General features: G+C 38.5%; 33 protein-coding genes, 7 long non-coding RNA genes, 2 other non-coding genes and 2 pseudogenes across 60 annotated transcripts; 17 read left to right on the forward strand and 27 right to left on the reverse strand.

The window, feature by feature from the left end:
• The first annotated feature begins 3,799 nt into the window (after nt 1–3,799).
• On the forward strand, nt 3,800–6,212 carry LOC148158001 (myeloid-associated differentiation marker homolog). Its single transcript, XM_088007929.1, has 2 exons — nt 3,800–4,119; nt 5,004–6,212. Exons 1-2 carry the CDS (start codon nt 3,853–3,855, stop codon nt 5,595–5,597), a joined length of 861 nt encoding a protein of 286 aa, XP_087864055.1. The 5' UTR covers nt 3,800–3,852; the 3' UTR covers nt 5,598–6,212.
• A 2,108-nt stretch (nt 6,213–8,320) lies between these two features.
• LOC106918431 (myeloid-associated differentiation marker-like) lies at nt 8,321–10,049 on the forward strand. Its single transcript, XM_014988188.2, has one exon. The coding sequence runs from the start codon at nt 8,800–8,802 to the stop codon at nt 9,661–9,663; it is 864 nt and encodes a 287-aa protein (XP_014843674.2). The 5' UTR covers nt 8,321–8,799; the 3' UTR covers nt 9,664–10,049.
• An 8,540-nt stretch (nt 10,050–18,589) lies between these two features.
• LOC106918435 (somatostatin receptor type 5-like) lies at nt 18,590–26,262 on the forward strand. The gene is made up of 4 exons (XM_014988199.2): nt 18,590–18,827; nt 21,313–22,005; nt 22,104–22,448; nt 23,450–26,262. Exons 2-4 carry the CDS (start codon nt 21,331–21,333, stop codon nt 23,522–23,524), a joined length of 1,095 nt encoding a protein of 364 aa, XP_014843685.2. The 5' UTR covers nt 18,590–18,827; nt 21,313–21,330; the 3' UTR covers nt 23,525–26,262.
• Nucleotides 26,263–34,085: 7,823 nt separating this feature from the next.
• On the forward strand, nt 34,086–311,850 carry LOC148158002 (uncharacterized). 3 transcript variants are annotated; one of them, XR_015764098.1, is made up of 5 exons: nt 308,377–308,548; nt 308,712–308,765; nt 309,548–309,641; nt 310,208–310,363; nt 311,148–311,850. It is a non-coding gene; the product is annotated as an uncharacterized LOC148158002 (long non-coding RNA). The 3 variants fall into 3 exon arrangements; XR_015764099.1 differs by lacking the exons at nt 308,377–308,548; nt 308,712–308,765 and adding an exon at nt 34,086–34,620; XR_015764100.1 differs by lacking the exon at nt 308,712–308,765.
• LOC106926058 (axonemal central pair apparatus protein HYDIN-like) lies at nt 45,359–112,173 on the reverse strand. Its single transcript, XM_088008277.1, has 90 exons — nt 111,188–112,173; nt 109,315–109,400; nt 108,243–108,365; nt 105,797–105,916; nt 105,370–105,504; nt 104,548–104,747; nt 104,210–104,334; nt 98,843–99,044; nt 98,488–98,680; nt 97,629–97,728; nt 96,899–97,017; nt 95,399–95,622; nt 95,152–95,219; nt 94,815–95,056; nt 94,252–94,352; nt 93,668–93,803; nt 92,886–93,050; nt 92,640–92,792; nt 91,305–91,543; nt 90,899–91,190; nt 90,027–90,170; nt 89,555–89,698; nt 88,219–88,311; nt 87,823–88,043; nt 84,559–84,688; nt 83,795–84,004; nt 82,471–82,707; nt 82,210–82,384; nt 81,899–82,017; nt 80,863–80,987; nt 80,541–80,677; nt 80,162–80,289; nt 79,910–80,023; nt 78,997–79,077; nt 78,697–78,801; nt 78,337–78,576; nt 77,514–77,631; nt 77,313–77,429; nt 77,069–77,224; nt 76,808–76,981; nt 76,552–76,715; nt 76,334–76,408; nt 75,261–75,444; nt 75,016–75,157; nt 74,070–74,226; nt 73,584–73,748; nt 72,574–72,729; nt 72,300–72,497; nt 72,036–72,148; nt 71,745–71,927; nt 71,446–71,565; nt 71,208–71,367; nt 70,946–71,118; nt 69,440–69,638; nt 68,163–68,256; nt 67,254–67,347; nt 66,979–67,147; nt 65,825–65,904; nt 65,535–65,690; nt 64,980–65,082; nt 64,545–64,749; nt 62,969–63,201; nt 62,750–62,892; nt 62,441–62,651; nt 61,647–61,755; nt 61,151–61,405; nt 60,881–61,023; nt 60,510–60,731; nt 59,289–59,452; nt 58,059–58,153; nt 57,679–57,910; nt 57,219–57,419; nt 56,310–56,436; nt 56,047–56,212; nt 55,117–55,264; nt 54,795–55,002; nt 54,472–54,693; nt 53,979–54,148; nt 53,452–53,650; nt 52,313–52,465; nt 52,062–52,232; nt 51,828–51,937; nt 51,488–51,707; nt 50,387–50,596; nt 50,127–50,290; nt 49,353–49,503; nt 48,531–48,761; nt 48,206–48,430; nt 47,374–47,655; nt 45,359–45,768 (listed from the first exon to the last, which is right to left on the reverse strand). Exons 2-90 carry the CDS (start codon nt 109,372–109,374, stop codon nt 45,559–45,561), a joined length of 14,430 nt encoding a protein of 4,809 aa, XP_087864403.1. The 5' UTR covers nt 109,375–109,400; nt 111,188–112,173; the 3' UTR covers nt 45,359–45,558.
• LOC106930937 (Na(+)/H(+) exchange regulatory cofactor NHE-RF2) lies at nt 114,016–145,968 on the forward strand. Its single transcript, XM_015008807.2, has 6 exons — nt 114,016–114,802; nt 116,518–116,802; nt 133,534–133,761; nt 142,261–142,414; nt 142,603–142,721; nt 142,820–145,968. The coding sequence occupies exons 1-6, from the start codon at nt 114,596–114,598 to the stop codon at nt 142,982–142,984; spliced, it is 1,158 nt and encodes a 385-aa protein (XP_014864293.2). The 5' UTR covers nt 114,016–114,595; the 3' UTR covers nt 142,985–145,968.
• LOC106930941 (uncharacterized) lies at nt 159,596–168,695 on the forward strand. The gene is made up of 2 exons (XR_001420961.2): nt 159,596–160,197; nt 160,336–168,695. It is a non-coding gene; the product is annotated as an uncharacterized LOC106930941 (long non-coding RNA).
• Nucleotides 175,636–181,862, reverse strand: dhps (deoxyhypusine synthase). 3 transcript variants are annotated; one of them, XM_088008278.1, is made up of 10 exons: nt 181,795–181,862; nt 180,804–181,000; nt 180,218–180,382; nt 180,005–180,126; nt 179,471–179,567; nt 179,281–179,367; nt 179,092–179,197; nt 178,896–178,999; nt 178,331–178,456; nt 175,636–177,253 (listed from the first exon to the last, which is right to left on the reverse strand). In XM_088008278.1, exons 2-10 carry the CDS (start codon nt 180,996–180,998, stop codon nt 177,158–177,160), a joined length of 1,098 nt encoding a protein of 365 aa, XP_087864404.1. In that variant the 5' UTR covers nt 180,999–181,000; nt 181,795–181,862; the 3' UTR covers nt 175,636–177,157. The 3 variants fall into 3 exon arrangements, with proteins under 3 accessions (XP_087864404.1, XP_014864297.2, XP_014864294.2); XM_015008811.2 differs by lacking the exon at nt 181,795–181,862 and adding an exon at nt 181,414–181,575; XM_015008808.2 differs by lacking the exon at nt 181,795–181,862 and adding an exon at nt 181,414–181,574 and having other exon boundaries at nt 180,804–181,003.
• LOC106930936 (guanine nucleotide-binding protein G(I)/G(S)/G(O) subunit gamma-7-like) lies at nt 179,145–183,421 on the forward strand. Of its 2 annotated transcripts, XM_088008279.1 has the most exons (3): nt 179,145–179,161; nt 182,950–183,025; nt 183,200–183,421. In XM_088008279.1, the coding sequence occupies exons 1-3, from the start codon at nt 179,145–179,147 to the stop codon at nt 183,323–183,325; spliced, it is 219 nt and encodes a 72-aa protein (XP_087864405.1). In that variant the 3' UTR covers nt 183,326–183,421. The 2 variants fall into 2 exon arrangements, with proteins under 2 accessions (XP_087864405.1, XP_014864292.1); XM_015008806.2 differs by lacking the exon at nt 179,145–179,161 and having other exon boundaries at nt 182,942–183,025.
• Nucleotides 183,511–188,150, reverse strand: fbxw9 (F-box and WD repeat domain containing 9). Its single transcript, XM_015008805.2, has 7 exons — nt 187,650–188,150; nt 187,400–187,553; nt 186,052–187,042; nt 185,596–185,744; nt 185,297–185,500; nt 185,151–185,216; nt 183,511–184,702 (listed from the first exon to the last, which is right to left on the reverse strand). The coding sequence occupies exons 1-7, from the start codon at nt 187,760–187,762 to the stop codon at nt 184,628–184,630; spliced, it is 1,752 nt and encodes a 583-aa protein (XP_014864291.2). The 5' UTR covers nt 187,763–188,150; the 3' UTR covers nt 183,511–184,627.
• LOC106930934 (transportin-2) lies at nt 189,123–202,661 on the reverse strand. The gene is made up of 25 exons (XM_015008803.2): nt 202,560–202,661; nt 201,452–201,551; nt 200,596–200,671; nt 199,839–199,988; nt 199,495–199,601; nt 199,121–199,254; nt 198,750–198,831; nt 198,547–198,669; nt 198,333–198,451; nt 197,743–197,803; nt 197,417–197,591; nt 197,035–197,187; nt 196,293–196,518; nt 195,946–196,117; nt 195,549–195,635; nt 195,284–195,391; nt 195,042–195,200; nt 194,867–194,954; nt 194,633–194,731; nt 194,175–194,270; nt 194,008–194,083; nt 193,822–193,921; nt 193,655–193,729; nt 192,975–193,110; nt 189,123–192,757 (listed from the first exon to the last, which is right to left on the reverse strand). The coding sequence occupies exons 2-24, from the start codon at nt 201,548–201,550 to the stop codon at nt 193,003–193,005; spliced, it is 2,673 nt and encodes an 890-aa protein (XP_014864289.1). The 5' UTR covers nt 201,551; nt 202,560–202,661; the 3' UTR covers nt 189,123–192,757; nt 192,975–193,002.
• On the reverse strand, nt 200,160–200,227 carry LOC148158003 (small nucleolar RNA SNORD41). Its single transcript, XR_015764131.1, has one exon. It is a non-coding gene; the product is annotated as a small nucleolar RNA SNORD41 (small nucleolar RNA).
• On the reverse strand, nt 201,633–201,700 carry LOC148158004 (small nucleolar RNA SNORD41). Its single transcript, XR_015764132.1, has one exon. It is a non-coding gene; the product is annotated as a small nucleolar RNA SNORD41 (small nucleolar RNA).
• il12rb2l (interleukin 12 receptor, beta 2a, like) lies at nt 204,940–216,094 on the reverse strand. The gene is made up of 15 exons (XM_015008812.2): nt 215,525–216,094; nt 215,170–215,265; nt 211,831–211,975; nt 211,567–211,712; nt 211,188–211,330; nt 210,948–211,089; nt 209,010–209,086; nt 208,684–208,921; nt 208,187–208,375; nt 207,945–208,049; nt 207,723–207,857; nt 206,644–206,811; nt 206,464–206,533; nt 205,630–205,735; nt 204,940–205,485 (listed from the first exon to the last, which is right to left on the reverse strand). The coding sequence occupies exons 2-15, from the start codon at nt 215,243–215,245 to the stop codon at nt 205,144–205,146; spliced, it is 2,082 nt and encodes a 693-aa protein (XP_014864298.2). The 5' UTR covers nt 215,246–215,265; nt 215,525–216,094; the 3' UTR covers nt 204,940–205,143.
• On the reverse strand, nt 216,646–218,769 carry rln3a (relaxin 3a). The gene is made up of 2 exons (XM_015008813.2): nt 217,368–218,769; nt 216,646–216,963 (listed from the first exon to the last, which is right to left on the reverse strand). Exons 1-2 carry the CDS (start codon nt 217,531–217,533, stop codon nt 216,680–216,682), a joined length of 450 nt encoding a protein of 149 aa, XP_014864299.1. The 5' UTR covers nt 217,534–218,769; the 3' UTR covers nt 216,646–216,679.
• rfx1a (regulatory factor X, 1a (influences HLA class II expression)) lies at nt 220,223–234,715 on the forward strand. Of its 2 annotated transcripts, XM_015008795.2 has the most exons (19): nt 220,223–220,404; nt 223,002–223,382; nt 224,212–224,321; nt 224,411–224,506; nt 224,667–224,816; nt 225,003–225,100; nt 225,220–225,667; nt 226,286–226,467; nt 227,283–227,402; nt 227,488–227,621; nt 227,786–227,904; nt 228,240–228,346; nt 228,440–228,591; nt 228,890–228,987; nt 229,249–229,398; nt 230,141–230,349; nt 231,970–232,123; nt 232,392–232,437; nt 232,533–234,715. In XM_015008795.2, exons 2-19 carry the CDS (start codon nt 223,022–223,024, stop codon nt 232,691–232,693), a joined length of 2,895 nt encoding a protein of 964 aa, XP_014864281.1. In that variant the 5' UTR covers nt 220,223–220,404; nt 223,002–223,021; the 3' UTR covers nt 232,694–234,715. The 2 variants fall into 2 exon arrangements, with proteins under 2 accessions (XP_014864281.1, XP_087864409.1); XM_088008283.1 differs by lacking the exon at nt 224,667–224,816 and having other exon boundaries at nt 225,220–225,616.
• On the reverse strand, nt 235,396–240,839 carry LOC106930932 (uncharacterized). The gene is made up of 7 exons (XM_088008284.1): nt 240,653–240,839; nt 239,728–240,450; nt 238,643–239,135; nt 237,464–237,687; nt 237,245–237,378; nt 236,449–237,130; nt 235,396–236,367 (listed from the first exon to the last, which is right to left on the reverse strand). The coding sequence occupies exons 1-7, from the start codon at nt 240,681–240,683 to the stop codon at nt 236,156–236,158; spliced, it is 2,499 nt and encodes an 832-aa protein (XP_087864410.1). The 5' UTR covers nt 240,684–240,839; the 3' UTR covers nt 235,396–236,155.
• LOC106930933 (uncharacterized) lies at nt 242,474–326,149 on the reverse strand. Its single transcript, XM_088008291.1, has 9 exons — nt 326,082–326,149; nt 258,306–258,394; nt 256,605–256,693; nt 254,476–254,976; nt 247,016–247,249; nt 244,586–245,305; nt 244,362–244,495; nt 243,576–244,242; nt 242,474–243,478 (listed from the first exon to the last, which is right to left on the reverse strand). The coding sequence occupies exons 3-9, from the start codon at nt 256,633–256,635 to the stop codon at nt 243,195–243,197; spliced, it is 2,571 nt and encodes an 856-aa protein (XP_087864417.1). The 5' UTR covers nt 256,636–256,693; nt 258,306–258,394; nt 326,082–326,149; the 3' UTR covers nt 242,474–243,194.
• LOC106906006 (uncharacterized) lies at nt 247,291–249,714 on the reverse strand. The gene has a single exon (XM_088008289.1). It carries the CDS (start codon nt 249,451–249,453, stop codon nt 248,356–248,358), a length of 1,098 nt encoding a protein of 365 aa, XP_087864415.1. The 5' UTR covers nt 249,454–249,714; the 3' UTR covers nt 247,291–248,355.
• On the reverse strand, nt 262,761–275,239 carry LOC106910877 (GTPase IMAP family member 8-like). The gene is made up of 6 exons (XM_088008287.1): nt 275,173–275,239; nt 274,138–274,857; nt 264,938–265,657; nt 264,710–264,843; nt 263,936–264,608; nt 262,761–263,845 (listed from the first exon to the last, which is right to left on the reverse strand). The coding sequence occupies exons 1-6, from the start codon at nt 275,189–275,191 to the stop codon at nt 263,661–263,663; spliced, it is 2,451 nt and encodes an 816-aa protein (XP_087864413.1). The 5' UTR covers nt 275,192–275,239; the 3' UTR covers nt 262,761–263,660.
• LOC148158005 (uncharacterized) lies at nt 266,971–268,523 on the forward strand. Its single transcript, XM_088008290.1, has one exon. The coding sequence runs from the start codon at nt 267,437–267,439 to the stop codon at nt 268,487–268,489; it is 1,053 nt and encodes a 350-aa protein (XP_087864416.1). The 5' UTR covers nt 266,971–267,436; the 3' UTR covers nt 268,490–268,523.
• Nucleotides 279,602–284,946, reverse strand: LOC106913355 (GTPase IMAP family member 8-like). The gene is made up of 6 exons (XM_088008292.1): nt 284,787–284,946; nt 283,038–283,757; nt 281,788–282,507; nt 281,563–281,696; nt 280,760–281,438; nt 279,602–280,680 (listed from the first exon to the last, which is right to left on the reverse strand). The coding sequence occupies exons 1-6, from the start codon at nt 284,803–284,805 to the stop codon at nt 280,496–280,498; spliced, it is 2,457 nt and encodes an 818-aa protein (XP_087864418.1). The 5' UTR covers nt 284,806–284,946; the 3' UTR covers nt 279,602–280,495.
• Nucleotides 279,602–363,157, reverse strand: LOC106911543 (GTPase IMAP family member 8-like). Its single transcript, XM_088008285.1, has 7 exons — nt 363,044–363,157; nt 361,992–362,711; nt 359,504–360,223; nt 359,279–359,412; nt 358,523–359,180; nt 357,844–358,443; nt 279,602–280,078 (listed from the first exon to the last, which is right to left on the reverse strand). The coding sequence occupies exons 1-6, from the start codon at nt 363,072–363,074 to the stop codon at nt 358,217–358,219; spliced, it is 2,490 nt and encodes an 829-aa protein (XP_087864411.1). The 5' UTR covers nt 363,075–363,157; the 3' UTR covers nt 279,602–280,078; nt 357,844–358,216.
• Nucleotides 292,806–293,618, forward strand: LOC148158006 (uncharacterized). Its single transcript, XR_015764102.1, has 3 exons — nt 292,806–292,962; nt 293,062–293,273; nt 293,345–293,618. It is a non-coding gene; the product is annotated as an uncharacterized LOC148158006 (long non-coding RNA).
• On the forward strand, nt 297,848–298,480 carry LOC148158007 (uncharacterized). The gene is made up of 3 exons (XR_015764101.1): nt 297,848–297,985; nt 298,085–298,296; nt 298,368–298,480. It is a non-coding gene; the product is annotated as an uncharacterized LOC148158007 (long non-coding RNA).
• On the reverse strand, nt 299,007–326,164 carry LOC106911165 (uncharacterized; annotated as a pseudogene). Its single transcript, XR_015764096.1, has 7 exons — nt 326,082–326,164; nt 322,254–322,340; nt 319,550–320,269; nt 302,823–303,542; nt 302,595–302,728; nt 301,796–302,471; nt 299,007–301,697 (listed from the first exon to the last, which is right to left on the reverse strand). The product of XR_015764096.1 is annotated as an uncharacterized LOC106911165 (transcript).
• On the forward strand, nt 314,130–317,622 carry LOC148158008 (uncharacterized). The gene is made up of 2 exons (XR_015764095.1): nt 314,130–314,211; nt 317,211–317,622. It is a non-coding gene; the product is annotated as an uncharacterized LOC148158008 (long non-coding RNA).
• LOC148158009 (uncharacterized) lies at nt 317,893–319,485 on the reverse strand. Its single transcript, XR_015764094.1, has 2 exons — nt 319,109–319,485; nt 317,893–318,354 (listed from the first exon to the last, which is right to left on the reverse strand). It is a non-coding gene; the product is annotated as an uncharacterized LOC148158009 (long non-coding RNA).
• Nucleotides 329,593–335,857, reverse strand: LOC106913308 (GTPase IMAP family member 8-like). The gene is made up of 6 exons (XM_088008288.1): nt 335,741–335,857; nt 334,707–335,429; nt 333,072–333,788; nt 332,844–332,977; nt 330,919–331,606; nt 329,593–330,665 (listed from the first exon to the last, which is right to left on the reverse strand). Exons 1-6 carry the CDS (start codon nt 335,769–335,771, stop codon nt 330,520–330,522), a joined length of 2,439 nt encoding a protein of 812 aa, XP_087864414.1. The 5' UTR covers nt 335,772–335,857; the 3' UTR covers nt 329,593–330,519.
• On the reverse strand, nt 337,478–344,269 carry LOC106912924 (GTPase IMAP family member 8-like; annotated as a pseudogene). Its single transcript, XR_015764097.1, has 6 exons — nt 343,222–344,269; nt 341,568–342,287; nt 339,507–340,226; nt 339,281–339,414; nt 338,513–339,171; nt 337,478–338,407 (listed from the first exon to the last, which is right to left on the reverse strand). The product of XR_015764097.1 is annotated as a GTPase IMAP family member 8-like (transcript).
• A 6,710-nt stretch (nt 363,158–369,867) lies between the features above and the next one.
• Nucleotides 369,868–381,459, reverse strand: LOC106910876 (GTPase IMAP family member 8-like). The gene is made up of 6 exons (XM_088008293.1): nt 381,387–381,459; nt 380,332–381,051; nt 372,642–373,361; nt 372,417–372,550; nt 371,645–372,296; nt 369,868–371,555 (listed from the first exon to the last, which is right to left on the reverse strand). The coding sequence occupies exons 1-6, from the start codon at nt 381,415–381,417 to the stop codon at nt 371,368–371,370; spliced, it is 2,445 nt and encodes an 814-aa protein (XP_087864419.1). The 5' UTR covers nt 381,418–381,459; the 3' UTR covers nt 369,868–371,367.
• Nucleotides 381,460–386,520: 5,061 nt separating this feature from the next.
• LOC106903616 (H-2 class II histocompatibility antigen, A-U alpha chain-like) lies at nt 386,521–388,468 on the reverse strand. Its single transcript, XM_014967550.2, has 4 exons — nt 388,315–388,468; nt 387,392–387,640; nt 387,011–387,292; nt 386,521–386,912 (listed from the first exon to the last, which is right to left on the reverse strand). The coding sequence occupies exons 1-4, from the start codon at nt 388,424–388,426 to the stop codon at nt 386,770–386,772; spliced, it is 786 nt and encodes a 261-aa protein (XP_014823036.2). The 5' UTR covers nt 388,427–388,468; the 3' UTR covers nt 386,521–386,769.
• A 1,481-nt stretch (nt 388,469–389,949) lies between these two features.
• LOC106903618 (rano class II histocompatibility antigen, A beta chain-like) lies at nt 389,950–392,034 on the reverse strand. Of its 2 annotated transcripts, XM_088008282.1 has the most exons (5): nt 391,911–392,034; nt 391,545–391,811; nt 390,919–391,212; nt 390,703–390,837; nt 389,950–390,604 (listed from the first exon to the last, which is right to left on the reverse strand). In XM_088008282.1, exons 1-5 carry the CDS (start codon nt 391,960–391,962, stop codon nt 390,600–390,602), a joined length of 753 nt encoding a protein of 250 aa, XP_087864408.1. In that variant the 5' UTR covers nt 391,963–392,034; the 3' UTR covers nt 389,950–390,599. The 2 variants fall into 2 exon arrangements, with proteins under 2 accessions (XP_087864408.1, XP_087864407.1); XM_088008281.1 differs by lacking the exon at nt 389,950–390,604 and having other exon boundaries at nt 390,689–390,837.
• A 3,561-nt stretch (nt 392,035–395,595) lies between these two features.
• LOC106934013 (GTPase IMAP family member 8-like) lies at nt 395,596–400,956 on the reverse strand. The gene is made up of 6 exons (XM_088008294.1): nt 400,870–400,956; nt 399,830–400,549; nt 397,949–398,662; nt 397,719–397,852; nt 396,952–397,627; nt 395,596–396,864 (listed from the first exon to the last, which is right to left on the reverse strand). Exons 1-6 carry the CDS (start codon nt 400,898–400,900, stop codon nt 396,659–396,661), a joined length of 2,481 nt encoding a protein of 826 aa, XP_087864420.1. The 5' UTR covers nt 400,901–400,956; the 3' UTR covers nt 395,596–396,658.
• Nucleotides 400,957–402,542: 1,586 nt separating this feature from the next.
• atad5a (ATPase family AAA domain containing 5a) lies at nt 402,543–414,359 on the forward strand. The gene is made up of 22 exons (XM_015013645.2): nt 402,543–402,914; nt 403,299–403,362; nt 404,087–405,804; nt 405,879–405,963; nt 406,054–406,206; nt 406,359–406,488; nt 406,575–406,835; nt 406,921–407,069; nt 407,185–407,335; nt 408,186–408,524; nt 408,707–408,803; nt 409,385–409,467; nt 409,550–409,686; nt 409,769–409,946; nt 410,024–410,182; nt 410,272–410,502; nt 410,585–410,649; nt 410,730–410,919; nt 411,019–411,158; nt 412,400–413,286; nt 413,375–413,530; nt 413,623–414,359. The coding sequence occupies exons 2-22, from the start codon at nt 403,312–403,314 to the stop codon at nt 413,699–413,701; spliced, it is 5,439 nt and encodes a 1,812-aa protein (XP_014869131.2). The 5' UTR covers nt 402,543–402,914; nt 403,299–403,311; the 3' UTR covers nt 413,702–414,359.
• A 654-nt stretch (nt 414,360–415,013) lies between these two features.
• adap2 (ArfGAP with dual PH domains 2) lies at nt 415,014–421,330 on the forward strand. 4 transcript variants are annotated; one of them, XM_088008296.1, is made up of 11 exons: nt 415,014–415,312; nt 416,577–416,701; nt 416,787–416,878; nt 417,126–417,214; nt 417,449–417,561; nt 418,578–418,740; nt 418,824–418,907; nt 419,108–419,170; nt 419,479–419,553; nt 419,659–419,887; nt 420,936–421,330. In XM_088008296.1, the coding sequence occupies exons 1-11, from the start codon at nt 415,228–415,230 to the stop codon at nt 420,955–420,957; spliced, it is 1,140 nt and encodes a 379-aa protein (XP_087864422.1). In that variant the 5' UTR covers nt 415,014–415,227; the 3' UTR covers nt 420,958–421,330. The 4 variants fall into 4 exon arrangements, with proteins under 4 accessions (XP_087864422.1, XP_087864421.1, XP_014869137.1 ...); XM_088008295.1 differs by having other exon boundaries at nt 415,015–415,312; nt 419,476–419,553; XM_015013651.2 differs by having other exon boundaries at nt 415,016–415,312; nt 418,578–418,727.
• Nucleotides 421,331–421,637: 307 nt separating this feature from the next.
• Nucleotides 421,638–439,538, forward strand: rhot1a (ras homolog family member T1a). Of its 4 annotated transcripts, XR_001421617.2 has the most exons (21): nt 421,639–422,071; nt 424,874–424,932; nt 425,082–425,163; nt 425,500–425,543; nt 425,620–425,673; nt 426,083–426,135; nt 426,388–426,496; nt 427,596–427,697; nt 428,396–428,494; nt 428,629–428,737; nt 428,823–428,943; nt 429,361–429,445; nt 429,574–429,719; nt 429,851–429,951; nt 430,155–430,285; nt 431,390–431,473; nt 431,592–431,714; nt 431,792–431,994; nt 433,773–433,895; nt 435,293–437,442; nt 438,631–439,538. XR_001421617.2 is itself a non-coding variant. In XM_015013641.2 (20 exons), exons 1-20 carry the CDS (start codon nt 422,035–422,037, stop codon nt 438,746–438,748), a joined length of 1,980 nt encoding a protein of 659 aa, XP_014869127.2. In that variant the 5' UTR covers nt 421,638–422,034; the 3' UTR covers nt 438,749–439,538. The 4 variants fall into 4 exon arrangements, 3 of the variants coding, with proteins under 3 accessions (XP_014869127.2, XP_014869126.2, XP_014869128.2); XM_015013641.2 differs by lacking the exon at nt 435,293–437,442 and having other exon boundaries at nt 421,638–422,071; nt 425,503–425,543; XM_015013640.2 differs by lacking the exon at nt 435,293–437,442.
• Nucleotides 439,539–441,529: 1,991 nt separating this feature from the next.
• On the forward strand, nt 441,530–446,114 carry LOC106934006 (uncharacterized). Its single transcript, XM_015013634.2, has 9 exons — nt 441,530–441,709; nt 441,788–441,865; nt 441,960–441,992; nt 443,625–443,711; nt 443,819–443,916; nt 444,431–444,741; nt 444,832–444,915; nt 445,004–445,141; nt 445,242–446,114. The coding sequence occupies exons 1-9, from the start codon at nt 441,647–441,649 to the stop codon at nt 445,277–445,279; spliced, it is 930 nt and encodes a 309-aa protein (XP_014869120.2). The 5' UTR covers nt 441,530–441,646; the 3' UTR covers nt 445,280–446,114.
• A 1,403-nt stretch (nt 446,115–447,517) lies between these two features.
• Nucleotides 447,518–454,186, reverse strand: cunh17orf75 (chromosome unknown C17orf75 homolog). The gene is made up of 10 exons (XM_015013648.2): nt 453,852–454,186; nt 453,561–453,635; nt 453,068–453,193; nt 452,021–452,149; nt 451,845–451,905; nt 451,643–451,762; nt 450,163–450,227; nt 449,931–450,070; nt 449,489–449,592; nt 447,518–448,633 (listed from the first exon to the last, which is right to left on the reverse strand). Exons 1-10 carry the CDS (start codon nt 453,992–453,994, stop codon nt 448,424–448,426), a joined length of 1,173 nt encoding a protein of 390 aa, XP_014869134.2. The 5' UTR covers nt 453,995–454,186; the 3' UTR covers nt 447,518–448,423.
• A 1,665-nt stretch (nt 454,187–455,851) lies between these two features.
• Nucleotides 455,852–466,135, reverse strand: LOC106934005 (sterile alpha motif domain-containing protein 9-like). Of its 2 annotated transcripts, none has more exons than XM_088008298.1 (3): nt 466,054–466,135; nt 462,918–462,954; nt 455,852–462,567 (listed from the first exon to the last, which is right to left on the reverse strand). In XM_088008298.1, exons 2-3 carry the CDS (start codon nt 462,940–462,942, stop codon nt 457,958–457,960), a joined length of 4,635 nt encoding a protein of 1,544 aa, XP_087864424.1. In that variant the 5' UTR covers nt 462,943–462,954; nt 466,054–466,135; the 3' UTR covers nt 455,852–457,957. The 2 variants fall into 2 exon arrangements, with proteins under 2 accessions (XP_087864424.1, XP_087864423.1); XM_088008297.1 differs by having other exon boundaries at nt 455,852–462,570.
• Nucleotides 466,136–467,522: 1,387 nt separating this feature from the next.
• Nucleotides 467,523–469,774, reverse strand: LOC106934010 (zona pellucida sperm-binding protein 3-like). The gene is made up of 9 exons (XM_015013644.2): nt 469,301–469,774; nt 469,114–469,229; nt 468,933–469,036; nt 468,694–468,868; nt 468,469–468,586; nt 468,323–468,405; nt 468,100–468,260; nt 467,876–468,031; nt 467,523–467,720 (listed from the first exon to the last, which is right to left on the reverse strand). Exons 1-9 carry the CDS (start codon nt 469,676–469,678, stop codon nt 467,554–467,556), a joined length of 1,458 nt encoding a protein of 485 aa, XP_014869130.2. The 5' UTR covers nt 469,679–469,774; the 3' UTR covers nt 467,523–467,553.
• A 482-nt stretch (nt 469,775–470,256) lies between these two features.
• LOC106934008 (uncharacterized) lies at nt 470,257–472,977 on the forward strand. Its single transcript, XM_015013639.2, has 4 exons — nt 470,257–470,990; nt 471,539–471,889; nt 471,960–472,066; nt 472,765–472,977. Exons 1-4 carry the CDS (start codon nt 470,942–470,944, stop codon nt 472,975–472,977), a joined length of 720 nt encoding a protein of 239 aa, XP_014869125.2. The 5' UTR covers nt 470,257–470,941.
• Nucleotides 472,978–473,042: 65 nt separating this feature from the next.
• On the reverse strand, nt 473,043–480,559 carry LOC148158010 (uncharacterized). The gene is made up of 2 exons (XR_015764103.1): nt 473,602–480,559; nt 473,043–473,509 (listed from the first exon to the last, which is right to left on the reverse strand). It is a non-coding gene; the product is annotated as an uncharacterized LOC148158010 (long non-coding RNA).
• A 453-nt stretch (nt 480,560–481,012) lies between these two features.
• tnrc6c1 (trinucleotide repeat containing adaptor 6C1) lies at nt 481,013–524,731 on the reverse strand. 3 transcript variants are annotated; one of them, XM_088008301.1, is made up of 21 exons: nt 524,507–524,731; nt 516,757–516,858; nt 515,510–515,531; nt 504,071–504,442; nt 492,310–494,799; nt 490,139–490,333; nt 489,665–489,831; nt 489,493–489,570; nt 487,854–488,072; nt 487,600–487,746; nt 487,322–487,441; nt 487,080–487,163; nt 486,713–486,950; nt 486,472–486,636; nt 485,218–485,394; nt 484,934–485,083; nt 484,442–484,552; nt 482,780–482,998; nt 482,008–482,081; nt 481,764–481,903; nt 481,013–481,680 (listed from the first exon to the last, which is right to left on the reverse strand). In XM_088008301.1, exons 2-21 carry the CDS (start codon nt 516,817–516,819, stop codon nt 481,275–481,277), a joined length of 5,637 nt encoding a protein of 1,878 aa, XP_087864427.1. In that variant the 5' UTR covers nt 516,820–516,858; nt 524,507–524,731; the 3' UTR covers nt 481,013–481,274. The 3 variants fall into 3 exon arrangements, with proteins under 3 accessions (XP_087864427.1, XP_087864426.1, XP_087864425.1); XM_088008300.1 differs by lacking the exon at nt 484,442–484,552 and having other exon boundaries at nt 524,507–524,729; XM_088008299.1 differs by lacking the exon at nt 484,442–484,552 and having other exon boundaries at nt 487,600–487,749; nt 524,507–524,729.
• Between the last annotated feature and the right edge of the window lie 7,270 nt (nt 524,732–532,001).

A 532,001-nucleotide genomic window follows, 5' to 3' on the forward strand; every position in this document is an offset into this window, starting at 1 on the left:
GGCACCCCTGGTCTAGAGTGTGCTGACTGCATTCATGTACAGCTAAGGTCATCGGGGGAGTGTATTTGCCGTCAGGCTCAATCATGGCCCATGATTCACAGTTCATTGTGAATTCCACCCACAATGGGCTGAGGCTGAAATTTGCTAGTTGTTGCCTCTTTTATGAATAGTTAAACCATTATTGATTACATTACCCTGATGAAAAATTAATATACTAAGTATGTTAAATGTTAGTATACTTAAGCATACTTTAAGTCAGACTAACTATGATTATAGCTCAAGTTCACTTAGGATTAGTTAACTTAAAGTGACATTTTGGAACAACTAATTTTGTGCTTAGTGTACTTTAATAGTCTTTAAATTGTATTAAAGCACAATTTAAAGTATACTCAGTGTACTTCAACGTCCTTTTTTTCGACAGCTCAAGTTAAACTTAGTATACTTCAAGTATATTGCTTTTTATGTAATATAAACATGTTTGATTAGTTTATTTTGAATGTACTATTTATGTGATTGAATTACATTTAAAATATACTTAGAATGTATTTTAAGTATATTGGCATTACATATTTTATATATTAGTAGTGTGATTACAGTATGCTACAATTACACTTTTGGTTTATTATTATTGCTAATGAAGTACATTTTTTGTTACTTAATGTCTTTATTATTCTGCTTTGCCACTTTGTACATTATATGCCTCATATATACTACAGCACTGCAAACACATCAGGTTACCAGAACACAGAAGGATCAATTTCAACACACTTTCCAGGTGAAACTAATTAAATTGTTCTTTCAATATATTACCATTTTGATAACACTTTATTTAACAGGGTGTGCATAAGACTGACATAACACGTGTCATGAACATGAAGGAGTCTTCGTGAATGTCTGACAGTTGTCATGAAGAATAATTCGGTAAATAGTGACATTTTTAATGGAAAAGTTACTTTAAAAGTTGGATTAAAAGTCCATTAAAAGTACCAACTTTGCTTTAGAGTGTCATTATTTACAAAATAATGCAAAGTTAGCACTTTTAATGGACTTCTAAACCAACTTTTAAAGCAACTTCTCATTAAGTGTCATTATTTACCGAATGACACTTCATGACACCTGTTAGTGTGTTTCTAACAAGTGTTATGTCATGTTTATGACAGTATCATGTCAGTCTTCTGCACACCCTGTCAAATAAAATGTTACCCACAGTTGTCAAGAGTACATTGCCAATATACTATCACAGAATTGTATAAATTGTCAATACATTCAAAGTTTACAGTCCACATGCATAGGCGTAAATCCTGGTGGGGGTGGGGTGGGGGGGGGGGTTCTTTTCCCAATATTAGAAAAGTCTAGAATTGTCCCCCACTCCCCCCCCAAAAAAAAAATTGAAGAAAAATTTGCATTTAAATAATATCATTATGAAAAGGCAAAAGAAACAAAGAGCGAACTAAATCTGCCATTTATCTTAGAAAAAAATAAGAATTAATTTTTAGGTCCCCCCCTACCATAGTTAGAACAATGGTTCAGTCCAAAGTGTAGGAGGAGCAACAGCTGAACTACACAGGCTGTCAGAGCCTGAGGAGATTGTTGTTGTTGTGGCTCTGCAGCACTAACAAAAAAAACCCTCCAGGAAATAAATACTTGAAGCAAAAGACAAGTAACACATTTTATTTACTTTCATTGCTCAATAAGAAGAAGAACATCAACAATAAAGAGCAGACTGTACGTTGTTAATTTCTTACTTTGGCTGGATCATGATGAGCTGCCTCATTAGCTAAACTGCTACACTGCTTTCATATACTTAAGCTTTTTTGTCAAAGGTAGCAAACATCTCATTCATATTAACTTTTAGTTAATTAGAAGAGTTTGAAACGGGAGGGAGGAGCTGAGCAAGTGGACCAGCTCTGTGTGTGGGAGCTGTGAACGGATATAAAAAAAAAAGAAAGTTATGGCTTTATTTCTCATTGTCTTCAATGTAAAGTGTTTAAAACCACTAAATAAAATCTGAATATTTTTCAATATAAACCCTGGTGCTTTAAGTGTTAAGTGTTATGCTTAAGTTATGATACTTCCCAGATATTCATCTCTATTTACTTATTTGTTCTCAGTCATCCAGGACACGCCAAAATTAAAAAAAAGGCTTAAAAATAAAGCAATTTAACAAGTTATAATTTAAACAGCCCATAACTTGAATTGGGAGCCATTTCAATAAATCAATGTTAATGGGGAATTTTAATAGTTACTCATTAAAGCTTTTTTATTTAGAACCTTACATTTTTGTAAAGGTGTAGCAGAGATTAGATCAGTCAAACTGAACAGAACTTGAATCTAAGCAACATTTGAATTTTAGTTTTTTTTTCTCAATAGGTTGCTGACTTAGAAAAACACGTTTGATGTGCATCACTAGTCATTTTTGGTCCTGCAGCTTGAATGTGGTTTAAAAACTTTTTAAACCATATTTTATGTTACTTTTCACAGTAACTTTGCCCACCCCTCTCCCCAAAATTGGTCTTAAGAAATTTTCCTGTTTATGATGTTTATGATGAGAGTCACAAAAAGGCTCCTCTGACCCGGCACATCAAACAGCAGATTTGGATTATAAGAATTGGGACAGTTTTTCATATAATTATATTCCAAAACTCTCATAAAACATACCTTAACAGTTTCAATATCAAAACATCTGTTGCATACACATTTGCTGATTAATCTTCTACTTTTTTTGGTAATAATGTGCTAACACATATTCAAATTAATATATGACTTACACACTGACTAGGGCTGTGATTTAATATAAAAAAAACCTACAGATTAGACTACTTTGTATCAAATCATGCTGGTATGTCTAAGAAAAATGTTCTACTGATAAGATTATGTTGATTGAGCCATGAATCTAAATCTAACCTAAACTGAGGCCTACTCAAGACAATGTTGATCTGTCTAATATTTAAACATGTGCTTAAAGTTAAAGTTAGATTATTATACCTTCTTTCCACCACTTTTATGTGATATTTTAATCTTTTCCTTCATCCACCACTAACATTTGTACCTATGGCCTGATCAGTTTAAATGTGAGCATTAACTACTTACCTGATTTAACAAATCCCTCTTTGTTAAAATACATTTATATACAAGGTTCAACGGGCTGCACAGTGGCGCAGTTGGTAGAACTGTTGTCTTGCAGGAAGAAGATCCTGGGTTCGATTCCCATCCCGGGGTCTTTCTGCATGGAGTTTGCATGTGTGGGTTCTCTCCAGGTACTCTGGCTTCTTCCCACAGTCCAAAAACATGACTCTCAGGCCTCTCTAAATCATCCCTGGGTGTGAGTGAGTGTGTTTGTTTGTGCTGTCTGTCTCTGTGCTGCCTGGCGATCTGTCCAGGGTAACCCCTGCCTTTAAGTAGTTTGCTGGAGATAGGCACCAGCACCTTTGTTTAGAAATGCAATGTTGGTTTTAACAAATTATGAATCATCTCAGTTTGCAACTTGAATTCATCAACTGATTAATTTTTCAGCTTCGGTACACCATGACCTCTTCCATTCCACCCTCCTCTTATCTGCTCTACTGCAAAGGTGTAAATGCCATTATGGCTTAAGATGATTTGTCAGATTCAAAGTGCATGTGGGTTAGAAAGTTATTCTTTAGCTCTTATGGTGTCTTTAAATTTTTTTTATAACAGGATGTAGTTCCCATTGGTGTGTTGAAACCTTCATTTTATTATTTGAAGGGGAAGAACTGATAAGCAAATGTCATTTTGTGCCTTTCAAAGAAGAACTGCTGTGAGTTTAAGAGCCGACAGAACAGCAGAACAGAACCGACAGAACAGCAGGCCGACAGCAGTATCACAGTCAGGATGGTTACGCTGGATGTTAAGACGCTTACGGTACCTGTGGGTATTTTGAGGATATTGGCAGTCGTTTTCACATGCGTCTCTTTCAGCTTGATTGCATCTGAGGAACACCTACAGGTCTCATTTTGGTCATGGTGCATGTTCACTTGGTGCTTCTGTTTCTCTGTCACCCTCATCATTCTGGTCCTGGAGTTCACCAGCCTCAGCTCGAAGCTGCCCATCTCCTGGGATGATTTTACCACCGCTTTTGCCATGTTGGCCACCCTAATGGTGCGTACCAATTATTACAATTTTGCATTATATTATTGTCTTGTTTATTTAGTTCTTTCTCACTGAATACTCTTTGTGGTGCTAAGATATAAAGTGTAGAATTTGCCGAAACAATATTATTTTAATACAACATGCAAACTTTGATAAACATAAAATTGAATATGATTATCAATTTAGATAAATGTAGATTGTTTCAAGTTTAACAATCTAAGCAGGTTCATGTTGAAAATTATAATATCTGCGACAGACTGGCGACCTGTCCAGCTTGTACCCTGCCTCTCACCCGGAACGTTAGCTGGACATAGGCACCAGCAACCCTCCCAGTCCCACTAAGCGACAAGGGTGTATAGATAATGCATGGATGAATGGCTCATAAATATTAAATGCTCAATTAAACTAAACTTAAACCCACAAAAAGAAGGGCATAGTGTATACGGTGAACACAGCAAAAGGAACATAAGCAGGACAATAAACTTTCCTGAGTGAATAAAGGTTAACTAATGTTGAAAATACAATTCATGCTAAACCTATTTCAGGAAAATAAATTAAAATTAAGGAAAATTAATAACCTTAGAAAAATCTTAGGGGGAGGAGAGACAGGAAAAGAAAAAGAACATAGCAAAATTTAATGAATAGTAAAATGTATCAATTTTAATAGAAAATATCTGAGTAGTTTGATTTACATTTTTAAACATTTTTTGTTAGATTTAATGGTGTAATAATTAGTTTAATGTGTACCTAAAATGTTTTTTTTTCTTGTCAGTCTATACCATATATTTTATATATTAATAGCTCATCCAAAAATGTATTACACTTGTAAATACTGCTCAAGCTTAGCTCTGTGTCGATCCAAGCATTTAATATTTTATTTATCATCCATCCAGGTGCTCTCAGCGTCCCTCCTCTACTCCATCCTCTTAACTTGTAGTACTTGTGGTAAACAGATTGCGGCCTGCGTTTTCTCCTTCCTGACCTTCATCCTCTACGCTGCCGAGGTTGGGCTGACTCGGGCCAAGCCTGGTGAAATCAGTGGGTTTCTCTCCACTGTGCCGGGCCTGCTCAAAGTTCTGGAGTCCTTCGTGGCCTGCATCATCTTCATCTGTGTGGACTTTTTGATGTACTTTCAGTTTTTCCAGACTCCAGGTCTCATTTGGTGTGTTGCTGTCTACATCATTTGTTTCATTTTTTCCTTCCTCGTCATTATTTTAACTATCGGCCGCCTGCTGTCCCGCTTCCCTGCACCTTTTAACAAAGTTCTGATCGTCTGCAATGTGCTGGCCGTGCTAATGTACATCACAGCTGCTGTCATCTGGCCTTTCTACATCTTTAAGTTATATCCCAAACCAAGCTACTGCCCTACGCTGTGTGGGTGGAGTTTGGCTGTTGTTATCACTTTCATGACGTATTTCAACCTGATTGCTTATATCGTTGACACAGTATATTCTTTCAGGTTGGTTTTCTTCACCACTCCAGCATAAGCACATAGTTGCATTGATCTGAATAAGATTTGTTCCTGCTGGAATCTTGCTTTTGTCAAAATTGTGACATGTATTCAATAGCATAATCACAGTGTGATGTCTTTGCATTTTACGTGCCTACCTGCTGATTTTCATTGTATTTAAAAACATAGGAGACAACCGAGGAGACACTGATTATTGTTTTTAGATATATACTGTATATCTTCAAAGGACCTATTATGCAAAATTGACTTTTTGCACAATTTTGTACTTCCATTTGGGTCTCTGCTGCTTCTAGAAACATCCAGCTGACTTCTTTAAAACAGATCTGAAAGCATATTTGTTTACTCCAGAATTCAATCAAAGAATCACGTGAACTGTTCGCTTGATCACAATCTCAGCATGCTTTGATGCACTATTCTTTAATAGCATAATATTTTCTTTTAATAGTTTTAAAAAATGTATTGTAAAATTTGCTTATTTGTATACAATATTTTTAAGTGCATGATGTAATGAAGTCTCTTTTTAAGTAAAGCTTAAAGATTTTATTTCAAATTTGAATTCCTGTAAGCACTTTGAACTGCCCTGTGTGTCAATGGTGCTGTACAAATAAACTTGTCTTGCCTGTTAAAGTTAGATATAAAAGGTGCACTTTCTCTGTGTTTGTAGCAACCTATAATATATCATACTACATTTTCTAGATAATGCAATACTGTTTTTGACCCAACAATATAGCCATTAATAATAATGTGAGAAGGTTTTAATCTACATGGTGGTTAAAACTGAGCAAAAACATCTAGGTCACATGACCACTTCTGTTTCCATTATAACTTGTAGCACTGTCTCATCTACCAACCAAACACACTTTGTATTTTTTTTTAATAAAGCAGTTCATGCATTATTTTATAAATGTACTGTAGATATCTGAGAAAATATCAACCTCCGAGTGTCCATCATCTATTCCATCTTCTTCACCTTTTGTACTTCCACAAGACAAATCGGCACTTGTATTATCTCCTTTCTCTAATCATCTGTCTAGGTTATATGCACATTGCCATCTAGTGAATTTGCTTCATTTTTGCCCTCTTTGTACCTATTTCCGGTACCTTTTAGGGAAGTCTTGTTTGCCTAGAGTGTGCTGAGTGCGTTCATGTACAGCTAAGGTCAAATGGGGAGTGTATTTGCCTTCAGGCTCAATCATGGCCCATGATTCACAGTTCATTGTGAATTCCACCCACGATGAACTGAGGGTAGAATTTGCTAGTGGTTGCCTGTTTTATGACCAGTTAAACCATTATTGATTACATTGTGGATGCGCCTTATTATTACAACATTGCCCTTTTTACCAGTTGAAAAAAAGCAATTTTTTCTTTTGCTTGGATTTGACTGTGAAAGACTCGTTTTGTTGAAATCGTTAAGAAGGGAGGTTCTGTTGAACATGATCCCAGAGTTTACGCCTTCCAGTCATATTCTTTTGATCAAATTAACTACATTAAATATGATTCATTATATAAAATATAAGATGTAGGTAAATAAGGTTGCTGTGGACACTTATAATGGAGTGACTGTAGCTAAAAAGTCACAAACTGAAGCTCTAATCAGCACTAGGTTCATAAATCACCTGTCCATAATAAACGATGTTTGCTAAGGTGTGTTATGGTGCAGATACAATATAACACAGAGGAGCTATTGGTTTTGCGTTTGCTTTGTCAGTGTAAGTTTGTTTATGATGTGCACTAAAATTAAAGGCTGGGAGGGAATATGTGTCATGCAAACCTGGAAAGAGGAAGGATTAGTTTTTAGCTTTTGCTCTTGCTGCTAATTTCTTCTTGAATTCTCCATATATTTTTGGAAAGCACATGTGTAGTCCATAAAAGAAAGAGGGAGGTTGTAAGTGAAAATGAATACAAGTGCCAAACTACAAAAAAAAACTATTTGCTACAGATCTCAAGTCTGCTATAATTCTCACTACTGATAGTCTTAGATGGAGATCAGTGTTGCTGTGGTAACTGACATGTTCGCCAGCCTCTTTCACATACTGGACACAAACCTCGCTATGATTTTATAGGTGCTGTTGGCAGTACAGGATTAGTGGCGTCATTGTGCATAAAGCCACACCCAAAACGGATGCATCCCACACACCTACAAACCCACAAACTATTAGTTACTTAGAATACTGGGGATTTTTTTTTTTTATGATGACACACTGGGATATAATATGTTTGAGATAATATTTTAAAATATATCTAGCAATTTGCTTCAATTTAACTCAAATGTTTTTAAATTAACCTGAATCTTACCAAAATTTGACAACATTGCTTAATGATGGGAATTTTGTATGTTTTTTTTTTATTTTTTTTTTTACTTTACATCATACTGCAATGCTATTCCCTCATCAACTACAATTAAGGACTGTTTACCATGGAAAAACCAGTTTGACAAACTATAGCTCAGAGAGAGGTGTCTCTGTTGATACTGGAACATGCTTATTTATTTCAAACTTGCTTCTGTCCAACAATCTTTAAACGACTCAAGATACTTCAGTCCATTTTCAAAAAGACCAATGAACTGAACTAAAAGCAAGTGTGCATACAGGTCAATTATATTATCAACAGGAAGTAGATGTCATAGGTTCAGAAAGTTATTTTTAGGAGAAAAGTCAAATATTTTCCTCCATCTTGCAGTGACCTGTTTTGAAATTTAAAACCTCCTTCAACAATTTGAGAGCTTTAATTTTTTGTGGTGACAAAGGATAAATGTTATTCACCTCACCGAGTTAGGATTGCCTTAAAATGACTTTGCCTTTGTTTCAAAGCAACAGCTCAAGAGAGCACAGCGGCTGCTATCATTGTCATGAACACAACAGCAGCCTACACCTTGTCTTTGTCCTAGATATGAACTGTGAATTTAGTTTGCATCAGAGACCAAAGTCCAGCAAATATTGTGGAGCTCACTTAGTAACACCCATCCAGCATCCAATCACTAGCTTGAAACAGGTACAATAAAACAGTACAGATAAGCTTAGGATGCTCTGCTACATTGAACTCTACACCTGTGTTTCTGTTCCAAAGACAACACCTGTTGGAAGGTTTGCATTCATGGATTTCTTCATCGAGATCAGGCTGCAAAATCTGGGCATTGCTGGACGGCACCCCAAAGGGAGAACTGACTGAAAAAAGTCAGGGATTTTCATTTGGTTGGACAGATTCCTCCTGGAGCAGCCATGGTCTACATGAATTTGAAATCCATCACCCAGCCTGTGGGCATCTTACGAATACTGGCGGTGATTTTCACCTGCATAAGTTTCAGCCTGGCAGCCTCAGTGACTCCTGACTCCTCGCCGTACTGGGGATGGTGCATCTTCACCTGGGTCTTCTGCTGCTTCTTCACCCTTCTCATCCTCATCCTGGAGTTTACCACCATCAGCACCAAAGTGCCTTTTGCCTGGGAGGACTTCACTGGTGCCTTTGCTGTTCTGTCAAGTGTAATGTGCCTGTTCGCCGCCATCATGTACCCCACCTTTTTCGCCTGCAACACGTGTTACCGCCAGATTGGAGCCTCCGTGGTGTCCTGGGTTTGTATTGCGGTGTACGTGGCCGAGGTGGTCCTGACACGCCTTCGCCCGACTGGACAGGACAGTGGATTTCTCTCCACGCCGCCGGGAATAATGAAGATGCTGGAGAGCTTCTTCGCGTGTCTCATCTTCCTGTCATTGGAAAGTGACCACTACTCGGGTCATCAGCACGCCACAGGACTGAACTGGTGTATAGCTGTGTACTCTCTGTGTTTCATTTTAGCCATCACCATAATCCTCCTCACTCTTGGAAATATTACCGCCTATGTTCCTTTCCCTTTCGACAAGGTTGTGATTGTCTGTAATGTTTTGGCAGCTGTGATGTACCTGACAGCCATGGTTATGTGGCCACTGTATTCGTTTTACAACAATAAGAGACCAGCGACCTGTGGCCGCCTCTGTGCCTGGGATAAATTGGTTCTGATCACCGTCATGACAATCTTCAACTCTATTGTGTACGTGCTGGACTCAATCTACTCCATACTTCTTGTCTTTTTTCTCAGAAATGAATGAGTTGCTGTTCATCAAGACTAATACAGCGGGACTTGTACTTTAAGTAGTCTTTTCTGAACAACAAAAAAGACTATTTCTGTGCCAATAGTTGGTTGCTGATCAACTTTTGCTTATCGAACAGCTATATATTTAATGGAAAAGATTACCCCGTTGGTTAAACAACACAGCCAAGAAAGACAATTGGTTAAACATTAGACATGTGATATCATTGTAATAAAATGACAAATAGCTGTGTGAAACGTTGAATCATGAGGGTAATGAAACAGGAATAACAAGCACTCATACTTTAATTTTATTGTCAAACATTTACTGTCGTTAATGTCAAACTGTGCCAAGTCAGAGTGAAACTACTGTCTGAGATTAATAAACATTTATACATGCCTGAATCACTGCATGGTACTGTCTTGCATTTCTAGTGCAAACAAGGATGCACAATATTAAGATTTGTACTAAAACTAGCAAAACATTTCTGCTCCTCTGATTTTGTAGCATATGTAATTAAGTTTTCAGTTAATCCAGGTTGTAAAGGGTTAATGGGCATACCAAAAAATAAATAAAATTGTGAATTAACATTGTAACTTCAAGATGTAACACTGATAGCGATTAGCTCTCCTCAGCCTTCCAATAGCTTGAAGTGACTGACATGACCAGAGAGTTGGACTTATTTTCTCATTAGTTTAGATTTGGTCACTTCAGGGCAGTGACAGACTAGATCCTGGCACGTCATCTTCTGTGGGCCACATCTACACTTTCAAATGTCCTTGACAGTCTAGTGTGAAAGTCGGAAAACAAATTGGTGAATCTGTACACAAATTTGAACATGCTGCTTTACTATAAATGTTGTTGCAACTGGCTCAGACAAGGTAAACAGAGAGATGTGGGTTATTCTAAAAAAAATGCCAGCTCGGGTATAAAGTGTCTTTTCTCCACCACATGGATCCAAGTATTCATTTACAGAAGTGAAAGTGCTGTACTCAGTTTGGAACAAACAGGGTCAGTCTTGTTAGGTTTTACAACTTCAACTTATCAGACATTTGTTTCTATAGAGAATGTAGGGCATACCTGGATATTATGCCGGAATAATTAGCTGGCCAATGGAAGAGATAAAGTCCACGGATGTTAAGACTCGGAAGCTACTAACCATGCATGGAGGGTTCCACCCCAAATCCAGCACCCTGAGACTGTACACAAGCCGTAAGGAAGGAGGCAGAGGACTAGTGAGTGTGAGAGCCACTGTCCAGGATGAAACATCCAAGATCCATAAATACATCAAGGACAAAGCCTCAACGGACGATGTGCTCAGCGAATGTCTCAGGCAATGGGGAACAGAGGACAAGGTGCTGGAAGAACCATCATGGGAGGAAAAGCCCCTACATGGGATGTACCACCGACAAATAACTGAAGTGGCTGATATCAGGAAATCCTACCAATGGCTGGAGAAAGCTGGACTCAAGGACAGCACAGAGGCCCTCATCCTGGCCGCCCAGGAACAGGCCCTAAACACCAGAGCAATAGAGGCTCAGATCTACCACACCAGACAAGACCCAAGGTGTAGGTTGTGCAAGGAGGCCCCTGAGACAGTCCAGCACATAACAGCAGTGTGCAAGATGCTGGCAGGGAAAGCGTACATGGAACGACATAACCAAGTGGCGGGCATAGTGTACAGGAACATCTGTGCGGAATATGGACTGGAAGCCCCGAGGTCAAAGTGGGGAACACCCCCAAAAGTGGTGGAGAATGGCCGAGCTAAGATCCTGTGGGACTTCCAGATCCAGACAGACAAGATGGTAATGGCGAACCAACCGGACATTGTGGTGGTGGATAAAGAACAGAGGAAAGCCGTTGTGGTGGATGTAGCAATACCAAGTGACCACAACATCAGGAAAAAGGAGCATGAGAAACTGGAGATATACCAGGGCCTCAGAGAGGAACTGGAGAAGGCCTGGAAGGTGAAGACCACAGTGGTGCTTGTGGTCATCGGGGCCCTCGGGGCAGTCACCCCCAAACTGGAGCAGTGGCTCAAACAGATCCCAGGAACAACATCAGACATCTCAGTCCAGAAATGTGCAGTTCTAGGCACAGCCAAGATATATATATATATATATATATATATATATATATATATATATATATATATATATATATATATATATATATATATATATATATATATATATATATATATATATATATATATATATATATATATATATATATATATATATATATATATATATATATATATATATATATAAATATAGCACATAACAGCAGGGTGCAAGATGCTGGCAGGGAAAGCGTACATGGAACGACATAACCAAGTGGCGGGCATAGTGTACAGGAACATCTGTGCCGAATATGGACTGGAAGCCCCGAGGTCAAAGTGGGGAACACCCCCAAAGGTGGTGGAGAATGACCGAGCTAAGATCCTGTGGGACTTCCAGATCCAGACAGACAAGATGGTAATGGCGAACCATGTAGCAATACCAAGTGACCAGGGCCTCAGAGAGGAACTGGAGAAGGCCTGGAAGGTGAAGACCACAGTGGTGCCTGTGGTCATAGGGGCCCTCGGGGCAGTCACCCCCAAACTGGAGCAGTGGCTCAAACAGATCCCAGGAACAACATCAGACATCTCAGTCCAGAAATGTGCAGTTCTAGCCACAGCCAAGATACTGCGCAGAACCCTCAAGCTCCCAGGCCTCTGGTAGAGGACCCGAGCTCAGAGGATGAAAGAGACCACCCGCGGAGGGTGAGAAGGGAATTTTTTATTTTTTTATATATATATATATAGATAGATATACTGCTTAAAAAAATAAAGGGAACATTTCACTTTAATTTTGTGTGTGGCTCCAAATCCAGGCCTCCATTGGTTAATAAATTTGATTTCCATTGATGATTTTTGTGTGATTTTGTTGTCAGCACATTCAACTTTGTACAGAACAAAGTATTCAATGAGAATATTTCATTCATTCAGATCTAGGATGTGTTATTTGAGTGTTCCCTTTATTTTTTTGAGCAGTGTATATATACATACAACTTTTGAGTATGTTATACAAGAAAATGTCATATTTTCTGTTTTTACAGATTTTTTCATTCAAGTTTTTAATTTTTGTGTATTTGTTGTGTTTAGACCCCCATATATATATATATATATATATATATATATATATATATATATATATATATATATATATATATATATATATATATATATCCTGATACCCATCAGTTACCAGGTTTAAAATAAATTAACTTTCTATATTGAGTCTAGTGGGTGTAAATTGTTTTTATTTCTTAATCAATTAAGTTATCATCTTAAAATTGTTTTTTTTTTAATTAAAGAAATCCCTAAGGTAGCAAATATTTGATCAATATATGATCAATATGATAATTGATCATATTTTTTTATATTTTTTTATATATTTTTTTGATTAGCATTTATGACTGGAATATCTGTGTGCAAAGATACCAGTAGGTACAGAAAAATATCTCAGCCAAGGAAAGATGGAAAAAGTCAGACTCAAAAAGAGAAAATTATGCAACAAGGAAGAGAACAAAAACACAGAGCTGGCATTCCAGACTGAAACCATCTGTGGGAAAAGTAGAAAAGCAAATCCCTTAATCAGAAAGCAGCTGCAGCTTATTGAGACGAGTCTCTTAAAAGGCATTTTTCACTTTCAGCTCCCCTTTTTCGTTCCATAGTTATTTTTTCAAGCAAGGCTGAAAAGAGAGAAAATATGACTTCAATTACTTCTGTTCTTTTTTCACCGATTGAAAACTTTAAAAGACGTCATCAAAATCAGACTCCTAATCCCTCTGCTATTGTGTCACCTGGTATTTCAATCTGTGTGAGTGAACTCGGGTCAAATAGAGCAGCTGAAGCGTGAAAAGGTTGCTGTTCTTCTCATGTCGGTCTGACAATGAACGCATTTATGCGAAAAGACTATAAATGGTTAGAAAACTATGGACAACAAACTCAAACCTGATTTAAATTACAAAGGGAACAATTCAATTCAACACTTTGCGTTTTGAAATTCACATCTTCCTGGATGAACTGGAACAATAGCTAAAAGAACAGTCTGTGAAACAGAAAGTAAGTAGATTAAAAAAATAAAAAATAGACACATGGCCTGTCTCATTGCAAATCAACTCAGTATGATTTGATTGGTAGAGTTAATTTTCAATTGTTGCCACAGATTCTTCGTCAAATTTGAATCTTACCATGATTGGGTCGTTATAACATATAAAGATTCTTTGATCAATTTTTTCACTGGAAACTTCATTAAGTATTTTTTAAAATATGGAGTATACTAAAAAACACGGTGAAGGATTTCAAAAACAGGATTAGATGTCATCTGTTCATCTGTTTTCAATGTTTTCAGATGTAGTTTTATCTATTACATAATACTGATTGCATTTAATACATATATACATCTTCCTCTTCAATTGGGAAGAAAATGTATGTATACAAACATTTTACAAGAACAAAAGTAAATTTGTCACATGAAAACTTTTACTCAATATTATAATGTCAGTTCTGTCAAACAATAAAGCCTCGTAGTTTAATCTCTCATAAACGAAGTCCTAAAGCTCTGCATATTTATGTGCTTCCTGTTTAGCAGCGACTATTACTTTGTAATGGACGCAAATTGTTTTCTCAGAAAAGTTCAAATTTCAATCTGATAAGCTCAGATAGTATGCTCTTTTACAACAGGAGGATCCTCAGCTAAAATATAATACATATATGTAGCCAACTTTTGGAGAACTAAGTTTGGTTATCTGTTTAAACATAAATGTGGTTCCTCTCTTCAGTATGTTTAACTCTACAGCTTAGTCCGCTTCTGTCAGAGTTGGTGCGTTTTTCATGACTCGTTTTTCAAAAAGACACTTTGAAAGACGTGATTCATAAAGTTTCATCTGTAAGATAGACTCAGTCGATTACAAAGATTATCTCGTTTTGTCGAATATCCACAGCCGCAGTTTTTACAGTCTCTTCAAAATCTCAAAAATCTGTTTCTGAGAACTTAATTGTGAACAGCATCATCTTATCTCAGATGTATTTCCAAGGCGCTTGCAGATCTAAATGAACTTATAGCCCCCAACCCGGAAGGTTCTGAACAGGAGGTGTCCAGAACAGATGACCAAACCATCGGAGAAGTTGTGAAATTCCCCCAAATACGAATGACCCTGACTTCAGCTGCTTCTGTCAGAATCTTGATCTTTCTATCAGAATTCATATCTCCTGGCTAAAGATAAAGATAGATAAAGGAGAGGATAGAAATCCAGACGGACCAGTAAACAGAAATTTTTTCAGCTCAGCTTCTCATCATTAGAGATAACAACAGTGCCCTCATTACTGCAAACAGAAGCTCAATTCTGTGTATCCACCTCCTACTCCTTCCTATTAGATGACTTCCTACTAGGACGCCACTGTTCGATGCAGAGAAATTCAAATATCACCTATCTTAATTGTCTTATACTGAATATTATGGAACAATGCCTGAATAAATCAGACACTCACCTTGAATGAATGAGATTTAAGCGTATGTGTGGTTAACATTTTTTGAGGTTAACCGCATTCAGCTGCTGAAACTCACCTTCAGGTCAATCTGACACACTCAAATTTTATCCGCTGAACAGATTTGCACATAATCTCTATGTCTATAAAAAGATATGTCATTTCTGTCAACCTACATGCTGGAGGTTGAAGTGACTTGTGCCTTTCGTGGTAATGCCTGTGGCAGACTAGAGCTCCATCTGGAGTCTTTCTGGGGACAAACAGCCTTGTCACTTGTTTCAGGCAAAATTGCGGCAAAAGTAAATCCATAGGATTTTACTTATAAAAGAGATGCAACAATTTCTTTTATGGATTGCAGTTTTGACATACGCAGCACCTTTGCAAATTATTCATATGCATCAAACTTTTTTCTTTTTTGCTTTTTTATCAAGAAAAAAATTATTTTATGCAGTAGACATAAACAAAGTGGTGCATAAAATGATGTGAAGGGCTTTGCAGAGCCTTCTTTTTGCTTCAGGTGACTGGTTTTCAGTCTTCCAGATTTGTGCGGACTAAAACTCCTGCTACCCTTGTCAGAAATACCTCAAACTCAGCCAGATTGAGCAATTTCAAACTTCACATGCATTTTGCAAGTAAGACAAGGTTACATTTTTGTCTTATCTGACCAGAGCGCCTTGATTCAAATTATAAATAGAACACAACTTCCCTTTAAAAATGTGTTCAATATGAAATGGAGGTCAGATCTGCAGCGTGAGCACATTTATTTTCCACAGATTTGTGGAAAATAAATGTGCTAAGGAGATGCAGTGATGCGGATCACTGCGTGTCTTTACTATGGATCTCTTTGCTGCTTCATTGTGCATGGCTAATAAGTCAAAGCATTGTTATTTGATTGGCAGCCAGGGCAGCCAATCTTGTCTTGAAATTATAAATTGTGGCACATAGCGCTGAGACAAAGTGTTGTGTAAACACTTGACACATCCATATTTGACAGGGATGTGTAATTATCAGATAGACTATGCAGGCACACAGACTGAGTGATTGTATTTGCTACCCATGGCTGCTTTTATAGCCTTTGACCTCAAGATGCGGTGTTAGCCAAGCAGTCGCCGCCGTAGGCGTCCTTCATTTCTTACTCTTCCATTAAAATCTCCGTCTTTGTTTTATTTACTATCAAAAGGTGGAGTATCGATTTTGCTGGATCGAGACCTCTCTGTTTCAGATACACACACAAACACAACTCGGACTAGATTTAACTGGACAGCGATCGATCCCAGCCAGCTTCAAGCTGTCAGTGGCAGACACCACTTTGATATGATCGCAGAACCCAAAGATAGGCGGCTCGATTTAGAAACGGAGGACATACCAATCGCTTTGAGCCACGGTGACTCATCTGAGTAAGATCAGAGAGCACGAGAAACAGAGAAAGGCCGTTGTTTGCAAATTTGGCCAGAGCAACTTTCTGAACCTGTCTGTCAAGTCGATTAGAAATTATAAAATCGATGCTCGTCTCTTTAAAGCTTTAAAATGTCTCCACACACCAATTCCCCAAATTCAAAAGTAGGTGTGCAGCGTTCTAGTTGACAGCAAAAACTCTTGCAATAGAGCAGGTATTTCAACATGTCATTTTCACAATAAAAAATTAACTGTGGAAAAGAAAAAGAACAGCAAACAGAGATGAGCATGTGTGCCCTCCCTAAACTCTGCTTATTACAATCTAATTACAATCTGATGTGTGGTGTTTCCCATCTACAATGACTTGCACACACAGGTAGTAAACCTGATTTATTTTCATGGTCGGTGGAAATTAGATCACTTTTGCAAATCCAATAAGTATGTAAACACAGCAACATAAAATCATATGGGTTGCACAATATCAAAGGAAAAGGCAGGGGAAATTTACATTTTCAAAATAGAAAGAAAAAGTGAGTTTCTATTAAATATTTTTCATTTAAAAATTACTACAAATCTGTGTTAACAATCTTAAACTGTAATATTTTAGATTTATGTCAATAAGTGGGCAGGTGAGTGGGATTTGCTCCAGTTGCATTGACAGGATTAGCGTTCCTCCAAAGAAATGCAACAACCTCAAAACTTGAGCTGTACATCTGAGGCAGAAGGAGATCAGGACTCAGCCTGGGACAATTTCCTGATCTTCAGATATACTTGGAGTATGCTGCTGAAAACTGTGACTGAAAACATACCTAATTACTCAATGTCAACACTTGGCATTGTCCAGTGATGTTTCTCTAAGGAAGCACATCAGAATGCATGACAAACAGGAATTTGATCAATTTTAGAGAAATACTCATATTTTCTTTTTGAAAAAAAAAAATTATATCAAGAGTGTATTGCAGTTCATGTTTTAATGTTTGCTTAGTTACATTAATATTTAAAATTAAGGACTGTTGTGTCCTTTCTATTTTTGTAATGGTCAATGATAATTACTAGTGATAGCAAGCATGATGCATCAGATGACTTCAAATAGGATAACAATGTGGTTTTTTTTATTTTTACATTAAAAATGTATTAAAGTTTACATAGAAAGAGAAATGTAGGTTTGAGGGCTGAGAGTGAAGATTGCATTTAGCAAATTAGGATATTTGCTCCAATGTATTTTTGTACAAGTATGATAGGTCTATAGTGGTAAAGAATAAACAGAGCCAAAATGCAAAGATCTTGATTTTCCCACCTACCAGCGGAAATTAAACTCATTAGATCTGCAATCATGATCACAAGGAAGTTGAACTGGCTGCTCTGCATTCAAAGGAATAAGCTGGAGGAACCAGGAGCTTGCTAGAGGTATAAGTTATCCTTCCTGATCTGGGAACAACTTTGGATCCCCCAGAGTGTGGTTTCATTATGTCAAATTCAAAAAAACTTTCCAAAAAACAAAGAAACTTTCCAAAACCAGCAAACAGACTTGATTGATCAAGTTAGAGGATCAGATTTTGTCCATTTCTGGGGTCTCTGTAGTTCTCTACAAGTCCAAAATAAAACACATTCTGTGTGCCCACATGTGCAGCAGCCTGGTGCTAACTCTGCATTGACAGAGACGAGCGCAACATAAAACTAATGACTTGAGCTCAGACTACTACCATCAAATCCCCATCCATCTGTTCTCACAATTCACCCTCTTTTCTCTTTTCTTCCCAAACACCTCCAGGAGGACTCTGACTCGTCCATTTAGATCTGACTAGATCAATACAAGAGGGAAAGGCGTATATTTTTGTTGGTGGTTGGGTTTGAAATGAGAAGAGGAAAGAAATGAACTTATTGTCATTTAATTTGCACCAACAAATGGTGTTGGAGGTGTCGACAACAAGAGGTGGGCGGGACTGTTTCATGCAAACGCTGTGTGACGTTTTCCCCCACTTAAATAGACAGAGTTCCCGCTGCGCAGAGGCTTTCCCATCTTCGCAGGAGCGTGCTGGATTCTTCCTGCGGACGAACTTTGAATCAGTGACTAAAGAAAGTTAATAATCTGAGCATGGGCATCAGTATGGATGTTAGAGCACGAAGATTTAAAGATAAATAGAGAAAACTTGGATAACAAGTGGTGTTTGTATCAAGGATCGGGGGAGAAGCGGAGTGAGAGTGAACAGTCCCATCACCACCTGAGCGTTGGAGACGCAGAAGCGCACAGGTAGGCTGGATCTCCATCTGCACAGCATGTCAAAATACCTGGAAGTGAAATCACAAATTGTATGTAGGCCCTGAACATCTTCAGTGTGAATCTCACAGCGAATCCAATTCCGACATTTACTTGTGGATCTTTGCGCATTATAAACATAAGAAATTTGCCGTGGGATTGGAGGTAATTAAATTGAATAAAAATCTTATGCGCTTTGTTTGCAGATACTCTGTCTTTAGTTTCCATAATCTGTGACTAACAGGGTTAATTTTAGATATTTTTGACTAATTTTGTCTCAATTAAATATTTATCCCACGCTAAGGAGTTTGCGCTTTGTTTATTTTCGTCTTAAAGATGTCACCAGTTACCCTAATTATGACAACTTATTTCCGTTAATTTCCCTGGAGAGCGCGCGAAGCCATATGGGGCGAGTAAATAAGCCACAATGTGATTTTTTTCCCTGTGTGCATAAATCCACCGGGTAGGGTAGGCATATGAACGCTTTTTTAAGCTGCGGCATTTGGCAATTAGAGATTTATGGACAGAAATGTCAAACCCCGGTGCAGCCCGAAGAGGACAGAGACATCTCGTCTTTGTTTTCCCAACATCACGCTGCGGGCTGCGCGTCACTCCCGTGTTTTGGAGCGCGGTGCAGCGAGTCCTCAAGCCAAAGTTTTTATTTGTGCAACACATCTTCACAGCCCCGGGTTGCAACGTTTGACATCTGACAATTATCCATCCGACGCTCCATTATAGCTGAACCCGCCTCAGCGTTTTGTGTGAGTTGTTGAAGGCAAAGGCTCAAAGGTTGCTGTCCATCAACTGACACTAATATGATTATTATCGTTTTAGGGCAGCGAGATTCATAATGGCTGCTGTCATAATGACTCCAAGGATTAGAATAATGTCTACAGGTTTGGCATTTATGTTGTGCGTAAACATTTAACCGATTGAGTTACTGTCAAAACATTAAACTTTGATAAGTGGTTCATCCTCATATGATTTGAAACCGAATCTGACCAGAATATGTGAAGTTCAGGATTTTCTTAGACAGATGAGGATACTTTAAGTCTTTAAAAAAATATTTCACTGTGAATATTGACTGTTTAATAAATTGTCTGTTTACATGTCAGCACGTTATTTGAGTGGCAGCAATGTAAAGATTGGTGTTGTCGACTTTTTTTTTTTTTTTACAAAACTCACTGACCTGAATAATAGCATTTTGAGGCTTTTAAGAGAAATTTATTGAAGCTGGCGCACCGCGACTGTTTGCCCTCTTTCTGGTTTCTTTTGTTTTGCTTTTATTTCATACTTGCATTTCAGATCATCAAACAAACTCTTACATCAGGAAATGATGACAAGATTGAATGCAAAACACAGTTTTCAATTTATGTTATTCTTTTAAGGGAACAAGCTAACTTGTTCAAATAATCAATTAAAGTTATAATAGATAAATCATTTAAACAGTACTTGTCAGACTACATAAAGTAGGGTAGTTGATCTCACAAATCAACCGATCACACAACAATCTAAAGAAACTCAAGAGCAAATGTGAAGCAAAGCTTTTGAAATTCATTCAGGAAATGGTTACAAATGTGTTTCTAAGGTTATGGGAGTCAGTCAAACCACAGTGAAAGCCGTTCCCCATAAAAGGGATAAATATGGATCAGTGGCTAAACTTCTCAAGAGCTACCAGCCATGAGATGGACAACTTGTCAAAGAGGTCAAAAAAGAACCCAGTACACAACATCTAAAGCACTGCAGGCCTTTCTTGCCTTAGCAAAGGTCAGTGTTTATGTTTCAGCAATAAGAAAGAAACTACCGTGTGTGTTAGAAAAACACACACTGCGTGATTTGATGTCCTATTTTTTTGTGACTATATTTTTTTGATAATGTTAGATACTTGGAAATCATATTTGCTTACTTGAACTGTAAAAAGCTGATATGTCATACTTGACAGCCATAAAACAGGATAAACAGTTTTTAAAATCTGTTTAGCTCCTTATCTTTTTAAAAGGACATTGTAATTTCGGAAACACATTGCTCTTCATTGATAATGTTACCGCTAACATAAATGACACATTAAGCTCTCCAAATATCAAACCATTTCCCACGTTTTTGTTTTATGTCTTTCTCTCCTTTATTGACATTTGGTCCATCTAGAGTGCCATTAAAACTGTTTAACTGATGCCATTCTTCTAAAAGTGCAATTTCCTTTTATAAGAAATTGCATGTTGGCCGCGTTCCCAGACAGTTCACTGGAAAGTTTCTCTCCTCTCTTGGTAAATATGGGCCCCTTGCCCAGAGATTACCATACACACCTGTGTTGTGTCCAGTGTGCATAGTGCAGAAGTTTGACATAGCAATTGTTCTCTGAACTAGGAATTCACAGAATACTCAAACAGTCAGAACGTTATGAATTGTTCCTTCTAGGTAATGGCTGCCATTGAAGCATAAATAACAGCTACAATTGTGTGCATGTCTTTTCTCTCTTAAGATAATCCACCATAAACTGATGGACATCAGCAGCTCCTCCTTCAACATGACCAACTACAATGAGACACTAATGTCTGAGAATACCAGCAGAACCAATGGTTCAGACACAACCCCACCAATGCCCTTCAGTGAAGTTACTGCAGTAATCTACACTACTGTCTTCATAGTGGGTTTCTTGGGTAATGTATTAGTTATCTATGTCGTTGCCCGCTACACCAAAATGAAGACAGTGACCAACATGTACATCCTGAATTTAGCCGTGGCGGATGAACTCTACATCTTGGGGATCCCTTTAATAGGGACCAACAGTGCGTTGTCCTACTGGCCATTTGGCAATTTCCTCTGCAAGGTTTCCATGACTGCTGATGGCATGAGCCAGTTCGCCTCCACCTTCTGCCTGACGCTGATGAGCATTGACCGCTTCCTCGCTGTGGTTTATCCTATTCGCAGTGCCAGATGGCGAAAGCCCCGAGTGGCCAAGATTTTGAATGGCATGGTGTGGGTTATTTCATTCCTGATGGCGCTGCCGCTCACCGTATTCTCAGGTGTGCAGGATAAGTTCAACACCTGCAACATAAGCTGGCCGGAGCCTTCAGAGACGTGGTCCCTTGCTTTTATCCTCTACACATCCATCATGGGCTTCTTCGGCCCTTTGACTGTCATCACCCTCTGCTATCTAATTATTGTTATCAAGGTAATTAAATCTTTACATATCCTCTTTGTCTTGAATTAGCAAAGGTTTAGAACTGCATTTTACCATCTCAACATCTCACGCCATCTTCCCTCTTCCAGGTGAAATCTGCAGGTGTAAGAGCAGGCCTCACAAAGCGGCGCAAGTCAGAGCGCAAGGTGACACGCATGGTGGTCATCATCGTGCTGGTCTTCGTGCTTTGTTGGCTTCCCTTTTTCACCATCAACATTGTCAACCTGTTTTATGTCATACCTGAGAGCAAAGTCAATGCTGAACTCTACTTTTCCCTGGTCATCCTCACCTACGTCAACTCCTGCGCCAACCCAGTCCTCTACGGTTTCCTCTCAGACAAATTCAAACAGAGCTTTAAGGAAGTGCTTTGCTTCTACAAGCACGTGACTACTGCAACTAAAGACCTAGTGGAGAGCAGACAGAATGGCAATAAGGTAAAAAAAAAAGTTCTTATTTTCAATCAGAAAGTGCATAAAGCCTGTGAAGTAAGTAGGTCCTAGTGTGAAGTCCGATGGTGCATCATGCATGTTTTCTCTCAGTGCACTCTGCTTTCAAAAAGACCAATTGCTCATTCTCAATTCCTATGACATTATATTGACCGATTGATGGAGGCACAAGCCCCTCTGCGAATCCTCAAGAATTAAGCAGGAAAAAACAATGAATATGAATTACATAGAAGGGATCATGTTCCTGTGAAAAATATTCTGAGTGAACACAGCTTCCTGTTTCTCTTAAAAATGCAAGTTAGGCCTTTTTCTGTATTGGATGACATGCATGAGCAGGATCCAGATATGCTTCACTATTCTCTGGGGTTATGCTTATTTAAAACATACTGGGGCAAAGAGGAAAATCTTAAATTTAGATGTTTTCACCATTTAGATGTTTTCATACCTATTTTTTTGTTCCAATATAACCACAAACCTTATTTTAATTAGTATTGTACATAATACAAAAGTACAATACTAATTTTGAAGTAGAATGAAAGTTTTACAAATACAAATCTGACAATTATGGTGTGCAAATGTTTTCTACCCATTTTAGTCTTAAACCTTTGATATAATCCAGAGGATTACTAAATTGCATCATAAATAGAAACCACATGTGGGTTATATGTTCCACAGTTCTACTTTGTGGACAATTTAGAGGATTGTTAGAGAATCTTAGAGAAGAAACAGCATCCTAAAGGCCAAGGCACAAAGCAGAAGGGTCAGGGAAAATATTGTGGAGGATTTTTATTGTTTTTGGGTTACAAAACAATATCCAACACTCTGAGCATTTCACTGAGGACAGTTCACAAACAGGAAGTAGAAAGAGAATGGAAATCAAACCAAGACATGGTCTAACCTGGAAGACATATAAATTGCCATATAACAGATAAAATCTGTGCTGCTCCATGAGGTTAAATCTCATATTTGTGTCTCTTTTTTTTTCACAGCTCATCCAGATGGAGGTTGTAAGGAGCACTGATGTTGAGCCTTTCACCGCAAAACCTGCAACGGATTGCCAGTGATTTCTGTCTTGTTGCTGATCCAAGTTGTGCACTGGTGGACCACAAGGCACTCTGACGTTTTACCCATGGGGCTTCATACTGACATGGAATTTCCTGACTTTATTTCAGTTTGCCCTGTTTTTCACTCTCACATTTCTGCAGAGGCTCACTGAACTGTCTGAGGAACAGTTTTTTTTTTTCTTTTTTTTACCAATCACTGCATTTTTTTTTGTTACATCTTTGTACACAGCAACAGACTGAGCATTTTTTTGTTGTAATCTAAAAAATTTACAAGACTGTCAAACAACTTTAATCCCTTTAGACTTCATTTTTTTGTTTTTAATAGTCTATTTTTAAGAAGATAATGCCTTTGTTTTAGTTTGCTGTCTATACCATTTGTTTTGGCTTTATATTTAGAATGACTGTTATTTAGCACTGAAAGACATCTTGAAAGGATGTATTATGCTACATGGCTCACCACTATGTGACCGAACCAGGATAGTTTGATTTATTTACTGGCAATAATCAACTGATTGGTGGTACTCTATGTGACTTAAATGGACAAGTGTGACAGAAGTATCGATATCCTTATGTAAAACCCAGAAGAAAAAGTCTGATTGGTAGGAACGATCAACAGCATGACGGCCTGCTGATCGTTGTGCTTTGACAAGATTTTGACAAGGTTCAGTCATCTCTCCCTAAAAGGCAGCAGCACTCACCCAAACAAGGAGCCTTCCCTGCCCACTGGGCAGCTGCAAGCCTCCTTCCTCCATAAACTCTGATTGGACTGGATCTGAAGGCATCTGTTGGGAGCAAACCCGGCCCCAATAGACTTCACAACAATCTGGTACCAGACATTCCAGGACACCACCAGATGTTGTTTGTGCACATTCTGACTTGTCAAAGCTTTAGTTTTAGGAGCAAAGGAAGATCCTGCAGGTCACAATCTCACATATAGCTGACTGATGCCAGCTATTGTTAAATGTCTTATGTTGTCCAGTTCTCAGTTTGTAATGTTTGCAGTATTTTGTTGCAATAGTAAGAGAGAAAACTGACCTCCTGGCTGCCATTGTGGGAGCCTCATTCTACGGTTTTATGTTGACTTGCTAATTTTTTACACATGTTTTAGTAATGTGAAAAATGTCTTGTAAAAAGACAGCCAGTTGATTATTGTCTTATTCTCTCTCTCTCTCTCTCTCTTTGGCTTACCTCCAGTTTATGCAGTAAGGGTGGGATGATATGTACGACATAAACATATTTTTGTTTTTATCTGGTTTTTGTACTGACACTGACATTTCCTCACAGGTGTTATCCTGAGCCCAGCAAAAATGTTAACAACGCCCATAAGATGTTTGAATTTGTTTGAGAAACTAACCAAGTAAATAGGTCGATTAAATGACAAGAGACATCACATTTATATGTATTGGTGAAAATGTGAATTCTGAAATAAAAGGTCATTCTGAATCGAGCATACAACATAAATGATAACAAGATTAGCAGTATTATGAATGTTGTTACACCCTAATTTTAGAAAACCCGTGTTTTCCCCCACACGGGTTTTCACAAATAAGAAAGTTATTTTCTTTATATATATATATTCAAGGGCTACATGGTTTGTTTAACACAAATTTGTCCAAGTTTTACCTACCTGAAAAGTGGCCCGATATTTGACAGTTTGCTATACAATAAACTTCAAGGTGCAATGCATGCCCAAAGCAAGTCCAACACCATAGCTGACCATTTGTTTGAGGTTTTTGTGATGATTGTAGCAGACATTAGCACTTTAGTGTTGCTTATTCGAAGATCATTGTCAGAGAGGGTTCTGGGTGCATTCACAGCTTTTCAAATATAATTTGTGATGTCTTGTTCTTTACACAAGGAGAGGTAATCCTTTCAAACAAGCCATATTATATTTCTTCTGTTTTATTTGTCTTGTTAGGCACTTTAGCATGCTAGCTAAATGGTTTTATATCTGTTTTCCTCAAAATTGTACAGTTTGACCTCGGGTCATCAACTTCTGGGATTATTGGCAATTGTGTTGTGAATAGTGTTTGGTTCATACAGGCTCTCCCAGATTGATGAGTGGTAGAAATTTCATCTAGATCTTGAATTAAGACGGGCCAGATTTTGGAACCGAAATATTTCACTCTACCAGACAGAATGTCAATAATAGATCAAATGCATTAAAATGTGTGCTATTGTGACGGTAAAAGACATATTAGTCAATTCAAGTGGAGCAAAACCTTTTTTTTGTCCATTTTAGTGGTTCATTGTCATGTGTTTATGTTTTTTGTGTTTTTGTACATGTGATGAAATAGGGTGTACTTTCTTTATATCAAAACTATTAGCTTTGTGAATTATTCCAATGTGTCTCTGCTAATTTGTGCTAACAAACAACAACACTTATATTTCTAGTTTTTGACGTTTTAAAGCTTGGCGCCTTGACTTCACAATCCCAACACTGGAATGGCAGCTGGATTTTACAATGTGAAATTTACCTCCATTTATTGAAAAGTTTGTTACTGTAAAAACAAGGAAAAACATAGAGAAGAATAACAAATGTAATAAAACCAGACAAAAAAGACTTAATATCAAGCAGCTTTAGCTAAGTTCACTTATTTTTTGTTTTGTTTTGTTTCTTATTTTGTGATATTTATAGATTGATGACCTCACATCCACTCACTGCCATTTTAAAAGTGTAATTTTTAATATGTAAAAAAAGAATGATGTTGTATTAAAAAACTTTGATTTAAAACACATTGCATACACTAAAATGTAAGCATTTATTTGAAAGTAACAAATGTGGTTTTAATGGGATGATAATCGATAGATAGCCGTGGATAGATAGATTAGTGGTGGCAGATTTATTCGTATTTTTACTAAGCGTTCACCAGATCGTCGTGTTTATTAAATACTTTTACAAAATATCATTTTCAGCTTTAAAATCAAGCCACAAATAAGCAACGGCATTAGAACTGGAGTGAAATATGAATTTGTCCGATGTCTTCTCCTGCTACTCATTTATAATTAGTTTTTTTGCAATCACCTGTGGGTTTTTCTTTCTTTACAGAGCTTAATTAAAGACAGATGAATTGTTTTTGTCTGACATGTGGAGCTCTGATGCTGCAGATTTAAGTGATTCGATGTCGTTCTCTCTTAAATCTATACCACAGCTTGAAAAAAAAAACAAAAAAAACAAGACGATAAGTATATCCTTTCTTTTCACCAGATTTTGTGCTCTCTCATCACCTCACAACCGCACCTTCTTGTGCAATTTATCTAAAGTGCACTCGTATATATTGCACTGTCTTGCTCGGCCCCTACGCCGAGCTTGTTTACCGACAACCTGTTTTTGAGATGGTTCGTAGGGGTGAAGGTCCAACGTGCGTTCTGCAGCCTCTGATGTCCTGTTTGTTTGTTGTCGTGCTCCTTCAGCTCCATCAACCTTAATGTCAGTGGAAAAAGAATAAACAGAAAACAGTATCATTACAAAACAGAAGAAAGTTGCTAAACTAGAGCTGGTTTTGGATTGTTGGCTGATTCTGAGAAAGAGATAAGAGGAGGCTAAGATTACCTGACAGGAGGAAAACAAACAGAAGTTGGTTACTGAAGGGCAAATGAAAGGTAATCCATGCCTGAGCACACAAACACTTGCAGTGGATTATCCTCGCCACCAAACACTGTAACTTACAGAAAGACCTTAGTGTGATATTTAGCAATATGAAATAATTCATGAAATCCAAACTGTCCTAAATCTACTAATATTTTATTGAATTTATAGATTCTGACAACAATGAAATCTAATTTTTTATTACATATGTGTGAATATATAGTCATGTTTATGCTGTTAGGAAAATAATGGCGTCCAAAACAGAAAGAAATGTGAACCGGATTTATTTTGGAATTGTGTTTGTTTTAGATACAGGGTTATTGGCAAGTAATAGGCAGCAAGTATTCAACAGTTGTTCTATGTAAATCTGTGATTAAAGTTAAGATTAATGCTTAAACAAATGTAAGACTACATTACTATGTAAATGTCCTTTAAGAAGAATAAATTTTGTTCTTATGTCGATAAACTACATTGCTTTTCCATCCATGTATCCTCTGACTGCCAGGGATTACAGATCCAGGAGGAAAGCAGCACCTTCCAGCTCATTCTGGGTGATCACAACGTGCCCCGGGACAAAAAGGGATGCATTGCAACCTGGTCAGATCCTCAAACCTCTTCTACTAACTCCTTTTGTTGGGGAGAAGCAGCGGCTCTATTTTAGAGAAGGATAGAGCTTCTCTCTCTCTCTCTCTCTCTCTGAGGCCGAGTCTGGCTTCCCTGAACTCACTTTGGGAGCTTGTATCTTGAATCTCGCTCTTTAGTTCACGATCAAATCTTATCACCACAGCTGACGAGTGGAATGCAGCCGGACCGGTAAATCGGGAGTAGCACCCGTTCTACTGCAGCTGCAGCTGAAGCCCCGCTCCGTCTGTCCGTCCTGCCATCGCTCCAGAGCAAAACACCAAGATAATGGAGTCCTCCATTTGAGGCAGAGCCTGACGCCCAACCCATAGGGAACAGCCAATCTTTTTTTTTTTTTTTTCCCAGCTAAAAACCTCAAATGAAGTTGTAAAAAAAAAAAAAAAAAATGTTTAAATTACTTTTTGCATTATGTAATCTGTAACCAGACAGACTGCCATTGCTGACGTTTTCTCATAAGCATGCCAGCATTTACACTGTCATCAATACAAAGAGCAGAAGCTGCGCACAGACTGGTTCACTTTACTAGAAGTCTAATACACAGTATTACACTGTCCCCGCCTAATGTTTAACTTTTACACAGTTTGGAGCATTGTGGTGTTGCTCCGAGAACACCAGGCTGACCACAGGAATAGCCTGTAGGAGGTGGATTAAAAGTATCTGTGGCTGTGCTCCCAAATTAACCAAACCCACTCCCGCCAAAACAACAACTCATTAATGTGTAATTTTTATCAACACACACCGAAGCATGTGTTGTATTAAACATGTGTGGATTGTTTCTGATTCCTCCACTTAACGTGTACAGCACAGCTTACAGGAAACGTTCATTATTGTTGAGCAGCTCTCTGCTAATTTTTGTGATAGTCTGTTATTATTTCTGCAGCACCTGCCTGTGGCTATATTAAACCCCCTGTGTCACACATGCTGGCGCTTGAAGAAATGTGTATAATGAGTAGACAAAAGCACCAGTGAGGTTAATTATTGTAAAGGTCGGCACCACTGTTAATGGCAGGCTGGTTTGCTGATTTTTTTCCCCCTGGATTTCTAAGTATTTGATCGAGAACATTAGGCCAAAACATGAAAATTAGCTCTAGGAAAGTCATTGCACAATGTGTTCCATTTGATAGTGATACTAGGCTTGCAGAAATATTAACTGAGGTTAATGATGGATGATTGTCTTGTTGAGTCAGCCAGATGAAGTGTTTGTTTTTATAAAGATAGAGTGAGGGGAGTAAGGAAAAGGCCACATGTGCAAATATGATGATATTTCAATTGTAGTGGTCTGGATTCATTATTAATATGTTTCAAACATGAGAAATGTGAGAACTAAATGGTACAGAAATAAAAGGAACCCGCAATTATTTTTAAAAAAGAAACTTTGGCCTGAATCTTCAATTCAACTTCAGTTCAATCATTTTGAGGGCGAAAAAAAATCTATTTAGATCTAAAACGAACATTTTAACTAACATTTCTTTTTCTTTCTTCTTTTTCTATGTTAATTATCACAGCAGACTGTTAAATGAGATTCTTTTGACTAATTTATGAGCTGAAAGTCACAACTGCTAGATGCAGATTATTTGTGCAGAGCTGCAGCAATGCAATGCAAACCTGTTGGACATTTTTGAGAATTCCTGGAAGTTTTGGGAACATAATAAACTCTTCCTCTCGCAGGCTGCAATGTTTTGGCTGTACACAAAAGATGCACGGAGAATAGATGGGGTTCACGAAGAAGTGAAGGAGGAGTGACTTGCCTTGCGTGGTTAATTAAAGCTGAGCGCTGTGCCCTTCTCCGCCCCACGCTGTCTCTTTCTGCCTCAGCCAGGAGAAAAGGCTGGATGCCTTTGTCTGTTTCATTAACTTATGAGTTAATAGCTCTGGCAAAATGCACTCAGCGTGTTTGTCAAAGAAAACCAGCTGATGGTAAGATCAGCTTGCATTCAAAAATGAGATTCTATCATTTAGGAAACTTGAGATAAGTTTTTGGAACTGTAACCCATCAGTTTCTGAATTTATTCACACACCATCCATCAGTGCTTGAAGCATGCCAGAGGTTTGCGCAACCAGAAGAATTTTCCTCTCTCAGGTCTCTCTCACGCCCGCGCTCATTTGATATTTAGGTAACGCTCTGTAAAAGGGAACACACAGGAGTGTGAGGACATGCACGGCGGGGAGTGTTTCAGTGTGTCAGCACTGATTAAAGCGGGTCAAAAATGTTACGCAATAGAGTCTGGTTGAATTTATCACCGCGTTAAAACAGAATATTTATGCAGTATGATGTCAGGAAATCTAGCTCAACAAATGTTTTCAATTTCATTGTTATATAAATCATTTTGTATCCATGAGCAGTAAAAAAGCTCTTGTTTGCTCTGTTTCGGACATTATGTACCTCCTGTGTTTGTGGTGACTCATCGATGCATTTAGGTGACACAAACGCATATGACAATTACTAATGATGAAACTCCGGTTTTGTCTTTTAATACCTGTTTTAATGTAAAGGCAGAGATAAAGCGAGCGCTTCCAAACTGAGAAACTGACCCATAACTAAATTTCAGAGCAAGACTCCAGTTTTTTACAAAAAAAAAAAAAAAACTATTTCTCTCTGGCTGTCAGTGCGTTATCGCCCTCAAGTGGACTTATCTAAATTCTCCAACACTTCCACCCTGACAGCTGTTCAGGGGCAGCATTTACAGCACGTTGTAAATGAACGTTACTATATTTGCTATCATTACAACCACAAACTTTAGTGCATTGCTTTGGGACTTCATGTAACAAACCAACACAAAGTAGTCCAAAATGGAAGATTTAAAAAAAAATCCCTTTTTTTTCCCCAATCTTGTTCTGAAAGCCGGAGAACATTAGTAAACAAATCATAAATAAATCATCAGATAAATTTAAGAAGTAGTTCAAAATAGGTTTAGAATGTTAAATTGTTTTTCCATCTCCAACAATTTAGATGTTTTTGTTTGTTTGTTTTAAATAAACCACTATAAATCTACCAACACCTGGTTGTATGCTTAAACTGATAGGCTGGGAGATAAAAGCATTAATCAGAATATCAGTCATGTGGCCCATAGTAACTCTGGAGGAGCTACAGAGTTGTCCTTCGGTGGATCAATCTGTGTAAAGACACCTCCACACATCTGGCCTTGATCAGAAAGTCCTGAGAAGAAATAACAATGACATTCACTAGAGGACCTGTAGGTCTGTGTCTTGAATATTTTAGGAAGTTCTCAGTAACCAGTTGTTTGCAGATTTCTCCAGAAAGTGTCGTTTGAATCAGGTGTGCAAAAGCAGAGGAGCGTGTAAAACATGTAGGACTGAAAAATGCTCTCATCTGATGAAACCAAAAGAAGACATTTAGGCCTGTAAGCAAAATGTGTCGGCGTCATCCTTAATACACCATCCTCACAGTGACACATGGTGGAGGCAGCATGTTGCTGAGGGGTTTTCTTTAGCAGGGACATCAAAACATACACAATGGGACAACGTGGGAGAGTTCAAAGTGCACTACGAACAGAATCTCTCTGTTCGAACAGGTTTGTATTCAAACTGATTAACTTGTGTGACCATTAATTTTTTAATCCACTAATCCCTTCGGCTGCCCCGGTGATGGTTCATCTAAGGATCCAACACTTTTCATAAAAATCAGGAGGCTTTGTCACATTTTCGGCCCCTCAACCCGAGACACATTTGTTTAGACCTAAGGATACGCTAACATCAGTGCCGAAAATAAAGTGCACCTCCAAGCAGGAACAACAATAGCATGAAGCACAGTGCCTGTCGCACTGTTGCCTCTGCTCAAATTAAATTCCCTTAAGTGACCCCATGAAAAGAGCAATCCCTCCTGGCCTGACTGACAGGAACGCGGTGTATTAAATGAGCCGGTCGTTCAGATTAGATGATCCATCGGCGAGTAGGCGTACAGCTGGAAAAGCAGTGAGTAAGGGAGGCTCCCGAAGCCATCAAACGCTCATCTGCCCCGGCGTGTGTTCCCGCAGGAGTTCACAGAGGAAATGATGCTCCCAGTCAGTGTGGCCATCACCGTGGACGGGAAGATGTGCAACAACTGAGACATGGTTATACAAATGGTAACTGAGACTGGCCATCTGGTTCTCAGAGCTCAGGGCAGGGAGCTCTAACTGGATCTAACTGGATGCGTGTTGATGTTTATGGTTCAGCGAGGATGAAGGTTTGACACAGATCATCATATTTACTACTCAACAAAGGACACCCAGCAGCAGGCTCAATCAGGAGTTAGTAGTGCAAAAAATAGTGCTGGTAATGGGTGTTATGACAGACTTTTTACTTTCTAAGTGGGAATCTAACCAGATGTGAAGGCAGCATTGATATATACATCATATTACAATAGTTCACAATGCAAATAAAAGCAATATTCATATGAGGAGAAACATATGTTATATGCACAGAAAGCCAAATGTAACTTACTCTGATATGTTCTTATTTAAAATTATTGTTTTCTAGAGGCATCATACAATGAAAAGCCCCACATTATCTAATACAGTGGAGAAAAAAACTACAAAGATACTCAACGCTCTATTGATTTTTTCCCCCTCTTTATTTAATTAAGTGAACTGCGTGTCATTTTAATTTTCTACCCGTTTGAAATAAACCAGTCAATTATCGATTGAAAAATCCATTTCTGGGTATTTACTGCCCCCTAACGGCAATAGCGTGGAATTGAAAATGTACATCTCTCCACAAAACTGTTTTTATTAGAAGAGTTTTTAGGTGATAGCTTCATACATGGAACTGTCGACCCTTGTTTGCTGCAGAGATTCTTGTATTCAATTCAACTCGAGTATTGTTTCTTCAAGCTTTATATTCTATTCTTTTTTATTATATTATTTTCAGTCCAGGAACTGACTCCCTTTTTTTAAAATATTTGCTTTTTTGAGCCACTAACTCTGATCTACAAAATCTACAGGTGTTAAATCAAATTAACTTCAGATTTTTACATTCATCAGCTTGGCATTGAGCAAAAAGAGAACTTCGAATGTGGGCTTTATGTTGGAAATGAGAACAAAATGCTACGTTAGCACCAACAAGGTGATGCTTGAAATGCTTTTAGCTGCCATCTTGACATGGCATATCGAGGTGTCATGTACCTATACTGTAAATATCCTAATCTGAACATATTTATAACACTAAGCTATTTCAAAAGTGAGATTGACGCACTAACATCCAACTCTGTGGTTGCATGCAATGTTACTTTTGACTTTAGCTAAAGATTTGTCATGTCATGTCTCTAATTGGAAATTCTGAATGTAGAAAAATCTTAGTAGACACACATGCAGTGAGCAAAACAATGATTCACCTGATTTAAGTTGTGATTAATTCACACCCAAGGTCCTTTCTTTTAAATAAATGCAGCAGCAGATGTTGAAAGTGTTTCTGTGTGTGCAGAAGGCTTTGCATAATGATCCAGTTGTTGTGTGTCTGGTGTCGAAGGAACAGCTCATGAGCAGATTAAAAAACATAAAACTTCAGTTTTCAGTCTGTAGCCTTAAGTGTTGCTCAGATGAAATGTTCATGTTAATCATTTGCAAGGTAAATACCAGAAGTGAGACCGAGTCACTGTTTTGTTATCAACCAATAGATCTCAAAGTTTTTCCCAGAAGTCTTGAGTCAAGTCTCAAGTCCTACACTCTAAAAAGAAATTAGTTGAGCCAACTTAATTGAATTGCTTTGATTACTAGTGAGTAATTTAATTAAGTTTATTCAACCTAAGTTATGAAGTTTGACCCACTCAATTTATTATGACCATCTAATTCAATTCATTCAGTTTGCCCAACTGAATTTATTAAGTTTTTTAAACTGAATTCATTCAGTGTATTAAAAAATAATAATTTTAAGTTAGATGTATACGACGGTGGCGTTAAACTTTTAGAATACTCTAAGAAATGTATTTGAAACAAGCTCAATGCCGTAGAGCACAGTTCACATAAGGAGACCGCAGTCTAGCACGAGGCCGAAAGTGGAACTGGCTGCTCTGCATTCAAAGGAATAAGTAAGAGGCAAGAGGAACCTGGGACTTGTTGGAGGTTTTATTTTTCCCTCCTGGTCTGGGAACAACTTTGAATCTCCCAGAATGTGGTTATGTCAAATTAAAAAAATAAAAATAGAAACTTTTCAAAACCAGCAAACACATTTGGATTGATCAAGTTAGTGGAACTGGAAGATCAGATGTCCATCTTTGGGGTCTCTGTAGTTCTCTACAAGTCCAAAATAAAACACATTCTTTGTGTCCACATGTGCAGCAAACTCTGAATTGAGAGAGACGGGCGCAACATAAAACTAATGACTTGAGCTCAGACTACTACCATCAAATCTTAATGCTGCCTAATCTGTTCTCACAATTCTCCATCTTTTCTCTTTTCTTCCCAAACACCTCCAGGAGGACTCTGACTCGTCCATTTAGATCTGACTAAAGCAGTACAAGAGGAATATATTTGAGTTGGTGGTTGGGTTTGAAATGCGCCAAGAAGAGGAAAGAAATGAACTTATTGTCATTGAATTTAAACCATCTGTTGGAGGTGTCGACAACAAGCCGTGGGCGGGACTGTTTCATGCAAACGCTGTGTGACGTTTCCCCCACTTAAATAGACAGAGTTCCCGCTGCGCAGAGGCTTTCCCATCTTCGTATGGATTCTTCTTACCGATTAATTTTGTTACTAAACAAAATTAATAATCTGAGCATGTCAGTATGGATGTTAGAGCACGAAGATTTAAGGATAAATAGAGAAAACTTGGATAACAAGTGGTGTTTGTATCAAGGATCGGGGGAGAAGCGGAGTGAGAGTGAACAGTCCCATCACCACCTGAGCGTTGGAGACGCAGGAGCGCACAGGTAGGCTGGATGTCCATCTGCACAGCATGTCAAAATACCTGGAAGTGAAATCACAAATTGTATGTAGGCCCTGAACATCTTCAGTGTGAATCTCACAGCGAATCCAATTCCGACATTTACTTGTGGATCTTTGCGCATTATAAACATAAGAAATTTGCCGTGGGATTGGAGGCAATTAAATTGAATAAAAATCTTATGCGCTTTGTTTGCAGATGCTCTGTCTTTATCTGTGACTAACAGGGTTAATTTTAGATATTTTTGACTAATTTTGTCTCAATTAAATATTTATCCCACGCTAAGGAGTTTGCGCTTTGTTTATTTTCGTCTTAAAGATGTCACCAGTTACCCTAATTATGACAACTTATTTCCGTTAATTTCCCTGGAGAGCGCGCGAAGCCATATGGGGCGAGTAAATAAGCCACAATGTGATTTTTTTCCCTGTGTGCATAAATCCACCGGGTAGGGTAGGCATATGAACGCTTTTTTAAGCTGCGGCATTTGGCAATTAGAGATTTATGGACAGAAATGTCAAACCCCGGTGCAGCCCGAAGAGGACAGAGACATCTCGTCTTTGTTTTCCCAACATCACGCTGCGGGCTGCGCGTCACTCCCGTGTTTTGGAGCGCGGTGCAGCGAGTCCTCAAGCCAAAGTTTTTATTTGTGCAACACATCTTCACAGCCCCGGGTTGCAACGTTTGACATCTGACAATTATCCATCCGACGCTCCATTATAGCTGAACCCGCCTCAGCGTTTTGTGTGAGTTGTTGAAGGCAAAGGCTCAAAGGTTGCAAAGGCACTAGGCACTCTTGACCCCCTAAGGGACAAGGGTGTTATAAAATGGATGGATGGTTTGGCTTTTCCTTAAGCAGGCAGTCCAAAAATAAATCTTTAAAGAAAAATAATGAGCAAAAATATTCCATAAGCCAGTTATTTCTGGTTACATTTTCCTAATAAATTACTTTTATTATTATTTAATTTTTTCAAACACTGCATTTAGATTTTTACTCGTATCATATTTACCTGAATTTAAAATGTGCATTTAAACATTTAAACATGACAAGAACAAAAACAATTTGATGATTTCTACCGGATTTATTTGCTCCAGCTCAGCACATTATCCCCAAAAATCACTTTTCAGTCCTCTGTGATCTCTACATACCAATATATATTTTATAAAAACATTTTGAACAGTGCTGCATATCAGTGAGGTTGCTCTGTGAGTTTAAGGCAGTGGTCCCCAAGCTACGGTCCGCGGGCCGGATCCGGCCCGCATCCACGTTGGTGGTTTCTTCAACCACCAGGGGGCTCTTTAGCAAGAAGTGAATCATTGGAAGTCAAAATTGGAAATAAAAGAAGAAAGCACCTATTAAAACAGAATTAGGTTTTAATAGGGAATTGAAATTTGAGAATGTTGTTGATCAGTTAAATCGCATTGAGATTTTTTGTTTTTTTTATAATACTGGGATCATTATGAGAATTTGAGGTATAGATATTAGGATCCAATAGATGGCAGTAGTGCAACAATAAGGGATGCAAGCTGCCGTTGAGATCTAAAGATGAAGAAGGAAGCGCCTATTTTCATTTAGCACATGCTAGTAGCAGACACGAAGGATCAGCACTTTTACTGTTACAGTTACCGTTCGTAAACCACTGCTATCAGTTCAGTTAAATCTAAACTTGGCAACTTTTTCTTTTTCAACCCTAATAAATGTGATATTCAATTGTGACTCAAACTTTGGGTGTCCGCCCCCCTCTGCTGCTGCTGCATCGTTGTGGAAAACCTGGAGCGGCAGAGATGTCTGCAGCTTATAGCCCGGAAAATACGGTATTTATTTCATTAATAGTGTTATTATTTATTTCCTGGATTTTTTCTGTGAAGAACCCAGAGAGGGTTATTTGATTGTGCTTTCTGGAAAACAATACATTTTTACATTTAGGGACTCCTGCAATCGTCACACTCTTTCTGTTACAAACTGACTCCGGCCCCCAGCAGAGAAAGGAAAAGTTATGTGGCCCTCACAGGAAAAAGTTTGGGGACCCCTGTATTAATGTCTATGGGTGCACCTAGTAGCCCGCTCTTTCCCACCGCTACAGTGTGTGCTAACCAACTAGCATCATGGCCTGTTGGTTACTTCCTCTAGCCGCTGCTGGCTCCGAAACACAACAAAACTCGTATAATATCTTTTAACACATTACATTTCCTTAAACAATCCTCGAACAGTACCAAATAATAAAAGTACTTAGTTAAAATAAACTTTAGGGTTATTCTCACTTCAAGTAAATGAGCACACGGGAGACGCAGTTTGTGTTACTCCAATTTCTCTCAGCTTATGAGAAACGGCAGAGCAACAGGCAGCTCAGAGTCCCAATACACCACCTACCGGTGAAACACCGTTACTGCACCCATCGTGTTTAACCCCTGTTAACAAATAAAAAATATCTTCATAACCCCATAAACATTTTTAAAAATGCATGCTCTTTTTTCACTTTTGTGAGCACACACCAGTGGGCATCACAAGAAGTTTGACTGATAGACCGGCCCACCAGGTCGTGTTGTGGTTCCATTGACACTTTGCTCTATGCCTGTTAGGAGATGGAACCCAAATAACAAATAAAAATGGGTAGGGCGGTAAAGTGGAGGGTCCAGTGGTTCCCTGACCCCTCCTGTTAAGCTGTGCACATCACTGCCAGTTCAGACTTGCGGGAATAATGCATTTAGTGCCCACAGATTTTTTTTTTTTCATAGCCCATGCTCCCTGCCTACTATTTTTACCCTTAGCAACAGTTGCCATGCTTCTGACAATGATGTCATCAGCATGACTTCAAATGATGTCTGTGTCATGAGGCCCATCTGAGGATGACTTTATGATGTCATAGAGTCCATGACATAACCAACTGATCAGTTAATTCTCTGATCAGTTACCACAAATCAGCCAAACAAGATTCATTTGAACGTTTTAGCTCGCCACAATAAAGATGACTGACGAAAGCCAACAGACGCAAATGGATGTGAGGCCTAAGGCCTCTTTTTGGACAAAAGTCAAAAAGACTTTCTCCAACAAAGTCCATCCTGGCCAAAGAAGTCCAGATTATAAGAAGAGGAAGTTTCTCAGCGAACTTCTGTGGGAGGTAATTGAGAAGGCTGCAGATGAACCAACTCTGCATCTTGTCCGACCCACATTTGAGGAACAACACAGCAAAATTTTGATTTTGCTACTGAGAAAAACTGGAGATATCAATGTGGACGTACTCTCTGAGTTGTCAGAAGAGCTCGCTGAAAGGATTTTTCAAAGTGTTGCGAGAGATGCATTCCACTTTGCCAGTGGACTGCATTTAATCGCACTGCTCGACTACCCAGAAGGACACGAAGTGATCGTGGAAAAATTCAAAAAGCACCTGGAGAATCCCGTTCGTCCAAAGAAGATGTTCACGTCCACTAAAAGAAAGATCCGAAAGACGTTTTTTCCAACTGAGGACTTGTACGCAGATGAAAACTGCCTGAGTGAAGATTATACTCAGGCAACCATGGACCCTGAACAATTTTTGAGGGACGCAAACAGGATGGGCTTCAGGCGAGGAACAGAAGATGAAAGGAGAGTTATGGTGCAAAAGATCCTGTGGAGATTGATTTACAAGTCCAGTTATAGATCTAGCTATGGGGCATACAAACAGAAGCACACAGAACCGGTCCAGAGAAAGCTTGCTCCAGAAATCTGGAAAGAAGTCAAAGACATTGATTTTGTGTTTTTTGAGAAAATGGAAAAAAAAGTCTGCAGAGACATCTTACAGCTTCTCTGTGGCAATGAAGATGTAGTTAGAGAACTGCTCTTCAAAATGGTCAAAAGCGACAACCCAATTGTGATTCACAAGGTTGTAGAGTGCTTCCAAAGAACCCTGGCACGACCGCGGATAATCAATCTCCGAGACACCTTTCTTCAGAAGGCATGGGGGCTCATCAAAAAGGTTGCGTGTGGTGGAGACGATTCTGACGAAGAAGAGAGGCAAGAACCCGCCAAGAGTGAACCAAACGTTGAGTTTAGTCCACGCTTAGCTGGGCCTGTAAATTTGGTCAACCCAGAGATCGGTACTGACTCGGAGGAGTTAGGACCGGTCTCCGATTCCGGACACACCTCGGAGACAGGACCTATCTCAGAGTCAGGACCTGCCTCAGTGTCAGGACTTGCCTCAGAGTCAGGACCCGTCTCAGAATCAGGACCCGTTTCAGAGTCGGGACCCGTTTCAGAGTCGGGACCCGTCTCAGAGTCAGGACCTGCTTCAGAGTTAGGACTGACCTCTGAGACAGGACCTGTCTCCGAGTCAGGTCCCGTCTCAGAGCCAGGTCCCGTTTCAGAGTCAGGTCCCGTCTCAGAGTCAGGTCCTGCTTCAGAGATAGGACAGACGTCTGAGACAGGACCCGTCTCCGAGTCAGGACTTGTTACCGAGTCAGGACCTGTCACCGAGTCAGGACACGTTTCCGAGTCAGGACCCGTCTCCGAGTCAGGACCCGTCACCGAGTCAGGACCCGCCTCAGGACCCACGTCCGAGTCAGGACCCGCCTCAGAGTCAGGACCTGTCATCGAGTCAGGACCCGTTTCCGAGTCAGGACCCGCGTCCGAGTCAAGACCCGCCTCCGAGTCAGGACCCACGTCCGAGTCAGGACCCGCCTCAGAGTCAGGACCCGCCTCAGAGTCAGGACCTGTCATCGAGTCAGGACCTGTCTCTGAGTCAGGACCCGCCTCAGAGTCAGGACCTGCCTCCGAGTCAGGACCCGCGTCCGAGTCAGGACCTGTCTCAGAGTCAGGACCAGTCTCCGAGTCAGGACCCGCCTCCGAGTCAGGACCAGTCTCCGAGTCAGGACCCGCCTGCGAGTCAGGACCCACCTCTGAGTCAGGACCTGTCTCAGAGTCAGGACCAGTCTCCGAGTCAGGACCCGCCTCCGAGTCAGGACCAGTCTCCGAGTCAGGACCCGCCTCCGAGTCAGGACCAGTCTCCGAGTCAGGACCCGCCTCAGGACCCGTGTCCGAGTCAGGAACTGTCTCAGAGTCAGGACCAGTCTCCGAGTCAGGACCCGCCTCCAAGTCAGGATCCGTCTCAGAGTCAGGACCTGTCTCAGAATCAGGACCTGTCTCAGAGTCAGGACCTGTCTCAGAGTCAGGACCTGTCTCAGAGTCAGGACCAGTCTCAGAGTCAGGACCCGCCTCTGAGTCAGGATCCGTCTCAGAGTCAGGACCTGTCTCAGAATCAGGACCTGTCTCAGAGTCAGGACCTGTCTCAGAGTCAGGACCTGTCTGAGAGTCAGGACCTGCCTCGAGTCTGGACAGATGTCTGAGTCAGGACCTGTCTCAGAGTCAGGACCTGTCTCAGAGTTAGGACCTGTCTCAGAGTTAGGACCTGTCTCAGAGTCAGGACCTGTCTGAGAGTCAGGATCTGTCTGAGAGTCAGGACCTGCCTCGAGTCTGGACAGATGTCTGAGTCAGGACCTGTCTCAGAGTCAGGACTTGTCTCCGATTCACGACAGACCTCTGAGTCCTCATGTCTAATGGTGTTTTCAGGATTTTTATCACCAACAGAGCGACACCATGTCAGAAGTGTCAAAACTGGATGCGTTTCCTCAGCAGAATTTTGCAACCTACCAGAGCAGATGATTATGGCCTTAAGAGTGCGTACAAGTTTTCAATCTGAGAATACCGGAAACCTTTAGTCATCCATTGTTACAGTCAGAGCAAGGTGGGTAGGATGTACCGAAGAGTCAGAATGGGAGGCCGAGGGAACGGTGGCGGACTGGAAGGCTAGAAGAGGTTCGAAGAAGAAGGAGAGAAGGTGCGGGACTGACGTATCCTTAAAGAGGTGGGGGGTGGGGGAAGCGAAGAAGGAGGGAACGAAGGAGAGACATTGAGGGGGGGCTAGTGTACCATGAGAGGTACACTAGCCCCCCCTCAATGTAGAGGGGGGGGGCGAAGAGGTGGGGGGCGATCTACCGTTGAGTGGTGGGGGGGCTGACGGATGGCCTATTGCAAGAAGGGGGAGGAGGTCTGGCTGTAGAAGGAGGGGGGCGAAGAAGAGACATTGAGGGGGGGCTAGTGTACCTCTCATGGTACACTAGCCCCCCCTCAATGTAGCGGTAGATGTGAGGGGTCAAAGAGGTTGGGGGGTCCCGATCCCCCTATAAATGCTATTTTTTTATATAATTAGGGCTATTGTAAACAAATATTTTAGTAATAGCGTAATCTATCGATTATTCTTACACTTAATCGAGTAATCATATAAAAAATTGACAAAATAAAGTACTGGTAAATCTGGTATGACAGTAGTGTTACTATCCAATTTTTCCATATTTGAGCTTCCCTAACAGCTACTTTTTTGTAGTTTAGAAAACTAACCTGTAATAATAACAACTCGCTTTCTAAGTTAACCTGAAAAAAGTTATACAAAAATATAAAATTAATTTCAATTTAATAAAAAGAGGCAGGCTCACAAATACGCTTATTAAAAATGTCTATGATCCAGCTTTTAGTTTATGTAGTCAGTCAGATGAACTGTCACGTTTACCCATACATATCAAGCTTTGAGTTTGAGAATATGGGAAATGTCGCCTGAAGTGATGGTGGTGGTGGTGGTGGTGGTGGGCCATAATTTAACAGTTTGTATATTTTAAATTAAGGGGGAAAAAACTGTTAAATTATGGAATAATTCAGTTGAAATTCCGTAAAAAACGAGAAAATGTATTGGCAGAAAATTACCAGGACATTTCCTTGTTTTTTTAATGGAAAAAATTGAAATAAAATACTGTTAAATTACGGGAAACTTCTGACGGAAATTCTGTAAAAAACACTGAAAATATCCTGGCAGAGAATTACCAGGACATTTACTGTATTTTTATATACTTTTTTTTTCAGAATTTCCATCAAAATATTTTCCATAATTTAACAGTTTTTATGTCAAATTTACCAATATTTTGTTAACCCAAAACTGAAATTATCTCTCTTTTTACTCTGTCTTTTGTGATTTATTCTCAAACTTTTTTAAAAGAACCTTGGACTTTTCCAAATACTTTTGTCCTCCAAACCATTGAAGTCTGTATTCTAATCTATACCATATGTTAATTATAGTGTAAAATATATTAAAGTTAATGTATTTAATATATTCTTAACATAATTTTTCAACAAAATTTAATTCGAAGTACACAGGAAATGCAGTTGTAGAACACAAAACACTTAGTTTGAAAGTAGCTCATGCAAAGTGATGTAAAAATGAAACCATTCTACAATCAATTTGCAGACTTTATTTAGCAATTTAAGACCATAAATTGACATGTCATCTAGTTTTTATAACTAACCTTTACTATTATATATTAAGAAATCAACATATTCTTGAGTTTTCTAATGTTTATCTTCTGTACATCACAACTAATTTATTGCATTTTACTATACAAATTTTCAACATATAAATTAAATGTAAAGCAGTCTTGACTCTAATCTTTGAAGTCAAATAAACAATTTTGTTCAGTTATTATACTATAAGATGGAACATAAAAAATTGCTTTTGAACATGAAAATCATAGTTGTAAACAGGACCAACATAATTCAAAATAAATGCCGAAAGTCAACGATTATTTTTATGGCATAGAGGTATAAATATTTTGTTAAAAATCAAATGCTACATAAACCCAGCCGATAACACTTTATTTGAAGGCGGGTGAATAAGACTGACATGACAACGTCATAAACACCTGTCATGAACATGAATAAGTCTTCATGAATATTTATGACTGTTGTCATAAAGCGTCATTTGGTAAATCATGACACTTTTAATACAAAGTTGACATTATTGAAAATGTCTTTGTTATGACAACTTGACATTAATCTAGACAAAAATGATTAATGATTGATTAATAGTATTCAGCAGGTTGTTTTCTTGTCAGCACAAAGACGGTACTCTTATCTTTCATGATAGTATTATAAAAATAAAGCTGTGGTCAGTAAATCCCCACATATGATTTATTTACAATATGTAAATAAGTTACCAGTTCAGACACTGCTAGGATCCTTTTATTGCAATAGAGCTTTGGAGCAGACGTCACAGCGTATGACGTTTACGTCGCTCACTGAAGTTGGTTTCCATTTCTAGCTTCCAGTAGCTAAAGGGCGATTCCACTTAATTTTTCACTACCTTCCGCATCATTAATCGACTGTAGTTTAAAATCTACAATACTTAGACACTTCGAACCTGGACTAGATTATTCTGCTCTAATAGCAGAATATTTATAACCATGTTTGGGATTTGTGAAACCTTTTTCTGATTTGTGAAAACTCAATAAAGTTTGATTATCACCATTTTTTGGCATCTCTTTCATACTAGAACTGCTCTAATTAAAAAAAATACAACTCCCAGACTCTTCAAACCTGTACCAGATTATTCTCCTCTTCAAGCTGGATATTTAAAACCATGTTTAGTATTTGTGAAACTTTTTTCTGATTTGTGAAACTTTAAAAAAGGGTGATTTCACCACTATTGTTTTTATCTTGGTCACACGAGAACTGCTCTATTTCCAAAACTACAACAGCTAGACTCTCCAAACTTCAACTGGATTATTCTCAACTAAGAACAGAATATGTAGAACCATGTTTGGGAGTTGTGAAACTTTTATCTGATTTGTGAAAACTCAATGAAGTTCAATTTTCACAATTTTTTGGCATCTGGATCACCATAGATCTGCTCTAATTAAAAAAACTACAACCCCTAGACACTTCAAACCTGCACTGGATTTTTCTGCTCTAATAGAAGAATATTTGAAACCATGACTGTGATTTGTGAAACCTTTTTCTGATTTGTGAAACTTCAATAAAGGTAGATTTTCACCATTTTTTGCATCTGGATCACACTAGAACTGCTCTAGTTCCTAAATTACAACTCATAGACTCTTAAAACTTGGACTAGATTATTGTGCTCTAACAGCAGAATATTTAGAATCATGTTTGGGATTTGTGAAGCTCTTTTCTGATTTGTGAAACTTCACTTCAATATACAGACCCCTGCAAAGGTTCTTTCCTTCCAACAGCCAGCATGATCGACAATAACTTGTTGAAGAATTAATGAGTTACACCAATATTTAATTTCCCATTGGTTAAAGTGGTTAAAGTGGTTCATTAAAGTGGTTTTGAATTATAATTGAATTTGAAAAAAACCGTATGGAACATGTATGAATAGTAATCTGATTTTTAGTGAAGTTTCACAAATCACATAAAGGTTTCACAAATCCCTAACCTGGATTAAAATTTTCTACTATTGGAGCAGAATAATATAGTCCAGGTTTGAAGACTCTAGGTGTTGTAGTTTTAGAGCAGGAGTAGCTCTCATATGACCAAGATTCAGAAAATGTCTGAAATCAACATTTATTGAAGTTTCACAAATCAGAAAAAGGTTTCACGAATCCCAAACATGGTTTTAAATATTCTGCTATTAATTGATAATAATCTGATTCAGGTTTTAAGTGTCTAGGTGTTGTAGCGTTGGAACTAGAGCCGTTCGAAGGACCCGTCAGCTACTGTTTAAACTTTACCTTTAATAACATAAAGATACCTCATTTTTAAAGTGCAATCAGTAATACTTTTATAACAAATTTATATCAGTAATGATTTCTTGGTTAATGTCAAGTTGTCATAACAAAGACATTTTGAATAATGTCAACTTTGTATTAAAAGTGTCATAATTTACCGAATGACGCTTTATGACAACAGTCATAAATATTCATGAAGACTTATTGATGTTCATGACATGTGTTATGTCATGTTTATGACAGTGTTATGACAGTCTTATTCACCCCCTTCAAATAAAGTGTTACCGGAACCTTTGATAAATGTTTTAAATAAATTGCTAAATGTTAAAACTTTAAGTTCCTTACTAATTTTGTTGGATTTTATAGTTTTCATATACTGAATGTATGCATAGCTCTTACTATATTGCAGTAACTTGTGTTTTATGAAGGAAAAGGTAAAAGAACAGATAATTACTCTCAAGATAATAAACATCGATTACAATGGTCCCCATGGATTCATTAAGTTTACAAGTTGATATTAAATGTGTTTTAGTTATTTTTATATTTATTTAGCAGGAATTTCTCCTCGAGATTCCATGTTTTCTGAGGATTGACTCATAGTTTATTTGGTTTATACTTTTCTCAGTCATTTCTGAAGTAAATCCTTTTATCTTGCATGGGAACAAAAGTAATACCCTTTCTTTGAGGATCTTGTCCAAGAGCAACAACTGATGTACAATAAGGAATTGCTTTATCTCTATTTTAATGTCCAGTCTTATTAATATTTCTTTACCTCTGAACATCAGCAGCAGGAAGTTCTTCTTCCCAAAGGGAGGATCAGAGGATTTTGCTTCATCCAGGAAACAGGAGTGTCTCCTGAATTATCACTCCAGCTTCTCATTACAGGTTTGTGTGTAGAGCATGTCTGATGTGACACATCTAACCTTTAGTAATGAGAGACTCCCCCAGCTCTGCCCTTTCCATTGAGTAGTGTCTTTGCTTCAACGTGCTGCGTGTCTAACAGAACTCAGCACTGATTTGGTTGAATTAGATCCTGCTGTTGAGCCAATGGAGTGACCAAAAAGCAGAAAAGTCAAGTGAGGCACATTTGTTGAACCAATCTAGGGAGTACCAGAATTCAAATCCAGTCTCTTGACATGATTGCCCCTATGTGGAAATGAGAGTGCAATAACAGGAAGAGCTTCTCTGCAACATTTATTCAGTATTTTAAGAATATATTTTCAAACTAAATAATTAAAGCTTGTGGATACTATATTTTTGTCATCAACATTTATATTTTAGTTTCAAAAGAGTAACATCCCAACTCACAAGCTAGAGATAATCTTAGCTGAAAAAAAGAAGAAGGTTAGAACTTTCTATCTGCTTGGGAGTTTTCTTTATGCTAAGAAGACTGAGGCCGCTGGCCCTTCAGGTAAAAGACCCATGAAATGGCATTGCTCCGGGCCTCTGGGTTCTGTCTGCAGACAGTCAACTTCCCAAACCATGGTCCAGGATGCCCTCCGGAAGGAACTTCAAAGGACACCATGATATTATGTGACTTTTTGGGGGGTATGTTCTCCATTTCTTTGACATTAAAGCATGGATTGTCAACCTAGAAGCAACAAAAATATCATTAGGTTACATAATTTTCACACGTGAATGCAAAAGAGTAAGTTGTTGACTGAAGTCAAATATGCAAAAGTTAAAGAAAATGTAATGCTGTGTGAAGAACCTATCAAGAGTAGAGGTGTGCCAATCGATCGGCCACCAATCATTATCAGGCGATTTCCGTGAAAAAGTGTACAATCGGTGATCGCCGATCACGGTTTCTTGTTGCCGATCACACAAACTGATCACCTGTATCTCACTTCGCAGCCTGCGTGTGCAGCTCATCTTCTCTTTCCCTCACGCTGCACAAGCACGCGGCAACAAATCCTAAGCGATGTCATGTGGAACTATAACGTTCTAAAAGTGAATAGGGAAGTTTGTGTGTTGCGGTGGAAAATTACCTCAGGGGTTGAAACACGTCAAAATGCGTCAACACGACAAATCTAATATATGACATTTACAAAACAAGCACTTGACGGAGTTTGGCTACATCGAGGCTCAATGCAGGAAAAACAAGGGATCCGGAGCGGCCAGTAAAGCAGCACACAACTACCAACACTCACTCGGAAGAGCATGATGGTCAGAAAGCTAAAGAAATAACTCGAAAAATAATTTAAGTCAACGAGCTAGCAGTGTTAGATGCTGGTTCTGCTCTCGCTGTTGGACCGCCAATCGGTGATCAGCTGTGATCGGCCCTCATGGGTGATCGGTATCGGCAGCAAAATACCTGATCGGAGCATCCCTAATCAAGAGGCAATAGAAAGTGCTCAGATGGATGTCAGAACCAAAGAGCAAATTCTCATAAGGGAGTCGAGCTGAGAGCTGTGGCAATAAAACTGGTAATTTCCATAATCTGCGAATGTTAGTGTTATCTCTGAAAGGCTTAGCCATTGTATCTAAATATTAACATATAACCTGGACGTAGAACAAGGAGCAGCAAAGAAGACAATCCGCATGTTTTCTAATGTTTCTGTAAGTCAATAATAGGCGTGAAATACAGAAGCAAACCATGTCTGAGCAGCAAATCATTTTTACTCTTACTTTGAATGGCCTACAAATATCCAAATAATAACCAACAGAATCAGAGTTCTAGTAGCCAGCTTTCGTCCTATCAGAATCCATCCATCTGTGTTACTAGATACACAGAGATGTTGAGGGTTGATGACCTGCTCAAAGTGTACCCCTCTCGTCTATTGGACAAACACAACACCCCTGTTAACCTTGCAGGCATTAAATCACTACACAATAAGGATGGATGGTTAGGTGAGATGGATGTTTGTGCCTGGTTTGAACAGGGCCTAAAAAAAGCCATGAGCTTAACAATGCCTGTTTGATCCCAAAGAAAACTAAACACAATACAAATGAATGATTAAGCAGTAGAAAGATGTCTTTTTCCAATGTGAGAGGACAAGTGGTAGAGCTATTGGATGGAGACAAAAGCTGCTGGTAGATTTTGTTGACCATCAGTGGGAAATTTCAGAATCTTTGGGTTTTTGTACAAGAAATAATGCAAAAAATAAACCAACTTTTGATTTGTTCACACACTGGATAGGGGGAGACTATCTATTGTTCTACTCTTTAATCTTGTTAGGCTCTGCATGAATTTTACCTTCAAAGAGAAAGCCGTGGTCTTCGGGAACACGTTTTTGAAAGGGATGGAGACGCTGCCGCCCCCTTTGATGTTGTACGGGCCCTGAGGTCTTGGGAAGGTGCAGACTCCGTGCAAAGGAAATATGTATTCACCGCCAATATCTGAGTTCAAGGTGAGCTGCCCTCTCACCTCGCCCAGCTGATGTGGCTCAAAACGAACATCCACCTTCACCTCTGAGCCTAAAGGAAAACCGGCCAAAACACTGACAGTTTTGTCCACGACAAAATCAGGACGATCACTCTGTAGGAGAGACAGAACAACACATGGTAAATGGTCTGTACTTATGTAGCACTACTTCTAGTCCAGAGTACTCCAGAGCGCTTGACGCTACATTCAGGTGTTCACACTTGTTAAACTACATTGTAGCCATAAAGTGGCCCTTCCTGGCCAATATGAATTTCAAGCTTTATTTGAGGTTCGATTTGCTAATTTTGGTGTCACTGGTCTAATTTATTCAAGGTATACATGTGGTATAAGGAAAAAAAGTGCTGCAGGTTGTCTGTCAGAAGGTATTGAACCATATGCCATTTTGCTTTGGTTGATGTGTTTATAGACCAAAGTGGGAGTTCTTAATGTTAATGCATTTAACAAATGGAACAAAAACTATTTCAGTGTTTGATCTGCCAATCACCAATAAGAACTACGCAAATAAAAATGTCAAGTTTCTGATTTTTGGCAAATCTATTGGTTCATCTGTAATAAAATTTAATTTATATCTTGTAATGTGTTGGCATTGTTATCTTTTTAAAACATTTCTGTAAGACAAGATTGAGTTCTGTTAGCTTCTTACCCTACAGATGTACTTAGTTGCACTTTGGGAGTAATTAGTAAAATTAATGCAAGAAGAGTCACTGCTCCCCAGTGCAGCCTGGAAGTGGACTGTCTCCTCTGGTAGTGGGGAGAGAGCTTTGAGAAGCAGATTGTAGTGAAATTGGCCCAGGTCACTACTACACAGGGTCAGACGTACGGTAGATTCGCCTACATGAAGAGGCAGATACTCGAAGTTCAGGGAACCCTGAGGAGAAGAGATGTACGTACGCAGACATATTCAGGTCAGGTATATTCAACAAAGATAGATTTTTTTCATTAAAATGAAATTTGTCTTTGGTATCGACCTTGGACTGTCCCGGAACGATCTGCTGAGGCGGAGCCTTGATGTCAGTACATTTACACTCTGTGGTAAAACTGGTCGCTCTGTTTAGGGGGTTCTCCACATGTACAACACCGCAGGCCGCTCTGCGAACAGGCGTCTCCAGGTTGATAGTAGCCAGGACTCCTGGAGAGCCGACTTTAAAATTGATGAGGTAGAACAAGAACTCCCCTGTTGTTTCATTACGAAATGTCGCCTGAGTAGAAAGATTAAAGTGTGGAGTGAGGGCCAGATTCATGCGGTTGTCAAACTGTTTCTTTTTCATACTGGTGAGTCTCAACTGTGTCCTATGGGTCTAAAGTAAGGAACGTCTGGTTCGGTCAACTCCATAACATATGTGCTGGTTATGGTGATCATGAGAAAGAGTCCAACATTCACACAGTTCCAGAGCATCACGATAGAGTATTTTACTTCTGCTGTTGCACTATATTGTTTATTTTTGTTTGTTTTTATTTTTTGCTTAATAACTTGTGCAAATTCTGCAGCAGTGGTAATCAAAAAAAAAAAAAGCACTGCACACTGTAAGTTTTACTGTTTCAGCTGAAGTGCAACAAATTAAACCTTTTAGCTCTTTTAGAAAATTGTGTTCAACTTGGAAGCCAATGCCATGGAAGTCTGGCTCAGCTAAACATTGACTTGCTAATGCTACAGCAAAGTATTTGTTTCATAAGGGTATTCATCTTCTTGCACCTTTGAAATAGAAGGCAAATATGCAATAGTGTGATATGCAAACTCACATGGTTAGAGAAACATACTCTCACAAACAGATAAACTTGTTTTCCCAAACCTTTGTGGTGTATTCTCCCTCTTTGTATGCATTAAAAGACATCTTGTAGTCCATCTTGGCCAAAGCGGGAACCTCGATGAACTTGTGTCCTATGAGGAACACAGTCGGGTCTGGTTTATCAGGTTTAACTACCTCTAGCAGCACGGAGAACCTGAAAACAGAAAAATAGTCAATATATTTGTTAAAACATAAAACTATAAGTCTCATAGGACCGTGATAAATGACCATTTATTATGGCCTCATAAGAGTTGTTAAATTTTTCATCACCAGTTAAATACTAATAAATAAATATTATATTTTGGTATTCATTTCACTCCCAGGTTTTGGATTAGAGTCCCTATCATGCCTTCTTAAATTAACTGAGCTTCACGTACCTGTTGTTGGTCTATCGATCTATGATTTTAATCACAGTCAGACAGGGATTTCAATCACTCCCTGTTTCTGTGTGCATCATTTTACAGATCATATTATTTTGCTGATTGAATGTATGACATTCACAGTAATAGATCGGGTTCTGTAGTTTGCAGTCTGACTTAAATAAAGTCAGAAGACCAAGTCTGATTTTCCAATTTTTCAATATCTGTGTTCTTTAGCTATGTCTTTAATGGATCTCATTATAGAAAGGAATCAGTCAGGATAAGGTGATGAGTCTGATTGACCAAAACCGTTATTCACACACAAACTAATCTAGATGAGAAAAGTCCCATAGGCCTGTTTTATATGTTAGATGGAATTGGAATTAACATAAATGATATAATTGACTTAGTGTTTTACCTCTGCAGCCTGGTGAGCCAGTTGTTGACTTGGAGAAGAACAGAGCTTTGGGTTTTGGCAGACACCTCCTGTGAGATGATGTCCTCTGCTTTTGGGGCAAACGCACTTCCTTGCAGATTGAACAGAATTCCCCTCCCACCAGGAAAAGAGAAAAAAACGGATCCCTGTGAAAAACACAAGTCTATTTTTTGACATTTTTACCCACTATTTTTAGTCCTAAATACAAAGATGCTTCCATTGAAAGTAATATTTTTCTCTACCAGGTGCTTGTTTCCATCAGCTGTCATGCTCAGTGGTCTGTACGTGACGTCAAATGTCTTGCTTTGGTTGGGTTCAAAGGTCATAAAGTGAGCAGCACTAAATTGCTCACCCTTGATTACAAGTATGACGTTGCAGGACTCACAGGTAGGGTTGGTTACGGACAGGGTCTGAGTTTGAGAGGTGCGCACTCGGCATGTAAAATTTATCACCTGGAGACAGACGTTTTGCAAAATGTATAAAATTAGTCAAACCTGCCAGAATTTCTCTGGCGACCAACAACATGTCCTCTCACGCATGTATTTAAGAGTTCAATAATAAAAGACATCTGCATCTAAGCACAAACAGTAATAATAATGCAATCCCTTCAGCTTTTGTTGGACTTAAAATTATAATTTCTATCAAAGAACATCACGTACATGAGCATGATGCACATTTTCTTTTGTTGTGATGCAGCAAAAACAATCAACATGCTTTTGCAGCCTTTTCAAAGACCTTTTCTCCGTCTACTTTAGATAAATAAATGAATGAATGTGAAAAAACTTCAACACACGCTTTCTGACTTGTTTGATTCCTCGGATGCAGGACTTTAGGGGTACTCAGTTAATTAAATCTAACTGAAAGAAATTGTAGAAATCCTTAAGTCTGTCAGAAGCTCCTGAGTCAACCAAATGAGACAAGTCAATTACATTATTTGGAGCTACCGTTTTAACCATTTACACAATGAGGAAAAAGCAACTGACATGGCAGCTTTTAGGAAAAATACTCAAAAAAAAAGAAAATCAGTCTAAATGTAAGTTTGTATCATTTTTTTTACAGTCCAGATCTATCTGCAATATTACATGAAAAATATAATTAAATCTGATAGATTCAACCTTGTTTTTAAGCATTAATAAACAGCATATTTACTTTAAAGTGCTTTACAAGGCAACTAACTCAATATCCTATTTAGAAATGTGACTTCAAATCAGCAATCATGAGGAAAGATTGGAACCAAAAAACCTCCTTATCCCTTAACTAATAACCAAAGTGTGTATTAACAGTAATTATTTTAAAGACATGAAACATTTATATTTGTATGTAAAGAGAGAGTTCAGTCTAACCTCTTTGCTGATGGAAGGTGGGACGCAGGAACCTGTGACCGTCAATTTAATAAGTGGGGAACCGTCGATGAAGCAGGACAGGTTCTCGTATCTGATGTCGTCACTGAGCTTCACAGGGGTAAAGGTCACTTCAAAGGGAAAGTTCTTGCCTGGGCAGATATATCCTTTTACTGGTCTGATCGACAACTCTGCAGGGAAATCTTGGGTTTGCCAATGAAATCTGGAGGTTCAGTGAACCGAAGCAAAACAGGGGGAAGAAAATAAAGCCAACCAAAGTTAGTGTTTGGGGATGTGCTGATTCCATAAAAATACAGTGGGATATGCTGCTATTCAACATTACCTGACAGTAGTGTCACTAGTGTTCGTCATGACAATCCTCCTGTTCGTCAGACAGTTTTGGACCATAGCTCCAAAAGACACTTGGCTGCAGTCTAAATGGACATCTACCCCCTGGTGTTTTTAAATTATAAATTACTACCAAATATTTCTTGAACAGAAACATTGCAATACATAATTCACTAAGGGAATATTCTTGTACACAACGTAATGATTGTGAGGGCAGATTCCAGCCAACCTTGCAACAGCCCTCGATGGTCAGCAGGTGGTGGAAGAACCCGTTGAACTCGGCCTGCAGCGCGACAGAAAAAGGAGCAATGTGCTGCTGAGGTGAAAACTGAATCTGCAGCTTGCAGGAGCCTCCACAAGATTTCAGCTTCATCTCGCCTAATGGGCTGACAGACAGGTCCTGGTGGCAGGAAGGCAACTATTAAGTCTGGCTTCAGTGGACTCCAGTTTAAAAGTTGATAGCGTTTGCGTTGTGCTTACCTTTAGATCTAGAGAAGGATCTGAGTTCAGTATCAAATTGAAAGAAAGGTCCAGGAGGCTGTCATTGGCTAGGACGACCTGTTTGTTCACTTTTTCACCCAATGTTAGACATCCTAGCTTCATTTTCTTTTGTCGGAAATAAAGCACTTCCAGCTGGGACAAAAAAAAGCATATGCTAGGGTCATGAAAATGATTTTGGACAAATAAGAGAGACCACTTTAGAAGATTATTAAAAAGTTAAAAAAAATGAAAAAAGTGTGAAGGATAAAAAAAATGTCCTTCACACCACACATCAGTTGATGTTTGATTTAGTAATTGTTTCTGTCAACAGACTTTTGCTCTTTTGGTCTAATTAGTTGCAGGTAATACATTACAAGTCATTTCTTGTTGAATAAAATGAAGCACTCACACTATTGTTTCCATGCTTATGTTTGTTTATATCTATGAGCAAATCTCAGTCAATCAAAATATTACAGAGTAATATATTTTAAGCATTTACTCCTGTTAATTTTGCTGATTATGAGTTATAGTAAGGAAAACACATAATTTAGTTTCGAAAAATTGATTAACACAACCAAAAAAACAAAAAAAAAAACACTATTTTAAATAATGATATATTCTGTTGTTCTCCACAGTCGTGGGGAAGACTGCAATTCTCAGCAGAGTCACAGACACCTGAGACTAGCATGGTAAGCCATGATAGGTCACTGCTACAGAAGCCGACTGTTCACAAAGCGCTATAGAAGTGTTGTAAGCAAATACATTAGTGGAAAGCTGAGTGGAAGGAAAAAGTGTGATAGATAAAAAATAAAGGTGTACAAACAAAAATGATAACTGCAACCTCAAGAAGATTGTGAAGCAAGGGGGTCCAAGAGACTGGAGGGATTATTATTAAGCTTGACTGATCAAAACCCCATATAGAATCTATTAGGGGTGTAACGACACACAAAATTTCACTTTGCCACATTTCTTGGTTTTAAAGTCATGGCTCAATACTTACTAGGTCCTCTTTAAGAAAGAAGAACATCATCTTTGACATATACTACATTAAAAGCAAGCAGCAGTATGCTCAGTGTATGGTGCTTTTTAATTCTTTTACTTGAATTTTGTCTTCTGTGTTTTTTACACCACTTTCTCACCTTTAATTCAGTGCCTTCTCCTTCTATCGCCACTTGTTTTGTGTCAGAGCCGTCTAGGACAAAAAGGAGCTTTGCCCTATAAAGACAAGTCTTCTGGGGGTAGAAGGTAATTGGTACCGCCATAATACCACCAGGTCTCAAAATATCTGGCTGGAAGTCCACCTTCAAGAATGATGTGTTTTGAAACTGGCACTGGACACTGATGAAAACAAAATCAAAATACAGTATTTGAAATTTTTAAACCCATTCAATTGTGGATTTAAAAAAAAAGAAGATAACAGATTTTTTTCCCAGCTCTTTCATTAATTAAATTATTTCCGATACAAATCTAAATTTATAAAGCCATAACTAGCAATAAAACATGGATTGGGGTAGGCTTTCAAAATGAGATCACAGATACTTTACAAAATAAAAGTCACACTCATTATAAAAGTATGTCCCAAATTATTAGGCTTATAGAAACACATTTTGTATTTCTGGTCAATATGCCAATATTCAAGGGCTATAGATTTGGATTGGGAACATACCTGACTTCGTTACTGTCTTTGTTGTGAATGAGAAGAGTGTGGGATGGTGGTACCATACCCGGACAGAACAGGAAACACCTTCCAAAGTCAAACTTTGTGAAGGAGAAATCAAGGCTGGGAGTAACGGCTCTGCCTTTAATGGAAAGAGTATAGGTTGGACCGGGCTTCACCTGGTGGGATGAAAGAAAGAGGGAAAAGATGACAAAAAAATCAGCAATAAAGAAAAATATTAAATATATTTAATTTATTATTTGCTCAGTCAGTTATCACCTGATGTCCAACTGACACAAATTGGCACAGCTTTATTAAACTTAACTTGAATTAATTGTAATTATTTTTCTGAAACTTATTGTGGACTTTTTACTTAAAGAAAACAGATGACGGAGTCATTTTCACATTCCCTAACAAGCTGCAGTGGAAGAAAGTTAGCTCATTCTACAAACTTCTATATAGGACTGAAAAGATGCAGATAATTTAAATAACTTTATCTTACCCTGACAATAAGTTTGACACCGTGGAGGTTGCAGATGCTCTTAGGGGAAAAGACCACTGATACCTTGAGCTCCTTCCCGATCTGGATAACACCATTTAGAGGATTCACCTCTAGTTGCTGAAGTTTCTCTCTGAGACCCGTCAACTCAAAGCTGGCTTCCAGTCTAAGTCTTGAAAGATTGAACACCAGGAAATTGTAGGTAGATAGTTCTGAAATGCCCACCTATAATTCAGGAATATAAAGACGAACATGCTAATTTAAAAGCTCAGATGTTAATGTGTGTAATTTGTATCTCAGTCTTTATATTGTTAAGGAGTGGTGACCTTTCCAAAGTTTAGTGTATCTTCCTGGTTAGGGAAGAGCTCTCTGAGATTCCCGTCTGGCTCCTGAATCTGAATTGAAACTGGCATGGAGAAACAATCAGCCTTAACGTTGATTGAAAGTGGTTCTGACTTCCTCTTCACTTTCAAGATCGGTCTGAAGTTTATATATCCCTTTGAGGAAGGTGTGAAGCTCACCAGCAGTGGTAACCTACAACCAATAGATTGCAACAAATCAAGGAAACAAATTTCAACAAGAATGGTACAAATGCTTTACCATAAGGACTATTTTTTTGAATGTGAAAATAATAGTGGCTGATGTAACCTATTCTTGGGCATCACTATGCCATCCATGGGCTTTAAACTCAGCCTGGCCTGATGATCTTCGGTGACAAGAGACACTGGCAGGACGGAGAAGTGGAAAGGTTCTTCCTCTGCATTCACCAGATCAACTGTCTGCTCCAACATATGGCCTGCCCACACACAAACACACACACGATAGCTTATGCAGTATTTAGAATTAAAGTCTGCCACTATGGGCAAGATAATAACCACACTTTTTTGGCTAAATTTAAAGACTTTTTGTGGACTACAAAAAATTGCAATTGTTTACGCTGAATACATGCTGTAAATGCCACATGTTATGTAGCATACATACACGTCCAAACTAACTCATTTAGGTCAAGGCATTTTGTCATATTTAAACAAAACAGGTATTTTAAATAGCTAAAATATCTGTGACTAAACCTATGTTGTCTACAGATTCAACAGTGACTCTTGTCACATTGAGGTAAGTTAGGAATTTTAACACTGAACCCATGTCCATCCCTCAGTGATAAAACAGCAAAGATGCTGTGTTTTGTTTGTTTGTATACATCTCTTATGCGGCAGGCAGGAGCGAAAACATTTTTGTAAATCTCTGCTAACTAAGGGAATACACAAAGAGGTTGACGTTAGCAATGCTACCTCCACTAGCTGTGTCACACATCACAACGATAATCATGCTAACTGTGCCAATTGTGCAAAAACGCTAAATAACTTAAAATGTGGAGTTTAATTAATAACAGTGAAGCCTGTTTAACTTCAGAGTTTTAATGGACAGATCTTTTTCCCACACAGTGTGACACCTACGCTGGTGCTAGTATAAACAATTGTTATAGAAAATACTCATAGATAATTCACAGAACGTTATATACATAAGAACACATGTATATATTTGGTTTACGTTAATGAATAGACATTTGTCTGTACATACCAACAATCACATCCCCAAAGTCAAGATAAGGTTTGTTGAGATAGATGCATGGTTCTCTAGAAGTTCCCACGCATAAGAAGGGAAAAGACAATGACTTATTCTCAATCAAGAAACTCCACAGTGACTCCACTGTCCCCTGGTGTTCAGCAACATATTCAAAACATATCTGTAGACAAATCAGAGAATGGATAACATTGTGAAGACTTAAGTGAGCTTGAGACGGAGAAGATAGATCGTAAGACTGACGGACACAAAGTTCTTACCTCCACTTTCCTCCTTGGTGGGATGGTCCCAAAAGAATTTAGACAACGAAAAGAACTGGACGCTGTGTCGTCACACCTCCATTTATATGAGTAAGTCATCTTGGTCGGGTTAATCACATTGAACGACCTACAGGGTCGGACAAGAGAACAAGGTCTTAGTTTCTTATACCAATGGTTCTCAAACTGTAGTACAAGTAGAAATGCTGGGAAAGCTTGAGAGGAACTTGGCAATTCTGCAGAATTATTGGCAAGCTAATAGGCTAATGAACTCTAATAGTCCAAAGTATTTGTTGAAAGCACATAAAGCGTGGCTATAAACAGAAACTTCCAAGAAGGGAAAGTGCAGCGAAGAACATTTCAAGAACTGCAAGCAAGACTAAAGTGGACACTGAACCAGGAATAAGTGCAAGTGGGTTATTAAACTGCATTTGACAGTGAGAATGTCCATCTGGGAATGACATCACACTCAACTTTAATATGTTTGAACTGTAAAGGGGGACACAATAGTTTTCCCCAGTTGATGCAGCTTTGAGGCCAGGCTGTGTTTCCAATAAGTTTCAAATGAATGGCAGCCATCACTGTATGCTGATATTGGAGTTGTTGATTAACCTCCGACTTTTCCATTTGAATTTCTCAGATCTCTCTCTTATTTTTCCCAAATTGGAGGCAGAGAAATAAAATATAGTCAAATGCATGCTTTTTAACCAGACATGCAGTTCCAATAAATTTTTCTACTCTGTGTTTTAGAATAGACATATTCTTTTGTTGCTCTGTTGGAAAAAGTAGGTGTACCAGCAGCAAAAGTGACAGTCAAATGAAAGCATGACTTTCCACAAAAGGTAAAATATAACAAAACCTAAGAAATACATATCAATGAGGATAATAGCCTCCTGTCATTTAATCAACTACCTTGTTATGGGTGCTGATAAGCCAAGGGACTTGAACTCTAAAACTCGAGTCCTAGGATCCAGAGGCTGGTTGAACTTGGGGCTGCGGCGGCTAATACTGATGTAGTCTGAGTCCTTCAAATCAAAATGTACATCAGGCAACAGGCTTTTACCACACACTGTGATATTAGGAGGTTTGTTGCCGTTCTCCAAGTTTGGAATACTGAAAAAACAGAGATATCCATAATAAATAAAACTTTATATTGTCTGGGCAACTAATATAACTTTACTTTCAGTTTAGCCAAACATAAGTATGCTTAAAGATTTTTCCATTGCCAGTTCTAAAAAAAAAAAAAAAATAAGAACCATTCTTTTATAAATAAAAGAGCAGTAAATTAGAGTGGTTTTGAGCAGAAGATGTGGCTGCGCCTCTAATATGCTGACCACTGAAAAATGCACTTGCCTTAAATGCCTTTAATTACCTGCAGAGCAGTCTGCCATGAAACTGCGATACCTCCACAGGTGAAAAGCAAACATTGAAGGTTTGGGTAACACCTGGATCTATACTCCCAATTCTGGGCTCCACAATGAATGGAGGCAATGCAGGGTTTCCCCTGAGTGGTGTCACTGCACTGCTCCGGTCAGTAGAAGGCCTGTCTGAACTGTTGTCAGGATGAGAACTCCAGCTCTCATCCGTCACCAATGACATGCACTCTGATTGACACAGAAACATTTTTAAAGCACTAAATGTAAACCAATACGTCCTGTCCAACTTTAAGTAGTAGGATACTAAACCTAAAATTTGAAACAAATATTTGAGATCAGATTCAAATACTAAATTCATGATAAGAGCTCATTTTACCTCCTTCTTTAAGGTGTGTAACCTCACTGCAAGAATCCATTTGGACTTGCCAGGAGAAATCCACTTTCACATTGCCCTCATTGACAATCTGCAGTCTTTAAATACAAACATACAACAATCATTTTTAGAAAAAAGAAAAAAAAAACATAGCAGTTGCATATCAAGTATTTCATCCACACACACAAAGTACACATCAATAAGTGTATGGACAACCCGGATCTTTAAGCAAGTGTCTGTAAATGAAGTCTATTTAAGGTACTTGACAGATTTAGTGGAATAATATATGAAAAAAAGTGATACAACCAAATTATTGAGGAAAGAGCAGATATGGAAAATTATGTGTTGCATATGCACATTTCTAATTGAAAGCACAAATACAGAGCAGAGCAGTGTAAATAAAAGCTTAAAATATTTTTGGTCTCTAACTTTTGAATAAGCATGAGTGTCAAAAATGCATATGCCACACAAATATTCTCAGACATAATGTACTGGCTGACAGCGTTTCAATCAATCAATCAATCAATCAATCAATCAATCAATCAATCAATCAATCAAATTTTATTTGTACAGCACATTTCAGCAGCAAGGCATTTCAAAGTGCTTTACATAATTAAAATGAAAACAGCATGTGACATTGAATGAACAGCGAGAAAAAAAAGAGATTTTGAAAAAGATTAAAAAAGATAAAAACATTAAAACCTACACCCCTTTTAGAACTTCAGTTAAATGTCGTTTAACTGGGCCTCTAACCCTAAATTAGCCATAGCAACTCTAAACAGGTGGGTTTTAAGTTGAGATTTAAAGGCACCCAGTGTTTCAGCTGTTTTACAGTTTTCTGGAAGTTTGTTCCAAATTTGTGGTGCATAGAAACTGAATGCTGCTTCTCCACGTTTGGTTCTGGTTCTGGGGATGCAAAGCAGACCAGAACCAGAAGATCTGAGGGGTCTAGACGGTTGGTACAGCGATAACAGATCTTTAATGTATTGTGGTGCTAAACCGTTCAGTGATTTATAAACTAACAACAGTATTTTAAAGTCTATTCTTTGAGCTACAGGGAGCCAGTGAAGGGACTTTAAAACTGGTGCTCTATCTTGCTGGTTTTAGTGAGAACGCGAGCAGCAGCGTTCTGGATCAGATGCAGCTGTTTGATTGATTTATTAGTCAGACCTGTGAAGACACTGTTGCAGTAATCAATGCGGCTAAAGATAAACGCATTTCAGTCTGACTTACTGGTGCAGCTCGGTTTGGAAAAGCATGGTGTCTTTAAACTGGATGTTGCTGCTGCTGCTGCAGCTGAACTTTGAGAAATCACAAATTGCCCTGATTTCCAAATCCAGACTCCACTGAGAGCCCTCAACCACAGAACAGAGAGGTTCAGGATTCGTCTCCATCACCTGAAAGCAAGCAGGCAAATTAGTTAGCGAATCTAAACAATGTCCAGGTTCATCTCTTTAAATAAGAAAGCGATGAACCTGGATATACCTGGATATAAAGAGATGAACTGATACACTTTTTCAGTGGATTAAAAAAAAGAAACTCATACTGTATATTATTGATTTTTTTCTTTTTTACAAAGTGATATTTAGAGCCTTTGTTTCTGTTAATTTTAACAATTATGCCATGCAACTACAAACAAAAATCAGTTTCTTGTTTTTATTTCTGTTCATAATTAAGGTTTGAACATTAGCTACATAACACCATCAAAAAAATAAATGAAACAGATTCTGCCAAATGAAAAGGATGTCTGAGTACTTACTGTATAGTATATGTACTATACTATCCTTGGTTGGCACTTCCTTGCAACAAGTCGATCTGAAGGCGATCAACTTGTGTTACTGCCTGAGTTTATGAAATCTGGGACCTTCATTTCTACATGGAATGTAACATTTATTTTCATTCAAAAGGAGACTTATTGTCTTTTAATGTTATTGTCTCTGGTTCAGGAGAGACGGTGTGACGTGTAGTCCACTTCCTGTATATTTCAGCATGTAGTAGCTGTTGAATTGTAACTACAGTCCTTGCATTATGAATCTTTTCCAATTTCTCAATGATTTATCAAGGCTGCTGTTATCTCTGTTGTGCCCCCTTTTTCTAGCAGCCGTGTACTTCCAATCTACTTTCCATTTGTCAATGACAATCTCTTGGACAACTGTCACATCAGCAGTTTTTCCCATGTTGGATAGGCCATAAAAATGACATTCTTGAAAAGCCAAATTTCTAGGGCTTTACTAGCTTTCCATTAGAATACTAAGAATGGCAAATCACTCTTTATAATGAACCTTATACATTCCTAAAACACACACATTATATATTTATAGATATATACAATTATATTCATAAAATATAAATACGCTTTAAAAGAGGCTCAGGTTAAAAGTACCTTTTAAAGACAACTTCTAGGCATATATTAAACATATTTTTGTTAAAGCCTATTATTGAAACCACTGCTACCTTTTTACTGTCAAGCTGTCGAGACTCTTTTAAAATCCTGTCTGAAGCACTTTGCCATGTTGCCGTTCTATGACGGTCATCCCAGTCGGCCACCTCCTCTATCGGTTGCTTGAACTCCACCTCACTAATCTTACAAGTCATTTGCTGCTTCAGAGTCAGTGGCTCCCTGGACCAGAAGGTGACGGTCACTTCCTTAGAGCACATAGCATGAAGGTGCCCAACCTGTGTTAAAAAAAAAAATCAAATTTTCAAATGATCAAAAATAGGCAAAGTGAAGACTTACTGAATAAAAATATGAAATAGTGATTCTATTAGTTTTAGTCGAATGATATTTTGTGTTGATTATATTTTTAATCCATTTAAGAGTTTACCTCTGGTGAAAATGTGACATTTGGTTCACTGGAAGGCCACTCGAACTTCACCACCTGGTTTCTGCTGTGGTTGGTCATAGTGAAGCTTTCTTGGTATTTACAATCTATATAGCAGTCACCAAAATGAAGCACCTCACATAAACCTTTGAAAATGAAACAGATTTGTCAGGAAACGATCACGATAACATGTGACAAAAGCCATTATTTTTCTAAACAATTCCAGTATGCAGTAAAATTCTCTAAACCCTCAGAGTTCCCTATTTTGTATACCTTCCGCTTCATCTTCTTCATCCTGCGGTGAGCTGCTGATGTTATCGAGAGACACCGTTTCCTGATACGTCTCTGCCATCACATGTATTATGGTGTTACTGTACTGGTTGTCCTTCACCTCCACTGCCATTGACGAATCAACTTTAACAGATTCGTTGGAGCAAAAGCTGACCGCAAAACTCTTCTGTTCGTTTACGTTAAGCCTCACAGTGACTCTGTGGACCATTTGACCCTCTGGAACATGGGAACCAATGTCTGGCAGGAAAGACGAAAGTGAAAGGCTTTGTTATCTCAAAAATGAAACCGCTGCGAAACAGTTTCATTCTTAAGGAGAGAAAAAAAAAGCTACTAAACAAAAGAAAAAAGTGAAAAAACAGAAAAAGGAATAAGTCACCCTAAACAGGTTTGAACTGCAAAACCAAGACAAAACTGCAACACAGAAGAGGACAGAGAAAAAAGAAATACAAGAGATATTTCATACTAAAACACTCATTACCTGATGGAGGAGGTTGCTGAAGTTGTTCGCACTGAACAGTGCTTTTGGTGTCGCCCGGAGGAGGTTTTATTGTAAACACACCATGTTCATCCACCAATACAATTTGGACCTTTCACAATAAATAATATAAAGTTACTAACAATTCCCTCTTGGTCTTTTTTTTTTTAGTTAACACCTGATTGTTACTGTATTTGCAAGCATTTTTTTATAAAATATTGTCAAACGTTTTGAAACTGCTAATCTAAATTGATTTGTTAAGAAATAAGAACAAACAAACAAACAAACAAAAAAAAACATTTGCGCTTTTTTCACAAACTGAACATGTAGTTTAAATTTTGGCCCAATTCAGCTCTGGTTTGATTTATCATGACGAGGTTGAATGTTGGGTTTTCCAATGCATACTTTTATTGGTTTGCCTACCAAAAACAGGTTAAAGCAGGTTAATGTTTATGTTACTAGAGGAGGAGTTGTAAAAACAACATTGTTGTGTATAATAAGATATATTGACAAAATATATCTCATTAAAAAAAGAGAACACTCTACAAAAGACATCCTACCTGGATGATGCTATGACCAGCTATTTTTGGTCAAAGTGTCAGTCCAAACATAGCTAGCACTATTTTTAACTAACGACCTAACAACTCGAAAACTGATGGCATCTTAAAGCCACGGTATGTAAATTTTCTCTTAAAAATGGTTTTTACATATTTGTTAAACTAATTATCATGTCTTGTTAGTAAAAGACAGTCTGTGAAAAAAAAAATCTAACGCCTTAAGTTTTTACCAAAACTCACTTGCGCTTCTATATCCCCATCATTGAAAAGCACCAAAGGTAAAGTGTGTCCTCTGCCCACCAAACTTCGTCTGAACTGCATCACTGGTTCTCCCTTGCTCCCTCTCCCTCCCCGAGCTGGACGCAGGACACAGACCCTGGGCAGAGTCCCCTCCCCACTTATCTGGAACTCCACGGTTTGGTTAACTAATGTGTGTTTTGATCTTGATACACTGAAAGAAAGCAAACTTCATAAAAATCTTTCACAAAGGACATAGGATTATTGCTTATTTTTTCAAACAACACAGTTTTATTGGGGTAAAAATTTCACCTGGAGAGCCCCTTGGTTGTAATTTCCACTGCAGCGCTGTATGGCCGGATTGCCAGTGGTGTGAAGGTGACCACAGCATAAGTATGTGACTGGCTCAATATGTTCAGCGTTGTTGCAGACAAGTCAAATACTTGTCGAGACGCCTGAAAGCAAACGCATCATGTATTTTTCCATTGTGACTCTCGAAACATGTGGTTAAGACGGCTTTAAAAGTCTCACCTTACTTCCAGTATATTTGAAGGCCAAGTTAATTGTACAAGGGACCTTGTTGTTGTTGATGAGTTTAAAGCGGGCTTTAGAGGTTTTCCCCACTACAGTTTTGTTGTAAATAAATTTTTTCTCATCTATGACAAAAATGCACTCAGCATTGGCAAACTGCTCTGAGGACAGCTGGTCACTGTTCTGACACAAGTAGTGTTCTTCAAAGATGTACTCCGGATCTACCATGATGCCTGTGCGAAAAGAGAGAAATAAAGTAATGCTTTGGAAAAATCTGCTGACTCAAAGGTGGGGACAGTTTTGCAATCGACTTCTTTTCTTTGAGGTAACATTTCCAGTTTACAATAGTTCAAGGCCTTTTTTTTTTTGTGTCAGCCTTTAGGCTGTTGGATGCAGTCAATGATTTCTAAGACAACAGTGTAATTTTAAACCAACAGATCAGAGGGTAATTTCTATTTTGTTCCCAGTTTTTGTTAAGAAAGCACAGGTCCAACCAAGACAGGAATTGCAACTCACATATCACCCCTCTCCCATATCGTCCACTCTCAGACTACCCAGGAGAAATTAGCAAACACCTGGTGGAGTCTGCTGAGCTCATTGTACGAGATAGTTCTCAGTGATACACCCGTAAAAACGTTGTCAAAGGGTCAACAGAGGAGCGCTGTTGTGATGACTTCATGAGGACGGAGTTTCAGAAAGAGCAGAAAAGACACAAGCCCAATTTCAAGGCATTACAAAGTCAAATTTCTTTTAAGTCATATTTGGTATGTATAGCATTTTTATAACAACTGAAGGTAATATTGTTACTCGATTGGATTATAAAATGGCACTATGTACTTGGAAAATACATACTGCTGCTTTAAAAGATTGGCTACCCTATTCAGATTGACAGGGACACAGTTTGAAAAATATGTCGGAACAGAAATAAATAAATAAATAAAAAAAACATTTGTCAGTCTTAAACTTAGAGATTTGGGTACTTGCAATATATGCAATATAACGTGATGTATTTTATGAGTCATCATAGCTGAGTTTAGTCATCCAAGTTGTGTATTCCTAGTTTGGTGTTTATTTCTGACAGGAATCATTAAATGTATGCTTAACACACATATTTCTTGTTTCGTTTTTAAAATATATTTTATTGGTCAGATAAGGTTGGGTCATTCTTTTATGTACAATTCCAGTTATATTTTGTAACGAGTTTTAGATATTAGAATATTTTCTTCCAAGTTCACCACATTCCCCGTTTAGAGATTTTCAAATTGAGTTCTGGTTCATTTTATTTTTAGTCAGTTAATTATGTGCCCAGATTTCTTTTCTATCTTTTAAAACAAACCCCATTACAATTTATGGTGGACACACTGTATTTTTAAAGTGTTGGATTATTTTATTTCAAATAGCTCTTTTATTGACAAATGAATCTCCCATCATGTTGGCTCATTAAAGTCTCCCACAGAGGCTCATTTTATGCCTAATCATGCAACTCGCCAGCTGGAAATTATTCCATTTAGATGTGAATCATGCACATGCATTATTTTACCATTGGATTTGTCATGTAGGGACACTCATCTCTCACCTGGTTTGCAAACCTCAGCTAACAGTCTGTATACGATACCCTCAGGCTGTTCTGAGGGGTCACGGCCAGCGATGTCAATAAGCAGGCCCTGGTTCCAAGTGCCAAGCTGGTCAGCCAAACAGACAACGGTTATCTGCTGCTGAGTCGCAGGCTGCACGTTTCCATTGCAGGGAGACACGCAGAAAATGCCCAAGTTGAGGGAAGTCTGTATGTATGGGAAAATTTCGAGTAGAAAGCAGAGTAGATGAGAAAACAGAAGAAGACCAAAAAAGAAAATGAACATCAAATAGCAAACTCAAATCACGATTATGGCAGTTTGTACTTTTACGTTTTATAGATATGGAAAATGGTCAAAAAGACAAAACAACTATTGTACATGATGCAAACCACGTGATGTCTGTTAAAAAAAAAAAAGAACTGGTAGTAGTTGCTTACATCCCGAGAACCTGATTCTCTGTGATGATCTTGTTTTGCTTCGAGATTGCCACTGGTGGACTTTGATGAACCACAATCTCTTGCTGGCACCCTAGGTCGTCCTCTAAACTCAGGATTAAAGACAGGATTAAAAACTATTCCATTGAACATTAAAAATTGTTCAATGGAATAGTTTGGAATAAACCTAGAGTAAAATTTTATGAGCTATTAAACAATTAAATTGAGATCTGTGTTGGACAGTTAACGGCTAAACCATTTATACTGAAGTCGCTCTTATCAAGAAAAATACATTAAAGACTACAGACTTCAACTATGAGAGTCCTGCCTGTTCTGAGTCGGTCAAACATATGGTCTCATACTCAAAATACAACTTTATAAAAAAAATTTGTTGCATGAGATATACAGAAGTCCAAAAGTTTTAGAAGTTCCATATATTTTAGCTTTTGTAATGTAAACAATGTTATATTTTTGTTTAGTGTATACTATAAAATACTAGGAACACAACAAAACATTTATCACTATTCAATGCATTTCTTAGCAAATCTGTATTCTTACCCAACCTTGATATTGTTACTAAACTCTGAGAATATGCGAGTTAGGCTGAAATGGAATGGGAAGAGTCCGTTGTTATCTATTGTGAAGCTCTGCGTTTTGTCGGAGCCACAGGCCAGTGGGCCAAAATCAATGTTGCATGCAGGTGTTATTTTATATCTACAAAGACACAAACAGAAATTTGATCATCTTCAGTAAAGATTCAAACAACAGTTACTGCAGTTATGTTTTCATGCTTTTGTTATGCAATAATGCTTCAGTGTCAGAGAAAAATGAATATTAATAGCAGTAACCTGGAGAAAACAGACTGCAGCGAAATCTTGATGTCTATGCTGGCTATGGTTTCTCCTCCTTTAATGCTGGGTTCAATTATCTGCAGAAGATGATGTTACATATTAAGTCAAACTGTTGCTTTAAATCAGAGGACAACTTCCGTCCAAAACAGCCGCTTTTCAGAAACCTTTAGATATTACCTAGAGCTGAACTAACTTCTCAACTTAAGCTTTTTGTACATATATCACTGTATATATCTGTGTATTCTTTGTTCCTTTTTCACCTATTAAGGAGTATAATGCATTTTTTCCCCTTGTATATGTCTAAAAGTAAATCAATAATATATGTTCTTCAGAAACCCGACATAATGCCAGATGTTTAGATGTTTTAAAGATGAATCTAAAGTTGAAGGACTTTGGCTTTAAAGGACTGAAGTTGGAGACCCCTGATTTAGATTTAACAAGTAAGAGAATTGCTTCCAGTTTACATAAACCTGAATTTCTTAAGCAATTTTCTAAATCAGTAGAGCTGATTAAAACTTTGCAAAATCATTCTATTTGTTTCAGTTCAATTTCAGCTGTAGTGAATACTAAATCTAGGTATGTACAATATTTTATATAATGTACCTCCCAACACTAGAATGTCGCCTTGAATAACTACTACACAAATAAAACCTAGACAAATGTGAGTATTCTAACAGGAAGTTCATGTCAGACAATTAAACAGAGCTGCAATGAATACAGTACATTGACATTGAGCTTATGACCTGACCTCTACACTATTGTAAAATTGCAGACTATGATTTAAAGCCGTGTTCTTGCAAGAACATTTTAATGAATGATACCAATACCAAGAACAGAGGACAAAGATCCTGCACAGAAGGACGTTGATAGCTACAAAAGGTATCTGTTTTTTCTGCAACTAACCTAAAGACACTTAACTTATATTTTTATTTTACCCTCTATATATATTTTGACGTTATGTGAATAAAAGAAATTCCATAATAAATTCTAACCTTTGCATGTAAAATTCTTAAATATACTGTATTAAGGCAGAAGAAAATTAGCTTATGAGTATTTACTTTCCCTGGGTCTAATAGACAATCTGAAAGTGAAAGGGTAAAAGTGCCACTTTTAAGAACGTAACATCCATCTTGGAGAGCACTGAAAGACACCTGACATATAATGACGGGTTCTTCTTTCAAATTGACTTCCTTATCAGGTTTGCAGCTAACTAATGCTGCTGCCAACTTCCCACGGGCCGACAGAGAACCGCTTGGTGGAGCCACTGAGAACATGGACTCTGTGGTGTTAAGTTTTGGGTTGGGTGGGCGAATTGTAAATCTTAAAAACAAGAGCAAAAAGCAGCAAATAAAATCCTGCAGTTGAATAAAACTTATTACACATAAAATGTAGAACAAAGAAGTAAAGGAAAAATATTCATGCTCACTTGAAGGCTAAGTCATATTTTCCTTTGTTTGTCAGCTTTAGCTGCTGTTTGCTTTCTTCAAAGGCTCTAAGGATCCCAAAGTCCAAACTAGCAGCTGTCACAGAAGCAAAGGTGTGGAAGATGACATTAGTATTATTTCAGAAAATCATGTCAGTGTTTCAGTATTAAACCATGTAGAATAGCTGAAATATCCTGAGTTAAAGGACCTACTCCTTTGTAGAATTTAGTGCAGCTCAGAGGTCAGATTGGTTGCTGACAGTGGAATATGTCATTATCTTTTCCTTCCTTATATATACATATATATATATATATATTTAGAGAAACACTTTTTTCCAGCTGTTTTAGTTCTTTTAGGACAGAAGGAAATGGAGTCAAATTGTAATGTCATAAAACAAATTTGTGGATCCATGTAAACAGAAACAACTTTACTAAAATGTTGTTTTTAAATTTTCCGGTAACACTTTATTTGAAGGGGGTTGAATAAGACTGACATGACACTGTCATAAACATGACATAACACATGTCATGAACATCAATAATTCTTCATGAATAGTTATGACTGTTGTCATAAAGAGTCATTCGGTAAATTATGACACTTTTAATACAAAGTTGACATTATTCAAAATGTCTTTATGACAACTTGACATTAACCAAGTCATCATTACTGTTTAAACATTATCTTTAATAACATAAAGTTACCTAATTTTTAAAGTGCAATCAGTAATACTTTTAGAACAAATTTATGTCAGTAAAAAATGCATCTTGCTGGGATGCCTGGCAAAACACTTATTTCTGAAAATTGTTTTATTAAACAATAAAAACTGACTTTAATGTTTCTTAAATTTCACTGAACTGCTGCCAGTCTTTTGAGTTACACTGATAATATGTTTAGGGCTTTATAGTTGGTACCTGGTTCGATCTTCAGATCTACATCATAGGCTTCAGCATGAATTGTTAAGTTTTCAGTGTGCAGGATTCCAATAATTTTCTCCACATCGTATACCTAAAATAAAATTAATCAAATATGAGCAAAATCACACATTTTCATAATGCACATAAAACTGGAATAAACAACAATTTCAATAGCTTTTTAAAAACAGGAATTGAGTGTGCATGTCTTACTTTATTGTGGATTTTTCAACTACACAAGGAATAAAAAAATATACATGTTCAAATATATAACAGAAGTTGTTATAAAATTAATAAAAGTCATATTGTTTGGTCACAGTTTTGTGGATAATGTCTCTCACCTTCTTGGTCTTTTTCAGACTCATACAGTTGAAACCAGATATTTACATACACTGAATAAAAAGATGTGTACATGTTTTTTTTTCTCACTGTAAGAAATTAAACCAGACCAGACTTCTCCTGTTTTAAGTTAGTTAGAATAAAAAAAATAAATAATTAAAATTTTCAGTCAGATCAAAAATCTGTTTGATCTGACTGAAATTCAGACAGTGAGAAAAAAAAGTGTATGTTTATTTTTATTTGGTGTATGTAAACTTCTGGTTTCAATTGTACATGAATTCATGTAACTCTACAGGTCTGGCCGTCGCCAAGCCTCTGTGTGGATGATGAAAATAAACTAATATTTAAAACAATTTGGTAAATGACAGTTAACTTATGATGTAACAAGGGGAACAGGTGGGTAGGACAGGAAGACAAGGAAGATTAGGTTTCTGGAATGATCCCAACTACAACACTGCTAAAAATCTGTAGTCAATTAAAAGTCAGATTCACCCAATTGGCTTATATGAACTCTACTAACTTTGTCAAGGAAAGGTATTGAAATGTCCAACCAGATTTGTGCCAGAAGCATTGAAAAGCTAAAAAAAAAACACTGCAGTTCGAAGACAGCTGCTACTGGGCATTTGTCCTAATATTAGTGGTGACATTTGAGTCAGTTTTTTTTTTATATATATATATAAATTTCGTCCTATTTCTATTAGAGGAGATAAACTTGTGCACTCAATTCCTGTTTTCAATTTTGTTATAGTTGTATTTTACATAATCATTTGATGTGGTGAAAAAGAGAACTTTATAGAAATGATCAAAAGTCCAAGCGGGATATTGATAGCCATGCTCCTGATGTGTGTATCACAATTTATGAGCACAGATGGTGTTCAGCTATTGCAGTACAATAGATCAACATAGTGAGGTACATCCAGCTGCAATTTCAACTTTACCTCGAGACGCAAGATTTTCTTAACAACGACTGGCTTCCTGGCCTTGAACTCCACACAGAGAGGGCAACAGGAGTTTGGCTGGATGACTCCTTGATCTTGTAACACTACAAACTCGTCACCCAAGGTTTCCAAGCCTTGAAGCATCCAAGATAGTGGCAAAACAGTCTTGTTAACCATCATGATGCCACGACTGTCTTTCCTGTAGGAAAAAGAAAAAAAAGTGTGATGAAAAAAATGCAGTGTTCGGAGTATGCAGATGCAGTTTTGACTTCATCACAGTGACAATTTGTTTTCAAATCATCATACTGCAGCTAATTTGGATAGTTAATTTAAAATTGCTAACCCACAACAGGAAAAAAAGTTGTCTTTATAGATTAGATTCACAATTATTGGGAGATATTTTTGTATCCATCCCCTTACACTTATTTTTAAAATAATATTTTGTCTTCATGCAGTAATGGTAGCCAGAAATGGCGATTAACCAGTTTATGGGCCTTCGAGACACGTGTGTGTTTATGCTACAATCACCTAACAGTAAATCACCGCTCAGCTGTCCCCCTTTCACACATTATGGGATTGTTAGCACCAACTGGCTGACACTCTGTTGAGTTGGGTCAGTCACTTTAAAGTGAACATATATGCACCAACTTATTTTACATTAAATGTTTTTATGCAATTGTCAATATCTCGAATAAATCCGTTTTTCACTCTAACATGTTTTTTTCTGTATTTTTTTTCTTTTGTGAAAAGCAAAGATTTTGGTGATCATGATCGATTTGCTAATAAAAGAATAAATATCCAAGCAGGAGAATACTTTTTATAGGTGCTGTATCCCAGGATTTTCTCATGAAAGTAAGACTGACATAAATCACATGAGGGACACTAGCAAGGCTCAATTAGACCAAAACAGAAACTCCAGTGTGTTTGCAGAAAGCTGACACTCCACCCTCAACACACCATTCCCACAGTGTAACTCACTGATGGTATTATGTTGCTGGGGGCCTTTTTTCAGAGGGATCTTCACTTGCAGCATACATTTTTATTAAAGTTTCATCTAAAATGTGTTGGCAAAGTTTGGCTGGATACAAATTCTCACCAGACTTATCGATTTATATTGGTTACATTTTTAATAACGAATATATTGCAATTATGCACAGCTTTATGTTGGGTTGCATATGTGTTCAAACATCAAAAAATGTTGAATAAAGGTTGTAGAGAAAATGTGAGTAATATAAACCAACTAACTGTGTTTATGTGTGTTATGAATTTATTTTTAATTCATAATTTTGTGTTAAGATCTGCAGCTAGACCAGAGGTAAAATCTGGTGTACTGTACCTTTTTTCAATGAGATTAATGTTCCAACACATTTTAAACAAATTAAAACTTAGGTTAATGTAAAAAGAAAAAATAATAATTCTCAAAACCTCTTTAAAATACATCAGAATTATATTTTTTTGAAGGGAAAGCATAACGAGGCAGGAAGAGGTTTGTGTTTCTTTACGTACTTGTGCAGCAGAATCTTGCCGAAGTTTAAATGGGTGCTGTCCAGCTCGAGTTCTGGTCGGACGCCCCAGCAAGAGATTTGGATGGTCACAGGCTCAGGATTGTCCTTGATATTACAAATTATGCTGTCTTTTATCTGTCCCTGTTTTGTTGGATATGCATAGACTGACAGCACCTGATGAAGAGAAAGAATATTTACATATACATGTGTTTTTGTTGCATCATCTAATGTAGTCAACTAAGATCATTTCCATTGAGTAGTACTTCTTTCTGTCCTGGTGAGAGAGTCATTGTAGAGGGATCTAGCAGATACGTTGCGCCCTGAGTGTCTTGTTGGAAACTGAACACGACCTCTGCCTCCATGCCAGAGTCGTTATAAATGTCCAGCCTCTCAGAATTTTCTGGATATGTGTTTTTCTTATACCTGAAGACAATCATGGAAATCTGACATTAAAAATACATCAGCTGAAACAACCCTATTTGAAACTGTTCAGTCTCTCACCTGTCTCTAGTTTTGCTGCAAAGTAAAGGCCCAAACTCAAAGTAACCAGGTTTGATTACATAGGTCTTCTGAAGGCCTTCTTTCTCTTGTGGTACCTTCTTAGACTGAGCAAAAACAATCCTGTGGAAAGATTAATGATGTAGCATTCAAAGTGATTGATTGATTGATTGAAACATTAAAAAGAATCGCAATTAGCTAATTAACAGCATTTGCAGCAGAGTACAGAGAAGTGAAATTAAATCACCGCATGATTAAAACCTCAATTTCCCACACAACTTGATTGAATAATGCATACTGACTGGTAGTCTGTGGAGATGGAGGGATAGGTGCAAATTCCTCTGCATTTGAGTTGGTAAAGTTTGCGGCTCCCCACTGTCTCAAAGTTGAAGACCTGTTCAAAAACTCCGAGTGATTCAGAGTAGAACCAGATCTTCAGAGGCACCTCACCGCCAGCAGGTACAACCCAGCGATATGTGGTCAAACTACACATAGTTACACAAACACAATTAGACAGCTGAACAACTACTGCTCTTAAATAATTGTGAAGTGACTGGATAGAAAAAGAGGAACTGCATAAAAGTGCATTGGACCTCTCTGAACTCTTCAATTTCAACGTCTTGAAATGTTTTTTCGGGGGTGTTTGAGTGTCTTTGCCCTTTTTGTCTTTGGTCTTGTAATCCTTGTGACGTTTAGCGGCCCTTTCCTAAGCACACAGAATGTACAATTTCAAATGCCAAAACAAACTAGAATGATCAAAATTTAGATAACACGAATGCTCCTTCAGTTGGATCTTTATCTTTACTTTTTTCTTGAATAGGTCTTGGATACCGATGGGAAAAAAAATAAAAAAAGACCTGTGGAGTTTTTTTATGTGAGGATTCCTCTAGATCTTTCTTCTCATCATCCTCATCACATTCAGAGGGATTCAGGAAGGTGAAACATGTCTGATTAACTTTAAGTTGCTCCCTGTAGTTAGGAAAAGCAACAACAGAGAGAGTGGTTGGGGGAGCAACCGGGGGGCCATTTGGTCCTAAACCCAAGTCGTCCTCTACCTGTACAGGGTGAAAGAAAGAAACCATTTAGAATATGAAATCAACCTAATTATTGAAAACTATGAAAAATGCCTACCTCTTCAAGAGAAGGAAGTACACTGGTATTAAGCAGGTCTGTGGAACTGATACTCCCACTTTGTGTCACATGTGTCACAATGTGAGGGATGCTGCCCGGTGCTCTCTGGAGAGCCTTCATGGGGGCTCCCCTTGTTCTCTTACTCATGTGTGAATACTGAGTGAAGATAAATGTGAATGTTGGCTTTAGTTTGTTGTAATCTCCACATTTCTGTTTTTCAAAATTTCTGACAAATTTCTCTTCAGCTTTCGAAGAGTTCCTATGCCTTTAATGGAACGAATATAATACCAAGGTTCACCCTGAATTTATGCCGAATATTTTTGCAGTGGGGGAAAAAACAACACCGAAAGAATAAAATTAGAATATGAGAGAAGAAGGACGTAAAGTGGGACACAAAGAAGAAAGAAAGACGATTCAAGAGGTGGAGGTATGAAGGACACAAGGGAGGAAGAAAACACAAGGAAAGACAAAGGACAAAAGAGGGAAAGACATTTTCGAGGAAGTTAAAAAGGACAAAAGGAAGGAAATAAGAATCCATTCAAGGGAGGAAAAAAAACAGACAAGAAAGGAAGGAATGTGCAGTACGGCACAGGGTAGTAAAGAGGAAGGAAGGAGGAGGCAAGGACACAAGGAAGGAAGGTAAAAAATAAAGAAGCTAAGGAAGTATAGAGGCAAGAAAGGAAACAACCAAAGGGCAGAAGAAATTAACAACAAAGAAGGTAAGGATAAACACAAAGACAAAAAGAGAACACTTGAAAGGGAACAGAGATGAGAATTACAAATACGTTGCTAAACCTATGTAGACGTGATAAATAAAGAAATCAAATTTCATACGTTTCCAGAAACTGTTTTACTGTTGGTTCAATTTCAAAGTTGTGTCATTTTGAAAGAGTTGAGAACGTTTTAACTATTCCAGTATAATAACGGCCTGATTAAATCTAAGGATGACAAACAGAAATAGCTTCGCTTGTCAGATCCAATTTTATATAAAAAATAAAAGTCATATTTACTCTTTTCTCTGCTATGAATTCATCTGAACCTGGAAGATTTTCCTCAGCATAACGAGAATCCAGGAGCAAGCCCTGGGCCCGGTCCCACTGCTGCAGGATAAGATCCAGCATTGTATGGATCTGATCAAATTTTTCAAACTCAATCCGTCTTTCATCCACAGGACACTGAAAATGGGAAGATGGAAAAAATATTATTCAAGGACACACCAAAAAAACTCCAGTCCTCAGGGCCTGGACAGAACATACATTTTTGGTATGTTCCCTGTCAAACACAACTAAATCTAGTGCCTGGGTCCTGAAAACGTTGCAGTTTATCCAATATAAAAATCGTAGGATACCAGCCACCAGGAACATCTTTTGGACATTGTTTATGCTGACCAAAAAGGAAATAAAACAAATTAATCTGATGAGGGAGTAACTGTGCTGATTTACAGGCGTTTATATGAATGTTTATTTAGAAAGAATGAGTGAAAATATCACCAGCACCTGCTTTAATTCTACTGAGTTTTTCGTCTTCTGAACTTCTGTGGTTTCTAACTTTTCATCCTTTTTCTTCTTTTTCTTTTCCTTTTCTTTCGACTTGAGAATCTCCTCTTGCAGCCTCCTTTCTTCCTCCTCCTTTGCCTTCAGCTCAAGGTCCCTTCTACAATAAAGGAACCAAGAAGGCACCTTATTTCTACAAAGTTGAGGACTATATTCAATTCATCATTACATTTAAACTCTCAATTTTTGATTTCAAGAGCAAAAATAAGCCAGTATATGAAAAACCTGAGGCTCAAACAGTGGACAATTACAATGCAAGTTGTAGTTTTTACAAGTTTTGACCTTTTTTAGGTCAATCGACAACATTTAAATGAAACTGAGGTTTTGGCTATCTTATGAAAAACATCAAATCAACAGTCACTTTCATCTGATAAGTCCATAAAGGGTTTGCTAAATATTTCTTTAGATATACATTAGTTACGAAAGCAATTTCTCATCTGTCTTTACACACACAAATGAACTTGAGCAATACCTCAATTTTTTTTTTCAATACCTCAAGAACTCTGGGTGTAATTCAGAGACAACACTTAAGAAATAATAATGATCTGGTCTTTTTCAGCTTTTCGGTTTTATTATCACTTCATCTTTGGACTGTTCATTCATGTCAGTTTTAGTAAAGACAAATGAATGTTACAAATGCACCAAATCTTTAAAAAATTTGGTAATAAGCACTTATGGGTGTTCAACTGCAATACCTTGGACAGAAAATCTTATTTCTTGCAGTTTGTTTGATTGACACCAAAAACTTGATGAAACGTTTGTAAACAATGTTTCAACGAGGTAGAAAGACTTGTTTCTTTGGCTAGATGAAAATTTAAAATACACAGAATATAATAAGTTAAGGAAGTAGAGCTCAAAAAGAAAGATTTTACACGTGTTAAATCATTACCTCTGCTTTTTCAGTCGAAGTGTCTGCAAGTGTCGCTGGGTAATACCAGCCTTCTGTTCGTCAGGCAAAGCATCGAACATCTCCTGATCCATCTCAAAGAACCACCTCTCCTCCTTCTCAGCCATCTCTTTCTGCAAGGCTTCTGCAGGAAACGCAAAAAAAAAAAAAAAAAGCATGTTCTAACCTTATAGTACAACGTACAAATGTACATATCTACACTATGAGGGACCCAGCAAACAATTTACCCTCAGCTTGTCTTTGTAGTCCTTCACGTATTGTCAGGGCATCGAAGGTGTCAAATAAGTAGACGACATAGATGTGCTTCCGGTTACAGAATGCTTTGAGCACAGCTTGAAGTGAGCTTGGTAGAGAGTGGGTGTAAATAGACTCCAGGCCACTGATGACTACTCCACGTTGACAATCATTTAACTGTGAATAAAGAATAATAGAGCAATGCTGATTTGCTTTTCTTTTTTCAATGATACGCAAATCCGGTTCAGATAAAAGGGTCAATTGTAATATTTTAGCTATAAGATTTGGGGTAAAAGACAAAAAAATCAGGTTGGCATTCTTATTGTATGGTGAATATTGCCTTTGATAGCTACCACCTTGACAAATTCAATTGTGAAATTTTAATGCACTTAATTACCAAAAACAGAACATCCAGAAGCATTGTGTGGAAAAACTAAGACCATACCACTTTGTGGTGAAGAAGCACAAAGGGGTTTCTCGCAGTTGATTGCTATTAATTAAGTGAACATCATAAATGTGAAATCTTCTGTAAAAGCAAGATTTATCTCTAAACTAAAAAAAAAAAAAAAAAAAGTTCTGGAGTCACGTCCTTTGAGCAAATATGAGCAAAGTTGAGATAGATTAAATTGAAGGCATCAGTCTGAAAGCTTAAGACTGGCCTAAATCAAGTCAGCAACTTGAAAATGGTTCCAAACACAGCAGGATATCTACATCAAAAAAAATTAAGGTGTTTAAATAGAAATGCTGCTGCGGAACCCTAAAAGAGCTGTGCAAGAATGTGTCTGCAAATCTCAAAGAAGGCAAATCATGTTGCAAAGCATAGGCTAAAACTCCTCCACAACAATACAAGACCGAGCAAACAAAAACCTACTGATAATTATTGTCTATAAATGGATGAATCATCATTTAGACTTGATTTTCAGGCAGTGTCCCCGAGTGCTGTAACCAGCAACTATCTGTTTGATTGTGCAATTTCAGTTATGTTTTAATTTAAAGTTTGTCTTATCTTAAATATTTAGTGTCTTCTTAATAAGATTCTTGGGTATGTTGCTCAAGTTTACTGTACCTGAAAACGTTCCAAAAGGATTTCAGAAACCAGGCTTTCAGATGGGAAGAAACGGAATGGCTGCAAATTCCCTTTCTGCAACAACAAAGGTATGTCAGCAGGTAGACTGTGTGTGAATTAATATGTGCATCAAAGATTCTACACTATGATGAATAAGGGTTACACAGAGGATTTGAGTAGAAAAACGGCACTACATGTACCACACTGGTTTCTCTTACTGAGAATTCTGACTTATGGTGGTGAAATGAACTGGGATTTCTAGGGTGGTGCTTTTCTGGATAGTCCAAGGGAACTTCCACAGTACCAACTGGAGTTACACGCTGAACTGGGTTTTCAGGATATGCGGCATGTTTCGTTTGCATCTTTTCGTCAGTGAACTTGGCTAGAAAAAAATGTGACAGGTTTTCTTGTTTTTTGGTGACGAGTTGAATTAAATCTTATTTTTAAACTGCTTGAGTGAAATTTTAGGCTTACCAGCTTCTGGACCCCGTTTTTGTTCATATTCAGCAAGCGCAGTATCATAAAGCTGCCTTACTTTGAGGCTTACTGGAGAAGTGCCATTTTGAAGTGCATCTGTGACCACACCATCAATGGTCAAGCACGCTGTCCCATAGTGATTCGCCAGAGCCTCTGCCAAGTTGTGTTTATCTGAAAAACAAGTTCAGATTAAAAAAAAAAAAGTTATAGTTAAATCAATTTTACTTTGAAAGGGCAGATAAAGATGTGCATTTTTACCTGTCATAGGGGCTCCGTATACAATGATGGCAATTCCTCTGTGTTGTACTGTTTGTAGGGAAACGTCCAGATCCATATAGCGGGCGATCGCTCTGACCACAGGAGTCAACTCCAACTTTCCCAGACTGATTCCCTCTTTGGTCAATTTTGAAAAAACTAAATGCAGACACAATAATAAAAAATTAACAGTGAATAAAACACCCTTTTTTGTTGCGCTCTTTTGTATGGCCCTTCTGCTGCTTACAAAAGTCATCCGATTTCGCAGTAGAGAGGTCTGGACCATCACTTGGTTTTGATTTCTCCTCATCCTTTACTGTGCCACTTTTCTTTGATTCATCTTCCTCTATGACTTCATTCAGCTCTGTAGATGAGCAAAAACAACTATTTTGCAAGCATTAAAACAAAGACTGCAATCTGCTAAGAATTACCGTTTTAGTAAAGTTACCATCATCATTTAGCCGAGTACAATATTCATTCAGCTCCACAGGAAGGCCCTTTCCAGGTACCCTTGGGGGAAGCAGCAGCATGTTGTTCTCATCATATTCCGGTATAGCCCGCAGGATCTTAAAGGGAAAAAAGAGAGAGAGAAAAACAAAACCTATATGAAGAATGGTTAAAAAGGGGGACATTGCTTCTGGTTCTGAGTTTTAGTTTGGTTTTATATGTTTTAGGCTAAATTATTTAGACACCTGGCAGATTAAGATATAAAATTACTTTTATTCAATCACAGATTTTGTTTTTGATGGGAAATGAGACAAAAAAAAATTCTGAAATTACTCATTGCTCTAAATCTAAGCGTAAAAAAATCAATTAGTAGTTTGCAAATGCACTCAGGGAAGAGGACCTTACTGTTTAAAGTCATGTAGAGTGATCTGATTAAACTAGAATAGCCTCATTGACAGCTGAAGGAAAAGGGGGAAGCTTTTAAGTGTGTGCCGAGTCTGCCTACCGTTAATTGTGATGGTCAGGAGACCACAGTACTGCAGTGGTGGCCTGTTTTGTGGTTGTTTTTCTACTGGGAGGGAGTTATGTATGTCACACAGTTGAAGGCATTTCTGAAAAGATCTACCAGCAATGAATCAGTCTGGAAGGACCACAGCAAAGCTGAAAGACCAACCAAGCCTTAGCTGGTTTAACTTTAGAAAGTAAAAACCTTTAGCATCAAATTCTGGTTAGATTGGATAGATATACAGAGTACTATAAACCATAACATTACTTTTCAATCGATACATCAGACATATTGTTTCTAAATCTTTAAACAAAGCTACCTCTTCTTCCTTGATGTACTGTGTGTCAAACTCAAGGCAGTAAAACTCGATGGGAAAGGAGGAGATGTTTTTCACTGTGACTTCAGATTTAGATTCCGTGCTAAAAGGAAGACAAGGTACGAGCTCCAGCACAGATGGGCAGAACTTGAGGAGAGATTCCTCAGCTTGACCCTTAGCTGTAATGAAGACCTGCTCGGTGCTGTCTGCAACATGGACCACCAACCGTCTGTTGTATGAACCCTGGAAAACAAAAACAGTTTTCAAACATTCGCATATTAGTCCTGTTACACTTGTTGTTGCTTAAACAAGAGTGTTGGTTTCATTTGAAAAAGAAGATCATAAAATTAACATAATCTCTACCGCCTCAGTAGGGTAGAACTTGACGTGGACGGTCACAGATTTGTCAGGGTCCAGCACACCACAGGAGGGAAACACCTGGAATATCGATGAAGGCTTCTGATGATGCTGCAAGTATATTTACATTCATTAGGAGCTTATGAACAAGAAAAAAATATCATGCAACATGTCAAACACTAACCAAACATTTTCAGAAACAACTTTAATATCAAGTCAAAGAGAATTGCTCATAGCTGGTTATTATTAAACAACAATTAGTGGAGAAAGAATAATAAAAATAAAAAATTAATTAAAAAGTCGCACCTTTTTGAGAGGTTTTATTTCTTCAGTTATCCTCCAATGACATTGTACAGCCTCACAGTTTTTCAGCTGCACCTTTTGAATCTGAGAAAAAACATTTCTAGTGACTAGTTTTGCCAAAAAAAAAAAAATGATTTGAGACCTACCTATAACAATTAATCAGCATTTGACTTAAAGCAGAGCTTTAAGTCAAATGCTCAACCAGCTGAGGATTATTATCAGTTGAACATATTGTCATCCAAGGCTTGAGTATTTCTGAGAATGTTGACTCTTTGCAACTCTGTCATCCTGATGTTAAACTAAATTACAAGATGCCACGATAGTGAGGCAACATGGAGTTACCTTGTTAGTGCTGCTCATTCATATGCAACAAATTCTGTAACTGAGACTTTGAACTTTTACTTTTCTTTTGCATTCTTCCAAAAACAAATCATATTTAAATCTATAATTAAGTGGTATTCAGTTTATAGAGTTAGAAAAGATATGTTAGCCAGTGCATCCCGGCTATATCTACGAAGGATTAGCTGTTTTTGGACGTCTGAAATCTTTACCGTGCCTCAAAAAGTTTTTATGTTTTGTTTATGTGCAAAAACAAACTTAAGTGTATTTATTTAGATTTTATACTATGGACTTGCACATAGTGTTTCAAAACTGTGAAAGGGGAGGTCAATTATACATTACTTAAAAAAAAAATACAAATAGAATTCTGCCGTGTGTGGCGTGTATTTTTCTCATGCTCATTTTTTGAGATGCCCCTGGATAAAATCTAGTGCAACTCACTCCAAATGAAACTGATGAAAGTTAGTGGTTGTAATGTGACTAAGTATGAATACTTTGACAAGGCACTGTATGTCATCATAAATGTTCTTTTTCAGGATGTCAAAGGTAATCTGTGGGCGAATGGATGTTCTTTTACCTGACACATGCCACACTGCACTTTGTCAAAAAGCAGCAGATCGCTTGAGGTAGTGACTGCTGGAAGAGAAATGTTTGCACACAACTCCACCTGCACCACTGGACCATCGGTGAGCTTTAAAACCAACCAAGAACATCATAAGTTAGCAATCCTCCAATGGTTGGCAGAATTAGCAGACAAATAACAGAGTAACGTTAAACTTAATCATAATCATAATAATTAATCATAATAATTGGGATTTCTTGAGGACACCTGTATTGGCAGAATGACGCTTGTCTGCCCCATCTTTCCTTTGGCAGAGAGATAATCAAACGTAATTGTAAAAGTGTGGCTTTCACCACTGGGAAGGTTCCTTATGTTTTTAAATTCTGCTGTGAAGCCTGTGAAAGACAATATTAAATCTCACTTGCACCATTATTGCTTTTACAATCCTTTCCAAGTTACATTGCTGTTTTTATTAAAAATATTTTTTTTTTTCAAGTAGCTGTATGGTCCAAAATAAGCCTCACTTCCCTCACATGACTCCATAATAAAAAAAAAAGACTCATCATCACAGCAAAAAATAAAAATAAAAAGAAATAATAATAATAATTAATATAAAGAAAGGAAGGCAGAACTGTGCTTGTGTCACCTGTGCCTGCTAGATGTTTGCGGTAGGCACGGAAGGACACTGGTATTGGCCCATTGTTTAAGATCTTCACTGTCTGACTGAAGATTTTGCCTGGAAACACCACACCAAAATCCAGCACATATGGTGGAAGCTTGAAACTGGCAAAAGAATAAAACAGAAACTTACTAAACTTTTACAGACTAATGATTAGGATTTGTTTAATATAACAGACCATAAAAAAATCATTCACATAAAACTCTAATTTAACTTGTTTAGAGTAATCAATTTAAGCTAAATTCTAAGTCAAGACCATCTTTAAAACTAGAGTTTTGTTTCAACTTACTTGTGTAACTCCTGCCACTGTGAGAGAGAACTTTGTGAGTCACTGAGCTCCCACGGCCTGTAAGGCACATGGGCATCGTCTTTCACTAGCAGTCTCTCAACCTCCATTTGGATCAGCTCTTCACTCTACAGAAAGGGAGAAAAGAAAAATGAAAACATCAGAGCATGACAAAATGGGGGAAAAAAACACATCAGATTACAATTTTGCTGTTTGCCTTTTTTTTATTACTAATTTGTTAAAGCATATAAATGAGTAAAAGAAGGAAGTGGCAATGGTTTTTCATTGAGAAACAGAAAGTATAGTTATTCTCCCAATAATGTCTTCAGATATCTGCTAAAACCTGAGACCTTTATGTTTCCAGCCTGCACATTCTTTTGTATTTTACTTGTCCATGGTATGTATAGGTTACATCTTCTTGCATGTTTGTTCTATTTTCACTTTTACTTGCTTGTTTTTTCTTTTTCCTGTTTTAAATATTTAATGGACAACTGTTTGCCATTGAACTGCATTTCAATGTGGTTTATAAATGCAATATTCCCTCATATGCTTGAGGTTAGATTGATCAGACAGGGAATGTTTTTTGGATATATTACCAGAATTTCACTTTGTCCTCTTTTTTACTATCCATTTAATTTCTTTTGTCATTCTTCCTTTCTAAATCAAAACTACCAATTTTTTTTTATTTATTTATTTTAAAACTTAATAAATTACAATAAACTGTTTGTTTAAAACATCCTTTAGAAGAGGCAAATGTGTTTTTGATAAAAGGCCATAACATGCTTGTTTTTTATTAGAAAATTCATTTTTGTATAGGATGAGCTTTAGAGAAAAATTCTAAAGTTCTGAAGTTCTTTATTATCATAAAATAAACAACCTCACTTTATAATCATTATGATTTATGATAATAAATGAGTAATATTGTTAAAGGACAATACATTTAAACTTCTAAGAAACTGTTTGCATAAAACTATATAAACTATACAGATTTTCCTACATAAGTAAGCAAGTATTTTATATCCATTTTGTATTTACTGACCATTGGTCCATGATTAGGCTGTTGCCCAGCTCCTCCTCCAAGTGCAACCTCCTTACTGACACTCTGTGCTCTCACAGCTTCTTGGGCCTGCTGCACCACATCTCTGTAGCACTGCTCTGCTGCAAGAGAACAACGAAATTACTCCAAGTGACTATTTGGGATAATATTATCCCAAATGCAGTCAACTGGAAGATTTCACAACATTTAGATGCTGTATGAGCGTGTGTCGGCGGGGAGGTGATCATAATGAGTAATATAATGTACTTCTTTTGGCAGAACCTGTGACCGTCTGAGTGCAGGTGGGAACATACACAAGTTTCGTGGCAAATTCAGTCGGATTCTTGGGAACACTCCCACCCCGGTTAGCGTGACCTCCTGGGGAGGTAAGAAAGCCACCTGGAGCTGAAACTGCTTCTTAAACACTTCAGGGATGCCAGGCAGGTAAAGTACACGCAGGTGCTTCTCTGAACCAGCACTAATGTGACCCTAGCAACACAAAAAGAATGTTAAGTGATAAACTAAAATCACACCAGGAAAAATTCACACAGGAGATTTTATTATGATTGACTCACCACAGATGGAATAATTACGGGCCACCCAGGTCTGATCTTCAGCCTCTCGTGTTGTTGACCTTTTCCTTTTAATTGCTGTCCATCTCCGTCGTCATCATCTGCCTTAATCAGCACTCCGTCTCCTTTATCGACCCCTTCGTTCTCCTTTGCATTTGGAAAGTATGTGACGTTGAAGTCAAAGTCCACTTTGCCGGTATTCCTAACACACATTTCAACTTCACTGACACAGTGAAAGAGCTGGAAGAAGGAGAAAGGAAATTAAGACATTATAGCTTGAAGATCACATGAACAGAGCCTTGTTGTTCTGCTGAATCGCTTTTTCACCTAAATAAAAAAAAATCAATGTGTCCTTGTTTTGAATATCAATGATAACAAGTCCCAGTGGCCTGCATACGTAAAGACAAGGTGCAAGTGAACAAGCCAAAAGTGTGGAAAACTGATTGAAGACTGTGGCATTTAAAGTTAGCAACTCATCTAGTTTCCCCTGTAGAAAATCTATATAACTACATTAATTGAACTGATGAATATTAATTTATATTTGTAAAAAAGCTGGAAACCTTGCATTTTTTTTAAAATATCAAATAACTTTAGAGTTATTTGATATTTATTATTCCACATACAATCCCAATGGACTATATTAAAGTTTGTGGTTGTAAAGTGACAAAACATTCAAAAGTTCAAGTGGTAGGAATACTTTTGCAAGGTACTGTAGCAATAATATTACACTGCATGAGCTGGGTAAACTCAAAGAAATCACACAAATCAGTCTTACACCCTTTAATAGGGTCAGCATCACCAGGTTGTATTGCACTATGTATCATCTTATCAACATCTCCAAACAGTAAATTGGCTTTGGGCAACACATAACACATCGATGTAGCAAACAGATGCAAAAGAATATAAAAAGCAAAGCATAACAAAATAATGGAAATAACTTGATCCTTCAGGTGTTGCGTTTCAAGTTATAAGATGGTTCATTCTTGATTGACGTGCAGCAAAACTGAAGTTTAAACTTTTATGAGATGTACAACTCATGAGAGTGCTTCCAGACTTCTCTCTATTTGTGAGGTCAATGTGCAATGGTTAGAAATATGAAAAACATCGCTGGATGGGATCACTTCATGTTCATCAGCTGGTTGGAGAACCGGTCCAGACCATGTGGGAAACCTCTGTTGTTAATTCATCTCCTAAACTCTGACAGTTTCCAGTATTTATGAGAAGCAACTTAAAGTAAAGTAAAAAATTCTCTTCTAAAGTGTGTAGTGTAAAACGTCATTGCCAGGAAAAAAAAAAAAAAAAATCTAAACTCCACAATTTTACATACCCGAGAGCCGAAGTCAAGATGGGAAGACTCAAGACTGTAAGAGATTGCTGAAGCTTCTCCTCTGAGTTGGACTTCATATGTTGGTCCATCTTCAACATGGCACTGAGCCACCACCTCTCTCCTGACGTTCTCATGACCAAAGAAAGAGAAAGTGACAAGCTGCTCTTCTTGAGGTTGCAATACGCCACACACTGGTAAGATGTCAAAAACCTATGCGAAAAAATAAAACAGTAGAACATCAGTGGGAGATGCAAGTCTTCACCATAAATGAGCTCAGATAAAGTTTAGAGTTGCATTAACATGAATTCTGGCTCATTCACACAGCCTATGAGTCAGTATGACCGCTCACATCTGGCATTAGAATTGAAGTTATTGAGACACATTTTGATATTTGATCACCAGTCATCAACTCTCATATTTAGTAAGAAATAAATGGACCAGATGAGTATTATAACCCCTATCTTTCAAAATATAAGTCCCAGGATGCTAAATAAATGTATAAAATGTATAAAAAGTCGCATAAAATGTAGCTAGATTCACATTTTTTCAGTTATGATAAATTGCTCTAAAAATAAAAGTCCTACAATTGGCAGGGTAATTATCTGCTTTCTGACAAAGGAGGCAACTCTCTACTTTGAGGCTTATTTCAGTATACAGGTGTGGATAATGCACATTTTTCAACTCAACAGCAGAAATAATTGAGGAAAAGTTGTTAATAGCCTTTTGAAAAACCCTGATTGGCGACAAGTCCACATATGCCTAACCTCTTCCACATTCACAGGATGTAGTATGCTGCTCTGGTCATCTGCTTCAAGACTGAGGCACACAGGCAACGGAGAAGTTTCAGTCTCACTCTCTCGACGCTTAAATGATAATTTTGCCACTTCTGATTTTCTGTGAGGGGAGAAGGATTTTAAAATACCCATTTAGCAAAAATAATCATTTTTCTCCTTAGTAAACTGGAAATTCAACATTTGAAGAAAGATAAGTTTGAGCAATCTCTTTCCTTCCATTCACAGATAATGCAATACTCAAACGGAGGAGAAAACGGTAAGCTCTCACATCCCAAAGAACTCAGACTCATTTTCTTTTAGTACTCTCGTCTTTTATTCCCTGTGGGATCACGCTGGATGCATCCATCAAGTTAATTAAACAGAGTGTTCTATAATTAAGGGGAATTTTAATAGGCAGGCAGAAGGAAACAGGTCAGGATAGATTGCAATGAAGTGCTGAATAAACATGGATGAGAATGAAAGAGATGCAGCAATTGAGGCCTTCTTAAAGCTCGCCAGGAAAAACTATATATCAAATCACTAAAGAGTGGCTACATTACTGCTGTTAAAAGCGTGTGTGTGTGTGTGTGTGTGTGTGTGTGTGTGTGTGTGCGTGTGTGTGTGTGTGCGTGCGCACAATGTTCTAAAACTGCCAAAGACCGTGGCAGTGCTGTTGTTTCAGCTCAGATAGTAAAAAAAAGAAGACTGTTGCTCCAGCCTCATTTCTGGATTGGCAGTCACATATTAGAGAAAAGTATGTCACATTTTTGCGTGATATCAGTTAAAAAAAAACAAAAAAAAAAACATCTGGGACCCTCCGTCACATTTACATTGTATCCTACTGACTCAAAGGGTTGCAAGACTTTGAATGCATTACTATTGTCAAAGTTTTGCTCTGGAATACCTGGAGGATTTAATATTTGTAATTAAAGCATTCCTGTGAAATTAGCTTCATCCACATCAATGATTGTACAGTTAAATATGTTTATGCAGAAAAAGGTTAGTGTATTTTAGTTATGCACTGATATATCATCTAGTGACCAGAATTTGTTGATTATTTTGTCATTACGAATCATACAAGTCATATTCTTGACATCATGGGTTCTGCTTTCTCAATGGCATGCTTTCACAGAATGCTACTGAGATTGTATGACTAAAGGGGCATTGCTTGAAATACAATGCAGTTCACTTTTCCCATAGAGCTCAGCAAAAGCTTTGGGACATTTACAAGATTAAGACTATATGTAGCCACTTATAAGAAAATATTGTTTTTCTTTCTACTGCTTTTTCATGCAAGTCAAAAATGGAATAAATCTGCAAATTCTGGCAGCAAAACAGTTTATTTACATCAGGGGTCTTACACTATAGTCCTCAAGTGTTCTGCAACCATAAGCTGCGTCTCTGCTTCAATTCGTCTGAGTCAAATAATCAGGTCATTAGCAGGACTCTGGAGAACCTCACTTCATACTGAGGAGGCAATTCAGCCTTTTGATTCAGGTGTGTTGGACCAGGGACACATCTAAAAGTTGTAGGACCTGGATGGCCCAAAATGTCCTTTATGGACTGGAGATGAAGACCCTTGGTTCCCCTGAACACACTGGCTTTAGCATGGTGCTTCCTTAAGTTACTTGTTTCACTGATTAGCCAGTCATATCAGTAATCTGATATCTCACACATTAAAAATAGACAAAAAGTATGTTTTCTTGTTCTGTCTTGCTGAAGGTTTTCCAGATGGACACACTGCAGGATCTATATGTGCTATACTGCATATATATGTTGCTCGGATAAAAGAGTTTGCCTTACAGACGATCCCATCTCAGAGGACTGCGGTGTAATTACTGATAGTGATGTAATTAGCTGAACATGGCAAGATAACGCAGGTTTTGTGTGAGAGAAAGAGATTTTACAGAGGTGAGGTCTACATTTAATTGGCATGACAACCTGCGAGGATGGTTTTTAAGAGAGGGAAAGGGGGGTAGGAGAAAAGGGATTGGATGAGGTTAAAGTATTAAAGAGAGACAGAGGCAGAGAAGAGAGAGGGAAAGAAAAAAAAGAGAGAAATAAGCAACGTAAAGCCCTGCGAGGAGAAGAAAGGGAAAGACGGAAACGAACGAATACCAATAGATGGAAGAGGTTGAGGGGAAATGGCTGATTGAGGGTGATACATATTGCAGAGCTATTAGTTATTTGGTTCAAGGCCACAAGTAGACTACTACAGTATTCACAGTTTATTCCAGAAGAGCCAAAGCAGAGGCCTGAAAGAGGCACACTGTAAAGTTTATAAAGCACACCATCAGTAAATGTGTCTTCCCCAGAGAATTTATAATGGCTTTGTTCAGTTCAGTTCAGTGAGGTTAAATGTATAGCTTGGTACTGAAGCATCCCAGTGGACAGTTTTAATGCATGGAATCTCATCTTTTCAGTAACTAACTAAAAGATGTTCTGGTTCCAAAAACAAGTAGATCCTACAGATAAACTTACATTTACCATGTATTTGTATATAGCAGCTATAACAATAACAAAAGAAAGCTGCAGGTGCAGCTAAAAAACTTGAAAAACCTCAACAGTTTGTCACACATGAAAAAGTGTGACTCAGACAGATTCAGTACACACAGTGAAAATTTCAAGCCTTCGTTTCTCCTGTAATTTTGATGATCATAGCCTACACATGAAGCAAACCCAATGTCATAAAACATTACATCATCGTATAAACGTTATGCAACATGTGGTGTTACAGCCAACTACTTAACTGCTAACACAAGTCAATGTCAAGTTTTCACAGTTATGGTGCCATGTAATCTCCTGACATTTTCTGAACTCCAAACTCAACTCAGCCACCTATTAATAAGTTTGAGTGGGCAGCAAACTAGCCTGACCTGATCTCTATAGAGAATCTATGAAATATTGTCAGGAGTAAAATGAGAGACGATACAACCAACGATCCAGACGACCCGCAGGTTGCCATCAAAGAAGACACCTCAGGAGTGCCACAAGTTGAATAAAAAAGCAAACACTTAAGATATATTGGTCAAATATTGCTTCACCCTGGAAAAAAAAACGCATTAAAAGGTCTTATTAATATGACAATAATGATGAATGGATGCATGTAAACATTTTAGACTGTACATGGGTATAAACTCTGCAACTCACCACTTATCACCTTTCACGGCTAAAGTTATGATAGTAGATAGTTGAAATGTTTACAGTACAACAGAAAACAGAGGATGTTTTCACTCAAAACACCAACCCTCATACCTCCTACGAGGGCGTTTTTGGTACTCCATAAAAGCCCAGTTGTAGCACACCGGCAGCTGAAAGCAGTTGGTCATTGTTATCCTTCTCTTTATCTCCGAGCAGTTTTGCAAGCAACCAAAGTCCACAATGGTTGAAGAAAACTTAACGTTCGGAAAGTGGACCTCAGCAGACAACTTCACACATTCTTGTTGTGGGAGGTCCAAGTAATTGATTGTAAGCGTCTATGAGGCGAAGAAGGAAAAATATTTAGTTATTTCAGTACTATCGATGTCATTTCAGTATATAAATATTTAAATGTGACAAAAAAGTAAAAAAAAAAAAAAAGTAAAAAAAAAAAAAACACATTCTCATACTTAAAATTGTTTTACTTCAAAGCATTATCAACATCAGACTTACCTCATCCACAACACGGTGCATTAAGTCCGTACAGAAAGATGGATCAAAGCAAACCCAGAACTCAGATTGACCCTTGTCCTCTAAAACCAAAACCTGGGAAAAAAAGAGACCATTTATTTTAATACAAAAAAACAAAGGTATAAAATACAACATCCAGTAAGTTTTATGGCTGACAGGTTTTGTAGAAAACCAACTGAAAAGTATTACGTTTTTCAGTTGTTCCTCACAACTAAAAACCACCAAGCACTACCAACATACTTATACATGAGTGTCATACAATTTTATCTTTACTCCTGGTTATTTTTGATGAATCATAGCACAGTAGAAAAATAAAATTCTCAGTACTTAAGGAAAAGTTACATTTAATCTTTTGGATTTTCCTGAGACTACATGCTACACCGTTGACTGTGGTTCCAAACTTGGTGAAGCTTAATTTTTACGGATTATGACCGCTGACCAACTTAAAATAACATAACTTCCTGTCTATATACTGCACTCATTAATTTGTCTCATAATTGTTTTTCTCTGAGTAAGTTAGACTACTGGCAGATTACAATTACTTTAAATCATAATTTGTCAAGGTAGGTCATTTTTGGGTATGAATTAACAGAAAGTCTATACAGCATACCCCATGACACTTAGCTTTTTTTTTTTATATATATACCTGAAAAGTTAAGTATAAAGACTAAAACTGCAAAAGAACAAAATGGAAAAAAATGCAAAAAAAACCAGCACCCATCACTGACAGATTTAACAAAAAAAAAAAAAAAAAAAAGAAAACCACACAAGGTTGCTGCAGATGCAAGCAAGTGAGATGACCTTATCGGTGTTTGAATTACAGCACTTTAAAAAAATAACATCACTTATCATGCTTCATCGCCAGTAGGTCAAAGGTTGATAAAGGGCTGTATCAAAAAAATAACTGAATCAGATTAATATTAGGAACCTTTGTTTACAGCTTTAAAACCTTTATTTTCTTCCAAACAACCAACATCTGTTAAGAAACTTTAATCATCAATTTTGATACATTTAATGAAATTGGAAAATTCTGAATGAATTGTATTCGTTATCAGTTTCAGTGAGTAAACACATACATCCATGTCTACTACCACAGATCAAACACACAGCTAAATACATTTTAAATAAATCTATTTAAAAATATTTACTGCTGAGAAATAAATCTGAAGCTAATTAGGAAACAAAAGACTCCCCTTTTCAACAGGATGTGAATTGAGTGAGCAAATATGAGAAAACTGGTAAAATTTCAAAAGATAGTGACACCAAATCAGCGGAGCTCCTCTTTCCTAAATGAGGAATGGAAGTAGCCGAAACAAACCTTGGTTGAAGTTGAGCTTTGCTCTCCTGGAGTCTCACACAGAAAGAAGTGCTTCGGAAGAATGAGCTCCATGGACAGAGGCAAAGACGACGCATTTTGCAAGACCAGCTTCTCATATACAGGCAACAGAGACTTCCCCTTAACCTTTAAAAAAGACATTTATAGAGTTGTAAAAGACTCAGATTACTTCTGATTTAGTTTTTTGTTTTTTTTTACACTTCCACACTTTCATCAAAAATACTTTTTGATAACACAAAGATAATCCAAGCAAATAAAAAATGCAGTGATCAAACAATGACTTTACTTAGAAAAAGCTACTCAAACCAACATTCTCTACATGAAAAAGCGCTCACCTTTTGTTAAATCAAGTTTTAACTTTGATTAGACATTTTTTTTTCTTTTAAATCAGGTTTGATTTCACTACCAACACTCTTAAAACCAGAATAGTAGGTTGTCGGTGATTAAAACTAACCTTCTTTACGCAAAAGTTCAGTTGCTCTGAGGAAATATTAAGCGATGGAGCAACAAAACGACACATTGCTTCCACAGACATGATGGTTTGCTGATTGCCGCGGCCACCAATGATGCTGTCGCACACCAGACGCTCATGAAAAATCTGGAAAAATAATGAAAAACATAGTTTAAACATGTACAGTGCCTTTTAAGGCACCATTTTCATTTTTTTTTTTTTACATTTTGTCATATTACAACCAGAAAATATATGGAAAATGGTCCTTAGCTCAGTTGAAATCATGAATCAACTTGTTGGCCAATATTTGGGACTCCACACACCAAATACTGTGGGAGTCATGGGGCTACAGTAACACCACATATCCTTGAACACACTGTCCTCACTGTGAAACATGGTACTGGCAGCATCATGCTGCAGGGATGCTTATCTTCAGCAAAGACATGTAGACATGTCAGGCTTAAAGGGAAGATGGACAGATCTAAATACAAGGAAAAATCAGAAGCAATCCGGTTGTAGGCTGCAAAGGCTTAAGAGTAAGGTGGAGATTATTTTACTACCTGAATAGCAGCCCTAAAATGTTTCACTGTAATTTCAGCAATAGCTGGGTCTACAAAGTATTGGCTAAGGAGCTTAAATAGAAATGGTCCCTACTTTACTGCTGTTTTCGGCATGGAAATTAAAAAACCCACCAGTTATGTGAATTTGTGTTCCAACACATAAAATCCAAATGAAATACATTGAGGTTTCATTGCAATGTGACAGAAGATTTAAAAGTACAGCGTTATCTAATGCAAGGCACTGTTGTCAGTGTATGAGCACTGTATACAGAATCCAGTGGTTTTATTTATTGACTTTAAATTCTACAAACACACCTTGGGGGAGTCTGCGGACGCTCTGAGTACCATGTCAACAGAACAGCCCGGAGAAAGGTCCACACAAGTGTGACTGAGGCTGAACACATGTTTTTCTCTGTTGGTGGATGGCGTAGGTTTACGTTTCACATAATCACTCTGCCTAGAAGAGCTGATTGGAGGTAACGCTGTTCTGCCAGAGAAGTTTATTTGTCGCTTTGGAGAAGCAAGGACGCCACCAATCTTCCAGAACATCCGGTGATGCCGTAGACCACGGTTGGTCAGCTTGAATTTGTACTCGTATGGAACAAAGCTTAAAAAAAAAAAAAAAACACAAAAAGCACCAACTGTAAAAAAGGACAAACTTCAGTTCATAGTTATAAAGTTGCACATTTTTAAATCAAAATTAGTTTAACTATGTTCCTACCAGAAGTGTGTGCCCAGGTCAAGATTAGGGCCAAAAGGTTTGTTGCTGACAATAGTTGTCCCAGTGCCTGTGGCTGACAGTGAGACAATGTGTATTCTGTTGTCCCGTATGGATATTTCCATCTTGTCCGTAAAGTGAAGTGTGTCCTTCAAATTTGCTACTATCTTTAGCTCCAGCTGGCTCTCAGGTGGCACTACTCCTTCACTAGGGTCAACACGCCAGTAGGACTGTTCATGAATCTGAAAAAAAAAACAAAAAAAAAAAAAAACAGAAACACAATCTGAACATGGTCAAGTGAAGTTCACTGTCAACATTTGGCATAAGAAATGATAAAGCCTCGTATTACTAATTAATATCTATGTGTCAAAATGTCTTCTTAGTAAAATTTTTATCAGTCTCAAATCAATCAAAAATGAATCTATAGGGTAAATTTCCTTGACTTATATTCAGAGACATCTAACTGTATATTTTATGGGATCAAACTGTATAAAAATGAAAACAGACTATCATCAGCTGGTACAAGCTCTAACTTTATCAAAAGTACTATCTTTGAAACTCAAAAAGTAGATAACCCACATAATTTCTGCATTTGAATTAACTGAACCTTTAAAAAAAAGATTTAGGAAGGAAAAGTTTGGAAGAGAAATAAAAGGAAGTTTTGGACTCTCAGCTGCTGCAGCCACATTTGACCTGCCACAATGTACAGGTAAGAAAAATAAAATACAGTTTCAGCGAGTGAAGTTTCAACACTTCCAACTCTAACACTGCTGATGGAGAAGATTTCAACAAACACCTGTTTTTTGACCAAAAAGTTCACCTTGCACTGATGTTGCAAGGTGAACTCTCAAGGTCTACTGACATTCAATCATTTTTTAAATGTGCCAGCTATTTTCCTTGGGTATAGTGTTTTGTAGCCATTAAGCTTCCTTAAGTTTGTATTTTACTGGTTTTGCTCAGATTTTCTGCAATTGTTTACAGAAAATTGGCTTTCTGTAGATGATGACGGATGACCTTACAGATGACATTTCTCATTAGATCACTGTGAATTTATACTTGGCTAGTAATTTCAGCTATTCTGGATTCACAAAATGTCTCCGTCTGACTTTTCACATAAATTGTTCCAATCTGGGACTAAGATTTGTGGATGGCAGATGTAGCAAAAAGAAGAAAAAGATTGGACCTGCACTTAAAGACTAATGTCCTATTATCTAACTTTAACAAACCAAGTTGTATTGATACCTTATCATGCTTAAGTCATACAAGTTTTGCTCGCCCCCTTTATTTTCTTACTCCACCAATGTATGCTGTGAAAGGTTAATTTGTAGATGGCTGTACCAAACTGACGCTGAAGTGAGCAGGAATGGGAGACTGATTGAGAAGTTGCAGTGTTCGAGTAGCATCCGTCAGGACAGGAATGCTGCCAAACTTCAGCTGTGAGATGGGAACATAAACAATGGGTCCCTGTCCAATACATGACAGAAGGACCTCCTGGAACAGAACAGGAAATTTTGAGAATTAATTTATTTGCCACAAAGTACTGAACCTGCAGCAACCCTGACATTTCCATTGAAACTCACTGACCAGAGGCTGCTGAAGGCTGCCAAACACAGCAATATGTAGAGAGTTCTGGATCCTTCCTAAAGCGTGAGCCACGATGGACACAGGAATCTCCTTTGAGCTACCAGCCAAAAGAATTCCTCTGGGCATAGAGCTGCCAAAAAGTACTGGTGTACTCCCCTCCATCTCCTAAAAATGCAGAATGGAAAGGTGTTACTTTTTTTAATAAAGGGACACAGAGTCAGAATTTGTTGGAACACGGCGACAACTTCAACAAATATGTAAAAAAAGAAAAGTATTTTCTATAAAAGTTACATACTGCAGCTTTAATGTAAGAAAGAGAAAGAAAATTATTCAATGACTGGCACCAAAGTCTAATGGTGTCTAAACGCTGAGAAGCTAACAGAACAGCGTCCATGTCTCATTCCTAACAGACCTTTGAGACGAAGCACTGTGTAAGTGAAAATATTTTATTAGAATTTATTTGGGTATTTGAAATTTAAGTTATGAACTAATTTAGAATTTGTGTAATATCTAAATAGTGGGCTTTGATGAGATGCCACTCAAGCTGTGGCACCAGAAACAGTGAGGTTCAACAGAGCAATCTTTCTTTTTATTTAACCCCAGCCATATAGATGTCTCCGTATTATTTATGTAATAATAGTAATCAGTTAAAGACAGCTGAAAAAAACATGGCATGTCAACCATCTTACTAAATGCAATATTCTGCACACTTAGGTCATTTTGTTGCACTATGCTTAACAATGAAGCCTGGTTCTAACACCAGTCACTTGGTTTAACTTCACCTGATCTAGCACACCATAACAAGCAGGAAGATTGCTGGAGTTGATCAGCCGCAAATTCATTTCATAGGGAAGACCCAGGTAACATCTTTGGAAGTCCAAAATGGCAGGTTCAAACTCAATCTCAGGCACAACACACCTGTAAAAACAGAAAAGATGAAGAATAAAAATGAAGAAAACAGAGGAAAAGACTTGGGATTCATCTGTGATCAGGAAATATTTGTTCTTCCAATTACTAAAACCAACATTTTAAAATGATTGACAACATTCTCTCTGAAAATGGTCTGAAATCAGATCTCTGTTGTTTATTAGTCAACAAAAAACAGCAACATCACCTTATCTTAGCCAAATTAAACTGTTTTTGCTGTCAAAATATGATGCCTATAAAAACTACTCTCCCCCTTGGATCCTAGCTTTGATTTAAAGTACAAGTCAGGGAATGGATACAAAAAGATCTAAAGCACTGAGTGAGCATTAAATAGCTTGTGATAAAGTTAAATGCAACAGAGTAATAGAAAAAGAGAAAAGTGTATTTATTTAAGAATTTTCTGAGCATGTTTCTGGTGTCAGCAGTGAGTGTGTCGAACCTGGCATTGAGAGGCAGAATCGTGATTTCCTCTCCGACACCTTCAACATCTATTGCTAGCGCCAGTTCATATTTCTTCACTGTGTTCGAGCACAGGGTAACCTAATCACACATTTGAAACAAGCAAGAAAAAAAGAAAGTGTTTATAGGAATGTTAATTTTCATTTATTTTACATCAACACAGACTAAAATCATTATTTCAAAATGTGTTCAAATTAGTTCCGCTTCCTGAAAAAGAATCTACAAAAACTGGGAAACGTAACGTTTTACCCTCGATAATTTAAGTTACATGAATTAAGTTTAAATTCATTAGTTTAAAATAATTGCAGTAAGGTTTTTGAAATACTAGAAACTATTACAATTGCACTATGTTTACGTAACACAATAAAACATGGGTTTTACACAAGACACATCTTTGGAACAGTACACAATCTACATGTGACATTTACTTTTAAGAAAATTAAAAGGAAGATTAAAAGGGATTATCAATTTAATTTGGTGCCCACTAAGTTAGAAATTAGACCAGCCAAATGTCAAACTGTTGCAGTGTCATTGCGACGGTACCTTGATGCTGACATCAGACATGGCATCCACAGTGCCAGTTGTTGGACTGACAGTAAACTCCACTGGTCGAAGAAAACGGTCCCAAGTTGGATATCCTTGCCAACTCTTTGGGGACAAATCAGACACCTGTTGGGTACTGGTAATGCTACGAGGTCCTAACCCGTCCCCCATGACATGTAAAGCAAAAGTCATTGGAACAAATGATGTGTTGAAAAGGGTACATGTCTGCGTTGCTGGAAAACCTATAGAAAGAAATATTTTATAAAATATGGAAGAGAACATTAGTAGAGTGGATGAATCTAGGTCGATTGATGTTCTGATCTTCAAGGCGACTTACCAAAAGCTACGTCGCCGAAATTTAGTTCATACACATCAAAGTGGAAAGTGGGGCCAATTACACAACCCCTGAAGTAAAGAAAGGCAGAAAAACATGTAACTATTTGAAAACATTTTCCAAATTACACAAGTACTGATTATGCAATTAAGATTAACAACAAATTGGATTAATATAAACACTTTAACAACCTTAAATACTGACTGTCTCTGTAATTAACTTGGACAGTATGTTTACATGCCATCTTCACCTGAAAGTTAGGATTTGAGTTTGCGGCTGTCCTGTGACAATTAACAGCAAATCCTCAGAAAAGCTGCCCAAGGTCCGACTGTGAAAACTGATTTCTACAGCCTGGCAGATCCCAGGGGGAATGACACCTTCCTTGGGCCGGATGGAAAAACACAGGCCAAACGTGGTCTTAGGGCGAGAAAACTTGAAAGGGGCATCAATCAGTCCCTTGTTTGTCATCTGCAGCTAAAAAACAACAAAAAAACAATTTTGTCACGAGTCCCATTGCTGAGTAAAATTCTGTTTTACATAAAACTTCTGATGGACGCTCCGTAATGCAAGGCTACAAACTCATATGGATGAGTTCAATAGAGTGGAAAAAAGTTCCAACTCACTGAACTTGGACTGACAACATCGACTTAATTTTCAAAACAGATTCTGAGTGAAATGAGAATACTTTGTAGAGCCACCTTCAGTGTAATTAAACCTGCACATTCTTCTACCAATTCCTCTTTGTAAAATGCAAATCCCCAGTCTTACCACACATTTTCTATTTTATTTAGGTCTGGGACATTCTGATGCATACATGCGCTGGTTGTTAAACTCCGGCTGTATGTTCAGAATTGTCCTGGTTAAAGGTGAACCCAGGCTTTGCCCCTGTATTATGACCTCACTGGGCCACCAGGCTTGAACAGGGCTCTGGAAAATGGCCAAAGCTTGAGATATTGTTTTATAACACAACATTCATTAAATTTGTTCACTACTTTATCCCTGACAGTTCCGCTGTGTCTTCACAATGCCGTTTGTTCTCTACACAGAGCAGCTCTATACAAAGATTAAACAACACATCTAGACTTTGATCATAGATGACTTTTGAAAGCAACTGGTTGCACTGGTTTTTCAGTGAGAGGTATCAGAGTAAAGGGGGCAGAATACAAATGTCCAACACCCTTTTCAGATCTTTAACTCAACTACTACACAAGATCATGGACTTCAGGCTAACCAATTTTGCAAATCCACCATTTTTACTTCTCAAAACCCTTTTGTAGTCCAAATTCAAGGATACTGCAGCTACAAGTAGATACGTCAAAATTAATTATGCCATCAACCAGCATCAGAAAATCTTCAAAGTGCCTGGCTAAATTTAATTTTTCCGAAAAATGTACCAACATCAGTGGGGAAAGTCGTCTTTGTTTTTGTGAAGCCCTTCAAGGACCAAATGTATGACTGAAATGTGAAAAGGGAGAATTTGCAAAAAAAAATCCCAAAAAATTGGGACATTGTGTAAAACATAAATAAACAGAGAATGTGATGATTTGCAAATCAGTAAAAAAAATTTGGAATGTGTTGCAGGCATCAAAACAAAGATAATACACGTGAGTCTTAAATATCTTGTCCTTGTAGTGAAATAAATTGAATATAGCTTGAACACAACATCCAAACTTCATTGGAATTGTAAAAGCATGACATGTCCACTTTAGCAGCAACTTTGATGGTTCCAAGTTGCTCTTCTAGTTCTTACCTCATAATGATCTTTGTCACCTATAAACACATTTCTTATGTCCATCAGGTTATAGTTGAGCTCGAGTTTTGGTCCGAGCCCTTCACCTTTGATCCGAAGGGGTAATGATGATTGCTTGCCTAAACAGTGACAGTGACAATTCAATTCACTTGTAAAAACAGCCAGCTTCAAGGTGGTGAAGAACTACCAAACCAAAAGATTTATTACTTGTTTATGATAGCTTTCATCATGAAAGAAATTGTATTTACAAATTCCATATATTTAAATTTACAGAGTAGAATTAACTTTTTAAGAGATTCTATCAACATTTATGACCAAGTACTCAAAATACGTTTTACAAAAAATTTAATTTCCAGAGTTCTTGATCCTTTCACCATGTTTCTAAATATTCAATTTGAATTTATGCCAACTATTTCTACATTTCATATTGCTTAAACAAAAACAAACTAGCAAATCTCACTGTTTTCTGTCTGCAGATATCATAGTGAGATGTGACATCATCCCTACATTCAACTTTCTAGACAAATTTCAGAATAATTTCTGATCAAAACTTCTGCCACGTGTTTGTTACCTAAATCCTTTGACATACATTCTACTAATATACATACATACTGCTAGCATAAAAAAATACAGAAATATGAACATTTAAAACACTACATGTAAGTAGGTATAGTGCAATTTCATTATTCTATTCCAAAACTAGCAAAAAGCTTAAGTCGTATCTACTAACCTGTGACATTACAATAAACGGTGTGTTGGTAAACTTTTGCCTCCTCTGGCTTGAAGACGATGAGAAAGTTTGCTGTAGTGTTAGGCCAGAGCTCTCCCCTCTGAAGCAAAAATGATCATTAATTTAGTGAAATCATGATGCAGATGTAAAACAGAAAATAGCGATACCTAATACTGGTCGTGAACTTGACACACCAAGAACTGTGTTTGCACGTGTGTGTGTGTGTATGTTAGGAGTTTAAAAAAAGTGTTTGTGTTCCCTACTACTATCCCCAAATATCTTATCAAAATTTGTGTATTGACTAAATTACATAGTTCACTCTTTCTTCACCAATCTTTCCCTGGCATTCTGTCCACTGTTTCTCAGACATGCTTGAAATACATAAACACACACACTCCTTAACCCTAACCCCCCCACAACACACACACATGCACAGCAACTATGCTATGAAGCTGTAGGTCAAATAAAATCACAATCTGACGTTGCCTGATGCTCATGCACAAAATATACAGGGTTGGCCAAACAATAACTACAAACTTCACAAGGCCTTCAGATTAGCTCAGGGACAGTGTGAAGAGCTTCATGGGAATGGGTTTCCATGACTGAGCTGATTTATCCAGGTCTAACATCCCCATGTGCAATAATGCTAAACATGACATTCAACAGAGCTGGACACTGGTGAATGTCATGACAAATTGGTTTGGCAGCTGTATGGAGAATGGTACTATTCTAACTCCACTGTGTCAACTGTAAAGCTTATGGTAACAATATCGTAAGGTGTAAGGTGAAAACAATTAGTGGTTTAATAAAAGAAAGAATGAAAGGATAGTACAGTGAAGAAGTGAAAATCCAAACACACCACCGGCTCCAATGTTATGCCGCTGAGTGAAAGTGTAGGAGGGCAGTCCTCTGCAGCTTGGCTATTGCTCTCCTGCAGGCTTTGGGACAGCAGCAGGGGGTGATGGATCGCTTTGGGGTCAGACTCGCACCGACTAGGTCGACACATATTTCCCTCCCTTTTCTCCTCCACCTGCTGAAGCACAGAGTTCTCCCTGGAGAGTGGACAGAAGGGGAAAAGGAATACAAAGTGTAAGTAAGGTGGGCCAAAGTGGAAAAACTGGCTCATGAGAAGAGCAAAAAGTTGCTGACGGACAGAAAGCGAATGCAGTAAGAAAGCTTGACTGTGTGCATTTTAAGCTTTTTCTAATCCAAACCTGAAAAAGGACAGGTCATCTTCTGCCTGACTTGGCAACACTGTCCAATGGTACTTAAGAGGAATGTCACTGCAGTTGGTGAGTGAAACTGTCTGAGAACTGGTCAGGGAGATATAAGTCTTCTTCAGATTTACAGGCTCAGGTTGAAGACAGATGTTCAGTTCTTCCGAAGTCCCAAACAAACTGATGTGGACATCTTCACCTGAGAGAAAGATGTAGAAAACAAGCAATCCTGTTAAAAGTCGTAAAACCAGTGCTTTAATTGTTTCATTAGCTTGATAAGAGAGGGTGAGGTGGAGTGATTTTTACCATTTTTACTTTACAAAACAAATTTAATTAAAGGAAATATTCTGAATAAATAATAGCAAGCTCAACAAAGGCCACAATTTTAAGTCATACATAAATAAAACTGTCTGTTTCAGGTGTATAAGAAGGTGCTTGAAGACAATGTGAGACAATTGTAAAAAAAAATAATTAAAACTGAAGCAGAACTAGACATTGAGTTTGTCCTTGATTAAAGCAACAACCAGGAAAAAAAAGATGCAAAATCAGGTTTTGTATAAAGCCACCAAGAACAAGGAGCCATGTAAATTTAGTAACTCTTTGTTTACATTCAAATCAGAGACAATGCAATTTACGCATGAAGGCGAAATGATTTTCTTTTAGTCCTTGTTTGGTGAACGTCTCTTGTAAAATTTCCACTATAATTAAAATATTCTATTGCAGGTACATATGGATACATGCAGAGTTACACTGTTATTCTGGTAATGGCAAAAGCAAAATTCTGACTGAACACATTTGGCTGTGGCCTTTTGCTTCTGTGGTTTGTAATAAGATCAAAAATGTTTAACATTTTTACAAGCAGCTCAGCGATGGTGATTTTTCTCACACTATCTAGTTTTTTTTAACAGATAAAACCTCTTTGATCTGAGTAACTTCAGAAGCACATCTAAGGTTGCTAGATAAGTGTCTGCTCAGTTCAGTAGAGAAAGAATGGGATTTGCAAGGCCCAAGACAATCCAGTTTAAAATACATTTAACGTCAGAATATTACATGAGACGTATAACAAAACATTTTAAGACAAAAATATGGGCATAATTCTAAAGCATGATTAATTCCCGATTAAACATTACTTTCAAAATGTACTTTTAATCTGAACGCATATTCTAATTTATTGAATGATTGTAGATTCACATGGATATTATGAACAGTATAAGGAGAATAATCATAAATCAAACATAATTGTCATTTCAACACATATTGAAAAATTTAATTCTATTTTAGCGTGGCCTTTCAAATTCAACATCAGACACAGCTATGTCTTTCTGTCCCACCTCAATGAACATAAAAGAAAGTGTTCAGCAGGCAGTCACCATATTCTTTCATTGATGATCTTCATTAATCGAGGGAGTTACGTTTTATTTCCCATGTAGTTATCTTAAGCCAGCAAACAATCATAAGACCAAAGCAAGAAATACTTTTTTTTAATCCCAGTTGTAGGTCTAAGCAGCTTCTTTTGTTGCCTTTTTCATGGCATTCATCTATCTAAATGAGCTCTTCTCCACATTTCCATTTAAATGAATCATTTAACATTTTGCTTCTTAAAAGGGAACAGAGATTTTATTGAATGTCAATAACTAAAACCACAAATTAAAACAAGTGGACCTAAAGAAAGAAAAATGGTTCTGATATCTGAGACAGCTGGCTGTTTCGGAAAACATAAATAGTAAAAGCCAGTGATCAATCAATAAGATTCAAAATCCTTCAAAAAGGGTAAAAGTTTGAATTAGAAAATCTATTAAGGTTTAAAGATTTTCTCAATAAAGATAAATAAAAGAATCGAATCCATCTCTTGCTGGGTTTTATAAGGAGTGATAGGTGACTAGAATCTGAAAAAAGTTTCTATTACTGACTTGTGGAGATGCTCTGAAATGAAATAAAAATACTTAGAAAGCAAACAGTGAATAGTTTTTGCTAGATAAAGAATATTTGATTTAGATAAATGTAGATTAGTAAAATCTGCTTGTAATTAAAAGTAAATGCATAGTGAGATTTAAAGAGTGCTCAAGTTTGCTTCTAATTACCACAGACAGTTCTATCATGTGCAAGAGAATATATATAAAGTATGGCACAGAGCCACAGAAAGGCTGATTTATTTCTACAGGAATGTCTGTAAATTGTTGAGATATCATCAATTGACTAGAAGCAAAAGAAAAAAAAACAAAACATATGAGGTGGACCATGAATGATGGAAGGAAATGAGAGGAAGAGAAACAAGAATTGTGGGATACAGAGAGAAAAGCAATTATCTCTTAGGACTGTGATGTTATGACATGATCTGACAGGCAGGGAGAGCTACAGCTTATTGCTCAGCTTCCACCACGGACGTCTCTTACCCGATTCTCCTCCTGCTGGCTTTCTTTTCTCATAATTTCTTTGAGAACCCAGCAGCAGGGCTCCTCAGCTCCCTCAATACATTGATTACTGCAGATGCTGCAGGAGGTTTGTGGGGGAGTACAACTATCCACACATGCTTGAGTCTGAACGCTTGTATGTTTTGTTTGTGTACGCTGCCTTTTCTTAAATTGTTTGGTGTGCTTGCAAACAACCATCAGAGTCCCATCAGTCCTGCAGACCTGTCAAAGTAAATGCTTCAGCAATCCCTAAGCGCTGTCCATCTGGTGCTTAAAATTGGTGGCAGCAACAAAGTCTGATGTTTTCAAGACACAACAAAGATTTTAAAACATCGCACAGACAGCAAAGCAAGCTGTAACATTTTTAAACCTGCACTGGCTTTGAACAGAAAGCAGCAGATATGATGCCGCGGGTATGCATGCAAAGCGACACACTAACACACACAGATGAACTGTGCAATCTATTTTTCAGATTTGTTCAGGTGTTGGTCATTTCACCACTTTGTACATTTTGTACTGACCATGCTTCAATTTTCAATCTTCCTGTTTTCAGCTTCAACAACTTCAAATTTGAAATGATATTATTATTTCTATTCATACTCTACGGTAAGGAAATGTTATCAAACTTCAAATATGCAAAGATAAAAGCTAGACAAAGAATCTATACCCCATAAAATAAAATAGAAAAAAGATCAGCAGTATTTCACACACACACGGTTATTAAAAGGAGAAATATGTCTACCTTGATGATGCATAGCTAACACGATTAAACTATTTTTTTTTCTTTTTGGCATGTGTAAAATATCACAGGATTCAGAAAGTCTGAAAATAGCTTTCAAAGAGACTTATGTGACCAGCCTCGGTCAGAACTAGAGCTTATTTATCCCAGTCCCTAATGTGTTTATGTTTTGAAGTCACTATTTTTAGACCCCAGCATTTAGCTAGCAGATGAATGGTTGCTGTTCATTAGTAAAAAAAAAATCTGACTGCAGACAAAAATTTGTACAAAACTCTTAAACCAAGCTTGTACACTGCATGGCAGAGAGGTCAAAGGTTTTTCATTCAATATCCATCCATCCATCCATCCATCCATCCATCCATCCATCCATCCATCCATCCATCCATCCATCCATCCATCCATCCATCCACTCACCTGCTCAACCAGGTGAGAGCAGAAAGGTTGTCACTTTCCGACAGGGCAACACACACACTAGACAAAATACTTCACACAAACATACACATGTTTACATCTTTCTATGTCACAAGGTCTTTGAAATGACTTCCATTTATATTTCCTTCATTTCTACAGTCCAGCCATGACCCTTTTCCAAAAACAGGACTTCTTCTTATGGAGTTCAGACTCTGGGTTCTGTTGCTGAAAGACAGCTAGGCAAATAAACTTGACTTGCATGTCATGATTGTTGATTGAAGCATTGATTAAAAATTCAATCAATGCTTTTATCTCATAATAAATGTGTTGATTTTATTGCAAAGTACAATCTGTACTGGTGGAGTACAAACATAGCATATTGATACAGAAACTATCCTTTTGTGATTTTGGTGTTTTAGCAGCTCTGATGCTTTCTATGATGACTTCAGATTTCCACACGGTCCATCAGGAGGTGTTTTAAAAGAGCCATGATGATAGAACAGTAACCAAGAATTATGCCAGTAATGCAGACAAAACAATAAATTTTGTACTCATGGCTATTACCTGAACATATGCACAGTGAGTTAATAACCTTAGGGAATGTATTTGCAAGGCTGTGAAGATAGTGTGACATAAAAACAGGAAATACAACCAAAAGCCCATCTAACAAATCTGACATGCAGTACAGACATTATTGCCACTTCTCTTATTGTGAATCTGTGTTTGGGTGTTTGTGTGTTGTAACTCAGTAACTCTGTTTTGCTTTCGGGTCATTGCTAGTCTCAGAATCTTATTAAGGTGTTTATCTCCATGACTACAGCAAATATATTTTCTCCTTTCCAGTTCTATTTTATGCAAGCTCCAAACTATATTTCTAGTCTCAATTTGTGTCTTCAGACCACTCATACATATAATTTGGAACTGTTAATATTAAAATAGATTATATTTATCGGCCATATTTAATGTTACGAAATTATAGGAGAGTCCTCTCTGAGTTAATATTCATGTTAAATGACAGCAGGTTTAACAAGAATAAGGATATAAGTTTCACAGTCTGTCAAATAAATGTATACAAATCTCTGAAAGTGTGCAGCCTCTCATTTAGGTCACCTCTTACAGTGTGTAAGGATTTTGTTTTAGACGAAATAACACCAATAAGGACAGTAACAATGAAATCACTAGCATGTCCTCAAAATTAAAGTTTGTTTTTGTTCGTGTTGCAAAATTCAACATTGGAAGAATTTCACCGGAATTAACCAGTATTTATTGGACTTTATACAAATAGGAAGAAAGAAACATGGAAATATAAAATATTAAAAGACTAGCCCTTAACAGGGATTTTAAATATGAAGAAAATATATTTTAGCATAATCTTGACTAAACAATAAGATTTCATGCAAGTGAACTTGATGAGGAAGGTGCAGAAGAGGTCATACCCCCACATGCAGTAATATCATAAAATGTGCAGTTGACTTTTAGAGCTCAGAAGCGAGCCCACTTAATTGAGCCTGTGGTCTGCATACAGTAAAGTAGGTTTTGTAGACAAAGTAATATAAATATAAGTATTTTTGATATAAGGTATTAAAGTTTAGCTTCACTTAGATTTCTGTCTATAAAAAACTGTTATATTTGTGCTTGCATATAGTTGTTTGTTTCTAGTTAATGCCCTTTAATTTCTATAATTCCCACTGAATTGTAATTTGGAATATTTTCAAAATTACCAATGTTAACTTCTAAAGGATAGTTAAAGGAAAGTATTTGGACACAATGGACATTTTGACGATAAGCTTAAATGAGTCTCACCAGTGTCGTACTGCAGGATGAGGTCTTCCTGGAACTGTCCAACTTTCATGGGCTGGAAAATCACAGTCACCTGGATGCCTTCCCCAACATCGAGAATATCAGTAGAGGGCGTCACTGAGAAAGGACTGTTCACAACAAAATCAGCCATGAACAACTGAGACATAGATCTGTGATTATTGAAATCTTATACAATGTTTCCAGTCACTATAGCTCCTGGATATTTTCTAAACAGAATTACTTTTTTTTATTCATTTTGAACAGTTTTATTCACATCTGTTTTGAATATAAAATGTCTGAGAAATATCTCATTTGAACTCATGACATGTACTAGTTCTAACCTTTTTGTGTGCAACTTGAAATTGGCCTTACAGTTGCCTATGTTGCAAACAAAGTGAGTTTTCTCTGTGGATGCTTTCACTAGACAAGTAGGTAAATGAATCTCATCTTTAAAGTCAAGTATGGCGCGGGGCCCAATGGCACGAATTGGAATCTCAAAACATTCTCTTGGAGAAACACAAATCAGTCTGTGGCTGTAATCCTAAATTGAGAGAAGGAACAGACACAAAAGTTAAAAAGACAAACCAATGAATAACTGAGATTTTTTTCCTCGCAAAATATATAGACCCAACTAGTTTATATATACATTTTACTCAAATAAAACAAAACTCTTACATCAGTTATAACCCACTTAAAAATTTATTTTAATATATAGATAAAACTAGACATATCTGGACACCAAATCTCAACAATCCAACTGGATTGAATTACAGTTTTTAATAACATACATATGGTATTAATAACAGTGTACTCCTCAGTCAATCGTGAAACAGCCTTTGCTATAAAGATAAAATTGAGCTTACAAGGAAGTCACAAGTACTACAGATAAAGAGATGTGATTCATAAGTCTTACCACTAAACTCAAAGCCAGGACATCATCATCACATAAAAAGATCATTCTGATAACTGTTAAAGAAAATAATAACTATGACAGTGAAATTAGATTTCTACACTTGACAGCAAGTCTCCTCAAACAGCTACCCTGTAACTCTCTAAGAAAATGTTTTCTAAATTCAAATACATCCTCCCAAAAGCACAATATTTTATCTACCTAAAACTTTCTGCTTCATACATTTTGTAATGAATATTATTAGGAACAGCACCTTGCTCTCCTGTGGAGTGAAGAATACCATAAAACTGGCACTCATTCCTGGTGCTATTTTGCTTCTCCCAGTCTCTGGACCAGCCACGTAAAACTGTTCTGAAATATCCTGGTCCAACTTCACAGGGTGTGCAACCTTAAACAAAACAACAATTGCTGAAACAGCTGAAACAAAGTAGAATTCACAGAGTACTAAAACTGACTCCTGCTTGTACATGTCTGTTTCAATCCACCATGACCTTTTGCAATTATTTGCCATTACTTGCACACAACACTGCTATAATAAGACACAACATGTTTATTTTTGCTTGGACAAGCCAAGTTTTGTCCATTTATCCCCAAATATGTTATGACTGAAAGACTCATGAAGTCATATATTGCTTTCAATCAGATGTATTTGAAAGATTCAAATTTTCATTTGAACAAACCTGGTCATTGTTGAGAAGCAGCAGAGGCAAACTGTAGGTTTGTAAGGGAATAAAGTTCTGGAAGACCAGCTCTGATGGGTAAGGCTGGAAAATCGGATGGTCCGGTTTTACTGGGGACAGCTGAAAAAAAAACACATGCATGCATATTTCTAAAGAACTCCTTCTGAAGCAGCATCTTGCAAAATAATTCATACGCCTTTAAACCATTCCACATTTTGAAACAGTACACCCACAAGCTTTAAGCCTCTGTTTTAGGATTTTATGTGACAGGTCAACATATGATGGCACTCATTTGTGAAGAAAAAGGAAAATAATGGTTTCCACATTTTCTTTAAAAACTTGGAAACCGAAAGGTGGTATGCATTTAGTAGGTTGTAGCTTGATACCCCTATTTAAGTACTATGCAACAAAGTAATTAATATTTAGAGTCCACAGGTCTTTTATTTAATCTCAGTGTAAATACAGCTGTTCAGTTAAGGCCTAAAAGGTTTATTAGAAAACATTAGTGAACAAACAGCATTATCAAGAACGAAGAAAACAGCAACTGACCGACACCTATTTTGTTTGATTTAGGTAATGAAGCTTGCCTTAAGGCATGAGGTGGATAACAAAAAAATATTATTATACTTCACAGTTAATCAAGTTTTACAATACAGAATGCTGGATAGAGTCTGGCAAAACAAATGTGTTTTATCATTGCGTAATTTCTCTGTTCCTTGCTTATCTGCACCTGGAAAATACTACAAGAAACTTTTAGTATTCCAGAGTTCTCAAGACTAAATGACATGTATGCAGACAGTAGAAAGAGGATCTGAAATGGTTTTACCTGTGTTTTAAGAGGTAAAGGTAGCAGAAAAGCAGTTCCCAGGATTCAGACATTAAGCGGAAAAAATCTAAAAATAGCATTGCCTGTTTTTAAACGTCTCTAAATCTTACAAGCTATATATAGAACAACATAGCTTATTGCAGTTAATCTAAATTACTTCTGTTCTGACCTATTTGGTGGATACTCAACAAGACTTTCATTTATCCCTGCAGGATAAGTGGCCCATATTGGATATTTGTCACTTTCAGATTTGCATATTTAATAAGTCAACAGAAAAGCATACAAGGTGAGATGCTAATTTTTTAATTTGCTGAGGAGGTATTTATTAATTTTAAATACCTTGAATGAACTTTTGGCAGCAAAGTACGCTAGTCAAATAGCAGCTGCTGACTGATGGAAGCTAATTTGGTGCATAAAGTGCATCATATTATTGGTATTTTATATGATAGACCGACACAAAGTAGGGCATAACTTTGAACAGAAGTTTAAAAGTTATGTCTTCCAGTAATTTTCTTCCTGGAAAAAAGACACATTGTCACATTTCTCACAAGTAGATAAAAAGTCTGCCGTGTAGTTGTATTCAATCTTCTTGAGTCAGCATTTGTCTGTCTCTACCAGCTTTGCATACTACTATAGAGACTTATTTCTTGCAGTTTATTTTTTGTAGCTGAGAATTTGTTTCTCTTTTTTTGACTGGATAGAGAGCATTCTGCAAACATCAATTTTCATGTCCTGCAAAAGATTAATTCCATGTGGTTGAGAGCTTGGATTGGACTATTCTAACACATGAATATGAATTGATCTAAACAATTTTACTGTTGTTCTGGCTGTATGTTTAAAGTCGTTTTCCGGCTGGAAGGTAAACCGCAGGCCCGATCTTAAGTCTTTTGCTGACTCTGTAATTTCCCAGTTTCTGCGAAGATAAAAGTATCTTCACACCAAACCCACAGTGAAGTGTAGTCCAGAGAACTGCTCCTCACTGTGAGTATGGTGTATTCAGGCCAATGTGCATTGTTACTCGTTTGTCAGATATTTAATTTTCCAATTAAGCCAAAACCATATTTTGCTTCATAAGACCAGATCACTTTGTCCACTTGTGTGATGTGTTATCAACATGGCTTGTGGGTAACTTAGAAATTGGATTTTCATGGCTTTCTTCTTGCCACTCTTCCACCAACAGTAGATTTATTGTCTGCAAGACTAACAGCTATCCCGTCAACAGATTATCCCATACTAGTTCTAAAACTCTGCAGCCTCTTGGCTGCTTCTTCTTTTAATGCTTTCCTCGCTCACAAGTCAGTTAGGTTGCATCTCATCTGACAAACTTCAGAGGTTTTCAAGGAACAGCTGTAATTGTACAAAGACTACATTGCACACTGATGGACTCTATTTACTAAAAGAATAATGAGAAACCTTTCATACAATACGTTTTTATTATATGTTTTTATTCATTGTTAGGATTGTCATTTATAATGTTTTAATAGCACAAAATGTAAGCTTTTTATAAATCCAATCTCGGGACCAACGGTTCATGTGTCATCTCAAACCATTACAACTGATTTATCTCATATATTATTACTAAAAAGGTCTGGAGGAATGACAACATTTGCTGACATCTACCATGCTATGAGTGGTGTTGCCTTCTGGAGTCTCGAGCTGGAGGGGCAGATGGACCTCTGTGATGTTATTCAGGCGCTCCTCTGACGACTGCATCATTTCTTGCTTAAAAACTGATGGAGTCATCTGCAATCACACAACAGGGTCTATTATCCAGTCTGCACTGGCTGTATCTTTATTGTCAGATCAAACACCAGTAATGAAAAAGCTTAGTTCGGTGAGAGCAATCAACCATATTTTGTGGTTAAAATCTAAGCTACACAATCTGATGGCGCCTCCTTATCAGTGTACCAGAGACAAAGAAACATCTAACTGCACTTAGCCCATATCAGGGGTAGGTCAAAAAGGAATTTCAGCTGGATTAATAATGTAGCAGGAAGTCTTATGATAAATGCAATATTTAACAGCTGACAGGTTTGGATTCATAAAACACTGCTCAGAAGCAATTAAGCTGCTTTAGAGAAGGAAGGAAAGGAGTTAAATAATATGATTGAGTGGAAATTTTATTTATTCCACAAACTTAGCAGAGGGGGGGCTGTTCATTTACCAACTTGTTCTTAATAAACTGTTTTCTTTAGCATTCATTAGAGGCTCAACATCTCAAAAGGCTATTAAGTTGTGACGTGAGGGCAAAGGTAAAATAGGACATAAATTGTTCCAGCCAACCACATCCAGAGTCAGATGCTGAAACAGCTTTAGCCATTTAACTACCTGAAAATCTGAATACAGAGAGACACATGTTTAGTTGAATATGGATCTCACATCAATCTGAGAGCATTCATAAAAGAAGCAAAAGCACTGGCATAAAATTGCCACTGCAGTCAAGGATTGATTTTTGTTTCCTATAAGGAGCCAAACTAATTATTAGTGCAATTGGTCATTTGAAGAAGGTTCTTTAAAAGCATTGGACAATATCCAAAATGCAGTTCACTGATTACAGTGAGCATGAGAGCTCATCAGGGAAACCCATCTCAAATGTTTCCAGTTTTTTTTTTCTTTTTTTTTTTCTTCTTTTTTTTACTTTTGATGATGCTATTGATAAATAAAGCACACATAAACAGCAGGATCTGCTCACCCGCCTTGGCTTCTCGTCCTTTGGAAGGACTTTCAGTTTAAGAAGCCTAACTGTTTTCATCTGAATGACCTCTGTAGTACAATCACCTGAAAAAAAAAAAACATGGTGTATGTTACTTAATTCTTGCAAAACAATTTGTAACACATAGCAAGATGAATTCCAGCTAATCCGCAGCAGAGACTCTCCGGAGAGGTTAACGCAGCACAGAAAATAATTAGCCGCTCTCCCACACCGCTCTCCTTGTGTAGATAGTGCAATTTTCAAACTACGAATAACCAGACACACGAGCACTTATTTTTCCTGTATCAGCTACACAATAAGCAGTACAGGGGTGTAATATCTCATATCACCTCCTGATTAATACAAATGATTGTTTTTAATTTTGGCTGAAAGCAACATTTCTTCATAAAATTATAGCTTCAAACTATAGGCTGAGTCACAGGTGCTGTAAATGTTTTAGAATTAAACAAAAGAAAAAAACGTCTTTGTTGTGCTAAGAACGTAATATTGAACTACAAAAAATAGCTGTTCCTAGCGAAACAGCCGTGAGAATGCATATTTTCAGAATGACTGCAGCAGACTACAGTCATTCTGCAAGAAAAAGTAGAGAAAAGCTTAAGAAGTAGAAGAAAGCAGAAGAAATTGAAATAGTTGAAACAGATGAACAGTGAAACATAGCAACATAGGAAGATGCATAAAATAGCAGAAGCAGAAATTATTACAAAGCTAGAAATATTTGAAGAGGTGAAACATAGCAACACAAAAACCATAAAGGAGCAGAAGAGGCTGAACAGTTTGATATATGAATTGCTAAAATTGATTAAAGATTGCAGAAGACCTTAAACAATATTAAAACCAGTAGAAGTAGAAGGCATACAGAAAAGTACACAAGCAGAATGCATAGGAACAGATAAAAAAGATAAAAACAGAGCACAAGAGAAAAATACATTGAAAGAATAGGAGAAAGTGTGACATGACTGTACTCCAGAGGAGTTTGACAGAAAACAGTAATTCATTCTCACTGACTAGTTCTTTATTATTATTAAAACAGAAACACTAGTAGTGAGAATTCTCACTATTCTATTATTTATTATCCAGTCTTCCGTACGTTTTTAGTCGTTTAACTACTTTTGCTATCTGTCACTAATTCATATATCAAAACGTTCAGCTTCTTCAGGAGAATGGTGCTATTCTTCTGAATAGCACCATTCTCAACAGTTGCTAGAGTGTACACTCTAATAACTGCCGTTTTTGAACTTTTTCTGCTTTTTCACAAAATGATGCTGTTCATACATATTTCACTGTAGAGAAATAATGTATGCATTAAAATGTAGCCACGTGTGTCTACTTTATGGAATTATTACTATTATTGCTACAGGTCTTACTGTTTTCTGTCAAACTCCTCTGGAGTACAGCACATGTCACAATTTCTCTTATTCTTTCAATGTATTTTTCTCTTGTGCTCTGTTTTTATCTGTTTCTATGCATCCTGCTTGTCAACTTTTCTGTATGCCTACTGGTTTTCCTATCTTTTAAGGTCTTCTGCAAGTTTTAGCAATTCCTATATCAAACTGTTCTGCCTCTTCTGATCCTTTCTGTTTAATGTTTTGCTATATTTCACTGCTCTGCTACGTTTCGGTTGCTAGGCAACCGAAACGTAGCAACTGATTAAACAGTTTCACTGTTCTACTGTTTCAACTATTTCTGGTTTTGTACTGATTTCCGCTTCTGCTAATTTATGCTGTTTGCTACGATTACTGATGGTAGTTTTAAGTCCTGAAACTACCATCAGTAACTGTATAACCTAACACGTTGGAGTTATTTTTGGTTTTAGAGTATAACAACATTTTGCCAGATGAAGGTTTCTACTCACCGGAATGTAAATGTCGAAAATGATGACGTCAGCTTATTCTTCTTCTTGGGTTTTTGTGGGATCCGTTCTTGTGAGAAATTCTGTTCCCCTGTGAAAATCTGTTCCCCCTGTGTCGGGAGCGCGTATTGCAGCCAGAGAAGTGGATCCGGTGGGCGGATCTGACCATTTTCACGGCGCTTCTGATCGACTTCTCTGTAAAACCTACTCATATAATCATGTCAATGTTGTAACTTTCAGTTTAATCGGCAGCTATCAAAATAAAAATAAATAAACGAGGTCCTGTGTGGAGGTCTTTTTTACGCTGTTTTGTGTCATTTTAAACGCGAAGAGAATCGATCTTTTTTTTTTTTCAGCTTTTGTCTCGTAAGCCTGACAAATAAAAGTCAGTAAACAAACAGGTTTCCAACACGTAGTGTGCATTTATAATTTTTCATTTCTGATAAAGGAGGAGGGAAGCTGGCCGATAGCAGGGCACAAAAATAAAGACTTCCTGAAAAGATCAGAGTGTAGACTTTTTGGTCAATCACGTTCTAATGTAAAATATGACAGATTACTGGATTAAGGAAATGTCTAGTATGCTATCACACATAATAATTTTTTAGAATTTGGAAACAGTTGATTTTTATTTCCCAAAGTTATGGGGGGAGAAGAGGAGAAAATTGATATTTCAGCGGCCTGAAATAATGTGTTCCCCCTCTTTAAAATGGAAACAAATTAATTTACCTGCAAAGTCTTTTACTGTGTTAATTCCCCTCATCATCAACAAGAAATCCTGTGATTTTCGTAACATTTTCTCTTTTTTTTGCCAAAGTTAGGATGGGGGAACAAAATATTTTAACCGCCTGATAAAATCTGTTCCTCCTACATAAAATGGAAACAAATTAATTTACCTGTAAGTCTTTTACTGTGTTGATTCCCCTCATCATCAACAAGAAATCCTGCAAGTTTGAAAACATTTCCTCTTTATTTCCCAAAGTTAGGATAGGGGAACAAAATATTGTAGCTCTTTCAGCCACCTGAAGTAATATGTTCCCCCTACATAAAATGGAGATGTACAGTGAATTAATTTATTTGTTACCTAAAATTTGAATCAGTAAATGAAACTGTATATTTCAGTTTGCAGAAAAACTCCTAGCAAAAGTGGTTGTGGATTTTCCTGTTTCCACTGCGGCGGAAATGAGGTTAAGACTTATTCTTAACAGTGGTGATTATAACATTAATATTCTTATTTTGAGTGTTAATGAAAATTTTTATCATGACCATAATTTGTATGTTTTGACAAAAAAAAGGTACTTAGCCCAAAACTTAATACATCAACATGTGAAGTCAACATGTGACGCTGAGGGAACCTGCCCAAGCGTCAATATATGACGAGTCGAGAGTGAGAATGTGTTGAAATAACACATTACGTGCTCCAAATATCAAACCACTTCCCACGTTTTTATTTTATCTCTCTTCCCTTTATTGGCATTTGGTCCATTCAGAGTGCCATTAAAACTGTTAAACTGATGCATTTCTTTTAAAAGTTAAATTTCCTTTTATTTTGCCCATTGGCCACATTCCCAGACAGTTCACTGGGCGAGATTAACATACACTATGTATGTACATCTGTGTTGTGTCCAGATTTGACATAGCAATTGTTCTCTGAACTAGGAATTCACAGAATACTCAAACAGTCAGAACATTATGAATTGTTCCTTCTAGGTAATGGCTGCCATTGAAGCATAAATAACAACTACAATTGTGTGCATGTCTTTTCTCTCTTAAGATTTTTTCACAGCTCATCCAAATGGAGGCTCTGGGGAGCACCGATGTTGAGCCTTTCACCTCAAAACCTGCAACGAATTGCCAGTGATTTCTGTCTTGCTGCTGATCCAAGATGTGCACTGGTGGACCACAAGGCACTCTTGACGTTTTACTGATGGGGCTTCATACTGACGTGGAATTTCTTGACTTTCACTGCATTTTTTGTTATCATGAATTTGTAAACTGCATCTTTTTTTCTTCTAATATAAGATAATCAGAAGACTGTCAAACAACATTAATCCCTTTTGTTTTTATGGTCTGTTTTCAAGGAGAGGTATTGCTCGTTATAATGCCTCTGTTTTGTCTATACCATTTGTTTTGGCTGTGTATTTAGAATGACTGTTATTTAGCACTGAAAGACATCTTGAAAGGATGTATTATGCCCGAATCAGGGCAGTTTGATTTATTTACTGGCAAGAATCAACTGATTGGTGGTACTTTCACGAGAGGACAGGAATGTTTTTTGTTTGTTTGGTTTTTTTTTGTTTGGTTTTAACTCCTGATCACTTTCAGATTTATGTTGGGTGAGCATGTATTCAATCGGTTTCATGAAACTTTAGATGAAACCAAAGTAAAACTTTTAGGCCTGTTTAGGTCGGCATCATCCTTAATACACCATTCTCACAATGACACATGGTGGGCGCAGCATCTTGCTGAGGGGTTTTCTTTAGTCAGGACACAAAAACATACACAGCAATGACAAATTGTGAAAAAGTTCAAAATGATTTGTGAGGTTTGTATTCAAAATTATTAACCTGTGTGATCATTCATTTTTTTAATCCACTAATCCCTTTGGCTGCCCTGGTGATGGTTCATCTGAGGATTCAACACTTTTCATAAAAACCAGGAGGCTTTGTCATATTTTCAGCCCCACAACCAAGTCACACTTGTTTAGAACACCAGTGCCGAAAATAAAGTGTGCCTGAAAGCAGAAAAAAACACAGTGCCTGTCGCGGTGTTGCCTTTGCTTAAATTAAGTTATTTATTTGTTTGTTTAGTAGAGCGTTCTTGGGAGAGGGGAGGGAACACTTCCTTCCACCAGGGGGCAACACTGCGTCATTTTAAACTCACTCTCTCCTGAACTTTCTTTCGCAACCTCTGTTTTGGAGGAAGGTGGTGCTATTGTGGACAAGCGCTTGGCGCTCCTGCAGATGAGCGTGTGTTCTCCAGGCTGCCCTTATGGATAAATGCTGAGAGGCGGCCGAGCCCATGGTGACCTCTGTCGCTTTTACTATGTCTGCAGAGGCAGCAATGATGCTCTGTCGGAGTACCTGAAGTCTGGTGCGCGGATGAGTTTTCGAGTGCGCTGCAGCCTGAGCAGAAGAAACACGATCTGGCAGACTGGATGCAAACCACCCAGGATGTTTTAACTGCGCTGCCTGTTAACTTTTTGTCTTTTAATTCTTTTGCTGTTTTTGACTTCATTTGGATGCCTTTTTGTGGGAGTTTTCGTGTTGCTCTGCAGGGAGCAGACATGGTTTTGCGCACTGGAAGTTTAACCCTGCTCTCCTGAACTCTCCATCTTTTGAGGTTTTTTTTTTTTTTTTTTTCACCACAAGTTTATAACCGAGTCTGCAGGAGGATTGAGGCACGAAAGAGCAAATGGCCAACGAGCGCAAACCGCGGCTCTGCATCATGGCAAAGGGGGACAGCGGGTACGGGTTCCACTTGCACGGCGAGAAAGGGAAGAACGGCCAATATATCCGCAAAGTGGAGCCGGGGTCCCCGGCTGAAGCGTCGGGAATGCGCGCCGGGGACAGGGTGGTCGCGGTGAACGGAGTCAACGTGGAGCGAGAGACGCACCACCAGGCGAGTGCATCTCCACGCGTGGGCATTCATATTGATGATTGTCACTCACGTTACAGGATGGGCCATCTCTGTCTGCAGGGGGTGCATCAACAGGTCATGCTGGCTGACTGAAACAATCAGAACAGTCAGGCACCCACTGCTCCAATTTTTAAAAAATCTTTTTATTGTTTTTAGAAAACAAAGAACGCGTTGACATTATAGATTTTTACTCAGCCTGAGAAAAAAAAAAAAAAAAAAACTTTCCACAGATAAGAACGTGCTTTTCCAGACAGCTACAGCCTGCGCAGCGCGTCTGTGCCAAGAAAAAGCTGCAAACAAGCCAACCCGCTGCTGCCACCGTAAATTAGGTTAAAACTGTCTCCAGTTCTGCCTGAACTGGGCTGTTTCTCTCCGAGGACTTGGCTCCTGCTCACAGAGAGTCTGAGGGGGTTTTATAATTATCTGTGTACAGCCCGTCAGGCTCTCTCTGTGACCTTGTTGCAGCAGAGATAAAAAACTCAAGCTGTTGGTCGCTGGGTTCAGCTCTCAGGATGTGATCCGTCCTCTCATTTCAGTGGGACAGATTAAACTAGTTGGATAATGATGTTTGATGACATTTAAACTGTTGCAGACCACCTCCAAAACAGACCCTCACTCCTTATTACGCAAGAGATCCGGGTAATTTGGATGTGTGTCATTGAAAGATATAAACTCGTCACTGATTATCCTGCAATTGATCTAATGCTAGGTTTTGGTTTTACAACTTCGGTGGCCCATTGTGGACCACCATAGTTGTGCTTTTTACATTTAGAGACCGAATATTTTGGCTATTCTACTTTGAAAATTAGCTCAGTTAGATAAGATAAAGAGCATCTGTGAACATTCATTTCCAAGTCTTGCCACAAATCTTCAGCTGGATATAGGCTTGGCCTTTGACTGGGCCATTTTAACTCGTGAACAGGCTTTCGTCCAAAGCATTCCATTGTAGCTCTGGTCGTATGTTTAGGGTTGTTGTCACAACAGACGGTGCATCCTGTAGGTTTTCATTCAAGATTGTCTTTTCATCAACACAAACTCACTTCCCTGTCTGGAGCTGCACGGTACAATAAATCACAATCATCACTTTCGATTTCAACATGTTTACTATTGCAACACAAAGGACTGCTTGAATGCAATATTTTGTTGATCATAATATCACCAATTTCCATGCATTCAACCTTTGCATGTTAGTGACAGCAATAGATATGGCCGTTGTAGTGTTAAACATTATCACAATGTCATGTTTTTATTTATGCTTTGCAGCCTTATCCCTCTCCCTGCAGAATTAAAGCATTCCCACAGCATGTTACATCCATCACCATGTTTCACAGAGGGTATGGTTTGTGCAGTGCAGCCAGATTCTATTAGCTAGCTCGGCGAATCCCAAAGAAAACTGGTTTCTCTGGAGTTAGGGATTCAGAGTAATGCAGGCCACACTTCTAAGCATTTTATTTGTGCCAAAAAAAAAAAAAAAAACAACGTTATTTTCCTTGAACTTCACATTTTTGTTGGTCTGTCACAAAAAAAATCCTAGTGGTTTGTGGTTTTTGGTTTTAATGTGGCAAAATGTGACTCAGCGACTTTGAGCACTTTTGCGAAGCGCTGTTATCGTACAGAAGCCAAACCTGGCATAATGAAACCTGGATAACGAAAATTAATAATCTGTAAATCAAATGATGATCGTGTCCCTCCTCCAGGTGGTACAGCGGATCAAGGCAGTAGAAAACGAGACAAGGCTGCTGGTCGTCGATCAGGAGACATACGAAAGCCTCCGGAGCCTGCATCTGACGGCCACAGAGGAGATGGCCGTTCTCGGGACAGAGGCTCTCCCCGCCGCTTCTTCCCCTCCGGCCTCCTCCTCGCCGACGCCCTCCTCCACTCCTTCCTCCCCCACCAAGAAGCGCCAGAACGGCTCTGTGTCCAAGCAGGGCAGCCATGTGCAGAAGCCCACAAGGCGGTCGCCTTCGAAGGCTGCAAAGAAGGTAAATACGAATTAAAGCCATCGTCTTATTTCGAAGCGAGAAACCCAACCCGTGTGCCAACAGATTGCCAGTACTGAGTCATGTCTCCTCTGAGCTTCTCTCCTCCCCGGACTTGTTTTGTGGCTGTCATGCCAGTTTAAGATTGGATTTGTCGATGTTGTGCAGGTTCTGCAGGCTCAAATTCTTGTGTGCTGATGAGGGAGTAACAAAGCTTAGCTGGAAGCAAGCCAGACGTTGTTTCAGAAGTAAGAGTGGCCGTGAAATGTCAGAAGGTGACACCAGCAAGAAGGCATAAAGTCTGGGTTGTTAAAAGCTTGAAGAAGAAAAAAAAAAGAAGCTATTAGCTCTCCCATTGTGGGCTGGAAGTTTTTTTTTTGAGTTTTTTTTAGTTTTGGTTAAAGGAAAATGTAAAGATTACAGTGGGCTGTGATCTGCCTGTGTTCATTTTCACTAGAAAATTGAGAATTTCATGAATTTGTTTTCACATTTCAGCCCACGGTGACAGTCGTCGTCGCGTCGTGTCCACAAGACTCAGATTTGGTTTCGTAGAGCGCCTATCAGAAGGAACACGCCGCTCCCCTTCTGCTTTCTGCATTTACGCCACATGTGTTTTTACTTAGCTTTGCCCTGTTGACATCCTTCCAGCACTCAGGCCCTTACTCTGTATGGGGTTTGACAGCTTCACTGCTTTGCATTTTAAATATCTCTGTGACTTTGTCTACTTCTTGCCCTCTTGTCTTGGAAAGCGTGCAGCACTAAGATGTTCTAACCCACCAAGGTTTGCAAAAAAATTGTTTCCTTCTCCATGTTAATGACTCAAAGGGAAAAGCTGGAAGGAAACACTCAGTAGGCTGAACCAGAAATGGAGTAGCCTTTTAAAATGAAATGCACACTTTAACAGGGACCTCTATTTCCTGTTGCATCTCAAAGGAATCTGTTCCCTTATAGATATTAAGACTTAGGATTGACGCACCACACAAATAGAGCGTTTAATGTCTTCTGCAGAAGTCTCTTCGGGTTGTGACGGGGAAAAAAAAAAAAAAAAGATTTGGCTTAAAGTCCAGCAAGTAAAAGCTTAGGGAAAAACACTGGTCAACAAAATGGAGAGGAAAACCAAGGATTAAAAAAAGGTATTCAGTGATATGACAAACTAATCAATCAAGTTTATTTGTATGGCACTTAAATATGGCAACAAGGCAGTTCAAAGTCAACCATGCAGTCAACAATCTATATCCCCCACTTTACAGATGTCCCCTGTTTTAGCTGTTTTGTCACACTTAAATGTTTCAGATCTTCCAGTCAGACATCACCATTGTCCAATGAAAAGAATGTAAAATTGTAGAACAGGTTGACCAGCGTTCTTCTCTAAATTTGCAAAAAATATTGCAAAAAAACCAATGACAATAGAAACTGTCTGTGCGTTGAATCACTGCTCCGATGTCGCACATTCCCAAAGTCACATTGAGTAGAAAGCCTTACAATACATTCTCTTGAAAAATGCACTTTTTTTTTAATAAAAGAAGAGATCCACAGATCCTCTACTTCCTTTCTCTCACAGCAGACCCACCTAGAATATTTGTTGTTAAAAAAAAAACCAAAAAAAAAACTTACATTGTTTTGCTCTCTGAATAAATGTACTCAAAATGAAAACAGATTTTTTATTTTTTTTGCCCCCCCCTAAATCCTCTGGTGTTTAATAGCTCTACTGCAATAAATTATACATCTATTTAAAGGCTTTTCAAGCTATGATTGCTGATATAAACTGATTGTTCATTTGGATTATTAGTATTTGACACTTTATGCCACGTGGTTTGGTCCATTTTATTTTCCTCTCACTAAGCAACGGGACAGCCAAACTGCTGACAGCAGCACATTTCTCCTCATATTTTACTTTTTAAGACAGGTCGAAGGAGGACAAGCAGGCAGCCTGAGATTTAAAAGCATTATGAAATAGGACAGAGGGAATCTGAGACTCAAAGCAGCCAGAACAAAACTCGCTGGCACTTTAAGTTCACCCACTCACAGCAGGGCAGGGCACTGGGAAAGCAAGATTTGGGATATTCACCACAGCAGTTTGTCTCATACTTAACTTTTGTTCACCATAAAAGTAGTAAGTAACTGCAGTTGATTGTAGCTGCAGTAAGCAATATAGAGTCCACTACCTGTGGTCAAGATGACATTGTGCTTCCTGGTCGTATCTCTGTAACCCCAGACGTTCGGATGAAAGGACCGAGTTCAGGACGGTCTGACTTCAGATGTTAACAGCATTGAGTGAGTGACGGCGCTGAAATAACGTGTTTTGGTTTTCTTTAGAGCAAAACCTATAAAAGTGGCTTGTTTTCTTCTTGATCTCTCAACATGAACCTCTGCAGATATCAATCACGGCACTTACCGCTGCTGGACCCGCTCACGGGCAGAGGAAACACAGCCCGACACAAACCTTTCTGCATCCGTGTTTTCCTGCACATCTGCCCTATAAACATCCCAGTAAAAGGTTCAGAGTGGAGTGTTTGTGCATATGTTCTCCAGGTTACATGACACTGCCTGTAGTTTCTTCTGCTTTACAGCCAGTCATCTCCAAGGTTTCCCTCCTATTGCATTCCTCCCTATGTTTACTCGCCTCTTGATTTGTGATGCAGGAAATGGCTTTCTGCTCAAACATGTTTTTTTTTTAAATCCAGGATACATGATATGTGTGTTTTCTTCATCTTTTATCCGCTCACTGTTTTTCTAATATCACCGAAAGAGAGTTAAAATGATCATGATGGAGATTATCCACGTTGTCATCCAAAACAGAAGATCCCGGAAGGAACCAGGGACAGAAAGGGAAATCACAGTTTCTTTCGATTTCTTTATTCCCTCAATCTCCAGTCCACTTTTCTGTAAGTAAATTAATCATTAATTGATTGGTAGCAGCATAAGAATAAATTTGCTCAGTTTTCCACAAGCCTGGCACAAATATTAGCTTTTCCGTCACACACTTTAAGCAGCTGTCACGCTAAATGTGAGGAAATTTAGGAGATTTTGTGAAACATCAAGCCCTGTCAAGTGTGTGTGTTATTTCTGGCAGGCCCCTAATTAATAGTGTAATTAGATAAATGTTGTGGAAATCACAATGTCCTGCTTCTTCAAGGCAGACTATGTCTTGAAGACATATAACCGTGTCTTTTCTCATTTAAATGGCCATTTCAAATGGGACTTTGTCTTCCAATGTCGCTGAAGCAAGTTTAGTGGTTACCATGGTGACTGAATACAGGTCAGAGTGCAGACCCTGCTTATCAGGGAGTTGAGTTTCCTGTTGCATTGCTTGATGCTGCGTGATGGGCTCATATCACAATTTCTGCTTGATCTCTATCATCTAAGTGAAGACGCCACCTTAATAATTTCAACCAGACAAACAAAACTGCCGTGTAATTTAACAGCAATTCATTTTAGATCATTTTACATTTGTCTGCACATACTTTTAGAAGTAACTGTGCACTCGTCTGTTTTGGTCAAATGGAGAAGCTAGAAGCTAGATGCTGGAAGTGCAGGAGCGTCACGCGTCAGAGTTTAAATGTATCATTTTACAAAGACACACACCCGAGAGCTCAACGCTGGCCTATTTCTCCACGTTTCTCTCTCGCACACACAAACACAGACTCCTACAAAACTCTAAGGTGTGTTGCTGTGTTGTGTCACTTCCCTTTGGATAAAGTGTTAGGTGTCACTTTCTCATTAGGACCTTTTTTTAAACCTGCAGATACACACAAACACACACGCACACAGCTGCCTCTATACGGGTCCAAATGTAACAAACACATGTTTTTATCAAACGCTAACTTTGCGTTCCCTTGTTGTGATCTTTAACACAGCTTTTTGCAACATGCGTTAGTGTTGGCTCATTGCGTGTAAGTGATAAAACTGTGGAAAACCAAATACTTTTTGCTAAAACAAACACAATGTTGCTGTGCACTATTCACTTCTGGGAAGGCAGGGTTAATTTTGGCTAAAGAGTAAGGAAAACAGGAAAACACTGTTAAAATTTTTGTGTTTGCAGACTTTATTCCTATTACATTTTTCAAAAGAATAAAAATAAGGATTTTAATTCCCAAATATGCAGAGGGCTTTCCACGTTCAGATCACTATTTAAAACACTGTGATTGTAGCAACCCTGTAAAAGACTGAACTGTTTGTAATTTACTTTGAATTAGAACAGGATTTTACAAATTACACCAGAGGAATACTTTAATACGTAAAAAGTTATTTAAAACTATAATGAATCTAAGATTTTTTTTTTTTTCCATTTCCAGAGAATATTTAAGAAATAAATTCATCAAACTCTACCTGCAACATTGTTGATGCCCAACAAACACCAGGGGCTTTTTACCTACGAAATCATTAGTTTGGTCAGCAATGTGCATCTGTCAGCTTGTACCCGGTCTCCATGGTAACTAATTGCTCTATCAGTGGCACTAGTTTCTGCTACTTCTTTTGGATTTAAGCTCAGATTTCTGTTGTAGAGCCACTGCTCCATCATCTGAAAGTAAAACTCTTAGCTCCCTGCACTGACGCTCGTAAGTTCGGTTGTATTCTTTCTAATGTCAAAAACAAAAATACAGCAGACTCTTAACTTGCACATCTACACTGTCGTCAGCATAATAAGCCATTTTGTACATAATGAAAGGTCATAATTACCTACAATGAAAATTGAAGGGGAAACATTTTTATCTTAGTACATAAAGACAAAAATAAACTTAGTGTATTACTTTAATAAAATACGTTATTGGAAGAGGGGCACATTCCCTCCCTTCTTTCTTTTGCATGCAACCTACTGAAATATTGGTATAAATGTAACCAAATGAGGGTTAAATTTGAAATCAGAAAAGTAAACATGTTTTTCCTACATGTTCTCAATGATAGTCTTTATATCCATTGCATCATTTCATATATACTGTGCATGATGAGTAAATATGAAATTCCAGGTTCTAAAGCAGATCACAAAACAACAAAAGGTTACTCAGTGTTGTGTTTCTCAGTGATTTGTGGAGAAGGGCTCCTTGACAAGTAGATTTTGTTTCTTGTGCTCTCATCTCCCGACCTCCTCCTGACTTGAATTTCCACCCTCTGCTGGTGATAAGACATTTTCCAAACACAACAATTTAGCTCAAATGTTTGCTGTTGTTCTCCCTGTTGCTGCTTCGTTCGCATGTAAAAATATAAGGAGAATTGAGGGCTTTGCTTTGAACCGATGCACACATATATTTAAAAGCAGAATATTCTATGTATTTCTCCTTTTATTTACTATTGACAGATATATATATAATAACTGGATTTATATGAGCTTTCGTCTTTTGCGATTTGGCAAAAACAAGATATAGATATAGATATATATATATATATATATATATATAAAAATGAGCGATTCCAGATGATTCATTTTTCTGCCAATATACATGTGAACTGTACTTTGTGTCTTCAGCTACATTATGTTGAAGCCTTTGGAGATCATCTGCTCTCAGTGGAGCTCAGACTGAAACACATCTGCTGAAAAACCTACGGAGCAGGGGTGTGTGTATTTGAGGGGGTGCGGGAGTTTAACTTATAATTATGTAATGCCTCATTTCACATGGTTTGTTTGAATCGGTCGATTCATTTCAGTCTTAAGCGGAAACCAGCTAAATTTAATGTTTAATTGAATCTTAATGTCAACAGTCGCACAAAAACACGGAGGTTTTTCTGCATATTTATGCACTGCTAAAAACTCGCATGTGCTGCAGCTGGAGAAACTCACATTTCCTACAAAACAACCACAGAGACTAAACAAAACAACACAAAAATGGGGGGGAAATGTGTGTTTATCCTTAAAAAGAGCTTCCAGATGAGCACTGAATCAGTTTGACTTCTTAATTTATTTTCTTTTATTAAATATAAATGTTAGTACTTGTATAAGTGAAAGAGTCTCATTGAAAATGATGGACATTGTCTAATTTGAATTCAAATAAACACATTAATTTTTTTTACAGAGAGAAAAAATCATGGACCACTGAAATAGATTTATAATGAATTATAGAGATATTTTAACACTAAACTAGACCATAAATTCAAGAGTCATATTCTCAATTTTTCCCACATTTATTGGTACCTCAAGTGTAAAAAGCCTTAAATGAAATGAATGTCTTATAGCAGAAAAATATAAATAAATAAATCTAACCTTTAATTTGAGCAACTTAAATTATCAAGTCAATATTTAAAAAATATTGCTTTTCTTATCAAAATCACCAGTGCAATATTAGTGGCATTCCTGCAGTTATTTCTTTGTACAATCCACTTTTTATTATGCTATTTTAAAGACACCTATGCTGTAGCGAGGTTAAAGGAGCTTTTGGAGGAAAGGCAGGCCCACAGCATCACGGATCCTCTGCCATGCTTAACAGAGTAAGGTCCAACCAGCTTGTATTCACAGATGTGGAAAGACATGGCTGCCTCTATTATCTCCTTCCTTCATTTCTTTCTGAATGAAGTCTATGTTTTGTTTTGGGGGGGTTTTTGTACCAGAGAATAACTTCTCTCGCCGACCAATCTGTTTATAACAACAGCAGAAATTGAAATGTTGACTGAGACTCTTTGGAAGTCGCATGTGTCCTGCTCCCTGGCTCAACGTCTCATTAGGGCTGGGGATAATGAAGAAAAGATGTGGCCTGCTGGCTTCAGCGTAAGAAAACACAACACAGGAGACGTCTGGAGCAGCTGCATCTGTGCTGTGATCTGGTCAGCAGTTCAGTGAAAAATATATATACAATCCCCCAACAAAAGTCAAAATGTTTAATGTTTAGCTGTTTGTAAACACTAAACGCAGACATTTCCTATGTGTTTACATTTTTTTTGTCGGATTTGATGACATTCTCAAGGCCAGTCGTCGTTTTACAGAATGTACAGATGGTCAGATATTGGGCTTTAACTCTAATAATTAGAGTGAGAGCAGTTCTCCTCATAAACATCTGGAGCTGGTATACGAGACCCTCCACCCCAACCCCCAGCCTTGAATACCAATGTTGTTACATCAAGGGTCCTGATTCAGTGTGTGTGTTTGGGCCGGAGAGCAAACCGAATTCCAGGAGTTAAAACATGAAGGATGGAAAAAGAGTCAGGGTCAGGGAATGATTGTGTCTGGTTCTGTGTGTGTGTGTGCGCGTGTGTGCGTGTGTGTGTGTGTGGGTTGTGGGGTAGTAAACGGACAAAGAGGCGAGCTGAGTTTGTAAGGTGCATAATGTCAGAGGAATATGAACAACTGAGTGTATTGTTTTAGAAGTGTGTGGGTGGGTATGTGAGAGCGAGCACAGCTGTGTGTTTCTGCATTATTTACCCAATTCAGAACTGATAATCTATTCAAACGTTGCTCCCTGTTAACCCAGAGGATTTTGACTTCAGTGTTTCTCTGGAAACGTTATAAAATATCCCTTCGCACAAAGAGTGTATTAAATTTAGAAGTGTCTCAAAAAATGCACTAAATATTATACATAATGAGATAAAACTGCTGCGACAGACTGGCAACCTGTCCAGGGTGACCCCTTCCACTTTTGCCATAAAGCACCATAAACTTTAATCAAATCAAACCTGTGCTCTTACATTTTTAGACTCTTAAAGATTTTAGAAATGACAAAATACAAAGGAAATGTGCATTTGTTGTCAGCACTAGTTGGTTAGTTTTTCTCTCTCGTCGCACTCTCTTTTCTGTCCTAAAATGACAATTAATATATTTGTATGTCCAAATATGTTTTATAACATTCACAACAATTGCAGCTAAAACCAAAACTGTATATTTGCATGTTTTTATTGTCATTGCCTAAATCACAATTAAAGCACGGAGCGTGTACCAATGCTCAGCATTATTTATAGACTGGACTACTTTTGTCAAGCTTTATGCGTCAGAATCAGGAAAACGGCCCTGCCATCCGTCACTCATCAGGGATTAGTCTTTAAGTCTTTAATTACATTTTTTGGACACATACATTTTATATAAAATAACTTTTGGAGAAATGACGCCTCCTCTGCCATACTCTGATTTTCCTTTTCTCAGTTTTATCATTTTAATGTTGGTAGTTGGATTTGGAAATGCCAGCGTACTTTGAGTAGGCTGCAGTCGGGGCGAGGACTGATCAATCACCGCCTACACGAAAATCCTTAAAACATATTCAGGAACCAACAAAAGAAGAAAGAAATGAAAACTCCGTGAACACATAATTGGAGAACACAGGAGAGATATTTTTTTCTTTTGTCTTGGAGGATCCATGTTGATCAGTAACACAACCAAAACATTCAACAGGTTTCCTTCTGTCTCAAATTGTTGGAGACGTTTCTCATACCTGCTGCCAGCTGCATTCACAGCCAATACACAATATTGTATTTATAATTTTATTGTTTGCTATGATAAGTTAATGAAACAATCCTTACAGATCAACTGAACACTTTGCAGAAAGTTTTATAAGTGATGTAATATGTCATCTCCTAACATTAGCAACTCCACTTTCACTCCAAAGTATTCCATATACAACACATTATTTTACACAGTAGTTGAGGATAAACAAATGTGAAATCCATTGTAATAACTGAAAACAGGGATTTCATGTGGGATCCATCTAAAGTTTTTACTTGAAGAACCAGATGGATGCATGGAGAGGGACATCTCCCCCCCTCCCAACTAAAATGTGTTAAACAATGCAGAAGGCTTTTAAAGTTAGCTTAAAAGGAAGTTCAGCCTCTGTTTGTATCGCTCACGCTTGGCACGGTTTCGCATTATTTCCTGTATTTACAGGGTTGATCGGGGTTCAATATTTGCTGGGCGAACTAAAGTTGTTTTGCCTAAAATATTAAGCAAATATTTCAGTGTGTCTAAAAACTTCCAGCTGTACTAACAGCAAAAGATATTGTCATCCTCCATATTGTCAGGGGCTGAACTCAAATCCATGACACATTGTTTAGAAAAGATCTATGCCTTTATTTTTTGAGCAACATTATGACACTTTCTCTCCGTGCACGACTTTGTGGTGGTCAGCCATAAATCTTGTGTGAAAATATGTTTAAGGGGTGTGAATACATTTGTAAAACACTGCTCCCCTTTTGACCGTTAAAATAAACACACACAAATTAAGCGCCACCTTCATGGATGAGGGATATCTGCCACACGCTGATAACAGGGGTGTGGACTCACACTCTCCCACAAACATTACATCACCGTCACATGTGAAAAACAAACGGCAGCAGAAAGAAATGGCCAAAAGTTGGACCGTTGTAACGTTTGCTTTGATGCAAATGCTTGATGCTTATATTTCAATAGATAACTAAAAAAAAAAAGGAGAAGAAATAGACACACACCACCGCACTCAGATGTGAGCGGTGCCAGCAGCCCACACAGTTTAGGTTGACATTTAAATGCAAATTGAGCTGAAAAGTATTTTTTTTTAACCATCTCACTCCTGAAAGTGTAAAAATAAAATAAATAACCGATCAAGCATGAGATCGGAATAAGAACAAGAGGGAAATAATCGAAAGGCATCCAGTTTGGATTAGGAAAAGAAGAAACAAAGCGAACGTTTGGCAGAAGCTTTCCTGTTTGCCTTTACAGACATTTGTCGACATCACAAAATCCTCACACTGAAAATGAAGCAGTAACTACAAATTGCTGTCATTTGTAGCTAAACAAATGACAGCAATTTAAACTGAGTGCCTTCACATCTCTGACAGTTCAGCTTTGAGCTATGAGATCCTGCACAGCATGCTCACACTCACAACATTTGCAACCGATTGCTGCTGTAGGCAACTTCAGCAGTTGGTAGACGACAACAAACAACAATCAAAACTGCTTCATCACATATTTAGGACACTGGCTCATCAGTCGATCTCAGTTCAGCCGCAAGCTGTTTGCATAACCTGAACACAAGGAGCTGAACTGCTCTGCTTTTCACATGTTTCTGTCCCTTTTACTTATTTTCCAAAACAGCACGGTTTTATGGAAAAACAAAATGCTGTTAGAAACCATCAAAGTAAAACTAAAAGTGAGTCTTTGTACCACTGATCAAAAACTAAAGCTCAGTTTCAGGCCAGTTTATTTGAAACCATCATTTTGGTATTTCTGATCAATATACAGAAATTTCCACAGTAATCCTAAAGTGATATTTTAAACGTCATCCAGAAGCAAAGCATTTGCTGTGACTAGAAAAGGTGCGGAAGCTGAGTTGGTTATGCTAAATATCACTGTTACTGCTGAAAAAGACTCTCTTCGGATCAGGAAAAGGTTTTCCGATCTGTTATTGAATGTGTGAATTGTGTTCTTGTGTTTCCTATTCTTTGCTGACTGGTGTGGTCATCAGCTGTTGTAGCCCATCTGCTCAAAGGTTTAAAGATCCTCTTGTGGACGTCCCGGTGGGAGCAAGTGGTTATTTGAGCTACTCTCGTCTTTCCATCAATTCGAACCAGCTGGAAGATCAACTTTTTGATATTAAGATAATAGCTGTAATGCTGGATATATTTTACACCTTATAAATACAGAAAGCCATGAGGCTTGGCCTCTCTGAAGGTAAAAAGCCCGGTTTACAGCATCTGTAAAACTTTATCAATAACCTGAAATCTTTTTGTTCTAGGCTGAACAAGAAATGTCAAATATGTGTTTATTGTATGAAATTTCATGAACAGAAACTTTTGTCAGGCAGCCAACAAAAACTGTATGCGTCGCTTGAGAGGTGATAAGAAAGGATCATCAATCTTCTCACCGATCGCTCATGTTGACAACAAAACAACATTTTCTGCTTCATTTGTGTTAACAGGCAGAGACTGAAGTTTAACATCAGAACAAGTGGCATCAATCAACTTCAGATTCTTGTGCCAAGTCCAAGTAGTCACCATGTCAAAGAAGTGTGGATGGAAGCTTGATCCACGACTAATGTGGTTTACTACGCAACGGCGACTTCCTCTTTCTTTTCCCGTATCTTCTTCCACTATTCCCAAACCTGTGCTCATGATATCTCGACATTCCTCCTTTTCTGCTCTTCACTTGCGATCTGTCCACAGGCAACTGAATCAGCAGCAGGTACCGCACATGTTGCACACTCACACACATTGAAGTGGAGTTGGGGACTTCATAAACAGACGCCAGCTGGTTTGTCCTGCAGACACAGGCTAAACACACACACACACACTCACACACACTGCAGAGCTGTTACACAATGCAGCACAGCACCAGTGGGAAAAACTGGTGTTTATAGCAATCCCTGCCCAGTGCTTTGGTTCTCATGTTCGCTCAGCTCTCGTTAGCAGTGCTTCTCGCTCACATCCACCTCTCAGCTCAGGTTCTTTAATCCTGTAGAGGCCTTGTCTGTTCCGGTCACTTCCATCCGGCTTTCTTTTATTTTCCTTTTTAAATCCCTTCTTTGCTTCCCTCCAGCTGCGTATCAATTCATGTTTCTCTTTTTTTCCTTCCCTGTCTCTCTAACCCACTGTGAACTAGTTACATCTGCTCTTTTTGAGCAACTTCTGGAGCAGCTGCAGAAATAAATTCACAAATTCAATATGAACAAGAAACACATAGCAGTTTTTATCATTTAAAAGTGGTCCACTTATTATCTCAAAAATATAAAATTAAACACTTAACAATAATAGGCATTGACAATAATAACAGTAACATTAAGAAGATTTTTACTTATAACGCACATTAAATGTTAATCTCAAAGTGCTACAGAATGACAGTAAAAACATTAACCAAAGCCTCTGAATTATAAGCCCTTCTTTTACATCTTCATCTTTGTTTCAGAACCGGCTACGTCTGTTTTTAGCAAACCATTTTGCTTTGACGCAAAACTCAAAGACGAACGGATTGATTCACGAGAAAGTTTAGCTGTAAAGTTGAAATCGTTGCCCTGCATACTCACGCATGCAAGGAAGATTCTTTGTGTCAAATCAGAGGCGAGTATACCACACTCTCGCATGCCCGAGCATATACTTCACGGCATCGTGAGCCAACATCGAACCAGCGATCCTTGGCTGTGAAAGGGTTAACAGCGGTCACGATCTATCCGTCACTCCAGGCCAGCGCTCAATTATTCAACAAGCTGCGATCCAGTTTCATCACCTGCCAAAACTGCTGCCAGCACCCGCTGGGGGAGGAATATACACACTGTGTATTTGTAGCTGCACACAAATTAAGCATTTAGGGCAATGTTTTCTTATTCTGCTCTGTTTCGCGTTTTAACCTCAAAGCGGCTCCACTGAGCTGCAAAGATACACATATAAACGCATGCAGGTAAACATTCAATTTAGATCAGTTAATCTACTAAACAAACACTAATTAATAAGTGTCATCTCCAGGACAGATCTTGTTCTTTTCAAAGGATCTAGAGCTAATTTGAATCAGTTTCGTTCATCCAGTCCAGTCAGAAAGTGAGATTTAGGTCTAATCAGTAACCTTCAGTTTATGATGTAATGCAAACTGAAGGTAGATTATACACAACCGCATGGATACGGGGTGCAAAATGACAGCAGGATGGGACGAAATGGCAACACACGTCGGTACGAAATGAGGTCGCAAACTGGTGAAGGGACGTTGTCAACAAATTAGCATAAAAGAAAAACACACCGTCCACAATTTTAAGATATTCAAGATAAATGAAACGCGGTATTGTGTGTCTGCGGTGGTCTCCCCCACATGTTCTCCCTCTGATTTACGGAGACAAAGGCCGATTGTGGCAGGACACATAGGAGTTCGTGGAATAGCGCTACTTCCATTGACCGCACATCCTCTCACCGAGACACAGCCGGGACGCTGGGGTCAGCACACGTAGGTGTGTATTGTTGGAAATAAAACATTAGTTTTGTAGTGGGCGTGAAATATTCCATATACTGTAGTTTTCTTAACAGCAAAGCAGCTGGATTCACGGGCAGATGTTCCATAATGAGCTTGTTTGGATCTGCGATGCAGCTTTTTTTTTATTATTATTATTGTTTCCAGCAGCTCCTGCTGTCTCTCCTCCCATGTGGGACTTTGATTTGAAAAGTGTCCGCTGGTGATAACCGAAAGCTCTCCCCACGTGATGCGAGGGCTTGCTGACAGAGGAGGAAAACTTTACATGTCATTTTTCTTCCTGCAGTCAAAATATTTCTCTCCCAGAATCTGTTTTCAACCAAGTTTTCAACAGGCAGAGCTCACACAAACACAGCAGCCTCGTTCCGTAACGCTTCTTCTTGTTTAGAAAAGCTTTTTCTGTAACCCGAGTCTCTCTGGTTGATGCTCCAAGTCATCGAAATCATTATCGCTGTCCGTCTCACTGTTTCAGGTTTTTCTTGACAAGCACGGTTTTGTGTAATCACAACAGAAAGTATTTGCCTCTTTACAGCTTCCTTCGTGTTTTTAATATGTTTCAGACCATCAAGTCAAATCTTAACATCAAAGACAACCCGAGTAAAAGTAAAATCAGCTTTCAAACGATGTTTCCAAACCAACGTGGCCCAGTTTAGACTGTAATTTAAACTGGGTTCCAACAATCAAACATTTATGTTAAGTAATGAGTCTTTTGCATCACTGGAAAGGAATTGTAGCCCACTTTTATTTACAGAACTGTTTTAATGAAGCTGCAGAAATGATTCAAGCTCAAACTTTCACTAGGCCACTCGAAACGTTATTTTTGTTACATTCGGATCACCCAGACATAGACTTAATGAGTGATGTTTTAGATCATTGTCCTGCGGCATGACCCACATGTTAAGGTCTCAAACTGCGGCATATCCAGGTCTGAAAGTAGCAAAGTAGCCCGTACCATTTTTTATTACTGTGATGTTCTTTTTCTGAACATACAACTTCCAAGAGTTCAAGTTTTGTCTCCTAAAATTGTTTTGGTTTTTCAAAATGATTTTTTTGGCAAACATAAGATGGACCTCTATTGTTCAATCATGAACACAAATCGTACCTGAAGTAAGTGAGACATGCAAGACTTTAAATATTGTCCTAGGTTCCTCCGCGACGTCTTTTGACCTACTTCGTGTCGTCTGATTTAAGGCTTCTATTTAAGTGATCTTTCAATTCTCCAGGTTAGAATGTATTCAGGCCCGACTGTGGCTAGTGAAACTGCACCAAACGTTTGGTTAATGCTCTAAATCGCTGAAGTGTGACCGCAAGCAAAGTCAGAAATCTGCAGTGGGGCAAATACTTCTGCACCACAGCGCTGCATGTCAGGGGCGACCAGGTCTCCACCTGAGCTGATTTTGTGGCGATCGAGCCGACAATAGGAGAAAAACAACAAACGTGAAGTGTAACCTCACACCGCGACAAGCTCAGAGTCTATGAGATGGCACAGGCCCCACAGGGGCGATTAGTGGGGTTCAGCTCCGCATTGAAAGGCAGTCAGAGGTTAAACTGGCAGACACTCACGTCTCCCCACATAATGACTCCCAGCTGTGTTGCTCTCAGTGTTTACATTAGAGCCCCACTTTTCCTCACCAGCGTGTCTTACTGGAAACCTCGGTCATCTTCACTTCTCTTCGTAAACCAGCTCTCTCTCTCTTCCTCTCTTCTCCTATCTCTCCCTCTCTCTCTCTCTCTGCTTATCTGTCTGCTGTCTTTCTTTGGCCTCTGCGTGATCTTTTCATTTCTTCAACTCTCATTCTCAACCCTCTCGCCGCATCTAATTTTCCAACCCTCCCACACACTCGACTCTCTCCCCTTTCTTGCTTATTGGCTTCCCGCTCTCACTTGTTTTCTGTTGTTGTTTTTTTTTTTCCTCCATCAACCAGATCCCAGAATACTAATACATTTGAAAAAAAAGTTGTTTTATTTTCACCCTTACAGCCCAATCCGAGCACTTCTTCTGCAGCCAGGAAACAGAGGATGTGCAGGGACTCATGGGAGAATAATTGATTTGGATTTTTCTGTTGTCTTCCTCCATTTCAGGGCAATCTTCCCAGATCCCTGCTTCCCAAAAGTATTTGATGCCTGAAACAAATTAGAATGTTTCTGAATGTCTTTCCTGAACTATAGTGGTGGTATTTCCATGTTTTATCTTTTTTTGGAAGTGCAATGAGTTTGTGCCAACGTAAAGTCATTGATGATTGATTGAACGCTATCTTCACCCACTACCTCTCTTGTTAGCATGTTCCTCTACCTTCGTCTCTCTGTTTTTTTCTCTCAGTCTGCCTGCATACATATTTTTAGCCTTCACAAGCTGTACTCCAGAGCAAGCTTCACATATGCTAAAAAAAAATATTGTCATAAAATATAAAATCTGCACACTTCATCTGTGCTGTCCTGTTTGTGTGAAGTGTTACAGGAACCTGTGTTTTGCACCTCAGTGTTGATATGAGCTGAGGTTTCAGAGCCGGGCCTCAAACTGTGGCCTTCCCCCTCCTCCCCTCACGCCACATTTCGTCCATCCCCGGCTGTGTAGGTGGTAAATCAGCATGATCATGGCGAAGAGCTTCAGGCACAATTAATCCGACTCTGTAAATGTCGTCACCCGAGCTGGCAGAGCTGGCAGCAGTATGCTGCAAATGGAAAGTTCCAGGAAAAAAAAAACCTTTCATAAAACCCAGCAACTAAATGGACATTTTGCATGAAATAGTCTCTATATAATTTGGTAAAAATGAATTATTTCATGCTAAAATGCAAAGAACACAGTCCAAATTCATTAATTTTTGCTTATATTGTTACCTGAAAATCGCCACAGGCATTGCTTGCTTTGCACCTTCTTTTTACATAAATTGCACTAATTAAACATTAAAGGCATTTATCCATTGTCAAAAATGACTTTCTTGAAATGAGCAAATTAATAAATGAGCATTAAAAAATACTGTAAACATATACAGTTTTTATACTACCGGGTCGGAGTCGGGATATATCATATTTTTTTATCATTTATTGTGAGACATTTCTTATCATAATAAAAAAAATTACATATATTTATTATTGTTACAATAAATTCCAACTGTCTGTGTTGTCAAATTGATAGTTTTACTATTTTCTCCACTTAATTTACAATAAAAGTATCCACAAACATTAATAAATATGGAAATATGTGTGCAGTTTAGTGATACAAATCACACTTCTTTATGTGTCTGGAGTCCTAAACAAGTGTATTATAAGTGTGTTATATTTTTAAAGAGTCGATTCTCTGTTTGTGTGACTGTGATTGTTGTGTAATGCAGCCATAGTGACCTGCAAAATAATTAATTAATAGTTCTTATATCAATTTTCATCATAGTACCACAAAATATTGTGATAAAACTTTTAAGTGTGTATCGCTCGCCTTTACTCCAGAGGGCAGCATTATTTTATAGCAATGTTTATCTTAAATTTCATTTAATGTCTAGGTAAGGAAAAAAGTAAATTTGTTTGCAGATACCTCTGTTCTATGTTTTCTCCTAACCTCTTTCTCCCTGTTTACCACAGAGAGGCTGGCTCCGTAGCTCTTTAGCTGTGGCTCCTCTGTGGTTTTGCTGTGAATCAACATGGTTGTATTAGTTGAGTGATGTATTAAAGTTACAGATGTAAAAACATCCCTCAGAGAGGCAGGAGTGGTAAAAACATTATGACACATTTTGGTCTAACTACGCAGCTAAATGCACCTAGAAAGTGATTATCATGTATACAGCCACAGAGTCAGCCATTAATGTTTTATAGCCGTTATTTAAAAAAAATACAAAAAAAAACAACAACAAAAAAACGTTTTGAACGGCATGGGAAGCTAATTTACTCTCAAATATTTCTTCCAGGAGACCTCAACAGAAGTGGAGATTCAGTCTCAGCCTCAGGACCAGCCCCCCCAGCAGGTCGACCCGTCTGAGCTCGCTCCACGTCTGTGCCACCTGACTCGGTCAGCGGGGGGCTATGGCTTCAACCTGCACAGCGACCGGTCACGGCCCGGTCAGTACATCCGCTCCCTGGACCCGGGGTCGCCCGCCGAGCTTGCCGGACTGCGACCACAAGACAGACTAGTTGAGGTAGGAGGCAGAAGCTTGAAGTGAGCCGCTGTATCTGTAAGACGTAGCTGATGGTGTCAGTGGCATGCAACACTTTCCAGCTGCTGTTTACTCATGTTTGTTCACACATGAAGGAAAGAAAGCAACATTGAAAGATTTGACAGAAGATTTATAGCGGCATATCCCTCTATCAAACACTATAGGTGTTAACAAGAAGGATTACGATGCAATTCATGATGAAGTTAAAAGAAAACAATGCATAGTTCTCAAATGTAAAAAAAATCTGTATATTGTGTATTTAGCTCCACTGACTCAACCACCTTTCACTACCGCTATTAGTCATCTGGGATGTGTCTCCACCGTCTTTCCGTCCAAAGATGGAAAATTTTGCCCCGTCTTCATTATAAGACAACCGAATCTTAGTCAGATCTGAAAAATGTACATTTTAAAGTCGCTACAGATTCTGAAATGGATTTGGGGCAGAATATGTTTTTTTTTATCTAAGCTATTCCATCTCTGGGTCTATGTTTGTCCTGCTGGAAGGCAAACCTCTGCTTCGAGTCTTTTGCAGCTTTTTTTGCTGAAGAAAATCATCTTCACAGAATAATTCATCAGGACATTCACCACTGTTAGTCTTCAGCATTTTGCCTACAGGCGATAAAGTTCAGTTAAGGTCTTTTGTGGTATAAGCTGCAGACAGGACTTTCTTCTTGCCTCTCTTCCATAATGGACTGTGATGTAGAGCTCACAACTCATAATAGTCCTGTTGACATATTCTCCTACCTGAACTGTGGATCTGTGGAGCTCCTGCAGGCTGCCGTCTTCTTCTTATTGTTTTATAACATATAACATACGTTGTAAAGTTGTAAAGTGACCAAATGTAGAAAGGTTCTGGGGTTGTACATAGTTTTGCAAAATAACTTCTCTAGTGCTCAACTTCTAAATGTGAAGCCAGATTCAGTTTTTGATTTTTTACGTTACTTTTTATTATGTGTCCTTACTGGAAGGCGTGTTGTGTGTGAAAGTGAAAAAGATCCCCCACAGCAGAGATGATATGCTGAGATAAAGATGTCCAACAAAACACACTCAGCGAGAACTGTGAGCACAAATGCTCTTGGCTGACGGGAAGCCAGAGATAATAAGATAATTATTTGTTAATGACACTGTGTTTAACTGGTTTGTGCTGTAAAATAGGATAATTGTTGGACTGTGAGATAATCCCATGAGACAACTGCAGTCCCTCACTTCTCTTAAGCGACGGTTCCCTCTGTGCTCTTGCTTGCACTCCTGGTTTTTGCATGTGGCATAATTTGCACAGAACTTTTCATTCTGTCTCCTGTAAATAAATAACTTTTCACAAGGTCGTTATTGTGCTTGCTTTCCATGTTAGACAAAAGATACTTATTCTAAAAGTGAAAGATTTTTGTCTGTCATTTATCTAAAAAAGAAAATAGATGACTTAATTGTACCGACAGTATGTCGAAAATGCCGAAGAGTTTAATTTAGAAAAAGAAAGATGATGATGGGATACGTTGCAGGAGAGTAATGTCTCTGATGTTTATGTCACAGGCAACTACAAGGTCATAAAACATTCAAATTTGCAAAAAAGAATAGGAACTGTAATTGCAAAAATCTGTGAAACTTGATCACTTTCGCATCTGAGCGTAAACATAGTCGGAGTAAACACACCCTTCGTTCCCATGGCCTTTGGCTTCCCGGGCCAAACATCGGGATCCAAGATCACACAGGAGAGCAGCACACATGATACCGATCTGCTCTAACAGTAGAGTAAAAAAAAATAAAAAAATAAGCATTTTATTCACTGTCTATGTGAGCAAGCATGCAGATGAGTTTTTATATTTTATTAATTATCTCTGATGGACTTTTCTCCTGTAAGGCGGCTTGTTGCCCGATCCGATGGCCGTTTCTCAAATTAAAACTCCTTCTGATGCTATGCCGTGTTTAATTGAAATAATCTGTGCAGCAAAACTGTAATTCTTGAGACGATCTGTTATTCACATTAATATACTTATTGGAATCAGAGAAGGTTTAAGCTGTGTAGCTTCACTTGAACGTTAGCTAGCTGGAGAAAATCTGTGGGAACATCCTGCAGCAGGTCACCAATGGCAACAAATGTCCACTTCTCTGACATGTTTCCATTTAGAAATAAAATATGGTGCCACAAGTTATGACCAGTTGCTTAATGCTGAGTAGACTCTAAACATGGGCTCCTCTACAAGTCCATTTCTTGGATGTCTGGGAAGCAGGGGCACCACCAGAAACCTTGGGCCCCCTGACAAAAAATTTGTTTGGGCCCCCCAGTGCAGCTGTTGTTACAATTTTTTGAATCTATTTGACCCAGAAAAAGTGCCACAATTTTAAAGGCTTGCATCTGCCTTGCTTTCTGTGGTCCAATACTGATACTAGCACAATATTTACTGATCATGAAGTTTACATCCAACAGTCCACATCCAGTATGCAAGTAGGTTACTTAAATTTTTTCTAAGTTTTAGATACTGAAATGTCTCTCCCCATGAGCAATAGTGAAAAGCAACGTGCAACTACACATAAAGAAATCTAGACTTCTCAAAAATGCTGTAGTTGCATTTTATTCAAGCTGCAGTACATAACTTTAATAAAAAAGTATCTTTTCTCCATATTTGTTAAAGCTGTCACCATGTCGTAGCAGTTTGTTATGAGACAGATAATTTGTGAAAACAATCAATCTCCTCCATCTCCTTCCTAAATTACTATTACTGGTTAAAGTAAAGCACCGTTCTGACCAAAACAACCAGTCAGAACTAGTATGACGCTCTTAGCGCTGTCAATCAACCTCATTCACTCACTCCTAAATGTGCTAATGGGGGAGAAACAGCTTATCATTGCAAGAACCTGTTTATCTCCCGTCATTGTTAGCTATGCTAACTAAACTGAGCATTCACAGTTTGAATCTGCACAGCTCTGTGCTATGCTAGCTGCAGCACGGCACAAATCGAGGGGGAGGAAGGATGAGCAGCATCACATGAAATTGTGATTGACAGCACTAAAACTCTCCTGTCACTGACTGGTTGTTTCTAGAGAATCCTGGGAGAAAGCAGAGGAAATAGATCGTTCACAGATTACCTCTCATACCATACTGTCACAACATAATGACAGTTTTAAAAAATATGTGGAAATTTTTTTTATAAAAAAGCGACATACTGCAGCTTTAATTTCACTTAGGAGAGAACAGGTCAGGTGGGACGTGGGTTAGAGCTGCTGCTGACTGACTCATCTGTTGTTAAGTGGTAAAAGGTACAAGGGAACAAGTTAAATATATGAATATGCTGGTAATTTTTTTCCTTAATTTGCTAGTGAAATGGAGGTAATCAGTAATTTGTAGCTAAGCTAATTATGAAAAATGGTTGATAATCTCACACAGTCTACCCACCTCTCTTGGAGAAAAACTGGGTTATAAATTAACACTCTTGCCTTTTTCTCTCTTTCCCTCTCTCTATTTTGTTTTTGAAAACCTGATTTTATAACTTTTCTTAGCAGCATAGTAACTGCCACAGGCGCCGCTGTATTCAGCTGCAGCTTCTACTGACTGTAGCTGCATACGTCACTGTTAAGCTCCAAGCAGGAACAAACCATTTCATGCAGATCCAGGGGGATTCAGGGCAAAAACGGATGTGTGTTTTTTGGTCTGGGAGGGGAAACATTAAACTTTTACAGCTAAAAACAATCTTTAAAAATACAATATGATTAATTTTGTATTTGACAGGACCCCGATTTTGTATTTTTTTATTTCTACGAACAAAAAATAAATAATTAAATTGTGGAGTCATCACTTTCCCCTCCTATACCGAGCCCCTGCTGGGAAGCTACAAGATCAGTCGTTCATGATCGACCTTTTAAAGAGCAGACCTCACAGATCCTCGGTTTGTCAGGGCTCAGTGGCTTTCATAAGCTCAGTCACTCTCTGAAAATTGTCGTGCATCACTGAGTATGTCTGAACATTGTGGGCTCTTGAAAACAGCGTATGAAGCTGTCGTGGAATGCAATTACCCAGCATTGCTAAAGTAATAAAGTAAATTACGAAAGTAAGACGCATTAAAAACACAGCTTTGTCCTCTTTTCACACTGGTGGCCATGCTAACTTCGGTTTGCAACTTTTTCAGCAGATTGAGGCGACACAGAGACTCCCCATGTGCGCCGTGAATGTGTGAGCAATGATCAATCTGTCAGTATGCTGACTGCTCACATTTGTGTTTACGTCATTTCTGGTGCTTTTCCTATCAGAAATTTCTGTCTGTAGATAAAAAATATATGTGAGTGATATTTTGTGTGTGAAATTATATAGTCCTTATAGTCCTCATATAATCAATGCATGTTTATATTCCACAGAAGCAGAAGGACAATAGATTGTTTTTTTACATTCTGTCTTGGCATTGCAGTCGTTTATTGAAGCTGCTTGCCTTCATGTGCCAGGGCAGATTTGCTCTATAAACAAGATGTCTCAGGATGGAATGCTAATTGACCTAATTAAATCAAGAAAACAGATTAAAATGGCTAAAACAATGTCATAGGAACACGTCACTGCATGACTTGAGTGTGTGTTAGTGTGTGGACTTGTATTTGTTACATTGTAAAGCCCATTTTTCTGACAAAATCTGGTGATCCATTGCTCCTTGTGAGGCTCAAAGCCTGGGTCTTTTGAAAAGAAGAGGTGTTTTTGGGTTAGAAGTTAGGTTTAGGACGAAGGTATGAATTGAGTTTAGGTAAGGTTAAAGGTTAGGCATGTACTGGTAATGGCTAGGCTTAGGGTGAGGGTCGGGGTTAGGCTACAGAAATGAATGAAAAATGAATGGAAGTCAATGCAAAGTCCAAGTGAAAATAGAAAGACATACTATGTGAGTGTGTGTGTGGATGGTAGTTTGGTTGGTTGGTTGGTTGGTTGGTTGGTTGGTTGGTTGGTTGGTTGGTTGGTTGGTTGGTTGGTTGGTTGGTTGGTTGGTTGGTTGGTTGGTTGGTTGGTTGGTTGGTTGGTTGGTTGGTTGGTTGGTTGGTTGGACGGCTTGCATGGAGTGTGTGCAAATTTGTGACCTGGAGGTGCAAAGTTATGGCGCTAAAACAAAGTTACTAGAGTGGTGAGAAGTCCTTCCACCCTGAGCACCTAAGAACAGCAAAGAACAGGAGGACTCAGCTCTGCAAAAACGCAAGAGCAACAGGTAGATAAATGGAAAGCACAACCTCAAAGCAGCCAAACGCTCTTAAAGGAGAAGGGTCATCAGTGAAGCCCAAGCCCAGCAACCCCCAGGACAAAGAGTCCTATGGTGACACTTATATCACTGAACCCTCCGCACACCACCGCCACAGAAACGTTTATTGCTGTATTTCTCTTCAATCCTGGCCTGAAATAATGTGTGCTTTAGTTGCTACTCATAGTAGAGTTACGCTTATTGTACTTGTAATGGTGTTAACTGTGCTCATTTCCTAATTATTAATACAAAGCATGTATATTTTTAGATAATTGAACATTTAACACCTTCATCACATGGTAACAGTTGTGTTTAAAATCTGATCTGACGCTCAGGTCTGTTGCATGGCTTGTTTACGTGTGTACATGCTGTGATAATTGGAGTCGTCTCTGACCGTGCACCTGGAGAATCGCCTGTGTTGCCTGTCAGCAGCTTGTTAGAGAGCTGAACGACCATGAAGAGCTTTCCCTGTCAGCCGTTCGCCGTCTTTTTCTCTCCCCACGCCCCATTACACCGGAGTTGTGTCAGCAACGAGCGCTGTAAAGGCCACCGTGACAGCTCAGCTTTCTGCCGATGTTTGGCAGAAGCCCTGACGCCAGTGAACGCCTCGTCGCTCTCTGCTGTAGCCGCGTCCAACGGAGCGTGCTCTGAACCGCCGAGAACCTGAGCTTGATGTCAAACGTCACATGAATCTGCTGCTCTCTGACTGGTTTTGTTTGGATAAAGTCGTGGTAGAACATAACCGGGATCAGTTCTCTTTCTCACTTTCTGGGGCTAATTTTAACCTCGGCCTCTGAGACATTTACAGGTGTCAGCAGATGGTGAAACCCAACAAATAGTCCTCGCTTCTATCATTTGATATTTTAATTTTAATTCTGCTTTACTACATTTTTATGTAGAATATTTCTTTTAAAAGATTTTGCAAATCTAGTAGCCTTTTTTCAGAGTTTCAGACAAGAAAACTGAAAAAAGACATTCTACAGAGTTTTCTTTCAATTTATGCACATTTATAGGAAAAGGAGAAGCGTGACCATTTAACATAAGTTTGTTTAGGAGTGTTGCTGTGTACGGTAGCTTATTGAACACTGTCGTCTCTCTCGTAGCTTGTTTGTTGTGTTCTTTGTTCCTTTGTGAAGCTAACACAGACGCCAAATGGTCAAAAGCCACTCTCGTCTCATGTGTCACGGCCGCAGATGTGCTGATCTGTTGGAAAGTTCTGGTTTTGATCGCCGCATCAAAAAGGAGAAAGTACCTTCAGGTTCAAACTCTGTGAAGCCACACACACACACGCACACACATGCAGACACACACTGAGTATTAAGAGGTTTCCTGAAGACTGATCCCACGGGAAATAGGCTTGTGCACGGTTCCTACAGCATGTATTAATTAACCGAGCGGGAAGAGAACGATGCATTGTCCAGTGAGGGTTGGACCGTTAATGAAGTCTGTGAGGCACAACACAACACCTGTTGTCGGACCTATACAGAGATGTTTGTTCTCTCTGTACTGACCTGTCTGTCTGTCTCACTGGGTGACCGAATGCCTGCATGGAAGGAGTCCTGGATAAAACAGATGCACGGATGAGAGGAGGAGTCGTTCACATTTTCCATCTGTTGACATTCTTCTATTTCATTTGTTGCCCAGTGTTTTCCTCTTTCGCTCTAGTTTCCTTTTACTTTGCTTCTTCATGTGTCTGCTGAACAACCCATGCAGTCTCTCATAAAGTAGACTTTAATGTCTTTAAGTCTCCCCTTCTGTCTTAAAGAAAATGCTACGTTTTATTCTCCTTCTACATCCTCTTCTCCCCCACCCCATCAAAAGCAGTGAATTTTAAACAAATTCCCCATCAGCAAAAGAGACACCTGACACCTGAGCCAAAGCCGGAGCTCAGGAGAGCCATCAAATATTGATGCCGTACCAACAACACAAACTCGCTGTGTTGCGACGCAGCCTGCTGAGCACCCACAACGGTCTAGACGGAGCTACTGAAACGCAGTGTCCAGATAAGAGCAGGTGCAAACAAGCCTGGTGCCTTTACCAGCTAGGTGCAGAGGTGAGGGAGATAACTGTGTTTTCCCTGTGCATTTCACCTTTTATGTTCGAACTGCAGCCATATCTGCGTCTGCATGCAACTCCTTCAACAGTGCTGAGAATCAGTTCTGTTGTTATTCAGTAAAATCTAAAAGCAAAGAGTTTGAGAAAAGTGTCCAAACGTTGTGCATGCTCCTTGGGGGGGGAAGAAAAATGGTTTTATGAGCAATTGCTGTGTGGTTACATGGCTCCCCCTTGTGGATGAGTTAGGAAGCACATGCACTACAGTGAATTGCATTGGATTTTTTTTTTTTTTTTTTTAGTTTTATTTATTTTAAATAAATAAAACTAAGCTAATACATAGTTTTCTGTTTGGTTTTTAATCGCAGAGACTTGCATTCAGTCCCCTCAAGTCATTTCTAGGTTTTTGTGTAATTGATACTGCCAGTTCCTCGCAGCTTTGCACATCTACAGACTGAAACTTTTACCCATTCTTTGTTGCAAAACAGCTGAAGCTCAGTCAGACTGAATGAGAGAATCTGTGGTGAACATCAGTCAATACTCCAGTCATGCCACAGATTCTCATTTGGATTTAGGTCTAAATTTAATCTGGTGCTCTGGTCTCAAGTCTTTTGTTGCCTGTATTAGGTTTTCTGTGTTTGCTGAATATGGGATAGTGTGTCCTGGCTGATGTGCTACTTCCTGAAATTTTGGGCTGCTTTAAACCGAGGATCTTCTATCTCATTTTTACTTGAGTCAATCAGCAAATGGGAATTTTTATAAAAACTTTTCCAGCCTTCTGGCTGCATATCTGATTAATTCTCTCCTTGCATCTCAGCTTAGATGGATGGTCGTGTCTTGTGTTCTTTGGTCTTTATGATGCAGTTTGTTCTCTAAAGCTCTTTAACAAACCTCTGAGGCCTTCACATAGCAGCTGGATTTATACTGAGATCTAATCAGCAGAGGTGGATACTTTTTCCTATTTATTTTTGGCAACTTCTGAAGATACTTGGTTGTGCAGGATTTTGCTTACATGAAAAAGTACACCATAATTTTCCATAATTTGCAGGTTTTTCTTTGCAAAACGTCTTGAACACTGTGTTCTTTTCCAGTCACATCACAATTATTCAGAGCGTACCGAAAACACAAATAAAAGTTTCTGGTTGCACTGTAATAAAATGAGGCGAAACAAAACTTTGCTTGACGTTCACACAGAAAATAATCTCTCCGTTTCCCCGTTTCTGTTCAGGTGAACGGCGTGAACATCGAGGGCATGAGGCATACAGAGGTAGTGGCCTTCATAAAGAAAGGGGGAGACGAGACCTGGCTGCTGGTGGTGGATCCAGAAACGGATGAACACTTCAAGAGAAGAGGAGTGATCCCCACGATCAGCCACGTCAAAGGTGGGACAGGCTGAAAGCTGAACGTATCCGAAATTTTAACAGCTGCAAAAGTTTATGTCAAGTTATAAACGTTGTTCTGCAATTCGATGCATACGAATTAATGGATAGGGTATTTACATCAAAATTTTAAACACTGGAATAAAACAAAAAACTTTTGTGTTTTGTCTCCTTTGTATTCTTGTTCCTAGATTATGACGGTCCTTCCATATCCAACGGATCGCCCAGCCCTCAGGTCAACGGCAGCTCCACCACGCAGTCCTTCAGGTCGACGCGCTCAGACCTCAGCAGCCAGGGGAACAGCACGCAGGTCGGTGTGGACGCCCGTACAGGCCGTTCCGCTTAAGAGTCTGAACCCTAAGCCCGTACCTCATCTTTCGTTTTCACTTCATTGTCTCTGACGCCCAGCTGGCAGACGACGACGGCAGCCAGCTCATGGACCCCTTCGCCGAGATCGGCCTGAGACTCGCCGCCACGGCGGCGGAGGAAAAGATGAAAATCCATGCCAAGGAGAAGAAGAAGGCGCCACAGATGGACTGGATGAAGAAATACGAGCTGTTCAGTAACTTCTAATCTTAGTTTCTTGCCTTGTGAGACTTTGCGAAAGGCATTTCCTAAAAATCGAACTTCTCTGAATAAGAAGCTTTTCCTATACTCAGATGAGAATAATCCCGACACACGAGGGACACATTTTCTCTTTTCTCAACACCTTTTCTCTCAGTCAACTATTTGATTCAGCCTCCTCCTCTGAGAGACTCGGAATAGCAGCTATTTTTATATTTAAAAACCACAAACAAGAGTAAACAAGCAGCTTCCTGTTATGGAAAGCCTTCTAAAGAGGTTACTGGACACTGTGACATGAATGATTGGTGGGAGTTTTTTTTTTTTTTTTTCAAATTAGCCTGAGGAAGCAGGCAGAAGCATCACTGTGAAAGACTCTGCACCTCCATCCCATGCAGACAATGTACAACCAAGAAAACATCGCTGTGTATTCTGTCTTACGTGTATTTTTACGTCAAGTATATCATCATTAATCATCGTCGTCATTAACGTACGCCTGTTTGCGAAACATAAAAATAATTCAAGAGAACTTCTTCATGCTCTAATCACCAATATCTCCTTATCTGAAGACAAAGGGAGTGACCGCTAAGGGAAGAACGGGAAGGAGCTCCAGGTTCATAGAAAGGATGTGTTTTAAAGTTTATCGCAAAACAAACACCTTTCTGAATCACTTCATATTTCAGAGAAACATTTTGAAAAATCTAGTAAGAGATTAGCATAATCAGATAAACTTAAATTAAAGTGGTTTAATGGGAATTTGTTTTATGAGTTCAGACATTTTTTTTGTCCGTTTGTTTGTTTGTCAAAGAACTTGTGGAGGCAACATTTAGCTGCAGGCCAAGTAGCATTCTACTAATAATTCAGTATTAATTGTTATTTTTCTTTTATATTATTAGACTTATGAAGCAAATATGATTGTGAAGGCTACACCTTTTTCTTTGTTACTAGGATACCTGGAAAGTTTTAGATTGTAGTAGTCTCGTTTTACAAGATGTGGGAAAAGCCTTAAAATAAATTTGAAAGTGTATTAGACTTTTATGAAGTTCAATTTACAGTGAATGAGTTTGTGTGTAAATATGTCGTAACACAGGGCTGGGCTGGAGGGGAACCCATAATTATTACGCCTTTATTCCCTGTGACGGCTAAAACGCAGCAAAGACCTCTGGGTAACCAAGTCTCCATAACAACCATTAGACTCTATCTACTTACTAGCAGGTGGTTTGGGAGGCATACCAAAAAAAAAAGTATTTTCTATCCTACTATCAGAGATAAAAAAAAAAAAAAGGCTGCTCAACTCAAAGGGAATCGTAACTTTGTTCAGATAAAAGTAAAGCTACATTTGAGTTGTTTCAAGCATCAGATTCAAGTTGAAAACATTCAAATTGCAAGTTTACCAGCACCGCCAATTTATTGAACTAGAAGTGATAGTAAATGGTCTTTGCCAAAATAATTCACTACATTTTTGGGGGGGGGGGTTTGTGCAGGGACATATTGGATATTAAACTTCGGGTTGCGTGACAAGTTCAGACTTTCCCAGTCACTACTCCAACTTGAGAAGATGTTCTTATTTTTTACAACAAACTTGAAGAAAAAAAAAAAACTTCTGACCACAGGAGGAATGCAGAGCATACATGAGCTGTCCAGTGACAAACACTGTAGGCCTGAAAATAAGGCTCATTTAGTGAAAAAGCTCCTCATATCCGGTTAAGTACAGTGGAGGTTTTTAAATGTTGTGGCCTGTTTCTCTCCCAGAGGTTCTGGAAAGTGCATGGCCTCATTAACTCTTTTAAATGCCTGGATATTCAAAAACAAAACATTGCTCCATCAGTAAGGGGACAATGGGTCACCTCAGGCTTTTTCAGCAAGACAATGTTCTAAAACAAATCAACTCAGAAATGGTTTACCAAACAAAGTCAAACCTTTTCCTTTGTCAATTTGGTTCACAGACATAACTTTATAGAAAACTGTGAACTGTGTATCTTCAAACTTTGTGAAATGCTGCGGCAGAAGAGCAATTGGTGCTTTCCAATTGGCAGAGAGGGGTTGCACCGAATATTAAAAGCAGGGACACCTGTAAGTTTGCCACTGGGGTCAAAGGTAAGATTGGGGGTTTTCAGAATATTTCAGTGTGAGATTTTGCTGTTACAATTGAGTGGAATTTATTTTAAGGCTTTTCGCATCCGTTTACAAAAATTCAAATGTGATGTGAAGTTTAATAGCAATAAAAAAGCCGTCATGAATAGTGAGGGATCAATCAGATTTTTACTGGTCGAGACAGATTTCTGGTTTTCTTTGAGTTTTCACTTGTTAATTATTTACAAGAATTGTAAGATTGGTCCTGTAGGTATACCAAAACCTTTACTTTATCTAATCTTTTCTAATCCCAAAGCTATTGTGTGATGTCTTTGCAGACCAAAAAAAAGTGCACACTTTCAGATTTGATGTTTATTGAAAAGGAAAAAAAGCGAATATTTCAATTCGAGTCCTGCCCAATCAGAGCAAATTGAATGATTTCAATCAGTAGCTGATTGACTGGAGCGCAGCGGGTCTTGTAAACAAACCTACTCTTTTCACGTAAGTCTTCAAGCTAATCAGTTTTTATCGTAGGAGTCGAACATTTCATTTCTGTAAACTAAAAGTCTTTGGACAGAGGTTAAAGTTTAACAGAAACCGACTCTCTTCTGGTACCAGATCAGATACAACATGGCAGCGTGTTGGTAAGGAAGAGCTGGAGAAGCTCACAGCGAGGTCAGAGGGGTTTCAGGAAAGACACAGTTAGCCGCAGAGGTTACAGAGGAGTACTATGCATATAGGAACAGCTGAAATACACATGCTTGTATGTGGAAAAGGTAAACATGTAATGCATTAGAGTAATTAGCGTTAGCTCTATACTCTGACAGAGTCTGGAAAGCAATCTGTGTTACAGATGTACATATGTGTCAGGTTGCATTTTTTTCAATAAAGTGAAACAAAGGCTTCTTTTGAATTTACCAAAATGTTGCATTCATTCACCTTTCACAGGGAGATTGCAGGATTTGGGATTTTCCATCCCTCATTTCTCCTCTATTGGTTTTTTTTTTTTTTTTTTTTTTGTTCCACTGTCCCTCGTTTGCTCCCGTTTCCTCTCAGCCCCCCCTTTATGTCTCCCTCTCAGTGAGGATTATGTTGGCGTACAGTTTCAGGTTCGGCCTGTTCTCACAATTCTTCCACTAGCCAGCTGCTGTGAGGACACACAGGGGTTACATCGGGGTCAGAAGTGGGTTTGTGGCCATGTGAGAGAGCTTGCAGTGGTTTGTGTGTGTCTTCATTGAATGCAAAGAGAAGTCTGCACTCTTTGTCTTCTCTGATTCTGGATACTCTGAAATATGCAATGCTTTAGTGGTTTTTATTTTTTATTTTTGGTTCACTCAAATAGTTTAAAAACTTTTTGGATATATAAAAAAAAAAAAATCATATTTTCTGGATTTTGTTCCAGTTTAGTCCAGTGTTTCTCAGGTATTAGCTCAGGTTTTATGCAGACACCTACAGTATTTATTAAGTATGGCATAAGTATATCTATTTATCTTACTTTAAATGGTAAATGACTATTTGCAGTAGCTTATTTTATGCTAAAATATTATAGATTTCCTCTTTACCAGCCATAAGTTAGCATCTTACACTCACAATAAGTCTTGGGCCGAATAACCTATAAGCAGGGACATGCACAGATAGACACTAGGGGGTGCTAGAGCACCTGCTATTTACCCCATGTACAAAAAGTGCCCTTCTGAAACTGTTTATTTTATTTTTATTTATTTGTTTAGCGTGTAGTGTGTTCCCAAAGGTAGTATTTGCAGATTAAAAGTCTACATTACCAGAGTTCCACATTTTTGCTATTTAGCCCAACAAGAAAAGACTGCACTTAAAACACGACTTGGTTTTGAGTTGATTTTTTTTTCCCCAGACACTTTTAAACATCTGCATCAGACAGGCTGTGGCTATTGATTTGAAATAGGTTTATAGTCATGATGTCTGTAATTAATGTCAAACAACTAAGGAAGCCGGTGTTTCCAAGTGCTGCACAATAAAACATTCCTGGAAATTAACCTGATGACAACTGTGAAGCATGGAGGTGGACGTGTCCTGATTTAGGATCCTGACAGATGAATTTGAAACAGGCTGTAAATGAAACTCTTCAATCATTTCACAGCTTAAAGTGAGGAGTGGGGAAACTTTCTTCTGACTTTCAAAGGCTGGCAGATGACCACAAGAAGCATCTTACTGAACGTATTTCAACCAAAGGAGTAACAAAGGGGTTGGCCAAAGGGGCAACACTAAAGCATAGCTGACGGGCGCTGATGCATGTCTCCAGCGGTGGCTGAGTCAGAGGTCAGGTTGCTACTGCATCACCAGGTTCCTCCTTATGGAGTAACAAATTTTGTTATAAATGTAAGCGTTTTTGTTGTTTCTTTTTGTGCATGTGTGTGTGTGTGTGTGGGGGGGGGTGTGTGTGTGTGTGTGTGTGTGTGTGTGTGTGTGACAAAAAGCAACACATTTTCACAGTGGCTTTCAGACTTTTGAAGGCGCACCAGAGTTCTAATTTAAATTGGTGTTTTTGCATTTCTGTCCGCAGCAGCATATTGTGTTGTGTTTGCTTCAAAATAGAGGAAATGGAGGACAAAGGCAGCAGTGGTCAGCCTAAAGAAGACATTTGTAGCAAATGAAAAGCATCTGAAAGGCATTTTATTAGAAACAAACAAAATTCCAGCAAAGTCCAAACCAGCTCCCCTGGATAGCATCATGATGCTGCCACTGCCGTGTTTCAGCATGGCAACGATTTAATGAAGTTTCTCTCGTTTTCTTCCCTACATGCAAGTAAACCAATAACTTATGCTTTGGTCTCAAAGGTATTTTCCATAAATGTATCTATAGAAAAGGGAAAACACTATGTTTTTGCAAGTAGGCTACTGGTAATAAAAACACAAATTCTTCCTCTATTACATATAGGAATCTTTTATTTATGATGTATTCATAGGTCAAAATAAGTTTAAAAAAATAACTTTTGATGACAGATCTGTTCAAATAAAAGCTTTGAAATATTTTAGGAACCATAAAGAAATATTGATGCATATTATTGACAATTATTACAAATAATTGGAAGTAAATGGTAGAAAAAACTTTTATTTAACCAGGTGAGTTAAGAACAATTATTTACAATTACATGATTCAAAACGATTCAAGACTTTTGCCCAGAGACGATTGGAGGAGAAAATGCTACTAGATGGATATTTATTAAGCTCTTATCTAAATTGTGCCTATAATCAGTAGCTCAGCCAGAGTAAACATATTTATTACCTTTTAGTGCTTAATTTTCTAGAACACACAGTACAGCAGCTAATAAGCTACCATCCGTCCACTAGGAGGCACAACATCAGCGTTTCAGATCCAGGAAGTGGGACAAACCTTTTCTAGCATGAGGCTGTGGTTAGATTGGGCCCTACCTGAGCTTGCTCAAAATGCAACTCCACACGTGGCCACATTATCAACCTCCCTGGAGGTTATGGCGAGGCCGAGCCATGACGCCAGCACATCAAAGGACAGCCCCAGTTCAAAGCAGTCTGCAATTTCAGAGCAGTAAAAGCAAGAGAACAGAGGCAGAGAATGGAGCCACAGGTGGGCACTTTCTGTTTAGCCTGTCTCGGTCGTCGCACGCAGTTCTAACTTCCTATTGATGATAGATGATTGCTCGCCTCAAACCCCAGGTTTTCTGCCCTCTTACGTCCTTCCAAACTTTCATTCAAGTAGTCTGTACTAGTTTTTAAGGGTTGTAACTTTTGGGACTCATTGTGATTATGTTTGTTGATTTCTCCTGCGTCCTTTGGTCCTTCACAGTATCACACACACACACCTCAGCACCTTAATCCTCCTCAAGAGTGGCATCTATTTACCAGTGCCAGGGCTGCCTGGGATGCCTGCGAGGAGAGAGAGAGAAGAGAGAGAGAGAGACCAGAGGCTGACAGGGAGGGGAAAGGCAAAAAAAAAAATGGTGGCAGGGGGCGAAGGGGTGCGTCTCCAAGGCAACTGTGTTTTTGTTAGCGCTTGTGAGTCAGACGAGCAGTGAGTCACAGTCAGGAGGAAACACACACACACACACACAGTCGCATTCATGCTCACTCCCCACTCAGTCAAAGAGAAGCCAAATAAGGACAGCTACATGCACAGAGACGGGGCAAGTAGGTCGAAAACGAAACACTCAGAGAAGGGAATGGAATGGATAATTAGTTCAGATTATGGGGAAAATAAATAGGGAAATTAGAAAAAGATAAGAGTCCAGTTAAAATGAGTGGGGAAAGAGAAACGGAAGATCAAAGCGAAGGGAAACTGGGAATCCAGAGGGCGCGAGTGCAGGCAGCACATGCCCTCTCCGAAGAGCAACTATCACATGGGTGGGGGAAGAGGAAACGCGCAGGGCCACACCCAGTTTGTGCACACCTTGGATTAACTTGCTAAGCCGCCTATTTATTGTCTGACGCCAACACACTCAGAGTGGCGGCCTCGTTACGCGGTAAAAGTTGGCATTATTTGGCTTCCCTAAAGGAAAATAAAGTTTTATCGCCTCTTCTACTTTTTCATTTTACACAAGCGGCGTGGCAATGCTTTCGTTTTGAGAATGCAAACAGATGATTAAACTGGTGTTCATCGCTTCCGAGGTCTGTGACTGGTTTGCATTCCCGCAGCTACTTGGCTGGTAATCCAGCGTAGTAAAAAAAAAAAAAAAAAAAAAAGGCCTTTAGGTTGCAGATATGACTGGATTTGTTTTCACAAATGAGTCCGCGGGTTTAGTTTTGTGTCGGCTGTGATTTCCATGCATGTATACACACCACGCCGCATTATCCAATCACACTCTGAAGTGTGTGTTTTGGCGTCCACTGACCTCGACCGAGAGGCAGAATACAGCACACACTGCCTTTCATTCTTCCTGCAAATATGCGTGTGCATGCGTTTTTTGTTTCTTTTACAATATCGTAAAAGTTGACATACTTCAAGTTGACAGCGCTCCATGCTGCTGACTATAAACTTTCCTTCTTCTCTCAGTCATCTTCTTTTAATTTAGCTCGGAGCTTTGATACTGCAGCCGTAAATAATGCCCCTATGTAATTTACAATAGCACAGTATGTTCTTAGAGTCCAGTGGTCAAATAAGCTCTTGCAAAATGTGGAACTTTCCCCTTGTTTGCGCTCTCTTTCTATACCTCTGGATGGCTGAAGTTCAGCTCGGAGCAGCCAATCAGAGAGCCAGACTGATGATCCTTCTTGTCAAGTTTATCTAAACACAGATAACGCGCTAGAAATATCACCTGTTCCCTAACGGCCGTGGGCTGGTGCATTCCTTTCCTTTCCTTTCTTTTCTTTTCTATTCTTGAGTGGAAGTTGATAAACTTTCGAGAGGAGGCCTTGAAAAAGTATTCAAGCCCGCCTGAACTGTTTCGCATTTTATTGCGACATGAAAGTTGAATGTGATTTATTTCATAGACAGACACTAAAATTAAAAAAATATGTTATTTTTGTTTGTTTGGGGGATTTTTTTTTTGCATGCATTTGTATAGAGCCTTTAGTTGATCTCCTTCAGAGCTTACCTAAAAACTGTACTCAGCAGGAAAGAATAATGGGGAGTTTACATTGCTGCATAATCATCTTTGTTCAATTAAAGGGATTAAAGTCAACAAAGACAACTCACAGCAATTATTATAAAGACAGAAAAACAGAAAAAGTTGGCAGGGTGTGAGATTATACATGCATATTCAACCCCATTTACTCTGTTGTCCCTAACCAAAACAGTATAAACAACAGTCTCCATGTATGATGCCCCTTCTCCACAACCAAGAGCAGCAGGTGGGAAAAGCATAGCATAGAGTTATTTTTAGGCTTTACAGGGACGACAAAAGAAGTCAGAGGTCCCTCCTATAAGTGGGGAGACCAACTGGGGAAAATATGCTTCCACGGCTGATGCTGGGGCCGAGGAGCTAACGAGGGAGGGTGGAATGTGGTGCGGAGCTGTAAAAGCGGTTCAGGAATCGAGAAGAGTCTGCGTTGCCTGTTAGCGGCCGAGTGATTAACGGGACGGAGGAAGTCACTGAGCAGTGTGTCACTGAAGATGATGTCAGCCGTCGAATACAGGAACAGAAATGTCATGTGGTCAAAGATAGGCTTCCTGCCTCGCTGGGCAGAAACTGCAGTTGAACAAATACAGTAATCTGTTTTTTCTTACTTTTCCCAGACATAAATAGAACGTTAAGTCATCTTCTCTTTGTCTGGATTCTCAAGAATTATTCTGTTGCTGTTTCTCCTTCCTGTTATGAAGCAAGTTCCTTTTTTTTTGTTGTTTCTGTTCACATTCTTGAATGAAGCTGCTGTGTGGAGCTCATAAGTCACCAATTAAGTTAATGTGATAATAATCTAAACAAAGTAGAGGAGCAGTGATGCCAGCCCTGAGAATATGCTGTATGTTGCTCGGTTTTACTGAGAGGAGAATCCAGTATATTCCTATATTTAGTCAGGCTTTAGAGCAACAAGTTGCAATCCAATCGTTTTTAACAGAAGGGTTTTCACATTAAGAATGCGCAATATAATTTTTTATGTGCACATAAAAAGTGTTGCCTGGCAGTAAAACATTTTGCAAGATAAACTACTCTTTACTCAATACCTGCCTCCCACTGAAAAGGGCAAGTCAAGACAACAAATGCGATATGTAACTTTTTAACACGGTTCTGGGATACTTTTTTCTTTTACTGTAGACATTTTCAGCTACAGGATGAAGATATTTAGATTTATGATAACATAAATTTAACCACCTGGAGGTGAAAACCTGAAAAACTAAAAAGATTGATTGTTTTTTTTTTGGGGGGGGGGGGGGTTAGGATGCCCGGCCCTCTACAGTCAGCAACCATCAAGGAGGTTGATCTGGAAACGTTTGAGACTCACTTTCACTCGACTGATCAGGAAACAATGAAGCACCAATAAATTATTGGAGCAATTTCTGAGGAGGTTACAGCAATTTCATCTCATGTCAGAGTGAAACAATAAAAAGAAAAGTAGCAAAAAAAAGTGTTCACTCAAAGAGCTTTTTAATATATTTGGTTTTTTTTTATATAGCTTCACTTTTATATCCCACAGTTACTGGATATTCTTTACACATTCCCCTCTCAGGACATGCTTTGCAGAGCCTCCTACTACCATTTCCTGTGGAAAAAAGAAGAAAAAAAAATCATCAGCGTCTTTGTAAATAAATGTGAAAGACAAACAACTGGATAAACTGGTGGGGAAGACGAGTCCTTCGTACTGGCAGAGCGAAGGATCACAATCAGACTACTGAGAATCCTGGATAATGACTCCTCCAATCAACGGGCATCTATGAATGTCTTTTTATTGGTGGTTCAGTCACCATCTTGATTTAGCCCAAAAAAAAACAACAAAACATGACCTTGACCCACAGATTCTTAGCCCATTTGGTTAACCTCGGCTTTTTTCAAAACCACATTTTAGCATCGGTAAATGTACAGATTGAGATTTATTTTTACTGCTTAATTAAAGAGATTGCACGAGATATTTGCTGTGAAAATTTGCTCAGGGTGACCATCACTCACTAAGCAGCACATTAAACAGGCAGATGAGTTTTTCAGTGGTATACTTATATAATTAAGATGCTTAAGATAATAAAAAAAAGTATTTTTTTTTCCACAGGAATTCCTGTTAAGTAACTCTGAGCTGTAATTTATGACTTGAAATGAACATCTTTAATCTCTAGTTTATTCTCTCTTAAATCAATCAACACCTCATTTGTGTCAGGATTATATTTGTGAAAACTATTTTCTTCATAAGAAGATTTTTTCCCACTTAAGTTGAGGCACTAGGGATAAAAATGACAATATTTTAACAATGTACCAGAACTATGTTTTTTTAATTGCTAACTTACACAAACTATAAACGTGATGTGAAAAAAATTAAAACACTATAAAAACTTGCATGTTTTTCAAACATACTTGGACAATTGGATATTTAATTTCATCCACATCGGAAATTTTTACTGCAATATACTGACGAAAATTATTTTTTTTATTTTTCTACAAGGGTATATTTAATTTCCCGTTGACTTCATTAAAGTATTTTTACCACATTCCAGGAAAATAACCTCATGTCAGCCATGATGGAGGTGGCGGTGTCATGGTCGGGTGCTGCTTCGCTGCGTCAGGCTATAGAAACTCGCCATGACTGTAAGGACCATCTGTTAAAACAAGTCCAACCTGAAGACGAAATAAACCCACCAACAGGCAACGGCCTAAATCTTACCAGTGAATCCACCAAGAACTGGCTGAGAATTAAGAAATATAAAATCCTGGACTGAATAAAAATCTGTATCCGTCTGAGATGCCGTGGAGTGAAATAAGCTTCACATAACCACTCAAACAACTCAAATCTAAAACTGAGGAATCGGGAAAATGTTCCACACTAATGTCAGACTGGAAGGTATCCGTACATATGTTGTTTTTCTCACATTTCTGGATGAATTGTGTCATTACGCTCTGGAAATAATTGGTTTTCATACCTTTACGGACAACTGTAACGTCATCCGAATGTGAACATTTCATTGTCTCGACATGAGGAAGATCCTCCAGTTTTCTGTTTTTGTTTTCTGGGAACGCATCTGTTCACCAGGTTTCTCCCCCAGACAGACCCTGTTTTAACATCTGGCTGGCCTGAAGGTCAACGGACTGGTTTAGCTGGAAGTCTGCTCCGCTGCCTGGATGGATGCATGGGCGGTGCGGATGAGTAGTTGTTTATGTCAGCAGAAAGAGCAAGAAGCCTCTGGGGACAGCAGGGGGCACCTCTATCAGACAGATCGAGGCCAGATGGGGGGAGTTCAAAGCAGGGGCTAAACACACAAGACAGTTTGGGATAGTGTGAGATAATGAACTGGTGTTGAGTGCTAGAAAGGAACAAATGAGAGGGTCAGCAATCAAAACGACAGGAGTCTGGTCTGACGGAAAACCACACCGAGAAGGGGGCTGGAAAGGTGGTCTTGGTGGATATTTTTAGCATATTGCGTGGAAGAGGGCGGTATCTTCTCGAGGGGTTTTTCCAGAGGAGTATATTTAGGGATGGGATTTGTAAAAAGACAGAGAGAGACCAGGAGAGATGTGCACTGTACACAAATGCCAGTCTGATGTAAGAGTCTGCAACAGGGACCACACACATTCCCGTTTATTCCCAGCTCTGTCCGTCTCTGACATAGCCCCTTTTTGACTCACTTCATCGAGAACAAAGCTACAAATGCACCACCCTGGCATTCTTTTAATAGCTGTGGATGTGTTGTAAAGGTTACTGTAAAATCCCAAAACACATCAGTATGTTTATGTGCATTTTTGTCCCGGCGTTAAAGACGAGCAAAAGCTCAAAAACAGTTCGACAGCCTTTCAGCTCATCAACCTAACACCCAACATTCCAGACACCGCAGATCAGACAGCAATTTTCCAAACACCAGCGCCACTAATGTGGTGCAATGCTAAAAAAAAAAAAGAGAGCGAGAGACAGCTGAAAAAGCAATGTTAATAATGTTGAGAAAGAAGAGAAAAAGAGACAGCAATGTGGTCTTCGTTCAGCTTGCTAAGGATAATAGCATGCAAGCAGGCTGGGGATAAGAGGCGAGCGAGTGGAGAGCGAGTGCAGAGCCGCAGTGACGCCATTGTGGTTCCACAGCACTTCCTGTCTACCGCCACACTGTTTGTATGTCCTGTCGCCATGGCAACTGCCTACACATAATACCAGAGAGGTAAGGGAGGAGGAGTAGCAAGAGAGAGAGAGAGAGAGACAGAGAGACGGAGAGAAAAATAAGGAAAGACCATTCAGTCAAGTGGATTCATTTGGAGCCTCTTCACTGGCTCGTTTTAAGTTGGACAACGCTGAGTTGGTCTTTTCTTGAACATAATGACCCACTTCTTGATTGGTTTCCTGTAAAACAATCCGGCGTGGATGAAGAATAGAAATGTTATGACCTAAAATGTCCCGGGACTGCATAAGGGGGGGAGGTGTTAAAGGAAAAAAGGGGAAAAAAAAGAAAGAAATGGGTGGAAAAAAAAAACAACCTAAAGCTTTAAATGCAGGGTGGAGAAGAGGATGATGAAAGGGATGAAGAAATGACAGGTGGATTAGGACAGTCACACAGCTCAGAGATTTCTGTCTGCCATCTGTAGCTGCCATATGAAAACGACTGGAAATCCCCCAACCTAGATATAAACACGCAAACTCACCACGCACACAAAAAAAGAATAAGACAATGTCTTTATGCTCAAGCTCCTTTAAGCCAAAGTTGGAGTTTTTTTGGTTTTTTGTCCAAAAAGCAACTCCTTGATTCATGAACACGATAACAATTAAACGAAGCTGCTAAAATTGTTGCTTTTACAGGTATTTACTCAAAACTTTTTAGTGAGCCAATGCTACTTTGATAATGCTAAGGAAGTTACAAAGATATGTATGCATCATTAGCTGTGACCACTGTATGTCAGAGCAATACATTTCACGAAAATGCATCTGAACACTTCAGTACCCTGTAGAAAAGTCACGCACAGATCGCCCAGCTGGATTCTCTTGTGGTTGCATTTTACAATGCAAATATCTATTAAAAAAAAAAAAACAAGTGTGTGCAGTAACGAAAGTATTGTTAAGCTTTAAGAAGAGCGATGACAATCCGTATGCAGCAATGTGGGTTAATGCCAGGAGGCAGCAATTGATTTCAGAATATTGATGTAGTTTTATTGCGTCCTTGCGAATCGAGACAAACAGGTTGCGTAGAAAGGAGCCGTGGTGCTTTGTGAGTAAGTCTGGTGTAGTGGAAGAGGTACTCGAGGGTGTTGCAGGCGGTGCCGTCTCGTACAGGGGCGGTGAGACAGCCGTGAGGTGTGTGGTAGGAGCGACAGTTTGTTTAAGGTGGAGTCGGGATTAGATCAGGGTGTCAAACTCTTAGCAGGAAAGTTGGAAATGGAAGGGTTTCACGATAGTGAGATCAAAAATGATTCATGGAGATGGTGGAGCAATCAAAAAGACAGAGGTAGAGGTTGCCATGTAGGAGATTTTCAGTGGGAGTGAACACTCCTGACTTGAAGTGATATTAAGATTTTGTAGGCGCCCAGCCTAACATGAATCTGACATGAATCTAATAGAAAACCTATGAGAGGAGATAAAGATCAGGGTGATTTGCAGAACGGCTGCAAACCTCAAAGTCTCCAAGAAATAAGAGTAGAACCAAGCACAAAGCTTGCTCGTCAATTTGAGATTCAAGATTTTAATCAAATTTACATAAAAAGTTTTGTTTTTTTTAAAAACTGATCTCTATTTGCAGAAGAAGATGTTGATGTTCATAAGAAGAGCCCCATTGTCTGTGAGTCTGGTTTAATAAGAAAGCCTGGTACCTTTCGGGTCAGCTGACACATCTAGCAGCATGTTCTTACCGCCAAAAGAATATCTTTCTCTGTCTTTTGTTGCATAATTGAAACTGCGTCACCATAACAACCAGATAGATGTTGATATGTTATATCTCACAGACCGGTAGCCCAGAATAGAGTTATTTGGTAAGTGACTCACTTTTTAACGTGTCAAGTTTGTTGAATATCCCCAAATACACCGCTCGCATAGTAACAGAGATGCAATAATTAATTCCCCTTCTGTACAATACACCATGATTTATGTACAAACCCAAAGACACGATTTATGATGGTAAATATTGAACGTACACAGAGGAGCACTGAAGAAATGAGCACACACTGTACAATGGAGAGTATCTTTCGGTTTTCTTTGAAGTAGTTTGAATTAAAGTGAACTTCTTCCCACATGACAAGACAAAATAACCCACAGTCTTCACTACGGTTGCACAGCTTCCAGGAAACGTAGAAAGTCGGTGTTACAAAATACAACACGCCACGCTGATAATGTTGATCACTATCATAAAGATAGAAGAGTTCAGGAGAAAGAAAAGCGTGGCAAAGTGCACTCATTCAACAGGTTTTTTTTTTGTAAATAACTTCTTTTTCCCCGCAGGAAAGAACATTATGCACTAGACTTTGGTCTACAAAAGTAGAAGAAAAAGCAAAGGGTGGAAAAGCTGGAAGATGTGGCATTGATTACAGTTTCATACCAGCTTTTTTTTTGTCTCATATTTCAGCCAGACTGAAAGGACTGGTATTGATCTGAATTGAAAGCAGTCTTGACAATTCTCGTGATGAGCAGCGTCTCTGTTTCAGATCTTTCATCTCAGTCATTACAGTATTGGGCTTGCGTGCGGCGGTGCAAATTATCGTGTCTGTGTGGCAGAGGAAGAGGAGAGAGTGTGCACGGCACGTAACGTGGTTTTGATCTCTGGAGTCTTTTGGGTTTTTTGTTGTTTTTTTTTTTTATTTTATTTTATGGCAGTCAAGTTATTTATGTGTGTATTATGATATTTATTTGTGCACTACCATGTTTAACTGAGTCACACAGAGACAGTTTATTCAGCATAAACAAGAAGCCCATATATGCTGCACAGACTTTAAAAGAGACAAGAGATCAAGTGAAGAAAAAAAAACACTACTGTATATCAAACATAAGTTTACACATTCCACATGTATTCTTTGCTGAAAGACAAGCAAAAAGTCAAAGCTCTCACTAAACTTTGACTGTTATGCAAAGCTGTAAATCCCCTCGATGAGGACAACTTAGAAACACAAGTCCACAAACAAAACATTATCCCATCAGAGCACAAGCGACGTGTCGCGGTCATGTGTTTTACTGGCATGGCTGTTTCACTAAGCTTTGAGTGTATGCGTTGCTTGGAGACGAGCATGCGTGTGGAATGTGTGACGTCCGCACTCTCGCTCAGGGGCGTGGTCATCACCGAAGGACTTTGCCTCTCTCTCTCACACACGCCCCGAGGCTTTTGGGGAAGAAGGGGAAGTTGTAAAATGTCTAATAGCCCCTCTCAGAAGCTAGTGTTGCTGTACCCCTGTGGAGATAGGTGTTGTGTGGGGGGTGTGTGCGTGTGCGTGTGTGGGAAGGGGTAGGTGTTAATCGTTATTGACAGGTGCCGATCAGATCTTGCACAGACTCATGAACAGTCCTAATAACAATCCAAAGCTGCAACTAGATCCTGATGCAGTTTCACCTTCAATTTAAATATTAATCTCAGAATTTATTCTGCTAATCTTGAAATAAAAGAAAAATGTCCTGCCACTTTCTGCTTCTTACCGCCATTCATTTCAGAGTTCTTCCAAAAAATATTCTATTTGAAATATTATCACCGCTGCAGACATACCTACATTACCTTAATTGTTAAATGGTTCACAAAAATAAAAAATACTGCTCTAGAAAATGCACATTACAAAATCTACACTTCTTCATCGTTCTATTAACAGCAATCAAATTATGACACTAAATAATATCTGTGGGCCTAATTTGACCAATCAGCATTTGGTTTTCATGTTTGTTTTATAGTGATATAATGTTAAATGTCAATGTATTTTATTGGTATTTTACTTAATTCACAAATAAAAGCAGTACATGTTTGTGACATAGGTTTTGAAATATTTTACTAAATCACTGTACACAGCACATTGCACTTTAATATGCCCAAATAAAATCCAAAGTTCAGGTGACAGAATCTGTAAATAGGACAACTGTGCTCCCTAAAATCTGGCATTTATGAAAGAACATCACAAGCAAAATCTCTTCCTGAAATAAAACAAGTTTGCCACAAATCTGACATGGGAAACAGGAAACATGTTGCTGCACTCTTGTGAAACCAGAATTAAACTTGTTGGAATGTATGCAAAACGCTATGTGTTGTGGAAATATAGCAACGCACATCACCCTAAATACACCATCCCCACAGTGGTGGCAGCATCGTGCTGCGGGGACGCTTCTTCGCAGGCACAGAGAAACTGGTCTTAGTTGAGAAAATATACAGATGGTGCTAAATGCAGATATACAAACATTTTTTTTAGAGCCTGCAAAGGTTTCCCATTCAACTGGACACTGACGTCAAACATAAAGTGGAATAATTTAGATTTAAGCACATCTGTATTAAATTGGCCCAGTCAAACCGCAAAAATTATACTCAGCTGATTAGCTTAGGCATCTCTTGAAAACTGCTGTTTATATTAATATTTTTCTATAGCTAAGCAACAGCTTTGTTTAAAAAAAGTTTAAGAGGTATTAACATTTTTGCAAGTCACTGTTATTAATATCAACTTCTGCAGAGCTGCACAATGAATCAAACTGAAATCATCATTGCCATATCAACGTGATAATTTTCGCACTCACAAAGGATTGATTGGATGCAATATCTACAGGACCGTAACATTTTAAAAAGTCATGATTTCAAACTTTGTAGGCAAGTTGACCAACTGGATGACATTTCAGTTTTTGATGCTTGCAATTGATATGGATCTTTATGTTTGAGATGCTAGTGGGAGGATTGTGGTGACGTGGGAAGACTGTTGTGACTGTGATGACGGTGAAAAATGTAGATTTACGTCAATCCTTGTACGATAATTTCAATGTTCATCAATAATATACAGATTTTTCTAAACATTGTGCAATCCTTTCTTTTTGGCTCATTTGTCTCCCTTTTAAATGCGTTTAAACTTGTTCAATATTGATGACTTAAAGTAATAAAACAATAAAAATCAAACAATAATAAAAAGGTAACCAAGCTACAACTTTCTCTCAACTTTCATCCAACACCGCAAACACGGCAGCGGATCCATCTGTGTTTCTGTCCCATGCACATTTATCCCTGCGCTCTTCCTGTCCGCTGTTGACTCAAACAGCCTCTGCTCGTTTATTAGCAGCAGTGCGCCAATTAATTCCCAGCCCCCTTTCCTGTGTTCCAGCAGCAGCCTGGGCCGTACACAGAACAACTGGAGAGGAGAGGCACGAGAGGGAAAGGGAGGGTGCCTTCTCTGACGTCATGAGTGCATGAGTGAAGAAGTAGGAATTCCCTTCACATGAACCGCCCACTCGGTTACTCTGCACACCCTGTCTGGCTCCCAGACACACTCGCGTTCACACACGCTCCTGTCTGCGCAGCCAGAGGAGGAACGGGTCGACAAGAAGACAAAAAGAGTGACAGGCGCGAGACTTGTGAAGTTCGACTTTACAGGGTGACGTTGGAGACAAATGAACTTGGGGCAGAGAGCAGGGATAAAAAAACTGTTATTTCAGGTGGGTGCAGCATCATGTCTGCCTCTTCTTTGAGGATTTCGTCTGTTTTTTTGTTTTTTACTGTTTTATGACTTTATAACTCTGGAAAGACTATAATTTTGACTTTTTTCCCCCTCTTGAACCACTGGTCTTTGACAGGGACGCACTTTACAGAAGCTTCTGCAGCCTGTTGATCGGGACAAAGCATGTGTAAAGTCTTCCTGCTGTTTGAATGTACTGTGATATTAGCACTGGAATATTGCCCTGCTGTGTGGTTTGCCTCTATGAAGCGGCTCCATTACAAAGGTCAGATGTAAATACTTCCTTTGAATAGGTTGGCTAACTTTCTGCATGGCTGCCTGTGTTTGCAGTTGATTTAAGAGTCCACTACGCATCTGAGTGATTGACTGCTTAATTGTTTAGCTTCTACCCGTTTGTTTGTCCGCCTTCCCGTTCCGTCTGTCTTTATCTGCCTGTTTTTATGTCAAGTCCGTGTACGCTCTCTCGGCTGATTTTTTTACTGGCAGTGCAGAGTGCGAACAGAGGTCATAAAAAGTTCTCAAAAAGCAGCAGACAGGGCGTCATGGCAGTGCCGAAGCAGGGCCGGAGCTGCCTCAAACATTCCTCTCATTGTTCAGAGGGCCTGTAAGTGTGCGAGCTCCGAAACCTCCATGAAAGGAAGGGAATCCAGCCACTACTGTAGCTGACAAGGTTTCATTCAGCTGCACTTCAGGGCTGTCTGTCTGTTTTCCTGTCCGCCGTTCTGTCTGGTTCCCCTCTTGGGGGTAGTGACATAAACTAAATTGGTTTGTGGACGACACGAAAAAGAGCTGAAGGAAGTTCACATGAGGCTGACGCAGCAAGGACAGATGAGATAAGTGTGAAGATAAAGCGCATTTAGTAAGATCTGTTAGTCTGTTTTTCATGTGCCTGATTGTGGCTTGCGATAACAGGGAAGAGGCTGGAGGAGTTCTAAGTAAAAAGGCTAAATGAATGGCTGAATGTTTGGATGGAAGGTCAGAGCAATAATGGAGGAGAAGGTGAAGATCCAGTCAAAGCTTTGGTGGGGTTGTTGGGTGGGTGAGTGGGTGTGCCGGCGGCAATATGTATGGCTGGGCCCTGGCTCAGGAAACACTGGCGTAGTGGAATAAAAGCGTATGTGTGCCGTTTCTGCGGCCATTCGTGCATGTGCGGTTCAGTGGCAGCAGGGCAGCTGTGCACTAAGTACAGGGCTGGTGGTGGTGAGGGTGTTTGGCTACGAACCAGGCTGAGGATAGGGTTACAAGCACAGGGCTACAGGGAGTGGACCATGAGCTTGGGCTGGGTTCTTCACTCAAAAACAACATTTTAAAGCTTTTCTTGAACAAAAAAAATACAAAAACGACTAATGTCCCACATGTGGTACATTCTTCCACTGAGTCCAGGCCAGGCGGTGATTGTTTGTCTTTGATTCCCGAAAACTGCAAAAGATCAGGCCCGCTGTGGAGCCAGATCCCTTGTTCGAATGTCGCTGAATGTCACGGCCTTTGAAGTAATTACACCCTGACACGCAACATGAAACAAAATCAGAACCTCGGCCATATGCACGGCCAAGGCATGCTCTGTCTGATGATTGAGCTAGGGTGTGGTGCTGAGTAAGGTGTGTAAGTACAAAGATCCAGGGATGTGCCTTGCAGTTCCCAAGCGCTTTTGCTGCAAATGTTTTGTTATTAAAATATCTTAAAATATCTTGAGCGGAGGCCTCGCTTCAGGGTCTACTGTCAAATTGGGGGAGGTAAAGACTCGTTTTGGTAATTCAGTCGGCACGTTTTTTTTTTTTTTTTGGCTTTTGTCATTCTGAACAGGTTGAACATGTAAAAGCTTAATGCATCTGACAGCAGTTATAAAAAGCAAACATTGTATATTTGCTCTTCAGAAAAGGAGTTCTGGTGTTAAGTTCTCAGCTCAAGCCCAGATTTGAATCTTTATTCAAAGCGTATAGCGGAGGGCCGATCACTTTGACCCTTCACCAACACATACTTTTATAGATTTTGTTTTTGAAGGGATAAAATAAAGCCACCCACTGCATGTAGCCAGGAATAATTAGTATTGGCAACCCCTCCTTTTCATACCACTGTGCAATTTATACTCCTGTGTCAGGAATTGTTGTCTTAAGACTCCAGTAAACTGGATCTACCGACAACAGATCACTTATAGCTTTTTAGATACAAACAAAAGTCCTAATTTGTCATTTTTCACATGAGATATTGACAAGAATAATCATCAGAGCAAAATAAATGGAAATAGAATGTCATAAAGTAAGTTTTCAAAAAAAACAAAACAATATGCCCTGAAATTAAATATTTTGTAAAACTTGAGCACTTCAATGATTATTTATTCCTGAAAGTCTTAAAATACTTAATTGCACAGAAAAAAGATAAAATGATACATAATCGTTTGAGAAGTTAATTATGATGGTTTGTTTAAGAATAGAAGACAGAAATGTAAAGACATAAAATTGCAACAAAATGGAGTAGCAGTGATTAACGTGGGTGAATTTCCCAAATGGAGGCAAGGATAATTTGTGCGTTGCAGTGGCTTATGTTCCCTGTTTTCAAGTAGATCTAGCTATTAAGTGAGAAGTGTTTCACATTTTACGCTGAAAGCCATGTCAGATTTGTGTGCATTTGCACTTTTACTCGTTTATGAGACTGTGAAATCCCAGTTCAAGCACATACGATGTTTGCCCAGCAGCCCCATTGACATAACCCTGTTTGTTTGCTGATAGTGAGCATATTGTGCTCGAAGAGGTAGATTCGGCCTGCGAGCCATAGAAGGGAGGGTTGATACGTGTTGAAACAACAAGAGGTCGAGATCCAGCTGTCTCAACAGAGGCTTTTCCACTTAACCATGCGGCCTTGTGTAAACGGCAATGTCAAATCTGGACTTGCGCTGAAGGGAACACGGCCAGCGGCCACGTCCGCACTTGGACCTCTATATATCCTGTGTATAGAGAGCAGAACAGACACATAATGTAAACTACACACCCTAAACTGTAGAAGAATCTATAAACAAGGCAATAGTTCAGGAAAACTGCAAAAACACCTTTGACTTTACTAGAGTGCATCTGTTGGAAATCATCTCTCGGTGATGCAAGTTTTCCAACTCGACACCTACATCAAGATGCAACACGTTGACACATTTATGCAACCCACGTGCCAGCGCCGTATGATTACTCCTAACCACAATAAACATCCAATTACAAAGAGGCAGAAGAACAGTTTCGCAGGGGGAAAAAAAAAAGTGCGCTCTGTTGAGATTCTCCAAGCCAGTGCTTGAGGTGATGTGTTGGACAGCGCTTGTCAACCCAATAACGCCGTCATTACAGGGGGAAAGGGAAGGAATGAGCTCATAGACATTAATGGCTGCGGGTTCGATGGGGTGAGCAAAAAGAGGGGGAAAAAACCGATGGAAAAGATGAAAAGGCAGGGAAAATAACAGCGCGAGTCAAGCGACTGCTAGATGAAAGGAGGGAGGGATGGCAGGGTTTTAGGTTGATCGTGGAGAGGAGTTAAAGGGGAGTTAGCATGCAGCCTTTGAAGGGTGCTGGGACCTGAGGTGACCTTGGTTGTTTTTTTTTATTGTGACCAGGTGGAGCTACTTTGGCACGGGATGGAAAGTATGTAAAATGTCCAGAGCGACGAATCCAATTTAATTTTCTAAATCGAATACAACCGATGATTCTTCCTTAGTCATACTCAGGCCGTCTGCGTTTCTCTTGCAAAAATAAAATAAAAATAATAAACCATTCTAAGGTATTGCAAAAAAAAAAAAATCCCCAGAAAACGGTGTTTTGAGCTACAGTGACTTAAATCTATGCGTAAATTTGACTGCAAACTGGAAAACAAAGGAACATTACCCTTGCAGTACTGGAAAGCATTGGCCTGTAGATTATAATTTTAGAGGAAGTTGTGAACTATTCTCTTTGAAACTGTTACAGATCAGTGATGATGATTGCAGAGGCCAAAGCTTCCCGTGTTTTTGGAACAGAGCTCCAGCAGAGCGGCTGCTTGAAACTTATTTAGAGTCCGGAGTTCCCCAAACGCGTCCCAATGACTCACAGCTTGCAGACGGTGGATTATTAATGCGGCTAAAATAAAAATACCTTCAAGAAGACGACAAATTAGGGAACTCGGGATATGACATAGGTATTCTTGAGACGGGTGCTTTTTTTTTTGCTTTTTTTTTTAAGGACTATCACAAAACATATCATGACATTCTTTTAGAAACTTGTGTTTTGGTAACATGAAAGCAGAGAAAACTCCACTTGCATCCTAGTTTTCCACACAAGGACTTCAGATAAAGAGGATGAACAGAAAAAGGGAAGACGTCTTCATAGGGCGTGCCACTTCCTTCTTAACGAACTCTCCATTCTGTCATTGATAAGTTATTTTTGTAAGAGATCAAGGGAACCTGACGAGAGCCACGTATGAATACATAGCACGTACGAATTGTCCAGTCTTCTAACCTCATATTTCACCGAGACATATAAAAGGGAGGACTTGCGTGAGAGGGTAACAGGGGAGACAATGCATCAAGGGTATAAATGACACAGGAGTTCTATTTTAGTGTTTATTATTCATATGTTTGCATGTTCTGATGAGCTCCTTTTCGACTCACCTAGACGTCTCTGCTGGCCAGGGGAATTCCTGGCAGAGTGATTTTTGAGACTACAGGACTGAATCACATTGCCAGGGATTTCCAATGGCTGACACGAAGAAAAGCAGCACCCTTCTCACGAACGCATCCCCCCTCTCCACACACACACACACACACACACACACACACACACACACACACACACAGACACTTAAAATTACTACCTCATTCATGGACACACCCATGCTTTTCATTTGCATGCTCACACACAAACACACCCGGCAAATGCGGGTTTTCAAGCCTCGCTGTGCGGCTGCAGGGCTTAACTCACATGTGAACAGTGAGTCCCTGCCATGTTCACAGTGGTTAAGTTCTGCCGCCACATGGCTGCAGCCTGCAGGTGGGAGAGTAAAGGTCAGGGAGGGGCAACAAGCGCTACAAATGAGCATCACACTTCTAACAACACCACTCGATTGGATACAGAACGCCGACAACATAATAAGCATCAGGTAGAAACAAATGACTTAGTTCAGTGAATTATAGTAGAATGTAGTAACCATTTGTGCATTTAGTTCTTAGTGATTATCATCTCTAAAAATAGAGCCAACCCAAGGTTGTGCGTCTCCTTAAGCTGATTTTTTTATTTGTAGATGCGTCATGGCAAACTTGATCAATTTTGCTTTCTTCAAGTAATGACTTACAGGTAAATGACTGAGCAAACATCCAAATCAATTGGATATAAGAAAGAATGTGTTTTGCTTCGCAGTCTCTGTAAATAATCTATTAAAAGAATGGAATTTGCAGTTTATTTGTCTAAACTGTATTTTTTTTAGATATTTAATTTCAGCTTCATAAAGCTTTCCTGGGTTCAGAAAATAAGCTGAACTCTGTAATTATATATATTTTATAACATTAACGTAAAGAGGCTGCTACCACTTTTTTTAAACATCCTGTAAAATGTTTATGTGATGGTAGGCACCAAAGTGCATTTCAAAATCATACAAAATATAAAATAACACACACCAAATCAGACACTTACAGCTCAGTCTAAAATTATTCATGTCCCTGGCAGATTTAGGGTTAAGGTAATCACTTCAGTGTTTACATTTTATCATCATGTTTCTTGTCATCTGAAGAAATTTTGGAGCAGCCTCAAAGTCCTGACTTGAATCTGATTGAGTATCTGATGATGGCTATGCTGGCTTCCAACCTCAAAGACTCTAATCTCATTATCAGAGACATCTCTAACTTGTTCATCAATAATTAAAACCACATTCAACTCACAGGTTTCCTTTTATGGAACAGCTTCCCAGAAACATGTCGATCCAGCGTATTACGACTTAAGATAAAAATAAAAAAAAAAACGTTGTAGTGAAAGAGGATTCTCATTGCGTTTCCTCAGAGGTCACTGTGTCTTTTGTTTAGCTCATTGTGCCTCATTTATTTGTTTTACGTAGCTCTGATTTCTGTGGCCGTCGTCTCGGCCAGGTCTTCGTTGTAAAAGGAGATTTCTGATCTCAAAGGAACTTTCTGGTTGAGTGAAGGTACTGTCATCAGAAGAGGAACCAAATTTCAGAAGCAACATTACGACTGTTACTCACATCTGTCAATGAAGTGTCATGGTGCGCGTTTGTTTCCGCAGCTCAGAGATCAGCAGCAGAAAAATAATAATAATAGGATCTAAACTGGGACTCTGCTAACGTAACCTGTAAGTTATGAAAGAGTTTTTTTATTACATGTTGGTGTAAACAAAGTCAGGTGAGAACATGACTTTAAAAACAAGACAATTTTCCTAATTAGAGTAATATAATTGGTGCAAAACAATGATATATTTCTTAAGAGTTTTTGGATGAATTTACACGCATTTCACTAAGCAAAGTCACTTAGCATATTAGGAGTTCATACAAAAGTGAAGATTTTCAGTTATAAAGTGAGGTTTTGTTAAGAGTTTTAAAGCAGAAAATATCTTACCTGAAGTGCACAGTTGTTGAGTCTTCATATAGCAGTAAACATACAGAATAGTTGTTCATGATGCTAACCGCTACCCCGAGAAAGGTCAAGACCAGACTGGACTTGTACCAACAACGACAAAATAAAATAAATAAATAAATTGTTGCAGTTCATGCAAATATATTTTTTGAACCTTTTCATTTACGTCACATCTGCATTGGAAGTTTTTTTTTTTTTACAGGAGAAACGAAAGTCAGGGGCGGTGCGACACCAGTGGTCTTCCTGTGTGAAACACATAGTGAGAACGGAACATGTAAAGTGTTTCCAGTCAGAGAAAATATCCGATACAAGAAGATCCCGAACGGTGCAGAGCCTCTTATCTTGATTTATATTTTATTGGAAATATCCAAGATATAAAATGCAATCATCACAACCAATTAAAGATTCTTAAAATAGTGCGCCACTAAACCGATATGCTTTTTTTTTTATTTTAAAATTGTCCTAAAGTGTTAGATGTTCGCTTTTGGTCTTAGAACCTCTCTGACCATATTATCCAGATTAATACGAAATAAAGAAAAGAAGAGAATACCACGATTAAGATGCTAATAGCTTATAATGCTCCAAGTTCCAACTTAGTTAAAACTTAACTATACCTTTGACCTATTTTGTTTTCACTCTGTGTAAAAAAATTCTAACTTATTTGACTTAAAATATAAGAAAATCCTCAAAATGTCTGTTAATTTGATTAGTATTTCTTCATCTTTTATATATAAAAAACTGTATATAAATATTTACAAGAGAGACAAAAACTTAATTTTTATTTTGCCTTTTATATATTTATATTTCAAATGTCTTTCTGAGTATGGCTGGGAAAATGACAAGTTCCTTTTGTGTGTGTGTGGGGGTGTGTGTGTGTGTGTGTGTGTGTGTGTGTGTGCTCGAACTTGGCGAATAAAGCTGATTCTAAATCTGATTTCTTTAAAAATATTATGATGTCAAAGAAATGGTTTTCTCAGATTGACTCTAACTTTCCGAACTCAGTCTCACACCTCGTTATTTCAAAATCAGCCCCATGTGTTCAGGGCTGACAGTAAGTGTTTGATGGAGTACATGTGTTCACAGATGACTCACTGTACAGTATTGTCAGAAGCTGACATATCATAAGGAGAGGGAAAATCAGTGAAGAAAAAGAGTTGACAATCTATAAATTTCCAGTAAAAAAGCTGTAATCTGTTGAATTTGCTGAAACTGAGCAGCATCGGAGAGTCTGTGTCTGCTAAATGTCAGCTGTCTCATTAAGAGTAAAATCTGTTGCCGCCCCTGTAGGGAGAGCTGAGTGTCACCTTATGTCATAATTTCTGTCGCTGGGCTGACCGAGTCGCTTTGGGCAAGTGTTGTGTTTCTTTGACGTTTGCTTTGTGTTCACATTTTCCCTTCGCTTCCACCTGTTAGTTTTTTTTTTTTTCTTCATTTTTTTTTCTTTTTTCAAAAGAGCATCACTGCCTGTTGGTCTGATGCTTGTGTGATTGTGTCTGTCTGTGTGTGTGAAAAATTACCTCCGTCGCCGCCTCTCCTCAGCCCCCGCTGGGTCGGTCTCCTGTGCCTGCTGTGCTGATAATCAGTGTGTGACGTCGGCTGGCTCAGTTCAGCAGGAACAGGGGACTGTTCTCATTTCCACACACATAAACAGAATCACACATAAATATTATCTTCTCTTATCACGTGGAAGCACACTTCTGTTGCTTTAAATTCTGTTTAATGACTATTAACAGTTTTCTGTAAATCTGTATCTGTTTTGTGTATTTCTGCTGTGTAAAGACTGTAAATAAATGATCAGAAGTGCAAAATGTTTAATCGCGTTATTTTGTTTTCTGTATTGAATAAATGTTCCTTCATAAATATTAAAGTTGATTAAAATTACATTTACTTGAGTCATCACTGTGTGTGTCGTCTCTTTTTGTTATCCTCTCACTCACTTCATGATAAATCTAACCAATGCATTATTTGCTCTTTCCCTCCATCATGTCTCTGACTTCTTTTTTGAGGTCAACCAGAGGAAATCAAATCACGCTGCAGACACCTGACAGTCTGTGGTTAAAAGCAGCACCTGCATGGTGAATGTTGGGTGGCATTAAAAAAAAAACATTATCTAAATTATTTAAACATTATCTAAATCCCAAAGACTGCAGACTATTAACCTTTCACTTTCTTTGAGATCTGCACTGTCTGGCACGCCTTCTTTCACATCAATGAAGGCAGTGGGTGTTGCTAGACCTGTTTTACTTGCGCACGTGCCCAAGGTTATGCCTTCTGTGGCACAGTAAAAGCTCCTGGTCAAATTTAAAAAAATAAATAAATAAAATTTAAAAAAAACTGCAGCCGTTAAATGACAAAATGTCTGAAGATCCAACATTACAACAAAAGCTGACTCCTTGCGAGGGAAATATCATGGAGTAAAGCAGGAAAACATAATGTGTAGATATGATCACATATTACAAAGCCAGTTATGTTGAAGATCACGAAATCAGTACAGATGTGTTGCTTAGAATAAACTACATGCCACTTGCCCAACAAAATCAGACAAACCAGACATCTCTGAAGAGCACAACAATCTAACTTTCTTAACAACAATCCATGTAATTCTATGTATTTGTACTGGAAAATGTTGGTTTTGGCTTGATTTCTCAACTCGTAGACATGCAGACGACAGCAATGAAATGTTCTAGGTAAAACATTTTATTGGTTCCATTTGAATGAAGTCAGTAGCTTTAAACCCAGATGCAGTTTTGAAAAAAACAGTTGTTGTCGCTGTTGTCTTTCCTGGTCTTGAAGAAAACATTCTAAATCCAACCCATCAAGGCCTCAGGCAAGACCAAAACAAACTAAATGTGGTTCCAATATTGTGCCCCAGTACCACCTTACGTTTAGTAAAATCCCCTGTGCATGACTCAAATCCAGACGTGGACTTCAAAGTAAGGATGTCAAGAAAACCCACAGAGGGAAACGGCAAACTAATGTCACCGTGAAGCAAATTAGAATTAAGAAAAGAAAGAAAGCATTAATTAAAAATACTTAAAGTCAATTTGAAACAAATGATGTAACAAGGAAAGAGTGAGTCAAAGAAAGCTATTCCTGAGTGGGGTTTTTAAAACTTGAGGCCTTTTTTTAAAGCACTCTTCTAGTAATGTTTTGTTTTTTAACCAGTATTAAGGAAGTGCATTTGTAGAACTGCGTGTAGACTACAATAAAAGAGTAGCTTCTTTACCTTATGTTGGATTAAATAAAATGTTATGCACATCATAAATGTGTATCATTTATGCTTATTAATTCAACTGAATCCACGGTATGGTTATTTAGGAAAAATGAACTAGGCGAAATGTATAACTTTGCCAATAAAAATTTGCCACATTACAAAGTTGACTATTCATTTACAATAAAACAAATTTAAAATAAAAATTCACCAGAATTATACAAATAAAGTGATTCCATAAGTGGTGTATTTTTTTATTTTTTAAAAAAGATAATTGGTTTAAGATAAAGAAGTCATTCCACTTATTCTCATATATCAATGCAGGTAGGTTAGTGCGCAGGTAAAGGTTCAAGAAGTGTACATATAAATGTGTAATTAGAAATAAATATATATATATATATACAGTCAGACTTATCTTTTCAAAAGGACTATTTTTATTTCATGAAATTTGATCTGGGTGAAGTATGTTTAATACCTGCTGCTGACAAACTAGTCTCATTGGATTGCATATATTTTCTAGACAGACAGACAGACAGACAGACAGACAGACAGATAGACAGATAGACATATAGACAGATAGATAGATAGATAGATAGATAGATAGATAGATAGATAGATAGATAGATAGATAGATAGATAGATAGATAGAGAATTGCACTCAGAAATATTGCTTAAATTTTTAGCAAAATAAAACTAAGGTAATATAATCATATTTTCTTTGTAATGATTTCTTATTAGCAATAGGCAACATTATTAAGTTAAACGTAAGCTGCAATAATATGACGTACTGTCCTAAAAAAAGGCTTCACCTCAACCATTTCTAGATTTCTGCGGGAACTTTTCATCACACACGCAACCACACATGACAACGGACTCATGTAGGTCTTTAAACTGTTACGGGTTTGTTTTACCGTCCTTAAAGATGTCATCCGGATGTTTATCGTTGCCTGGTTGCCACAGCAACAGATACACGTGTCCGTCATCAAGCCTCTGACGTACAGGGACGACGGTTCAACGGGCAAGTTCCTGTTTCTGAGAAAGCAGCGAGAGGAGCGGAGCCGCGGTGGAGAGTCTCCTCCCCCTCTCGCTGCCTCACCGCGGCGCCCTCCTCCTCTTTTAAGCCCACTTCTCTCTCCATTTATCACAGCCTTCTATAGGTTTATTGCTCCATTGTTCACCCCCGCCCACTTCTATATTACAGTGTTTATCTTTCCGTGGCAGCCCTCCGGCCCCACCCCGTTCTGTAAATCCTGTGTCTGTCACACCCACGCACTCGCGCTTCCTCACCTGCCTCTACCTCTGCGGGTTGACCAATAGGAGGCCGACGCGGGAGTCACTATGGGAACAAAACAGGTCAACAAAGGGCGGGGAAGAAGGAGACAAAAAAAAAAAACCAACGATGCAATGAGGTAAATCTATCAGCATTTGAGGTAAAGCTCAGACGGAAGCGTAGACACATTAATCATTTATATTACTATTTTAATGATTCCAGTCAAGTAAAATAAGAATCATTGTTCTTCAATGAAAAACTTTTGTTTAGGTTAATTATACAAGTAGCTCAGGAAGCCTTAGTCATAATCTCCTACTGTAGAACATGTTTTTAGTTTAGTTCACTATGAGACATAAATGAAAACAAATGACAACATCATAGTTTCAAAACAAAACTGTATTATGTGACATAACGTTGTGTAGCATAAAGAGGCTACTGCTATCCATTGAAGAAAGTGACTCAACTTATTGTACTTTGCAGGTTATGCAGCCTGAAAGGCAAAACCTAGGTCACCACAAAGGTGTCTGTTAACCTGACTGAACATGAACCACATTAATAAATACACATATTAACATGATTATCAGCTTTGTTTTACAAAGACGAGTCTGAAATGTGAGGAGTGTATTTGTATTAACCCCATCTGTCTTTTTCACTGCTTTAACGACTGCAGGTCTTTTGAGGTAAATGATTCTACCAGTTTTGTGCGTCTTTACGTTTTCGTCCATTCTTCTGTGCAGAAAAGCACAGATTAGATGAAAAGTTCCTGGGATGGCATTATGAATATTGGATTGTTTTGGTTTGACTTTAATGAACGTAGTGTAATAAAAGAATAGACAGAGTTGCATACAAACAAAATAAATTTAAAACAAAAGAAGAACAGGAGTAAAGTTAAATATATATTTACACATTCAAAGGAGTGGGTAGAAGTGTGAACTTATTTTTTTACGCCCACCATCTTACATTTGTATCATCCGATAAATTAGTTTTGACAGTCTTTCTTATTATTTTCTATATCCATGTCTATAACTAGTAAAGTGTATTCATTATTGCATGCCCATATAAGCAAGCATAATTTTTAACATGCTAGAAAATTATTTCTAAGTGACTACAATACATCATAATATTTGACAATGTCATTAAATAGTAACGATAACATTGATAATAGCAGTAACAACAGAAGTAATTGCTTCTATTTTTATATCTGCTGATATATATATATATATATATATATATATATATATATATATATATATATATATATATATATATATATATATATATATATATATATATATATATATATATCACAGACCCATCTGCTGTGTATTTTGATTCTCTTTCCTCCACTCTTGCTGATCTGCCCCACCCTGCAGCTGTGCAGCAGGTCAGCACTCTCCCTCCCTGTCTGGCTCCTTGGTTCTCACCATAAAAAAGCTGCCAATCTGGCTGCAAGAAGACATAATTGCCATTATGACTGCTGCAGCCCTGCACATCACATAGTGTACTGATTGTTCCACGGTGGTGGGGAGGAGAGGGGGGACACTGTCTCCACTGTGCAGGCGCCACACAATATTATCATAGCGTGACTACAGCTCATCCACACACAAACACGTGCAGGGTCTCGACTCCACTGTTTTCAGCCCACTCTGGCTGTCTGTAATCTCTCGGTTAAGCACAAGGCAAACATGTTTCTATAGAGCTAAAATCCACACAACAATGCCTTTGAAAATCGCAAGAAATCTTTTCAACTGTCAAAGCCCTGAGCAAACACTCCAATTGCACAGCGTCGCCGCCAATAGGAAAAGATAGAAACAGTGGATGGAAAAGCAGTTCGCACCAGCACAGGAACGCCCAGCCCATATATGTGTCTGAGCACATGGAGCCGAGGTTTTTGGGAAAGCTGACCTTATCCCGGCTCCAGTTCCACTCCTCCATCTCCGTTTCCAAATAAAAAAAAGGTCAACATAACCGCTTAAAAAGCAGAGGCTTAACGCTGGCCTCCTCAAGGAAAAAGCAGCTCACGCTTCAGTGAACATATTACAGACACACTCGAACCAGAGAGCCACTCTGCATTTCCATTCCAAGGAGTTGGAAACATAAGTGAACTGTGAACACAACAGTGACTCAGTGCAAAGGATATGAGCGCGCTGATTAGCCACAGGAAATATCCGTTGCCACTGTAACAAAGTCGCATATTGCAGAGGGAAATGTCTTGATCATTGTTACAAGATTATGTGGTTGGTTCTGTTCTGCTGCATTCATAGAGGGAAATGTCTGAGCCCTACGTAGATACTGTGGCTCTCTGCGCGGCCAAATTGAAAATGCATGAGCAAGCGCCGATTACATGCAGATGTTGCGATGCTCTTGTGCGACTCAAACATCCTGTACGTACGTTAACCAATACCTGCAGTAACCTTTGTCACAGAACAGACTTCAGCTGATAAAGTATCATTCATACCGGAGAAACCTACTAGCTGTTCCTGCTGTTTTAAACTTTGACATCTGCAGGGCCACGTGTGATAATAAATAAATAATTGAATAAATATGCGTTCGATTACAGTTACCTTTTCAAAATAATAACCTTTAAGCAGGCATGGCTTGCCAAGCCCACATTTCCCCATAACATGTTTTTTTTATTAGTCTGGTGTTGTATTCTAAACTTAAATGCTGTGATTTCATGAGCTGTAAGCAGAAAATCATGTTAATTACCAGAAATAAAGGTTTAAAATCATGAGTCTGTGTGTAAATAATCTTTGCAATGTGTTTCACTTAGAGAAGCGAGTTACTGAAATGAATCAACTTTTCAGTAATGCTGCCATCACATATTTCTGCATGTCGACTGAATTAAAATGGAAACATGTTTTACATAAGAAAATTTATGCGTAATTATTTGAATGTGGCAATTTCATGAAATTGGTTCATTTAATAAATAAACACAGAAATCATCCATTGAAATGTGCAGCTATTATGTGTTAAAACCAAAGATAATTATTATAATTGTAATCCAATTATTTAATATTATTGTCCTGCAGTATTTAATGAATCTATTTTATCTGTCAGGCTCTTTCATTAAAGTCAGTGGGCGGAGCAAACTCTGGTTTGGTATAGAGGTAATGTTGATTTAATCAGAGCTGAAGGTTTTGACAATGTGTATGAATAAATTCATGATAGTAAGTGGAACAGGAAAGAGGAACAAGTTTAATAATAATAATCAAAAACATACAAAATAAAATGGAAATTACTTATAAACCTAACTTATTGATTTTAATGATACATACACAGTTAAGCCAAAATTGTTTAAAGTCCATTTCAGATTTATAGTTAAAATGTTTTCTTTCAACCAAAAAACATCACTTTTTGAAAGGAAAAAAAACTTTTTTTTTATTTTTTATTTTTAGAAAATTTCCATTTCAAAAACTATTTGTATAATTCTAAATAGTAGAAAAGAAAACCCTTCACTACCATTACTGCATTCAGTGCTCCACATGATTGCTGAAAAGCTTTTTATGAGGTTGGAAGGCCTCCTTTCCAACACCCTAATCATCAGCTCCCACCACAGATTCTCTAAGCAGGGATTGAAATCAGGTCTGTGGCTGGGCCACTCCAAATATTTATCGATAATTAAAAGAAACATGTTGCTAAAATAAATAAAGGATTTAAAATCTAAATCTTGGAGAATGTGAACTGATAGTATTTATTCAACAAATTACTTATTTGTTGGATTTTGGTGCCTTTGGGCTTCCACGAAGAAACAGCAGAGAACCGAGAGTTTTGTTATTCACGAACGAAACATAAATCAGAAAAACATGTCTTGATATTATTGAATAGGAAACACAATGAATCAACTACTTAATAGAAATCTTTTTGAAGCGTACAACCTTAATGTCTAATTATCTATACCCTGTAATTTTCTTTTTACACATTGAAACAAAAATGTTATTACGCTGTATGTTTTAGCACAGACACCAAAGTTAAGGATGTTTTTGCACCAGACTGTGTCGCATTCAGAATGTATGCAATTGAAAATAACAGGAAATTTGAGTCACTTTTCAGTACAAAGGCTCGTCAGCAGCCCCAAATGTCATCTCATTCTTTGAATTTTCTTGTAGTTAATACGTTTCCTTCTTCATTGAAGGAAATGAATCATTGTTGCTATAGACAGGCAGAAACAAACTCAGCAGAGGTCTAGCTGCATTTTGACCGAGCAAGAAATGAGGATGACAGTCGGCACACAAAATCTCTTTAACAGCGATACTGCCACTTTTCAAATTAGTCAGAATAAAACTACGTACGACGCATCCCGATAGAGGTGATGAACAGAGTCACACAACATCTGTGAAGCCTCCACTGATTGAAGAAAAAGATACAGAGCTTTATTGTCAAAGCATACTTTTTAAAGGGTAGGCTCAGTTTATTTCAGCAAAACAAACAACTTACAGCTCTGGAAAGAAAAAATTAAGATGCCATGTAAAATGATCAGTTTCTCTAATTTTACTTTTTATGAGTATACGTTTGAGTAAAATGAACATTGCTCTTTTATTCTATGAATGAGTGACATGTCTCCGAAATTCCAAGCAAAATTTTTGTATTGCAAAAAATGACAAATGGTCAAAATAACAAAAAAGATGCAGTGCTTTCAGACCTCAAATAATGCAAAGAAGACAAGTTCATAATCATTTGGAAACAACAATACTAATATTTTAACTCAGAAATTAATATTTGGTGGAATAACCACGAGGTTTTCAATCGGGTTCAGTTCAGTGGCTTCTTCATTTTTTCCAGAGCTGTATGTGCATCTTAAAACAGCAAGGTTCTGCAGGGAGAGCCTTGAAACACAATATTTAGAAATAAATATGGGAGACTTGGTCATATATCTGCATATATTTCAGGATGTTGTGCATCCCTTACAACAATCAGAATAAGGGTTAAGCATAACTGTTTTGATAATATAGTATTTCCAAAACAAAGTTGTCTCAGCTCAATTTATCCCAGTCTCCTCTAAAGGAACTTCAGCAAAAAAAAATATTTAATCTGAAATCCATCACTTGAAACAAATGGAACAATAGTTGATTTTCAAAACTACCAAGTTTTATACATCCATAACTTAAACGGCTAAATGCATAAAATAACATCTTTGCATTGAAAATGTATATCTTTTTACCATGTTTAATTAACAGCAGGGTGAAAACATTAGCGTCTCAACTGCACTTCCCTTTTTATGCCCCAAATGTAACAAACATACCGTCTAAGACTTCTCTTTTATACACTATTCACAAATCTAATCATGTTCAACTCAGTGTCACATGACGGCATTTCCGTGGCTTTCACACACAAATCAGAAACCAAAAAAATAAATAAAATACAGCATTGATTAAAATCCAAAACTTTTAACAAAGACAAAATCAAATGTCTTCCTGATTTGTTAAAACATGCAGGAGCATCTTCCAAGCTGAAACGTCGGCATTAAAATGATCTACCTGCTCAATGAAACTAAAAATCAATAAGGTCTGATCGTTAATAGCAGCCATGCATTGAGCTCCAGCTACACTGAGATGAGTTATGCTGCAACATGTTTAGGCTCTTAGGAAATCTCTTTGGTACATGTGATAGCATTACATGCATGCTATTTCAACTATCTTAAAGGCAAAGAAGGAAAAAAACAAAAACTTCTAGTTTACAAAACTAAAGCTGAAAGACAGCATTGAAATGAGACTTTGCCTCAAAATCTTCATACCTATTCAGATTAAATGCAGTATGAGAAGTAGCAGATCTCAATATGATTCATGCACTCATTCAGAGAGGGGAAAAAACAACAACTATGAGAATAAAACAGGATGTTGTCTTAACTGAACATTTAAAGTAGCATAATCGCTTTAATCTGCTTTCTGTCCCGCTGTCAGCTTGTCGGCATGTAGAGCGAAGGTCTCGGCCACGATTAGAGGGAAAACCAAAGAGGCGTCTGCATACACCTGAAAACCAACAACAGATCACAGTAATTATTTAACGAGACCACTGTTACTGTTTCACCCTGGCAAATTTGACTTTAACCATTCAAATAATGTGATTATTTGGAGGCAACAGTGACATTTTGGAGTCCAAACTGGAATCTGTGAAAGGAGTTGATGGCAAGGAGGCCGTCCAACAACCTCAAAACCTTCCTGCTCATCAGCAACTATAAGGAAGGTTTGATGGCTGTAATGCCATTCTATATTTTTCCATTGTTTAATGACATGCTTTTTATTTTTTAAGAAAAGGAGAGGGAAACAAAATGTGAATAAAAATTCAACTATTACACCTTTAACATTGTTCTTTTTTCATCTTTGAATGAGTTGACTGCCTCATTTCCTGTCAGAAAAACTTTTTGGTTCACTGAAAATAAATCTAAATTTACCAGGGTGTGAAAGATTTTGGGGCTTACTCCAGGATTGATAAAAAAAAAAAAAAACAGCATCAGTTCTTAGCACAGTGATCCAACATCGCCACCTTAAGGCTGAAGCGTGCCATTACTAGAAACAATTACGTCCTACGATCCCATCTGATTAGGAGAAATGCAATAAAACAACGTTGGTGGTGCTCAGAAAATCAAGTCTGAATTACAGTCACTCTAATACGGCGTAAAGATTACACATTTCAAATAACGTTCATTAAAACATCACATCATCAGGTGTGTTGCATCTCAGTCACATGAATCACTTTATTACTAAACTCCAAGTAACTAATGAATGTAACAGTCATGTTGGTGGACAATGGGAGGAAGTTGGAGTACCAAGAGAAAACAACAGGAAGAGCCTTCTTGCTGCAAAGCAATAATGCCTAATCACCTAAAGTCATACATTGGTAGAATTTATTTTTCTATAAAAACCTAAAAGGAGGAACAGGGAAATAGAAATTGTGCTGAACGGGGCAAAACCAAAAGAGAACCTGTCAGAAGCTACGAAAGCCCTGAGATTGGAGAGGAGATTTATCTTACAGCAGAACGACGGCTTCAAACATGAAGTCTTAGTTCTCCTGGAAAGCAGAACTAAGTCTGACATGAGGATCTGTACCTTAACAGGTTTGGCGTCCGTCCTGATCTTTCCCCAGGATACGGCCTCGTCAGGTCGGGCCCCAGAGTCCGAACCGTCAAACTCCTGACCCGTGTTCACATACACAGCGTAGTCGGCGCCGTTTCTCTGGAAGAACAAGGATGGGGAAAGAGAGGATTTTTTTTTTTTCAGGTTTGCTCTCTGGGAATAAACTTTATTACGCTTTGAAATACTATCATAAAAGCTTTAAGATAGCTTTTTTTGACAATAATGGATGCATTCTAAAACTTTCAAAAAATCAGATAGATCAAATAAAGTAGCAGCACAGAACTCTGGTGGAAGAAAGATGCAACAGAGTCCCATTGGAAATGTTCTGGCCAGCATTCAGCTTCCAGCAAACCACAAAATTATGTTGTATGATATAAAAATACTCTGACAGCACTTCAACTTTAATCAGTCTGAGCCAAAAAAAGAGATCTTACGGTGCTTCTAATCCACTACTTCTAATAACTTTGATCAACAGATTGTTAAATGTAACTTAGAAAACAGGTTATTTTTTGTGCAAAGATCACAGAGGGTTATTTACCATGAGGTTAGCATTGGCTATATGATGTTTCACCAACCCTCCTCCCAGGATGATCATTCCCGTTTTCTTGGCAAAAACCGCCATGCCATTCAGCTTTCGAATATCTGAAACAAACCCCAAACTCATGGTCTGAACAGCTGGGACTACTAACGTGGAACTGCTCTGTTAAAGCGCTGCTGCTGCTGCTGCTTTTTACCTTCCACGATGTCCAAAACCAAGCCGGGGTTCTTAAACGAGTGGAAGTAGATCATGTCGCCCAGAGAACCGTCGGTGAGTGCAGGACTGAACACTGGGATGTTATTCTGAAACACAGAAACTGACCTTTAGCAATCTGGAATAACACAAGATGAGGTTTCATGTATCACTTCACATTTTAGGGACAAACCTTGTACGCCCAGTAGTAGACAGAGTCGGTGTTGTTTATCTCCTTGCCGAGCCGATGGATCATTTTAGAGGGAGTCCACCGGATTCCCTGAAACAAACAAACTTGGTGTTTGATTTGTGACATGAGCATTTACACGTCAATAAACAGCTTCATGACTAATGACTAATTTGCATGAAAGTAAGTCACCCACCTCTGTGTTTTGCTCCAGTAACATTTGATCCAGAATGGGCATCAGCCAGTCTTCAAACTTACAGTAGTTATCGTTGGGCACCAGAAGGTTTCCTATCCTACAGTCAGAGAAGAGACAATGGGTGGACACAGATAATTTAATCTATTCCCCTGCATGTTTATTTGCCGATTTTATGCAAGATGAAAACTGGTGGAGAGTTTTAAAAAAAAAAACATTATTGAGAAATAGTGCATGGATTCTGTTATATCCAACAGGTAACATGAGAAGAAATTCACACAGAAAGTACATCTGAAAATGTAGCACTTCCTCCATCTCTGCTACACTTGAGCTTTGCTCTCTTATCCCCACCCCCATTCCTCCTGACCTCTTCTTTACAGTCATCTCAAGGAAATTTCTAACCACACCGAAACATTTTTATTCTTTGTGCATGCCTCTTTTACACAGAGCCATTAGAAGATGCAAAATGTTTAGTTTTATCTTCCTTTGCTTCACTTTCAAAGCAGGAACCCTGTTTATCTAGATTCAAACAACAACCTGTTGATGCCTCTCAGACGCAGCTCTTTGCCCGACAGACTGAAGTCTCCCAAGTAAGTATGAGCCAGGCACTTAATGAAGTCCTCCTCAATGCCTCCAGCTGTGGTGACAATCACATCCACCTAAAAACAAGGCAGCGTGTAGAGACAAACCGCCACAGTCACATCAAATGGTTTCATTATTTTAGGCAAGTATAAGTGAACACGTTTGTACCATTTTATGCTCTGCCAGGTAGCGGATGCTCTCTCTCACTCCAGAGCTGATGAGGTTGGAGGTGTATCCCAGGAAGATGGTACAGCCGGGCTTGCGGGAGGATTCGCAGGACTCTTCAGACTCATTTTCTCCGTCTACTTCGACCAGCTCCAGGCGTTTCTCGATCTGTGGTAAACTGTTGGTTAGCAGCAGTTCAACACTGCAGAGCTGCAACATTTTATTTAGTTAAGTTTGTTAGACATCAGATAAAAGACTATAAACCTAGGTGCTTTTTTTCCCCCTTTTCTGTTATGTTAACGATGCACCAATCAGTCTGGCCATTCCTCCATCATTTATTTTTTGAAAAGGCATCAAAACAAAGAACTTCCAAAATATGTGGTCTATAAACGCATCACTAACAGCATTCAATTTGATGTTCTCTCTATTAATTTAATATAAATCAAATATAATAGTGTTTGAATTCCTTTTTTTTAAACCATTATCATAGTCCACAGTGAAAATTGAGGGAATTAAATCAAATCTGAATCAGCAGGTCAGACCTCAAAGAAAACCAGATTTTTCTGTATGGGCTAGGATAATCTCTCACCATCCGGTTGATCTCCTGGATGGCCAGACCCAAGCTACTGGCCTGAAAGCCTGTGGTCAGGTAGGTCTTCAGCAACGCCTTGAGATCAACCCCCTGGTTGAAGTCGTAACCTCGGATTTTTGGCATATCTTCCGGGAGTTCAGCACTAGGCTTCAGAACTGCCTCCATGGCAATAGAAGGGGCATGGTCCGCCATTTCTACTGTTACAAAAAATGTATGTAAACAGATGAAAAAAATATATGCATCAAAATGCAGAGACTATCTGGGAAAAATAAACAAATCCAGTGGAATGTGAACAGGAGTCTGGTCAGCAGCTCAGGCTGATAGTTGCTCTTTAACTGCACAATTAGAATGTAATATCATGGAAATCGTGGGATTTAATTTTAGAAAAATGTTGTCATAAACTCCACGGAGGACCAAAGACTAGCATCTATATATACACACACACACTTATACATACACATACACATATAAAATAGCGCACAGAATTACATGTCAACACTTGAATGAGGATGTTAAATCCATGTGGTTTGACAGTAGCAGTGACATGCTAGCAACCAGTAGCTGTTCGCTCTTCTAATTTTGAATAAAACACAAGCATAAAACATACCTATTCTTTGTAAGGTGTTATGTGATGGCAGAGGTTGAGTAATTCACTTCTATCACAGCACCTAATAGCAAAGATATTACAGTTTTGTAGCCCTGTACGCATAGCATAAACTGTTAGGCTAAAAGCCACCGCTACGGAAAACGCGAATGGACAAACTTAATAAAGCGCACAACACTTAGGTGAAAGAAACATGAGAAGGTATTTTGGGAGCAAAAGTATTTATGGCCTGTAACTGAGAAGTTAAAGTGTAGAGAAAAATCCTAGAGGAGTTTTGTAACTGTATTTTTTTTTCAGTTTTTTCATACAAAACGAAAGTTACATTCTAGTACAAGACACAAATTCTATTCTTTGAGTCACATTAAAAAAAAATCTTACACTCACAGTTTTGCCCTTAAACTCTGATGCAGAATTGTAGAGAAAACTCTCCACAAACTTGCAGCGTGACAAATAGTGCAAAAGTCAAGCGTGCGGTGTAGCTTGTAAAACAGGATTTATGACTCGCATCAACAGTTGATTTAACTGACTTTTGTCTGTATAAAGGGAAAAAAAATTTAAAAAAATGTTAGTAGAGGTGTTTAAATTAGCTTTGCTCCAATTGTACTGGGCAGAATGGAGCAAAAAATGTTAGAGCAGGACTATTACATTTTGTGACATGTAGGATGGAGTCTCTGACAGTAGTTTTGTATTCATAAAAAATTTTTAAAATCCTCTAAGATTTTTCTCTACAATTTAAACCTGTTACAAGTCACAAATACTTTTGCAACAAACATACCTTCATAGAAATGTACCTTTAGGTCACCACCAGAGGGTGCTGTATACAATATTTTCTCCTAAACAGATTTTTAGCACGTATTTCGGTTTTGCTTACAATTTTCTCAGTGATGAGTTCAGTGATGAGCTTTTTATTAACAGAATAATAAAATACCCAAACCTGGAATTCGCCAGGTTTGGAATTTGCATATGAAGTGCCTTGCAGTCGTATTAAGCTTAAACTTGTTCACATTTTGCCTCTTTTCAAGAATACTTTTAGTGTGACAGACATGACAGACTAGCACAAAGCAGTGCATAATTATGGAGTGGAAGGGAAAGGGTTCGTGGTTTTAAAATTTTCCTTTCAAAAGTAAAAATGTGAAAAGTGTGGCATGGATTTATGTTTTATCCCCTGTACCAATAAATCTTGGAACCAGCTTTTATTAACATTACTGCTCCAGCTCTTTTTGGCTCTCTCTCCACCAGCATGAAGTCGTCGTCATCAGCTGTGAAGTGTTGTGTGATGTTTGTGACATTTTCAAAAAAGGTTTGTGTGACCTTTTATATCACAGAGGCTTTGAACTCCCCCCAGCAGCGAATAAAAGAAGGGACACGGGTCAAAATGCAAAGCCAGGAGCACCATCTGAGCAGACTTTGCCACACGACCTGGACAGACTTTTGCATCAGGTTAAAATATTATTCTAAGTCACCTTTTTCGCACATAAAATAAAGGTGTCTTCAGCCTATAGGACATTTTGTTTTGGCAAAATCAGGAAAGATGTGCAGCAGCAGCAACAGCATCATCCAGGCCCAAAAACTGGTGGATCAACTCCAAATCGAAGCAGGCATGGAAAGATTCAAGGTATGTGTGATTTCAAATATTAAGACACATCTACAATTATTCCAGTGTGATTTTCAAGCATTTCAAAGCATTTTCTTTGGTGATTAAAATAAGAATGTGCTTTAAAAATTCCCATTATCCACATTATTTTCCCAGATTTGTTAATATTTGAACTTCTGTTTGTCATCTGAGCAGATCTCCCTCACAGCAGCGGATTTAGTCCAATACTGTCAGGAACACAGACGCAGCGATCCTCTGCTCACCGGCATATCGGCTTCATCCAACCCGTTCAAAGATAAGAAGACCTGCGTGCTACTCTGACACCAGAAGATCCATGCCACAATACAGAAAACGTAGACTGGGAGCTCCAAAGGATTAGTGTAGACATTTATATTTTGCCTGTCATGTGTTTATGCCTCATCTGCAAAAAAATACATATAATTTCTGACAACGAATTTTCAGGGCTTTCGATGGAAAAGTTGGTTTCAAAGACATATGAACGAATATAAGAACAGAAGTACTTTTATTGTGCATTGTAGTTTAATTTGTTACTGCATACATACAATAAACAATTAAATATTTGTGGTTTCTTTGAGGTTTGAACATAGAATGAATAAAAATTACAAGATATAAATTACACAATAGTAAAAAGCACCAAAACAACAGAAACATCCTTGAATTAAATCTATCATATGACAAATAAGAGTGTAAGACAAAATGACTTGGAAATGAATCAGGACTCCATCAACACTGAACATCTAGTTAAAAAAAAAAATTCAGGTTGAACCTTAAAAGGAAGTAAAAGGAACAGTTTGTTTATATGGCAGTGTGGCTGAAGGTAATAAAGCTGTCGTTTTAAGCAGACAAAGAAAGTTACAACAGAACCTTCTACTGTGTTAGAGTAGAGTAGCTTGGTATTTGCAAGTGTATTGTACCACACGTGTGTGACATACTGTGTCAGTGTAATTTCACTTCATATATTGGTTTATTGGATTTCAACATAGAAATATTCCTTAGTTAAGATAAAATCCAGGGGTGGATTTTGGTGCATTTATCTTTTCACCAACAAATATAAACAGACAAAAAAACAGAACAAGGTTAATAAAGCCTGGATTTCTACAGCAGGATTTCATAAAGTGCAAGAAGGCTTTTAAGGCTTGACCTGAAGGGGGAAAAAACTTGCTAATTTTGCTGTGCTTGCGTATCTGGGTCCATAAAAACACAAGAGGCTAAACAATTTAATTGATTAGGTGGGACGATTAACACATTTGTACATGCATGCAGACTGAGTGGTTTAACATTCATGTCCAAATCTGTCAAAAGTTGTATAAGGTTTACTGACAAAGCAAAGCAAAATTTGCTGGGGTTTTTTCTCTTGCATCCATTGTTTAAAATGTTTTACTTTTTGAAATCCTTTAGTGAAAATGCACTTTATTATCCTGCTTTCTTTCTATTGTCAGTGTGCATCTATTAGTAAGTAATAAAAACTCCCTCAACTGAAGAGCCTCTCTGTATTTTTTTTTTAACATTTATCCATAAATTTCACAATGCAGACAGATCAATATGGCCATCAAGTGCAGATCTTGTATGATTTTTTTTTTTTTCAGAATCTCCAGTGGCATTTTATCTCCTGGGTCTCCAGATATTCACAGTATCGTCGCCGGTGGACACAGCAACGATTCCAGCCTCCACACTCAGCTGACATTAGAAGTAGGAGGAACAGAAATAGATAAAATAATTAAAAAAAAGGATTAGATCACCACTTTAACTTAAAAAAAAGACAATAATATGATCATTTTTATTAAAAGTAGAAGCTAAATATAAAGTCAGATATTTACCTTCACTATATAAAAAGACACATTACCTTTTTTCCCCCCCGTGGCCTTTTAGCCACTGGTGGTACAGGAACAGAAGTCATATTGTTGTGTAAAGATACAACAATATTCCTTCTCTAGTTCTTAAATTTAACCAATAGAAATTATTTTTGTAATCCTTATTGACACAACAGTGCAGCATTTTAGTCTCATTTAATGTGAGTAAAAGAGGTGAGTCTTTTTATACGTGGAATGCAAATACCTGCTTTCAGCTGTATATAGAAGTTTGGTTACTGTCATTAAACATTTATATTTTTATTTATAGAACTGACCCCATGGACTACACCAGCATGACACAGTGTACATAAAGTCCTTGGTGGTCCACTTGGGATATGGATCTGCAAAACACATGTGGTTACAAAGCAGGACTGTGCTGGGTTTAGAAGTCAACACAACAGAAATTCTCACTGAAACCCACCTTGACGGTTTTATCGGTAGAGCAGGTGTAGAGGCTTCCTGCAGACTTGTGGATGCCAGTAACCAGAGCCGTATGTCCCACATCAAACCGGGACAGGAGCTTTAAGGTGCCGGTCTGCATGGAGAAGGAGTGCATCATGCCTTTCTTGTCTCCAGCCCAAACCTCATAGCCACTGTAGCTCATGGAGGATAAATAGGAGCTCAGCTGCAAAGCAGAAACATTGACACTATTTAGTCTTAAAACTGGATGCACAAGAGCAAAAAATAAATGTATTAAATATGTATAATATTCATCTCCACCTTAATTTTCTTTAATGCCTTCATTGCCCTGCAGTCATAGACTGCCACAGTGCAGTCTTCGCTCCCTGAGATGATGTATGTGTCGTCAGCAGCCAGGCACATTACAGCATTACCATGGAGATGAACACTTTTAATCAATGGTTCAGCAGCTGGAAAACAATAACTTCGTTAGGCCATGCTAACGAGGTCATTTGTATGACTAAACATTTAGAAAACCTCCAGATTGACCAGGAGTAATTGTCAGTGATGGGGCTATACAGCAAAACTAACTCACTTAATTCATGACTTAATGACTTTCATGGAAGTTGAACTTTTTTAAAGCCTCAATGTTTTCTATAGGCACTTTATATGGAAGACCAACACTAAAAACATTTTGTCGAAGAGGAAGGAAAGAAAAACTGGATTTACAGGATATAAATGTTTTCACAAGGAACTCTATGTGTGAAGTGTTCTTACCTCTCGTGTCATACATATTGATCCTCTTGTTAAACGTCCCGGCCAGTAAAACATCGTTCTGACAGGACAGGCAGAGAACAGCTGACCCGGTCCTGATCAGGCCTCTATTGGTGCCGCCTGCCTGTAAGTCCCACAGCCTCACCGTGCTATCAAAGCTCCCAGAGGCCAGAAGGGGACCCTCGGATGCCAGGCACCAGACCCAGCCCTGATGGGATGTGAAGTCGCCTTTCCTTCCCAGCGTGTGCAGCAGTGTGCCGTTAGAGCCTTCCTCCAGGTCCCAAAGTTTCACGTCATAGTCTCGCGACCCCGTGGCACAAACTGCTCCCTTTCCTCCGAGGAGGAGCACTGAGTTGACCAGGGCAATGTGGCTTGACGGTAATGTAATGCACTCCAGTGCCGGGGGAGGACTAGGACTTCTGGAGGGTTGGTGATGGACCATTTCCATTCTTCCCCTGTCGTCGAGATATCTTGGGTAGGCAAAGTCGTTTTGGACACGATGAGCTGCGTCTGGCCCCACATCGGCATTGAGCTCCATCCTCCCATCCTCAATCAGTGCAGCTGCGTCGACCTCCAGCCTGCCTTCCAATCCCTCTCTCAACTGTTCCATCTGGTCCTCATCTAAGACTGCCTGTATTTCACCATTCTCCACTTCCATTACTACTTCTATACCTTCATCAGCACCATAAGCAACCTCCTGTGCTGCCACTCCCACCCTAACCACCTCATCTCCTCCTTCATTTTCATGTCCTTCAGCAACCAGTCCTCTCTCCTCCAGCCTCACGCGATCCATTTCCTCCTCTGACTGTTTGGTCACATGTTGCACTTCACCTGCCCAGAAGGTAATGAGCTGCTCCATCTCCAGGCAAGAAGTGGGCCAGTCAAAGTCATCCCTCGGCCCAACTGGAAACCTCACTCTTGATCCAATTAGTCTCTGCGCCCGTAGCTGCCAAGCCGTGGTGTCTTCACCTACTGTACTCAAAGTGCGACATACCTGAAACACGGTAAAAGATGAGAAATCTTCTCTTTGTGCAGGAGTGTCTTGAACTTTTCCAATTTTGTCTAATATTATGTCTTCAAACTCCAGTGTATTTTATTGGGATTTCAAATAGTAGACCAAAACAAAACGATAAATGAAATAAAGCCTTCACTGTTATTTGGCTCAGCGTAGTCATATTGGATAAAGAATGTTGTAAAGATCAATTTTCAGATTTTAATTTGAAAAACTACTTCCACTTTTCAGCTCTGCACTGCTTTGTTTCTCCGCATAAATTCTGATAAAATACACTGACGTTTTTCTATGAAATGTTCAAAGCTAATTCTGACAAATTTTCATGCTTGTCCTTCCTACCTTTGGCAGCACGTTGATCAAACAATGTGCTGGAAGGTATGAAGCTATGTGAGTTAGGATCTCCCATGGTAATAACAGCAAGTCACTTGACTCAGCAGAAGCAGATGGTGAGGGACTTGGTCCTGCTGACGGTGAGCTAAGAGGAGGGGAAAGACTGAAAGGAATATGCAGAAAAAAATGAGTCATGACTCATCTTCATCTCTATAAATATGAAGACATAGATCGATGGAAAAAAAAAAAAGAGCTTTACCCCTGGAGCTCCATGTTGGAACGGTCAGTACATGGAGAGTTCCGCTGGTCCAGTCCATCCGGAACTCCTTTCCCTGATTCTGTTTCATGTTGGTTATCTCTAACCTCAGACATCTTTCTTTTTCCTAAAATGACCACTAATTCAACAGCTGTAAGCAAACATCTCTCTTAGCTAATGATTCTGATTCATTATCTTAAAAAAAAAACGTCCCAAATTTTTCTAATGTGACAGTTACATCTGATATTTTGATTAAACAGTAACCATCTAGTTTAAAAATCACTATTTTCTTAACAGCTTTGCATACACTTTGATAGGTTCAAGGTGAAGTTGCTGTCTCGAGTTGCGAGTCTTTAAAAAGGTGTGTTACCTCTAAAAAAAACTCACCCGAAACGGAATATGACAAGCGATAACAATCAAAACACAATCCAAAACAGTCTACCTCAGTGCTGTTGGGAAAAATCCAAAGTTCAAAATACAACTTCCGGTGCACATGGATGACGTCATTAACCGCAACAACGTTCGTATTTTTATTTTGAGTTTTCACTTTGGAGAAGTTCGTTGTTCTTCAGTTCTAAATTATTTATGTTCACTAGAGTTTCCTTGGGATGTTTTCTTTTCAAGTAACCTGAGTGTTAAGTTATTATCGGTGCCGCGCCCTGATTTTGCAGCGGGTTTAAACCTACGTCATTGCGCGACGAGGTGGTAAACACGCTCTTTTGAGTGGCAAAACGTTCGTGTCGGATTCCATCATTATTTTTTCAGTGCTACTTTTGCTATTTTAGTCGTTTGGTCAAAGCAAAAATATGTATTCTTATTTTATTTTTATGTAAATCGAAATTACTCATAAAGTCCGCAACCATCTTTTTTCCGACTTTTCTTTTTGCCACTCAGTGGGCGCGGCCTTAAAGAAACTTACATGAAGAAATAAAAAACGTAGCCCATTTTATTTAGGACTTAAATATAATTAAGCATTAATATTATTCAACTGAAGATTCAGCCTTGCTTGGAGCGTATTCACATTTTAGGACAAAGCATAATATTTACTATTGATAGCATCTCCTGCCCAATGTTGTCATTTTAGTGCTTGGTTCTTCACCTCCGGTATTATGCACCAATTTACTTTTTTTTTTTCCTCTGACCCACAATCAAGCATAACTTTAAACTGTCTAACACCTATGACCAGACTTAAAATTGAATTTACATTTTATTGATGGCATCTATGTGTCCCCAATAGGGTTAACTTCTTATCCAATATCCAAGGCTATTTTCACACAGGATCTAGTTGTTTTAACAGCTTTCAATAAATTTAATCATAACTTTTAGTATCTATTCAGGTCTTTCTCATCTGATCAACATTTGGTTCATATTTTGGAACAATATAGGGAGAGAAATTAATTCTGCTTAGATGTACTTACACTAGTAATTTATAATTCAAGGCAAAAAAATAAAATACAGGAAAAAAAAAACTCCAACTCCAGGATAATTCACGTTTTATTTTGTAGAAATTTAAAAGCAAAAAAACTGCTCATGAAGTCTCTAAGAGTGGCATTCATTCCATATTGTCAGGTGCCGTGGCACATAATCCAAACAAGACAAGTTTCAGATGTTACTCTCAACACAATGATTGTTCTATATATTTATCATTTACGGTACAAAACTTTCAGCCAACTCAAAGATCTAAAAAGGAAAAGGTTTCCCCTCTTCACAATTACTACATAAGGGTACATCAGATCAAATCCCACCTGCACCACAGGTCAGCAAAAAAGAAATTAAATTCATTTGCCAAGCTTTAGAATAGAAAAAGGTTGATTTGTTTTCCACATTTCCCCCTCAAATTATCTCCTGGCGTTGACTTGCCTTCAGCCCACATCAAATGTAACATAATCAGATGATAAGCTGTAAAACAAAAGAAAGCTTCTCTTTAAATAAAAAGAATAAAAAGAAAAAAAAAAACCTTTTGAAATCCAAAAAAATAAAAAATTGTGCACAATAGCACAATAAAATATATAAAACAAATCAAAATAAATAAAAAAAAACTGTCATGAACGTAAACAAAAACAAGAAAGAAAATAAGTGGAAAAACAGAGCATACATTGGAGTTTACTTTTTCTTTTTTTTTTTTTTAAAGAACCGAATTAAACATTCAACTGTATACGGCACAATTTCACTTGTGAGCGCTTGTCAATGCTTTCTTTTGCACCTCCAAATGAGCTGTGGTCTCACTGTGATGCTGCAGAAAGTGGTTTCAGATCCTAAACAGTCATATCAGTAACAAAAAAAAAAAAAAATCTATCACATTTGTGGAAGGAACCCCCCTCAAAAAAAAAAAAAAAAAAAAAAAAAAAAAAAAAAGAAAAACATCACATTAACCTACAAAATGCATAATCCATCAACAGAAGCTGGCATCTCTTTATTCAATCAGGCAGGAATAGATCTATTTTCATGAAAACACCTTCATCTTTGGAGTTTTTTTTTTTTTTTTTTTAAGCAACCTGACAACCAAAATCACTTGCTGACTGGCAACCAAATGCATCTGGGGGCTACATGAAAGCAGGCATGAGTCAGACTGTACTCCCTAGAACAATTTCAGAGTAGGGCTGGTGCAAAATTTTGTCTAAGAAGTACTTCTGTAAACACCAACAGACAAAAATCCACACACACCTCCAATGTAACCATCAACTATGGACAAGAACTTAAAAAATATAACCAACACTCCCACGGATAAGGTAACCAGTGTAATCTAAGAATTAAAATGACGCCCAGCATTCCCAGACGTAGCCTACACAGTATCAACAAGAGAACATATGGCAACAATCACTAGTTTGATAGGAAGCAGGAGCAGTACCATGTAAGTCCAGCAGCCAAGCTAGAAAACTGCTAAAACTCTAATGTTTAAGATCAGGGATGCCTCAAACATCAATAACCAAGAATAGAGATGCACTGAGAAAAGAAAAAAGGTTCAGTCTTGGATATCTGATATTTTCCCAGTCAGTGAATGCCCCATGTGCAATACTCTTAAGTGAAGATTCCTCTAAGGTAGCCAATTTCTATATCAATAATGTTTAAATTGAATTTAGAGGAGGCTCTGCAACCTATTAAAGCATATTTGGGGTTTTTTTAAGCTGCAAGAAAGCAAGATTTGATTTTTTAATGCATACGTTCACAACCTTTTGGAAACCTTAAAGTTAACATGTTCAATTAGTTTCTTGGTCTCCTTTACCGCAAAGCGCCACATGGTGGCAGTACTGCTCTCCCAGTATGGATAATTCATCTTTCAAGAGCCACAAAGAAGCAAAAACAGGATTAATATTCTGATGTGAAATTATTTTATTCTTTAACTCAAGGCTACCACCCCATATGAGGTTGCAGTGAAAACTTTACATCTCCTTTAGTGACCAAAGCTAAAAGAAAAAAAATAGCATAAATAGAGCCTTGTTTGTGTTTCCAAACAGTAAGGTCTGCCAAGGCCTTAAGGATCTACATTCTTTAGGGAATACACAAGGAGACACTTGTTTCAGTAATGCTGACTGCCGACATACAATCTTTGCATTAAAGTAGTAAATCTAGCACATATGGCAAGAACCCTCCTCTTCTCACACTACAAATAACACAGCTAATATTAAGACTGGAATAAAAAAAAAAAAGTGACGTTTATCATTTATTCTTACTTTGCATTAATGGGTTTTAAACCCGAAATCAGAATCGGCTAAAACTAGTACTGGTGGCTGAAAGATTAAAAAAAAAACAAAAAAAAAAACACACAATCGAGATCGGAAATTGGCCACTAAAATCTGATCAGTGCATCTCTAACCCTGAAGTTTGAAGAGAGAGGCAGAAACCATTTCCGATGCATTAATGGGTGCAGTGCCTTCTTCCTATGATCCTATTCATCCCCGTTTAGGAGTTACGAATCTATGGCCTCGCTTAAGTCTTACTCTTAACTTTATTATCATTTTGCTTACAGCAGTCCTAAAAGTCACTTATCCAGAGAAGCTAACAACTTCAGCATATTATCACTGTACGTCTTACAATAGAAATTATATTTCATCGGAACAGGAATAAAAAAAAAAGTGCATTTATACCAGTAGAAACTCATTCTTGGTGATTTCTGTCAGCGAGTCCGTTTCTTTAAATATACTAACAAAGCCACAGCAGCGAATACGATTCTTGATCTGCTTACAGTATTAGCAATCTTGATGCATCAAACATGAACTTATTTCCTGAATCTATCTATAGCTGGTCTTAACGCAAACAACCTCGGTTAAAACTATAGGGGGCGATGATTAGAATGATCGGAGGGGGACACACGAACCAAAGCGGCAGACGGCCCGAAAACTGACGATTAATGCTACAAATAAACGAGACATTCACGTGAACATGCAACTTAAAGCCTAGGTTATGTGGATTATAGTATGTTGGAACTGGGTTGACGTAAACCTTAACTGCTTCTGTTGACGGGAAAGAAATAAAGTCCTACACTTAGAAAGGAAATCTACGGATCAGACGGAAATGTACATATGAACAGAGATGCGCGTTTGTGTGAGTGTGCATATAGAAAGGTGTATGCAATTTTCTTGGAAAAGGTGCAAAGGTTCTGTGCACATCGTTACAAAGTAAAAGCATCCGTTTTCTGTTTTAACAGCTACATGTGAGCGTCCTACATGCTTTGTAGTATTTGCTGGTTCGGATAATTACTTTTGGTACCTATCTGCCCACCCCCCTCCCCTTCCAGACGTCACTAACTTGTATGAACAATCCAATCGTGAAGACGGAGGGGGGGAGGGTCTGAACTCTGCCCCCACCCCCCACCCCAACCCCGCTGTGTTGCCCTCACCTCCCTGAACATCCCTGGATTGCGGTTGGCGAAAGTCACTTTTGAGTTTCTAGCAGTGAGGCATTTATTACGAGAGGTATACATATATCCCTGGTTTACCCTCCCTCAGCTACCGCCCTCATCCCACCCTCCCTCAGAGACAAACAGGGCGCAGGGGAAAAGGAGGCCATCCGCAGACTGGAGGATCGGGGCCAGTCGCATCCCTCCAGCTCCACTTTCTCCCCATGATTTGGGCAGTGCAATGAGTTCCCCTGTTACCCTCCCCTTCATGAACCTAAAAGAAAAATAAAAAAAGAAGAAAAAAATAAGTCTTTTTACGGGAAACTTCACTGGTCAGAAACACCTACACTGGTGAAGAGTGGGATTCTGGATCAGAACAATGAAATTGGGAACAAAATGTATCATTAGTTCTCAATGAGCTGGGTGTTTCATCACATCCAGAGGCTTTCGACTTGGAGGAAATGACCTTACGAAGGTAAGGACTTACTTACTTGACAGGTCAGTGGAACAAGGGTTGGATTAGACACCGTAGCAGGCCGATAGTCGCTCTTTCAACAGAGGGGGGAACTGCTCAGAGAACTGCTGCCAGTTCTCTTCCCCCACCTGGTCCTTGAAGCCATGCAGGATCTGCAGAGAAAAACAAAAAACATCTAAGCTCTAACACGCTTCATAGCTGAATCTGCACTGGGAGGCTAATGGGCGACCATTTATATCTGGTGACGTTGAACAGAACCAGAATGAGGGGAAAAAAAAGAAGATTAAAATTATATTTGGTATGGGGGTAATAAGTCACATCACACCAAGATACATCTGGTGAAGGTATTAAGGGCAATTAGAGACAGGCCTAATTGTCTCTAATTGCTGGACAAATTTATTGTCCAGCAATAAATTTTGCTGGACAATAAATTGTAACAGTAATTATTGCGATAAGCGATAATATTGTTGTTCAAAAAGTAATTTATCGGTAATAGTGTAATAACACAAGTTTTTCCTCTCAAAGACCAATAAACTTTGAGAGGGTTTTGTGAAAGAGGTTTGAGCCACACTTCTCAGAATCATAATAATCCGCACCTTGGAATCAGATTTCGAATGTCTGATGAATGATCATCACAGTGTGGTGAGCAAAGACCAAGCAGGGAAAGATTGGGATTACTCCTCATCTGTCACTTGCCTTATAAAACATATCTCGCAGGTCGTCCTTTGGGTTGACCCATGAAGCCACAGCGTCACAGAAGAAAATAAAGTCCTGCAGAGATGAGATTTGTTCTCTTAGTACACCAACATGGAACTGGCGTGGTTTTATAATCAGACATGTTTAGCAGAAATAAATCATCTCACCTGTACAACTCCTGCAGGATTGACACCAATCATAACGCAGATTCCCCGAAAAGCCGAGTCCTTCTCCTCGTTATCTCTAATATTTCTCAATGACGTGCACCTTTTATATAAAGAAAAATAAAAACATTATAAACAAATATGCTTTAAAACTATTTTCAAAAATAGAAGCTTTTGCAAGTGACGCACCAGGGTCTGATGAAATGCTGCAGCTGTGGGGCCACTTCCTGAGGGCAGACGAACCCGAGTCTGCCGATCGTAATGGCTGCAGACGTGAAAATGCAACAAAAACGCTTCAGGTCATCTGTTGGTCTGTCCAGAGCACAACTCGTGTGTGTCGGTGATTGTGTGTGTACCTGTGTTTTCCAGCAGAGTTTTGGGTGTGTTGGGTCTGTTGATGATCTCCACCAGATGAGGGAGGACCATGCCGACGTAAGGCTGCATCTCTGCACCTACACAGAGGAAGAGCAGAGAAGACAAATGAAGACAACTGAAGAAAAAAAAATAAAAATACTGCAACAGATGTATGTACTTCTATAAGATACTGATCTTCATATCTTATACATACATATGTAAGTATAAATACATAAGACAAAAGAGCAACACAGTTTCCAAACAAGAAACATTTATACATTTATCTTACAAGACTAGACTCTACCCTAAACTAGAACCATGAAATATTCAGTATCTGGATCAGAAAATGTTTTGGGAACAAAATGTATCATCGTGCATCAATGAGCTGGGTGTTTCATCACGTCCAGATACTGAATTAAGAACAGAAATAAGTCATTTAAACCAGGAGCAGCTCTCTTACCCATTTGCATAGAGATCTCCCCGATGGCCCAGGTGGCGTTGTTACACACAGAGATGAACTCTGGATTCAGGTTGAGCCCCAGGATGGGCATAAACTCAGCTGGAAGGAGGCAAAGCACAGAATGCTTACAAAAAGATAATGTTACTTATTTTCGGGCTTAAATAGTTAAAAATGAGCCACGTACGACAACAGCGGATACAATTTTATTTCTAAGTAACATTTAAAGTGACTAACCAATGCAGGGCTTCACATGGAGGAAGCACGCCTTGGTTAGATCCCCCAGCAGGGCGAAGGAGCTTTGCCTCACTTCAGGCATGGTGTCCTGTGACAGAACCAGAGAACTTACTGTTACACTTAAGTAAAAAAAAACATATCCACAAAAGTGAAGAGTCAAAAATTCTGTTCACACCTGCATGCACTGAAAAAGAAGGGTCATTATATTCGATCGAGCCACTAGCTGCTCCACGTGGCCACCGAGCCCCTCGGCAAGCCCACTCAGCAGATCCAAGGCCACGATCATAAAATCCTTGTCTGGAGCCTCGTACTGGTCAGGATGCTGGTTGTACATCTGGACAGAGAGGAGAGGGAGTAAGTTTCACGTGTGTGGAAACTCTTGAGAAGAAAAATGTCTGGCTCAGGCCAGGTTCTCACCATGGCCTGAGCAAGCGTCTTCTGGACCAACGTGACGCAGCGCTGATAAACAGGCTCACAATACGGCAGGAAGCCGCTCTGCAGCGCTGTCGCTACGGACGACAGACACTGGAAGAAAAACACAGCAGTTTGGGGGTTTGCTTAAACATGATGGTAGCTAGAAAACTCAGGTTTAATTTATGATTTTGGTAATTAAAAAAAAATAAATAAAAAGTACTCGTTTGCTTTGGATGAGAAAATATATTTTTACCCAAAAGATACTCACCTCTAATAATGGGAAAAGATCCTTGTCTTCATCTTTCAGCTGATTCCACTTTGCTATTAAAGGGGGCATCAGCTTCTGAATGTACTCCTAGAAAACATGCCTCTGATTAGTGATGAGTAAATAAAGCAGAGAAAAAAACCATTACAATACTGCTAAAGTAGTTATGACCTAGTTTGTTTTTACGTTAGAATTGCAATTTCAATTTCCTCCAACAAGACACGCCTTCAATGGCAACAGACAAAACACTTGCAAATTCTCTGACAAGAGTCCGCCTATTATTGTCTCGTCTATGCAAATCTAAACGCATCATCTCAAATGGACTCAAATCACAAAACTGAGGTCATAGAGGCAAGAAAGAAGGGAAAAAAAAGAAAAGAAAAAAAAAGACGACACTTACAGGTTGATTAAGATGGTGACCCACTGAATCTGCCAAAGTCCCGATAGCATCGTAGAGGATGAGGAGATTCTTGTGCTGGTACTTTCCGAAGGCAAACACCAGCGTGTCCAGGATGAAGCTCAGGTAGGGGACCAGTTCTGTGCACGCCTCCTCCTCCAGGGTGGCAAAGGAGCTGAAAACCCAAGATGGAAATTCTTATTTTTCTCAATCTGGGTGTAATTCATAAAGCTTAGCACAAGCAGAACGTGTGTCAGAGGAGGGGAAAAAAGTCTATCATAGTTAATCAATGTGCAGAAGTTATTATGTCCACATAAAGGGGAGCGGAGGAGGAGAGGAAAGCTGCTCACCTGCAGGCGGCCTCCTGCACCCTCTTGTTGCTGTCCAAGATGCGTTTCAGGAGCTCCGTCATGAGGGGCTTGAGGTAGGAGTCTGGGGGCTGGGAGACCACCCAATGCGCGTAGCGACTCAAGGTCCAGCAGGCGATGGAGCGCACCAGGGCCTTCTTGTCGCTCAGACTCTGGATGAGGTGAGGGATGAGCTCAGGCAGGTAGGGCACCATGCCCTGCATGCAACCTGGGCCAGAAGAAAAGGAGAAAATTTACTTTAACAATCCGACAATAAACAGAGCGAACTGAATGATAGTGGCTGCACAAGTGACAGTGATTTCTTCATGAGCTGTTCTAGATGTCGATAAACATTTAAACACAGAAGGCAGCCCTCGCTGGTTAGACGAGAAGAGAAATCAGCTGGAGAGCAAAATCCGACAACTTTTGTTCCCTGTGCAGGATCAGCATTTCTGATGTCAAAACTTCAGCATGGCTAAAGCACTGCTGGGCCAAGTCTGTGAGCAAATGCTCCACTGCACCAACTAGAGTCATTAATTATTCAGTATCTGGATCAGAACGTGTTTTGGGAACAAAATGTATCATTTTGTTTCAATGAGCTGGGTGTTTCATCATGTCCAGGTACTGATGAGTTAAAAATAAAATGGTCACCATGCAGAAATTCAACATTTCAATATTTCTTTGGATAGCTGAAGACACCATGGCCAACAGCTACAGCAACAGAAGGACATTCTGCTAATCTGACCTTCAGCTATGGCTCCAAGCACCAGGATGCCAGACTCCTTGATGACCCAGTCCGGGTGGAAGAGCAACCCTTTCAGAAGCGGCAGAAGGTGGGGCAGCAGCTCGTCACGGAACACGTTGGCCAGAACGTCGAGCGCTGCAGCTGAACACTTTCCTATGATTTTAAAATAACACAAAAGAAGGGAGGGAATAAATCACATGATTATTTAAATATACAGACAGATTAACAAGGGAGGTTTCAGTTTCCATATTTGAAAATCAATTAGGTGGGTTCAGAAATAAATCGCTTACTTTTACTAAAATTGAAATGAGGACCAGACTTGCAGCCTGAAAAACGCACACATCCTTTTCTGACCCCAGTGACTAAATTTCTCATTACTTACGCAGGTTCCAGTCAGTCAGCGCATCGTCGTCGTCATCATCATCCTCATCTTCGATGTCTTCGTCCTCTTCGCCCTCCCCTCCTTCGTGCTGCAAGGTGACAGTGCGCGACTTGTGGAAGCGGGGCTTGATGTCCTGCTCGCTGTCCGGCACCGCCTCGTCTTCCTCCACGTCTCCCTGAAAAAGCAGGAAGTACCGCCTCAGCACCAAGCTGGCTGCTCCGTCATAACGAGCTCTTTGCAGTAAATTCAATCATGAATGTCTCCGGCGCGTCAGCAAGAGCGCAAGACACCTTCAGCATCTGCAAAGTACCAAATACTGTTCTTACCTTCAATAGTATGATGTCGATCTCTGAATACTTCATCCCATTTACTAGAACAGGGATCAGTCTAAAGAGGGAGAAGAATGAATTGGTTACAATGCCTTGTTAAAGTGTTCACACCCCTTGTACTTGTTCATGTTTTGTGAGTTTACTCAAAACTTCAAAGCATTTGGTTGGGACTTTAGTTAGTTGACGGATCAATATAAAGTAGCGAAAGGGGGACGTTGCAGCTGCAAGCCTTTACCAATTGGATTTGACTAGGCCGTCCTAAACCAAACATGCTTCGTCCTGAAGGATGTGAACGATATCAAGCTTCATCTATTGACTCTGACCATCTTCCAATTGCATGAAGAAGCTAAGCAACTTCTTAGCCTAACATTGCTGCTGCCACCATGTGACTGAATGCGTTTTGTGTGCAAGTAGAACTCGTTAACTCTGAACCACTTTCACATCACACTTCTGCAACAAACACACAACCACCCTTTCAGAACCTACAATACGATCCGAAGAAATCCTGGATCAGGTGATGATTGAATTTATTCCCCAAATTCAACAGTAAACCACCAGACTACACTAATAGTGCAAAAGTTACTCACTGCACCAGATGTCCAGACAGCGCCTCCTTACAAATGGGTTGCTCTGCTAGAGTCAACCAGAACTCGCAGGCTTCCAGAGCCACGTTCTCATCAGGATCCTGAGTCCGCTGCAGCATATACTGTAGGAGACGGAGAAAACAGAGTTCATCGGATGCCCAGTATGGACAAAACTTTCGCTTAGCTTCTCTAAAGCCGCCTGCTGGCCTGAACTCACCTGAATGATGCTGTGCATGTGGGGGATTAGGCGGTCGATGCGGACTTCCAGCAACATGACCAGCGCTCGGCACACGTTCTTACGGACCTCAGAGTCTTCATCTGCTGCCAGCACAAACAGACTCTGGAAGGGAAGCAATGTTAAGGATGCAAACCGTTTTAAAATGCATGCACTCATTTAATGACCGTCACAAGCCAACTAACCTCTATAAAGGTGTCAATGTTGTCCATGAGCGCCTGGGCTCTCCCGATGATGAACTGGTTCACGCAGGCGATAGCGTGGGACCTGCAAGAAAAATCAGTCCATCAGCATGGAAGAGATTTTTGTTTTTTAAATAAACAAATATAACCTTTTTCTGCACTGAATAAATATTTTCCCTCATTTAAAACATTCTCAAAGTTACAAAAAAAAGAAAAAAGAAAAAACTGCTTTACAAGGGAAACCAAGCTGCTGACAGATTGCTAGTTCTGATCACAGTAAGATGTCAGGAATTACTTTAGGAGCTGCAAAAACCATCTACAACGTCTCCAACTGCATGAGACACACAAGTAGCATTTCCTGCTCTCTCCTGTACCTAATCTTTGGACTGCAATGCTTGAAGAACTGAAGAAATTTAGGTATCATAACGTTGAGGGGCCTGTTCAGAGCGTCGCTGTCCAGCAGCTCCGACGAGTCCTCGCAGATCTTCTGCAATGCCCCGAATGAGCCCTGAGACACGGACATACACAGAAAGGCTGTCAAATCAAACGCAAACATAGACGGAGACACAGAGGAGAGAACGAGACGAAATCAGAAGATCGACGTAGAGAAATGGGGATTAAAAGCACTGCACACATTTCAACTTTCAATCCGAGCTTTAAACTCGGTCTAAAGAAGTACAGCTAGCCATCAGGAAGTAGATTTTGTCTAAAATAGAGTTATAAAAGTCGCAGCTCTGTAGATACTGACCTCACAAGTGTTGTAATCCTCCGAGTCGAGCAAGTTGCAGAGCTGTGGGAGCAGCTCTGGCCATGATTGCAGCTCTCCTTTGGAGGCGATCGTAGTGATGAGGATGCCTGGCAGAGCAGAGGAGGCAGAGATTATACACCAGCCTCCACTCACGTTTAAAAATCAAACATACGGTCACAGTTTTTGCAGGCGTTCTGGATCAGACAGTATGAATACAAAGACCTTCACGGGTACTCAGATGTTTATAATGCATCATCTCCAGAAAGTAACAGAAATGACGAGAACAGCTCATTAGCTTCATTCATTTATTTAGGGAGGAGGAAAAAAAAAACAAAAAAACTCACCAATTGTGGCCCGGATAAGCGGCGACGGATCGCCGATGCTGTTGAGGCATTCTCGCTTGATGAAATCGGAAACTCCTGAAGGAAAGTTCTGGTAGTGGGCCTTAACATTGTTCTTCAGTATCAAACCACTCAAAGAGCGAGTCGGCTCATCTGAGCAGAGAAGAAATAAAGACATTGATGTACGAATCGGGTGAGAGGAATACATGAAAGAAAAAAAGTCACTTCTAGAGAATTTACTGATTTGTATGTTAACATCATAAGAATTAAGGGCATAAAAAGACAGACATAAGAATCTGGTGCATGTTACGCAGGCATGTGGTTTCAGATCAGACAGTATGAATACAAAAACCATCAGTGGAGGTCAGGTGGTTTTAATGCATCATTTCCGATCCACATGTATAGTCAGGCTAGCAACAGGCAAGCGAGTCATCAAGTCATCTTGATTTGATTTATTCTCTGCCGAAGTTACAGATTCAGCTGATTTAGTCATTTTCTGTCTTTGTTTACATTCTAATGAAAGGACAATCCAAGCTAAACACTTGTAGTTCAAGTGTAGGCACAGAATGACTTAGAACTGCGTCAGCCTACTTCAGACCTGTTGACATTTCCACATGTAGAAAAATGTCCCCAAACATGATTAGTGAAGCAAGGAAGACATGTTGACAGCTTGAAAAAATCATGAATTAATAAAACATGACAAGTTCATCTTCAAATTCCTAGAGAAGTGTTTGAATTCAACCAAACGCCATATGCTTACCTTCAGTTTTCAGTCTTGTGAGGACAAAGATGAGATAGTTGTTGAAATCGGGGAACTGATTGAGTTGTTCAAGTTTCTAGTAAAGCAGTTAAGGACAATGTTATTCACCAAAATCAGACGAAACACACTGAGGAACTGTTTAAAGTTTAGAAGCTCAAGCTTTGTTAAAGTGCTTGTGCTACACATGTCAAATTAGCTCAATATTGAATTCAACAACCACTGTTAATCATTAGCATCAATTTTACAAAAGGACACACTCATTTACAGATGCACAGCCAAATCTGGTGGTGGCTGGTTTATATTCGGCTCCAGACTTTGACATTGTAACTACTTTAATTTCCCTTTAGGATTAATAAAGTATTTTTGAATTAACTGAGTTCATTTGACAAGGAGATAGTTTAATTTCTAAAAGCAGCATTTGCAGGTTTATGGCTGTATGCAGACACAGATCTAACCAAAGAATCTATTGCCAAAATTAAACAGCAATGATTTTTAAAGATGTTCTATCATTATCAAAATGCATCACAAAATAGCATGTCTATCTTTATAACTTTTTGATAATCTCAGGGAGGAGGGATGAATCTACAGTAATTAAAGGAATACACACGGAAACTCTGGTCTTAGCAATGCTACCAACATTTAAGGTTAATGTAAAAATGCCAAATTAAATTGTGAGATCAGTGTTAATTTTTAGAAGAACGTTCATGGACTTCCCAATGGTCACAAAAAATTGCAGACACACTATAGAACATTTTAAAACCTTCTTTTTTTAGTGCTGAAAGAGAAATCAGAATCTGCTCAAATCCGTATTGGAAACTGATGGGTTACCCCTTAAAATTACACTGCAGCAGGATACTTGTTGGACTGCTCTTTGTGTGACAGTGTTGGGCGACTGGGAGTCTTTAAGCAGCTGGAGGACCTGCTGGAGTCCCTGTTCATCTGGCTGCCACTCCATCCTGTTGACACAGAAACAGCTACACTTCAACATGTGTGGTGAGATGCACGCAACACGCAGAATATGGTGAAGGCATGTGGTTTCAGATCAGACAGTATGAATACAAAAACCATCAGTGGAGGTCAGGTGGTTTTAATGCATCATTTCCGATCCACATGTATAGTCAGGCTAGCAACGAGCTACGTTCTACAGGCACCAACGCAGCGCTGGCTCAAGTGGGAACAAATCCTGTCTGCTAGCAAATGGGTTTTAAGTAGAACATGTTTGCGGCACAAAAACAAAGCCATTAAACCACACGACCAGCTAAAATCTCCGTGACCCGGCTTAACCACCTCATGTTAATCCTATCTCCGCCCCCACGCCACCCGGTCCGCCAGTCCACACAGCTGGTCTCAATATTTTAGCCCAAATTTCGTTGCCAGCGGGTGGGCCAAAGACACGCGGGTCATCGGAGGAGACGCGTGCAAAGAAAAGTTATGAGGAAACAAATGCGCTACGACCGGGCACTACCGCGATGCGACCACCAGAAAGAATATAATGGCGCGTTATTCCGACTGAATAATACACTGGTAGTTTAGCATGTGGCATGTTTTAATTGATCTACTCAATACAGCAGACCTGATGCTGCAAAAGTTGCCCTTCTACTTCAGGCCTACACGGTGAGGTAGTTCCCCCGGGTGTGCTCACAATGTGCCCCGGGTTGAAACTAATAACTCCCCCGACTGTAACAAAACAGACCCGATCTATAATTATTCTGAGAACCAGAAGTGTCTAACACATGTTTAACGTTACACGCTACTGACACAAATTCAGTAGTAATTTTAAAAATTAGCTGAACACGTTTTCCCGGCTACCGTTAGCCGCTAAGCTGCTAATGCTAAAATTACTAGCCGTGCTAACGTCGACATTAATTTTGATAGTTGCTTCATCAACATGTTTTCTAAAGTGCAGTGCGAACGACGTAATAACATACTTTGTTGAAAATAAGCCCCTCTGAAACTGTACCTACAATATTGATTGGAAAGTTGTATAATCAGTGCTGGGCCGCCCGTCTTCTGCTTCGTATCAGTTCAAATGAGCACGCCGACTTAAATTGACCTACAGCGGCTTCCGTTAAGCACAGGATTTCAGATAGTTAAGGTCACGCGAGATTATATGTAAAACTTGCGCTATGAATAAAATAGTCTTCCCATTTTTATAAACTTTTTCTCACAAAAAAAGCGAAAACGTCTTTTTATTATTTCGTGTCATTACTGATGTTATTTGGCAAATGAATGTATCTTAGGTGATTGTGACATTTTAGACTTTTGTATTGCAATAACGGTATCTTCCAAATGTCTTAACTGGTAACTTCCTTGAATGAATATTTTGTTTTTAAGTATCTAGGGGTAGTCTAGTGTACTTCAGAGAAATGGTTGTGACATGGCTTATTACATCTAAGTATGTCAGATCATCAACCACTTTTGTGTATAACCTAAGAAAGCACAAAATACAATTTTCTAATTAATTCATTAAGGGGGAACGCTATCTAAGCTGATTTGAGTGTTCACAAGACATGATTTATCGCCAAATGAAGCCTAAGTTGTACAACTCTGTCATAATGTTATTACTTAGAGCCTTCAGTATTTTCTGAGGTTGTACAGATTCACCTGACTGACATTCTAAAGTGTCCATTTTCATGCTATTAAAAACAACAACAAAAAAAACGGTGAAAATAAAAGCACATCTAATCTATTATTTTTGTTTTAAGAAAATAAATTTAAAATAAATTTAAAATAAGTTTTAAAAATAGTTTTAAAACTTAACATGTTTTGATTGAAATAGTCTAATTATAGTTTTAAAAATGGTAACTTATTCCGGCCTATTGACCTTTATGTTACCTGTAGTTACAGCAGATTGTCTGCTATTGTTTGAACTGCCATTTGTCTGTGTGGGAAGCAATCAGGAGAAGTTCCAGCTTTCACACTCATTTGTGAGAAGTCATAAAACAGCAGGAGTTCAGGAGAGTCTCTGCTCTCACTTTATTTAAACAAAGGGGACAGATGGCCTTAGATCGTTAATTGCTAGGACTTTTAAAAAGTCAGAGACAGCTCCTGGTTGGATGAGCAGAGGTACGCTTTATTTGAATAAATTAAAGACAAGAATGCGCCTTTACTATAAAACTTTCTACACATGAGTGACAAATCAGATTTGCTCTTGCAATTCTCCAAAGATGTCTTTGCACATCTTTGCTTTCCTTTCTATCTCCCTTCTTCTTTTCCATTTGTCTCAGGTAAATGAATGTATGTCTCTGTTGTTCTGCAGTTTCTGTTGTAATTTTATCCGTTGTTTTCTATTGGATTAAACTCTGTAATCCTGTGACGTCAACACTCATTGTTGTTTTCTGTGTGGCTACACGCGGCCTACCGGAAGAACCTGGGATCCGTAAGAAGATTGAGCCACAGAGTTTTCTTAAGAAATATACTATAACTTAAAATCTTCAACAGTTTCGAGAATAAACCTCTCAATTTAAAGAGAAGTCAGGTGCCAGTAACAAGTCAAAATACATTTTGCACCTTGAACAGTTAAAAGCAACACCTTTGCTGATATTTGCACTGGTTGAGGTTTTGTTGTTGGTCACAGGTTCATACACTCTGTAAACCTGAGAACTTTTGAAATTAATAACTGTATAGCATATAATATTTACACTACAAACAAGGTAAAGTTCAAGGGAAACTGTTATTGGCGTACACAGTTCTGTGTCAAAGACAAGCTAATCCATCCTTTAGTCATGAGACAAAGTCTTGACTCTTGGGGAATATTTCACAAGTCTAAAGAAGGCAATACCATCTTGTAATTCTCAAAAAGATAATAATGCTGGCCCAAAGTGTTTTTGTTTTTTGTGTTAGTTTTTTTTTTTTACTTTCATTTGAAAATATAAGTCAACATTTAAATGTAACCAGAATTAAGATTTACACTCAACAAGTAAAACACTTTGGAAATTCTGCATGCTTTGTAGAAAAATCCAGGTATGAGCTCACCAAATGCATTTAAAGATGTGGATGTGATATCTCTGTATTTTAATGGTAACATAATTATATTGGGAGATGCTTGATCCTTGGACTCACTCTGACCCCACTTCATTCATAGAATGCAGTTTTAAAACACACACTACTAACAAGACAGCTTAACTTTTTTGATTTTTTTTTAAAGCTTATAACTATAATTGTAGTTATAAGTTTCAGCATGATTGATAGGCAAATAATATTGCACATGACTAAAATAATCTCTTTATGACAATGAAATTATGATCTAAACATTTTCCCCCTCCAAAAATACTGCTTTAATCCAAAATTATTATAATCAAGTTCAAGAAAGATGGTATAGCAAAAACTAACAAAAATTAGAAATGTATTCAAGAAAATTTTATCAGATTTATAAACATAGAAAACACAGCTTGAGCGTCACAAAAAGCTGGAACTGTTTGTCATGAATCTTTCCTGCAGTTACAATGACAAAGCTTATTAGACAAAGTCTTATTCCAAACAACACAGAAAATTGTAAAACGGACAAAGACTAAAAACTAACATTCAAGATCCAGAGGAAGCATGCCGTTACTCCACCATTACTTCCAAAGGAGAGGGCATGAAGTGCTTTTCATAACCTGAGGTAGACTGTTCTTCCTCTGATGAGCTCCAACTATCATTCCTCTCTTCATCAGAGTCAACCATTTTACTGTACTCCTTCCTCCCGTATCTGCTGTCTGTACTGTCACTGCTTTCTCTGGTGGGATCCTCCTGTTGATCATCTTGGCAATCCATCAGGGGACAGCCATTCTCCTTTTTCATCATGTCGGGGTCAAAAACCTTGGACTTTATTTCCACAATTTCCAAAATAGAGATTGTTGGATAAGGTTCGTAGAGGGGACTGCGCATCCAAGTCAAGGGCTCGTTAATCTACAGGTGGATCAAAGAGAAGATTATTATTTTTACATTTTTTAAGTAAAACTTAAAAAAACAGCATGTCATTGTGATTAAATGCCAAATAATTTAAATTATTTTTAATAGTTGCAGTTGATTGCAGATTTGATTTTTGCTCACCTGGCGCTTCATCTGTTTGAAGATTTGGCTGTTGCTGGGATCTGGCACTTTCTCATAAAGACACTGAGGTAGGAGTGGGCACTCTTTTTTGCCTCCATGAAAAACACTAATAGCAAAAAAATACATAAACCGATACCATCAATGGCATAAACCCCCCAGGAACCTTTTCACATTACAAACAAACTTTACTTAACTTTCACAGGGATTTTAATTGCATAAAGTAGCATATGACGGCACAGATGAAGAGAAAAATAAGATGCATGGTTTTCAAAATTGTTACTCTTATATGAAAAGACTCACCAACACTTTACACAATTAGCTAATCAGAGTTGAAGGAAAGATGAATGGCAAATACAGGAAACAAGCATTATGGGGGGAAAAAATCTGATGGAGGCTGTAACAGACTTGAGCCTTATAACTCTCGTAAACATACAACTAAAGTTACAATGGAGTAGCTTATATCAAAGCATTTTCATGAAATAGAATTGAATGGCCCCACTACTACTCTAATTCTGGGGTTAGCCTTCGAAATTGTCGATCATAGCAGCTCTTCATTTACATTGAATGTGTGCAGGCTAATTTTCACAGAAGAACGGGCAAAAATGTCCATACAAACACCATAGAGTCATGCCCTAAAAGACTCACTACACCGTGTTGGTCTTTCATACAAAATTACAAAAAATTAATTTTTAATGTTTATGGTTGTAGCCAAACAAAATGTGAACAAGTTTAAGGGATGTGGAAATTTTTTCAGACAAAGTATATACATTTGCTTTGTCAGTATTAATGTTCTTAGATGATTGGCATCAAGGTATCTAGCAATGATTTTCTTACCACAGTATGAAACTGGTGATAGCTATGGCGATGACCAACAGCACAATCACCACAATGGGAGTCACAAATGCTGAAAAGAAATAGAAATATAGTGGAAGAAAGAAATTTAACAAATTTACTTGTTACAGCCATTTTACAAGATATTACATAATAAAATAAAGTTAATACATGATGGCATACCATAATCTTCATGATGATTGAGTTTGAATGTTTTGTTGACCTTTTCACTGGGCCCAGCAGCGGTCACAGCTCTTATCCAAACCGTGTATCCCTGACCTGGACTAAGATCCTTCAGCGTGTAAGTCGTATCTGTGGTATTTATGTAGTGCACTGGTTTGTGGTTTGGATCTGAGGTTAAGAAAAAAACAAAACATAGGACCATCAATTCACACTGTCAAAAAGCATTCCAACTTAGAAAAACAGAAAGATTGTGCCGTTTAGTTGTAATATTTTTATTCAGATTTCCATATGAAATTAATATCCTCCACTATCCAAATAATATCCTTGTGTTGTTGCCACTTTGGTGAGTAAAATAAGAAAAAAGATCATTTTTATTTTATATTGCAGTGGTTATTAGCTCACTCCTACAGGAGATGTCACCACTTCAATCAAGGCCCATAATATGAGTCTTTTTTGTTCTTTTGTATTTTTGTTATTTAGCTATTTCCTTGTTTACAAATTTCGTCATGTTCATTCCCGTCTTGTCTTTCCTACTTTGTTTTGTCTTCTGTTGCTGCTTTGCCAAGTACATTTCCCTGAATGTGATCAATATTTTTATCTTTAGTTGGAATCCCTACATATTCATATTGGACAATTCTATTCTGTCAAAGACATCAGGTTTTCATTTTATTTTAGCAACTTCAATTTCTTTATATCCTTATATGTATCTTCTGTTTAAGCTTTATTGCACTAAACTGAATAAATTAGTCATTTAAGTTAATAAAAATAATTAAACTAAGAGGAATTGCACAGAAAAGAAAGAGCTGCAACACACAGTAACTGCAGAACATATTTAAAATACTATTATTGCTGGTTGTTTCATTGTGGTATATTTACTTTTTATGTTATGTTTGCAATTTGATTGTTTTTGCAATTGGAGTTGGAGAGTTTTTACTGCTTTGTTGCCTGTCAGAAAAATATAGAAACTAAAGAAACTTGTTTGTCATAGAAATTGAAAATTTCTGTGCATCCTACTGTTTATATTATGCAATCTACTATAATTAAGTGTATTGTATCATGTTATTCATAGCATTTTGTACCTCCTTGCTTGTTCAGTCCTATTTCATAGTGCAAGATCTCCCCCCTCTGGTCGGAACAGGGAACTGGATCCCAAGTCAGAATCACCTTAGTTCCAACAATATCAGACACTTTGAATGAAGTCACTTTGGAAGGAACTGATGGAGAAAAAAAAAGTTCATTAACCGTCAATACAAGAAAATACAGTGATTAGGGATTTATGGAGAATAAATCAGCACACTCACCTCCCTGAGCTGAATATCCTGTAGCTGTTGCAAGCTGACTAATTGCATTCGAGTTTGACACTGCAAACAATGATACTTGGTATGGTGTGTAATTTTTAAATGTACCTACAGATGGAGACACATGAGAGTAAAAGAACCATAAATTAAAATAAAAAAATATGTTCCAAATTTTAGAAAAAACACTGAAAAGCTTAAATCGTTCTGAACCACAACAGAAATAAGCCGTATCGCAGGCCACTAACCTTCAAAAAAGGCTGTGGTCTGTTTCTTGTCCACTTTGATCCAGTCAGATCCGCTGCCAGGTAGACACTCTTTGTATTGCACCACATACTGTTTGATGCTGTCGGAAACCTTGGAGGACTGATTCCAGGACACAGTGAGGTTCTTTTCGTTCATCTCGAGGTAAATGTTTGGCTCAGTTGCTTGTTTTCCTAAAGAAAATACAAAATAGGTTTTAGCCTTGTTAATCCACAGAGGAAATACCAGCATTGTGAAACAATCGTGACGTCTAATGTAAGCTGACATAATTTCCTTTAGCAGCAACTCTGACTGAATGTAACATATGAAGGCTTTTATCCCTAGTGCTATAACTATTCTACCAAAAACTAATTTGTTTACAAAAGTCAAAAGTAAATGAACTAAACACATATCAGGTTTTTCTAGTCATATCTCAGGTTAGCGAGGAAAAAGCTGCAATTTCCTCTACTTTACCAATAGAAAGCAAAAAAGAAATAGATACCTGATATCGGCCTAGGCAGACGAGAAGTCTTTGTAGCTCCGAGAGCATTGTAGGCTGATACACTAAAAGATGATACATTCTTCAGAGATGAGGTGAGGCGCCACTTCAATTCATCATACACAAAGAGGCTGCTTGGGTTGTGCGTGGACACATGTATTAGCTGTTCAGTGCGATTATTGTAGAAAACTGTGATTTCATATCCAAGAATGTAACCTCGGGCCTGAGAAATGGAAAGATTCTGGACAAGCCAGATGGTATTGACTGAGTGCTGAATATGTCATTTAGAGAGAGAGAAAGATGGTCTATAAATTCATTTTTGAGCTTACCTTCCAGTACAGAAAACAGTCAGAGTTTGACAAAAGCAGCCCGCAGTCCAACCATGCATCAACCTCTCCAACTGGAGCTGAGAAATGAATGCAAAAAAAGACAAATGTTACATACTCCACACACATTAAATCTACCTAATACAAATCCTAAATGTCAACTTTTGTAGTGCTGATATGTTTTTTAAAGAGTGAAAAGTTGTTTTTGAATCCTGATAGAATGATCAGTCATTCTGTCAATACAAAAACTATTGGCATTATAAATGTAAAGATAAGTCATTAAAGTGAATATGTTTAGACCTCATTATTCTTTTAAGATGTAAGAAGTCAGGAGATGGAGCTCAAATGGCATACATCTCAAAATGTATTCAGCATCTCATGTTTAAACAATTATCGTGAAAGCTATTCATTTGATTATAGTCAAAAAATGTACACCTGTATTTATTTTGCATTTGCATGCAGCGTTTGCCCCTTAAACATTTTGCTATATTAGAGAACTAAGCTTCAGTGCATTTTATTGGGATTTTGTGACACACCAGCACAAAATAGTGCTAAATAACAAGATGGAAAAAAGCGCAAGATAGAATTTATTTGCAAATAAAACCAGTGACCTTCGTTTGTATTTACTCCCCATTACCCTCAAACACCTTACTCTAATTCTCTTAAATAATACCTATTGCACAAAATTGTAGCCACATTATAATATAAATGAAACCAAGGTTGAACCTTTTGGCCTACATAAAAAGAGTATGAGCAGAGGGTTGCGATCATCAGAAATTCGTCAACTCAGCATCCTCTCCCTTACTGGAAAAACAAAACTTTTCACCGCTGGAGGAAATGAGGAACTCTGTTGATACTGCAACTAGTGGCAATCCCAGGTCTCCAATCTGAGGGAACAAACTATCCCCAAAAATGACAATACTCTGTCTCCCAGAGCACGGTTTATTAAGGCTATATACGTCCAGAATTAGGAAGCTGGATGTCTCCCTGTAGTCCTCGTCTCAATCCCAATGTACACTTGTGTGAAACCTGGTGACCAGCATTATGAGGTAACCAGCTGTTGTGATGCTGTACAAGTCTTCCACACACTGCTGAGGCCCCCGATCATTAAATAAATAAATTTGTACATTTCCATTATACTTCACCCAATATACTAAACATCAGTGAGCAAGAGTTAAAAGCAGAATAAGTCATTAGCAGAAAGGATTTTGCATCTTTTTCAAATACTTTACTCTGCAACTCAACCCACAAATATATTTCGCTTACAAATGTGATGCCATTTAAAGGTTAGTAAACAAGTTTTCTGATTAAGTAAGACTGTTTGCCAATAAATATTGCTGCATTCATAAGCACGCATCCAAGGCTGGTGTCGGTGTAACATGTAGAAGGCAATAAAATACATGGTAACACTTTATTTGAAGGGGGGTGAATAAGACTGTCATGACACTGTCATAAACATGACATAACACCTGTCATGAACATGAATAAGCCTTCATGAATAGTTATGACTGTTGTCATAAAGCGTCATTCGGTAAATTATGACACTTTTAATACAAAGTTGACATTATTCAAAATGTCTTTGTTATGACAACTTGACATTAACCAGGAAATCATTACTGTTTAAACTTTACCTTTAATAACATAAAGTTACCTCATTTTTAAAGTGCAATCAGTAATACTTTTATAACAAATTTATATCAGTAATGATTTCTTGGTTAATGTCAAGTTGTCATAACAAAGACATTTTGAATAATGTCAACTTTGTATTAAAAGTGTCATAATTTACCGAATGACGCTTTATGACAACAGTCATAAATATTCATGAAGGCTTATTCATGTTCATGACATGTGTTTATGACAGTCTTATTCAACCCCCTTCAAATAAAGTGTTACCAAATACATTTACTTTTCTTGTCGAATGCCAAAAAAATAAATACTCACACGACTCAGCACTTTTTATTGGATAGCTTGGACTCCAGTCACTCATCAGGCTCGGGTCACATTTACAACGGACCTGAAATTCGTAAACTGTGCTGGGCTGGGGTTCTATGACTCCGTAGCTGCTACTTAAGTTATACTCAGTCTGTGATGAAAGAACGAGGGTAAAAGTTTGGCATTAATTCTTAGGAAAAAAAATACAAAAACACCAAATACCATAGGAAATTAATTTGCCAAACTTACCAGAATCCAGTGTTGATCATCCTTAATACGATATCTAACGTCACAGACTCCAACATTAAGCTCCAGCTCGCCACAGATGGTGCTCCAGTGAATCTCTAACGGATCTTCCTCGCTTAATGTGATTGTAGGTGGAGGCGGCTTGACTGGTGTGATTGGGGAAGAGACAGAGGACTAAAAATCAGGCAGATCTTTGGTCCTCTGCCTCATCTCAGATTGAACGTTTTCAATCGTACATCAGATTGAAAACGTTCAATCCGATGTACGAGTCACAAAAGTAATACAAGGAAGGTATTCTAATAGGATCAGCAATATCTATTTATTTCAGCTATTGGGGATTGTTCTGTCTGACTTCATTAGAAAAACTTGGGAGTAGACGTACTGATGTGCTGGGTGTGGATAACAATTTCCTGAGATTTGACAGAACCATTCTGATTCTGTACCCAAACCCGGAGTTCTCCATGGCTCTCGAAGTTTTCCCGACAGATTTTCCCGTCTAAGCTATTCCGAGTGGTCACAGGCTCCTCCCTGAAAAAAAAGCAGGAGAAGATGTGAGAGGACAGGCCAAGGCAAAAAAAAAAAAAGCAGGGCCTAAAAATGTTTAATTTTGGGAGATTAAGAGCAGAAATTTGCCAAGTGCGTTTACTCTTCATTTTCTGGCTTCCAGTGAAGGGTGTAGATAGGACCGATATCTGGGGGGGGGTTTGGATCCCAAATGCATTCGATAACTGAACAGTGCGTCGGATTGCACGGTCTGAAGCACTCAAGGTTAGAGGGAGGAGCAGGAGGACCTGGTGAGCACAAAGAGAGAACGTGTCAGCATAGATGCATTGTTTTTCCTGCCAGATATATGGATTTGTAGGTTTTCTTTGCATCACATACGATGGATTAATAAATAACAGACATTACTCATCTGTGCTATTTACATATTAGCTATAAATGAGTGCAGACCTAAATGTTTTCCTCTCTCTCCACATGAAATTATTCCCATGCCAGAAACCCGTTGAATAGTTCCTCTACCTCAAGCATAAAATAGGTCTCTGAGCAACCTCCTGCTGGTATGTAGTGGATCCGGAAGGTGCTTCCCTTTTTCCGCATTTTGTAATGTTACAGACTTATTCCAAATTATATTAAATTAATATCTTTCCTCAAAATCCTACTCACAAATACTCCATTATGACAATGTGGATTTTTTTTTTTTTTTACAGATTTATTAAAAAACAGAAAATTGAGAAATCACATTTACGTAGATATTCACAGTCTTTGCTTAATACTTTGTTGATCCACCTTTGGAAGCAATTACTGCCTGACGTCTTTTTGAATATGACGCCACAAGCTTAGCTGAGGTGAGCAGTTTCATCCATTCTTCTTTACAGTCCTTCTCAAGCCCCATCAGGCTGAATGGAGTCATCATTATCAGATCTCTCCAGAGATGTTCAATCAGATTCAAGTCTGGACTCTGGCTCGGTCACTCCAGGGCTCTGAAGCCACTCCTTTGGGATGATGGCCATGTACTTTGGGTCGTTGTCCTGCTGAAGAATTAACCAGTGCACCAGGCTAAGGTCAAAAGCGCTTTGAGGCAAGTTTTTATCCAGGATGTCTCTGTAGGTTGCTGCATTCATCTTTCTCTCCATCCTGACTAGTCTCCCAGTTCCTACTGCTGCAAAACATCCCCATAGCATGATGTTACCACCACCATTCTTCACAGTAGTGGTGGTATTGTCCTGGTTTCCTCCAAACTTTATTCCTGGCGTTCACACCAAAGTGTTCAATCTCAGACCAGATAATTTAGTTTCTCATGGTTTAATCCTTCAGGTGCCTATTGGCCAGTGCCTTTTATGAAGGAGTGGCTTTCGTCTGGCCAGTCTACCATACAGGTCTGATTGGTGGATTGCTGTTGAGATGGTTGGTCTTCTGGAAGGTTCTCCACTCTCAACAGAGGAAACCTAGAGATCTGACAGAGTGACCATTGGTTTCTTGATCGCCTCCCTGATCGATCAGGCGTGATGGCACTAGAGAGAGTCCTGCTGGTTCCAAACTTCATCCGTTCACCAATAATGGAGGCCACTGAACTCACTGGAACCTTCAAAGCAGCAGAAATGTTTCTGTATCCTTCTCAAGATCTGTGCCTCAAGACAGTCCTGTCTTGGAGGTCTACAGATAATTCCTTTGATTTCATGCTTGATTTTTACCTCTGACCTGCTGTTAGCTGTGGGATCTAACATAGGTGGGTCTGTGCCTTTCCAGATCTAGCCAGTTTAACTAAACTTACACATGTGGAGTCCATGTAAGCTGTGGAAACATTCAAAAGATGATCTGTGGATGTAGCTCAGTTTGGAGCTTCATGGCAAAGGATGTGAATATTTACAGAAATGTGATTTTTTTGGGGGTAGCAAAATCCTCAAAGAACATTTTTTCACATTATCGTAATTTGGTTGAGGATGCATTAAAACATGATCAACACTCCAGCAAGAACTCAGAATATTGATCATTAAGAAGTAGTTGTGCAGATATATGTGTGATTTATTTATAAACAGACAAAGGTCTTACAGAGCCAAAAAAGCAGTAGCGGTACGGGAGGTACTATCCTCGTGAGTCACAATACAAAAATATAATGGCTGCTGTGTGAAGCTGCCAGGGGTATGAGTCAGAAAAAAAAATCCAAGTATCTGTGACATTTTCTATGTAACAAACATGGTAAAATATTACATCTCGTCATTTTTACAACACAGAGAAAAAGAAAGAGAAAAAAGAGACCCCTATTTTACTGCCCATCAGTATCTATATATTTCATCTGGGAGGTAAAATTGATAAAAAATAAAAATAAAAGCAAAAACAAACAGGAAGCAGTTCTCTAAAAAATGCACAAAAAGTTACAAAACAAAGAAAGGTACACTCATTTTAAACAACAATACAAAGGATGTTTGAGTGACTCACATGCTCATCCGCCTGTCTCTCAAACTTACACTTTTTTTTTTACACATTCAATACACGCCTGTCACCTTTACCCATTTCTCATAAGCCTACGTGTGCTTTGCAGTAATAAGTTCAATACTTGCACACGAGACATTACAAGAAGGCGCAGTAGTTGTTGTGTTAACAGGAAGCAGGTAGCTACAATCTGAATGAGTGCTGTCTTCCTTTAAGACCACTTCCCTTTTAATATAGACTGCAAATCAAATCATATTTAAAGCATAAATCCAAATAATTGCTCATATTATATATAATGCAAAGCAAAAGTAAGGCTATCGATTGTTAAAATAGACTTAACTGACTAATCTGATCACATATTTGTGGTTTTTACTGTGATCACAAGAAAGGCAGCATCAAATAGTGTTGAAAAATGTGTTTACTACATACAGTCAGAACATTACAAATTCAAATACTGCTCTAAAAACAACCAACAAGGATGCTTTCTAACAGTAGCATCATTCAATAGTGCAACTATAAAGCCAGATAGTAGTAGGCAACTGCATTTGGGCATATTTTAAAAAGCAAATGCAGCATTTTTATTTTATTTTTTTAATTATCTAGTGGAAGCACCTAGGTTAGTTTACATACATTAGATTAACATTAGATTGTTTTTTTCTTTTTCCCCCCTTTCCTTTGGTTTGCTATTTTGTTTGCATTTCCTTTTAATTCCTGTAAAGCACTTTCTATTGCCTTGTTGCTGAAAATGTGCTAAATAAATAAAATTACCTTTTACCTTTAAAAAATGAAAACGTTCAAACTATAGAATTAAACAACCATATATAATCAATATTACCACAGGGTGAAAGTTTATTTTTAATATAGTTTTTAAATAAACATATTGCTCCTTGATATAATAGTATTTTCAACTCAAGCAAAACATATGATGAACAGTACAGCTCATTTTATAATAATGGTAGAAAATAAACTTGTTAATTTCTGAGGAAATGTGGATTTATGAAGCTTGGAGATATTCTTCTCCCAGTAATAAATATACAAATTTGAATAAGCCTACCTGGGCTAGAACAACAACAGTACAGGAAGGTGACCAGCAAGACGGGCAGCAGCCACCACGTCGTAGGTGTGGCCATCACATTTGGACCTCAAGTTTCTGAAAAACAAATACGTTTTCATTCCGTAGATTTATCTTTACTTGAAGTGAATAAATTTATACAACGAACCAAAACCTCGGTAAAAACAAGTCACTGCGAGAACCTCACGAGACCCTCGCGTCAGGTAAAATGTGCTGCTATTAAGAGTTGCGTTCACTTCCCCGACATAGCAGGAATACATATATAAGCACCAACATTTGCTCTTTAGCAGGGCTATACATTAAGTAAATATTTCTACTATAACGCAAAATTCTTTACCTCATTTCGAGATACACAAAGACACATGAAGCGCATGTTGTGGCCGTAGGAAACTAACGCTGAAAAAAAGTTACTGCGGAATTAAAAACTTTGCCGGGTGAAGCTCCTCCCTTTTCAGGAATTACCGATGACGTAGAAAGTACATTATGGTTATATTTTTATTCTCGGGCTCTGTTCTTCATTCTTCCGGTATGGCTCTCTGATGTTGTCCTAAAACGTGCCCTCACTGTCAAAGCATGTTTTGCTTTTGTTTTGTTTCGCTTTTTTGCTGTTGTTGTTTTCGTTGTTTTTTTTGTTTTTGTTTTTTCCTTTTTGGAGTGTCTGTTTTTATCACAATACAACTTATAATAAATTGGAACAGCCTGATGAAGCATAATGAAACTGAATGCAGTTATTTCAAATTGAAGCTGAACATTCATTCCACTTTTTGTTGCTTTGCTTTTTTGCCTTCGTTTTTTGTTTGTTTGTTTGTTTGTTTTAAAGCATATTGAGGGTGTTTTTTTTTATTTTGCTTGTCAGAATGGACGGAATTTCAGCTGCATGCACTATTAGCAGCCAAAATTTACATGAACAGACTGGTGCAAAAAGAAAAATTTGAACTAACACTGGTTTTACTTTATTGCAAATTTACTTTTTTCCATTTGTTTCTGAGACTGACCATTTCCTCAAGAGTTTACAGTTTTCTTCTGTATTTTGTTAACAAAATGTATGTGATAAATATTTCTGTGAGAAAAAAAACACATCACATGTTTGTGAGTAAGGCATTTTATAGTTTTATGACAGTTTTGTTGTTTTGAATGGGAAATTGTTACATCACATTTGTTCAATGAAACATATAGAAAATATTTTTACACTACAAATGACATTAGACCTACTTTCACATGACAGGCTGTTTATGAAGTTTTACAAAATGTAGCACAAAGTTCTTAAAAGTTGCAGAAACATTAATTTAATCAGGAATGAAAAAAGTACATTTATTCCTGTCTCTCTTTAAACACTGAAAACATTTTAGTACGGAAAACAGAACACATTTACTAATTCGACTCAAGTTCTTGACAAACATGAAACAAAATTAAAATGTTTCTGTGTGTATGTGTGCATATTTGTGGGAGGGTGTAAAAACATTTGCTAACACATGCTTTCATTCATCAACCCTCAGCAAAGGGAGCTGATCTCGCTTTTGCTGCAGCCCCACTTGCAGCAGGCGTTGGACAGACCCACCACGACGTCCCGGCCTTTGCGGTCAGCTTTCCGGAGAGCCTCCAGGATTTCATCAGTAATGAACGACCGGGTGGACCTGCTGAACCCACCATTAGGGTTGTTTTGGGGCGTGAAGCTGAGGTCTTTGGTTGTTTGAAGGAAGTTTTCAACCATAAAGTTGGAGGTCAAGCCCTCTGACGACTCATCTTGATGGGAGGTGAATGGGTCTTCTGAAACATCTGGTGGAGGGAACAATACGGCTTGCTCATGTTTACTATCATAAAAGATGCACCAAAAGATTACGTGATAGTAGGAGTACCTGGATCATCAAATGCACCTGTTATTGTAACATAACTCTATTAATATCTGATTTAAATATATTCTATTTCAGTTGTTGCTTGAACCAGTACCCTAAGACTACATGGCAAAAATATGGACTCAATTACACTTCAAACAATTCAAACATAAAGTTGATCATGGATTTTAAATTAACTCTCCACTGGTTTGGAAATCTTATGAATAGATGTAATAATGTGTGATTTTGACCATCTTTGAGATCAAGTTACATGCAAATTATAAAAAAAAATATCCTGACAGTATAATAAGAGTGAAAGTGAAGATTTAGACGCTCCCGCAGGCTTACCTGGACTTCTAAGTGATCGTTTCCAGCGTGATCCTCCGCAGGTGAAGATGACTGCTCGAATAAACTCTCTGCCACAGAGTTTCACCCCATACGTTGGATCCTCCATGGGCTGAGCTCCAACCCCAGCCACAAGCAAACACACGGCCATTACCACTGCTTTCCACATTGTATCCCAAGCAAGTAAAGCAAGATGGAAAATTTTTTTTTCTTATGTCTGTGTCCCAGTTTGCTTGAGCTGTGCCCCTGCAGGTGATCCAGATCTGGTTTATAAAGGAGTTTGTTGCTATGTATTGGAGAGGATGGCAGGCCTTCTCAAGCAGAGAGAGAAAGAGAGAGAGAGAGAGAGAGATTTGAAAAAGTGATATAGTGGAAGACCTTTATGGAAACAAAAGGCAGACCAAAGGTGGCATAATCAGCAAATGCATTAGAAGCATCTGTGATACAATTGTATTTCAGCTTGTGACGTATATTCATTTCCATCACTGTCCTAACCCTTTCTCAAATTTGAAACAGACTTAATAAAAGTCTCTGTAATTATCCAAACAAGCTATGACTAACTGATCAGATTGCATATTTAAATTGTTAAATATGCATTTGTTGATATGCAACAGTTTAAAACCTGGTTGGCATACATTTGTATTTGTACAGAAAGGTCTCATTTCAGAGCAGGGGTGCTTCCAGAAAGTTTGCAAAGGAGTGACCAGATGGGATCCATGTCCATGTCTCTGGGTGGCACATAACAAATTTATCAGGAGCTTTATAACATCAATCATGGCAGCTAAAAGTGGTCTTCACCTCTTTTAGACAAACATAAGAAATCACTAGGCACATCAGGTTATCTGACCAGAAGAGCAGTGAAGATACAACCACATTAAAATTGAAACCCCACAGATAGACACCAGCCCTAATGCAACCTCGCAAGGGCAAGCAAGTAAAGAAGATGGAAAGAAAGAAAGAGGATTTGATTCTGCTTCTGACATGTTGACTTTAATTATTATATTATTTGCCATTCTTGATTTTCACATCACCCTATATGACTTTTGAACATTTCATTTCTTTTTTCTTTTTTTAAATTGAAAATTACCTTTTCTGTTAGCCCTTTGCCAAAAGGTGAACAGGAGGGAATGAGAAAGGATCGGTGACATTTTCAAAAACAGATAACATTGAATTCTCGCCATGAGTCAGAAAACTATAAAGTACATTTTTTATCAGTTGCTACATAGTCAAAGGTCGCCCGTTTAGGAAATTACAATAGCAATGGTGAATATGTAATTAATGAAAGGATAAAAACCAAGCTAAATGGCATTTTGGCAGGGCATCCACTATGACACTCATTAACACGTCATCATTGGGGTCATAGCAGCACAATAAAAATGCAAACCAGTTAAATCAATAAATGTATTTGTTTTGAACAAACTTTAGAATGTGTTGTTTTATCTTGATTGTGTAATATATACAATACATCTTAAGATACAGTGTGTTTCACAAATAAATATATTGTCATGTTTTAATCTTGTATTTTGTTTCTCTCTTGCATAAGAAATTTTAACCTTTCTCAGCCTGAATCAATAATTAATAGACAGAAACATCTGTTTTTCACTATCTAAAATGTTTATTGGATGCTTTTAACAAAGCACACACAATTTTCGGTAACACTTTATTTGAAGGGGGTTGAATAAGACTGTCATGACACTGTCATAAACACCCGTCATGAACATGAATAAGCCTTCATGAATATTTATGACTGTTGTCATAAAGCGTCATTCGGTAAATTATGACACTTTTAATACAAAGTTGACATTATTCAAAATGTCTTTGTTATGACAACTTGACATTAACCAAGAAATCATTACTGTTTAAACTTTACCTTTAATAACATAAAGTTACCTCATTTTTAAAGTGCAATCAGTAATACTTTTATAACAAATTTATATCAGTAATGATTTCTTGGTCATAAATATTCATGAAGGCTTATTCATGTTCATGACAGGTGTTTATGACAGTATCATGTCAGTCTTATTCAACCCCCTTCAAATAAAGTGTTACCCAATTTTCTATATTTCTCTTTTTATCTTTCATAATCAAGATATTATCCATTTATTGTCATGTATTTCCCAACTTTAAATATATAATTTGTATTCTGTAAAATATATGGCTTAATTAAGCCACATTTACCACTTTTATATAACGGATTTTTGCTTTTTTTACTTGGGATTTCTTCCTGTCATCATGTGTTAGGTCAGGTGGGTCTTTACTTCATCTTCAGTTCATGCTTTTGGATTCTCCCCCAATCTTGGTATTTTGCTTTACAATCTTCTCAGGGTTGTGCTTAACCCTATTACCTATGGATAGTTTTCTACCACACGTTTTCCTTTCATTCTACTTTCCATTAATATGCTTGGGCACAGCACTCTGTGAGCAATCGGCTTCTTTAGAAATGACCTTTCGTGGTCGCCAATGACTCTTCCTCATGATTTTGTAGGTAGTCTGCAAAATGGCTATAACATAACAGCATTTAATTAAAAAAAAATCCTTTACTTTATTCGTCTTATGTAATATTCCCATTTCACAATAAACTGAAATATAGCTTTTCATCAAATGTAAGCCATAATCATCAAAACTTGCAGGAATAAATGCTTAGTGTGTACTAAATCGTCGCTTTTAATTATACTTGTGAAAATTAACTTCACTATTCTACTCAAAGCATACATATTATGTTATTGCTCTGTTAGAAATGTTATTAAAAGTGTTTATACTCGAATGGGCGTGGGGTGCTTTGTAGTATTTTTTTTCACTGCTACTATGACTTTAACTAAATTTGGTTTGCGTTAGCCAATCAGAGCGAAGAAGGGGGAGGGAAGGCAGCGGGTGGGTAGCAACAGTTGCCCTGGTGAGGACGAAGCGCCATAGCCACGGTAGCCCTGGCGACAAGAACCCAGCAACGAGAATCAACAACAACAACTGAATCCACTATAAAAATAAAAGAAGATATTTTATTTTGGGACAAGCGCGCGTGGAGGCGGAGGTCAAGTTATAGGTAAATCGAAACATTTTTCCTCTCGAGTGGTTCACACTGAATTGTGCTTTTGCTTTTTCCTTGTTGTTACAGTAGCCATAACGGGAGTCAGCCTTTCAGCGAGGTTAGCCTAAAGCTAGCCGTTGGTCCGTTAACAAGTTAAGCGCGACGGTTAGTGTATGCATCTCCTAATGACACAGAGTCTTGCCTGCCATGACGGCGCAGCCACAGATGCATAGTCAAGCAGGCCGTTGTTATGGCGATGTCAAATGCAAAAGGTACAAAATGGCGGTTGTTGTAGAGACCAGTTAGCTTGCTTATCGAGTTACCTTGCTGGAAAGCTGTCACGACAAGCTTGTGCTCGTTACTGCGTGAAGCTTTCGTATCATATCGTTAGAAATGAACGTTGCCCGTGTTTATTTCGGCACATAGTGCGCATGAGGTGCTGTATTAAAACGTCATGTTGCTCCAATGAACTCACCACACCACACAGGTTTGATAACGTGTACTATCCAATGGAGAAATGAAACGAGACTGGTATATAAGTCTAATGACCGAATACGGGTTATGGTATCTGGGCTTGGAAGAAGTAGGTATGAAATATGTGTGAAATTTGAGACAGCTGTGGCAGGTGGCAGACATTTAACGTGCGAGGGGCGTGGCGAAGGAGGGCGTTATGCAGGTGTTTGGCTGGTCTGAGAGAGCAGTGTATCTATTTTAACAGTTAATGACCGTGCAAAAGTCGAACAAGGTAATGTGTCGAATGTAAACAGACAACATATGTTTATTATGGTAGAATAAAGCCCTCTCTCTCTCCCAGCATCCAAATAATTATAGTTTAAAATTATATCCACATTTGCACTATTCCTAAAAACTGTCACTGGTAATATTGATATCCCCCCCTAACTATAAACATAAATACGCCCCTAGCTATAAAGACGATGTAACATTGTAATCATTTATTAGTTTGTTATATTAAATTCCACTAACAATGGTTGTTCTTGTGCATAATTTATATTCTACTGCATGTGGGATTCTTTTTTTCCCTAACAATAAAAGCAACAACTTTAATGTCTGTGCAACATGTGGGCTTTTTGTGTATTGTTTTTTTCTGTGTGCTGTCTTCATCAAATGACTTTTAAATTCACTTAGAGTACAGCACTACTAACTGTATCAAGCATTTAGAAATAGTCAATCATTACATAGCAATTTGGTGAAATATATTTTTATTTCGTATTGGTTTTTAATATTTGATGTTTTGTTCACATATTTTAAGTTTTGTTCTAATCAATCCACACTTATTGTATGTACTCATGAATTATTTATTTGTTATTAAGTTTATTTTTTCAAGACAAACAGCTCCAGACATAAATTTACATAAAAGATCCTATGTATTTTTAATTTGGGAATTTATGTAGATCATGCTTTTTCCTGTGTGGAAGAAATTAGTGACATACAACAGGAATTCTCTTACTAGGTTGGATTCATTGTTTATTGTCTCATTCAGAACTGGGTTAACATTCAAAACATAGGCTGAAAATCATACAGTCCTTCCATTAACACTTTGCACAGTACTTGTTACTTGCACAGTAAGCCCCAATTTTTTTTAACTTCACCTGAAGTCACCACCTTGAAACTTTGCCACATCTGGGTTCTCCAAGTACACATCCAAACTGGTTTTAGAACCAACAAATCTGTACGGAAAATTCCATAAATTTATCTTTTTATTTGATTATTTACGGATTCAGTTACAACTGCTATCCAAATGAAGAAATGAAAAACCTGAAGAATCCTACAATAATAAGCAGAAAAAATGTAGAATAGAGAGCAGATATCTTTTTAATGTCTATAAAGATTAGACATTACATTAATTCCTGTTATGAGTTGTCTACATGTAAAATAAAATGGTTGCTAGCAGCTGTAAAAATCTAAATAAGTTTAATGGATTTCCATGTTATCGTGTTTGGAGTTTTGTAGAAAACAAATTCCTTTGTAAGTCATTGTCATTTTCTCCAAAATAGTCTTAATGTTGAGACACCAACATTATACGACAATACTTAGTAAAAGCAATTAAAGTTACACTTGATGAATTATGGTGGCATAAAACAGGATGATTTGCAACAATAAGTCATTGTATTGAGGCATTATCTCAGCTCACATCACAGGCAAAACTAAATGAAAGGTTTTATGTAAGGAGATCTTGTTACACGTAATGAGACACCAAACTGCTTATTCCCATCATTGTTCCTCCCCCACATCTCTTCAGTACCTGCTCCGCCAACAGGTCCGCCACTGCGGCACTTTTGAGCAGGCCTCATTCATTCATTTGCATTTTCCAGACAAATGAGAATGTAGCTCTAACCCTGACATCCCCAGCATGCAAACTTGTCCACAAATTATTTTTATGTTTGCTCACCATCTTACACTTTTAGACCAATTGTAACTTCTAATTGTCATTTCTTGAAATATAAAAGTTTTTTTTTACAAGTATTATTTGCATATTTTCAGGTAATGCTCTATGTTTTGCTCAGCCGCATAGCTAATCTTCTTTGTGTAATAATTGTATCAGTTTTTTTTGTATTGAAATCCAATTTTTTTCTTTCTTTTTTTTGTTTTAGGGTGACTGCCAGGTCTTGAAATGGCCACCTCAGCCTATGTAGGGGAGATGCAACCAGCAGCCCAGCCTCAGGGGGCTGTAGTGACCGTCACACCGGGTCAGCCTGACACTGCCTCCACCCCTGCAACTACACCTCAGTTTCTGGCAGAGATTCAAACTGCTGTGGCTACCCCCACTGTTGTCACACCTACAGGCCAAACTACTCCCACTGAGCAGGTTTCCGTGGTCGCCTCTCAGAAGCCTGCAGCCGGGAGTCAAACCCAGACTGCATCGCAGGTGCAGCCGGCTCAAACGCAGTACGTGACAGCAGAGATCCAGGGTTCCCCCACGCAGTCTGGAAATGCTCAAAGCACTCCTCAGTACATTGTTGTCACAGTCACAGGTAACGTCTGAATTTAGCACATCATTTGCTCAAATGTCCTCAACACCATGGAATCATTGTCTATGCAGCTGTGTATCTGTGCTCAATGGATGCTGTAGTTCAGTTGTTGAGCTTTAGTGGTGTCTGAAAAAAATAAAACAATAAACTTGCCATTTTTCGGTATTTATTGATTATGTACAACCTTGACCATTCAAATCTGAATGCGTCTGTTTTCCTGTTATGAGTTGTCTACATGTAAAATTGTTGATGCGTTTCCACATTAGTCTGTCTCTATTGGGGCTGATTCTGAGTCACCTGTCAGGTTGTTGTTGTTGTTGTTGTTAAAATACAAGAACAATTCATTCATCTGTTCTGGAAGCTTTTCTGGCTTTCTGGGCTGTTGAATGTTGCCAGTCTGTTAAATAAGGAGGCACCATAAAAAGTCACAGAATCTTTATTTGTACATTTAAATTTTCTTAATGTGATAGTTATGGCTCATACTACAAATATAATTTATTTCTTACTAATATCTATACAGTTGCTTTAGAAGATTACTGTCATCCATACGAAGGGTATGCCATAAGTGTTCACTACTAAATTAAACTAGCTGTATCCAAGCATTTAAATGGGAAGTTGAGTGGAAGGAAAAAGTGTGGTATGTGAATAAATGTGTATGTTTTGTTTAGTAGCGTCTGATCCAGTTCATTCTTATTAAGAATATTTATTGTTTGTCACAATGAATTTAAAAGGTAATGTTTGTCATTAGTCGTTGGTACAGTCTTAAGAAATAAATGCTGTATTTAAGCCAGAAAAATCTGAAGTTTGGGTGTTCTGGCTTTTTTACTTTCAGAGGGGTCTCTTCACTCAAGTGACAGTGTGTCAGATTCTAGCCCACCTCCAGCTGTTGTGCAGACAGGAGTTCCCACACAGGTTGTTCAGCAGGTACAGGCAGCCCAGCAGGTAAGATATATTCATGCTTACCAATACACTTATTAACCTGTATTTGTTTAGATATTTGTTTTATTTTAAAAGGATTTTTGTCTCAACAGAGGTCGGTGGTGCAGGCCACTTCTCAGATAGCCAAAACTGAGCCAGGCACACAGCTCAGTGTCACCAATCTACAGCCTGTTCATATCACACAGGAAGTAAGTTGAAAATACACACAAAAAGTACGCAAGGCTAAATGCGAACCAATTGGTCTTCATAACTTCAGTTCTTAAAATATGTGCGAGTGCTGATCGATGTTTAACTTCCTCTCATTCTGGCTCAGTATTTGTCAGCTTATTGTCTCTGTGGACCTTTTAGCTTCCCGTTTCAATGGAGGCCGTCGAGTTAGGCAGAGATAGGACAGTAGACGAGTTGCAGCTTCATCATCTGACAGCAGATCCTGAGTCTTTGGCCTGGGTGCCAAAAGTCCACAATGACAACAGTGGGCTCTGGACTGTTTATTACCAAGTAGGTTAGGGAGACACGAGGGAAAGTGCTGCTTTAAAGCTGAAGGAACAAAGATTGTAATTGCAGCTGAGTAATGTGTGCAGTTCTAATTGCAAATGAAAAGTATGCAAAATGAATTTAGTTTCCTGATGTTGAAAGAGTTACTAACAAGGATTTATCGGATTTTTGCGTGTGCTGACTCTTTAGGTCCAGCAGCAGCTTGCTTCAGTGCCGGTGCAGCATGTGTACGCCAACCAAGTGCAGTATGTGGAAGGAGGAGACACCAACTACACCACCAGCACCATGTCAGAATCCACTTGTGTCCGATAATCGACTTAAAATGTCAAAACAGAATTCATTTTCTGCCTTACACACTGTGCTTTCTAAAAGCTTTTAAAGAAATCTTCATTTTTCTCTCATCTAGCCGCTCCAGCAACTTCCCTTACACTGAAACGCCGCTGTACACCCAGAGCACGGCTGCCCAGTATTACGAAGGTCAGCCGACATCGGGCGCGCAGGCCTCTTCACCCGGCACGAGTTTGACAGTCGCCGTGACTGCCGGCGCCACGGGGGGCGTGTCCATGTTTGTGGCCCAGCCCACCACTGCGGCAGGGGGCGGCGCCACTGTAGTGACCGCCGGGGGCACTGCCAACGGGTCAGAGGAAGGGGCGGGCACCAATGGTAGCGCAGCGGGCAGTTACGTGATCCAGGGCGGTTACATGCTGGGCAGTGGCAGCAACAGCAGCAGCAGCAGCAGCAATGGAGGGGCCGCCGGGAACAGTCAGAACTACTCACACAGCGCCCGCGCCTCCCCAGCCACTGTGAGTATTACAGAGGGCGAGGAGAGTAGCGTGCCGTCGGCAGACAAGAAGGTATGCAGAGGCGCCAAGCGCAGGAGTTTTCTTCTCGTTCCGTTCCCATCCACACAACCCTCCGATGGCGCACACCGATGATGATGATGTCATAGTGGAGTTTTGTCAATCAGAACGCATGAGAACAATCTGAGGACTCGGACCAACACTAAAACTTGCAAAACGTTCCTCCTCTAAGGAAAAACTAAACCATGACCTCATCATTCTCATGTCATTGCAGTGCATGCGATGGGGGGCATTTATAATTTGCTTGAAATGCTCCCAACACAATACAGTTCATCTTAAATTCATCATATTGATTCCCATGTGGTAACAATATTTACTAAAAAACATGTTTGGCAGACATCCCATCAGTATTCCAGGTCATTGATTCATTGCATACCAAAGTTGTATGCCACGGCACGCAAACAGACGTTTTTGTTTTCATTCCTGAATGGATGACCGAGCTGTGAATGCGAATGGATCTGTGTTTGTAGGATTTAGTGATGAAACTTTTACTGCATGGACTATTTCTGTTAATTTTCAAATGTGTTGGCAAATATGTTGGCATTCACTGGTGTTTCTAATCGCAGCAGCCGTTTTCCTTCTCGCTTTTCTCTTTCGTTGCATGTGTGTCAGGTACAGTGGTTGCTGGACAACTATGAGACGGCTGAAGGAGTAAGTCTGCCACGTTCCACGCTGTACTGCCACTACCTGCTGCACTGCCAGGAACAGAAGCTCGAACCAGTCAACGCTGCTTCCTTTGGGAAACTCATCCGATCCGTGTTCATGGGGCTTCGCACGCGACGCCTGGGCACTCGGTAGGTGTCTGAAAAAGTTTTCGGCTTCTATATTCAGCCCCAGACAAAACTACTCGTAGTTGCCCTAAAAAAAGGGCCAAGACGGCCCTTTATGTAAGAGTGGCAACAACAAAGTGTTTGCTGGGGAAAAAAAACTATTACAAGTTTGCCACAAGCCATGTGCTGTGGTTGGATGAGACCAAAGTTGAACCTTGTGGCCTACGTACAAGACGCTATGTATGGCCTGAAACTAACACTGCACGTCATCCTGAACACATCGTCTCCACAGTGAAACATGTTGGTGGCAGCTTTATGCAAAGGGATTGTTTTTCTTCACCAGTGGCAAGGAAGATGATTAGAGTCAATGTGCAGACAGTTAGTAGCTACATACAGGATTATGCTGAAGGAAAGGTTTTCCTCTGACGGGGTTAGAGAAAACCTTCCAGCCGGACAATGACCCAAAACATACAGCCAGAGATACAAGAACATGGTTCTTCTGATCAAAGCATGCTCATGTCTAACCTAGTCAAAGTCCACGCCTGAATCCAACGCATAAAAATTGATGTATACAGATTCCTTACGTCCAATCTGATTGTGCAAAATATAAAAAAAATATCAATTTCTAGATGTTGGTTTTAGAACTATTGACTCAAGCTGACTGAAACCAAATGCCCAACTCACTTTTTTAATTATTTGTTTTTGAAAAACATTTATGCTTCATTTCCTTCACCTTTCAGCTGTAGTCTACTCTCTGTACAGATGAACTCAGAATCGGTGTGGGTTGCGTAAATTTCATAAAAGAAAGGAGAGTGACGGTTGCTTTTCTCTCCTATTAGGGGCAATTCTAAATACCACTATTACGGACTGAGAATCAAGGCCGGCTCATCTCTTCTCCGACTCATGGAAGACCAACAACATTTGGCCATGAGGCAACAGCCGTTCTCTCAGAAACAAAGGTTTGAGCACGGCTATTCACGTCCCGTTTACCTTTATGCTGCCGCGACGTTGTTTTAATTCAGTCAGTCCCCTTGTTCTTTGCAGGTTGAAGCCTGTGCATAAAGTTGAAGGTATGACCAACGGGACCGCAGCAGGAGCAGGCCAGCAGCAACAGCAGCAACAGGGATCCGGACATGTGGACATCAGCACCCAGGTTCAGCAGTACCAGCAGTTTCTGGGTGAGTTTGGTGATACTTCACGCTACATTGACCGGACAGTTTCACCTGATTGAACATGAATAAACAGGTCTATTATAGATCCATTATACCTACATTAAAGTTATTTATAATGCATATAAATGTTATTTATCTCTGGGTAATCTGCGCGTGGATCCCGTCTCTAGATGCTTCTCGATCTCTCCCGGAGTTTCCAGACATCGACCTCCATGGGAAGTCTCTCCCGGAGGGAATTGAACTCGACCACATAAAGAGCTTTCAGCTGCTTTACAGAGAACACTGTGAGGTACCAGAAAGCTTCTACACCAAATATTCATGAGAATGGCTTTTCCATGTTGTTTTTGAATCCTTACGTTGTGTAAAAATAGATGACGTCCCTTCTTTGTTAAGGGGAGAGTGATGCAGAAGCAACTTAAAGGTGGAAAAGATCCTTTCTAGAAGGACTTTTTGTTTTAACAGTGTTGACTGAAAATGCATTTATTAGAATTCATTTCTCAAAGATGGATCCAGAATGATAGTTTTTCTAAATATGATCACTTTCAGCTTAAAAAAAAAAAGCAAATGGTGATTCATTATCAGCTGTGCATGTGTCTGATGTTAACTTGTTTTTTTGTTTCTCAGGCCATACTGGACGTGATGGTCAATCTGCAGTTTACGCTGGTAGAGACTCTATGGAAAACCTTCTGGAGGTTCAGCCAAAGCCAAGCTGGAGATACTCCAATGGCCGTGTAAGTGTTTCCATTCCTTTGGGCAGAGAATAACGACTTATTATCTGCTGTAGGAGTCCGACTTTTTTCCGTGCAAACTTTCCGTTTTTACAGGCACGATGAGTCAGAGAAGCGCCTCCCAAAATCCTGCCTGGTGTTGCTGTGCAAGTACGAGCCGGTGCTGCGCTGGAGCCGGGACTGTGACAACAGCCTGTACCAGAGCCTGGTGGAGATCCTCATCCCCGACGTCCTCAGACCCATACCCAGTAAGGCTCCGCAGTGCACGACAAAGCATTGTCGTGTGGTTAAACGGCTACTTTTAACCACAAACTTCAGTTGCAACGAAGCCAAGTTAAAGAAAGTCATTCTGCAAAGATTAAGCCTGCCTTCAAACATCCCTGTACTGTTCCTCTACTTGGGTCTTGCACTACTTTCTTTCTGTTTCTTGTTTATTTTAGTTGATATTACTCTTTCTCTTTCTTTTTTACTATTCCTCTTTGCGATACTTTCACTTCACCAATCCTGATTTTATTGCATCATTTCAACTATGTTTGTTGCCTGCAGGTGCCTTAACACAAGCCATTCGTAACTTTGCCAAGAGCCTTGAGAGCTGGCTGACCAACGCCATGATGAACATCCCTGAGGAAATGGTCCGCATCAAGGTACAGCTCTGCAACACTGCCTCGCATTTCACAAAAGATCAAACTACTTTTATGTCAGGGTTATCATTATTTAGAATTTTTTTCAAAAATTTAAAACATTTTCTGCAACAATATATTTTCAGAAAAGGACTTGACATAATTTAACTGGAAGGTTTTACTTTGCTTAGTATGAAAATACACAAAAAAGGATGATTTACCGGGACTAATTGTTCTGATGAGGTTGTTTCTGATCAATCTTTACTGACCCTGCCTTGCCCTCAGGTGACATCAGCCAATGCTTTTGCCCAGACGCTGCGCCGCTACACCAGTCTGAATCATCTCGCGCAGGCAGCCCGCGCTGTCCTCCAGAACACAGCTCAGATCAACCAGATGCTCTCCGACCTCAACCGAGTCGACTTTGCAAACGTTCAGGTTGGTTTTAGGCTCTGAGTTTTGGGCCCTGAGAGCATCCGAGTGGCGCCACTTGAATTTCACCAGCGGGGCTTGGGTCTTTATTTTAGTTTTGTGCAGAGAGCAGTAATTTCTGCTGCAGCTTGTGGTTTTGGCGAGGCGTGACACGCAGCCAGTTTTGATCACTTTCTAACCCAGGAAGCCCCTTCTCTGTTCTCTGTTTCTCAGAAATGTTTCTGCAGGTTGTCAGCTCAGATCCGGGGTTGATTTTAAAGCATGACTGAAAGTTTGGGTTTAAATGCGAGCTTCCTGTGCCTCTTGCTCACATCTTTTGCTCATTTAGCAAAAGGAATAATTCAGAATGATCGAAGTGAGGTTCTTTTGGGAGGTTCTAAACAGCTGATGTCTTTCTTGTAGTAAATGAACGGCATAACAATCTGAAATAAAAGCACTGGAATGTAGAAAGCTAATGTATTGTAATACTAGAAAGGAATACTGGTGTTCTGATTTTAAACTGTGTCAGTGTTAGAATGGTTACTCTGTCAGGAAATGATTAAGTACTTCACACAGGAAGATGAGGCACTGCCTTTTGCCTCCATTTCCTTTAGCCCCTTTAGCCCTGACACAATTCCACTTTAATCTCAGCACTGTTCTGACTAGCTTTTAGCATTACCCTCCAGACAAAGACAAAAAGATCTAACTGAGCAAAGTTTTTTTTTTTAACATTTTAAAGTAAAGTCTTTTTCTCTGTATCTCTCTGCAGGAGCAAGCTTCATGGGTGTGCAGATGCGAAGACCGTGTGGTGCAGCGGCTGGAGCAGGACTTCAAGCTGACCCTGCAGCAGCAGAACTCCTTGGAGCAGTGGGCCGTGTGGCTTGATGGCGTGGTCTCCCAGGTCCTGAAGCCATACCAGCACAGCCCTGCGTTTCCAAAGGCTGCCAAGCTCTTCTTACTCAAGTGGTCGTTTTACAGGTATGACGGCAAAGACAAAGACGATGGAGAGAGAGAGGCTGCGTGGTGGCTTGTGTTCTTCACTGATGTGTGATTTGAGGTTTGAGTTGGAAGCTTTAAGAATGCATGAAAGCATGTTTCATGTTCTCATGTCTTCTCTGAAATGCGTACATTTCGGAGAAGTGTTACATAAATGTTCATCATAGCTGCTGGTATGATATGGTACAGTTGCTATCAGGGGAGTTAAAGAAAAAATATTCTGCCTGGTGGTGAAATAATCAAATATATCAGTTAGAATAATGTTTGATTTCCATCCTTAGACTATAGCAAAAACATATTGAGTAAGCACCTGTGTACCTTGTACACTTCATTACTCCATGCTGGACTCAGATGGAGAAGACTCTGGTCAGTCCAACACATTCACTGGCATCTTATTTGATTGGAGCTACAGAATGTACCAAACCGCAGCACGATATCAAGTTATCAGAAATCAACTTGAAAGCTTTATTATTTTTCAGGTGCCATTTAAGATAACTCTGTGTCCAGTAATAGCAGTAATACATTTTGCCTGCACACTTCCCTGGATGTGTACTTCAGGTGCTGACAGCCTAAAGCTCACTGAGCGTATTGGGAACATTTTGATGAAGGCAAATGCAGAAAGCCAGGAAAATGCACAATCGGTAATTTCACTTCAATATTCAGTGATAGCATCTCAATGACAAGGTTTCCTAGTATCATCCAGCTCAATGCTAAACAACAGGAAGAATTTGATGGAGGATTTTCATACCACATTTAGTGTAAGTAAAATATAATCTGTTAACTTTGATAAATCAGCTTTTTGATTGCTCCTCTTTCACTATCAACATGCTACTGTTTTCAGGATGTTTTTTTTTTTTATCATAATCTATAATTTCCATGCTTAAAGCATACTGTCACCACTCTCAGCTTCTCATTCACTAAATAAATATGTTAGCCTGTTCGGTGTCGGCACACTAAAGCAGTGCCACGAGGTCATTTACAGCCACTAAAAAGTTTTTTTTTTGGCAGCAGATTCAGCAGCGTAATTTACTGTGAAATAATGAGATCATACATTGGTCTAATTTGAGCCTCCTGGTCTCTTCTTGACTTGTTCCCTTTATTTGTGCCTCAGAAGTCAATGTTTACAAAATATTTTGTTGCATAGATGAATTTCTGAAGTCAGCTTGTTGATGTCAGTTCTATTTAAATGGGGTAATATACTGTATTTTATAATGAAAACTACATTCAAGTAAACCTGTCTAAGAAGACATTAATCACCTGTCCGGCAATTATCATTTTACACTTAAACTGACTTTTGGTTTAATTTAATAGTTAGGATAAAGGAAGTCAAAGTGCTACAAATGGCTTCCACCTCACTTCCTCTTACTTTACTACTTGTTACATTTCGTTCTTCCTCCACCTGTCGAGGTGAGGACTGAGATGTGATGAGTAACACTGAGAAGAGGAATTGAGGATATTGAAAATGAGGAAATTAGAAAAGAGGTTTGTTACAGTTTAACGCGCACGGATGCACTGCATCCTTTTTTTTTTTTTTTTTTGGTTACAGAAGTGAGATTTGTTTTGTGAGTGACTGGGTTTTGTTTTTCCATTCCTGCTGTCCAGTTCCATGGTGATCAGGGACCTGACCCTGCGAAGTGCAGCCAGTTTCGGTTCCTTTCACTTGATCCGCCTGCTGTACGACGAGTACATGTACTACCTTATCGAGCACAGAGTGGCCCAGGCCAAGGGAGAAACCCCCATCGCCGTGATGGGAGAGGTACTAACTCACACACCGGGGCTCCAACGTAGCCTGGATAAATCCAGAGCGGGGAAAGATGTTTATATTTTCATGTTTATTCCTTTTCCTGTTGTCCAAAAGTAGTATCCATCCATCTATCCGTCTTAGAAAGGGACTGAGAACTTTGATTCTGATAAGCTATAAAAGTAAAGCATGTAGGAAACGCTGACACACGCTTTCACAATAACGATTAATATAAAAAAAAAAAAAAAGAAACTTTCTTGACTCATTCCTGTCCTGCTGTCAGTTTGCCAGTTTAGGTCGCGGTCTGAACCAGCTGGATCCTGACAAAGGTCTGCACCGAATCTGCCTCATCACTGCCAATAACAACAGTCATCTCCCCAAGCATCAAAGATAACTGTGTCCCTTTCACATTTGTCATCCACAGAAGAGGAAGAGGAAGAAGATGATGAGAGCGAGGAAGAGGGCCAGGAGCTGACCCTCCCCGCCGACGCGGCGGTGCTCGGAGAGGAGTCTCTGGAGCCTCCGGCCAAGCTGGCCAGAACGGACCAGCGCGTCCTCTTCACCACGGGCTCGGCTGACAACTAACTAACCAGCTCCTGTCCTCCATGCGCACAGATGTACAAAGCAAATAACACTAATTTATACGTTTGATAGCTGTAAATAGGTCCTGTCGATGTGTGTGTGAACACTGTCGCTGCAAACTGTTTTAATCGGGTGCAATGCAATCCAAACTCTTTAACTGCTGCTGCCCGGATGGCAAAACCACCTGTTGAGTTACACCACCGTCTCTGATGTTGCAATAGGATGTGTGGCTTTAGAAACCAGAACCTTACTGCACACAGAAACGCAGAGAACTTTTATTTGTATTGTTCTGTAAAAAGAAAAAAAAAAACAAAATAAAAAAAAAACAAAAAGCTAAAACCAGGCATGTTTAATTTTAACCATTACAAACTGTTGCCTAGCTGAAAAAACCCCTGCTCCCCTCCGACCTGGAACCGTCACTGCCATATGTAGGCGATCTTGAAATGCTGCAATGTCTGTGTGTAGAGGAGGGTGCGAAGCAGAGTTCAAACGTAGGCGCTAAGTCTGGTTGTTACTAATCTGTGAAGCGCTACGTGATACAAAACCGAGATAATAACTGTAAAAAAAAAGAGACTAAAAAAAACAGCAGGGGGGGTATGGTATATATGGGGTGGCTTTGTTTAGTGTGCTTGTGTTTTCTGTTGGCACCACTAAGCTGTTGTTTCTGAAAGCTGACTGAACACGTTTTGCCACAGTTGTGTTTGATTGTGAGTAATGGAAAGTGTTTCTGTAGATATTTTCTTACACATTTGGGAAGCTTTGAGTCGACTCGATTGGCCTGTAAAGAAAACATAACTGTGTGTTATTTTATTTTGTTTGGGTGCCTCCTGCAGCTGCTACACACTTGTAAAGACAAAAGCAGTTTTATAGGGACTCATATTATGGTTTCACAGCAGATGTACTGTATGCGTGACGTTTATGTTCAAAGTGCTTTAATCCTGCCTAATAAGTTCCTCTGTGGCCTCATTTCCTTTGAGATGTTATTTTCTTGCCTTGTTTGCATCTTTCTTTCAACCCCTCGTTTTTGTGCCAAACCTGTTTTTCTGTGGCTTTTTTCCCCCTCCTTCTCTTTGTTTTTTTGTTTAACTTTGGAGGATTGTGCCTGAGTAAGAACAGTGAAATAACCTGCTGTATATTTATCCACTATTTTTGGGATTTTGTTGTCACTAAGTGAACCTCTCGTGCTGTGTGTGGTGCTGTGTTGTCTCACATTGTAAGCAGCATTATTTTTGTGTGCTTTATTGATTTGTGATTGTATGTTGAGTTATCAACCCTCGATCATATCTGATGACTTTACCACAGACAGGCTCTCTTTGCACACGTTGACTACTGTCTTTAAAAAAAAAAAAAAAAAACTTATCCAAACCTTTGTTTTCACCTTCTTCTTTGAAGTCTTCTGTGTACTTTTAGCGGTGAGATGGAGGCGTCAGATTACATGTAAATATTTCAGATTGCTCAGTTCAGAGAATCTGGTTGGAGGTGAGAAATCTGAAAGCCTTTTTTTCTTCTTCTTCTTCTTTTTGTTTCCCTCCACCACCGTTTCTCATCTCGCTGCATTTTAGCCCTCCTGCCAATGGCTTCGTTTTGCTTCGACCCTCCATATTCTTAAACACTGTTCATCGAGATTGGTTGGTGTAAACATTTCATGTGTTTTTCCCTGAATATTTCAATGCTACGTCTTTAAAAGGCTGCAGTTCGTTGGAGACTGGCAGCTTTCAAACCAGCACATTAGCTTGTTAAGTGGAGTCTACTACAGCCGAGTACATATCACTCCCGTCTTTCTATGGTCTACACCATTCAGAGTGGTTTACCCAGTAAAACTGTTTAGTCATTTTTATAGTGCGTTGTTTCTTATGTACAAAATAAATTGAAGGACAAAAAGATAAAAAAAAAAGATGTTCAGTGGCAGTGTTTTATGAATTTGGTCTGCTATAAGTATGACTGTGCCTTTGGAGGTGGTAGAATGCAAATCAGATGTTTTTAATTTTAAAGATATAAATTAAAGGAGTTTTTAAAATTACACCAGCTTCTTCGTCTGGAGATTTATTTTCCTCAAAGTTCAGCTCAGGCCACTTCGCTCTGAGGCGCCGCTTCTAATCTTGGTGGGCAAATGCTTGGTGTGGGTGGGAAACCAATAGATAAGCGGTTAGTGTAGGATTATTGCCAAAACCATAGTAAGTCCTAAGAAGGTCTACAAAAAGCGAACACTGGTTGACACTTGTAGCATAAACTCTGGCAAATTTATGCAACATTATCAGGGCTTTTTACAAAAAAAAGTCCTGACAACAAAGTATTTTCCTATGTGTGAAGCAAAAGAAGAGCTGTTTGAGATTTTCTTACATCTTAAAAAGTGAAACCTTTTAAGATGTTTCACTTTTTAAGATGGAAAAAAAGTAAATGACAAAACAGCTTTTTGAGCTGTTTTGTCATCCAGGAAGTCACCTTATTAAACTAAATACTAAAATGCTCACTGACTTCCTGGGTTAAAGGCACACACGCTGAGGAAGCTGCTGTTGCTGCAAAGAACAACAAAAAATCAGACTAAAGGCAAAGTAAATCCCTGTATAGAAGTCAGACACCGACTCAAATACACAACATTAGTGTTCAGGGTTTCTCTCTTTCTGCAGCTCACCCTGCTGGTTTCCTGTAGTATTTAGGATAAGACAGGTGAACTTTCTACGTATTGCTTGATCATATTTTTTAAAAAATCTTTTTCCTGCTGAGACCCAACTATTACCAAATTTTCACCTAAAACTCTGATATATAAGGGTTGATGACCCGACACATTCTTAACAAGTAACTGGAAAAGGCCCACAGCATCACATTGCTGTGTTATTCAAGAGACTTTTGCATTAACTGTCAGCATATGTAAATTTTCTGTTTTGCACTTAGTAGTAGTCATACATGCTTGTGTTTCTTCGTTAAACACTCATCATCCTTCCTTCTTTCACCTCCTCCTTACTCCTGTTCCATTCACCTCCTGTAAGAGTGTGTTGATTTGCAACCAAGGTAGTTTCTGAAATGTATTTTGTTTGATTTTAGTTGTGAAGCATCCATGCTGCATATCTCTACATTTTTGGAACAGCCCTTCCACTTGAACAGGATCATCAGAACAACTAACGTTTAGGATATGGCATCTGTTCACATCTGTTTTATTATGTGAAACAGATGTAATAAAAAGAAATAGTTTCATTCTTTTTTATCTTACTTTACAAATAAATAACCACTAACTTTTGTAGCTTACTGACGATAAATTTTATAAAAACAAAGTAACTAACTCTGTATATATATCATCATACAGCCTACATACAGATAAATCTAAGAAATTATTGTGTTTTTTTCTGTTACTTATATTACAAAGTAAAACTCATTATTAGAGACAAATATTTCCTAGAGTGCCTTTGTATCTTGTAATTAAAAACGATTAAATACTTATCAAAAACTTTATTTACCAATATGACATGACTACATCAACAAGTACATTTTTGGCAGATTTGCATTTCTAAGAAAACTCTCAGATACTTCGGTATCAGTAGCTGAAAAACAAATGCTGCCGATCCCAGAGCTGATCTCAGACAGTCTTGCTCTGTTATTCAGCCATTCAGTGATGTGGTCGTGTCCTCGTCGTCTCATGAACTTGGGAATGCTTCCATATTCTGACAAAGCATCTCCACTCACTGAAACAGAAAATGAAATATTTTATTCACTGGAAACATGCAGCTGTGAATAAATACATTTTTAAATCATGGCAGACTTACTGTAAGGAATGTGAAAGTCGTCCATGCTCTGTGCGGTTCTCACAGAAGGTACTGTTGGTTCCTCTGGTTCCTTTCCTAAAGCTTTCATCATTCGCTCTACCAGCTCCTGTTCTCTCCTCCTCCATTCTTGTTCTATAAGTGTCTGCTGTTTTGGTGGCCAATGGAAATTGAGAAATTTCTCTTTTCTGTCTTCAACTGAGAAGCATTCTTTGTTTTGTTTTACCATATCAATAATTTTTTGGAACAACTCTTTGACTTGAACAGCATCACCATATCGATTGGGGTTTAGAACATGGTATCTGTTCCCACATTTCTCCAGAAGCTCCTGGAGCTCCTTTCCCTCTCTGACGATGTAATTCTCTACAGGGACGTCATTGATCCAGTGTCCCCAGGTAAAAACCACCATGCAGTGTCTCCACACTCTCTCTGTTAATGGCTTCATGATCTCCACCAGAGCTTTGAGATCTTTCTCTGTGAAAGATCTGAGGATGGGAACAAGCAGGAGAAAAACATGAGGTCCAGGAGAACACATGGAGACACTGTGGAGAACTTCATCTTTGATCCAGTCAGGTGGTGTTGGGTCTGAGAACCAGCCTGGAGTTTCAACCACTGAGACTTTTACTCCATCAAAGTTTCCTTCATGTTTCACACATGTTGAAGTTTCCCTATGATCTTGTTGGTTCTGAAATCATATAAAGCAAACAAACAATATATATATTTTGAAATACATACCAGAAACCTACACGCTGACTGTTAAACAGTAAAATGTTTCTGTTCAGGCAGCAGACATGGTTACCTTCTTCGACCGAGTCATGTTGAAACTCAGGTCAAATAGATCATTGAACAGAATCGTGTTTCCAGCTCTACTCTTTCCTGAACATTTTTGGCCAACAAGAACAATCCTGATGTCACTGACTGGACTTCTCTCACCTGTAATAAAATGCAGAGATGTTTTAATCTAAACATTATAACACTGATTTCATGTGATTTCAAATGTCTGAAGATTTTTGCTTACTTCCAAACAACTCTTTCATTATTCTTGACTGCCTCTCATTGATCTTCTTCAACCTTCTGGCCATCTTGTCTCCAGTCTCTCTCTTGGTTTCTAGCTCTGCTGCTCGGTCCAGCGCCACTTCATAGTAAGGATCTTCATTTCCTGCCCACATCTCTTCAATCTTCTCCAGTAGTTCCTTCACCTGAGTCTTATCTCTGTGGTCCTTGTTGTTCAGGACATGATACCTGTAGGGCAAACAACCACATATTTGAGAAGAACTGCTTTATTATTGCTCATAAGGTTAAACTTTTTATTGATAAAAAATATTAAACTTTAAATATGAAAAAAAATATATGTATACAGTCAGATTGTTGTCAATTTTGGTATTTCATTTATTTTTCTTTGGTACCTAATATTGTTAAAAATACAATTCTGATTGGTTGAGGAGCCCATCATAGCAATTCCTTGGAGCCTACACTGCTTAACGTTGAGATTTGGGAGAGTTAGTCATATAGAACCAAAGAACTTATAAAAATAACCTAGCCCAGAGCCAGAATAATTACAAAATATTCATATTTTGACTGTGACAATGTTATTTACATCATAAAGTAAGTAGGAACTATGCTAATTTGCCAATTTTTGTGTAAAGTTGGTCGAGATTACCTCCAGGTAGGATATCTTTTGGAACCGAAGTAGACTCTCCCTTCAGCTGAGAGCGGCTGAGTTCACAGAACAATTAGAGCAGAAATGTAAGATGGTTCTGAGAAAATAAACAGTCAGAACCCAAAGTATCCTTAATGCACAAACCTGACGTAAAATAAACTTCAGGTTTGTGAAATAAGAAAAGTCAGAGTTGATTGAAGAGAAAGCATGAAGGCAAGATACTTGAAATATCATATTCCAAATATTGCATCTTTGTTTTTTAGATGTATTTGTTTGTCCTTTGGGTTTCACTAATTCATGAGCAAATACACTTTAGTGTGAATTGATAAATAATATTATTGATTCTGTATCCATGCATTCATGATCATATTTCTTAAAAGATTTTATTGACACGTAATCTAGTGAAAATAAATCTTAAGCCTGGATAAGATACAAAAGAAATCCTGGTTTTAAATTAGCACAAATTTTAATAGACCATGGAACTGATTCATTTATGTACATTAAAATAATTTAAATTGGCTCATTCACACTACATACCTGTTGCCACACTTGTTCACTATCCACTGCAGACCTTCCTCACTCTCTATGTGCTCCTCCACAGTCTTCGTCCCCAACCCGTCACTCATAGTGAACAGAACCAGTGTGTGTTTCCAGATTTCTTCTCTAAACAGGCTCATGTGGTCCTGGACACACCTCAGATATGTTGCATGGGTTGCGGTTTCAAGGCCAATAACCAGCAGCACAGCATGTGGTCCTGGAGGACACAGATTCACACTGTTCTCTATTTCCAGTTTATCCATCTCACTGGTTTCCTGAAGGGTGTTGATGTAAAACCATCCAGGAGAATCGACCACTGTGAGCCACCTTCCTTCAACCACACCATGACTGATTTCACTGTGGGTTGTTCTTCTGCTGCTATCATTAACACAGAATGCATGTCTTCCCAGAATGGTGTTGCCAGCTGAGCTCTTGCCTTCCAATTCTGCACCAATTAAAACCAGCCTTAAGTGCCGTGACTGGGTCATTCCACCTAGAAAAAAATAAACCAAATATGATCTAATTATTAAAACAATCTGATCAATTTAGAAAACAGAGCTTAAAAAATCATGTAGAAAGAAAAAACATAATAAATAGGTCATGAATCATTCCAGGGTTTTGCTTCCACAACCAAAGAACCCAAAGTCCTTCAAGCCACCCAGAAATATTTATCTGCCTTTGGAGTCAGATGAAGGAAGTCTTTTCTGTCTGAGCAGAAAAGACTGTTTTGTTTTTAACAAACAAAATGCCATCCTTATTCTGAAACTTGGCCATGGCAGCATCATGCTATAGGGTTTCTTCTTGTCAAGGTAAAATGTTAAATTATAATAAGATCCTATCAAGGAAGACTGAATGGTGAAACTTAAAAGACCAGAATGTTCACAGTTTTAAGAGGCACTGTGAGCCTTCAAATGCAAGAAAAAGAAAACATTTAACCTCCATATATCACCATTATGGAAAATGTGTTTGTAATTAAAAAATGATGGGGTTTAAAGGATGTTTCAAAAGTCACAATGAAAATATAGATTCCTTAAGAGGGAGCATCGCAGTTTGTTTTTTTTTAAATCACAAAAGTTGTAACCTACCTTTAATCTGTAGCTTCAGTTTGTTTCTTTGTTTCTGGACTTGATCAAACCTTTTTGAGGCTCTTTCAGTCAAATCTCTCATTTCTTTTCTCAGAGCTTCTCCTTGACTTCTGTCAACAGAACAGTGTCTGAATCCATTGTTTGTAATCAGGGTCTCAATTTTCTCTAAAAGCTTCTTGACTTGATCTCTATCTTCTCTGTTACTGATGTTGAGAAAATGTTTTCTGTTTCCACATTGTTGAAGAATCCACTGTAGGACTGGACTTCTTCTTATTCTGGACTCAATCTCTTCATCACTACATGGAGCGACTGCAGTGAACAACATGATGGTGTGACTGAAAACATCTGCATTGAAAAGCTCCAAGTGTTGCTGTAGTGATGCTTTGACAAGCTCAGGTAAATATAAACTGACAGGAATGACCAGCAGAAAGACATGAGGTCCTGGGGGACACAGATGGACACTGTTCTGGATTTCTATCTGATCCAGTTTTGGGGTGTCTTCTCGTGGATAAACCCAGCACCATCCTGGAGTATCAACCACTGTGACTCGTCTGCCGAACACTTCCTGCTGCCTCGCTTCACTCTGAGCTGTTCTTCTGCTGGTGTTGAAAACATTTTGACCCAGGATGAAGTTTCCAGCTGAACTTTTACCTTTGAAACCTCCATTTGATTCCCTTCCTCCTATCAACACAATCCTCAACTCTGTTGAATGATTGCTTTGTGCTGTTAAGAGAGATAAGGAATTATTCAAACAATGCTAATAAGATCAATTGCCTAGTTAGGCCTCTGGGTAATGTTTTCTCCTCATTTAACAGCATGTTCTGACTACATAACCGAATAACCATTATAAAGAGCTAAACAAAAAGAAATACCTATCTCACATAGGGTAAAGTTTTAGAGTGAGTTTTATGTAAAGATGACTGACCTGGACTGGAACTATAAGTTAAAGAAGCCATCGCGCATGGTAACTTGACTACTTCCGCTGTTTTCAAAAAGCGGAAGCAAAATGTAAACCGGGAAGTCCCTTTTTAGCTTTTTTTTAAATTATATTTAAAAGTGAAAGAAACAGCCATATAGGAAAAATCAAATAGACAAACATTGCCATCTCATGTATGACTGGAGGGACTGCAAGTGTGTCGCACATTGTACAACAGGATGTAATTTACTGCGAAAATGAACTCAGTCAGAACTAGAAGTGAACAATTAAAAGTATTATATATTTTAAGAGTGGAATTATCTAAAAATGTTATGATTATTTCATTAAAGTTCTTCCACTCATTCAAATACTGAAGAGATTTTTCTTGAAACACTGATCAGCATTGTCATTGTGTCCATATTTTTTTCCAGTGTTTGTTAAATCTGGTTCTAAAAAGTTTACTGCAGTTACAATATTTTACTGTGAAATTAAACTGAACTGAAATTCAACTGGATTCATTTATTTTTCTCCATTGTTCAGGACCATCACCTCTCCTAGACAAATTTGTTTGCTTGCTGTCTTCTGTGGAAAGTCTTCTTGGTGTATGCCTACTAACCTCACAATAAACATGTATGAAGTAAAATAATGTTTATTACTTTTAAAGAATAACACAGAATGACAAATGACATCTACAGAGTGACGGTTGTGGACCAAATTTCCTCTGGGGGTCAATGTATTCTTTATAATGGGGGCACAAACAAAAAACAAAACAGGGAAATATTTCATTGTTTGATAGAGTGGACTCAAGAGCCACTTGTTTCTCCAGAGCTGCAGGTTGCAGACCCTGATCCAGCAGATGAAAACTGTGATCATATATTAATACGTCTAAAGCTAAATTTTGATTCATTGTTAAAGTAAAACTGTGAAGGTATTGTTTTGTGTTCTGTTTTGTCATTTGTGTTGTCGTTCTTGTACAGCACTTTGGTGCAGTTTTATACCTGTTTTAAAGTGCTATATAAATAAATTTGACATTGACATTGCAAAACATGAAATTGGTCCAAGCGACCGATTAGTTACGGTTTCTGCTCAAGCATATACTGCCATAAAAAATTTATTTAATATTTTCTCTTTAGAGCAGAGGCCAGGATCAGGTTTTACAAGGATCACATCTGGCAGCAGAAATTGTTCAAAGAAGCAGACTAATTATCAGAGAACTTTTTTTATTTGTTAAACTGTTGATCATCCATGATGTATGCAATACCACTACTCACAAACTTTGGGTTGCATAATGTAATAATTAAAAAAATATCATAGCTAAAGTTTAGTTTACTAACTACAAGGTCACTGATTTTATATGGCTTATATTTGTGCTGCTCAGTAAAACTCCACTTAATAATAATCTTAATTTCTCTGATCTTCTCCAGTAGCTACTTTACGTGATTATCACTGTGGTCTATGTTGTTGACCTGTTTCCACATTTGTTCACTTTGGGGTCATCAACCCTCCATGACACTGGATAACATCTATTTACCAACTGGTGGTTCAGGAGTGATGCTGTTCGAAAGTAAACACAAAACATCTGAGCTCTCCAGAGATGGATGGTTAATGAGGCTGCAGGTATTTGACCCTTGGACTGGTGTTAAAATTTCACATCTACAAACCTTAATGTACAAACACAAAGTTTTAAAATTTGTCTTACATATTATTGACCGTTCTGAGACTTCAAATTTTAAGCTGCAGTGATGACATTTAATGTATTTCTACTGCTGTAAAAATGCCAAAATTAGTCAAATTTGACCCAAACCATATCAAAGGATTAACTTACAAATGTTCAACTCAAAAACTCTCAAGTTTATTTTATTTATTTAATACAACAAATTTATTTATTATATTTATTTATTATGTTATTCATCATTTATCACAAATATACAATTGTTTCAATATTGAATGAAAAGCGAATGACCAAATAAAATATTTGAATCAAAATATAGAAATAGAAAATTGTTTCACATGTTGAAGAGAGGATAATATGGCAAATATATAAATCCACAGCAACAGAGACTGCTTTAACTCAACCAAATCACAAATAACCATCAGGAACTTTGTTTAGAAAACCATTACCTCTTCAGTACATTTGGATGCTATCAAACTCTCTGTAGCGTTAAGCTGTTCTTGGTATATTCAATATACCAATTCTGTGTTGTCATATATACAGGTATGCACATGTTTCCTCATCTTATTTCCATATTCTTCTCATTTTCTCATTCTTGCGTCACAAGGCACAGCTGGCAGAGATAATGATTCTAAAATAAAATTGAATGCAACCAAACTTGCACAGTAACTTGCTGTAAAAGAAAAAATGAATGTTGCACTTGTATTCTTGACTGGTCATGAGAGAAATCAGATCAATATGTCTCAGACTGAGACAAGGCATAGAAAAAATGCAAAGTCTTGTGATCAAGGCTGGTCTAGAGGTTACAGAGCTCATATTTTTATGTTGCATGATATCAGTCCTCAGAATCCAATAAGTTTTCTACTGTAGCTCTTCGGACTAACAAGAGTTCCTTCGTTGAATCTTTGAGAGCTTGGAGAACATGCTCAGAGGATCTTCTTCACTGTTTTGTAAGAATGAGGCCATTGGTGGATGATTTTTATCTACGGGAGGATATTCATAAAAGTTTTCCATGTAAGTGTTTGAGGAACAGATGTTGCCGATTCCAGAGCTGATTGCTGATGCTTTGACTGTCTTGGTCAGCCATTCAGCTACTTGGTCATGGCTTTGTCGTCTCCTGTTGTCTGAAATGCTCCCATAATCTGAGGTAACATCTCCACTCACTGAAACACAAAATTAAAGCATTACTCTAAAGAACAGTGGATGTAGACAAGAATCTATAGAAACTCAAATGCTAATTCTTCACTATATACAACTTACAGTCTGGAATGTTAAACTCATCCATGCTATTTGCTGCCTTTGCATGAGGTTCTGTTGGTTCTTCTGGTTCCTTTGCTAAAGCTTTCATCATTCGCTCTATCAGCTCCTGTTCTCTCCTGTTCCACTCCTTTTCTATCTGTTTTGCTTGCAAAGGTAGAATCCAAAGTTTATTTTCTTTGCCTTTATTGAAGCATTTTTTGTTTTGTTTTACCATGTCAATAATTTTTTGGAACAATTCTTGGACTTGAGCAGGATAATCAGAACTCTTAGGGTTTAGAACATGGTATCTGTTCCCACATTTCTCCAGAAGCTCCTGGAGCTCCTTTCCCTCTCTGACGATGTAATTCTCTACAGGGACGTCATTGATCCAGAGTCCAAAGCTAAACAGTACCATGCAGTGTCTCCACACTCTCTCTGTTAACGGCTTCATGATCTCCAGCAGAGCTTTGAGATCTTTCTCTGTGAAAGATCTGATGATGGGAACAAGCAGGAGAAAAACATGAGGTCCAGGAGAACACATGGAGACACTGTGGAGAACTTCATCTTTGATCCAGTCAGGTGGTGTTGGGTCTGAGAACCAGCCTGGAGTTTCAACCACTGAGACTTTTACTCCATCAAAGTTTCCTTCATGTTTCACACAAGTTGCAGATTTCTGATCTGGATAGTTCTGAAATGATGAAAATCAAAAAAATAAATTCATTTTTGGATGTATTTTACCAACTGGACACACCTACTGTCTGGATGTAAGACTGTATAAAATCTTTTTTCTTAGTCAGCATGTTTTACCTTTTTCAACCAAGCTCTGTGAGAAGTCAAGCTAAAACAATCCGTGAACAGAATCGTGTTTCCAGCTACACTTTTCCCTGAACATTTCTGGCCAGCAAGAACAATCCTGATGTCAGTGATTGGAGGTCTCTCATCTGTAAAAGAAGCAAAAATTACTGTGATGTTTTAAATACTAAAAGATTAATTTTACATGACTATTGGAAAATATGTCATTAATTGCTTACCTCCAATCAGTTCTTTCATTATTCTTGACTGTCTCTCATTGATCGTCTTCAACCTTCTGGCCATCTTGTCTCCAGTCTCTCTCTTGGTTTCTAGCTCTGCTGCTCGGTCCAGCTCCACTTCATAGTAAGGATCTTCATTTCCTGCCCACATCTCTTCAATCTTCTCCAGTAGTTCCTTTACCTGAGTCTTATCTCTGTGGTCCTTGTTGTTCAGGACATGATACCTGTTCTCACACTTGTTCACTATCCACTGCAGACCTTCATCACTCTCTATGTGCTCCTCTACAGTCTTCACTCCTAACCAGTCTCCATAGGTAAACAGAACAAGTGTGTGTTTCCAGATTTCTTCTCTAAACAGACTCATGTGTTCCTGAACAACTCTCAGATATGATTCACTCATAGCAGTCGTCAGATCAATAACCAGCAGCACAGCATGTGGTCCTGGAGGACACAGATTCACACTGTTCTCTATTTCCAGTTTATCCATCTCACTGGTTTCCTGAAGGGTGTTGATGTAAAACCATCCAGGAGAATCGACCACTGTGAGCCGCCTTCCTTCAACCAAACCATGACTGATTTCACTGTGGGTTGTTCTTCTGTTACCCTTTTTATCAACATTAAACATATTTTTTTCAAGAATGTGGTTCCCTGTTGAGCTTTTACCAGCAAATGATCCTCCAATCATCATTATTCTTAAATGGTCTGGAGGGACTTTTCCATCTAAACCAACAAAATAGAAAAAAAAAAACTAATTACTTAGTTTACTCAATTTAAACATTTGTAACTCAGTGTTACTTACAGCCATGTTGATTACACAGAAAAAAAAGAAACAGTTGCAAAGTTTTTAGTGGTTAAAAGAGAAAGGTTAAATTACACAAAAGGTAAATCTAATGTATGAACCTTGTGATTTAGATAATCTTTAGAAGTGCCAGTGAACTGTTGAAAGATTTAGTTAAAAGAAAGCAAAAGTGATTGTTTTTACACTTTGTCTACTTTCTCTAGCTCTATGTTGGTTTTCTGTTTCTGAAGCCTTTCCCTGAAAAGAATCATAAAGTTTTGTTTGTTTTACCAAGAATCAATAAAACTGCTTTGCATCTTAAATCTGATTTAAAGTTTCTTTTCTTCAAGTGATTCTCAAACATTTTCCAAAAGATAAACTTCAACAATGTTATGCTGAGTGTAACATGTGATGTTCTCATAGAAGATGTGAATGGTTATTGAATATAAATGAATCTATTATTATTGCTAATGATAATATTCTAATAATGTCTACTACAGACATAATAAAAATTATTAATAACAGTATTATTATTAATCTATCATTATTGATGACTGAATCTAAATTAACCTACGACATTTAATTTCACTTTGGGATTAATAAAGTATTTTTGAATTTAAATTGAAAATACTGAATCCACTGAACTTGAACATTTACTTCCTGCAACATGAGCAGCAGTGGAAGTTCTAGATCAAATTTACTGAGGGCTCCAGTGTTTTTGCATGAAGGGACAAGATAAAAGCAATGAAACAAAAAGAAAAAACAAAACTCAATGCTGTATTTTGTTGTTATTCATACTAAACAATATTAATATTAATTTAGCCACAGAACCAAGGAGCCTCTAGTGACTCTGGAGCTGCAGGTTGCAGATTCCTGATCCAGCAGATGAAAACTCTGATCTATGAAATTGGTCCAAGTGAATAATTTGTTGCATTTCTGTGCCAGTGAATGAGATAGGTTTAGTTTTATCTCTTCACTCAGAGGCATCACCTCAGAAGTGAGGGAAAACATTTTTCACAGCTCAACTGAGTGATTTGTTGTCTTCTTGTGACACCTCTCCTTAGAGTACTGTAAAAAAAATATCTGTAATTCATGATAAAGTCCCAGAAACTTTTACCTTATAAATATGGTAAAACTCAAAACTGCTGGTATTTCAGCATAAATTAGATGTTTTTGTTTTCACAGTGTAGCTAAGAATGCACACAATCACTAAAAGTCACAGTACAACTGAGGGGCTCCAACTTAATAGTCTGTATGTAGTTAGTATAGAGATAAATAATTTTAGAAGTTCAATAATTCTTCAAACTATGTACAAAAAAATAAAATAAAAAATAAAGCCATTACCCACATCTACATCTACAGCAGGGGTGTCAAACTCCAGTCCTCAAGGCCGCTGTCCTGCAGTTTTTAGATGTGCCACAGGTACAAAACACTGGAATGAAATAGTTTTATTACCTCCTTCTTGTGTAGATAAATTCTCCAGAGCCTTAATGACCTAATTATTGTATTCAGGTGTGGTGCAGCAGAGGCACAACTAAAGGTTGCAGGGCATTGGCTCTCCAGGACTGGAGTTTGACACCTGTGATCTACAAGGTAGTAGTTGTACCTTGTACAACTGTAGTTTATTAGAAATAAAGTAACTTGTAGCCTACCTTTAATCTGTAGCTTTAGTTTGTTTCTTTGTTTCTGGACTTGATCAAACCTTTTTGAGGCTCTTTCAGTCAAATCTCTCATTTCTTTTCTCAGAGTTTCTCCTTGACTTCTGTCAACAGAACAGTGTCTGAATCCATTGTTTGCAATCAGGGTCTCAATTTTCACTAAAAGCTTCTTGACTTGATCTCTATCTTCTCTGTTAATGAGGTTGAGAAAATGGTTTCTGATAGGTACTTTTCTCGAACCTACATAAAAAGACCACAGACAACGTATATGAATTTTATAGACAAAGCTTTTGCAAAAGGAAAACTCTCCATCAACAACCTCATCAGCCGTTCACAGAGAGTTCTGATCTGCTTTCACGTGAGCTCCTTCTTTTATTGTCAAAGCAGAACAGCCAAAAGGGGCAGTCAGGAAGAACAACAAAGGTCGTAAAACATTTAACCTAAACAAACCAGCCAGGTGTGATATCTGATCTACGGTCTGAGCCCAGTTCAGCTCTAGGTCAAACTAACAATAAAGATGTAGATTAACATCTTAAGTTAGGAGGTATTCTGGTTGTTAAGGTCTGAGAAACACAGAGTTAACTGTTTCACATGGAGATGAAACAGACAGTTGCGACCTCCAGGTCAGTTTATACACACATAAGGAAGAGAGAACTTTAAACTCAAAATCACAATAATACTGATTAACATTAGACTGAATATGAACTAAAGTAATAATGATAATACCAAAAAATATCTAACATTCCCCCCTTTTTATCATTTTACTATGTGTGTAAACTTTATGCAAAAGCCAAGCATAGAAAATAAAAGAAAAGAAAAGAAAAGAACCAATAAATGCAAGAGTTTTTTTTTCTAATCTAAACACAGAAAATACACAATGAATAAATGTAATATAATGAAATAAATGAAAAATAAAAGAAACAACAAAAAATCAAATGCAGGTTACTCATCTCTACAACCACTTGTTGTAGGAGTCATTCAGCAAATGAATTCATCTGTTTATTGATTTCAGAACTTCATCACTGTTCAGAAAACCATCAGAACTCGAAACAAGTCATCTTCAGTTGTCTCATAAAATGCCTTTGCCAGCTGATAGTTGATAACAGTTGTGTTAACTGTTTTAAACATCATGTCGTAGACAAGGAATAATGCAACTTGTGAAAAGACAGAACAGAACTAAAACAATCAGAACAGGTGTCACGAGCTTTAACAGCAAGGACCACCATGGTCCAGAAGTAAGCCATGAAAGCAAATCAAAAGAGGATGATCCTTGTGTTCCACTTTCCATGTAATGTTTAAGTTCTTCCAGTTCCTGTTTCATCAAGCACAAAAGTTCAGCACGTTGGGCCAATGATTTTGCAGACCCCTCCCTGAGGGGCAGTGAGAAAGTCCAGGACAACACGGTTTTGCATAACCATGTTTCTCAGTTCGGTCAGTTCTTTCATGGTGCCATTGGCCAGCTGGTATGTGATGTTGATTAGTCGCAGTAATCCGTACCTGTTTATCTCAACGTGGTCCCGAATCTCTCCTACACCAACCCATGGAAACAGGCTTTGCATGAATTTTTCTCCGCCGTTCCAAATCCTGAATTCCCATGGAACTCCGGTATGTGTTGTGAGGCCTCCCCATCTTTTGACCTCTGACATAACTGTTCGTTTGGAGCGGGTGTATGGATCATTTTGTGCTTTCCTGATGAATGCAATCGGGTTGATTAGAGGCACCACAGCACACAGTCCTCCCCAATTTTTAGGCAAGAACATGTACGCTACATTCCCGCATATGAAGTACCAATCTGCCAACATCCGTGAGCCATAATCTCCTGGCACTATGGCGCTGCACAGTGTTGTCTCTCGTCTCCTTTTTGTCTTATGCGTGATGTTGAAACTCCTTTCCTGAAGCAGGTTGTCACAGTCTGGGTTGTCCTTCCAGACTTTGTAGCCGGGGGTTGCCCTCTGACCCCTGCAGGCGATGCAGTTGATGTAATCCGGTGTCGTGTCGCAGTAGGTGTAAACTTTGTTACACAAGTTCCAGGGCACCGTCCCAAAAGAAACGTGTCCGTTGTTGTAAACACAGCTCCTCAGAGATCCTGGTTTAGCTCCTGCTAAAGAAATGGTCTCTGGTATTTTCCATGTGGCTTGTGGAAACGGTGGAAACGGAAGTACGTCATCCTCAAATGAACAGTTCATAGATCCAAAAAGTCCTTTTGTGGCATCTCCTGTCCGAAGTAGAACAGAAAAATCCTTTTTGCACCATTTGCATTTTCTTCTTTTCACAGGGACGCTGAGTCGTGGTTGTGTGCTCAGGCCATAGAGACACATCTGTTTGTCATCAGTGATGCTCTCTGGGTGCAGACCTGAGTTGTGTGTGGCGATTGGTAGCTGCGCACACACATAGCAGTTCACCTCGTTCTCCTTGTGAACAGTCCTGTTCATCAGCTGCCACTACAGGTTGGTGCTGTAGTCTTGTGGGTAGAAAGTGAGGTCACTTCCTCCTCCAAACATCAGACATGCTGCAGTCACAGTGCAGTAGAAGATCCATCTGGCATATGGAGTCTCCATTGCTGCTCGGCGTACAGAGATGTTAGAACCCCCAAACTAAAGAGTGAGGATCTGTCGAGTTTCTTCACTGGCGTTGAGACGAACCACCCTAAAAAATGGAACCCCTGTGTAGCCAGAAACTTCCCCGCCACTCCGGATTAGGGATCCAACACTCTCTGCAGCTTGCAGTGACTGAGATGTATCCAGCTGGGTCTTTCAGCAATCTTTACACCTGTTGGTGTGGTCATCAGCACCTGGAACGGTCCTTCCCACCGTGGACTCGTCCAGTTCTTTCGTTTGATGACCTTTATGTAGACCCAGTCACCTTGCTCTTCCTGCGAGGGAAGAAAATCAGACGGCAGTAAATTTGCATTTAACACCTCTTTCTATTTCAGGATCCTGATCATATAATCTGCTAATGTCTGTTCTTCATCAGCTTTTTGTAAGTTTGGAGCAAACAGAGGCAATCTGTAAGCTCTCCCATGAATTATTTCAGAAGGTGTTAGACCATCAGCTGTCGGGGTGATTCTCATATAGAGCTTCACTAAATCTAAGCATTCTGTGGAATACCGTGTGTTGGGATATAGTTTTGCAGATAGCCTTAGCTACTGTCAAAGCATCTGCGTGCTTTGCTGGAACTATTTCAACCCATTTAGAAAAAGCATCAATCATCATCTAACAGTATTTGTTAACTCAAAAATTCATAACAAAAAATTTTTTATGTAAGAATTTAGTAGTTATATAGTATTACCTCACCATTTTCCCTCTTCCCCCCTTTTTACACATGGCATTGCCCATGTGTCACAATCACTTTAACTGTTATAAAGTCTTTGGGAGGATTAGTAGTTAGTGCAGGTGAACTCATAGGTTTATAGAAGATATTTTAGCAGACACATATTATAATTGCAGGGTTACATTTTGGTTTTTCTTTGTTAAACTTTTAATGATTATACTTTGTCTTCTTCATGGTTTCCCAACCTATGGCCCGTGGGCCCTAAGAGGATCACTGGTCCTTCTGTTAAGGACTGAGTTAACGGGTACAAAATGAACGATTTTATCTAACATTGTACCTAAAAACCTTATAAAATGTTCTTTTCTGGGTAGATTGTTCCTATATGCAAACAGGATTAGTGAGCTCATTCTTTATCACAGTGGTGTGTTTATTACTTATCTCGCATTTCTCCACTGTCTCACTTCTCGCTTCCCCCTCCTGCTGTTGGCGTCGCTGCAGCTGGTCCTCCCCCCGCCTCTCCTCCAGCTCCCTGTCAGTCCAACTGGCTCTGGTGTTGGATAAGTTGTCCAGACCGTCCCTTAGTGAATGTCCAGGTTGTCCACCAATGAATTTAGTTCCAGTCCAAACGTCCAGCAGGACTCCATACAGTAGTTTGCTGCATGGCATTTCCCAGATGTCCAAGAATCAAGATCAGCGGACATCTTAGTGCCTTCAGGTGGCAGAAATCATCATGTCCTTTTTCGCTTCTTTATCAACTGTCATTGGCTGGTGATGAAGGAGGGACGTCATCTGATCTGGCAGGACAGGTTTGAGTTGAGGTCGGAGGTCAGACTCACCGCAGCGAGGCTCAGACAGAGGAAAAGGAAAGAAGCAAATAAGAGTCCATTAGGGTTTGTTTGGCTTTCTGTGTCTTTTTTCTTTTTACAAACATTTTCCATATAACTTTTGTCTTGTGATCGTATAGTGTTTAGCCACTTATTACCCAACCTTTTAAGAAATCATAAATCCTTTCCTTATTCAAACACATATAAACATGAAACATGTTAAAAGCTGTAGTCTCTTTTAACCTGTACAATATTAACCTTTAAAATGTAGAATGTAAGTTTATGTTAACTTCATCTGTGTCACGTTTCACCAGAGAACAATGGATTTCTCTAAATTTGTCGATCTTAGTGCTGCAGACTGTGAGGTCAGCGGGCAGCCCTCCTCTCAAAAAGGCCTAAGAGAGTCAAGAGGCTGGAATATTATCCAGGTCGGTACCTTACTCTGACCTCTGACCCCTCCAGTTATACAGCCAAAGGATCATTTCACCAAGTTGGTGTTATAATCTAATTACGACACAATATATTAAACATTGTTCTCTGGGGAGAATTTTATTATTTTTATTTTTCAGCTTCTCCTCCTTCAGGAAAGTCATAATTCCACTTTTAGCATATAAAGAAGTTGTTCCCATGTTTTTACTTCAGTGAGACGTCTCTCAACTGGTTTTTCTTTGAAGGTGTAGGAACGCCAAAAACAAAACAAACAAACAAAACAAAACACCAGTATTTCCTAAAAATAATTATTTCTGACTTGTGAGGCTTAAACCTAATTTTTAGTAACATTAAAAATTATTTTGCATGCACTGGTTTCATACCGAAATTCAATTTCTTTTATTTATTTATCTTTTACTTAACGTATAACAAGCTGCACATGTGTCCACCATTTCATCAATTTGAAATGGTGGTTTGACTTTTTGGGGTGTGGTAGAGTCTGATCATGCTGAGGATTTCTCCCATCTGTGGTCCCCTCACTTTTGCCCAATCCTTTCCTAATGAGGGTATGGCTGCTTCTCCTGCTTCTACCCCATTTAGTCTATATGAATGGATTAATCCAGTCATGTCTTCTATCCACTTATCGGGGTCTTCTGTTACAGGTGTTATTCCTTCTACAGCTTTTCTGGCCTCTTTTAAAGTCCAGGGTCTGAAAACATAAATGTGTTGCGGCTGACCATCTCTAGGATTAGGATTTGGGACCTCAATCATTGGATATTGTTCTGTCCCTTCAGGACTGTACATAACTCGAGGAGTTCTGTACTTTCTCAGATTATATGAATGTCCCTGACCACTTGGACCTGCACTTTCTTCATTGTATAATGGTGGTGGAGAGACTGGGAGAGGTGGGTAAATTTTGGTAGGTGTGAAAACTGACTCTGGATCTGTGGTCAGTTTGGCAGGTGGGGATCGTGTTAGAGTGAGAGTTGGAGGAGTTGAGGGTAAGGTTGCCTGCTTGCCTGGGGAAGGAGTTTGAACTGTTCTAAATATGGGCTCATTTTCTTCTGGTACTAAGACAGGAGCAGACGGAGCTGCTGCAGCGGCCGGGGGAGGGTTGGTTGCAGGAGCTTGTGCTCACCGCACCACTACATCATTCTGTGTGCTTAGAATGACTTTATTATCTTTTGGTCTAACAAATAGGTTTTTTGCTTCTACAAATTTTTGTCTTTAACCTTTTTAATTTGTTCTTTCCTGTCTATGGCTGCTTTTAACCATAACTTAGCACACCTTAATTCATCCTCCTTTTTAGCCTTTTTTATCCCCTTTTTTCTTGCAACACTACTCTCCAAAATTCCCACAATTGTTTGCCATTGATCAATTTTTAGTTTTCCATCTATTTTATATTTCTTTTTCCATTTTTTCATGTGTACAATGCTACCAGGAAATCTGGACAGCATGTACTTCTCATCCCCATCGGGGCCCTCAACAAGTGAGGAATTACAAGAATTTGCATTTCCCATTATTCAACTTACTTGCAATTTGAGCTTTTATTTATTTAAATTTAGTCCAGATTCGTTGACTCCTAGGGAGTCCTATGAACTGGAGATCTTTTCAGTAGGCCAGCAATTAAAAATACCTTGTTGTGGTATTCTCCACTTCAACTCTTTTGAGTGGGAGAATCTCGCCTTTGCATCCACAAGAGGTTTGCTGCTTACAACCCTACTGTTTTATATGAGGTAAAATACTGAGCAGTATTTAAACCTCCAATCACTCTTTCACGCACACACACATCAAAGCAGCAAGCAAACAGCAATATCAGCACAGTAATAACAGAACAGTAATAATAAGCTTCCTATCTACGTGAGGACTTACCCTTAAGAGGTGTCCTCTAAGTAAGGAGGCTCTCTAAGAGCCTTTCCTTTTGCCTTTAGTTGAAACTCTGTCAACTGGGACCCTTATAACTTCTTTAGTCAAGCTGGTATCTGACAAGGACTCAAACCTCAGAGTTTTAGCAGAGCGACATCATACAAGGATACTCAAACCTCAGAGTTTTAGCAGAGCGACATCATACAAGGATACTCAAACCTCAGAGTTTTAGCAGAGCGACATCATACAAGGATACTCAAACCCCAGAGTTTTAGTCAAAACGCTGTTTAACAAGGATACTCAAACCTCTAAAATAGCCATTTTAAAATTCACCTACGTTTCTGTAGTTTTTGGGTTGTCCAGTCGGATCTCGTCACTCCGCCGCTGGCAGACAAAGTCGGACATGTGTCGCTGGCCCAGCGAAGAATTTTGCTTCCTGGGTCTTTCTTTCCAGGTCCAGTTGACTCTGGCCGTGCACGGATTCAGCGCGTCTTCCTCTGCCTGTCAGCGGGGGGTTGAGAGGTCCCGGGTTTCGGCACCAAATGATAGGTACTTTTCTCGAACCTACATAAAAAGACCACAGACAACGTATATGAATTTTATAGACAAAGCTTTTGCAAAAGGAAAACTCTCCATCAACAACCTCATCAGCCGTTCACAGAGAGTTCTGATCTGCTTTCACGTGAGCTCCTTCTTTTATTGTCAAAGCAGAACAGCCAAAAGGGGCAGTCAGGAAGAACAACAAAGGTCGTAAAACATTTAACCTAAACAAACCAGCCAGGTGTGATATCTGATCTACGGTCTGAGCCCAGTTCAGCTCTAGGTCAAACTAACAATAAAGATGTAGATTAACATCTTAAGTTAGGAGGTATTCTGGTTGTTAAGGTCTGAGAAACACAGAGTTAACTGTTTCACATGGAGATGAAACAGACAGTTGCGACCTCCAGGTCAGTTTATACACACATAAGGAAGAGAGAACTTTAAACTCAAAATCACAATAATACTGATTAACATTAGACTGAATATGAACTAAAGTAATAATGATAATACCAAAAAATATCTAACAGTTTCTGTTTCCACATTGTTGAAGAATCCACTGCAGGACTGGATTTCTTCTTATTCTGTACTCAATCTCTTCATCACTACATGGAGCGACTGCAGTGAACAGAACGATGGTGTGACTGAAAACATCTGCATTTAAAAGCTCCAAGTGTTGCTTTAGTGATGATTTGACAAGCTCAGGTAAATATAAACCAACAGGAATGACCAGCAGAAAGACATGAGGTCCTGGGGAACACAGATGGACACTGTTCTGGATTTCTATCTGATCCAGTTTTGGGGTCTGTTCTCTTGGCCATCCCCACCACCATCCTGGAGTATCAACCACTGTGACTCGTCTGCTGAACACTTCCTGCTGCCTCGCTTCACTCTGAGCTGTTCTTCTGCTGGTGTCAAAAACATTTTGACCCAGGATGAAGTTTCCAGCTGAACTTTTACCCCTGAGAAGGTCATTAAATCTTCCTCCAATCAACACAATCCTCAACTCTGTAGCAGGATGACTTTGTGCTGTAAGGATAAATATTGAGTTAGAACCCAGATTGCACACAATGTTAAATCAACGTTGAATTATAGTCAGAATGGTTGATTTTTGGTTGAAGTCAACAACTGATGGTGGACCAACCACCAAACAACCATCCAATTCTAACCGCTGAAACTGTGTCATTGAATCAATGTTGTTTTGTGGTTGAAATCTAATGACTGAAATGCCGATGTCTGATCAACATCTGATGAATGTTGAATTAATGTCAGTTATTTTGCCAGACACCTTCCCATCCTCTCCTCTGAAGCTCTGGGTGAGAGCGTTTCATTACTGAGTGGGGGTTCTCACATTTTTAATAACACTGTACAGGATAGTGGGTGGTGATTCCTTTCTGTACATTTTCTTTCTTGTTCATTCATAAAAAATCTTACTGAATGTTTGTTATATATTGACACACAAATATCTACAACTTACTGCAAGGAGTGGAGCGGTCCACCCCCACCATTTACATGAGTGGGATGTCCCAACCACACAGCCACTTTGCTGTTGGCTTGTTAGCAAAAGTTGCTAATAGCCTAGTCAACTAACATTAAGATAAATATGAATGAATATTCATTAGTGTGTCCTTATTAATTTAACAGTGAGTGCACAGGGGGAACTGTACGGTTTGTATTTGTTCTCAGACCTGTAACCAGTACACTGTTTAATATTTCAGTGTCTTTCAGAACTTTTCAAATGTTTATCTTTCTAACCAGCACCTTCCTCACTTTTATTTTTGTGTTTCTCAGCTGCTGCTCTGCAGTTTGACCAAAAGCTGACACTTGAGGACTGCAGCGAAACTGTCAAGAAGTGGCTTCATTACGTGCCAGAATGAGAGGAAGACATTGCAAGGAATCAAAGTGACGCCAACCAGAGTCAAACTGGGGTTACCATAACTTGTACTGTTTCCCTGGTTCATACAATACAAAGCTTAACCTCATGGTGGTGTTCATCCATGGACAACAGACTGTTGTTCTGACAGTCAAAAAGGAGTCAAATATGTTTAAAGATCTGTCCCTCTTTTCTTAAATAAAATGTTATATCAATCCCATGTTGTCATTTTTAACCTTTTGTACATAGTTTTGGTAATATGTTGTTGCAAGATACTTTTGAATGACACATAAACATGATACCCATCATCTGCCAATAGAATAGTGTTTAACACCAGTGAAGAAACTTTTAGTGGTATGATGTAGATCTATCAGAGCTAAAAATGTACATAAATTCCTAGCTTTCATTAAATATAAAATCAACCCAAATATGCATGCAGGTCCACATTCAGATGATGGTCGATTCAATGTTGTTTCACTCATTTTGTGCTATCTGGGAATCTACGTTAGTACCAGCACAGAATGTACTTTCTAAGTCAACTGTATATTCCTATTGAAACACTTTTCTAAAAAAGTAAATATCAATAACATTAACACACACAATTACATTTAAAATAAACCTAAAACACAAACAACTATAAAAGCAGAGGGAGATATTTTTTCCAACTTCTATCTCTTGCATAAAGTCTTGGAAATCAACATTTTCAGCCACTACAACGAAAGTTTGAAAAAAATACTCCAAGATAGACAACATTTACGGAAAGTTTTATGAAAATGTCACAGACCTGAGTTGTAAATATCAGCTGAAGCAGCCATTTCGTTAGATTCACTCTGTCGAGGTTTCTGCTTTTTGTTTGTTCCATAAAATTTGTTCCTAAACAAAAGAGAGCAGAGGTTGATGATGTGCTTGATGACTGATTGATAAAGTCAAACATGGTCAGAGATCGCCATCTGCTGGGGGACTAGAATCACTGCATTTTTACTGTGACAACCTCTATTGTCAATGTCACATTACTTTGTAATGTGACATTGTGTGTAATGTGTGTAATGTCAACAGCAGTTGACAACAAAAATAAAATACAGAGAAATTAAACAAAAACACCTATAATACAATAAATAAAAATAAATATTTTATAATAAAACTGAAACTTAAGAAATCAATAAACAAATAGGTTTTTATCAATTAACAGAATAAACCCACTGGGTCAAATAAAAAAAAGGAAAATTAACATTTACTTAGAATAATTTGCACTATCTAATTAAATGGTGAAGCAAAACATAATGATTTTAATTTTTTTAATTTTTGGTCTTCACATGTCAAATGCTTTAATATTCTAAAGTTACTTAAAAGGGATTTTGGCTGTTAATGCAGTTTATCCAGTAATGTTCAGGATGTTTACTGCACCTGTATTAGTTTATAATTTACAGTGAATGTAACTCAGTTCCCTTTGACCAAACACTCAAACAATTAGAAACTTTAATTTCAGTTTTTAAGAGCTTGATTCTTGATGTCAGATTTGTTTTCTACATACTTATACTATGTTTGATTACATTTATAAGGAGTGATTTTCAATCAGGAAATTAATGCTTGAAAATGAAAACCTGAAAAAAATCTTAAATTAGAAAAACTCACTCTCAATACCAGCAGATTAAATAATCATAGCTCTAAATCTAATCTCAGGAACCCACAGACAAACCCTTATGGGACTCATATTGACTGCCCTCGTTTTCCTCATATGGGGTTCATCTAGGTATGCTGGCAGGGTTCCCACCATTAATCACAATAAATCATAATAAATTTGAGCTCCTACCATCTAGAAAGAGATTCAGTTAGCCCAAAGTAAGAACCAACAGATGGAAAAGCTTTTTTATTACTTATTGTTGTGACAAATGGGACTGCAGTCATTTTAGTGTGTAAGTTTCAATTTGTATTTATTCTGATGTTCTTCCTTCAGATACATTAAAGTTTTTTTTTACTATTCCCTTTGTTTAACCAGGTAAACCCCATTGAGATCTAGATCTCAGTTTCAAGAGGGACCTGGCCAGAAGTCCCTCTTGAAACTGGGACTTCTGGGAGACACAACAACCTTAAATACTAATTAATAGATATGCACAAGTTTAAAACAAATACAAAACAATTTAAAAGCAATGACACGTCCTCCTATCAGCACAATCCTCATCTCTGTAGGAGGGCGGCTTTGTGCTGTTAGGAGAGGATAAGCCATTATTTTCATGAGGTTTAGAGACACCTACTTTGCTTAGGCAATGTTTTCTAACTCATATATTCTGTATATTCTGTAAACTAATTATTAACATTAATACAACAAAGCAAACAGTACAAACATAACTATAAAAACATAGGAACCCTTTTTGTCCAATTTGAAAGCCAAAGTCTCTGAATTCAACACATTCAGCAACTAAAATATTCAGAAAAACAAAATTTTAAATAGGATCAAAATTGACAGTTTTATAAAAGTTTTACTGACCTGAGTTGGAAATATCAGCTCAAGCAGCCATTTCATTAGCTTCACTCTGCCGACGTTTCTGCTTGTTGTTGGTCCCAGAAAACCAGTTCCTAAATGAAAGTAAAGATAACAGAGGTGGATGTTGTTCCACTTGATGATTGGTTGGTAAGGTCAGACATAGAGGCGGCTGCAAGATGAACACAATGACTGTATTTCTACTGTAACTATCAAAAGCAAATATTTTACAATAAAATGAACAAATCAACAAAACAAATAGTTTTATCAATAAAAGTAGAATAAAACCTACTGTGTAAAATTACAAAGGAAAATGAATATTTACTCATTAGAAGAATTTGCTGTTTGATTACATATTGAAATATTTGATTACCTATAGTGATCTGAAGTGAAAATAAAGTGTAAAGCAAAAACAAGACTCTGTGTGGAAAATAAAATCTGACATTAGTAATCAGATTATGCTGATGGAGCTCCTCCTGTCTTTCAATTTTTGATAAACTTTCTATTCAACCTCTTATAGACCCTGTGTCATTTTTCTGACACATTTGCCACTTTAAATTTGTAAATCAGCAGTGTACATATTTAAAGTGCTGACTGGTGATTTTTAAGAAACGTATTGCAGCACAAACCATAGTTTTAGACTCAGGAATGTTATTGCTCATAGACCTTATTATGTAAAACTGTTATTAATAGCAGTTCTGTTGCTTTTAGGCAATTTCACAATACAGCCTCTGAGAAAAATCTGAGGAAACAAAAACTGGATGAAACAATTGATAAAAGTGACCAAAGTTATTGTAGTGAATTAACTAGTATATTATTAAAAGACTTTAAGATAGACAGAAAAAATACTTTCTCCCCTCCCTTTATCATCTATCATCTGGAAATTTAGTGTGTAAGTTTCATTTTAGTGTGAAAGTTTCAATTTGTATTTATTTTTATGTTCTTCCTTGAGATGCATTTACAGTTTTTAAATTTTTTTTATTCCCTTTGTTTAACCAGGTGAACCTTGTTGAGATCTTTATCTCAGTTTCAAGAGGGACCTGGGCAGAAGTCTGCAACACACAACAACAACAACCTTGTACCACAAAAATAAAGCTAATTAATACATATGCACAAGTTTAAAACAAATACAAAACAATTTAAAAGCAATGACACTTCCTCCTAATCCTCAACTCTGTAGCAGGGCGGCTTTGTGCTGTTAGGAGAGCATAAGCCATTATTTTCATGCAGTTTAGAAACACCTACTTTGGTTAGGCAATGTTTTCTAACTCGTATATTACTTTCTGCCGTATGTTGTGTGAATAAAAACATCTACATTAAAAAGCTCTAGGTGTTCATCCAGCATTAGTTTGAGACACTGAGGTGAATACAAGCCAATGAGAACGACCAGAAAAAAAGACATGAGGTCCTGAAGGTCACAGATGGTCACTGTTCTGGATTTGGATCTGATCCAGGTGGGTTGGGTTCTCTCTTCTCCATTCCTGCCTGGAATATCAACATCTGTAGCCATCTGTCAAGTTCTTCCTGTTATCTTACTGCCCTGTGAGCTTTTCATCTACTGGTGTCAAAAACATTTTGACCCAAGATAATTGAGAAATCAATTTAAACTGATTCCTATAAACACAAATCTGAACTCTGAATCAGGATGATTTTGCCCTGTTAAAGGAGGTAAGGTATTATTTGGATTAATCTCAAAAACACCTTCCCTATGTATACCAGCAGGAATGGCTTTCCTTTTTAAACTGCACATTTTCTTTGGAACAGTAATACAATAAAAGTAAATATGAAAAACAAATTGACTTAAAAGGCAGAAAAAATTCCTTAGTATATTAGCAAGTTTTGTAACCATTCATTTGATCCAGGTGGGTTGGAACAGGGATGCATTCAAAAGTAGGAGTCCATGAGCAAAAGAAGAATGGAGCTTCAAACTCCTGATCTAAAGTGTCCATTAAAAATATAACTCTTCTGGATTTGCACTCCAAGTTTTGCAGCATGGATTGTAATTTTTAAGAGGAACTAAATTACTAGACTAGGGGTCTTCAAATCCAGTCTATTGTTCAAGACATGATACCTGTTCTCACACCTAACCAGTCTCCTCTGGTGAACAGAATAAGTGTGTGTTTCCAGATTTCTTCTCTAAACAGACTCATGTGTTCCTGAACAGACTACAGATAAAAATTAATCAAACAGTCACTCAACCCTTGTGCGTGCGAGAACTGAGGCAAACGTATAGGACTATCTCAAATGATACAAGTTTTACGTGTGTGGGGTCGTTGGACCCCATTTCCCTTTAGAATCTAAGGTAATGAGTAGTTTCTATGGTTAAAGTAATTGAAAGTAAATATAAAGGTACAATAGGTACACCAGGAGTTTCTCAGTGATCTTTTTGTTCTAACTAATAGGTTTGATTCCAGTTCAGTGTGGAGTAAATATATAACTAGATGCTCCTGTTCTGAGTTTGTGGGTAAATACAAGTCCTCCATGATTTATAAGCCAGAGTCTAAAAGGAGATTCTGTGGATAACCGTCTAAAAAGTGTAAAGCTAAAGATTGATCTGAATTAATGAGTACTCAAAAATTTCTAAAATAATAAACTAGACAGGGCAATAAATGACACGAGAAAAAACTGGAACATGTAGCTGATGATACACAGCAAAGACATAAGCCAGCGAAGGCAGTTACATCAGGGAGATGTATCTGTAATCATGAGACATGCATGCATATTTGTCTGTGAAGCCCAGTCTCCTACGCACAATTTCTGATAAGATGGTACTATCTCAGAGCAAGTTCTTGAGTCCGGCTGTACAATTTCATGGATGTCATTCAGAGTGAGAGAGGAGATAGGAAAGAGCAGCTTATTTACAGATCTTCTAGTCAACCAACAAAGGCAGTCATATGAGAGCTAATTGAGATAAGAACATTGTCCTAAAGTCTCTTGGTGCATCTCTGTTAATTCCAACAGACCAGACTAGTAACTTCTCCAAGATTGACTCCATCCTGCTGGTGAACTCCAGTACCTGCAGCATGCCTGCAAATCTCAGCATCAATGGCATTCAGTTTGCGGCTCTGGTCCCACAGCATATTAGTCTGACCGTTCACCAGACAGCCCAACGTGGACAGACAAATTAATCAGGCAGCTTAAAAAGGGCCGAAACAGCTGCTGAAGTCCTCTGAATTTGTCGAGATGTCAGGTATCCTCCAGCCCAATCAGCAGAAATGCCGTTATCATGAATCAAATAACTACAGGTCCTCCACGTCTTCCAGGTATAATGTGGACAGACAAAATGTTTTGTAATGAGTAATGAGAAATTTTCATGTAATGAGTTCCAGCAGGACACGTGGCCTCTCCCTCTTCTCATTGAAAAAATTTCATCAATTGGATTGAGAGATCAGCTGACCAGAACCATAATTTGTAGATTCAGTGGAAATGCAAAGAGGCTTCAAAAGAAAACAACACAAGACAAGAAAGAGCAGAGCAGCAGGATGAAAAGTGTGTGGGGAGGAGCGGAGGGGGGGAAAGTGTCTGCCTTCACCAAGAGCCAAAGAGAAAAGTCTAGCTCTCATTTTATTCACATCCAGTACAGTAGCATCCACTTTCCATGTCGTTTCTTATTACTGGGTTTAACTTGACCACATCAAGCTAAAACCAGTAATATTTTATTGTGATTTTCTGACCTTGTTGAAAAATTAAGATGAACCGCTAGCAGAGGTTTTAACATGTTAGCTTCATTCTAACGTTGTGGGCAGTGATACTGTGGAGCTATGCAATGCTTACTAAGAGCAACTGCAAGACTTGTGCTTTGTTTTCATCCCATCCTAATGGCAGTATATTCAAGAAATGTTCAAAGGTAGTTTGCTTGGTTTTGTGGAGTAAAAATTCCCCTCAGCCATAAAAGGCTGAGAAAAGCTTGAGAGTAAATGGGAAGTATAAAGTTTCCATCTGAAGATAGACTGAAACAACATCAGGGAGGCTGATTCAGACAGATGAGCTCAATTTAACCCTGGTCTACACATGCTGAATGCTTTGATACTCTGAAGTTACTTTTGGCTGTTATTGCAGTTTAGCAAATAATATTAAGAATGTTTACTGCACCTGTATTAGTTAAAATGTATAATGAATGTGTTAAGGAAATAAATAAATCTTACCTAAGGTGAAACTCTGAGTCCATCAAGAACGAATCAAAATGCATTTTGATTATTATTTTATTAAGAAATTAAGCAAAGAATATGAGCAATGACTCCCCTGGCTAACAAAAGATGAAAGTACATTGCTTTTAATATCCACCAGCCCTCTTACAAAGAGGGGAGGAAAAGGGAGGATCCCACCAGTTTCAGTTTACGTCACAGCTCTGGTATTTGCACCTGCAGAGTGTGACCCAGGATGGTTCAAACCCAGTTCAGAAATACCCTTTGTTATGTGTTTCCAGCAAGATGGCTGCAACATGAATGGGTGCTTCTTAGATAAAATTGATGGATTGCTTTATTGATTGAAATAAAACAAAGTTTGTCATAACAAATGGAACTCAGTTCCCGAAGGTCAGACACTCAAACAATTAGCTATTATAACTTCAGTTTCACCAAAAAAGATTGTTGATATCACATCTGTTCTTCTCATACCGATGCTATCATTGATTATATTAACAAGGAGTGGTTTACAATCAGGACATTAAAGCTTAAAAACTCATACCTGAAATATTCTTTAGTTTAAAAAAATATAGCTCTAAAGCTAATTTCAGAATCAGCTCCTTTTTCCATTTTCGTCTATAAAAAAAACCATTTAACCCTTTCATGATCAGACACTGAGGTCAAATAAACTTCTTAAAATTAATGTTTCAATCTTTGTACAACTCATTCAGATAAGATTATTTTTAATTACATCTTTAAAAATGTTAAATGAAAATCTAATGCAAGGTACAAAACACAAAAGGAAGGTACAGCATGTACAATATATGAGGAGTAATACTTTTACATAACTAATCATAAAAGATAAACAGATGTTATTACTGATATGTATTTTCTCTCAAATCTCAATCAATAATTACATTTACTCTCCAAAGTTGCTTCAATAAGACAAAAAACAGAACAGAACATTATCTAACAGAAAGTAGAATGGGATCTACATCAAGATGATGAAAACTATTTAAATATTGAAGTTCAATGTGTATAAAACTAAGTAGGATGTTCATTTATAAGAAAGAAATATGAAAATGTTTTACCGCTCTAGAGATATTACCCATCAATTGTCAACATGCCTACATTTTTTGTGGATTAGTTTTAAAAGTACATATTTAAATAGATATATTTTTACAAACCTTTAGCAGAAGTGAGTTCTTTGTTCTTTTCCTAAATTTGCATGTTGACTTTAATCAATTTCAGAACTTTCATCAAAGTTTTCCATGTAAGTGTTTGAGGAACAAATGCTGCCGATCCCAGAGCTGATCTCTGACTCTCTCACTTTGTTATTCAGCCATTCAGCAACTTGGTCATGAGCTCGTCGTCTCTGTTTCTCTGAAATGCTCCCATAATCTGAGGCAACATCTCCACTCACTGAAACAGAGATAGAAGTGTTATTCAAGACAAGAATGCAGAAATAAAGGCTGTAAAGTCAAAATTAATTCATTATTAGATAAAACTTACTGTTGGGAATGTCAAAGTCATCTTTGCTCTGTGCTGTTCTCACATGAGGTTCTGTTGGTTTTTCTGGTTCCTTTGCTAAAGCTTTCATTACTCTCTCTATCAGCTCCTGTTCTCTCCTGTTCCATTCCTCTTCTATCTGTTTTGTTTGCGAAGGTAGAATAGGACGTTTCTTTTGTTTGGGTTTAATTGTGAAGCATCCTTTGTTTTGTTTAACCATATCAATAATTTTTTGGAACAGTTCTTTGACATGACCAGGATAATCAAAAATAAAGTTTTTTATAACATGGTATCTGTTCCCACATTTCTCCAGAAGCTCCTGGAGCTCCTTTCCCTCTCTGACGATGTAATTCTCTACAGGGACGTCATTGATCCAGTCTCCCCTGGTAAACAGAACCATGCAGTGTCTCCACACTCTCTCTGTTAATGGATTCATGATCTCCAGCAGAGCTTTGAGATCTTTCTCTGTGAAAGATCTGAGGATGGGAACAAGCAGGAGAAAAACATGAGGTCCAGGAGAACACATGGAGACACTGTGGAGAACTTCATCTTTGATCCAGTCAGGTGGTGTTGGGTCTGAGAACCAGCCTGGAGTTTCAACAACTGAGACTTTTACTCCATCAAAGTTTCCTTCATGTTTCACACAAGTTGAAGTTTCTCTTTGATCTTGGTAGGTCTGAAATCATAAAAAACAAACAAAGAATATATCTATTATACTTTACACCTAGGATGTTAGACTGTATTAGATCTTTTTGCTTTGTCAACATGTTGTGTTACCTTTTTCAACCAAGCTCTGTTAAAAGTTATATTAAACAGATCATCGAACAGAATCATGTTTCCAGCAAGACTTTTCCCTGAACATTTCTGGCCAACTAGAACAATCCTGATGTCAGTGATTGGATGTTTCTCACCTGTAAAATAAAAATAAAAAATTACAGTAAATATGATCCTAAAACTTTTATGTTACATCACTACATTATAAAATATGTCCTATTTATTTCTTACCTCCAATCAGCTCTCTCAGGACTCTTGATTTTCTCTCATTGATCGTCTTCAACCTCTTGGCCATCTTGTCTCCAGTCTCTCTCTTGGTTTCTAGCTCTGCTGCTCGGTCCAGCTCCACTTCATAGTAAGGATCTTCATTTCCTGCCCACATCTCTTCAATCTTCTCCAGTAGTTCCTTTACCTGAGTCTTATCTCTGTGGTCCTTGTTGTTCAGGACATGATACCTGTTCTCACACTTGTTCACTATCCACTGCAGACCTTCCTCACTCTCTATGCGCTCCTCTACAGTCTTCACTCCTAACCAGTCTCCATAGGTAAACAGAACCAGTGTATGTTTCCAGATTTCTTCTCTAAACAGACTCATATGTTTCTGGACAGATCTCAGATAGGAATCATCAGCATTGATCATCACAGGAATAACCAGCAGCACAGCATGTGGTCCTGGAGGACACAGATTCACACTGTTCTCTATTTCCAGTTTATCCATCTCACTGGTTTCCTGAAGGGCGTTGATGCAGAACCAACCAGGAGAATCGACCACTGTGAGCCGCCTTCCTTCAACCACACCATGGCTGATTTCACTGTGGGTTGTTCTTCTGTCAATCTTTTCATTGACATTAAACACATTTTTTCCTAGAATATGGTTTCCTGCTGAGCTCTTGCCAGCATATGACTGTCCAATCATCAATATTCTCAAATGGTTTGGAGGGACTTTTCCACCTAAGCCAACAAAACAGGGGGAAAAAAAAATCTCAATTTATGAAAGTTTGCCACTTGCCTTTATTTAGAGCAGGGTTGATCAACAGAAGGCAGACAAAAAGTTTCAAAGCTTAAACAGTTGCTAATTATTGGTAGTTAAAACAGAAAGGCCAAAAAATAATCAGGTGATGAATATATTGCATGAACTCTGTGATGTAGATTGTTTTGGGTGATTGTTGTGCCCTTTGTTTAATTTACAGCAGGCAGTGAACAGCTAAAATATTTTGTAAAAGAGAGCAAGAGGGATTTCTTTTTACAGAGTACTTGGTCTAATTCATCTCGCACTGTGTTGGTTTTCTAAACATTTTCCTGGAAAGAAACACAAAGTTCTGCTTGTGTTTTACTAAGAGACAATAACATTGTTTTTTATATCTTATGTTTGATTTGATGCTCTTCTTCAAATGATGTTCAAACATATCCCAAAAGAGAAACTTCAGTGATGTTATTCTGTGAGTTATATGTGATATTCTCACAGAAAACATAAATTCTGGAACATTTTCTACATTCAACATAGAAGAACAGTAGAGGTTCTAGATTTAATTTACCAGGATGTCGAGGATTTTGCCAATAGGATTTAACTGAAGAGCAGGACAAAAACAACGAAACAAAATCAAAGCAAAAATAAACAAAGCTCAGTGCACTATTTTGTTGTTTCATATTAATGTAACCGGGTGGTTTTATTGGAAGATGTAGTTTACATCTAGTGGTTGTAAATTCCCACCGTGGTTTGGGCCTTTGAACACATCTAGGCCCCGTTCCCCACCGTCACTTCCGTTCACAGCCTTGTCGGGCTCATTAAGCGTATATAGGCACCGGGTGTGCACGCCAATCTGTGTGTGTTTGTTTGGTCCGTTAGTTGAGTTGGCTCTCAGGTCAGATGAGCGCTGGCGCCGTGCTCATCGGGTTGCTGTGAGTGTTCGGATCGTGGACACTTAATACTGGTAGGATAAATGGATTTTTCATGTCATTACTCTACCTGTCTATTATTGTCAGCAGATGTGTCATTGTTTTCTTTTGGTATTGCAGACTGCTGCTGTTGCCTATTATGCTCCCACAAACCATACAGAACCACAAATATTGCAGAACCACGAACAATGCATAGTTCTTTATATTTTTTATTAGCTTGCTGGGCACAGTCTTGGGACTGGGTTGGGGCAATGCGGGGTTTGTTTTCTTTTGTCTAACATTATTTTGTTATTTTGTGTTTCTACTAATTTGGTTTGCATTTGTTTTGGTTCCAATTGCTTCTAGTCTGGTCCTGGGTTTTTGAGCCTATTGCGTTTTAAATTAGAATAATAAAGTCTATTTTTAATATTGTAAAAGAATGTATAAATAAAACATATTTTGTATACTATTTCTGTTTCCTCATTCTCAGCCAGACCTACCTGGGTATCATTAATTGGGAAACTCTAGACCACTTGATATTTCAGTAGTCTACCAGTTGGCTTTAGGGCCACGTCCTCAGTCACAATCCGGGTGCTTTCCCCCGTGTTACAATTTTCTGGCGTTGTTGGCAGGATCTGGCTGTTGGAACAGATAGTATACATATTTTTACATTCATTTCTGTTACCGATAGTGTTGGTTCTGTGGTAGTGGTGCTTTAGTAGAGAGCATTATTGCTGTATTCATTCATTGTTTGGAGCGCTTAGAGTGTGGGAGCATAATAGTGCAACAGTAGGCACACCGTGGGACCTGGCTGGATATTTCCGCCTGTGAACGAGGATCAGCGTTCCTGGTGCGATGGCTGAGGAACTTCAAGAACTCCGGGCTCGAGTCCAGCAGTTGGAGGCCGAAAGGAGCCGTCTGCAGCAGGAGAGGGATTCTGCACGAGCAAATTTAAATCAACAGGAGGATGAACAAGCTGGCCCGAGTACAAGTGGAGCTCCGATGAACACTAGGACAACTGATCGCATAATCTACCTGCCGAGGGAGCGAAAGTGTCCAATCTTTCGAGGAACTCATGGTGTCGGTGTGGAGGAGTGGATAGAAGAGGTTCGCACCAGCATGCGAGTCCGCCATGTTGGACCCACAGATCAGGCTGCTTTCATTTTTGACCATCTTGAAGGTGAAGCTCGAGATGAGATTAAATATAGATCCTCAGCTGAACGTGAGAATCCAGAAACTGTTTTCACCATTTTAAAAGAACTGTATGGTTGCCAACAGTCGTATGTCGCATTACAGGAGGACTTCTTTTCACGGAGACAATTAGATGGTGAATCTTTGCAGGAATTCTCTCATTCATTGTTTTGCTTGATGGACAAAGTTAAATCTAATTCTCCTCATGCTATGGCAAATGCTGACATTTTACTTCGTGATCAATTTATTCAAAATGTTAGTAATTCTGACCTGCGTAGAGAGTTAAAGCGTTATGCTCGTGATAATCCAAGGTGTACATTACTGGAGGTTAGAGCTGAGGCAATTACGTGGGAGCGTGAGGGCGGGGTGGAAAATAAAAGTAGTGTTGTCCCCTCTTTTTGTGCTGTACAGAGTGCCAGTGTGTCCCCTCCCCAAATTGACTCTCCCACTGGTTCTGTTGCCTCTCAACTTGCTACTCTGACTGTAATTGTACAAAAACAGCAGGAACAGTTGGACCAGATTAGTCAATCCCTTGCAGCTATGCAGCAGCCCCCTGTGGCTAGGCCTCCCAGTTCTAGTAGTGTGATTTGTCACAAATGTCAGCAACCAGGCCACATTGCCCGGTATTGTACCACTCGTGGCCGTTTTAAGTCTCCACGCACAAGTGGTGCCCCTCAGGTTCAATCCACCCCTAGCCATCAGCGGTCGGAAAACTAACTCCCCCTAGTGTTAGGAGCCAGACATTAGGAGGGGGTGGTTCAGGCTCGGTGGGTCCCCAAATTGAAGAGGTGAAGGAGTGTTTAATTGCATCGTGCCCTCAAGTCACTGTAAAACTATCTGGGGTTCCAGTCCAGTGTATTCTTGACACCGGTTCTATGGTTTCTACCATTTCAGAAAGCTTCTTTAAAAAGCATTTTCCAGATAAGTTAAAGGTATGCCATTGGTTAGAGTTGAGAGCTGCAAACGGTTTGAATATTCCGTACTTGGGTTATCTCGAGCCTGATATTGAGGTGTGTGGAATGGTAATCCCCAGAAGAGGGATCCTTGTTGTTAGGGACCCTCCAGGTCAGGCCAGTTCACCTCAAATACCAGGCATAATCGGGATGAATGTAATAAAGGCCTACTATCTTCAGCTATTTGACCAGTATGGCCCTGATTTGTTTAATCTTCAATCTGTTCAGGGGGCACAGTCTTCCTGGCTTCCTGCCTTTCAGCTATGTCAGCAGACTGAGGTTCAAGAAGGCCATATTCAAACCAGTGTTGCAAAACTTCGTGGTAGAAGACCTGTTGAAGTCCCTGCAGGCACTATTAAGTTTGTACCTGCCACATGTTCAGCCATGTTGGCGCTGGCTGGGGCAGCATTAATTGAGCCGTTGGATGTAAAGTTTAGCTTACCTGAGGGTTTGTTAGTGTCTCCTTCCCTTTTGCAGGTTTTTCGGGGCACTGTTTATGTTCCTGTGGTGAATGTAGGGGTGTGTACAGTCACACTAAGACCACGTTGTGCTCTGGGTCTCTTGTCTCCTGTAAAAGTGGTCAGTTTACCGTCAGAGTTGCAGGAAGTTCCTTGTGCACAGGAGCAAGTCGTGGCTGCAGTCAGGTCCCATGCTGCTGAGACTGGTTCGGTTGGAGAGAAGATAACATCACTTAATCTCTCTATGCTGGACAGTGAAGAGCAGCATAAGGTGAGAACATTGTTGCTAAAGTATGAGTCTGTGTTCTCTGCTTTTGATGGTGACCTTGGTATTACTAATTTAATCGAGCATAGCATTCCATTGTTAGACAATGTTCCTGTGCGGCAGAGGTATCGGCGTATCCCTCCATCTGAATATGAGGCAGTTAAGTCTCATATTAACCAGCTGCTGGCAACCCAGGTTATCAGAGAGAGCAGTAGCCCTTATGCATCGCCAATTGTCCTGGTCCGAAAGAAGGACGGCAGTCTTCGCCTATGTGTGGACTACAGACAACTTAATAAAAAGACCAGAAAAGACGCTTTTCCACTGCCCCGAATAGAGGAAACATTGGACTCTCTATCAGGCGCCCGCTGGTTCACAACCATGGACCTTGTTTGTGGCTATAACCAGGTTCCAGTTGCAGAGACTGATCGCCCAAAAACGGCCTTTTGCACGCCTTTTGGCCTGTTTGAATTTAATCGCATGCCATTCGGGTTGTGTAATGCACCAGGAACTTTCCAACGTTTAATGGAGAGGATGTTCGGGGCTCAGCATGGTCAGTCACTCTTGCTATACCTGGATGATATTATTGTGTTTTCTTCCAGTGTTGACCAGCACCTGGCACGGCTGGAGGTGGTGTTAAGTTGCCTGAAACAAGAGGGATTGAAGGTCAAGTTGGAAAAATGTGACTTCTTTAAAAAGCAGGTGCAGTACCTGGGACATCTCATCTCTGAGGACGGCGTGGCCACGGACCCAGACAAGATTGCAGCAGTGTCAAACTGGCCTCACCCTACAAATGTCTCAGAGCTGCGGTCATTCCTGGGATTTGCCAATTATTATCGAAGGTTCGTAGAAGGTTTTCCTCAATTGGCTGGCCCGCTCCATCGTCTTGTTTCAGAACATGCTGGGTCGAAGGCGAGTCGAGGACGAGGGAAACTATTGGGAGGAGCATGGTCACCAGACTGCGAAAGGAGCTTCCAGGAGCTCAAGGCCAAGCTTGTAAGTGCTCCCACTCTTGCTTTTGCTGATTTTTCCCTGCCTTTTATTTTAGAGGTCGACGCCAGCCACAGTGGACTAGGAGCTGTGTTGTCTCAGGAACAGGGTGGCCGAGTACGACCCATTGCCTATGCCAGCCGCAGTTTGCATGCTGCTGAGAAAAGTTATAGCTCCATGAAACTTGAGATGTTGGCCATGAAGTGGGCTATGGCTGAAAAATTCAAGGATTACCTGTGGGGCCACCGATGTGTCGTTTGGACTGACAACAACCCACTGAGCCATTTGGACACTGCCAAATTGGGTGCCACGGAGCATCGATGGGTTGCTGAACTTTCTGCATTTGACTATACGGTCAGATATCGTCCAGGCCGTGTGAATAAGAATGCTGACGCCCTCTCAAGGCAATCAACAAGTGGGGACAGAACACAACTACACCACCACCTCCCAGGGACAGCCATTCCAGAACAAATCTGTGAGATGTCGAGGGGGGTGCAGGAGGATGCTGTGCAGTTGGCGATCACTGTCCTTCCATCCCGCAGCAGAGACGATCTGTGCCTACTTCAAGGGGCTGATCCGTCCATTTCAGCCTTCCTGGAGTTTTGGCAGCAGCAAAGAGTGCCGAGCCGGGCTGAGAAGGAGTGTCTAGGGCCGGGCGCCCGTGGACTTCTGAAACAGTGGGACCGAATTGTCCAGAAGGAAGGCCTTTTGTATCGGCGCACCTGGAGACCAGATGGTGGAGAAGAAGTTCTTCAGTTTCTTCTCCCAGAGAGTCTAAAACCAGAGGTGTTGCAGGAGCTTCATCAACATCATGGCCACCAGGGGGTCGAGAGGATGACTGATGTGGTGAAGCAGAGGTGTTTCTGGCCAGGAGTGGATAAAGATGTAAAGGATTGGTGCCAACAGTGTGAGAGGTGTACCCTTGCTAAGAACACCCAGCCAAGAGTTCGAGCTCCTATGGGTCACCTGCTTGCTTCAAGACCAAATCAGCTGCTGGCCATCGATTTTACACTTTTGGAACCAGCCCGTGATGGAAGGGAGCTTGTGATGGTGATGACAGATGTATTTTCGAAGTTCACCCAAGCCATCCCTACTCGTGATCAGAAAGCGACGACAGTGGCAAAGGTCCTGGTTCGTGAGTGGTTTTACCGTTTTGGAGTGCCGGCCCGTATCCACTCTGACCAGGGGAGGAACTTTGAAGGTGTCCTAGTACAACAGTTATGCGAGTTGTATGGAGTTCAGAAAAGTCGCACCACACCCTACCACCCGCAGGGAAATGGACAATGTGAATGTTTTAATCGAACTATGTTCAATCTGCTTCGCTCCCTAGTTCCAGATGAAAAGCGAAATTGGCCAGAACATCTCCCACAGCTGGTCTTCCACTATAACACCACTTCCCATCAGTCGACTGGTGAATCTCCTCACTTCCTCATGTTTGGACAAGAGCCCCACTTGCCAGTGGATTTTCTGCTTGGCCATCTTCCTGAGCCCACAGAAGCTAAAGTGTGTGATTGGGTGGCAGAGCACAGGAGGCGCCTAAATGTGGCCATTGATGTTGTTAAAGGCAGAGTGGAGTTGGCAGCCCACAGGAGAAAAGTGAGGCATGATGAGAAAGTCCGGTGTGAGCCACTTCAAGTTGGACAAAGAGTGTATCTGCGTGATGTTGGCCCAGGGCGCAGAAAGATCCAGGATGCCTGGGGGTCTACAATGTACAAAGTTGTGAGGGCGCCAAGTTCAGGTGGTGTTGTATATTCAATTGCTCCAGTTGATAAGCCTCACCTTGTTAGACAAGTGCACCGTACCTCCATAAAGCCTGCCCTGTCACCTTCAGAGACCTGCTATGATGATTGGCCACCGAGAGCACCGGAGGAGAACAGTGATGAGGAGGATGTGGAGTCGGGATCTTGGCTGGTGTGCCGAGAGGCTGTTGGTAATCCACCCAGGCCTGTGGTCCCAGAACCATCAGAGAGGCCTCCAGCTCGAACACCTGTTCAGGTGCCGTCAGCTTCGCAAACTCCTCAGAGCACTAGGGCTGCCCCTAGAAAGTCCACCCGTAAAACTGCAGGCAAGCACTCCAATCCTCAGCATCTCCCAAGATCAGCTATGAGTGAAGACAGAGGGGCTGCTGGTTCTCTGGTTCCAGGTGTTAGCAGCATGGCTACAGCCATTTTTCGACCTTGGTCATAGTTTTACTTAATCGGTGGGTCACCGATTCATAGAGGGGGGGTAGGATGTAACCGGGTGGTTTTATTGGAAGATGTAGTTTACATCTAGTGGTTGTAAATTCCCACCGTGGTTTGGGCCTTTGAACACATCTAGGCCCCGTTCCCCACCGTCACTTCCGTTCACAGCCTTGTCGGGCTCATTAAGCGTATATAGGCACCGGGTGTGCACGCCAATCTGTGTGTGTTTGTTTGGTCCGTTAGTTGAGTTGGCTCTCAGGTCAGATGAGCGCTGGCGCCGTGCTCATCGGGTTGCTGTGAGTGTTCGGATCGTGGACACTTAATACTGGTAGGATAAATGGATTTTTCATGTCATTACTCTACCTGTCTATTATTGTCAGCAGATGTGTCATTGTTTTCTTTTGGTATTGCAGACTGCTGCTGTTGCCTATTATGCTCCCACAAACCATACAGAACCACAAATATTGCAGAACCACGAACAATGCATAGTTCTTTATATTTTTTATTAGCTTGCTGGGCACAGCCTTGGGACTGGGTTGGGGCAATGCGGGGTTTGTTTTCTTTTGTCTAACATTATTTTGTGTTTCTACTAATTTGGTTTGCATTTGTTTTGGTTCCAATTGCTTCTAGTCTGGTCCTGGGTTTTTGAGCCTATTGCGTTTTAAATTAGAATAATAAAGTCTATTTTTAATATTGTAAAAGAATGTATAAATAAAACATATTTTGTATACTATTTCTGTTTCCTCATTCTCAGCCAGACCTACCTGGGTATCATTAATTGGGAAACTCTAGACCACTTGATATTTCAGTAGTCTACCAGTTGGCTTTAGGGCCACGTCCTCAGTCACAATCCGGGTGCTTTCCCCCGTGTTACATTAATTTTAAACAATATAAATTGAGCTAATGAGTCAAGCTAATGGTTCTGGAGTGGCAGATTTCAAACTCCTGAACTGGCAGATAAACTATGGTCTTATCTCAAAATGGATGAAGCTTAATTTTTTAATTAAGGTAAAGAAGGTAAAGAAAAATTATTCAATTTCATTTTTTATTACATTTCTGTGCCAGCACATGTCACAGAATTGACATGTGCTGGCTAACTTTATTTTTATAAAAAATAAATCAGTTTCCATAAGAAATAGATCTAGTTATGTGAGAAATGGATTTACTATTATCTCTTCAAGTCAGAAACCTAATCATCATCTCAGAAGTCAGTGGGAAACAGTTTTAAGAGATCGATTGAGTGATTTATTGTTCCCTCACATTTACTGACACTTCTCTTTAGTCGCTAAAAATGCATATAACCACAAAAAGCCCCAGTGCAACTGGGGAACTGAACTTAAATTAGTACAGTATAGCTTGCGTAGTTTAGAAATTTTCATAGTATATGTAGTTTTTTTTAAACTATATACAAACTAAAATGGTTTTATCTGCCAAACTTGAGCTGATGCAATTACCCACGAACATTTACATGGTAAGCAGCACTATAGTTTATTAGAAAAAAAAGTAACTTCCAACCTACCTTCAATCTGTAGCTTCAGTTTGTTTCTTTGTTTCTGGACTTGATCAAACCTTTTTGAGGCTCTTTCAGTCAAATCTCTCATTTCTTTTCTCAGAGTTTCTCCTTGACTTCTGTCAACAGAACAGTGTCTGAATCCATTGTTTGTAATCAGGGTCTGAATTTTCTCTAAAAGCTTCTTAACTTGATCTCTATCTTCTCTGTTACTGATGTTGAGAAAATGTTTTCTGTTTCCACATTGTTGAAGAATCCACTGCAGGACTGGATTTGTTCTGATTCTGAACTCAATCTCTTCATCACTACATGGAGCGACTGCAGTGAACAACACAATGGTGTGCCTGAAAACGTCTGCATTTAAAATTTCCAAGTGCTGCTTTAGTGATGATTTGACTCGCTGAGATGAATGTAAATCAACAGGAATAACCAGAAGAAATACATGAGGTCCTGGTGGACACATATTGACACTATTCTGGATTTCTATCTGATCCAGTTTTAGAGTCTCTTCTCTTGAGTCATCCCACCTCCATCCTGGAGTATCAACCACTGTGACTCGTCTGCCGAACACTTCCTGCTGCCTCGCTTCACTCTGAGCTGTTCTTCTGCTGGTGTCAAAAGCATTTTGACCCAGGATGAAGTTTCCAGCTGAACTTTTACCCCTGACAAGGTTATTATATCGTCCTCCTATCAACACAATCCTCAACTCTGCACCAGGTTGGCTTTGTGCTGTAAAGATAGAAAAGTCCTTATTTGAATACAGTTAACATCTACTTTGCATAGAGCAGCACAAAATTTAATTTCTATTCAACTGTATATTACTATTGGAACACTTGTGTAACAGAGTAAATATCAATAATATTCACACAAAATAAGCCTAAAACATTATCTAGAAAATCAGACGAAGCCATTTAGTCCACTTTCCATTTATTCAATGAAGTCAAAGACTGTGAATTCAACATATTCAGCCAGTAAAATGAGAGTTTATAAAAGTATAATCCAAGGTAGGATAATTTAAGGAAGGTTTATGAAAACGTCACATACCTGAGTTGGAAACAGCCATTTCATTCGCTTCACTCTGTCGATTTTTGTAACTTGTTTGTTCTCGCTAAACTTGTTGAAGTCCATAGTACAAAGGTGGATGTCGTTGCGCTTGATAGTTGGTAGATTAAGTCAACATGGTCAGAGATCGCCATCTGCTGGAAGACTAGAATCACTGCATCTGCAGGGGTGTCGAAATCCAGTCCTCAAGGGCCGGTGTCCTGCAACTTTTAGATGTGCCTCTGCTGCACCACACCTGAATAGAATAATTAGGTCATCAGCAAGGATCTGGAGAACTTGTCGACACAAGGAGGAGGTAATTAAGCCGTTTCTTTCCAGTGTTTTGTACCTGTGGCACATCTAAAAACTGCAGGACAGCGGCCCTCGAGGACTGGAGTTTGACACCCCTGACTTAAAGAAACTACAATGTAAAACTGAAACTTACATCAATAAACAAAATGTTATTCTGCGTTCATTTAACAGAATAAAACACAATGGGTCAAATTAAAATAGAAACCAAACGTTTACTCCATATAAGAACTTGATTTGTCTGAATAAATGCTGAAGCATTACACAGTGATTTGAATTTGAAGTGAGCAATTTAAATAAATTAAAACTATGTAGAAAATAAGATCTATTATTTGTCAGGGAATTAAAAAGGCTCATTCTTCTATTTTAGCAACTCTTGTTGATCAACTTTCAATTCAAACTTATTGAGTAAGATATCAGTCAAAAAGTTCTGTACACATTTGTATTTATGTGTCAATAAAAGTCTTGTATGTAAAACTCTGCTGTCATAGATGTGAGTCTGGGAAATTGTGGGGATTAGGATTGTTTTATGTGAATAAGAGTCTAAAAGTTGTGGATCCATGACTACCTCACAAACAGACCACAGTTTGTGAGACTGAAGTACTGCGTGTCTAACCAAGCGGTCATAACAAAGGAACACCACAGGGGACTGTACTCTCACCACTCCTTTTCATTATGCACACATCAGGCTTCCAGCACTAGTCTAACTTCTGTCACCTCCAGAAATACTCAAATTAATCTGCAGTTGTTTCATGATGTGGGGACAATAATCTCATCTTGAATGTGAACAAACCAAAGGACATGATTGTTGATTTCAGGAGGAACAGGGTTTGATCAAACCCTATATCCATCATGGGAGAAGAAGTGAAGGTGGTTGAGGAATATAAACATCTCAGTGTTCATCTGGACAACAGACTGGAGTGGAGACACAACAGCGAAGCCATCTATAAGAAGGGACTAAGCAGACTGTACTTCTTAAAGAAGCTAAGATCCTTCAAGGTTTGCAGCAAGATGCTGCAGATCTTCTCTAAGTCTATTGTTGAGAGTGTCATCTCTTCATCAATCATCTGTTGGGGCAGTAGCATCAGAACCAGGGACCTAAAAAGGCTGGTTCTGTTCTGTTCTGGGGACTACTGTGGATCCTCTGGAGATGATGCAAAGAAGGATTTTTCATAAAATAAAGAAGATTATGGACAATCCTGACCATCCTCTTCACGAGACTGTTGTGAAAAAACAAAGAGTTTTCAGTCAGAGGCTTCTTCAAATTCACCATAATGCAGGCAGCTACAAGAAATCTCTCATGCCAATAGCCATCGACATCTACAAGAATCTGAATTAATGAGTCACAAAAGCATTTAATTTCCCTTTGTGATTAATAAAATATTTTTAATTGAACTGAATAAAGTTTGTTTAAAAGAGAAAAACATTTAAACTGAAAAAATATTTTGAACAAAAAAAAATTTAAACTGAAAATATATATTTTAAACTTAAAAAAAACCTACAGGTTCAAAAGTAATTCTGATTCAAGTTTTTATTTTTGAGTTTCAGATCTTTTTTCCAGTTTCAAACTTTTGAACTTGTTTTAGCATGGAGTTGGAGCCGTACGTAACAGGGGTGTGAAATTACTAATATTTCACCCCAACAGCTGGACAATAGTCACAGTTGTTGCATTCAGGGCTCATGGGAACTGGAAATGCAAAAAACACTTTTTAACCCTTACATACATTATTTTGAGTGCTTTGTAGGAGTGCAATTTTTTTATTTATTCTGTCCCTGTGTTACATGGATATCTTTACATTCCTTTTGAGTTATATTTCAGTCTGTTCATTTTTCTCTATTTGCTGTAACATTGTTCTTGTCTATCATATCACCACATTTGCTGTGGAGCTGCTAAACAAGGTCATAACTTCTGGCTAATTGTGAATGGGCCAATTATTTCAAAAAATGTTTTTTTCAAAAATGCTTTTTCAGTTTTAAATCTTTTTTTCTTCTTCTTCAAAACTTTTTGTCAGTTCCAAATCTTTTGTTCAGTTTCAAATATTTTATTTCATTTAAGTTGTTTTTTTTTCTTTCTTTTGAACCATAAGACTGGTTTCATCTGAATGGGGTAAATGCAGAGCAGAACAAATGTTTATTGATGCACTAAGTAAAACACAAATAAAGCAGAGTCTGAGTGTGGAAAACAACTTTATGAATATTTCTTAGTTCTATTATTTAGAGCAGCAGATAGAAACAACATAAAGTTACTGCATATTTTCATACAATGTTAACCCATCAGTTTGCTGTGAGATTAATAAACATACAGAATATCTCATGAGTCAAAGAGAAAAGATAGTCTATCAAAGCAAGTTTCTCTTATTCCAGATTATTCTCATCTGCTCCAGTTTAACCTGTACTTATACCCACAGTACAATAGCACCTTATGTGGATTATTGTATATTCACTATTAATATGAGATGTGTTGAGGTACTGTACAGATGGTTCCATAATCAGATAGCTGTTGTCATGAAATAACGTGTGTTAAAAAAAAACTGTTCATTTTACCCTCCTTTCTCTCCATATTCCTTCTCAGATCTTTGGATAAAACAAAATGAGAAAGATGGTTTTTCTGTTCCACTTCTCATATCAGTGATGAATATTTTCATATACTTTAAATATATGAAAGTACACAAAAGGTTTTTTTTTAACATCAACCTTTTAATTAGTTATATTTAGGTCATCATTTACAGGACAACATTTACATTGGTTTTGCATGGAAATTAAAATTTCAGAAAAAAGTCATAATTATGATGAATATTTGGAGTTAACTGGAGTTAAAGTGACAGAAACTGCTAAGGAACCGTTTCTGTTGACATAATTATAAACATTATGTTAATGTTTATTGTTGATGAATCTGTCTCTGTGCACAGAACCTTGATGCTACATCTATCCTTCAGTTTATCCAATTCACTTATTCCTGCAAGTAGGAGGCCAAGGTGTGCTGAAAAAACAAAGTGCCTCAAATAATTAGTCGCCTGCTTGTAAAATAAAATATGCTTCATATTTTTGTTCTTAATAATTAAAAATGGAAAATAAAATTTTGCATTTCAAAATAGAAATCAAACTACTTGCTTTTTGTTCTTCCATCTCTAGTTTCTGTTGTGAAAGCACCAGTAGACAGGTGGGTTTTAAGTTGAGATTTAAAGGCACCCAGTGTTTCAGCTGTTTTACAGTTTTCTGGAAGTTTTTTCTAAATTTGTGGTGCATAGAAACTGAATGCTGCTTCTCCTCGTTTGGTTCTGGTTCTGGGGATGCAGAGCAGACCAGAACCAGAAGATCTGAGGGATCTAGACGGTTGGTACAGCAATAACAGATCTTTAATGTATTGTGGTGCTAAACCGTTCAGTGATTTATAAACTAACAGTATTTTAAAGTCTATTCTTTGAGCTACAGGGAGCCAGTGTAGGGACTTTAAATCTGGTGTTATGTGCTCTATCTTCCTGGTTTTAGTGAGAACGTGAGCAGCAGCTTCTGGATCAGCTGCAGCTGTTTGATTGATTTATTAGTCAGACCTGTGAGCATTGATTCTAGTTTGCTCCTCTATAGGTCCAAAGATAATAATTTCAGTTTTGTTTCTGTTCAGCTGGAGATATATTGGGAAAAGATATATAAAATATCACTTTTTAGCTTGAGTTCTTCATTTGATGATAAAGTAACAGTATGTTTTGAAATAAAAAAAGTCTAGAAACCTTCTTAAGTCTCAGGTTGAGCAACAAGCAAATCAAGAGACATTATGAGATAGAGGCAAGAACAACATATTACATTTGAAAGTAATTTAGAATAATCATCTAAATTACTTTCAAACACAATCTCTCTATACCATCACAGTTTTAATTCCGTGATTTCTCTGTATTTATAACAATAAGACTTTCTCTGCCAGCTGGACTTTGAATCTAGTCTGAATTGACCTGCTGGTATAAATGGGAAGTAAAAAGTTTCACATCTCAAGATAAACTTAAACATCAGGGAGGCTCAAATTAACATCTGGTCTTCATGTAGAATGATTTAATACTAGTAATTGATATTCAGGGTGTTTAGTTTATAAATTACAATGAATGTAACTCAGATCTCCAAGAACAAACACTGAAATATTTATGAACTTTAATTTCAGTTTTAAGGTAAAATAAGGTAATTTTAATTACAAGACACATTTTCAGCAACAAGGCATTTCAAAGTGCTTTACATGAATTAGAGAAAATACAAACAAAACAAAACAATAAACAGAAGAAAAGTAAAAATAAAAACAACAAAAGTTATAATCTAATAGGAGTTTCTCTAGATCTTAGGAGTGAAGTATAAAACTTCTCTGGATAAGAGTTTTAAGAGTTTGTATCAAACCAAAAGAGATTCTTGACATTTCAGTTGTTCCTTACATGCTTATGTCATCACTGATAACATTAATGAGATTTAAAACAATGACATTAAAGCTTAAATATCCAAACTAAATTCTTTAGTTAGAAAAATTCACTCTGAATACAAGCAGATTGAATGATTGTAGCTCTAAAGCTAATCTCAGAACCAGTTTCTATTTACTGCTTTATCTTTAAAAAATTAATTTAACCTTTTAATGATCTAATATTTCTGTCTAATAAACTTCTTAACTTAATTATCAAGCTTTGCAGAAAACTAATGATTTTTTTAAATAAATCTTCCAGTAGGTTACATGAAAACGTAATGCATAAGTAATAATTAATGAATAAGTAATAATTTTACTGTTTAGTCAACTATTTACTACATTTCCTCTCCAACGCTGGTTTAGTAAAACAAAATAAACCTTTGCAAATATTAACAATGTTCAAAAAGGTTGGATGAGATCTATATAAGCATGATGAAAACTAGTTGAAATATTTAAGTGTTAATATTTATAGAAAAACCTAAAATGTTTTTATATCAGAAAATAATTTGAAACCTTTTGGTGATATTTTAGAAACTCATTTAAGCTGATACTTTGTTCTTTTACTGAATTTCTATGTTGGCTTTAATTTATTTCAGAACTTTCATCAAAGTTTTCCATGTAAGTGTTTGAGGAACAAATGCTGCCGATCCCAGAGCTGAACTCTGACTCTCTGACTTTGTTATTCAGCCACTCAGCAACTTGGTCATGTCCTCGTCGTCTCTGTTTCTCTGAAATGCTCCCATAATCTGAGGCAACATCTCCACTCACTGAAACAGACATAGAAGTGTTATTAAAGTTAACAAAGACTGTAAAGTCAACATTAATTTATTATTATATCAAACTTACTATCAGGAATGTTATCATCATCTTTACTCCATGCTGTTCTCACATGAGGTTCTGTTGGTTCTTCTGGTTCCTTTTCTAAAGCTTTCATCACTCTCTCTATCAGCTCCTGTTCTCTCCTCCTCCATTGTTGTTCTGTCAGTGTCTGTTGTTTTGGTGGCCAATGGAAACTGAGAAATTTTTCTTTTCTGTCTTCAACTGAGAAGCATTCTTTGTTTTGTTTTACCATATCAATTATTTTTTGGAACAGTTCTTTGACATGACCAGGATAATCAAAAACAAAGTTTTTTATAACATGGTATCTGTTCCCACATTTCTCCAGAAGCTCCTGAAGCTCCTTTCCCTCTCTGACGATGTAATTCTCTACAGGGACGTCATTGATCCAGTCTCCCCAGGTAAACAGAACCATGCAGTGTCTCCACACTCTCTCTGTTAATGGATTCATGATCTCCACCAGAGCTTTGAGATCTTTCTCTGTGAAAGATCTGATGATGGAAACAAGCAGGAGAAAAACATGAGGTCCAGGAGAACACATGGAGACACTGTGGAGAACTTCATCTTTGATCCAGTCAGGTGGTGTTGGGTCTGAGAACCAGCCTGGAGTTTCAACAACTGAGACTTTTACTCCATCAAAGTTGTTCTCATGTCCCACAGATGTTATCCGTTCCTGATCAGAGAAGTTCTGAAAAATATCAGAATAATAATAATAAAAATACCAACTTTAAAATGCTTTCTGCACTGGATGCATGCAGTATGGATATCTAAATTTTGTGAAACACTTTTAATGAAGGAGTAGTTTGACTTACCTTTTTCAGGAAAGCAGTTTCAAAGGTTAAATTAAAACACTTCTTGAACAGAATCATATTTGCAGCTGTACTTTTTCCTGAGCATTTTTGACCAACAAGAACGATCCTGATGTCAGTGACTGTACTTCTCTCACATGTAGAATCAAAAAACATCAAATTGTTTTTAATCTTAAAACATTATACTTGCATGACAATATCATATAATATGTTAGATTTATTTCTTACCTCCAATCAGCTCTTTCAGGACTCTTGTCTTTCTCTCATTGATCGTCTTCAACCTTCTGGCCATCTTGTCTCCAGTCTCTCTCTTGGTTTCTAGCTCTGCTGCTCGGTCCAGCTCCACTTCATAGTAAGGATCTTCATTTCCTGCCCACATCTCTTCAATCTTCTCCAGTAGTTCCTTTACCTGAGTCTTATCACTGTGGTCCTTGTTGTTCAGGACATGATACCTGTTCTCACACTTGTTCACTATCCACTGCAGACCTTCCTCACTCTCTATTCGCTCCTCTACAGTCTTCACTCCTAACCAGTCTCCATAGGTAAACAGAACAAGTGTGTGTTTCCAGATTTCTTCTCTAAACAGACTCATGTGTTCCTGAACAACTCTCAGATATAATGCATTAATAGAAACTGCCAGAGGAATAACCAGCAGCACAGCATGTGGTCCTGGAGGACACAGATTCACACTGTTCTCTATTTCCAGTTTATCCATCTCACTGGTTTCCTGAAGGGTGTTGATGTAAAACCATCCAGGAGAATTGACCACTGTGAGCCGCCTTCCTTCAACCACACTGTGGCTGATTTCACTGTGGATTGTTGTTCTTTCACCTATTTTAGTAAGTTCAAATGCATTTTTTCCTAGGATGGTGTTTCCTGTTGAGCTCTTGCCAGCCAATGATCCTCCAATCATCACTATTTTCAAATGGTCTGGAGGGACTTTTCCACCTAAACCGATTAAATAAAAAGAAGACATTCTGTAGATTCCTTGATTTCAGTTTGCAGCTCAGGTTTACTTATACCAGGATATACACTGCAAATACAAGGCCAAAACAACTTTTGATTATTGATGGTTCAGAAACCCATAACACTCAGGTGGTGAATGTAAGGTTTAGACATGTCACATGTCAAATTTAAAAAGTTACACTTTAACTTTTAAAACTTAAACTTCTGTCATCTTTTACTTTTCAATTGCCAATGAACTGTGAAAAATTTCTCCTTGCCCTATGACACAGTGCTGGTCTTGAGACACAATTGTGTTTCAATGCTCCAATAAAAATAGTTACTTAAGTTTTGTGTTTCATTTCTGACTTGACATTATCTAGTAAATGACAGCCAAACATTTTCCAAAAGAGAAATTTCCATAATATTTTGCTGAGAGTTGTATTTTAAGTTCAGAGGACATGCACCCTGAAATGTTTACTTCATTCAACATAGAGCACTGTGGCTTATGAGAAACATAGAAACTTGCAACCTACCTTTAATCTGTAGCTTCAGTTTGTTTCTTTGTTTCTGGACTTGATCAAACCTTTTTGAGGCTCTTTCAGTCAAATCTCTCATTTCTTTTCTCAGAGTTTCTCCTTGACTTCTGTCAACAGAACAGTGTCTGAATCCATTGTTTGCAATCAGGGTCTCAATTTTCTCTAAAAGCTTCTTGACTTGATCTCTATCTTCTCTGTTACCGATGTTGAGAAAATGTTTTCTGTTTCCACATTGTTGAAGAATCCACTGCAGGACTGGACTTCTTCTGATTTTAGATTCTACAGTTTCATCACTACATGGATTGACTGCTGTGAACAAAACAATGGTGTGACTGAAAACATCTGGATTGAAAAGTTCAAGGTGCTCATTTAGTGATGATTTGACATCCTGAGATAAATGTGAATTAACAGGAATGACCAGCAGAAAGACATGAGGTCCTGGAGGACACAGATGGACACTGTTCTGGATTTCTATCTGATCCAGTTTTGGTGTGTTTTCTCTGGAATAATGCCACCACCATCCTGGAGTATCAACCACTGTGACTCGTCTGCTGAACACTTCCTTCTGCCTCGCTTCACTCTGAGCTGTTCTTCTGCTGGTGTTGAAAACATTTTGACCCAGGATGATGTTTCCAGTTGAACTTTTGCCACTGGGACATCTACCTTCTCTTCCTCCTATGAGTAAAATCCTCAACTCCAAAGGAGTATTCTTTTGTCCTGTTTGAAGAAATACAACCTGATTTATATTTGCGTCCTAATTAATATGAGAACAGGTGTGCATGCAGTTATTGCTTCCTTTCTAATCTACAAATTCATCATTGACAAGCACAGGAAAAAACAAATTAAAGCTAACCCTTCCATACCAAAAAAACAATGTTTCCTTGAAACATTTTAGAAGCAGACAATATATCTACTAATACAAGTACTACTACTACTATATTCTATGAAATTAAATTACTTGTGTTCAACATGTTTGTTCATTTGTTAGAAAAGGCATCTATTATATTTATTACATAAAATAAAAAAACAGTTTCATGAAAATATGCCTTACAACAGTTCAAAATGTCAGCCTTGTTTGCGCTCAACGCTGGTAAAATTTCCATTTGATCTACAATGGAAGCAAAAGCAATGAAGGATCCTCTATCAAGAAATTAGTTGTGGCTTGTCACCAGTTTTATATCTATTCAACAGTTGCAAGAATGATAAAAAGGTAGAGAAAATCAGAAAATAATGTGAGAAAGTCAGTTCACTGAAAGTCAGTTGATAAAAGACGTTTCTTTTAATATAAGGTTCAATCATGTATTTCACAACATCAGTAGAAAAATAATTGACACTTTGTTACAGCTGTCCTTTCTTTAACCAGTCAGTTTCAAACAGCCGATTGCATTACAGATACTCAAATATCAACTTTGATATTCCTTTCTTAATGGAAAGTATTTTTAAAATATTGAACATTTTGAACAGAAAAATATTTGGATATTTAGATTGTGATCAAAAAAGCCACATTGAAATCGTAAACTTTATGTTTTACATCTCAGTGTTTTTTGTATCTTTAATAAGTACAGGACTTGTTAATTAAACATTATTCAGATTGTCAGAGACAGGATTAGATTTAGCCTAAGAAACTGAGCATGAAGATATTGTTCAGATCATGTATTTACAAAACAAACATATCAGAAATGAACAAGAAAACAATGATCAACATTTTACTCCCAAAATGATCAGAGACTGTGAAGAGTGACTCACTGATTAATGAGGCCGTCATTACTGGAAGTATTGCATCATGGAGAAGAGTTGATCCTTTGAGTCACAAGAATTAAACTATAGAGAAAAAAGAAAGTGGTTATTATAAAGAAGAAAATAGTCATTTTTTTACACAAGACCATGTATTTAAAAAAAAATAAAAAAATAAAAACTGCATTTTGTGTTTACTTGAGTTGTCTTTGACTAATATTTAAATTGTTCAGATTTTCTAAAAACTGAACAAACATTGTATTAAAAAAATAAGATAATCAGGAAAGAGGCAAACATTTTTCCACAACGCTGTTTAAACAACTCTGGGCAAAATTAAGAGCCCACTGCACACCAAAACAAATCATGTAAAATTAAACATTGATGCGTTCCACTAACTGAATGAAAAAAGTAGACTATTTGTGCCTCCACAATTTGGCAATAATTCTGCTTCCTATAGATTAGCCTGCAGGACAAACAGATTACGGTAAGTTAAGCATACTCCTAATATGAATGTACTTCTTTTTTCAAAACACTCAAAGCATCGATTCCTCTATGCCAACATGAAAAATGATAACTGATATAAAAACACATTCAGAGATCAGCTAACTTTGATGACACCAAAGCCACACATAGTGTTAAATTATTTTCCATAAGAGTATCAAAACATATTCATTTTCAACTCAGTGATGTTATTGTCAGATCTTACCTTTCATTGTGCTGGTTTGCTTAGGCAGGTTCTCTTGAGGAAAACTGAATGAGGCTGTTTTCTTCCTCTCCTAAAATGCCTTTTACTAATTCATAGAAATAGCACATGGATCATGCACTGAACATACTGATTGACTCATGACATGCAGAGGAAATGTCACCCTACCTCGTGATGTCCAAAGCCCTGTGGTTGGAAAGAGGAAGTCCAAAGTCATTACTTTATTTCACTTCAGATCAAAATTAGCAGTATTCAATCCTCTTCATGCACCTTAGAAGTCGGTGAAGTAGTGACAAGAACACACAAGTAAAAGCAGATTAATATACAGATTAATTTCAACCAAACTCATGTTTCTCTTAATGAGGATTTTCTGCTTACAGCTAATGAAACCATGAGATGTAAGATTAGAATGTTACATCAGAGTAATGGAAAAAAAAAAAAAAAAAAAACATTTTTAATGCAGAAATGTGGGTACAATGAAAATCATGTTTAATGCCAAACTAAACCTGGGGAACATTTGTTAAAACTGTCACTATGTCATGTAATATGAGGCAGGTAATCTGTGAAAAGATAAAGAAAATGAAATCCTTGCTCCAAGACTAAAACTGAACTTTGAACAGTATCACTTTCAGTTAAAATGAAAGTATAAATAGTTTATTTTATTGATCAAATTGTGATTAAGTATTTTTCTGATTGATTTTAATGTGTTTTATGGTTTTATTTTGTTTTGTATTTGCATTTCAAATCTTGCATCACATTTTTATTATTATTTTATGTAACCAAAAGCCCAGTCATGGAATGACACTGCAAATTAAATTAGGTTATAAATGTTAATATTTATGACATTTTTCCTTTCCTTCCTCCCTGTAGAAACAAATGAATTCAAATCAGAAGAAACATTTTCAAGAGAAGAAATTTCATAAAAATAGCCTAGCATTGCATTTGTTTCAGGTGATTGTTGAATAAAACATATTATGTCAATTTCAAAGACTTGGAAAAAACTGCATGTGACATTGTCAGGGTAAAAGGTTGAAGTCAGTTACTTTTTTATTCTGTAAAAGTAGTATATAGCAGTTAATTGAAATTCAAATTATACTTCCAACTCATCCTAGTTAACAAAGAAAAGTAAAACTTTGACAGTTTGTAAAAAAACTTAAAAATGTTTTAACTTTGACATGTTGTGTTTTTAAATGAGTGTTAACTGTTTGAAATTGCTATAAGATGTCTGTGTTTTTATTGTGTTTGGTAACTTAAATAGCTTCCGGTAATCACTTTCCTCAAATTAATTGAGTAGTTGAAAGTTGTGACAACTAGAATGTTATTTTAATTTTATTTAAAGTAAAGAAAATAAGGAATCTAAGCTAAACTGGCTCTTAAGTTGGTCTGGCTCAATGCAGAGTACAAGCAGGATTTTTATTTTGTAAAGTGCCTCAAAATGGCATTTGTCATAAATTGGCACTTTAAAAATAAAATGAATCGAATTGAAGCAACACATTTTAAATACGTTATAAATAATGGTACATAGTGTACTAAATGAAAATATTTTTACCGAATTAAATTATCTGATTTATCCGAATGTCATTATCTTTATTTATCATGTTACATTAATAAAAAATATATTTGAGTTAATTTACTGATATAGAATTTGTTGACACTGAAATGTATAAGTTAGTGAATTTAAATGGTTTCAGTTTCTTCATAAGGCATTACAGTGGTGTGTGTTAATTGTTAGACATTTTCTTCTGTTTACATTTGGGGTGCGTTCACACTGCAGCCTGACGTGACTCAATTCCGATTTTTTGGCAATTTGAGTCACTTCAGGTTGCAGCGTGAACGCACCCTTGGTTCCTTTTTGTCCTGTGAATTTCACTTGTTTTTTCAGCTGTTGTGTGTCTTGACCAACATTGCAGAAATGAAAACACTGACAGCTTCAGATAGGTTCACACATTTACAGCAGTTCCTGAACTCCAACTCAAACTACCACATAAAACTAGAAAAGAACATATTGAGCTAGTTTCTAAAATTAAGCAAACCTATTTTCACTGTAAATACCATTCAGTGACAAACTTGTGATCTATATGATTTGATTTTCATAAAGGCTTTATGTAGTATACTGAGTTAGTTCCTCATTTAAGTTTAGTTGGATTACCCCCCAGACCACTAGAGGGAGCAGTGGGAAGCTAAAAGGAGAGTTTAGCAAGTAAGACTAGGGCAGAAGAAGCTAGTGCCTGTAGTGTGTTAAGTTGTGTTCAAGACCGAATAAACAAGTTAAAGACAACTGCTGAGAGTGACTCTACTTCTTGGAAGTGAAGATATCACACTTTATAACCAGGTTATTTTTTCTCTCTCTTTTGTGTGGTTGTCCTGTCTGTGTTTGAATCTGCTGACTTTTACTTCCTGAAAATGCCTCAATGTTTCACATCTCTTTCTTTTGTGTGGCGTCAGGGCTTCCACAAAAAATCTTAAATAGATTGAGTTTTCCCATACCAGTTCTTTAACTTACCTTCAGGCAGGTCTTATTTTATCTTATTTTTTTATTTTTCCTGCTCATGTTATTGGGTCTCCTGCTTATTTACCTTTTGTTTTTGCTAAGTTGTGGCATTTATTGATCTCATATGTTGTAGTTCTGAATGAGGGGTTGGTGCAACAAAAACATCCTTAATAAATGGCAGTGGACATATCTGACAGAGACAATTTCATACCAAACATTCAATCACATGGTGAAACCCCCTAAAAAGTTTCCCAGCCAAAAAAAAAGCTCATAGTTTCTTCAGAGAACTGAAATGAAAAGGTTCTGATTAAGAAAGTAAAAATGAGGCCTTTTTTCTTTTGAGTTGTTTTGTGTCACAATCTGTTCCTAGGACTGTGCACTTCTGGACAGAGAGAGGTTTTTCCTGATCTGCTAAAGCAACATTTTCACTTTTGGAGTCACATCCTCAGAAAGCTCAGCTCACCCAAAAGAAACTGCATTCTCTATGTCAGCATGTCTTACCAAATGATTACAATATGATTTTTATGCACTATTTTGTAATAGAAGAAACTACATAAGGGTGAGTAGAATAGTGTAGTCTTCTACTCCATTCCTGTCCTAGATTCCTCAAGTGGACTCAGCAGCCAATTGAGCTGGCCACAAGTGTTGGTTAGGGCTGCAAGGAAAAGTCTATTTTCTTATGTCTTGAGATGCAAATATGAACGATACTGAAACAATAAGCAATGTCAAATGTTAATTTTGTCCTGATTTTGAGAAACACAAAAGGCAGAGCTCAAAAACACACAGGCCCAGATCAATTAATTCACTAGACAGAGATAATTACTGGTGGACTGGTTTAACGTTTGAGTAGGAAGGACCGGTTATGTCTTTATATTTTTTATTTTTTCCCCAGGCCGGTGTGCAATCATGGCCCTGGTTTTATCACATATGGTGCTACAGGTGTCCCTTTGGATGGATGGATGGATGGATTCAATGGATCAGTATGGATTCAAGAAATAAATCCATACTGAGTGAGCATAATCATGTTCTTTGTGCTTAGTTCTTGTTAATGCCCCTCACAGCACCTAGTTGCTCCTGAACAAAAAACATAATTGTTACTCAAACTCCTATTGTCCTTGAGCCATTTGACTTATAAATTTGGCCAGAAGCCAAAGAGCTTCGTCTGACGAGTCACATTTTTTTGAGGGCGTGGGGGGTGATTCTGGGTGGGGGTGTAGAACAGAGAGCTAAGTTGCCTTTTTTTGGAATAAATACAGTTGTATGTATGTATGTATGTAGGTAGGTAGGTAGGTAGGTTTGCTACCTTCAATCAGGGCTCTGAGTTTTTGTCTTTGTTTTTGTGCTTCATCAAGTCTTTGTGATCCTTGACTTGATCTCTATCTTCAGTGGTACTGATGTTGAGAAAATGTTTCCTGTTCTGACATTGATGAAGAATCCACTGCAGGGTTGGACTTGTTTTGATTTTGGATTGTAACTTTGTTTCACTACTCAGGGGTGTCAAACTCCAGTCCTCAAGGGCCGCTGTCCTGCAACTTTTAGATGTGCCTCTGCTGCACCACACCTGAAAAGAATAATTAGGTCATTAGCAAGGCTCAGGAGAACCGATCTACACAGGGAGGAGGTAATTAAGCCATTTCATTCCACTGTTTTTTACCTGTGGCACATCTAAACATTGCAGGACAGCGGCCCTTGAGGACTGGAGTTTGACACCCCTGCACTACATGGAGCGACTGCAGTGAACAACACGATGGTGTGACTGAAAACATCTGCATTGAAAAGCTTCAAGTTTTGCTCTAGGGATGATTTGACAAGCTGAGATAAATGTAAATAAACAGGAATAACCAGAAGAAAGACATGAGGTCCTGGGGGACACAGATGGACACTGTTCTGGATTTCTATCTGATCCAATTTTGGGGTGGTTTCTCTAAAATAATGCCACCACCATCCTGGAGTATCAACCACTGTGACTCGTCTGCCGAACACTTCCTGCTGCCTCGCTTCACTCTGAGCTGTTCTTCTGTTGGTGTTAAAAACATTTTGACCCAGAATGAAGTTTCCAGCTGGTTGACAAGCTTGCGGTAGCGGTTTGTCAGATGGATTTTGTGTACAAATAATCAGTATTTTTGGTGAGTAAAATGTTGCTATATTCCTACATAATATTACAATTTTATCAGGTTATTTTATGCTTTTTTATGTGTGTCGCACCTGCAGTAGACGTTTTATAGCCATAAAATAGCTATTGAGGGTTGGATCGATTCAGACAGAGCACTACTGAAGGCCTAGGTGTGAAATGCACGGCGCCCCTAATATATATATATATATATATATATATACACACACACACACACACACACAGTGACGTGCGGTCAGGTGAGGCAGAGCCTCACCTGTCATCATGGAAAAATAATATATAAGAATAAAACCATTTATATTGCTATTTTCACCCTGTGGTTTGTACTATAAAGTATCTATTTTTTACTTAGCTTAACCAATTATGATTATTTTTGTCTTCAAAATTGCTGGATTTTCGCATTTTCCCATTCAAATGCTCAGAAGCGAAGCCGGTGAGGCAGCAGCGAGCTGAGCCTCACCTGGTATTGCGCAACCTCTCGCGAACTGTACTGGCTGCCATTCTATGGGGGCAAGTTCGTCCTGTCTGTACGCCGGTAATAAAATGGCTAAAAAACATTTAATGAATGGACTGATTTTCCATAATTTCGCTTATGTATATAATGTACAGTGTCTTTTTGTCACCAACTGTGTTTGTATCATGTTTTGTGTGCGGAGGAGCGATCAGAAACGGCAGAGGTGAGGCAGGCAGTTCTCTTGCCTCATGGCAGGGGGCGCTCATGATCCCAGATATTGTGATTGCACAACTGTAGAGTAAGACACAGTGAGCTAGCCATGGAGCTAGCCATACAGTAAATAAGTAAAGTACAGGTATATATTTGTTTTCTCCTCTCTTCCGACACAAACATGAAAGACTACATTTCTACACTTAAACGGTTTTCTAAAGTGGATTTTCAATTGAAGCATGAGTAATAACTAAAGGAAGACCAACACCGGAGCTGAAAGTTTTGCTTCAAGAGTTTGACGATTCTCACTCCTGTTGAGGTACCAAAACAAAGACAAACTCAAAAGTGCAAAAGGAGGGGAGCTGAGGCCTGGCAACAAAACACCACAAGCGTCAAGTGGACGCCGAAGGCGACCCAGAAGACGGAGACAGCCAGGTTCAAGTACTCTGCGCTCCAAATTAACAAATCAGCAGCACCTGTTAAGGAGAGGAGCACAAAGATGGACAACAAGACCTGCAACCAATGCCCACAAGGCCCAGGGCCGTAACAACACCCTTGGAAAGTGGGTAATGACAGAGGGGGAAGACATGCAGCAAAGTTCATCAGGCCAGGAATCAAACCTGCAAAGGCCACATGGAGGACTAAGGCCATCTTAGGGGTTGTGCTCTACCCCTGCACCACCACAGCAGCCCAGTTGGTACAGGATGTGTCCTTGGCGATGCTTGTGTTATGACGTCAGATGATATGAACGCAACATTGAATTCAATTGTTTCAAGTAAAGTCAAAGGAAAAAGTTCCTTAAGTTAAAAATTTTAACTTTTAAGTTAATTCAACACAAAGTTGTCATAAACCAAAATAATTGAGATTAATGTAAATAACTCCACAAAATGAATTACAGCCCAGATCCACATTTTACAGCGTATACTTGGCTTTTGCTGAAAAATATATAAAGACTAATACTTGCACTTTAATTCTAAAGCTTATACTTAAACTTTGGTATATGCTACTTGTTACTCATTACCACAAAATGAATTTTAGAATATCTTGATCCAAATACAGAATAAGATTAAGCCATTGACTCTTATGTACATTTAATATGGCAGAATAAGTACTTCACTATACACATTTAGTTTACAGTTTAAATAAATTTACATATTCAAGATCACATGTGCTAAATAAAAACAAACTGAAACAAGGAAACATTTGACTTGACTTGATAAAGTCCTAGTCCAAATCTTCAAGGTTTGGCAATGATATGTACACAACATTATCCATTTCAACAAGAACACATTTTGTTTTAATTATGTCAAATAAGATTAACAGTTTCAGTATTTTATCTCCATATATGTAATTACTATGTACAGTGATTTGTGAATCTTCACTTGCAGGCCTGACTGATTTAGCAAGAACCTGAACAACACACAAGATAATTTTGGTGTACTTAAGTGTTTTAAACTAAAACTAAAATTTGAACTAGAAGTATATAACTACCTTTACAGAAAAATCCCAAGAATTTCACATGTGGTTCAAGCATTTTGTGCATGTCAAACATTTGCAGAAAACTATGGAACTGCCAGAGTGAAACTAGTCTGACCTCAGATTTGCAGACTGAGCCAGATTTTGGAAGTAGATTGGGAAAAGAGAATCAGAGAAGGTGGTAACTATTTGTTTTGAATATTATACAAGGCTTCAAGTAAAAAAAAGTCCTGAGCCTGAAACGTATAGTGGTGACAGAAATGAACTATACCGTTGCTATCACCACAGTTTAATAAAAAGTGTCTTTGAATAGTGTAAACAATTGCTTCTAACAATACAATTAACAAGCTAAAAACATGTACTAAAGTAAACAAAACAAAATGTAAAATGTCTGTGCCCTAAAGGTCTGCCTTACAGGCAAAAATCCCTCAACATTAAATAAGAGTCCTTTCAGTCAATGTTTTTGCAAGTAATTTAGAACATGCAACATTACCAACTAAACCTGTGTTTCTCAACCTTTTTCGGGCCAGCGCCCCCAGCCCTTATCCAGGTCCCTCTGTCAGGGTTCCTGTGTGTGTGTGTGTGAGTGAGGCATCTGTTCCAGCGAGGATCTTGGTGGAGAACCTGGGCAGCCTACGCAGGTGGATCTCATCTGCCTCATCAGTGTTGGGGATAAAGGAGCAGCAGAACATTCACTCAGTGCTGGATGATTAACGTGCACCGGTAGTCTTTCTAGCCGTTTCTTGTGATTACTAGTTGATTTGATCTGTCTCTGCAGTACTTTACCAGTGGTTTCAAGTCCCTGTGTTTGCCTGCCTCTAGGTCAGTCTCTGGATTTTCTCTGGACCAAGTTCCTTCGTTCTCTCCTCCTGAGGATTTCCCTCCAAGTCTGCCTGCCCGCTGTTCCCTCCACACCTCTCCACCAGTTCTCCGGCTCCAATCATTACCATCCTCACTCCTCTCAGGAACCTCTGTGACCTATCTCCACACTGGACCTTGGCAATTCCCCATGCCTCAACCATAGCCATTCTAAAGTAAGCCTTTTCTCTGTGCATCGCTGAACATCCATTTTTTTGAGCCACCAGTAATCCCGCTCTCATTCCAGGCACCTCCGATTGTTTGACACTACCGCCCCTCAGAGGACTAAGAAGATTTGTCTGTTGACTAAAAGAGAATAAAGAATCTTACCTTACTCTGCTTGTTGATTTTGCATGTGGGTCAGAAGGTTAAAGCCGAACATGGCAGAATCATCCAGCCGAATTGACCCAGCAGAATCAACTCCTGACCCCAATTTAGATCATGCTGTACTGGTCCGTCATGACTCTATGCTGCATTCTTTATATGATCAACAGACGAATACTAATCAGCGTTTAGATCAATTTGCAGGAATGCTTAAGGAGCTTCACCAAAAGCTTGTTTCTGCTAGTCCTCCTCCCGCTGTAGGGCCACCTCCTGCTGCAGATTCACTCCCCCCTCAGGCCAGTGCTTCCACCAGTCCTGCACAAAGTCCTCCAGCGTCCGTTCGTCTCAGAGAGGTCTCCCCACCCACACCTGAGCCCTATTCGGGTGAGATAGGTAAATGTGGGGGTTTTTTATTGCAATGCTCTCTAGTTTTTTCTTTTTCACCCCAAAGCTTTCAAACAGATGCAGCAAAGATTTCGTACGTTATTGGTTTGTTAAGGGGAAGAGCGCTAAGATGGGCGGAGGCTAATTTTGGACAGCAAGTCGTTTTTCAGGGAACTTATGACTCGTTTGTGTCCACATTTAAACAGACATTTGGGTATACTGAATCACGTTCTGATATCACCCGCAAGCTGTGGAATTTGAAGCAGGGTCGTCAAGCTGTAGCAGATTTTGCTATTGACTTTAGAACCCTGGCAGCCTCTTCTGGTTGGAACACAGAGGCATTGAAGGGAGCTTTTCTACAAGCTCTGAACGAGAACATTAAAGATGAACTGGCTTACAGAGATGAACCAGGCTCATTAGAGGATCTAATCTCTATGGCTATCAGGATTGACAATAGGGTCAGAGACAGGACCCGTTCTAAGAGAGAACTGAGTATATGCCCAAACAGAGTGGAATTCAATTTTGCCCCCACAGATCAATCCCCAGAGGAACCTATGCAAATAGGAAGAACCAGACTAACTCCTGAAGAACGACAGCGTCGCATGAGGTCTGGCGCGTGCCTTTACTGTGGTCAAACAGGGCACTACATTGCTAACTGTAAGAACCTGCCAAAAGACAAGGCCCATCATTAGCTACGGGAGAAGTGGTGGGCCACTCTAAGAAAGCCTCCCGTTTAACTCTACCAGGTTCACTGATTACAGGTAATCAGTCCTTTCAGACATTCGTTTTAATAGATTCTGGTTGTGAACAGAACCTTATTGATGATAACCTTGTAAATCAACTCCAGATACCCTCTGTTCCTCTTCCAGCCCCAGTCTTGGTTTCTGCACTTAATGGTAAAGCCTTACCTGTCATAACTCATCGCACAATTCCCATTGAGCTTTTGGTTTCAGGAAATCATCGTGAGGAAATCACCTTTTTTGTATTCCCTTCTCCCCAGTCTCCAGTGGTTCTAGGCTATCCATGGCTTCTCCGTCATAATCCTCACCTTGATTGGAGGAACAGTCGGGTAGAGTCCTGGAGCACATACTGTCTGTCATCGTGTCTTCACTCTGCTCTTCCCTCAGTAGTTTCTCAGCCTGCAGATGAACCCTCTCCAGCGGACTTGGCCAGTGTACCATCTGAATACCATGACCTTCGCATGGTTTTCAGTAAGTCAAAAGCTCTCTCTCTTCCTCCTCACCGTCCATACGATTGTGCCATTGACCTACTTCCAGGAGCACCACTACCTACCAGCCGTTTGTACAGCATATCCAAACCGGAGAGGGAGAGCATGGAGAAATACATCAGTGAGTCCCTTGCTGCTGGCATCATCCGTTCATCCACTTCACCTTTGGGAGCCGGGTTTTTCTTCGTTGGTAAGAAGGATGGAACACTCAGACCATGTATTGACTACAGAGCCTTAAACCAAATCTCTGTAAAGAATAAATACCCACTGCCATTACTTGCCTCAGCTTTTGAACTCGTTCAGGGAGCCACCCTTTTTACAAAACTCGACCTCCGTAATGCTTACCACTTGATCAGAATCCGGGAGGGAGACGAGTGGAAAACAGCATTCAGGACACCTCTTGGCCATTTTGAGTATTTGGTTATGCCCTTTGGCCTCATGAATGCACCTGCAGTGTTCCAATCGCTAGTCAATGATGTCCTCAGGGACTATCTTAATCAGTTTGTCTTTGTTTATCTTGACGACATTCTCATTTTTTCAAGATCTTTAGAGGAACACAAGATACATGTCCGCCTGGTCCTCCAGCGTCTTTTGGAGAATCGGCTGTTCATCAAGGCGGAGAAATGTGAATTCCATGCCTCTTCAGTAACATTCCTTGGTTATGTTTTGGGAAGCGGGCAGGTGAAGACAGATCCAGCAAAGGTTCAAGCAGTCTTGGACTGGCCTACTCCCACGTCTCGCAAGCAGCTTCAACGTTTTCTGGGGTTTGCAAATTTCTACCGTCGTTTCATTAAAAACTATAGCCAAACTGTTCTTCCCCTTACCCGCCTCACTTCCACCAAGGCTAGTTTCAGTTGGTCACCTGAAGCTGAACAAAGTTTCATAGATTTGAAGAGGAGGTTTGCCAATGTACCCATCCTCATTCAACCAGACCCATTTAGACAGTTTATTGTTGAAGTGGATGCCTCTGATTCAGGAGTAGGGGCAGTTCTGTCACAGATTTCTTCCATTGATGACAAATTGCACCCCTGTGCATTCTTCTCCCGTCGTCTCTCACCAGCGGAGAGAAACTATGATGTAGGTGATAGAGAGCTCCTGGCAATAAAGATGGCTTTTGATGAATGGCGTCACTGGTTAGAGGGGGCTGAGCATCCCATTGTTGTCTGGACAGATCACAAGAATCTAGCCTACCTTCAACAGGCCAAGAGATTAAATCCTAGACAGTCTCGCTGGTCCCTCTTTTTCTCCAGGTTCAATTTTACCATTTCTTACAGACCTGGATCAAAGAACACCAAGCCAGATGCACTTTCGAGACAGTTTTCTCCTGATCATGACATGCCTGAAACCACAATCATTCCACCATCAATTATTATCGGAACTCTTTCTTGGAGGGTTAGAGACCAGGTTCTGGCTGCTCAACAGACTGAACCCAGTCCCATTAATACACCACCCAACCATCTGTACGTTCCTTCATCCGTTAGAGCTCGTCTCATTCATTGGGCCCATACTGCAAAATTTTCTTGTCATCCTGGCATTAACAGAACAGTCTCGTTAATCAGACGAAACTTTTGGTGGCCATCTTTGTATAGAGATGTCAAGGACTATGTGCTTGCCTGTCCCATTTGTGCTCGCAATAAAACTCGCAATCAACCCCCTAGTGGGTTACTTCAACCTCTTCCAGTTCCCAATCGTCCGTGGTCGCATATAGCTTTAGACTTTGTTACTGGACTACCACCTTCACAGGGTTTCACCACCATTCTCTCTATCATTGACCGCTTCTCTAAGGCCTGCCATCTAGTTCCCTTACGTAAACTTCCCACTGCCATCCAAACTGCCCACCTTCTAACTAAACATGTGTTTCGTCTGCATGGCATCCCCTCAGAGATTCTGTCGGACAGAGGTCCACAGTTTGTTTCTAGAGTTTGGAAGGAGTTTGGCTCGGCACTTGGAGCTAAGGTAACCCTCAGTTCTGGGTTTCATCCCCAAACTAATGGTCAGACTGAGCGTCTGAACCAGGAGCTTGAAGCTACCCTTCGTTGTCTCTGCTCGTCACATCCTTCATCCTGGAGTGTGCACTTGCCTTGGGTGGAGTATGCCCACAACAGCCACACCTCAACAGCCACTGGCCTATCACCTTTCGAGTCCTCTCTTGGTTATCAGCCTCCTCTGTTTCCATCAGACGAGCAACAAATATCCGTCACCTCTGTCCACCATCACCTCCGCCGTTGCAGACGCATCTGGGCTCAGACCAGGGCTGCTCTCAACCGGACAGCCGAGGCAAACCGCAGATGGGCTGATCGTAAGAGAACCCCTGCACCGTCGTATTCACCTGGACAAGAGGTCTGGTTATCCACTCGTGACATCAATATCAAAGCATCCAATCGTAAGCTTTCCCCTCGCTTTATTGGTCCCTTTGAAATAACCTCTGTTCTCAGTCCTTCAGCTGTACGCCTCAGGCTTCCTGATGGGTTAAAGATCCACCCAGTGTTTCATGTTTCTCTTATTAAACCAGTCCGTTCCAGTCCTTTCTGCCCTCCTTCCAGACCCCCACCACCCCCCCGGGAAATTGATGGTCACCCTGCTTATGACGTCACAAAGATTCTGGCTATTCGTCGCCGGGGAAGAGGGTTCCAGTATCTTGTGGATTGGCGGGGTTATGGACCAGAGGAACGGTCATGGGTTCCCCGTTCTTTCATCCTGGACCCTGATCTTATTAGAGATTTTGAAGCTTCGCATCAGTCATCTTCATCTGGACCGCCTGGAGGCGGTCATTAAAAGGGGGGTAGTGTCAGGGTTCCTGTGTGTGTGTGTGTGAGTGAGGCATCTGTTCCAGCGAGGATCTTGGTGGAGAACCTGGGCAGCCTACGCAGGTGGATCTCATCTGCCTCATCAGTGTTGGGGATAAAGGAGCAGCAGAACATTCACTCAGTGCTGGATGATTAACGTGCACCGGTAGTCTTTCTAGCCGTTTCTTGTGATTACTAGTTGATTTGATCTGTCTCTGCAGTACTTTACCAGTGGTTTCAAGTCCCTGTGTTTGCCTGCCTCTAGGTCAGTCTCTGGATTTTCTCTGGACCAAGTTCCTTCGTTCTCTCCTCCTGAGGATTTCCCTCCAAGTCTGCCTGCCCGCTGTTCCCTCCACACCTCTCCACCAGTTCTCCGGCTCCAATCATTACCATCCTCACTCCTCTCAGGAACCTCTGTGACCTATCTCCACACTGGACCTTGGCAATTCCCCATGCCTCAACCATAGCCATTCTAAAGTAAGCCTTTTCTCTGTGCATCGCTGAACATCCATTTTTTTGAGCCACCAGTAATCCCGCTCTCATTCCAGGCACCTCCGATTGTTTGACACTACCGCCCCTCAGAGGACTAAGAAGATTTGTCTGTTGACTAAAAGAGAATAAAGAATCTTACCTTACTCTGCTTGTTGATTTTGCATGTGGGTCAGAAGGTTAAAGCCGAACATAGCACCCTCACCCTCCCCACCAAAGAATTTGTAGGCTACTTTGCACTGACTATTATTTTATTATTAATATTACTATTATTATTGTAGATGTTTTGATTTTTATGCTTGTTTCTGTATTTATCATCAATAATAATTTCCCAGAGAACAAAAAAGCCATGGGAATAGAAATTATTTTCACAGGTGTTTACAAAAAATGCAATGAATGAACATTCAAGTTAAAATCGATAGGCCTAACAGCAGCCAATCAGAGTGGAAAAAATATTCTTGTTCTTTGCCATTTTCTAGTTGTTAAATATTACACAAAATGATCGGATAAAAGATGTTCAACATGCCAGTTAAACTTTGATCTATTTGCAAACCGACTGAGCTCTGCAGCATTAAAACATGGATAGAACTGTAACTACATTAATCACAGCTCTTCTCTTCAGTGTTTCTGTCGGTTTCTGGTGGTGCAGCTCTGTGCTGCCTTCAGGAGAATGGGACATCAGAGTATCATCCATAAAATTTCACCCACATGGCATTTATTGTGCAAACCAGAGCTTTCAGAGAAAAAACAAAAGTTCCACATCCTTTTAATGCCACACAAATATGAGACAGAAACATAGATTGTATCTTTATATAGACCTGTCTATTGATTTATAGATTAATAGTTTTACTGGACATAAATTACAAAAAACAAATCTGGTTCTTAATCAAATCCTAATGAGTCAAATTGAAAGTGTCATGGAGTCATCAGCCTCATGACACTTTCATGTCAGTGAAAAAATATTATTTTTCACTGACATGAAAAATAATATTGAAGAAATAAATATATCAAATCTAATTAAAAACATAAATAAGTGATAAGTTCTTTACTGTTATGGTCTGTAAGATATATTTATTCTCAGTACTAGATGTGGTCTCAACAAACCCATGGCACTTCAACAATATTATTTTACCTTTTATCTGGAAATAGTGTCCGTTTATTCTTGCCATACAGTCTCTGTATTAATTATTGCTCGAAAGGTCTTGCCATACCAGTTTATTCCTCTATTTACTTTAGTTTCTTAGTTAATTCTTGCATTTTGTTCTTCATTCATTTCCATTTAACTTCCTTTGATTAGTAATTATCCTCTCTTGGTTCATTGCTATGTCCACTTTAGTTTCTTTCCTGTTGCTAGATTTATTTTATCATTTATTGACGCTCATCATCATTAATCTTCACTCATCACCTGCTGCGCCCCCTAATCGTGATGTGTTGATTTTTCACTGTTCAGCGTCGGATTCTCTGTTTTTATGCCATAATTCACATCTAGTTCGTCGCTCCTTTTTATGTCCCGCTTCTCCTGTTTCAGAGTTTTGCAAAACAAACCAATACCTAAAAATGCATTAAAGATGATGTGTGTTGAAGGAGTGTTCTAACACTCCTGGATGACATTAAGGGGACTCAGACGGTTCACAGTCTAATGCAGTGGTTCCCAAACTTTTTCTCCTGCCCCCACCCCAGTGGTTTCCAAGCTATTTCTGGGCTCCCCCTGTGGCTTACAAATAGCTGTCTGGTTGAACAATGTGTGTCAGCGAAGGGGGTGGTGGGGGGATTCTTAGAGACTCCCTGTTATACTCAGCCCCCGCTTTAGACGAACATGGGAGGAATTAACTCTTTTGGGGTCAAAATGAATCGTAGCTGAACACAAACAACACCAGTAGCCTACAAGCTACTTGTTAACAAGCTTAAGGTGCTATATTGATATTAGCTAGTCATCTTTTAGCTAACATTACCTTCATCCAACAGCTTTACTCAACTCATTTGGTTAGTTTGGAGGGAAAACTATGAAAAGTTCTTTGCGTTTTGCTGGTTTGCTGCCGTGATTCTAACACAAACCTACGTAGCTCTGCACAGCAACAGCAGGTCTCCTTCACAGGTGTAAACCCAGCGCGAGCGTCGTAGCGCTCATGTTGCGTTTAAAGGCGGCTCGGAAAAACAGGTTACGACATGTTAACAACGGATTAAACAGTTTTAACTGCTGATAAAAGTAACAGAGGACACAAATATGGTTAGTGTGGAAGCCTCTACTGTATCAAATTGACATAGGAATAACAGAGAGTTGGCCATTCTAAGGTAAAAACCCAGCGCATACAGTGTTCATGTTTTGTTTTTTTTCATCTGCTTCCCGCCCCCTCCTGCAATGGCACGGCGCCTCCCCTAGGGGGCGCGCCCCACAGTTTGGGAACCTCTGGTCTAATGCTCTAATATGAACACATGTTCATCCCTTGGACTTCGGACATTTAATCAAGGGTTTCACATTTGGCTACATACATTTTAGAGCACTGTTCTTTACTCTGCACACACTACCAAAGTTTCATGTGTTTTTAAATGTTACTGAAGCTGTTTGTCACAGATTTTGTATTATTTATCTCCTTAGCATTAAAGGTCATATTATTAAAAAAAAATCACAATTTTATAATGAAATTGTGTACTTTTGTTAATATAAACACAGAAATAATTACTAAAAAAAAAAAAAAAAAAAACTGTTCCAATTATGGGGTCCCCTAGTGGTCCTGGGGCCCAAAGCAGCCACTTAGGTTGATTATTTTTTGGGCCGATTGTATTCATCAACCTGGACTGCCAGAGGAATAACCAGCAGCACAGCATGTGGTCCTGGAGGACACAGATTCACACTGTGAGCCGCCTTCCTTCAACCACACTGTGGCTGATTTCACTGTGGGTTGTTTTTCTCTCACACTTTTTTGCTAACATTAAACATATGTTTTCCAAGAATGTGGTTTCCTGTTGAGCTTTTGCCAGCCAATGAATCTCCAATCATTACTTTTCTTAAATGATTTAATATGTATTGAAATATATAAAATATGAAAGGAATATGAAAACTTTTTGGATTTACTCTTCTAGTGTCAGTACGCCTAAATTTGTTTGCTGATTAATTACAGGAAGTACTTATTTAAATATCTGTTTTTATACAAACTCTTAAAAGAAGTAAGCACTTTATTTGTCTAAATTTGTATGCTGGCTTTAATCCATTACAGACCTTTCCTCAAGATTTTCCATATAAGACTTTGAGGAACAAATGCTGCTGCCGATCCCAGAGCTGATCTCTGATGTTCTTACTCTCTTATTCAGCCATTCAGCAACGTTGTCATGCTCTCGACGTTTCTTGTTCTCTGAAATGCTCCCATATTCTGATGAAACATCTCCACTCACTGAAACAGACATTGAAATGTTATTAAAGAGAACAATGCATGCAACATGCATGCAAGACTGTAAACTAAACATTAATTCATTATTATATAAAACTTACAGTCAGGATCTTCATCTTTGCTCTGTGCTGTTTTCACATGAGGCACTGTTGTTTCCTCTGGTTCCTTTTCTAAAGCTTTCATCACTCTCTCTATCAGTTCCTGTTCTCTCCTTTTCCATTCTTGTTCTGTCAGTGTCTGTTGTTTTGGTGGCCAAAGAAAACTGAGAAAATTATCTTTCTTGCCTTCAACTGAGAAACATTCTTTGTTTTGTTTTACCATGTTAATAATTTTTGGGAACAATTCTTTGACTTGAACAGGAACATCAGATTTAAAGGGGTTTAGAACATGGTATCTGTTCCCACATTTCTCCAGAAGCTCCTGAAGCTCCTTTCCCTCTCTGACGATGTAATTCTCTACAGGGACGTCATTGATCCATTCTCCCCAGGTAAAAACCACCATGCAGTGTCTCCACACTCTCTCTGTTAATGGCTTCATGATCTCCAGCAGGGCTTTGAGATCTTTCTCTGTGAAAGATCTGAGGATGGGAACAAGCAGGAGAAAAACATGAGGTCCAGGAGAACACATGGAGACACTGTGGAGAACTTCATCTTTGATCCAGTCAGGTGGTGTTGGGTCTGAGAACCAGCCTGGAGTTTCAACAACTGAGACTTTTACTCCATCAAAGTTTCCTTCATGTTTCACACAAGTTGAAGTTTCTCTATGATCTTGGTAGTTCTGAAATAATAAAAATCAAACAAGAAATAAATCTATTTTTTGATGGATGTCATTCGCTGGACAACTACAGTCTGAATGTTAGATTGTATGAAATCTTTTTGCTTTGTTACCATGTTGTGTTACCTTTTTCAACCAGACTCTGCCAAGAGTTTTATTAAATTGTCCCTTAACAAGAATCATGTTTCCAGCTATACTTTTGCCTGAACATTTCTGGCCAACAAGAACAATCCTGATGTCAGTGATTGGATGTCTCTCATCTGTAAAAGAAACAAAAAATACAGTAATGGTTTAAATACTCAAATATTTCTATTATATGACTGTCTTTGAAAATATGTACCATTAATTGCTTACCTCCAATCAGCTCTTTCAGGACTCTTGTCTTTCTCTCACTGATCGTCTTCAATCTTCTGGCCATCTTGTCTCCAGTCTCTCTCTTGGTTTCTAGCTCTACTGCTCGGTCCAGCTCCACTTCATAGTAAGGATCTTCATTTCCTGCCCACATCTCTTCAATCTTCTCCAGTAGTTCCTTTACCTGAGTCTTATCACTGTGGTCCTTGTTGTTCAGGACATGATACCTGTTCTCACACTTGTTCACTATCCACTGCAGACCTTCATCACTCTCTATTCGCTCCTCTACAGTCTTCACTCCTAGCCAGTCTCCATAGGTGAACAGAACAAGTGTGTGTTTCCAGATTTCTTCTCTAAACAGACTCACATGTTCTTGAACAGACCTCAGATATGATTCATCAATGTTTATTGTCAGAGAAACAACCAGCAGCACAGCATGTGGTCCTGGAGGACACAGATTCACACTGTTCTCTATTTCCAGTTTATCCATTTCATTGGTTTCCTGAAGGGTGTTGATGTAAAGCCATCCAGGAGAATCGACCACTGTGAGCACTCTTCCTTCAACCACACTGTGGCTGATTTCACTGTGGATTGTTGTTCTGTCACTCTTTTCATCAACATTAAACACATTTTTTCCTTCAATGATGTTTCCTGTTGAGCTTTTGCCAGCATAGTATCCTCCAATCATCACTATTCTTAAATGGTTAGGAGGGATTTTTCCACCTAAACAACAAAACAGAAAAAATAAATAATTTAGTTCACTAAATTAAAAAAAATAAAATACAACTCACCTTTACTGAGAGCCATGTTGAATACACAGAAAATAGACGAATCAAACAGTTGCAAAGCTAAAACAAGTGCTAATTTTTGATTGTCAAAAGAGAAAGGTAAAAAATACACAGGAGGTGAATCTAATCCATGAACTGTGTGATTTAGATCATTTTAAGGTAAGGTAATTTATTTATAAAGCACATTTTCAGCAGCAAGGGAATTCAAAGTGCTTAAGTAACTGTTGTGTCTTATTTTACTTTAGCGGTGCCAGTGAACTGTTAAAAGATTTAGTAAAAGAAAGCAAAAGGCATTTGTTTTACACAGTATTTGCTCTTATTCCTCTAGCTTAGCTTTCTTTTTCTGAAACCTTTCTCTGAAAAGAATCATAAAGCTTTGGTTGTGTTTAACCAAGAGACAAAATTGTTTTGTATCTTAAGTTTGATTTGATGTTTCTTTTCTTCAAGTACTCAAACATTTTCCAAAAAAAAAAAAAAAAAAACTTCAACAATGTTTTGCAGAGGGTTACAAATGATGTTCTAAAAAAGATGTGAATCCTGAAACATTTCTTTCCTTCAACTAGAAGACCAGTGGCGGTTCTAGATCCAATTTACGAGGAGGGGGTCCAATGTGTTTTTGCATGGGGGCACAGGACAAAACAAAAGTAATGAAACAAAAAGAAAACACAAAACTCAATGTTCTAATTTGTTGTTAATATTAATACTAAACAATGTTAATACTGTATTAATTGAGTCACAGAACCAAGGAGCCTCTTGACTCTGGAGCTGCAGGTTGAAAACTCTGATTGTATCTCAATACTTCTGAAGATTAATTTTTAATTTAATGTTCTGGAAAAACTATGATAAAAAAATTTGGTCCAAGTGACGTTTTGTTGTGTTTCTGTGCCAATTAATGTCACCTTAAGAAATAGACTTAATAGTATCTCTTCACTCAGATTCATTACCTCAGTACTGAGAGGAAAATATTTTTCCACAGTTAAACTGAGGGATTTATTGTCTTCTTGCATTCAATGACATCTCTCCTTTCCAGTAACACACACAATGTCCAACATAATGACACAACAGAGTCCAACATAATGAACAGACATGTTTGAGACATACAGATAACAAGCAAAATAGCATAAAAAATCAAACAAAATTACTCAGTAACACTGAGTAACACTATTCTCTCAGCACATATCCACTACACCACTACTTACCTGAAATGTCTTCCAAATCCATTTTACTATCTGGCTGTCTTTTGTGATAACTTGAACAAAAATCAGTAACTAATCTGATTGATGTGAAGGATATTTCTGTTCATACAGAAAATAAGGTTTGTAGCTGCCTGCTATTTCAAAGCTTGAGGATATTGAAGATCCAGCGTCAGAAATGGGAAGACTGACCCAGCCAGCATGCATAGGTGGGCCCCACTTGGGTTTGATGTGGGCTACATGGGTTATGAGTGGGCATGGGTTTTATCTGGGCTAACTGTATGGGACCGATATGGTAACCTAAAATGGGACCCACTTGGGCTGGCCCATTAGGGCTAAACATATGGGCCCCATTCAGCATTAATGTGGGCTAACTGTGAATGGGGCAGAAGTGGGCAACACTATGTGGGGCCCATGTAGTTTCAGTATCATGGGCCCAACATGGGAAACCCATGTGGGCTGACCACATTGAACCCACATGAGATAAGTATGGGCTGACCGTACATGGGTTGGACCTGGGCATGCGTATGTAGGCCCCATTGCTTTTTTATGTGGGCTAACTGGGGATGGGGCAGAAGTGGGCAACACTATGTGGGGCCCATGTAGTTCCAGTATCACGGGCCCAACATGGGAAGCCCATGTGGGCTGACCACATTGAACCCACATGTGATAAGTATGGGCTGACCGTACATGGGTTGGACCTGGGCATGCGTATGTAGGCCCCATACCTTTTTTATGTGGGCTAACTGGGGATGGGGCAGAAGTGGGCAACACTATGTGGGGCCCATGTAGTTCCAGTATCACGGGCCCAACATGGGAAGCCCATGTGGGCTGACCACATTGAACCCACATGTGATAAGTATGGGCTGACCGTACATGGGTTGGACCTGGGCATGCGTATGTAGGCCCCATTCCTTTTTTATGTGGGCTAACTGGGGATGGGGCAGAAGTGGGCAACACTATGTGGGGCCCATGTAGTTTCAGTATCATGGGCCCAACATGGGAAACCCATGTGGGTTGACCACATTGAACCCACATGAGATAAGTATGGGCTGACTGTACATGGGTTGGACCTGGGCATGCATATGTAGGCCCCATTCCTTTTTCATGTGGGCTAACTGGGGATGGGGCAGAAGTGGGCAACACTATGTGGGGCCCATCTAGTTCCAGTATCACGGGCCCAACATGGGAAGCCCATGTGGGCTGACCACATTGAACCCACATGTGATAAGTATGGGCTGACCGTACATGGGTTGGACCTGGGCATGCGTATGTAGGCCCCATTCCTTTTTTATGTGGGCTAACTGGGGATGGGGCAGAAGTGGGCAACACTATGTGGGGCCCATGTAGTTTCAGTATCATGGGCCCAACATCGGAAACCCATGTGGGTTGACCACATTGAACCCACATGAGATAAGTATGGGCTGACCGTACATGGGTTGGACCTGGGCATGCATATGTAGGCCCCATTCCTTTTTCATGTGGGCTAACTGGGGATGGGGCAGAAGTGGGCAACACTATGTGGGGCCCATCTAGTTTCAGTATCATGGGCCCAACATGGGAAACCCATGTGGGCTGACCACATTGAACCCACATGAGATAAATATGGGCTGACTGTACATGGGTTGGACCTGGGCATGCGTATGTAGGCCCCATACCTTTTTTATGTGGGCTAACTGGGGATGGGGCAGAAGTGGGCAACAATATGTGGGGCCCATGTAGTTCCAGTATCACGGGCCCAACATGGGAAGCCTATGTTGGTTGACCGCATAGAACCCAGATAAGCATGGGCTTGACCGTACATGGGTTGGACCTGGGCAGGAAAATGTAGACCCTAATCCTTTTTTTATGTGGGCTAACTGGGGATTGGGCAGAAATGGGCAACACTATGTGGGACCCACATGGGCTGACTGCATTGAACCCACATGACATAAGCACGGGCTGACTGTACATGTGTTGGGCCTGGGCATACATATGTAGGCCCCATTCCATTTTTATGTGGGCTAACTGGGGATGGGGCAAAAATGGGCAACACTATGTCGTGCCCATGTAGTTTCAGTATCATGGGCCCAACATGGGAAGCCCATGTGGGCTGACCACATTGAACCCACATGAGATAAGTATGGGCTGACCGTACATGGGTTGGACCTGGGCATGTGTATGTAGGCCCCATTCCTTTTTATGTGGGCTAACTGGGGATGGGGCAAAAATGGGCAACACTATGTGGGGCCCACATGGGCTGACTGCATTGAACCCACATGACATAAGCACGGGCTGACTGTACATGGGTTGGGCCTGGGCATACATATGTAGGCCCCATTCCATTTTTATGTGGGCTAACTGGGGATGGGGCAAAAATGGGCAACACTATGTCGTGCCCATGTAGTTTCAGTATCATGGGCCCAACATGGGAAGCCCATGTGGGCTGACCACATTGAACCCACATGACATAAGCATGGGCTGACCATACTTGGGTTAGACCTGGGTAGGAAAATGTAGACCTTAATCCTTTTTCATGTGGGGTAATGGGAAAATTTAAAAAAAAATCTGATTAGACAATGTGGTTACCCTGTCACTTTTAAAATTTTCACTATATGTCAAAAGCAAAAGCTGCAAGAGCAAGATTATAAAAACTTTGAAAAAAATTATGAGATGTCAGATTGATGGCCTTTAGCTAAGGAAATTGTTACTCAGTTGGCCTGTATTGGAGCTGATAAAAGGTAAATTGTTGAAGCAATTGTATAAGCTTTCTACAAAATGAAAAGCTCTCCTTGGATGGTTACCTCATCTTGGAGGTCATAAAGAGGTATTGTATTTGAACCATGCTCACTACATGATTTCTTTGTCTGGCTCATTTACTAACACCGACATTACACTAGGCTTCCAGAAGACCAAAATATGCTTCAATGCTTTATTTTTTAAACCAGTTCAGTATTGTCCAAGCTACACTTTGAAGTCCTAGCATTTTTTCTTTTTATTATTTTACACTAGAACAGTCCAGATGTCCTAACATTTTTGTGACATTATCTGTTTTAAATATGCATAATCTTCTGCTGCTCACTCAAAATAGGTAGTAGTGGACTTTTGTCCTTGCTTCTTTTTTTAAATGTAATTTAATTTTATTTTATTATCAATAGGATGTGACATCCAAAGTGTTCATTGCAGCTTTTTCACAGAAGGACTTAATTCTTATTTGGAGAAATAGTTCAGATCAGATCATCGTGAAAAATATTACAAAATGTTTAGAAAATGAATTCAAACAAAACTCAAGTGAGAAAGACAAGAGTAAAATTTTTAGCATCCGTTTTTTCATCTGTAAACATTTTCCAAGTTGTCAGCATAAATAAAATAAAAAAACTAAATATTTCTATTAATTATTATTTTTATATCTTTTAATCTTTTTTCAATAATCTTTTTAACCTTTTTGTTCATTTTTTCTCTGGCACCGTTGCCAATAAAGGTTGGTGAATTGAAGTAGACACTTTACACATCCACTAAAGAAAGTAGTTCCAAAACACATTTGAATAAGGACGACTATATTTATTTATTTTTATTGAGAAAATTTGCGAGTGCTACATCGGTTTTACATTTGTTAAACCGATGTATTACTCTCAAAATTAATCTCGTGTTTCTTGGAGAACGTACAATTGTTAACGGCGGATGGATATGCGGTTTCAAAATCAAACGTAGTCCCATCAGTCCGTTGGCGTGGAGTCTGCAGGTTCGCTGGCCTTCTACTAAAGAATCTGTAAGTACACTTCTGTCTGTTTTGTCTGTATTGTGTCAAATTTTAGGGAGAGATTTTAAATCGTTAGTTAAAACATTTGTTGCTCGTAATGGTTCGGATGACCGGAGTACCCCGAAAGACCTAATTAGTTGTTTCTTCTTTTTTTTGTTTGTTTTTCTTTTAGGTGATTTTTTTAATATTGTAAAACACACACAATAAGTCATCTGCCATTATTGAGGTAAGAATATTTGGATGCAGAGCGATTTCAAACTGTTCTGGGCCAGATCATTTTCAAATACGCTGCGGCGCCATTCACCGGTAAATTTGAGCGCCAACGCGGCAGAATAAATCGGTTCACTAATGAATCTACGTTGCTAGCGGAGGTTGCTTTTAAAGTACCTTGACACGATAAAACCACTTACATTATTTATAAAGAGTAACTACTTCGCTTTCATTCTGTGTACATGGGTTTTTAACAATCTTTCTCGCAGCCAATTAAGCCAGCATGCATAGCTGGGATCCATTAATTGTGCATTTTTAATTTTTTTTTTCTTTCATGAAACTGCATTGAATCGTGTCGTTGTGGGCTAGATAGGTAATGATGAATGGGCATGGGTTTTGTCTGGGCTAACTACACGAGGCCCATATGTTTAACCTAAAATGGGACCCATATTGTCAGCCCATTTGGGCTAAATGTAGACTGTATTCAGCATTATTGTGGGCTAACTGAGAATGGGACAGAAATGGGCAACACGAAATGGGGCCCATGTGGTTTCAGTATATTTGGCATAAAAGCTTTTTTCTAAATAGAATGAAGGCATAGTAGTAAATATTTTAAAATCATGTTTGTTTTATTGTGTAAGTGACATTTTAAAGCGTGTTATTCTGTCATCGTTTCACTGCAAAAAAACATGACAAGTGGGTGTTTAGGTCTCAACTAGCCATTTGTTTGGTCAATGCAAATGGGAGCTTTAGATTTACCAATGTTTTAATACTTTTTAAAAAATTTATTTTCTACAGACTACTATGGAGAAGCGTGAAGAAGGCTTGCAAGGGCAGAAGTGACATCAGATCTTCAAACAGATAATGATATTCCAGAAAAGCGACGTAGAAGGTAACGTGGAACAGGGACTTCTGTAACACACAACTCTAGATCAGTGGTTCTTAACCTGGGTTCGATCGAACCCTAGGGGTTCGGCGGAGCCTCTGCCGCGGAGGGAAAAAAAACTTGTGTAAAGTCGTGATGTGCCGCTTTGCCATCATTTGCTGCGGAGGATCACGTTACATTGCTTAGCCAATCAGTGCTGCGGAGGAGCACAGGGATGGGGCAAGGAGGGGGGAAGCGGGGTTCGGTGAATGCGCATATGAAACTGGGGGGTTCGGTACCTCAAAAAAGGTTAAGAACCACTGCTCTAGATCTTCTTTCTCCCTGGTTGTCATTTGAGCTGCTCTCAGTTCTTTTACCCATTTGGTTCTCCTTGCTTTACTTTTTCCTTCTAATCCTTCAAAATTTATTGACTTAAATTGATACAGACATTAACAATTGGCATTTTGTCCATGTATAAAAGTAAGCTTATAAGCTATATATGTGTGAAACAATAACAAATCAATTAATAAAAACTAAATGTATCATGCGTCCTGATTTTAAAATGTTGTCTTGTAATTGTCATTATACTTAAGGTTGTCATGGTTGCAGAAATAGGAGGAGGGTCCTTAGATGATGCAGTACAACAAGCTGTGTGATTCCTCATGTCCCCTGAATTGGCCCTCCAGTTCAACCTGTTTGGCCGACATAGGAAACAAGTTCCGGGACCTGCGTCTCTGATGTTTTGTATGGTAAAGATCAGTTTTTATATTCACTTTTTTTCTTGAACATTTGTTAATTTTGGTTGTCTTATGCCTTTTGTTCATTTTTAGTAATCTTTTTTTTTTTTTTTTTAGATTAAAAACTGAGACTTCAATTTTTGGTTTAATTCACATAGTATTCTTTCACTGTGCTCTCAAGAACTTAAAGATTTGATTGCTGACAAAATTTGAAGGTAATATTGTTTGCATTTCAAACAGTATTAACAAAATATACAAGACCATGATAGAACCTTTATGTCAGTAGTTGATTTATATACATTAATATATTTTAAATTTACAATAAGAATATAGTGTGTGTACTAGGGATGCTCCGATCAGGTTTTTTGCTTCCAATTCTGATACCGATCACCCATGGGGCCCATCGCTGCCGATCATCTGGATTGGCTGTTATTTTTTCACTTTAGGCATAAATGATAACATGTTATCTGGCAAAATTAAAAAGTGCGCAGTGTGACGGAAAGAGTAGATCAGCTGCACATGCAGGCTGCGAATGAGATACAGGTGATCTGCAACAAGAGGCCGTGATCAGCGATCACCAATCAAACACATTTTCACGGAAATTAACCGCTTATGATTGCTGATCGATCTGCACACCTCTATCTACATAATAATAATGACTCGAGAGTGCTTTGATTTTGGCAGATCCCTGCAAGCATTTCTGCCCCTTGAAGGGGAAGAGATGCACATTTCATTAATGTTACATTGTACTAAAAGTAAAACACTAATGCAATTTCTACCTTTGCTTGTTTTTTAGGTGCACTTAAAAGAAATGGATCCATCCACGGAATCACACAAAGATACGGAAAAGGCACTCGAAGTGGGTTACTGGAGCCCCGGACAGAGGTGGAAATAGAAAAGTTAGAGCGACTAGGGAGGCAGCCAGCTCAGACTCAGGTGGGCAGGTTCCAAGATGGACAGTTACAATGATGTATGAGAGCTTTCAAGTGTGGCATATAGGTTATTAAAAATATTTGACAAAAATGTAGTGTGAAAGAGCTATGTAGGTGTGTGTGTGTGTTGATATATATTTATATGTATTTATATATAGATGTACAGATCTATCTATATAGTTGCATATCTAGATATAGATCTATATACATGTATGTATCTATACATATTTACATAACTAGATGCATAGTTATCTAGATAACGAGATGTAGAAATATAACTATCTAGATATATAGATCTATATATATAGAGATAAATATATATTTACATAGCTAGAAATCTAGTTACATAGATAATTATATATCTACATATAGATCTATTTTTATACATTTGTTATATTAAACTAGTTTATTTTCAAATCTGCAATATGAATAATTTTGTAGATTTCTTTTACCAGTGCATTTCTTGTGGCATCATTTGCTCTGTGTTAATAAAGTTCTTATAATTGACGAGTTAAAAAAAACTGACAATATTTTAAATTACCAAATAAAAACCTTGACCAAAAGACATTTTTCATCTCTTTTTTTTTAATGCAGGTTTTGTGCTAAAGCATTTTAATACTTTGGTTTGTTGATTAAGATTGTATATCTATTAATGTAATTCACTTTCAGGTTAGGTGAGAAAGACCCCATTGTTCCTACAGGAATGAGGCATCTGGGCCCCACTGAAAACCCAGTCAGCAGCCATTTAAATCTACCTGGGCAAACCCATATGGGGCCACCATGGAACCCGTGGACAAACCCACTTGGTGCCCATATTCTAGCCCAGTTTAGACCCAGTTGGGGCCCAGGTAAAAATTAATCAAAGCTCCCAAGTGGGGCCCAGATGGGCCTCATGTAAGTTACCCATCTGGGCCCCACTGAAAACCCAGTCAGCAGCCATTTAAATTACCTGGGCAAACCCATATGGGGCCACCATGGAACCCGTGGACAAACCCACTTGGTACCCATATTCTAGCCCAGTTTAGCCCCAGTTGGGGCCCAGGTAAAAATGAAAGCTCCCAAGTGGGGCCAAAATGGGCCTCATGTAAGTTACCCATGTGGGCCCCACTGAAAACCCAGTCAGCAGCCATTTAAATCTACCTGGGCAAACCCATATGGGGCCACCATGGAACCCGTGGACAAACCCACTTGGTGCCCATATTCTAGCCCAGTTTAGACCCAGTTGGGGCCCAGGTAAAAATTCATGAAAGCTCCCAAGTGGGGCCCAGATGGGCCTCATGTAAGTTACCCATCTGGGCCCCACTCAAAACCCAGTCAGCACCCAATTAAATTACCTGGGCAAACCCATGTGGGGCCACCATGGAACCCGTGGACAAACCCACTTGGTACCCATATTCTAGCCCAGTTTAGCCCCAGTTGGGGCCCAGGTAAAAATGAAAGCTCCCAAGTGGGGCCAAAATGGGCCTCATGTAAGTTACCCATGTGGGCCCCACTGAAAACCCAGTCAGCAGCCATTTAAATCTACCTGGGCAAACCCATATGGGGCCACCATGGAACCCGTGGACAAACCCACTTGGTGCCCATATTCTAGCCCAGTTTAGACCCAGTTGGGGCCCAGGTAAAAATTAATCAAAGCTCCCAAGTGGGGCCCAGATGGGCCTCATGTAAGTTACCCATCTGGGCCCCACTCAAAACCCAGTCAGCAGCCATTTAAATCTACCTGGGCAAACCCATATGGGGCCACCATGGAACCCGTGGACAAACCCACTTGGTGCCCATATTCTAGCCCAGTTTAGACCCAGTTGGGGCCCAGGTAAAAATTAATCAAAGCTCCCAAGTGGGGCCCAGATGGGCCTCATGTAAGTTACCCATCTGGGCCCCACTCAAAACCCAGTCAGCACCCAATTAAATTACCTGGGCAAACCCATGTGGGGCCACCATGGAACCCGCGGACAAACCCACTTGGTGCCCATATTTTAGCCCAGTTTAGACCCAGTTGGGGCCCAGGTAAAAATTCATGAAAGCTCCCAAGTGGGGCCCAGATGGGCCTCATGTAAGTTACCCATCTGGGCCCCACTCAAAACCCAGTCAGCACCCAATTAAATTACCTGGGCAAACCCATATGGGGCCACCATGGAACCCGTGGACAAACCCACTTGGTACCCATATTCTAGCCCAGTTTAGACCCAGTTGGGGCCCAGGTAAAAATTCATGAAAGCTCCCAAGTGGGGCCCAGATGGGCCTCATGTAAGTTACCCATCTGGGCCCCACTCAAAACCCAGTCAGCACCCAATTAAATTACCTGGGCAAACCCATGTGGGGCCACCATGGAACCCGTGGACAAACCCACTTGGTGCCCATATTCTAGCCCAGTTTAGACCCAGTTGGGGCCCAGGTAAAAATTCATGAAAGCTCCCAAGTGGGGCCCAGATGGGCCTCATGTAAGTTACCCATCTGGGCCCCACTCAAAACCCAGTCAGCACCCAATTAAATTACCTGGGCAAACCCATGTGGGGCCACCATGGAACCCGTGGACAAACCCACTTGGTACCCATATTCTAGCCCAGTTTAGACCCAGTTGGGGCCCAGGTAAAAATTCATGAAAGCTCCCAAGTGGGGCCCAGATGGGGCTCATGTAAGTTACCCATCTGGGTCCCACTGAAAACCCAGTCAGCACCCATTTAAATCTACCTGGGCAAACCCATGTGGGGCCACCATGGAACCCGCGGACAAACCCATTTGGGGCCCATATTGGCAGCCCTCTTTTTTCCCATATGGGGCCCACATGGGTATGCTGGCTGGGACTGAGGTTAAAAGGAAGCTGTACGCGCTTTGTTCACTGGAATAATTTGTTGGAGAAAAATAATGCCGGAGGAAATCCACTGCAACGGGAACAGGCTGAGAACAGAGACAGCGACTCGGCACAAGGTAAGTCAATATGTGTGTTAATGCGTTTGTGTTATACGGAGTATGAAATTATTTTTAGGCAACTCCTTAGCTTTTGTTTATTAAATATTAATATTAATTAATATTTAAAATACATTTAACATGCAGTCGGAGCGACGAGCCCCTCCGATACCGAGCAGGTAATTTAAGAACAGCCGAGAGCAGCAACGCTTCAGCCCGATCCAAACCACACAGGTAGTCGGTCAGATTAAGGTCCAAAACCTTCGCTTTACAGCCATTTAAGTTTCACCGATCCACATGAAAAACCCACAGAACAAATGGTACAAATCACGTATTTCCCGAATACCGAAAATATGACATCTACTTTTGCTCTTTCATAATTATAATCCACGTTAGAGTGAATTTTTCCATTTGGCTGCTATAATCTGTTCTTGCTTTACCCAACGTAATTTCTCTTTTTTTTTTCTCTGAGATTCAGCTTAGAAAAAGAAGTTATGAAGTTACATCCTCCCGCTGCTTTTTGTTTTTAAAATTGTAAATTTAGGTTTGCCTCGACTTTTATAAACTAATGCCTCTATGCATCATTTTGTGTATTACTGTTGGTACAGATATCAGCTGAACACTGTGCTTTGCCTGCTAGTAGTTTAAATTAATTTCAGCTGCACACTTTCAAAAGAGTATTCAGACAGAACTCGTGCTGCAAGGAAGGAATGTCGTCGTGTTGAACGCAGGTGGAAAAAGGATAAACTGCAGGTTACTCTTCAGATTTTAAAAGACTGTTGGCGTCTCTACCAGGGCACAGTTAAAGAGGCAAAAAGGGAATATTTGGCAAATATCATTTCCTCAAACAGTCATAACCCACGTGTTTTATTTAACACCATTGACTTTGTGCTTAATATTTCTCAGAATGCCTGTTTGGAAGCTTCTCCTGATGTGTGTGATGATTTTATGCGTTTCTTTATTGAAAAGGTTGGTAGTACCAGGGCTCTTATCACAGCTCCTGAGTCTGACCCTTCAATTTCAGTACCTTGCTCGGCTGCTTTCACTCAGTTTGAACCTCTGACTGTCTCACTTTTAGAGGACATGGTTAGCCACATTAAGCCATCAGGTTCCCCCCGTGATCCTGTGCCTCCACGATTTTTTAAAGATATTTTACCTAGCATAGGGCAGCCTGTTCTTGCAATTATAAATAGCAGTCTGTCCTCAGGTGTGGTCCCTGCTAGTTTTAAACATGCAGTAGTGCAGCCACTGCTTAAAAAACCTGGCCTTGATCCGACTGTTCTGGCTAATTATCGGCCTATTTCGAAGCTGCCTTTTCTTTCTAAAGTTTTAGAGAAAATTGTGTACTGTCAGCTGACACAGTTTTTAGATGACAATGGCATTCTGGAGGTTTTTCAGTCAGGTTTTAAAACTCTTCATAGTACAGAATCTGCTTTGATTAGAGTTTTTAATGACGTCCTTCTTGCATGTGATTCTGGTCACCATGTGGTTCTGATGTTACTTGACCTAACTGCTGCCTTTGATACAGTAGACCACGACATTTTAATATCGCGATTACACCACATTGTTGGTATTGATGGCACTGTTCTTAAATGGTTCAGGTCTTACCTGGAGGAGAGAACATTTTCAGTGAATGTTCGTGGCTCTGAATCATCTGTTGCTTCAATGTCTTATGGTGTCCCACAGGGCTCAATTCTGGGCCCACTGCTTTTCTCTCTTTATTTACTGCCTCTGGGTTCTATCCTTAGGAAACATGGGATTTCTTTTCATTGTTACGCTGATGATTGTCAGATTTATTTGCCCATAAAGCAGCAGGATGTACATTCAATCAAACATCTCCTGGCATGTCTAGGAGATATTAAAGCTTGGTTGGCCTTGAACTTTTTAAACTTTAATGAAAACAAAACAGAGGTGATGGTGTTTGGACCCAGTGGCTCCTGTGAGTCCTCCTCTGTTGACCTGGGACCTTTGGAGGAATATTTTAAACCTGTTATTACAGATCTTGGTTTTAAGGTGGACAGTGATTTTAAATTGGACAGCCAAATTAGAGCCGTGGTTAAGTCCAGCTTTTATCATTTAAGGCGATTGGCATCAGTGAAATCTTTTCTTTCCAGGCAGCATTTTGAAACGGTGATCCACGCTTTTATTTCAACTCGATTGGATTACTGTAATGCACTTTATCTGGGAGTCAGTCAGGCACTGCTCTCACGTCTGCAGCTAGTACAAAATGCTGCTGCACGACTTTTGACAGGAACTCGAAAGAGGGAGCATGTGGCCCCTGTCCTGGCCTCACTTCACTGGCTGCCTGTATATTTTAGGATTCATTTTAAAATTCTTATGTTTGTTTTTAAATCATTGCATAATCTTGCCCCGGCTTACCTCACTGAGCTTCTTCATCCCTACGTACCCTATCAGTCTCTCAGGTCAGCAAATCAGCTGCTCTTGGAGGTACCGAGAACAAAAAGGAAGCTCAGAGGGGACAGGGCTTTCTCTGTTATGGGCCCCAAATTATGGAATGACTTACCTTTGCAGATCAGAGAGGCCCCTTCACTGTCCACTTTTAAAGTTCGTCTTAAAACCCATCTATTTTACTTGGCTTTCAACACCAGTGGGATCTAGTTTTAAATTGTATGTTTTTGTTTTTAAACTGTTTTAATTACTTTTTATTATGTTGTGTTTTTAAATTGTACAGCACTTTGTATCAACTGTGGTTGTTTTAAAGTGCTTTATAAATAAAGTTGGTATGGTATGGTATGGTATTTTAACATGCATTTCTAAGTAGTATTTTAGTTCACTCTTACTCAGTGACTTCAGTGTTGTTACACCTCTGAAACATTTTTTGCAGTTTCTTTGAGATACCAGAACTATTTCACTTAAACATTTAATTTCCTGAGATATTGTCAATTTATTTTCAAGCAAAACTCTCAAAAAGAGCTGAGGATTTATTAGTTTTGATTATGTTGTTCAGCTAAATATGGACGCTTATTGTTTTTTTTTTGTGTGTGTTTTTAATTTTTCAGTTTTGCATCGCAACACCTCGTGTTTCTGAGCCATGATCACAGTGCCGATTACCTTTCCATTGGATCCAAGCACCTGGACCTGCTGATGGCGTCCATCAGTCCACGGATCATCACAACGTGGACTAACTTTTTTTTACAGTACTTGGTTAAACTATGATCTTGAAACTGGAGCACCAGATATGCAAAAATCTTCCTGCAGACTTTGTTTGCTACCCTGACACTGCAGTCATCCTGGACGGGGATGAGCTACTCTTCCTCTCTCCTCTTCCTCTCCTCCAGAGTGACGAGTTTTCATCACCAGTAAAGGCGAACAAGTCTGATCTCTGATTAGCTGCTAGAAAGTATATTATATATTCACTGTTCATTTTGTTATCCTGTTTGTACCTACAATAAAATTGAATATCATTTGTAATAGTCTACATTTTACAAACCTTTTTCCCCCATTTCTCAGTTTTTATGTTATATCAAGTATTTACATGTAGATCAGGAGTGAGATGTTAAAATGCAACACTTTTAGGTATTACCAGCAAAGAAATGTGAATATTAAGTAATATATAGTTAGTCATATAATTTAATATACTGAATAAGGCTGGACGATATGACTTACAAGATTTTTTTCATACCAGATTTGATTTTAATCGATTCCTCCTGCCCTCAATTTCTATAATAAAGTCACAGAAAATACTTTCAAAAAGTGCTTTTATTTCAACCATCTGTTCTGTGAGTTGTATGAGGGAGCATAACGGTCAGGATACAAGAAATTTTAATTGCAAGAATGCAGTCATCGTTACAGCAGAATAAAGATGCAATTTTATAACAATGTCTTAAAATTACAAGAAGTCGTTTTAATGAGAAATAAAGATTCAGATTGATCTGACGTAACCAGCTCAGTCCATGTGGTTCTGACATTTGCCAGTAATCAAGAGGATGCACATTTCCACTTCAACTGACCAGGTAAGCATTAAGGTAAAAATAAAAAATAGAGCAAATACTGTAAACAAAATGGAAAAAGCAACTGATAGAAATACTTTCTATATAAAGAAAAACAAAAACGTTAATAGCAGGAGAAAAGTTGTTGGCAACATTAGCTCAGCCAATCTCTCCCTCCAGGAAGCCATGACACAGAACTTCTGTCCAACTCCAACTATAATAAAGATAAAAAAAAAAGAAAGAAAACGGGAAGTTAAAATAACAAATAATGCCAGTTTAATAATTCAGATCTAAGGCGTTCTGGAATCTATTATTGATATTTTACAAATTTCACAAATCAATTAGAAGGTTTCACAAATGTTTTATTTATTCTGTTGTTAGTACAGAATAATCTAGTTAGGTTTGAAATATCTAGGTGTTGTAGTTTTTAAAGTACAACACATTAAAAAAGCTCAAGATAGTGAAGAATTAAGTGTAATCGCCCTTTAGCTATTTTCCGAATTAGATGCTATGTTCGGAAGCCAACTTCAGATTCGACTGATAGCTTGGGCACAATATAGACAAGGGGTGGGCAATCCTGTTCCTCGAGGGCCGGTGTCCTGCAACTCTTAGATGTCTCCCTGGTCTAACACATTTGAATCCAACAGCTGAATCACCTCCTAAGTGCAGTCAGGTTCTCCAGAGTCCTGCTAACAACCTCATTATTTGACTCAGGTGTGTTGAAGTTGAGACACATCTAAAAGTTCCAGGAGACCGGCCCTCGAGGCCTGGAGTTGCCCACCCCTGAGATCTCTATATGTTTATATAGATATATATCTATATCGATCTATAAAGCATAGATATGTAGATTCAACACTGCACAGATAATCAAAACACTTAACGTTTACATAGCACCTTTGTAAGCTTGTCCCTGTTAGCTACGTCAGACATGAGGCATTATGGTGAATACAAACGATTTATTAACTTACCTTTGAAGTTATTGTGAAGTTTTGACACATCCAGCTTAAATCCTTTGTTGTTGTTGGAGCGTTTCAGGACGTCTGAATAATTTTATAGGCAACATTAATAGTCCTGCAGCGACTGAGGAGCCACTGTTAACATACTGCTGCCTGCGCACTGGAAGCATTCTATGTGGCTAAAAAATGCGGAAGTGCTAAAACGGAAGTCCGTGGTATATACCCTATTACTAAAAGTCACAGTACAACTGAGGGGATCAAACGTAAATTAGTAATTTGTATATAGTTAGCATATAGTTTAGTAATTTCAGAATTGTAATAGTTTTTTAAACTATGCACTAACAAAATCAGTTTTACCTTCCAAACTCTGGTTGACTTGATACAATTACCCAGAAACATCTACAGGATAAGCAGCACTGTAGCTTATTAGACATAAAGTAACTTGTAACCTACCTTCAATCTGTAGCTTCAGTTTGTTTCTTTGTTTCTGGACTTGATCAAACCTTTTTGAGGCTCTTTCAGTCAAATCTCTCATTTCTTTTCTCAGAGCTTCTCCTTGACTTCTGTCAACAGAACAGTGTCTGAATCCATTGTTTGCAATCAGGGTCTCAATTTTCTCTAAAAGCTTCTTGACTTGATCTCTATCTTCTCTGTTACTGATGTTGAGAAAATGTTTTCTGTTTCCACACTGCTGAAGAATCCACTGCAGGACTGGATTTCTTCTGATTTTAGATTCTATCTTTTCATCACTACATGGATCGACTGCAGTGAACAACACGATGGTGTGACTGAAAACATCTGCATTGAAAATCTCCAAGTGCTGCTTTAGTGATGCTTTGATAAGCTGAGATAAATATAAATCAACAGGAATGACCAGCAGAAAGACATGAGGACCTGGTGGACACAGATGGACACTGTTCTGGATTTCTATCTGATCCAGTTTTGAGGTGTTTTCTCTAGGCCAATCCCACCACCATCCTGGAGTATCAACCACTGTGACTCATCTGCTGAACACTTCCTGCTGCCTCGCTTCACTCTGAGCTGTTCTTCTGCTGGTGTTAAAAACATTTTGACCAAGGATGAAGTTTCCAGCTGAACTTTTACCACTGGGAATTATATCTGATCTTCCTCCTATTAACACAATCCTCAACTCTGTAGCAGGATGACTTTGTGCTGTAAGGAGAGATACTGAGTTAGAAACAACTATGTTTATACCAGCACTGAATTTCCTTTCTAGGTCAACTGTATTTGGGTGATTCTTTTTTTTGCGGCAACATTTTGGCTTCAGGACATTTGAAAAAAAAAAGTATTAATGTTTTAAGTTTTAAATATTGTGTTACAACACTGACATGTTTAAAAATAAGAAATTAATAATGGGCAAGCTCAGGATTGGATAAATTAATTATTACAGGTGTTTTTTCACCATTGTCTCTGAATGTGTTCCACCCTGTTATGAACATTTACATATAGACCACAAATATAGTTAAACATGTAAATTTAGAAAAATAATGACTTTTTCTTAAAAAGAGTGTGTCCCTTTTACTATATAACATGTTTTATTGTTGAAATTGTAACACATCATGTAGCTACGAATCATTTATGTCTGTATTGTAAAAAAAAAAAAAAAAGTTTTTTTTAACTCATTATTACTGTCAGCATTGAAAATATTGGTAATTTTAAAAATTTATATCAATATGTACATTTATTGGTCTTCAATTCCCAACATGGCACAGAAAAATTCACAGTATTTAATGTTTCTGTAACAATATTTAATAAAAACATGTGTGGAATGGAACAAAACATGCTGGATTGTCCCATAACAGGGTGGAAAATTAATGTCTTTGATTCTAAAATCTGACGATTTTCATCATTGGTTGCAGAATTGCCTGTATCAAGTCAAAATGTAGGCAGAGTATTTGTCCTGGCTCTATTTGGCAAAAACAGGTGATATCCCTGTAGTGGATTTTCCCATGACAGGTACTCATTCTTCCCCTCACAGGAGTCAATGGGGGTACCAAGTGAAATGAAAACAGACAAATGGCAAAGACATCTATTAATACCTCAGATTACTCTGCAGCTCTATTCCATCATCTGACATTTTTTATTTTACTTAAAATGATTACTTTTCACCCTAATTTCCACCCTGTTTGGTTCATGAACATAGGGTGGAACTTTTCTGACTAATCTACCTGTAGCTCTTTATGTGGTGAACATTTAGCTAGTTAACCTTCAACAGAATAACAAACCTTTAATGACCAAATCTAATATAATGTTTTTTAAATTCTACTGAATAAACATTTTTCACAATCTGTCCTAACAGGGTGAAACTTTAAGCTTTACCCATACAGGTTTAACATATTTAAGATAAGAAAAAGTACAGAGATAATGACAGTTGAAGCTTACTTTGTTTTCCATGGTTGAATTTACTTCAAAACCAACTGATGTCACTTACATTAAATGGTTTTTATGGAATTTTAGACTTTTCTAAGGCAAAAAGGAAAAATCCTAACAGGGAGGAAAGTTAGTACTGGGACATGTATAATATGAAGAAAATATCAAATAAAGCAATAGTTTCAACAGATTCAATTGCATTTAAAATAGTGTTTAGTCCAGTTAATCAACTTATTGAAGAAAAACATAAAAAATATATATATATTATAGTTTAAACTTCATGAGGAAGTCTATTACATTGCACTGGGGGCGCAATGAAATTGAGCATGTTGGTCACCAAAAAGGTGTGTAAAGAACAAAATAATATTTAAAAGGCATTTCATTTATATTTGATATATATAATGGCAAATATATAAATATAAAAATAAAATACTTTGTTGTAAATATTTGGCACATTTTACAAAAAATTACTGAAAGCAAAACATGGGGACATGGAATGTTGCCGCAAAAAAAGAATCACCCATATTCCTATTGGAACACTTTTTTAATAAAGTAAATATCAATAACATTAACACACACAATTACATTTAAAATAAACCTAAAACACAACTACAAAATGAGAGGGAGACATTTTGTCCAACTTCCATTTATTGCATAAAGTCAAAGTCTTTGAAATCAACATTTTCAGCCACTAAAATGAAAGTTTACAAAAGAATAATCCAAGATATACAAAATTTATGGAAAGTTTTATGAAAATGTCACAGACCTGAGTTGTAAATATCAGCTGAAGCAGCCATTTTGTTAGAGTCACTCTGTCGAGGTTTCTGCTTGTTTGTTCCCACAAAACCTGTTCCTAAACGAAAGAGAGCAGAGGTTGATGATGTTGTGCTTGATGACTGATTGATAAAGTCAAACATGGTCAGAGATCGCCATCTGCTGGGAGACTAAAATTACTACATTTCAACTGTAACAGTAGACTAACCCTAACCTCAATTGTCAATGTCGCATTTTTTTGTATAGCATATTTAACACAACAGCAGTTGACAACTAAAATAAAATACGGCAAAATTAAACTGAAAATTCTATATTATAATACATAAAAAATATTGTACAATGAAACTGAAACTTAAGAAATCAATAAACAAATAGTTTTTTTTAAACACAGAATAAACCCATTGGGTCAAATAAAAACGGAAAATTAACATTTACTCAGAAGAATTTTCACTATCTAATTAAATGGTGAAGCATTACATAGTGATTTAAAGTTTTGACATTTTTGGTCTTCACATGTAGAATGCTTTATTACTATGAAATTACTCAAGAGGGATTTGAGCTGTTAGTTCAGTTTAGCCAGTGATGTTCAGGATGTTTACTGCACCTATATTAGTTTATAATTTACAGTGAATGTAACTCAGTTCCCTTTGAATAAACACTCAAACAATTAGAAACTTTAATTTCAGTTTTTAAGAGCTTGATTCCTGATGTTAGATCTGTTCTTTACATACTTATAGTATTTTTGATTACATTAATAAGGAGTGATTTTCAATCAGGAAATTAATGCTTAAAAAATAAAACCTGACAAAAATCTTAAATTGGGAAAACTCACTCTGATTACCAGCAGACTGAATAATCTGAGCTCTAATCTCAGAATCAGGTCATCATTCCAAACAATTTAACCCTTTAATGATCAAACACAGGGCTTGAAAAAACTAAATAAAATGTTCAAGCTTTCAATATCACATTCAGATAAGGTTATTTGGTAACACTTTATTTGAAGGGGGTTGAATAAGACTGACATGACACTGTCATAAAAACCTGTCATAAACATCAATAAGCCTTCATGAATATTTATGACTGTTGTCATAAAGCGACATTCGGTAAATTATGACACTTTTAATACAAAGCTGACATTATTCAAAACATCTTTGTTATGACAACTTGACATTAACCAAGAATTCATTACTGACATAAATTTGTTATAAAAGTATTACTGATTGCACTTTAAAAATTAGGTAACTTTATGTTATTAAAGGTAAAGTTTAAACAGTAATGATTTCTTGGTTAATGTCAAGTTGTCATAACAAAGACATTTTGAATAATGTCAACTTTGTATTAAAAGTGTCATAATTTACCGAATGACGCTTTATGACAACAGTCATAAATATTCATGAAGGCTTATTGATGTTCATGACAGGTGTTATGACATGTTTATGACAGTGTCATGACAGTCTTATTCACCCCCCTTCAAATAAAGTGTTACCGATTATTTTTTTAAAATACATCTTCAAGAATTATAAATGAAAATCTAATGTTAAGTACAAAACATAAAAGGAAAGTGCAACATGTAGCAGATTATACATTATATGAAAAATAATACTTTTACATCACCAATCATAAAAAAAATAAACAGTTGCTATATATTTTCTCTAGTATGCAGATCAACTATTCTATTGGAGAGAACTATTTTCTCTCCAATGTTAGTTTAATAAGACAAAATAAACCCTTACAAATATTGAGCTCATTAACAGAAAATAGGATGATATCCACATGAGAATGTTGAAAACTTTAAATACGGAAGTTAATATGATTAACATTTCTAAGATGTTCATGTATCAGAAAGAAATATGATTTTTTTCTTTTCAGTTGTCAGGATGTACCCAGATAGCACACGATGGCAATTCAACTTTGAATTATAGACAGAATGGTTGATTTTGGTTGAGGTTGACAATTGACGCTGGATCAACCATCAAACAATCATCCAGTTTTAGCCAAGTAACCAATGTTGAAGAGATGTCATTGGATTGATGTTGTTTTGTGGTCAAATTATAACTGTTGAATTGCCAACGTCTAATCCAGTGTTTTTCGACGCTGGTTGTCAGGCACACTGCCTTGCATTTTTAAGCATTCCCCTAATTCAGCACACATGATTTGAATTGATGGCTGATTAACAGGGTTTTGCTGAAGTGCAAACATCTGAAAACATGCAGGTCAGTTTGCCTTGAGGACCAGGGTTGGGAAAAACCGCTAATCAATTTTGAATCAAAGTATGCTGTTTATCGCACCTCTACCCCACCTCTCTTCTCTCTGTCCCCTACCTACCATTTCTCCCCATCTCCCACAACAACATTCCCCCACCTTCCTCGATCCTCCCCCCTCACCCCACATACTTGATGGTTGGATGATAAAGTCAAACATGGTCAGAGATCGCCATCTGCTGGAGGACTAGAATCACTGCGTTTCTACTCTGACGACCTAAAGTAATTATATCACAATAAAACCGAAATTTAAATTAATAAATGGCTTTATTTTATTAATAAAAAAGCCATTTATTAATTCAAGTGGGAAAATCAAACAGGAAAACAATTACTCATTAGAAGATTTTGTTCTGTCTAAATAAATACTGAAGCTCTACATAGTAATTTGAAAACTGAGGTGACCAAAGTAGCAAATACTCTTTATGTAGAAAACAAGAACCATCATTTGTCATGAAGTTATGCTGTTTTATCTGCTCCTGAAACTAAGCTGTTCATCAACTTTACATTCAAACTCTCACTGTCTGTGTTATTTTTCACACACATCAGTTTACGGATTAATTTTTTGAGTCTTAGAGTTAATCCATTTAAAATATTCACTGCTGATTTATTAGATTTTTTTTTTACCACATAAATCAGAGTTTTAGACTCAGGGCTGTGAACTTGCAAACTTGACAGCAGCTGCTTTCTCTGTCATGTTTTATACAGTTTAATGTTATACAATCAAAAGATGTCAAAAACAGGATGAAACAATAAACAGAAACACCCTGCAAAACTATTGGCACCAAATTACCTGATATAGCAAACATTTTTAATAGGAGGGAGAAAAAATGTAAGAGACATTAATCATAATAAATCACAGTAAATTTGAGCTCCTACCATCTAGAAAAAGATTCAGATAGCCCAAAGTAAGAACCAACAAAAAGCTATTTTATTACTTAGGACATTGTTGTGACAAATGGGATTGCTGTCATTTTCAATTTGTATTTATTCTGATGTTCTTCCTTGAGATGCATTTACAGTTTTTTTTATTCCCTTTGTTTAACCAGCTGAACCTTGTTGAGATCTAGATCTCAGTTTCAAGAGGGACCTGGGCAGAAGTCTGCAATACACAACAACCTTGTTACACAAAAGTAAAACTAATTAATACATATGCACAAGTTTAAAACAAATACAAAACAATTTAAAAGCAATGACACTTCCTCCTATCAGCACAATACTCATCTCTGTAGCAGGGCTGCTTTGTGCTGTTAGGAGAGCATAAGCCATTATTTGCATGAGGTTTAGAGACACCTACTTTGCTTAGGCAATGTTTTCTAACTCGTATATTACTTTCTGTCATATATACGATTTGGAACATTGAAATAATAAACTAATTATTGTTAACATTAATACAAGAAAGCAAACAGTACAAAAATAACTATAAAAACATAGGGAGCCACTTTGTCCAACTTGAAAGCCAAAGTCTCTGAATTCAACATATTCAGCCACTAAAATAACAATTCAGAACAGCAACATTTTAAATAGGATCAAAATTGACAGTTTTATAAAGTTTCACTGACCTGAGTTGGAAATATCAGCTCAAGCAGCCATTTCATTAGCTTCACTCTGCCGAGGTTTCTGCTGGTTGTTGGTCCCAGAAAACTGGTTCCTAAATGAAAGTAAAGATAACAGAGATGGATGTTGTTCCACTTGATGATTGGTTGGTAAGGTCAGACATAGAGGCGGCTGCAAGATGAACACAATGACTGTATTTCTACTGTAACTATCAAAAGCAAATATTTTACAATAAAATGAACAAATCAATAAATAGTTTTATCAATAAAAATAGAATAAAACCCACTGTGTAAAATTAAGAAGGAAAATAAATATTTACTCATTAGAAGAATTTACTGTTGGATTACATATTGAAATATTTGATTACCTACAGTGATCTGAAGTGAAAATGAAGGTAAAGTAAAAACAAAAACTGTGTGGAAAATAAAATCTGACATTAGTAATCAGATTATGCTGATGGAGCTCCTCCTGTCTTTCAATTTTTGATCAACTTTCTGTTTAACCTCTTATAGACCCTGTGTCATTTTTCTGACACATTTGCTGCTTTGAATCTGTAAATCAGCAGCGTACATATTTAAAATGCTGACTGTTGATTTTTAAGAAATGTATTGCAGCACAAACCATAGTTTTAGACTCAGGAATGTTATTGCTCATGCACCTTTTTATGTAAAACTGTTATTAATAGCAGTTCTGTTGCTTTTATGTAATTTCACAATACATCCTCTGAGAAAAATCTGAGGAAACAAAAACAGATGAAACAATTGGTAAAAGTGACCAGCAAAGTTACTGGTAGTGAATGAACTAGTATATTATTAAAAGACTTTAAGATAGGCAGAAAAAATACTTTCTCCCCTCCCCTTATCGTCTATCATCTGGAAATTTAGTGTGAAAGTTTCATTTTTGTGTAAAAGTTTCAATTTGTATTTATTTTTATGTTCTTCCTTAAGATGCATTTACAGTTTTTTTGTTTTTTTTATTCCCTTTGTTTAACCAGATAAACCTTGTTGAGATCTTTATCTCAGTTTCAAGAGGGACCTGGGCAGAAGACTGCAACACACAACAACCTTTTTACACAAAAGTAAAACTAATTAATACATATGCACAAGTTTAAACTATACAAAACCATTTAAAAGCAATGACACTTCCTCCTATCAGCACAATTCTCATCTCTGTAGCAGGGCGGCTTTGTGCTGTTAGGAGAGCATGAGCCATTATTTGCATGCAGTTTAGAAACACCTACTTTGCTTAGGCAATGTTTTCTAACTCGTATTACTTTCTGTTGTATGTTGTGTGAATAAAAACATCTACATTAAAAAGCTCTAGGTGTTCCTCCAGCAATAGTTTGAGACACTGAGGTGAATATAAGCCAATGAGAACGACCAGAAAAAAAGACATGAGGTCCTGAAGGTCACAGATGGACACTGTTCTGGATTTGGATCTGATCCAGGTGGGTTGGGTTCTCTCTTCTCTACTTCCTGCCTGGAATATCAACAACTGTAACTCGTCTGTCAAGTTCTTCCTGTTATCTCACTGCAGAATTACAGATCTGGTTACCAAAGACAGATACATTAACCCTAAAATTTCAAAACTAAGGACATTTTTTTAAATTCACTTAAAGCATTTGGACTCTCAATCTAAATCCTGAAACCACAGTTTAATATGGCAAAAACCAAAGAAGAATATCTACTAAGGAAATAATTATCTAAAATATAGAAACTGATGTTACTGTAGTTTATTCTGTTGCCAAATCTTAATCAACTTTCTCTTAAACACTCAGATTGAATCTTTTTCATTTTGCAAAGACACATCAGTTTGCTCATTTGAATTATGAAAGTGGTAGAGCTTGAAAAAAACAAAACAGCTTTATACCAAGAACCATTGATGCTCACAAGAAATTGTTGTTTATAGCAGTTCTGCTTGCCTGTTATGTTTTCAACCATGCATAAATGAAAGGTTTATTTTAGTAAACCTGAAAGGCAAATGATCAGGTACATTTTTAAAGGGAAATTCACATTGTAAATTTTTTTTTACCAGAATTCAAAATTTTAAGGCAAAAGTTTAGGTCTTCAACTAAGCTTTATAAGTTTTGCTTTTGTCTCTGCCAGTTTTTAATTTAATATTTTTTTATTATTATTTCGGGTCTGGCAGTGACCAAAATGTGCAACAACAGAGTCCAACATAATGAACAGACATGGTTGAGACATACAGATAACAAGCAAAATAGCATAAACAATAGTATACAAAGCATACAAAGTAGTCAACACCTTATTACCTATGTTTATGTTACCTCACTTAATCCCTTCTTTCCCCTCCCCAACCTAGCAGTAGTCAGAAGGCATGTGGTGATAAATCCTGTTTGGATAAGAGAGGCAGAAGAAAAAAAGCTTGTTATCCACTGTTGGCCGGATTTATTCTCTCAGCACATATCCGCTACACCACTACTTACCTGAAATGTCTTCCAAGCTCATTGGAAGACATTTCAGGTAAGTCTTTTGTGATAATTTGAACAAAAGAACAGCTGTTAAAAAAATCAGTAACTAATCTGATTGATGTGAAGGATATTTCTGTTCATACAGAAAATAAGGTTATAGTTTCCAACCAATCTTTATAAAACAAATAAATATCTAATATCTTGTTAAAAAGAATCAGATTTCCCACAATGTTCTTCCTGAACATTTTTGGCCAACAAGAACAGTCCACATGTCCTGGGTGTTTTAATTTGCATGGCACATTGCTGCCATCTGTTGGACTATTAGGGAACTGCTTTACTCTTACGTTATTTAGTCAGTACGGTTGTTTGCTACCGGTAGAGCAGATGAACACACTTGACTGTTATGAACGTTGTATTCCTGGTCGAGTTCTTTGAAGCAATGCCTTTTCACTCCATTCTACATGGAAATAAAGGAAGAACTAATTACTGACTCGTGTGGAAGGAGTTTGGCTAATGGTTAGTTTTGGTACAAGACACCATAGCGAGACCATTACACCACATATCACTGAATGAATGTCTCTCCCTTGTATAAAAAGAAATTTACATGCATGAGTGCATCATAAAAATATCCATAATTTTTTTTTTTACCTTATCCACATATCCACAACCATCTTTTTCATTACTCTTGATATTCACATTTTTTGCTTAAAACTTTGTTGATGAAGCTTAAAATTGAGTTATTTCCACTGATCATCTTTAAGATGTTTCTACAGATGGAGTCCACCTGTAGTAAATTGGGTTGACTGGACCTGGAAATTCACTCACTTCTATAAATAAGATCCTACAGTTGATGATGCAGGTCAGAAGTCAAACACCAAAAATGAAATCAAAATGATTCATTGTATGTAGATTTCTGTGACAGGATTGTGTTGAGACTAATTCAGATGTGAATACTTTCCAGATGCACTGTGCAGAGGTGGGATAAAGTTTTTGCTCTCTTCCTAATGTCCTTTAGTTTTATGTGTCCTTTTAAGTGTTTCAGATTGTTTGCAAACCATAAAATTAGACAATATCACAACACAAACTGCAAATTCTAAATTAAGGTGTTTATTGTGAAGAAGGAAAAAAAAACACATCAACAAATCATCACCCCTCCTGTTCCATAAGTGTTGTTTTGTGTCAATATAGCCTCTGAGGGGTGTTTTATTTGTCTTCTAGTTTTGAAGACTCCATTGTTTAGTTTGATCATGTTCATATTTTCTTTCAGTGAAACAGCATCACAAAACATTTCTGTGCAGGCAGCATACAAGGCTACCTACTTCAACCGACTTTTGTTAGAACTGATGTCAAATCGATTATTGTGAAGGATCAGATTTCCATCTTCACTCTTTCCTGAACATTTTTGTCCAACAAGAATAAACTTGCCAGTTATTAAAACTAGTTGTCATGTATGACAAACAACAAATTAATCAGACTCTACAGATGAGTTAAAATAATCTCCATCTTCAGAAAATCTACTGCGTTTAGATATCATGAACATAAATGTTATGAAAATAATTGAAAAACTCCATCTTACACAACCAGGTTTAGCATTTGTTATAAATTCAAATATTTTTCACATTTGTGTATAGAAAGCAAAAGAAAAAACAGTTGAATTAAAAAAAGTGCAGAAACATGTTTAACATCTATGAGTTTTTAAATATTCTGATATACATTCATTTTGGACACAAAAAATTAAATTAATAAAACAATGACAATTTACAGGAAACTACATTTCAATAGATCAACTCTGTAGCAACTTATTTTATGCAATAATGTCGGCAGTGCAACACTCACACTTGTTAAATGATTTCAAATAAAGCTCAGATGTCAGTTTTATTTTCTATCCTGCTTATTAAAGTTAGAGCATTTTTGAGCCTCTTTGTGATGTTTGAGGACATGCTGACATTTTGTTTTTCCTTTCAGTGAAAAAACTTTTTCTGTCATTAGATTAGGAGACTTTCTTCAATTTTTCAGTAAAAGTTGCTGGAGTGCAAAGCCCCAGAGCTGATCTCAGCTGGTCTCGGTCTTTGCTGCAACCATTCAGGAACCTGGTCATATAATTGTAGATTTCCAAACTTTATAATTCTCCCACAATCTGAGTCCTTATCCTCACTCACTGAAACAGAAAAGGAAACTTTAATTCCATATTTTATATTTCTTTGTATCTGCTTGATTATTTTCATTGTATTTATTTAGTTTAGCAATTCCTGGTGTCATTATTGACAATGTTGTATGTTTGGTTCTCTGTTACATCTGACTATGAAAACTCATTTCTAAAGAAAATCAGATTGCTATGGAAAAAGTGTGCAGTAAAATGCATGAGATTATATATGAACACAAAACTTTCAATTTGATTAAGTTACACTTACTGGATGGTATGTAGCCCTCGTCCATGCTACTTGATGTTTCTGTAAAAGGTACCGTTGGTTCCTCTGGTTCATTTGACAAAGCCTCCAACATTTTGTCTATCAGGTTCTGCTCCCGTTGGTTCCACTCGTCTTCGGTCAGCATGCGTTGTTTTTTTGCTGAGGTAGAATCAGAATCTGCACGTTCTCTTTTTGTATGTTTTGTTGTGAACCATCCCTTGTTTTGAGTCACCATGACAAACATTTTTTGAAACAGCTCTTTCAACTGAACCGGATCATCAGAACTCTTGGGGTTTAGAACATGGTATCTGTTCCCACATTTCTCCTGAAGCTCCTGGAGCTCCTTTCCCTCTCTGACGATGTAATTCTCTACAGGGACGTCATTGATCCAGTCTCCCCAGGTAAAAACCACCATGCAGTGTCTCCACACTCTCTCTGTTAATGGCTTCATGATCTCCAGCAGAGCTTTGAGATCTTTCTCTGTGAAAGATCTGAGGATGGGAACAAGCAGGAGAAAAACATGAGGTCCAGGAGAACACATGGAGACACTGTGGAGAACTTCATCTTTGATCCAGTCAGGTGGTGTTGGGTCTGAGAACCAGCCTGGAGTTTCAACCACTGAGATTTTTACTCCATCAAAGTTTCCTTCATGTTTCACACACGTTGAAGTTTCTATATGATCTTCTTTGTTCTGAAATTATATAAAGCAAACACACAAAATTTATTCTTGAGGCACAATAAAAAAAATTGAAGGGCTGTAATTAATTTATTGCAATTTTTTGCATTTTTGTATAAAAGTCATATAGTCAAAATAAGCAACATCTCAGATAAAAAAACAAAAAAAAACCTTTTGCTGCTAAGTGGACTAAACAGACATTATATCCAACATTTATCATTTTTAATATGATTTGTCATTCAACCATAAGATTGATACAAAGTACAGTGCTATTATACCAAGTGTTTCAGGAACCCCTGATTATTCCTGTAATTTGTTTAAAAAAATAATTCTTTAAATTTTTATGCTGACATAAAAATTTGTCAGCATAAAAATAGCTAACTGCTATTTAATGCTAAATAGCAGTTAGCATTAGCCTCCATGGAAACTAATCAGATGAAAACTTTAAGTGTGTTACCCATTACAGGCAAGATAGTATTTGTTCACAACTTTCCCACAGAAACCCAAACCCTCAGGACTTTTGTGTTTGCTGCAACATGTTTTGCAGATGTTATTGTAGGCTTTAATCACTTTGGAGATGGGCTCACTTATCTTCTACAACTGATACAAAACAATTGTCTTTTTTAGCTTCCCATCCGATAATTTTTTGAAGCAAAAATTAACACCCAATGAGAACACAAGAATGACTTTGTCATGTCCATCATTGTGGTTTCCAGTGCATCACTTTTAAAGATGTATAGGAAGAAACACAAAACAAAGATCCCAGCTTGAGACTTTTATGGAAGTCTGTTACCACTGAAAGAAATCTCATAGTTTTATAACTTACCTACCTCATAAGAGGTACATCAGAATGCTGATTAATGTTTAATTTATGTTTCAAAAACAACTCTAAACAGATGGGTTTTTAGTCTAATTTTAAAAGTACTCGGTGTTTCGGCTGTTATGCAGTTTTCTGGAAGTTTGTTCCAGATTTGTGGTGCATAGACGCTGAATGCTGCTTCTCCAGATTTGGTTCTGGTTCTGGGGATGCAGAGCAGGTCAGAACCAGAAGACCTGAGTTGTCTGGAAGGTTGATTCAGAAACAGCAGATCTTTAATGTATAGTGACGCTAAGTTCAGTGATTTATAAACTAACAGCAGTATTTTAAAATCTATTCTCACTAGCCAGTGTAAGGACATGGGGTGATGAGCTCTAGTGAGAACATGAGCATATATAGACTGTGTCAAATGTTTTTGCATGCATGTTGTGTTACCTTTTTCAACCAAGCTCTCTCAAAGTTTATATTGAAGCTCTTGTTGACAAGAACCAGATTTCCAGCTTTACTTTTTCCAGAGCATTTCTGGCCAATAAGAACAATATTGATTTCAGTGACTTGGTGTCTCTCATCTGTAAAACAAACAAAAATTACAGTAATGGTTTAAATACTAAAACATACATATTTTATGACTTTATCATAAAACATGTCTTATTTATTGCCTACCTTCAAACATCCCTTTCAGGAGTCTTGTCTTTCTCTCATTGATCTTCTTCAACCTTCTGGCCATCTTGTCTCCAGTCTCTCTCTTGGTTTCTAGCTCTGCTTCTTGGTCCAGCTCCACTTCATAGTAAGGATCTTCATTTCCTGCACACATCTCTTCAATCTTCTCCAGTAGTTCCTTTACCTGAGTCTTATCTCTGTGGTCCTTGTTGTTCAGGACATGATACCTGTTCTCACACTTGTTCACTATCCACTGCAGACCTTCATCACTCTCTATGTGCTCCTCTACAGTCTTCACTCCTAACAAGTCTCCAAATGTAAACAGAACAAGTGTGTGTCTCCAGATTTCTTCCCTAAAAAGACTCATATGTTCCTGAACAGATGTCAGATATAATGAATTCATGATAGTTATCAGATCAATAACCAGCAGCACAGCATGTGGTCCTGGAGGACACAGATTCACACTGTTCTCTATTTCCAGTTTATCCATCTGACTGGTTTCCTGAAGGGTGTTGATGTAAAACCAACCAGGAGAATCGACCACTGTGAGCCGCCTTCCTTCAACCAAACCATGACTGATTTCACTGTGGGTTGTTCTCCTACTACTTTTAGTAACACCAAAGGCATTTTTCCTTAGGATGGTGTTTCCTGTTGAGCTTTTCCCAGCACATGATGATCCAATCATCACTATTCTTAAATGGTCTGGAGGGACTTTTCCATCTAAACCAACAAAACAGAGAAACCAAGAAATTATGTAGTTTCCTCAATTTAAAACAAGTTGGCAACTCAGGTTTATTGAGATCAGGGTCGACGACACAGAAAATAAAGTAACCCAGCAGTTGCAAAGCTGAAATAAATTGAAATTACTGGTGGCCAAACAAATAGTCAGGTGGTGAATCTGTTGCATGACCTGCATGATCAATGTCATTTTAAGTGACTGTTGTATCTTCTTTTTACTTTACAGCTCCCCGTGAACTGTTAAAAGATTTTGCGAAAGAAAATGAACTTAAGTTTTCTTGTGGGACTGGTTTGTCTAGTTCTATGTTGGCTTTCTGTTTCTGAATACTTTCTCTGGAAACAAACTCAATCTTCTGGTTGTGTTTTACCAGAAGCCATGTAGTAGTATAATTAAATCGTTTTTTTTTTTATCTTAGTCTTATTGGAGGTTTGTTTTCTTCTAAAAATAATAAAACATTCTCTGAAATGACAACACATCGCTTTGGGCCCATCTTTGCCTAAAGCTGCACCAATCTGCTGTATCAGGTTGGTGCAGCTAGCTCTGTTACAGTATTTACTGTGTTCTTTTCATAGCAGGTCTCGTATCCCCATATGCCCACACACAAATCTCACAATAAAAGCAGTGCAACAGTATTTGTAACAATTTAAATGCACCTTAAGCATAAGATAAAACATAAAACCACAACAAATTAAAACCAAAATATTTTAACTTCTGGAAACAAATATTAATGTCTTCTAATCACTTCAGTGACACATTTTCAAAAAGTGAAAATTCAACAAAATTTTACAAAGGGTTACAGGTGATGTTCTCACAGAAGATGTGAATCCTGAAATATTATTTCCTATAACATGGAGAACTGTGACTTATTTTTTTTTTTTAAATAGAAGCTTGTAACCCACCTGAAATCAGTTTATTGAGTTTGTTTCTTTGTTTCTGGACTTGATCAAACCTTTTTGAGGCTCTTTCAGTCAAATCTCTCATTTCTTTTCTCAGAGTTTCTCCTTGACTTCTGTCAACAGAACAGTGTCTGAATCCATTGTTTGTAATCAGGGTCTCAATTTTCTCTAAAAGCTTCTTGACTTGATCTCTGTCTTCTCCGTTACTGATGTTGAGAAAATGTTTTCTGTCTCCACATTGTTGAAGAATCCACTGCAGGACTGGATTTCTTCTGATTTTAGATTCTACCTTTTCATCACTACATGGAGCGACTGCAGTGAACAACAAAATGGTGTGACTGAAAACATCCACATTAAAAAGCTCGAAGTGCTGCTTTAGAGATGCTTTGACACGCTGAGAGAAATGTAAACTGATAGGAATGACCAGGAGAAAGACATGAGGTCCTGGGGGACACAGATGGACACTGTTCTGGATTTCTATCTGATCCAATTTTGGAGTCTCTTCTCTTGAATCACCCCACCTCCATCCTGGAGTATCAACCACTGTGACTTGTCTGCTGAACACTTCCTGCTGCCTCGCTTCACTCTGAGCTGTTCTTCTGCTTGTATCAAAAACATGTTGATCCAGAATGAAGTTTCCAGTTGAACTTTTACCACTGGGACTTCCATCTGATCTCCTTCCTCCTATCAACACAACCCTCAACTCTGTAGCAGGGTGGATTTGTGCTGTAAGGAGAGTTGAGACATTATTGAAATACAGTTTACAAATGTTTTTTGTGTAAGCCATCTCAGAATATAAAATCTTTTTGTAATGCACATTTCCATAGGAATAATGTTGTAAATCACTTTACAAAATTAACATCCCAACATAAAAAATCTAGAAAAGCAGAGGGAGCCATTTTGTCCTACTCCCATCTGCAATGTAAAGTCAAAAGTCTCTGAATTCAACATATTTAGCCAGTAAGACAAAAGTTGAAAAAAGTGGAATCCAAGATGAGAAAAAAGTCTGAGGAAGAGTTTTATAAAAAATCACTAACCTGGGCTGGATATAACTCCTGAAGCAGACATTTCTTCAGCTTCACACTGTTGACGTTTCTGCCTGTTGTTTATTCTCACTAAACTTGTTCCTAAATGAAAGCAAATTGCAGAGATGATTGTTGTGATTGTTGTTGGTTGGTAAAGTCAAACATGGCCAGAAACTGACATCTGCTGGACGACAAGGACAACTGCAGATCTGTTGTGGTTTTCAGAATTAAAGAAATTCCACTAAAACTGCTGAGATTAGAAAAATTTTACAAATAGATTTATAAATAAAAACTGAATAAAATTTGCCAAGTCCAAAGCACAATCAAGATTTATGCATTTTCAAGCATTTGCTTTGCCTTATAAGATCTCAACTCATAATTAGGAGACAGCAAAAAAAATGAAGGTACTCAAATTATAGCAAAATTGAATACTTATTTTCAAGGAATTAATTATCTAAAATATATAATCTGTTTACAATATTGTAGCTGCTTCTTCTCTACTTTCTGAAACACTGACAGAGTCTATATCATTTGGACAGATATGTCAGTTTGCTGCTTTAAGTTGTTAAATCAGTCGAGTTTACACATTTAAAATGTTCATTTAGGATTTATTAGAACTTCACTGCAGCATAAATTAAATTTTAGACTCTGGACCATTACTGCTGATAGACCCTGTTAAAAAATCTGTTAAGTGATGGCAGCTCTGCTTCATGTTTTAAATAATTTCACATTGTACAGTCTCTCAGTCCAAAGGAAAGCTGTGACATCTTCTAAAGGTGCTGTGTTATGTAAAATGATACAATAATGTATCATGTAGAATTGATATAAAGCATTTGAGAGCTTATGTCATATCATGTTATTCCCTCATCAAAGCACACCTGAAGTGGTGCTTTTATTATTTTATGCATGTTGGAGAAATCCTCTAATTTCCTGTGGAAGCCATTCAGGGGATCTAAAATGCTTTTTCTCACAAAGAGCCGCCTTCCACGCAGCTCCTTTCTGGAGCTGCAGGTGCCAAGCTCCCGCCTCACAGAGCACTTCTTCCCCAAACCCTCCCCACTCACCTCCTCCACTCTGATGGCAGCAGCACCTGGTGGCATTGTGAATATGTGGAGCTGATATAAACTATTTCTCAACCCAAGTACCAGAAAATATTTGTAAACAGCTTAATAGAGAAATGTTGTTGTGATGAGGTTCTGAAGACAGAGTGTTTGAAAGAGAACAAAGAGGCAGAGGTCCAATTTGAAGGAATCAAATTGCAAAAGTTAAATTTATTTTAAGCTATGTTTGATACATTCATGATCTTTATAACAACTGAAGGTTCCACTGGAGACCTTCCTCACTTTCTCTGTGTTCCTCTACAGTCTTCACTGATTTCCAGTCTCCATAGCTAAACAGAGCAAGTGTGTTTCCAGATTTCTTCTCTAAATAGACTCATGTGTTACTGGACAGATCTCAGACATGACTCATCAATGTTGATTTTCACAGGAATAATAATTCTGTGACTTAGGGCCATCCACTGTAACTATAACTAGGGTTTCTTTGTCAGCTGGAATTTGAACCTGATAGTCTGGTTTGAACTGCTGGAGTAAAAAGAAAGTCAGAAATCACATCTGAAGATAGTCTGAAACAAAATCGGGGATGTTGTTTCACCCAAGATAGCCCAGCTAAATGAATATGTTTTAATACCCTGAAGGGATTTTGGTCACTGTTGCATTTCAGTTTTAAGAAATTATAGCGAACCAAAACTGATTCTTCATATCATATATTTTATTTACATACTTATGTTATCATTGATTACACAAATAAGGAGTGATTTACAATCAGGAAATTTTAAAGCTTGAAAATTTAAACTTGATCAATTCTTTAGCAGATGGAAACATCTTCTCTAAAGCTAATCTTAGAATTAACTCTAATGATCAAAAACTGAGGTCAAATGAACCTTTTAAAATTAGCATTTCAAGGTTTCCGCAACACACTTGCATAAGGTTATTTTTTAGATACATCTTCTAGTTGATTAAAAAAGTCCAATGGAAGGTACAAAACATAAAAGCGAGATACAGAATATAGTTTGTCCATTAATAGATAAGTAATACTTCTGTTTTATTTTATCATAAACAAATAAACAGATGTTATTACTGATGTATTTTCTCTTGAATGCAGCTCAATCAACTATACATTACATTTACTCTCCAGCATTGGTTTAATAAAAAATTAACCTTTATGAATATTAGGTAATGTACAAGAAAATAGGATGAAATCTATATCAGGATAATGAAAAATATTTTAAATATGTCAGTGTTATTTTTTATTGGATTTTATAAAGTATATCAGGAAAGAATATAAAAACTTTTCTGGATATTACTCTTCAAGTGACGTTATGTCTTTTTTTGTTGATTGGCTAAAATAACAGGATTTAAATATTAAAGTTTTGTTTTAGAAGTTCATAAGATAAGTTTGTACTTTGTTCTTTTCCTAAATTTCCAAGTTTGTTTTAGTTGTTTTCAGAACTTTCATCAACGTTTTCCAAACATATAGTTGAGGCAAAAATGCTGCCGATCCCAGAGCTGATCTCTGACTCTCTCACTTTGTTATTCAGCCATTCAGCTACTTGGTCATGTCCTCGTCGTCTCCTGTTCTCTGAAATACTCCCATATTCTGAGGCAACATCTCCACTCACTGAAACAGACATTAAAGTGTTATTTAAGAGAAAAATACATATAATTAAGACAAAGCATGTAAGGAAGACTGTAAATCATTAAATCATTATAATATAAAACTTACTGTCAGGATTGCGATCTTTGCTCTTTGCTGTTCTCACATGAGTTGCTGTTGGTTCTTCTGGTTTCTTTGATAAAGCTTTCATCATTCGCTCTATCAGCTCCTGTTCTCTCCTCCTCCATTCTTCTTCTAACTGTTTTGCTTGCCAAGGTGGAATCTCAGGTTTCTTTTCTTCAGCTTTAATTGTGAAGCATCCTCTGTTTTGCTTCACAATATCAAAACATTTTTGGAACATGTCTTTGATAGGAACAGGGTCTTGAGAATAAGGGTTTATTACATGGTATCTGTTCCCACATTTCTCCAGAAGCTCCTGGAGCTCCTTTCCCTCTCTGACGATGTAATTCTCTACAGGGACGTCATTGATCCAGTTTCCCCTGATAAACAGAACCATGCAGTGTCTCCACACTCTCTCTGTTAATGGCTTCATGATCTCCAGCAGAGCTTTGAGATCTTTCTCTGTGAAAGATCTGAGGATGGGAACAAAGAAAAACATGAGGTCCAGGAGAACACATGGAGACACTGTGGAGAACTTCATCTTTGATCCAGTCAGGTGGTGTTGGGTCTGAGAACCAGCCTGGAGTTTCAACCACTGAGACTTTTACTCCATCAAAGTTTCCTTCATGTTTCACACATGTTGAAGTTTCTCTATGAAGTTGGTAGTTCTGAAATAATAAAAATAAATATATTTTTGGATGTACTTTACTCACTGGACACCTACAGTCTTGATTTTAGATTGTATCAAATCTTTTTGCTTAGTCAGCATGTTTTTACCTTTTTCAACCAATCTCTGTCGAAAGTTTTGATAAACTGACTTTTGAAAAGAATCATGTTTCCAGCCAAACTTTTCCCTGAACATTTCTGGCCAACAAGAACAATCCTGATGTCAGTGATTGGATGTTTCTCATCTGTAAAATAAACAAAATTATAGTAATGGTTTAAATACAAAAACATTAATTTTACATGACTATATTGGAAAATATAACAGTCTATTTCTGACCTCCAATCAGCTCTTTCAGGACTCTTGATTTTCTCTCATTGATCGTCTTCAACCTTCTGGCCATCTTGTCTCCAGTCTCTCTCTTGGTTTCTAGCTCTGTTGCTCGGTCCAGCTCCACTTCATAGTAAGGATCTTCATTTCCTGCCCACATCTCTTCAATCTTCTCCAGTAATTCCTTTACCTGAGTCTTATCTCTGTGGTCCTTGTTGTTCAGGACATGATACCTGTTCTCACACTTGTTCACTATCCACTGCAGACCTTCATCACTCTCTATGCGCTCCTCTACAGTCTTCACTGCTAACAAGTCTCCATAGGTAAACAGAACAAGTGTGTGTTTCCACATTTCTTCTCTAAACAGACTCATGTGTTCCTGAACAGATCTCAGATATGATGCACTCATAGCAGTCGTCAGATCAATAACCAGCAGCACAGCATGTGGTCCTGGAGGACACAGATTCACACTGTTCTCTATTTCCAGTTTATCCATCTCACTGGTTTCCTGAAGGGTGTTGACATAATACCATCCAGGAGAATCGACCACTGTGAGCCGCCTTCCTTCAACCACACTGTGACTGATTTCACTGTGGGTTGTTGTTCTGTTACCCTTTTTATTCACATTAAACACATTTTTTCCTAGAATGATGTTTCCTGTTGAGCTTTTGCCAGCAAATGATCCTCCAATCATCACTATTCTTAAATGGCTTGGAGGGATTTTTCCACCTAAAGCAACAAAACAGAAAAAAAACAAACAAATAATTTAGGTCACTCAATTAAAAAAATGCAACTCACCTTTATTTAGAGCCAAGTTGATTACACAGAAAATAGACGAATCAAAAGGTTGTAAAGCTGCTAATTATTGGTGGTGAAAAGACAATAAATACTCAGGAGGTGAATCTTTGGCATAAACTGTGGGATTTAGGTCATTTTAAGTAACTTGTGTATCTTCTTTTGCTTTTGTGGTGCCAGTGAACTGTTCAAAGATTTTGTGGAAAAAATAGCAAAAGAGATTTTTTTTTCAACACAGTACTTCATTTTAATTTTCTAGCTCTATATTTGTGTCATAAAGTTTTGGTTGTGTTTTACCAAGAAACAAAATAGTTTTGTTATCTTATGTTTGATTTGATGTTTCTTTTCTTCAAGTAATAGTCAAACATTTTAAAATAGAGAAACTTCAACAATGTTATACTGAAGGTTACATGGGATTTTCACACAGAAGATGCGATTGAAAACATTTATTTCCTTAAATATAGATCATTATGTAGAAGAGAAATGTGTTTGCATGGAGGCACGAGACAAAAACAGTAAACAGAACTAAATGTGCTATTTTGTTGTTTATATTCATACTAAATAATGTTAATATTAATTGAGCCACAGAACCAAGGAACCTCTTGTGACTCTGGAGCTGCAGGTTGAAAACTTCTGATGAAAACTCTGATTGTATCTCAATTCTACTGAAGCTTAATTTTCAATTTATTGTTCAGCTAAAACTTTAAAGGTAAAAAGTTAAATTGGTCCAAGTGAACAATTTGTTGCATTTCTATGCCAGTGAATGTCAATTTAATAGATTAAATTTGATCTCTTCACTCAGAGGCATCATGTCAAAAATGAGGGGACTTTTTTTTCACAGTTAACTGAGTGATTTATTGTCTTCTTGGATTCAATGACACCTCTTCTTTGTGCACTGAAAAAAGACTCTAATTTATAGTAAAATACATGTAATTTACCATATAAATACAGTAAAATTATGGTAACTACAGCTGCTGGTATTTTACGTGAATTAGAAAAAAAAAATTATAGTGTGGCTAAGAAGACACACAATCGCTAAGAGTCACAGCACAACTGAGGGGATTAAACTTAAATTAGTAATTGGTATGTAATTAGTATATAGTTTGGTAATTTCAGTAGTTTTATGGTTATTTAAATGATGAACCATAAAACTACAACTACCAAAATCTAAAGTTTTATCTGCCAAACTTTGGTTGATCTGATGCAATTATCCATGAATATTTACAAGATAAGAAATATTGTAACTTATTATAAATAAATAAACTTGTAACCTACCTTCAATCTGTAGCTTCAGTTTGTTTCTTTGTTTCTGGACTTGATCAAACCTTTTTGAGGCTCTTTCAGTCAAATCTCTCATTTCTTTTCTTAGAGTTTCTCCTTGACTTCTGTCAACAGAACAGTGTCTGAATCCATTGTTTGTAATCAGGGTCTCAATTTTCTCTAAAAGCTTCTTGACTTGATCTCTATCTTCTCTGTTACTGATGTTGAGAAAATGTTTTCTGTTTCCACATTGTTGAAGAATCCACTGCAGGGCTGGATTTCTTCTGATTTTAGATTCTATCTCTTCATCACTACATGGAGAAACAGCAGTGAACAGCACAATGGTGTGACTGAAAACATCTGCATTAAAAAGCTCCAAGTGCTGCTTTAGTGATAATTTGATAAGCTGTGATAAATGTAAACCAACAGGAATGACCAGGAGAAAGACATGAGGTCCTGGTGGACACAGATGGACACTGTTCTGGATTTCTAGCTGATACAGTTTTGTGGTGACTTCTCTAGGATAACCCCACCACCATCCTGGAGTATCAATCACTGTGACTCGTCTGCTGAACACTTTCTGCTGCTTCGCTTCACTCTGAGCTGTTCTTCTGCTGGTGTTGAAAACATTTTGACCCAGGATGAAGTTTCCAGCTGAACTTTTACCACTGGGAAGGTTATTATATCTTCCTCCAATCAACACAATCCTCAATTCTGTAGCAGGATGACTTTGTGCTGTAAGGAGAGATAAGGAGTTAAAGACATCTACTTTGTTCATACCAGCACACAGTGTACTTTCTAATTTAACTGTATATTCTGATTGGAAAACTTTTATTAAGTAACTATCAATAACATTTAGACACACAATTACATTTGAAATAAACCTAAAACGAAAATAACTATAAAAGCAGAGGGAGACATTTTATCCTACTCCAATAAGAATCACTGCATTTCTACCCTCACGTCCAAAAATGTCAAAGTTAAATAATTTCTTTGTGTAACACAATTAAAACAAAAGCAGTTGACCAAAGTGTTTCATAATTAACACCAACCATTGTAACATAAGAAAGATTAAATCAATAAAAATATAACACAAAAATATTAAAGAAAAACCAATATCCTACAATAAATAAAAAGAACAACATTACTATAAAACTAAAACTTAATAAATCAATCAATAAATCGTTCTTTTTATCAATTAACACAGAATAAAACTGATTAGGTAAAAAAAAATAGAACTTTAACATTTACTTATTTGAAGAAATTGTCTAAATAAATACTGCAGCATTACATAACGATTTGAGATTTGGACAGAACAATTTAAAGAAGTAACAACTCAAACAATAACATCAATCATTAGTCATGAAGTTGTTATGCTTTGTTAGCTGCTCCCGTCACTCAGTTGTTGAACCACTAACTGTATATTCTGATTGGAAAACGTTTTTTATTAAGTAAATATCAATAACATTTAGACAGACAATTACATTTAAAATAAACCTAAAACGAAAATAACTATAAAAGCAGAGGGAGACATTTTATCCAACTCCCATCTCTTATATAAAGTTAATGTCTTTGCATTCAACAAATTTGGCCTCTAAAATGAAAGTTTATAAAATATAATCCAAGATAGAACAAAGTTTATGGAAAGTTTCATGAAAACGTCACAGACCTGAGTTGGACATCGCAGCCATTTTGTTAGATTCACTCTGCTTGTTGTTGGCTTTTCAAAACCTGTTCTTAAATGAAAGTAAATAGTTCAAATGTTGATGGTTGAATCAGTCAAACATAGTCAGAGATCGCCATCTGCTGGGGAACAAGAATCACTGCGTTTCTACCCTGACGTCCAAAAATGTCAAAATAATTTCTTTGTGTAACACAATTAAAACAACAGCAGTTGACCAAAGTGCTTCACAATTAACACCAACCATTGTAACATCAGACAAAGATTAAATCAATAAAAATAAAACACAAAAATATTAAAGAGAAACAACTATGCTGCACTAAATAAAAATAATATTACAATAAAACTAAAACTTAATAAATCAATAAACAAATAGCTTTTCATCAATTAACACAGAATAAAACTGATTAGGTAAAAAAAAGAAATATTAACATTTATTTATTTGAAGAAATTGTCTAAATAAATACTGAAGCATTATATAACGATTTGAGATTTGGACAGAACAATTTAAAGAAGTAACAACTCAAACAATAACATCAATCATTAGTCATTATGCTTTGTTAGCTGATTCTGTCACTTAGTTGTTGAACCACTTTCTATTCAAACTCTCAGTCTGTGTTATTTTTCACACATTTTCTGTTTTAATTTTTGAATATTAGAGTTTATCCATTAAAATATCCACTCATAATATTAGAGATGTTTTTGCAACAAAAATCATTTTTAGACTCAGGGCTGTTTCTACTCATCGACCCTAATACTCATAACAGTTATTGATAGCAGCTGCTGCTCTGTCATGTTTTATATAATTTCATATTGTATAATCTATCAAAAGGAGAAAAAAATAAAACAACTGACTGAAGTGACCATCAAAACTATTGGTACCAAATTACTTGATATAACAAACATTTTAACTAGAGGCAGAAAAGACAGTCACTAAGTCGGCCTTCTATCACCTGAAGAATATCTCCAGGATTAGAGGACTAATGTCTCAGAGTGATCTAGAGAAACTCATCCATGCATTTATCTTTAACCGCATTGATTACTGCAACAGCGTCTTCACAGGTCTGACTAACAAATCAATCAAACAGCTACAGCTGATCCAGAAGCTGCTGCTCGCATTCTCACTAAAACCAGGAAGATAGAGCACATAACACCAGTTTTAAAGTCCCTACTCTGGCTCTCTGTAGCTCAAAGAATAGACTTTAAAATACTGTTAGTTTATAAATCACTGAACGGTTTAGCACCACAATACATTAAAGATCTGTTATCGCTGTACCAATCGTCTAGACCCCTCAGGTCTTCTGGTTCTGGTCTGCTCTGCATCCCCAGAACCAGAACCAAACGAGGAGAAGCAGCATTCAGCTTCTATGCACCACAAATTTGGAATAAACTTCCAGAAAACTGTAAAACAGCTGAAACACTGAGTGTCTTTAAATCTCAACTTAAAACCCACCTGTTTAGAGTTGCTTATGGCTAAATTGCGGGTTTTGATGTCTTCGATGTTTTTAATGTTTTTATCTTTACTTTTCATCTAGTTATTAACTTCTTTTTATTTGTCTGTTACACTCTCTAATGTGTTTATCTTATTTAATCTTTTTCAAAATGTCTTTCTTTTTCTCACTCTTTATTCAATGTCACATGCTGTTTTTATTTTAATTATGTAAAGCACTTTGAAATGCCTTGCTGATGAAATGTGCTATACAAATAAAATTTGATTGATTGATTGATTGAAAAGAGGAAAAAGACATTCTCCCCTCCCTTTATCACTTTATTACTTCATGGTGAATCTGAGCTCCTAACATCTAGAAAGAGATTCAGACAGATGAAAGCAAGAACCAATAGATGGAAAAACTATTTTATTACTCAGACCATTTTCGAGATAAATGTGACTGAATGTGATTGCTGTCATTTCAGTCTGATGGTTTTAATAGAAATTCATAATGATGTTTTCCTCTGAAATTTATTTACTGTTTTAACATATTCCTCTAATTGTGTGTCTTATGTTTTTCTACTGACTGCAAGGCACATTTCCTTACGGGGACAAGAATGAAGTGATACTGAAACCTCAAAAATATGTCAAAAAATATCTTGCTCTGTGACAGAAAACAAATATCCTAGATAAAGTATCAGATCAGTGTTATCTTTTTTTTTTTTTTAGGAAATATCAGATTTATTTTCCATAGGTAAAACATCTATGAGCAAAATCTTTATTTTTACACATGTACAGTTTTTGATCCAGTCTCCCCAGGTAAACAGCACCATGCAGTGTCTCCACACTCTCCCTTTTAATGGCTTCATGATCTCCACCAGAGCTTTGAGATCTTTCTCTGTGAAAGATCTGAGGATGGGAACAAGCAGGAGAAAAACATGGAGACACTGTGGAGAAGTCACAACCCAAAGTAAAACACTCCTAGTTCTCCATAGCTGTTCTTTCTCATTAAACAATCTTGATTAATCATTTTCTTTTAATCAGAATAATTATCTAATTTTAAATCTGTTCTCTTTAGGCACAATTTCACACAAATTTGTAATTGTGATCCTAAAGCTGAATATTGCCACATTTCCAGCAACTAAATATTTTAATACAGTGGGGAGAACAAGTATTTGATACACTGTTGATTTTTCAGGTTTTCCCACTTGCAAAGCATGTAGAAGACTGTAATTTTTATCATAGTTACTCTTCAACTGTGAGTGATGGAATCTAAATCAAAAATCCAGAAAAATACAATGTATGATTTTTAAATAATTAATTTCCATTTTATTGTGTGAAATAAGTATTTGATACACCAGAAAAATGAAACTTAATATTTGGTACAGAAACCTTTGTTTGCAATTACAGAGATCAGACTTTTCCTGTAGTTCTTGACCAGGTTTGCACACACTGCAGCAGGGATTTTGGCCCACTCCTCCATACAGATCTCCTCCAGAGCCTTCGGGTTTCGGGGCTGTCGCTGGGCCACACGGACTTTAAGCTCCCTCCAAAGTTTTTCTATTGGATTCAGGTCTGGAGACTGGCTAGGCCACTCCAGGACCTTAAGATGTTTCCTACGGAGCCACTCTTTAGTTGCCCTGGCTGTGTGTTTTGGGTCGTTATCATGCTGGAAGACCCAGCCACGACCCATCTTCAGTGCTCTTACTGAGGGAAGGAGGTTTTTGGCCAAAATCTCACGATACATGGCCCCATCCATCCTTCCCACAATATGGTGCAGTCGTCCTGTCCCCTTTGCAGAAAAGCATCCCCAAAGAATGATGTTTCCACTGCCATGCTTCACGGTTGGGATGGTGTTCTTGGGGTTGTACTCATCATTCTTCTTCCTCCAAACATGACGAGTGGAGTTTAAACCAAAAAGTTCTATTTTTGTCTCATCAGACCACATGACCTTCTCCCATTCCTCCTCTGGATCATTCAGATGGTCATTTGCGTTGGCTTGAGGAAGGGCACCTTGCGTGCACTGCAGGATTTCAATCCTTGACGGGGTAGAGTGTTACTGATTGTTTTCTTTGAGACTGTGGTCCCAGCTCTATTCAGGTCATTGACCATGTAGTTCTGGGCTCATTCCTCATCTTCCTCAAGATCAATGATGCTCCACGAGGTGGAGCATGGCGCTCGGTCTGGGGCATGGCGCCCCAGACCGAGGGAGATTTTCCGTTATTTTGTATTTCTTCTATTTTCTAATAATTGCACCAACTGTTGTTGCCTTCTCACCAAGCTGCTTGCCTATTGTCCTGTAGCCCATCCCAGCCTTGTGCAGGTCTACAATTTTATCCCTGATGTCCTTACACAGCTCTCTGGTCTTGGGCATTGTGGAGATGCTAAAGTCTGATTGATTGAGTGTGTGGACAGGTGTCTTTTATACAGGTAAGGAGTTCAAACAGGTGCAGTTAATACAGGTAATGAGTGGAGAACAGGAGGGCTTCTTAAAGAAGAACTAACATGTGTGAGAGCCAAAATTCTTACTGGTTGGTAGATGATCAAATACTTATTTCACACAATAAAATGGAAATTAATTATTTAAAAATCATACATTGTATTTTTCTGGATTTTTGTTTTAGATTCCATCACTCACAGTTGAAGAGTAACTATGATAAAAATTACAGTCTTCTACATGCTTTGCAAGTGGGAAAACCTGAAAAATCAACAGTGTATCAAATACTTGTTCTCCCCACTGTATATGAAATATTTATTGCTTTGCCTTCCTCACAGTCTCTGCACTATTGACCTTTAACAATAAATGTCTCAGCTGCTTAAAATAAACTTCAGGTTTGTGTATTAAGGAAAGTCAGAGTCAACTGAAAAGACAACATGTAATATCGACATGCAGAGCATGAAGGCATGAAATATCATATTCCAAATATTACATCTTTGTTTTTTAGATTTGTTTGTCCTTTTGGCTTAATTAATTCATTAGCAAATAGACCTTAGTGTCCAAATCTCTTCAATCTTCTCAAAAAGCTTCTTTTCCTTATCATTGTATAATTGTGGTTTACATTCTTCAGGACATGATACCTGATCTCACACTTGTTCACTTTGGTGTCATCAAGCCTTCATGAAAACCACCCGATACCATCGACATATAAACCAAAAGTTTGGGAGTGATGCTGCTAGAAAATAAACATAAACATTTGAGTTCTCCAGGGCTGGACTGCACAGCAGGTACCTGACATATAATTTGACATGTAACAGCTTCAACGTACAGCCACAAAAGTACACACTTTTAAAATATTTCTCACAAATTATTGACCAGTCTAGGAAACTTCATAACTTAAGGTGGAAATAATGACATTCAATACATTCCTACTGCTGTCAAAATGCCAAAGAGTTCAATTTGACCTGAACTATGTGTTAGGGTTAAAAAACAAAACAGACAAGCTCATGTCCTCAGTTTATTTAATATCACATCACAATGAACAAATTATTTCCCTAAGATATATAATTTTCTTTAATGAAGTAAATTTAATGAGTGAGACTCACAAAATGGCATTAGATGTTGTATTGCATAAAAATAATTTTAGTTTTTCAGCTTCATTTTGTTTAATAGTTAGATTTTTTGTACACAAGAGGGCAGTGTAGTGCCAGAAGGAATCGGTGTGGAAAGTTATATCAGCCTTGCTGCTGTTTGCTTTTACTTTCCTCACTTTGCTGCTGTTTGTCATCGACTGAGAGGCTTTTGACACTTAGCTTACTTATTTTTTGTAAATTAACAAGAGAAATATAAATTAATTTGTTTTACTTTGCATTTTTACTTGCACTATATTGTACACATAAATATTTGATACATTAATATAAATGTAAAAAATTGTAGCTAATATATTAGTTAATGTAAGGATTTAATTCCTTTCATTAAGGATTAAGGAAAGGTTATTGACTGAACCAAGGATATGAATTTAATGTGACAGTAATATGTATTTTTCTTTAAAAACTTCTGCTCTTTCTGAAACTCCTTCTTCCAGTTTTTACCAGTATTGCACTGCCATGTAGTATTTCTCAGACATGCATGATAGAACAAAGGCAAAAAGGTATGTTTTGATGAGGGAATAACATTATAATATGTAAATCCCCCCAAAAAGTTGATTTTACATGATACGTCACCTAAAGGTTATCATCCTATAACTCATCAAACAACCACATAAACTAAATAGACGAAGTGGGTGGAGTTGTCCAGTGTCCTTTGTTGCAGGGCCGTGCAGAGACCACTAAAGGGGCAGGTGCTCAACAAAAAAAAAGGGCACACCTAACCGCCTTCTAGGACAGAATATTAACAAAGCCTCTCAGCTTTCAGAGTTTAATAAACAATGATAAATTACAAAATTGTGAGATATACAATCAAAGCTAACAAACATCTCTATATAGAGCATAACACTATGGATAAGTAAGATATTTTATAACTAATTTCTTTCCGCAGGTCTATTTTGTTATAGGAAAGTATTGCAATATTCAAACCCGCAATTTAGCAAGATATGTAAATCAGAGCTAGACCACCAGACATATTTTGTCTTTACAAAATTACACTATTAAAAATATAAATAAGGGCACAATGCAACCTTTTAGTGACTGTAATCTATAAAAAGAGCTGCCTGTTTGCTACACTTGCAGTGGAGATGAAGATGGTCCATTAAGGAAAGCAGAGCTGCAACAAACTTTAACGTGGAACTGCAGAAAAAAAACAAAAGCAAAAATTTAATTGTTAATGCATGTCACCATGAGAAAAGCCTACTGAGTTTTGTTTAAAATTAAAAAAAAAATTTTTAAATCAAACATTTTTGACTCATGAAGTTAACTTTCTTTTTTGCAAAACAAACTTATTTGCACTTGTCAGAAATCTTTTCTTGCTACTCTACGTTTTTGTTTGTGACTCAAAGTTTTGCTTGTGATTCTTACATGATACTGTGGGCAGGACCTAAAATCACAACAAAAGATTTCTGATGTGTGCAAATAAAAGTTTGTGTTTGGTAAAAATTAGTTATTTAATTTTAAAAAAGTATTTTAAACAACTTTTTTTAAAGGAATCATTACAATTCCAAAAGTTTTGATTACAATTTTATTTTACTTAACTGAGGGTAGTTTTTTTTTTTTTTTCCTTTTTTCCATTGAATAATTGGGAAACAAATTTAACTTCATACCCTGCGAACCAGACCCTAAAAAGTCTGGGTTGAGTTTTTTTCCCCTTCATTAATGACACACATTATATCTATCATGGTAATTCAGGGTGAGTTATTTTTAATTCTAAATGAATATCCTTGTTGGACTTTTATTTAAGTGCTATGTTTACCTAAAGCTAGAATAAATGCGATGTACATTATGCAGCAAAGGAAATTAGAAGATCTGACGTATATCCATTATGGAGATGATACGTTTTGGACGGGCGATGTGCCTCGTACACAGGGAAGCTTTTTTGTTATCTAGCTTTGCTAGCAAAGTCGTTAGCTAGCAGCTAGCTAATAGCACAACAACAACAGCCTAATGTCTGTATGATAAAAATACAGAATCGATAGATAAGAACAGTTTTTCCTCACCTGGCTGTCTCCTCCCACTCAGTCATTCTACCTGAGTGAAGTTGGCCCCCCCACCTTCTTCAAATCAGACAAAATTGGTGTCAAACGTTTGTGCTACGTTTGTGCTGGTTTGTGCAGCAAAAATTTTCGTTTGTGCCGCTATCATTTTAAAGATATAAAGAGATGTTTCTAGAGGTCATCCAAGGTCAACCAGCCCCCCCATCTTCTTCAAATCAGGCAAAATGGGTGTCAATCAACTCGGCTACGTTTGTGCTGGTTTGTGCAGCAAAAATTTTCGTTTGTGCTGCTTTGGCTTTGAAGATATTAATGAAAGTGTAAAGGTCAAAAGGTCAACCAGCCCCCCCACTTTCTTCAAATCGGACAAAATTGGTGTCAAACGTTTGTGCTACGTTTGTGCTGGTTTGTGCAGCAAAAATTTTCGTTTGTGCCGCTATCATTTTAAAGATATAAAGAGATGTTTCTAGAGGTCATCCAAGGTCAACCAGCCCCCCCACCTTCTTCAAATCAGGCAAAATGGGTGTCAATCAACTCGGCTACGTTTGTGCTGGTTTGTGCAGCAAAAATTTTCGTTTGTGCTGCTTTGGCTTTGAAGATATTAAAAGAAAAGTTTCTAGAGGTCATCCAAGGTCAATGAACACCTGTTCATGGTGAAAACTGTGAATTTCATTTAAATATATATAACCTATGAACATGAATAATTAAATTTGAACCTGGAAGAAATTCATTTCATACTAGGTCTTATTTAGAATGAACAGGTAGGTACAACCATAGACATAATATAAGAATAGACCCTCATGGACCGCTCTCGCCTATTGCCGCTGACAAGATTTAGGGCAGCCATCTTGGAGCGGTACTCCACTCCACTCAGCGTTATGTGTCTGGCAGGCACATAACATAATGTATTTAATCGATCATAACACACTTTTTTGTTGCTGGAAACCTTATTCAAACATCTATCAAAGCTACATTTATAAACAATTGTATTTTTTAAATATTTTTTTATTTCCATTGATACATAGTTCAGCCTATTTAAATATGCTTATTGGGGAAAACAATAGAATAGGAATAGAATATTCTGATGTTGATGCATTATGAGCATTTTACAAACCACACAGCCGTTCATAATTTATTTAATAAATTATTTAGTAATAGCAATACATATTCATATGACTATACAAACACAAATAAAAATGATTAATAATGACGCAAATAAATAATGATTAATAGGGTCTAACCCTACCCTACTCTTATATTATGTGTATGGGTACAACACCTCTCAAAACAATCTCGGTGACCTGTATCGTAGCTTCTGATCACTAGAGGGTGCTATTAGACAAACTGTACATTTGAAATACAAAAAATAAGAATAAAACCAAATGTGCTTGGCATCTACTCAGCCATTTTGAGCTTAATGTTATGATCAAGAGCAATCATCAACACTTCTTTTTCTCTGAACATAATACTAAGATGACAGGGTGTTATGTTAGTTGATAAAGGTCTTTCAACATGGATTACACCAAAAATACCATTTACTGTATCAGAAGGGCAACTTTCAGTGCTTGGTGACATAAAACATAAAGGTTTAATGTAGTGTTCTTTAAACAAATTAATCTTTTATTGTAGAATGTTGTTGAATATTATGTGCTATGAATTGTAAAGCCAGATAATCAAGATAAATAAAAGTCACTTGTAAACAATTGTGATCATGAGTTTGTTATAATGAGATAAGTGAAGCTTCCCTGATTTAAGGTTTCAATAATGTTTTCAAAGCAAACCATTGACATCAAAAAGTTTAAATTTAAATTTTTATCTTCAAAGCCATAGCAAAACAGCACAAAAATAATCAGGTTGATTGACACCCATTTTGTCTGATTTGAAGAAAGTGGGGGGGGCTGGTTGACCTTTTGACCTTTACACTTTCATTAATATCTTCAAAGCCAAAGCAGCACAAACGAAAATTTTTGCTGCACAAACCAGCACAAACGTAGCCGAGTTGATTGACACCCATTTTGCCTGATTTGAAGAAGGTGGGGGGGCTGGTTGACCTTGGATGACCTCTAGAAACATCTCTTTATATCTTTAAAATGATAGCGGCACAAACGAAAATTTTTGCTGCACAAACCAGCACAAACGTAGCACAAACGTTTGACACCAATTTTGTCCGATTTGAAGAAAGTGGGGGGGCTGGTTGACCTTTTGACCTTTACACTTTCATTAATATCTTCAAAGCCAAAGCAGCACAAACGAAAATTTTTGCTGCACAAACCAGCACAAACGTAGCCGAGTTGATTGACACCCATTTTGCCTGATTTGAAGAAGGTGGGGGGGCTGGTTGACCTTGGATGACCTCTAGAAACATCTCTTTATATCTTTAAAATGATAGCGGCACAAATGAAAATTTTTGCTGCACAAACCAGCACAAACGTAGCACAAACGTTTGACACCAATTTTGTCTGATTTGAAGAAGGTGGGGGGGCCAACTTCACTCAGGTAGTCATTCTTCAGAGAAAGGCGGACGCAGAGGCCTGTCAGTGTCTGTTGTATTTCATTACCTCTGCTTAAACCGCTACTCCGTGCTGAAGCAGAAACGATACGTTCAACGTTTTCCGTTATCTGACAAGTAGCAAGTCTGCTCCACTTTATTCACCAAAAACGTTTTTTTTTTTAAATATAATTCACCAAAAACTGTTCTGTAATCTGATTGTTCGCTATGCTGAGCTCCAGTTAGCCGCCTTATCTCACGAGAGGCAACTGCGTCATGCGTCACGGGCAAAAGGTCAAAGGTAACAAGGTGACCGGCTTATTATGTTGTACAAAAAAAAACAAAAACAAAAAAGCAAATAATTTTAGTACATGTTTATATGTGTCAGAAGAGGGCTTAGGAAATATAATAGCAAAAAAATAAAATAAAACAGAAATAAATAAATAAATAAATGATAATTTGATCAAAAGGGCACTTGGGGGCAAGGAGCAAAAAGGGCATGTGCTCAAGCACCCCCAGCTCCCCCCTCTACACGTGCCTGGTGAAGCATCCTCTGTTTTGTTTTACAATATCAAAAATCTTTTGGAACATGTCTTTGATAGGAACAGGGTCTTAAGAATGATAAGGGTTTATAACATGGTATCTGTTCCCACATTTCTCCAGAAGCTCCTTTCCCTCTCTGATGATGTAATTCTCTACAGGGACGTCATTGATCCAGTCTCCCCTGGTAAACAGAACCATGCAGTGTCTCCACACTCTCTCTGTTAGTGGCTTCATGATCTCCACCAGAGCTTTGAGATCTTTCTCTGTGAAAGATCTGATGATGGGAACAAGCAGGAGAAAAACATGAGGTCCAGGAGAACACATGGAGACACTGTGGAGAACTTCATCTTTGATCCAGTCAGGTGGTGTTGGGTCTGAGAACCAGCCTGGAGTTTCAACAACTGAGACTTTTACTCCATCAAAGTTTCCTTCATGTTTCACACAAGTTGCAGATTTATCATCTTGGTAATTCTGAAATCATAAAAAACAAAACTAATAAATCTAATTTTGAACATGCTTTACTCACTGAACACACATAGTCTATATTAGACTGTATGACATGTTGGTTAGTCTGCATGTTGTTACCTTTTTTAACCAAGCTTTTTGAAAGGTTATGCAAAACTGATTCTTGAAAAGAATCATGTTTCCAGCCATACTTTTCCCTGAACATTTCTGGCCAACAAGAACAATCCTGATGTCAGTGATTGGATGTATCTCACCTGCAAAACAAACAAAAATTATCGTAATGTTTTTAATCCTAAGACATTCATACTATATGACTATACCATAAAATACATCAATTATTGCTTACCTCCAATCAGCTCTTTCAGGACTCTTGACTTTCTCTGATTGATCTTCTTCAACATTTCGGCCATCTTGTCTCCAGTCTCTCTCTTGGTTTCTAGCTCTGCTGCTCGGTCCAGCTCCACTTCATAGTAAGGATCTTCATTTCCTGCCCACATCTCTTCAATCTTCTCCAGTAGTTCCTTTACCTGAGTCTTATCTCTGTGGTCCTTGTTGTTCAGGACATGATACCTGTTCTCACACTTGTTCACTATCCACTGCAGACCTTCATCACTCTCTATTCGCTCCTCTACAGTCTTCACTTCTAACCAGTCACCCACAGTAAACAGAACCAGTGTGTGTTTCCACATTTCTTCTCTAAACAGACTCATATGTTCCTGAACTGATCTCAGATGTGATGCACTCATAGCAGTCGTCAGATCAATAACCAGCAGCACAGCATGTGGTCCTGGAGGACACAGATTCACACTGTTCTCTATTTCCAGTTTATCCATCTCACTGGTTTCCTGAAGGGTGTTGAAGCAGAACCAACCAGGAGAATCGACCACTGTGAGCCGCCTTCCTTCAACCACACCGTGGCTGATTTCACTGTGGGTTGTTCTTCCACTAGATTTAGAAACATAAAAGTCATTTTTTTCTAGTATGGTGTTTCCTGTTGAGCTCTTGCCAGCCAATAATCCTCCAATCATCACTATTCTCAAGTGGTTTGGAAGGACTTTTCCACCTAAACCAACAAAACAAAAAATGGAAAAATTATTCAGCTTCAATTTAAAAGAAGCTTTGCACATACGCTTTATTTAGAGTAGGAGTCATTACACAGGAAATAAATGAATGAAGCAGTTGCAAAAGTGAAAAAAGCTATTTTTTAAATTTATTTTTTATTAAGACTGCTGCTCGTCTTCTGTGTTACACATAACAAAAACTGATTAAGCAGGTCAACATCGCTTAGAAAGGGAGCAGAATGAGAAGATAAAAGCAGAACTCGTGCTACAATCTTTACTTTACTTGGCATCAGCCATAAGGTGAGCTAAGTGGGCCCAGTGCTGAGCAGTGATGTCATAAAACTGAAGGGTTTTGATTCAGTCCAGGAACTAGAAAACGGACCTGAGTGATGCACAGCAGGGAAAATGTGTTTATTGCAACACAAACATTTACTAGGAGAATTTGATCTGTGCAAGTAAAAGCTGAAGCAGGACTGATTTGACATTTGAAGTGAACAATTTAAATAAGTTAAAACTCTTTATGTAGACAATAAGATCTATCATTTGTTATGAGGTTATGCTATTTTAGCTTTTTTATTGATCAACTTTCTATTCAAACTGTTATTTTTCACACACATCAGTTTGCTACTATATTTTAATTTTAGAGTTTACTCATTTCAAATATTCACTAATAATATAACGTTTTGCAGCATTAATCAGTTTTAGACATATGTCTGTTGCTGTTCATAGGCTGTTGATAGCAGCTCAGTTTCTGTGTCATGTTTTATAAAATTAAATAGGAGAGAAAAAAGATTGAAGCAACTGGCTGAAGTGATCAGTAAAACTATTGGTTCTAAATTACTTGATAGCTCCATATCTCTTCATTTTTAGGTATTAGAATCAAACACTATCACATTTACTTTACAAAGAAAAAACATCTAAGAGCAAAGTTTTTACTTTCATACATATTATGTGCAAATTCTAGAAGAATCACACAGATCTCGGTGAGCTCTAAACAAAAACAGATCATTTTTAATATAGACTGAAAGAGAACAAACTCAACAAACATAAAAGAATAAAAAGAGGCAACAGATGCTGCCCAGGGTCTTGGATGTTTGGAGCGAACAAGTCTTTACCTCTAAAAGAGTCTTTCCCAAAAGACTCAAAGACAGTATCTGATTTCTAGATGTTACAGGTCCCGGGTGTCAGAACTGCTGTAACAGAGTTGACACAATCTGAAGAGGAAATAAACAAGGAGTCAGCAATGACGACCACTGTTGCTGTTAACATCCAGATTGTATTTTTATTCGCTGACTTGTATTAGTAAACCATCTGAGTTGAAATACAAGGAAATGACTAAAAGAAAGGGCTAAACCTCTGATTATAACTGTGGTAACTCTAAAATCAAACAATGAATATTATTCTTTGCACTTTTAAAAAGTAAACTTTTAACCCACTTTGAACCTCTTACTGTATTACCTGAATTTGGCCTACAATACAACCCATATTTTGGGAAAAGGACACTCAATTTGCTTTAACAGCCAACAATAAAAAGAACAGATCAAATAACACGTATTTAACATGGAGATGTTGGGACATAACGGTCCTCCATGGAGACGTTAAGATCCAACGGCCCTCCATGGAGACGTTAACATCCAGATTGTATTTGAGACAAACCGGAAGTCCATCCCAAAACTAACCTGGAAGCAACACCCCCCCCCAAACAAAGGTTCTGCGTCGCCATTACCGCTCCTGTCCCCTTCCCCGAAAAGCACTATAAATAAAGACAGATGAACATGCAAAATGAGCTGTAAATAATAGAAAAAAAAACAACAAAATACTGTGGTGCCATTTTTAGGTGCACCACATAGATACTGATTTCTGAATCAATATTTAGAAAATACTGATAGATTTACTGATATACAAAATATAACTTTTTAGCTTGAGTTCTCCATTTGATGATAAAGTAACAGTATGTTATTAAATCAAACAAAAAAGTCTAGAAACCTTCTCAAGTCTCAGGTTGAGCAACAAGCAAATCAAGAGACATTATGAGATAGAGGCAAGAACAACATATACATTTGAATAATGTAATATGTTGAATCTCTCTATACTATCACAGTTTTAATTCTGTGATTTCTCTGTATTTATAACGATAACGAGACTTTCTCTGCCAGCTGGACTTTGAATCTAGTCTGAATTGACCTGCTGATGTAAATGGGAAGTAAAAAGTTTCACATCTGAAGACAAACTTAAACATCAGGGAGGCTCAAATTAACATCTGGTCTTCATGTAGAATGTTTTAATACTAGTAATTGATATTCAGGGAGTTTAGTTTATAAATTATAATGAATGTTACTCAGATCTCCAAGAACAAACACTGAAATATTTATGAACTTTAATTCCAGTTTTAAGGTAAAGTAAGGTAATTTTAATTACAAGGCACATTTTCAGCAACAAGGCATTTCAAAGTGCTTTACATGAATTAGAGAAAATACAAACAAAACAAAACAATAAACAGAAGAAAAGCAAAAATAAAAACAAAAGTTATAATCTAATATGAGTTTCTCTAGATCTTAGGAGTGAAGTATAAAACTTCTCTGGATAATTTTAGTTTTAAGAGTTTCTATCAAACTAAAAGAGATTCTTGATCTCATTTGTTCCTTACATGGTTATGTCATCACTGATAATAAGATTTAAAACAATGACATTAAAGCTTAAATATCCAAACTAAATTCTTTAGTTAGAAAAATTCACTCTGAATACAAGCAGATTGATCGTAGCTCTAAAGCTAATCTCAGAACCAGTTTATATTTACTGCTTTGTCTTTAAAAAAATATTCATTTAAACCTTTAATGATCTAATATTTCTGTCTAATAAACTTCTTAAACTTTATTAAGCTTTGCAGAACACATGATGAGTTCTTCAAATAAATCTTCCAGTAGGTTACAGGAAAACTTAATGTGTAGGTAATAATTAATGAATAAGTAATAATTTTACTGTTTAATCAATTTACTACATTTCCTCTCCAACGCTGCTTTGTCTTTAAAAATACATTCATTTAACCCTTTAATGATCTAATATTTCTGTCTAATAAACTTCTTAAACTTTAATTAAGCTTTGCAGAAAACATGATGATGAGTTTTTTAAATAAATCTTCCAATAGGTTACATGAGAACTTAATGCATAAGTAATAATTAATGAATAAGTAATAATTTTACTGTTTAATCAACTATTTACTACATTTCCTCTCAAACGCTGGTTTAGTAAAACAAAATAAACCTTTGCAAATATTAACAATGTACAAAAAGGTTGGATTAGATCTATATAAGCATGATGAAAACTAGTTAAAATATTTAAGTGTTAATATTTATTGAAATACCTAAAATGTTTTTATATCAGAAAATAATTTGAAACCTTTTGGTGATATTTTAGAAACTCATTTAAGCTGATACTTTGTTCTTTTACTGAATTTGTATGTTGGCTTTATTTCAGAACTTTCATCACAGTTTTCCATATAAGTGTTTGAGGAACAAATGCTGCCGATCCCAGAGCTGATCTCTGACTCTCTCACTTTGTTATTCAGCCACTCAGCAACTTGGTCATGTCCTCGTCGTCTCTGTTTCTCTGAAATGCTCCCATATTCTGAGGCAACATCTCCACTCACTGAAACAGACATTGAAGTGTTATTAAAGTTAACAAAAACTGTAAAGTCAACATTAATTTATTATTATATAAAACTTACTATCAGGAATGTAACGGTCATCTTTGCTCTCTGCTGTTCTCACATGAGGTTCTGTTGGTTTTTCTGGTTCCTTTGATAAAGCTTTCATCACTCTCTCTATCAGCTCCTGTTCTCTTCTTTTCCATTCTTGTTCTGTAAGGAAACTGAGAAATGTTTCTTTTCTGTCTTCAACTGAGAAGCATTCTTTGTTTTGTTTTACCATATCAATAATTTTTTGGAACAGTTCTTCAACATGATCAGGATAATCAGAAACATAGTCTTTTATAACATGGTATCTGTTCCCACATTTCTCCAGAAGCTCCTGGAGCTCCTTTCCCTCTCTGATGATGTAATTCTCTACAGGGACGTCATTGATCCAGTTTCCCCAGGTAAAAACCACCATGCAGTGTCTCCACACTCTCTCTGTTAATGGCTTCATGATCTCCACCAGAGCTTTGAGATCTTTCTCTGTGAAAGATCTGAGGATGGGAACAAGCAGGAGAAAAACATGAGGTCCAGGAGAACACATGGAGACACTGTGGAGAACTTCATCTTTGATCCAGTCAGGTGGTGTTGGGTCTGAGAACCAGCCTGGAGTTTCAACAACTGAGACTTTTACTCCATCAAAGTTTCCTTCATGTTTCACACAAGTTGAAGTTTCTCTCTGATCGTGGTAGGTCTGAAATCATAAAAATCAAACAAAAAGTACTTTACTCACTGCTACAGCCTGGATTTTAGATTGTATAAAAACTTTTTGCTTAGTCAGCATATTTTTACCTTTTTCAACCAAGCTCTGTGGAAAGTTTTGATAAACTGACTTTTGAACAGGATCATGTTTCCAGCTAAACTTTTCCCTGAACATTTCTGGCCAACAAGAACAATCCTGATGTCAGTGATTGGATGTTTCTCACCTGTAAAATAAACAAAAATTACAGTAAATATGATCCTAAAACATTTATGTTACATGACTTTGTCAGAAAATATGTCCTATTTATTTCTTACCTCCAATCAGCTCTTTCAGGACTCTTGACTTTCTCTCATTGATCGTCTTCAACCTTCTGACCATCTTGTCTCCAGTCTCTCTCTTGGTTTCTAGCTCTGCTGCTCGGTCCAGCTCCACTTCATAGTAAGGATCTTCATTTCCTGCCCACATCTCTTCAATCTTCTCCAGTAGTTCCTTTACCTGAGTCTTATCACTGTGGTCCTTGTTGTTCAGGACATGATACCTGTTCTCACACTTGTTCACTATCCACTGCAGACCTTCCTCACTCTCTATTCGCTCCTCTACAGTCTTCACTCCTAACCAGTCTCCATAGGTAAACAGAACAAGTGTGTGTTTCCAGATTTCTTCTCTAAACAGACTCATGTGTTCCTGAACAGATCTCAGATATGATTCATCAATGTTGATCATCACAGGAACAACCAGCAGCACAGCATGTGGTCCTGGAGGACACAGATTCACACTGTTCTCTATTTCCAGTTTATCCATCTCACTGGTTTCCTGAAGGGTGTTGATGTAAAACCAACCAGGAGAATCGACCACTGTCAGCCGCCTTCCTTCAACCAGACCATGACTGATTTCACTGTGGGTTGTTCTTCTGTCATAGTTTTCATTAACATTAAACACATTTTTTCCTAGAATGATGTTTCCTGTTGAGCTTTTGCCAGTCCATGATTCTCCAATCATCACTATTCTTAAATGGTCTGAAGAGACTTTTCCACCTAAACCAACAAAACAGAAAAATAACAACAAATTATTCACTTCGCTCAAATTAAAAAAGTTTGCAATTCAGATTTATTTAGAACAGTGTAATTTTACAAAGAAAATAGATGAATCAAACAGTTGCAAAGCTTAAACAACTGCAAATTATTGGTAGCTAAGAGAAAAATACTCTGGAAGTGAATCTATTGCATTTATATAATTAGGTTATTTAGATCATTTTAAGTAACTCCTGTATCTACCTTTACTTTAAGGTGCCAGTGAACTGTAAAAAGATTTAGTAAAAGAAAGCAAAAGTGATTTTTTTACACAGTATTTCATCTATTTTCTCTAGCTCTATGTTGGTTTTCTGTTTCTGTAAACTTTCCGTGGAAAGAATCAAAGTTTTGGTTGTGTTTTACCAAGAGATAATAAAAAAGAGATAATAAAATTATTTTGTGTCTTAAGTTTGATTTGACATTCCTTTTCTTCAAGTAATACTCAAACATTTTACAAAAGCAAAACTTTAACGATTTTTGCTGTGGGTTATGTGTGATTTTCTGACAGAAGATATGAATCCTGAAATATTTACTTCCTTCAACATATAACATCATGTTGAAGTAAATTTTATTCTAGCTCAAATTTGCCAGGGTCGGACCCAGTGTGTTTGCATGGAGGTACAAGACAAAAACAATTAAACAAAAAGAAAACATTAAACTCAATGCTCTAATTTGTTGTTAATATGTATTTAATATTCATACTAAGCAATAATATTAATTGAGCCACAGAGCCAAGGAGCATCTTGTGACTCTGGAGCTTCAGGTTGCAAATATCCTGATCTGGCAAAGGAAAACTTGGTAAGGATTTAGGATTCTTTGTTTGTTTTCTAGTCAATTTAATTCCTTTGTTGTCTTGTCTACCGTTTGACTGATCCCAGCTGTGTCCTGCTTCTTTGTCTAAGTTGTCTTTGTCTTTGCTTTTGCTGTTTGTCAATGCTGCCTGTGTTTAGTTCCCTGCCTTTTAATTCACCTGTGCTGCCTGGTTTTTCTGTTAACTTGTGAGAGCTTTGATTAAATCATCCCTTTTCACACCAAAACCTGGTTCCTCCATATCCATCCATCCTCACCACCAACTACCGCATTTCATGACAGCATCTCAATTCTGGTGAAGATTAATGTTTAATTTATTGTTCATGTAAAACTTTGAAGATAAAAAAATGTAATTGGTCCAAGTGAACAATTTCTTGAGTTTCTGTGCCAAAAAATATAATCTCGAAAAAAGATTTAGCATTATCTATTCACTCAGAGGAATCATCTCAGAAGTGAGGGGAAAATATTTTTCACAGTTCAACTGAGTGATTTATTGTCTTTTTACTTTCAATGATTCCTCTCTTTATAGTGCACTGTAAAAAAAATCTGATTCATTATAAAATACAGGTATCTGTAGTTGGCAGAGATTTGCAGAATAAATACAAATTCTGGCAACCAGATATTTTACCGTAAATTAGTATGTTTTTTTTTTTGTTGTTGTTTTTTTCATAGTGTGGCTAAGAACACACAAAATCACTAAAAGTCACAGTACAACTGAGGGGATCAAACTTAAATTAGTAGTTTGTATATAGTTATGATATAGTTAAGTAATTTCAGTAGTTTAATAGTTTTTTAAACTACGTATTAACAAAATCTAAAGGTTTATCTGCCAAACTCTGGTTGACATGATGTAATTACCCACAAACATCTACAGGATAAGCAGCACTGTAGCTTATTATAAATAAATAAACTTGTAACCTACCTTCAATCTGTAGCTTCAGTTTGTTTCTTTGTTTCTGGACTTGATCAAACCTTTTTGAGGCTCTTTCAGTCAAATCTCTCATTTCTTTTCTCAGAGTTTCTCCTTGACTTCTGTCAACAGAACAGTGTCTGAATCCATTGTTTGCAATCAGGGTCTCAATTTTCTCTAAAAGCTTCTTGACTTGATCTCTATCTTCTCTGTTACTGATGTTGAGAAAATGTTTTCTGTTTCCACATTGTTGAAGAATCCACTGCAAGACTGGATTTCTTCTGATTTTAGATTCTATCTTTTTATCACTACATGGAGAAACAGCAGTGAACATAACAATGGTGTAAATGAAAACATCTGCATTAAAAAGTTCCAAGTGCTGCTTTAGTGATGATTTGATAAGCTGAGATAAATGTGAATCCACAGGAATGACCAGCAGAAAGACATGAGGTCCTGGGGGACACAGATGGACACTGTTCTGGATTTCTAGCTGATCCAGTTTTGGGGTGTCTTCTCGTGGATAACCCCACCTCCATCCTGGAGTATCAACCACTGTGACTCGTCTGCTGAACACTTCCTGCTGCCTCGCTTCACTCTGAGCTGTTCTTCTGCTCGTGTCAAAAACATTTTGACCCAGGATGAAGTTTCCAGCTGAACTTTTACCACTGGGACGGCTATTATATCTTCCTCCAATCAACACAATCCTCAACTCTGTAGCAGGATGGCTTTGTGCTGTAAGGAGAAGGGTTCATAAGAATGCAGTTCAGAAACATTTACTTTGTTTATACCAGCACAAAATATACATTCTAAGTCAACTGTATATTCCTATTGGAACACTTTTCTAATGAAGTAAATATCAATAACATTTATACACACACAATTACATTTAAAATAAACCTAAAACAAATATAACTTAAAATGGCGAGGGAGACATTGTGTCCAACTCCCATCTCTTACATAAAGTCAATTGTCTTTGAACTCAACATATTCAAATTAAAGTTTATAAAAGCATAATCCAAGATAGGGCAACGTTTACAGAAGGTTTTATGAAAAAGACAACTAACCTGAATTGTAAATATCAGCTGAAGCAGCCATTTCATTAACTTCAATTTTCCGACGTTTCTGCTTGTTTGTTCTCACAAAACCTGTTCCTGATCGAAAGTAAAGAGCGCAAAGGTGGATGTTGTTGATGGGTGATAAAGTCAAACACGGTCAGCGATCGCCATCTGCTGGAGGAATAGAATCACTGCATTTCATCGCTGATATTTAAAACATCAGTTGACTAAAGTGCTTCACAATTTACAGTAACCACTGCAAAACAAAATATTAATGAAAAAACTATATTACAATAGATAAAAATAACTATATAACAATATAACTGAAACTTAACAAATCAATAAACATTTTTTTTACTCATTAGAAGAATTTACATTGCTGAAGCATTTCATAGCAATTTGAAATTTGAACTGAAAGAAAAGTAACAACTCTTTATGTAGACGAAATGATTTATTTATCGTGAGGTTCTGCTACTTTAGCTGCTCCTGTCACTTTGTTGTTGATCAAATTTCTATTCAAACTCTCACAGTCTGTGTCATTTTTTACACATCAGTTTCCTGCTTTAAATGTTTTAAAATTTAGAGTTTAAAATTTTCACTGATAATATTAGAACTTTTTTGCAGCATAAATCAGAGTTTTAGACTCAGGGCTATTGCTACTCAAAGACCCTAATGTTTGAAATAGCAGCTTCTTCTCTGCCATGTTTTATATAATTTCTTATTAGACAATCTATCAGAAGGAGACAAAAAGGACCGAAACAATTGACTGAAGTGACCAGCAAAACTATTGGGACTAAATTACCTGATACAGCAAAATCATTTTTAACAAGAGGTAGAAAAAGAAAAATACATTCTCACCTCTGATACTGGTGAGTCTGAGCTGCCATCATCTAGAAAGATTTTCAGACAGCTGAAAGCAAAAAGGAAAAGCTCTTTGATTACTCAGGACATTTTGATTTAAAGTGATTGAATGTGATTGTTGTTATTTTAGTGCGATGGTTTCAGTGGGTATTTATACTGAAGAACATAAATATTAATAACAGATCAAACATTAAGATCCACATCCCTTCTTTATGAGGAATCAGAAAGAAACAATATCACATTTATTTAAAATAAATGAAAACAAACATATATGACCAAGCAATCTTATTTATTTTTCATTTTAGACACACATATATGGGAGAATCACAAAGACAGACAAAATGGCTAATATAGACAATTGGAGAACAAAGTTACAAGACATGAAGGAATGAAAAGAGGCAACAGCTGATGTCCAGCAAACTTAGATGTTTTAAGGGTAGAGTATTTGTACCAGATCTCTAGATAATACCTGATAAAACAAATGCAACTTTCTAGATTGATAATCAAGAGATCAATTGATGATGAAGAGACACAATCTGGTTCAAAGTCAGAAAGAAAAGTCTAGAAACCTCATCAGGTTGTTGCTCTATTGGGAAATGTAGAACAACAAGCAAATTAGGAGACATTATGAGGTGTTGGCAAGAACATCATATTTATTGCTGCTGAAATGTGCTATACAAATAAAATGTGATTGATTGATTTGAAATTGTGACAGAATAAACATCTAAAATGCTTTCAGACACAATTTTTCTGCACTCACACAGATGTAATGGTCTGATTTAAGGCCATTAAATGTATTTATAACAAGACATTCTCAGCTAGCTGGAATTTGAACCTGACTGTCTGGATTGACCTGCTGGAATAAATGGGAAGTCAAAAGTGTCACAAAAAGACTAAAATCTGAAAAATCTCTAGTTAGAAAAACTCACTCAAAGTCCCACCTCAAGAATATTGAAACATCTTAAATGTAAAGAAATAGCTCCTCCTTCCTGCTTCATTAAAAAAGCAAAACAAAAAAAAAAACACTTTACTGTTTAACATTTAAATGCCGTGTAACTTCCAGAAATTAATGTTTTAAGCATTTGAGCAACACACTCTGATATGGCGAAATGAAAATCTAGCAGAAGGTACAAAGCATAACTAAAGCAAAGTATACAGTGTGAAGCTTATGCATTGATGGAGAAGACTCTTATGTAACCAATAACAAATTAAAAATAGATGTTATTGTTGATTCACTCTTGAATACAGTTCAAGCAACTATTTATTATTTACCCTCCAAATTTGGTTCAGTAAATAAACATTTATTTAATTTAATTATTTTTTTTTACCTTCATTTGTTATTAGTTTGTTTTGATCTATTATATCTCATAGTTTCAACTTTAAACTTTTTAAATGGCTATAAACATTGTTTTTCATTTAATGTTTCCTCTGTCCACCATAACACAAGGGGGCGCTTTTTGTAGTCTGAAGGGACAACTGGGTATTTTTGGACATCTGGAAAAAGTGGTGCATGAGGTACGGAAGAGGATTAGGGCCAAAAACATAATAATTCAGACTTTAATCTCAGAATTCTGACTTTTTGTGGGTATTCTTTCAACAATTAGCACTTATTTTATCTCTACACATTTGAATGGATTCAGTTCACATGTGTGAACGGAAAAGGATTAGAGCCACGGCAAAAAAGAAAAAACAGAGAAAAAAACAACAATCTGGGATAAAAAGTCAGAACAGATTAGTCAAACTTTTATCCAGTGCTCGCTTTGAATGCTGGGAGATGCAGTTCATTTGGCTCCCTGGTGAAATTGGAGTCCAACAGGAATAAACCACAAACTTGTTTTGATATTAGATTATAACTTTTCATCACAATATGGAGCGACTGCAGTGAAATGTGTGACTGAAAACATTGAAGCTGAAAAGTTCTCCAAGTTATAGTTTATGACAGAGAGGGGAGCTTTGTAAAGAAATGTGTTGGGGTTGTTATCGTTGACCTTTGTACTGTAATTGAAAGTTTTATGTTGTGCTTTGTGCATACAGTGGAAAACTACTGTCACAACATGTTTTATAAGCTCTTCTGACCCTTTCAACCTCACTGACTATTACAGTTTGTTCCAGGTCTGTATCAGAAATCACAACTTCCTTCCACAAAGTTCTGCAACAAAGATAGAGACAAATTGCTCTATTAAGTGCACTGATGCACAGAGCGTGATCCTCTTTTTTCTTTTATTCATAAACTTGTGTTTTGATTATTATCAGTCTTCATACCAGACTTTTGATAATAATTTTTCCACAACAATATTCATTTAATAACTGTAGTACCGATTGTCTACACACGTTGTCATGTAATAATCATGAATCCTGACCTGTTAAGAGTTAATCACTGACAGTCAAAGTTCCTCACACATGCATTTTATGAGCTTCAGCACTCAGACCGATGCGTAGTTACATCTATATGTGACAAAAATTACTATTTACATTCAACTGAGATTTTCCTATAATTTTATTCCTATTTTGTGTGAGTGTGTGTGTGTGCGTGGGGGTGTGTGTGTGTGTGTGTGTGTGTGTGTGTGTGTGTGTGTGTGTGTGTGTGTGTGTTACCTGTATGAAATTAAATGTAGATTAGATTGATCGTTTAAGTTTAAACAGAAGATTAAAATGATGTAAAACAACATTGGGTTTGTTGCTACATGAGTTGAATAGCACTGAATGATTTCTCTTTCAATGTACATAGGTGAGTTTACTGCTTTGTAGTTTATTCTCCACTGAAAAAGTTGACATGGCTGCTACACATTTTCATGGGTGGTAAAAAGTTTTCTTTTATTTACGCAAACTTTGACCTACATTCATTTTTATACATCCCAAACTGCGTAAAATATTGCCCTGGTAGTAATTAGTTAAATATTCTCCTTTATTGAGTAACTTTTTAAATAATATACCTTTAGGAGAAGTTTTACTGCACTGCACTTTTCACCTCTGAGTAAAATAATGAAGTATCACAACTTTAACTTGAGCAAAATTTCTGTATTTTCTATCCACTGCAGGTAACTTCACTGAATGTAGATAAAACATGCTTTAACCAAAAGTGCTCCAGACACAGACGTACAGTTTATTTTGAAGTGAAACCTATTTTTTATGCTCATATTTTTATTTGCTTTTATGTTACTTTCTGCAGACTGGCAACATGTCCAGGGTGAACCCCGCCTCTCGCCTGAAACGTCAGCTGGAGATGGGCACCAGCAACCCTCCAAACCCCACTAGGTACAAGGGTGCACAGAAAATGGATGGATGGTTGGATGGATGTTATTTTCTACAATTATGCTGTGAAATAAATTTTTATAGCTGAAGTTTAAATCCGTGGGACAGCAACCATAAACATTTTTGCATTTAAGCTGTTCATAAACTGTTGTTATGCTTTTTGTGAACAAAACAAACAAGTGAAATATGGTAATGCTCTTACCAATCACACAAGAGTTAATCAGTCAACAAGTGAGTCATGGACGTATGAAACTACGACCATCTGTCACCTTCAGCAGACATGTCATTCTTTGCAATCTTTGTTGGACTTTAACTTAGTGTGTTAAAACAACACTTGCTGAAACTGATTTCACCTGCAGAAGGTTTGCTGCTCATTAGCTGCACTCTGCAGGTTTTAGACAGAAAAGCTTCATAAATTTGTCTGTGACATCCAGGGTGTGCAGCCAGAAGCCAACAGTGTTTGATGCAGGGCCGTAACTTAGTTTGTTAGGGACCTAAGATTTGTTTTAAAATCATGTGTTTTTGGTGAATTAATATTTAATTTCAAGTCTGTAATCAAAGAAGAGATTAGTTTTTATAAGTTAGTTTTTCTTGATTGCCTTGACCTGCTTAGGAAAGCTAGGATCCACTCATTTTTCATCATCACTATCTCAGCAGATTTGAACACATCTTGTAAATGTGTCAACCCTTTCTCACTGATTTGATACATTTTCCTCACTCTTTTCCAAAGCTGGGCAGATGTCATTCAAGCAGTCCTCCACTGTTTCAAAAAATTGTTACGAAACAAAAATCAAATGTTTCCAACTATTAGAACCAAGATAGATCACCATGAAATCACTGAAGCTCTTGTTTGACACTCCTTCACAGAAAAATTCAAATCAGTCTGTAGGCTTTGAAAGTTGCCATGTCTGTGTTGTTCTTTACCAGCATGGATAGAGGAGGTGCAAGGCAGATGAGAATGAGTTAATATGGGTATTTTTTATTCTGGAATATATATTGTTTTATTGAAACAAGGGGTGAAGGACCTGGACTGTGACCTGGAAGGGGTGACCCTCAACTGGTAGACTACTCAGATAACACTAGGTAGTCTAAACCAGGTGTTTTCAAAGTGAGAGCTGTTACTGACTTCTCATTTACTGTGCATTTACAACTTCCTGCTGTGACTGCATCTCTTTTAGCTTCCTGTAAAGAAAAAAAAATCCCAGGGTTTGCAAATAATACTGTTGCATTGGAGCATGTTGAGTTCCTCTACATGACAATCCAACTTTAAGTTCATCCAACTCAATTTATTATGTTTTTTTTAAACTGAATTCATTAAGTTGGTTTAACTCGACAGATTTAAGTCAGTCAAATTATTTAGTTTACTTCAAATAAAGAAGAATCTCATTTTTTACCTGGGTTTTTAGGCTCAGGCAGCCTTTACTTGAGCGTAGTTAGGCAGGAAAGTGGATAATGACAGAGGGAGCAGACATGCAGTGAAGGTCATCAGGCAGGAATCTAACCTGCGATGGGCACGTCAAGGACTAAGGTCTCTTTATGCGAGTTGTGCTCTTCCTCTGTGCCACCACAACACCCTGGTTGATGCAGGATCTGTTCCTGGTGAAGCTTGTGTCATGACATCAGACTTAGGATATTAACATGATGTTGAACTTTATTATTTCAAATACTTTTTAGAGTGCACTCTAAGAAGTGTACTCTAAAAATACACATTTTGGAGGTGCAGGTGAGATGCCTCATGGGTACAACTCACATTAGGAGACCTTAGTCCTTGATGTGTCCATCGCAGGTTCGATTCCAGCCTGATCCCCTTCACTGCATGTCTGGCCCCTCTGTCATTACCCACGTTCCTGTCTACTGCTCTCAAATAAAGGCTGCCTGAGCCAAAAACCCTTTTAAAAGAGAGATCCCTTAGTAGTTCATTTCTTTATTTGAACTAAACTAGATGCTTTGAGTAAGACTGACTTAAATTTGTCAAGTTCTGTCAATTTAATAAATTAAGTTGGATAAACTTAATTGATTTACGTGTTACCAATTGAAGCAATTCAATTAAGTTGGTTCTACTATGTTCATTTTTCAGTGTGCAGGTTCTTTGAAAAAACTAAAATAACATGTTAAACATTTAAATTCTAGCTGTATTTTGAGTGATAATGTAATTTTGGATATTTCAGTTTTTTAGTTTGGAAAAACTTAAACGATTTAGTTGACTTTCTGTAGAATCAGTCAAAGAGATTTGATTTATTCATTAGAAAAAAAAATATTTGAGTAAGAGTGACTTATTCTTGTCATGTTAAACACACTTAATGAATTAGGTTATAAACACTTAGTAAATTGAGTTGGTCAGACACTGAATACGAAACTGGCATTGAACTCAATTGTTTCAACTAAAGTCAAAGTAAAAAGATTCTTTAAGTTAATTTAAGTTAGTTAGATTTGTAAATTTAAAAATAATTAAACACAAAAAAGTAAGTTGTCGTCAATAAACCAAATTAATTCAGTTAGATTAATGTAGAAAAGTCCTTTAGATGAACGACAGTCCAAAACACTTTTTAGAGTGCAGCCAGTCTCCATAGGTAAACAGAACAAGTGTGTGTTTCTTTCTAAAATAGTGTTTCCTGTTGAGCTTTTGCCAGGCAATCAACCTCCAGCAATCAATATTTTCAAATGATTTGGTGGAACTTTTCTACCTAGACCATCAAAATAAATTGAACAAAACAATAAAAAAGTTTGCAACTCAGGTTTATTTAAACAGAGATGACAAGAGAAAATCACATTTTTCAAAGCTGAAGCAGCTATTATGCATTGGTAGCTGTAAGACAAAGGCCAACAAATACTCAAGTGGTGAATTTATTGCATAAACTTTGTGATTAAGATACTTTTTAGTTACTTGTGTCTTTTACATTACAACAGCCATAATAGTTAAATCATTTTGGAAAATACTAATTTCTCCAGCTCTACAATGGTTTTCTGTTTCTGAAATTGGAAACAAGAATATTGGGAGACATTATGAGGTATTGGCAAGAAGAGTATATTCTAATTATCTAGAATACGTTCAAGCACAATCCTCCTGTACTACCACAGTTTTAATTCTGTGATCCAAGACCATCAACTAACTATGAGATATTCGCTACCAGCTGGAATTTTAATTTAGTCTATATTGGCCTGCAGGAGTAAAAGGGAAGTCAAAAGTTTCACATCTGAATATAAACTAAAACAACATCAGTGAGGCTGTTTCACCCCAGACAGATGAACTCAGTGTTACACCTGGTTTTCACATGTAGAGTGCTTTAGTACTCTGAAGTTACTTAGCAGGGATTTTGGTTGTTGCACTTCAAAAACGCACATTGATATTGTCAATAATTGACTTTCAGGATGTTTATTTCACCTTTGTTGTTTTATAATTTATAGTTAATTGTATAACTCAGTTGCCTAAGAACAAACACTCAAATAATTAGCAATTTAATTTCAGTTTTAAGAGCTGTATCAAACCAAAGAATATTCTTGATATCTGTTTTTTTACATGCTTATACTATCAGTGATTGCATTTTTAAGCAGTGATTCTAACCTTAAAATTGAAGCTTAAAAATTCAAACCTGAAAAATTGTTTAGTTAGAAAGACTCACTCTGAACACAAGCAGGCTGAAATGTGTTAGCTCTAAAGCTAATCTCACAACCAGTTCATGCAAATCATTTAACCCTTTAGTGAATTAATATTGCAGTCTAATAAACTTCTGAAACTTAATATTCAAGTTTTGCAGAACACATCAGGATGAGTTTTTTTTTTAATAAATCCAAAAGGTTACTTGAGAACCTAATGAAAGGTGCAAACCAAAAAAGCAAGTGTACAGGATGTAGCCCATGCATGAGTAAATAAGTAATAATTTTACTGTTTAATCAACTATTCAATACATTTTCTCTCCACCACTGGATTAGTAAAACAAAATAAACCTTTAAACGAACAATGTACAAGAAGGTTGTATGAGATCTACATAAGCATAATGAAAACTAATTAAAATATTTAAGTGTTAATATTTATTGAAATATCTAAAATGTTTATATATCAGAAAAGAATTTGAAAAGTTTTGACGATTACTCTTCTAGTGTCAGTATCTATCAGTTTTTTTTTAGTAGCTAAAAAAATACTTATTTAAATATTTGGTGATATTTAGAAACTAATAAGATAAGCTAGTGCTTTGTTCTTTCACTGAAATTGAATCTTGACTTTAATCGATTTCAGAATTTTCCTCCAAGTTTTCCATGTAAGTGGTTGAGGAACAAATGCTGCTGCTGATCCCAGAGCTGATCTCAGACGGTGTGACTCTGTTATTCAGCCATTCAGCTACTTGGTCATGTCCTCGTCGTCTCTGTTCCTCTGAAATGCTCCCATATCCTGAAGCAACATCTCCGCTCACTGAAACAGAGATTGATGTGTTATTCAAGAGAAATATAGTTTAACAAAGTCTGTAAACTAAACATTTATTATTATTTTATAAAACTTACTAAAAGGACCAGTATCTTTGCTCTTTGCTGTTCTCACATGAGGTTCTGTTGGTTCCTCTGGTTCCTTTCCTAAAGCTTTCATCATTCGCTCTACCATCTCCTGTTCTCTTCTTTTCCACTCCTCTCCCGTAAGTATAGAAAAAAAGTAGTTCTGAAATTCGTCTTCTGCTGTGAAGCATCCTTTGTTTTGTTTTATCATGTTAATAATTTTTTGTAATAGTTTGTTGATATGACCAGGATAATCAGAAACACAGTCTTTTAGAACATGGTATCTGTTCCCACATTTCTCCAGAAGCTCCTGGATCTCCTTTCCCTCTCTGACGATGTAATTCTCTACAGGGAGGTAATTGATCCAGTCTCCCCTGGTAAAAACCACCATGCAGTGTCTCCACACTCTCTCTGTTAATGGCTTCATGATCTCCAGCAGAGCTTTGAGATCTTTCTCTGTGAAAGATCTGCAGATGGGAACAAGCAGGAGAAAAACATGAGGTCCAGGAGAACACATGGAGACACTGTGGAGAACTTCATCTTTGATCCAGTCAGGTGGTGTTGGGTCTGAGAACCAGCCTGGAGTTTCAACCACTGAGACTTTTACTCCATTAAAGTTTGTTTCATGTTTCACACATGTTGCAGATTTCTGATCTTGGTAGTTCTGAAATGATGAAAAAATAAACACAAATAAATCTATCTTTTAATGTACTCTGCTCACTGGACACCTATGTCTGGGTGTTAAACTTTACGGGAGCTTTTTGCTTATACAGCATGTTGTTACCTTTTTCAACCAAGCTCTGGGAGGAGTCAGGCTAAAACAATCCTTGAACAGAATCATGTTCCCAGCAACACTTTTCCCTGAACATTTCTGGCCAACAAGAACAATCTTGATGTCAGTGATTGGATGTTTCTCATCTGTAAAACAAACAAAAATTATAGTAAGCATGATCCTGAAACATTTATTTGACAAGACTATATCATAAATTAGTTAATAATTATTGCCTACCTTCAAACAGCTCTTTCAGGACTCTTGACCGTCTCTCATTGATCTTCTTCAACCTTCTGGCCATCTTGTCTCCAGTCTCTCTCTTGGTTTCTAGCTCTGCTGCTCGGTCCAGCTCCACTTCATAGTAAGGATTTTCATTTCCTGCCCACATCTCTTCAATCTTCTCCAGTAGTTCCTTTACCTGAGTCTTATCACTGTGGTCCTTGTTGTTCAGGACATGATACCTGTTCTCACACTTGTTCACTATCCACTGCAGGCCTTCATCACTCTCTATTCGCTCCTCTACAGTCTTCACTCCTAACCAGTCTCCAAATGTAAATAGAACAAGTGTGTGTTTCCAGATTTCTTCTCTAAACAGACTCATGTGTTCCTGAACAGATCTCAGACATGATTCATCAGCGTTGATCATCACAGGAACAACCAGCAGCACAGCATGTGGTCCTGGAGGACACAGATTCACACTGTTCTCTATTTCCAGTTTATCCATCTCACTGGTTTCCTGAAGGGTGTTGATGCAGAACCAACCAGGAGAATCGACCACTGTGAGCCGCCTTCCTTCAACCAGACCATGACTGATTTCACTGTGGGTTGTTCTTCTGTTACCCTTATCATTAACATTAAACATATTTTTCCCTAGAATGGTGTTTCCTGTTGAGCTTATGCCAGCCAAGTGCCCTGAAATTATTACTATTTTTAAATGGTCTGGAGGGACTTTTCCACCTAAACCAATAAAACAGAAAAAAAAAAATAATAATTTGTTTATTCTATTTAAAAAAGTTTGCAACTCAGCCTTACTTAGCATCACATTGACGAAAATAGACCAATTAAACAATTGCAAAGCTGCTAATTATTCGCAGTTAAAAGAGAAAGACCAAAAAAAAATACTCAGGAGGTGAATCTAATGCATAAATTGTGTTATTTACACCAGTTAATTATAGTCTTATTTTATTGAGAATTGTTAAAGGCTTTCTAAAACTAAAGTAAAAATGCTTTTTTTTTACATGGTACTTCATCTATTTTTTTGTTTTAGCTCTATGTTAGATTTCTGTTTCTAAAATCTTTCCCTGAAAGGAATCATAAAGTTTTGGTTGTGTTCTACCAAGAGAAAATAAAATTGTTTTGTTTCTTAAGTTTGATTTGATGTTTCTTTTCTTCAAATAATTTTCAAAACATTTTCTAAAAGAGAAACTTCAACAATGCAATGCTGTTATGTTTTATTTTCTCATATGTGAATCCTGAAACATTTACTTCCTTCAACAAAGACAAAAAGAAAACCCAAAACTAAATGCTCTAGTTTGTTGTTTATATTCATACTAAACAATGTTAATATTAATTGAGCCACAGAGTCAAGGAGCCTCTTGTGACTCTTGAGCTGCAGGTTGAAAACTCCTGATCTAGCAAATGAAAACTCTGATTGCATCTCAATTCTGCTGAATTCAGTGTTCAGGTAAAACTTTGAACACTAAATTCCAGTTTTTAAAAAATTTATCCAAATGAACAATTTGTTGTGTTTCTGTACTATTTGCTCTCGGTGAAGGCAGACGCTTTTTTCCTCTGCTCCCTTCCTGCCCTTGTCTGCCCTGCTTGCTCTATTTTTGTCCTGTCTTTTTCTATATTTTTGGAGCCTTTCTTTGCACATCATCCAAATATATAAATTATAGATCTGGTCAACCGATCTCTCAATGCAATTGATCAAATTTTTGACAAGAAGACTGGGCACAGGAGAGCCCTCTTGTTCTGCGGGGACACACCCAGCGGGATTCACTCTGGATTTATTCATGATTACAGGATTTCTGCTGTTTTGAGCTTGCGGATTCCTGGCTTATCGACAAATTTGTGACGGACTTGGCCGAACTAGCGAACACTCAGACTGTTGGTGTGGACAGAGACGCAAGTTGGAATCTTGAACTTGGAATGTTGCCGAGACTCGCAGTCCAGCTGAGAACTCCAAAACTGACTAACGAGTTGGAATCGATCTTGGAGAAGTTGCTAGTTTAAGTTCAGTGGAACGACCAAACTAATCTGAATAATTGGGAACTGAGATGTATCGGAGGCGCTTTAGGGAAGATTCAAATTTATAATCTTCCCGACCTAAGACATTCTGTTTCTGAATTGGTTTTCCCCATGCTGCCTTGGAAGGGCTGCATATTTCCGATATCCTTGAAGATACGTAAACATAACGCTCCTTCCCACTTCACCCCTTCCTGTTATCCATGCAGCTGTGGACCTGAGCGCTCCGAAGGACATTCCTTGATAACAACATCTTATCGGACTTCTGCCAGGAGGCTGAGTAACATGGTTTCATGGGCCTGTGACGTCACCGCCTTCACTCATGTCTTTGTTTTGCCCTTTGTTTTATCTGAATGTTGCCATTTACCCTAATCTGTCCTTTCTTCTTTATTTTGTATTTTGTTAGAATTTGTGGAGCACTCACTTTGAACCCAGAAAACGAATTAGAACAAACTTGGAATCCAGAAACTCTTAGCCAGTCTTTAGTTTATATTTTAGAAACAGTAGAGTACTCACTAATTAGATCAGGGGTGTCAAACGTACGGCCCGCGGGCCGGAACCGGCCCGCCGAACGATTTAGTCCGGCCCGGGGGCTAAATGCATTATCATTATTCATGAAAAAACATACACTTCGTTTAATTGAAAATCTGCAGTTCCTATACTGTCCACGAGGGGCGCTGTGTTTTATTCAGAGCACACAACATGATGCAACACTGCAGCGGAACTAACAGCAGATGGCAGCACTGAGCTTCAGGTTCTGTAAACAAGTTGGATTCTATGCTTTACCAGCTTTTTATTTTGACCCTGGCAACCTCATATTTTTCGCGCATGCTAACATACATACATGTTATGTATGCATGTTTTTCTATATGTATGCATTTTATGCATCAACAAATGTACTTAATCAAATGTCTGTTTAAAACAGCTGACACTTAAGATATCAAATGTGTGAAGCCAGATAATTTGTTGAAATTGCTTCCCAGATGTTGAAAATTGATTTTAAACCTTTTCTTAATTTTTGTCTGTTGTATTTTGTGATGCAGGACAGTGTTTTTAAGTTCCAAAAACTGTGAATAAATGTTTTGCAACATTGTACAATCACTGAGATCAGTTCTTATGCATAATGCACTTAAATAAATGCTTAACTGAGTAAAAGTATTGTTGAAATTGCAGATACCTTTCTTAAAAACTGAGATTATTCATAATATATTTTGTAAAAGTGAAATTCGTTTAATATAAAAACCAACAACAAGTCCACTTTTATTGGTTCTATTTAATCTTGTGTGTGGCCCCCTGCAGATCAGATTAAGCTGTATGCGGCCCCTAAACCAAAATGAGTTTGACACCCCTGAATTAGATTATACTTCTTAGATTAATTTTAGATCATTATTACAACCCAGAAAAGGAATTAGAACAAACCTAGAATCCAGAAAAAATTCTTCCAGAACAGGAACATTTAGTTTTATTATTACTTAGAAACCGTGGAGTACTCATTACTTTTACAAATTTAGACCATACTTAGAAAGTCCAGACAATAGCAACCCAGAAGTCCACAGGAGAATTACTTACTTATACTTATGTAGCAAACGAGAACAGGGATTAGAACTTAGAATTTATTTACTTTGGATTCATCTTTAGATTACTATCATTATATAGAAACTGTGGAGTACTCACTTGTATGCCAGAAAAGGAATTAGATTAGTCACTCTTTAGCTTATTTTTTCAGAAACTAGTACTCACTATTTAGATGCAGAGACCAGAAGCCCAGAGAACCACTTTTGGAACAACATTGTTAGGCTACTTTTCAGACTCCTGTTCTCCCAACCCAGAAATGGAATTAGACCAGAGGAAACTTAGAAACCCTGAGTATGAGCCCCTAGTTTACATACTTTAGATCAACATTAGATTATTTTTCTTCTTTTGCTCTGGTTTGTTATTTTGTTTGTATTTCCTTTTAATTCCTGTAAAGCACTTTGTATTGCCTTGTTGCTGAAAATGTGCTATAATAAATAAAATTATCTTAAGTGAATGTCATCTAACGAGATAGATTTAAGATTTAAGTTCCCTAACAAAAGTAACAGAAAAACCCTGTAAATTCTAGACTCTAACAGGTAAAAATAGTGCACAAAAATCCGTGTAGGACGGTGAAGTCCTAGTGCAAAAATTTGCGTGACAGGTGGACGGAGCCTGGTGCTACAAGGTTGGAGACCTTGACCTGTTAGGCGACGGGGCCTGGATAATAGCCGTGTTAAACGGACGGCAGAGACCGGCGACAGCCGGCGACGGCGGGTGCTTAAATTCCGGAACAAAAGTATGTTTTTAGTTTTTTTTTAAAAATGTTGTTTTTTTCAAAATCCCTCTCTCTTTCTTACTGTTTATTCAATGTCACATGCTGTTTTTATTTTGTTTTTTAATTATGTAAAGCACCTTGAAATGCCTTGCTGCTGAAATGTGCTATACAAATAAAATTTGATTGATTGATTGATTTCTTCACTCAGAGGAATCATCTCAGAAGTGAAAGGAAATATTTTTCACAGATCAACTGAGAATTTTTGTTGTCTTCTTCTTGCATTTGATGACACCTCTCCTTAGTGCAATGGGAAAAAAACAAACAAACAAAAAAAAACATCTCTAATTTACGGTAAAATACCAGCAGTTGTGCCTGCCAGAATTTTACCTTTTAAATACCTTATTTGTACTGTATTTTACCATTGATTAAATATGTTTTTTACAGTGTGGCTAAGAACACACACAATCAATAAAAGTCACAGTACAACTGAGGGAATCAAACTTAAATTAGTAGTTTGTGTATTGCTAAGTATTTCAGTAGTGAAATAGTTATTTAAATGATGTACTAACAAAATCTAAAGTTTTGCCATCCAAACTCTGGTTGACATGTGTTGAGAAAAATGATTATTTTTAGTGTTTAATACAGATTAATCTTTTTGAACAAATTTTTAAACTTTGAACAGGTTTCTGTTAGTGATTTAAAATTAAACTATGGCTGGATAAGTATTCAAATGTACCAAGGAAAATGGGGTGATCTGTAGAGCTTCTCCTTGGACGCCTGTGGTTGTAACACATAGGACAGGAGGCCATGGATTAACATATGCAGGAAAGTAGAGGCCAGTATCATTTAAATTACCTTGGGAAACAGGAACTTGGCGAGTTCACAGGAAGATCAGAATCCTTCTGTGAACATCTGGGTTGTGTGAACATTTTAAATCACTAACATTTAATTTACAAGATATTTTTCTTAGTTATAGATAGCATTCTCTGATGGAACTTGTATTATTTAGTTGTAGAATTAATTTAGACGATGATAAATGGATTTGAAAACTGTATTATTTCTGAATGCTAGAATTAAATGAAAATGTTTTGTTTAGTATTAGAAAATTACTCAGGATTTATGCTAAATGGGGTTTTGGAAAATGATTGTGTTAACTTGTATACTTAGGATTGAATATTATGTTTTATAGGTTAGAAAAAAGGAATTGTACCTCATTTTGTTCTGTTGATTTTATGTGTTATTTTTGGTTTAAGGCAGGACTCAATCTTTTGGGGTGCTGAGTGCAGAGGAGTAAAACTGGGTTTGTCAACATAAACTTTCCTTAAACTAATTACAGAATTTAAGTCTGTTCCTGAGAATCTATGTAGGGAGAGATAGCGGGAGAGACTCCGGCTTTCACACATATCTGTGAAATCCTTTTCTCTGTATATCTTTTATTTAGATGGTTTTAAAACCGCAGGAGTTCAGGACGAGGCTCTCCTCTTCGTTTGTGAAACAAAAGAGCAAATGGCCTTTGTTCACAGCAGTAAATTAGGGGAAGTTCTGAGTTTTTCTGGGTGTCCAAGGTAGCTTCCAGTTGGTCAAGCGGAGGTACGCCTTAATTGAATATATTAAAAAGGAAAGACACACCTACATTATAAAAGTTCGTGCGTAGGGACTAAGAGTCAGATAGCTGCTACTATTTTGCCTTTTTTTGCACCAGCTCTCTCCAAAGACGCGTCTTTGCCTTTTCTTTTTATCTTTTTTGTCTCAGGTAATGAATGTATGTTTCTGTTGTTCTGCAGTTTTGTTGTTAATTCATAAGTTGTTTCTTATTGGATTAAATTCTGTAATTCTGTGACGTCACACGCATTGTTGTTTTCCTTGTGCCTACACGTGGCCCGCCGAGAGGACCTGGGATCACAGGAAGGAGAGAGAGACAACTTTTTCCAAAGTTAACCTATTTTAGACATATTCTTCCTTAACACCTGATACCCACAAACATCTACAGGATAAGGAATACTGTTAATTATTAGAAATAAAGTAACTTATAACCAGTGGAGGAGAAAGTACTCAAAAAATGTACTTAAGTAAAAGTACAAATAAACAGACAAAAATGTACTCAAGTAAAAGTACCACATTAATATTTTATTTAAGTAAAAGTAAAGAAGTACTGGCTTTTAAAAATACTTAAGTATTAAAAGTAAAAGTACTTGTTGAATGCATTACCTAACCCCTAATACAATATCATTAAGTGAGCCAATCGTAATTAATTTTAATACATTAGAAATGTGGCATTTTAATTAACAATGCCACAGATAAAGCATGTTTTTATTATGTTTACTCTCTGTAACATAGTTTAGACTTAGATATGTGATTCTATGCATCATATTTTCAGGGATGGAAACATTTGTCTCCGGTCCCAACATAGCATTAACTTTTTTTTGCCACTAGTGGCATTTATTTTTAAAGAAATCCAACAGAAAGGGAATGGAAAGAAGGTGGATGGGGGAGGACATGGAACCGAGGACTCGGAGCTACGTAGCAGAGTTGTAGTCAAGACCACCTACCCAAGACCAAGTCAAGACCACCACCCTGTGCTACGTGACACAAAAAAATTAAGTTTTAGCTATCAAAATTGCTTCTCAATTTGATCTGAAACATCCAAACACCTAGATATTAAATACTTAGAGCTGAAATAAATTTAATCAGTAAAGATCCGTCCAGAAGAATCGGATTGTTCCTGAATGTCATATCAATGCAGATTTTGGTCACAGCGTTGTCCCATATTGTGACACCTCAGTCAACACCTCCACACAATAATTCAGTGCATGAGTGACAACTTTTTTTCATCGCAGATGCAACATATGTGTCTCAGTACAGCTAGCTTTGCTAGCATCACGTCCACAGATCTTACCTTTCTTTAAGCTTTCCTTCGAAGTGACACTAAAAGTTGGACAAAGTCCCCACCGTCTGTGAAAGCGAAGCGCTGCTTATTTTACATGTCGCCATATCTTATGGTTTATGCAGCGCTATTATATGACTGATGATCAGACAGACATCTTCTCCCGCTCAAAGGAAACCACTGCGCATGTCTGGAGCTCCGCGTGCGAGTAAAGGTGGAGGCGATGGTTGACAACAGACACTAAGTCATGTTATTGCTCGGATTTTACGGCGCCACCTTAAGACCCTGAACTTCACATTTTAACGGACAAAAAGAGCAACGCGACTTGGATGTAACGAGTAACGCGACAGTTTTGTAGAAATGTAGTGAAGTAGAAAGTACAGATACTTACTGTAAAATGTAGTGGAGTAAAAGTAGAAAGTACCCATTATTAAATCTACTTAAGTAAAGTACAGATACACGAAAATTGTACTTAAGTACACTTCCCACCACTGCTTATAACCTACCTTCAATCAGCTCCTTGAGTTTCTTTCTTTGTTTCTGGACTTGATCAAACCTTTTTGAGGCTCTTTCAGTCAAATCTCTCATTTCTTTTCTCAGAGTTTCTCCTTGACTTCTGTCAACACAATAGTGTCTGCCTCCATTGTTTGTAATCAGGGTCTCAATTTTCTCTAAAAGTTTCTTGACTTGATCTCTATCTTCTCTGTTCCTGATATTGAGAAAATGGTTTCTGTTTCCACATTGTTGAAGAATCCTGTGCATAGCTGGTATTCTTTTGAGAGTGGATTCAATCACTTCATCACTATATGGATCGACTGCAGTGATCACCACGATGGTGTGACTGAAAACATCTGCATTGAAAAGCTCCAAATGTTGCTTTAGTGATGATTTGAATTCCTGACATACATTTGAACCAACGGGAATGACCAGAAGAAAGACATGAGGTCCTGGGGGACACAGATGGACACTGTTCTGGATTTCTATCTGATCCAGTTTTGGAGTTTCTTCTCTTGGCCCTTTCCACCACCATCCTGGAGTATCAACCACCGTGACTCGTCTGCCAAACACTTCCTGCTGCTTCGCTTCACTCTGAGCTGTTCTTCTGCTGGTGTCAAAAACATTTTGACCCAGGATGAAGTTTCCAGCTGAACTTTTACCCCTGGGACGGTCATTAAATCTTCCTCCAATCAACACAATCCTCAACTCTGTAGCAGGATGACTTTGTGCTGTAAGGAGAAGGGGTCATTAGAATGCAGTTCGGAAACATCTACTTTGTTTATACCAGCACAAAATATACATTCTAAGTCAACTGTATATTCCTATTGGAACACTTTTCTAATAAAGAAAATATCAATAACATTTATACACACAATTACATTTAAAATAAATCTTAAACAAAAATAACTAGAAAAGCAGGAGGAGACATTTTGTCCAACTCCCATCTCTTACATAAAGTCAAAGTCTTGAAATTCAACATATTCAGCCACTAAAATCAAAGTTTATAAAACAATACTCCAAGATAGACAACATTTACGGAAAGTTTTATAAAAACGTCACAAACCTGAGTTGCAAATGTCAGTTGAAGCAGCCATTTTGTTAGATTCACTCTGTCGACGTCTCTACTTGTCTGTTCCAACAAAACTTGTTCGTAAATTAAAGCAGAGTGCAAAGGTTGATGTTTTGATTGTCGGTTGGTTGATAAAGTTAAACATAGTCAGAGTTCGCCATCTACTGGAGGACTAGAATCACTGCGTTTCTACTCTGACAACCTAAACTGTCAGTATCACATTTCTTTGTGTAGGAAATCTAAAACAGCAATTGATCAAGGTGCTTCACAATTTACACCAACCATTATAACACATGACAAAGTTTAAAACAATAAAAATACAACAGAAAAAATATTAAATGAAAACAACTACATTACAATTTATAAAACTGATTTGCAATAAAACTGAAACTTAAATCAATAAACAAATAGGTTTTAATGAATTACTGTAAAAACCAGTAGGTCAAAGAAAAAGTACATAAATAATTGGAAGAATTTTGACTGTCTAATGCTGCAACATTAAGAAGTGATTTGAAATGAACAATTTAAAGAAGTAGCAACTCTTTATGTTGACTAAACTATTCGTCTTTTTGTCATGAGGTTCTGCTATTTTAGCTGCTCCTGTCACTCAGTTGTTGATCAATTTTCTATTCAAACTCTGAGTCTGTCATTTTTTTCACATCAGTTTGCTGCTTTAAATTTTTGAGTTTTAGACTTTACCCATTTAAAATTCTCACTGAAAATATTAGAACTTTTTTGCAGCATAAATCAGAGTTTTAGACTCAGGGCTATTGCTACTCAAAGGCCCTAATGCTTCTTCTCTGCCATGTTTTATGTAATTTCTTATTAGACAATCTATCAAAAGGAGACAAAAAGGAACAAAACAATTGATTGAAGTGACCAGCAAAACTATTGGGACTAAATTACTTGATATAGCAAAAACATTTTTAACAACAGGGAGAAAACAAAAAATACATTCTCCCTTCCTTTTATTACTTAATTGTGAATCTGAGCTGCTGTCATCTGGAAAGAGTTTCAGACAGCAGAAAGCAAGAACCAGCAGGTGGAAAAGCTCTTTGATTAAAAGTGATTGAATATGATTGTTATTTTAGTGCGACGTTTCAATGGGTATTTATACTGATGTTTTCCCTTGAGATATATTTACTGTTTTAACAACCTTTATAAATTGCTTATTCTTATGATTGTGTGTTTTATGTTTTTCATCTGACTGCAAGGCAAATTTCCTCACAGGGACAATAATAAGTTGATGCTAAAAATGTTCTTGCTCTATAACATAAATATTAATAACAGAACATAAATATTAATAACAGAACATAAATATTAATAACAGAACATAAATATTAATAACAGATCAAACATTAAGATCCACATCCCTTCTTTTTGAGGCATCAGAATAAAACAATATCACATTTATTTTACATAAATAAAAGCAAACATATATGACCAAATAATAATCTTATGTATTTAACTTTTTGTTTTTTGACATATATTTATATATGGGAGAATCACAAAGACAGACAAAATGGCTAATATAGACAATTGGAGAACAAAGTCACCAGACATGAAGGAATGAAAAAGGCAACAGCTGATGTCCAGCAAACTTGGATGTTTGAAGGGATTAAGTCTTATGTACCAGATCTCTAGATAATACCTGATAAAACAAATGTAACATTTTAGATTGATGATCAAGAGATCAATTGATGATAAAGAGGCACGATCTGTTCAGAAAGAAAAGTAAAGAAACCTCATCAGGTTGTTGCTCTGGTGGAAAATATAGAACAACAAGCATCTCAACAGACATCATGAAGTGTTGACAGGAACAGCAAAATCATTTTAAAAAGTGACAGAATAAACATCTAAAATGCTTTCAGACACAATTTTTCTGCACTCACACATTTAATTTTCTGATTTAAGGCCATTAAATGTATTTATAACAAGACATTCTCTGCCAGCTGGAATTTGAATCTGACTGTCTGGATTGACCTGCTGGAATAAATGGGAAGTCAAAAGTGTCACAAAAAGACTAAAATCTGAAAAATCTCTAGTTAGAAAAACTCACTCAAAGTCCCACCTCAAGAATATTGAAACATCTTAACTGTAAAGAAATATCTCCTCCTTCCTGCTTCATTAAAAAAGCAACAACAAAAAAACACTTTACTGTTTAACATTTAAATGCCGTGTAACTTCCAGAAATTAATGTTTTAAGCATTTGAGCAACACACTCTGATATGGCGAAATGAAAATCTAGCAGAAGGTACAAAGCATAACTAAAGCAAAGTATACAGTGTGAAGCTTATGCATTGATGGAGAAGACTCTTATGTAACCAATAACAAATTAAAAATAGATGTTATTGTTGATTCACTCTTGAATACAGTTCAAGCAACTATTTATTATTTACCCTCCAAATTTGGTTCAGTAAATAAACATTTACATTTATTTAATTTAATTATTTTTTACCTTCATTTGTTTAATTATTAGTTTGTTTTGATCTATTATATCTCATAGTTTCAACTTTAAACTTTTTAAATGGCTATACACATTGTTTTTCATTTAATGTTTCCTCTGTCCACCGTAACACAAGGGGGCGCTTTTTGTAGTCTGAAGGGACAACTGGGTATGTTTGGACATCAGGAAAAAGTGGTGCATGAGGTACGGAAGAGGATTAGGGCCAAAAACATAATAATTCAGACTTTAATCTCAGAATTCTGACTTTTTGTGGGTATTCTTTCAACAATTAGCACTTATTTTATCTCTACACATTTGAATGGATTCAGTTCACATGTGTGAACGGAAAAGGATTAGAGCCACAGCAAAAAAGAAAAAAAGAGGAAAAAAAACAACAATCTGGGATAAAAAGTCAGAACAGATTAGTCAAACTTTTATCCAGTGCTCGCTTTGAATGCTGGGAGATGCAGTTCATTTGGCTCCCTGGTGAAATTGGAGTCCAACAGGAATAAACCACAGAGTTGATCTTGTTTTGATATTAGATTATAACTTTTCTTCACAACATGGAGCGACTGCAGTGAAATGTGTGACTGAAAACATTGAAACTGAAAAGTTCTCCAAGTTATAGTTTATGACAGAGAGGGAGCTTTGTCAAGAAATGTGTTGGGGTTGTTATCGTTGACCTTTGTACTGTAATTGAAAGTTTTATGTTGTGCTTTGTGCATACAGTGGAAAACTACTGTCACAACATGTTTTATAAGCTCTTCTGACCCTTTCAACCTCATCACTGAGTGTTAATTTACTGTTTGTCGATAATCTAATCACAAATCTGGTTTGTTCCAGGTCTGTATCAGAAATCACAACTTTCTTCCACAAAGTTCTCTGACAAAGATAGAGAGACAAATTGCTCTATTAATAAGATCAAAACCACTGATGCACAGAGCGTGATCCTCTTTTTTTGTCTCTTATGCATAAACTTATGTTTTGATTATTATCAGTCTTCGTACCAGACTTTTGATAATTTTTCCACAATATTCATTTAATAACTGTAGTACTGATTGTCTACACACGTTGTCATGTAATAATCATGAATCCTGACCTGTTAAGAGTTAATCACTGACAGTCAAAGTTCCTCACACATGCATTTCATGAGCTTCAGCACACAGACCGATACACAGTTACATCTATATGTGACAAAAATTACTATTTACATTCAACTGAGATTTTCCTATTTATTCCTATTTTTTAGCCACAGAGTAGGTTGAAAACCTGTGGTGTCTTTGAGAAAGCTTTCAGTTGAGGATCTTTGTCTGAAAAGAGATCATTGTGAGCACAGGTGTGCCAAGTTACCTTATAGATTTGGCTGCTGAGTTTGAGAAGTGAAAGAGATGGGTGCGCTTGATTATTTGTATGGAACGTGCCAGTTGGATGGAGATGGGAAATGCATTTAAAAGTGTACCATTTGCTGTTTTAACTTGACACCTCCCACTTGAGCTCCTGGTTTTTATAACCTACGAAGGTCATTGTTGTCTTCCTAATATAATGGGCTTTTAAGTTTTCATTAATCTCCAAGCGATCCTGAATTTAGAAGATGGCTTGTAAATATCTGTCGCTACCAGTTGAAGCTAACGCCGCACAGCAAAGTTTGCAGCTTTCACTTCACTCCGGATCAACCTAAAACTACCGGGGATACGGATGGTAAATAAAGGAGCCTCCCTGAGTTATTTCCATGGAATCACTTCTATATTCAGCCTGAAAGAGTTTATGGGAACGAGAGAGCAGACCAGAGCCAGACAGCCCAGCAATTGATCCGCCTGTACATACTGCTGTAAACACCGTCCTGAGCTCTTCACAAGAAACTTGCAAAGGTAATAAAACGAAATAACACGGATACATTAAGGGACACAGTCATATTTTTCTAAAAGCAGCAACTTTGAACCTGAACAGCTGAGTTGCGCTACTGTTAAGCGCAACTCTGGTGGCTAGCCCATCTCTTGAGGCTACAACAAGCCTCATAGTTCAGGCTTCGGAAGCTAAAAGCCCGAACCGTAATCTCCCCCGTTAGTCTCTGACACTAACGACTTGAAAATGAGATAAATACATTGTCCGTTAGAATGTTTAGATACTTAAATAGCACATTTTTACAAGAACAATGTCCGATAATATTGCCTACTAGCATAAGCTAAGGTTAATGTTAGCCTTCGTATCAGTGAATGTATAACGAGGCGTACATCTTAAAACCTTTCTCCAGCTGACTTGTTGGGGCTTCGGATCGATGTACAAACCTTGGCCAAGCATTGCAAGCACCGAGTGTAAATAATATCTGTATTGGATCGGAAACAATCGAGCCGCTTTTCCCCGAACGCGGAAGCTGAGGTGCAAAGAGTCCATTGGATTAAACTCTGAAATTCTGTGACGTCGACGCTGATTGTTGTTTTCTGTGTGGCTTCACTTCGGCCCGCCGGTAGAGCGTGTGAAGAAGATTGAGCCAGAGGTTTTCTTAAAATATATTATAATCTAATATAATTATTATAATAATTATATTATTATTATTATTATTATTATTATTATTATTATTATCTAAATTCTTCTTTAACAGTAGACTTAAGGAATACAGCAGTCAAACAGCATATAGAAAACAGGAATTTTTAATTTTAAATGATTTCCTTGTTGAATAAGTTACTGACGCTGCATTCTGATCAGACATATACAGATGCAACACATCTGCATGGTAGTGTTATATTGAGGGAAGACATTTAAACCCTAGTGTGTCATTTTACTGGAAGTAATTTAAGCTAACACAAACATTTACAAACTTCCTCTTGTTACACCAACATAACATATGCCCAAAATACCTGCTTGTAAAACCTGAAAGTGCCTAAAGATTATTCCATGCAAATAAAGTCAAAAAGGAAGCTACTCTTGTATCCATTAAGCAGCAATGTCTGGGGTGTCACAATACTGGTTTCCTTTCACAAAAAAGAAAGTTCCTGCAGCAATTCCAAGCAGCCCAAGAGTCAGACCAAGTGCACAGAAGATGGTTGGACCCACACTCATCTCCTCTGTTTCAACATCTAAAGAAAAAGAGAAAGAAAAAATATTTGAAATTCAAGCTACACCACCAGTAGAGACAATTAAAGTTTTGAAGCTACAGAAAAAAAGACTTTCTCACCCCAAAACCTGGTCTTGGGTTCCTCCAGGGCTTCATGTTCCACAGTGCAGCTGTAAATGTCTCCTTGCTTTGGAACAAAGTTCAGGTAGGAGAAGACATGAAACGTCCCGTCAGAGTTGGAAATAGTTTTGATGAAGGGATCTTCCACTGCCACCTCTTTGTCATTCTTGGTCCACCTGATGTCGATGGCAGGTGGGAAAAAGTTGTTGGCAAAACACACAAGACTGTTCTCTACATCTTCAATCACTTCGTCTTTGGTGTAAATAATCACTTCTGGTGGATCTAAAAAAATAAATTGGGACGATATTCATTATAAGCTTGTTTTGTGATTCTGGAGAAACTTTGTTCAATAGTAACAAATTAAAACTGAGGTTTACCTACCTTTAGTCCTTCTGACGTCTGGGTCCGGTTTCCATCGATGTATGTCTTTATTGCACACGGTTCGGCATATTTCTACATATTCACGTGCAGTGGATGTATATCTATATTTCAAAGTTGCTATTTTCTCATCCCAGACACTAGCGTTGTTTTTATAATCTGCATAAAATATTTCATCATCGTCCAAAGTCACGTAGAGCTGGGTGTCACTGGAGTCAAAACATCCATAGGTAAAACAAAGTTGGTGACCTCCTATAATAAAAAGATTAAGAGTGAAAATTAACATAAAAAAGTTAAACACACTGAAACGAAACTTGGTGAAATTCTGTGAAATCAAGACAAAAAAATTCAGTGATATGAAAATATATCAAAGCCATGAAAGTGGAAAGGCATTCTTATTATTTTTTAGAATTAATATGTGGCTTCCCTTGGTTTTTTATCATTGCATGTAAATGATAAATGTTTTTTTTTTGTTGTTAGATGTTATAATAATATTTCAAGTAAATTTAAATTTTGTTTACAGAAAATATTAATAAAAATTGTTATACTGGCATTTTAACAGTTTTAGTTGTTACCTCCAGTAAGGCCACATTAAAATGAATGTACAAGTAATAAATCTTACTGCAAGTAAATATATAATAACATTATCAAGATAATACATCAGAAGAAGTTTGTTATATTTACTATATTTATTACCAAAATAACCATTTTAAATCACTATTTTTCTGGACAATTATGGGGCAATCAGATTATTTTTACAATTCAACACCTTTGTAATTACTGTTTGGTCAGTAAAACTGTTTACATGTTTACTTTATGTTTACGATTTTTTGTTTTACTGATTTATTCTAGCAACCACAGCAGCCAGTGCTTATTTTAAAAACACAAAACATAGCAGGTAAAGCAACTGTATGCTGGTTACTTACCTGCAGCACCGACGAAACGTGTCCCAAAGAAAAGCAGGAGAAGTACGGAGCTCAGATTGTTTAATCTCCAGTGGCGTCCCATCATGACTCTCAGTCGCTTTGTTCTAAACATGCAGTGAAAACGTGATTTCACCAGACGGACTCGGGTTCCTGCAGGCAAGAGCTTCCTCATTCCTGAGTGTGAACTAAAAACCTTTGGCTGAGGAGGAAGCTGGGTCAACAAAAGTCCCGTTGAGCTATTCTGCGAAATGTCAAGAGAAATTTAGAAATTGTTCCAAGAGAAACTTTGTATTTCTCGGTAATTCATGCAGTATAAATTCACTGATTGTTTACTAAAGTATGAATTAAGTTTCTTGTTGAGATTCTGAAGTTTGAATTTTTTTTACATAGCTGAATTGAATGTAAAGTATTTTGAGAAAGTTTTTCTTTTTTGGTGAATTAGAATGAACTGGATTGAGTTGAATTTTTTTAACCCAACATTTGTACACAACATATTATTTCTGTTTAGGGGTGTTAAGTATATTTATTTACTTTAAAACATTTTTGATTAATTTGTTTTGTTCGCATTTATTTGCTTCCTAATTCATAGTTCTTACATCTTGTACTTTAGGTATTTTTATATATTTAAATTCTAATTCTGTTTGTTGTGTTTAATTAATGTTTTTCTCTATACACCTTTAGTTTTACTGTTAAAAATATCTGCTTTCTCTTGAGGTTTGATCTGCTTTCTGCCTGGTTCCTGTTATTCATGGGTCATTCTCATGTTGTGTTATTTTCTGTTTCATGTTTAAAATTTTCTGGTTGCTGTGGTTTTCCTAACCTGGTTTTAAACCTTCCCCCTGTGCTGCACTTTGTTTCTTGCAGACGGTCTGGGCTCTTGGCTGCTGAGACATGATTGCTTGCTGGAGACATGAACTGTGTTGACGTTTTAAGTTTTTACCCAATTGTTAATGTTTGTCATATGACATATGTTATTAAACCCCAGTTTAATGCCATGAAGTTGGACTGCTCTGTCGTGACAGTATGAGACAGATAATCCGTGAAAAAAATTTAGCACCTCTGTTTTTTCCCTCTTCTGCAGAAATGCACTACGTCCAGTCAGAAACAACCAAGTGTCTCAGTGCTGTCAATCACTATTGCTGACAAGCTGACACCCTCCCCCTCACTTTACGCTACAGCTACTCCATCCAAACAACCTGCTATGAATGCTCAAGCTAGTTAACATAAACATGTTGTATGTTGGTGGATAAACAGTTTTCCAGGAACAGTAAGTTGTTTGTCTGCCTTTGGTACATTGAACAGCACATACTCAAGCATGATTGACAGCGCTAAGATTCTTCTCCTGGCTCTGATTGGTTGTGTTTACAAGCACTGGGGCTAACTCAATCTTCACAGATTATCTGTCTCAGATTATAATGTCATGACATGGTGACAGTTTTAGCAACATGTATATAAATACATATTGCTAAAATGACATCAAGTAAAAAAATAAAAAAAAATTATATATATATATATATATATATATATATATATATATATATATATATATATATATATATATATATATATATATATATAACAGACATGTATATATAGTAACATGTCTGTCATATATAGTAAAAGTTACCCACATGGAGTCTTTTCTTCATAATAATTTATTGTGAGATTAAACAGATAAACAATTTCTTCACATTTTCTTCATTGTTGGCTTGAAAGCAGTTTTAAGAAGCAGTTTTTATAACAGTAGTGATGTACTGGTGACTATACTAGACATTTCCATCCATCCATTTTATCCATGTAGGGCTCCAGCTATGAGGTGACTATGACCATTGGTCACTGGGTGAATTGTCATAACTATGGAAAAGTTAGAAACCAAATAATCTTCCACAGTTTTTGGAGTGAGAGAGAAAGATGGAGCATGAGAGTGAGAACCAGTAAACTTCATGCAGGAATTGAACCAAGCAAATGTTTCCTGCAAGGCAGTAGTGGTACAAAATGTGCTACAGTGCTGCTCAATAAGTCATACAGAAAAAAAATAAAAACAAAAAATATCTTAATCATGTCCAGCTATAGAAAAGTCAAAAAAGCACCACACAAATAACAAATGTCTGTCAATAACTATAAGAAATATAAAATTTGTGCACTATTTCCTAGAATTAAAAGGCTCAGATACATTCACAGGTTGCATAAGTAGAGCATCTTGGAGGACTTGAGGGTTTTTTTTATTTGTTTTTGTTTGTTCTACTAAAAGGCAATCCAGGAATGACCTCCACAGGAATCAGAGCTCATTCTGTTAAAGGAAAGACAAATTTCATTAATAATAGATGTACCATAACATTTTAGGTTTTTATGTAGTTTAGATTTTCTGATGTGTTTACATCTCCTCACCTTGGCGGACAGAGTTATATACAGCAGACTTTTTCCTGTGGTAAATAAATCCAGAGATAAAGATAACCAAACCAATTATCAGTCCACACAGTCCAACAATAATCTTATATTTTTCTCCTTCAGGAAGTGAGTCGTCTGAAACGGGGGAAAGAGAGAGTAAACATCATATATTGAATTATTTCCATGTCCGTATCTGCATGACAATAACAAACTTACTCCAAACAATGATCCTTGGCTCCGACAGGATGATGTGTTCAACCATGCAGCTGATTTTTTCTCCTGAAGTCGGTGTGTACTCAAGGTAAGAATGAAACTGGTAGTACAATTCTCCAACTGGGATGGCATCTGTGTTACTGACCCCTTCAGTCACTTCTTGGTCATTTCGCAGCCAGATTATTTTAATTTGCTTTGGGTAAAAGTTATAGGCACTGCACACAAGCATGGCTGGATGTCGACCGTCTGGCTGTTTCACTGATTTTAGCCTCATGGTGGGCGTTGTCGACAGGTTTCCTAGAGAAAATGGGTTATTATTTACGATTTCTTAACTTTTACTTTTCTATAGTGTTCAATGTGGTGCATAATATCATAGCCAAGTCATTGTGAACATAGAAACATTTTCTTAAAAATCTACACAGAAATTGACACAAAAGTTAATGAATCCATTATGATTTTTTTTTACTTGATGTCATGTAGAAATATAAACATATTTGTTAAAGTACAAAAAGTTCTTCTGTACATTGCCGTTAAATGGGGATACATAACATCACAGTCTCAGCCCCATATTGGTATATAAAGTAAAACTGAAAACAAGCTTCATATTGTTAAAAAATAATTGCTCTTACTGATGGCTTGTATGTATTCTTGGTTCCCGTAACACATTAGCCTCATTTCCGTTGCTCTTTCAAAGCGATCCAAAGGGTCTTTGTTCCATAACCGTGAAGCCACAATTGAATAATTTGTAAATCCAATCGAGTTTCCCCTTGTGCTGTTGTACTCCATCATCGTTTGTTTGTTAAAACTGGCTGTAAGGATGTGTTCAATACTGTCAAAGTTTGGACCACTGAATGAACAACATGCTTTGATTTGGTAAAAATCTTCCTCTGAAAAAACTGCAGAGAAATGAGAGAAATCATTTTTAATACTTTTTAAATTAATTATTACGCCAAGCCTTTAAATAAACACAGAAAGGTTAAATTATTCAAACTCACCTGGATTTCCAAGGCATACAAACAAAGCAAACAGAAAATTGTAAGCGTTCATGTTTCCTCAGCAGTAAAACGCGACAGAGGCAGAGCTTCACTGCTGTGCAGAGGTCATCTGCTTCACTAAGAGGAAGTAAATGTAGTTATGCAGTTATGACTTGTACACAAAAAACATATGCCGCATTATGACACATGCACACATAAATGAAACACACAGTCGTTTATGTGTGCATGTGTCATAATGTGGCATATACCTCTAGTTTCCATACTAGAGGTATGGATACATACCTCTAGTATGGAAACATACCTCTAGTTTGTTGTACATTACAGACAATAAAAGCTGCAGATATAATTATAACATCTCCTAATCAGTTTGAGAAAAAAAATACCATCAGTGGATATCCAGCTTTAGTTTAATCAAAAATGCCTTTCTAATATTTTAAATTTCACCTCAGTCTATTAAAATCCCTTTGTGAAGTGAAACATGTTAATGTCATACCTAATGAGTTTACTAATGTTTTGTGTTTTTTGCTTCCATTAGTCTTATCTCGGTTTTAATTTACTTCCATTTCTTTTCTGTTTTAAGTCCTGCTTCCTTTATTGAACCGTTAGTATGAATCTACTTCGTCAGCTTTTTTGGTGTTTCGTCTCTTCTTGAATCCTGCATCTCTTGATAATTGTGCTTACACCAGTCGCAGTCGTGTACTTCATAAAAAATACCAGCCGTATACGTACAACAAGCACTATGATGCGAGTACTATATTGAGGAAGTGTCTAATAGTTGCATTATGATCATTTTCTTACATCTGAGGTCAAATGTTCTTGGGAGGATGTACAGAAAACAATGGAAACATATCTTGAATTCCTCTATTTATGGTTTGGAATCAAACTTCTTGTTTCACACCCTACTTCCTTTACATCTGTTCCTTTTCTTGGCTGCCATTTATTGTATGTTTCACTTGACTTTGTTTGATTACAGCTACATGTCACCCTCCAGCAGTATGTAATAAGACTTATCTGCTAGGAAAAAGATAATTAAGACTCATCAAACCTAACACAATGTTGGGAAGAAATTATAAAGAACAGCGCACACGCTTTTAAGATTTAAGATAGAAATTGTATCAAGGGGAGTAAATGATATTCTTGAACTAAATGTTTCTTTTTCATTAGTGTGAGAACATTTATTGCCCAACAAAAGATTTATCAATTTTCCAAGATGAGTCCATTCAATCAGAAACAAACCCAAAAAACACAGGGATTTTACTATTTGTGTGAAGCAAACAGGAACAGATCAGAATGGCAAAAAATGTATCACTCTTTGCACTTAGAAATCATCACTGAATAAAGAAAACATGAAGGCTGTTTGATTATTAAGTCAATTTCTGAAAGTCAGAAATAAATGTATAATAAATGCAAATAAATGTTATATTCTTCATGTTAATTATAAAAAATTAACAGAGCATTTTCTCTTATAAAAAAAGCCACTAATTAGATATATTATGTCCTAAACTGAGGGAAAGTCTTTCTTCATTTATAACTTATGAAGTGGAGCAAACATATAAAAGGATCGTACAATTATAGCATTAAAAGTGATTCATCATCTCCTATTACCTTTAGCTAAAGTTAAAAGGTTGTTTTTCTTTCTGAATCACCAATCCAATACAAAAATGAATACAGAAAAAGAAAAGTCATTTACTGGATTAGACATTTTCATTAATAACATCACATGCCTGTGAGGCGGTCATTGAGCCATAGAAACTTCAACTGGTTAATTTCTGATGTTTTTTTAAATAAACTGGACCTCACTCCATTCCTGTTCTTCCTAAAAATCACTTCGAGTTTTAACAATAAAAGCCTTGTTATTTCCAGATTTTCAAGATGTCACCAGCTACTTTCCCATTTTACCACCTGCTCACTTGTTTCTGCAAATTATATACTCTTTCAAAGTACAACAAATCCTGGGTTGCCATGTTGTTTTCTCAGATCTTCCAGTAATCTAATTTTGTTTTATTTTTTCATGTGTTAGTTCATCCTTACCCTTAGTATTTCTCTTTTTAGTTAAAGTTTTCCAGGTTTTCAGTATGACTTGTTTGTGTTAGCCATCAAAGTGATAGATTTTATTAAATAAAAGCTCAAGAGTTTGCATTATGTTGTAATTAAGCAGTGTTGATTTAGAAAAAATAATATTGTATTAGTTTAATCCCAAACAACTCAGGCATGGCAACATTTACAAAAGTGGTTACGCACTGAAAAATTAACTTAATGCATCAAAGGTACAACTTTACCATACTGGCCACTTAGTTTAAAAACACGTTCCACACACACCAATGTGACCAACGTCACATAGAGCGGAGGCAGCAGTATGGCGTCTTGTCTGGAGCTTATCATAACAAGGTAAGTTCCATGTTAAAATCATCATGTTTTTGATTATTTTTTATGAATACATTAAATTTCTATTTGCACAAAGTATCAACTTATACTTAACGTAAGTTTATTTGTTTGGATATCGCGGTACGACTGTTCAGTACAGGGGAGCTCAAGGCCACTCCTTGACAGCTGCCATCCTGCAACTTTCAGATGCTTCCCTGCTCCAATTAACACACCTGAGTCAAATGAATGGCTGGTTAGCAGGTCTGATCAGAGCTGATCCTGGTCTGTTGGAGTCAAGATGCATCTAAAAGTTGCAGGATGGTAGCTCTCGAGGACTGGACGTGAGCACCCCTGTATTAAACAGTCGTATACACCATGCTTTATGTTGTAGGTGGTGAGAAATGCTTTCCAGGCTAAACCGGGTGGACTAAGTATTTTGAATGACTGTGATAGTGACATACACAGGTGGGTATGGTTAGTTTTGCTCACTCTTCTCTTTAAAATGTTTTTTTATTATCCTAATGTGTCTGCTTTTTATCCTGTTGTTCCTCCAGGCTGGAAAAACCAGGCATTCTTCTGTTGGTTCATGTGCTTCGACCTACATCCAAAGGTCACAAGAAGAATCCAAAACAGTTCATGTCAAACTGTGGACCATGTTTTCAGATATGTGCAGGTATGTGGTTATTCTAATGATCCTACTTCTTTGTAGAAGCACTTTCTCATTGGCCTAGTTTGCTATCTGAATGTAGCTGTGCTATATATTGTTAATTTTTATTGTTCGTCTTCTTATCATTATGTCAAAGATGCAAGCCAGTGTTGAAGCCTTCCTCATTGGTGTGAAACCAGGACAGCCCTTCCTCCTGTGTGTGTGTGTGGGGGGGGGGGTGGGGAGGTTGAAAAGGTCAGAAGATCTTGAAGTAAAACATCTTGTGATGGTAGTTTTCCACTGTATGCAAAAAGCAAAACATAAAATATTTAATTGCAGTACACAGGTCAATGATAACAAAGATGACCTTTGTACTGTAATGGAAAATTAAATGTTATCATTTCTTGATAAAGCAAAGCGCACCTCTCTTTCGCAAACTATAACTTAGAAAACTTTTCATTTCCAATGTCTTCAGTCACACATTTCACTGCAGTCACTCCATATGACGTAGTTAAGAAAAGTTAGAATCTAAAATCAAAACAAGTTCAAAGTTTTTTACGCACGAGTCAACATGTACAAAAACGAAAGTGGCATGAAAGCTCCTCCCTGCTGCTAAATACACTGAAACCTGACTTCATTACGTGTTATTTAGACCAGGAAGCATCAAACCCAATGTTTTTCATGATTTTAACCTTTTATTGGTTAAACATAAACAATGAAACTGAACCACATTTATCTTCAGGCAATAACATAACACGCACACAAACACAATGACAGCAATCCACCAATTGCAGGACAAACCCCCATCACCATCGCCCAATCGCTTCAACAGCAGCACGCCAAATGAATCAGTGGAACGGTCTATTCAACAGAATAGTGAATTCAACTAACTAGTAAATGTAATTCAGGTCCCTAAGAACAAAGACTCATAATAATTAGGAATCATAATTCCGCTGTTAAGAGTTTGTATCAGACCAATAAATAAATAAATACATAAATAAATAAAATAAAAATTATATCACACCTGTTCTTTTCTCATAATGATGCTATATAAGTACATTGTCATTTACAATTGGGAAATTTGAGCTTAAAAATTCAAAACTTACTTGAAAAAAATCTTACTCCCAATTTAAGCAGATTGAAACGTCTCTAAAGCTGATGTCAGAATAAGCTCCACGTTTTTTTTTCTTTATGAAAAACAAACCCTGTATTCACGTAATGATCACATACTGAAGCATAGTGATATTCTGAATGTTAATGTTTGAACATTTGCACAACATATTCAGATATAGGTGAATATGTTAAAGACCAAATGGAAATCTGATGGAAGGTACAAAACATAATAGTCTAGTATATACATTGATGGATAAGTAATACCTTTACGTAACCAGTCATAAACAAATAAAGGATGTTGTTACTGACATGTATTCTCTTGAATACAATCAACTAATCATGACATTTATTCTCTAAAGTTGGTTTAAAAAGACAAAGTAAACATTTACAAATGCTAAGCATCGTAAAAGAAAATAGGATAACATCGGATAACGTAATAAAAACTATTGTAAATATTTAAGGTGATTTCTGAAAGACTCGTATATCACAAGAATATAAAAACTTACTGAATTTCACCATGTTAACATCAGTAAATGTCAGCTGTTTCTTTATTAGGTAAAGCAAATACTTTTTTTTAAATATTTGCTTCTTTTTCCAGAAGAAACCCAATAGATAGGTGAATACTTTATTTTTTTGAATTTGCATATTCTCTGATTTCAGAACTGTCGTCAAAGTTTTCCACGTCAGTGTTTGAAGAAGAAATGATCCCGATCCCAGAGCTGATCTCTGATGGTCTAACTCTGGTAGTCGGCCATTCAGCTACTTGGTCATGTCCTCGTCGTCTCCTGTTCTCTGAAATGCCCCCATAATCTGAGGCAACATCTCCACTCACTGAAACAGACATTGAAGTGTTATTAAAGAGAAGCATGTAACAAAGACTGTAAACTCAACATTAAATCATTATTACATTAAACTTACCGTTAGGACCACCTTCTTTGCTCTCTGCTGTTCTCACATCAGGTTCTGTTGGTTCTTCTGGTTCCATTGCTAAAGCTTTCATCATTCTTTCTACCAGCTCCTGTTCTCTCCTGCTCCATTCCTTTTCTGTAAGTGTCTGTTGTTTTGGTGGCCAAAGGAAACTGAGAAATGTATTTTGTTCACTTTCAGCTGTAAAGCATCCTTTGTTTTGTTTTACCATATTAATAATTTTTTGGAACAACTCTTTGACTTGAACAGCATCACTATATCGATTGGGATTTAGAACATGGTATCTGTTCCCACATTTCTCCAGAAGCTCCTGGAGCTCCTTTCCCTCTCTGACGATGTAATTCTCTACAGGGAGGTCACTGAGCCAGTGTCCCCAGGTAAAAACCACCATGCAGTGTCTCCACACTCTCTCTGTTAATGGCTTCATGATCTCCACCAGAGCTTTGAGATCTTTCTCTGTGAAAGATCTGAGGATGGGAACAACCAGGAGAAAAACATGAGGTCCAGGAGAACACATGGAGACACTGTGGAGAACTTCATCTTTGATCCAGTCAGGTGGTGTTGGGTCTGAGAACCAGCCTGGAGTTTCAACAACTGAGACTTTTACTCCAGCAAAGTTTCCTTCATGTTTCACACACGTTGAAGTTTCTCTATGTTCTTGGTAGGTCTGAAAAGATGAAAAGCAAAAACAAAAATTATATTTGCATCTACTTTACTAACTGGGCATCTACAGTCTGGGTATCAGGATGTGGCATTGCCTTTGTCAACCAAGCTCTCTCAGAGGTCATTTTAAATTTTTCATTGGACATAATCATGTTTCCAACTTCACTTTTCCCTGAACATTTCTGGCCAACAAGAACAATCCTGATGTCAGTGACTGGATGGCTCTCACCTGTAAAATAAACAAAAATTACTGTAATGTTCTTTTAATCTTAAGACACTCATATTATATGACTATACCATAAAATGTATAATATTTATTTCTTACCTCCAATCAGCTCTTTCAGGACTCTTGTCTTTCTCTCACTGATCGTCTTCAATCTTCTGGCCATCTTGTCTCCAGTCTCTCTCTTGGTTTCTAGCTCTGCTGCTCGGTCCAGCTCCACTTCATAGTAAGGATCTTCATTTCCTGCCCACATCTCTTCAATCTTCTCCAGTAGTTCCTTTACCTGAGTCTTATCACTGTGGTCCTTGTTGTTCAGGACATGATACCTGTTCTCACACTTGTTCACTATCCACTGCAGACCTTCATCACTCTCTATTCGCTCCTCTACAGTCTTCACTCCTAACCAGTCTCCATAGGTAAATAGAACAAGTGTGTGAGTCCAGATTTCTTCTCTAAACAGACTCATGTGTTGCTGAACAGATCTCAGATATGATTCATCAATGTTTATTATCACAGGAATAACCAGCAGCACAGCATGTGGTCCTGGAGGACACAGATTCACACTGTTCTCTATTTCCACTTTATCCATATCACTGGTTTCCTGAAGGGTGTTGATGCAGAACCAACCAGGAGAATCGACCACTGTGAGCCGCCTTCCTTCAACCAAACCATGACTGATTTCACTGCGCATTGTTGTTCTTCCATTTTTATTAACATGAAATGCATTTTTTATCAGGATGTTTCCTGCTGAGCTCTTGCCAGCCAGTGAATCTCCAATCATCACTATTTTCAAATGGTCTGGAGGGACTTTTCCACCTAAACCAACGAAACAGAAAAGGCAACAAATTATTAAAAACGTTTTTAACTCTTCTTTATTTAGAGTAGGGTTAGTTCAACAGAAAACAGACGACTCCAACAAATGAAAAGCTGAAACAGCTGATAATTATTAGCTGTAGGAAAAGGCCAAATAATACTTGAGATAAATCTACTGCATGATCATCTTAAGTAACTCTTGTGTCTTTTTCTACTTTACATTTGCCAGTGAGCTGTTAAAAAATTTGTTCACAAAAGCAAAAGTGAGTTTTTACACAGTACGTGTTATAATTTATCGAGCTCTATGTTGTTTTTCCGTTTCTGAAACCTTTCCCTGGAAAGAGACACACAGTTCTGTTTGTGCTTTACCAATAGGCAATGAAGCTGTTTCTTTATTTTATGTCTAATTTGATACTTCCTTTTTTCAAGTGATACTCAATAATTTCCTAAAGAGAGACTTCAACCCTTCATTGCTCAGGGTTATTTGTGATATTCTCACAGAAGATGTGAATCCTGAAACATTTACTTCCTTCAACAAAGAAGACCAGTGGTTGTTCTAGATCAAATTTACCATGGAGGGCGAGGATGAAACAAAACTCTGTGCATTATTTTATTTAAAATGTATGCTAAACAACTTTAATATTAAGTGAACTAAAAAGCCTCTTGTGGCTCTGGAGCTGAAGACTACAGACTCCTGACCTGGCAGATGAAAATTCTGACCATATCTGAATATGGCTGAAGATTAATTTTTAATTTATTGTTTAAGTAAAACTTTGAAGGTAAAAAATGACATTGGTACAATACATTTTTTATTAAATTTGTGTGCCACTGCATGTCATCAGAAGAAACAAATTTAGTGTTATCTCTTCAGTCAAAGGCATAGCCATCATCTCAGAATTAAAGTGAAAACATTTTTCAGAGGTCAATTGAGTGATTTATTGTCCTCCATCATTCAATTGTGCATAACCATCTACAGCAGGGGTCTCAAATTGTATTCCTCAAGGACCAGTGTCCTACAACTTTTAGATGTCTTTCTGCTTCAGTACATATGGCTGCAATTTCTTAATTTAATTTCAGGACAAGGGATACATCTGAAAGTTGGCAGGGCCCACTAATCTACAGCCTGAGGATCACTGTAGTCTATTAGAACTAAAATAACTTGCAACTTACCTTCAAATAGCTCTCTGAGTTTCCTTCTTTGTTTCTGCATTTGATTAAACCTTTTTGAGGCTCTTTCAGTCAAACTTGTCATTTCTTTTCTCAGAGCTTCTCCTTGTCTTCTGTCAACAGAACAGTGTCTGAATCCATTGATTATAATCAGGGTCTCAATTTTCTCTAACAAGATCTTAACTTGATCTCTATCGTCTCTGTCACTGATGTTGAGAAAATGTTTTCTGTCTTCACATTGTTGAAGAATCCACCTCAGGGTTGGACTTGTGTTGATTCTGGATTCTACCTCTTCATCACTACATGGAGCGACTGCAGTGATCAGCATGATGGTGTGACAGAAAACATCTACATTGAAAAGTTTCAGGTGCTGCTTTAGTGATGCTTTGACCCACTGTGGTAAATATAAATCAACAGGAATGACCAGCAGAAAGACATGAGGTCCTGGGGGACACAGATGGACACTGTTCTGGATTTCTATCTGATCCAGTTTGGGAGTTTCTTCTTTAGGCCAAATCCACCACCATCCTGGAGTATCAACCACTGTGACTCGTCTGCTGAACACTTCCTTCTGCCTCGCTTCACTCTGAGCTGTTCTTCTGCTGGTGTCAAAAACATTTTGACCCAGGATGAAGTTTCCAGCTGAGCTTTTACCACTTAGACTTCCATTTAATCTTCCTCCTATCAACACAATCCTCAACTCTGTAGCAGGTTGGCTTTGTGCTGTAAAAAGAAATGAGGTGCTAATTCGACACGGTTTAGAAATACCTACTTTATTTAGACCTGCACAGAATGCACTATTTTAGTTTAACCCTACATTTATATGCGAAAACATCCACAATAACATTTACACGAAATTAACCTTAAATAAAAATAACTAGAAAAGGTGAGGTCGCCTTTTTCTCCAACTCCCAACTCTTGCACAAAGTCAGTCTTTGAATTTAACATACTCAGTCAGCAAAATGAGAGTTTATTTTTTTAAAAAAAACCATAATTAGAGAAAGGATAAACTTTACAGAGAGTTTTATTAAAACGTCACTGACCTAATTTGGAAATATGAGCATAGGCAGCCATTTCATTAGGCTCCAAACTCTGGCGACGTTTCCGCTTGTTCCTGCCTTTCCCTGTCTATTCCTAAAAGAGTTCAAAGGTAGTGTTGAGACTGACGATTGGTTAGGAAGGTCAAACATGGTCAGACAGCGCCATCTACTGGAGGAATAGAATAACTGCATTTCTACTCTAACAGCTTGGGATTTGAAGACTCAGCGTGGGGGCATGATCATCTGGAAAATTAGTTTCATTTTATTTTCCAGAGTCTACAGCAAAAAGGAGTAAAGCATGTTTGTGAGATGGAAGGAATGGAAAGGGAGACGAGGATGATGGGGTGAAAAGTTGTGAAGTAAAAGAGGTAGAAGTTAAAGGAGGATGTGATTGGCGAAAATTGGTCCACTCCTTAGCGTATTACTTTCATTTAGTTTCATCAATTATCTCAGAATAAACCCCACTGGGTCAATTCGAAAAGGAAAACAAACATTTACTCATTATGATAATTTGCTCTACTGTAATTTGAAATTTGAAGAGAGCAACAAAAACTATATAGAAAATGAAATTTGTCTATAAATCTTATTTTCTATATAGTTTTTGTTGCTTCAGTGCTCCTGTCACTCAGTTCAACTTTCTATTCAATAAGTCTGAGTCATTTTTCACACGCATCAGCTTGTTGGTTTAAATTATTGAATATTGTAGTTCACCCATTTAAAATGTTTGCTCATGATTTGTTACTTTATTTGTGGCATAAATCAGAGTTTTAGACTCAGGGCTGAAACTGTTATTGATGGTAGCTCTGCTTCTCTGTCATGTTTTATGCAATTTAACATTACACAACATCAGAAGGAGACAAAAACCAGATGAAACAATTGGCTCTGAACTGAGATACCTCTCACTTCGAAGTTCTTTCGATGTGCTACTAATTTGAGAAGCATAACTGCTTCTTCAAAACTATGAAAAACATATAGTTATTAGCACCACCAGAGAATTGTTAATAAGCCCTTTCAGATCACTACATAAATTATGTAAATTTACAAAAGTGTCACTCAATGAAGTTACATAAGTCAGACATGTCTAACTGTGTAGGATGTACAAATCTTGTTGAAATGTGAAAAAGAGCATAATGGGAAGGAATTTCATGTATATCAGCAAATAGTATGGCTTATTTCTTTCTACTTCTAAACTGAAAATTTATGCAAATACATAATTTGTACATTTTTTCCAAATCATTTCAATTGAATTTGAGTAAAACATTAATTTCTGATTATGTGTCAAGGTTTATGTAAACATGCCAATAAATTATCAATGCACAATTAAGTAATTGAATGGATGAATCATGAATTAAATAATGAGTATGTTATCCATGGACAAAGTTATAATGCCTACAGATAAATGCTAAAAACAATTATATGAAATTTAAAGGTTTAGACACTTAATAAGAAACTGAATCAAGGATATATATATATTTATTCATTTACTTTGTGTGTCTTGTTTTATTTAACTGATTTCTGTCATTGTTTTGATGTTTATGCCACTTCCTCTCTACATTAGAGGTCGCTGTGAATATTCTTCATCCATCAAATGAGACTCAGAACGCCATCTTTGTTGTTGGTGAAATACGTCAGAAGATGACGGACTGTTTTTCTTGTCTCTGATTGGCCGAAGTCTGTCTCGTGAAAGGTCACGTAAATTTGGCGCTTTTCGTTCACCAGCAGTCTGGCGCGTTTTTGAAGCGGCTGAAAAATGTCTAGAAAACTGCGCCAATTTGCCGCAGCTCCTGAATTATTAAAGTGAAGACCTTCGTGCTTCCTTCAGATACCCGAGTCTGAACTGGAAAATGCTCGGAGGACTTTCAGGAGCTGCGCAGAGACGGGCTGAAGTGAGACTTAGTTAGCTTGTTGTTTTACAGTGAAACCTGCTGACAACAAACACTCGTCTGCTTCGAACTATGAATGATACGGTTGCTTTTTTATTTACACACAAAGTAGCAAATAAGAAAACAGTCCCTGACGTTGCAGCAAGCTACGGGTATAACATATTGGTGAGTTTTCTTTAGCTCTCTGTTGTTGTATCAATCCGCCAGTTATTTTAAACCAAACTAGATGCGTTTCTGGCCGCCAAATAACGGGTGTAAATAAACACTAACACTGTCATTTACATTCACATTGCATTATATAACAGCTCTCTGAGTCTTGATACATTTTAAGTGGACTTTGTTCATAAAATAGTCTTCAAACATTTAAATAAGATTGAAAGGATGTATTAGTATTTAGGAGTGCTGTTGTCAAAATAGATCGTGTACTGGTCAAAAAGTATCTATTGTTTACCAGATAAATTACTGTCCTTTTAGATCTATTTATTAAAAACTGCATATAAATCCATAAATAATACTCGTTATGTTTACAAATCTAAACATTTCTTTCAGGTCTCCTGAAATTATGGCTGGTGTTGTGGCTATGGCTTCTGTCATTGAGGACTTTGACACTCAGGTAGAAATCACAATACAATTTATACAGCTGTCATTATTGGAAATAGTGTTATCTTAATCATTACAATTGCTTTGTTTTACAGTGCTTATGCAGAAAATAGCTTTATTTGTTTTTATATGTCCAGTCCACAGTTTTCTTTGTAATGATTGTTATGCTTCCAGCTGATCAATGCTTGGCGAAACATAAACGCAAAAGATCCTTTGTAATTGAAAAAAATAGTGTCAAACTGGTTTTAATGAAACTGTAATGCCATGTGTATAGAGGCCAGTGTTAATTTTGACAATATGTTTAACGTAGTTTTAAATTTTAGTCGTTATAGTCAGTCATTTTAGTCAAGTTTATTTGTACCACACATTTCAGAGGCAGAGCAGTTCAAAGTGCTTCATTGTGCTGAAATGTTACATTAAACATTAGTTTTAGTCATGTTTTATTTCCCAGAATTTCTCTAAATATCCTGACTAGACTTACGGTAAGTTTATTCAACTAAGATGTTAAGATATAGAGAAAGTTTTTATAGATTTCCTTAAATAACATCTGTACCCCATGATGAGACATTTATCCACTGATAAAAGAAAACTTAATTCAATCTCTTTTCTATGTACCTTGGAATACTTATTTTTGTTGTTTCAAGCACCTTTATAATTCCCTTTTTATGCTCACAAATGCAAAACTGTATTATTTAGATGTCCAGAAATCATCCCATTTGTGTTTTCTCTCTTAACAGCCTTGCAAGAAATCTCGCAAAGATGTCAAGCAGATCACAAACTATTTCTCGCCTGTTCCCAAACCTGTGGAGAAACCCTTCTCTCCTCCTCGCTCCAGTAACATCATGGACTACTTTAGTCGAAAGACTCCTTCCTCTAAAGAAAAGACAAGTCCACGACAAGACCTCAAAGAAAACAGCCAAAAACCTCAGCCTGAAGAGAAACGCACCAACGCAGAAGTGGGAAGAAAGTCGTCTGAGAAACGGGGCAGAAAGACCAGCAGAGCTGTGAGGAAACTTGTGCCGACCGAAGATGTAGGTGCCTCCGATGACTGCCTGATTGTTGAAGAAACACAGGAAAGCAAAGACTCAGATGCAGCTGTCAGCCATGGGACCCTTGGAAGCGACACGGCAGCTTTGTTGTTAAAGCTCAGTGCAGAGACATGTGAATCAGAAATCTGCAAAACAATCAGTGACGAGAAAACTGAAAGAGATTCCCCTCAACAGAGAGCTCGCAAAAGTGAAAATACTGATGATGTAGAAGCAAAGCGGAACACTACAGCATTATCTCCAAGACTTGAAGTAAAACAGGTAAAAAAGGCAGCAAGAAAACCTACGAAGAGGCAGCAAAAAGAGTCAAAGCATCCAGAGCCAGAGGAGAAGCAAGCGGATAAATCACTTTGTGATGTCAGTATGAATGTCAGCGTGGGTGAAACCTCTGAGCTGAACAGCAGTACTGTTACCATCTCCTTTGAGGATTTTGTGCGGAGTCAGTGTCAAAGCAAAGACGTAATAGAAGACCCAGGTGAAGAAGATGATAGTAAAAACAAAGAAAAAGCAGAGGAATTAAACTGTGAGCAACTGGATGTCCCCAAGACAGAGGAAAGTGTCGGCCCGGTCCAAGTCTCACCCCGAACTCTCACCATTCAGGCCGAGGTGCATGCTGTTTCACCCAAACAGGAAAACGTCAAAGCTGTGGGAAAGTTTGCTTCAATCTTCACCAGGAGAAAAGGAGCTGGTATCTCCGCAGAGCCTGCTGCTTCTCCTCCAGCAGACGATGGACGCCACCTTCCTTCTCCTTCTTCAGCCAGCAAACGAAGGTCCAACGTTGTTCTTCAGGAGGAGGATTTGGAGCTGGCTGTGATTGAGAGCGAATCAACTCCAAAGTGCAGTGAAGCCGAGAAGAAGCAGTTCATGGCTGCCTTCAAGCAGCCCAGTCTGGATGGCTCCAAGACTAAACCGGTTAAAAACCAAAGCAAACAGAAGCAAGCCGAGGAGAAGACCGTGGAGGCTGCTGAGGATGGAGATGTGTCAGTTCCTTCTGCAGAGCAAGGCCCTCAGGAGAGCAAAGCATCCAAAAAGAAAAGTGGGAAAAAGGGAAGAAATAAAGCTAATGATAAGCAGGAGGCGACCCACACATCACCTGCTGTAAAAGAAACCGAGGTTATAGCTGCAGAAGCAGAAGATGACAAAGACGTACCTCCCATCACCTCAACTCCTACAGTCCCAGCTCTGAGGAGGTCCAGACGAGAGACTGTGATTAAAAAATCGCCTGAAAAAACCCCAACAAGTCCTGTGAGGAAAACCAGGAGACAGAACGAGTCCAAAGAGACTTTAAATGCTGCTTCACCTCAGATCAGCCCTGTGAAGATGTCCACACCGAAGACACGTAGGTCCAGACACGGTGTCTTTGTAGCACAGATGGTTTGTCCACCAGATGCAAAGGAAAGTCCCATCAGGTAACACTTCATTTAATTCTGTATTTCAGTGTATGTGTCTAAAGCAGCTGAAATGTTTTCTTTTTTATTTAAAGGATTAGACTAAGTAGAATTCATAAAACGGTTCCAGCATCTAAGACTGAAAGTGGAAACGACATAAGCACTTCTTCAAATAATAAAGTAAGTGATAATAAAGTAAGTGACTCAGAAATCAAATACATTTAACTGTTTTTGTGATTTATAATTCCTGAACTGTGATTTCCTTTTAAGATGCTAAATGAGTCCAAAAAAAGACAGCAAGCAAAGAAACTGGTGGAGAAAGCCAAAATGATTCAGCAAAGCAAGAAAACGACAGAGAAGGAAATGTTGAGGCGATCGTCTCGAACAAAAACCTCCGTCAAGAAGAGCTACTATGAAGATGAGGTAAAGTTTTATGGCTAATATTACAAACTCTACTTTATCAGTATTTATTAGGGATTATTTACAAACTAAATTTTTAAAAATGTAATATAAAGTACTGTTGAGAGATTGTACTTGTTTGTGGATTTTAAGACTTCATTGGTTTGTTTTTTTAGGATTCTGTTCTCTGCATCGAAGACTTGACTGATACTTCCCAGAGTGCACCAGAAAAGACTAAAACCCAGAAGGCCTTGCGCAGCCTGAATGAAGTTCTTGGCAAAGCTGCACCGTCCAGCAAAGCTACAGGTTGTTATTATTATTTTTTTTTTACTTTTTGTTGTTAACTTTTTACCAGTGTTTTTAGTAATCTTGTGTGTTTTTCTCTACGTCAGGCTCCAAAGTCGCCTCGTTTGGCCAAGACAAGTCGGCCCGGAAAGCGTCTGCAGTGATTTCCATCTTTGATGACAGCAGTGGTGAAGGATCTGACAACTCTCAGGACGACGAGCAGTTCAGGGCGCGCAGGGAGTTCTTAAAGAGCGGCCTGCCTGAGTCTTTTAGGAAACAGATAGCAAAGACTGCTGCCTTCAAGGAGGCCTACTCTGCCTCCTCTTCCTCCTTTCAGCCGGTCTCACACACAACACAACCACCTAGTGGTAAGATTCTCAGAAACAGCTGTTTACAGTGTCTTAATATAACTGTGGAATATTGAACTGAGCCTGTTTTTCTGTGTAATGACAGATTGTTCTCTCTGGAGTCTGCCATGGCCTGAATCCTCATTATTGGGTCATTTAAAGGACATTTGGAGCCACAAACCAAACCCACCAATATCTATCAGTGGATCTCTGTGTGTAAAGACAGAACCAGCCTGTAGAAAGGCTAATGAAAAGGTAGAATATAATTATTATTGATCTCATTCTTATTATGATCATATCTAAGTTTCCTTTAGTTTTTTTTTTTTTAAATCATGGGTAGTTTTGAATTAACAGCATCATTTACTTTTAGGTGTCAGTGTGGAGACCTGAAATCTCTGAAAGTGATCGTCAGCTTCTGATGACGGAGCTCTGCTCCAAAAACCCTCACTTTCCGGCGCAGACGGTTTTCACTCGCCTCCTAAAACGACGAGCCGACCATCAGCAGCATCTAACGGCTTCAGGTCGGTCTTTACAATAGCTACTACATGCCTTTTTGATACTAAACACAAAACAAGTTTAATTTTGTTTGTAGAAAAAGTAATTTTTCAAAATCTGTTGCAATTTTGATGAACTAGTTTGTGTCATTTTATCCTTCTGTTTGTTAAAAGTAAAGAAAAATGTTGAAACAGTAAAAAACTGATATAAAATACAATAAAACCGAAGGTGTAAATATTTTTAAAGAATCCAAATGTTGTTTTTTTTGTACCTTAAAAAAAATCTTACAGATCAAAAAAAATAATAATTATGCTCTATTGTTGGTTGGTTAAAGTCACATTTCACTCTATTAAAAAAACAACAACTCTAGACTTAAAGAAAAAGGCGCTATTTTGGGCAGAAATGTGATTTCCTTCAATAGTGAGTGGCTTATGTCACTTAACCACAGTGTGGTTGCTCTGTCAGGAGCTATTATAGAAAAGACTATAATAGCCCTTTGTTTATATTTTACTCTTCAGCGTAACAGATTCATGCATTATTGTCTCAGAGAAAGATCGTCCCTGATTTAGTTCAACACCTTCTCAGGAAACGTTTTTCTCTATTGAGAAAATAAACTTTTCTTGCACTGATTGGAAACTAGTATAAACAGAGCCTCCCCTAGGGATCGAGCCTCACGCTTGATCAAGCTAACTCACTGTGTTGATCTCCAAAAATATCCAGTTTTCACTTCAACATTATTATTCTGTTTCAGTATTTTCAGTGTTTAGGCTAGCTTAAAATTGTCCTACATGTTTTAAATTTATTTTCAAATTGGTCACCTATGAGGATATTGGTCTATGGTCTTTAACTTACTTTCTTATTATGTGAAATTATTAGAGCCAGAAGCTGTGACCATCGAAGACTCCTGTGTTTTGGTGCACGATGAAGCTGTTGGAGGGAAGAGGAAGAGGAAAGAGGATGAGAGGGAGAATAATGTGAAGGTGGCTAAGAAGCAGAAGTCCAAGCATTCAGAGGAAAACGTCTCTCCAGCTGAGCAGGAACCTCCTAGAAGGGGAGGCCGAACCAGACGAAGTCAGAGATCCAGAATGAAGGAGGAAGAGGACGAGACGAAGGAGAAAAGTAATCCTAAACTGAACTCGGCTCCCAGCACCTCTGAAGACGATTCTGTTGTTGTAGTGGACGACTCAACTTTGGAAGCAGACATTAAAAGAAAAGGTGCTTTCCACTATAATCTATCATGTTTGTCAATCATATTATTATAAGAAAAGAAAAACAGTGTATTTAAAAACCTTCCATTGGTTGTACGTTGTCTGTGAAGCATCAGGACGTCGGTCCTTCAGGACTGATGTTGAGCTTTAATGGTTTATCCATTGAAACTGACTGTAGTTTTTCCTTAGAATCAGTGAAGGAGGAATTACTGTGGACTGATAAATATCAGCCCCAACTCTCTGCTGACATCATAGACAACACACCTGCAGTGAAGAGGCTTTACAGGTGAGGAATTCAACCAGCAGCTCCTGGATTTGTATTTTACTCTCACAGTTATGAGTCAAACTGTGTTTCACAAAATTATTTATAGCATTAAACTTGGTTCCTTGAAAGTTGAACCACTTGGTTGCTTCTCTTATTATTTCCCTCCTTGCCCAGCATGTTTTTAATTTTTCTTTTTGTTTAAGTTGGATTAAAGAATGTATCTGTGATACATTATTAGTTTTCATGATGTAGTTTCTTAGCCAATGTTTTCTATCGATCTTCTCATGCCTTCACAGAACATCTGATTTCATGTTGAGATTATTTTCACACTAATGGTGACTATTTATTAATTAATTATGTGACTGCTGAAGGCAGTCGGTTGCACTTGATTTTATTTAAGGGTTTTACAGTAAAAGTGGCTGAATACCTTTGCATGTGACGCATTGAAAATTACTTTTTGCATCTAATGCAGTTATTCTGTTGGTGTACAGCATAAAAGCCCAATAATATACATTGTAGTTGTAATGCAACACAATATAGAAATACTTCTGTATAGTATGTAATGCAGGTTTTTTGATAATATTTGTTCTTTCTTTCACTAGTTGGCTTCAAGATTGGAAACTTCGTGCCGACAGAGATGAGAGAAAAAATCAGAAGGCTAAGAAACAAGAAGAGGGCAGCTATGGTGAGAGGTTTTGTTTCCACTAATGACTTCCTCTGTTTGCAGCACGTTTATTTTTAATGCATGATATTTTTTGTGTGGTCAGATTCAGAATGGGACTGTGGAGGTGAGGACTGCCAGGATGCAGAGGACACTCTGTGTAACACGGTGCTCATCACTGGACCCACCGGAGTTGGAAAAACTGCTGCGGTTTACGCTTGCGCCCAAGAGCTGGGCTTCAAGGTAGACACTCATGACAGATAAAGAACAGAAACAGCAAATATGCCAAACGGCACTTCCTCATTTCTTAATTTATCCTCTTAAGGTGTTTGAAGTGAACGCTTCGTCTCAGCGAAGCAGCCGTCTTATTCTGTCCCAGCTGAAGGAGGCGACTCAGTCCCACCAGGTGGACAATCAGGGGGTCAGTTCCCACAAACCCGCCTACTTCAACAGCTACGGACTGAGCAGCAGCACCGGCTCCGTCAGGCCTGGATCTTCTCCGAGTATGAATAATATTACAAACTAATAACACTCGATCTCATTTTTGTGCAGTAAAAAAAATGTGGTCTTTATTTTTTAGGGAAGGTTAGCTCTCCTCGCAAGGTGGTTTCATCTCCCAGGAAAAATCCTCAGTCGCCAAGAGGAGCTAAAAAAGGAGGCCTGGCTCCAACTTCTTTAGCCAAGTTCTTTAAAGTGCAGCAACCAGCCAACAAAGAGCCACAAAAACCTGAGCAGACCGGTAATGGCTGTGAATTTTTCACGTTTTTAAATGAATCTATGTTGTTTTGTCACATTATAACCACAAACTTTACTGACATATTTTTATAGCACCTTCCAAGAAAGCCATAAAAGCCAACGAGAGTAGTAACGACAAAAACAAATCTCCAGCAACCAGCAGCCCTAAACAGAAGAGCAGCGAGGAACAGAGCAAGAAGACGGCCACATCTCTCATCCTGTTTGAAGAAGTCGATGTTATTTTTGATGATGACTCAGGATTTCTCGCTGCTATCAAGACGTTCATGAGCACTACCAAGAGGCCAGTCATCCTCACCACCAGCGGTTAGTATGAGTAACCTGTTAATGTCTTGCAGCTTGATGTGTTGATAACAACTATCTCTGCTCAATCTTTCCTGTTTTTCAGATCCAGCTTTCAGCGCGATGTTTGACGGAAGCTTTGAAGAGATTCATTTTAAAAAGCCTTCAGTGGTAAGAGCTTAGAGTCACATTTACCTTATCTACATGAATGAGCAGAGCTTGAATTGAACTGTTCTGGTTCTGCTCTGCAGGTGAATGTGAGCAGCTACCTGCAGCTCCTCTGTTTAGCTGAGGACATTAGGACTCATCCGTCAGACATCAGCTCTCTGCTCAAACTCAACGGCTGCGACGTCAGGCAGAGCTTACTGCAGCTTCAGTTCTGGGCTCGGAGCGCAGCAGGGCGTCCGTCAACAAAGCCACTGGCTCAAACTGGCCGAGATGGTAAAGATAAAAGATAAAACCAAAGCTGTAAATCTATAAGTTTGTGTTCAGTTTAATGTTATTAAATTTGTCTGAATATGTTTTCCTCTCTTTGCACAGAAATCGAACTGAAACCAGAAGCAGCTGATAAATCTGTGGCCGTCACATCCAGCCTCCCGCGCTGTGACGCCGGCTGCACCGAGAGCAAGCTGGGCCTGCTGAATATTGAGCCTGACGGAGACATCTGGGAGCTGCTCAGGGTAAATGTGGCATGAACCGCTGAAGAAGCAGCCCTGCACAATGAATACAAACACTAAAACCACTAACACAAAGAGAAAGGACAAATACACCTAAAATTAATATAAAAATCAGCAAGATATAACAATAGGTTTCCATATTTTTAAAGCCATTGTTCAGTTTTAGATGCAAAAATGCACAAGTTAGTCAGTTTTTTTAAATTAAATTCAAAAATACTTTATTAATCCCACTGAAAAATTAATTTGTTATTTGTGCCAAACTATTTCAGATCTCAGTTTATTTAAATGGAAAAAGAAGGTTGCTTTATATCTTACGGTTTGCAATAAAATTCAGATCATTTGTGGTAATTTTTATGTAATGCTGATTCACAACCAATGTTTTCTTAAAGCACTTTGCAAAACATGAAAACATTTAATTTATGTCCAGAAATACATTGTTAATTCAATCCAATCAAAGTCAACTAGTTGCGATCTAACTCGCTCCTGGTTCTCAAACAGTGCAGTCAAGTTCAGTTCGTTATTTAAAATGTTTTCTAAGGAAACCTGGCGGATTGCATCAACTCACTGACTGCAGCAGTCATTCCTGCTGCACCAGCATGTAGAAACAGTGAACAGTCGATTGCACTGAGTCATTAACTTTGCAGCAATCCCTCATGCTGAGCGCTCACAGTGACAGCAGAGAGGAAAACTCCCCTGAAACCTGCAGCAGATCCTGGCTCAGTGTGAGCAGACCTCTCGTGATCTGCAAGGGCTTTTAGAGCTCTTCTGATGTGGTTGGTCTTAAAATTATTTTGACCAACTACCACAGTTCATAACTTAACAATTAAGTAGTTTGATTGACCACTAATTTAAGCTGGGAATCCAAAATGTCATCAAACTATATTGACCTACTCTTTTTATTTCAATCTGATCAACAACAGTAAAATTACTGACTTTGCATCTGAATTGTATTTACATCCCAGTGTAATTGAATGTAATGGACAATTAATAACAAGTTTCTAGACTCTTAAAAAAGTAGAAATTAAGCTAAATGGAGATTTTCATCCCCACCAAATAAATTGATTCAAACTAAAGTTTGCATTTTTCTAAATTTCTGTTTACTATTCTACTTCATTAAAAAGTTAGTTTATTGTGTTGCTTGTTGCACATCCTCATGCAGGGTGGTGTGTAATACAGTAGAAACTTCATTTAGGTCAAGATAATATTAATTTGTGTTGCTAAACTTGGGTGTTTTGTTCCAACAGAGCCAGAGTTTGATGAAGGCGACGGTTTGCTTGGAGCTTCTTGCAGACGGCCGGCGGCGAGGAGTTGATCTGCTCTATTCCAACATGGAGAAACTCTTACCTCTACCTCTGACACAGCTATCTACCTCTAAGCTCTATACACCTAAGCACTGTCTTCCTGAATCACAAGACCTTCGACCTGTGAGTCCAAAACAGCAGCTGTCATCTTCGTCCCTGCCGTCGGACACGCTGCCTCCCGGTGTTGGCTTATTGCACGCTGCAGAGTCAGCTGATTTGTCAGACAGCTGCAGCCCAGTTAAAGTGTCCAGCAGAATGAAGAAGAATAAAAAACGACACCACCTGCCCACCAGGGACGCGTTGAACTCTGATTCAGACTCAGAAGATGGATTTCCGTCTCTCTCCAAGAGGCAGGATGATCCTCACACAGAAAAAGTCAAAGAGAGAGTTGTTTCTGAAAGGGTGAGACGGAAGCCGCTGACTGCAGAGGAGAAAATAAAAACTGTTCCAGTCTCTCAGTGTCTTCAGTCCATAGCCGACTTCTGGGACAACATGTCCTATGTGGATTCATGCCTTCGTTTTCATCCTGATGGGCTGAACAGTTACAGAAGATCATCGTTTAGTGCCGTCATTAAAGATGGGATGACCGATGAGTCAAGAGTTGAAAACGGGAGAGAAAGCTGGACCGCTGGAAGTTGTGTTGTAGAGATCCAGGCTGCTGTAGAGGCTTTGAGTTTCCACAAGTGTCAGGCTTCAGTAGCCAAGGCCTGGGATAAAGTGCAGCAGCTAGAGGGAGAACTGAGGAAAGAGGCTGCAGAGGAGCTCACCCTTCCTGTTGCTTCACATCGAGAAGATTACAGCTTCACCCAGGACGGACTCAGCCGTCCAGAGTAAGTCTCTACACCATGTTGGCCTCTCTGAAACCCAACAAACACAAATTAAGTTTATGCTACTAAAAAGCAGTATCCTGTTTTCCAGGTTAGTGCTGCAGAGAACGGAAATGATGGAAAATCTGTTCGATAAAGTCTTTTGGACTCTTGGCAACAGACAAGCAGCTGCTCTGGATTATTTGCCCGCCATGCGCACCATCTGCAGATCAGAGCAGCTGAAGGAGCAAGGAAAAGTTAAGAGAAGGTAGGTGTGGACAGGAAGTGTAGATAAGAGGAAAAGAAAGAGTCTGTTTATATAAAATAACCTTTTGCATCCGTCTCGTGTCTTCTCTCCAGGTTTCTTCACTATCTTGATGCAATCCACTTGGGTCTTGAGAAAAGCACTCAACAGGTTCTTGCTGAAGACTTCCCCTAATCCACTCAGATTGTTTCATGTGTCACAAATACATAGATTTAAGAACCTCAATCTCTGGTTCTCAGAAGGTAGAAATAACATGAGTTGTGGTGTCTGGGGCTGCAGAGGGCTGCAGCAACATGTTGGTGGCTTCATTTCTGACTGACCTCAAATATTGGTGGCTCTTGTGTGCACAAATATGATTGTTTGCACTTATTTTACCAACATTTAAATCTTTTAATGCATAAAAACCCTGAAATTTAGAGCACACAACTAAATAACCTCAGATTTTACATCTTTTGGTGCTTTGAAAGCTTTATATGAATTTCAGCTGGAATCTGGGGGTTTTGTACAGTAGTTTTTTTTTTCTTAGTGCTTTGGATTTTGAAAACTTTTAACAAATACTCAGTTAAACATGTTGAGCTTTTTTACGATTGTAAGAAATAAAACTGTAAAGCACAATCTGCTTCTATATTTGTAAAGGCTGTGTACAAATTACCACTTACAATCTTGTTTCCTGCAGTTTATTATAGATGAGCAGCTTTTGACAGGAAGCTTTGACTGTCACATACATCATTGATTTTTTTTTAGTGATTTTTTTTTTTGCCTTAAATATGTATAAAAGTTTCCAGTTGGTTTATGTTGTGAATGAATAAAGGCTTAACCCAACTAAAAGAAATGCATGGTGTCTCTGCATGTGCAAAGGCTGTGAAAGATAACTCAGCCTTTGAATTTTTCAATTTTTTTCTTTATAGACACAATGTTATATGCCATATTTGAAGAGATGTATGATTTTAACATTTGTTACAAATATGAATATAAAGAGTGCACTTGTGTTCATCTTCTGAGTTGCTAGTTTGTAGAATCACCTTTAATTGCAGTTTTGCACAAATCAAGTCAGATTTTTGCCTGTATTATTTTGCAAACTTGGTCTGACTCTATGATGAATTTGTGAGCATAAAGTTTCTCTCTACAGATTCTCATTTATATATAACTCTACAACCTTGGCAGAACAATTGAATTTCTGGAGAACAGTTTAATTATGGGTATTAGAGTAATTAAACTCTGATTACTCTGGACAGGAAAAACATGCACACCACACCTTTTAGATACTTGTGAAATAACATAAAATCCAAACCCCTTCGTGAGGAAAATATGAAAAAGTTAAAGGAAATGTTTTTACAAGGCACTGTAAGATTGGAGATTGAAAGACAAGTTAACATTTTATTACATAACGCAAAGTGGGGCTGTCATGTGGCTGACGTTAGGACAATTAGAGGCGGGTTATAACAAAGGGACAACCTCCAGCTACAAATCCACCAATTGTTTCCAACTGACAGAACAACAACTGGACGCGCTCCAGAGGAGGTGTGTGAATTCGCGCTTCGGATCGTGTCGAAACGTCCAACGAGCGTCTGCAAGTTCCACTTTCATGTGGATGTTGTTTCAGCCGCAGCTCTCCGCGTCTTAAGCTATGAGACCAACATGAGCGATACGGACCGCGGGACTGAGCGCCGAAAAAGGGGAGACAAAAGCTTGGTGCCGAAATGACAAACGAGCGAAACAAAAAGATTTTACTGGAACTGGTGAAGCAGCCGGAGAACAGCCGCTGCGCTGACTGCGGTGCGCCGGGTGTGTACAGTAACACTTTCCTCCCGCCTCAGTTATTGCTGTTGGATTTAAACTCAATTTACTGTATCTGGAAACAAATATGTTAAAATATAGTCCGGGTTTGCTCTATCAGTGATACTTTTCGAATGGAGTTAATGCGTTTAACTACTTTTATTATAACAGCTGAACAAACTCAGCTCAATACAGTGGAAATTAAATATTTTATGGTCTAATAAGTTAGAATATTATTGTTTTTGGTCCTTGATTTTCCAGTAATGATACATAAATCAAGTTATTAAATTTTCATTTTAAAACACAAAATTGTTAGCTGAAATTTGAGCTATTTTCATTCTTTGGTGTCAAAGAGAGTCTCTTATCTTTTCATTTAAAAAAAAAGTAGATAAACACAACAGTTTGGTGAGTTTGGATGAGGGATGATAACTGTAAGCATCATGTGGAATATACTCCACTCTACCATATATGGAAAGTGACGTCACATAGTGAATCATAATTTGCTAGCCAAGATGAAATGTAAAACATGTCAGAATGTGAAAAAACTGGTTATTAAAAACATATAATTAGTTTAATTGGAGCAAGGTGGTTGCTAAGTTTGTTGTGGCAACAAGAAAATGTTGATGTTAGTTTGACTGGAGAGGTAAAAAAAAAATAAAATAAAAAATTGGGCTGCTTCATAGTAAATTGGATTTTCGGATTATTCAGATAAAAAACAGCAAGAAATCTACCTGCAGTCAGAATTTTGGCTGTGAAGGTCAAAGGTCACCCTGCAACCCCTTGTTCATCCATTATTGATGCTGTTCATATAAAACTGTGAAAGGTGAAGGTATAAACTGTTTATAAGCAATTATTGCACCTCAGCTCATTAGTACATACAGTGTTGTTGTACACCTTCTATTTGTGTACATGTTCATCAGTGTTGGAACTAGAACACACTCAATTTAGGGTTGTGACATTGTGACATAATTCTCAGGTCGGATCTCTGACCTCTGAAACACTGAAGCGTTTCTCATTTACTTGAGAATCTCGGAGGAGACGCAAGTTTAATTCTGGCACAACCAACCTTAGAATAAGGCAGTCTCTAGAATCTTATAAATTGCAATGTGAATGAAAGGTTTTCCAAGCAGATATACTCAGCAAAGTATGAAAGCTTTCTTTCTAACATTCATCCACCTATCTCGTGTGATTCCCTAAACACCCTCATAATCTGCTTATACCTTGGGCTGGCCCTGGTTTTGACATAAACAAAATCTTCTTCTGCTCCTCCCAGAGCCAGACTGGGCGTCCTATAAGATCGGTGTGTTTGTATGTCTGAACTGCTCTGGGATCCACCGCAGCCTGTCCAGTCGGGTCAAATCCATCCGGCTGGACTTCTGGGAGGATGACCTGGTTGAGGTATGAGCTTCCTTTCTCCACAGATCCATTTTTTCTCCATATATTTCTAAAGAAACACTGATTCTTTGTAACTTTCATCTTAAAGTTCATGAAATCCACCGGGAATGCGAATGCCCGAGCTGTGTATGAGAAAGCCGTTCCACCGTACTACTACCGGCCTCTGGAAAACGACTGCAAGTAAGTGCTCATACAGTTCAGCCGGGCTCTTTTTCCGATGTCCCAACTGTGGAATATTTGGTAGTGTATGATGGACAACAGACTGCTGACACGGCGCAACCACAGAAAATAGAGAGAAGTGGAACTGCAGGCTGTAGAAGTGAAATGTGCATGAAAGCCTGCTGCTGGGTCGCAGCTGAAAGGCGCAGGTTTTTGTGGTTTTACTACAGAAAAATATGTGAGACTGTTTCCACTTTTTGAACTGCAGCGTCCTGAGGGATCAATGGATCCGGGCCAAATATCAGAGGATGGAGTTCAACGGGGTAACCAAGTATCCACCGCTGGCGTATACAACAGGTCAGAAATTGATTCCCTATGGGCACGAATGAGAACATGAAGCCTACTATTGTTATCCTGCTTGAGCAAAAGTTATGCTGGTAATGTGCTTCCTCATACCAAACTGTGTTAGGAAAAGAACAGTTTTATTGTAGATAACAAACAGTGGGGTATTGATTAGTTACTCATTGGCGAAACAATGAATTTGTTCTCCCGAGAACAATCTGTGTACCTTTTCTTTCTCGTGTCAAACAGGCTTCCATGAAGGAATTCTGTGGAAGAAAGGGAAAGAGAACATGCAGTTTCAGAAGAGGAAGTTTGTGCTGTCGGAACGGGAATTCACCTTGTCGTACTACAACAAGGAAGATGTGAGTTTCCAGCTGCTCGGGTGCAAACACAAAAAAACAATAGATTTTTTTTTCTAACAAGCTTAATACAATACCTCTTAAAAATATTCATATCCTTGAAATGGTTTAGATATTCACCGCAAGTCTCAATGTATTTTCAGGGGGGGACTTCTCTTCAAAGATAAACACAAAGTGTTGGATAACTGTGACTTGAAAGGAGAATGATTTCTGGGTTTTACAAACAAATGGGGTCGTGAAGATCGAGGAACTCAGTAAACGGGTCAGAAATAAAAATGTAGGGAGGTTTAAAGCTGAGTTAGATAATAAAACAATATCCCATGTTTTGAAAATCTCACAGAGATTGAAAAAGCTACCAAGACATTGCCATCCACATGAACTGACTGGTCGTGTAAGGAGAGTATTTATCAGAGAATCAGCTTAGAGTTATGTAAGAGACACAGTGGACATGTTCTGGTCTGGTGAAAAAAATGCAGGTTTCTGGCCTACATGAAAAAATTCAATGTGTGGTAAAAAAAAAAAAAAAAAAATTGCCATGTTAAAACACGGTGGTGGCAGCATCGCACTGTGGGGATGCGTTCCTTCTCCATCGATAGAGATCTGATCAGAGTTGATGGATGGCGCTAAACAGAAAAAGCTACTACCCAAATCATTGAGATAGAGCTACAATTGACTGGTTTAGATCCATGTGTTAGAATGGCGCAGTCAAAGTAAAGACCGGAATGCAGTTAGCAATCTTTGGTAAGACTTGAAAATAATTGATATTGACATACACTCTCCATCCAATTTCACAGAGTTTTAGCTTTGCCCATTATTTATGCCCATTCTTTTGCTAAAAACAATGGGCATAAATGTCAGTCTCTACATGTGGGAATCTGATGGAGAATTGCAAATGTAACAGCAGCAAAGCATGACTCTACAAAATACTGGCAAACACTGAATGCAAAAACTTGTGCACATTTATGTTCATTTACGTATCTCCTACGTTGCTGAAGTACTTCAACATGCCTGTCATTTAGGAGTCCAAAGGCCCTAAAGCTGTAATCTCCATCAAGGATCTGAACGCCACCTTCCAGCCACAGAAGATCAGCCATCCTCACGGGCTGCAGATTACATACCAGGATGAAAATAAAACCAGGAACCTCTACGTCTACCACGAGAGCGCTGAGGTGAAGCTGCACGGTCAGATCTTTTGTGTTTATTGTTTTAAAACAGGGCTTTTTTTAGGTTTTACATACTGATCCTGGCTCCCTTTTGTGCTTCAGGAAATAGTTATCTGGTACAACTCCATCCGTGCTGCTCGCTATGCATACCTGAAGACCGCATACCCGACTGGAAGCGACGAGGACGTAAGACCTGACTCAGCCTGAATTGCTCACATTCCTGTCCGGCACTTTTTTTTTTTTTTAATCATTCCTTTCAAGTCTGCAACTCTTTTCTCATTCTTTGAGAGTAATTTGTCACGCGTTCACAAGCTTTACTGAGTATCTCGTATTTGATTTGAATAAAACGATCAAGTGAAAGAGTTTTAATTATCTTTTTGTGACAGCTTGTGCCAATGATAACAAGAAATTACCTAAAAGAGGGGTACATGGAAAAGACGGGGCCCTTGGTGAGTTATAAAGAGCATCACATTGTTATTTGTTGTGGTTAATTACTCCTTTTTTGCATAGCTTGGTCTTTTAGCAGTGGAGCATTTCATTTCCAGTCATCCGACAGCTATTTTTGATGTTATTTGCTCTGAGATGTACATTTGAATGTTTCTGTTCCTCTTTCACACATAAACACACACACGCACACACACTCATGCTAACACACCATAATAACTACACAGTAGGTAACTTTGTTAGGAAAATTTCTCCTAAGTGGAGCATGTTCATGGATTCTTTGGATTAAACATAATTTATGTTCAAACAGCAGAAGGAGTCTTTCAGAAAGCGCTGGTTTATTTTGGACTCACAAAACAGGAAGCTGCTCTACTTCAAAGACCAACTGGTACAGACCACACTTCTTCTAAGCTCTAATGCCAGCTTTAAAATAACTACTGCTCAAAATTATGATTCATTTGAATATCTTTCCATATCGCTGTTGCTAAAACAGGATGCAGAGGAGTTAGGGGTCATTTTCATCGGGACAGAGAGCAACGGCTACTCCGTGAGGGAGTGTGTCCCGAAGCACGCGCGGGGCAACAAGTGGAAGTGCGGCATCATGGTGGAGACGCCGGAGCGCCAGTTTGTGTTCATGTGCGAGCAGGAGAGGGAGCAGAAGCAGTGGCTGAACGCCCTGAGAAAGGTGCTGTCCAGGCCCATGTCACCACAAGATTACACTGGTAAGAGAAGGAGGCCAGGAGCGTGTCTGCAAAGCACAGAGCAGATCGTCCCAGAGTTAATGTTGCTGATTGGATCAGAAGAAGGGATGCAAAATTAGAACATAAAAACTGTTCTCAAAAAATATTCCTTAATCGTTTTCTAAGCAAAATTTGACAATTGCTGGTGTAATTTTGATCTAGTATGAGTTAGAGAAAATCCACAGTAAATTCAAATTGTACGCTAATTTCTTGTTTTACTGCAGCGTAATGTACTATTGAAGCAAATGCATCATGAAAAACATACTTCTTGCAGAATAAGAGTGTATGCAAATTTTTGACTAGAACTATACATGTGTTTAAAATTAAAAGATTTGAAAGGTAATGCTTTGTCACAGGTTTAATCTTAAACAGCCTGAAAGCTGAAATGGTTGTAAAATAACTAAGCTTTAAGGATTTCCTTTGCAATTTCTGCAATAGTTTTTAATTGACCTGTGCTAACTCCTGGTTGCACATTTTGTATTGTGCTGTTTTGAGCCCTGACTAATATCCTTTTCAGAACACACACCCTGTGGACCTGAGGTCAGGCTCCTTTCATCGGTGGTTTAAAATACAGAGGTTAAAAGGCTTTCAAACTGGTTTAGGCAAACTATGACTGAGAAAGGAAATTTATTAAAGAGCCAGGTTTTCTAGTATAATCAATTTGCTCAGTAGAGAAACAGTCAATAATAAAAGGACGACTGATCTTGTCTGGCACCAATTATGCTCAGTTCTGTAATTTCTCTGTCAGCTAGATTACAGCACATGCTACCCGAATTGCTGGTTTTATTGGTTGCCAATTCAATTGAGGAAAACAAACAAAGCCCAATTGTCTAATTTCATTTAGATCCTGTTTCCATGTATGTTGCTCTGAATATTCCTCCATGTAATTATGAACAATTTCACTCTGCAAAGTTGTAATGAATCTCTATTTTGTCCACAAAATATCATAGACATCGCTCTTCAGAAAAGGCTTATTTAGCCAACATCTAAAGTTTTGACCTCACTCGAGTATTTTCCTTTGTTTTTCCAGCCCAAGCCCATATAAGGCATAAGAAATGAACCATGAAGAATTGCAACAGCAGAGATGGTCATGAGAAGACTGCATCCATGACCTAAATGGCTGAACTTCTGTCACTGCACTGAATCAGACATGACACTGAAAAATAACTTCATGTTATAAGCTCACACTAGCATGATGCTCAGTCCTTGGTTTAAAAAAGCCACATCAATATAATCTGATATTTTTTGGTACTGTGTCACTGTTGCTCCACATCACCATGCTAACTCGACATTTTTTATTTCTAATTATTTGAAAAAGAATTCCACAAATATTTATTTTTTATTGGGCTAATAACATTAAATTAAATGTGTTGGAAATTTACTTATTGACAATTATGCTCAGAGAAATAAATGACTTTTTTTATATATGAGGTGTGTCTTGACTGCTGTTAAAAATGTGTATGAGAAAAAAGATTATTTGTGAAAAAATTATATTGTATATACTTGTGTTTATAAATACGTCTCTCTTTTTTAAACCCTTTTGTGTAAATGATATTTTTGATTCATGCTATACGGCTGTCAGCTTGTTGAGTGTGTTTAGGCGCCCCCCTGTGGTGAGTGCCTTACTACCACTGTAGAAATACGTAACTGCTGGATAATGTTGAAGTAACCCGCGTGCATTTCCGTATTTTGACGCCAGAGGGCAGCATAACCGCTTGTTATATTTGGGCTTTGAGAGTTTTGTCCCACATGGCTCACTGTAGCAACCCGGTGTTGGAGGTCGGGCATGCTCCTGAAACGTCCACTGCGAACTGATCCACTGGCGCCGAAATGAACGCGATTAAGATAAAAATACACACAAACAAGACACAGAAACGCTTTTAAATCGTGTTTTTGCTCGTCTGTTAACCCGCGACTTGACGCAAAGTGTGGAGCAACCGCAGAAGAGCTTTGGGAAGTGTCCGTCCGTTTTGTCCTACAAAGCGGCGGGTGTTTGACAGCGGGAGGGCCCGACGTTAGGAAACCGCTGCGGCTGGAGGAGGAGGAGGCAGGAGAAGAAGGAGGAAGGCTCTCTGAAGACCCAATGAAACATTAAGGAGTCATTTCTGCTGAGGGAAGCGAGCTGAGTCATGAGGAAGGACGTGAGGATACTCCTTGTTGGAGAACGTAAGTCGAGGGATGTAGTCGGTAAATATGGCAGACTGATAAAATGAGCTAGAGGTTACTGCTAACTGAGAGGCTCTGAAATCCAACCGTTTAGCATGAATTCTTTTAGTAACATGCGAGTATATAATGTATCAAGGAATTATTGCCTATTTTTCTCTTTTAGGAGAGGCTATTAGTCTTTTAATTGTTTAATTGTGATTGTAAATTTAGAAACTGACTCTTCTGTAGTCACCATATATCTTTAATTAGTTGAATTTGTACTCATTTTCACCATTTTACCCAGATTTCTGGCTCTTTTGAGGCTTATACAAATGAACACAAATATTTAAACCATTTTGTTTAAATATTTTGTCGACCTTTTAGTCAAAACATGTTGGCAACATTTTCTAACGTAACAATAATCTTATTTGAAGAAGCACTTGTATGTTAAAAATTAAGATTAGCTGAAAAGCATTTGAAAGGGCAAAATTATGGGACGGTTTGTGTCCCATAATTTAAAAAATCTGTAAAAAACAAAACAAAACAAAAAATGCCCCAATTTCCATTTTAAATATAGCATCCACCATGCAAATCTTGAATTTTCAGCTGTTTTAATGATTAAAATAAATGTTATTTAACTTGTAACTGTCATTTTATTCATTCATAGTATTATGTTAATGTCACCATTAAAAACAGCCACAGAAAATGCCCTGCCTTGAAACAAAAATGCATTCCTCTTGTTGTAGTTCTTAGTGTAAACAAAATATTGAAATTTTGATTTATTTCCATTTTTTTAAATGGAAACGGGACATTACACAGGCTATTAAAGCCATGTATCAAATCAGTTTTTTTTTGTTTTACAGGTGCTTGAAAATATGAGGAAAGACTATTTTGGTTGTTTTAAAAATCTAACGCTCATCTTCAGTTACAGCTATTTCATAGTAAACGCTCAGCAAAATGCATAATGAATACAGTTCTGGGGACATTTTCGTTACAAAGATGCACCGATTAAACATTTTCTCCCTGATTCTGAATTAAGGTTTCCTTTGAGGTCTGACCTGCTGATTACAGCCGATTTAGATCAAGAAAAGATTGAACCTATTTGTGCATCAGAGTGTTTAGCCCCAAACTTTATTTGGTTTTCATTGAACTAAAATAAGCGGATAAAAGTAGATGCTGTTGGTTAATGCTGCTGTAGGTCAATATAATGGAAGTTGTTTGTTTGATGCATTTGATGGATGTGAAATAAATATCAAGATAATTCAGTTGTTTGACCAGACGATCACAGAGCCGAGCTTTTAAAGGGGAAATGATCAGATTTCAATTTTAGACGCAATTTTATTATTTCGTTTACTTCTTGGAAGGAAATAATATCTGACTGGCACATAAATTAGCTGCATATTTGTTTATTATCTTTTGGATTATCATAAAATGCCATGAGTAAAATACATTTACTAAAAATGTAGTTCTCATATTTCTTGTTAGGCTTTAACTAAAACCCAGGACTTGAAGATATTAACACATTTATTATGGATTAGTTGTGTATATGTTCAATTTACAAAAATATTCCTCACATTTCCGTTACTTTGACAAACTGTTTTCTAGTTGGCACAAGTTATTCTGGGTAAATAACAACTTAATATCAAAATCCCCCCCCACCCCCCTCCCCAAACTTTGCAGGTATTGAATCACGTCCTACTGAACTTTCCTTCACCTGGTTTGTTTGTTCTCCTGCCACGTTGTCAGAACTATTTATATTTCATCTCTCCATTTGGCGAGTAGGACCGTTACTGAGAGCAGGGCGGCCAAACGCTACGTGACAACTGAAGTGGAGTCACTCAGCTGTCTGAGAGGCAGATGGTTGTAAAATATAATCATACAGATCCATTTATTTAAGCTTTTTGCAACTTTTCACTTACTTTGTTGATTCAACTGTACTGCAAACACATTCTTGTAGATTAATGTGGTTTTGTATATTTTCTTAGTTTTAGCATTGATAATTGTTTAAACAGGAGGAGATTAAAAAGAAAACATGTGCATAGATTAGAAATAATTTTTCTCCTCATTAATTTCAGTATATTTTAATTTATATGTATTTCTTTGCATATATACGTATATATGTTACACATTTGTTGTAATTATAACTAATTTTAAGGCTGCAAAATATTTGGGGGGAAAATCTAAATATTTTGGGAATGTTGCGATGTAGACATGACTGTGATGGATAAGCTCTTACCTGAACAGAGTTAATGTTTTCAGACCTCTTTTAAAAGAAGAGCCGGGATGATGAGTAATTTCTATGTTTTTGGAAAAATATAAAATTGATTGTTTTCATCTCAATGTCATTTTGTTGAAAAATGTTGCTTTGTCAAAGAAAGAAAGCTTTAGAAAAGCCTCTAAGTACCCTCCTAAACGTTTTCTGTTTCATTAAACAACAAATGTCAGAAAATATTTTACTGTCACAGAGAGCCTGAATGCTTGGGATTTAGAAAACAAAGCTAACATTGGTTGCGCTTTAAGTAGTTATTTGAAATATTAATATTACAGCCAGTCATATTTGCTCAATGATGTTCTTGTATTTGTTGTTTCTCCAGAGATTTGCATGTCGGACGGTAATGTTTTGGGACCTTTTGTTGAGTGCAGAGTTATGAAGCTTTTTATAGCAATCCCTTTGAGAAGACGCGCAACTCTTTCAATAGTTAATGATGTAGACAGTATTTCTCTTAATGTAGTAAAACTCTATTTCCTGTTGTTGTTCCCATCATGCCAGTATAAATGTCAGAGTGCTCTTAACAGCTTCATTGTTTTCCTTTTGTCCCGCAGCCAAGGTGGGGAAGACGTCGCTGATCATGTCTCTGGTTAGTGAGGAGTTTCCTGATGAGGTACGTATCAGCCTACACCCTGATGGTGTGTAATATGTCAGATCTTGACCTAGAGGCTACTTATTGCACATATATTTGTGTTTTATACACTTGTTGTAGTGGAAAAAAATTACACCAGCCTGGATTTATAACGGTGGTCTGTCTGTCAGGTTCCTCTCAGAGCTGAAGAGATCACCATCCCAGCTGACGTGACCCCAGAGCGGGTTCCCACACACATCGTGGATTACTCTGGTAACTCGTTTATGTATCTACACACAAACGAATCTCTGAGACAAACAGCAGAAATGTCACAATTAACAAACCTGTCAGTGTTAAACCCCTCTAGCCTTTCTGCGCTTGTCCATACTTTAAATTTATTTTAATACATGTCTACCAGGCCAGAATTTGTTATTTATAATAAAAGGCTCAAGCTTTAATCACTAAGTTACCCATTTATGTGTCAACATTATTTAGATTCTTGATATTCTAAGAGTTTTTCCAAATAAAGCATCCAACACAAAAATATTAAAATTCAGGAGGTTTGGGAAAAAAAGTGTCACTGATTAATGTATTTTTTATTATATTTAGAAGCAGAGCAAACTGATGAGCAGCTGTATCAAGAAATCTCCAAGGTAGGTTTGGTTTGATTCTCATTGTTGTTGGTTTATCTCACGCATCTCAAGCTGATGTTTCTGTTTCTCTTCGCAGGCCAACGTGATCTGCATAGTTTATTCAGTTAACAACAAGAAGTCCATCGAAAAGGTGAAAATAATTTCCCTCCACAATAAGCACAGTTACAACTACACTGTGTTCATAAGCTGAATTTAATGCCCTAAATATCAGACCTGATCAAGGCATACTTCCTGCTCCGTCTGGAAAAACACATTTTGATTCTGATTTTAATACTTTACAGGTCTGGATATAAAAAAAAAAAAGATTTTTCTGCGTTATTTACATTCTCAGTTTGCAGCTTCTACACTTTAACCCTGATGACTGTAGAAATATTTGTTAAAAATTTAGAGTCATGTCTTGTACTGAGATCTCAATATTAGCTGAAAAGGTTTAAAAACTTTGGTAATTTATCTTTGGAACTGCAGTAAAAAAAATGTTTTCTTGATCAAATCTGGTTCAGATCATTACCAGAATGTAATTCTGTATCTCCCTCCTAAAGGTGACGAGCCACTGGATTCCTCTTATAAGCGACCGCACAGATAAAGACAGCAGGTGAGTAAATGCTATAGTGACGATCATTCTTTCATACTTTTTCAGTTCATTTTAATTACAAAACACATTTTAAAATGTTTAATTTTTGTGGTTTGTCAGAAATGCCTTGATTAAAAAAATATTTATTTATTAAAGTTAGCAGAGATTTTTGTCTTTACAGACAGTTTTATAGGTGAACAAATTGTTGGTGATGCTGATTAGTTTGATGTTATTGTTACATTATTTCTGTAACAATAACCGTCTGTATTTCAGGGTACCACTGATTCTCGTGGGGAACAAGTCGGACCTGGTGGAGCACAGCAGCATGGAGACCATCCTGCCCATCATGAATCAGTACCAGGACATTGAGACCTGTGTAGAGGTAAAACACTGATTCAGCCTCTTATTCTTCACACAAGATGATGAATATGATGCAAGTAGGCTACAGGATCAGGCTTAATTACAGTAGAGTGATGAACCTATGAAACGGTGAAGGACCTGCTGAGAACAGAAGTCAGACCCCGACTCTGTTTACATTCTGGCTGAGTCATTAATGGGTTTATGTTACTCAGCCCCCCTGACGTGGCTGAGTTGGAGGCTTGGCTGGCATCTGTCTGCATTGCTGCTTTTATTCAGGTTTCTACCATGCCACACACCCCAGCGCAGTTTTTTCCTCTTCAGACAGATCGCTTACAAGGTTAGAGGAGCTCAGCAAGGAGGACGTGAGAGTCGGCACATACACTGTTGGCACAGATTTAGACTGTCACAGCTACCGCACAAAATAGTGTGAAGCTGTGTTTTACTGCGGCCTTAGAGAGGGCAGGGGTTACACAACATGGAGATCTGGTTCAGTTTGTCCAACTTATTGGCAGAGGATGTTGGTGTGAGATGTTGGTGGGTTGATGCCTCTGAGTAAAAGTAGCAGAGTTTACAGTATTTATACAAGAAAACTGGATAACATGAAGCTGCTCTGGGATAATGTATGGTCATCACAGAAAACTCCCGTATCTCTGACTCGTTCTCCAGCATCTCATCAAAGGCTTTAATCTGTGGACACAATATGAGATTTTTGAAACTGTAACAATTAGTTAAAATAAAAGTAAAATAAAAATTCAGGTTCAGTTTGCTACATTTTCTTGAGGCTTTGCAAAGACAATTTTAGTTTGAAACATTCTTAGATGTTATAAATTGCAAACAAAAAGTGAAAACCTAAATTTGAAAGAAATTTGGGTAGCTGTAATAGAGCCAACTCTAAAGTCAACAGGAAGTATTGACTTTGGAGAAAGAAGTCCCTTTGTGTGCAGAGTAAGTCGATACATATGAGGAAATGTATCCTTATGAGAATAATGCATTAGTATTTTGCATATGTATTTATCTCCATCATTGAATCTCCTAAGCCTTTCCTCTGTACGGATTACTAGTTTTACATTTCAGGACATTTTTTTTTGTCCAAGACTTAATTTGAACTTTTTTCCCCACAGTGTTCTGCCAAGAACCTGAAGAACATCTCTGAGCTTTTCTACTACGCCCAGAAGGCCGTTCTCCACCCGACCGGACCTCTGTACTGCCCAGAGGAGAAGGAGGTGAGGTTTGTTAGACGCAGGACACATTTTGAACTCTGAAAATGCAGCGGAAACATTTACACTGGCAGGTGTTTAGTGTGTGGTGCAGCTCAGGTATTTCTGGGCTGTTTTCCCTGCAGGCAAAACAGCCCAAACTTGTTGCATCTGTGTGATTGCTATCAATAACTCTGGTGCACTTTCTGCTGCTGCGTAGCTAAATGTTAGCTTAGATAGCTCACATTTATAAAAGTGGAAATTGTTAGAGATCAGTGTTACCCAGCCAATCATCCTCTGTTTTTTGATATTTCTCTAATGCATGACTGGCTAGAAATCAAAATTGATTTCGCAAGTATTTGTCTAAAATGATGTGAGAGATTTGAAGTTTAATAAACATGTTGGAAAAGGAAATAGTTCCTGTTTGTGAAATGTTTGCTGCAAAAAATCAGCTCAGAGAAAAGACTAATCATCTAGGAGTTAGGAAGTCATCGTAACATCGAGTTTATTTTAGAAATGCTGCTTTTAGCATTTTGATGCTGAAGGTCTGACCAGTTGATGCCAGTTTTAGATTATTCTGATTTCTTTTTAATAGATTCAAGCTCAATCCTGCATATAAAAATGAGGAGAGTGAACTGAAGAGTACTTTTCCTCTCTGATGTCGCCTTCAACAGATCTGATTATTTTATATCCTCATAAATGTTGACCCTTCCTGTGTGTTGCAGTTGAAACCTTCCTGCATTAAGGCTTTAACTCGGATATTTAAAATCTCCGACCTGGACAACGATGGGGTGCTGAACGACAACGAACTCAACTTCTTCCAGGCAATTCCTTAATTATGCGTTTGATTGTCAGACCTGTCGCTACGGAAATTAATACAAGCTCATTTAAAGAGGCATATTTAGCCATGAACATATCTGGGAAACATTTCTCAATGTCTTGTTCCTTATGTTTACAGAGAACCTGTTTCAATACGCCTCTGGCACCTCAAGCCTTAGAAGACGTGAAGAACGTGGTGAGGAGGAACATGGCCGACGGAGTCAGAGATGACGGACTCACCCTCAAAGGTCAGACTTTGTGTCTCTTTGGTTTCCTTTGCCTCTCTGTCAGGTTTTGACTGGATCTCATCGTCTCATTGGCTGGTCGTTTCAGGCTTCCTCTTCCTGCACACTCTGTTCATCCAGCGAGGTCGACACGAAACCACGTGGACGGTGCTGAGGAGGTTCGGATACGATGACGACCTGGAGCTCACGCAGGAATATCTGTTCCCTCTGTAAGCATCTACTCACGACACAGTTCTGTTTAAAACTGAAAATTAAAAACTTACGATACAACACGCCAGGATTAAATATGTTTAGTTTCGTCTCCCAATTGGGTTTTGATAGGAAACATCCAGATAGAGGCAAAACAGGCCAGTTCATTCACTCTTATTGAAAACAGTATTTCACTTCTCTGTATTTAAGAGTGCAGTAAAAAAAACACCTCCATGATTCAGTCTGACTCTTAAAATGTTTTGATATTACCTCATGGCCATGAAAACCTGCCAGCGGTCATATATTTCCCGGTCCTGTGTGGTTGCTGGTGTTGCCTTATGTAACACAAACTGACCCAGAGTCCATCTCTGTTTGGACGCTGCTGCTGGAAACTCGTCAGGTCAGCTGCTGAACTCATGTTTGTGCCTCTATTTCAGGATAAAAGTCCCTCCAGACTGCACCACTGAGCTAAACCACAACGCTTACCTCTTTCTGCAGAGTGTCTTTGACAAACACGACAAAGTGAGTGGTCATGCACAGCAGAGCAGTTTGGTTAGTTTGTCCCTATTTAGTTGAAAATGTGCTCCTAATTTTAATGCAGCAGTTTTTCCTTCCAAAACCAAAAGTTTTACCTGATTGGTTTAATGCAGGACAGAGACTGTGCGCTTTCCCCAGAGGAAGTGAAGGACCTGTTCAACGTGTTTCCCTACATGCCCTGGGGTCCAGATGTCAACAACACGGTGTGCACCAACGATGAGGGATGGATCACATACCAGGGATACCTCTCCCAGTGGACGTGAGTGGCTTTCTATTAATACAGGCGCTCTATCCCACCAACTTTGATTAACCCAAATACCTTCAACACAAGGTCGTACAACAGAGCTCCAGAGCATCCAAGTCCTGATTCCTCCTTGTTGTTGCTGGCAGGTTAACAACATATCTGGACGTCCAGAGGAGTTTGGAGTATTTAGGTTACCTCGGCTACTCCATCATCTGTGAACAGGAGTCCCAAGCTGCTGCTATTACTGGTAATGGATCAGATTGTGTTTAATGTTAAATGTTTCTTTGGTAAGCTGCAGTTGAACAAGTAAACAGGGATTTTAACAAAACAGAATCTGCAGAATCTAAATGGTTTTGTTTCTGTGAAAGCGTCTAAAAGTTGTTAAACATATGAAACGGAATAATTATTATATTTATTTATTTGTTGCTCTTATATCAATTTCTTCCTTAGTGACGCGTAACAAGCGCATCGATCTGCAGAAGAAGCAAACGCAGCGAAGCGTCTTCCGGTGCAACGTGTTGGGGGCACGCGGCAGCGGGAAAAGTGGCTTCCTGCAAGCTTTCCTCGGCAGAAACCTGCAGGTCAGTCGGAGCGGCTATGAAAACATTTCAGAAAATCCATCCCATATTATTCATTTCAGATGTATCACACAATTTAATGATATGTTATATTTGTAGAATGTTTCAAATTACAATAAATGTAAATAATTGAGAAAATAAAATTGAGTGAAGAAATGTTTGGTTTATAGAAAAAACTAATTATTTTTGATTTTGTTGATTTATATACAAATTGTCTATGATTTGCTACATAACTTGATTTTCACTTCAAATTTAATTGCATTCATTAGTATTTTGACTTACGAACTGCAATACACTCATTCAAAAACCAAAACAATGCATTTTTACAACATTTTTTTTAACGATTGACAAATTTTGAAGAGCATACATTTAGTGTAGGATTAGCTTATCCTTACTTACAAGTCTAATACTTGCAGATTTATAACAAAGCTATAATTTATTTTAATCCAGACGTCAAATAAGCTGTTAAACAGGCCTATACCTCACTCCAAAAAAAATAAAGCCAATTTCAGAATTTTGTTACGTTTTGTTTCATGATTGGTGGAACCTTTAGACAATAAAACCCAAAGATTAATCAAGCAGTTGAAAGTAGGAGTAGTAATTTTATTTTAGACAGTCTGAATTGTCTGAAGACTCCAGACTGGAAAAGTATATAATTTGGAAAAAAATAAAATAAAATAAAAAGCATGACAATAAATGGATCAGCCAGTGTTAAAATGCTTGTCAGCATTTATAACGTGAAATTTAAAGATCCGAAATTCTTTTCTGCTTTAATATTTTGTGGAAAACTTTCACTTGTTGTGAAATCTAAATGCATCACTTGTTGAAACCTGTGTGGAAATGATTTATTGCACTTTACTAGCAATACATCACCCAACATGCTTTTTGTTAATCCATTCTTCGAAATGGCAAAGACAAGAGAACATGCCATTCAGGTGAGACAAAGATTTGTTGGTCTTTACAAAATGGCTAAAAAACAAAAAAAAACTTCCACCCTAAACTTGCTCACATCCACTTCTGCCAATAAATAGTTTGAAATTAACTTATTTTAACTCGAAGCAAAAATGTTCCTTAATCGGATAATATTGACTTCATTGTCCACCACAGAGACAGATGCGGATCAGAGAAGACCACAAGTCCTACTATGCCATCAGCACGACCTACGTTTACGGTCAGGAGAAGTACCTGCTGGTAAGAACCTTTTATTCTGAGCAGAAGCTCTCCGGATTACAGCCGAATAATCGCTCTATTACAGCTTCAGTTCGGGGCTGACAGCTAATCCCTCCGTCTCTTGTCCGCTCTCCGCCAGCTCCACGAGGTGATGCCAGATTTCGACATCCTGTCAGAGCCCGACCTGAGCTGCGACGTGGTCTGCCTGGTGTACGACATCAATGACCCTCGTTCTTTCGAGTACTGTGCTAAAGTCTACAAGGTGCGGCTCCAGATGGTTTGATTGGTAACTTTCTGTGTCGGTATTGGAGCAAAACATTTGACTATTTCTTCCTGCAGGAATGCTTCTTAGACAGCAAGACGCCCTGCGTCGTGGTCGCTGCCAAGTCCGACCTGCACGAGGTTCGGCAGCAGTACAGCCAGTCGCCGCTCGACTTCTGCCGCAAGCACAAGCTCCACCCGCCGCAGCCGTTCACGTGCAACACGAACGAGGCGCCCAGTAAGGACCTGTACACCAGACTCACCACCATGGCCATGCACCCGTGAGTATCAAAACACAACCAACGCTTTTACTCCTCATTTAACCTGCCTTGCTTCTTTCTGGAAGAATATCTGACCATAAGAGATTAAACACCATCTATTTTATTACATAACTTCTACATGATGTGATTCACCTGAAGTTGTTCAAGTTCGGTCTCAGTCTCTGAAATCAAGGTTCCACTTTTCCACCGTACATCCCAGGAAAGTATCTCTAACTCTTCGTCTCTAATAAACCAGAGCTGAATGGAAGTCTGTCTAAACCTGATCAGTGTCTTACAAACTCGAAGCTCTTTGATCAGATTAGAATTCAGATTGGATTATGAAGCACTTAAAGGGATGTGCTTGTTTAATCTGATTGCAGCCCCATTCTTTAAATACTGAAGTCACACAATCGGCTGAGTGCGAGTAGCAATTTATCAGTTTAAATAAAAGTCATGGCAGATGGGCTTCTGGGTAAACTGAGGCTTTGTGATGTTGGGGGCAAAATCTGCTTTAAACATGAGATTATCAGGAAAACCAGCTTGTGTTTGTTCTGTTGATCCTCTGCAGCCTGACTGTCCTCATGCTTCACTTCTTAATAAGCAGGATTTAGTCGTGCATTTTACGTTTTTGGTTTACAACCAACAAGTTTTTGTAGAGAATTGTTTTCACATTATTTTAATTTTTGCCAAATACATGAACTTATTGTGATCAAAGTGATTAATGTCTGACTGGACATGGATTTATATTTGTCCTGCCACAACGCACTAGGCAGCATGGTCAGGATAAAGCTGCTGTGAGGAGGAGGAGGAGTTATCTTCATCTTTTCTTTCAATGGTAATGAAGAATAAATGTGTAAAAAAAAAAAAAACTCATTCTCACTTCCATAAATTTTGTTTTAATGTACTTGTAATCTCTTGGATAAAATTTAACATTTAACTTGCCTGCTTTAGGTCGACTTGAATCTTACATCTAAATTTTCCTGATTTGTTGATTCAGATCCTTTTACATCTTTAAAACTTATTTCTTTTATACATATATATGTGTATATAGGTAAGTATTTATGCAAGGAAGCGTTTAGTTTTAACATTTAGCATTTATTTATGATTGATTCTCTTTAAAACATTTTTCCCTCACTGAAGGAATTAACACAGATTACATTTCAGATTTTTTCCCCCCCTAAAAAATTTCATGCAAATTTGTTCGGCTAAAATAAAAGATTAATTTATTTGAAGGTATGTTTGGTCAAGTTTACCAGGGGTGCTTATGATGCTTTCATTCCACTAAGAGTATTTTTACTTTTCGTTTAGTTGGTCATCAATTTGTCCGTAACGACTTCTGTTAAATGATTCACATGTAGAGTTGAGCCGCAGCTTTGTTGTATGTATTTGTCCGTGTTTATGTAAAGATACTCCATTAACATTTTGTGCTTCAGCTTTGTGTCCTCCAGTGTTTCACCAAGCGATTGACGTAAAAAACGCCACACAGTTCACTTTTTTGTTGTTGTTTTATCAACTTGTGTGTAATCTGAGTAACCAGCTAGGAAAATATGTAGAGAAAAAAAACGGACTTGTAATTTTTTCCCCTTGTTTTTCTGGTCCTCCTAACAGCCTCATACTGTAACTGTTCGTTACCATTGTTTTTTTTTTTCTTTGATTAAAGTAGCAAACAAAGAAAGGCATGAACTGATTTAATCTTAGGGTTGAACTGTTTGCCCCGCCTTCATCGTTTTGTATGCTGTTTGCTGTGTGTTGTGTTGCTCTCGTAGTGAACACACACGTCTCTCTGTGTCTGTCCGCAGCCACGCCCGCCTCCGCTGCATGTGTTCCTGCAACAGGTGCACTTATTGCCTGTGTCAAAACCTCCTCAAGTTGGAGCTGCTGCGCAGCATTAAGGCGCAACTCCGCAGGGTCGTTTACAACAGGTTGATACACAGACGAAGCCGTAGTGTTTCACCTTAGACTCCCTGCTCTTCCTCTCCAGACTCAGTAACACTGCTGGCAGTCGTAGCTCCTCTGCTCTCCCTCAGTTTTTGGCAGCAGTCAGATTTCCTCTGCATTTCCACTGCAGGAACTAAAGGAGTCTCGATAGTTGCAGAACAGGAATGGTTTTGGTTGTTGTTGAAGGAAAATGACTTGAACACATCAATGTGCCTGTATGTGTTGTCTCATTTTAAAATGAGACGTCCTCGTTCGTTTGGTGATGGATGTCTCGGTTTCTGCTGCAGCTCCGGCCGGCCGAGCCGCTCTCTGCTCAGTCTGGCACATGGCGGTGTGACCAGCCTGTGCCGGCTAACGCCCAGGCTGCTAGCCAGGGAGGTACCGTGTGTCTGCGTGGAAGTGGCGTGTTGCATGCTGCATGACCGTGCAGCGCTAGCTAAACGGACAGGAAAGCATTTTTGATTTGAGGCAGTTTTATTAAAATGAGGATTGATTTATTAAAGCGAGAGAAGTAAATGCACATTTTTAAGCCAAATAATTCAAAATTTATTTATAGCCTGGTGCTATAAATGATTGACCTGAATTCAAAGTCCAAATAAATAAAAGCTGTAAAACTCGATTGTCAAGCGACATGGCCGCCCCGGGCGTTCTGACATCACTCTGAACTATCCAATTTCAAGAAGTGCATTTGTGGGAAGAAAGATCCAGATTTACTAAAAATTAAATGTTCCAAAACCTAAAATATGACTAATTGAAAAAATTGAATTTATCACCAAGCTATAGTGTGGATTTAATATCAGTTCTGATGCATTGTAAAGATACAGAAAACAAACTGAAGCTTCTTACAGCCTTTTCTAGCTGGTGTGAATCCTCCGATCAGTGAGCCGATTGATGCCTCAGGTCCTGCAGTGGATTTACAGACTGTAAACTCTGACTTATGTACAAAATGAGAGAAACACAGCCAGTCTTCTGTGTTTGTGTTTCATTCGCTCTGAAAACTTCATTTTGTTCAGCATGTTTAATTTCTCACTGAACTCAAAAATCCAAAATACTTGCTTTCTCTGGATAACTTTAATCAGCTGCTCGTCGGATAAGATTTGATGTTTTCAGTCTCATTTTGTCTTTATTTTCTTGCCTAACGCTCAAGTCTTAACACACAGTTTACCATAATATTTCTGCTTTGTATTTGAATTTGAATTGGACATAACCAGGTTGCCTCTGTGTCTACTGTGTGTTAAGGCCTGATAAATTTGATTAATAGGCTTTTTGAAATCAGAATGTGTGTTTTTATGTTTTTGGTTGATTAAACTGCACCGATCACGTTCATTTCATCCTGTTTTTCTTTTCCCCCCACGCCTGTTAATGTCTTTCCTCTCTGTAGGTGTTCATATCCGTGTTTCTGGCTGCCGCTTTTCCTCTTCCTCTTGCATCTCTTCACCTTTTTTTAACACCTGAGCCCTGTCTTACTTGTTCTCCAGCTTTTAAATTAAACCCATGTTGGCGCTTAGCGAAATGCTGCCATCTACTGGTGTGTGAGAGGTTTTGTCTCCGTCTCTATAATAACAGGAGCTCAGTGTTTTGAACCTGGTGGGAGTTGTCGGGTGTGGGAATGTTTCTGATCAATTTGACCCGCATGGAACCGGACCGTGCCACGTTTCATTCAGTGCTAACCTTTTTTTGTTTTGATTGCTTTTTCTTCTTCTTCTTCTCGGTTATTAAAGCAGCATGTAGCTGTAGATCTTGACAGCCAGCTGAGCGAGAACGACTCCAGGAAATGCTTAGGGTTCACTAATGTTTCACACCAGGAGAGCCAGAGGGGTCAAAAAGATTAATCTGATAATAAATGAAAGAATCATAACATCTTCAGGCTATAATAATAGGTTTATCAGGGGACTGTATCACTTTCCAGACTGGCTATTTTTTGGTGTGAACTGCATTTATTTGCTGTGTTTGTGGAGCTTTTTGTGTTTGAACTCTAAAGAGATGTGGAGCTGGGTGAAACTGTTTTTTGTTAAATCATCATTATTTTTATTTTATTCTGTTGTTTTATATTATTTAAAAGAAACTTTTCTGTTAATGAAAAACCATTTTGAACCACTACTTCCAATTCACTGATTTGATCAAATTCAACAACCTTTAATGGTGTAAAGCTTGAAGATTTTAGATTTATACACATTAAAAAAACATTTAATGTTCACTTCTGAATCCACTGCCAGTTATTGTAGAAATTAACTTTTTTTTAACCGCAACATTAAATCATAGTTTAATGCAATCATATAACTATATTATAGGATGCATTAAGATTCTTCCATTGTTTTGAATTTGGAAGGAGTTCAGTGGTGAACCTTCAACAAAAGTGCTTCACAAATAACATTTGTCAGTTGTCATTGCAAATGAAACCAACCAATTAAGTTTAGATTTTAATAGTCATTGCATTAAACATAATACATAGCTCTATATTCATAGCTGTGAAATCTTTAACATGGGGTATCAGTGTTAGGGTTTAAAGGGATTCACTGGATTAAAAGTCTAATTATAAATTGTTTAAAATGTATTTTTTTTAAAGAATCGTGGTCATTTTTAGATTCACTGATGTTTGATATTAGTTTCCTTCTGTACCAGAGATAATAAACTATAATTAGGATTTCCCCTCCACTCCCTGAGATTTTTAGCATCTTGATCACCTACTGCGGTGATCATCGAATGCCGACTTACTGGCCACTTTATTAGGTACACCTTGCTACTACCTGAATGGAGAGTTTTTGCTCTTTAAGCAGCCTCAGTTCTTCTGTGGAAAAGATTCAGCAAGGTTTCTGGAGCATTCCTTAATGTTTTTGCTCCGTATTAACAGGAAAAGATCGTATAGTTGGTAGAAGTTTTGTCTTCTGCACATCCACGATTCATTTGATGTTTCTACCAATCGTCCCTAGAGCACTACATAGCAGTGAGACCTGTTGACTAATCACTTCAAACACCAACAAGCCATCTTCTGACCCCTGACTTGAGATTTTGCATTTAGTCTCTCAAATCTTTGTTCTTCCACGTTTTGATGTGGAAGAACAAAAGTCGTCTTTGCCACATCCAGATGCTTAAACCCATTAAGTCTCTGCTTTGTGGCTGGCAGCCAAATCGGTGTACCTAATAAAGTCGCTCCAGCGGTCTTGTGGTTGTTAAACTTCACGCACTGATATTGATATTTCTGCATCGTGCAGGTTAAAATTAAAACAAACCACCTTGGATTTAATATTAATGCTGGTTTTAAATTTCTAATAGTAAAACAGTAACAGATGCATCACTAATCCATAGTTGCAGCCCCAGTGTGCATAATTCTGCGGTATCTCCCAGCTTCACCTGCTGCGTGGCGTTGTGACTGTTTGTGGGAACGCTGCTGGGCTGGGTGGAAGTAGCTCTGAGCTTCCTGCTGTCAGGGGAGGATTTCAGGCTAGTGCTGCAGGTTAGACGGTCATCTCCAGCATAGAGGAGCCCGCTTATATGAAGGCCTCCGCTTGAGCAGCCAGCTTCTTCACAAAGGTAAAGAGAGAAACCACACCGACGGAGAGTCTCACAGTCAGCAGCTGGTCTTACTCTCTTTTCAACCATCGCTGGAGTTTCTGATCAGAACGGTTACCATTGAAAGGCTTTTAGTCTGGTTTCTCTTTTTGTGCTTATAAGAACATCAGTCACGGTGTGTTTCGTTTCACTATAAAGACATATTTAAAAAGAAGAAAACCTGGCTTTGGTTTTCTTTTTCTTATGCTTTTAACTGGCTTTTTGCTCCTTTATTGCTTTCTGTTTAGTTCGCAGCTCATCGTTGACTTTATTTGGTTAGCAAATGTTAAAACAGCTCTGGAGGAAACAGAGGAGATTATAAGATGTGATTTTATGATGGTAGAGTTGAAGAAATGCTCAAGTTTCAATGATTATTTTAAAGTAATGTATTTCAAAAGCCTCTCCAAACCTGCTTATACTGAATACTGATTGATTCTGCTTATAAGAGTGATTCTACACAGACATGGTATTAGACTGGAGGTGGAGCCTTCAGTCACAATTAGCATCATTGTGACCCAAAAAACAACTCAGATTCCAACTGCTGTAATTAGTAATGTCACACACATTTTTACTCATTAGTTATTGTTTATAGTTATACATGTGAGATGTATTTATAATGCTTTAATTACATTTCTTTATTCTGGTTTATATTGAGAACATACTAGTTGAGTTGTTTTTCTCTGGTAGCTAGCTTTACATAAACAAAGCTTGTAGCTCACTGTGTATTTAAAACAAAGTTTGGTAGCTGGCCAGGTCAGAGATTAAGGAAGGGCAAATACTGTACTGTGTATTATTTTTTTTATTTCATCGGCTCATTTCCCCCCTCTGATTCCTCCAGGGCTGCCGTAGAAATTGGATAACAAAGTTTTGTTGTTAGATTTGCTGCTTTTCTGACACCCACCTGTTTCTCTCTCTCTGCATCTCCTCGTTGTTTGACCCTGTACCTTTAAACCAAATGTCAAAACAAAGCCCGGGTTCCTGTTTCAGGCTAATTTTTATCCTCCGTGGTTCCGATTCAGGAAGTTGCCCTCTGTGGAGCCCCTTCAGCTTTGCTTTGTCATTTGGCAACTCGGAGAAAGTCCATCACCACACAGTGCCGATCCTGGTTCACGCTGCTTCCTGTTTGGGTTTTGACCCGCCCTCACCTCTGTCGCGTCTGTCCTCTCTCAGGCACATGGCCCAGGCGGACCTGAAGAACTCCACCTTCTGGCTGAGGGCCAGCCTCGGTGCCACCGTGTTCGCAGTGTTGGGCTTCGCTATGTACAGAGTGCTTCTAAAACACCGGTGATGGCGCGGGACGAGACGGCGGCTACTTTCCACTTTGGTCCTTTTTGTTCCTTTCTACCTGAGAGACTAAAAAAAAAAAAAGACTGCCTGAACAAACCAAATGGGCTCAAATGGGCTCATGGTCTCGAACCCACCTCTCCCCTTTTCTGTCCAAGCAGCACGAGTGAGAAACAAACTTTTATACGATTGTGGTTTACCTGTATGTAGTTGGCGAAGAGACACTATTTCTAAATGCATTGTTTCTGTGATCTTTTGGCCTAATCTGTTAGTTCAAAACTGATTTATCTCGGATGATCTGGTCCCGTTTTAATCCTCAGGCTCTCATCTAGTTCGACATGTGAGGCAGCCAAAATGAAACACTGCAAAGGGACTTGAATCTGTTTGTATTAAAGTATATGCAGTATGTTATGTATTTATGTAAGACTGTAGGACCTGTAGAGGAGTACCACAAGCCAAACGCAGCATCAGCAGGAGCAAAGCAGCATTTAACACCAACATCATCATGCACTTGTTTCATTTGTGTGTTAATTTATTAACCCATTGTTTGGAGTGCACCACATGAAACAGATTGCTCATGTATTTTTGTATTTAGTATTACTGCTCAACGTTTCTGACTGCTTTTATTTTTTCTGGTTTTCAAATAAAGCTTTGACCTTCCTTTTCTTTCCGTTTCTGCACCACGAGCAAACGACTCGACGACGACCTCACCTTCCTAAAACTAGAAACGTGTTCACCGCCCACTGCGTCTTCTTCTGCAGCATTTACAATAAAGACTTCGATATCCGGTTCCAGCTTTGTGTTTGTGTGTCAATAAGTGGAACCACTTTGCTGCATTTGGAGTAATTCAACACCCACTGTGAAATTTGTTTTTAATTGTTTGGGTGTTAGCAGTACAACAATTATCCAAGATCACCTAAAATAGTAAATAAAATCATTATAACAATGCTTTTGCTCAGATTCAACACTGAATTGTACTTTGATTGGCTGCTGCAGTCAATATTCAACCCCTTAAACAGTACTTATCAGACTGATTCATAAGCTGTTATTGCAATGGAGCACCTCATATTTTGTTTTTGTTAAAAGTATTGGAAAGCCAAGAAATAGTCGTAAAAAATAAAAAAAAACCTGATTGCTTTGGATAAAAAAGTAAAAGAAAAACTGCAAAGGCCTGAAATGTTACAAGGAATTAAACTAGAAGTTGAATTCACTGGTTTAAAGTTGAAGTAACAGTGGCTACGCCCCCTGGTGGCAGGAAGAAGAAACAATCATGACTGCCACCAGATTGCGGTGAAAAAGAAAAACCTTCACCGACTGTAAATCACCTGCAGCAAGACTTGATGACAGTAGTCTCTGGGGAAAGTGGTTTCCAATGTGCATTTGAGACCTTTTATTTAAAAAATAACGTGAGGTTTTCAGTATGTTAAAATCTTAATTCTAGGTACATAAGGGTTTTTTCCCCAACTGTGTTTATTTACTTTTACTTAAATGTCATTAAATATAGCAGCACAGCCATCCAGAAACACTCACTGAAATCACAGTGAAGGGCCCTCATTTATTAAACCTCTCTGTACTGCCTTGCTGCTGAAAATGTGCTATATAAATAAAATTACCTTTTCCTTTAAACCTGGCCTAAATAAAGCAAACATATATCTGGAAGCAGTGACTCATGTTCCATTTTTGTTTCTGAGAAAATAGTTTTGAATGCCAACTCCATCTCATAGCTCACCCAAAACATTTTATGTGTGACATTTGAATAAACCAAAATAAGTAGTGATCAGATAAGTAGTGATCGCTCTTGATTTTAGAAAACTTTATTTAAAATGTTTTGTGTTTATTTTGTTGACAAGAAAATAATCATTACATTTCTTATTTTTTACTCTCACAACTTGTATTTATTTATTTTTTTGGTCTACTAGTATTTTACTCTTGACAGTTTCGGCTTTCATATCAACAAGTTTGGGAACCAATCATCTAAAGTTGCGCATTTAACATGGCAAGACTCCATGTCTGAGCTCTTACACCACTTCAGACCCAAAAGCACAAGAAAAACTGACTCCAGAGTGCCTCAAGCCCCAAAATGAGGGTAATATAAACTAAAACTAGAACTTTTCAGATCAGTGTTATGTTTGGAGAAGCATAGATAAGGATAAAGAATTTGGATTGCTTTGCTTCCTCTGGCATTGAAAACCTTCTCAAGACAAATCCAACGAGGAATCAGGGAGAAAATGTCACACTATCTGTATGAGGACGCGGAAGCTGGAGAGTCATTTGACTTTCCAGACGATAAGCATATGTCAAAGTCCATCGAGGCTCGGTTTCAGAAAAACTCTTGGAAGTTACAAAGAGGCTAACAAACTTCTCTGACTTGAACTCCATTGAAAATCTCTCTTAGGATTGGAAAAAAAGTTGCTGCAGCACGGAAAATCAAGACATCAATGACTTGAAGGCCTAAAACACCCCAGGAACGCTATGAATCATGACTGCAGCAGATAATGTACAGCAAAATGTTGCTCTCCTAATGACTAAAGAAGCAGCAGGGGTTTAATAATACTGAGACTACAGTAGTCATTACACGTTGAACTGATTTGTGACATTGTCGAGCTTCTTGCATAGTTCTTCTTTGCACATTCTGCCAATAAATCTTGATTTGCAGCCGGCGTTAGGCGGCTATGATTTACAACTGCTGAGCTAACTTATTGACAAAGACTCACGTGAAAAAAAACATGTAATCTAACCAAGCAGAACATTGGTTGGCGAGAATAGAGAAGTGAGGGAGTGATAAGTCTGAACGAAAACACTCTCAGCCCGAGGAAGGAGGAAGTCACAGCATACAGCCAGGTGAATGTAATGAGAAGAAGTGGTGGCCACAGTGTGAAGCTGCCATCTGTCAGGGGGTGAAATGTCTGTCGACGGCACGAAGCTGCTGTTTGAGGGGTTTCTGCAAAAACGAAAAGACAATTTGGTGAGTTGTGTTTCTGGGAATTTTGCTGACAATTCTGAGCTGTGGTTTAACTGGCTGCTCTGCTCATGTTGGACATAGAAAATAAGATGGGTGACCTACTGGTTCAGGCTTCAAAACACTACTTTGTTTTTTTATACCAAGAAAAATGGCAGCGCTGTAAGTACCACACTTTTTCATTAGGTTGTGAATATATCAAACAAATGATTCAATCTAAATGATATAACCTATTAATTATTTCTCCTATTCACAGTCACACTTAAGAGGCTATTACTACATTTACACAGTAAGTCATTAACTTTTTTTTTTTTTTTTTGCTTGAACTTTTTTGTGTTGATTTGTATTTGTGGAGAGTAAAATCACATTTATGATCCAGTTTAATTTTCTGAAGCTGAACTTGTGAATATTCAACAAAGTGGCTTTCTGTTTTATCTTAGTAGATAAATTAATGAGTTCAAAGAATCTGCCATGTTATTTTTCAAAGGAATAAATCTACGTAGTGCTTGCTTTCACTTCTCTAAGTGAAACTTGTTCATGTCTGGTTTAAGTGATGAAGGTTTAGAGACAAAAATAGAAAAACCACATGGGACTTTTTAAAAAATGTTTTCCTAAATATTTCTTCAGAAAGTATCCAAACTAGTTCATTTTGTATGCAGTTGTTTGATTTGATGTGCAAACAGACTCTTTACAAGAAATTAAGTTGTGCAAATAGCAGCAGGAGTGTAAACACTGAGTTTGTTTCAAAGCAGTGGTGGTTATAAAGTCTTGCAACTGCTGAGTGAAAGGACCTGCATAGATGCTTCTTTGTGCACCTATGATGCAGCAGTCTGTCACTGCACTGAGAAAACAGCTTCAGGCTTGGGGTGGGAGGTTAGCGTACTGTTTAAAGCACCTTCATCTCAGCTAGAGATAAGAAAAAAACCACAGAATATGGTTGATGAAAGTGAAGAAAGACCAAAACTCCAACAGACCTCAGCAGGTGGGGTCTGCTCTGATCCTTAATGGGCGTCAGTATTGTGAGTTCAGTCCAATTTACTGTTCAGGTGAAAACTTACATTTGAGATTCCACTAGCTGAAGGTGTGTTCCCTGGATGTTTGTCTGTGTCAGTGAGGTGGGTCTGCACCTGCAGAAATCCATCAGGAGCTCCTTGGTTTTTGCCCGTGTTGATCTAAAGTGAGCCAAAGTCATCCTGTCTCAATATGGCTGAAGCTAAAAGTGCAATGCTTTATTTTTTAATTTACTGCAAAAGTAAAATTGTGATGGTAAAAAATTAACTTCTTCCTAATAACCAATAAGCAATGGTCTCTGTGATAGCGCATATTATCACAAGAAGTTTGTTTAGTATTATCTCTTTAGTAGGGGGGATATAACAGGGGCACTGACCCCTGCTGGCCTCTGTCTAGGACCGCCCATGGCTGGATTAACCCTTACCTGCCCCCCCTGCATTGGAAGCAGGCAGCTGAGGTGTTTAGGGGTCTCTCCTCAAATGAAAGTTTGCTTAATGATAGAGAGACGACAATGGATGTTTTCTCTCTATCTCTCTGGTACAGATAGAGCTAGATCTCTCTCCATCTCTCTTAAATAGTGGTATATAAAATATACCACTATTTATTTATTCTTTGCTAATATGGTATCTTTTGCGGTTTCCTCTGTTTTGTCTCATCACACTCAGAACAGGCCCTGGTTTCAGTGTTGTAACAGAGACAGTTGTATGCTTTCAGAGCCTTTAGTCCACTTTCATATTTACTGAAGTAAAATGCGAAAGCACAACCTTTACTTCTACAAAGTGCATCTCGGTGTGGTGCAGCTATCTGTGTACTTCCTCTCCTGTCTGCACTTTCCTCCCCCCCCAACAAACTGGATTTCCTGGCATTTATTTACGTCACTAATAACCAAACTTTCAACATCTTGTCTCAGGTCCAGTCGGTGCGAGAAGTCCAGAGAACCGACAAGAAGCACTTTCTATTTGAAATCATCATGATCAATGGAAAGAAAAAGATGTTGGTGAGCCCCTGCTGTGGTTTGAGTTGCCATGTTTCATTTTGAAAGCTGACAATGGCAAATCTGAAACCAGCCTTTTGGTTGATGTGGATTTATTTATGTTTGTGAAGGCAGCAGAAACAGCCGCCCTCAGAAAAGAGTGGGTTGGGCACCTTTGGCAGGCAATGCAGCTCTCCTCTTCTGGACTTCCGGACTCTAGAGGCCCAGAGTAAGTCCAGTGCTGTAGATTATTTACAGTAGAAATATATTCACATCCCATAAATGTCTGTATTTTACTGGGGTTCTGTGTGGCAGGCCGACACAAAACAATGCATGACTATAGAGGGGAAGGAAAATGATTCACGTTTTTCTAAATTTTTGCAAGTAAAAATCTGGCCTCATTTCTAAAGAAATGCCTTGGTAAGTCGTATGCAGATTTCTAGCCTTGTAGGGGACACAGTGCAAATGTGAAAGAAGCAGCTTCAGTCTGAAGAGACCAAAATTAAACTTTCTCACCTACATGCAAAACACTATGAGTGGTGGAAAGCTAAAACTGTGCATTAGTAAATATTCAGGCGTTGGGACTTTTTATTGTAACTTCACAAAGTCTGAAATGTGTGATAACTTCTCCAGAGCGGCGTGTTTTTCATAGATTGGTCTCCTAATAATCCCGTAGATGCGATGATGTTTTGTCTTCACTGATACCAACTCTGAGCCTTTTTTTTCTCCTCTGTGCTCCTCAGCCTGGAGATGTTCGATCAGCGAGGGAGTCTAAGCAGCAACATGTCCATCTCCCTGTGCAGCGACAGCGTGAGGGAGGTGCGGCCGCCTCGCCCTCTCTCCGCCTCCTCAGAGCACATCTACTCAGAGACCGAGGGCTTCACTTCGTCCATCTGCACGCCTGAGGACGAGGACAGCGATGACGCAACGTACCAGAACCTGCGAAGGCCCCTCACCTCCATCGAGGCCCCCAAGGACCCCGATCAGTCCACTGAGATGAGCTATGAAGAGGAAAGACAGGATGTCCTCTATGACGTCTTACCTGCCAGACAAAGTATAAACGTGCTTTAACTAGGTCAGATGTTCTGGTGACAGATACTGGAGATGTATGAAGCTGTCATTTAGTTTATTTATTTACCTTTAGGTACATGTGAAGCTCCTCCAACACAAGCGCACGATTCTGTGTACGACTTCCCTTTGTCTTACAAGACATCTAGTGGTCACCAAGGTGATTTTAAAACAGCGGCTTGCTTTTAATCAACCGCTTCATTCACTTGTAAAAATGACAACACTGGTTTTTGTCCATTTTTTTTTAGACCCCACAGATGGAGTGTATGACGTCCCCGTTTCTGACCACAAAGATGGAATCTACGACGTCCCGGTGTCCGAATGCAAAGACGCAGTCTACGACGTCCCAGCCCATCTGCTGAGGAAAAAGAGCGATCACACTGAAGGTAGCGTCCGTCGCCTGTCTTTTGTCGATGTAATCTAAGTGCATGGAGAAAACCACAGGTACAGCGTCTGCAAACGCATTCTCACTTCTGCTGTTTGCAGACGAGCAGCCGGAGGAGGAAACCTACTGGAGGATATGAGGAGAGGAAAACAACAAATCAGAAGCACATTTCTTTTCTTTTCTTTTCTTTTCTTTTCTTTTCTTTTCTTTTCTTTTCTTTTCTTTACTCTTCTTTTCTTTTCTTTTCTTTTCTTCTCTCTTCTTTTCTTTTCTTTTTATTCCACTCTACGTCCAACTTGTGGATCAAAATTAGAGCTGTGCAGTTTGTTGTATTCTAATCGCAGTATGAATGTTTGCAGTGCAATTGCAAAACGAAACAAAACAAAACAAAAAAAATTCAATGCATTATTCAGTAGGTGGTTGTATTTTATTTGCCCTGCTTGACAACAATGTATTTGAGCACTTGGATTGACTTTTAAACGGAGTTTAAAGCTTTATGATGTGGAAGATAATATTGAGGAAAACGTGATATCATCATGGCGTCACATTCATTAATGACGTCATTACTTCTTTCCCCTCTAATATTGTGCATTCAGAGCCAAAGTTTATTTATTTTTCTTACTTAAAACTACAGCTACAGTTAAAAGTTTGAGCAGGAACACAGATGTGTGTTTAGTTTTTTTTTTGGCTTCAATTTTTGTTTGTTTTTGTGGTATCCTGAAGAAGATTGAAAAACCTTTCTCATGTTTTCAGTGACTGGGGATAATGAGAACGGCTTGTTAAGCTTCACACCCCATGCGTGGTTTACTTTACTCCAACAGAGGTGTGACTCATGCTTCTCTACATGCAGCCTTATGCAGAGAAGTGATAAACAGGGAATTGTTAAACTGCAGCAGTTGGTTATCTTCTTAATCATATTTATGTATTAAAATCCTATCACTCTTTAAATAAATTATTTTTTTATGAGTCTCAAATCTTCAAAGATCCGTTTGAACCTAAATCAAACACTTTTTACACATAAATTAAAGGAAAATGTCTGAAAATATGTTACAATATTAACATCTAAACTGAGAAACGAATGATAATGTTGAATACAGTCAATAAAAGAATCAAAAAGGAGCCTATTACTAATTACTCTAACATATTGATACACTAGATTACATTTGTTTACAACAAATGAAATCATACAAACACGAAAGAGGGGAACCTTTGAGAAGAACTGAGAATAAAACAATCAGATAATCAATGTCTGATAAGATTTAACTTCATCATTATTATATCATATAATCTATCTCAGATATTTGGTCACTATATTTTGTAAATATATGCACTAAAGTTTGGGATTGTTTGGAAAATGAATGAGGGATTTAACAGAGAAAGAGTTTAAGGTTTGGACCTCACAATGGTTTGGTCAGAACTAAGGAGCATTCTCAAATATAAAGTTGATTTTTTTTTTTACAGTTTTTCAAAATTTTTTTATGAACATCAGCATAGAATTTTGATTTATACCACAAAGCTGTTTTTCATATTTCTCACCTAGCCTTCATATTATCTTTAGGATGTAAGCTTGCTTTAGCTAAGTAGCTTATTTTTCCTTACAAACTGTTGTTACCTTACAGTTTAGCTTTGATCCCAGTGTTTTGCATGAGTTTCTTAGTCTCGGATTTTTGCATTGGCTGAATGTTTCCACTCCTTTTCAACAGTTTTTCTATGTGCATTTTGCAGGCCTTTGCTTTCTGCAAGTCTTCAAAAACATTCAGCTTACAGCATTCACACTGCATTTTTGCAGGAAATGCTTTTCTTTTTTTGGCTCAGGCCGCCTTTATTTGAGAGTAGTTAAGACAGGAAAGTGGGTAATGAAAGAAGGGGAAGACATGCAGCATAAAGGTCATCAGGCCGAGAGCCGAACCTGCGACGGCAGCATCAGGGACTAAGATCTCGATATGTGGTTTGTGCTCTACCCCTGCACCACCACAGATAATGCATTTTTTCTAGTTAACATCACTTTTTTCCCATCTATGTAATTGTGCTATTCCCCAATTATTTGGATCAACGTTAAGGAGAAATGTTAACTTGTTGACCAAAATACTCCTCCCACCTAAAACTCTCATGATGAAGAGATAAAACTCACTTCACCTGTTAGTGCTAATAATATTATTCCTAATCCTTCTATGACCGTACTGACATCATTAGAAATAACAGTGTTTTGACACAAAACAGTCATTTAAGCCCTTTTTTAATGAATTAATATGCTTCTGATTTGTGCTGTTAAAGATAAAAACAATGCGAGATGTCAGCTGAATCTTGAAAACGATCAAAACAATTATCTCTGTTTAAATGCTGCCGTGCTTTAAAATTACCACCACCACCATCACAGTGCAGCTTAACTGTGTTTATTTCAGTCATCTTAGAGAGAACCACAAAAATATTTAGAACAGAGGACTGCATGTACAGAAATATCCACACAGATGCACCATGGGTCAGTCACACTATTCTCAACAGCAAAATCAACCTGTTCACACATCAACGGCTAAAATAAAACACCAACAACAACAATATTGCTCTCCTACATACTTTGGACAGTATTTAATAAGAACCTTCTGAGCTTATTACCATTAGCTATTTGTTTTTTTTAATGCATGTTCTATATCTAGTTATCTACATGAAGTCCCATAAACTCGTGGAAATAATCACATTTGACAGTATTTAGGACTGTTTACACCAGAATTACAACAAAGCATACCCACAGTTTGAAAAACAAAAGTTGACTTCAGCGCAAAGATGAACACAATGTCAGAGGAGTGAAGGTAGTGCAGGTACTGGGTGGATTATGTAAGAAAACGCTCGAAAGTGATTTGTGCATCATTCTTAAAAGAAAATAACAGTTAAATAATTTAGGGAGCTATTTTGATATAAAATATTGCTAAACATAATTTTAGCCCAGTTACCATAACTTCTTATGTATGTTGGTCCTCTTTTAGTGGCCTCTGTGAGAACTACTGGTAATATTTATTTCTCAGTTTCTTTATACACACACTCAACATTTACATCTAAGATTGTGTCCTATTTTCTTTTGTCTTACAAAATTCATTTTTACATCCTTTTCTAATTTCTTAATCGTCCGAACTCCTGCAGCGAAAGTAGCACCATCATCGTCGTAGTTCATAAATTAAATTTACTGTATCTGCTGCCTCGTTTCTCACATTTTCAACAGTATTTATTTATTTATTTTTTAACAAAATTGAGTAAATGTGGAGCTTTCGGATGTAGTGGAAGCTGTGGGTCAGGCCTGAGCCTGTTCGCCGAGGAATTCGTCCAGGACGGCGATGATGTTGCAGGCTTCGGGCAGGTCGCTGTGCTCCGCCCGGGCGTTCTGCAGCAGCACGTCTCCGTTCCCGCAGCCCTGCAGGAACTGGCAGCAGCGGAACAGGGCGTAGTGACTCATCTCGGCCTGACGCACGAAGCGCTTCAGGCTGTTCATGTCCTGGATGGCCTGTGGAGCGGCGGAGGTGGTTCAAACAGAGGAAGTAACGAGCGGGAGAGAAAAAAAAGTTTTTATAAAGAAATCAAAACAAAGCAGGAAACTATCGATGCTGATGGGAAGTAATAACAGAAGTTATGAAGAGGGGGAACTGAAAGCCCCGATCTACTGTTTCACAAAGCAGCTTGCTTTTGTAAAAACATAAATAATCTGAAGTGATGCTGCATTTTCAGCATACTGAGTGAAGTTAATCATACAGTGCTTTCCAAACGTACTCATACGACTTGAACTTATTCACATTTTGTATGAGTGTTTTGTATTTTATTGGGATTTTATCTTATACAGTCATATTCAATACATTAGAATATGCTTTCAGATTAAAAGCACCTTTTGGAAATAACCTGTAAGCAGGTATTAAACATTTTTAATAAGCCCACATTACTCTTTTTAAAAATATCTTCGTCATGTTTCCGTCACCTATTAGCAGAAAATCTGAATTTAGGTCTGGACTTTGACTAGGCCGTTCTGACACATGAATCTACTTGGATCTAAGCCATTTCATTGTTGCTCTGGCTGCATTAGTGGGTCGCTGTCCTGCTGCGAGGTGAAGGCGTTGTGCTTACATCACAACCCATAATGTCTGATGTTGGTCTCATGTTTGCTGCACATTCTTTTCACTTTGCGATCATGGACCAGTTTTTATTGGCCTATCACATAAAATCCCAGGAAAATACATTGAAGTTTATAAGAAAATGTAAAAAAGTTCCAGAGGGAACTGCACAATGACGGTAAAATCTAACAGCTTACCTTCAGCAGGATGCTGCAGAGCAAAGCATTTAGAAAACACTCTGCGTAAATATTTCTCACCTTCAGCTTGAAGTTCTCCAGAATCTGTCTGAGCAGGAAGGGGTTGCAGCGCTCCTCAGCGTTTAGAAACGCCTGAATCCAGCCGTCGCAGAAACGGTTACTGACTGAGGACAGAAAACACCTGATGAGGCTCACAGAGGGATTTAGTGTTTTAATTACTAGAAGTGCATTTGATCCTGTCCACACTGCATGTTTGGAAGAGAACCTGAATAGGCTGGGTTTATTTTTTGGCGATTAATTTATTCTGAACAAGAGATTTTGGACATATGCATGTCTACTATAAATACATCACCATTGTGGGCTTTATGCAGTTTGAACCGTGTTCGCTTGTGCAGATGACACATCATGCAAACCAAATCTCTGAGCAAACATGGACACGCAAGCACGCCTGTGGTCAGTGCTTATAACAGGCGTCTGTACGCGTTCCTCAAACGTGTCTCACCGGTGTTGGTGAGCGTGGGCGGGCTGGAGGAGCAGTCGATAACCACATCAGACTGTGTGTCCTCCGACATGGCTTTGCACAGAGAGGCAGTGGTGGTGTCCTGCTGAGACAGGCCCTGCAAACTGGCTGCTTTAATGAACCTGACACACGGAGAGAACCCGTTACACGCTGCACAGGCATTTACACACGTGGCAGTTTTACTGTGAGGGCTGGAAAAAAAGCGTTGCGCCACCTGGACACGTCGGCCTTTGTCCTCTCGTCCGCATTGGTGACTTCCACGTGCGTGTGACTGAGAGCCTGCAGGAAGAGAGGTTGGGCAGCTGGAGTGTGTTGTTCTGGAAAACATTGTGTCTCGCAGAGAAGCACTGGAGCTACTTCAGGAGATTGTGGTAAATGTACATTTAAAGCAGTAGTTCAGGCAGGATTTGCGAGCTACGCAAAGACCTGAACTTAAATAAAAATAGAATGAAGAAAAAATAAATAAATTGACATAGTTAAATAAAAAGGGGAGGGAAATTTAAAGGATACAGCAGCTGGAGGGACATCTATCCATATAATAAATGGTTGGTGTAGTAATGTAAACACCAGACTTCCATGAATAAAAGAGGAACAAGCCGTCAGATTCTTATGATGAATCTGAGCTCAAGTCACAGGTAACTAAAATATCTTGCAAAGTGACACCTTTACATAAAACACTACATGTATTTCAGCAGCTTTGACCTGCAGAAGGTTCAACTTTCTAAGTTGCACAGACCTGAAAAACATCTGAATCCTCAGGTAATGAATTCAGGCTCTGAATCCTGCATCAGGCACGAACAGGAAAAGAAAAGCATCTCTCATTATAGTCACCAGCAAGCCCAAACTTGAGAAATAAGAAAATAAATAAATAAATGAAGAGCATGAAGGAACAAAGAGTTCACTTAAGGCAGCCCACAACAGAACCAAGAGGTGCAGAAGAGTGATGGTATCAAACTCGGCCATAACACCACGACCAATTAAGAAGAAAGTTGGTCTTCTTAGTTGATCATGGTGGTCATGCTGGAGTGTGAATGCATAAAGCGAAGGTTTTTATGATAATGCAGTGACGGTTATAATTTCTCTCCCTGTTCCGACCAGCATTGTTACTATAATAGGGTGTTTATCAACATTTTATTTTATTTTTTCTAAAAACTGAGTCATCAGCACAGCTTCCCTTATATGTTCTAAAAAGCATCAGTGAATAGAAGAAGCTGGAAGTCACACTTCTTTATACATAATCAGTTTTACTGTTTTACAGAGGTCAAAACTTAAATCAACTCCCACTCTACCAGTCTATGAAGTACTTTCAAAAATACCATGGCATTTGGTGGTAAAAGGTCGAGTCCAACAAAGGGACTTAAAGGGAAGTCAAAACGCGTGATTTGGTTACTGAACTGACAGGAAGATATCAGCAGATGTTTTGTACTCTTAAAAGTAGAAATAAAAAATCAAAACCATGATAAATGTCGCCAGCCACCACCATATGGCACTTTATGTAACCTTTCTGATGTAGAGGAGTAAGCTACTAATCCTGAACTGATGAAAAAAAAAAGTTTATATTTAATTAAAGGAAATTTTGGGACGTTTTCCATCTAATTCCAGAATACAGTAATCCCAAATATGAGCATTAGAGCCTCCTTACTGTTTAATTTGATCACCTAATTTCATGCACTTAGTTAGAAGAGACGACTCACAGCATGCAGCAGGAAGCTGATGTTGCTCTGGACCAGCTGCACCACTCGATAAATGTGCATGACCGATTCCTCGTACCAGCGGCTCAGGTAGGGACGGACTTCCGTCTCAAGGTTCTGCAGCTACAACAAACACACGGTAAGATGTTTAAATTTGTAACCTTGAAATACGACTAGAAAACTTCACTTTGTCACATCTTCCCACCTCTGGAGTTTGAAGGCTGCTGTGTAGGCCTTGGACATATTTATCGAGCTCTAATCTAAATGTAGTTTAAGTCAAAGAATTTAAGAGAATTCAGCAGGAATTGGATTATAGGAATACAGTAAAATCTTGAAGCTTTGTTGTAACTTTTGCTTATTCCATAAAAGAAACAAGGATATAAGTTCAGTCCCTTTTCGGAGCCCCCCATGAAGCAGATGACGTATCCGTTTCCATCAGCGTCCGGCTGATCTGGAGACCTTTCCTGCTCCAGGAGACAGCAGTAGCAGCCGATTGCCTGCTCTGGAAGACTGCAGAGAAAAAGGACATTTATTAAAAGAAAATGAGAATTTTGTTCATCAGGCGATTTTTGGGACAAAGTGCAAACAAAACTTATGTTTTCCTTTCAGTAAAGACTTTCTTCTTGCCACTTTTCCATAAAGATGTCAGATCTGTGGAGTGTGTTGTTTTATTTACACACAATTGGGCTCCATTGACTAGTTATGTGATCTGGGAAGGCAATTGGTTGTACTGAATTTTAATTAGGAGTATCAGAGCATAAAATCTCAGCTTTTTGCTGAAACAAAAAAGAAACAGTTTATCCACAGCAAAACTAGTATTAAAATTAAAACTTGGAATGATCTGCTGTCCATCCATGGCATGGAAATCTTCGAAGTTGGAAAGATTTCTATGAAATTATGTGTTATTAGGTTTTATTTATGTAAATTATCTATGCAGCACAAAAAAAATTGTAAGAAACAATTTCTCCCTTTTGTGAAACGTTTTCTACAACTTCTTCAATGTTGCAGCTTTTTATCATTGGTGAGCTCAGATTTCTCTGACAGCCCAATCACAGGCATGTTCTTTAAAAATCTTCGAGTGACTATATGTAGAGTACCTTGCAAACATTGTCAAATCCCTTTAAACTTTTATTCTTAGCTGGTTGAGGCTCATAAAATACTTATCAATTTTAATTGCGGCGAAATGTAGTTTTAGAAAGTATATCTGAAAACAAATGCAAGCTACATTTTCTAAATGTTTAATTGCAAAAAATATGAAAACCCAGAATAATATTTTTCAAATTTCAAAGGTTTGTGTTGTTCTGTCACATAAAGTCTCAATAACATAGCATAAAGCTTGTGGTTTTAATGACACATAAAAAAAGTAATCAAAGTGTACAAATACATTTTTAGTCAACCTTAATCTTTGATGGTTTGGTGAAAAAATACCTGAGTTCCACAGTAGCAATGTTGCCCATGCCTCCAAGAAGAGCTCCTTTACTCAGCCTCCTTGAAATGTAGGTCCGCAGCTCCGGTTCTGCTTCTGATGGAAGGCTGCTGTCAATTAGTGTCAAGCTGTGGACAAAAAAGAAATTTTAAAAAAAATCAGAAAAGAGGTGGTTAAGATTCAAGCCATCAGGAAAGACGATGAAGAATTTGGAAGCCACTCAAATCGATGGAGAAAAGATGGAGAAAGCGAGGTGATCACAAATAATCCCAGATAATCAGGGTTATCATCCCTGAACACACTCTGGAGAGAGGACACTGTTCAGATGAGGAAGCAGTGTAACTCAGCAACACACTGATGAGAAATCAGAACAAAATCATGAGTGAAGTCAGCCACGATGAGTCCATGCTGGCTGGATATCAAGTGAAAGCCCAAAGTAAAAACAGTGACAGCCACTGAGAAAGCGAGACGGTGGACGGATGGCTCCTGTGTTACCTAAAGTCATCGTGACTTGTTGTGGAGTCTGCACGTCTCTGGTTCCACGCCACATTTTCTCCACAGGCCTCAGATCTAAGACGATCAACAGTTTACTCATCACCTGCTTAGATTTTATATGCATGATTGAGCCTTTACGTGCACAAAGAGGACTGCTGCACAGCAATAAATCCAGGTTTTATTTAGGTGGAAAGCACAGTAAAAACACATTTAACTATTATATGAACAATAAACAGCGACAGATCGGTCCGAAGTAGCAGCTGCAATAATATAAATTAATCATTTCATTACCTTGTGCCCTGATAAAGATAGATGGTGTAGTAGCAGTTCAGCTGAATTTTCTGGCTGTATCCAGCAATATCTTCGCTGTCAAATTCATCTCTCTCTTCCACGTCGATTGAATCCTGGAAAGACGAAGTCTGGGAAGAAAACATCCTGCTGCTACACGAAGGAAGCTAGCATCGGAGGAAACAGGCCAACAGAAGGACGTCTTTCAATGTTCCCTGCTGCTTTGTTGTTGATTGGGTTCAAATATGTCTGAATTTGAGGCTAATTGTAAAAGAAAGGGAAAACCCCAAAGGCTGAGCCAGTTTTCCTGCCTGGATCCAACATGTACTTTCAAAAATATGTCCGACGAAAATTATGGTCTGTCACAAGGGTTCCGGGCTCTTGAGGGTTTACTCAGTGAATAATGACCACCAATATTTTAGTTCTGTGTGTTTGTGAAGCTGATTAGTATACGTTTACAAATGTTCAGTTGAAGTGCTGATCAACGTGGTAAGTGAAAATAAGAACTTATTCAACTGTATAGTTAGGGGGTTGTAAAGTTAAATCCAAAATTGCTACTAGCAGAAAAAGATTTTAAATAATTTCTAAACCATCAAGTGCTTTTCTTCTCTTCTCTAATTTGATGTTACCATTCCCTGTTTGAAGACCAACTTTAGCACTTATTATGGGATGTGTGTTATCAGCTACAACACATTGTCTTGGGGTTGTTTTTTTGTTTCCCCACAGGGAAAGTCATGAAGCAATTTTTCCAAACATCAATTATTTTCTGATAAAATGTAAGCAAATGTGCTTGTTAGATCTGTTCATTAAGAATGAGACTAAGTAAATTCTACAAGTTCACCAGCAGATGGAGACAAAAACAAAAAGCAAACAAACAAAAACAACCCTTAAATGAGTCTGAAAACTTAGGTTGGGGTTTGTACCTAACTCCTAAAGTATCAAGGAAATCGAATTATTGTGGTGAGTTTACTGTTTAGTTAACCATAGTTTATTATTCTTAGATTTGCCTTTTAAAAAGTTTTCATATTGTTGAAACCTTCCTTTTTAAACTAAGGTGTTTATGTTAGATTACTGCTGGAGAGCACAGAAAGCAAGCCTCATTAAGTGACATTTATCAACTAATTTAAAGTATTTTTTTATAACAACCCACCTGTAATATCCTTCACTCAGTGCAACTATTTCACTCTGCTGTTGTTAAATATCGATAAATACTATGACATCAGCTTAGTAAAACTCCCGAAATTCAGTTTTTCTTTTGATATGTCATGGTGGCCCCCATCAGGCCACTTTTTTAATCTTTATTTTAGATTGTACCCCTGTTCTGGTTTCCTTAAATAGGTTTAGACATTCATCTCGTTTCTGGTTTCCTTGGCTGCTTGTAGTGGATGCACTGTTGGTATTTTAGTACACAGCAAACTGAAGAGCTATGTGGTGTTAAGAAGCACACAAAAACTAACCCTGAACATGATGTTGTTAGTATCACATGATGAGTAATGATCATCATTGCATGTAATGAATGCCAGTTTTGTAAGTATGATTCTGCTTTGGCCTACACTGTGAATCACACATTGTTGTTGGACTGATGTCACTGTGGCTATTGGGTTAGGGCTGCCAGAAAGTGTTTTCATTTGTCCATTTCAAAGAAACTGTTCCCTGCAGATTTAGTCCTAAATAAAATTAATTTTCGTTTTTTAACGAGCTCTGGTGTTGATTAGGGGCACTTTTACAGGACCTCCATAGACATCTACAAACATCTGTAATGTTTTTTGTGCTTTTATTTTACTTGAAAACAAACCTACCCCAGAAATGATTTCCTTGGTCTTCAGTCTACATTAAAACTAATGCTCTGTAAATGGCCCTGGCTAAGTGTAATGTAGATGTTAAACATCTGGATTACTTGACATTGCAGGACAAAACTACAGACTTCTCTTCTTTCTGAGGATCTGTCTCAGTATAACCCGGATAAAAACTCATTGAGTAAAAATCACAGTTGCAAGAGTATATTTTTGATGAAACACATTTACATTTTTATTTAAAGAACGCATTTAGATACAACAGTTACGAGTGGTGTTATGTCCACCAAGGGCACAACATATTTGAGGACACGAGACAACAGATGAGGGTTCAACAATTATTTTTATTCATAAATTCTCTTCACTTTGATTTTCTTAGTTCAGCTTCTTCTGATTTTCTATGAAGAAAATAAAGTTCAAGCCCTCAGATCCCGTGTCCCAAAAAAATAAAGAAAACAAAACCCCAAAAGTATTAACAGAAAGTTGGACCTGGTGAGCCGGTCAAACAGAACAAAACGGTACAGCAGGGGGCCAACCCTATACAGGGCCGTCGAAGCCCCTACTAGTACCGGACTAAAACAAAAAGAACCTAATGCAAAAGAAAGATCGAAAACAGGACAACCGGTCCCACCAGGCCAAAATCACAACGGAAAAACAAACAAAGGCTAACAGAGATACCACATGGCAGGCTGGAAACCTCAGCTGCGGCCCACAGCGGCTGGTTTAGCGCACACCGCGCCTGGTGGTGGTGGAGCGAGCGGAAGCGAGTGGAAAGGCAGAGCCCAGGTGGGAATGGAGGGGAGGCTCCCTACATGCCGAAAGCCAGCCTATTTATAGGCGGACCAACAGCACCACAAATTAACGTAATTAAATGACCAAAAAGAAATTATCCAAACTCCAAAATATATTTACAAAAACTCATTTAATCAAGGTCTATAAAAAAACAAAAAAAAAGTAGTAGACAAAAATCATAATGTGCCCGAAGCACATAACAAGTGGTCCTTGCTAGCTTATTCTCCATTATAAATATCAGTGTCCCCAAATTTGAAGGTCTGTCACTGGTGCGTCAGTCAGTTTTGTCAAGCTTTGATTGGTTATTCATTATGAGAATTAACTGACATCTTGGGGGTTGGAGCTGGGGAACAAAACAAAATGAAATACAAGCCATGCTCCAGTATCAAGCAGCTGTTACTTTGAGTATCTTTTTTTTAAACATCATCTTTAATGAAGTAAAGATCACGGTATCCAATTGACATAAATGATTCAATTCATCTTACTTTCCATTGATTGCTTTCAATGTTTAGAGGTCCTGCAATGAAAATATGTTTTAGTATCTGTTGATAATAGCATCGATAAAAGTAACAATAATATAAACAATTCTCAGTGTTTGTTGGACTGTAATCTTTAGATGACAATCTTTATGCAATTTAATGAAGATCATGCCTCACAAATGATGACAAGTGTCTTTTTAAAAACACAATAACATTTATTAAAGTTAGAACAATAAGTTATGCAAAATGTTTAAAAAAAAAAACCCAACAAAGACCAAAAATCATTCCATATATAGAGACGTGCAATTATGTATAAAGTAAAATCTTAAGTCGTAATACTACTTGGTAAAAAAACTTAAAAGATAAATCTCAAAACCATTAAATGCCTAAAAACACCAAATACATTCAATCTAAATCAAGATGTCTTGCTACAGACTTAGTTCAAATTTTAATCCATGCCCAATATTTTTCTCCACACTGCAAAACATTTGAACTTCATTTAGTTGTGTCTATCTTCTACTCTGTGTGTGCTATTGTAAGTTTATCTTTCACAAACTCACACATTTAGGTCCAAAGTTCATTAAAACTATTTAATTTAACATTAACTTTTTAATTTATTTGAAGAAGACTCAAATGTTTTACAGTATATGCGGTGCAACCTGTTTTTGCTCATTCAAGGAAAATAGCTAACTTATTAACTTATCACTCTTAAAGTGTCTCCACATTTGATCATCTTTCTGAAGAAATTTGGTTACTCACCATATGATTACAAAACATGTTTCAGAAGATATTAACATCCCAAGATTTAAAAAAAAAACTACTATGGACCAGTTACATGTGTTCTGCAGCATAAATCACATTTTAAAGTTGAGTAATAAAATTAGGTCCAATTGAATAAGTCTGCTCAGTTTACCTTGTCATCCATGCGGCTCACATTCATTCATTTTGGTCAGCAAATATATATTCAGGAAATTACTTTAATGTCGCTGCACCTTTTTTTTTTCCAGATTAAGGTAATTTAAGATAAGATTAATTAGAATTAACATTATTTCATCATCTGAATGTCAAAAGCAACAACACCGTCAAATGAAAATCCTAAGTAGAAAGTGACTTTTTCATTTCCATAGGGCAAATAAGCAGAGTTTCGAGGAATGACTCTTATTTTGCTGTCTTTATGTCCACATTGGACATATAAGTTTTCATTTTCTGTCCACCCTTCAATCCGTTTCAGTTGCTGCACAACTTCCTTGGTTTTCCACACTTCCCCTCCGAGCCATTTTAGTTTTCTCTCACTCAGAGTTCCTTTGATCTGCTTTTCAATAGCACTTCTGTGGACAATCTTGTTTAGGCCTCTTGCCTTTGCCAGGAAGAAGTGTGTGACAATTCTGCTTTTTCTCTGAGACATGTGTTGGATTTTTTGTTCACATAGTCTCTGAAGAGCATCAATGGCCAACAGAAGTATCTGAGCTTCAGTAGAACTCACTTCTTTACTGTTTTCAGGCCAAAACAGGAGAGAAAGGAGAAAGAGGGCACTTGCTGATGACATATATTTTCCCTTCGTCTTAAATCCCTTGCTGAGATCTTGTAATTGCTTGAGGGATAAGAGCTTTGAGGATCCAGGTAGGATACAGTTAAGAGCTATCTGGCAAAAAATTACATTAGTGAGCTCTGTTTCATCAAGGCCCTTCCATTTCAGATTTTCTGGATACATGTCCATAATCTCCTCAAGCTTTTTTCCTGCCCTCATTCGGTCTTTGTCATAGAGTAAAGAGAGGATTGATGTGACATTTCCTCCTCCAAGCTTGTAGGTTCTCATCTGTCTTTGGAAATCTGAGAGTACGTTTCCAGGATTTTTTATGTCAGTGCTCAGGTTTTCAAATGCTTTATTGCTCTTCTCTTGTATGGCACAGAAAAATCCTGCATAAACAGCACTTTTCCTTGTCAACCATTCTCTTGGATTGTAAACCTGCTCTGGATCTCTTGCATCAAGTTCCTCATCCTCTTCACTGATGGCAGTCTGAAAGTAGCTCAGATCTTCAGAAATGCATTCCAGAGCCTGTCTCAAGCTCTTTTCCAACCCTTTCAGCTGCTGATAAAATTTCTGCCAGGGTATTTTGACTTCTTCTGGTATGTAGTCTGTCAGTAAGTAATTCATCAGCTCTGAATATCCAGTTGTTTTTGAAAAAACATCAACTCCTGACAAGAACTTAAGTAATCTACAGCCAACATCCACTTCTCCATAGTATGAACTAAGATTGACTGTCTCTTTCTTTGGTATTTTTTCAGAGGCTCGAAAAGCAGATATCCCTTTGAGGGCAATGCTTATGATTTCAACTCCCCTCTCTGGGGAAGGTTCTTTTTCTTCAAGGGTGTCGTACAAGTGGTAAAACCACCACTTGTACACTTGGCCCAGTGTGTCAAGGATGAATGTGTCATGGGGAGACAATGATTTCGCTTCCTCTGCCCACTTAAGAGCCTCCTCAAATCTCTTATTTGTGTAAAGCAGCCTGGCAAGTTGTTGTGCAACATAAGCATCTTTTCCCAAAGCTATGAATGCAGCTTTCATCAAGTCAACAGCTTTTTGAACACCACCTTCCTCAGTTTGGACTTCCTCAATTAGTGGAGAAAATGTTGTGTCTTTTGGATCACCTCTGCTTTTTTTATTGCGTCTAATGAAGAGAGCTCTTATAACCTTAAGAAACTGATCTCTGTCAAACCTGTGATTGATGAGTACATCATCTTTGATGAGCTCTGTGGCAATAGAGCTTTGAGGCATATTGACAGAGAGCTGGCTCAGGATTTCTTTGGCCACAAGCAGATGAATGATACGGATTGACTGGATGTGTGTTGAACTGTCTCTAAGATGGATGAAAATTAATTTGGCCTCATCACTGAGATGATCAACAAAAGCATGGTACTGAATTCCAACCACATGAAGACCAATACCAAGATATGCCTCGCAATGAGAAACAGAAACGTAGGAATCCTTTACATAACAGTTTAGTAAAGCCACAAATCTGATGAGGCGAGTGATCAGTGATGTATGATCGATTTTATCTAAAAGATTTGTAACAAAATCCTCTATGTAGCTTTGTTTGAACTCTTTGCTCATAAGAACAAACGTGAGGATGAATTTGAAGTCCAAGTCTTCAAATTGGAATTTGAGTTCCTCACTTTTGTTCAGGAACAAAGATTTTTCCCGATCTGACAGTTTGTGGGTGACCGCTACTGTTTGAGATGGTGATGCCCTGCACATTCTCTCTGGATCATTTGATCTGTTGCAGATGAGCAGGATGAAGCACAAGACTAAGGGATTTATCTTTTTGATTGCAATGACATTTCCAAGATGTCGTCGAAGATCATCAATGTAGTCTGGATTTTGGTCCTCCAGCAGGAGGAGCACGGGAAGGCAGTTGTTTTTGTCATTCTCATTATGTTCCCTCAGTTTCACTGCATGCTCACAGACAGTAGTGGCTTCTTTTGCCTGTTTCACAACTGCACATCGTACTTTTGTCTTTCTACTCCAGAGCATCTGTCGTGCCACTGTGCTTCCCCCACTGCCAGGATGATGATATATGTTCACACTTTCTATGGGACGTACAGCTTTGTGACGATGAATCACATTATCCAGGATAGTGCTTGCCTCTTTGTAGGCATCCCGCTCAATGATGTTTCCACATTTGTGCTTTTCAGCAAGCCAGAAGTTAATCCAGTTAATTTTTCCACCACGGTAGAAGTAGAGCTCAGTTTCTTTGATTTCATCATCACTCATGATTTCGAGGTTTGTGTCATCACAGTGGTCAATGGTGATAATCTCCAAAGAGTCTAGCATAGCCTCGTCAACAGACTTTAGGAAACACAAACCCCCATTTGACACTGGTAGTTTCCTTTCTGGTTGGTTCTTTGACAGCTGAATGCTTTGAACTGTTGCATCCACATGACTCAAGGGCATGTCAACAATGCTGATTTCTTTGAGTTCAGAAATGGGACAAGAAATCTGGGCAAGACTTGACCATTTTCTATAGTTTTCCTTAGACTCTGCAATGACTGCAAGGCAATCATGCCCATTCATTTCTGCATAAAACTCATGAAAAATCTCAACAAGAGGCTGTTCAACATCAGACATGAGCAGAAAGATAACAACAAATGAATGCCTGGGGAGGATTTCATTGCAGATGAGGGACACAGCTTTTTTCATCTTTTTTTTCCTTGTTTTGATCCAAGTTTCTTCATCACTGGGAACATTGTTGCCAGGGAAGTTGTTTCGTCCATTGCAATAGATCCAGCTGACTCGATCAAAGAGCTTTAAAGAAGCAATAAGATCAGCATTTTCCAGTCTTTTGTTGTTTTCATAATCATTAAGGAAATGTGGGGTTACAGCTTTCTGTTCCTTGTATTTCCCATAAAGGCCAGATGTTTCAGAATCAGGGTCAAAGTCAAACACACAAAAAAGATTCATGTTAACCAAGAAGGTTATGTTGTCAAGATCTTCTGGCTGCATTTTGTTTGCCACAACAATGTAAAAGAGAGAATTGTCCATATGTGTTTTCCCTCCGGTCAGAAGGATGGACAGCTTTCTCTTTTGGTCTTCTCTGAATTCCAGAGGTGTTTGGTTGGCTGAGGACTCAGCCTCCTCCCTTTGTTGGTCCTTCTCTCTCAGATCTTGGATAAAACTAATTAGTTCGTCATCAGATATCCGTGGTGTGTTGGCCCCGACCCGGTGATATGGGATTTGCTCTTCACATTTCACTTTCCCATCTTTCTCAGAGAACTTTGGCACTCCAACAGAGTATAGTTTACCTTTAACAATGCTGGCTTTTGGAACAATGTCATATTCAACAACCCATGTTTTCTCAGCATTTTCCTTATCAAGGACCTCAATGAAACAGGGATTCCTGATGCATTTCCTTGCATCACTTTGGTGATTTGAGCCTTTAAAGCATTTTTCGATGTAATCTAATGCATCCACAAAATCTTCTTGACTTTGGACTGGTATCCCTATGATTTCACCATGCCTGTGAGTGGATTTGACGTTATCCATTATGCCAAAATGAATTGTTCCATTGGCTCTCATATTCATACAGGCACAAGCAAATCTCAGGACTTCACTTGCCACTTTTGTTTTAAGTCTTCTTGAGTCCAGTTTGTGCGCAGTTTCTAGTGACTTATATTCATGACATGGAACAATCATGTTTTCAGGTCCCGTCTCTGGGGGAAGCGAATTGTGTTTCACATATCTGAAGTTTGTTGGGCGCTGGTCAAATTTTCGATACTCACAGGAGCCCACACCAGACTTTACAATGTCATTGCATGAACTGGTGCCAACATTTCGCACTTCTCTGTCAGGTGTTCCTTCTGACACCAAAACATTTACCTTTTTGTCATGTCTTGTATTGTTACTTGTGTCAGTTTTGGTATTTGTTTTATTCTGTTCTGTCTTTAATAGATCATCTCTTTTCTTGAGTAAATGTTCAATTTGGCCACTTTTCATTCCAATGGTTTTGCTGAGATAATCCCTCTGTAGAGTGGTGAGAACTGAACCAGTCACTTCTTCTTCATTCAGCTTTAGTATGTAATGTTCTTTTATTCCAATGGATTTCAGCCATGAACTCACATGAGATTCAGTCCAGGAGCTGAAAGGCAGTTTCTGCCACTCTGCTGGATAAAAGTGTTTAGATCAAGTGTTAAAATTAATGTTTCTTTTGAGCAATCTTTATGTGATAAATGAAATATTTAATTCATAGTAATTACAAAACACAAAAAGCATAGGCTGCACAATTTATATATCAATTCTTAAATCAACTTAGAATAAACAACTTTACAGCTACTACAAACAGTTTTTACTATACAATATAAAATGAATTCTTGTCTAAAATCATAAAAAAACTATCTTAGAATTCACTGTAATACACAGTTGTAATCAAGATCTAAAACACATTTCTATCTCTCTCCTAACTGTATTGACTGGATTTCTTTATTTTCTGCATTTACCTTATTTTACTTACCCAAATCTGCAGAGTGGCAATCCATTTTACTTGATAACTGCAGGGCAAATAATAGACCAACTATTACCATTTATATAGCAGGCAAACAAGAAATTACTCAAAGCCAGTAACGGCACTTTGCAATCATGAAATCTCTTCAAAAGCAATAAATGTTTATTACAATTGTAAAACTCTTTAAAAACCGGAAGTGCTGACTAACAAAAGAAAACCTTGATTTCCTCATATTCTGGCTAGAAGACTATATAGACCACCTTCTGTCAAATTTTAACCGGAGTTTGATGGATTAATTGATATTAATTGATATGAAACCCTCCCCTATGTGACCTCTTGACATCCCCCCTCCCCCCAGACATATGTCACATATATCATATGATGGGAAATTTGTGACCTTGTGACCCCAAAAAAAAAAAAGTGAATATTGAATTAATAAATATATGTGAATAAATAAATATAGTATATTCAAAACCATGTTGAATTAGATTAGGAATTTTGTAACTACATCTGATTTTAAACAGATTGCCTTCTTGATACACAGTGTTGGAATTAAATGCCTTTAAGTCTTGTTCCAAAAGAGAGACACAGGCTGACAGAGAAACCAGAGACCTGCCGCGTGTGCCTGCGTGTATATCTGTCCTCGAGGAGGAGGGGGGACCGAGGAGAGTCTTACTGCTGCGTGTGCGCGCATGCATGTCTGCAGACTATAGATAAGTGTTAGATCAAACTCTTACAGGACATGAAAAAAAAAAAAAACTTAAAGCATCTGTTCTTTGAGCCAAAATACGATGAAACCTGACTCATACCCTTTATGTCTTCTTGATACACAGTGTTGGAATCAAGTACCTCTACCTCTTGTTCCATAAGAGACAGAGAAACTAGAGTCTTTCTGCTGCGTGTGTATGTATCTGTCTTCAAGGAGGAGAGGGGGTGGTAGGCGAGGAGAGACTTGCTCCGTGTGGGTGCGTGTGCATCTGTCCTGAAGCATAAGAAACCCGCAGGATACGTCTGACAATCCTTCAGACAATAGCTTACGGGGCGTTATTTGGTGTTGGACTACAGATAAGTGCTGGCTCATACTCTGACATGACATGAGAAAACTTAGAGGTTATGTTCAAGAAGAAGTTTGGCTGAGTCTCAGAGTTAAAGGAGCAGAGTGAGTCAGACTAGTCTTTGTTTTGTAAAAAAAATGTTTCATGCGATGAGTTCAGCCAAAAGTAAAACATTCAGGATTCCCAAAGCCACACAGAGGCAGAGCAAGTCTCTCCTCGCCTACCACCCCCTCTCCTCCTTGAAGACAGATACATACACACGCAGCAGAAAGACTCTAGTTTCTCTGTCTCTTATGGAACAAGAGGTAGAGGTACTTGATTCCAACACTGTGTATCAAGAAGACATAAAGAGTATGAGACAGGTTTCATCGTATGTTGGCTCAAAGAACAGATGCTTTAAGTTGTTTTTTTTTTTTCATGTCCTGTAAGAGTTTGATCTAACACTTATCTATAGTCTGCAGACATGTTAGTGCACTTAAGCATGTTAGATAACGGATGGAGTAAAAGAATCATTAGGGCCAAAAAAAACAACAAAAAAACAAAGAGCGTGTAAGTGAGAGACTAAAGCTGTAGATAATTTTAAAGGTAACAAAACAATTTACTATGTTGGAGCAACTCTTTGAGTGTGGTTATACAGTGTAAAAAAAACTTTAAAGTTTGAGGTAAACTGAAAGATAAATATGAGTAGTAGCCTCACCTGGGCCTTAGTCGCTGTCATATATTCTCAAAAAATAAAATTTACAGTTGAGGAACTTTTACTGAAATGTATCCCACTAGCAGGTGTTACAGAAAATATCTGTAGAGTTTAAAATTTAAGTGACTGTTTTCGGAACGGATGAAGGAAATTACAAACTCATAGTCAGCACCGACTAGTCGTGCTGCCAAAAATATTGCAGTAAAACAGATAAACTGTTTTCCTTCAAAAGGATTGCCTGAGGCAGGCACTGCCTGTTGTGATGTCAGAGGTCATCCCCTCTTCCTAGCTATACGTTATATTATATCCTGTTAAAGAGTATGAGGCAGGGTTTCACCGTATGTTGGCTCAGAGATAGGGAACAATCCTTTTAAAGAGGACCATGTGGCATGAATCTGCTAATTTTTCCTCCTGAGACAGGCACCACTGCTTGTAGGGTCAGATGTCAGCCCCTCTTCCTAGCTATACGTTATATTATATCCTGTTAAAGAGTATGAGTCAGGTTTCACCGTATGTTGGCTCAAAGAACAGATGCTTTAAGTTTTTTTTTTTTTTTCATGTCCTGTAAGAGTTTGATCCAACACTTATCTATAGTCTGCAGACATGCATGCACGCACACGCAGCAGTAAGACTCTCCTCGGTCCCCCCTCCTCCTCGAGGACAGATACACACGCAGGCACACGCGGCAGGTCTCTGGTTTCTCTGTCAGCCTGTGTCTCTCTTTTGGAACAAGACTTAAAGGCATTTAATTCCAACACTGTGTATCAAGAAGGCAATCTGTTTAAAATCAGATGTAGTTACAAAATTCCTAATCTAATTCAACATGGTTTTGAATATACTATATTTATTTATTCACTTATATTAATTCAATGTTCACTTTTGTTTTTTTTTGTTTCACAAGGTCACAAATTTCTCATATGATATGTGACATATGTCTGGGGGCAGGGGGGAGGTCAAGAGGTCACATAGTTCCCATGGGGGGAGGAGGGTTTCATATCAATTAATATCAATTAATCCATCAAACTCCGGTTAAAATTTGACAGGTGGTCTATATAGTCTTCTCTGGCTCATTGAACTCTACGCACTTTATATTTTAGTTGCAAGTTTCTCCTCATCCTCAAAAGTTGATGTGGTTTCATATCAAGTAATTACAAATACATGACTTAGCTACAGTAAACCGGAAGTTCTAAGTCTAAAAAGAGGAGTCTTTCTGTAATAATCAAAAGATTCACAGTTTTTTGTTTTCTTTATGCATCCTCTTCCTTTTTTGGTTTTATTACAATTTGAAACAAACAAAAAATCTAAAGTACTTTTTTAGGTGTATAACTTGAATACACTAAAGCAGATTTTCCTCTTTTTGTTGTAAAATCATTTTTGACAAATTCATTGTACTTACCAGTGCCAGATAATCTTGCAGACTAACGGTTTCCAACTCCGCTATGGCTTAGATTTTTGTGGTTTGCTTGATGAAAAAAACCTTTCCTATTTTTATGCTTTCAGTGGGTGTGGCTTTTGCTACATGGTGGAGCATCAGATTACTGTTCTGTGACACAGTTTTACAATTGGTCTCAACTCTACAGCAATAGAAACTGAGCAGAGATAACTAAAAAAATAAATGAGGAAGGCAGCTCAACTCTGCACATCTGCTAATGAACCTATTCTTATACAATTAGAAGTACTGAGAGCAGAAATAACAGTTTTTTTCAGCAATATTTTTAAGGAAGAATTCACATTACATTTACAGTCAGTTTATATGCTAAAATAACCAAAGCATAATCATACTTTATATAAAACTAAACATTCTTTGGGTAAAAGCAGTTTAATGCTGCAATAATGGGCTTCTTGATTTTATGTGTCAATCTTTTCCAGACAGTGAATGTGAACATGCAATGTAAGGGGTGTAAGCTGTCTTAAAATCCATATGCACATTCCTGGATCCAAATCAGTAAGTTTGATTAGACTATATTTTCTCTTTTCTGAAGTCTAATAGAGTTTTGTTCTCAGGTGTGGTAGAGCAGGGTGGAGGTGGCATCTGCTGTAGAACAATTTACTCTCAGCAAACTGTGGCAAAGTTTGACAAGTGGGAGAGGCACATTTTGGTGCAACTCTTTGAAATCTGCTCAAAGCATTTCTCAGCTTTCAGTGGCAATGGTTCCAATTCTTGATGTATTCAGGAGTATTAAATGTGGAAAATTTGCCCATTTTGATATTTGTAACTTATTGAGGGAAGAGATTCATGTTTTGATTGGTGTTGCCCAGCAACTTGGTCTTTTGCTTCGCCAACCTTTGTCATTGGGGTATGTTAACATTGCACTCTAGATGTTTTGTCAACAACCAGGTACAGCTGTCTTTTCAAAATCTGTTCCTCAGCAGGTTTAACACCCTAATGTTCTTACAGGAATTCATGTTACTTATAGATCTTCATAATCTGGAGAAAGTTTGTGGTCTTCTACACATTTAACCAGATTTTAGAAATTGATTCAACCTTTAGACCACAGCAGGTGCACCCAGTTTCCAAAGCCATGGCATGACCAGGCATAACCCAGGTCCCTTAACCTCTAGTTATGCGAGCTTCCCAATTCATTTGTCTAAAGTTTAGGGTCTTTATAGTAAAATTTCTGTTAAAAATCTGAACAAAAAAAAAAAAAATACTCTTCAGACATTGGCTGTTTGTACTCCTGGTGGATGAGGGTAAAGCCCCAAATAATCAATTGTTTCTGAAAAATTTCAACTCACAACCATGACAATTGGCTCAGATAGTTTCCTATAACCATGGAAACTTTCTAGATGTGTTCGAAGCACCAATGTCCCAGTTACAAAAGTTTGACTCCAGGTAGGATTTCTCAAATAACTACAGAGAAAAACTCCAGTGACAAATTTATTTCTTTGGTTCAGATCAATCAGAAAGGTCAGTTTCAGTAGCAGTTGCATTCATCACTATAGCCTCCACTTTAGAGGTGCTGCTAGTGTAACGAGATTTGGTGGCGTTGGCCATTGGCACATCTAAGGATTTCAGCATGAACTTGTTGGTTGGTTCATTAAATCCAGCTTCCTCAAAGTTACCTGAAAAAAATGCAGAGTATTTATTGGGCCAACTTAGACTCAGGAAGGCGTTAAGATAGTACCCTTCAGTCCAGAGGTCAAGTGCTCATGAATCAGTCCCTTCCCCAGATCTGGAAGACATATTTCATCAATAGTTATGCCTTTTAAATATTCACCAGTTTTGTAGATCCCACTTCTCCAGTGGCTGCCATACAGCGTTGGTCTGTAAAGTTTCTGGATGACGCTAGGCAGCTCCTCAAAAGGAAGATGGCCACTTTTACCTGATGGCAGTATAGTCAGGGGACCCACTCTGGCCTCTTGCTCCCACAGAGCTGAAAAATTAGATTTTGTCAGAAACCATTTAGTCAATGCAAACAGACATGAGGGAGAAAGTCTTTACCCTTTTTAGTCTTCAGCCCACTCCGCCACATGTATTCAGCAGCAGCCACCTTCCCAAAACCACGAGGACCGACCATCCCAGGAATGCCAGACTTGCCTGGGACTTGATTTAGGGCTTTGCAATATCCACACAAATAGTCGTTTCCATCAGCTGACCTCCATCTGAGGAGAAGATTCAGTCTCATTCATGTCATACTGCCAACTCATTTACCAATTTCACTCACCTTCCATTCAGGAAAGTGCAGGCCTTGTTTGGTGATTCAGCATCATTTACTGGCACAGCAGTTAGGTGGCATGTGATGTAGAGCTAAAGAGAACGAGTGAGAACTAATCTGAAGATGTGTGCCAAGGTAGAGGAACACATCCTCACCTGTCCTCGGTCATCGTTGTGGAACTTGAAGGCATCAATGGTCAACTGCAGCTTGTCATCTCTGGTCCTGGGCAAGAACTGTGCCTTTGAGTTTGGAAGCTGAGAGTCAACCAAGCATCTAGAAAGACAAAGGAGGTCCAGACACCATGTATTGATGGGTACAGGTTTAGTAAACTCACTTTAGTTATGCGAGAGCAGGTACTTTGAAACTCTTCAGTTTCTCACCCATTTTCAATGAAGATGTATTTGGGATCAGAGTTTAGAGCTGGTTGAAGTGTGGCCACACAGCTGCTCAGAAACACCCTGAGACCCATGTGGTGAGCAATCCTCACAGAGGCCTCAAGGTTGATTGGCTCACCGAGGAAAAACACGTCGGCACCCCTTTCATACATCCAGTTATCTGGAGAAAACATGGGGGATTAGCTGGAATTAAGCCCAAGAGCTGAGGGAAGAACTGAACGCACCATTCATTAGCTTCAAGCTAAAGTACAGAGTTTCCACTCTAGCTTGGATAGACGTGAAGGGAATCCATGTCGGTATGAGTGAAGAGCTGGATACACCATACTTCCTATAGAAGCAGATACTTTACAGGTAAAAACCAGCTTTTCAATAATTTAAAAGTTCAATAGGAAACAAGAGACAGACCTTTCATAATGGCATTCAACTGGGATTACTGCATCATCCATGTGAACTACCCCACTAGGGGACGCCAGAGGAGAGTAAAAGAGGAGGTTTGCGTAGACAAGTGAGTCCTTAGTCATCTGGAAGAGCAGCAAGTTTAGAAACAGGATGTGCATAGTGAAATAACCAGCAGCAGAGCAGGTCGAGTTACCCAGTGTTTGGTGCCACAGTCATCCAGCCCAACAACAATCCTGTATTCCTCTGCAGAAGTAGCTGTAGCTCTGCAGAACTCATTGTCCTCCACACCAAGACGCAGCTCCCGACTGTCCACCGGAGCGCCAACTGCAAACATATCAGCAGCAATTACCACTTCTAGAGAGTCAGGGTGGCAGACCACACTGACAGTGTTGACGAGCTCTGGCTGGTGCTGCTCCTGCTGAACCACGGGAAGGGTCTGCTGCGGCCGAGGTCTGGGAAGAGAAGGATACGGCGCGTACAGCGAGGATTTAAGAGCCAGAGCTAAATGAGGGCAGACTCCAGAAAACATGACCCCTAAAAGGAGGTTCCACCAGAGCCAAAACATATCCATGAGGACCGCCAACCAGTTTGGGAAACAGGTTCAGACTGCAAGTCCCACTGACTGACCCACAAGACGGTGAACCAAGCAGCGCAGCGTTGATGTTTAAATCACAGCTGAGCACACCTGCGCCGAATTACTCCTAATTAGCTGCTTCCACGCTTAACTCGCTTCTTTCTGGCCCAGACTTACTTTAAAAACGGAAAATGTTCACATCATTTGTTAAGGTTTGAAGATATATAGGAAAAAATGAATTTCTGATTTACATCTCCGTCCAGTTGATGGCGGTAATACATAAAGTATGTAAACTTCCTGAAAACGCTATTGAAGAAGAAGAATAAGACCATGTGCACAGAATGACCATGTTAGAATAGTAACGAGAAGGTAGATAAAATGATAAAATAAGCAAATAAAAGAGAAAATGTAGATATAAAGTTAAACAAATCCAAATCTAAAGGCAAAAGTATATTTTGGATCAAAGTGATAAAACAGTAGCAACATCAGCAGAATAATGGACCAAAACCAAAACGTCTGTACAACATTCACAGCAATGTCAGAGTCAAACCAAGGAGCGAGTAGGAGAGAAATTATTGTATTCTGAATACAATAAGAATTTCTCACTGAAACTTGAATTGAATTCTCTCATGTAGAAAACATGAAAATCAAACCAGGATAGTGTTAATGAGATTCTGGAGCACTGGGGAACCAAGTTTTAAGGATATATTTATTTATTTTATTTTATTTTATTTTTTTTATTTTTTGCAGAATCCTGTTGTTTTTAAATATGTACCAGAAGTGTGTTGAAAGTTTGAACCAGGAGGTGGCAGTAATGCATCAGTTTGGATACCAAGTTTGAACCTCATTTTCCACACTTAAATTAACTTACAAACAAAACAGGGCCAGTCCAAGGTACAAGCAGGACGGTTCCCCAGCTGGAAGCTGGGGAACCAGCTATTTGTTTGGTGAAGTCAGAAATACAAAAATATGCTTTTTGTATTTTCTCCAGTAGAAGTAGTTTCTTGAACTCTGTGGTTTCCCACCCTGTTCCTGTGCATCATTTCAGACCTTTCATCTGCTGCCTCGCTGTGTGCAGACCAACCACTGTGTTCTAACAGCTGCTCTTGCTTTGAGGCCGTCTTCCTGTTCTTCAGGGTGAGGAACGATGAAAACCAGAGGGTTGTCCCAAACGCCTCGCAGCAGAAAGCAGAGCGGGGAACGACTACGTTATAACCCACCTCTAGAATATTTGTCAGATTTTCTTCAAACGCAAACAGCATGAAGACACGTCTACAGTTTCTTCTCCTCTTTATTCAGCTCTTTGAAGGTAAGGTGATTTCCACTTCACAGAAACACTCAGTAAAATGTTTCATAACAAAGTTTATGACTTACAAAAGTAATTACATCTGCTTTTTTATACTTTAATAAAAAAAGCATGTAAAAAGTTATTTACATCCCTCTCAATAATCAAGTATTTTGAATCCAGCAATGAAGCGCTTATCGTGATTATACATTAAAGACCCTAACATTTTCATTCAATCTTTTTTCTTAGTAGTTCAAGTTCAGTCAGATTAGATGAAAAGCATCAGTATAGAGCAATTTTCACAGATTCTCTTATTGATTCAGTACTGGATTTGACTAGGCCATTTTAACACCTGAAGCTGCTTTGATTTAAACTGTAACTCCAGCTGTATCTTCAGAGTCATCGACCTTCAGAAAGGTGAACCTCTTTCCCAAGTTGTCTTCCAGGATTGTCCTGCTATTCTCTCCATCCTGTCCATCTCCTCTGTCCCTTCAATGCACAGTATTAATTTTCTGCTACCTATGTATATTGACATTTTACCACCAGCTGACACTTGTTACTTTTTCTCCCAGCCTGTGCAGAGGTGATCTTTCAGCAGCTGACAGAGGACCGGTCTCTGGTTCTCTCCTGCACCCCTCAGCAGGAACGGGGTCACCTGGTGGGACTCCATCTGTACCACCGCGGCCCCCGGAGCCAGACCACCCTGCTCTCTGTGGCCGAGGGCAGCACGGTCAGGAGGGACCCAGAGCGCGGGGCCCGTCTGCAGCTCAGCGGGGGGCTGAACTCGCCAAGGATCAACGTTAGCATCTCCCACCTGCAGCTGAGTGATACGGGACTTTACATGTGGGAGCTGAGTTACAGACAGAAGAACAGCTCAGATCAGGTCGTCCTCGGTGCACAGAGGTACTTCCTGCTGGTGGAAGGTGTGTAGCTCACTGTAGCATAAATTAAATAGGTTGACAGATTTATTTTAATAATGTGTTTCTGGTTCAGGGAGGTCATGTGGGTGCTCTCATGGTTACATCCCTCTGCTCCTCACCATCTCTGCAGCAGCAGGCCTTCTCCTGCTGACAGTGAGCTTATTGGCCATGGAGAAATGTGTGAGTAGTTATTTTATTCCTTCCATATGCAGATTTATCAAATAGATTTTCTCTCTGATCTGTTTTCCCGACATAAATCTCTACAGTTGCTGTTTAAGGGAGTAATAACTGAAAATCATTATTTAGGCCATCTGCTTATTTAGAGCAGCTATGATGAATGGTTGTAATGTAATAAATCATTCTTAGATCATCACAAAATAAATAAAAAATCAACAATCCTAATATATTTTATTTCCAGAAAATGCTAAGCAATCAAAAATATGCAATGTTTTTATACAGAAAATGTATTTTTAACTATTGAAGTTTGGTTGATAGAACAAATTGTTCATATATTCTTGATTTTTGTTCCTTTTGGCTGCAACATCTTTAACAAAACGTGATGCTTATTTCATCTCAGAAATTATTCTTCACTTTTCCCAAATGTTGACATTGAGAAAAAACAAAGATAAGCAAAATAAAACAATTTGAATAGCACTTCAGTTGCAAAACCTTTATAATTTCTGAGTAAGGAGAAGTTATCCTGTTTTGTTTCCTGGTGGACGACAGCAGATTTTCAGAAGCTCAATCTCAGTCTGATCTGACCTAACACGATTAAGTTTGCGTTAGTGATGGTAGGAGAGAACAGGATTCTTTCTGGCATATCTTTCAAGCAGCTCGATGGTATATTGACAGTTTCTGAAAATATAATTGTTTTGCAGGTAAGATTAAGGCATCATCGCCCACCGCAGCCTCATCCTCCCATCTATGAGGAAATGAGCAGGAAGCAGCAGAGCGCAGGAAGCCCCAGAATAACCTACGAGGCCTCCCCGCAACCGGAGGAAGTCCGCTTCCCAGTTTATGCCAACCCAAACATCCGGCAGCCGCAGGACAACTACTACGCCTGTCCCCGACAGCTGGCCGTCAGAGTGTGAACTTCGGCGTCACGCCGACAGGAAGAGACGTCGACACGATCAATAAAAACAAGGAGAGCCAAACGGACAAGAAAAAAAAATGCTATTTTATTAATATTTGAAAGAAGCTCCATAGTTCATGAAAACATTTGTTTCGGTGCATGTCATTTAACAATCACATTCTATGAGGAGAAAGATATACAGAGAAAACAAAAATAAAACATTACAAGCCACTGACTTCTCATTAACTCTCAGTAACAACATTTTGACTTATTTAAAAACAAAGGCAAAAAAAAAAAAAAAAAAAGCAGCCCTAATCCCACCTCCCACCCTCCATAACACAAAACTGAGGAAAGGAAACAAAGATCAGAAACCCGTGAGGGTGACAGGCTAGAATCCCACAGTGCTAAAGTGTGAGATGCTCATTGGTTTAGGAATACACAGCATGGCGATGTAGCGCTAGGTCAATCTGAAGAGGGACCAGGGAGGGTGGGGGAGAAGCTGGAGGTGGTGGGCTTCACCCCGCCCATCCGTTTGTCCCCTTAGAGAACAACTAAAACACATAAAAAAACACATCAGAACCCCTGCAATAAAACAGCCACTTAGAAGAAGCGGGCCATAAAATCCCCCCCGACCCCAGTTTACCTTCTGCCCCGCCCGACACTTGTGCATAGATTCATGATCCTTTTACAACCAGCTCATGTTTCACATTACATCCTCCAAAAAGATCTGAAACAAAAATGCTCCAAAACAAGTCTGATTAATCTATTAATAATAATAACAATAATAATACCCGCAGCGGGAGAACGAGAGAGACAGAAAGATTAATGCACAATGTTCCTGATTCAGTCAGGACGGGACCTCATTAAGAAAAACACAACAAAGATTCAAACATACAGCATTTGCATGTTATTCACCGTAATTTTTTTTGTCTTTTCTTTTTAAACAAACTCATTGACCACTTTTGTTTTTAAAAGTAAAGCAATTTTAATATATAGATTTATATTATAAAGCACTCCATTTTTGTTTAAAAGTCCATTATTTGGTTATTATGCAACTGCTACGGATTTAGAAACAAAAAAAAAGGTATTTTCTTCTGAAATCCATAACTTTCAGTGCTTAAAATTCTGTCATTTTTTTTCTTCTTTTTTTTTTAAACTCATCATACATAAAAATGTACATTAAAATGGCGTGGAGTTGGTACTCTGGAACCCTGGCTTTCCTGAGACAAGATCCACTTTAATCGTGTGTGTGCAAGATAGTGAGCCTTTTTTTTTTTTCCTTTTCTTTTTCTACAAAGGGAAAAAAAAAACATAATACATAATCGACATAAAAAAAAAAGATAAGTTCATGAAATCGACATCAACACAAAAGGAAGAAGGTTAACAGAACAAGACAACACTGTTCAATCCCAGAGTTCTGAAAGTAGCACAGGAAATCTTCATTTGTGTAAAGTGTTTTTTTTTTCTTTTTTAAAATGGAAGCATTTCTCCTTTTGCTTTCTTCTTCCAACATTCGTGTGGTTTGATTCCTCCTTTGTTTTGCTGAAGAAATAAAACTGTAAACTGTCAGTGGCCTTGCAGGAAAAAGGGAAACGAAAGATGACAGGACTTAAAATAAAATAAAATAAAAACAGAAAGGTAGGCACCTCTGAGGTGAGCCCTAGAAGCCAAGGCTCGGTCTGATGTCTCGTTCTTCACTCTCCGTTTGCTCAGATTCGGGAGAGTTAAAGTCCCTCTACCTCCGATCTATGGCCACAGGTCTGTAAAATACTTTATTTTTTTTTTTTGCTGTATTTTTTAGATTTTTTTTTTGTTTTTGTTTTACATATATGATTTTTTTTTTTGTTTTAAAGTTTACAGTCTGAAAAATGGTGCAATACTCAATTATGATCCATACTTTCTTGGATTATTCCACAATGAAAGCCACTAAGGTAGATAAAACATTACATAAGAAAAAACAAAACAAAAAAAAACAAAAAAACACACACTTATTTTAGTCCTTGAGTAAACATTTACACGTGAACTGTCCCCCCGTCTCCCCTTCAGTACTTGTATCATGTTGTTCATGTAGCTGGGTGAGGGGTGAGGCCGACACTCAGTGCAACGCTAGAGGCTAGTTACAACATTACAATATAGTTTCTGACAAGCAAAAAAACAAACAAAAAAAAAAGTATACTGAAATGAAAAGAAATACGAGGCGGAGGACGTTCTCCGCAGTAATCACGAGCTCTCATACAGGTGCATCTCAATAAATCAGAATGGCGTCAAAAAGTTTTTTTCTGTTTACAATTAAAGAAGTGAAACTAACAGATTTATGCGCTTGACGCTTATTTCTGTTCATTTTGATCATTATGAGTAACAGGTAATTCTCCCTATTGATTTTGTACTTTTTCCTTCCACTCAACTTTCAAAGTGACAAACGTAAACTGAAGAAATACAAAATCAGTTTTCGAATCATGAGTATATGTGAAAACGTAATCACCCCTCTCTCAAATAATGACTGTTAATAACCATCTTTTTAGAAATTTACTTAACCAGTACCTTTCTGAGGGAGCAACGTAGGCCAGCAAGATTTCAAACTAACAGTCTGGAAAGGGGTACAAAGATATTTCTAAGGCTTCGGGACTTTAGCGAACAACAATGGGTGGATTTGTGTTCAAGACGATAATCTTGGCAGGACCTTGCAAGGGCCTAGTCAAAGTGTGCACTTAAAAACAATCATTAAAATGACCAGAAATAAACAAATAAAAATGATCACCGCACAATAAATCTGTGTTCGATTTAGTTTTGATGTCCTTCCAGTGTACCGAGATGCACCTGTACGTGTTTTTACACCTGACAGACATTCATTCATACAGTACAAGCAGCCTTGTGCAAACACTCTGATAAGATGTAAAAATTGCCGTAATAATCAATCTTTGTTTTCAGACATTTCAAATTTTAGTAACTCTGAACAGACGCTGTCAAAATCTCTGAAGTGTATGAATCAGACGAATAAAAAAAAAAAAAAACTACAAAAAAAGTGTTCACATTACATTATTGGCGCTTCTTTTTTTTTGATTCAAGTATTTGTTCTCATTATTCTGTATTACTCTGATATGTTTATGATCTCATCATCTGGGAAACAAATGGGAAGGGATGAAGCAAAGGGAGTAAAAGTGGGAAAACAGGTCAAGTCTAGCCACACACATCCATTATGTACTCTTGGTTGTATACTGTGTATGAGCTAGCATGTGCATATTCAACCCAGTCCTTTTGATTTCTTGGGTCCCTTCTCAGACTTGTGTCTGATCTGTTGATTATGAAGCAGGTTTTACTCGAGCTCCAGTTGCCTTCAAAATTAATAATAATAATAAAAAATAAAAAACATGTAAAAAGTAGGGAGAGCATCCGATTTCCGACACTTTACAGGTAGATAAGAGTGCAGATGAGGATGTGGGAGAGAGGCTCTCAGTGCTGGTGCTGCGCCGAGAAATCCACATCCGAGAGTCGACCCCCTGACCCACCTCCCCCCCACGCCTCAACTTCAACACCAGCTCCATGATTAAAGTCCAGTGTGGAGTTCATTAATGCAGGTTTTTCAGGAACAATCTCACGAACAAACAGCACAGGCAAAAAGTGATTGATTTTTTTTTTTTTTTGTTTTTGTTTTTTTTGTTGAACGACGCACGTCCAAGGCGACTCTGGAAGAGGGCAAGTCCCCAAAGTTTTTTTTTTGTTTTTAAGACTTGGTACCAAACTTGAGGTGCGTCTCAGCTTCTGAGTGCGCAGCTTTTTTTTTTTCTTCTTCTTCTTCTTCTTCTTTTTTTTGTAGTTTCTAGTTTTTGTGAAAATCTTGATGATAAAAAGAAAAAAAATAATAATGTTTTTGGTTTTTAAAGAGATGTACCCGATGTGACCCATAAACAGTGCACAGACACATACAGGGACCTCCCTCGGACCCCCCCTTCCCACTTCCTCCTTCTCCTACTGCAGCCGCTAAAAGCATAAAAATAAAAAAAATATATATATATATATATTCCAGTCCACTGTTCCTCAAAGACCAGCATCATCTGTCCTGCCCTTCTGCTTCTCCAGCGGCCCGGTGGGTACGCCCCAGCAGCAATGACTCTTTTACTCTAACATAAATGACAATGTGAGAAAGTGGAAGTAGATACCAGCGATCCTGTTGGCACCAGCCTGAAGGAGCGACGGCCAACACATAAGTGTCTCCAGCAGGTTGTTTAGTGTCAATCTAAAGAGAGGCGGGACTCTCTGTCAGTGTCCCCTACGTTTGAACCCAGTGAGGTTTCAGGAGAAGCTGCCTGGTAGTACGAGTTGTGAGAGGAGAAGTGGAGACTGGCGGATGCAGAGGATGGCTGCGGACAAACGCCTCCTTTTGTCGTTTGCATAGAAATGGAAGGCTTGCTGTCGGTCGAGGTGGCTCTAAGTGTGACAGAGCGCTCCCAGAGTTCAACGCGATTGAAGCCCGTCCACGGCAGAACAAGGCCGACCGCAACGCAAGGTCCGATTACGCTTTTAGCCGCCTGCTGAGGCGTACCGGTGGGACTGCGCGCCGGTTCTGCTCGGGAGGCGGCAGGAAGGGACAGGAGGGATGCTGAACACTGCATAAAGACCAGTATTTGAAAGCAAAAGAAATGATCATCAGAAACAATCAGAAGCTAGGCATGGACTGGTTTCCAGTACCAAGGTACAACCGGAGTGTAAAAAGTCATCTTAATAACATGCTAGAGGAAGCGCAGGAGTGACCAGTGTTTTCCGTACGGCGCATTGATTGACAGCATTGCCCCTCCCCTGCTTGTTGCTGCGCACTGCTACCAGCTGGCTGAAAATTGTCTACCGTCTCTTTCAGTTTGGCTGTTAAGGAAATATTTCTGGTTGCAGAAATGACAGACAGGCCAAATATGGAAACTAAAGGAGAGCCACCCGTCAGTCTATTAAGGCTTAATTCATACAACCCAGTTCGCTCAATAGTGACAATAGTGTCGTGTGCCGGCAGTGACAATGATACTCCTATCCAAAGCGGGGCAATAATCGTTCTTAACAAAGAGTCCACCACTGTTTTTCCCACAAAGGTACAAGATTATCAAAAAGAATTGATATCCGAGAAATCGCTCTCATTCGATTTTTAAATCGCTATTTTTACTAATAGTGTACAAACCAGCGCGTTAACGTCCCTCATGAGGCTGCATTTCTCTGGTTTCGCATAGTATGAACACAGAAAGGTTCATCATTAAGAGAAGTACATTATTGCTGCTAAAGTACAAGCTAATAGCTAACAGTAAAAGCTTTAAGCTAGCTACCAGATGCGATAGCCTGACTAATATCAACAAAGTGGTTCAATATGCTGCATAATAAGACAGTTTACAACTGAATTTAGTTGGTAAATATTTTCTGAGGTCTATACTGGAATAACAAGTAACTCATATTGTAGGAAACACAACATTTCAAATTGCAATTGGAACCATAATGCGAAACAAAACCGCAATCGTAAAAGACATTATGCCTGAATGCATTATTTGGTGGGTTAAATGTAATGCGACCACAGGCTGCATGCCAATATCCACAGATAGGCATCTTATTGACAGAGATGATAAAACTCAGGGACAATGATGGGAAAACACAAGTCATTTCCAATTGATCCCAACATTCAACAGTAAAGGTTAAAATCTTCTGTTTTCTAAACATTGCGTAGCCCTAAATTCTAATTATGACCAAAATGTCATTTTGTTTTAGCAGCAGTAGGTCTAATTAATGCTTTTCTGGTTTAAATAAGAGCATCTGGATCCTGTTACACATTTCTGTTATGAAAGTTTTTGGTAGTACCTTGATACTGTGAAACCGTGGTGTTTTTCTCCAATGTTTGAGAATCCCCTGACCCACGCGTATCAAGAAACTGTCATCAACAACTTCAGCGACAAAATAAACGCATCATGGCAATTCAGTTAAGTACAACCCAAAAGGTAAACCCCAAAACACTCAAATGACTTTGATCTTTGACTAAAGTGATGTTTGCAGGAGAAAGACAGACAGCGGAAGTGGTGCTTGCTGAGGACATGCTCCGACATAGTAGCAGTAGTAGTAGTAATTTCCGAGCTCCTCCCGGCGCAAAGGCGGAGGAGGCGAGAGGAGGGATCAGCAGGGAGGAGGAGGGCAAGCGAAGGAGGTGGCGGCGGGGAAAGGTGAGGGCTGCTGCAGCTCTGCTCTCTGCAGCAGGCAGGCACTCAGTGGCCACACTATCACACCGGTTGGCTGGGCCTCCAAAAAGAAAAACAATGAAAACAAGGACAAGACGGCGATCCTCCCTGCCGGATCCAGCTGAGCGATCCCAGACACCAAGGCGTAAAAAGTTCTCAAAGTTGCAATGTTAACAGTGATGTTTACTTTGATATATATATATATATATATTTATATATATATATATATATATATATATAAAGAAGAAGGTGAGGATGAGCGCTTTGAGTTTTCTTTGCATTTCCCTTCACTTTGCTACCGTGTTTGACATCCTCTGGTCCCACTGACTGAAGAAGGAAAAACAATGTTCACATCCATGTCAAGTTAAAAAATAAGTACACAGAGAAGCCACTGAGCAGATTGCTTTGAAGTCTTTTTGCAGTTTTTATTTGCCAGTGTTGCTTCACCTTTCTTCTGTTCGTTGGCATTGAGGGTATAAGGAGCAACGGCGCTCTCGTTAAGTGCTATAACAGACCACCTATTCACAAGTCTTTGCCTCTTTTTTTCCTGTTTTTTTGTTGTTTTTTTCTTTAAAATCCGAAGCAAATGTGGACAAAAAAAAAGTGATCTTGTCTTCTGGGTGAGGGGGAAAAGAAAACAAGCTCCTCTGAATTTGGTTTGTTGCCTTCTTCCCAAACACACACACACACACACATAAAATCACACACTCAAGTCTTATGGAGAGGTGGCTGGCTGAAGAAGTGCTTTGTATCGAAGTCCTTGTGTCTTGGACAGAAAATGGTTGAAGACCAGCTTGCTACTCTCCTGAGTTCACACTCTCTCTAAGGGGAGATAAAGGGTAGTAGTGGCAGCTTTTTCCTCTCTTTCTGAGGGCAGATAAAGTGTTCGCAGTTCACTCTTTCCTTACAGTCTGCTCTCAGTCGTAGGGTGCTTGGACGGTAGAGTCTGTGGCTTATATTGCACGTCGCTTGAAATGGTGGGTTTTGCAGGTGGAGTGGGCGCGCGGCGGAGGGGCGGAAGGAACAATTTGAGGTTGTTCTTTTCTTTTTTTTTTCTTTAATTTCTCCCAAAATGTCACTGAGACAGGTTGAGACAAACTGCAAAAAAACAAAACAAAACAAAACATAAAGGAGCCCATAGAAAGGCTGAGGTGCATCATCGTGTTTGTCTTTTTTTACAGTTCCTTTGTATTAGCAGTGGTTCATCTCATCATATGTACATCCACCCACCAGGTACGGTCGACAGACACATTTGAATAACATCATTTTTTTAAGCTTTGTTTGCAATGGTTCAAGAAAACAAATCATCAAAAAATACTAGAAAAATAAATGGTTTGAGCAAGGCGAACAAAGTTGCATCATTCCCTTTGAGCGATGTGTTTGTTGGGGAGCGAAGGGGGGGGGGGGGGGGGGGACTCGATCCGACTGCGGGGGAAAAAAACAATAAAAACTCAAATGCACTGATGTCGTGAGCTGCAGCAGCATGTACTTTCCACTCAGGTTTCACTGGCTCAGAAATAAGGGTGTGCAAGTTCTCCGTAAGCTTCTTTACCGAGTAAAGAGTTGAGCGTGGATAGCAGGGCAGGAAACAGTTTAAGGCTAAAATTAGTGCTGACAGAAACAAATGCTGTTGGGTCTGGACCGGCTGACCGTGCGACACCCACTCTGATTGACGGGTTTTCGTTAGAACTTTGGGAATGATGCCTTTCTCCACGGATCTCTGAGGTGCATTATGATTGCCTGAAAAGGCAGCGAGCGATCCCACCAGAATAAAGATGGCAGCTTGTCGCCATGTCAGTTGACTCGAGTTTGTTTAGAACAGCGACCCCCCTCCCCCCCGCTTGTTTCTGTAAAACGTTTTTGTTTTTTTTTCCTTAGTTCTTTGATAAATGAAACGCCGGGATCCGAAACTCACCACAAAATAACTGCGACTGAAATGCCGTTTAACACGCGCAAAAAAAAAAAAAAAAAAGAGCAGAGGAGGCGGACAAAGCCAAGCAGCGAATATGAAGCCTTGTCCTCCTCTCGTCTCTCTCCTCCTCGTCTTCACATCCACACTTGATTATCTCCACACTGATTTGCAAGGTTTTTGCTCCTCTTTGTCAGTTTTTTCCCCCTCCTACATGGACTCTCCACTCAGCAGGTCGCCAGGCAGCAGCGTATTGATTGGCGTGGGGCTCCCCATGACTCGTCCCTCCTCGCCGCTCGGGGGTCCCCACAGGCTGGAATACTGCTGAACGCCTCCCCAGAGCAACTCCCCGCCCGTTTTAGTCCCGCCCGCTCCGAGGCCGACGCTGCTGCCACCGCCACCGCCGCCGCCGCTGTTGTTGTTGTTGTTCCAGTGGGGTGAGTGACCGATGGGATGAGCGACTCCGGATCCGGATCCACCCATCCTGGTCTGATTGGTTCCCGGGGTGGCCTGCCAGCTGGTCGTCCCGCCGAGCGACTGGCCCTGTGCAAAGAAGCGGTTCACCTCCTCTTCCCCGGCGAACTCTGCTAGGATGGTGGTGTTCCCCAGCACACACCTGCACGGGGAGACACAGACGATTCAAGTGTTAAACTCTTTAGGGCGAGCTCCTCGTACAGCTCTACAGCTTCGGCGACGTACATGTGCAGAGACTTCTGAGCTTTGGCGGCTTCGTCCTTGGAGCTGTAGCGAACCACGGCGTTTCCCTGTGTCAGGTTGAGGTGGAATGTGATGAGGGGGCCGTGCTGCATGCACAGCGTACGCAGAGTGGAACCGTCAATCTGGGAAGGGAAAATTAAAAAAAAAAGAAAAGAAAAGGTATGTCCGATTGAGGAGTCAGTTCCTACAACATGAGGAGAGAGAAACCCTGGGAGGAAACGGTTACCTGTGGCGTCAGGTTCCTCAGAACCAGCCAGCTGCTGGTCCTGGTGGAGCTGTCTGTGCTCCATGTGGTACCTGCTGCGATGAGAGGGAGACGTCTGTTTACACACAGCTTCATACTTTTCAGGTTGCTGCGAAACCAATAAAGTCTAAAGGTGGATGGGTGGAGTTGATAAAAAAAACCCGCTAAAAACTCAGTTGACAGGTTCAACCACAACAAGTCATCCTCATAATTTCAAGATTACGACTCCCGCTTGGACCCGCCCGCTCTGAACGCTCAACAAAGTGATCTAGGCCACGTAGACGTGTCTCTTACTCTTTGAGCACTTTATTTCTACACAAAAACATAAGTACAGCTCCAGGATTGAACCTACAGAGAGTCCACATTTTGAAACAGAGCGACACTTCGACGTCCGTTTCTCCAGTTCTCTACTGCAAATCACAAAATCTTAGCCAGTATTTTTTGTTTAGTCTCTAGTGCAAATATCTTAGGACATTTGAAATAAGACACAATTAACTTACAAGTAACTTTTTAGCAACAAATATGAGCTTGTTTCAAGTCAATAATTTCCTAATATCCCTTATCTAGTACCTTTTTAAACCAATATTAAGGAATTATTGACTTAAAGCAAACTCCTGGATCAAGTTAGTTGTAATTTAGTTTTCAATTATTTCAAGTGTACTAAGATACTTGCACTAGAAACAAGACAACACTCTGTAAGATTTTGTGTTTCTTGCAGTGTACTAGAACCAAACTCAGGCCAGTAAAGCGCTACCTGTGGTGTAAGAGCTGCTCCATCCTTGGGCCAGACCCAGAGAGTTCCCGCCCCAGGTGGAGGAGGGCTTCGTGTTCGTGAGGCCGGGCGGGGGGCGGGAAGGAGCCGTGGTGCTGCTCCGCGGACCCTGGGGAACTTTCCAAAGCTCGTGGGACAGAGACGCCTGGCTGTGAGAGATGGGACCTGGAGACCAGGTCGATTTCATCTCTGACAGTTTGCCTGGATGGATGGAGAAGAGGAAGGAGGAGGTTGGCTTACAACACCAGGTGGCTGAAAGACAGATTCTCCCCAAGGAGGGACGCTACGGTCAACTTCTTTAAAAGTGTCCAAAGTAAACTCCAACCTCTGAGTAAATGCAGCTGCCAGCACTACCAGGCAGCCTGAAAGAAATAGTACGAGCAGAATACTGGTATATTTTCTTGTTGTCATGTCCTATCACACAGTGAAAGCACATAAAATGTTTGGTGTAACATAAAAATATGGAATAAGAAAACAGTAAGTATTTGATTTAAAACAGGTTTGGGAGATGAATTCGTGAAAAATGCCAATTCTCGCTGTAATACTGAGATTTTTAAAATCACATTTTTTCCCCCTAACTGATCTTTCCAAACACACTTAATCTCATTTTAAAACAAAACAAACAAATAAAATAAAATAATAATAATAATAATAATAATAATAATAATAAAGTGCATTTTTAAGTTTATTTCCACATTTGGCAAGCTTTGAACAATAAACCTGGAAAATCCATTAACTGGAAGAAATGAAAGAAGGATTTTCACAAGAAAGGAAGGAAGGATGTGTGGAATGAAGGGCAGAAGGAAGGAAGAACAGACAGAAGGAAAGTCAGACGGTAGGAGGTAAGAAAGGAGACGCTGGTTACCCAGGAAGGAAACAAATAAATAACAAGGAATCCAGGAAAGACAAGACAGAAGGAGACAAGGAAGGACACAAAAAGAAAAGAAGAAAAGATGGGAATAATGCAAGATAACATAGGAAGGAGAGGAAGAAAGGATGAACACAAAGAAGGAAAGAATTAAGGTAATGAAAAAAGAAAGAACAAAGGAACAACAAAAACTTTCAGTACGTTCATGACTAAATACTGGAACAGTCTAAACTCTGATCTGCTTCACAAGTTTCAGGTAACAGTAGTTCAGATTAAAACGGCAAAAGGAATTTGCTGTGGATAATAGATCCAAGAGGAAGCCATGTTTGACAAGGAGTGGTGACGTCAATTCTGTTTTTTTTCCTGTAAATAGCTGGAGCTTTGGGTGTTTACAATGTTTGGGTTGAAAGGTAAATTTTTCTCTAATATTTTGCAGAATTTGTTGAGTTTTCTTCCAGGATTGTTCTGCATTTATCATTATTTAGTTTCTAATCAACAAGCTTACATTGCATGATGCTGCCACCACCGTGCTTCCAGGCAGGGATGCTGCGTTTAGGGTTACGCACAGTGTTACTTTTATGTCACACAGAGTTTGCCATAAAAGCCAAAATCCTTCTGTGTCAAAGGTTTTCTTCTCATCGCTCTTCCATAAAGCCACTTTTGTAAATACCTCTGAATACTGTTGCAAGGCATCTTAGAGGAGAGAATGATGCCCGACTGCAGGGATTCAGTCACTGCAACGTAAAAGGAAAGGGGGTCGTGGATAAGCCATGTACCTGCGTCGTCCATCTCCGGGGAAGAAAGACTGAACGAGCTAGAGTAGGCACTGACTGGCCAATCGGTGGACGGAGGCAGAGCCTCGCTCTGAGATGAGGTGGGAGAGGAGCCTGAGCCGATGTCAGCAACACAAACAGAAAGACAAACACAAAGAAAAAGTAGCAAAGAGAGAAAATGGTATAAAGGAAAAAAAAAAAAAAACACTGAAAATGGTGATCAGAGAAGCGTCAACTTGCAAGTGACAATGGATCCAGCAGAAGTTAAAAGTAGGAAAATGAAGAACACAAAAGAGAAGAAGCAGGATTTCTGATAGCAGCGGCTGAATGTAATGTTTTTGTTTTCTGCTTATTAAAAATATTGCAGAAACACACAAAAAGATGCCCTCGGATTGTGACAAAAACATTTTTCAAACTTTAGTGAAGAATTTTTTTTTTTTTAATTATTATTATTATTATTTATACTTCAAGAACCACCTTGACCTTGGGTCTTACCTCCACTTCTGTCCCGGAGCAGGTAGCGGTTGACATCTTGGATGTTGGTGTTGATCGTAGGTCCGCTGGGGACGCTGCCTGGAGTCACGTTGGGGTCGGTCTCAGGGTCGATGTTCTGCAGACCCTTCCAGGGCACGCCAGGACAAAACTCTGAAGCAACACATGCAGCAAAAAATGAGCACAAAAAGAAACATTTGTAACTACTCGTCATGTTTAGTAAGCAAGAAGCTTCCAAACTGACTCGGAATATGAAATGGCGCCGCTATCCACCAGCTGCTACCAACCTGGAGGCCAGTTGATATTGGTCCCGTTGGCCATCTTGTCGCTGCTGTTCTTGCCCTGACCCCAGCTCTCCGGAGGAACCAAGGGGCTGGTAGGAGACTCTGAACTTGATATCAAGTTGTAGGGGTTGTAGGAGTCGTCTATCTGAGGAGGCTTTCCAGGTGGGCCGAGGTTGGCTCCTGAGAAACGTATGAAGGTACCGTGTGAGAAATTTAAGAGAAAGAAATACAAGAAACTGAAACGTTTTAGGATTGTAGCTTCCAGGGCAAATAATAACGAATGTGTGCCTATGTTTTAACAATCAAAAATAGATTATATTTGAACAATACTTGAAATATTAGCTTAAAAATATCAGAATTTAATTGCAGACTTACAACTTGATTTGTCCTATAGGATGGTAAAGTGTCAACAACCTTATATGAGCTTTACTTTAAAGAGCAGGACTATTTTTTTTTTTTTTTGGACAATTCATATATTTTCTACCTACTAAAATGACTTATGCTTGGAAAATATCAGCTGGACTCGTAAAACATACAAATTAAAACATTTAATGTTCGTTCCGTTGTTATATTTTGAAAATCTTTTGTTTTCTTATTGCAACTGGATTTAAAAAAAACATTATTTTGCCCTTTTCCTGACCTTTTAATTTTCTTCCTCTGGGCAACTCTAAGTGAGTTAAAATAAAAATATATTATCTACACGAACTGTGGTTCATTTGATGGTCATATCAAATCAACACCAGCAGATGTCACTGTTGCCATTTCAAATACTCTCACCAAATTAACACCAAGGTCAAAGCCAACAGGTCTGTTGTTTCACTTTAACTTAAAATGCTAATTTATTTCCACAGATCTACAGACACAAATATTCAAAGACTTTAACTAAGACAGGTTGGACTTACAGTGTCTAGCTCAAAATTCAAACCAATATTGAATTCAGTGTAAAACTGAATTTTCTTTTGCAGGAAGTAGAAACTCCAGTTCAAAGTGAGCATTTTGCAGAGTTGTCACCGTCTTTAAGCATGTTTTTTTTAATTTTTTTTATTTTAGTGGCCTTTATTTTTACATGCGGCGAAGGAACAGAGGACAGGAGTCAAACATGGGATTGCGTTGAGGTCTACGGCCTCTGCATACGTGGCGCCCGCTCTGACCACTTCACCACGCGGCGCCCCGAAACCAACACGACAACAAACACACCTCTTTGAATGCCAAACTAAAAACTTCCCCGCCCTGATCGGCCCCCTGCTCTCCTCTCACCATGTTTTCCCAGGTTGGGCTCGAGAGGAGACGAGTTTCCAGAAAGGCTTTCAATGGAGTTTGGGTGTGTCCACTGTGACAGCCGGGACTGCGGTAGCGGTGGGTCCTTCATAGGAAGGCTTCCCACGTCGATACAGTTTGGATTCATGTTTGGATTCAGTCCAGCTGGAGGCACCAGAAGATCACATGAGAGGCGCGGTAAAAGCACAGCTCCTCTTAAAATCACGTTCAGAACACTTACAGAGAGCGTAGGGGCTGTAGGTGCTGGGAGATGACTGCGGCTCTTTGGTCTGCAGGTCGGGTAGGACCGGAGTCTGGGGGTGACCTGGATATGAATCCAGGGAGGATTTGGCCCCACCAGGATGCAGGCCAGAGTGGGACGGCTGCTGCTGTTGCTGCTGTTTCATTAGCAGAGCCTGGGCCAGCTGACGCTGGTGTTGTTGGATCTGCTGCTGCATGTTATTGATTGTACGTGCAACCTGGGGTTAGGATGCAACAGAAACAACAGTTACGACCAACACGAGAACAGCGCATCGTTTCCTTCCGCACACCGAATTTTTCTGTGATTCGAAGTGGAAGAAAGAGCAGAAGCTCAGAGAAAATCCTACTTGCTGCTCTTGTTGTCGAATGGGGCCAGAAACATTGCGCTGTGCCTGCAACATTTGCTGTTGAATTTGTAAACGCTGGTATGCCTGTGGAGAAGGTGACAAAATGGTTAAAATCTCTAAAGGCTTGAAATATTTACCTCCATAATAACAAAGAACAGCTTGAAGAGAAGTCTTCAAGAGTGACTGGATAACACTCTGATACGTCTAATACAAGGTGAAGCAGAAGAAGCTGAAAGTCTCACCAGTTGCAGCTGGTAAAGTTGATTCAGAAGGGTCATATGTTGAGGGTTTATTGGTGAGGTTAAAAGTGCAGGATTCAGACCAATGTTTTTTGCTGCAAACTGTAAGAGCTGTGCTTGAACCTGTGGCGGCACAATGGACACACAAGACCTGATTAAGTAAAAACTTTGAATATTTTCCTTGGAAAAACTTTTATACTCAACCTACTATTTAGCTCATGTAGAGAGAGAAGCTACGTATAGAAGTAAATGTTATTTTTTTCCCCCAAGTGTAACTGTACCTGAGGGGAGAGAAACTGAGGCACTTGCGCACGTAGACTAGGCTGAGAGGAGCTGAGAGGCGGCACTGGTGGCTGAGGAGGCGGCTGCGGCTGCTGCATGGCCCGGGTTTGTGCTGCTCCACCACCACCAAACATTCCACTCTGCATCTGCTGGAAAAACCAACACAGCCCGTCAGCGTGATCCCTAATTTCTCCCCCACCATCATTTCCACTCGAGTTACCTTCGGATTTGCGGATATATAAGCGTCAATCACCTTATCAATGAAGGGCAGGCGAGGGTCTGTCGAGGGGTCTTTGGAGAGAAGCGGAGGCCGAGGGCAACTCATGGGCTTGTTGATGAGCCCGTTGTTGTAGTCGTGGCCGCCGGTCCCGATCCCACGCTTGTCAAGCTCTGTCTTCTTCTCCAGCAGGGCACTCATGGCCTGATCCAAGTTCATATTGTTGCTCTTCAAAGCCTCCTCTGCTGGATCCCTCTGGAAATAAAAAAAAAAAAAAAAAAAAAAAAACACACAAACCATCAGTGCTGCAGCTGCGACATGACCACATGAACCACTTCAATGTCGTAAGCACCGAAAAGAAGCACACGCCGACGCCGCACCGAACTGCGTTTGTTTGTGCAACAAAAAACATGCGACAAATGAGCGGTCGTGTCACTCTTGCAGTATATTGCAAATTTATTCACAGTGGTTTTGATTTTTGAGTTGTTTTTTTTTGCTACAACCACAAACCTTAATGTAATTGATTAGACTTGTAAGCGACAGACCAACACAAAGTGCACAATTATGTTGTGGCAGAAAAATAACACATACAGAAACTATAAAAACATGCTTTAATCTAAACCAGTAGAGCTCAAGCTTTCCACACCAAACATCACATCATTAAATACAACATTTTACAAGCTCCACAACAACAGTGACATGTCTTTAAATTCATAAAAAATGCATAGATAAGAAGAAGTAAAGAAAATTTTCCTATTAATCCACCAGCATGCAGGTGTGGCTGAAGGATCCTGTTAATTGTGAACTGTATTTGTCCCCAGAATTATTCACCTTTACGCTCAGAGAGGAAATACAAGCAAAGGACTACTTGAAAAGGTAAAAGTGGGTACCTTTCACCAAGGCAGACTTCTAAATCCAACATGGCTGCCATGCATTGGGAGCATAGTGATGCTACTTGCAGTGATACAGAAAGAACAACGTGTTGGTAAATCTCTCTGGCTGCATGTTTAGGCTCATTCCTGGTGAAGGTGAACCTCCATCTCAGTCTCAATGAAAGCATCTCCACTGCATGATGCTGCCACTGCCGTGTTTCAGTTAGATTTCTATTTACTTTGGTCTCATATGATCAGAGGATCTTCTATACGTTTGTTGTGTCTCAGAAAACTGTAAACAGGACTTCTTATGCGTTTCTTTCAGCAACGACTGTCTTTAGGAAGTCTTTTCATAATGAAACATTTTAGTGGTACATGACTAATAGCTGCCCTCTCAAGAGATTCTCACATTTGAGATTAAATTACACACATACGTCAGCTCTAGTTGGTTTCTTAAAGCATTTAGTTGTGCTGGCTTTTATTTAGAAGGAGAAGAAAAAGTGGAGCTCAATACAAATGCATGCCACACTTTTAAGATTCTTGCTTGAAAAAGACCATGTGTTATTTTCCTTTAATTTATAATCTATACACTACTTTTTATTGATCCGTCATCTAAAATCCCAAATAAAATACACTAATTTAATGGTTATGATGTCTCAAAATTTAAGGTCACTGTATTCACATTTTTCAGGCTTACTTCATGTACTGTTGAATAAATTTAAGCCACTCAAGAAATACTGGAAGAGGGAAAACATTACACTTTCTGATGGCTTTAGAAACTGAGCCTAAGTGATTCAACTCACAGGGAAGCCCATGTCTGTGAGCTGTTTGATGAGCTGTTTCATGATCCAGGCATCTTCCTGTTTCCCTGGGATCTTTACCTGAGGAAATACATGAACAGAAACTTATCAGCATATGAACTCTGTGTAATTGTGATATTATAAAAGAGCATAAAAACTTTAGAGAGCTTCGTACTTTCTGTGGGACTTTTTTGGACGTGTTGCCCCAGGAGTTACAGGAAGAGTTGCTCTCCTGGGAGGCAGTGCTGTTCCACATGTCTCCCTCCTCAGAGTCCCACTGACCCCCTGAAAGGCTGAGCTCTTCACCTCCTCCTCCCCATCCATCTTGCATAGGTTTGGAGGCTACAAAGTATGCAAAAGGACAAAAATGCATATTATAAGACACATTACACGTGTAAAATTTCTTGCAAAACAATAGGCATTGGTAGTATTTAATAGTAGCAGCATGATTGTTTGAAGAATAACAGCCACTAGAGGTCACTGTAGCTCAATGCGTGGAATCCAGAGGGCTGCAGCCCTGTCATATTGATGTCCTTGAATCATCACACACAAAAAAAACTCTTGCTTTTCTTGCAATGAGTCAGCAGAGGATCAGATTATTCTTCAGAAACATTAAGCAGGATCAGATACGCAGCGTTTTTATTTTTACCAGGTTTGCCAGGCGCTGCCGTCATCGCTGGGTTGCTCCTGCCGTAGTTGTCTGGGTTGCCATCTCCCCAGCCTCCGGCGCCTCCGCTCGGTTTGCCCCAAGCAGATGTGCCATTATCCACGCTGACTGGAGAGGGTGCCGGCTCTCCCCAAGAGCTCTCAGATTTTGTGTGGGAGCTGGGAAGCTCTCCCCAACCTGGAGGTCGCACAAGGACAGCAGCTTGTCAATGTGGAAAACCTCAAAGACGATTCGTATCCAGAAAACATCTTCAGCATCCGCAGAGATTTTAGCAGATTCGAGTATTTCTCATAAGTCTGAAAGTGTGGGCGACAAATGAGACTTTGTTGTTAACCGTTTTATATCAAATTATTTAGGGATGCACCAATATGAAAATGTAGGTATCTCTATCTGACATTACTTTGCCATTAGGGCTGATAACTGATATTTACCAATATTATATATATTTTACTACTCCACTGACACCTTGAAAAAAAAACAAAAAAACAACCACATCTCTGACTTTACATGACCAAACCTCTACCACAAGCTGACAACACATATCAGCTGTTACAATAAATTCAGTTTCATTTATCAGACCAGTACAGATATGTCAAAAAATAAATAAATAATATCGGCTGATACTGATGTTAGTGCCTATATAGTGTATATATTGCATTCCTAAAATTATAGCAAGTGTGACCGTATTTGAATCCGGGCAATGAGCCATTGTTTGGCTAAGCTAAATATCAGACTCTCGTATAAAGATTGAAACCTCAATTGTTAAGTTAAAAGTTTTTATTGCAAATAGTTTTATCCAAATGTTTGACAGAGCCATGCTTGGTTCTTGGGTCTGTCTGGAGTGTTTTTACAACTTGATTTCTATTTCCTGGTTGTTTTATTTGGTATTTTATGTAAAGCACTTTGTGAAATATGTTTTGAATAGTGCTCCAGGAAAAAAAAAAATTTTCACATTTATTTTTCAACAGGATCGTGTATCGTCTACTGGCTACCCCCTCTCGCTTTTGATCTATGCAAGTGCCTATATATATATTATTTTTTCATGGTTGCTGTATTTTAATGTTTTTTGTGCCTTATGACTTATAAGATATCTAATTTACCCCGAGGGGATCAACTCACTAGAGTGTAAAATAAAGCAAGGAACAACTGGTGCCTTTAAATCATTTTAGAAAAATGGGTTGCAACAGTGTTTTACGAAACACAAAGAAGTCTGTCAGACGTTTATCATATGTTTAGATAGCAGTGCCAGCTAGGCAGGCAGGGAGGGAGGTAGAAGACGGCTTGGCTGAGCAGGACTCTGGATAGAAGTAGGCAGGGTCCATTTAGGATCTGGCTCATCCCAGTGAGTTTTGGCATGAGATGCACTACGCCACTACTCCTGCAGCAATGCCAGGCCCAACTTAGCTCTCCCACTAGGAAAAGGTCAGGTCCTAAAAGCTGCTCCAAAATTATAGTTAACATCCAACCTTCTGGTAGGACCTGCCAGAAACTCCCGTACACAGATCTACAAGATATATATTTTCTCATTTTAATCCGACACTTTGTGGTCAACACAAAAGTTATTGTTCCTTATTTTTAATTCGTTTCATGTTAAGAAACAAATAAAAATGCCTGGTATGACGTTCATTTACCAGCAGGAACAGCAGGTATGTTCTAATGGGGAACAGCAGGGGGCATCTGCCCTTACTAGCCGCCTGGGGGCTTGCAGCCACCTCCTTCAGCTCAATTACTGACAGATGGTGGCTTTCAAATAATCACTTCTGATCTGATTCAAACCGTTTGTGGTACATTTTCACATGGCATTATTGTAAACCCTTTTTCTGCACAGTCTCTGCTTGCCAAGGCCACCGCTGAAGTCATGTTCTCTGTTGTGAGGAGCTGGCTGGATGGCCGGAGTTACCAGAGCCGCGCCGATTAGGAGTAAATCCAAACGATACAAACTAGGTCAAGATTTTACCTTAAGTGGATCAACAGATTGGCGCTTAAGGGTGCACTGTGCTAACTACCTGAGCAGCTTTTATGTTTGGCACTTCAAAGAGTGAGAAAGAAGAGATTTCAATTCTGGAATATTTCATAACAAATAGACCGAGTTAGTGAATCCAGCCAGGTTTCACTGTAGCTTATTGTAAAGTTTTGTCAATCGTTTATCTTACCTTGAGCTATCAGAGGACCCCTGATGTGAGACGTTCCAGACTGGTGTTGCACTGAAGGATCTACAGCCCCGCTGGCAGGGCCTGGGTTTTGAGCATTTTGGCTATGGTTCTGTAAAGGTGCAGGCGGCCCATGATAGGAGTGATTGTGAGCGTGGGGATGGTTATTGCTAGGACCTGGAGGGTTACTACCTCCTGTGGTAACTTTAGCCTGGACCACCCCTGGGTTGTTCCTGTCCCACAGGTTGACTGCTTTATTGTAGGTACCGGGGTCGCCCCAGGCAGAGGTCCCGTCATCTATCTCCATCTTGCGACGGATAGAAGGCGGAGAGGGCTCTTCCCAGCCTGTCGCCTCATTTGAGGGTTCTTTCTTACCACCGCCCCAGGACGCACCCTGTTTCACAGAGCCGGGGCCACCCCAAGAGCCCATAGTCCCTCCTCCGCTATTACTGCTGGGCCCATCCTGAGGCTTGCCCATCCAGCCTTGAGGGGGACCACATGGGCGCTGAGGTGCGGAGTCACCCCAGCCTCCACTATTTCCAGCTCCAGAACCTCCATGTCCTGAGGAAGACATTCCCCAATCTCGTTTGTTTTCCTTCCAGTTTCCTGATTCTCCTTTCCAGTCAGGGCCAGAGGAGCTCTTTTTACTCTCTTCTGGTTCTCCCCAGTCGCCAGTGTTATTGCTTCCTCCACTGCTGCCCCAGGAGTTGGATGGTTTGGGTTGCTCTCCCCAGCTCTGGGATGTTGACTTGCCTTGTGAATCATCCCAGCCAGATGATTTCTCCTCCCCCCAAGATTTAGCCCCGTTCTTGGGTATGCTGTTGGAAGGGGCTCCTGCTGGAGGGTTACCCCATCCACTAGGCCCTCCTGGGTGCTTTACGTTGGTGGGTGTGTCTCCCCAACCGGAACTGGGCGCATGTGAAGCAGCCATGCTTCCACCCCAACCAGAAGGTCCCTGTGAACCAGGCACATCATTTTTGTTGCCAGAGTCAGACCTCGGAGCGGGGCCCGTGTTAGTGTTTGAGGGTCCCTGGACATTGCTTGGGGCTGTAGGCCCAGAACCCCATGAATCAGTGCCAGCGTCATTCTTGCGTTTAGAATCATCCATGTCCCAGGTTGTGTGCTGGCGAACAGGAGTCTGACCCCAGCCAGTGTTGCACAGCACCCTGGGGTCCAGATCCTGGGCAGGCATCAGAGGAACTGTTTTCTCTCTGGTTGGGCAATCTCTCTGTTGGGGATATCCTTCCATGCTGTCACTGCTCCCTTCACTGGCACCAGCTGTGCTCACAGCTCTGCTCCAAGTATTGGCTTGTGAATCCTGGGGAGGAGAGCTGGGCGTATCCCAGCCTCCCTGGGCCTCTTCGCTATGCTGTTTCCCCCAGTCTCCACTGGACTGTTCACTCCAGCCTCCAGACTTTACAGTTCCACCTCCCACATTGCCCCAAGCGGAATCCCAGCCAGGTCCTTCCTTTGACGAAGTTGGCTTTGAATTGCCACCATTACCCCACAAAGAGTTCCCATCTTCTCCGTTGACCTGTGAACCCCCTGGTTGAGGCTGCCCCATAGAACCCAAGCCTACAGGTGAGCTGCCCCAACCAGACAAGTTTTGGATCGGGCTAGGAGGTTCTTGTTTTTTAGTCTGATTTGGTCCATCAGTTTTAAGGTTTTGAGGTTCAGAACTGAAAGACACATTCGTGGATGGAGTGAGGTGTGACTCGTCAGAAGTCATTATGGTACCCCATGCGCTGCCAATCCCAGAAGACTTGCCGTTATTGTTGGCTCCAGAACAGGCACTGGTTTGGGCTGGTGGGGGACCAGGAGGGTTACAGAGATTAGGTGTGGGTTGAGGAGATGAAATGGTGTTGGCTCCACCTGAGCTGCCTCCCCCTGTGCCTCCTCCATCATGCCCCAACACGGGCCATGCAGATGGGTTGGCATTAGGGTTTAGGTTCAAGTTAAAGTTGGTGGTGGAGGACGATGAAGAGGAACCCCAGCCCCTGCTGCCCCCTCCTACTGGGCTATCGCACTTCCCTTCATTACCCACTGAGGACTGAGGGGGGCAATGAGAAGGTCCTGGCCCAGATCCCCAACTGCGATTGGTTGCAACCTGGCTAGAGAGCATGCTGGTTCCAGTATGATTGACAGGGCTAGGCCCACTGTTGGCTTTGCTGTTAAGGTGGCTGGCAGGGAAGTGGCCTGTCTGACTATTGGCTCCCGTGGCCATACTCACTGCACTACAACTACTGCTTGAACTACTGCTGCTGGTGGTCAGGTGACCAGGGTCAGTGTCCAAAGGGCATCCTGCTGGAGAAGCCTGGCTCTGACTGAGAGTAATAGAAGGCCAAGCCTCTGAGTCCTTCTGGTCAATTATCAGTTGATCCCAGCCACTGGGACTGGTGGAAGATGCAGCACTTGTGGCACTTCTGTTGGCTGGCAGGTGTCCCCAGGGGGGGTTATCATACTGGGTTCCTTGGCCACTATGCGGGGGCAGTACTGTGAACATAAAGAGAGAAAAAGAACAAAAACCAATCAGAAATGAGGGCAGACAGACATGATTTCACAATTTCATAACATACACATAACTAAGGCTAAAAGACAATGTAAGCATCTATTGGTGTGTAAAATGCTTTAAAATGTATTTATTTTTATTGCATTACCATAATGTCAAACTAAAAACTTAAAAATCCAATATTTAACTGGAGTAAATTTAATCAGCATGAACCATGTTAAGAAATAACTGGTTTTAACAGGTTCAACAAAGGCACAACAATTGGAGTCCTTAGCCATTCCCTTTAAGATACATGCCATTTAAGAGTTTTTATCAAATCATAGTTTGTGTTTTGAAAGGGAAGTAGAAAATATTTCCCAAAGCCTGATGTTGGAAAGCGCAGCAAATATTTGAATCTCAGGGGTTTTCATACAATCCATTAGATAATTTTCATGCCTGATTGTTCCGGAGGGATGGGATTCCAAGAAAAGCCTTTCTTGTCCTACCATGATAAACGTAAACATACAGACTTCCCAACATTCCCCTCTGACTTTAACTAGAAGAGCATGATTTGGTCAGATGGATCCAAGACAAAAATTTCAGCAGTCGGTGCTCCAGTTGGGTCTTGCGTGAAACAAACAGATTAATACGAAAGCACCTATAAGTCTGGTGGAAGATCTGTGATTTTGTGACTCCGTTTCTCTTCCAAAGACCCTAGAAATCATGTTAGACTGCATGGCATCATAAACTAATAAACTGAGAGTGGACCTTCATTGTGTTTTTAAGTAGGATAATGTTTCAAGACGTATAGCCAGATCAATACAGATATTGATCACCACAGCTAAATTCAACCTCCTTGCAGGGCCATTAGAGTCCCCAGACAGATAACTTGTTAAAAACCTGGGTGATGAGATGAAAACAACACAATTGAGGATCAAAGCCTCCAAGTCTGGACCCTAGAAGAGAGATTGTGCAACTAAAAAAAACAAAGAATAATCACACAACCCACTATGTATTCACAAACTTTGTGAAAGGTAACAGGATGGGACATAGAGCTGTTCTATTCATTAAGAAGGGGATGATCAAAGTACTGTGCCATCAGTGTTTTGGTTAAAAATGGTTTCTTGACATAAGATTTTCCCCCCACGGTGAATAAATATGCCGACATCAAATATTTCAACGTCCCAATTTTCAATAATTTTAAGGTTTTCTAAATACTAAATGTATGTCTGTGTATCTACACAAACTACAGAGACCTACTGGTCAAAACAGAAACCACCTAGATTAAAAATCTGTTGATCAACAATGCAAGTATTGAGCAATTCTACAGAATCACTTTTAAACATACATTTTACTTCAATCTACATTATATTTAATTTAAAGTCAGATTTGCAGATTTTATTTCAAAGTAACGTAAATCGCAGCGCGTTGTAGTTTCTTTTTTTTTTTTTTTTAAGTGTTACTCACTTCACCACAGAACAGCTGTTATATTTATATTTGAATACCAGATCAGACTCAACCAAGGATGAGTTCCTACAGCTTGGGCATCTCTAGCTTAACAACTTCAAACTGCAACAAACATGACCTTTACTAAGCATGAAGCATGACTACTTTGCTGCCTTGGAACAATATCGACCCCCGTCTTTTTATTTGCCGTTACCCCTCTGTAAAACTGCTCTAACAAAGTCAAGCGTTTACCATTACACAACATCGGGGACTATGATTATGAAGGTAATGCAGCATTACTGCATGATTACAGCTGTCCCTCGTGCTGCATTGGTTCTTGTTTACATGCCCCCCCCTCCCCTCACATGTACACATAGTTTGCATGCAAATACGGCAACTATGTCACAACTACATGAGGGAAGTGACAATATTTGTGTGGCACCTCCTGTTTTCAAGCTTACCACAACGCTCGCCACTACATAAAAGGGAGAGAGGATATGGTGAGAGAGCAGGGAGGGAGGAGGGAAGCAGGGCACTGTGTTTCTGACACACAGCGCTGTCGTTCTGTAGCGTCTCTCTCTGCTGTAAAGTGCAGGACCGCCATTTTCTCAGTACTGAATGAGAGCCAAAAAAGCCTCTGATCTACTGTCTGCAGCTCCACTACTGCTTCGAAAACACACATCTCGCTCGCAACGATAAACGCGACACGCAGCAACTCAACGCTGCACACTCGAAATGCACTGTCGCTGCAGCTGAAATGGTACAAAAAAAAAGTAGTCATTCAGAGTGTACGTGGATACAAGCTGCCAAAACAACGCAGAAGAGACGGATAGACGAGAAAAACACAGACGGGAGAAAAAAAAAAAAAAGAGGACAGACAGCAGTAAAATACCTGTGGAGAGGTGCCTCCCAACCATCCTGCAAAGAGCTAGGTTTTGTGCAACGCAGCGACCATCCTTGTCTCAATATGTCTGCTCGGCTCGCCAAGCTTCTGAGGCTCATTTCTGAAATGCTGCCAAGAAGTTGCACAGCTCTTGCGCGGCATGAAACAACCCCCATCCCACCTCCTCCACACCTTCCTTCCTCCCTCACCCGTCTCGCTACGTCCCTCCCACCAACACAGCTTTGGCTGGGTCTGTCCTCTTCTATTGACTCCCTCTGGCTTTATTTATATCGCGTTCTATTCCTGTCCTGACGGAGGATATTCTCCCTTTCTGGAAAAGCAATGAAACATGACTGGTTGGGGGGAGGGAAAGGGATTGTCGGAGAGGAACGGGTTAGGCTTTCATAAAGTACTCTCAATCAAGTCAAAAGAAAACATAGAAGAGGACACTTGTACCTCTCCAGGCTTCCCCTCATATCTTTCATCCATTCAACGCCGTCGGTGACTAAATATTTGGCTCTGTCTGCAATTAGCACTGTCGCCCACAATGGAAAGCCTCTTGTACAGCAGCAGCAGGCAAACGACGGCAAGTGAAACCTCTTAAAAGCCCACTCTGGATTCGGGAGTTTTGTTTTCTTGCGTTTGCACATGCTTGCTTATGGAAAAGCACATATCAAACATGAAGTGAGGCTACACAGAGATTCTGAAAGGAAAAATCTGCTTAACGATGATGTAATCTGAACATAACTCACATTAACCTTTTGGATATCTGTGAGCAGATTAGAAATAACGTCCTAGAGCTGCAAGGAAACTGACAAAAAAAAAAGAGAAGTACTAAAAATGAAAAACTGGGTGGTGTGGACAGGAGGAGGACATGCAGGCTGGTAAAAGAAGGAGAGCAGGGGGGCCACTGGATCAACGCTGCTATTGTTTACAAATTATCCTGGCATCCTCACATCACAACAATAAGTCAATGTTTGTTGGAAAACAGGGTCCTATTATGGCCGTGGTTCCACCCCTTCTCCTGTGCACAATGGAGACCCAAAGCATGATCAGATTCTGGTCAATCATTTCTGTTTTGATTTGGTCGTGTATTTCAGGTCATTTTCTACCTGAAACACTATGTCATTGTCAGTTTTGTGTAAAATCAATACGATTTTTCGTTTAGATGTCCTGATATTTCAAGAGATCATGACACCACGCACTCTAAGAAGGATCTTAGGATCTTTGGGGGACTTAAAAGTGGGCATCATCACCTCTTTGCTACGGCTCGTTAACAGTGTTTATTTCTGCCACCTGTTTTCATATCATCCTCAATGTTCATAACTTCCAGATAAATAGAGATCACCCTACAGGATTGTTATTCAGAGCTCCAGTTGTTTTAGACATTTTAAATTACTGCTGCAATTATTACTATAGATAAATTGAGTCGAGAAGCTATTTTATTATTAGACGTTCCCTGAAGTATGAAGACAACAAAAATGTGGCTTATTTGAAATGTATGTTCTCTTGTTTTTTTTGTTTTGTTTTTTTTCTTTCCCATTTTTGGTTGTGTCTAAAAGATGCAGGGCTTTTTCTCATGTTTTTTGTACAAATCAGAGAAACAACTAAAAATAAAGTAGAAATTACAAAAGTTAGTTACATTTATTTAATACGTCTTGTCAATAATTGCACCGATTTATACTTTTTAGAATAATCTTAAAGAATTGCTCTCCAGGATTGTTTTGGCTGAAACGTTCACAAGGGAGAACGAGCTGAGTATGATAGAAAGGGCTGTAAGATAAAAAAAAAAAAAAAGAAAGATGTTTGGAAACTGAAGTAGGAAATAATCTAGAGGGACGGTGTGGGCCTCAGCTGTACAGTTCCTGGCTTAATGAAGTCCCCGAAGGGCAGAGAGACTAGATGGTACAGAGCTGACAATGCATGCCGCCTGCCAGATGAACATCCTGCTGGATGGGAACATACAGAACTCCCCAAAAAATGTACTGCCTCTTTGTCTGACGATTAGAAGGTTCACATTGTGTTGATGTACTGCAGTCCCCCAATAATGCAAAACGTGATCTTTTAGGAATGGCTTGATTTGATCGTAAAGCAACATCGCAACACACAAGTCGCTCACTGAAATATGAAGTATAACGGCTTACATGCATGAATGAGTTAAAATTACTATTGCGGTTGAGGTTGGGAGCCGTAAAGTGAAGCCCATGTTTAACACTAAACTGCTGCTGCGGTTCTTTGAAGCGGGGACATAATGCAGGATAACCTGTTATAATTTACCACTGAAGCTGAAGGCAGAGTAACAGCGACTTTATCACAATACAGTTCCTTCAATGAGTACTTATATTAGACTAATTCTTTCAAAACATAGTAGTATATAGCTGAAGTGGAGGGAAACAGATATAGTGTTTTCAATATTACTCATGCATCCATTTAGAATAGGCCCTTCTTAGTTAATGCTTTTATTTGGTTAGTGGTTAGTTGTAATTGCACCTTTCCCTGCATTTACAACTGCAAGCCTATTGGTGGTAAGTCTCTACCAGCTTTACTTGTGAAGACTGAAATTTCTTCCCATTCCTCTTTGTAAAATGATTCAAGTTGAAATGGACTGGATGGAAAGAGAAGGTGAACAAAATTTAAAACTGATTCTGAATTGGATTTATGTCTAGACTTTGATGGCTCACATGAAAACAATTTGATATAAACCATTATATATTATAGTGTTAGTTGTATGTTTGAGGTCCTCCTTAAAGATGAACCTGTCCAGGTTTCAAGCCTTTTGCAGGTTTTACAAAACTGCTGCCAAGTTTAAAAGAGGATGAATAGAAATGTCGGCACTTTTTATACTTTTATTTGTAACCAATTTGAAATTACTGTGTCCTTTTCTTTCCACTTCCCAATGTGAAGCAATTTTTAATTTAAGGATTACATTAAAATGTGTGTTTTGAAATGTAACAAAGTATAATGAAAAATAAGATGCATTCTTTATAGAAGAAATTCTTCTATACGTTCACTTTCAGTACATTTTTGTTTGGTCTCATCATAACATTATTAAGAAAAATCCAAAGGATAACAGAAGGGTACACTGTGTCATGAAGAAACTACACAACTAAGACATCTGGACTTCATGTTCTCCTCTCTGTATTCCTTCTCTCCTCTCAGCATTCAAGTTTTAAAATAGCTCTCTTTTATACCTCCTCAACATTAAAGTGCCCAGGGATATGGATTGTTAGCTACGTAAAAAAAAAAAAAAGGCAACATTGGAAAAAAGTCTAGAATCACAAGAAGATTGGCATAATATGGAATGTGCGGTCTGACTAATAATTCCCACCCTAAGGGCAAACTAGAAAGTGTGCAAGTTGTTGTTTTTTTTTTTTTTTGATACGCTGGAGACGGAGGAGGAGAACGCGTGCGTCAGAGACGACCGGGCTTCGCAGACAAAGTCAGAGGAGGAAAAAGCAGAGAGAAAGTCAGCCAACATAGAAAAACAGAGAGAGCGAGTGTCGAACATTTGTGGTTAACACAGAGCTGATGTTTAATCACATCACAAGACATCCCAGGCCTCTTTGAGGGGATTCCCAAGGCTCTTTTACGGCATGATCAGCAGACTTAAAGAGTACATCAAGTCCATCGTGCATGCACCCTCTTCTCCAGCAGACGAGCTATTAACACATTAGCGGCGCAGCTCTTGCACACATCGAGGCATGTTTACACCGAGAAGTCTTTTTTTGTTGTTCCGTTACATCGGCAGCTCCCCGCTGGTATATAAAAGTCGTTAATTATTTTACAAGCTATAAACAAAAGTGTCTTACAAATGCAAAGGCGGTTAGCTGTAAATCCTCCCAGCAACGCCGCAAACACATTAAGACAAGAGCCCAGAGTTAAACAAAACCAGTCAAAGTGGAAGCTGCGAGCGTAGGTTGCTCCGCTCCTAAACAAAGACGATGAGAGAAACATTTTGAAAGAAAACCAAATTTGAATTTATTTATAAACAGGAGAGAGAGAGAGAGACCGCATCATGGACAGCAGGGCATCTGGACACTGACTCAAGGTCTTGGTCACCCGATGGAAGGTGAGCCGCAGACCGAGCCTCAAGTCATTTCTTGTAACGACATCTCTGATCACTGCTACAGAAAAATAGAATAAAAAGCATCCCCACAGAATGCTGCTGCCACTGTCGCAGAGCTGGTGTGTTCAATGTCTAACAAAGCATCTTCCATGTAGATCAAACTCCACAAAACATCTCATCCACACTGAGCCAAAGAACTCAGAGTTCAACTAACATGCCAGAAGGAAATGACTTCCCTGCAAAACACAGAGGAAATGGAAGAAACTACATTTCCTTGTGTCTTAAAATTAAATGGGCAGATTTAACATCTAAAATCCTTAGCATGAAATTCAATTATAAAGCAAAATACTCCAAGACTTCACTGTTTACAGGCCTTCACACCAGATTAATACTCTATGACACACAAGTTCCTCTGATCTAGGAGGAAAGGAAATGTGTGTGTTTTTTTTGTTTTGTTTTTGTTGCATATAAATAAAAACAAGAAACGTTTATCAGATTGGCTTTTTAAGACATCCACATGCAGCCGGATAATGAAACACAGAGTCAGGCAGATGGAGAGGAGAAGTGGAAAGGAGGGCAATGAATGGAGCCAGTGTGTTCCTACTGTTAAACATCACCACTGGGTCAAAGAGAGGAGGGGACCACCTTTCTCTCTGCTGTGTGTCCAGGATGTGACTAAGGTGATATTTACCTGTAGGGCTGCATATTTTCAGTAGCTAGCTTACAAGACTGATTCAGGACGAGGAGCGGGAAACGGACAGAGTTGGGCTCATTGAAAACTCCTGTTTTATAGGAGGGAATAAAACGGAGTCGGTCTTTAGTCAGGAAAGTAGACTTCTCTCTCTATCCCAATGCAACACGTCGGTTCAAAGACGCACAGAGAGCAAAAGCAGAGCCGAGCTGCCAGAGAGGGGCGGAGAGAAGCAGCAGCTTTTACCGTAAGCTATGAGTCACTTCAGCCCACAGACCTGGACCTCTGCCACTCTGGCTCTCTACTTCTTTCTCTGCTTCTCTCTCGGTCTCACCGAGGCAGCGGGCCAAGTAGCTCGTTCCGTATCGCTCCTCCTCCCAAACAGGAAACACTGAAGCTCAGAGCGCAGTACGAGGGTGTTAATCAGAGGAAGGAGGAGGAGGGGAGAGAGACGACGAGAGGGTAAACATCTCGTCGCCATGTAAATAAATCTGCATTCACAGAATCAGAGGAGGAGCCGAGTGATGCCCTGAGACAGTTACAGAGAATTAAGCCGCATCACTCGCATGACGCAAAAGGCCCTGAAGGATCTTCATCAACACCAGATAATTATTGGTAAATAATTGACTATTATCACTTGGAGAAGCATGAAAGCAACAGGAAGGAAAACACACACAGAGAGAAAAAAAAAATAGCCAGCTGTGTTTACTTTTCATCTACCTCATCCCCGTTTCTAAGTCCCAGCCTGGCAAAGTGAGGAATAAACAGTGGCCAGCAGCACCTGTGATCCAAATGCTTCAGCAGAGTTTAACAGGAACAAAACCAGAGGCAGAGTGGTAAACAAAACTAAAACGTAACACATGGCACAGCAGATGTAGTCCAAGAAAAAACCCCCAGCAAAGTTAAATAGAAAGAGACCACATATCAATAGAGAGTGACTGTCAGAATGTTGAGATTTCAATCTGAGGCACAAAAAATGCATCATCAGGGAAATAAATTAGCACAAACTACTGTCAACATGCAGGCAAATTTATGAAGTGGCAGGTAAAAGTTAATAAACCCCTAAGTCGCATTGTCTGCACTGAAGTATTTTGCTCTGCTGGGTGCAGTAATGTTTCTGAGCAATGGCTAGACTGCCGCTAATTCCATTAACAGTAGAAGAGGAACAAACTCATAAAGTGGCAATTAATGTGACCAACTCAGACGAGGCTCTGCTGCAGACCAGCAGCCATCTGGGAGACACCTGCGTACAGCCGCGCTATGACGCTGGATATCGATTATGACGTTCAAAACAAAGCGCTCAGCTTACGAAGGAGGAAAATAACTCTCACTTTGACGTTTATCCACAAATGACAGACAGGAAACCACAAAAAAACAAACACGCTACGATGCCAGACCATCAAAAGAAGGCGGACGGGAGGCAGCATTAGCCTGCCGTTTCCTCCAACTTTTCAGTATGCACAGTACCTCGACACTGCAGGATGTGTATTTACTGAAGATGGCTTTGCCACCTAAGAGTTAGATAGTTGTTCATATCCACATAAAGCACAAATCTTTCATTACATAAATGCATGCTGTTTAATAAATGCTTACAAAAAAGGTAGATTTTAAGAAGCTTTAAAAGAACATTCAATTAATTCTCTTAAATTTGTGTTATTTAGCTACATATCTGTTAAAATTTTACTCATATGATTCTAGAAATCTATCAGATGTAACTTTAATTCTTTGAAAAAGAACAAAAAAAACACAAGTCTCTAAAGAGACTTTAGAAGATTTTGTATTTCTGCTCTTACTAAATTAAAAATAGTTGACCATGAAACCTTTAAAAGAAATTTGCTTTTTTTTTTTTTTTTCTTTCTTTTTTGTATCCCAAAAAAATATTAAGCAAAAATGTGTGTGGCGTTTTAAGTAGCTGGCATGCATTCAATTTTAAGTTAATTAAAATTAATTTTAATGTTCAATTAAAAGTGTAAAATGTTACTTTTGTCTAGAAATGTAAACATTTCAGAATGATGATGGCAGCTTTAAGAACCGCAAACAACGTGATTTTACTCCACGTCCCCCCACAATGAAAAAAAACTGAAGCAATTCAGAACAATAATCCACTCTTACACAGCAAGCATCATTCTGCAAGCCTATGCAGTATTTAGTAATAGCAGAGGTGGAGTTTTGTCAAGTGTCTCTGCTGACCTGTGGGCAAGCTGGCTGAGGAGGAAGAGGTACAGGACGGAGAGGGGTTTATGGCTACGGTTGATGCTGCAGATTCACTAGTGTCGGGATATCCCGTGGTAAGGAGAGGCAGGGTCCCGGGAGGCAGAGGCTGGCCCCTCTTCAACAGCTGCTTCTGCTCCTGCTGGCGGAAGCGCGGTGGCACCTCTCTGGGCAGGTAGCGCTGCTGCTGCTGCTGCTGCTGGAGCAAAGTCTGCGGCTGCTGTGCTGTCTGCGGCTGGCATCCGGAGGGGGCGCGCTTCCCATTTCCACTGCTTTGGGGTACGGGTGGGATGGCACCGGGGTTGGCGGGGAGAAGAGGAGGGGTGGGGTCGAGCTTGGCAGAGTCTGGCACTGTGGAAGTGGGGCAGGGAGAGGGTCAGTTAGAAGGAGGGAGTGCAAATACAGGATGAGCGGGTTAAAGGAGCGTTAGCCATAGACAAGAGTTGCTGAGCACATACAAGTGTCAAAATACTGCAGACAAAAAGCAGGATGTTGGCAGTTGCACAACTTTGTTTACTATAATATCTGATGGTCACAACTTGAAAAAATATTAATGAAAGAAAAGAAAATAATCTAAGTTAATGCTCTTGCATCCTTTTAGTGATACAGAGCCTTTTAACGTATTGCAACCACACACTTCAAGGTATTTTATTCGGATATTATATCATAGGTATTATAATTTGATAACACAAATTAATTTATAATTACGAAGTGAAACTTTTGAAGTTTTGCATTTGTATTTAATCCCTTGTATCAATACTTTATGAATCCACCTGCTCACACTTCTCTTCTGGATATTCATCATTTTATGAAGAGGAGACTCAACATCACTTGTCAGGCGTTGAAATACGATCTCAGTTTGATTCAGGTCAGACTTTTACTGGGCTGTCTTGTTTAATATTTTCTGATCTGAGCTACTTTGCTTTAATTCCAGCTGCAGGTATCTAGTGTTGTTGTCCTGTTGGAACATGTTGGAATGTCTTTTCCAGCATTTCTTCTAGGACAGATTCATCCATCTTCCCATTAACTATCCTAGAGTTTAACTACACTTAGGATTCTGCATGTGGAACCCCCCCCAAAAAAACAAAAAACAAACAAAAAAAAAAACTCAATTTCATTGGATGAGAAGCCTTCTTCCACATTTTGTGTCCCCTACACGGCTTGTTGTGAGAAACTGCAAACAGGAGCTATCCTTCAAGCAGATCAGATTTGTTATCCTGTTGATTTTTTTTTTCTAAGGACCTTTGGCTCTCTGCAGCTTCTCCAGAGATACGGTTGTCTCTGCTGTGTGACTAAGATGTAAAAAAAAAAAAAAAAAAAAAGATGCATCATCCTTTTGCTCCACCTAACGTTTCCCCACTTGGACTTTTATATTGATTTTTCACATAAAATTAAATCAACATACATGAAAAATGTCAGTATGTGCACAAAGAACTTTTTCCTGCGTGTTTTGTAAAAATCTTTTAGCACAGTGTTTCTTCACTGCCTTTTTATTTATTTATCTTTTTTAAAGTTACAATTGAGCTATTTACAACTACATACAAATAGGATATTCTGAACCACAAACCAGAGGATTGCTATAATCTCATTGTGGAAATGTAAATCATAAATACACACTTCCTTTGGGGATGACGGGGAACTCTCGCTGCCCGATATGCTGCCTGTTCGCAGATTAAAAGTGATAAATAGGTCAAGTGCCTGATGATGGACTTAGACCTGCTTGCTTCATTATTGTGTGTTATTGTCTCCACCAGGACAGAGTTTTAAAGAGCGCCCAACCCCATCAACATAAGCTATTCATACTTTGTGGCAGGTTATAGCCCCAGAAACGATTACCTCTCGGCGCATGACCAAAGCTGTTAGTTATCAACCGCTGCCGTAGCTGCTGAAGTCAAGCGCTCGTGTCCCACTAGCTTCAGTTTCCCCTGGCAACAGAGCCGGTCTTTCCGTCACCTCTGACAAACCATTTTAATAGCCTATACTCAGAATAGCTATGCTTTAAGAACAGCTGGTCCGTTTCTGCTCTCTACAGACTCCTGAGGGAAATAAGTGCCTTTTTAACTTCTAAAACCTCCTTTGTGTTGGCAAACTAAATGTGTCGACCTGTTATTTAGAGTCAAGCAGGTAATGTAAGGCAGCATCTTATATGTCCTTGAAATTGTCAAAACCATGCAATGTTTACAACACTCCAAACAAACACTATACAGATAAATGTCAACGCTTTTCATAGAATGCGTTTTGAAGTAATAATCTCATCTTGCCATTTCAGAACTCTGTAACCTTTGGAAATGATGCATAATTGATTCATGAGCAGTTTCTCCTTTTCTATGAGTAATATGCTTAAAATTCACTTCTCAGAGCTTTAATATGTGTGTAAGCAGAGGTCCAGTCAGAGGTATAAGTCATCAAGAGTTCTGGAATATATATTTATTTCTCAATAGCTATCTAATGTGATGTCTCAACATGTTGGGAACAGGCCTAAAAGTTTCTGGGGTTTTTTTCTTTCTTCAAAGCCTTTCGATCATATATGGAGCATGCAAAATAAATCAAAATCATGTGCAAAAGCCCTGTGTTTAACAGCTGGAGAGTAAAGTTAATAGAAATGTGATCAAACCAGACCTCCAATCAGATGATTATACTCTGAATGTACCTCGTTTCCTTCGGCATTTCTCTTTAAGCAAAAGTTGTTTTTGTTTCCGGAATTATTTAATTCATAAGACAGATTAATACAGATACTAATAGTTATGTATTCCGTTGGAATCAGTATTGCAATTCTGAAAATACTTTTTTCTTTGCTTTTCTAATCAAACAACTCTAATTTCTTTCTGGAAAGTACGCAACTGAAGTGGAACAACTAAGAAAAATAATGTATCCAATTGATACTGATGAGATAAATACTTCTATTTATTCACTATTCTTGGGAAATATTGATTATTATCCACCAGTTCCCAGCTACCCCTTTTGTTGTGTCTCCACAATTTGTTGCTCAAACATCCTAAAACTTTCTATTGACCCCCCTTTATCAGAGCAAACCTGCTACTGAGATGATAAGGTAAACAGCAGCAGTGAGAAATAATCCTGCAGGCTCAAAACAAACTCCATCTCTCACATTATTAGAAGGTCACATCAAGAGGCATTTTTAAAAAAACGAACATAACTTATTTAAATGAAAGTTCAATATTAAAGGAACTCTGAAGCATTCGGTTCGTTTAAAGTCCCCTGCAGGCTAATTTATGGTACAATAATGCGTAGCTATGAGGTTAAGGGTCAGCATTAAATCATTCACGAGGATCAACTCGGGTTACCGAGCTAGCCCTGGATGGAACACATTATGGGACACAAAGCACAGAGGGTAATCGCCTCAGAGCATTTCATTACATAATGGAGTAATCTGGTAAAGTAAAATCTAAAAGGGATGCAAAAAATGTGTTTAAAACCTATGTAGGCTGTACTTGTGAAAACCCAAACATCAGCTGATCGGACGTAATGCGCACTGAGCCAAAATGGTAGTTGAGTGCTGGCTGGAGGAGGGAAGGGAAGGGCGGCTTTGTGAAACCAACAAGCAAAAAAGAAAAAAAGAAAAAGAAAAAAAAAAAATTCTGCGGACTAAATGAGTTACAAAGAGCAGCGCGCTTCGCCATTGGCTGCCATCCCGAGTCTGTGCAGCGAAGCGGTGAATAAGTTGAGCACATGCAGCCCGCCAGTCACATACAAAAACAAAGAGTTATGTAATGCTGAGGCCCACGTTGAGGGGAGAGGGCAACATGGTGCAGTGCAACATGCAAACAGAGACCCATGTTTACTGATACATGAGACCAAATTCCTTTCTCCTGATGCGTCGGTGCCCATCGTGGTTATGAACCGCGGACGCATGAGGGGAGGGGATTCCTACGTTTCTGCGATCGATGTCACTTCTTGCATCTGGATCCGTCTGCCTCTCTCTGCAGCTCAGCGAATCATCAGATACTCTTATGCTTCATCCCTCCCCACCTTTCCGTGCTCCCCTCTCTCCTTTCTCCTTCATTCCCACCGACTATTATCCTCTTGTCATCATAGCTGTATTAAGGCCAGCAGATGGCCGCAGTAATTCCAGGTCAATTTGCTGGCTTTAAGAGGTGATTTCCTAATAAAACAAGAGGACTCTGGGAGTGCGGCACGACGTATTAGTTATGGAGTCGACTGTTATACAGTTGGAAATCTCTGATGGATGACGTAGATCCTTCTGGAAGCTGGGAGGAAGGGGAAGGTGGGGGGAGGCGACTGAGTGCTCCATTGGCCAATCAGGGAAAAGAAACGATGAGGGACAGGGAGGGCGAACGAAAGAGAAAGCTGGCGTACAGGAGGAATGGAAGGAGGCAGAGGAGGGAGGATAAGCGATGAAGAGAACAGTGTGTGCATGAAAGTCTCCCCCCCCTTTGTGCTCCTCTGTGAGCTCCTGTCTCACTGCCTGAAACCAGCTTGGCTCCAAATCCGCTTACAATTAGACCACTATTTGTCCTTAGCATGTTCCACTACTGTGATTGCTTCATTTCAAAGAGCGAAACACACGTCTTGCACATCAAGACACACGAATACGATCAAACCGACCGTCGTGAGTGTTACGTTATTAATGAAAATAAAGGATCAATCAGAATAAAAACAACACACCAGCGAAGGCTGTAACATAGGAAGTGTGCGTCTCCCAAAGCCACATTTAGCTAAAAAAGAAAAAGAGAAAGAAATTAAACTGAAATGGAGTAAAGCGAGAGATCAGAGTGAATCTCCATGACAGCCTATTTGCAAAAACACAGTCCTCAGCTGTGAGGCTGCACAGGAGAATTCCCAGTTCATCAAAGATGCACATCAAACGTTGGCCTTGGGGCTGTGTGTGCTTCACGCACAGGAAGACATCTCATTTTCAACTTTTAAAGGGATCCTAATTTTCTGAAAGAGAAGATGATAGCATGCTTGCCTGAGTGTTTAAGACTTTTTTATTGACGTGGGAGAGCTGGGTGTCTGAAACGACATCAAAGAGTCGAACGCAGAGGGAAGAGGGGTGGGAAGCGTGAACGGCTCCACAATCTCCTGAGTGGAAGTCGCAAACAGGCCACATGACCTTGACGGTGAAAGATGCCCTCTGTGGACGGGCTTTACGAGCGAATGTGCACAGAAGGCAACATTCGGTAAATTTATTAAAAAACAGAGAAAAAATACTGAAGAAAATGGTATTGTCTGTGCATCTTTACACATTTACAAAAGTAAACAATACACTGGAAGTAAAACTGTCAGCTACAGTTAAGCCCAAAATTATCGCAACCTGAAAGATTTAGATTTAAAACTAAGACAAATCGTTCGTCTCTGACAGAAAATGAAAAAGATGGATGAAAAACCAACACGATGAGAAAGAGGGGGCAATTTAGGAAAAAAAAATACCTTTAATTTAATTTTAAAAATGATCTGTATGCTTCTCCACCATTAATGGAAACAGTGACGTTACAGCAATCAAGGTCTTTTCATGATTGCTGAGCAGATTTCCACTGACACAATAAAAATGTACCTCAAGCCTTTGAGGTTGGAAGAACTCTTTGCCATCACCCTAATCTTTAGCTCCCTCCTCGAATTAAAGTCAAGACTCTCTAGGCCACTTCAGAATGATAATATGAATTCCACTCAAAAGAACCATATTTATATTTTACACCTCCATATGCCATTGTTAAGAATAATTCTGGACTTATTTGTAGTTTTTTTGTTTGTTTTTTTACAAAAATCACCTGTGTCACAGTTACCAGCCCCCTTAAAAATCCCTATAAAATCATGTAAGTAAAGTATATTTTCTCCTTACTTTTACATTACTTCAGAAAGACCAGGTTATGTTTGTAGGGAGTAATTTGCAACTTTTTTATTTATTTATTATTTTTTGGGAAAATGGGCCAAATCAACACAGAAACTCCTTTTCTATGAACATCTCATCCCCATTAATAAATCCTACAGATACCTGTGGGGTGAGCTATCACCCCACAGGTATGATAGCTCAAACCTATCATAATAAGCAGAGTGCAGAATAAGCACTCTGTTTATTCTCGCAGAGTGCTGCGAGAATAAGAGTTGGTGAAAACAGACAATAGGTCTCCCCTCTCTGCAGTGTATTAGAAAAAGTCTTGCTCCAAATGGGGTTGTATCGACAGCAGTGGTACTATAATTGTGCCACTGGGGATTCAGGTGACATGGGATTCTTTTCCCCACTTCTTTTCAAGTGTCATCTGTTTTCCAACATTTTCAGCAGGAGATTATACAATTGCAATACAAAGCTCTTTTTTTTTTTAAACGTCTGCAGCAGAGGGTGCCAATACATGTGGCCAGCAGTGTGTATAACACTTTCGCTGTCAAGCTGCAACGGTAAATCAGGATAATTGAAGATAACAAGAAAATAGAGACGTATCCTTATCAAATGGCTCATTAAAAAGTGGAGGAAAAGCATCAAATATTGATGAGGTATTTAGAGGCTTTCATCTCCATCTTCCACGGGGCTTTAAAATATGAGCAGCAAACCTCACCAGAGTAGACTGGAAGCTTTAATTACAAATGAATAAATGTGACACAGTGGTTCGAATGGGAACCTCTCCCCTCATCACATTTCACACAGTGACTAACGCTACTCAAAGCAATTAATATCTACAAGAACACTCAGTGTTATATAGGTCAGACTTTCAAGTCCTAACTATACCTGAATAGCTCAACACCAAAATCCATCTCTGCTTCTAGTGCGCCTCAAAATATAGATGTTTTTTTCTTTTTTTTTCTTTTCACTTCTGCAGCTTTATGGGTCAGAGAGGCTCGTCTCCAAGACCCCTGCTCACAAAAGTCAGGTGCATGAGAGAAACAAAACTACTTTGCTGGAGTCATCACTCCCCTGCTCGTGCCCTTTGTGCCGGCAGCTGTAGGCAGCGCAGATTCCTCTGTGTTTTGATTTAGAAGAAGCGAAGCATGAAAGAGGCTGGAATGTCCTGTCCTCCTGACCTGAGCAGCACCTGCTGGGCCTTACACCGACTCAGGCTGAAATAGGGACTTCACACACGAACAGCGAGAAACTGACGGCGAGAAATCTTACTTGGTATTCTCTATGTTGTACAGAAACGATTTAATTTGATTTTTCTATTTCGGTGCAGGAGAATTTGGTACCCAGAGTTAAAAAGGATTGAAAGGCTTGTGCAATATGAGGACAGTAGGAGGAAAACCATCTGTTACTCCAGTTCTTCTACGAATATAACAGTTATTATACAACTGATGCTTTTGTTTAGATAAGACATGAGGAAGGGATCAGGCAGTAATGATAACAAAAGGTCATCTTGCATAAATCCCATTTTCATCACACCACTCTATGTCAAACATAAATAACTGAGTAAGTAAGAGACTATGAAATGTTAAATTGATTGACTATGAAACAACAGCTGTAGATTCACTTTCTAATAATGTTATCCACGGCAATACGTAAACGTGCGCCTCGACGTGTGTGCGTGCTTCACTCATCCTTTTGATGATAGCACTGAACTCTGGAATAAACTTAGAAACAAGCTGCCAGTGTAGATTGTCCCTTTTTCTTACTTTACAGCGTTAACGCCATGCCAGTAGCTGCTGGGATTCTGACCTATAATGTCACACAACAACAGAAGACGGATGGGATCAAACACAGCTATGCGCTCGCTTCACTATTGTCACAGTCAACCTTTTCATTTACAGCAGTACGCTGTCACCCAGCAGTAAACAGTGAAATTAAATTTCAGGACCAAATATTATGAAAGCAATATAAGCCAGCAGAACAAAATCATATCCTGATGTTTACCAGCAAACCGTGGGACTGTATATGATAATCGAGCATAAAGTAGAGCACACTGGAAAAGTGGAATGGTTTTCTTTAATTTTTTTTTATTTTACAAATAAAAATTGTTGCTGCATCTGCACCTGCAAGTCGTTTGGGGCACGTCTCCGCTAGCTCTGCACATCTACAGACGGACGTTTTTGCCCATTCTTCTTTGCCAGTTCACTCAGATAGAGATCAACTGAGACAAACAGTTTTCAAGTGTCATCTGAACAGAGCTCCTTCTTTGACTGCAGCAACGCCATCACTCATGCTCCTTCCTAATGCGCTCCTTAGGTCTCTCAGTTAAGGTGTTTAGCCACTGGTTAACAGCTTTGCAGTTGTGTCAGATTATTTCCATTTTATCGTGAGATGCTCGACTTTATCCCAAACCTGTCTGCTGTGATCCTTGAGCTTTAAGACGTTCTTTGTTCTCTAACAAACCCTCTGAGGCCTTCAAAGGACAGACGTATTTATAGTGAGTTTGAATAACACGCAGGTGGACTATTTCTGCTGGACTGGATTTTATTCAACAGATTAAATGAGGTTGAGAACAAAAATAAAACAGTGTTAAATACTTTGTTTAAAACATGAAGTTGAAAAACTAGGCGTTATATTCCATATGCACAACTTTTGTGTTGCTCTGTCACAGCATTATTGAAATCTGTGGTTGCAATGTCAAATTATCGAAAACTTTAAAAAGTACATATAGTTCAGCAACACACTGCATTACTTCCTTCTTTTTGGCTTCATAATAAGAAGCAAAATAAAAGCCATCAGTTGATTAAATTACCTCCTCAGTGTTGACAAGGTGTGCAGAAGCTTGTTAATGATGCAGGTGTGTGAAAACATGTCATAAACTAAAACATGCAGAACATTAGGACCTGAACACTGGGGATAAGGATCGCTTGTGCAACCGTCGATTCTGCAGCAGAAGCTAATGAGCAGCAATCAGCTCAACACTTCAGATAATGTTTGAACTCATGTCAACATCTTGGGTGTTTTGAGTGTTTTCGGAAACACAGCGAGTAAGAAAAAAAAAAAAAAATCTATATTTGACTGTTACATTAAGGGACTGGAACAGAGAGGCAGCATGTGTTTGCATGTCTGTTACAGAAGTGGGCCAGGAGAAACAACCCACAACGGGCCCCCTCAGCTGTGTCGGCAAACAGGAAACTGGAGTTCAGTCTCAGTTTCACGTAGCTCCATCTGTTTCTTTTGCTCTCGCACACAGTTTTCTCCCTGCTCCCTCAGATCAACCTGAGCCCCCACGTTTCAGCATTCACCTTCTCTTTGCTTCGCACCAAACAGCAAAAAAAATATATATAATAATTTCAACCTTTTCCTTGCAGCCCTCCCTTTCTTCTGCTCCCAGGGTGGGCCTCTCTGCCAGACCAGACAGGAGATGGAAGCAGTTACATTATTAAGATGCTTCGGGTGCTGCTGGAAACCTCCAGAGGACGGATGCATGTTTATTCATCCCCCACACTTTCCTCATTGTCCTAATTAGCTCCCAGTCTACCCTAAATTACTATCACAAACAATCTATATTTTTAAGTTGCTAGTCCAAAATATAAATCACCTTCAAGAAATCTGCTAATGTTTTTTCTAAATATCGTTAGTGCTGCGTTAACTGTAAGAACCGGGCTGAAGCTAACGATTACGTTAGTAAGCGAGTATTAGACGACTAATCAAGTAATCGAATAAAAAAATGGAACAGTCTGCAAATGTTTTATTTAATCACTTAAACGTTTTAGTAATAATTCAATTCCTTTTTTAAATAAGACAAATGCGTTGTCTAAAGGTTTTTAGGCAACATGTGAACAGCTCAGCCCTTTCTGTAATTGACTTGTTTTTTTGTTTTTTTTTGATTAACTGGTAAGTAATTAGACAGCAAAAAATTATTAAAATTTTATTTAAGTAATTTGAAACGGGTGACGCTAAAACTATGCCAGATGAGGAGTTCTGGCATGTTTTTTTGTACAATTTTAGCTTAATTACTGTTTTGATGGTGTTGTTCTAACATCAAATGTCATGTTTAAAGTATACTCCGGTTAATTATTCGATTACTAAATTAGTTAATTATTTCAATGATCGATTATTCAAAATTAATCCAATTAATTGTTTCAGCCCTTGTAACAAAGTAATGCAGAATATGGTCTTGCGTTACTGGCTTGATTCACCTTTCTGAAGCAGTTTAAGAAACTTCATGAAGTAAACTGTGGAAGAAATGCTGCAATTATTCCTGCATTGTAAGTTTCTTCTTAGACCGTATAGATCGGAGGGCATCATATAAACTACAGCGGACAGGAAAAAAATCCATACCGCTCCAGTCTTACAATACCCTGATTAGTGGATGCAAGATAATTAGGGCCAACTTAATAACAAGTGAAACGGTATCAGTAGAAGTAATAACTGGAGTATTCTGTGTTTCACTTGTCATTTGGTTCTCATTTTGGCTCTCACAAACATTCACACAGACGTTTTCAGTATTACATAATATCTATAGGGCTTTATCCTGAGAATGAGACTTTGTATCTAAGTAAAATTAAATAAATAAATACAAAAATAAATAGTGTGAATATAAAATTCTTATTTGTTTTTTTGTTTGTTTTTTTTAAATATGGTCAATCATTAAAACCTTTAATCATTTCCTTCCTCTCTCCGACATGAACACAATTCTAATATTAGGCCATGACATGCTGTTGTGTTTCTCAATAGTTATTTACTAGAGAGAGGCTTTTCTTTGCTTAAAAGTTGTAATATAACGTAATAAAGGCACAAATAAGGTTTTTCTTAGTTACAAAAAAAGAGTTTTAACCACTGCAACAAACACGTATCTGAATGGTAGAAAATTACAACATTCACAGCTAATTTTGCTGTATTAATGCCTCGCTGTCAACAACTGCCTGAAGGTCTAATCGGATTTTTCTCCCCCCGTCTGTCCTGAAACAGAGACCGGCTCCAAACATGCTTGCTCAGACCAATAAAAGGATTTTTTTTTTTTTTTTATACAAACACTGGCCTGAGGAGACAAAAATAAATATTGAAGCTTTAACAGAACCAGAGTTTAAAACCTGCAAGCTAAGCCCAGTCTTCTTCACAACGTCTTCTAAGGCAATTCCCCTTATGCATTTGTATTGTTTGTTATTTGATTTATTTTTTCTTTTATTCTGAGATTCTTTCTCACCTCCGTTCTCCTAGGTAAGCCTGTGGAGCCGACAGGGAGACCTGAGGAGGAGCTGCATCATCCCTACGCTCCTTATTAGTGTTGCATGGGCACCTGGCTTCCACATTCAGCTCAGGCGGTTCCGACCACCCGGCTCCAGATATTTTCATTTTCAACTTTAAATGTTTCACCTTAATTCAGCTTCATGCTTTTTATTCTCACACAGAGATCAAACAGTGGCTCTCTGGGATTTTCAAAGCGCCTCTATCTAAGGAGACAAAAATACAATTTCTTATCCTTAAAGTAAGTTTGCTTCTTATTTACAAAGCAGAAAGCACAGTAGACTAAGTTTTTTTTATGTGTAAAAACAACAACATTTTGCTCAAAACAGGTTTATGAAACTCCAAACACTTACCTTTGGTTATCTGTTCTGTGGTCTGTAACAAAAGAGAAAAAAATGAATGAAGATTTGACCTACGACACCAAAATACAAATATTTCAAAGAATTGGATTTATGCAAAGCAGAAAGGCAAGTGGGACGTTTACTGTCATGTTTACATTAAGTGTGATGGAAGCCTAGAGAAAAATAGAAAAAACACCCAGAATGCCAGGCGAACATATTCCAGAATATTTCTTTTTTTTTTTTCTTTATTCAGTATTAATATTACACTCAAACATACTAATGTGCTTCTTTAAAGAAAAAGTTAGCAAATTATAAAGAGTTTGTCCTTCATTTTATCAAAAGAAAATCCAGCCTCTTGATACAAGAGCTTTGTAAAAGCAATATGAAAAGAGGGTGAATACGTTTTATAGGCACTATAGTAATGCATGATGAGGGAAAATGTCTTTATATTACACTGCACTTAAAATGCAACTGTTGCAGGTTATGTAGCTGTACTGAACACACCTGTGCGAACCCAAGACTTGAGCAATTAATGAATAAATGAAAAGAAACACACACTGCGTAACAAGAGATGTGATGCAAAACTTAAATGTATTTTACCCCCCAAAAGAGATGGTTTAAGTTCCATAATTAAACTATATCTCACAATTAAAAAATATATATTTAAGTAAACTTAATTGATCCAAAACACCATAAATGAGTTTTGCGGAGAAATATTTAATGAGTCGCTCCCTCTATCTACTGCTGATAAGGCAGTGGAGCTAAAATGGCCTGACCCTGTATTAAAACTGAAGTCTTACGAAGATGTTATAAAATCTTATAACATCAGATTTTATTAAACAATAAGTAGAAACAATTAAAGCTCGACTACATGAAGAGATTTTATGTTGGTACTGCTATTAAACCTCGTGCGCCACAACAGGAAGCTTTTCAGTCTTGGTTTTTCAGACTTTTGATGGAGGAGTGTGCATGTTTGCGGCTCTCTCTGTGCACGGCATGTTGGGTTATACGGTGACTCTGAGCTGACCTTAGGAGAGAGGCTGCGTGCATGCATGGATGTTTTTCTAAAACCCTGCAATGGCCTGGCGATCTGTCGAGGTTATACCCTGCCTTTCACCAGATGGGATAAGCCTCAGCTTCACTGAACGGGATTAAGTGAGCAGGAAAAAAAAGAAGAAGAAGAAAAAAAAAAAAGCTGATGAATGAATAAATGTAGGGAAGAGACACAATTCAAAACAGAACTTGGACCGAATGCTCACCTTTTTCTGTGCAGCTTCTTTCTTTTTCTTCTCTTCTTGCTTTTTCTTTTTCTTATCTTCCATCAAATGTTTTTCTTCTTGTGTTTTTGCTTCTTTTCACAGCTAAAACATATAAAGACAAGGAAGGACAAAGCTTAATCTTGCACCTGCAGTGTTGATAAGTTCTTCACAGGACACCAGAGAAGACCAGGGGTGTGCCCGACTTCTTTCTCATATTTTAAAAACACATTTAAAATCGTATTTCACTACCTCTGGTAATTAAGAAAACGTCAGAAGTCGATGACAGTCAACGACGCGACCACAGCTTAAGACAGCTGTGCTTTTACAGCCAGGAAAGAGCCTCCAAGCTATTTTTGCGAGCTCGAAAATTCAGCAGTTCAAACTGGCTCTTGTTGTGAATGGCTGATGGAAGTTGTGGGTGGGCACCTTTTCAAAAGGGGCACATCAGACTGGTCAACCCGCGGCTGCCGACTGTCTCAACAAACACCGAGCCTGACAACCGCACTCACTGGGTGAGAAGTTAACCTGCTCTGTATTGGCTGCAGACTCAGCCAGTGAGGACTTAATTTGCACAGTATGGTTTCTGCATGTTGTACAGACCAAAAAAAAAAAAAAAAAAAGCATCCACACCTCTGCCCAGAGACGTAAATGAAATGTTAAGTGCAGCCTTGCCAATGAAACAAAAATAGTTGCACAGATGTCATATTTTGAGCTGCATATTTAATTAGGTGGTTGCACTGTTGAGCCTCAGCGTGTCGAGTTCACGTAGCGACATCGTCCTCTTCTTGTTCTCCAAGGTAAAATTGGAAGGTCTAATTTGAATGCACCACTGGAGCTGATTTTTCATTTCCAAAGCAATTTCATGTAAACTGTGCTTGTATGCAGAATTTACTTTGTTTTTTAAGGACTGATAGTGGAAAGCTATGCAGCCAACAGCTCCTAGCCTTTATTTTACATTCATTCTACAGAAACAACTCATAACACCATTTGGGGTTATTGCCATTAGTCAACCTTGCTGCTTGTACTGAAAATGACCTCAATAAGCAGCTCTAAAGATGAAAGTGTTACACTGCTGATTCACACTGAAAGATATCCAGAGCTTTAAGTCATTTCCAGTCCAGAGTCTACATCACAAAATGGAAAAGTAAGAATTTTTCATACATTTTTTTAAACACTTAATTTAATAAGCAAAATAAAATGTTAGTTTTGTCTTTCTTTTTCTACCTCTAACCCTAAAATGTGACACTGTTGGAGAAACCAGTCTGTTCTACCAAGACCGCACTACTGCAGGCGATGGTGACGTGTGCCACTGCCTGGCAACAGGCGCTCCCAGAGGTCCCAGTGAGCAGTCAGGTGGAGACAGACAGCGCCCTTCAGCGTGGCGCTGAAGTCAGTTTCATCCAATCGTGGAACTGGCCAAAGTAAAACAGGTTCAGCTGTTTTACTTAAGTTTGGCTTTGAGGGAACTTTGGAATCCTCACAAAACTGTATTTTGTATAAACACAAAAACTAACAATTAGTTTCCAGATCAGCCTTTCCAGAAAATTATTTAATATCCCTTTAGGATCAATGAAGTATTTTTGAATTTGAAATGTTGACCAATTCTGGGAATGCATTTACGTAAATGAATGAAATCAACATCTAACCAATTTTGTTGCAATATTGAGACATAGGTTAGTCTTAGGGTCAGGTTTCTATTCAACATGTTACCATACATGTTAGCAATATGAAGGAGGTAATCGCATAAAATATCATCAAATGACCTTTAACTACCGCTAAAATATAAGCGGTAGTTATATTTTATACCATTACCATGGGGAAAAATTTTATTTCATATCCATACACTTTTGCTGCTTATTGGGAATAAAACACCTAAAGCGCTGAAGTGGTATGGTGTTGATAAAGGGTTTAGATAAATTTAGATTACATTTTGATCCCAAACTTCCTCCATTGGATATCTGCAAACAAAATATTTTTGCCATTTTAGTTTGGGAATGTTTGCCTCATCTGCAATTGCAGCCAATAATATGGAAATGTCCCCCATGCTTAACTCTGAACTCTGATCAGTTAGCTGTGGATAAGCTTTTATTTACCACTCAGTTATTTTTTATTTTTTTACAACCCAAACAAATAAAGAAATACAGAAGCAAGACAGAGAACGACCTGTCAGGTAGCGGTATCAGACAAATTGAGAAAAAAAAAAAACACAATAGTTTTTTGAGGTGAAAAACATTAAAAAAGTTAAAATCAAGAAGAAAAATTTATTTACCAAAAAAAAAAGCTTAAAAATTACTTGAAGACACAGGTACGTTGGTGGTACTAACATGTTATCCCAAAAACTGCATTATTAATTTTGTTGCCACTTATGCAGAAGAGAGCTGCTACTCATACCCATCAACAGTTTTTTTTTTTTTTTAAAGCTGCAACAGGCTGATTTAGAACCTACAGCTGCAATACTAAATATAGCCGCCGTTGCATCAGTGAGGTTTTTGTCATGTAGGCAATAAGTGAGATGCTCCAGTTAATGTGAGCTGCTGTCCTCCGCTGACCTGGGAGGACGGTCAAAATGGTTGCAGTTAAAGAAACTTTTGCTCCTCCAGCTAGGCTGAACGGTTAAATAATTAAATCGTAAACATGTGCATCAACGGAACAAGTGAGCATATTTAGAGCTTTACTGATCGCCATACAGTCATACAGTACATTTTCTACCTTTTGCCAAGTTACAAAGACAAACCGATGGATGATTTTTTTTTTTACAAATAAACATCTGGTTGTACCATTTTTGTTTTGAATTCTGCAGCTTTTTGAGAAACATAACCGGACTCAATTGTCGTTTATATCAACTATAACAACTTTAGAGTATATTTTGATTGATAAGTTTCAGACATATTTGTTTTTTGAAAATAAAAAGACAAACATTTGTCCTAACAACTCAATAACACTTAAGCAAAAAGGAAAACAATGCCACGGATTTGAACTCATACGCAGCAGCAGACTAATAGACTATGCATTATGATGTTTTAATGTGGAAGCGCTTTCCATGCGAATTTAAAGGTCAAAGGCCAACGAACTGAGGTCTGCTGTGGAATTACACTCTCCTGTCAGATCATTGGGATTACAGCTGGGTGTCCCCCCGTTAAACTAGACACTCACTGTGATGACAAAGGATGGACACAAAAAGGACGGGAACAACAACCGAGGAGAGATCAAGGTGAGTCAATTACAGCCAGAGCAGAAAATTGCTTCAAAAAAAAAATATTAAGTGGAAGCGGAGAGTAAACGTGTGAACAAGTAAATGCCTCGCCGCTGTGCACTTGAGCAATAAAGATGAGGGGGGTCGACGGACAATGAAGCTGGTTAGTGTGGACGTGAGAGAGAGATTGGGGAGGGGGAGGAGGGGTGGTAGACCGTAGATGACAGCAGCTGGGCACAGAGCCAGGAATGCCATCGCATGCCTTGCCAACGACGACAGCAACAGCCGCTGCAGCTTTCGGAGATCATGCGAAGCGCCGTCCTCAGCTCGTCTGCACTTCTGGGGACAGGAAAGCTCTTTCAACTTTCGGGTTTTCGCATGTAAAACCTCAGACGCATAATGAAAAAGGGAAGAATGTGTTGCACATGCCTTTATGTTGCATGAAGGTTTAGAAGGAGGGGGGAAATAAGTAAAATAAAATACTGCATGGTAAGCACTGACAAAGTCCCAGGGCTCTGCAAAGAGGATTGCACTCTATAAACTACTTGGAGCTATTCTCAGAGTGGCCATCGTAATGCGTTCTAACTCAGCCTAATGGCGTAGAAAAGGTGAAATGTAGGCATCAGTGTTGGCGGTTCTATGAAAATGCACTTAAATAATTTGCATACATCCACAACAAAAACCGAACCTCAAGCAGCTGAAGAAAAAAACAGAAACATTAGATGACACAACGGCTTAAAGAATAACAGATATAAACATAATCATCACCTCGAACAATATTGCACCAATGTCACAATAAGCAAAGATATCCAGTAACAGAGCAGTAGCACTGCACCGCTGTTGGTGGTTAGTAAACGAAAAAGTTCTGGATTCAATAATGTCCTGACTGAGTTTCATATTCTTGCATTCACAGGATTTATCCAATGAATCCAATTTTGTCTCATAGTCAAAACCCATTCATGTTAGTTCAACTGTTAGGTGAAAAATCGTTGCTTGTATTGAGTTTGTACTGAATTTCTAGTTAGTAATTCCTTACATTGTGTCAGACTTCACATATTTGGCCCTATTTTGTGTCTCACTGTATTTACAATGAGTGCTTGGATTGTGATCAGATCTATATTATTTGCATCTGTTAAAATCAAAACTGGATTATTATCAGACATAAATAATGGACGGACACAGATGTAAACTCCAAACAAAACAAAACTGTTGTGGAACATGTTCACACAACCTACAGGTTTGCAAGGTTTGCGTTTTCTTCTACAACTGTCGAGTTTGGCAAGTAAAGTAAAGTTGCAATTTAGAACAGAGACTCAAACTGGACCTAAACCAGGCTCTTTTTGGATCCATACTGCTCCAACATTCCTGAACACTGACATTATCAAAGACCAAAGATGTTGATTTTTGGGACGTCAAGTTTCACACTTAAACGTGGATGGATGGAAACATTTAGGCAGCGGGAGAGGAGATCAATTCTGAAAACACAGATCTATCCAAATACCAAAAAAAATACGTCATACGTTTCCAGACTAAGTAAAAAAAACGTCCATAGTAACATTCTTCATGTAAAAGAACTTGCAAATCACTGATTTGATGTCTGACATGTAAACACACAAAGAAGCTAATCCCTGTTTGTACTGGTAGTGACACAAGCACTGGAAATAATAACAAATAAACTGCCTTTTTTTTTAGCAAATCAATGAGCAATAACTACAAATAGCATCTGGGTATTTCTTCAAGCTTTAAACTTGAGGGTTCTCATTTTGTTCAATGCAAGATCATCATTTTCAGACAGACTTATGGATATTGTGAACCAGCCAAACCAAATGACACGATCCGGCCAAATATCCCTCAGTTATTCAAGCAAAAGGACTTCAAGGGTTTTTAAACTGAAAGTTATGCTATGACCTAATCTGTATTATAATCACAGCATTTAGCAGTCTGGTTTTGTTATCAGCCCCCTCAGCCCCTTCCTTTTCATGCCTCTCTGTGAATAGACACTGCCTCTTTCACAGGCTTTGGTTCCTGAGTGGGGCCCCCCTAACCCAGCAGTGAGAAAAATAACCCGGGTGACCCCGTCTCTTAACCGCCACCTCCTCAAGACCAAATTTAGGCTCCATGACACATTAGTAAAACCAGCAGGAATCAAAGCTTACGTTGCTTTGCTCTCTTAATGCGTCAGAGCAGTGGCATCCCCCAGCAGGTATGTTACTATCAGCGAGTCTGCAGCTGCCATTTTTTGCTCCAGTTGCTTGATTGATGATTACGCTGTTGGCTGCATCGCCCCCCTAAATTGTGGCTTGTAGTTTCCAGAATTCCTATTAATAGCAAACAAACCCAGAATATCATCAACTGTCTATTTTTTTTTTCATAGACAAGTCTTCTTATTGGGGATTTTGTCCAAGTAAATAGTTTGACTGACCTGAAGAAAAATTGAATTTTTAAAATCAACCATGTAGTCTTCATTTTTTTCAGTGACATTTATACCAAAATTATTTTGATGATACATGTCCACATGCTTAATTCTCAGATTATGTCGATTTCATTAGACAGCTGGCTTAAATAGATATATAATTAATGGGAATCTGGTGCAGTATAAAATTACCATAAAATAATGTAAAATCTTAGTAAATACATGATTTTTAACTACCATCTCAAAATTTATAACAACAATACTTAAGCATAATAGATAAACTGATAATTAATGATTAAGTACATGAGTTAACAACTATTTCACTTACATTTTCAAATTGGAAGAGACAAAATGACACAGCTTGAAATGGTTGAGCTGGTGAAGAGAAAAATACTCATTATTCGCACAGTTCTGCCAGCGTCAGTATAAATAAGCACACATTCATGGTATGACATGTGACATTTAATAAAATGAAGGTATACTAAGGTTTTAAAAACAAATGTATAATTTTTAAATTGACTAAAATTGTCATGTAGTTAAAGAGAAGGTAGAAATAATGCCAGGATTATCAGTTTTGTCCAGGGTGGAGTTACTCAGTGACCCTCCTCCTCCATTTGCTTGGCACTACTTATCAGCAAACTAGAATAAAAAGAGTAGTGCCCCCGACCCTTACCAACAAAAAAAAAAAAAATCAAATTTGGCTGTATAGAAATCCCATTAAAGTCAAGTTATCACTGCAGACAACCTGATTAATCAACAGGCTACCAGCTTGTTAGACTTTAGTTATTCTCTAACAAACTCCAGTCCTCAAAAACCAGTATCCCGCAACAGTTTGATGTGTCCCAAATTAAACACTCCTGAATCAAATGACTATTACCTCCTCATGCACTCAACTTCAAATGAGTCCCGCTAATGATCTAATTACGTGACTCAGTCTGTTGACACAAAGAGTCATTAGTAAAAGTTGCAGAACACAGAGAGGACAGGAGTTTGACAATGAACAGACCTCAATAACTGATCATATTCTTCACAATAATCACTTACAAGACAACTAACTTGGTGGGTGGTTAACTGAAAATTTGGTTCAGATCTGTCAAAAATATTCAAAACTAATTTTTTTTGTAGCAGAAGAAATGTTTATAACTTATTTTCTTTCATATAAACTCAATAGTTCACATATACCATGACTTAGTAACACCAGGGTTTTTTTACTCGACACTTTGCAGAATTAAGGATAAATAACCAGAGTAATTTTTAGATTTTACTGATTGTTATAAACCATGACAAATATTACAAAGTACATTTAAAACGTCTTTTAAAATTTTGTTCCACCATGCACAAAGGGAAGTCGAATTTGTTTTTATCCCATTTTTGCATAAAGCCAAGACATGCGGGGTTAAAGAGTTCAGAGGCATCATTTCTCAGGGATTACACAGAAATCTAATGCTCACACTGACAAGACAAAGAACTAACAGCAGATTTCAAGCAAACGCAAAATGAGACACTCCGGTTGCAATGCACTCAAGAAACAAGAATAGCATGTTTTGGTTCTGCCCCGCAATTAAAATGAGAGCTGGAAGTAATCAATTTACAAACTGTGGAGCAGGGACTGATGCCCGAGCGAAGGCTCTTGGTGAATGAAACTGGCAGTGGTGTGTGGACATAAACCCTGTAGATAAACCGGGGCTAAATGGGTTTAAATCCAACCACGTGACGCACAAAGCACATTTTGTGCGAATGAGTGGCGATAATAATGTCCATGTCGGGTCTCCCGCAAAGCAACGCAACGGCGGGTGTCCCACCGACGTCTGCCGCCCAGCAGCAACAACACAGTCGCCCTTCATTTTTGCCCCAACAGGGGAGCTTGTTCGGTTCGTAAGCAAGACGAAAATCGACTTTCGAAACTGAGAAGCTGTAAGCAACGCAAACAAACACCTATGATATCGGCAAACTTCGTAAAAGCTGAGAACCCGGTGCAAAGACAACAGTGATGTCACAGTGGGCTGAGCCGAAGATACTTCCATATAAACACTCCGTCCAAAACGACAGGCGTCAAAGTCTTGCACATCTGCGCATTTGGAACACCGTCAAAAATGCGAGGGGTTGCTTTCTGGCAGCACAGGAAAAAGATACGTAAATCCTACCTTGAAGCGCTCAGTTGGTTCTCATCGGCGGCGGAGCTTCTGCAGCCATTTTGTAGTAACTAACCGGAGCAGGGAGACGGTTGAATCCGTGGTAACTGGGGAAGGTGGGCGGGGCTTCGGGGTGTCACGTGATCTTCAATAACAAAACAAACTGGTCTCGTTTCACAACGCTCCTCCTTCTCCGGGGTTTCCATGACAACTGCAGCTCCTTCATCACTAACCCTGCTGCCGACGCTCTGCATCTTGCATCAGCCTTCCCACTATATCACCAAAGAGGAAAGTAGGCACGAGTAAAAGTCAAAAGTGACGTGTCCACTAGATATAAAGAAATATATGACTGTTTTAGCTGCGTTTGCAGTTTGTACAGTAAGGAATGTGTATATTTGCTGTCATACCAACAGAGGGCACAATTTAAATTGTGCTGCAAGCCAATGTGTAGTAGCATCTTACTCATCCATTGAGTGCTGCTCTCATGGCGTCTATCTAGCAGGGAATAAGGCTACTACATTAAAGAGAAATTAGTTACGGGAGGTTAATTTCATAGGAGCTGAATGTTGCTGTTGCACATTACAAGATGCAGAGGAGCTTGATGTATTACACCCAGTCAAGACGTTTTTTTCTCACACATTTTTGTGCATGGTGTATTAGTTGGAAAGTGGGGAAGAATCACTTGAAGGTTGATTTACAATCAAATGTTTGTCATCCACATAATGTTTTCTTTGACAACCATCTCAGTTAATAGCAGAAAATATAAATTACGTTTGAATTTCATCCAAATGTCAGATTTAGACAGAGCAGTTATAAAGCAGCTCTTTCTCAGAGGGAAGCTTTCTCAGGTTGCTATCATTATTAATCATAATCATAATTTGAAGAATTATGTTAATAATCTTATAATAAATTGGTAAATATGCACTGAATCATGCTTTCCAGTTTCTTTTTTCTACATAAACTTTACATGCAAATCTCATGTCAGACAGACATGAAACATTTAGATGTCTCAAGTAGATTACAGATATTTATTTAATGCAAAACTAACAGAACATCTGCATCACTATTTCCACAAAAATATACAAATCATTCAGAATAAAAGTCAATTTGTTTTATATCTCTTTTGAAATGTACTCACTGATTATCTCAACATTTCTATTTATTTATAATCTCTACTTCAATGTAGATAAATTATTATTGTTTATGAACTTGCAAGTTTATGGACCTCACCATGTTGAACTCAGTTCAATTTATGTTTAAAGCATCAATTCACAACACATTTAATCTTACAGTGCAATACCTTGAGAGCTCCAAGTCTATGCAGTCCAGTTTGGTTTAAACTCACACTTTTTCCACTAAATCCAGCTACATTCGGGGTTTTGTAAAAGCATCCAGATGCCCTCAGTCAATTTTGACTGAGCTTGAGCTTTTTTTTTCACAAAGAAGAATTTACAAAAATTTTCACCTGAACATGCAAAACACTGGTACAAACATATTGACAAAGATTAGTAACTGCAATTCTAGCAAAAACTATTCATACGAAACGCTGACTCAAAGTGGCTGAATACAAATACAATTTTAATGTGGTTAATGCTGATAATCACTAAAAATATATATGTTTTATGTTTTAATGTTAAATGTCACAATTTTTCAACATATTTCAACCTCATGGCGTATTCTTGAAGCGCTGTATGAATTAAACACGTAAGATAAGAAAAGAGGCGATAAAACAAGGTGGAAATTTTCCTTCGGCTCTCTAACCATGACAAATTTGTGCAGTTACAATATGATTATGATGAGTATTTGTTTAAATACAAGCTTTATTTCACTTTTACATACAAACAAATAAACACTCATCAAATGTAATCAATAAATAATGACCATTTCACCATTTTTTAAATCTTATGCTCCTTTGCTAATACATTTTCTTTTTGTGCATTAGAAAAATAAAATCACTATTCCGACCCACTGAAGCTGCCATTTTTGTTCCCAAAGCACATGGTTCCACTGAGATCCAGGATCCTTAGCTGAACTGAGAACAGACACATGGTGAAAGGTGAGCTTTGGTAGTTTATCACCAGTCAGGATCTTCTTATCAGCCTCAGAAGCCCACCTCAAATAAACCTTTTCTGAATTGGCGGAATCTAATCATGAACGCCCACAAGAACCTATCACTGAATCTGTTTACATTGCAGACCGATCGCCGCCATGTGCTTGCAGTTACCGAACCATCTGTTGCTGCTGTCACAGGCTTATAGATTGTAGTCGTCCACATCTGTTTGATCGCAAAACTATGCATCACAGCAATGGTGGCGAAGCCCAATTTGTCATTCAGTCAGTAATTAATGTGTCATAGCATCAGGGATTCCTTTGTGATTTAATGAATTCATAAAACTTAGTGCGGTTTGTTTGAGCATGAGAAATGTCACAATGTGAGAAAATCAAGCTAAGGCAGGTAAATCCCGAGCCAAAATGTTTTATTTACAAATTTGCTACAAGAGCTTTAGGTTTTTTTTTCACTATCATTGTATCTATATTAAATCTAGTCTTTTTGTGTCTTGGATCTGCCAGACTTCCTTATTGTTCAGCCTGCATTTCACGCCTCAACCATACATCATGGCTGTCTGTTTGTAACCACCCCGCTGCTGTGGAGAATTTCAATTAATTAAACCTGTTACTCATGTAATATATCTAATTGATCCAGTTAGATGTATTACATAGACTTAGAGCAGACCCCGCAACACCAACATGGCCGAATCTTGTGATACTCTCAATAGAGTTTGCGGGTTTGTGTTTTACAAAGGGATTTGGGGAAAACCATGTGGTAATCACTGTCTTTGCCTTAATAAAAACATTTATACTTTAAGGCTCATAACGTTTTAAAATAATACAATCTGAATGCTAATATATGGCTTCTTTCAATCGGTTAACTTGTAATTTAAAGGGGTGGTATTATGTCTTTTTCTGGCATGCAGTGTCATATTTTAGTTGTTACAAAACTGTCGTATATTATACATAGCTTAAACGGCATTTGACTTTGCAGTTTTATGCCTTGAAATTGGCCTCTGTCTCTTTAAGAAGCCCCTATTCTACAGTGCTCCTTCATTATGCCATTTACAATCAATCTTGGGAGCATTGAACTGAGAAGTAGTTTGTTTAATAAGCTCAGCAAACGTTTAGCTTCACCAGGCGTTTGCTAATTGCGGCTGCCGCTAACAGAAATCCTGTTTAATCGAGTAATTTAAAATGATAATTTCATTTACTACAGGAAAAGAGGTAATACATGCTATTTTTTGTGTTTTACATATCTGCCTGTTTTTTGTTTTGTTTTGTTTTCTTTTTGTATTCATTCAGTGTCATTCCCCAGCCCATCCTCATCCTCTCGGTTGCATTTAGCCTAATGCTTTCCCCTCATCTGCAGCCAGATAATCAGACTCACCTGTTTTGCATCCAGTAAACAACCTCAGTAGTATTTAGATCCCTATTTTAAGTCACTCTTTGTTAAATCCTTCCCACTGCCCCTCTTGTGTCTAAGGTATTATGTACCATTTCTAGTATTTATGCTTTGCCTGAGTTCATTTGTTTATTTTTTTCCCCAGTTCTCTGCTGTGGACTCTTTGTTGTTGTCAGTATTTTGGTTTTACTTTACTGAATTCACCAAAACCAGGTTCCTGCCTTTGTCTTCCCTGTGTTTGGTAACTCCACCAGAATAGCCATTTATGATAACATCCGGGTGGTGCTGTCCAAAATCCAGTGAGCATGTCACAATGAAACACATTCAATAATTTCAATAAAAAGTCTCGATGAAAGATTTTGTATTATTTGCTAATAGATTCCCCCATGTGACCACATTGTGAGCCTTGTGGCCAGTGGTGTTTTTTTTTTTCTTCTATAAAGCAAATAAGATAAGAGTGTACAATTAATTTGAGGAATACGTTATCACACAGATTGTAATTGAAAGAGATGAGTGGCTGCGTGTTGCTGATAATCAGAGAAACGATGTGTCGGTGGGTGTCCCCTCCCCTCCTACCACCAGCGCTGCTCAGAGTGCACTGGGGATGCCCTGCTAATCAGATTTACTGCATGCATAAGCGTAATTGTGTGCCTATCTAGACTTAGATAATTAAATTAAACAATTAAGATACGGGGAACTCTAAACTGGCTTGTCAATATTTTTTTCAGCCTTCTTGTATCATATCTGTCTTTATCTTGGCTGGTGAGTTGTGCATACATCAACAAACACACGCACAGGAGAAAGCAAGGGGGTGTAGTGATATGTTAAGGAAGCTTTCCAGTTCAAAACGCTTCCAAGTCGCAGCATCCCCTCTTCTTATGGCATCTACCAAGGTCACGGCGCTGCTATTTTATGTGTCTGCATGCGGAGGAGAGGGCTGGGTTAGAATAGTGAGCAAGCGTGGCTTCACCAGCAGCTATAATTGTCTCTATTTTCATTTGGGATTAAGTCCTCAGGGCAGATAAATCAATCTGTTTTGATGTAATGAATCTTTTCTAGGCAGCAAACTGTCACCTGGGCAAATAATGACCACGATCGATATTTGTCTGCTGCTCATGATAATGTGTACAGAAAAACATTGTGAAAAGGGGAATACAAGCGCGGACAAAGAAGGATGGGGGTATAACTCCTCTCTAACAAGAGAAAAAGGTATAAAGAAAATCTGATCATTTACAGGAAAACATTCACTTTAAAGTTTAGGGTGCATTTGTATTCACCCCTGTCTTTATTTTATTACTTCTAAGTATAATCCAGTGCAACCAGTTGCCTGCAGAATTCCCCTCAGTTGTAAATAAAGCTGCCTGGCTTCAATTTGATCTCGCCGTTCTGTGAAGGCCTCAGAGGTTTGTTGGAGAATATTAGCAAACATTTAGTGAATTATTCTATCTTTCAGCTGCAAGGACAGCTAATCTACCAAAACATAAACATCCATCAAAACTGAGTAGGGAGAATATTCCTGATATAAACAGACTGGAGATCCAAAGTAACTCTGGAGAACTCTGGAGAGTTAATTAATGTATCAGAATGACTCAGTCAAAGTGCAGATCCGGACCTGAAAATTGATGTTTACATCCTGCTATTCAGCCCAGCCGAGCTTGAGCAATTCTCCTAAGAATGAGCCAGAAGTTCAGCCTCTGGATGTGCAAAGCTGGTAGAGGCGTTCCCCAATAAGCTTCCTCATGTAATTGGAGCATCAAGTAAATCTAGGGAGTTTTGACTCAAGCATGGTGAGCAGAAAAGTACTCCACAATTTTTAGATTTGTACTTTAAAAAAAATTTAAAACAATGTATTGTTTTCCTTCCACTTTTTAATTATGCTCTACTTTTAGCTGGTAAATCACATAAAATCCTTTTAAATTATCCTAGGACAAAATCTTGAAATGTTCAAGAGGTATTAATACTTCACTAATTCATGAGTAAATCCATTTGACTATAGCTACAAGAACAAGACGATGGTTTAATATTTCTAAATGCAACTCTTAATCATAGTCCAACTCCTAGAAATCCAAGAAAAGTGAAAACGTTGAACTCCCACTGGAATCAAATTGGATAAAAATCTCCAAATGAACCCTTGCATATAGAATTCATTCACATTTCTGAAACAAAACTAGTAGTAAAGAACATATTACTCTGACATCTCACCTGACAGGAGAGAATGGTGATTACTCTGCATGTCTGCAGCTTGGGCTTTGTTACCACAGGGAGCAAGAGTGTGGTGCATTAATACTGTAACAGTGCAAGCTCTCTCTCCTCCAATACACACACACATACACACACACGCATGCACGCCGACACACCGTCTTCTCTCTCCCCCACAGCATCCACACGTCAGAGTGATAAATGTCTCCTTCTTGGGAGTGACCTCTAAGGTTAGCAGCAGTGGGGAAAACGCAGCCTTGCCTCCTCTCCTGCCCAGCGAGGTAACGGCACAGACATAACTCACGATTGCTCGGCCTGCAGCTCTAATCACAAACGTAATGAAAGTGAGCGGCGCTCTGCAGACTCTGCTGAGCTACGCAGGACTATTCCAGCGGATGAAGTGGGTGGAAAATGATGGGGGTTCCATTTGTGCTAAAAATATGCTCACAAGCGCATTAATTAACATGTGACAAAACATTTGTCTGTGTTTACGTAACGCTGAACGGCGCTCCAGTTGTGGGGAAAAAGCATGAATTCATCAATTTTTCGAGGCTGGAGCCTAGAATTTATAAATATGGAAGTGGCTGTTAGTCGATCAGATTTGCATATTAGGAGGCCTAACCCACATTTCAGCTGAACATTTGCAAACTTTATCAAAGCGTGAAGACACACACTGATATTACGGCCATCTGCTTATGTGTCAGACTACACCGAAGCAGATGCTAGCATAAATTTACATATAAAACCATACTGGACATGCTCATTACTTGAATAACAAGTCTTTTTTTTTTTTTCCCCAGAAAAAAAACAGAGCAGGGAGTAAAAGACAGATCAGAGAGAGCAAATAGGGAACATATTGAAGCACAAATTTCACCTCTGCCTCTGGATATGCCTGCAAATTAAACATAAGTATGTCATTAAGCGCAGAGGCCAATGACAGTGGCCTAATGAATATGGGCAGCGCTGCAGTCAGCAGCTTCCTCTCATGCTGGAGAGCTCCTATCGAGGCCAGAGCATCAATCTTCCTGTCGACGCCACCGCAGCCACTGTCCATGCCTCGCCTTCATAAACAGCTTTATTATTCATGAATTAGCGTTATTGTCCACTTAATTATTCATCAGGTCTTAAATACCCATATCTATCAGTTAAGCTACGCCGGGTCAAGCAAAAAGAAAAAAAAGAAAAGAAAGGAAATGTGCTATACAGTTTCTCAGTGTTTTATTTCTTTCTGATTTAACCTTTTTAACAGATGATTATGATATTTAGGTCATGCTAACATGAGATATGAAATGTGTGTTCAGAACAATGGGATCATTAAAGTATGATAAATTGTAGTTAGTCCCCTGATGCTAAGACAAATGATTGACAAATTTTAGAAATATCTGGTCAATAAAATAAAAAAAAAAAGTCTTTGTAAGTAAAGATGCAAAAACAAAAACAAACAACAACAAAAAAACTATTTTTTTTCTAACTATTATCAATGCTGCTGTTCTCTCTATGTTCTGCCCCCTGTCACCTTCTGCATCCACCTACCGTTCCCCCCTACTTACCTGGTTGTTTTCCAGTCCAGGCACACGCGTACACACACACACATACACACACTTCCAGAGAGGGGGATGAATCATTCATAGCAGCACATAATGCCCTCAACCCTTTCACCGGGGAGAGAGAGCGAGAGAGAGAGAGAGAGACAGAGAGAGAGAGAGAAGCAGATAGAGAAGCGCTGTAACAGGCAGAGACAAAAGCTGATGGAGAAAGATGAGGGCTGCAATAATGGAGGAAGAAATGAAATGGGCTGAGATGTAATACAAAACGGTGAGCAGTATTAAAAACACATATTAGATCAAAATCACA

Source organism: Poecilia mexicana, unplaced genomic scaffold (assembly GCF_051168715.1).
Source record: "Poecilia mexicana isolate PSO_F unplaced genomic scaffold, ASM5116871v1 scaffold_8, whole genome shotgun sequence".
In the NCBI taxonomy this organism is placed as follows: domain Eukaryota; kingdom Metazoa; phylum Chordata; class Actinopteri; order Cyprinodontiformes; family Poeciliidae; genus Poecilia; species Poecilia mexicana.

Excerpts from the sequence above, each read along its gene's own strand:
- rln3a (XM_015008813.2), bottom strand. The coding sequence starts at position 217,533 with ATGTGGAAAGCAGTGGTAATGGCCGTGTGTTTGCTTGTGGCTGGGGTT. Across the intron at positions 216,964-217,367 it reads ACGATCACTTAGAAGTCCAG|ATGTTTCAGAAGACCCATTC; the intron begins GTAAGCCTGCGG and ends TCCCTCCACCAG.
- rhot1a (XM_015013640.2), top strand. The coding sequence starts at position 422,035 with ATGAGGAAGGACGTGAGGATACTCCTTGTTGGAGAAC. Across the intron at positions 426,136-426,387 it reads CGCACAGATAAAGACAGCAG|GGTACCACTGATTCTCGTGG; the intron begins GTGAGTAAATGC and ends TCTGTATTTCAG. Across the intron at positions 430,286-431,389 it reads TCCTCGGCAGAAACCTGCAG|AGACAGATGCGGATCAGAGA; the intron begins GTCAGTCGGAGC and ends TGTCCACCACAG.
- LOC106913355 (XM_088008292.1), bottom strand. Across the intron at positions 282,508-283,037 it reads ACTGAAGCTACAGATTAAAG|GTGGAAAAGTCCCTCCAGAC; the intron begins GTAGGTTGCAAG and ends TAATCGGTTTAG. Across the intron at positions 281,439-281,562 it reads AAACTGCTTTCCTGAAAAAG|AACTTCTCTGATCAGGAACG; the intron begins GTAAGTCAAACT and ends GATATTTTTCAG.
- LOC106934010 (XM_015013644.2), bottom strand. The coding sequence starts at position 469,678 with ATGGATATGTTTTGGCTCTGGTGGAACCTCCTTTTAGGGGTCATGTTT. Across the intron at positions 468,869-468,932 it reads TAGCTTGAAGCTAATGAATG|ATAACTGGATGTATGAAAGG; the intron begins GTGCGTTCAGTT and ends TGTTTTCTCCAG. Across the intron at positions 468,261-468,322 it reads TGCACTTTCCTGAATGGAAG|ATGGAGGTCAGCTGATGGAA; the intron begins GTGAGTGAAATT and ends TCTTCTCCTCAG.
- LOC106930937 (XM_015008807.2), top strand. The coding sequence starts at position 114,596 with ATGGCCAACGAGCGCAAACCGCGGCTCTGCATCATGGCAAAGGGGGAC. Across the intron at positions 116,803-133,533 it reads CTTCGAAGGCTGCAAAGAAG|GAGACCTCAACAGAAGTGGA; the intron begins GTAAATACGAAT and ends TATTTCTTCCAG. Across the intron at positions 133,762-142,260 it reads CACAAGACAGACTAGTTGAG|GTGAACGGCGTGAACATCGA; the intron begins GTAGGAGGCAGA and ends GTTTCTGTTCAG.
- LOC106934006 (XM_015013634.2), top strand. The coding sequence starts at position 441,647 with ATGTCTGTCGACGGCACGAAGCTGCTGTTTGAGGGGTTTCTGCAAAAA. Across the intron at positions 443,712-443,818 it reads ATGGAAAGAAAAAGATGTTG|GCAGCAGAAACAGCCGCCCT; the intron begins GTGAGCCCCTGC and ends ATGTTTGTGAAG. Across the intron at positions 443,917-444,430 it reads CCGGACTCTAGAGGCCCAGA|CCTGGAGATGTTCGATCAGC; the intron begins GTAAGTCCAGTG and ends TGTGCTCCTCAG.
- atad5a (XM_015013645.2), top strand. The coding sequence starts at position 403,312 with ATGGCTGGTGTTGTGGCTATGGCTTCTGTCATTGAGGACTTTGACACT. Across the intron at positions 406,207-406,358 it reads AGAGCTACTATGAAGATGAG|GATTCTGTTCTCTGCATCGA; the intron begins GTAAAGTTTTAT and ends TTGTTTTTTTAG. Across the intron at positions 406,836-406,920 it reads CACAACACAACCACCTAGTG|ATTGTTCTCTCTGGAGTCTG; the intron begins GTAAGATTCTCA and ends GTGTAATGACAG.
- LOC106930936 (XM_088008279.1), top strand. Across the intron at positions 183,026-183,199 it reads CAGGCATGGAAAGATTCAAG|ATCTCCCTCACAGCAGCGGA; the intron begins GTATGTGTGATT and ends TCATCTGAGCAG.
- LOC148158001 (XM_088007929.1), top strand. The coding sequence starts at position 3,853 with ATGGTTACGCTGGATGTTAAGACGCTTACGGTACCTGTGGGTATTTTG. Across the intron at positions 4,120-5,003 it reads CCATGTTGGCCACCCTAATG|GTGCTCTCAGCGTCCCTCCT; the intron begins GTGCGTACCAAT and ends TCATCCATCCAG.
- rfx1a (XM_015008795.2), top strand. The coding sequence starts at position 223,022 with ATGGCCACCTCAGCCTATGTAGGGGAGATGCAACCAGCAGCCCAGCCT. Across the intron at positions 224,817-225,002 it reads TCTGGACTGTTTATTACCAA|GTCCAGCAGCAGCTTGCTTC; the intron begins GTAGGTTAGGGA and ends CTGACTCTTTAG. Across the intron at positions 228,988-229,248 it reads AGGAAATGGTCCGCATCAAG|GTGACATCAGCCAATGCTTT; the intron begins GTACAGCTCTGC and ends CCTTGCCCTCAG.
- LOC106910877 (XM_088008287.1), bottom strand. Across the intron at positions 265,658-274,137 it reads ACTGAAGCTACAGATTGAAG|GTGGAAAAGTCCCTCCAAAC; the intron begins GTAGGTTGGAAG and ends TTGTTGGCTTAG. Across the intron at positions 264,844-264,937 it reads CCTGAGAGAGCTGATTGGAG|GTGAGAAACATCCAATCACT; the intron begins GTAAGAAATAAA and ends TTTATTTTACAG.
- LOC106930933 (XM_088008291.1), bottom strand. The coding sequence starts at position 256,635 with ATGGCTGCTTCAGCTGATATTTACAACTCAG. Across the intron at positions 247,250-254,475 it reads ACAATGTGGAAACAGAAACT|TACCTATCAGAAACCATTTT; the intron begins GTTAGATATTTT and ends GTTCGAGAAAAG. Across the intron at positions 245,306-247,015 it reads ACTAAAGCTACAGATTAAAG|ATGGAAAAGTCCCTCCAGAC; the intron begins GTAGGCTACAAG and ends TTGTTGGTTTAG.
- LOC106910876 (XM_088008293.1), bottom strand. The coding sequence starts at position 381,417 with ATGGCTGCTTCAACTGACATTTGCAACTCAG. Across the intron at positions 381,052-381,386 it reads AACTGACATTTGCAACTCAG|CACAAAGTCATCCTGCTACA; the intron begins GTTTGTGACGTT and ends TTCTCCTTACAG. Across the intron at positions 372,297-372,416 it reads CCAGAGCTTGGTTGAAAAAG|AACTACCAAGATCAGAAATC; the intron begins GTAACAACATGC and ends TCATCATTTCAG.
- LOC106934005 (XM_088008297.1), bottom strand. The coding sequence starts at position 462,942 with ATGGATTGCCACTCTGCAGATTTGG. Across the intron at positions 462,571-462,917 it reads TTGCCACTCTGCAGATTTGG|CAGAGTGGCAGAAACTGCCT; the intron begins GTAAGTAAAATA and ends ACTTTTATCCAG.
- adap2 (XM_088008295.1), top strand. The coding sequence starts at position 415,228 with ATGACAAACGAGCGAAACAAAAAGATTTTACTGGAACTGGTGAAGCAG. Across the intron at positions 416,879-417,125 it reads CCTCTGGAAAACGACTGCAA|CGTCCTGAGGGATCAATGGA; the intron begins GTAAGTGCTCAT and ends TTTGAACTGCAG. Across the intron at positions 419,554-419,658 it reads TCTACTTCAAAGACCAACTG|GATGCAGAGGAGTTAGGGGT; the intron begins GTACAGACCACA and ends TTGCTAAAACAG.
- tnrc6c1 (XM_088008301.1), bottom strand. The coding sequence starts at position 516,819 with ATGGAAGATAAGAAAAAGAAAAAGCAAGAAGAGAAGAAAAAGAAAGAA. Across the intron at positions 494,800-504,070 it reads CTCAGCCAGCTTGCCCACAG|TACTGCCCCCGCATAGTGGC; the intron begins GTCAGCAGAGAC and ends TTATGTTCACAG. Across the intron at positions 482,082-482,779 it reads GAGCAGCTCTTACACCACAG|CAGGTACCACATGGAGCACA; the intron begins GTAGCGCTTTAC and ends CTCTCATCGCAG.
- LOC106913308 (XM_088008288.1), bottom strand. The coding sequence starts at position 335,771 with ATGTCTGCTTCAGGAGTTATATCCAGCCCAG. Across the intron at positions 333,789-334,706 it reads ACTCAATAAACTGATTTCAG|ATGGAAAAGTCCCTCCAGAC; the intron begins GTGGGTTACAAG and ends TTGTTGGTTTAG. Across the intron at positions 331,607-332,843 it reads AGAGAGCTTGGTTGAAAAAG|AACAAAGAAGATCATATAGA; the intron begins GTAACACAACAT and ends ATATAATTTCAG.
- LOC106930934 (XM_015008803.2), bottom strand. The coding sequence starts at position 201,550 with ATGGAGTGGCAGCCAGATGAACAGGGACTCCAGCAGGTCCTCCAGCTG. Across the intron at positions 198,452-198,546 it reads ACATGCACAGCATCATTCAG|TATATGCTGCAGCGGACTCA; the intron begins GTGAGTTCAGGC and ends CGTCTCCTACAG. Across the intron at positions 195,201-195,283 it reads AGACGCTTGCTCAGGCCATG|ATGTACAACCAGCATCCTGA; the intron begins GTGAGAACCTGG and ends CTCTCTGTCCAG.
- cunh17orf75 (XM_015013648.2), bottom strand. The coding sequence starts at position 453,994 with ATGTTTTCTTCCCAGACTTCGTCTTTCCAGGATTCAATCGACGTGGAA. Across the intron at positions 453,194-453,560 it reads ACAAGTCACGATGACTTTAG|CTTGACACTAATTGACAGCA; the intron begins GTAACACAGGAG and ends TTTTGTCCACAG. Across the intron at positions 451,906-452,020 it reads TCCGAAAAGGGACTGAACTT|ATTTAGATTAGAGCTCGATA; the intron begins ATATCCTTGTTT and ends GACTTAAACTAC.
- LOC106930932 (XM_088008284.1), bottom strand. The coding sequence starts at position 240,683 with ATGGCTTCTTTAACTTATAGTTCCAGTCCAG. Across the intron at positions 240,451-240,652 it reads AACTTATAGTTCCAGTCCAG|CACAAAGCAATCATTCAACA; the intron begins GTCAGTCATCTT and ends CTCTCTTAACAG. Across the intron at positions 239,136-239,727 it reads ACTGAAGCTACAGATTAAAG|GTGGAATGACCCAGTCACGG; the intron begins GTAGGTTACAAC and ends ATTTTTTTCTAG.
- LOC106906006 (XM_088008289.1), bottom strand. The coding sequence starts at position 249,453 with ATGAACAGGACTGTTCACAAGGAGAACGAGGTGAACTGCTATGTGTGT.
- LOC106934013 (XM_088008294.1), bottom strand. The coding sequence starts at position 400,900 with ATGGCTGCCTATGCTCATATTTCCAAATTAG. Across the intron at positions 397,628-397,718 it reads AGAGAGCTTGGTTGACAAAG|ACCTACCAAGAACATAGAGA; the intron begins GCAATGCCACAT and ends TCATCTTTTCAG. Across the intron at positions 396,865-396,951 it reads CAAAGAAGGTGGTCCTAACG|TGAGTGGAGATGTTGCCTCA; the intron begins GTAAGTTTAATG and ends TGTCTGTTTCAG.
- LOC106918435 (XM_014988199.2), top strand. The coding sequence starts at position 21,331 with ATGGACATCAGCAGCTCCTCCTTCAACATGACCAACTACAATGAGACA. Across the intron at positions 22,006-22,103 it reads ATCTAATTATTGTTATCAAG|GTGAAATCTGCAGGTGTAAG; the intron begins GTAATTAAATCT and ends TCCCTCTTCCAG. Across the intron at positions 22,449-23,449 it reads GCAGACAGAATGGCAATAAG|CTCATCCAGATGGAGGTTGT; the intron begins GTAAAAAAAAAA and ends TTTTTTTCACAG.
- LOC106911543 (XM_088008285.1), bottom strand. The coding sequence starts at position 363,074 with ATGGCTGCTTCAGCTGATATTTACAATTCAG. Across the intron at positions 359,413-359,503 it reads CCTGAAAGAGCTGATTGGAG|GTGAGAAACATCCAATCACT; the intron begins GTAAGAAATAAA and ends TTTATTTTACAG. Across the intron at positions 358,444-358,522 it reads TGACCGTTACATTCCTGATA|TGAGTGGAGATGTTGCCTCA; the intron begins GTAAGTTTTATA and ends TGTCTGTTTCAG.
- fbxw9 (XM_015008805.2), bottom strand. The coding sequence starts at position 187,762 with ATGTCTGAGGTTAGAGATAACCAACATGAAACAGAATCAGGGAAAGGA. Across the intron at positions 185,501-185,595 it reads AGGCATTAAAGAAAATTAAG|CTGAGCTCCTATTTATCCTC; the intron begins GTGGAGATGAAT and ends TCTGCTTTGCAG. Across the intron at positions 184,703-185,150 it reads ATGCTGGTGTAGTCCATGGG|CTGAGTGTGGAGGCTGGAAT; the intron begins GTCAGTTCTATA and ends TTCTAATGTCAG.
- il12rb2l (XM_015008812.2), bottom strand. The coding sequence starts at position 215,245 with ATGGCCACACCTACGACGTGGTGGCTGCTGCCCGTCTTGCTGGTCACC. Across the intron at positions 211,090-211,187 it reads ATGATCAACACTGGATTCTG|ACTGAGTATAACTTAAGTAG; the intron begins GTAAGTTTGGCA and ends CTTTCATCACAG. Across the intron at positions 205,486-205,629 it reads TCAAACAGATGAAGCGCCAG|ATTAACGAGCCCTTGACTTG; the intron begins GTGAGCAAAAAT and ends ATCCACCTGTAG.
- LOC106926058 (XM_088008277.1), bottom strand. The coding sequence starts at position 109,374 with ATGAAAACAGTTAGGCTTCTTAAACTGAAAGTCCTTCCAAAGGACGAG. Across the intron at positions 105,505-105,796 it reads TGCTTCTCAACAATGACCAG|GTTGCACACCCTGTGAAGTT; the intron begins GTTTGTTCAAAT and ends GTTTTGTTTAAG. Across the intron at positions 71,928-72,035 it reads AAATTGAAGAGTTCAGAGAG|TTTGACCACATATCGCTGGG; the intron begins GTCCAATGCACT and ends AACTATGTGTAG.
- LOC148158005 (XM_088008290.1), top strand. The coding sequence starts at position 267,437 with ATGGCTGAGGAACTTCAAGAACTCCGGGCTCGAGTCCAGCAGTTGGAG.
- LOC106918431 (XM_014988188.2), top strand. The coding sequence starts at position 8,800 with ATGGTCTACATGAATTTGAAATCCATCACCCAGCCTGTGGGCATCTTA.
- LOC106903618 (XM_088008281.1), bottom strand. The coding sequence starts at position 391,962 with ATGAACGCTTACAATTTTCTGTTTGCTTTGTTTGTATGCCTTGGAAAT. Across the intron at positions 391,812-391,910 it reads TGTATGCCTTGGAAATCCAG|TTTTTTCAGAGGAAGATTTT; the intron begins GTGAGTTTGAAT and ends ATTTCTCTGCAG. Across the intron at positions 391,213-391,544 it reads AGAATACATACAAGCCATCA|GAAACCTGTCGACAACGCCC; the intron begins GTAAGAGCAATT and ends CATTTTCTCTAG.
- LOC106934008 (XM_015013639.2), top strand. The coding sequence starts at position 470,942 with ATGAAGACACGTCTACAGTTTCTTCTCCTCTTTATTCAGCTCTTTGAA. Across the intron at positions 471,890-471,959 it reads GTACTTCCTGCTGGTGGAAG|GGAGGTCATGTGGGTGCTCT; the intron begins GTGTGTAGCTCA and ends TTTCTGGTTCAG. Across the intron at positions 472,067-472,764 it reads TATTGGCCATGGAGAAATGT|GTAAGATTAAGGCATCATCG; the intron begins GTGAGTAGTTAT and ends ATTGTTTTGCAG.
- dhps (XM_088008278.1), bottom strand. The coding sequence starts at position 180,998 with ATGGCGGACCATGCCCCTTCTATTGCCATGGAGGCAGTTCTGAAGCCT. Across the intron at positions 180,127-180,217 it reads ACCTGGCAGAGCATAAAATG|GTGGATGTGATTGTCACCAC; the intron begins GTACAAACGTGT and ends CCTTGTTTTTAG. Across the intron at positions 179,000-179,091 it reads GGTTTTGGACATCGTGGAAG|ATATTCGAAAGCTGAATGGC; the intron begins GTAAAAAGCAGC and ends GGTTTGTTTCAG.
- LOC106903616 (XM_014967550.2), bottom strand. The coding sequence starts at position 388,426 with ATGTTTAGAACAAAGCGACTGAGAGTCATGATGGGACGCCACTGGAGA. Across the intron at positions 387,641-388,314 it reads ACGTTTCGTCGGTGCTGCAG|GAGGTCACCAACTTTGTTTT; the intron begins GTAAGTAACCAG and ends TTTTTATTATAG. Across the intron at positions 386,913-387,010 it reads ACCCAAGACCAGGTTTTGGG|ATGTTGAAACAGAGGAGATG; the intron begins GTGAGAAAGTCT and ends CTTTTTCTTTAG.